This window comes from Carettochelys insculpta, chromosome 3 (assembly GCF_033958435.1).
Source record: "Carettochelys insculpta isolate YL-2023 chromosome 3, ASM3395843v1, whole genome shotgun sequence".
In the NCBI taxonomy this organism is placed as follows: Eukaryota; Metazoa; Chordata; order Testudines; family Carettochelyidae; genus Carettochelys; species Carettochelys insculpta.
The window spans coordinates 152,099,883-152,668,980 of NC_134139.1; the positions used below are offsets into that span (position 1 = coordinate 152,099,883).

The 569,098-nt window shown below is 42.5% G+C and overlaps 1 protein-coding gene across 44 annotated transcripts; it reads right to left on the reverse strand.

The window, feature by feature from the left end:
• Window positions 1-30,323: 30,323 nt before the first annotated feature.
• On the reverse strand, window positions 30,324-453,386 carry RIMS1 (regulating synaptic membrane exocytosis 1). 44 transcript variants are annotated; one of them, XM_074991017.1, is made up of 34 exons: window positions 452,825-453,386; window positions 336,490-336,703; window positions 287,692-288,026; window positions 280,832-281,703; window positions 231,990-232,057; window positions 231,147-231,257; window positions 228,912-229,011; window positions 225,852-225,975; window positions 218,233-218,279; window positions 215,275-215,387; window positions 213,092-213,222; window positions 211,088-211,259; window positions 210,805-210,961; window positions 209,697-209,768; window positions 203,184-203,337; window positions 200,591-200,716; window positions 194,939-195,001; window positions 186,858-186,935; window positions 186,439-186,552; window positions 185,914-186,003; window positions 178,625-178,708; window positions 169,569-169,646; window positions 164,703-164,774; window positions 158,527-158,709; window positions 157,164-157,276; window positions 151,416-151,445; window positions 133,929-134,041; window positions 120,165-120,331; window positions 92,098-92,333; window positions 52,121-52,262; window positions 42,363-42,475; window positions 36,651-36,752; window positions 33,689-33,828; window positions 30,324-33,310 (listed from the first exon to the last, which is right to left on the reverse strand). In XM_074991017.1, exons 1-34 carry the CDS (start codon window positions 452,986-452,988, stop codon window positions 33,092-33,094), a joined length of 5,097 nt encoding a protein of 1,698 aa, XP_074847118.1. In that variant the 5' UTR covers window positions 452,989-453,386; the 3' UTR covers window positions 30,324-33,091. The 44 variants fall into 44 exon arrangements, with proteins under 44 accessions (XP_074847118.1, XP_074847117.1, XP_074847120.1 ...); XM_074991016.1 differs by having other exon boundaries at window positions 203,184-203,340; XM_074991019.1 differs by lacking the exon at window positions 209,697-209,768 and having other exon boundaries at window positions 203,184-203,340.
• Window positions 453,387-569,098: the final 115,712 nt, after the last annotated feature.

Below are 569,098 nucleotides of genomic sequence, written 5' to 3' on the forward strand. Positions count from 1 at the left end.
TTCGAAAGGACCCCGCCTGCTTCGAAGTCCCCTTATTCCCATCTGCTCATCTGCTGTAGAAGGGGAAAATTAGCTGTGTCTAGGGCTTGCCTCCCTCAGGCATGATAGAGCAGGTCAGGGGGTCAGGCCCTTGGGTGGGGTGGGGCACCAAGCAGTCTAGAACTCCAACCTCAGGCAGGACAGAGCAGGTGAGAGTCTAGGAGCTTGGCCTTCAGGCAATGATGAGCACCCCACACAGTCTAGGGGGCTCCAGAAAGGGATTGGTACCCCACACACTATAGGGTGCTTTAGCAAGGAGTGCGCATCCAACACAGTCTAGCATCCTAGCTCAGCAGATGGTAGACTAACATGGACCTCCTGCCAAAGGAGGGTATTGCTGCCACCCCAAGAGTGGAGTGGCAGAAGGTGGGGAATGCAGCCCACTTGGACGGCACTCCATCCTAGCCCAGGTCCCCAACAGTGGTGGAGTGTCTGCCACTGGATCAGCAGGATTGACTCGCAACACTTTGACCTTCTATAAAGCCAGTGTTCTATCAGACAGTTGTCTTGTTTTCCTGGGCTACTTCCTACTCTCCCCGGGTTTGGTTCCTTGGTGTGTTGAGAACCTGGTGTCTTAGACTACATTGCCAGCGGCAACCCCAGCTGCTCCTCAGAGTTGGTAGGGTCTGGCAGCTCTGGTAGCTTGGCCAATTTCTTTGAAGTTTTTGAGGGTGCCTGCATCAGAAGTGGTGAAAACACATCCATCTCCTTTGACAGCTTTGACGCTTCTATTACTGTCTTGCCCCCCTACTTCCCGTGTGGTGACTAAGGCCGCCTTAGTTTCACCCTCCTGGAGGCATCCAGCCATCTTTCACTGTCAATTCCCCCTTTGCTACAATGTGTTTTTCGTTTTTATGCTTTAATGATTTTTCTCCATTCACATGACAGGTTTTTAAGAACAGATGTCACTATAGAGATTTGTCTAATTTGCTATTATTTCTGATAAGCACAGTTTTGCAAAGATAAATCAACTATTTCCTCATGTCTATCTTTTTCGCAGGCTGAAAAAGTATGTCCTTTCACTCAGAGTTCTAACTAGTTTTTCCACATAGTTTGCTAGACTTCAGCAATGCAAAAAAAAACTACAATTTTTTTAGCTCTTTGGAACTCAATTCTTTTGCATTGTGAAGGAACCTGAACCAATTTCATTTGCAGCAGATGCAAACAAGAAGGTGTTTAGGTACAATCACTTTTTAATTGCTCAAAGTTTAACAACTCTTTTTAAACAAAACACACAATTAAGCTGTGTAACTCATTCATGGAGGCTGCGAATTTAGGAGAGTTCAATATAATATTAGACAGGTGATTACTTTAGGCAGTTTTGTTTGTTTTAATAAGGGATTTAAACTCTCATGGTTCAGGACGTAAGCTAGCCAGTTATTGATCGGAGCCAGGAAAAAGCTTTCTGTCCTACACAGAAAAGCACTTTCTCCCTTCTACTTTTCCATAATTAACTAATAGGGATTTTCTTGGACCTTCCTTTGAAGCAACTGACACCATCAACTGTCAGAGACCACATACTGATCTAGATAAAATATCGGTCAGAGTTAATCAAGACTTACTTCTTGCTTAGCTATGGACCAGGCTTGGAGATGGCCAGACATCCTAGATCACATGCTGGCTCTAGGTCTTCGTAACATCTTTAACTCCCCAAATACATGTCTCTCACGGAACCACAATATGAGGCTTCTGCATTCAGCTGTGGAGCAGTATGACAGGGTGAGGTCTCACCAGTGTCTACACCAACTGTTTGGAGACCTTTGGTCATTAAACACCACCATGTGGGTTTTTTTTACACTGTTGTCTAGCATGTACTGAGCCTTCATACCACATTATTTACAGCATTTGTTTCTCCTCAGTCCTCTGCCGAGTTGAAGAGAGGGACGAGCCCTCTCTATCCAGAGAGCCTTCTTGGTTCTGACTACACTAGCCCATCTCTCTTTACTCAGCAGTTTGTTCCTATTCCTTCTTTTGTATCCTCCCCAAGCCATTCTGATCCTCTATGGCAACACAGCTAGGCCCACCCTGGGGAGTGTGGGAGGAATGAAGTTGTCTTGAAGTGATCCGAGTGCTGGCTTAGCTGTTGGTTCCCAGCACTCTGTTGCAGTCACCCCAAATTCAGCTACATTGCTGTGAAAGTCTGTTCTCCATGAGTTAATTGATACTGGGCAAGCAACCTGGACAAACTGGTCTCTTTACCCTTTAAGATTTCTGGTTGGCTAGAGGAAGGACAGGAAGTCCCGCGCCAACATCCCATATAATTTGTCCCTGGGAAGGAGATGTGAAGTTGAGGGCAGATGCCCTTTCGCTGTGGTGAAATGCTGAACTGTATACTCTTCAGCCGCAGTGCATTGCTGATCAAGTGACTGCTGCAAGCTTAGCCTTTGTCTACACAACGGCCTGGCTATGGCCCTGCAGTTACATTACTGTTGGGCAGTAGTGTACATATATTCTACAACTCTGGGCCCAGCACTTCAAAAGGGACTGGGGCTTCTGGCCACCACTGCTGATACCACAGAAGTGGCAATGGCTGGAGCCATGGGCCTTTTAAATCACCACCAGAGTGCCATGCAATGCACTCTGGGTAGCTTTGAGGGTTGGTGGGGCAGGGGATTGGCATGGTATGCTCCAGGCAGTGCTGAGTGCCACATGCCACGGTCCTGTCCTTTCTACCTGAGGCCCGCCTCTTACAGGAGCACAAAACTGCCCCCCACCTTGGGAGGGGGCCTGGAAGATCTGTCAGAGCCCTGGGGGCAGTGTGAACAGTAAAGGTTAATAGATTGAAAGACTGCTGTGCAAGAGTGATGACAAGGGTGAATGTGTTTCCTGTGCTGATGAGGGAATATTCACTGCCTCGTTAATTGATTTGATCAGGGAGAGTAAGGAACAGAGTCCTCTGGAGAGCACTGAGATTTGGGAGGGTTTGAACCAAATTCAAAAGAAGGAGCTGCTGGCCCGAAAGAAACAGCACAGCGTGTGTTTTCCAATGTGCCAGATTTGATTAGCAAAATAGTTTCCATGCCATAGTTTCCATTGAAACTACAGCGCCAGATCCTTCTCCTAACAAAGCAAACCTCCCTAAAGGAGAAATACAGAGTCAGAATGAGGTGGAGGAGATGATAGACACTGGGTAATTACTAAGGCGAAAAGCCCGAGGCACCTTCTTCTATGATGATATGTAAAATGGATACACCCATAAGAGTTTATAGGCATCACCCTTCCTGATCTCTACCTCCACACCCTGGCGAGGGGACCTACTGGATATGTTGACAGGTGCAAAATTCCTAAGTACTCTGAACTTGACTTGTGGATATTGGTAAATCACTTAGATGTCAATGCCAGGGGAAAAAATCAGTGTTCATAGTGGAATCTGGCCTATATGAGTTTCAGGTTATGCCTTGTGGGTTAATTAATGCAGGGGCTACATTTCAGAGGCTTGGCAATGAGGTGCTGCAGGTTTACAGAACTTTGCCATGGCCTGTGTAGATGACTAGAATATTTTTAGTGACCAAACCAAGAAGCAAGTCCAATCTAGTATTGGTCTGGTCAGGTATTACTGGAGGTTTGCAAAGGGTATTAGCAACATTGTGTTACCCATAATGAAACATACAAAAAAGAGGAAGTTGGGGGATGGGCAGTGGCTTGCGAGAAAGGCTTCAAGGACAAGGAAGAGGCTTTGTATGAAGAGCCAGTTTTAATTGGCCCTGATTACAGCAAACTCTTTGAGCTGTGCTGTGATTCTAATATTAGGGTAGGTGTAGTGTCAATGTAGGCTGGAGGTGGATCCACAGTTTTCTGAGTAAACAACTGCACCCCCCTCCCAGCAGAGTTATGATGTCATAGAGGGGAAATGTTATGTTATTGTTTGATCTACTAAACAACTTAACCCTTATCTGGATAATAGCAAATTTAAGGTTCCAACAGGCTACTCCCCGCTTCTCTTCAGCATTTGCACGATGTGCCTGAGGTGGCATATGACCAGGACTCATCACAGAATTTGTTTCACTGGTTGGTTCACCAGCTTCTGCAGCCCAGACCAAGTACTGATGGGGAGTGTAACATGAACACTCATCAAACTTTCTTCTATTAGAAGAGGTATCTTAGTGAAAGTGCTATTTATCTGACATGATTTATAATACTGTGATGTGTTCATTTCAGTTTTAAAGCACAGCTTCACTAGATAGTAGAGTATACTGCAATTACAGAAAACGTTCTCCTGGTTTCTATTTTTTCATATTTTTTTCCTCATTATTGGCCATTTCCTCACAGATTTATTGCTAACATTAATCTTACCGATGATTTACGCTGAAAAGCACAAATCTAACCACAGTAACAGATGCAGTAGAAATGTAGAGAAATATATCGATATGGCAGTGAAAAATTATACACTTTCCAGATCTATGTTCTCTTCAGCTAAACGTTAAATTATCACCTTTTAGTCCATGTCTCCCCCACATGCAATATTAAAAACGAAAACCCATTATTTTTTTCAATGCTGTAGAAAGGAAAGGCCAGTAATGTGTAGGTTTGTAAAAGTAAATTTAAATAGAACATAATGGTAGATTTTTTTTTTAATAAATAATTTTTGCATACCTCTTATAAAAGAAACATAATACATGTGAGTGCTGACAGAAAGAATGCTGAAAACTGGGGTGTACAAGATGTTCTCAACACAAAAAAGAGAAATATTTGTCCTTTGTTCGGAGAAATACCTTCTTTTGTCCTTTCTAACCATTTGCTGTTGCTCTCGGTTCTCTAGCTTGGTGCTCAGCAACCTTTACAACCTCATGGCACACTTCAGCATTCATTATAATTTCATGACATGATGAATAGATAAAACCCAGCCCCCTCCCTTCCTCTAGAGCCAGGCACCCTCAGTCCCCTGCTCTAACCCAATCCCCCTTTCCTCCTGCAGAACTAGGCACCCCCAGCTCCCCACTATAACCCAATCCCTCACTCTCCCCGACCCCAGAGCCAGGCATCCTCAGAGCCTCAACTAGATGTTGGTGACTCACCAGAGCTGCCATCACAGCTGTGACTGCCCGGGAGCTGCTACCACTGCCACCGCCCCAGAGCCTCTGCCACTGCTGCTGTGACCACGTGCTTCTACCACCAAGCTGTGGGGCACCTGCACAGAGTGGCGGACCACGCTCCCAGCACACCAGTTGAGGACCACTGCTGTAGCTTTCTGATAAGTACCATAGGTGGTATTTAAGAACGAGGGGGTCTCAAGCTGGCGTGGACATCATCAGTACTAGCGTTCATGCTTGAAATGACTGTCAAGAGTCTCTGACATTTGGCAGTGTTTACTCTATGAGGTAAGTTAACAGCTGAGGCGTGTTTATTGTTCTAGGCTGTGAGCAGGTAGCTGAAGAGAGCAGAGGGCAGGTAGGTAAGTGCCTGACTGGAAGCAGTGAGTTAGGATATGGACAGATAGGTGGGTGTGGATGAGTAACCACTGGTGGCTGGGTTAACAGCAGAACAGTAAACCATTGAATAAACATAAGTGAGAGACTTAACAGACTTGTTTAGAACATTAGCTGATCAGACCCCCCAGGGCTGTAGATGTCAGTCAGGAATGTGAAATAAGGTGATCCTACCACAGCCCCTAATATTTTAGGATAATTTTTATGGGTAGGCCGGAATATTTCTGTTGGCTTATGAACTGACCCAGCAACAGGCAACTGCACCAGGGCTGGGAGGTTCAGCTCCCTGGTACCACCGCTGCTACTTCAGCAGCAGTGGCAAACAGATCCTCAGGGCCTTTGAATAGCCTCTGGAGCACCATAGGGTATGCTCCATGTGGCTCTGGCGGGGTGGAACACGGCACTGCTGGTAGCACAGAGCCACACCCCTTCCACCTGAGGCCCCACCTCTTCCAGGAACACAGAGTGCCCCACCCCGTCTTGCCCAGGAGCCCATAGAGACTGTCAGCCCCCCTGCTTATGAAAGAACTATACGGAATGAACATAAAAAAGAAGCAACAAGAAAGTAACAAATCTTTGTATCTCCTAAGCTGTATTAAAAAGACTTGTTACCAGGGGATGTCATGAAGGCCAAAAGCCTAAGTGGGTTAAAAAAATAAGACTTAGAAATGTTCTTGGCAAATAGGCCCATTAATGGCTAACAGTGAGCTGGTCAGGGCTGCACCCTGCGCTCTGGGTGTCCCTAAACCTCTGATTGCCAGAAGCATCTGGCACCAGCTGTTGTGAGAAGACAAGGAACTAGCTAATGGATTAGATCAGCTATCAGTCTGACTCATGGCCATTTTTACGATGGACTGAGGCATAACTCAAACTGCTATAAAACATGTTTGTGATTATTTTTACCATGATTCTCATTGCTTGTCACTTGCAAATGTTTGTTGGCTGTTTATATGTGGGACATCTTTGTAACTAAAGATGAAAAACGGAAGAGATGCGGGGAGGCTTAGTATGTCTTGTGAGCTGAGAAGGTTACTGCTGAAGTGTGAATCCAGAGAAACTGCTGTAAGGCGAGTGAGTCTGAAAGCTTTAGCTAATGGCCCTGACCACATCTGGGAAAAGTTACTTCAGTATGAACAGATTTCAAAGAGCAATAGGGCTGAGCTGAACAGCACAGAGGCATATTTTCTTCGATCCCAGGTTTAGAAATGATTAGATCTGGGGCTTAGGTTCATCGCCTCATAGAGAAGACACCTTGGCTCAAAGCTGGGACTTCTCTCCTTCCTTCCACACAGGGTGCTCAGGCCTGGGATTTGGTTGGTTTTATATTCCCCTAGGTCACTCATTCAAGTCGGTGCCAGCTTCCTTCAAGTTGATCCAGGCCTCTGTCACAATGTGGATTCAGACTGATATGGTACAACAGCAGAGGGGGTAACACATGGGGAACAGGGCATTTCTCACACAGGGCATAGCAATGGGACTATCAGCTAAAGCTGTACAAAATTCAGCAGCTTCAAAGGCTTCTCGCCCTACTTGAGTGTGAAGGATTATGGCACTTCCCACAAGTCTACTCTGAGCTTCATGGTACTGCCTAACACAGCAGGACCGCTAATGTGCTGTTCTTAGCTTGGTTATTACAACCTGGACCACTCTGGCTGCATTTTAAGGTCTGTCTTTTGTTTGAAGCCTCATGGCTCATGACACGTTTCCCTGTGGGAATCCTTAAGGATTATTTGAGCAGGTAAATGCTGCAGTTCAGAGGTTTCTCCACATACCATGAATCCAGCAGTATGGGCAATAAAAGCCCTTTAAAAAGAAGCTTTGTCCTGTATTTTTCACAATGTTGGTTTTTATTGCTGCAGTTGGATGCAGAGATTGCCTTAGGGCAACATTCCAGGTGTCTTTGCACACCTTACCAAGACAAAAGCTTCTCCTCTGTGACGTCAGTAGTTCAGCAAACTTTTCCCAGCATATTCTGCAGTAGTGCTCCACCTGCAGGGGCTCTCATGCCTGCATAGTCTAGTGAAATTCGATCAAAGCTGCCAGGCATTGCAATAACATGACAGCAATTTCATTTGGAAAACCTCCATCTGAACCGCAATCCCTCTCTGGGCTGAATCTGAGGCAGGCACCATCCTGTTACTCAGGGCTGTGTTGGCAGACACAAGGTGTTGCTTCATACATGCTCTATGTTCTATTTCCTCTTTGAAACCTCCCCTTCTTTCTCTCCCCAACACAACAAATCTGTAATAGAAGGGTATGTAATGTTGTCTTCTTCTAGGAGACGGGGAGGGCTTGTGTAAAATCTTTCTAGTTTCTCAGTCTTTGTAAAACAGATTATATGTAGAAAGATGGATGTTCCACTGCACAGCTGCCTAGACAGGCTTTTTCTTGCCATTCTTGGACCGATGACTGATGACTCTATAACATTAATTATGGACTCATAAGTAACAATGAAAATAGGGAACAAAAATAACCATGGAATTTACTGACAAGGCAGCACAGTGGATAGTGCAAACAAAAAATCAAACATGCTAGGATTAAGCTATCAACATTTTCCCATAGCTCAACTGCTCGTTTAGCACTCATAAGTCTTCATTAGAATGAAACAGTGCGTCTTTTGGCAAACCTGATTATAGAGGAGATATTACTCAGATAGAATGGGTACAGGAGAGCTATCGTAAGTAGATAATGTGCACCTCAAAACCTTTACAATTCACTGAAGCATTTGAGATGCACACTGTGAAGAACTAGTTTTAAGACTTGGCCCATGTCATCAGGTAATATAAGCTTATGAAAGGAATGGATCAGCTGCATAGCAAAAAGATGATGAGACAGAAACTAGTTTGAAAATAAGAATATAAAGTCTCAGGCTGAGGAGCAGTTAATTCCTGGTGAGCACTTCAGGTACAATTTCCTTATACGAAATATTGATTTACTTATGGAGTGAATTCACAAATCTGGTAGTAGATGTTTGTTCTGTAGAAGAAACCTACTCAAAACAGGGATGGAGAATTCCTGGTACAAGTAAGAATGGAGCAGTGTAATCCATCGTTGAATTTTGGAGTTATATATTTAGAGATAGCTGTACTGCCATATTATTCCCCAGGCAAACCTTAACTGACAGTGCAGTTGTTCTCTTGAGGATTCTGCTGATTGTGGTTACATCTGCCCCTTTCATTTTATGTAGAAATCTAAATGTTTATGAATAAAAGCAATCAAGAATAAAGTTGGATGAGTGGGATCAGAGTTTCAGATGCCCTGCCCATATGCAGACTCCACCGTAGCACTCAGTGCTCCCATAATAAAATGTACGCATAAAATTCATGAGCTCCTCCACACCATGAGAGGGAGCTTTTGTACAATTTAGAGTGAGAGGGATAACAAATAATGGCTGAATGGTGAACATGCCAACTAACTCACAACAGAAGCTTCTCCTGTGGTTTACCTGATGGACTGGGCAATATCCAGTTTGACTAATCATGGTCTGCTAGTTATGCATTTATTCTTTGTCAACTTTACATTTGTTCTGTGCTACATTACAGTCGTGAAACACGTACATTCAATCACTCATACAGAAACTACCATTTTTCAAATTATGGCATAATAGAAGAGGTCTGAAAGCATTATAGATAGATCTTGTAACCAACAAAAATTATTGGAGATGATTGGAACTTTGCAAATGCTATACAGAGATCTTATGAACAGAAAGAATCAATTTTCAAGGCACATTTTAAGAGGTTCAGCAGGTGAGCTATGTGAAGGGGTGCAATCGCAGAAGTCCACTTGGGATTGTTCCCAGTGAGCTGATCATGCTACTGATACCCAACTTCTTGCTGTTTGGGCAACTCACCACCCTGCCTTGCTGAGCCCGATCCCCTGGTCTCACCCCAGACAAAGCACAGAGTTGAGGTTAATGTATGCTTCCCAGGGACAGATTCCAAAAGGATTTCAGTGCTAGATGGTAGTGTCACATGCCTTTTTAATGCCAACCATCTTCTAGACTTACAGACCAAACAAGGCTGTTTAAAATTGCTTAAGTTGATTACCCAGTAATTAGGGTTCTGGGGCGCCAGCAATGGTTCTCCTCAGCACATTAAAACTATAAACAGACTGACATTTTATATTTCTAACTTCTCATACAAGAATGCTTTGTGCACCAAAATAGCATATACAGATCCAGCAGATTACAATATTAAAATAGATATGTTACATGAGATATTTTGTTTAAAGCACCTTTCAGTTATGCATATTTATATTACTAACCCAATTTTCACAGAGCATGGGGGTGGGGATTGTCACAATGCACATTTATGGAGACTGGATGAGAAAGCTGATGGTAGAACATTAGTCAGAAAGCGACACTCTTCGCCAGGTGATGTGGCAGCCAGGGTGGAAGAAAAGGACTGTTCATTTCCAAGGAGCTTAATAAAAGATCATAGGGAGAAGACTCCTATCGTTTCATTTCCCTGGTGATAGAGATAGACATCTCTAAGTAAACTAATATGTATTTATGTGTGTGATGTCTTGCAATCGTGTAGTTTTGTACTGGCAAAGAGCACATATAAAATTGTACTTACAAGCGAGGTTGGGTGTGGAGAATATTTCCATGTCATTATTGTTATAATAATAAGGGATGATAGCTTTCCACGGCCCTGGTCACTTTGCCTTCTGATAAACTCTTGGAAGGGGACACTGCAAAGGTATGTACCCACCAGGAACGGCATCCAATGTAAAAGAGAGATATTTAGATCACAGGAATCACTGGGAAATCCAGAGGTGCAAATTAATACTTATTTAAATTCTTGCCTATAATTATAATAAATTGACTTATGGATTATTAAAGTCATGATGGAGAAGTAATTCTAGGCAACAATTTTAAGCTAATTCCTGCAGATCATTGCAGTGCATTGTAACTTAGTCAAATATGAATTCCTGGTGCTTTCAACCATAAAAGGAATCAGATTGAAGGAGGAAAGGAATATTAGTCCATAATTGGTTGTAGACGCCTACATACAATGCAACAGCATTTAAATTAAATTCACCAGTAAGCATCTGAAAGGCAGTTTTTACATGGCGAGAGAGAACACTAGTAACCTAAGCATCATGCTTCAGCTGGAAACCATTATCAAGCAGCAAGAGCTCAGAGAGCTAAGCTAAACTTGGGGGGCTAGCCAAGGGAGTAATTATTCAGTACTGGCAGTACTGCTGGCAGCTGCTAGTCAATGTGCAATTTCAACGTGTCCTTTACTGTGGCTTTGGGCATGTTGTGCTTCTGAAAAAAAGCTAATAAAAGCTATTAAGATATCAGTGGATATCCAATTGCTTTAAGTGCCACTTGTTGTACACAATGTAAGTCTCACAATTAGAAGCACTCAAAGGTGTTTGCAGGATAACAACTATTTGGGAGGAAGGAAAAAACAAAAGGTGCCACTGAATAATACAACGATAAAAACAGTAATAAATGGTAACTTTATAGTCTTCCCCATGGCAAAACTGGGCTCTGTGTCCTGTGGAATGGGAGACTGATGGCTTGTTTGAGGGACAGCAATAAAACCAGGGGAACATCACAGGCTGTTCAAATGTAGAACAATATAAAAATGTCTTGAGTGTTGAATAAGTTTTACATGGGGACTCATTTGTAGTCTGTTTTGAAAGCGGGATGTGTTAAGCTCATCTCATGTTTCTATAGAGAGGCTCCCTCTACAGTTGCACACAAACCTCTGTGTTCAGATTAACTTTTCAGGCTCATCCATAGTTTTTAGAACACAGCCGAATCCTGACAAAAATTAACAACAAATAACAACTAAACCACAGTGACCACAGATGGCCAGTTGACTCTGCAACGCCCACTTGCTGCTTTGACAAGATGAGATGGGGATGTATATTGTGTGGGTTCAGAGCCACAAAGGCCATCTGAAGGAAAGACGCGATGTTCTAGTGCCAAGCTGCCTGTCAGTGTCTAACATCACTGTTGTCAAGATCTCTTTGTAACAGCTTCGCAAAAGAATTGCATTGAACTTATATGTAACCCTCTGCAAGGTGCCAATGGCAACCCACAGCTGAGCTTCAGTCTGGCTAGGGGTCCTTTTCTAGGAGCAAAAGAAACAGTGGTTCAAACCCTCACTCTGAGCCTTACTTATGCTTCCAGGGAGATTAGCACAAAACTTCCCCAGTTAGTTTTGCCATTTATTTCCCCACTTGCAGAATGCAGCAGTCCTTGGACAAATGGACCACAAATCAGTTCTCTTCTTTTTTTGGGAGGAGGAGGAGGAGACCAAAAACGTGACCAGCATATATCTGTATTTACATGCAATAAAACCCCATCACTTCATCAGCAAGATGACCAGCACCAAAGTTCCAATTATTAATTATCCAGCTCGTTAAACACTGAGTTCATCCATTTGAAAAGCCCACTCTTGGGGTCAGCTAGACTCAGTGATAGTCAAGCTCTTTGCTGCCTGGCTGCACCAGCCCAGTGAAGTCTGCACTGCCAAGTCCCACTCTTATGCACAGCTCCTGGGCCAGCTGTGCAATGGCAGTTCCACAGACAGTGCATGGACTGTCTCTGCACCCCTCTCACAATGACAGTGTTGTATTGTTCTCGGTCAGTCCAGACCAGAGGTGCATCTGGAGAGTTCATCTGTCCTGCGTGGGGTAAGATAAAGAGGCATCTTACTTGCCTCTCTGGCTGCTCATCACACCTCTCCACTGACCTCCCTGCTAGCTGCTCATCACACCTCTCTGCCAGTGCCCTGCCTGTGGTTCCCCAGCACCAGCAATATTCCTGGCCCAGAGCTGGGCTCCATCCAAACTCGCTGCCTGGACCTGTGTCTCCCAGCTCCCCTGCATGCTGTCTCCCATACTTCCCCAGGCTCCACCTGCCATCCCCACCACTGGCAACACAGCAGGGCTAGAGGGGCTCTTGGCTGGTCGCTCATCCTAGCTGCTAGTATGTGCATCCCTGCAGCTGGGGTCGGGGGGAGTGTTTGTCTCTGTGCTGTGCACTGGCATGGGGTGTCAGGGAGCTGGGGCTGTGTGTGGAGGACAGCATTACCTGGAGAACTCCACCCTCCCAGAAGACATTGCCAGAGGGGTGTGCCAAAGCTCAATGTGGCACCCCCCCATTCCTCTTCCCTCACACCTCTTGCAACACTCTCCCTCCAGACCCTGCCCCCTTTCCCCCCATCCTGCCCCCACACCCCTGCCCCACGCCAGAGCCAGACGCCATCTCAGCGTCTGCACCCTCACATCATCCTGCACCCCCATTCCCTCCCAGAGTCTGCACCCAATCTCTTCGGATTCCACCCCTCACCCCTCCTACACTTAAGCTCTCTGCCAGTGTCTGCCTCCCCTCTTGCATCCCAGTCCCCTGCTCCAGTCCAGAGCCTGCATCCAGCACCCAAAATCCCTCCCCCACCCAAACTCCCTCCCTTTCAGAGTCTTTGTCAGGTGCAAGGGTGAGGTGGGGGGGGCGGAAGATTCTGAATGTGGGAGGGGTGCGGCTGCTGGGCACCATCCAAATTTTTGCACACCTGCCCCACTGCTGTCGGCTGCTTATTCATTGCCCCCCAGGCAGTGTCATAGCTCTGGACAGAAGTACAGTCCTGCCACGGGTGATTTCAGTGCTAGGACAAATGTACAGCCCTGCCCCAAATGACTTCAGCAATGATGGAACAAGTCAAAAACAAAAGAGATTCTTAACAAAACCTATGCAGTGCCGGTCTTTGAAAGAAGGAGAAAAACAGGCTGAATCAATCTTGCAGCAGGTTCTCCAGCCCCCACAGACTACAGGCTAGGACCCTTCGCTTACTCTCATAATGCTGACATTGGAGTCTTTACCCATCTGAGGTTCTTTTAACGGAGGGTGCCTCCCTTTCGTAGGCACAGATAAGGACAATATGTCTTTTCTCTATTCCCACAATAATTACAAGCATTAGTGACCATATCTGACTAGTCCTGCGTTTAGCACTAATACCATCTCTGACTCTGCACCAGCCAAACTGATAACAGAGAGCAAAACACCATTCCACCAACTGAATATCTAACAAATCTAAGCAAACAGGAGCAAGCTGTATTTACATGAACACACCCAAAGTCTTTTCCTCTCTTCCCAGCTAACTGTTAGGGAACACATTAACTCAGCCCCTGCTTACATCTCAATTCTTGCTTGAGGTCTCAGGCTGGCTACTTTCGCATTAGCGCAAATCTTTCTCTAATCAAAACATGATAATTTTGCTCATTTGTGGAACGTAAAGCCACAGTGCAGGGTGAGTTGCAGCACAGATCCTGTTGTTTTTGGAGGTAACTGCAGCATAACTGAGAGTGACTGACATTTTATTACAACCCCTTTTTTCTGGGTTAGGATGAATGCATTTGTATGCACGCAGTCAAATTTGCAGGGGGCTTGAATTCCATGAGCAAAGACGCATGCTACATTCTCGTTTTCTCATTCACTGATAATTTAGAGAGGTCCCTATAGGGTAAATTATGTTTATTTCTTTCTCCAGTGTATATGACTCACATAATCTAGGTAAAAATGATGGTACACAGTAGGAGGAATGTTCAGTAACCATATATTTTACAAGGTTCAGGCTACAGCAGCCTCAGTATCTAATCACAGTGGCAATATGCCCCAGGTTTCTTTCTCAGAATTTGTCCTACCAATAAATGAAGCTTTAAACACAGGCTGAAAGTTGCTACTATTTGTTTGTTGATCTATATTTACCATCATCTGCCGTTGTACAATGTACTAATGCATTGCAGTATTACACTTCTGCTGCTGGGGATTACAAAAGGTGGGTAAGTGGATTCTTGCAACATGTGTGAAGCGTGAGCACAAAATACAGATAAAGAAAATATTGAGGCTATTTCTTACAAACCCTCCATCCCCCACCCCTGTATCAGTGTACCGGTTACAGAGGTCTCCAGTGGAAGTTCTGGGTCCGGAGCTGAATGTTTGCAGAGTGGTTCCTCTGATTTCAGGTTCAGGAAGCTCATTCAGAGCTGTTTATGCCTGAGGGATGGTTGTGAAGTTCGAGTGAAGTGCATCCAGGCTATTTCCAAGCTCAGCCATGTTCCCCACTTTTGGCTCTGACTTAATTGCCTCTAAAAAGTGAAAAACCCTGCTGCAAGTATGATGGTCATTAGCATTTCTTTCAACACAAACAATGAGAAATTCAAAATATTTTGCAGCTGCCTTTGACACCAGTGTCACCTCTATGCTGAGTTGTAGTGTGACTCTGATGGATCCTGTTTGTGTGCAGGCAGAACTGAACAGGGAACCTCAATGCATGAACCTCCACCACATGGGCTAAGGGCTATTAACTAAGGTTGCAGAACAAACTCCTCATGTGCTCTGTAAGTGGTCTCGGTGCCACTCGATGGAACAGTACACCAGTCTCAGACAGTGTGTGAGTTACCTACTTCCTCGAGCTTGTTGACTGGTAAGCCTGGCTGAAGGGAGCCATGTGAGGGGAATGGTGGCTCTACCTGGTTCTATCATCAAGGTTTGTCTGAGCCCCTTAAGAGCTATAAAACCAAATAGAATGTAGGTGCAAACAAACAGGATATTTATTCAATAGTTCCAATCCAGATAAATGAAAGGTAGATAAAGGGATAGAAAACATAGTTATAACAAGGCCCCCCCCCTCAACTAGATATAAGTAACAGTGAAGAGGTATGCAGACTCTGACACCAGTGATCAGACAATGGTAACTCCCTGGGGATGGCTTGACTCATTTTCCCACCCTGCACTGTTGTGGGTTTGTCCTGTTAGGAGGGGGTGGTGGCTAACACATCATTTGTATGCAGGTAACCTCACCTTCCTGCAACCAGACTTTTGTGCACTTCTGAGCAGCTCTCAGAAGGGCAGTCCCTTAGAACTGGTGAGGCAGCCCTTAAATAACCCATTTGTTACAAGGCAGCACTCAAGTTACATGTCTATCTGATTTCCTGCCAAAAGAGCAGGGAACTGCCCTCAGGGGAGGAAGAAGGGCAGCCAAGATGGAGTCTAGGTTGTTGCTGTTTGGACATTCGAAGATGGCATACCTGTGTTTTCCCCCTACAAGCTAAGAAAGGGTCCCAGGCTTCAGAGACCATCCAGTGGAAATCCCAGACAAGCCCCCACTTGTAATGACAATAGATCCCTGTAGTCTGCAGGCAGAATTAGACCTCCGGAGCTTAGTGTATGAGTGTCTAAACCATGAGCGAAAAGCCTACTCTAGAGACTCAGAGGGCTTGGTGGAGGCCCATTAAACCAAGGGGGAGTAATCACCCTCCTTGGCTCACTGCTTATACAGTGTATTGCTCAATTGTTCACCGTTGCAACAACCCAGAAAAGTCAAGGGAAAACATAAAACTAGAAACATCTGAGCTACTTGGAAGCGTAGAGAAGCAGTCTGAGAATAAGAGAGGCACCCTGTTAATGAGTGAAGATGAAAGACTCATTACTATCTCAAGGTGTGTAGGCGCCTGGGGCTATGGCAGCGCCCGCAGCTCCGGACGGGACCGCAGCCACACCGGCTGTCCTGGGAAGCGCAGCCCTCAGTTCAGGGCGGGGCGGCAGCACAAGGGTTACAGTACAGGCCCAGCCCCCATTCAGGGCGGGGCCACCACACAAGGTTCTACAGAATAAGCCCAGCCTTCAGTTCAGGGCGGGGCAGCAGCCCGTCAAGGAGAGGAGGGGAGGGGAGGGGGTAGGGGGTTGCTGGAACTCCAGGGCAGGCTGCTCCTGGGGCCTCATGGTTGCTAGCCCCCGCCTGCCTGGCTGGGTCTGGGGCTTCCTCCAAGGAGGGGGTCCCCCGCCGGCATGAGGGCCCTGGCAGATCTGGGAAGTCCGGGTAGGTCCCCTGGGGCATCCGGATCCATAGCTGTCCTGGCTGGTCTGGGCCGCTGGGGGCTTGCTCCTCCCGACCGGCTGGGTGGCGGCGGGCTCTCTGCCCCTGGCGTCCGGGAGCCCACGAAGGCACTCCCTCCCAGCCCGGAGGCCCAGCTCTGCCCTTGGCCCTTCTGGCTCTAGGCCACGCCCTCTGAGGGGTGGGCCACTGGTGTTCTGCTCCGGGCCTACCCACCAGGGCCTCCGCGCAGCCTCCTCTGCCTCTGAGTTGGTGGGAGGCCACAGTGGCTCACTACAAGGTGGAAGGACTATCACAAGGAAGAAAAAGACATGCTGGGGCCATTCACTAAGGTGAGTGGAGACTCCTTCTGAAAGACTGAACCCAGGCTCCTTGGGGCTAGCCAGCACTACGAAAGCCTGAACTGTGGGAAGAGAATCTAATTTACTTGCTTGGAAAGCAGTGCATAATTTGTGCCCGGGCTTGCCAGTGCTGAGCTCTAGGCTTGGCTGTTCATAGCCCAGGCCCATTTGGACTGCCTGCATAGCCTCATATTTCAAACATTTACTTTTTCAATCCATTTTATACCTCTTTTTGTCACTTGAAAATTCACTTACAATTCACATTAGCTATTGACACCACACAAACCCAAATTCCACCCTCTACCAGTTTCCTAGGAAACCAGCACATTGGTAGAAAAATAGCCTACACAACAGAATGATTTAAAAGACCCTGTATGCCTTTATGTTCAAGCTTTTAGAATCATGCACAATACAAAAATTACTATACTATTAAAAAAGTGACATAAATGCCAGTGGGAAATTACATTCTTCCCCATGAGTATGAAGCTTCATCTAGAGAACTGTGAGCCCACCTGAAAGCTGGGTAGCTTGATTTCTCGTGGATTTGCGGATGTACCACCTCTTTACTTTTGCCTTCCTCTTCAGTGCCCCAGCCCTGGCTCTCTCAAGGTTCCAGGCCTAGACTATAACACAGTTATAGGGTATAGTGGGAGCTGATATTTTGATTTTCATCTCCCCTAGTGTTGTCGGGGGCAGAAGGTAGCTAGTCCCAGCAGTGCCTTCAGAGGGTTACCTGGGAAGGGATGGTGTCTCTTGTTCATAGGTGGATTTCTGGGGAAGCAGAGGAGTTTACTCACATAGTCCAGCCCTTAAAAAGATTTCTACAGCCGTATAACCTGTGCGCACCAACTGATTGTGGATCATGGGATTCTGAAGCCTGCCGGAATAGCTCTTGCTCTGATGTGAGGAAACTCCTCTGATTCTGTGATTTTCAGGGCTGGGTGTTCTGGCAGAACTACCACATACACACCAGGGGAGAATGTATCTGTGGGAGAGGGGCAGAGAATAAAGCATGGCGGTTGTGATTTCCCTTGTTACCTTGCTAGGAACAAGGGAGATTATGAGACAGGAATTCTCTAACTAGTGCAGAAGCAGATCTAGCAGCGGCAGCGTATTCCCTTCTCTTGCTTTCCTATTTTGTGCAAGCACGAAGGGAACAGCAGATTTCTGCCATCCCATAAGAGGTCCGTGTGGACTATGCTGAGGGAAGGGGCTACAGCTATACTGGAAAGGGTTTGTCAGTATGGCTACTTCGCTCAGCAAATCCTACTTGTGAGGACAGCGTACACCAGCAAAAATGTTTTGTTGATAGAGCTTATACTGGGACCAAGCTAAATAAGGTAAATAAAGAGATGAGGAAATTTTGTGGGGGGCAGGGGTGGAGGAGGGGCAAAGTGTCCTAGTGGCTGAGGTGCTTTCTTGAAGCATCAGGCATGTCATTCAGAAGGGATCGATCTGCTGTCAACCTCCCTGAGTCTTCTGGCCTTGACCACCTCTGCTACTAGGGGAGAGAAGAGACTGTACTGCCTTGCTAAAAGCTTTACAGGAGGGGAGCTTTAATAACTGCAGTACATTGTTGAAGGGCTGTGTGGCAGGGGTAAAACTGTGTGTAATTCCTGCTTCTGGCCTGGTCCCACTGCACATGAGAGAATTCTCAGATCAGCTGCTATGTCCATCTCCAGTGGTCCCCCAGGGGCTATTCTGGCAGCCAAGAATCACCAGGACATTAGGCCAATACCAGCAGCTGGGAGGAGGGCATCATAGGAACCACTGCAGAAAACCATTATTACTACAGGATCTTCCCGTGCAGGGCAGAAGAGCTCAAGCGTCCAGATGTCAGGGTCTAGGACAGCTTTGTGCCAGGGACTAGCACCACGCTGCCACAGAGCGGGGTCTGGCTCACTGTATCCGTTGATAAAACTTTGTACAGTTGAAGAGCACTTTTCACCCTGCAGGACCTAAAGCACTTTATAAAGCAAGTATCTGACTCACACCACTATCTGTCCATCTCTGGGCTGCCACTAGCACTTTTACTGCAGGGCTGGCTTGGCATGACAGCTGTTTTTAGTAGCACACAGCAATAAACATGGCACTTTGGGGTAGGACATAAAGAACATTCTCTCTTATTAAAGCTGCAGGCTGTATGTCAGATGGCAATGTGAATTATCCCCAGCCTGGGGGCTAATATGCCTTACCAACAATATTTTGGAACCTGGAATGCCTGTGAGTAGCTCTCAGTTTTAGCACAAGCTGAAAGAATTTCTGAGCCCAAAGGCCTTCTGTCTTACATGGCATGCAAATTTAAGGGCCAGAATCATTTTTGATGCACCTGATAAAATGGCTCTTTACCCATGAAATCTCAGGCCCAAATAAATGTGTTAGTCTCTAAGGTGCCACAGGGCACCTCACTGTTTTTAGCTAGTGTATACTGGTATTGTTCCAGTGATGTCAATGGAACTATACTGATTTACACCATGGTCTAGTGGCCATAATCTGTAACGACTCTGAGACAAGGGTATCCCCTACTGAATCAGGAATGGTTTCCTTTCCCACCCTCGGTTTTCTTTGGAGGTCTCTTATCCAAATAGTGAATTTTGCTATGTCAGTGACAGCAATATTGGTTGTACCATAGAAACAGAAGGCTAAGGTAGCCAGTAACTATCGGTTTCACTAGACTGTAGTCCCTTGAGTTATGCGAGGGTTGCGTTCCCACATACCCTTGCGTAACTCAAATTTTGCATAAGTTGGGTGCGGCTTTTTTCCCAGCACAGCACACGTTCTGCAGCGGGGGAAGCAGCAGGAGCACCTGGGGCTCCGTTTGATAGGTGAGTCCTGGGTTACGGGGGCAGCTGGGGAGAGTTAAGCCTGGTGGAGGGTTGGGGCCATGGGAGGGGCTCAGGGGGCTCCAGCCTGGGGTGGATTAGGGCTGCAGGGGGTTGGGTGGTGGAGATGAGCCAGAGCCACGTGCAGGGGGAGAGGGGGTGAAGGGATGTGAGCCAGGCCACAGGGAGTTTGAATGAGGGGATTGAACTGGGGCTGCGGGTAAGTTGAACTAGGGCCATTGGTGTGGGGTTACATAAGAACGGCCAAACTAGGCCATTTGAACCAGGACCTGGGGGGTTGACCCAGGGCTGCGGCCAGGGGGTTTGAACTGGGGCCAGGGATCTTGAGAAAGAGCCATGCACAGGGGGTTTGCATTGGTGCCACAGGAGGTTTGGACCGGGGTGGGGAGGTTGAACTGGAGCTGCACATGGGGGGTGGAGGGGGCAGGGCGGGGTTGAACTGAGGCCGGGGGTTGAGCCAGAGCCCTGCGCAGGCATGGTGAGCTGGAGGGGGCCATGGGGGGGTTGAACAAGGGCTGGGGCTGGGGGGTTTAATGGCATTAATGCAAGTTAAGTGCAACTCGAAATCGCGCATTTCAAGGATTTGCTGCACTTACAATTGCACCTGCAACACATGAGCAAACACTGTAAGATACACTGCTCCTGGCTTCATCCATGGAAATCAAACACACCTCTCAGTAGATTCCCCTCACCCCCAGCCCTGTCACCTCAAATCGCTCTGCCCTTCCAACTGATGTCTGGGACAGGAGGAGAGGCTATTAACAGTGCAATGACAGCAGCTTTTCTGACCCAGGCAAACCAAGCAGCAATGGAAATCTAATGAGCAAATACTCTAGCAAATTTCTCAGCTCCTGGGTGTTAGGGTGAGCTTCAGAGAGAAATTCTGGCTGCTTTTCTGAAGTTAACAGGGACTTTAGCTGGATAGGAGAGGTGAAAGTATATTTTTACCATACTGCTGTGCAGTAAAAAAAGGCAAGTAGGGTAGGCAAACAGCTTGGTTTAGAAGTGAAATTCTTGGCAAGCTGAAACACTAAAAGGAAACTTACAAGAAGAGGAAACATGGTCAGGTGACTGGGAAGAGTATAAGTAAATTGCACAAGCATGCAGGTGTGTAATCAGGTAGGCTCAAACAGTGGGAACTGCAGCTAGCAAGGGATGTGAAAGGTTTCAACAGGCATGTTAGCAATAAGAACGTAGTCAGGGAAGTTGTGGGACCTTTACTGAGTGAGAACAGTAACCTAGTGACAGATGATGTAGAAAAAGCTGAAGAACTGAATGCTTTTTTTTTGCCTCTGTCTTTACAGCCAAGGTCAACTCCCAAACACTGCACTGGGCAGCACAGCATGGGGAGGAGATGTGCAGAAAGAACAGGTTAAGAACTATTTAGAAAGCTGGCCATATGCAAATCCATTGTGCCAGGGCTAATGCATCTGAGAGTGCTGAAGGAGTTGGCTGCTGCGTTTTCAGAGCCATTGGCCATCTTTGAAAACTTCTGGTGACTGGAGGAGGTCCTGGATGATCAGAAAAAGGCAAATGCAGTGCCCATCTTAAAAATGGGAAGAAGGAGAATCTGGGGCACTACAGTTTAGTCAGCTACACCTCAGTCCCCTAAAAAATCATGGAGTGGGTCATCAATGAATCCATTCTGAAGCACTTGGAGGAGAGAAAAATGATCAGGAATAGTCAACATGGATTCTCCAAGAGCAAATCGTATCTGACCAACCTGCTTGCCATCTATGACAAGGTAAGTGGCTCTGTGGATATGCGGGGGGGGGGGAGGGGGCACAGTGGATGTGATATACCTTGACTTTAGCAAAGTTTTTGATATGGCCTTCCACAGTATTCTTTCCAGCACGTTAAAGTCGTATGGATTGGATAAGTAGATGGTAAAGTGGATAGAAAGCTAGACAGATCATCAAATTCAAAGTGTAGCGATCAACAGCTCTGGGTCTGGTTAGTGGGTGACATCAAGCAAAGAGCTCCAAGGGTCAGTTCTGGGGCCAATTTTATTCAACATCTGTATCGACCTGGATGAGAGAATGGATTGCACCCTCAGCGAGTTTGCAGATGACACTAAGCTAGTGGGAGAGGTACAAATAGGGTCCAAAGTGACCTACACAAATTGGAGGATTGGGCCAAGAGAAACATTATGAGGTTCAACAAGGATAAGTGAAGAGTCCTGCGGCTGGGACAGAAGAATCCCAAGCGCTGTTGCAGGCTGAGAATGGATTCACTAAGAAGCAGTTCTGAAGAAAAGGACCTGGGGATTACGGTAGGTGAGAGGCTGGATATGAGTCAACATGTGCCCTTGTAGCCAAGAAGGCTAATGGCATTTTGGGGTGAATTAGGAGGAGCATTGCCAGCAGATCGAGGGAAGTGATTATGCCCTTTTATTTAGCACTGGTGAGGCTGCATCTGGAGTACTGTGTCCAGTTCTAGGCTCCCATTAAGGGGGGCACATTGGAGGGAGTCCAGCAAAAATGATTAGGGGTGTGTAGTACATGACTTATGAGGAGAGGCTGAAGGGATATGGGCTTATTTAGTCTACAGAAGAGAATAGTGAGGGGGGCAGGGATTTGATAGCAGCCTCTAACTATCTGAAGGGAGATTACAAAGCAGATGGAGAGAGGCTGTTTTTAGTGGTGATGACAGAACTAGGAACAATGGTCTCAGGTTGCAGTGGGAGAAGTCTAGGTTGGATATTAGGAAAAACTACTTCACCAGGAGGGTGGTGAAGCACTGGAATGCGTTACCTAGGGTGGTGGTGTCCCTGCTAAAGTCAGTAGAAGTTTTTGCCATTGATTGTAAAGAATGAAAGTCATCACATTTCCTAAAAAACAACAAGAAGTCCTGTGTCACCTTATAGACAAACAGATATTTTGGAGCATAAGCTTTAATGGGCAAAGACCCACTTCATCAGGTGCAGGTCTGTGTTACTATTTCCTAATGACTTCAAACTCTCTTAGACAAAGAGTTAATGGGCACAAAACAGACATAAAAACACTCCTGATCCACAAACCGGTCAATCAGCATTTTAATGGAGTGGGCCATTCTGTTGTGTCTTACTGAAGAGGAATTATCACAAGAGTCTTGAAAGAGAGGCTGCTGAACTCTCTTTTATATTCAAATTCGACACATTAACACATGGTTTGAACCGGGATGGGAATTTTCTGGGTCATTGTAGGGGCTCTTTTGCCTACTTGGCTTAATCTAATTCTTGACTCCCTCTCCTCCCCCACCACCCCCGCTGCTTCTGCCCCTCTACTCTCTGATTTGCTCACCTTGATAATTTTTTTTTCTGATTTGTCAACCTTGATTACTGTTTTTGGTTCTCTGTGCCTTAAATATTGAATCTGTCCTACGCTATTTTGTTTTGATAGTATATTTCCTAATGCAGTTTGAGATATGGTCATCTGAAACACCAGTGACATCTTGTGGCTGGTTGAGTTAATAACACTCTTCAAATTAGTAACAGAGAGTAAGCTGTGCTAGTCTATACACTATCAAAACAAAAAGCAGTCAAGTAGCACTTTAAAGACTAGCAAAATAGTTTATTAGGTGAGCTTTCGTGGGACAGACCCACTTCTTCAGACCATATCCAGAGCAGAACAGACTCAATATTTAAGACACAGAGAACCAAAACCAGTAAGCAAGGAGGACAAATCAGAAAAAGATAATCAAGGTGAGCAAATCAGAGAGTGGAGGGGTTTGCTCACCTTGATTATCTTTTTCTGATTTGTCCTCCTTGCTTACTGGTTTTGGTTCTCTGTGTCTTAAATATTGAGTCTGTTCTGCTCTGGATATGGTCTGAAGAAGTGGGTCTGTCCCACGAAAGCTCACCTAATAAACTATTTTGCTAGTCTTTAAAGTGCTACTTGACTGCTTTTTGTTTTGATACTCTTCAAATTGTGTACTAAAATACACATCATATTACACCTGCAGGACTAGAAGTGAAATCCTAGGACTGAGTGAAAAAAATAACTAATAATTTATTTAAAAAATTAATATTTTTGCTGTTTGCAAACAGTATGAGTAAAGTTTGCCATCTGTTCTGGTATGGCTATGATCTGAAGAAGTGGGTCTGTCCCACGAAAGTTCATCAACTAATAAATTATTCTTAGTCTTTAAAGTGCTACAGGACTGCTTTTTTGTTTTGATAGTGTATAAACTAGCATAGCTTTCTCTCTGTTACTTTAAAAATTTGTTCATGACTTAAAATTGTTTGCTAAATGATTTCTACTTATATTTAATGCTCAGATTATTTCTTTGCAATTTCTAGTGGTATCAGACATTGAAGACATATTGGTTAGATCATCTAGTATTGCTTCTGGTCCACAACTAGATGAGAAATTTTTGAATATTTATACCGCTGCAGCACCAGTCAGAAACAGGGCCCCATTGTTGATGGAGTCCCAGCTTCAAGGAGTTTATGGTTACCATATTTGACCTTTCAAAAAAGAGGACACTCCTGTGAGGGAGTAAATCTGTACTAGTATCTATCAACTCACAATATATTATATATACAATAACACATTAAGACAAGGTGACTTGGTAGATACTGATAACAGATACACTCCGTCTCAGGGGTGTGCTTATATGGTAACCTTAATCAAGTTTCTGGAATGAACTTTCATATATTTAGTACAAAATTTGATTTCTCTGAATGTACACTTGAAATTCATTGTTTCTATGAAAATTCTTACCTGTGAGCTTCTTAGTTAGAGCACAACCATAAAAACTAGCCACAAAAGAGGCACAAATGCAGGAGAAGCAAATCTGACTTTTTATTGTCACAAAGATTTATGGGCACTTCATTGATCTTCAGCTCCAGCAACCTCAGCCACGCTGTGTAGATTGCTGTCTACATCAAAACCAGGATATTTCACGTTCATGCATCTGGAATTAAAATGGAGTGTGACAGCTCAATTGATATACCACAGTTTTTTCCAGTTCTTTGAACAGGAAATGACAATTGTACCTCCCATACCAGCATATGGTAATGCTTGGCAAATGCTGGCTGTTAACTGGCCCTCACAAGTTTTAATTTTAATATATTTATAACAAGCAAAATCTTCAGATTTTTACCAAGTCAAACTAGCAATGGAGCTAATGGGAAAATGCAAGAATAAAGACTGAAAGCAAACTGGATGAAAGTGTTTCAAACTGGCTATGTGTGAGTTTCTCTGTGTACTCTAATCCCTTATTCGTGTGTAGTATACTATGTGTCTCAAATTTTCTGGAACACAAAAAAACCCACCTGTCCTTTCTTACTGCCCAGAAGATGGTTACATAAAAGGAGGTCAGTTCCAGAGAGAAAATATAGTCAGAAATTCTTAATATTTTTTATTGACTATAGAACGCTGAAGGAACCTAAATGTTATCACACCCAACAAGTATTTACTGCAAAAAGATATAGTCCAGAAAACACATTTCAGGCAAATGGCTGAACTCTCTCCTGGGAATGTTTGTCTGCCCCTCCTTCCCTACTGAGATTTAGATTGTGGGACTTGCCTAAAAGAAAACTTGAATGAGTATAACCGCTCTTTTACAGATTAAACCTCTCTAGTCTTAGGAATTAACCACTGCCAAATGAGAGAACTTGCCGGACCATGAGAGGCCAATATTGTCTAGCAGCATTACCAACACTTCCACTGCTCACTGGGTTCTTAGAAGTTGATTAGGAGTAAATTCCAGCTCAATAACAGCACAGAACACTGAGAACCAGGACTTCTGGCTGGAAACAAACTTTATGGAACCGCGGGAAACTTGGCCACACCCATGATAAGTGGTCATCTGCCTCACTAAAATCATGCTGGATTATGGATGTTGCTGGACAAGAGAGGTTCCAATCTGTAATTAAGAAGACTTGACATATTGAGAGCATGGATGATTGTACAGATACCAGTGCAAAGAACTCTGACATAGCTGAGGTTTAACTCTTCTTCAAGATGGACTGCAAAGGAAAATAAAATGGGCTTCTGTCTTTTCTTTTTTTCTTGATGGGTAAGAACACTGGTAAAGATAGTGTAACATGATCTGCAACTTTAAGAGTCAAGGGGGCCAAAGAGCAGCCAGCCATGATGTGGAGAGGAGCAAGAAGGAATCAGCCAAACCCGCTGAAGAGTCTTAAGTAATAGGGGTTGATGAGTCTCATCTTGGGATTAAAAATGAGAGCCCCAGAAGCAGGAGGGAGCCTGGAAGCAGGAGAGGGCTCAGAATTTATTCTTTGTGGCCTGGCCACAAGAGAAGACTGGGAGTGAACAAACAAGTCCTGTGGCCTTGCTTAGGCTGAGGAAGAGCCTGACTATTAAGCTAACAGAGGATCTTGCATCCTAGGCTGGGAACAGTACAAGTACATGGTGTTACCATTCCATATTTTTCTCTTTCTCTGTTAGAGAATAAATAGAAAGTGCCCTGAGCTGAACTGGGTGTGGCTAACTGTTTGTGCCAAGCTGTAGAGTGGGTTTGCCAACTTACAGTTAGGTTTTTGGTCTAACATTAGAAAGCGAGAAATTTAGGTCTCTTATCTGCTCTGGCAGTCTGCAGGGAACAAGTGAATCACTGGAGTTCAGAATAAATACTGAGCAAGTGAGATATTTTCCATACTGCTTAAGACTCTGTTTTATATTTGTTTGTGTTAACTGCAATGGACTAAGTCATATTTTGTAGCAACAAAACCGCTCTTCAATACCTAACACCCTCAACCCGTCCATTCAGGTCTTATGGCTGTCATATATATTCTCAGACACCTAGGAAGTTCTTCAGGACAGAAAACCAAACAAACAAAACCCCCAAAAAACAAAAAAAGCCCACACCCAAGGAAGAGCCAAGGAATACCTATGGTCTTTCTTTTACAACACAAGGAAGTGAAATATAGGAACAAACCCCAAACTTTCCAATCTAACTTGATCCCGTTGGGTTTCTTTCTTGACGATAGTTTCAGTCTCATCATGTAACATTTGAGAGTTCTGTGAGGAGTTGCACAAATCACCTTTTCACAGGACACAAGGCCAACAAAGCAATTTGTGGGAAAGACCATCCTGAAATACACTACGTGATATTAATTATTCTCGAAGCTTACTTACTTACTTACTTACTTACTCTGCGTCAGCGACTTCAGCCACAGTGTACAAGGGTTTGTGGCATTAGTTGGGGTACTTTCAGAATTAACCACTAGAGTACTGCTCCTCAGGGCAGGAAACATCTTTCTTGATCAAAAAGCACTAGGGGTGGAATTCACAAAACTATTTATCTACCTAAACCCAGATTTAGGCACCTAACTCTAAACCGCCCACTACAATCCAAAAGCTATTTCTCAACCCTGTAGGCACCTACGGTTATGCCTCTGGGCATGCACACTGCTGGCTCCCTCTCATTCCTAAGCCTGAGAGTGATTCATAAAACGCAGCATTTCGGTACCTAAGTTGCTAAGGTGCCCTCTGAGCATACCAGAGTTGGCCGCATTCAAAACATCCAGCTAGCGGAGGCAGTGATATCATCACTTATTACTCATAGCCCACTGGTTAGATAATCACTTAGCGTATTTGAGACCCAGGTTGAAATCTCCCCCTCCCGATCAGACAAGTGATGAAAGGTTTGAACTAGGGTTCTCCTACTTCTCAGGAGACCCTGATGACCATTGAGCCAAGGGATACTCTGGCATGAGAGTCCCTGCATCTTGCCTGCTGAAGCTGTTGGTCTCTGGATGGCTAACAAGAGCGTAAAGGCAGCAGGGAACTTGATCCAGAGTCTCCTGCACCCTTGATGTTGTAGTGCACACTCATTTTCTCTCTTTAACCTTTTCCCTTTTTGTTTAGCCAGAGTGGTGCAGCTCCAACAGGAGAGATCAAAGATGCCTTAAAGCAGAATAGCTTGCAGCTCAATGGGAAGAGCATTGGCCTAAATAAAAGGGCGCCGCCCCCTATTCAAAGCCTTGGGGGAAATTTGACCCTCACCTCCACCTCCCATGACTGCTTTAATCCCTGGTCTCAACATTATAATGGGGGCACCCCCACATTTGGTCTAGAGTGTAGCCACTCTAGCTATGAGGTGTTAGGCTCAGTAGAGAAGACCGATGTACGTAGCTCTAAGAAAGTTGTGAGTTTTAGCACACTGGCATCTCCAAACAACTTTTGTAGATAGCATTTTAGGTGCCTGTGTCTCCCCCATTCGGTGTATAGGGTTAATGTGAATGTATCTTGGCTTTGTGGAGCCCAGTGTTGTCACTGTGATGGTGTAGGCACAAAAAAGTTGGCACCGGTATCTTTCTGGTTCAGTATATTGGATTTCTAATACTAAAGTTAGTATTGGGCTAAATCTGGGAGCCTTTTCTTTTATTTGCTCTTGGGACAACCCTGTTTGCTTGCACTGGGAATTTTGCCTGAGCAAGGACTGCAGGAGGTGGCCAAATACTAGCCACTATTCTTGTTTTCAGGTTTCTAAATCAAAGGATTTGAGCTAAATAAATTCTCCATGTGTCCCTTTTCTCCTAAGCAGACACATCATTTCCTTCCATGGTCCCTGACTGACATCCCACTCACACTGAGTTTCATCTGTCCAGAACTCTGCCAGCATTCAGTCAGACCACAGAGCCACTCTAGACTCATGAGTGCTTCTCCAAATACTAGCACCTCCTCTCAGAGCCCCAATCCAGAGTGCAGCCTTAAGTCAGGGATGTACATAAGCATGTATTTCAGTTTAAGCAGCACAGACTTAGCAAAGCTCAAGTGAATGGATTGCTCCATAAGGATGGACTTAAGAATGCGCTTAAATGCTTCTGGTGGTGGAGGGATGTTTGGGGCTCACTCTAAATCCTGATCTTCTGGAACAATATTGCCAATCTCAAACATTACAAGCCTGCCCACACCCGACACTCTCCTGTCATCTGATTGGTTTAAAAATCATGATTAAACAATGCAGTTCTTGGGTTCCTTTTATTTGCCCTTTGGTTTCAAAGCCCATAAAGCTTTATTTTGTGAGCGCTTAGACTAAACTTATGGAAAAGGGCCCCTTAAACACTGAGGACTTACCTAGGCCCCTAGTGTAACTCTATGAAGTGTGTAATATATGGATTTATTCCATGCTCTTCTATGGTGGGTCACTAGTATACATATATAAACATATGTAATCATTTTCTGTAATCTAGTGCCGAATTTCTAAAGGCCACCTCGCCACCCATGTAAAGGAACAGGATGGCAAGTCGGAACAGACAGTACCACATCAAACACATCACTACAACATATTTGTCAGAAACTGGAGGAACACGGTGGACCCCTGCTATCCATCTATCTACATCTTCATTACCATAGTATCTGAAGACCTCCCAGTCATCACCACATTGATCTTCACAACACCCCAGTGACGTAGGTGGTGCTATTATCGCCAGTTTACAGATGGGCAATTGAGGCCCAAAGAGAAAGGCCAGATTGAAAAGATGTTCAGGTGCATAACTCTCACTAAGCTCACTGGGAGTTGAACACCTAAAGCCTTGGCAAGGTTTGGCCCTAACTGACTGTCTAAGGTCACAAAGAAAGTCAGTGATGGAGCAGGGAAATGAACCTCCTCCTTCCCAGTTCTAGGAAGTAGTTTAACCACTGGACTATTTTTTCTCTCTGTCCCCCATCTGATGTTTTATCACATGGACTATGTTGTGGCACTTTACTAGGCATATGAGAACTTAGACACAACTCCTAGGAGAAGCACATAAAACAGTGACCTGTGGGCTGTATAGGGAAGAATTGGCTGTAGGACTTTGTCAGACCTTCGAGATAACTCATTTTAGGTGAACCACGATTAAGATCCCAGCCAAAAGGTTGATGGGTGGCTGATAATTCTATAGATCCCTTTTGCACAGGACTATATTCCAATGATCCTAGAGGTATCTGTGAATCAACTATTATGTATATCCCAGGATTTTATTTATATCCTCAATACACTTGTTGAGTACTTTATGCATTTTAAATTATTCTAGTTTAGTTTGTACATACAGCACTTCATTTCAGGCTTTCACTCAGGTGTTATAACTGATCACTCAGCGTGGGCAATGCAAACCTAAGTTTCTTGTGCCTTACAAGGGGAAGAGACTTAAACATGCATCCCACTCTACCTATCTGACTTCATTAGTTCTTACGGTCTCAGCACCATACCAGGGTAAGCGCATAGCTTTTCTTCCATAATAAGGCAGCAAATCATAAAGGGGTTTTAAAATGAAGTTGATTAAACTCTTGTCATGAGGAAAACAAATGACAGATCATGGGCTTAAACTTGGCTATTATGCTTTCTATATGTTTACTTTATGATGTATATTGTCTGTGAAGTGATGCTGCGTCCTCCTCTCTGGGGAGGAGAGAAGCAAGGAGCGACTTACCGGTGATGCTAAAATTCCACCACTCAACAATACGCAATTCAAAGGGCAACAGCTGCAGAAGAGAGGGAGAAACACCTGCCATGTCTGTCTTCGCACATTCTACCACCTAGTGTGTGGGTGGGGAAACACACTTCTTTCCCTAGTGCTTTGTACTTGTGCTACTTGTTCATTAGACCCCATGCTTGAAAATAAGGTTTAAATGTTTAAAATCTTATCTTGTTGGATCCTTTTCTGTGTTATGGAAGGGGGCAATGAATACTAAACAATTACTTTTAATTTATTCCCAAGAATGGGAAAAAAATCCTATTTTTGGAAGCAATATCCAAAGTTATAGGAGTTATGAAACATTCATTCACTTTACTTGAGATGGTTTTGCAGTGTCATAATGTCCTTTGTATTTCACAGATCATTCTCCACCCACTGAGGTAGAAACATAACAAAAAAGAATGTTATAGAGAAAGTACCATTTTTAATGAGTCATTCTGCTGAAGCTTAGGTATGCATTCATTTAAACAAAGCAATAAACCTGTGCATTCAAAGTGATGCAATAGTCTTTAGGCTATTTCTAAATTAGGTTAAATGATATCTGGAGAAGAAGAACTAAAATCAAATACAGTATGTCATCTTGCTTCCCTAGGCATACAATTTAGTGCCATATTCTGCTCTCAGCTACACTGGCAAATAAGTTACTCACAATATATTTAGGGTATCAACAACAATGCCATTGTTCTGGATTTAAATGATTGCAAGAGCAGATTTTGCCCTTTGTACCTAAATAGCAATAACAAATACAGACCTGAGACAAATTTTTAATATCCATCACATACATCTCATATCCATCACATACATACATCACATACATCTGTGAACCTCCACTAAATCAAAATTAAACCTAAGAATCCAACCTCAGTGAAATCAAATGAGTTGCATCTGCTTACACCAACTCTTAGCTTGGTCTTATTGACTGCACGAACACAAATGAGAGCTAAATTTGGCCCTCTCCTTCGTGGAAGGGAAAGCAGCATCACTGAAATCACATGAAAGGACCGCTCACCCCATGTCTAGACTTGACTTGACATTTGAACATCTGCTTTTACATCAACTAAATGGACCACTTATTTTCTCACTCCTATAACACACCTTATTCAATTTGTTAATAAGTGGAGTCACCTCCGACCCTTAGAACACACTGAATACAATGACGACTCTGGACGTGAAAAGGAAATTTTATTAAACATGTTTACAGAACATGAGTTGGGAGTTCATTTAAAAGCACAGGGGAGTGTTAAGACAAGTGGTCAAAATAGAAAGATACTACCGAATTATCATTAGTTGACTTTTTGGCCACTAAAACAGAATGGAATCTAGTAGTAGTGCACCAGTGCTTCAGTTCTTCCTGCTCAGCAGGTCAAGCAGTATTCAATCTGTGCCCTGTGGAACCACAGGCAGAATAATTCCGGCATGTTAAACAATAATAAGTAGTTCACTTGGTGCAGGCAGTATGTCTATGAATTAAAACCTAGTGTGCACAGAGTTTCTACATGTGTTACAGCCCCACAGTAGGAATCTACACCAAAATATTTATTAGAAGGAATTTGGTCCATACTACATCACGTTTTCCCTAGGGTAAAAAATAAAGTCCATCTATAGACATTTAGCACCAGACTAACAGACCTTGCCTGGCTAAAACCTGCAAAATGTCTATGAGAAAAATGGATGGCTTAGATTTCTTGTTTACTTCAGGATAGTAATTACGAGCAAACTGTACAAGTACATGCAACATACAAGCCGGCCTACGTGGAACTAACATACATTATTAAATAACCTTTTTGCTTCTTTATACAAAACGTGCATGCAGCTTTGAACAGTTTCAAGTCATGCTGCCCTATTTGTGTGATCCCAAAATTGAATGGCCTGTAAAAGGAGGGAAAACATATCCATGAACCAGCAGAGTCTGCAGTTTTTAGCACATTTACAGTTAATCACATGGGATTTCAAGGCCAAGAAGAGCTCAAATGAATAAAATGCAAATTGAAATTTGATTTTTTTTTACCAAAAAAGTAAGATATCTTGCGTTAAAAAATCAAGCTTTGTGCTTGCATCAATCTCAAAGAAATGTAAACTAAAATTTGATAAAAACATGAGTAAGTGCTGAATATTTCAACTGGAATTTCCAGTAAAATACTGAACAACTCATATCATGCTCTATCCAGGGCAGTCATGTGTGCCTAAAGTGACACACATCAGAGAAGCCTGGGTACAGCTGAAAGTGTCATATGCTTAACCCCATTCCTAGTCAACATTTTGGGAAGTCAAATATACATTTATACATATGAACGTAAATACTTCCTCTCTGAGCCTAGGAAGAAAACTGCATTACCAGTAATATTTTCAGTGTCAAAATTAAGACTAAAGCGGCTTTTGTCAGACCCCAGCATCAGTTGCAGATAGATTTCTTCAACACTCTTCCATGCAAAACATCATAAAACATAAAAAAACATATTATATATAATGCAAACATATTTGCTTTTTACAAAAAAACCCCACACCTAGCACTATGGTTTTGTTGTTAATGAAATAATCTGGATTGGTCATTTGTTCTGGGTTTTCACGTGAAGGCCTGGGAAGAACCAGAACTAAGAACCAATGAGAACCTTAGTGGCATTGTGTATGAAAATTCTGGCTGTTGAACACTGGAAGGGATACTTACAGAGATATACTTCAGCCCTTTTTTGTTTGGTTTAGAAAATGAAAGGAAGGGTCTCTGTTAGCATTGTGAGGACTTTTACAAAACTGGCAGAATCACACAGCAAAAAACTAGTGGAAGTAACAAGTACAGAAAAACTGCTGAAACACCAGGAGGTTAACACTGCTTGTGGGCTCTGTCAAAATGTGAAAAGATACTTAACAGAGTGAGAGCTTCCAGTTTGGTATTTTTTTTCATTTTATTCTAATCTAAAGATCCCTTTCTTTTTAAAAAATTGTAATAAGCTTCGTTGACTGCCACTAGTAGATTGACTTACTGTATTTGATATACTACTTTGTTCTGGTAATTTAAGCCATCTTTTAACAAATAATTCAGACATATTTTTGGATAACTACTACAGGCAAAAACAGAAGTGATTGTCGCTCTCCAGCAATGCTTTTGATCATATACAAATCTGGTTCTGATCATTATCCTGGGTGGTAACATTTTTATTAGACAGCATCCACTCCAAGTTCACTATGATCTAATGCAGGGAGGCCCAGATGAACTTTCCAGAGATGACTGGGAAGCCCTGCGGGTCAGGGGAGTCAAAGTTGGATCCACTAGTGATGAGGGTGGAAATAATTTATACCATCCTATTACTACACTGGATAGATCAAGTTCCTCCAGCAGGATCTGTGCAACACCCATGAAGCATTTGTGATCCATTCGACCATAGTCTCCCCAAACTATCACCTGGAAGGATATAAAATACAAATTTAACATTATCCAAAGAATACACACTTATCAGTTCATCCATGTAACAAATCACTGAATCATTCCAGGAATAGGATCAGTACTCTTAAAGGAGAAGAGAAGGGGTCTGAAGGGGAAACTCAGGTAGTATTAGGGCTATACAAATCAAGAGGGAAGAACTTCGAATAATGCCACTTAGGTACATTTTGGGAGTTCGATGACATTACAAACCCCCTCAGGTATTATTAACTGATATTTCTGAAATTAAGTACAAATGTGGGTTGGGAGTGGGACTACCCACAATCTTAAAGACTAGCATATAAATGCTCAAGTGCTTTACCAAATCAGGGCCTACATCAAGATTAAGTACTTACTGACCTGAAGGACTTTACCCTGGGGACTTTCATCAAAAACAAGTGTCTGTTGGTACAATGGATCAAGTGTTTTCCGTGCAATTCTTGTCTTTTTCTTGGCCACGCAGGCGCCGTTCTCCAATAGGTACACTTTAACATAGGGAGCTGCAAAAATCAAACACCACAATTTTATGTTTGAACTGAAGCATTTCCCTGTATTGCACCATTGAGCTAGAGGACAAGAACAATGAATGAAAACTGACTAAAAAGAAAAGTGAACTTAACTAATTTAATTGGCCATACTGGATAGAATTTTCAACAACCACCAAATATTTTAGATGAAGATAAATCAATTATATATGTACAATTTTTTTGTTTTAATCAAAATATTATTAGAGAGACAGGTAAGCGAGGTAATATATTTATTGGACCAATTTATACTGGTGAGAGACACAAGCTTGGTCCAATATTATATTACCTCACACACCTCAGCTATCTCTACACAACAGAGATCTTTTGAAAGAAGCTCTTCTGGAACATCTCTTCTGAAAAAACTCCTTGCAAATGGGATTGTCCACACACAAAAAAGCAGATCAAAAGAGTGATCTGCTCTTTTGAAGAGAGCATCCACACAGGCCCGCTGCTCTTTCACAAGAATGGTTCAGGGATCGAAATATCAGGTGCCTGGAGGACTGCTCTTTTGAATTAAGCTTTCAAAGAAGGCATTCTTCCTGAAATGAGAATGGAAGAGCACTTTCAAAAGGAGTGCTGCATTCTTTTGATTTACTTTTGAACAAACGCTTTTTGTGTGTAGACACTTTGTGGGATCTTTCGAAAGAACTTGCTAGTGTAGACACAGACCTTTTCTCTTCAATATCCTGGGATACAACACAGTTGCAACAACACTGCATAAGTTAATACTAGTAACACGTATTAGAATTAGCTTTTAAAGTATTATTTGTTTTAATGTATGTATCCCATGAAGTGGATATTATTAACAACAATATGTTGTCATGGATTGACAGTTTGATGCAACTCCATGTGTTAGGAGTTCAAAGCCATTTGAAAATAAAAGGCTGGTATTTCATCAACTGTATATTTTAAAATGGAACACAGTCATTTCTGAAACCAATCATAGAAAAAGGCAGTTGTTCCTCATTTAATTTGTGTCTCGAAAAGTTTTAAAGTACCATATCTCAGCAAATGTTAATCTGAAACGTATATTCTAATTATCATGATAGACAGCATTTGCCCTGGAAAACATCTTTGTTTTCCAGGCAAGATTTCTTTTAAAATGAGGTTTTTATTATAACAATCATTTAATTCATTCCCACAAAGATCCAATGTTTGAGCTCACAGGCACTGCCAACTTATTCAAAACACTGCCATGCGACTGAAGATCACAATATTCAATTTCCCCCTGTCTTACCCATTGGCTTGCTACTCACTTTCACCTTCTTTTACTCTTTCATATCTGAACATAAACAAATGCAGATATAATAATGTAAGGGACTCCACATTCATCACCATGTCCATGCTACCAAGTAACTAGATTTGGATTATTTTAATAATTTTGAGGTATATTATCAGTTTATTTTTAGTTTTCACAGTTGTAAAAAACTATGGGGTTTAACCATTTTTTCCCAAATTGTTATCAACTTAAAGTTTACAGCTTCAGGCAATTATTGGGTTTGGATTCAGATGATGTCTATTTATAATATACTTTGAGATTCAAAGAGTTAAAGCTCTAAACTGTAATAACGCAAATTATCAATATCATATATCAAAATATACAGTACTACCAGATTTACCCAGCAATGCTTGGGACCTTAACTCAGTTACGGGTTTTATTTATTTATTTATTTTTAAAGGAAAAAGTACATGCCTTATTTAAATAATATGTTTTTCCCCTCAAAAATTCAATATTTATTTTTATGAAATTAATTTTTATTTAGTTTTTCTTAAAAGAAGTTACATTTTCCATTCAATTATTTCAGTAAATTTTTAAAATGGGAATTCCATCAAGTGTATGTTTCCTTCATTCCCTATAAACGCTAATTGTTTACTATGTTTTAACAAAAAAGAGCTATAATCAATTTCCTTCTGAATAACATTTTTTTCTAGTTTTCAAACCTTAAGCATTGATTTAGTTGTGCCAAAAGAGAGCATAACTCCAAATTTCTCTATTTTATCTCTTTTCTGGAAGTTTACTGAGAAGCAATCCTATTCCAGGTACATCCTATTCCTTTGACTCATGTTGGTTCAGTCTCTTTCAATATTTGCTCAGTTATGTCAATTTTGAGGACTGGACTTGATTTGGTGATTCTGTGTCTTTTCTGTTTGGTTTTATGAGAAACAATCCCATTCCAGGCATATCTCATTGTCTTGGCACAGCCAAACCCTTCACTGGTTTAAGTTATGATAGGAAAAAGCCGAATTTGGTGGTCCTCTTACCATTTATGAAGAGTACTTGAGGAAACAGACAAAGAGAAACTCTCTGAAACATATAGTAGATAAATATCCTTAAATCAAAGGCTAATAAATTCTCAAGGAACATTTTGTTAATTTGCCTATCTGTAAGGTGTGATTATTTCTCTTGAAATTTTTATTGATTTGAACGCATACTGTGAAATTGACATTTATCAACAAAAATCTAGTCCTTCCAAGCCCGAATGTAACATTTTCCCTAGATATGCTGAGCACCCCTAACAGACATTCCTTTTGGAAAGGACTTTTCAGCCTAACAAATCTTACTTTGGCTTGTGAGAGGGAAGCACCTTCTGAATGTACATGGTGTGCAGAGGAAGGAATTGAACACAGGGGGAATAAATATTTCTAAATGCGCATCTCTATGGAAAACAAACAAAATACATATCAATGTAGTGACTGCTAAAAGGAGCTGAGAAAATCTCTTTGGATTTCTCCAGTCCACACATTACTGTATGCTTTAAATTTTCTCTTCCTCTGTGACTTGCAGCTTTTCTCACCTGGGGTCGATTTGGAACCAGGCTTTTGTGTGAGACCTCGAGCTCTAATGACTTCTACTTCTAACTGGCCTTTTTTATCCACCATTCCAATCTGAATATCACCTGAAAGGGAAGGAGAAGAAAAAGCATATTCCATTTTCTCTATCAGTTCAGTGTAGACACTACTACGTGATCTTCACTCAGGCAATACTTTAGATTATCATTATATTTGATACTGTAATGTGGAGGCCTCTTGTGCTGCCAATCAGGGATTTGTGTTCCACTGATGGTCCCTTCTGATCCAAGTATATAGGAGAGACACCAGGTGGATACACAAAGGCCGCGTCTATGCTAGCACCCTCCTTTGGGAAGGAACATGGTAATGAGGGATTTTGGCAGATGCAAATGAGGCACTGCCATGAATAGGCAGTGTCTCATTAGCATAATGGTAGCCACACACGATTCGAAACTGCCACTTTCGAAATCCACGCAGCCCATGTAGCCAAGGGCCTTTTGAAAGGACCCCCTGATTTTAAAAGCCCCTCCTTCCCAAAACCAAATGGGAAGAAGGGGCTTTTGAAATCCGGGGGTCCTTTTGAAAGGCCCCGGCTACATGGACAGTGTGCATTTCAAAAGCAGCACTTCCGAAGAGCATGTGGTTGCCATTATGCTAAAGAAGCGCTGCCTATTCATGGCAGCACCTTATTACCATGTCCCCTCCAAAAGGAGGGGGATAGTGTGGCCACAGCCAAAGAGACTGAAGGAACACAAGGTAACCGTGTGGCTGCAAACATTGCAAGTTTGTCCTTCAGAAAGAAAAAAGCCAGATGAGTAGACTGCAACCTGTCTAGGCAATGACTAAGTTCTCTGAGACTCACAAAAAAAAAAAAACTTTTTACAATAGTTATGTAATGAATGCAACCGCATGACAGTTCTCCTCCTGAACAACACTTTGCACAAACTGTCAGAATGTTATGAGAACAAGATTTCCAGGCTGCTTCCTCAGTTCTGAATGTTCTGGCAAAGGATGACTCTGGCTACAACTGCAGGAAAGAAAATTTGCCAAGTATGGGTCCAAGTGCTATTCTGATTTGGAAAGAAAGATTGTAAATGAAAATAATACACTTACGTGCACATCTGCAAAAGAACCTAGGTGCCTAACCTCCTGTTTAGGTGCCTCAGTCCAAAAATTTAGGTGCTACTGAAATCCTCCGGCTGTGGAGATGCCCATAATCTTTCAGCACATTTTCACATGCCCTCTAGGTACCTAAGTTTCTGCCATCAGACATGATCACATCAGTCTAGGTGCGCAGCTCATACCAAACTCAAGTGGGATCCTCAAATGAGGTTCAAATGAGGGGCTGTGGAGCTTGATATGGTAGGTCTTCTCAGAACATTCCTAACTACGTGGAAAATGCCCAGAAGGAGGCAGAGATAAGAGAACAATCATTGGAGAACGAGACAGACTCACGTTGGACTCTCTTAAGCTCTCTATCTGAGGTTGTTACACAGTATACACATATTATGCATTGAGCCAATGACAGTGAGAATGACTCTCTGGAATGGAGGGTAGAAAACTATGGCCCACATCTGGCCAGTCAGACCCTTCAGTCAAGCCCCTCTCTGAGTTCCTGATCTGGCCAGCTAGTGCAGCTGCAGTGATTCGTGACCCTATTCTCCAGGCAGCATAATTATATGATAGTTAAAAAGGGTATCTGCATAGAGGGCAGGGAGTTCCAGGGGATTAGGGTTGGATAAAGGGTGGGGACCAAGTCACATGCAGCTGTTTGGGGAAACACAGCCTCCCTCAGATTTCACTACCCAACCCTCAACATAATTTCCCCAACCAATGTGGACACCAGGCTTCTCCTTGCCACCCTCTGCTCCAGATCCCTGGCTGGGGCTCTCCTTTGAGATGTGGGACATCTATGTTCAAATCCCTTTTCCCCTTCAAGCAAAGGGGTAATTGATCCAGGATCTGCCATATCCCATGGAATCAGAGAACACCAGAACTGGAAGGGACCTCGAGAAGTCATGGAGTCCAGTTCCCTGCCCTCTCAGCAGGACCAAGCACCATCTAGACCATCCCCAACAGGTGTCTATCTAACCTGCTCTTAAAAATCTCCAGCAATGGAGACTACACTCCCTTCTTATGTAATTTATTCCAGTGTTTAACCATCTTGACAGTTAGGAAGTTTTTCCTAATGTCTAATCTAAACCTCTCTTCCTGCAGATTAAGCCCACTGCTCCTTGTCCTATCCTCAGAGGCCAAGGAGAACAATTTCTCTCCCTCCTCCTTGTAACCTTCTTTTAGGTACTTGAAAAGTGCTATCATGTCCCCTCAAAGTCTCCTATTTTCTAAACTAAACAAGCCCATTTTTTTCAGTCTCCCCTCATAGCTCATGTTCTCTAGACCTTTAATCATTCTTGTTGCTCTTCTCTGGACCTTCTCCAATTTCTCCACATCTTTCTTGAAATGTGGTGCCCAGAACTGGACACAAAACTCCAAATGAGGTGTAATCAGCACTGTGTAAAGCGGAAGAATGACTTCTTGTATCTTGCTCACAACACTCCTGTTAATGCATCCAAGAATCTTGTTTGCTTTTTTTTGCAACAGCATCACACTGTTGACTCGTATTTAGCTTGTGGTCCACTATGACCCCTAAATCCCTTTCTGCAGTCCTCCTTCCTAGATAGTCACTTCCCATTCAATGTGTATGAAGCTGATTTTTCCTTCCTAAGTAGAGTAGTTTGCATTTGTCCTTATTAAACTTCATTCTGTTTACCTCAGATAATTTTTCCAGTTTTCCAGGCCATTTTGTATTATGACCCTATCCTTCAGAGCAGTTGCAACCCCTCTCAGCTTGGTATCATCTGCAAACTTAATAAGCGTACTCTATGAAATGATCTAAATCGTTGATGAAGATACTGAATAGAACCGGTCTCAAAATAGATCCCTGTGGAACCCCACTTGTTATGCCCTTTCAGTATGGCTGTGAACCACTAATAACAATTCTCTGAGAACAGTTATCCAGACAGTTATGGACCCACCTTATAGTGCCCCCATCTAAGGTGTATTAGCTTAGGTTATTGATAAGAAGATCAGGTGAGACTGTGTCAAATTCTTTACTAAAGTCTAGATATACCACATCCATCGCTTCTCCCTTATCTCCAAGGCTTCTTACCCTGTCAAAAAAAGCCATCAGATTGGTCTGGCACGATTTGTTACTCTCACCACCATAGAAGGGTGGGCTCTCCCTACAGTTACACATGCAGCACTGCAGCTACTGCAAGAAGTTGCTTCAGCACCTCATTCCTGGAGAGTGTTCCCAGCTGAGGATCCAAAATGAAGAAAAGTGCCTACCTCCTTGAGAGGGGTGGGGCTTAGCTCTCCTCTGCATCTGCTATTGGCTAGCTTAGGTGACTCCCTCCAAAAGTCTGGTGGGTTTTGCTTATGCCATTTTGAGTCACATATTTGTCACCAATCATTATAGAGGGAGCCAAGGCCCTTAATTCTAGATTTGTGGATTCTATTGGGTGGCTGGGCACCTACAGATTAGACTTTGTGACTCTGAGTAGTGTTGAAAAACCTAAGCCCCTTTGTGGCTTTGGGCCTCAATAATTGTGGGTCCTGATTTTCAAACCATGAGAAATCCATGGCTGCATTAAAAAAGAGTCACCAAGACTGATTGTGAAAATGGGTAGTCACCTTGCTGGCTGTTCGGACATTCATATACCCCACTGGGCATGTGCCATTGTGGTGACTGTGAAAGCCAATGGCAGGGCTCTTACCTTATATGTGACATGTTTCTAAGAAAGAATGGTGAATCTGCTGTGTTCTTAATCATAAAAATATTATTGTTCAAATGTAGTTGAAAAGGAGACCTTAGCACCCTTTTCCACTAAAAGAGTATTATAGCACAGTGCCCAGAACTGCTCTAGTACTTGAGATATGACAAGCCAAGCAGGGTGATTTGTTATCCACCAAAACTTCGTGTCAACAAACACAGTTCTGTCCGAGGCTAAAAATAGTGTAGAAGAAAATTCCACAACCTGTGCTCTTGGGATACATTTCAATGCAGAAAGCCTGTATATTCAAATCCAGTCTATGCTGCTAGTGGTCAGCTGGGGGTGCTGTGACACATGCTTTTTTAAAACCGGCAGAGATGGCCATCTTCTAGGAATAAGCCCTAGCAGAGAAATTATTAGGTAGGAAGACTGAGTGAATTTCTGCAGCCAAATTCCTTCCCTCAGACTGTAGAAATAAAGGCTCCAACAGATGGAAATAAACTATTGGCCCTCAGGTCTAGTGAGGAAAACAACTTTTAAGCAAAAAGTGAGATGAATGGAAGCTAGCACTTGGATTCAGTATTGGGTGCATCCTGATTTTATAATTGACAACAGAAGAACACAGACACTTCTTGTGCCCTATAAAAAGGAAAGCTGATATATTTTAACTGAGGTTATAACATTATACAGACTTCATGCTCAATGAGCTCATTCCAAAATGCAAAATACACTTAATTTTGGACTTACACAGCAACTCATGACTTCTTCCTTTGTAGAACTCACAAGCTGCAAAGAAGAGAAGGCCCCCTCCCATTTTTCCTCCTGGTTCACTACTTTTCAGTAGCAATTCAGTAGCTTCCTGAGCCTGAGTTCCTGCAGCATTGAAGACTGCTCAGCCAGATCACTTGCTAGCTGTGATTTTAATGCACACAGTGCAATGAGGCAAGGAATCTGGAGTGGAGGTGTCGGGGAGTTCTGCTCCTTTCCCTGCTGGGAGGGGGAGTGAGGAAAGGAGCAGAATACCAGCAGTTCCTCTGGGTGCTGTACCACCCCTATTCCCTTCCCCCCACATGTAATGTGGGATGGGGAGGGGAGGGGATGGGAAGGGTGTGGGGAGTCTCGGTGGGTATGTCCTCCAATCCCACACTGGTGAGAAATTTTGTTTACTTGTGTTATACTGCCCAGGAGGTTTCATCACATGATATAATCTCTAATTAAAGATTAATCTTTAATTCCTGGAGATTTCATGACAAAGCTGGAGGACTGGCAGCCTTATGGGCCTGTCAGAGGTGAGCCTGTAGTGATTTGTACTTGAGAGGCTGCTGGAAATTAGACTTTAGATTTTAATCTGCTCCAATATCACCAACCTAACGGCACCATTTGTAAGGTGGCTGTCAGCCTTGCTGCAAACAGGGAGCACCGTTTCCAATTTTTCGATTACCATTCAATCAGCTAAATCTGGGCCTAGTTCAGTTCTGATTACATACTCCATGGCAAAGGCTAACTAGCTGAGAACTAGCAATTTGCCAGGAGCCAAGCACCATGATTACTCTGCACAGAAAGGAACAGATTGCAACCACTATCTCTGACACAGAAATGAGCTCTGTGGACATGAAATGCTCTATCTTCAGCTGATTTTGGCTGAAACAGAGCCTCTCTTCTATTTGTGGACAGCAGAGTCAGTGCAAGGAAGAAGCAAACTAAGCAATTGTGTAGGGCCCCAAGTGCTCAACGGGGTTCACTATCCACCTTTTGTTATGCATTGTATAGGAGAACTCCAAATTATTCCTGCTTATGGCTGTCAATAGCCTAAGACAGCACTTTAGTGTTAAAGGTGAGAACCCTTTGGCTGAGTGTAGTCTGTGATCTGCATTCTGCCCATCTTAACTCACTTTCGCCAATGAGATAGCTTTTGTATTACTCATGAGAATAAATTACTCTTACCCATAGCAGGGGTAGCTAGTGTCTGTCGACCTACTAACTGTGCAGGTCCAAGTCCATCGAGGAAATCACTAAATTGACTGTCAGCACCCAGGCGCACTCCGGGGAATATTAGACTACAGAAATAGAAAACATGAAGATCTGTAAATACATCATTAATTCTGAGTGGCCCACAATAATTAACATGGAAGAGCTTCTCAGACACAGCACATAGTCCCTCAGTGAACCGCAAACTGTTCTGCAAATCCAGAAGTCCACACATGCACACTGCGACCATCTCATAGGGAAGTAGCTTTGTTCTCATAAACAACTTGCCATCTTTCAGTTATGCAAGCTGATGGCAGGGCATCGCTCTTCTACCTGCTACAGTTAAAAGGGTTACAAACAGCAATATTTGCTACAGGTTGAAACTATCTGGTCTGGCTAAACCTCTGGTCTGACAGGACCACAGATGTTGCTGGACCAGAGAGCCCCAGCTGTGTCCAGCTGTTTTGGCTGGCTGGCGGGAGCAGAGCCCTGCTAGTGGGCAAGTGGCAGGGAGCCCCACTGAGGGTAGAGAACTCTGCCTGCAGCCCCGCAGTGGGGAGCCCAGCTGGTGGGTGAGGAGTCCCCCCACCTGTAGCCCTGAAGTGGCTCGGGGGCTGGGCCTAGGGCAGGGAGCCCTGTGGAGAGCCTGGCCAAGGAGCCCAGCTGGCTGGCTAGCTGGGACAGGAGCTTCCCCTCCCTGCATCAGCCCCTTAGGCACCCCAGGAGCCGAGCGCTCAGGCAGTCTGGGGGCAGGGAGCAGGAGGTGGCCAGAACAGCTGGTAGGTCACTCAGAAGGGGGCTTAGGAGGCCAGACATCTCGTCAGAAAAAATCCCTCATTCAGATCACTCAGGTCCCAAGGGTGCCAAGCCAGGGAGGAGCAACCTGTAGAAGGCATGTACAGTGGGGAGGAATCATAGCACAGTGGTTCTCAACAAGAGATACTTGCACCCTGGGGGTATGCAGAGGTCTTCCAGGTGGTACAACAACTTACCTACATCAGTGTTTCTGTACCTCGGGTTGGAGGTTGAGCTGCTTGGCAGTGGGAAGGGTCACAAGTGCAGGGATGGCATTAGGGTGTGGCTAGCAGGGCAATTATCCAGGGTTCCAGGTCACAGGAAACCCAGCAAAGCTAAGTTACACACTTCTGTCCCAGACTGTGGGCCTCAGGCTTCAGACAAGGTTCAGAAGTGAAATGGAAACACAATATTTACATTCCAATTGATTAAAGTTATAATTTTAGAATAAGAATGAGAAAGTCAGCATTTGTCAGTAATAATCTTCTGTGACACTTTAATGTCTGATTTTGTGGTCAAGTAACTTTTAAGTGAGGTGAAAAGGGGAGTACGCAAGACAAATCAGATTCTTGAAAGGGAGACTGTAATCCAAAAGGTTGAGAACCAGGGCTATACACTGAAATATAAGTACAATATTTATATTCCAAATGAGAAAGTAAAGGTGCGAGACAAGGAGATCCAATATTGCTAAGTATCTTCATCGCACATCTGGAGAGAGTGACAGACAAGATCAAGGAAGAGGTAGAAGGGATACCTGTGCATGGGAAAAGAATTAACAACTCGAGCTTCACAAATGATATAGTTATCATTGAGGAAGCTAGCGAAAATAGTGCAGGTGCTAAATGAAGAAGGGAAGCTGTACAGACTGATTATGAACATTAATAAAAACAATGGTATTTGGAGATAAGAAAATAGGAAGGAAGATCAGTGTAGATTGTATTGAACTAGAAAATGTAGAGAAGTTCACATATCTGGGGAGCAACATAATGTATTTCCTAGACTGTAAGAAGGAAATTGCGACTAGAATAGCGAAAGCAAGAGCGAGTTTGAAGGCAATGGACAATATCTGGAAAAGCAAAGCAATTAGCTTAGGAACAAAGCTGAGCGTCTTGAAAATGTGTGTATTCAGCAGCATGTTGTACGGATGTGAGACATGGGTGATAACGAAAGATTTGAAAAGAAGAATATTGGCGTTCGAAAGGAGTTGTTACAGAAAGATTCTGAGGATAGGAGGTCACCAATGAGGAATTATATAGAAAGATACAGCTGAAAGAGAACCTGCCGCAGAAGGTTATAAAATGGAAGCTACAACTATTTGGGCATATTTGCAGAATGAATGACGAACGAAAAATCAATACCCTGGTATTCAGCCTAATGGATGGTTCGAATCGGAGAGGCAGACCCCACAGAGAATGGATAGACGATATGGTAGATTGTTGTGGAGCTAGTCTACAGAAACTAAGCCACTCTGCACTGGACAGGGAAAGATGGAAAGAAATAGTGAGAGAGGCATCAGACACCAACAGGCACTGAGCCCACAGTTATTGATGATGATGATGATGCAAAGTTGGGGGTACTCAAGACATATCAAACTCCTGAAAGGGGCACAGTGGTCTGGAAAAGACGAGAACCACTGTAGTGGCAAGATCATCTCCTCTTCACTGGGATGTAGCTGTGGCTAGACCAACAATCTCTGTTCCCCACTTCCATGGAGAAGTGACTATTTCTCTACTCCTCCCCTATGCAAACAGAACTGAATTTTGTTAAGGGTCATAATCCCCAGAGCACTGAATGTGATTCACATATGAACTGGGTGAATAGTGTGTGTTCATTTCAGGTCAAACAGCTGTTTCATTTTAACAAAATTCAGTTGCTATGTTTGGTTGATCAGAAATCACCTGATTCCTCTGGCCATGCAGGAGAAGATCAGAGAGATTTAAGATACATTCTAACAGCTCAAGTTTTCAAGAGAAAATATCTATATTTATAATCCTGGGATGCTGTAGGCTTTGGTTTTGTTTTAAATGACGTACTACTTGTGGATTCTTCTTCTCCCCTCCATGTTCCACTAAGGTCAGGAGTTGGACTGGTTTTTACATGTCATTATTCTTGATGTCTGATTTATGTCTATTTGTTCTTTTGCTTAGAGACAGTCTGGTTTGTCCAATGTACATGGCAGCAGGACATTGCTGGCACATGATGGCTTATATCATATTAGTAGATATGCGTGGGAATGAGTCTTTGAAGATATGGCTGATGTGGTTAGGTCCTATGATGGTGTCAAGAGGGTAGATATGTGGGCAGAGTTGGTACTGGGGTTTGTTGCAGTGATTGGTTCCTGGCTTAGTCATTCTGTTGTGGGGTGTGTGGTCGGTGGTGAGTGAGTATGTGTTTCCAGGTGGGGGGGTTGTCTGGTAAGCAAGGTCTGTGATAGTGAGAAATTGTCATGTCGGATAGATTATAGATCCTTGATGATGTGCTGGAGAGGTTTTAGCGGGGTCTGTAGGTGATGGTCAGTGGTGTTCTGTTGCTTTCTTTGTTGGGTCTGTCCTGTAGTAGTCTCAGAAACAAGTTTAACATTATAATCAAACAGGCTGATAAACAAGGTGCTGTAGTCATAATGAATAGGTAAGCTTATGAACTTGAGGCTGCTAAACAATTCTCTTCAACACAGTATTCTACAGGCCATTATCCTCTGATCCCCCTGAGGAGTACCAAATTAAACACCCACCTCAAACTGTACACCAGCTACTCAAGAAACTACCTGAATAAGCACAGGAATGAATCTAGACAGGACTTCCCCTCCCAGAACTCCAACTTTGGGGTATTGTATCTGCTACCCAAGATCCATACATCTGGAAATCCTGGATGGCCTATCATCACAGGCTCTGGCACTCTTACAGCAGGATTGCTTGGCTGTATGGACTTTCTCCTCAGGCCCTATACTACCAGCACCCCTAGCTATGTTCAAGACACCACTGACTTCCTGAAGAAACTACGATCCATTGGTGATCTCACAGAAAACACAATCCTAGCCACATGGATGCAGAAACTCTCTATAACAACATTCCACACAAAGACAGAGTATATGCTGTCAGGAACTGCACCCCTGATCATGTCATGCTACAGCTGGTTGCTGAACTGTGTGACTTTGTTCTCCCCCACACCATTTCAGATTTGGGATGATTTTTGCCTCCAAGTCAGTGGCACCCATTGTACACCCAATGTTTTTATGGCTGAATTAAAACAATGCTTCCAGAGCTTTTGTTCCCAAGCACCCTTCCTCCACTTGTGCTACATTGATGACATCATCATCTGGATCAACAGGAAGGAGGCCCTTGAAGAATTCCACTGGGATTTCAACTATTTACATATCACGATCAATCTCAGCCCGGAGTATTCCACACAAGAGATCTACTTTCTGGATACTACAGTGCAGCTAAGTAATGGTCATGTCAACATACCATATGCTGGAAACCTACTGACTACTATATTTACTTATAAACCCCTAGCATTCATCCAGGCCATATCACAAGATCCATTATCTGCAGCCAAGCCCTAAGATAAAGACTACATTTGCACCAATCCCCCGAGACAGAGACAAACACCTATAGGATGTCTATCAGGCATTCTAAAAGCTACAATACCCACCTCAGGAACTGAAGAATCAACCTGACAGAGCCATGCAGTTACCCAGAAGTCACCTACAATAAGACATACCCAACAAAGAAAGCAACAGAATGCCACTGGCCATTACCTGAAGCCAACATGAGCCAGCAAAGCCCCTATCCCATGTACATTGGACAAACCAGACAGAATAAATGGACACAAATTAGACATCAAGAATGAAAATATACAACAAGAAGTGGGAAAACATTTTAACTTCCTTGGACATGCAGTTACAGATTTGAAAGTCGCCATTCTCAAGCAAAAAACTTCAAAAACACTAATTTGTTTTTATTTATTAAGCTTTCATTTGCAGGTACATCCTCTAAAATTTTCCTATTAGCTGCCTCTGTTTGCATCTCTCAAGTTTGTCTAGCAAAGGTCTCAGGGGTGAACATTTCTGTGGTTGTTTCCATTGCTTTAAGCCAGCTATTTGTTCACTAATCATTCTTTAAAAAGGGACATTGTAGAGATGAATTTGTGATCGAGGGACCTCTTCATGCCAGCTGACAGAGGATGTAGATGGCTTACACCGATGGCCTGGATCCAGACATATGCATAATAGTTCACCAATAAGTGATGTGAAAAGGTTTTTTCTGACCTATTCTACCCAAACCCAGTTGTTCATTGGTTGTCATAATCGCTACTAAATATACGTGTGGATAACATTTCAGAAGTTATGTATTTATAAATTAATAATTATATTCTTAAGGCCTTGGAGTTAATGTAGGTCACCATGAGGTGACATGACTAGGACTCATTCCTTTCAAGTAGCAGATAACAGATGCTTATTGCTTTGTCTGATCATCTGTGTATGGTCTGTGTAGTGTACAGTGGAGATGGTACCTATTTGTGTGATGAGCTAGGTGTCAGTGAGAGATTGTGAAATCTTCAAAAAAGAAAATGTACAGGAAGGAACAAAAGTGGGGGGGTACTCTGTTTATGATTGAAGACAAAGGATAGAAATGATATATCTTTGGGGAGAAAGGAACACAAGGAACCCTTCACCAGGGCGTCTAATTGATAGTGTACTCATCTCATGAAAGGAGGCTCACAGTCAAGAGTAGCTGAAACACATTTCAGTGATTTTGGGTAAGCCAAATGCTAGTCTTTCCTAGGGGTAGGCTCTAGAGAGTACATCATAATCTTGTTTTATATGTAACCGTTTCCCTCTCAATACTTCCACGTAATGTTACTTGACTCTACGCTTTATTGAATAAACTTATACTTGATTTCACTATAAACATATCTAATTGTTGTGGGCTACGCAAAGCTGGTCCTGATTAGCTGGGGCAAACTGGTTCTTTGTAGGTGGAAGATCTGTGTATACTGCAAATGTTCCATGGAATAGCAGCTGGACTCTTCATGGAACCTATTGCTAACTTGAAGAAAAACAGTGTTCTTATATGGGCATTGAAGGGAGCGGTTGTGGCGCCTGTCGCTAGTGGAGTTGGGGAGCTGCCCCCGGCAGGCACAGATGAGACTTCCTCACACTCAGGGCAGGTACTTGTGGGGTGTCTCACAATGGCAGGAACACCCAGAAAGCACCTCAACATCTTTATGTCAAAGAACAATTCAAGAAATTAGAGAGCTAATAAAAATAAACATGTATTAGTCCATTACTAATGCCATGTGACAGTAATCTGGTAAGATAAGCTATTACGATTAAAAAATATCCATCGAGACTGATCCTATCCTGCTGATTAATTTTAAATTTGAGTAATCAAAAAAGTAATTAGTTTTTATCATACAGCATCGGTTTTAATTAAAAATCACAAATATTTCCCAGGGAAACATGTCCCAAACTATGGTCTGGAATTGCTAATCTTTGTTGTTTGCAGTCAACTGATCTTGTACCTGCTTGTTTGATGAACAAGTATTTTGAGAAGTGTTCTTTTTTAAGTTAACTATGTGTGCAGTAGTGCCATGGGAATATGCCAAAATTAGGTCACTTTTTTAACACAGCCATGTGTTTTTGTTTTATTTGTTAGAATTCATAATATCACTATCTACAGGGCTAGGCCCTGGCTTGAAATAATTGTTGTCCAACACATTTACTTAGAAGACCCTGTTTTCAGTTTCTTGTAACTGAGGCGACAGTATCATCCTCGATATCTTGGTGATCACCGAAACCATGAATTTGAATAAAGTCTATAAAATGCACTCAGATCACATGGAATTCTGACCTAGGCCTCAGGGTTACAACTCAACTCAGCCTTAGTGTATCCAACCTTACACAGGTGGAGACAGCAAACCTGTGCGGCTCTGTGACCCTGTGCACTAGGTTGCAATGAAAATCAAATTGGATCTGGCTGGGGTTGCAAATGCATGGGCTACTTTACAACACCTGAAGCCCAGTCCTGCTGGACAGGAGCTGCAGCTGCTGGGTGAGTGTGGGTGGGCTCACTATCCAAAACCCGCTTCCCCATGAACATCTTGCCTCCCTTTCTGTCACATACCATTCATTTCTGGTACCTCTGTCGTAACATTTATTAAAAACTGGTTTGATAAACTCATAGCGCTGCTTATGACTTAGTGGAACTCCAATGGTTTGGGCTGAAATTTTCTATACTGCCTCACCCTGATCTATGTCTACATCTACATCCAACCCCCTTCAAAACAGTTACACTATATGGAAAGAAACTGTTGCAGGTGTTTAGCACACTAGCAAACTAGCCCATAATCTTTGTGCTGCTAAGATTTAGTTCTAGTCATAATGGCACTGGTTGGCAAGTTTGTTGTTAGCCTGACTGAGTCCTGATTTTCTCCAGTGCTCAGGCTCACACATAATGATAATATAAGGTCTGCCAAATAAATCAAAGCCCGCTCTTGCACTAAATCATGTGTCTCTGGCACATTCCTGTGGAGCTACTTTCCACTACCATAGCGAAAAAAAGTCTGACTGACAGCAGCTGGGACAGGACAACATGGGATGTCCTGTTCTGGTCATTCTCTCTGAAGCATCTCACATTGGCCATGGCCCATTGCTCTGACCAGTATGGATGTTGCTATGTTCATATGATCTGTATCAGGTGTCAACCTAAAATTTCAGGACAGGAATTGGGCTGGTAACTAGTAGTGTGGCATCTTTGAAAAGCTGTTTTCTTAGGCTCCAGGATCTCTAATTTCATGTTTTAAAAATGGCCTCTCTCACTTTTAAGGTTGTGAAGCAAAACTGTGTTCTCACTGTCAGGGTTAACTGATTCAGCAATGTCAGCTTGAGACTGCAGAACTCCTGTAACAATGGTCGAGAGCAGCCTGAAAGTCCTCGTTATCTCAGAGTAAGGTTACCAAACCCTACAGTAAGAGGAGTTCTATGAAACGTGTGATCCCGGCTTGTATTTCACGGAGGGTATAAGGGGTAGTGTGCGCTGACTGCCACCCCAGTTATCTTTCCATAGCAAATAGCCCTGACACAAGGCTCCACAGCAAAGGAAAAGAAAGGCAGGTAGTGGAGTACACCTAAGCAACCAACAAACCTTAATAGGGGTGAACAGAGCCCCACTTTACTGCTCTATAAGATCTCCAGCAGCAGGGCAGTGGAAGGCCTGGGCTCTGGTGGGAGTGGCTACTTGAACCTTGTCGAGGAGAGGGTGCGCTCCATAGGCCATGGAATGGCATAGGACACTGGGCAATGGTCTGATCATTTGTTCAGAGGTAGTAGTGCTTCCTGACTGCTCCAGGACAGAGTGATGCTCCAGCACTTTGGAATTTTTTCCTTCCCCCTGCCCCCCTTCCATTGGATTCCTCCGAGGCTTGGGCTTACAGAGTCCCCCTGAATGTGCTCAGTGCCCAAAGGCCTTCCCTGGTTTGATGGCCATGTCTCATGGTTATTGAGGACAGGGAATGCTCAGGTGCAGGACACAGGGGTATTTAATCCTGGGGTCCTGGTCACAGTACTGGGAGGTATTGGGGGTAACCTACCTTATGTCTAAAATAAGTTTAAAACCTATTTACAACTAACTACAAAATTTTGGTTCACATTGTGGACACTGAAGAGATTCCATTTCAGATCACAGGAAACAGAAAGGAATGACAGAGCTTGCCAGTCCATGCTGCCTCTTATGGTTCTGAGTATAAAGAAGAGATGGGAGTATGCATGGATCAATGGACCCTGCTAGCAAAAATCTTCTGGTCTCAAATTCCTGGAGTGAACATGTAGCTCACGTGGAATGCAGGTAGGAACCATAATTCAAAGACCAGGTATTAAATCAAATGCTAATAATATTTTAAATGTCATCATATTGTTGCTCTTCATGATATGATCCTTCCTCTACTTTCTTCCCTGCTTTGATTAACTCCAAAAGGGTTAACTTGATCTGAATGACGGTAGCTACCCTTACATTTCCCCTCCCATTAACTAGGCATGTGAGCCTGACTGAGGGGAAGATAAGCCTAAAGAACTCAGCAGGGAGTGAAAAGTCCACTTAGGAACCCAGCAAACTCCACAAGTGGGTAAGATCGTATGCTGAATATCTGTAAAATTTACTCAGTGGCATCTCACTCTAGTGTGTCAAATAGGCAGATTTGGGAACAGTACCATTATTGGAAACTTGGCCCTTTTAGATACCCACTAGGTTGTCTGAGGAGGCTGGAATACAATTGTATGGTCTGTGCAGTTCCTGTTTCTGTTATCCCTTCCTACATAATTACTAGCAACAACAATGGTGAATCAAGAGAATTTTCTTTTGACTGAATACGCAAGCTCCTATATTTGGTTTTAGCTGATGTGTGGTCAAACTTTTTGGTTTTCCATAAGAAATGTACTTTGACCAGCTCCAACCTAAACTTTTGTTTTATACAGAGTTATTGAATAGTTTCATATAACAGGGAGTTTAACATCTCAAGTTTAATTCAGGATAGATCCAAAGAGCGTCTCAGAAGCCCACACCAGTTTCTTTCAAATTGTTCCCTTTGATGATTCATATTGCTATTTCTGTTGTGTGGTTGGTCACCTATAGACCATATTAGCATTTTTTCTGCTGGTTGGATGACTGGAAAAGCTTTAAACTGAAGAATAGCCCTTAGCAAGTGGAGTTCAAATATTATTTTTCATCAAAAAGCCTGAAAGTTTTAGGATTTGTTAAGAATTTCATTAGTGCAAGATTTTGTACATACATCAATTTTCTGAATGAGAGTTAACCAAATAGGGATTTTTTATTCACAGTCAGAAGGGCTTTTTTTTTTTTTAACTTGTGTTCAACTATTTATCTTGTGAAGATAAGAAAATTCAATGTATTCCTACACTGCTATATATCTATAATTCCACTTACTTCCCCTCAGAGCTGTAACTGTTTATGCTGCCATCGGTGGACTCCCGACTTGGTTGCCGAACCATACGATTCCTCAGTTCTGCTGCCATCCCTGTTTCTGTGCTTCTCTGTATCGTGCTTTTTAGCTTCTTGTTGCCACCCTCTGAAAGTAGAAAAATAAAAAGGACCATTAGAATTGCAATCTAGGATTAGCTCTTTTCTTGTACATTTTAGTCTGACCACAAATGGCCAATTTCCATTTATAAACAAGACATACAAAACAGATCATTCTGATCAGATGTAAATGATCTCTCTTTTATAGTCCTTAGTTGGTGGTCTCTCTCAGATAGAATCCACTTGAAGCATTATGGAAACATTCTAGCCTTCTGGCTGCAACATTGAGATTATCATATGACACAAAGATACCGTGTATTTGTGTATTTCCTTTATGACGTGCCCTTTTCAAGGGAGCTTCCATCACAGGTTCTAATGATTGAATTTCATGACAAAGAATAACTGTTTACATGTAAACAAGTGGAGACCAAAAATTTGATGGTTGGAAAAGTATCAGAAAAGGGCAACTAAAATAATTAGGGATAAGGAATGGCTTCTATATGAGGGAAGATTAAAAAGACTGTGACTTTTAAGCTTAGAAAAGAGAAGACTATGTGGAATATGTCTGAGGTCTATGAAATAACCAGTGTAGTGGAGACAGTAAATAAGGTGTTATTTTAATCCTTCTCATGACACAAAAACTAGGTGTTAGCCAATGAAACTAATAGGCAACAGGTTTAAAATAAACAAAAGTATTTCTTCATACAACACACAGTCAACCTTTGGAGCTCTTTGCAAGAGGATTTTGAGAAGGCCAAGACCATAAAAAAAATCTGTCAGGGATGGTGCTTGGTCCTGCCAAGAGGGCAGGGGACTGGACTCAATGATCTCCCAAGGTCCCTTCCAGTTCTATGTGTAACAGGGTACAAAAAACAACTAGATACATTTATGGAGGATAGGCCCAACTATGGCTGTTAACCTGGATGGGCAGGGATTTCCCTAGTTTCTGTTTGTCAGAAACTGGATTGAGTGATAGACAATGGATCACTTGATGAATGACCCACCAGTGTCGGGGGAAAGTCAAGGGAAGAGTGCAATTGCCCAGGGCCATGGGCAATTTAAAACGGCCTTCAGGCCCCCAGTTCTGCTTGCTCTGTGGAAAAACACTTGATTCAAATACGTTTCTGTCATGCCCATGAGGTTCTGGGGTGGGGTGACTCAGTCCAGAAACAGCATGGGATATATTAAAAGTATCTTTGAATCGAGAGGTGCTGTCTTTTTATCCAGAGCAGGCAGACTGGTCCAGAAAAGGGAAGGAAGGTGCAGTGCAGCGGCCCTGCGGCTCATTCAAACAAGACAGGAGGTGGGGCACTCAAGGCTTCTTGGGGGGTGGGGGGGAATTGTGGCCCTGCCTCTGAGAGGGGAGCAGGGGATTGTTCTGCCCTGGGGCCCAGAATTGCTGTTGGTGGGCATGACTGATGATTACTTGCTCTGTTTATTTTGTCAGAAGCACCTGGCATTGGCCCTATCAGAAGACAGAATACTGGGATAGACGGACCTTCCATCTGACCCAGAATGGCTGTTCTCATGTTCTAAACTTCACTGTGGACTTAGCAGAATTCCCCCATATGCTGCAGACAAAAGCTTGAGACTTTATTTCTCATTTTGCTCTGCTGGGACTGCCTTGCAGTTGACCCTTGCTCTCTGGCTGCACCTACATCCCCCTCATCACTCTCCTATGAGGTTGGTCAGGCTGGGAAGCCAGAGATGAATGTGGAGCTGATTGAGTGGACCTAAAAAAAGCAGGCTAGTGAACTGGGCTACCCTGAGAACACTGTAACAGCCAAGGCCCTGGAAATAGACAGATGAGACCCTGAAGTACAAACTCCTCTCATCCATGGCACAAATGATGGAAAGAGATTACTATCTGGACCGCTAGGACTGAGCTGCTGTTGTTTAGGCTTAGGGAATAAAGCCAAGTTGCCTGGAAGACACAGTGAATAAAAACACCCTTGAAAATAATCACGGTTAAATATATCTACTGATTAATATTATAGTAATGAGGATTTTAGTGATGAGCCACCGCTTTGTTTGTGGGGATATGGGTGTGAATGAAGGGAGTTTACCCTGGATAGAATGAACAGTGACAGAGAATGAGATACCTAGATAGAATGAGTTACCACTGTCACGGAATACAGATGTTCCTGCCATGTAATGTAGTGATTTTTGCCATGGAATTTAAGGATGTGTGCCATCAACTGTGACCCCAATGTGGTGTGGCCATTTATAACAATGTCAGGCTTGGTTTCTTGCCGAGTTGTGAACATGGCTTTTTCAGAACACTGTTTCTTCTGTCATTATTTTGCACTGCTCTCTACTGTATTTTCTAAAGATCCTGCAGAATTATAAATGTTCTGAAATACAACCAGAAATATACCAAACAAGTAACCTACATGACAGGCAAAATAGATTTTATGATACAGAGAATAGTCTTCACTCAGGAAAAATAAATTCAAGCACATACCTAACATATTTTCCATGTCTTATCTAGTCAGTTATATGCATTAACCTTCATTTATTCCACTCATACTGCCAAAAATAAGATACCAAGCTTCATTTTACTGGCATGTTCTTTAAAATTCTGATCAAAGCCTTGTTCTAAGATGACACATTAAAGTGGGACTGCATTGCCTTTTGATGTTTTTGAAACTCCTTTGAAAATTTAAATTGTTCTCTGGTCTGAAACATACTTGTGATCAAGTGTCAGTTGTTTGACGAATTGCAAAATATGTCCAGTTAACAGGGTGGGCTGTTTTTTTATTTGTTTGTGTAAAGCTTCTGTTTTCACCTCTCAGCTGGGTATTCAAGCTCTGTTACCTAGGCACTTACACTTCTGAAACTGCATTAGTATAAATGGTTCAGGCTTATTAAAATAGCTTAGAAAGATATCTATGAAGTGACATAACTGAGGGGGTTATTTTCTTCTTCTGTATGGAAATTCATTTCAGAAGCTATGGTGCCAGCTTCTGGTTTTAATTATTATTTGACCTGGATAATTAATTTTTGTTTCATGTTACAGGTAATTTCCTGTGTTGACTAAATTAAAATACAGCTATTGTGAAGACTGCAGACAAATTGGTTCTTAAGTGAATGATAAGGAGTGGGAGGGATAACTCAGTGGTTTGAGGATTAACCTCATAATCCCAGGGTTGTGAGCTCAAGCCTTGAGGAGGACATTTAGGGATCTACAGCAAATAGATAAATAAAGCCAAATTTTCAAAGGTGCTTCTATGCTTTTAGATAACATTCATTTCCAGGTTTTCATCTGCAAAAACTCAGATTAGTGTGCACAAATTTCATCTACACAAGCAATAGTAACAATGACAATTCAGAACAAAATGAGTGAAAATTGAGCATAAGAAATAGTTTTTCCACATTTGAAAACACATGTAGAAGGATCTCCAGGAGACCACAAAGCAGCCTTTCTGAAGCTGCATTACTCAGTTACCTTGTGTAATGTATTTGCAGTGCTCAACTATTGTAATGTAATACCCTTTACTGTGTACCAACCATTCCTAGTAAGGAACTCAGATGGCTCTTGTATCCTGTTACACTTATCAATACAATATCCTTTTCAGGGATGTCTCTTGGAGAAATAGTGCCTTTGGTCCTCTTAAAGTCAGGTTAAGTATAAAGTGTTAGACCAAAATGAAAATGCACCATGCAGTAACTTTGTCTTTTCTAATTTATTTTAAACTTGGATCTGAAGAGCAATTGCTACTGGACCTGAAGCTAAGATATGAAGATGCACAAACAAATTAGTTTTCTGCATATTCGGGATGTTCAACTAGAGATTTCTGAAGAATACTCTATGGACAACTAAGTCAATGAAATCTGATATAAGGGAGTCAAAACAACACTCTAGTAACACTTAAAACACGAGACGTTGCTTAGTCTACACAAGAAGGTCAGTCATGCAGAGTAAAACTGTATGGCTCTCGGACCAATGCTTCTTCATGCCAATGATATTCAGGTATGCAGAGAAGAAAATCTAAAAGGACCATAGCTCTGAGCCAGCTCTGACAGGTTCTGCTGGGACTGCGACTACCTCAGTGGTTCATGGAGCATGAGATACTAGCTAGATTAACCAAGCAACACTTTCAAGCAGCATATTGTAGATCTTCATCAATCCAACAGACTGTTTTTGTAGTGACCACACAACACATTCAATGAAAACATGAGAGTTCTCAGGTTTAAACCCCTAGTAAAGCAGCACAAACTTCTTGCTATTTCACTTTATGAACAAGACAAATATCTAAGCATATGTAGCATAAACCCTTCACTGCTATAATCCTTAAACATCTCTCCTCCAAAACCCAAATATCACCAGTAACTATGAACAACAGAATAATTATAGTAGGTTCATTTTGATACACGGAATTGTATAATCTACACTGGAGGTAGCATAAAAAATTCATTGCCAATAAACTGTTGGCAAGAAACCACCTGGCAAGTATGCCAAATCCATTTATTTGAGATTTCAGTATACTTAGCATTGTACGATTTATTTTTTTCCACGTCTCCAGGAAAAGAAACTCTCTGTCTTTTATACTGCATTTTCAGATTCGGACATGCTTCTAGCAAGCCAGTTTCATTCCCAACATAAAAACTCCAATTTGCTCACCATATCTCTCGCAACCAGTATTTATTTCAGATATAGGATTTAAGGTGACCATCCATCCCGTTTTTGCCGTGACAGTCCCGTATTTCAGGCATTAGGAAGGAGTCCCAACTTATCGTAACAAAAGGGCTAATTGTCCCACATTCAAGCCCCCCGCTGAGCTGCCCTTTCCCCAAGTTAGCGCAGCTGCAGATACCAGGTACTGGCTGGAGAGCACGTGCAGTATGTACTGACCAGCCAGGTGTGCAGACAGCAGTAGGAGATGGCGGTTGGGGACCTGTCTCTGGTAAGGCAGAGTATGCTGGGGGTTGGGAAGAGGTAGTGTGTGTCCTCCACTCACTCCTTTAAGATTTTAAGGGGGCCTGGTGCCCCTCTTTGGGGCAGCTGCCCCTCCAGCCAGGGAGATCCCCATGGACAGGCAGCTGCCCATGGAGCCAGGGAGCCCCCAGTGAAACAGCCGCCTTCCGCAGCTGGGGAGACCCTCCCCCAGGATAGGGCTACAACCACGTTCGCTCCTCCCCACAGCATGGGACAGCTGGGAGATGCACCCGTGGGGCTACAGCCCTGTTCCCAGCTCACCGTGGCATGTACATGGTTATAATTGGTAGATGTTGACTCTGTAATGTCACATACACCTCACTGCAAGACAAGAAGAAAGCTGTTGCATTAGAAACCATGGGCACATAGACTTCTCCATTATGAACTTCTGGTTAACTTCAGTTCAGTTAAAATACGTATTTTTAATATTATTACCTACTAGGTATAAAAATGTACTATGCCTTTTTAATGGATGCTCAGTAAACAATGGTATTTTGAACATTTGTACTGCATAGATCTGATTGATTTCCATTGAACTTGTTGAAGCCCGAGCAATTTTACGAGGTGTCCCATATTTGGCATAAGAAAATATGGTCATCCTACATGGGATGGAAAGGGAAACCCAGTGAATACAATAGGAGAAAAACTGAAAAAATGTTGCTTTACAATTACATTGACTATTTTAATTTGGGGCAACTGGGTCACCTGCAGCATATGGCAGCACTAATTTATTTTTATTTACATATTTTAACCTCAGGGGAGGGGAATGGGCAGTACCTGACTTTTTGTTTGCTTTGTTAATTAAAATAACACTTTAACTATTTAATTAACTGTTACCCAGCAGCTTCGACTGGCTTCTCATAGATTGAAATTACACCTTGAGCTCTACAAATAACAACCAGTCTTATGGCTACTCAGAGTCTAACAAATTTATTAGGTCACAGTCTTTCATGGGTAAAATGAAAAGCCCGATACAAGAGCTAGGCTAAAAAAAGAAGTGAGTAACGCTTGCTGCTCATCACTAAATATAGATTTAGGAAGACTAAATTTAGGCACATACTTTGGAAAAATCTTGCCTCCCTATCAACATATCGTATTCATTGTGTTTTGTTGCAAAATTTCTGAACTATCATGCAGTCTTTTGAACATTCTTCTTCAATGCCAATAAAAACACTTGAAAAGGGGAGTGTTGTAAGACATATACATCTATAAAGACAAGTGGGAACTAAAAGGCAGCATCATTTGGCTGGACGAGGAATTAATGATGACTTTTAAAACAGCAAAATCTATGGCTTAATTATTTTTAAATGAGTGGCTTTATTCTACATGGCATGAAACTAGCAACATTTTGTCAGCAAAAGAGAGAGAATCCTTTGTTGAGGATGCATGGTACTGAGTTTCCATTCCTGGAATAAAAAGGCATTTTAAACCTTTATGAAAGTAACAAGTATCAATAGCTTGGCCATTTAAAGTCGTGCGCAAAACTACAAGTAATAATATGCAAACTGCTGCTATGTACAAAAGCACATTTTTTTTCAACTCCTAATGCTTCTTTCGGTGACATCCAAACAGTACTAAACACTTACTTTCTCCAAGGAATTAAAAACACAATGAGACCACACTGACTACGAATTATCTACTGTACACAAGTTTTTTTAACATTTTACCCGCACCTATTTTCTGTCATACTATGGTGCCTCATAGGATTTATGGGAAGGAGGTAATGAAGTGGAGAGGAAGGAAGAGCTGATGGAAACTGATTTCACTCTGCAGTGACATGTTTAGACTGAAGCTTGGCTAGATATTTCAATAAAATCTACTGCTAAACAATTGTCAGAGCAATACTGGCATAGGTTCAGACATGACATTTGCCCATCAGAAAGATGTTAGGCTGCAGCTGCCAGTCAATGTAGGAGGGCAAGCTGGGATCAGAATGGAGAAGACATCATAAGATAATTTATACAAAGAAATGAATTGAAATACACCTTATATCCTGCTAGCTGAAGAATGCTAAATGATTTCTCATATCTACCAACTAGTTGTGTTACATCCTGAAGTCTTAGTTTTATGTACTTTATTTATGGATCATTACATCAGTTCCTTTTCTCTTTCAGTATATTTTTGAGATTGTCTTTTTAATGAGTAAGAGGGCAGCAATGAAAATAAGCTCGAAGTAAGTTCTTCCTAAAATTCTTTAGCTTCCCTGACCTCCATTGGCACAGTCAAAAGTGAAACTATAATTATTATCTAACTGGACAAATTTCACAGTTACAAAGCATCATTTATAATTAGAACATTAATAAGATATCTCATTAATACTAATGTTTGTCCCTATGTTTGTGGGGAGTATATGATAGATAAATAATGAAAGTCCAAATGTATTCTTTATAAAATATACATGTAAATTTAAAGTCAATACTCTTAAAAATTATTCAGAAAAAAGATGTTTGAGAAAAAGGAAACATTTTCGATGCTTCTTTTTACAGCTTCAAGAGCTCCAAGTACTACCAAAATACGCATTTATGACCATACGATTAATTACACAAAAATATTACAACTTCAACAACAGCATTCTTCCTTATGCTTTTCTTACTCAAAACAAATTGCATTCAGTACGTTGAGCCATCTGATTTTGAGCCCTTGTGGTGGTATGATACCCAATAACTTCAGAACAGTATTACATTTTTTTTTAAAAATATGTTGTTAAATAACCTACTTTAGAAATTCTCTCTAGATTTTCAGCTCTGGAGAGTAAATTTGTTTTTTGTTTTTTACCTATGGAAGCTATGAAAAGTTATACGTATATTTTAAAACACTGCTAAATCAAACTAACATGTATCCGACTCCCGCCCAAATCCAACAAATACAGACTTACCTTTTAGGTTTAAGCAAAATTAAACATCAGCTATAATATATTCCTCAGCAAGCAGTCAGAAGCCAAGGAAGTTTCAACCTTGTTTAAATATCTTGTGCTGTTTCTGGGTAAAATAATCTCGGAGCTTCATCTGTAGCTTTTCTTTTCTTTTTTTTAAAAAAAAGAACACTTGGCTCTGTAAGGAATGATCAAGTTGCTTTCGCCACAAGCTCTTTTTAGAACTGATTACATTTGGAGGCCTTGGAGTGAAAAAGAACTGAACTACCGGTCAGCTAATATTCCATAAGATATTTCTGAAAGGTTTAAAGTTCAGTTGGCAGTGTATGTCTTAGTGATGTGTAAGCTGTGAAGAGCACAAAATATTTTTAGCAGATGGTTTGATTTTTTTTTTTTAAAAGTTGTTGTCCATTAGACAAGGTAAGCCAGACAAACATAGCCAAAGTCAGGTCTACACTAAAAATGCTGCATTGGTGCAACTGCTTAAGGAGCTCCAACGCTGACAATGCAGCTTCTCCTGACAGCACAGTAAATTCACCTCAGTGAGAGGCAGTAGCACTGCCTACATGCAGGATTAGGTTTGTATAATTACGTTGCTCAGGGGTGTGGATTTTTCACACCCCTAGATGATGAGCTGATGTAAGTCAGTAATATAGACCTGGACTTAGAAATTATTTCTCAAACCTTGATGGCTTTGACTCATTGTTCAGGAATTTTAGCATAAATAGGGTCTAAGGAACTCTGTCCAGTAAAAGCATGGTCAAAGGCAATTTAAGGTAAAATTTTCAGAAGTGTCTAAACACCCTACGTTCTCAGGTCCCTAGAAACAAGGGCTATGTTGACAAAACACTAGCCCTGTGTCTACATGGCCCCTCTCTTTGAGAGGGAGATGCAAATGGTCAAAACCAGAAATGCAAATGAGGCACAAATTTAAATATTCTCACCTAACTTGCATACCACAGCCTCCATAAGAACCATTTCCAGAAGCCAAAGCAGATCTGTGGACGGGGTCCTTTCAGAGGAAACCCCCCCTTTCAAAAACACCCATCCTCCCAAAACAAAATAGTTAGAAGAGTTCTTTCAAAGATGGGGTTTACTTTTGAAAGAGCCATGTCTACCCTGTTTTTTTTACCTGTTGAAAGAAGCTCTTTTAAAAGGAAAATATGCAAATGAGGTGCCAGATATGTAAATCTGCACCTCATTTGCATTTTCAATTTTCTCATTTGCATGGCTCTTTCAAAAGTACAATGCTAGTATAGACACAGCCTGTGTGTTTAGAAGATGTATTTCAAAACAGCTAAGTGCTATTTCAAAATGCATTTTTGTGTGTAGCAGTGTTATTTCGAAATAAGCTATTTGGGAATAGCTAATCCAGAATAATTTATTTCTGAATAAGGGTGCTGTGCAGACATATCCTTGGGGGAGTCAATTCCCCTGCTCCTGTGTACACACACTAGTTCTCATTGACCTAGCATGAATGTAAATAGGAGTGTAACCATGCTAGCAGGAGCAGAATGTTTGAGCCTGCCAAGTACAAACCAGTGGGTACATGGCTCTAGCAATGTTGCTATTTATACTCATGGGGCTTGTCTACACTTGCCCCCAAATTTGAAGGGGGCATGTTAATCAGCATGATGGGAGATTACTAATGAAGTGCTGCGGTGAATATGCAGCACTTCATTTGGCTAATTCTCCCCTGTGGCAACTTTGAAGTGTCAAACTTTGAAGTGCCAGCATGCGTGCAGCTGTGGGCACTTTTAAGTACCCGTGCTACTTCAAAGGGCATTTACTCCTCAAAGTTTCGGGGAGTAAAGGCACTTTGAAGTGCCCACGGCTACACAGCATGCCAGCACTTCTAAGTTTTATACTTCAAAGTTGCCACAGGGTAGAATAAGCCTAATGAAGTGCTGCATATTAATCACAGCACTTCATTAGTAATCTCCCGTCATCTTGATTAACATGCCCCCTTTGAAGTTGGGGGCAAGTGTAGACTCAGTCATGATCGCTCAAAGAGGGTGCACACAAGTATGTGTATATGAGCTGGGACATCACCCCCACACTCATCATGCATATGAAGCCTAATTCTCTAATGCCACTTTCGAAACCTGTAATCTTCCTTTGCAGAGAGCCTTTTAGAATGCACTTGCCAGACTGTTTCTTTTAGCATTGAGTCACTGTGAAATATTTCAGGGCCAAAATATGAGCTATCTGGACTATTCAAATCCAGTACAAAATGTTTTTGGGTTCTAAATACATAGAATTTTTAAAAAGTAATTAAGCCTAGCACTTGAACAGGTCAAGGTGTTGTCATTTTTTCTTACAGGAAGTTGAGAAAGAATGCCTGAAACGGCTTATGAGAAAAATATTCTATACATTTCAAATAATAAATATTAGCAGGATTTCTGATTATAAATATTGCAGGTGATTTGGGAGTTACAAGAGCAACCAGTAAATTCAGATCTCATGTGCAAGAGAGGTATGGTGCTTCTCAAGTCAGGCTTGCATAGAGACTTCTAAAAGAATTTTGCTTCTGCTGATGGATACTTTGCATAGGACACAATAGTTTCAGATGTACTCGATATGCAGAGAAGGTAACAAAATATTTCAGTGGCAATCTTTTGCAGTGCCAGTTGCTTAAAAGAAATCAACACATTTGGGTGTGTCACTACCACAGTTAAGAGTGAAAGAGTACTGTTCCTGATGCCCCTTGATATTTTTTTGGTGACATAAAGCAACTTTTTAAGACAATACTTAGTTTAACAAACCTGCAGAAAAAAGCAGTATTTAGGAAGACAGGAAAGAAATTCCTTATACCATGAAAGAAATTACTTCACATTGCTTGCCAAACAAAATACGTACACCCTTACCATGTGTATGGAAACCAATCAAAGCCAAGGACTGTTTATGCTTGGAGTATTTCTTCAAGGCTGTCTACAGCAGCTCAAGACAAAAAGGCACATCCATCTTGAGTGTATAGCAAAGTTCCTCCTAACATGGGCTCTCTTTTGGCTGGCCAAAGGGGCAATTAAGGATTTTAAATAAAACAAGCAACCCACAGAGGGAGAGGCTTTCATGATGTATGTTCCAAGAGAGACCATTAGACCAGGCTGCTGCCCTCCAGTTCTCTAGCCCTGTTCTGAGAAAAGGAAGTGCCTTGGATACATACATTCCACCCCCACTTCCATTCTCTGGAATCCTTGCCAGAATCCTGACTACATTCATGGCTGCACTGGGTAGTTCAACTCCCAGTCTGCCCTGCTCTTCTGGACCAGTTAGAGAAAGGCTGGGTGGCAACACACAGGGTAGGTTGATCCTTCAACACTGAGAAGAAAGGGAGTTCCAACCCCTTCTGTTCTTGGAACTCTATTTCAGGCCCTAAATAGATTTAGAAATCTGGGTTTCTCCTCCAAAATACAAGGTTGTTTCCTGAGATAATTTCCTCTGAACTGTTGCAAAATGCCAGTGCACAGACCTGCATTCTGGAACTCACTGTATTTGCTCGTGTGCCCCAAACCAAGTCTGTTGAGCTTCAGGATTATGGTGGAAGGTCCACCTCTTGACAAATTCTTGTGTCTGTGTAGGGGTTCGGATATTAATAAGTTCTGGAAAAACTTCATGGAGATACTTTTATTCTCTTTAATACTTTTTTGTATTAATTACATTTTTAAATATGTAAGTATGCCTACAGACTTGGGTCGTGATTTTATAAATATCATCAGAGTACAAATAATGTAATTGTTTCATTTTTACTTATATTATTCAAAGGGGATAACTACTCTCAAAAAATAAAAGACAACATATTCTGCCAAACCCTTCAGACACAATATTATGTCACTCCAATGGTGCTGGCTATGCAAATTACAAATCAGAAATAACTGCAGCAACATTATTATTTTCATTAATATCATTATCTTCCTGCATGGATGGGGAAGACCTGAGATTGCCATTCAAGTAAATTCAGGTTATTTTTGTAGCTCCACCTGGATTCTCATATCATTCAAGGCAACCATCCTGTTTGTGTTGCAAACCTTGCATACTGAAGAAGCATGCAGATAACCCTGGAGAAAAATTGGTACTGATATACACAGAAGAGACAGGTATCATGCTTTCTCCAGGTAAATTACGCTATTTTTTCACTGCAAAGCAAGATTTCTTTATTATGACTTTGACTTTTCTGAAAGCATTTCTATGTATAATACATCCATTAAACACTATGGCACACTATGAAAATACAAGAGAGGAAAATTAACCATATACTATAAACATATAGTGAGAGTTTCTGGATTACGGCCAATAAAGAAATTAAAACAGACCCATCAAGGCAGCAACTGTTTATCAAGTTTTAAAGCCAGTCCAAACATGGACATTTCTATCTGGGATAAGATTTTCCTGTAATAAAATTAAATGTTGCTTATTTTTATAGGTTATTCTCCTAAAAGGTTACCCCTCTAAACGTAGTAAATTTTTAAAACTCCATAGCTACGTCTACACTAGAGCGCTCTTTCAAAAGGGCATCTTTCAAAAGAGAGAAGTCAAAACACGCCCTTTCAAAGGAGAGCATCTACACATGGGCTGGGGCTAGTGCCATCAATGAGTGCCATTGAAAGGGCCACGCACCATGTCGAAAGGGGCCATCCAGGGCATCAAAAGAGAGTGTCTACACATACCAACGTCCTCTTTCGAAAGAACGGGGCATGAAATGCCATGGACGGGGTCACAGGAGCTGCGTCTACACGTGCACGCTACTTCGAAGTAGCAGCACCAACTTCGAAATAGCGCCCGTCGCGTCTACACGCGTCGGGCGCTATTTCGAAGTTAACTTCGACGTTAGGCGGCGAGACGTCGAAGTCGCTAACCTCATGAGGAGATAGGAATAGCGCCCTACTTCGACGTTCAACGTCGAAGTAGGGACCGTGTAGACGATCCGCGTCCCGCAACGTCGAAATTGCTGGGTCCTCCATGGCGGCCATCAGCTGGGGGGTTGAGAGATGCTCTCTCTCCTGCCCCTGCGGGGCTCTATGGTCACCGTGGGCAGCAGCCCTTAGCCCAGGGCTTCTGGCTGCTTCTGCGGCAGCTGGGGATCTATGCTGCAGGCACAGGGTCTGCAACCAGTTGTCAGCTCTGTGGATCTTGTGTTGTTTAGTGCAACTGTGTCTGGGAGGGGCCCTTTAAGGGAGCGGCTGGCTGTTGAGTCCGCCCTGTGACCCTGTCTGCAGCTGTGCCTGGCATCCCTATTTCGATGTGTGCTACTTTGACGTGTAGACGTTCCCTCGCTGCGCCTATTTCGATGTTGGGCTGAGCAACGTCGAAGTTGAACATCGACGTTGCCGGCCCTGGAGGATGTGTAGACGTTATTCATCGAAATAGACTATTTCGATGTCGCAACATCGAAATAAGCTATTTCGATGTTGGCTGCACGTGTAGACGTAGCCCGGGCGGCCAAGCCCTTTTGGGGCTGCAGCAAGCTGCTCCCTTAAAGGGACCCTTCCCCAGCACTCTCCGCCTGCACAGCATGAGGCCTTCGGAGCTTCCACAAGCCCCACACACACAGTGCCCACAGGAATGGACATGGAGCAGTAGCAGCTTGACACCCTGCTGGCTGCTGCCAGCAGAGTGGCCACCCTGATGCTCCTGGAAGGGGAGCTCCCCCTGAGGGCAGAAGGGGATGCCTGAGACCATGGGGTCCTCTGGGCACCCCCCACATGCTCTGCCACCTCTGGAGCTACCCCACCAGCTCCGAATGGTGGGAGCAACTAGTCATGGGGCAGTGGGACAACGACCAGTGGCTCTGGAATTTCCAGATGCGGTGGCAGAACTCCCTGGAGCTGTGCCAGTGGTCATCCCCAGCCTTGAGACACCAGGACACCCAGATGTGGGTGCCCTCCCCATGGAGAAGAGGGTCGCAATAGCTGTCTGAAAGCTGGCCACTCCAGACAGCTACCACTTCGTGGGACACCAGTTTGGTGTGGGCAAAGCCACAGTTGAGGCTGTCATGATGGAGGTAAGGAGGCCTGGGCATGCACCCACCAGGGGCGGGGGGGCCCAGAGTGGGGCTGGGCACACCCTGCACACCCTCACATATGCCCTAAATGCCATGCTCCTCCAGAGGATCATCCACATCGGGGACCTGGACACAGCTATCGCGGTCTTCGCCATACTGGGGTTCCCAAATTGCTTCAGGGCCCTTGACAGGACCCACATACCCATCTGCGCCCTGGAGCACAGTAGCGGACAATGCATGAACAGGAAAGGCTACCACTCAGTGGTCCTGCAGGCCATGGTGGACAGCCGGGGCCCATTCCAAGATGTGTACATGGACTGGCCCCACTGCACACATGATGCACAGGTGTTCCAAAACTCAGGCCTGTGTCGCCAGTTGGAGGCAGGGACCGACCTTCTAGATCTTGCTGGGGAACACCACAGTGCCCTTCTGCCTAGTGGCTGACACAGCATACCTGCTCCAGCCCTGGCTCATGCAGCCCTATATGGGCCACCCCACCCCCAGCCAAGGAGTGCTTCGACAGCCAGCTCAACCCACGCCCGCCAGGTGGGTGAGCACACCTTTGGCCACTTGAAGTGGGGGGGTGCTGCCTCATGGCCCACATGCAGGTGGGTGTCCTCAATGTTTCTCAGGTGGCGGGTGCCTGCTGCTCGCTCCACAACATTGTGGAGAGTAAGGGGGAGGCCTTTGTGCAGGGGTCAGTGACCGAGGCCAGCACGGGCTACCCCCAGCCAGCCACCACCCCTAGCTGCCAGGCCTACCAGGATGGGATCTGCATCTGGGAGGCCCTGACTCATTACTTCAACCAGGGGCCCCAGTGAGTGCCGTCCTGGCCCACCCTGGTGGGTCTCCTGCACAATCCCCCAAACCCTGTGCACCCTGCATCACTACCTCCTGTGCACCGCCCCCCACCTCCTGTGCACCGCCCCCCACAGTGAGCACGCAGCACGCTGGGGTTTTGGAAAAATAAAGGGTTATATTGTGCACCAGAAACACATGTGGGTAATAGTGTGTTGTAAGAATAAGAGAACATCCAACAAAATATAGGGAGGGTTAATTATGTACGGGGGGAGGCTAACTATTTACAGGAGGAGCGGGGCTTAGGTGGCCAGCCCAATGGGTCATCACTCTGGGGCAGGGGCAGAGGGTCGCGACTTGTGGTGGCCCTGGGACCCACGCCCCCTGCTTGTCTGGTGTCCCTGGCGGAGTTGGGAGGGGGCAGGGAGTAAGGGGAGGTAGGGCCAAGGATCAGCATCGGACCAGTGGTCTGGGACAGCAGGGCCCTCTCCCAAGGGGCTGGCAGGTGGAGTCACGAGAGGAGGGGCAGCCAGGGGGCAGTGGGAGGGGGCAGCAGGAGAGGGCAGCCCTGCCAGCAGCTCCCAGTACGTGGCCACCACATCCCGACAGGTGGTGAGGAACTCCCCGCAGGCTGCCCAGTGCCAGACGGCCTCCTCCTCCTCCTCCTCCTCAAACCAGAGCCGACACTCTGCCAACTCCATCTGCTGCCAGATGGAGGTGGCGAGGTGGGGGTCCTCCACTGGCCAACTTTGGCTCCGCCATGACCAGGCCCATCCTAGTGCTGGGGGTGGTTCTGGCAGTCACTGTCCCTCACCTTCGGGGGGGCTGTCCGTGACCACAGACCGGGCAAGGACCTCCTGGCCTTTGGATGGTGCAGCTGTGGAAACAGGAGGAAAGAGAGGAACAGGCCGTGAGTACTGACCCCTACCCCGTGGCCCACACTCCGTTCCCCCCTGGGTGGCAGGCTTCATCCCCTGTTCCCCGTCTGTGGGTGCAGTGGCCCTGTGGGCAGCCCCTTTGTGCAGTCCAACCCTCTAACCCTCCCCCTTGGGGCAGGGTGTGGCACTGTCTGCGGGAGCGTGTGCTGATGGGCACTGGCAGCCATGCTGCCATCCCAAGGGTCATGGTCCAGTGGGCTGGGGTCTGCTGGGGGAATGGAGGGCCGCGGTCGTTTATGGTGCCCCTGCCCCATGATTCGGTGTGTGTGCCCGTCGGGAATGTACCTGAAGGTCCACCACCAAGGTCAGGAGATGGCCATTTGGCTGATGCCCAGCTGGAGGTGTGGGAGGGGAGGTCTGTGACCAGGTCCCCCTCCTCACTGGATTAGTCCCTGGCTGAGGCTGGCTCCGCCTCTGGCTCTGGTGGTATGGGGCTGGCTGACGGTCCTGGCTCCTGCTCCTCTCTCAGCTGGAGCTCCTCAGCTGAGATGTCCAGAATGGCAGGCGGCGAGGAGGTGTCCCAGGGGCCCAGGATGGTCCTGAGCTCCCGGCAGTAGGGTCATAAAGCAGAGGCAGCCCCTGACCAGCTGGCCAAGTTCTGAGCCCAGGCGCAACCCTGCTGCAGCTCTTTGACCTTACTCTTAACTTGGTCAGGAGTGCGGGAAGGGTGACCCCGGGTACTCAGGCCCTCGGCCAGCTCTGCAAAAATGGCTGCATTCTGCCACTCCATGACCATAACCGGAGCACCTCCTCCTCCTGCCAGAGCCCCGGCAGGTACCGGAGCTCATGCTTTGTCCAAAAGTGGGGCATGCTTCTTCCCCCCGGCTGGACCCCTGAGAGCCCTAGAAATGCTCAGAGAGAGGGCCCTGGGGCTCCTGACCTGCCCAGGTGCTGGTCATCACTATCTGGCAGCTGCTTGGGGTGTCACCGAGGCGTGCAGGGACAGCACGTGCGAGGGCTGCTGCCTGCATACTTTCAGCTTCCTGCAATGGCGTTTCCAGGGTCTGTTTGGCTTTAAGAGCCACTGTATGCACAGACCATAGAGACCCACAGGGGCTGGGCAGCACGCCTCCACCTAACAGCTGATCGCCCCAATGGCAGACCCTGCTCTTTTGAAAATGTGGGACGCAGAGTGTCTGCGCATGTCCTTTTTCTAAAAAAGGATGTCAAAAGGGTGGCCTCTTCCTATTTCCTGTTTGGAAGAGTGGTTTCGATTTCTGAGGTGCCTACAGTCAATTTCATGTTTGAAAGAGCACAAGGCATGTGTAGACATGCCACGCACTACTTCAAACTGGGGCCTGCTCTTTCGAAATATTTGCCTAGTGTAGACCCAGCGGATATGAATGACCAAAGCGGGACTGCCTATGCTGTGCTTTCAAAATGCAATACAGATATACTACTGAAAATATAATTCCTGTTGTCACACTTGGGTTGTGTCTATACTTGAATTCCTCTTTCGAAAGAGGCATGCAAATGAGGAAATCAACAATGCAAATGAGGTGTAGATTTACATATCTGACACTTCATTTGCATATTCTTTTGAAAGAACAAAAGCAGTGTGGATGCGTCTCTTTTGAAAGTAAACCCCAGCTTCGAAAGAACCCTTCTTCCCCTAAAAAATGCTTTTTTTTTTGAGGAAGAATATGCAAATGAGATGTCAGATATGTAAATCTGCACCTCATTTGCATTTTTGATTTCCTCATTTGAATGCTTCCTTTGAAAGAGGAATGCAAGTGTAAACACAGCCTTATTGTTATAATACCCATATACTTGTACATGTGGCTTATTACCTATATTACAGTACAAAAGTAAGTCAAGTACTTCAATAGTTTGAAACTGTTTTACAGCAAATTCTCATGTTTTTGTGTTATGCAAAAGCAGAACTTGAGATTCAGCACAGGCCTTAAGCTGTTTTATGCTATTAAGGTAAGAGGCATGAGCAAACCAATAACAAAAGAACATGCAACATAGTTTTCTAAAAATACAGGAAACAATCAATTTCATATCAACAGCTGAACTGAAGAAAAGGAAACAGTGAAGCAACATATCAAATAGACAAGCATGAATGGAAATTTACAAATGAACACCATGTGGCTAACAAAGAGCTCTAGGAATCAATCACAATGCACAGCAAATGTTGGGAATTCTGGATTTGCTTGCATGTGGCATACAGGCAGATGGGCACTGTGGAAGAGGATGCAAGATTAACATACAATTAATAAACAAACTTTGCCTTCAGGGTCCCAGTCTTAATCCTTGTTGGGCAAGATTGTCTCTTGTAGTAACTTTTAAATGAATCAGCTATATACACGTGCCAGGGAGTCATGCAAACTCAGTAACAGCACGTCTTTACTGGGAATTTATTAAATGTACATTCAATGACAGAAGTTGGAAAATGTAATGATAGAACAAACTTGCCTTTTATATAAGAATTTACCATGATGCTTGAATCTTTTACCAGAGCTAAGAGTTGAAAGTCAGGATCCATGGAACAGATGGCTAATCTTTTATTATCTCTATATTATACCCATTATTCCAAATAGCATTTAATTTTTCATGAAAACAAGAAATAAAGATTTACTCATTGCTCAGGATTACTATTATCATTAATTAGAGTGCTTCTGTCTGGGTCTGTTCAAACAGTCAGATTTCCCCAGAAAGGATAATGGTAATACAAATGTATCCATATCCAGCCAAACTGGGAAAGGAAAGGAAAATTCCATAAAATTAGCTGGCTGTCAGAATGAGCGCAGAGAAAACAGATTCCTAACTGAAAATGAAAGCTATAAATGTCTGTATAAAAATGTGAGATGCTTAAAAGCAAGCATGTATGGTATTGGAATAGAATCTTGACATAATAGTTGTTCCTGAAACATAATAGAATGGCCCAAAGCATGGATGGGATATTCTCATTTCTTTATATAAAGTCTTTCTATGTGAAGAGCAAATAAGGATTTAGAGACAGGGAAGTAGCACTCTATCTGAACGATTCCAAAGAATCTAAGAAATTGAAGATTTAAGTAAAAAGCACCAGTAAAATGAGTACAGATACAAATCTCACGTCAGATACATAAAATATATTGTTTGTGCACCAAGTCCTGAACAGGAAAAGCATAACAAATACTTCATACTGAGGGTCAGACTGTCAATAGAGTGTAATAAAACAGTAACAGTCAGTGATATCAAATACTTACAAGCTACATACAAACTCACAATAAGGCTTAGGAAATAAATCTCTTGACACCTTAAATAGAGTAGCTATTACTAGAATAAAAATAATTAGACAATTTTAAAGAAAACTTGAGCCATTAAATAATAATAATCACATGTCATTAAAATGTTCAATGTCCCTGGGAGGAACTGATGCAGTAATCAATATGATGACCATTAAACTTTAAAGAGAGAATTAAAAAAAAATGAGAAAACTAATCATTAACCCATCCAGAAGCAAACTTTCTTCCTAGCATTGAGCAAATTGTGCAAGTTATTTCAAGTAACGGCTATTACGTAGCCATAGCTTTGCAGTGTTCACTCTCATGCACATCCAAACAAACAATCTCTTTTTGAGTACATTTCAAAATAAATATACATTCAGAAAAATCACCTCAAAGGAAAACTGCAGCCATTTTGAATAGTAACAGAGAGACACCTGTTTCATGTAGTTGTCTGTAGCCATTTTGCTCAGGCTATACCAGTAAAACAAGGGAAGTGACTCTTAAAATGAACTCACATTCTCTTTTTAAAAAAAATAAAAGATTTTAAGTAAAAAGTGCCAATTCCTGTGATGGAAGTGCTATAGTTAGAAGAACTAGCAAGCCTTCTTTGTGAGGAACCAATTCTGTGTACACTTATCTTGGGTAGGAGAGAAAGATGTGATTGTAAACATTTTTAAAGTGACAAAATCTTTTATCTATTTTCTCTGTCTTTTGGGGAACAAGTGGAGGGTCATAGCTGAACTGAATGTGTGGGCGCATGTGTATAATACAGCAAATCCTATAGTCCAACTGTGTCTACATTCTTCTACCTAAATCTTCCCTCTCTGCAAAGGGAGGAGATTTTTGTTTAATTTTCTTATATGCTCATTCTCAGCTTCATGCAGGATTTTCACCCAAAGCCACATCCCACTCATGACAACTTCAGTGGGCTCATTTATTCAGAAGAAAAATAGGGTTTGGCCCCACAGCCATGAAGTTCTTTAACAAACTGTATCGAAATAAAAATATTGGTGTGTTCTCACTGTAACGTATAATTGCAATAGAGGGAGATGTAGATTTTTTTTATCAGTGTACTCAATGACAACACTCACTTATACAATATTTCCTATTAGTACACTGCGACAGGGTCAACAAGGGCCTGAGAGGTCAATTAAGTTACTTGGGGTCCCCCGCCAGAGTCAGAGGGAGGGCCAAGATTTGCTAACAATGAAGCCCAACTAGGGAAGGGTTATGACAGTTCCATGACGATAAATAACTGATAGCACAGCCTGGGGGAATGGTAAGGGAAATGGACAACCCCCTCTATGCTTTCAATTTTCTGGTTTTATATAACTGTCCCGGTCCTTTTCCAGAAGGACTTCATATACCGCTCCATCACACAGATGACCCCAAGTAAGTCAGTTGGCCCCTCATTCCCTCATTAACTCTTTCAAGGGGGAAGTGATGACTGAAGTTTCTCCACTTTCACGAATAAATCCTAGATCACACATGACTATAATTCACTGCATGCAGATTTAGAGACAATTTAGAGCATCAAATCTACATTCAACTGAAAAGCTATGAAGAGACCTCTGGTCAATCAGTGGGGAGGTGCAAGCAAAACAAATCAGAACAATGGGCACTCAGGGTGTTCCAATGGAAAAAAATGAACCAGTACAATGGGAAAGATATTCAGATACTATAAACAAGTCAGTAAAAGTAGTAGTTTATTCTGGAATCCTGTACCAGTTTGTAGCAAATTATGTTCTGTTCTAATATTAGAATACACACACACAAAAACCATGGGCCCCAGGAGCATTTACTACACTCCAAGAACAAAACATCCATGTAAAAATGTTCACAACTGTTCAACATCAGTACTGTCAAGACACTATCCTGTGCTCTGTAAACAGCTGTGCTCACCTCCTGTCCTCAGCCCTTTCGCCCTTGTTTTGCACAATTCACAAAACCAAGCAAACTAAACCATAGTGACAGTTGCCTCCCATAGCTCTAGCCCTTGTTTCCTCTCAGTGTTCGCTGTCAGACCCAAGTTCTGAAGCTTTGAGGCACCAAGAAGTAAAATGCAGAGGAGAGTTCAGCACTGCACACCAGGCTAGAGAAGCAGGGGTTCGCCCCATCCATACTGACCACCTGCGGAAGCTGTGTCTCACAAGGTCTTCTGCTGACTACTGGCCCACCTTTTCTTCTTCCTTTCAGGGAAAATCGAAAATCTGATTCCAGCCAAACTAGAAGCGGAATGCTAAATTCTCAGCTTTATGGCATACGGGGACTTCCCGTGTACCATTGCCACATTTAAAGCTTCTCTAGTTTCTGTGTCTCAGAACAATCTTGATTCTTGAAGTTTGGTTTTAGACTTCTGCAGAAACTAATCAGTATAATCTGGTAACTTTTTTTCCCCCAAGGTAAAAAAAAAAAAAAAAAAAAATTAACACCAAGGTAATAAAAATGTTGAACAGCGAAAGGCTGAGAGCCAATCCCTAGAGTGGTCCTGCAAGAATCAGTGTCTGGTTGTAGGCTATTTAACATTTTTGTAAGTGATCTAGAAAAAAACATAAAATCATCATAGATAAAGTTTGAAAGTGCCACAAAAATATGGGTGAGTAAAATAATAAAGAATATTGGTCCCTGACACAGAGTGAAGTGGATGACTTGATAAACTGAAATGCTTAATAAACAATGTAGCTGGATCTACACCTAAGCGCCCTTTCGAAAGGGTGAAAATCCATGTTCGGCAGTTGAAATAGTCGCCATTGTAAGGTCACCATTTCGATCCGCTCTTTCGAAGTGCCGACGCAGGTCTTTTGAAAGACAGCATCCACACGGCTCCAAGCCCTCTTTCGAAAGAAGAGAAGCAGAAAACGCCACGGACGGGGTCCCATGGCTGACAAGCCCTTCCGGGGCTGCAGCCAGCTGCCCCCTTTAAAGGGCCCCTCCTTCCACTCCACATGAGCCGAGTGCTGCCCAGACTTTCCCAGCCCAGCAGAGCCCACCCATGTCCACGATGGAGGCACAGTTAAAGCTCCTACAGCAGGATGCCCTCATTATGGACACCCTGCTCAAAGTGCTGTGCACCATCACTGCAGCTGCACCCAATCTCATAGTGTGGCTGGGCAGTCCCCCTGGGGCCGTGGGGCTCCCCCACCTGGGACACCCCACCCCCTCCCCCGGGTCCCCAATGCCTCTGGACCCACCCCAGCAGCAGCGACTGGTGGGAGCGCGTGGTGCTAGGGGAGTGGGGTGAGGAAAGGTGTCTACGGAACGTCCGCATGTCAAGGCAGACCTTCGAGGAGATCTGCCACTGGCTCACCCCTGCACTCCGGCACCAGGACACCTGCATGCGGCCAGCCCTCACGCTGGAGAAACGGGTCGACATCTATATGAGCTGGGCCGGCTGCACCCACGATGCTCAGGTCTTCTGGAACTCCGACTTCTGCTGGCTCATGAGGGCCGGCACCTTTGTCCCCCAGCGGGAGATCCCAGTCGTGGAGGACGTCACCATGCCGCTCTGCATGGTAGCAGATGCGGCATACCCGCTGCAGCTGTTGCTCATGAGGCCGTACACCGGACAGCTTGACCCCACCTGGGAGGCATTCAATCAGCACCTCAACCATGCCTGCAACATCGTGGTGCAGGCCTCTGGGTGCCTAAAAGGGCGGTGGAGGTGCCTCTACACAAGGCTGGAGGTCGGGGTCCTCAATGTGCTCCAGGTGGTGGGCACCTGTTGTGTTCTCCTCAATGTTGCGGAGGGAAAAGGGGATGCATATGTCCCCGGGGGTGGCCCTCCAGCCAGCGCCGACTATGAGCAGCTGGGCACTGCCCCCATCCGCCAGGCCCATCAAGACGGCCACCGCATCAGGGAGGTCCTCAGGCAGGCCTTTGCTGACGGCCACCTCTGACCCACATACACACCAACATCCCACGCACTTCTGCCACCCACCATGCCCGCCATCCCCACCCCCACCAGCAGCACACCCACACATCCACCACCCACCATCTCCCTGAGGAGCACAGCACGGAGTGGTGAACATTAAAATAAACATTTATCTACACTATTCTTGTTAACTATGTACACGGGGTGGGAATCTAACTTGGAGGGGGGCAGGGCGCTCATTCCGAGGCAGGGGTGGTGGGCCGGGAGCTCCGTCTTCCCCTGGAGCCCCTGCCTCCCTGGTGGGGAGGAGAGGGTGTGGATAGCACTGGCAGGTAATGCTGGAGAGTGGGCCTGGTGGGGGCGGAGGGGGCGGGCTCAGTGGGGGCAGGGGGCTGGCTCAGCAGGGGAGCTGCCGGGGGGCCAAGAGGTGGGCAACGGTGGCCACATGGTCCCGGAGGATGTGGCCAATGCCCTACAGTGTGGTCAGCAGCCTTTCCTAGGCTGCCCTCCGCCACTCCATCTTGGCCTGGGCAAGCCGCAGGCGCTGTTCGGCCACCTTGGCCTGGCGCTGGCTGGCTGGCTTGCTCCTCCTCGGCCTGGCAGGGGCACGCTCCGTGGGGTGGCGTCCAGGCGCTTCTAAGAGCTGCGGGGGTGGGGGGTAGCTCTCGGGGACGAGGGATGGTGCAGCTGTGTGGAGAGGAGGACAGCATGTCAGTAATGTGCCTTGGACAGAGGGGACCTGGCTATGGGCCCACGCACCCGATCCCACCCCATGCGGCCCTCGCCCCCCACAAAAGACACTGACCCCCCAAGGGGCACCGATCCGCCCCCCACGAGCTGGGCCTCCTGGCCTGGGGGTGCATCCAGGGGTCTCTCATGTAGGTGGCCCTTCCCGGCCTGCGGTGTGCAGGACCCAGGTGCTGTCTGGCACCAACTGGCTGCCGCCCCTGTGCGGCTTGCAGTGCTATCCACTGAAGGCAGGTGCTGGGCGTCACTGGTGGGCCACCGTGGGGTGCCGCATCCCATGTGGAGGGTGGCCTGTGTGAGGCCCGGGACCACTGGTCCTGTGTGCAGGCGACTAGCTGTTGCGTCACCCCCACCCTGTGGAGCAGGTGTGCACCCCTCCCTGTACATACTGAAGGGTCCCTCAGCGACGTCCGGGGATGTCCGGCTCCCGGTCACCTGGCTGGAGGAGCAGGAGGGGAGGATGATGGTGAGGTCCCCCTGCTCACTTGACCACTCCGGGGTCCCCTTGCCCTCCTGGGTCCCCGGTCCGGGCTGCTCCTCCTCTTCCTCCTCTGGCTGCAGGTCCTCTGCTGAGATGTCCAGGAACGATGGGGGTGGGGAGCTGTTCCGGGCCCCCAGGACGCCTTAGAGATCCCAGAAGAAGGGGCATGTGGCTGGAGCTGCCCCGGAGTCGCCAGCCTGGTTCCTTGTTAGGGCATAGCCCTGCTTCAGCTCCTTTACCTTGGAGTGTACCTGTTCTGAGGTACTTTCCAGGTGGCCCCTGGTCTGGAGGCCCTGCGCTAGGCAGCCGGAGGCAGCGGCATTGCGCTGCTTGACCCCCATCTCATGCATGACCTCCTCATCCTTCCACAGGCCGAGGAGGTCCTGCAGATCCCACTACATCCAGGAGGGGGGCCCTTTTTTTCCTCCCCCCCGGGAGCCCTGCGGGGGATCAGAGTAAGGGCCATGGGGGGACTGGCTGCTGGCCATGCTGAGCAGCTGAAGCATGAGGCCGGAGCATGTGTAGAGGCTGCTCCTAGCATGCTCTCAGCTTCCTGCCATGGGTTTCCTGCATGTGTGCAGCTTTCAGGCAGCCGAATGCAGGGACCATACAGCCCTGCTGCTGCTGACTGGAACAGCTCCACACTCCAGCTGACTTGCGCCATGGCTGACCCGTATTTCGAAAAAGCAGACTGGGGACTATCTACCTGTGTACTCTGTCACCTTAGTATTTCAAAAGGGGCCGATCTTCCTGATCTGGAATTGGAGTTCGGATTTCAATGTCTGTGCCCCATTCTCTAGATTTCCTTTCGAAAGACGGTTTTACATGTGTGGACGCTCCTCCCACTCTTTCGAAAAAGGGCCACTTATTTCGATGTTTTGTGCACATGTAGACACAGCTTGTGTGCTTTAATATAGCTAAATGAAATGTAGCTATTTAGGAACAAAGAATGTAGGCTATCTCCGCACCTCCTCTACTCTGAGAAGCACTGACTTTAACAAAAGAAGATGGACGTGGTGGATAATCAGCTGAATGTGGACTCTTAGTGTAATGTTTTTGCCAAAAGGGCTAATGTGATCCTTGCAAGCACAAGTAGAGGAATCTTGAGTCAGAGCAGAGGTTGTTTTACCTCATTATTTGCCATTGGCACTCCTTTGTCCAATTCTGTGATCCAGAAGTCAAGAAAGGTGTTGATAAACGGAGCAGGGTCAGAGAAGACCCATTAGAATGATTAAACATGTTTTGCAGGGACAGACTTCAGGAGCTCAAGCTATATAACTTAATAAATAAAAGACTCAGGGGTAACTTGATCACAGTTTATAAATAGCTACATTAGGAATAAATAATTGCTTATGACAATCTTGCAGCTCACTGAGATGAAGGAGGGCCACTCAGGCAGCTGACTCACAAGCTTAGGTTGCCTCTCACTGAGCTACATCTACGCTAGGAGGGGTTGCCAGAACAATTATGTCAGCATGGCTAAACTCACAAACCCTTCCTCATGTAGATAATGTCACAGATAGGAGTCTCTTCATGCCAGTTTTTCTCTCACATTTGTAACTTTTATAAGGAGGATGAAAATTTGCCAGTTGTATTTTCAGATTTATCCAGAACTAAATAATTCCATGGCCAAAAAGTTCCAGAGATACAACATCCATAGGTATATCTATACCCCAATGCACTTATGTTTCTGATCATTATTCAGTAGTCTATGTTCTTACTTCTTCACAGTTACAATACCATGCTACTTACAATTCATCAAAAGAATGAATAAATTAGTGCAATTTTAATATTTCCCAGTAGCATAAAATGGCAACGTATACAATACTATAAGTACTGGCATGATCTCATTTGCCCATGCTCAAACCTGTCTTGTTTTACAAAAATTGGGGATCCATTTACTGAGAAAAGGTGTAAACAGGTAGACCAGGACTCTTCCAAAAGATTTAGGTCCTTGGACCTGGTTAAATCATCTCTGTCCTGCTCTGCTAGCACATGGATTGTTTCAAAACTGCCTTACCTATGCAGTTGAGAATTCCTCCAATGTATAAAGGGAACCTTGGGGGGTGTGGGAGAAGCCAGGCAGGTGGCAGAGAAAAGAAGATCTCTTTTGATACCACATGAAACTTTTAAAAAAATTGGTCACATGGCTAATTTGGTCCCCACTAAGGGCTTATAAAAACTAGGCAAATTTACACCAATGTAAACTGTATTGGTGATTTTAGCAGGGCCAGATTTCTAATGAGGTAGAATAGGCATATCTCTACGGGCACCGGCATTTTAAAAAGTGCCGAAAAGTTTCATTTTTATGGAAAACATGAAGGTTACCTGTAGACAAGGGGAGGATGAAGATGGTGCGACTAGGGACATGCAAGGGGAAAATCCAGCCCTCTATTTAAGTGGTGAAAAACAAACACTGCCCTGGTGCAAAATAGGTTTTTTATAGTTGCAACTTGTATTGGTAATTTACTGGAGTAAATCACATCATTGCAAGCCTCATGTTATTCAGTCAAACTGGGAGTTACATTGATTAGTCTGTGCAGGGCACTTATTTTAGGTGGATTGTTTCACTGTATTCTGCAGGGTCTCTGTGTCATGTAGAAAGATGGAGAGGTTTCCACCTACAGGCAGATGCTTGGAGATATGAAACAATGAATCTGGATGCATTGTCTTCCCCAGGCAGCCATTTGGCTCTTGACACAGAGCTGAAGTGGCTTTTTTTTTTTTTGATGATTACAGATGGATCTAGCTTCTGAGACATTTCAGGGTCTCTGAAAGCCACACATTGGGAGCAGGTTCAGGTGCAAAGGCTGTGACAAGTAATGTAATTCAAACTTAAGGATAACATCTTAATTTACTCTGTGTCAAAAAATCCTGACCAAAATGGTACTAGCCTTTTCACCATTGACATTATTATATGTTTTGTCAATCTGTGTCACAACTTTGATATATCTATGCACATCTTTTTATATTTACTCTGTGCAAAATGTAAGATCAAAACATGAAAAGAGTTCACTGGTCAAATGATAAAGCAAATTATAGCCCTGGTTAAGTAAAACTGTAGGATCGTGTCCACATTACACCTCTCTTTCGGAAGGGGCATGTTAATGAGAGTGTGTGGAAGATGCTAATGAGGCACTGACATGAATATGCAGCACCTCATTTGTATAATGGTGGCCATGTGCGATTCGAAAGTGCTGCTTTCTGAATGCACACGACCTGTGTAGCCAGTGGCCTTTTGAAAGGACCCCCTGAATTCGAAAGCCCCTTCTTCCTAAAACCAAATAGGAAGAAGGGGCTTTTGAAGTCAGGGAGTTCTTTCAAAAGGCCCCTGGCTACATGGGCGGTGCGTGTTCCGAAAGCAGCACTGTCTAATCGCATGTGGTCACAATTATGCTAATGAGGCACTGCTTATTCATGTCAGCGCCTCTTTAGCATCTTCCAAACTCCCTCATTAACATGCTTCTTCCAAAAGGGAGTGGTAGTGTGGACAAAGCCGATTAAAATAAAACAAAAGCTACTATTAAGATTCCTTTTTACTATATTTATTATAAATGAGAGCTATCTTACAAGTATCAGAGGGGTAGGTGTACCTGCAAAAACAATGAGAACTTCTGTGGCATTTTATAGACTAACAGATTTATTGGAGCATAAACTTTCATGGGCAAAGACTCACTATGTCAGATGCATCTGACAAAGTGAGTCTTTGCCTACAAAAGCTTATGCTTAAACTATTTTGCAGTGATTTAATTTTCACTGTTTGATAAAGTAGAAAAGCAGCAGGAACAGCCTGTTTTCTTCCTTTAAAAAAAGCATTTAAAATATTTTATTAAAAAATTCTTTTGAATTTTTTGCAAATTCATGTATAAAATTATGACTATTGTTTTGCAACAATTTAATTTACCTGACATTAAGCTTGCACAAATTTTAAAACACTAATAATAACCAAAAGTACAATGACTGGAGTTCACTTTCTGCACCACTCTGTCAAAAAATCCAGAGTGGGAGAAAAGTGCTAATAAACATCTTAGCAAATCAGTACATTACTGCTATTCAACCAAGTGCAAACCGTCAGTCAAACTCAAAATGTAGAGGTCAGGAAAAAGGAAAAGAAACACATGTAACACTAATTCAACAGAGCAGACCGGACATTGTTTGAAAATACTAAACCTTATTAGGTAATCTTTCAGAAGATGAGTAATGCAGACTGAATTATGTTTCTATCAACAGTAGTGAATTCCTCAGCTAGATGGTAACAGCAAATAAAAAAACATGTTTACACTGACTCACAAGTTTCGAAGAATTAAGAATCCTCACTATAACAGTGTTCATCTCACAGAAATAAGCTGATGTCATGTTGACTTTGTATTGCTTTCCCCTCTTTTCTTGCAATACCAATCCTCATTTGATGATTGTGGGTTTTAAACTCCTGCATATGCATGTATTTGAGTTAAAGCAACATTTGAATGAAGTTTTTGTTCCTCTTAACAAAATATTCTTTACTATTCAGATAACAGAGCCCCATATTCTGGCCATCTCTCCCAAGGCACCATGAACATCCATTGCTGGTATTAACGGAATGATTTTTTTTTATTATTTTGGCTGATGAGGAAAGAGTTGAGACTCCCCAAATTACCATGATTTATTCTACAAGTACACAGGCTAATGAAGTTATAGAAGGAAGTTTTAGAAATTTGCATCCTCAGATTAACAAAATGGAGTTGCTCTAGGGCAGAGGAGGACATATATTAGTATTAAACAGGCTTTCCTGCAGCAGTGAGCAGACAACACAAATAGTTTCGACCTGCTCCTTTGTTTCTACATGGGAACATTAACCACGAGTGAACTATATAGAAATGCTGGTCCAGGAAGGTTAATTTATCATTTTCAGATTCAAAGTAACTCAGTTTCTTGGAAGCCTCCCAAAACCTACTTTATTATCAAAACAGCCAAGATTTTAAGTAACAAATCTGAGCACATAAAAGATGACAGCGTAAGTAAACAAAAATCTTATAAAAACACAGGCATGATGTGGTGTCCTGTCAAATTGTAGAACAAAAGAAAATTAACTCTGTCTGGGCCATCAAATATTCCTAATGCCGTGTGATAATCTCACACTTTAATGAACTCTCATTCCATGCAGCAGACCAGAAATACACAAGGGAAGGACCTAAGAAACAAAGCCAATAAAACTAAAAACATTTGTTTTAAAATTAAATTACAGCAAAATAATTAATGGCTATAAAATAAAAGAAAGTTATGGATATTATGTTTTCCCCAGCTAAGCAGGCTGAGCGCGGTTACTACTTGGTTTGAAACTAATCAAGTCTTAAGTTTGATGGAACATACATATCTGCCTTACCTATTACATTACCGTATCTGAAAGCTATCCTGTACGTATTCAGGTCTGCAGAAAAAGTATTTACAAACATTTTCATAGCTTTTGTCATCAGAACATTCAGGATTACAGCTCCATCCCACAGTACATCCTCAACATTTGCCAATTCCTTTACAAACAGGCTACATCTACATTAGAGGATTATTCTGGCAAAACCGGGCTTCTGTCAGAAAAACCTGCGGAGTATTTACATGCAAAACGCACTTTGTCGACAGTTGGTCGATGAAACTCAGCACATCTGCTGGCCGCATTATACCTCTACCCATTTAGGTATAGCACCACTCTTGACAGTGTGTTCTGTTGAGAAAAGAGCTGTGTAGGTGCTCCATGGCCCTTTTGTCGACAGACAGGGCTTCCTGTTCACTGGGCAGCCCTGTTTGCAGAGCTCTCGGTCAGCTGCTCTGTCAAGAGAGGGCCTGGCAGTCTGGCTGCTTTTTCGATCCACTTTTATGTGTAGACACAAACTCACAAACTGTTGACAGAAGTTTTGCTGCAAAATCCTTTCTGACTGTCACTTCTGTTGACAGAGGTTTCTCATGTAGCTGAAGCCATAAGCTGTGATTTATTTCCAGTATGCATCTTTGCGATCAGGGAAGAGAGCAATGGACAACTTTGGTTTTTATGACAGAATAAAACAACATGATTCTGACCATGCACCTACCATGATTCTTATGTTTAGAGATGTGGCTACTCACTACCTCAGACAAATCAGATTCCTAGATGTCTCTACTTGAACATTCCACTACAGAGGCACCCAAAAAACAGCCCACTTAGTTTTTAAGAAATTTCAGTCTCATTGCACATTTTAGGCAGGAATGGAGGAGAGTGTGGGCTAGGTTAAACCATTCAATTTAGTTTCTTACATTTATTGTACTTGACCAGCAAAGACGATGCAGATGCAACCATCCCAAGTCTTTAGATTTTTCCGTAACGAATATAGCTTTGCTGCACACGGATTATGGAGTAGCACACTGAATGGATTTTCTGCATTACATAACTTTCATAAGGTATTCATGGGTGAAGAGAGAAAAAGTGCGTACAGGCCTTACATTGGCCCATTAAATAGTGTGAAATTCTGTCTACAGGTTTAAATAAATCTCAAAAACATTTCTGAAATTGTTTTTTTTCCTGTGAAATATGTATCATTCTTGGGCTCCTTTTGTTGTGCTTTATAGACTTTACCAATTCAAACCAGAAGAACCTTTATTCCATCACCACCCCACCACAGAGCAGCCCATCAACTGTCAATGAAGTCAGCAGGAGTTAGACTGACCTTAAAAGGAGTTGGATTAGGTATCAGGAATACAGATATCCACACAATCTTTACGTGTTTAAACAGGATGCTAGAAATTACTGAAGTATAAAGTGTTCATGTCAAGAGAAACAGGTTCACACATTTCAGATGTTCCAAAGGAAGTGAATGAACCATAGATAAAGGGACCAATTTTAAAGAGCAGGATGCAACTTTCACTATAGCTGAGAAGCGCTATCTCCTCTCCCCTCCTCTACCTGGGTTTCATTAAGTCCAGTCAAGGTTAAATTACCTCACAATTTATAAATGGTACAAGAGGGATGGCACTCTTCAGTGTAACCATAGGATTTAGCATCTCTAGATCATCTCTGCCGTTCCTTTCTGATGGCAAATGAGGGTACCTCTGAAGAGTACTTCAGCCTGCAAAGACCTAGAGGTCTCCTCTTCTCCCTAGTAAAAAGTCCCCCAGCTACAAGGCACTGGCACTTTCTGCTACCATCCTCTGAGGACCCTGGGTACAAACAATGAGGAACATATTCACATATTATTTCTTAATATTAAAAATTCCTCTTATCACTTCTTTTAATCTAAAGTTGGGCCTCCAAGATGCGGTGAGGAAGGGAAACACAAAACAAATCCAACCATTCTGCCAATTTGGCACAAAATAGCACCTTCTTGATACCAAAACAAGTGAAATAGATGGATGCACAACATGGCTTGACAATACCTCCATGGTAGGTAATAAGGGACACAGACAGTGGCAAGATAGCTGTACGTTGACTGTGAGGATTTTAAATGATAGAGGGGTCTGTAAGAGCCACTTCACTCTCGCAAGCTCTAATTGGCTGGCAAATGAGAGGCCAAAAAAGGTGGAAAACAGACTTCTAACTCCCTTAGACAAAGAGTTAATGGGCACAAAACAGACATAAAAACACTCCAGATCCACAAACCAGTTAGTCAACATTTTAATGGAGTGGGCCATTCTGTTAATGACTTAAGAGTTTGCGTGTTACTGAAGAAAAATTTTCGCACCACTATTGAAAGGGAGACAGCCGAGCTGTCTTTCGTATTCAAATTCGGCACATTAACATGTGGTTTTAACCGGGATGGGAATTTTCTGAGTCACTACAGGGGCTCGTTTGTATACTTGGCTTAATCTAATTCTTGACCTTCCCCCACCTTTCTACCTTTCTGCTCTCTGATTTGCTCACCTTGAGCATTTTTTTCTGATTTGTCCTCCTTGATTACTGTTTTTGGTTCTCTGTGCCTTAAATATTGAGTCTGTTCTGGCATGGCTATGGTCTGAAGAAGTGGGTCTGTCCCACGAAAGCTCACCTAATAAATTATTTTGTTAGTCGTTAAAGTGCTACTTGACTGCTTGTTTGTTTTGATAGTATATGGACTAGCATGGCTCCCTCTCTGTTACAGAGGCTCCAGTATGTTTGAACACAAGCACTTCTTCACCTTTCCCTTCTCAGGACTCTCGGAGCTGGTGAGCACCTGCCAGATTGAACAGCCCTCCCCTCATCCTTTAGACTGAGACAGGAAGTAGGCATTACTTTGATTTTTTTCCGTATAAATTGTAAATTTTATAACATAGACACAAACATCCTTTCAGGGTTATTTCAAAGTTAGCATCTTCTATTATAGCTTTCCTCTTCCCCGATCCAAAATAAATCTATGATCACTCCACCATGAGTTAACTTTTGGACACAGAATCCACCTTTGAAAGAGGAAGCAAAGGGGGAATTTTCTGCCCATTATATAAAGGAAATTAAAAGGCAGCAGCTTTGAAACAAACAAAAGGAAACATTGTTTCACACAACACACAGTCAACCTCTAGAACTCTTTGCTGGAGAATGTTGTGAAGGCCAAGACTATAACAGATGTCAGTCAAAGAATAAGATCATTTCCTGCAGGATAGGCCCATCAATGGCTTAGACAGAATGAGGAAGAATGGTATGCCTAGCCCGTTTGTCAGAAACTGAGAATAGGCAACAGCTGATTCCTTGATGATTACCCGTTCAGTTCATTCTCTCTTCCCATTACCAGAAGACAGGAAAATGGGAAAGATGGACCTTTGGTCTGACCTAGTAAGGCAGTTCCTAAATTCTTATTGGCAGCTGAAAGCAGAATAGGGCTATCTACCTATAATCCCTCCTTGCAGTATGAATGCTATCCAGGAAAAAATAATTTAAATTCAATTTTTAAAATTAATTTATTATATTTACTTGAAAAATCTACAGCTAAAGCTCATAGCGTTCAGCTGGAAGAAAACCAGCCAAATAACACACATTATATGGAAATATCTAAGAATATAACAGGATCTATTTTCATTTTCTATTTTATATAGTCTTGAACTGTTCTATTTTTAAATAAGAGAGATCAATGTAAACGGTGGGAATGGATTAACATTAGAAAGCACACTGTCAGAGTATTTAAAAACATAAAACCTAGTAATTCGTAAGCATGGTAGGCATTACTAATCAACTAAGCCGCGATGCTAACAGAAAATCAAAGAATACCAGAATGGAAAGGGACATCGAGAGGTCATTAAGTCCAGTTCTCTGCACTCATGGCAGGACTAAGCATCACCTACATCATCCCTAACAGATATTTGTCATACTCTCAAAAATCTCCAATGATGGAGATTCTATAACCTCCCTATGCAATTAATTCCAGTGCTTAACCAATCTGACAGGAAGCTTTTATTGAAAGCTGTTATCACATCCCTCTCAATCTTCTCTTTTCCAGACTATGCAAACCCAGTTCTTTCAGTCTTCCCTCAGAGGCCATGTTTCCTAGAACTTTACCAATTTTTTTTCACTTCTTTGGACTTTTTGACTATTTGTCCACATCTTTCCTGAAATGTGGTGCCCAGAACTAGACACAATACTCTGGTTGAGACCTAATCAGGGCAGAGTAGATTGGAAACAAAAATGAAAATGAAAATGAAAATATGATGAACTTATATACAATATGGAGTGGGCAGGTTGTAAAAAATGTGTGCAGGCCTAAGAAAATAGAAACATGATCCCATCTCCATAAAATCTTGCAAATGAACGAATTCTGGCCCCCACCAATAAAGATAGCTTTCACTTTGGAAGCATCTTAGTTCTACAAGCACCGATCAAAAGGGGACATTTGCCTACAATAACATTTCTGAACAATAATTGGTCCTTCCAAAACTCAAAATCAGAGACATATACACATATTTAATACGTTTTGTTACACTTAAGGAAAGATTAATATCTTAGTAGCAATTGCTGATCTGGTGTACGCTCTTTATCAAATATATATTATACAAACATCACTCAAAGACACACAGGCTGGATAGTTAAAGATGGTTAGGCTATCCATGCCAAGTGCCAAGAGTCAGGAAATTCAAGCATTATAACTGCCAATCAGTCCTTAACTGGCATTGTTCAACTGAAATGCATGATGGGGCAAGCCAGCATTATCACTTTCAAATCAGATCAATAGCAAGGAATCTAGATCCAGAGTTTCTCAAAATATTTGGGGGTTTGGACCTGTTTTTTTGTTTCCAGTCTCAATACCTTAATTTAGTTCTCAAAATGAAGGGTAGAAACAAATTTATATGCCAGTCATAAGTGGTTTCTTCAGATTGCATATTTTCTGGTAAACAGCAGATCCTTTCCATGAAACTGACTTGAATGGTACAAGAGAGATGGTACAATGGTATTCAAGTCTACTAATATACCTGTCATATATCTATAGCTATCTAATTCTTTATAATAAAGAATGTGTTTTATGAAACAATAGCTCAGTGGTCTGACTACAGATCTACATCATAAATACATACCTTACTTTTTTGAGGGCAGCACAATATTAACAGTGATATAAATATTACTATTTAATGACAAAATTAGTCTATCTACTGGAGATGATTCTCAAACATTAATAAGAGATAAATATTTATATATTTATTTTAAAGTGTATAATTTACCTTACTTACTCAGCAATATACATATTTAAATTTTAAATAGAGAATCCAAGAATTAGATATAAAATACATACGAAAATAAAATAAGGATACTTGATGGATTTCTTTATTTGGCCTGGATTACCTTATTTTTTGCAGACAATTAGTAAATATTCATATAGTTTATGGCCCTATATTTATTTAAACTATGTCACTCAAAATACATAGTGGTTACGTCTACACTATAGAGATCTTTCAAAAGAAGTCCTTCTGGAAGATTTCTTCTGAAAGAACTTCTTTCGAAAGACTGAATAAACACACAAAAAAGCAGATCAAAAAATTGATCTGCTCTTTTGAAAGAGAGTGTCCACACAGCCCCCGCTCTTTCAAAAGAACGGGCCAGGGAATGAAAAATCAGGTCCCATGAGCACTGCTCTTTCAAAAAAAAAAAAAAAATAGAAGGCCTGCAAAGCATCTACACAAGCTGTCAAAAGGGGACGCTTTTCCTGAAACAGGAAAGGAAGAGTGATTTTGAAAGGAATGATCCATTCTTTAGATTTACTTTTGAAAGAACACTTTTTGTGTGTAAACGCTCCATACAATCTTTTAAAAGAGCCCCCTTCTTTTGAAAAATCTTTTTAAAGAACTTGCTAGTGTAGATGCACCCAACAAGTATAGGAGAGGTATATACTAATATGGAATGTATTAAGCTCCATTAAGAGTTATACAGTTTTAATATATACACATATGTGGACATCAGAATAGCATATTTTATGCTTGAGCTTGGGTGAGATGAACTGTGAATATAAGAAAAAACGTAGGGCCCATCAGAGTATGGTTAACTCTCTTTACAAATCTACTGCAATCTGGAATGGGGCCACCCAGTTCATTCAAGATCCTTATGGTTTGTGGACTGAAACCATGCATCCCCCACCCTTTATATGTGAGTTCTAATCCCTCTTCCTGGAGAGAAAATGTGGCAACAGTTCTGCGAGTTTGGACCCAGAGTTTGAATGCTTAGTCTGCTACTATGGGCTTTCCTGGGAAAGACAGATTCAGACTTTACACGTAGGTGTCAACATTAACCAATGAAATACAATTAATTCAAGAAACTGGTTTATGATATATTCTTTACTGAAAGAAAATGAAGTTCTATTTCTGTATAGGCATAAAAATATGTCCAAACAAGGGCCTTTGGGATTTTGACACTGCTGAACTATATTAATTTAGACATTATTCTTCATTGTCTTTTCAAATGGAGAAAACCTGGAACTCCACAACTGAATTTTTTTCAAAGGAATGTCAATCATTCCAATTTTTTAGGTCAATATTTGATTCCTGTCCTTTTGGGATAACATACTTTTTATTCTAATGCTGGGGATTTCTGTATGGTTGGGAATACTTTGACAAATCACAGGTAACAAACAAAAGCAATGAGTCCTGTGACACCTTGAACACCAACAAATTTATTTTGGGCCTAAGCTCTCAAGGGATGGAGTACACTTTGTCAGATGCAGCCCATGAAAACTTATGCCCAAATAAATCTGGTAGTCTTCAAGGTGACAAAGGACTAAGGAGTTTTTTTTTTTTCTAAAACAGACTAACCCCTCTGAAACCTTTCATCATGCAAGGTAATAATTGGACTTTGACAGTAAGGCAAACTAAGTATCATATTCAGCACAGTTTTAGGCTGACAGTAGTATACAAGCACATTTTTATAATCAAAAGTCATTCTTATAGTTTCCACTGCACTGGAAGACACTGAATACTCTAAAGCAGTGTTTCTTAAGCTTTTAGAGACCACAGAACATTGAACAATAAATTTTCAGTCAGAACACCCATGAGAATTTTCTCAAAAAAATCATCAGGACAAACAAACAAAAACAAAAAAAAAAACCAATCAAGCAAACAGCAACACATACAGCAAAATCAAAATGAAGTAATTTAATCAGGTATCATCGCAATGAAGTGGTAACGTTGTATTTGGTTTTAATAGTAGAAAATATATACCTTCTGTGTATGATATCAAAAAAGTGTCAGATGCTCACGACATACCTGCGAGTGGTGCATGGAACACCACTGCTGTTTGGAACATAGTTCAAGAAACATTGCTGTAAAGTGTACTTTGAATCTCTTGAAGCTGAATATAGTATTATTACCCTTTAAAAACTCTGCAAATCAACAGTCTGACATGACATTTGTGTCACGCGGAAAAGTCCAGCTGAAATTTCAACTTGATTTAGATAAGAGTCAAAGAGTTATTGTATGCTTGTGAAGAACAAGAATATCCAGGATGACAATAATTCATGCTTTAAAAATCCTAAACAAACAAAAACAAACGCTGTGGGAAGTGATATAAAATTTCAGCGTTTAGAGTTTAAGCTAATCTCTGTAATTATTAGGAATCAGGGAGAGATTCCTTCATTGCAGGCAAATGATTGCACTGCACCTAAAGTGCCCATGTATGTGCACAGGGGCAATGCATGGGGGCCTAAAGGGTCACGTGCACCCCCCCATTGCTATGGTTGAGGGACAAGGGACCAGAAGCCAGCGCTCTTCTGTCCAATGGTGGGTTCATACAACTGCGCGGGTCACAGCATTTTGGGGGGTCCTGGGGACTAGTGGTGTGCCCTGTGCAAGCAGCTGAGGTGGGCACCCCTCCCCACACACCCAGTGGTGGCAGCAGGAAGTGGAGTGACATGCTCCCAGGCTGCTCTGCTCCCACAACTTCCAGCCATATTGCTCCGCTTCTGACTCACTTCCAGTGAATGTAGGAGGCAGTCGCCCATTCCTCCAAGCATACCCTCACAGCGATGAAGCCTGGGGGGTCTAGAGGGAGGCCTGACACTGGAAGGAGCAATGGCTCCCCATATAGTGGTTGTTACCCAGCTCCAGCCCACTCTAGTTCCCGGCTCCCAGGCTTGTCACTCAGGAAAGGGGCTCTGGGAAGGGATGGAACCGTCCCTGCACTCAGTGTCTGGAAATGGAGCAACATGGCTGGAGCCAGGGGAGTGGAGTGCAATGGAGCCAGGTCACAGTGCTTTCCTCTGCCACCACTGGTGTGTGCGCGGGGGAGAGATAATCCCTGCTGCCAGGTTCCCCCATTAACGGGGGGACTGCCTCCCACACTGCGCTATGTCACTTGTGGTAGTGGATTTGAAGGGGGGCCAGATGAGGGTGGCCAGAGTGTAGAGTGGGGGCTGGGAGAGGTGGAGCAGGGCTGGGTGAAGGGATGGAGAGGGGGTGGGACTGTGATGGGAAGAGGTGGGGCCTGGGTTGCAGTGGGGGCAGGGCAGAGGTGAGAAGAGGTGGGGCCCTCCCCAGGCTGAGTGGTGTGGGAAGGAGTCACATGAGGGGATTCACTTGGCTGGTGACCCCTTTGTGTCCTTCCCAAGCAATCACTTGTTAAAGCTGCAAGCCCAGGCATTGGAAACCCCTTTTTCCATACAGCAAGGCAAGGGCACTGGGGGGCTGGGAAGTTGGGGGCCTAAAGGGAGGCAGCCAAGCTGATTGCTTAGTGACACCTTGTGGCAGATGTTCAGAGCAGGTATGTCATAGGGACAGCATGCATGACCAGACAAAGGCCTGGTAAAGGACTTAAAGAGAGGTGCTGGTTAAGGCAGAGGGCTGGGGGCTCCTCTGGTTGAAATGGCAGGGAGCCAACCCTTCTTGCTTATAGTCCATCTTAACCCTCCTGCAAGGGGGTGGATGGTAAAATCTTGGCAATGGATTTCTTGGTGGGACCTGGATGTACAACTGAGGGGGAACTGATGGAAACCCCCTGGGTAGTTACAGAATAGACAGGGAGCTTTCTACACCATATACCTTTCTCAGTGGGTAGTCCCAGACACCCAATAATAAAGTTACAGCCCAATTAAATGCATATCAAATGTCTCCTGTGCTTTTGATAAAACCAGACAATTACTCCACTGCTGCCTTCTGATGAGCTTCCCACAGTGTTGTGAGTCCTGGACAGGGTTTTTTGCCGGCCACATATCAAAAAAGATTACCAGACTACAGGGTGGATCACAGAGCTAACTCCTCAGTTCCTGTTTTGGAGGGACTGAAGGTCACAAAGAATGCAATTTCCAACTCAATTTGATAAACTTCAAGCAATACTTATAAACACAATTAAAATTAAATTAAAATACGTAGTTCTTAATAAATTGGGACTTATCAACACAGACACTTTCAATACTGCCAACCCACATTTACATTTTAAACTCCAGCAGATGATTTTGATTGATCTGAACTAATAAGGTTTAGTTAAAGAAACAATCTGTTTTGTTACTTAGATTAATGAGACTGGTAATGATCCTACTGCATTTCTGATCAGAACAACACAGTATTAACATAAATTCTAATCTGGACTTCAAATGATCTCATTACAGTTTTCATTTGCCTCAAATGCATAATGTAGCCTATACATTCAATTTTAAAATGAGACTAAAACTAGATGAATATTTAATTTTTTAATTCAAACTTCCTGAAATTGCAATAAAAAAAACCCCTTGCCTCTGATCACAAAAGAAAAACAAGGAAAGGCAATGAAAAGGATAATTCAATAATACAAATACACAATATTGATACTTACTTTCACTTAGATTATCTTATGTGATAGAAACACTGCAATACTCCCGAGTGCTGTGCTCATCTGAAGCTTTTTCTTTTCTTTTAGCAACAAAGACATTAAGGACTTGAGCCTATTCCTACTGAAGTCAATAGCAAAACTCACTGTGTTCAGCAGGAGCAAGACTGGAGGCCTTAAAACATCTTTTCCTTTTGCTCCTTTCTTTGTGAGCTGTTTGCCCTTCAGGCCACACAGATGCAAGGCTTTTAAGACGTCTGAAGTAGTAATAAAGAGCTAAAACCCTTAAAGCCCATAATGAAGCACCGTATTGAATTCACTGACCCCATTTTGTCAGATTGCTCTTAAACAGCAAATACTAGGTTTTCTTGCCATTGAGATAAGATGTATTCTCTTAAAATATCATTAAAGTATGTTAGTATTGTAAGTGATACATCTACACCTTAAACTTATGTGTATTATATACCTAACCTTTATATGCTGCAGGTTACAGGTTCTACATTTGTAGTGAATTGTGCTGTCAAAAAGATTTTGTACCTATAATATGTGATTTACGTCTAGCCACAAACTCTTGATAACCACATATGTTTCTTTGCATTTCCTTGGTGACATGTAAACAAGGCTTCTGAGAGATAAACACATTCATTCATCGGGACAGAAAAGATTTATAATACAAATGATTAAAACATTATTGTATGGATTTTTTGCCAAGTTTAGAAATGACTTGAAAACTCCATCTGAGATGGACAGACTACATTCTGACACACACAAATCCCATGGGTAAAGTGTAAGTTTCAGTACTTCGGGTGACCCATTTTCAAGTTGAGTATATTACACTCACCTGTTTGGCTAAGTTGGGATGTGCTTCTGCTTCTTCGAGAAACTATGGCAACCACTTTGGCACTGAGGCTGGATCGTCTTTTCTTCCCACCTGTTCCAACCGTCCCGACAGCAGTGTCTGACTGACTCCCATCATTATGTTCCAGTTTGTACATCTCTCCACTCACACTTGTGCTCTTTGTGATGATTCTCCCTGAAGTTCCCATCCGTCTGCCTTGCATTTTAGGGGTAAACGTACTATATTTACAAAGTAAAAACATTCAAATTAAGTGTATGTGTAATAGTATCTCCTAAATCTAATGCATTTTATTATCAAATTAATTCATGAGTCATTTTAAAGTAAAGTTTTGTTATAACTCTCATTATTTATATAATTGCTTTGACTTCTCTCAAACTACATGCTCTCTAGATTATAATCTATCCTTCACCTCTTTTACAAAAAATAAACACAGTGGTTCTTCAAAGTAGTACAAACACATAAACAGAGACATGTATCAACTAAATGGAGTCTTGTCCTATATATTTATTAAATATATACAGTGATACTCCACTAATTTTTACTGCCAACAAAAGCAAATACGGTAAACACATACACATATTTTATAAGCATTGATCACAATGGACACAATCATTAGATAGAGGAGATGCGGTTTGCTACCTGGCATGCTTTACTAAATGAGGAGACAAATAATCAGATTCCGTTAAATTAACACTGTTCACTATTACAAGACAATGTATTCCAAAGACCTCAAAGGTCAACTGAGTGGCTTGCAAATGTGAATGTCTTCTCAGGTAAATGCAACAATCCTTCTACGGATGAAAAATATAACCTTAAGAACATCATAAATCAGTCAGATGAGGTAGGTGAGGTAATATCTTTCACTGGACCAACTTCTGTTGGTGGGACATACAAGGCTTCAAGCTTCATGAGGCTTTTGTTAGTGTTTGAGGAAGGAAACCCAGAGGGTCTGAGCTAAATACAAGTTGACACAGACTGTTAACCAAAAGGGGTTAAAACCCACTGTGAGAGACGTCTTAAAGTGGGCAATTAGTGGTCAGCAGACAATGGGGTGTATTACGAATTGTTGTAATGATTCATAAACCCTGCATCACTGTGGCACTGACAGTTTTTACTGTCTAGCAAAGTTCTGAATTTAAATTCACCAGGCTTTTCTTTTGATGGTTTTGCCCAGGTTTCCTTTGAAAATGAACTTTGAAAACTCAGATGTGACAAGATCACTTTGTGAAAAGTGTTGGCGCACAGATTTTATGGTGTTTTTGTCTATCATTTTTCTGTGAGAGTTAATTCAAGAGCACAATGATTGTCCAGTTTCACTGTCAAAGCTATTGCTGGGGCATTTGATTCTGGATGCATCAGTTTTATTTTCCAGTTTGCCCAACAACCAATGGGTCTTACATAAAAGCTATTCAAAAAATGAACCATGTAGACAGGCTTTTTTAATTGTGTCATTTCCATTTGATAAAACTGCAAATACTTCTTTGAATTTGAGTGCTGTCTTCTTACAAACCAACTGGTGCTGCAGTGAGAGACTGAACTGAGAAATGGGAACTACAATCTAGGGTACAATCCCACATTACCAAAGGGACAGGCTAAGTTACTTAATGGAGTATAAGATCTCAGATTTCTAACATTGGGAGTCACCTTAACTCTGATGATAGAGTATATGGACCTGAACAACAAGAAGTCCTGTGGCACCTTATAGACTAACAGATATTTTGGAGCATAAGCTTTCATGGGCAAAGACCCTCCTCATCTGACGAAGTGGGTCTTTGCCCATGAAACCTTATGCTCCAAAATATCTGTTAATCTATAAGATGCCACAGGACTTCTTGTTGTTCTCGAAGATACAGGCTAACATGGCTACTTCTCTGATACCTGTCACATGGACCTGGGAATTTAAATTGAAGTTTGATCCACTTTATACTCTGGACTTGTTAAATTAGGCTAACATAGCTGGGTTCCTGATCTTAGCTGTATTATTACTGATTCACAACACTGTAACGTACAAACTAAACACTGGACTAAATCTGAAGGGTAGTTAATGGAGTATTTTATAATCCTCCATTTTGAAATGGAATGTGGTGAACCGGACTGTCACTTGCAAAGGCCTACTCAGAAGGAGACATGACATCATACCAGTACTCTAAAAAACGGGTTGATTAGGTCAGCCTGCTTGAGGTTGAGAAGTGGGTTTTTTTGCTTCACTTGGCAGGGAAAAAAACAGTAAGAAGTATGAGGTAGATAAGAAAGTTTGTCACGGGGAAAAGTGAACAGGGCTAGGCTGAGAAGAAGAATCTTCCTCCTCGGTGGGGAGGACCTGACTTTGGTGAAGGCATTGGTGTTTCCATAGATCTGGGCATCATTAAGTCTTAATACATCCTTGTCCAAAGGGCTATCATAGAGAAGTATAAAATAAATATGAATATAATATGTTTCAATTGTCAGTCATCCAAGTTTGTTACTCAGATAGACAGCACACATAATAACCTTTGTCACTGTTTGATGCAAGAAATGGGAAGGATAACATCTGAGAATACTTGTAAGAAAACTATTGTTTTGCATAAAAATGGCTGTCTTCTGTATAAATATTTGTTTGATCACCTTTCATCACACAGGAGCTTGTTACTATAAGCTTCAAAGGAACAGGAACTTTAAGTGGAAACTAAAACATGCAATCTCTTTTCTTAGACAATTTCTTATGTTGCACTGCAGCATGCAAGGAGACTTTTAGTGGATTACCTGAGGCACAAAAAGCTTAAACTAGGTTCCCCTCTCCCACTATGTAGCAAACTACTTCCTTTTCTATTGCAAGGACACATATATTTTGATATTTTCAATACAATAGAGTTTTATATTTCTTACTATGGCATTCTGCATATAAAACCCACAATCTTTAACAAATCTGACTCTTTAACAACCTCCAGCAATCAAGAAAACTGACCCTTTCAATTAAACTGTACATTTTTCTAAAAATAACATTTCACAAAAAGATCTTCTACAGAAAATGTGTAAACATCAGAGGAAAGGGATCTATGTACAAAGTGCTGTGTACATTTATAGTGTGTTCATGGAAGTCTAACAAACTACAAAATTATAGTTGAAAAACTATAAAGTACAATGGATTGAGTATGGCTGACAAGAACTAAAGTAACTGCCTCAATGAGTAGGTAGCATTAAACTAAATAAGAGAATAAGTGCTTGAATCTGCAAACCTTACTCATTTGTGTAATCTTTACACATGGAATTCCTACCAGTTTCAGTGCAGGAGTTCAGGATTCTTAAATGAGTAAGAGTTATATTTAGTATTCAGGAAGGAATTCTCTCAAAAAATTTAAAGAGGCACATTCAATAGACTCTAAATTTATGCCCCCAATTTTATGTACAGTGAAACTGCAAGTGGAGCAAACTAAAATTAAACTAATTTATTACCTGATTTTAAATATAAATAGCATTCACTATTGGAAATCAGGTAATTAGATTTCTGGATTCAATAATGTCTAACTTTAAATAACTGCATGTGTGCAATAGGGAAGACAGAACTTCAGGATAGATGCTTTTCAGTGGATTGTGTACATCTAAATAAATAAAACAAAAATATCTCAGGTATATCTGTGCTGTGGACTTCTCCATGACCAAAACCAATCTTAACCTCATTAGGCCAATTGGTCAAGGTATGCACAGATCTTTTAACCATAAAACCACTCTTTGGGTTTACTTTTAGATCTATGCATTTTAATGTGATGTATTGATACTGGATATAAGAATGGGCATGTGACACACCCATAGTGGGCCACCATCATGGCACTTTTGTAATCATTGGAAGGTGAATTCTAAGAGCACTGTACCTTATACAAACAGTGCCTAAAACATTATCTTCGTGTATTATACCGGTTCATATGGGACAAGTCTACCTGGAGCTGTTCTCCCAGCAGCTCCATGCTAATGAACAGTTTTGCAATTGCAAATGGCTGTTCGTTAGCATAATCACACAGCTAATTGGCATAGTGCTGTGAGATCTTGCTGCCAGCAGTAAACAGGCCATGTGGACGTGCCTCTACTGGTAAAAACCTCCCCTGTTGCCAGCGTCTAATACCTGAAAAAGGGCAAAATATGAGATAAGTTTGAAGTTGGAGTTCTTCTGCTTTTACCTTAGAAACTTTAAGTCTTGTCTTCCTTGGCTGGCTGGAGGACTCTGTGGAGGTCTCAGGAGATGCATATTTATAAATTCCCATACTTTAGCTACAGGAATTAGGTTAATGAATCTTTAATAAAGATGTTTTTTCTCCAAATTTTTTTTAATTATTGAAGTTAAATAAGCATTAACAACAACAAACAAAAGCATTTTTAAAGGGTCATCTTAAAAATATCATCCACTACCAATGGCTCAGTATTCACTCTCTTGACTCTTTTAATATCAATCTTTCATTAAAATTCCATCATTATAGGTCTTGTACGCATTAATCTATTTTCCCCCAAATTTCTCACTAGTATAATTCAGCTGGTGCTTGCATTGTTGCTGTTACATCAGAGCTGGGCAGTAGACTAGGCCATAGACTAGTGACATAGGGGCAAGAACATAAAGACGCATGACCTAAACTTTTTAAGTCTAGATCCTCAGATGCACCAGTTGTCTGCTCAGCACTGCTGACAAGGGAAGGTAGAAGGTAGCCTGGAGCTTTTCTTGTGCTCTCCCAATGCCTGGACTATTTCAACATCTGGAATTACTTCGCACAGCTCCAGAATTGTATTAAAGTCTGCCAGCTTGCAATGGTCTCTTGAGGATCACTGGATTGCCGTACATACTCTCTGGCTACTTTGCTCGCTGCCATTGGCAACTGAGAAGTGGTGTTATACAGAAAGCTACGAAAAGGTCAGAGTGATGCAAAAGAGGCTATAGCTGGGACCAGAGACAAATAAACCATCTGTCCCCCAACCAGTTTTGTTTTTGGTGAATCATTTCCAGCCTTCTTTGTACATCAACAAACAAAAAAATAGCACAAGTGCTTTTTTTCCCCTTTGCACGTCAACCTGATTATATTCGATTTTACTTAATACTTTACTTCACTCTGACCCTGCAAAGACTCATTTGGACTATTTTCACACCTATATTTAAGAATGCACAGACATATTTTGGAGGACTGGAACATAAATTGATACATTTTGACACGAAGGAGTCAATTCAGATTCAATTATCAAAGTGTAAATGTAACTGAATTAATAGAGTTTGCCCAATTAACTTAAGGGTAATGGAGATCAGAATGTGGACCAATATACTTAATTGATTTTCCATAGTGTAAGTCACTTAACCTTAACAAAATTGTCTGAGCATCTTTTTCTCTGTAAGTACTACTGCAGGTGAACATCATTACAGCACCAACCTGAAGTTGTTTCTAATTATCATCATAGGAACACTGTATATCTTGCCAATACTACAAGACCTACAGCCATTAAATGTAGTTAACAATGGTTATATATGGATTAACAAACAGGATTAGTGAACTAAAAACCATGAGTGTGTACTCAAATTCCACTTACAGATTATTTGGCTTTATTTCTGTTTTAAGGACAGATCTCTGGTGTTCTGAAAATCTTTGTATTTTAGTACATAACAACTTAATTTCACACCTTTCATTAAAAAGCCATCAATAGTAGATGTTAAATATGGTAGTCTTCCTCATTCAGTACAATCTTATATTCAAGCCATTTACTTACAGTTCATCTGTGCTAGGAGTTCTTTGGATTTGTGTACCACTTATTTTTAAAATCACTGGACCTCATATATCATGAATCAATGATTTTTAGTAATGTTTTTGCACTTTGGTTGGCAAGTGCATGAAGGTGAATGAATGAAGTAAGTAATAGCTGTATCTTAATTTGTATCTATTCTCAGCTGATTTTAACTCTTTGATTTGTAATTTTGTGCACCTTTTTCAGACTCTTATTTATATGAATACTTAAAAAGGCTTACGTAGAAGTATATGAAAATACAGGTTTAACGACAGATATCTAATTTAACTATTTATTATGTTTTATCCATCAAATGCAGAAACATACCATTTTAACCAGACCAAAATTCTAAGTTTTATTTGATTTTTTTAACCCTTTAACATTTTTAGCACTGAAAATTAAGGATCTGATCTTTCTTCCACTACAAATAGAATAGTAATATTTCCTTTGACTTCCATGAGAGCAGGATCAGGCCCTAAATTCACTTTCTGCAACTGTCATTAGCTGGGAATGGCAAAATGAGGCCATTGAGAAGCTGTGAGTTGCCATGTTCTGGAGGCTCGGGTAAACAAAAGAGCTGGTGGTTCACCAGGGACTGACCCTGAAAGAACCATGTCCAGAACATGGGCCAGAGGCTCCCTTGCTTAGAGAATGTCATTCAGATAAAGGAGAGATTTAAAAGGGCAACACAGTGTAAAGCTAGCCCTTCTTCTTGGCTAAAAGCTTTGTACAAATATGCTATGGAGTAGAAGGAGAGCAACTATTGTCCAACTAATCTTCCACCTCCACCTCAAGGCTGAGAGAGAAGAGTGTACACCACCCCTTTTCAGGGTAATCAGGTTGCAAAGAGCTGACCAATTATCCAAGCACATCATTTTTTGGCTAGAAAGTTCCATAACAGAGTGATCAAATTTTTATAAAGCATCTGCTGCAGCCTTTTGCCACCTATAGATTTAGCCACAAGGAGGGCTCTTGCTTTGCAAGAATTAAATTTTTCACCATCTTACAAACTTGGACTCCACATGCTTCTTTATTTCTCAGGCTGATATGGACAATTTATAAACTGTGATTTACCACCAGCCAATGAGATATTCCATGCTCATGATATAGCCCCACCATATATGTAGCCCCTAAAGAGTCCAGTAAGGCAACAGTAGCATTTTATATCAGAGGGGTAGCCATGTTAGTCTGTGTCTGCAAAAACAACAAGAAAGTTGTGGTACCTTATAGACTAACAGATATTTTGAAGCATTTGATAGTGATTTTACAATTCTATGTTTCAGTTTTTATATCTGGCATATTTATTTATATTTTAGCTCCTTAGTCATGTTCTAACAACAATTTCTCCATTTAATTTGAAATGCTGTGATTATAGGTAAGCCATTATTTCATTTTGCACCTGGTCACTTGAAATCATTGCTATATTAAAATAAATCCAAGTCTTGTCTCAGCAGTTTGGCTTTTAGCTAAACACTGCTCAGACTATTGTTTCTTTTATTCTTAGCTCTCTGTTTTAAATCACTGGAAGAGACTCTGAGGCTGTTTCTACACGTCACTTTTTCGGGAAGAAGGGGCCTCCAGAAGGAGGACTTCCTTCCAGAAGACCGCCAGGGGCTGCGCTTGTACAAGTTGTTTTGGAGTCCGGAAGAATATCAGGAATTTGCATCCACCTCATTAGCATATTTCAGGCTGTTCTTTAGCATGCCACTTTTGGAGGAAAGTGGTATGTGTAGAAAGAGCCTGAATGAGCACTGCTATGGGATATGAATGTTGCTATATTTTAGTCAAACCTGAATAAAGTTTCAATCAGTTTGAACTTTTGTCTGGTTAAATTTAAAAGCATAGAAATATCTAAATTGCTTTTAAAAATTCCTCATTGCTGGAAAATATTTGTAAGTTCAACTTTTTCCTTTGTGAAAGGAGTTGGATATAAGTGCAAAAGGATTAGTTTGTCAATAATAGACAAAGGTGTTATATTTGCAGCTTTTTAAAGAAAATGAGGTTCAACACATTTTATTTTTTGCCTCCTAACGTACTTCTGTATGTTTTCAGAGCCAAAACCAATTTTAAATTTTCAGCCAAAACAGCTGAATTTGTGCAAGGTTATAAAACATGAGCTGAAAAAATAAAGGTCTATACTACACTTCTGTAAGATAATTTTAGACAACTATTGTAAATAACTGAATAAAGTTTCTAAAACTGTACCTAACAAAAACATATCACTATTTTTAGTACAAGGGATTCTAAAAAGTTTAGAATACTATGTAACCTTGTCTGCACTGAAATTATTTTTCAGCTAATAACATACCAAGGTAGAATGGGATGGGTAAAAATATACTGAACTACATTTTAAATGTATGTGTGACATTCCTTAGCTTTTATATTCAGTTCCTATCACTCGGGTAAAATATTCAAGATGATTTTTTTTTTGACAAGACAAACTTTTGTTATCAAAAACATAAGACACAAATCGTGGATTACAATTTTTTTTTTATCTATGCACATTTATATCCATGCAAATGCATGAGAATATCAGATATAGTGCAAATGAGGATGACTCAGTTTTGAAAACCCATGTCAAAACAAATACATGTATATAAATTTATGTCAATGCTTTATGTCAGTACTTGTTTGAATCAGAAACAAGAAATTCATGTCAGTGCTTGTTTGAATCAGAAACATTTCTATAGCCTTTAACTTCACCTTACTTTATCATCATATTACGCATTTGGAAATGGGGGCTAAGTTCTGCAACTTATCTTGAGGAATATTGTGTGTTTATATAAATGTGGACTTGATGGTATTCCAGATGCAATACCCCCATCCATTAACACTTGTATTAAATCTTGTATATAGAATAAATGAAAAATACACACACAGTAAAAAAGTTAGCTTGACTATACCATTGTTACAAAAGTAATAATGTAATAGAAAATTCAAATCTGGAATGGAAGGCATGGCAAAGGCATGGCATGAGGATTTTTTATTACTTTATTTTTAATGATAACAAGAGCAATGGAAAGTCTGCAGTCTGCCTGCCACTGTGGACACAGTCATCTTGGATGCAGTTCATCCTTTGTACAAATATCAATGAGAAGCTGTATGTAACTGAACTGCCTGTATCACAAATATTATTACTTTAAATCAACAGTGAACCTCACATTGATTAACCTAAATTCTCTATACCTATTTATAATATAAAACCTAGGCCACAAGGATCCATCTAAACACGAACTGCATTGGAGACAAACTGTGATGTATTTTTTTTTTTTTTTTTTTTTTTTAACAGAATTAAGGTTACCGTATAAAAAAGGCAACACCCCTGAGGGTAATCTGTGTCAGCATCTACCAACTCATGCTGTACTAATGTGTTACAGTGCATATATAGTACTTTAGTATAATGTGAGTCAGTACAGATACATGCCTTCTCAGGGGTCTCTTTTCTGAAAGTTCAAATATGGTAAGCCTATCTTTTTACCTGACTGAAGCATCACTTGAGTATTAAAGACTGGAATCATCAAGTAAAATACTTATTACCCTTCTCACAATTATCTGTAAATGGCAACCCTGTGTTCTAATAATGGCCACAAACCTAGCATTGTGTTTTCACTTTATTATTAACCTTAAATTCAATCCCCTTATAGTTGTTTTGAAACTATTTTCGGCCAGGAGAATAAGTCAATTGTAGACCAGAGCAATTAGAGGAAGCTTGCCAGGTACTATGGGCATAGATGGAGGAACAGATAAGGATATCAATGCCAGGACAGGGAAAACAAAAGCTGCATTCAAGGCTCTCTGTCCCATATGGAGTTCACAAATAATATCTACGAAGATGAAACTGTGGATCTTTAACACAAATGTGAAGAGTGCTCTTTTATGGATGCAAGACCTGGTGTAGCAATCAAGAGAAGAAAGTGGGGATGGCTAGGCCACACTCTCTGAAAACCATCCTCCAGCATAGTCTGTCCATCCTCTCACATGGAATCCACAAGGAAAATGCAAATGAGGAAGATCTCAGACAACATGAAGAAGGTCTACTGAGACTGAAGGACAACAACTGGGGTACTCCTGGAGCTAGCTAGAAGCTTTGATCCAAGACAAAGTGAAGTGGAGGAGACTTGTTGATGATCTTCTTCCTGTGAAGGTAGTTAGGTTCAAACATGTCTAATCTATGGATTTCTCACTTAATAATATCATAGGGAGAACTGTATCAGATGGGTAGCTGTGTTAGTCTGTATCCACAAAAACAATGAGAAGTCCTGTGGCACCTTATAGACTACCAGAGTTTTTGGAGTATAAGCTTTCATGGGCAAAGACCCACTTTGTCAGGGAGAATTAATTCTTTTAACACCCGAAGGAATATGCCTATTATTGCTTCTAATGTCTCCTGCACAAAAATATAGGTTGCTGCTAAGGGCAATTAATATTGTTTCAGCTTCACTTATTTGATGGAATTAACAAAACAACTTTCTATTGCTAGGGCATATGTAGTTTGGCTTTCAGGCTCCAATTAGTGAATTTTATGGTAACTTGGATAGATAATTGGACTACATAGAAGAACCTCCCAAACTGACAACTTTCTCCCCTCTTGGGAAGCTTTACTGGTCATTTTTTTGGTCATTTTTATTGCAATGAATAAATTATTGTAAATAATAAAAGATACATTTCAGCAGAGTTAGATTAAATCCTAGCATAACACAGTCCTCTATAAGTCAAGGTCACACTCCTCATTCTGACCCATCATTTTTTCATATCTGGCATCTATTACTTAGAACTGTCAGATAACCAGCATTTTAATCACAAGTAAATGTTAGTTATTGTTTCCATAAGTACAATATAGTGAAAGTAAATACAAACAAATAGCAAATACAGTCTGGCTGTGTCTACACTTGCATTCCTCTTTCAAATGAGAAATGCAAATAAGGGAAATTGAAAATGCACGAGGTGCAGATTTGCATATCTGGCACCTCAGTTGCATATCCTTATTTCAAAATAGCTTCTTTCAAAAGAAGAAAACCGGTGTAGACACTGCTCTTTTGAAAGTAAACCCCATCTTCAAAAGAATCCTTCTTCCCATAAAAAAGGGAAGGAGGATTCTTTTGAAGATGGGGTTTACTTTCAAAAAAGCAGTGTGTACGCTGGTTTTCTTCTTTCAAAAGCGGCTATTTTGAAATAAAAACATGCAAATGATGTGCCAGCTATGCAAATCTGCACCTCATTGCATTTTTGATTTCCCTAATTTGCATACCTCTTTCAAAAGAGGAATGCAAGTGTAGACACAGCCTATAAGTTTAGAGTGTACAATACTACTGCTGTTGGTAAATAAAGCACTCTGCATACATGTGTTTGTTTTTTAATATCTAATCTTGTTTTTCTTTAGTGTTATGCACTGCTAGGTCTACCTCTCTATTATTCAGAATATTTGAATAGCTGGCACCCTCCTGGTCCCAGGGCTGCCAGATATGAACTTACTGTATTTCCCGCAATTCTTTTCATAGAATTTTCATAGAGAATTTCCACATTTTGGTTATAAAAAGTCATGTGGAAGGAAATGATTCTCCCAAAACAGAAAAGTGTAACTTGACTATAACACTTTAAAATGCATGCCAACTTGTTTTGTGAGAATAAGTGACTACGATTTCACTGAGGGCAGCTGCAGGTGCTAAAATACTTAGTAAAATACCTTAATTTATGACTTCAGAAGACCCAATATTTAGTTTATAGTAACAATTAAGAAAAACATGAATGCTCTATCATAAATAGCACAAACCTACAGAAGCTCACAGAAAGACAGCAAGACTATGAAGATAATAGGTAACAGGAACACAGCCTAGAATCTTAAGAAATAACATAATCTGATATAAAGAAATGATGTAAACATGGTCAAGATGAAATTTTAGCTAATACAGATGTGACTATTCACGTACCAGACTTTCTCACTTTTATTACTACTGCACACATACTGCCTGATCTTTTTTCTGTCTGCTTGAGAATTCTGAAATGTAGTTCTGTTGGTGCATGTTTCAGAATGCTATTTATGGGTTCATTCAATGAAGAAAATTAGTAGCACTATGAAACTAATATGGATAGAGGGCCAAATTTTTAGGTGGGATACATTTGAGCACTCCACAGAATTCAAGGGCAATATTCCAGTTTTCAAGATGATCTGATCCCTTGTGTATAATTGACATGTGATACTATTTAGAGAGGGCTTTGTCTATGTGATCATGGGCCCATGTCCCATGCTCAAATGACATGCACTCAAGTTCCAAGATATGCTTATCACTGGTATGACAGCAACATGATATCCATGTTACAGGTGATACATATTTTTACATTTGCATGTGGACCATCCTTCAGCTGTCCAGACTCCTCAAAAGAGGAATAAACAACACATCAGTAATAACATCTGCTGTGGTTCCTATCAAAAGAACAGAAAAAAAGCTTATTTTTGTCATTGATGGAAGTAAGCAAGGTGTGGTGAAGATATCTCAATATTGATGTAAAATTATATGAAAAATTATAACTGTTTTTCATGATGTTAGGCCATTACAAATTTGTTTGGTCCTTTACTGAATATTAAAATATAGTTCCAAGTATAGTAGGACAGAATGCTTAAAAATGTAACTATACTTAACTATATTTTAATTTCACAAATAACAAGCAGTCCTGTGGCACCCTAGAGTCTAACAAAATGAAACAGAATCCAGGGTTTATATAGAGGAAGGCAGGGGAGGGAAGAAAAAGGTTACCTGTCACTAGCAGGACCAGTTTTTGAAGATATTAAGTAGGATATGTCCCATTCCTATGAATAAACTAATAAAACAAATTACAAAAGGCTTCCCCTTCCTGTCATCAAGAATCTAGCTAAGTGCCAGGAAGATAACACCTCCTTGGTAATAAAACTGTTTATGAGCCCCAGGAGTGTTTAGACCTACATTAAAAATCAGTTTTTAACTTTATCTTTTATCTTTTTTATTTTGTTATATGTTTAAAAAATGTATCACTAAAAATGCCAATTAGATTTACGCATTGTTCAATTACTATAACACGCGGATTGTAACTCTGAGGACCCTGGGTCAAACACAGGAAATGAGTGCATAATGCTTTATATCATGAGAAAAAACCTTCATAAATATATACGCTTTAGGAAAGAACTGGGTCCTATAAAATAATGTGAGGATGTTTTTTATGCAAGCTACTTCAAAGAGGAATGTGAGACTGTGTTATCAGAACAATAAAGTTAGGCCATAAAGTGGGCTTCTATCACCCCGCTCCCTTTTGCAAGAAAACACCTGCTTGTGTTTTTAAAACTTTAGAGAAAATATGTATTTGAGAAATGTTTTGTAGAAAAGCCCTCTTTATTTCTGAGAGCTTGAAATGGGAAACTACTCTGAAGGGTGTATTAGTAAGTATTTTAACTATATGCAACTGCCCAGTGTGATTTCCTAATATAATTACTATGCAAATTGCAAAATGCTTTATGTACCAAGCTGAAACCTACTGATGTAGCTCAGCTGATTACTAATGTAAGAAACCTTTTAAGTACAGAATATTATGCCATCTCTTCCTGGAGCGCAAACAGAGGTTCAGCACTGGAATACAAAGAAAAAGTGGGATTTCATTGGATTTAAGATTCTAAATATTCGTTAATTAGCCTATCTCAAAACAACTCCTTACACAACATCTTCTAACAGTAACAGAGAGAAAGCCATGCTAGTCTACATACTATCAAAACAAAAAAGCAGTCCGGTAAGAGTTTAAAGACTAACAAAATAATTTATAAGGTGATGAGCTTTCATGGGACAGACCCGCTTCTTGAGTCTGTTCTGGTATAGCTATGATCTGAAGAAGTGGGTCTGTCCCATGAAAGCTCATCACCTAATAAATTATTTTGTTAGTCTTTAAAGTGCTACTGGACTGCTTTTTTGTTTTAACATCTTCTAAGTAACTGATTAAAATACTTTCTTTGCTTTTATAGGACTTAGTTAAGATAGTTTACTTTGCCCAATTCTAAACTGCTTAGGTTATAAACCGTGTACCAAACAGGATCCCTTTTAAGCAGAGTTCTTCTAGTCATGTATTATCTATAAACATTTTTAGCATCAGAGGATATAGCAATTCTGGACTCATCATAATGCTGGGAAATAAGACGTTGGTTTCAATTTACCAAAAGGAAAGTTTCTTACCAAAGGCAATCCCACTCTCAAAGGAATAATCTCTGTTAAACGTCCTCCACAGAGTGGCATGCAGAGGAGACTGTAACAGAAGTAACCAACTTTGTGCTGTTTGGTTTCAAGCTTTATTTTTCTTACTTTAATAATAAAATAATCATCACAATTAACAAATGTGACTATTTTGTTTAATTTAACTTGTGATGTCTCCAAAATAGAACTTTCAAATGAAGTACGGAAGTACTTCCTAATGGCTTTAAAGCAGAAGTTTAGCTACTGTGTGCTTGCACTGTCATTGTCTATTACAAATATTTAGGTTAATTTGTGCCAGTTATCATCAACTTTGTGTATTTTGCACTTTATTTTACTTACTATATATCCCCAATTAATGTGTGTGTGTGTGTGTATATATATATAATCATATGTTATGTCATAACTGACACGTTAAAATAATCATGAATTGTTACAACTGTATTACTAATAAACATTAATGCACAAGTCTCTAGGATCTGTACATAGCTAATCTTTAAACAGAATGGGATTGTGTTTATAGTACATGCATCACCTTGAAATTTCTTCTAAAACAGAGTATTTTTTAGAGTATTTGCGCAAAAGAAAATGATCAAATAAACAAATTGCGTAGCTTCCATAAAGTGTACATGTTGAGAAATTCTGGCATGTAGTTTGCAAACCTACAAATAGAATGTCTGAAATTCTGATCCTGCAAAGCTGCAGAAAATACTTAATTACTTCTTTAGAACTATCCATGTGCGTAATGCAATGAGGACATTTTTTGTTAATTCAAGGCCTGATTGATAAACAAATCATTAATCATAACAGCAATCCGAGATGAGGTTATGTAGCCTTCTCAGAAAAGATACTCAGTTTTTCATGGAATATCTAGGGTGTGGGGGTATGTGCAGATGGTGGGTTTAAGGCACAGCTCTTGGATTTTCATTTTATGGTCCTTGCTGTGCTAAAGAACAATACCCAGATGATGCATAGTATTGCTTGTATGAAGTGAACTGCCTAAAAATTCACAGTAAATAATATAGTACATACTACAAAGTGTTAAAGTACCATATATTGGGCTCCAGCTTAATAATTTAACTATCTGAAGTATTTATTAACTTTCTGCTACTCAGATTTTTTCTTTAGTAAAATATCTTAGAAGTTAATTGAGCCAAAGTTTTCAGAGGCCTAAGGAAATTCCTGGCCTTAATGAGATCAATGGCAAAACTCCTACAGAATTCTATGGGGCCAACCTTTCACTCAATTTTTACACTTATTTCTTCCTTCAGAAAAGAGGCCAGTTGGTGCTGGCTTTTTAAGGGATGGACTATGAATTACACAAAGAGGATACAAAGAACTCCTGTTTCTACTTGTTGTTCATCAGCCAGACTGGGAATCTTCAGGCTCACCTCTGCTAAACCCACTACTGATGACAACTTACTGAAAGATGTTAGAATGGCAATGGGCATAAATTTCACTATAAATAATTTGTGTCCTCTCTCTGATCAAGAAAGTCAGCTGTTGTTTCATCATAATCTATTTTAAAGCAATTTAAATTGTTATGGCGCTGAAGTAATTTATGAATGTTTGTAACTTCCTCCAAACATGTTTCCAATAAATCTTGAAGATGTCCTGTCTGTCCCTTTTACTAATGCCAGAAATATTCTGAGCATGTTAGATGAAGTCTGTGAGAGGACAGGAGATTTACATTAGACACTTCAGTACTCTACAGAGGAAAAAGGACTGCAAGCTGTCTAAACTCCTACCTGCCACACAGAGCCACAACAGTGGTACTACTAACTCAACCAGCAATATCGTCAATCTGTCCAGCTACACACACAGCTCAGCAGAAGAGTCTGCTCCTTCTCGGGGACTCTCTTTTTGCCCCACCACCCGCACAAATATAATACAGTTCTGCGGTGATCTGGAAGCCTACTTTCGCCGTCTCAGACTCAAAGAATACTTTCAACACAACACTGACCAGCACACCATTACACAGACACCCTACCAGAAGCACAAGAAGAATAACTCCACGTGGACTCCTCCTAAGGGAAGAAATAACAGTCTGGAGCTATACATAGAATGCTTCCACCGACGCGCACAGGCAGAAATTGTGGAGACACAGCATCGTTTGCCTCACAACCTCAGTGGTGCGGAACGCAATTCCATCCACAGCCACAGAAACAACTCTGACATTATAATCAAAGAGGCAGATAAAGGAGGGGCTACTATCATCATGAACAGGTCTGACTACCAGAAGGAGGCTTCCAGACAACTCTCCAATACCAGATTTTACAGGCTACTTTCCTCAGATCCCACCGAGGAATACACTAAGAAACTACACCATCTGCTCAGGACACTCCCTACACAAGCACAAGAACAGATTTATACCAACACACCCCTAGAGCCCCGTCCGGGGCTATTCTACCTACTACCCAAGATCCACAAACCTGGAAATCCTGGATGCCCCATCATCTCGGGCATTGGAACTCTCACTGAAGGACTGTCTGGTTATGTGGACTCTCTCCTCAGACCCTATGCCACCAGCACTCCCAGCTATCTCCGAGACACCACTGACTTCCTGAGAAAACTGCAATACATTGATGACCTACCAGAAAACACTATCCTAGCCACCATGGATGGAGAGGCTTTCTATACCAACATCCCACACAAAGATGGAATAAATGCTGTCCGGAACAGTATCCCTGATGATGCTACAGCACATCTGATGGCTGAGCTCTGTAACTTTATCCTCACACACAACTATTTCAGATTTGGTGATGATATATACCTTCAAATCAGTGGCACAGCTATGGGTACCTGCATGGACCCTCAATATGCTAATATTTTCATGGCTGACCTGGAACAGCACTTCCTTAGCTCTCGTCCACTAACACCCCGTCTCTACTTACGCTACATTGATGACATCTTCATCATCTGGACCCATGGGAAGGAGACTCTGGAGGAATTCCACCGGGACTTCAACAACTTTCACCCCAACATCAATCACACTGGAACAGTCTACACAGGAGATCCACTTCCTGGACACCACAGTGCTCATACATGATTGCCACATCAATATCACCCTGCATCGTAAACCCATGGACCGCTACACCTACCTTCATGCCTCCAGCTTCCATCCCAGACACACCACACGGTCCATTGTGCACTAAATACTAAGATATAACCGCATTTGCTCCAACCCCTCCGACAGAGACAAACACCTACAGGATCTCTACCAAGCATTCTTGAAACTGCAACACCCACCTGAGGAAGTGAAAAAACAGATCAACAGAGCCAGATGTGTGCCATGAAGCCTCTTACTACAGGACAAGCCCAAGGGAGAAGCCAACAGAACACCACTAGCCATCACCTACAGTCCTCAGCTAAAACCTCTACAGTGCAACATCAGGGATTTACAACCCATCCTGGACAATGATCCCCCACTTTCACAGGCCTTGGGAGGCAGACCAGTCCTTGCCCACAGACAACCTGCCAACCTGAAGCAAATCCTAAACAGCAACTATACACCGCACCACAGTCACTCTAACTCAGGGACCCATCCATGCAACAAACCTCATTGCCAGCTCTGCCCACATATCTACTCCAGCAACACCATTACAGGACCTAACCAGATCAGCCACACCATCATGGGTTCATTCAGCTGCACATCTACCAATATAAGTTATGCGATCATGTGCCAGCAATGCCCCTCTGCTATATACATCGGACAAACTGGACAGTCTCTACGTAAAAGAATAAACGCACACAAATCAGATATCAGAAATGGCAATATACAAAAACCCGTAGGAGAGCACTTCAATCTCCTGGGCCACACAGTAGGAGACTTAAAAGTAGCTATCCTACAGCAAAAAAATGTCAGGACCAGACTCCAAAGAGAAATTGCTGAGCTACAATTCATCTGCAAATTTGACACCCTCAGCTCAGGCTTAAACAAAGACTGTGAATGGCTGGCTAAATACAAAAGCAGCTTCTCCTCCCTTGGTGTTCACACCTCCAGATCAACTGCTGGTAGTAAGCCTCACCCTTGCTGACTGAGCTAACCTTGTTATCCCCACCCTTGCTCTGGCTTATTTATACCTGGCCCTGCAGATTTCCAAGACCAGCATCTGATGAAGTGAGTATGTGCTCATGAAAGCTCATGCTCAAAACTTTTCTGTTAGTCTATAAGGTGCCAAAGGACCCTTCATTGCTGTTACAGATCCAGACTAACACGGCTACCCCTCCGATACTTGAAGTCTGTGAGACAGCCAGGTACCAAATATGCCTTCACTGTATTAGGACAGAGTGAAGCGCTCTTCCAATTGGCTTTTGTGTGTGGCCAAACTCTGTTAACAGAAGTTTTTTCAGAAAGTCTCTTCCAACAGTGACTTCTGTTGACAGATCGCTGTTGTGTAACCATAGTTGTTGACGACAAAGACCAGGCTAAAGGCTGCTTCAGTCACATTCCTTTAGTCTGATTAAAGTCAGAAAACCCAAGGGTATGTATAATATGGACCTTTATGATTAAAGAATTAGAAAACTTACCTTACAGTGATAGATTCAAGGAGCTTAATCTATTTATCTTAAAAAAAGAGACGTTTAAGGGGGATTTGGTTACAATCTATAAGTATATATACGGGAGACAAATATTTAATAATACGCTGCTCAGTCTAGCAGAGATAGGTAATAACATGAGCCAGTGGCTAGAATTTTAAGCTTAACACATTTTGACTGGAACTAAGGAGTAAATTTTTAATAGTGAGAGGAATTAATCATTAGATTAATTTAACAAGCGTTATGGTGGGTTGGATGTTTTTCTAAAAAGATGCTCTTAAAACCTATGGCTACGTCTGCACTAGAGAGTTTTGCTGGCAAAAACTTGTGGTGCAGCCCCACTAAAAATGCATTCTGTTGAGAGTAGATTGACAGAAGATGGCACTTTTGTCAACAGCATTCTGCCTTTACCCCATGAGGCAGAACACCTTTCTCGACAGATTTTTGTCGACAGAAATCAAGTGTGGATGCTTGGGGGGCGGGGTGGGGGCTTCTGTTGATAAATTACTCCTCCATGGCTCCAGCCAGCTGCCCCAGGAGGATGCCCTGTCCACAGCAAACACAGCTCAATGCTCCCTGCCTCCGGCAACTCTTAAAGGTGCAGGGAGCCCCGGAAACCCCAAGGTAGGAAGCTGAGAGTGTGGCAGCAGCACAACCGCGTGCTGCTTCTGCCAACATTCCACAGCCATCCCCCAGAGCACAATAGCACCTGATGGCCAAAAGCCAGCTGCCCTGCAATGCCATGGGCCCTCCACGGAGCCACTGAAGGGGTCCTAGGAGCCTGCCTTGGGCACAAAATGCCAGGCCCTGCCCTGGACTGGGCCCGAGCTGCAGGACCTCCTCTGCCTCTGGGCTGAGGAGCCGATCCTCTTGGACTCCTCAGCCAAGAGGAGGAATGCCCCTGCCTAAACGTGGATGGCCACTGCCCTGGCGGCAGGGAGCCACCCAACCAGATGATGGAGCAAGTCTGGGTGAAGGTGAAGGAGCTCAGGCAGGGGTACACCTGGGTCTCCAATGCTGCCAGGAGATCAGAAGCAGGATCCGCATCTTGTCCTATTATCACAAGCTCCCCAACCTCCTGAGGGGCAAGGACTCCTCCCCACAACAGTTGCTGTGGACATGGCCAAGGAGGCACCCAACCCACCATCAGAGCCACAGGAGGAGGAGGAACAGCCCGGGACCCAGACGAAGCCAGAAAACATAGGGTCTGAGACTGAGGCTGGACTCAAGCCAGGCCATATCCAGGGCATCCCTGTACCTCTTTCAGGAACCCTTCACTAACTAGCCCAAGTGTCACACATCCCAGAAGCAGGCCAGCCTCGTGGGCAATGGCCTGACCCCAGACACACCGAGGAGTGTAGCTCCTGGCACACGGGCAAACCTGCAGGTGAAAGCCAGCACCCATTCTTGAAGACAGTGCTGTGAGCTGCAAGCATGAGTGGGGGCCTGGGGAGGGCCAGGCTGAGCCCAGATCAACTGCTACCCATGCAGAACCCTTCTGTGGCCAGACCGGGGCCACAAGCCCATCGAGTGGGTGGTGGTGGTGTACAGCAGTCAGCCCAGTCCCTGAGGCACTAGAGAGTCCCCGTGAGGTGTGGCAGGGCCCGCCGTGCAGGGCACACATGCCAGTGTGCCTGGGCATCCCCATCCCTTGGCTCAGGAGGTGGTGGCTGTTGCTCATGGTGGGTGGAGGACAGGGCCTGAGGGGCTCTGTTGTGGGAATGACTCAACATCTCTCCTCCTTCTCTTCCTTACAGCTGCACCATCCAAGGGTCAGGCCAGCTTCACCTCCCCACCAGGGCTAGCTAGCCCCTTCCTGGAACTGGAGCTAGGCACCCCAGGACCAGCACCCATGCCAGCCAGCAACCTACCATGGAGAGGGTGGGCCCGCAGCCAGAGGAACCATTGACGGGGGAATAGCGACCTCCCTAGGGCCCACACCACTGCCCTCTGGAGGCTCACTGACCTCTTGGAGTGGCAGCTGTGGGGAGACCAGGAGTGGCAGATGTTGACCTGGGACAAACTGATGTCCTGCTTAGATGGCGTCACCAGTATCTGGAAGGACCAACTGGCCCAGTCACTCACAGCTGCCACCCCCGTTACGCCCACTGCTGCCACTCCCCCAGCCTCTGCTGCCCTGCCCTCACTGGCCATCCCACAAGATGTGGTGGACCTCGTCCAGTTGGTGATGGCCATGGCCGCTGCCATGACCCCCTGCCGAGCCTGACCTCACTGCCCCTGCTCCGAGCCCTGACAGGGACACTGATGCTGTTTGAGGTCCTGCTCCCCCATGGGGTCATGGCCACCACCCCGTACCTGCACCAACACCCCCCACCTTCTGTCCAAACCTCCCATCCAAGTTCAGATGCCTGCCACCTCCTATCCTAAGCCCTCCCTCCGTATATAGTTATATTTTCTTGCAAACTGTAAATAGTTTCTTGCACAATGTTTACTTTCAACACATTTATATTTCTTTAAGTAAACAAGTTATTCGAACACTTCCCCCATTTCCCTCTTTGATGGGGAGGGGCTGAGGAAGGATGAGGGAGCAAAGGGAAGGGTCATGGTGCGGACGGGGTAGGGCTGTGGGCTTGAAACCCCTGCTGGGGGTGCCCCGGGGAGGGTTATCAGGGGCCTTGGGAGAAGCTTTCCCTCAGGGCTTCCCTGATCCACACCCCATCCCGATGGGGCTGGTGGACCAGAGCTGCACCTGGCTGCTTATAGTAACGGCCAACATCTGGCCCCCTGCCCCCAATCCTGGGAGGAAGGCCTTCGCTTTCTCCTCCAAATTGTTGTGGAGGGCACAACAGGTGACCACCACTTTAAGGACATTGTGTTCCCCCACATCCAGCTAGGTCAGGAGGCACCTAAAATGTGCCTTGAGGTGGCCGAAGGCACACTTGAGCTGGTTCTGTGCCTGGTTGAGTTGGGCATTAAAGAGTTTCTGACTTGGGTCCAGGTGCTTGGTGTACAGCCTCATGAGCCAAGGCATGAGGGGGTAGACAGTGTCCCCCACCATGCACAATGGCAAGCTCACATCCCTGACCACCAGCTCCTGGTGTGGGCTATAGGTGCCTGCCTCCATCCTCCAGCATAGGCTGGAATTGCAGAACACCTGCATGTGTACCTGGCTCAATCACCCAACATACATGTAAAAGGACTATCACCAGTGGCCGATCAGGGCCTGCAGCACAACAGAGTGATATACTTTGTGGTTGATGAACCTGGCCATGCTGTATTATGGGGCACAGATGGAAATGTAGGTCCCATTGATGGCCCCAAGGCAGTCAGGAAACCCCAGGGCAGCAAAGCTGACCATACCCGTGTCCAGGTCTGAAAGACAGATGACCCTCTGCAGCAGGATGTTGTTGATGGCCATCACAACCTGCAAAGGGAGGGGACCGAACACACACATCAGGAAATCGGGGAGGGAGCACCTGGGCCCTGGGGGACTCCCCTACCCCACCTGTCCCCCTTCTTTTCCCCTGGGCCCTCTGGGAGCCCCCCAGGTGAGGTCGCTCCACCAACAGCAGGTCTGTGTGAGGGTGGAATGGCACAATCCCTTGGAGATGGGCCTTCCCTCACCCTGAATCCCTGACCCTACTCCCTAAGGGTCCCCCTTGGGTGGGACACTCCCTTCCCTTCATTCAGGGCCTGCAGACCAAGAGTGCCTTACCTGCATGAGGACTTCCCCACACCAAACTGGTTCCTGATGGAGTGGGAGCTCTTGTGGTGGTGAGCTTCCATAGGGCGATGGCAACTCATTTCTCCAGGGTCATGGCAGGCCGCAGCTGGTGTCCAGTCTCCAGAAGATGGGTGTGAGCCAGGCACAGAGATCCAGGAAGATGTCCTTTCTCATTCTGAAATTCTGGAGCCACTGCTAGTCATCCCACCACTCCATGACCAGCTGGTCCGACCAGTTGGAACTGAGTACCCAAGGGGGTGAGCACAGGTGGGACTGTGTGGCAGCCATGGTGTACTCCTCAAAGCTGATGCTGGGCTCATCCCCCCAGAATAAGAAAAGGGTGGCCAGGATGAAGTGCAGTAGGACCTGCAGCGCCTGTGTGGGAGGCCTGTGCAAGCCCCCCATGGGATGCTCTGATACTATGGCTATCTGGAAAGTGCAAATTCTCTCACAGAAAGCATGTGAACCCTGCAGTAGCTTTGCTGTCCCTCATAAAGGTAGGTAAGCCTCAGCATAGGCAGGGAATATGGGTATGGTAGGGTTCCTTTAGGGGTGTGCCTAACTGGGGCTCCTGGTAGGGCTTGCTGGTCACACGACATTGTGTGATGGGGTTCTGGGGTCCATTCTTTTGAGAAAGTGGCTGGGCAGTCTGGCCACTCTCTGCTGACAGAGCGGATTGACACAGCAATCTGCTTTGCTGTGTGGACGTGATCTGTCAACAGAAGTTTTGTCGCAAGATCCCTTTTGACAGTGACTGCTGTCAACAGATCATTGTAGTGTAGATGTAGCCTATGACTCTACAACACAGAAGCTGGAAACTCTCTCACACTTTCCCAACATTACTCACATACTGGTATTTTTATCATACCCCTCTTAAAATGCTGATATAATTAAGAATGAAGGAACAATCTGAAATGCTCATACTTAGAAGTTATACGAATGAAGTTCTCATCTTTTATCTATTATAGACCATACCCAACAAATCCTCCAGGCTGATGAATAATGCTAATTTTCTATGGCTATCAACTCATGGCTTTCTGAAAGTTAATTAAAATTAAAACTAGATTGCTAGTATGAGATTAGAGCCCACAGTCTTAACCTGATTAGATCTACCTTGCTGCTTGACTAAGAAAATAAAGATTCACACTAGTTTTCCCTTTTATTAACTTGTACGGCAATCTCAAATTTACTGACATCCAAAAAAATTCTAAACATGTTTTTGCCCCCAAAGCGAAAACTTAGTCTTATCTGTGTTTACAAATAAGATACCCAGTCTTTCCATATGTAGAGGTAAGCAGCCCCCAGCCCAATTCTAGCCATTTATTCTAGTATAATCTTCACACGTTATAAGCTCAAACATACAATACCTAATTTAATTCAAGAATGTATGAAATATGGCCACCAAACTTTAAAGGCACATAAATCATTATGAACAATTGTTGACTCCGGAAAATATCTAACAATGTGAATTAAGATTATAGCCATGGTATACAGTGGGCTAGACGCTAACTAGGTGTTTGTTGGAATAACTCCATTGAGATTTCAGTAGAGGCACACCAGCATACACCAGCTGAGGAACTTGCTCAAGGTTTTGGAACATTAGAAGAAATTGCCTACAAAGGAGAATTTCTGTTAACATATATAGTTTTACATGGAAAACAGTGACTCAGCTAAAAAGAAAAGGAAGCAAAGATAGCACATCTTATTTTGACATGATATAAAGAATGTTGTCAGAATTAGCCCAAAAACCTGAGGGCATATCTGCACACAATTTTTGGACTACTTTAATCAGGTCACTTTAGAACAGAGCCCATAATTATAAATGTGCTTATACTAGCACCGCTTATTTTGTAAATGTAAGTTTGTCTAAACTCTTAGAGCTTAGCTACCCAAGAAGCTACTCTGCAGAAACTCAAGGTGTGAATCTACAACTTTCCAGATCATGCAGTTAATGCCCCATGTTGTTATTTCTACAGTACAGTGAAAATTCCCATCTGCTGCTTGGCATCAGTAGTTGAAAGCCCTGTACGCCAAACTGCACTCTGAGATTTTTTCCTTTGCCCTAACAGTATCAACACAGGATCATGATGTACAGCAATCTGATGAGCTACAGATTCACATCCTGGCTTGGCATCCAGTTACTTGCCACGCAGACAGGCCCGTACAGTTAAAGTGGTTTAAAACCTGGGTATAAAATGGCATTAGGTGTCTGATGACAGGCATCCAATAAGCCGCTCCCCTACAATCTGTCTCACAGAAAAAGGAGGTGCAAGCTAAGATCCCACAGAAAACTTTAAAGGTGACTCTAAACAATAAGTGCTCCAGAATCCTTATAAAACTTCAGACTAGCTTTGTCAAAGGCTTACACAAGGTTGAGTGGTAAGAATTCACTTCATGACTTTTGAAAATTTAGTTTGATTAAAATAAGTACAGGCTGAACCTCGGCTCAGACCTGACCAGCGTCTGATGAGAGAATTTACTGGACTATGGTAGGTTAAGATTTTTAGCACATGACTAACACTTTCACTGTTTACTAGGCTCTTAGAAGATATTTAGGTGTAAATTAAAGATAAAAACAGCACAGAACATTGACAGCAAGGACTGGTAGCTAAAAACAAACTTTATGGGACCACAGGAAACTTGGCCACACCTATGATAAGTGGTCATCTGACTAACTAAAATTATTGGAGATTATGGAGTTTGCCAGCTGAGAGTGTTCTGGGTTAGAGAGGTTCTACTTGTATCCTCAAAGTTAATTTGAAGGATCATTGCTAATTCTGTGAGATCTTAGGAAGCTGGAATTCAGAACTAAGAATGAGTTCATTTAATTTTTTTCTTTACAAGTACAATCAGACTATTTTAAGAGAATATTTTAAAGTATTTTTATATTTTAAAGTCAATTTTTGTAAAGTAGGGACTAATTTCTTTTCCCTGTTAATAAATTACTGAATTTAAGAGTTCTGTGAATCTGAAGTGCCCATACTCAGAGTGGATGTATGAATAATCATTTGATCTTACCTTTGAATGCTCAAATAGTCAGGCAATACCTTTAGACAAAGGAAAAGCTTTTTTCCTTTTAAAATTAGAGGTACTGCTGATATGCAGATCTCTAAGGACTTTGACCTTTCCATGGCCATAACATGCAGACATGAAAATTTAAATGTAGACAGCACAAAATGAAAATAATGAACTACAAATGCTAACTCCAGACTCATCTGATGAAAACCTTTTCAACATATATTAAAGTGACTTTAAATTTCTGTCAGAATCACTATTTGACTGAATATAGTGATGAACTGTAAGTTACCTCTGAAAAGGTTATTTATTTTTAAAAATTTCATTCTTTAGGATCTGACTCATTGTAAGTATGTGAGAAAGAGGAAAAAATCTGGAAGAGAGAGAGAGTTTGTTCTAATAATATTAATAATTACGTACTAAGGCATGATCCTGCAACATTTACTCATGTGACTGGTCACACTGACTTTACTGAGCTTACATGCACAAGGAACATTCACTTAAATAACAGCCTAATTCTGCCAAGAGGTTCATGTGACTATCTTTAATAATGGAAGCAGTCTCACTAAAACGAATAGGTTTGCTAATTTAAAGGAAATTGGTCCTGATCACAAAATTCAGTCAAATTATAATGTCTGATCCCGAAATAGGGCATGAAATCCTGCCCTGCTCAAGCCAGTTGGGCCTGATTTTCCCTCTCATACCCCTCTTTAATTTTAATGAGTGTTTCAGGAGTGCAAGATACTGAGGAGTTGATTCTCAGTTTGGATAAGCAGCAATTCAAATTAAGACTATTTATGCAAACCCTTTTGTAAAAAAAAAATCAGTATTTTTACTGACCAACACTATAATTACAATAACCTTATAGTTATTTTGTGTTTTGTCCACTATACTATGAGTCAGGGCTGGATGCTTTCAATAACAACTTGCTCTGGGTGCAACCTGGACAAGGAAGGCTTCGTGGCCTGGCCAGGCTTTTTTTTTTTGGTATGTGTGTGTGTGTGTGTGAATATTTGCCACTGTATCTCCATGAGGGATTAGTGCTTATATTAGGGACTGTAACACTAGGTAGTGTTCTGAGTTATGTTTTTCCTTAGCAGCACCAGAAGGAACTGGACGGAGAGCTGACTTGGTCAGCATACTATGACAGAGAAGGAGCAGACCATTGTAGAACCAAGGCAGGAAGGATGCTACAGATGAAGAACCCCTGTAACACCACTTCCTGACATGAACGGGCACTCTAGAGGTGAACATACACCATAAAGCTCCCCGTGACTTGAGTGCAGCTAGATGAAATCACATAATAAGGAGTTTTATGGAAACTGGAAATGCAGTTGAATAGTTTGGAAATGCAGTGTGTGCAAAATATTTTAGACATTATTTTTGCAACTGAAAATAGATATTAACTAATCAACACTACATGACATGTTGGCTATAATTTTTGAGATATAGGAATAATGGTTTTATTCACATGCCCTAGAATGTCACTGATATAACCAGCAGGCTGTATGGTCCTTGATGTGAAATAGGAAAGGAAAACATTAACATGTAAATAACCCCAAAACAATAATGCTGATAGCTTATTCCATAGACAATTTTGGGTTATATACCAGTGTTTACATCAGAATGGGTGTAGTTTAAAAATAATCTCAAATTCAGATTCAAATCATGCTCAGTATAGCATGAACTTGCTCTATAATTTCTTTTGCACCAAAGGAGCATCCTTATCCCATAGATACCCTAGATTTTCAGGAATCAAAAGGAGACACTGATTGAAATTAAATATAACACAATAAATAAAAATGTATCCCAAAATAGCAATGCTGCAGCTTTTCCCTGAATTCAAAATAGCGCTGCTGTTTCAAGCACAGTATTCTGATTCTGGTGCCCTTTGTTGTGAGAGAGGTAACAGAACTTTCAGAATAGTCCCTTATTATGAACTTTGGTGCCATATGAATGGCACCAAGCTTAGAATAAGGTATTTCAAAATAACTTACACAATTTGCATTGCACTGTGCAAATTAAGTAAATTATTTTGAAACAATGATGCAGTCTAAATGTAGCCTCAGAGAAAAAAAGTTGTGTTGACTATACATATTGATGTACTGGTAAAATAAAGAGGTAGATCGGGTAACATTTCATGACTTTTAGTTTGGGCATGGATTGGGGTTTTGAGAATAACTAAATCTTTTTACGGAAAATATTAATTACAGCAACAGTATCATGGGCAGCAAACTGACATATTACCATTATTATGCATTTTGAAGGACATTTTTCTTTCTTTTACACAAACTCAAGAACAACATTTCACTTATACAATTGTTTGATGGCCATGTAATGTCCTTTTAAACTATAGCTAGCTGACTTGCCTCTGTAACACCCTGATCCTGTTAGATGGAGAGTTCTCTCAGCTGCCTTTGATCTTAAAGGAAACATGCCCTTTGGCCATTGTACTACACAGAAGATGGTACGGGCACCTGAGCAGCCTCAAGACTTTTGTGAGCAACACAAACAAAGGAATTAGGCCCCAAGTCTATCACAGCATGGAAGCACAAGTGTAACTTAAAGCATGTAAGTAGTGCCACTTAAGTGCTTTACTGGATCAGAGATTTAATGTGCTATTTTCCAGCTTTCTCCAAGTTTGGGTTTCTCCTTGCACGATCTGCTATCTCCCTGTTTGAATTTTTTGTTCACCTGTTAAAATGGCTAGATGCCAAGGTGGAAAAAATATGTTCATTTCACACAAGACTTGAGATGATTGTGTGTGTGTTTTATATGAAATATAGTCTATATTATCAAAATATTGATATTTCTTGTTTTATTTTTACACCAAAACAAGAAGATTTGATACATTTAAAATAGCATCATAAACTCACCTGATTCTGCCCCTAGGGTGCTCAGATTGCTCTGACATAAAGCTTGTGCTGCTGAGGCGTGAGGCACTGCTGGTACGGGAAATGGCTGACACATCACTGACATCGCTATCTGATGATTTGGCAGAGACGTTATCACAACTTCTGTACTGATCTGTTTGTATGTTATACTAAAGATTAAAAAAGAAAGTGTGAGGTTTCTTTTCAAAATGTGAGATCTACTTAGACAACAAATGAGGACGACAATTCTTTCACATTCCTGAACTATTTCGCAAAGTCCCAATAACTTTAGAAAAGTGTATACACTCACAGTAATGACTTGAGAAAGCTTGAAAATACTATTTTCAGAAGGATAGCTTGTATTAGTCCGTTTCAACAAAAAATGAAGAGTCCTGTTGCACCTTAATGACTAACAAATTTATTTGGGCACAAGCATTTGTGAGCAAGAATCCACTTCATCAGACGCAGACAAAGTGGGTTCCAGTCCACAAATCCTACGCCCAAACAAATCTGAAAATACTATAGGTTACTTGAAGCAGGGGGGCTCTGTAACAAATAGGTTAGGGATGGAAGAACACTGGGATGCATGGAACACTAGAATTTTGTTCTTTGTTGTTTAGTGCACCAAATTATGATCTGTACAGATAAAATGCTTTATGTACATCTAGCCATTTCTGTAGTGTGTCTGCACCTATTTAGAAATATTATGAAGTTTCTGTATATGCCAAAACATCATGCATATATTGGGATGTAACAAAAGATCCTGGATCTTTAATTTTACTTTACTCTGTACCCTTACTGTAACCTAAATTCTTAATAAATGGTACTTGAATAAATTGAAAAGTTCATTGGTTGTGCACAGTAGCTAAAATAATGTAATATATACATATCAATGGCCTTCAGTGAGCTACTTATGTATTATAATTTTGAGAAAACACAGGCAAGAAAAAGTGTTCAAAATTATACTGAAAACATTTGGTCACAGAATAAAGAAGCCTCTTTTGGGCTCTTGAGTCTGAATTTTCATGTCGCTCCATCTACTTTGTATTAAAAAAAAATCACCCCCTTCTGCTTCTCAGATCTCATCTGACTTTATCAGAAAGCTATAAATAAATTTCCACCCAATAAATCCCTTACCTACTCTTTTGTTGTGTGGTTTTACCTGTTAAACTCCAACCTTCACTTGAGGATTTCAATTTTTTGATTTCTGATTGAAATTCCTGGTGGGTGGGCTGTGGTGGGATTGGATAACTCAGTTTGTGAAGCAAATTCACAGTTTTTGCTTTTAGCTGTGAAAAGCTTCATGGTGGGTAACAGGTACTGTCTCTGTGGGCTATCATTAGCTTATGCACTAAACGCACCTTCTCCTGTACATTTGTGGGTGTAAGCAAAAAGAGGACCCAGAGCTGCAAGAGTACTTAAGAGTCTGAAATGCAAGGCTGAAACTCATCCCGTTCATTGTCTGCCAATCAGATACAAATCTGCTGGTAACAAAGGGAAAGAAGAATAGGTAATAATTTGTTGCTTGTAGCCTCTGTAATACAATATAAGTTTCCTAAACATATTTGAATTATATTTCTCAGATACTTTAGAACACCAGCACACTATAAGAAGATTGTACAATGAATCCAATGAAAATCAGGATGAGTCATTTTCACGAATATTCAGTTGGGCTGGACACATCCTGAGGACCAAAACCTCCAAAAGGTATCAGTGGACACTGTAGGTCCTTACCAATTTTTAAGATTAAACCCTACGGCTGTGACTATACTTGCATTCCTCTTTCGAAAGAGGCATGCAAATGAGGGAAATCGAAAATGCCAATGAAGTGCATATTTACATATCTGGCACCTCATTTGCATATTCTTCTTTTGAATGAAGAAAAACAAGTGCAGACGCAGCTTTTTTGAAAGTAAACCCCATCTTCGAAAGAACCCTTCTTCCTTTTTCTTATGGGAAGAAGGGTTCTTTCAAAGACCGGGTTTACTTTCAAAAGAGCTGCATGTACACTGCTTTTCTTCTTTCGAAAGAAGCTCTTTTGAAAGAAAAAATGCAAATGAGGCAGATATGTAAATCTGCACCTCATTTGCATGTTTCTTTCAAAAGAGGAATGCAAGTGTAGACACAGCCTACATGTTTTAAATTCATATGCCTCATATAAAGCACTTACTGGGGAACAGTTAACTGCTTGAGGATTATATTGATTGAATTGCCATTGTTTTATGCTGATTTCTTCCATTAGAAAATTTGAAGTCTGTTATTAGGTTCATGTTCTTCAATAATCTGAGATCTATATTATGCATGTGTGTGTGTGTGTATACACACTCAGACATGTTTACATTTTCAAATATGTGCACATACTTGTACGCACACTTACACAAACTATGTGACACGCACTCTTTCTCTCTCTCTTAATACCTTACCTGGGAAATACCATTAGAGAGCCAACACATAACAAGTAAGTTACGTTAATATGAGGGAGGGAGGGAGAACTACAGAAATCAAATAGTGGCTTTTTTCCCCCGCAAAAAGCAGAAGAGGGTGTATTTCCCAGGCCATATTTTACTTTTATACTCTTTTTGCTCTGCGAGGTGAGACGTGAAAAACACTTCTCTGGTTTTACTCATACAAGTTTTGCCTATTAGCAACATGAGCTACAACATAAAACAGAATAACAGAGTCATAGGGTTAAGAGGTTAGAAAGGGTTATCTAATCTCACCCCAAGATGTGGCATTAGTTCTGTCTAAGCCCAATACAGATGGCTATCTAGCTGCCTTCTGAAAATCTGTGTAGGAGCTTCTACAACCTCTCCAGGCAGTCTGTTTCAGCTTCTTACTGTTACAGCTAGGAAGTTCCCCTCAGATTTAATATCTGTGTGCTATGCTGCAGTTTTAACTCACTCACTATTGTCCTGCTCTCTGTGATGCGAGAAAACAACTTTTCACCTTATTTTTAAAGGCAGCCTTTCACATACCTGACGATTGCTATCATGTCACCCATTAATCTCTTTTTCCAAACTAAACATAGCTACTTCCTTCAGCCTTTGCTCATATGGCTTGCTTTCCACCCTTTGATCGCCTTTTTACTCATCTCTCTGGACCCTTTCCAGTTTCTCCACATCCTTTCTATGCATTGGTGACCAAACTAAACTCCATACCCCAGCTGAGGCCTAATCAGTGCTGAGCAGAGTGGTATTGTCATCTCCTGTGACTTGCATGCTAGGCCTCTGTTAATGCAGCCTAAAATTGCATTTTTTTTTTTTGCAACAGCATTGCATTTCTAACTCATGGCAAAGCTGTGATCCTATGACATCTACCAGATTTTTTTCCATGTTGCTGTTACTAAGCCAGTTTCCCCCCATTCTTTATTTGTGCATTTGACTTTTCTTTCCTAAGTGTAGCGCCCTTATATTTGTTTTGAATCAATTTCACAGTTTTCTATAGCCCGATTCTCCACTGTAATGAGATTCTCCTGAGTATTGGCAACCTCCTCCCTCAGCATTGTGTCACCTGCAAACATACAGATCATTAACAAAGATGTTCAACCAAGCCGTGTCTACACGTGCACGCTACTTCGAAGCAGCGGCACTAACTTCGAAATAGCGCCCGTCACGGCTACACGTGTTGGGCGCTATTTCGATGTTAACATTGACGTTAGGCGGTGAGACGTCAAAGCCGCTAACCCCACGAGGGGATGGGAATAGCATCCTACGTCGAAGTAGGGCACATGTAGACGATCCGCGTCCCGCAACATCGAAATAGCGGGGTCTGCCATGGTGGCCATCAGCTGAGGGGTTGAGAGACGCTCTCTCTCCAGCCCTTGTGGGGCTCTACGGTCACTGTGTGCAGCAGCCCTTAGCCCAGGGCTTCTGGCTGCTGCAGCTGCAGCTGGGGATCCATGCTGCATGCACAGGGTCTGCAACCAGTTGTGGGCTCTGTGGATCTTGTGTTGTTTAGTGCAACTGTGTCTGGGAGGGGCCCTTTAAGGGAGCAGCTTGCTGTTGAGTCTGCCCCGTGACCCTGTCTGCAGCTGTGCCTGGCACCCTTATTTCAATGTGTGCTACTTTGGCGTGTAGACGTTCCCTCGCAGCGCCTATTTCGACGTGGTGCTGCGCAACGTCGATGTTGAACATTGACGTTTCCAGCCCTGGAGGACGTGTAGACGTTATTCATCGAAATAGCCTATTTCGACGTCGCTATATTGAAATAAGCTACTTCAATGTAGGCTTCACATGTAGACGTAGCTCCACACGGGTCCCAGAACTGAAAAGTATTTCAGCTAAAAGTTTCTATCCGCTGCTTGCAGTGTCAAAGTTTTCTGAATTTTCAGTACTTTGTAAACCAATTGTTTGCAAACCAATTTGTGAATCAAACACTGAAGGGTTCTTACTGACCACCACATGTAACCAGGAATAGCTATATTAATAGTTTGGGAATTTCAGTTTATAATTGGAGCCTGTGACAAAGATGTTAGTGGTTTGCCTAAAAACAGCTGACTGAGATTGAGAGAGAGAGAGAAAGAATTTGCAGATGAAAGAGGACAGAAAAAGCACTAGCTTGGCAGAGGTAAATTCTGTACTGAAACCAGCAGCAATGCCCTAAGCAGAGAAAACTCCCATTGACAGTAAAAGTGTCTTCTAAGAAGTCTGCATGCCCCTACCTTCCTGACTTCATATGAAAAAAACCCTTAATCTTATTTAAATAAATGAGAAAACTTCCTTAACGTCAGTAGGGCCAGAATTTCACTGTGCGTGTTTATGTAAGCCAAAGCAAAGAGTGATTGCTCGACAGGCAATGGTATTAAAACATTTTGTTTAAAATATAAATTCTTACTCCAATCCAAGAACATATACTCTCTGCATCTTCAGTAGGATAAAGGGCCTACAAGAGCCTTTTACAATTTCCCGATTTCTCAAAACAATCCTACCAGTGTAGGAGTAGCAAATCTGTTCTCTCAATCATGACTTTTTGGGCCAGCAAGGGACTTCAAAACTGAAGTTTAAAGATAGTAAGTTCTTCTTTATGTCCTCTGAAAGCTTTTGTAACAGTGGATTGTAACAGTGGATCCCTTATGTAAGCTGAAACTTTGTTTTTCAGTTCTGTAGGGAGTCTCTAGACTTATGCAGTAGGAAACCCAAGTGAGACACTAACGAGTTATCACTAGCACAGTAACCTTTCTCTGTCTTTCTGCTTTTCACTCGGATAAGAATTTTGTTTCACCTTGTAAACCCAGGGTTGTGAGTTGGATCCTTGTTTGGGCCTCAAGTGTATTTTAGGATAACGGCTTATAAATATCTAGGGGCAGGTTAAATAAACATCTGTCAGGGATGATGAAGATGGTGCTTGGTCCTGCTGAGTGCAGGGTACTGGACTTGATGACCTCTTGATGTCCCTTTCAGTTTTATGATTCTATTCTATTCAGATAGGCTTCCAAGAGCTCTCAGCCAATATACTTAGTTGAGCTGCTCAGTGACCACTGATGCACAACACTGTTCCTACAAGTCTCTCAATGTGCTTTTGAACATAAGCCTCTTTTACTCTTCCTTTCCATATTTATTTTCTTGAAAGAGCAGAGCCTCAGGATTCATTCAGATGTGTTTGTTTTCTGGACTGCTACATCTTTATCATATTTCACGCACATCCCTGGAAACTTCTGGTCACATATAATTTCTCAACCTTGGGATTTGTTCATCTTTCCTCTTTTGCCATCTATGATCCTCTCTCAATATAAACTGACTATATTCCTTTCTTTGTGTTGTAAATAGTAGTCTTAAGGAATCTCAGCGTTGCATGACTATGTAGGTGTGTAGTGGCCAGGGTTGGATGAATGTCAAAACAGTGCAAGTTTGGTACTTGTTTCCTCTTAGTCAGTGCCCTATAAAAATGTAAGTGTTGATACAGACATTAAAAAGGATGCTCTACTATCCTCAAATGAAAGGCCCACATTTTAAAGCAGATAGTTCTAGTCCTTATGTTGCATGGATTTAGTTTAAATTCCTTGGGTTTATTACCATGCATATAGCCAAAAATATCCACCCAAAATTCAAGCCGCACCGAAGAGGCAATCATAAACCATTTTACAATACACTATTTCCAGGAATCATTAGCTTCTACATGAGATATTCTCTGCACTATGAACTTCCCTTAATCCAGGAGTGTCTTCAGGCTAGGTAACTGTTGCAAAGAAACCCAAGGGGAGGTGGGGTGAGAAGGCAATGACATCAGAGCCAGTGCAGAGGCAAAAGGGCCTCAGACCAGATGGCTTACTACTTCCAGCGGTTAACCTTATGATCCCTGAAGGTCACTGAATTTTCTGCATAATGGAGAGATGCAAACCTGGACACTTTCTCCAGAGAAAGCTCACGGAACACTCTGTGGGAAACCCTCACGAAGCTTTCACCCTCCCTTGGCTGCTTCCCACACGGAGGAGTAGTCTGGATTTAGAACTGGCCATAGAAAAGTGCTGTTCAGTTTTTCCTGTTCTCAATGAAGTTCACACACAGAAATGAACAAAATGAGTAAATTTTATTGTTGCCAATCAAATACCTTTGTATTGTACCAGAAAGGGTATTTTGCTAAATGTTAAGGTAAACAAAACAAATGGAAGACAGGAAGAAAATGGCATATTCCAACCAGAAAAGCCAAATTTAAATGATTTTTTTGAATAAAGTGTTTTTCCCCTCAGAAAATAGCAGTTCCACCAACAGATTTAATTTGAAGGTTGCTTGTGAATATTACTTAATTTAACTATCTGTCAATGCTACTTGGGGGGATGACACTAGAGCAGGACACATGACGTTGCCCTACAGATAAAAGTGTCATGGAACGAAAAAGACCCACTTATTACTATTATTTAAAATTTGGCAGAGACCCTCCACCAGGGACAGGCTAAGGCTACTATTTAAAAGGGAAATATAGGAGTTAGCACTAAAAGTAAACACAGTAATTTAGACACATTTATCTCTCAATCATGTGTGTTACTTTTAGGTGCCCTTATTCTTTAAAGAGCTAGTAAACTCAAGAAAGGAGAAAATTGTATTTGTTCTGAAAACAACTACAAAGCAAGTAGATCTATTTTTAGTCTGTAACAGTAACAAGGATGGGAAGTAGTTATAACTCCTGTTCTGGGTTACAAAGACATAGCACACATGCAGTATAACAATCTGAAGTGTAAACTTGTACTGTTCACATTGCCACCTATGGAGTAGCTTGTTCCTGTACTGTGTCAGTGAAAGTAGAAAAAATGAGGTTGATGAACTGCAGACACGATAACTGCAACAGAAATAATGGAGACACAAACTAAAGGAATGTTTTTGGTGGATGTTATTCTAGATCTCAAATGGCTAGGAGTATTAATATTTTCTTGGTGATAGGGCATATTTCACAGCTCATTCAATTAATATTTTAGCGAGGTCAAAGCTCATTTCCACGTCTTTCTTTTCACTCTCCCTACTACTACTGCATACAAAAAGGTTTAGGATTCAGTCAAGATCCTGCAGCTTTCCTGCAAACCAACCTCCCCCCTCAAAAAAAAAACAACACATAGTTTAAGTGACTTGCCCTAGGGTCACATATGTCTGCCAAATCCCATGCTAGCAGCCAATTCCAGCTCATCCATTCTCTCCTGGAAGACTTAAATTGTAGGCTAAAATCCATGTAGTCTGTTCCTAAAATAAAGCTCCTGTTAAATATCATATCGTCTTTTTGGGGGGCTGGATATTACAAGTGATGCCCTTTTTCTAAAGTTGAGCTTGCAGTGTATCTAAATACAAAATGGTATCTTTTAAAGTGATTACTATAAAAGTTCTAATCAATAGCAACCTAGAATAAAAAACTCATTTAAAAACATGTTGCACACTGACTGAACAAGAACAGCTTTAAAATTTGTGCATATGTTCCGTATGTAAGATTTGTAATAAATGCATACTAAGATCCTGAATCAAACTCTTCTTTCAACCTGTGTAAATCCAGAATCACATTACCGAAGGACCTGGTCTTATTTCCCATGTAATACAAACATAACACTAAACAAGCATATTACAGTAGTTCTGAGGACCAGAATGCTACCGATATATAAAGAGTGAAGAATTTCTAAACTTTTATTTTTTTTTCTTTTCATCAGATTCATAGATTTTTTTTTCCATTTAATTCTTTCATGTAAGTTAAGGAAGTTTTCCATTTCAACTGAGGTCAGTAAGGAGCAGCATCTGCATGGCTTCCAAAATATCTTGAAATCCAAAGTACAGAAGTCAATCACAAGAAAGGGATTATAGCAGTCCTAAAACATAGGACTGAAGACTGCATTTATGAGAAATATCTACATAGCAAGAATGAATGAGAAACCCACAACCAGAACGAACAGAACTGCATGCTTGGAAAGGATTGTGCAAGTTATAGCTTACAACATAACAAGGCCACACTAAGTCAGACTAATGGTCCATCTAGAGCAGTATTCTGTGTTGTCACAGGAGCTGGTGTCAGATACTTCAGACAAAATGAACAGAACAAGGCAATTAACTGTCATCCAGTACTAGCTTCTGCCCCTTAGGTTTAAGAACATTCCTAGCAATCTTGGCTAATGGACCTGGCCTCCGTGAACTTACCGAGTTGGGAAACTGTGTAGTCTTATCACAGTCTGTCTACTTGAAAGAAAAATTATCTCTGTACAATACAACACGTACTAAAAATCAGTAGGGAAATACTTATTTGCACATGGAACTCAGTGCTGGAAGGGCTGATGCAGTGGGACCCTGAGGATTTTACCAGCATTTGGATAATTCTGTGCTCAACAGAACATTTACAGTTATACATAATAAAAGGGAATGAATCAAATCACATGTAGTGTCAATTGATTACTGCAGGATTTGACAAGGAATATTTTCCCTATGTAAAGCACCTCATAACTGGCCACATGTTCAGTGGGAAAAGTGGCTCATCATGGGGTGGAGGGCGGGATATAGTTCAATGGTCGGAGCATTGGCCTTGTAAACCTAGGGTTGTCAGAGCAGTCCCTGAGGGGTCCTTTCAAGGGTCTGAGGTCAGTTGGATTTAAAAAAAAATGTCAGGGATGGTGATAGGTCCTGCTATCAGATCAGAGAACTGGATTTGATGACCTCTCGAGGTCCCTTCCAGCTCTGTGAGATATGTATATCTCCATGTTTCATTTATCTGAAGCATTAATTGTCACAGGTCTCATTGCCTCTACTGGAGGCACAGTAGGAAATTGGTTTTGCTTTGGGATGACAGATGCATGCTTTCATTCAGAATTTGAATATTTATGTTTGATTTCCTTAATCATTTTTCATTACCAATAAAAATAAGCATGTCTTCTAGAGCTTTCACTACTTTTTATCTTGATACCATTTTAAAAAGATTCTGAAAGCACTCTAGCAAGATTGGTGGAAAAGGCATTTCTTGCTAAAGACCATAATAGTTAATCTTAAATTAAGAGCTATCATATCTCTTATATGGCTTATCAGATAATTATCACAACTGGCATTATATTGCCTAGCATATGGTTTCTTCTTTATCTCATAAAAATTGCTATAGACAAGGCAAAATTATAGCATCAAGAATCAATCTCTCTTCTGTATCAATACATTTCAGATTACAGCGGGTCAGACTAATGAACTGGATCACTAAAGAATGCCTGCAAAGTTAAAATGATCAGAATGTACCCTCTACAATAAGCACACAAAGGGCTAGCAGGAAGAAAAAGAGCAATGCCCTTTAAGGGGGAAGTTTTACAGGGAAGGGGAGAAAGCTGCAGGAGGAGGAGAAATTCACTGCACTCTCTCTCCTTCTAAGAGAGTATTTGTATCCCCCATAACCCTGGAGAGATCCTTTTTACCAGGATCTGGCTGCCAATTTGGTTCCCATTTTTTTCTGGAAGGGGGTTCAATGGTTATGGCCCAGCCATGGCTAGAGGCCACAATGACTCAGGGACATTCATAGGAGACCCCAGGCTGAGAATCAGAGTTAATTTTATTGTATTTTCACTTTCACGATCATGCGAACAGGTCAGGTGAACAGTGGGGTGGCCCTGTGTGCACAGTATTTTCTACTGGGCACACAGGCAAGGCTTCCAGGCCGGTGAGCAGGTCACACCTGCAGCCTAGAGAGTGGGGCAACTCTGAACTGGCATGGAATCAAAGGAATATTATTGGACCAGCTGATGCACCTTGCACACACTTTGGGAGAAGGTGCCAGATACAAATTCACTTTAGTTAAAAACAAAACCAGGAAGGAATTAATCTGGGAGCCAGATGGGGGCGGCAGAGGAAGCCAAGCATTTTGCGGGAGTCACCTTGTGGCAGATGTCCCAGGCAGGTACTCAGGGATATGGTTATTGGGTATAATGTGTTGGAAAAGGGTTTGAAGAAAGGTCTCTCTTAAGGGAGCTAAGTAGTGGGGTTTTGGCTCCTACATTTCATCCACAGGGAACTGATTATGCTATTTCTAGACTCCTTTGATTTGAAGCCCCCACATTTGGAACAGCAGCCTATTACATCCCGCCTGAGGCTGTTACATCCTGGAGTGTACAATTTGTTGTTGCGCATGTCCACATATTATATCATAACTGAATAAAATTGCGGCTTAGTTAAACAACATTCATTGCCTCCTGTCTATTTTCTGGTGTGGCCAAACAACATAACTTGCTCATAGACTTCAAACGTTTATAACAGACTGGTTCATATTGTCTGTGCAATAATGAACTTAATGCAGAAAATGACAAAATTACTGGAGCAAAAGCCACAATATAATACAGATTGAACCTCTCTAGTCCAGCACCCTTGGGAACTAACCAGTGCTGAATGAGACCATTTGCCAGACCATGGGAAATCAATATTGCCTAGCAGCATTAACAACACTTCCGCTGCTTACTGGGCTCTTGGAAGACATTTAGGAGTAAATTAGAGCTAAACAACAGCACAGAACACTGAGAGCCAGGACTGGAGGCTGTAAACAAACTTTATGGGAGCATGGGAAACTTGGGCACACTCACAAGTGTTCATCAGACTAACTAAAATCATGCTGGATTACGGATGTGCCAGACCTGTGGTGACAAGTTAAAATAACTGAGATTTTAAAAAGCCACAAGTAACAGGCCATAGTGTAAAACTTTATCCACCCTCATATGAGGATCAGGTGATATACAATCATCAGTTCGGATGCTATATCCGATTTTAATCAGATGGAACATTAAACAGGTACATATTAAAGATACTTTGGATTTTAAGTTCAGCATAAGTTAGTCATTTTACATTCCACCGTTTTATCTTGAAAATCTCAGCTTCCTTGTAATAAGACAAGGTGTCCAGAAAAGGTAATCCTGTCACCACAATAGATGAACACCATGCGTTGTTTAAGACGTGATCATTTATATTTAAAAATTCCTTCTTAACAAACAGTGATGTAATTAAATTCTTTTTGTTTAGCACCTGAATGTTTATGGTTTAATTTTGGCCTCAGTTCCGGAGATGAATATATATAAACACTGGGGGGAAAAAATCTAATAATTTGAAGGGCTACCAGCAAATGCCAACCAAAGCACATGATTCTCCTTGAGACAGAAGTAATCCAGTAAATGTTTTGCTGTACTTCAGAAATACAGGTCTAGTGGGGCTGTGCTGAAAAATTATGAAAACTCTGTGTGTTTAGAGCAGTGTGAACTTCTGACATCAGTCTGATGCCAAGTGAGAACAAACCAACTATAACTGAAGTTTGACCTGCAGCTAATGAACCAAGAATGATTTGACAAATCATTTTGTGTCTATTACATTCCCAAAGAAGCTAGAGGGAACTCTCTTCCCTTTATCTGGATACCCCCAATTGATAGCAAGTGACTCCGTATGGTGCATGTTGAGTTTGTTGACTGATTGGGATAGGTCACATGGGACATTTCACATAGAATTTCTCCTACCAATCTATTTCATGTGATCTATAAAATAAACCCAACATAAAATGAGCTATTTTAATTTTTACCCAAAGGGCATGGTTGTTTTTCCAGATGATTTGAGTGGAAATATTCAGCAAAATGTGTTATGGCACCAGCATCTGTGTCAATTTCACAATCAGCAGCCAAATATTTCTGTCTTCCTCTTAATGGGAATTTTTGAATTGATCTTTTCTATTTTTTTATGAAAAATTCTATCACAGTCATAAAAATATTCCCATATTCAAAATACCCTCCAGTTTAATTATACTAAGACCAACATTTTCAAACCTACATATGGACGTAGCAGCCTAAGTGTGTGGCTCGATTTTTGAAGTATTAAGGACCCTTCAGATCCCATAAACTTTAATTGGGAGTTGTTGTCTTCCCAGAAATGCTGAGAGGCACGTTTCAGATTGAGGGGAATGTGCTTGTGGAATATATGCTTGTAGGACAGTGTTGCCAACGTGATTTTATGGCAAGTCTCTCAATGTTCAGTGTTTTTTCTTGAAGCCCTAATTCCTCAAGTAAGAGTAAAAATCCCAGCTTTCATTGTCTGAGAAAAAAAAAAGTTTCTAGTCCATGTTGTGAAGAAAAGTTTAAAATGTGAACACTAAAGGCTCAAAAGCCAAAAAGCAAATAAAAAGAACCCAAAATATATTATTTACAATCTAATTAGTCTAAGGGTGCATGTGTGTGCATTTTTCATGATTTTTTACTAGTTTATATTTGTAGGGGTAGTAATACCGTGCACTTACAAAATCGTGCAGTATAATTTTATCTTCTTACTGTTATCCCATGGCTGCTCTTAGTAAGCAAACAATTGTTATCCTAGGCTTACCATATTTGAACTTTCAGAAATGAAGACGCCGCTGAACGCCGTGTATCTGTATCAGTATCTACCAATTCACGTTGTATTAATGTACTATATATATGGTAACACATTTACACAACATGAGTTGGCAGCTACTGATACAGATATACTTCCTCTCAGGGGTGTCCACTTTTTTGAAAGTTCAATTATGGTAACCCTATGAATATTCTCAATGTAATGGGATTTGTTGTTGGAATGCTTCTAGCAAAGTAGCAGACTGTTTGGTTGTGCCCTTGATGGCCTTTTATTTACATCAAATAGAAACAATGTGGTCTCTGTGAAAAGGAATCAGGGAATCCACCTCTAAGTACTTCTTCCCCAGGACCCTCAGAGGCATCCTTTTTGCCTCAGTGCTCCAGGAAGCCAAATGTCTTTAGCAATTATGCACATAAGGACAGCTCTGCTCTCTTTGTGGCCTGGCTTCTATAAAGCATAACAGAACTCTGTAAGTTATTTTTCTGTGTTAAAATTGAAATCTACTCAGCAGAAAGGTGAAAAAGCAATTATAAAGAAAATTTGCTGTATGGTACCTTTGGAATAATTTTTAATGCCACAATTATACTTTTTCAGTAACTCTGTGTCTCAGAAGAAAATTTTACATTTCTATTAGCAAAGAAGAATTGAAGTTTGATGCATATATTGTGAAAACAATGTCCCTTCATATATTTCCAAACAGGAAGGATCATGCTGGTAGTAATACTGGGAGGCAAAAATGTTACCCTGCTTAAGCATCTTCAAAAGAATTTTATATTGTGCAAACCCATTTTATATTACTTTAAAAGCTGAAGTCTCACATACATTTCTGATTATGGGTCAAACTGATACATTACAGCTGCGATGCAAAAAAAGTCCCTGAAAAAGTATAAACATATCCTTCAGCAATGAACAGTATTTAAAATAGCCATATTACACCTCCATCTTTACAGATAAGATATTGATTTAATACTACCATCTTTACCTTGGTATATTGCTCACGCTCATATTCTTGGCTAGAACCAGACCCTGTTGTCTGATTATAACGCTGTACTTTCATTTTCATCTGTCGCGTTTGCTCCTCCACTACTAAGCTTGCTGTAAAAACACATAATGGAAGCCCATTAAAAGCGATGAAAAGCTTCTAAAGAAATAAATGGTTCAGCAGTAATTTTGATCTTACTTCCATCTCAACAAAACAAAGAAATATACAAACAGTACAACAACAAGCAGGGTGTAAACACTGAACAGAAGAACGCTAATATTAATAATCAACCACTTAGTTGTCTAGACTCTTTACATGAATTTCTGAATTTCCCATATACCATCAAACTAGTGTAATAAATGGCAAAAGAGCAAAAGGAATTTAAATTGATAGGTTGAACTACAAACTTGTAAAGCTCTCTGGATGTAATTAATGTACGCTTATGTATTTCTAACCATACCTTTGTTGACTCTGAAAAAAGTTATTGTTGTGTTCTAAGTGTTAATACACTGAAAGATAATATTAAAAATTTAAATAAGAAGTTATTAATTTCTACCATTATCCTCAAACACAATAATTGCTTACTATGACTGAAACATTTATAAGGAAAAACAATTTCTCTGACTATAAAATGTATAAAAAGGATCTGCATAATTTGTGCTGACTGTGCGACTTTTTAATGTTTACAGTTTTGCACAAAATACTAAAATAATACTGAAGAATGTTTTCTTGTAGTTTTACTTTTTCCAACTGTAATATTTACTGTTTTTAAAAGTCCCTAAGAATTGTATCATTACAGAGAACATTCTCTTCTTTTCTTGAAAGTAGTTAGTACAGAGAATACTGAATATGTCTGCAAAAACACCTTCAAGAAAAGAAAGGAAGATGTGAAAGATGGTGTGTGTTCCTGCATGCGCTTGGGTGAAAGCACACATTTATTCCTTTACTTCTGCTTAGTATTTGGTGGCTGCTTGCATAAAAAGGTTCCTCCAGTCAAACGATGTAAAATAAATTAATTGTTCCATCCATTTTTCTAAAAGGGCTATATATTCTGCCATCCTTATATTACACAGCACCTAAAGCCACAAACACTCCTTCTGGAATCAGTGAGATTACTCTATATATTATCCTGATAATCATATAGTGGGCACTTTATTTAAAGTCACACTAAGAAGTCTGTTATAACCATCTGTTTTTATGTAGTCATAATTTTCTGCAAAAAATCTTGTTTCATCTCAGATCAAGTATTTTTTTTTTTTTTATTTGGAAAAATCTGAGCACAATCCTTTCTCTTGCTTTGGAGTTAACATGTCTTATAAATGGCTTTTCTGATTTCAAAAAATAATTTGGTTTTACAAAGGCATCTCTCAAACACAGCTGCATTTTACAAAGAAAATTTCAGGTGGTTAATCCCAGGACAGTGAGGGAAAGCAAAATAAAATAGAAGCACTGAGTTGTAAGTTTCTGAAAAAATGAGTTTTCCAAGTATAAAGTTCAGAATGTCAACTTTATTTAAAATTAATATACTGTAATATTTAAAAGTCTGCACTGTGAACTAACAGAAGAGCAGCATGTAAACCTGTCTCTCTCACCAACAATAAAGATATTACAGTACTTTGCCCGCCTTGTTCCTCTAGATATTGAGGCCATCGGACTTCGTGTTGCTATTTTATTGTGGAGTTCTGTACAAATCTACATTTTTGACTTTGCCAGTATAGAAATATACAGAAATCGGTATGAAGATTAGGGCCAGTTGTTCCAAACTGTGCACAACTGCCCAAACAATGATTGTACATATTCTATTGCACTTGCATATATAAATCATGGAATGTCTATATGATGGCTTGGTAAAAACAAATACAGAGGTGCACATTTCAAACATCCATGTTTATTTTTGAAAATTGGAAAACTACTTAAAAATATTGATGTTCTGCTACAAGGTATAATTTTAAATTCTAAAGGCAAAAAATGCAAACGTCAAGGTTATTGTAGTAACCTTGAATATCCACAGATTATAGAGAGCCAATCCAGCAAATAGTGGACTTGCAAAATGTAACATTGGACCCACAGAGTATTCTGGACTACTAAATATGCTGGGGAATGCGTACCTTAAGAGTAGGGGTCCAGTTTAACCATCAGATATGCAAGTACAGCTCCAATTGACTTCCATGGAAGTTGCATGGAGGTATCTGAGGGCAAAATTGAGCTCTCTACATGAAATTTTTAAAGATGGCTTCTTATTTTGTATCTGCAATAAATTGTTGGGAGAAATGAGAGGATTAAATTAGATCACTGCCATACCTATTTTGCATGTGCATTCAAGGACTGACAACTTAATCCCAGTATTTGTGCCTGGAATTGATGGTCATATAAACTAACATGAGAGCTAGCAGTGAGGATTCTGAATTGAACTAAAACGGTCACATAAATTTGGCTTCATGCTTAATTTAGGAAGATGGTAGTAAGCTTAATAATTCATAATTCTTATATTCCTAAAGAGGAAGACAACATCTATGCTACCATGATCTGTCAATAGAAGTTACTGTTGGAAGAGATCTTTTGGCAAAAGTTCTGTTGACAGATCATGTCCGCACACAAAAGCGGATTGAAAGAGCAATCCATTCGGTCGTTAGAGAGCAGCCAGATTGCCTTGTTGCTCTCTCGACAGAATGGCCAACCAGAAGCTCAGGAAACAGGGCTGTTGGTACATTAGAATAGCAGGACTCTGACCTCAGAAGCAGAAACAATTACACCACCTCAGAAGTCCCACCTAATGTTATGGGTTAAATCCTGGCCACACTGAAGTCAATGGCAAAACTCCCATTAACTTCAACAGGGCCAAGATTTCACCCTCTGTGTTCATTTGTGGAAGCCACATCTGATGACTTAGTGGGGGCTGATCCTGCTTGAAGCAGGGGACTGGACTAGATGACATCCTGAGGTTCCTTCCAGCCCTATGATTCCTTGATAGAAGTCCCACACTAAGGCTGTGGCCATACTAGCTCCTCCTTTTGGAGGGGCTATGGTAATGCGTCACTTTGGAATATGCTAATGAGGCACTACAATGAACTTGCAGTGCTTCATTAGCATAATGGCGGCCACGCATCCTTTGAAACTGCCAGTTTTGAAACACACACCACCTGTGTAGCCAGGGGCCTTTTGAAACAGCCCCGATTTCAAAAGCCCCTTCTTCCCATTTGGTTTTGGGAAGAAGGGGTTTCAAAATCAGGGGGTGCTTTCAAAAGGCCCCATGGCTACACAGGAGGTATGCATTTTGAAACTGGCAGTTTCAAAGCACGTGAGGCTGCTGTTATGCTAATAAGACACTGCATATTCATGGCAGTGCTTCATTAGCATATTCTGAAGTGCCACATTGCCATAGCCCAGTGTGGCCACAGCCTAAAGGACTGTGCAATCTATACTGCAAAAAAGGTGTGTTCTTAACTCATCTTAGCTAACTAGGGTTAAAGTGGCAACAAAGAAAAAGAAATCTGGTTTTTAACTGAAAGCATTTTACTTGACAGCAGGTTAAACTCAAGCTGCTAACCCAAGTTAAATGGCAGTTGCTGTCTTCACTGTTATTTTGATCTGAGTGTGCCAATGTGAGTTAGCTACACCTAGTTAAGAACACACCTTTTATTTGCCATTTAGACCTATTCCCAGTCCCATCAGCACCAGCTGACTCAGGCACAAAATCAATATAATAGTGTATTGGGAGAGGGGAACTGCACTAGGAAGCTTTCGTTAAGACTGGATGGTTTGCTCTCATTTACCTTCCCCAAAAGGAGGCAAATTTTGACATTTCTGGTTTTTGTATTTCACAGACAATTGTTCATAAGACTAAAATTGTCAATTACATTAATTGTTCACATATCTTCCTTATATTATATCCATTTTCAAGTTTTTTCTGTCCTTTAGAGAAACATAGCTTTATGCATGTGTTGGTCCTTTTAATTCAGGAGCCTCTGACATTTATTGGGAAGATTCAGTGTGTGTAAAGACTACAACTCCCATGATGCCTTGGGGAAAAGGGGGGAAACAGCTCTCTTCCAGGCAGCTTACAGAGAGCAGGTGGTGGGCTCCATTTTGGCACAGAGGAGCCAGATTGCTGGGGTGGATCTCTTTCCAGACCAGGAATTGCTACTGGGGAGCTAGAACCTGCTGCTGAGAGCCTTCTGGGGCTTTGTTCATTTGTTCACAGTTAATGTTAGTGTGTTAAACTCGGTTTCTTTAAATTGTTGAGTAAAGGTGTGTTCGGTCTAATTCAAGTACATGAGATGTATATTATCTATAGTTGGTATTTTTGCGTTTGATCCATGCCACAGATCATTTTTAGAATGGATTTATTTCTGGAGGTTTCCAAGGCACAATATTGAGCCAGATGGAGGCACCAACAACTCTGAATTCCTTTAGAAGTAAAGGGCTGCACCACAGGGGTTGAGAGAGAATTCCCACTGATCCAAAAACACCACCGTGATGCTCAGGGTCTCCTTTAATATCAACATCACACCCCTGGTGAGCATTGCCTGCTCCCAAGAGAGGAAACGGAGAGGGTTACTCTTATTCTTATATGTGTTTTACCTCACCCTTCTAAAAAGCACTATAATTATTTTTGGCCTGTGCATTTACTTGATGAGCACTCACATGGCCCATTTCAGCAGCTGTAGATGTCAAAGTTTGCAGATGCGTAATATGACTCAGAGATAGTCTCTTAACCAGGTGGCTTTTGGAACATTCTAAACCCTTACTCATGAAGTCAAGTAGACTACTCACAAAGGGGTTGCAGATCTATTCCTCTTATTAAAAGGGGTTCTCAGGCTCATCCAGGGAAAACTATGTGCAAGGACTCTCATTATTTGTGACATAAAGAAACATAAAGCCATTCATGTGAAAGGATTTAAAATGTCAAGCCCCTTCTTAATGTTAACATAATAAAGATGGAATGAGTCTCCACTTCCCCAAATGACCAGACATTAACAGTGCTCACTGTGTAGTTAAATGACCTCTCACCATATTACCAAGGAGTGAAGACATGCTCCCTTTGCTAAATAAGAAGACTGAATTAGTGATTCAGTCCACTGTTAAGTCCCACCAACCAGGTGGATATGACAGTACAGACAAGAGCAAGCCCAGTCAGCAAAGATTTAATACCTTTTTATACCTCTCCTCGGTCCTGCAGTTAGGTTCTCACCAAGAGCTGGCTTCTTGAAACTCTACATGCTGGGCACCGGCTGGAATTTGTGACTATATTTATTGGGATACGTTGCTCCTTCCTCCTGTATTTTCCTACCCTTCTCACCCCCACTTATCAGATCTCTAGAATGCTGTTAGGTGGAGGAAAAACCTACCAGATATCTTTACCAGCCTTGTCCACATGAGAAAAAACCTCTAACCTCAAAAGACAATCTAATCAGCTCCGAAGACAACCTGGTAACCCAGCTCTATCAACTACACCTACTAAAGGATGGGGCAGGACAGCTTTCAGTAGCAAGAATGGGTGCTCTGTGCCCAAAAACACTTCATATGCAAAGAGGGGGCATTTCTGGGGCCAATATGTGCTTCCTTCCCTCACTACCATATACCTCTGAATAGCTAATGTGTGACTACACTCCAACACCATCCCTTGCCGACATATGAACTTTACATGCATTCTGAGCAGGAAGAGAAGTAAAGGAGGCACATTATTCCATCATCCTGGACCCCAGGGAACAGCTATTGCCCTGCCAGTGGTATCCCACTACGTCAGAGAGTAAATGTAATATAAATCTTGAAGGAACCAATCTCGACTACTGCTTAGGTTGTCTTATGGAAAGATACGGATTTTTAAAAACAGGATTTTCAAAAACACCTAAGAAAGTTTAGTGTTAACTCCCTCTGAAATTCAGTGGAAGTTTGGTACCTAACTCCCTTAAGTTCTTTTGGAAAACTTAGCTTTAGGATATATGATTAATGTGTTGCACAGGTCACTAAATATGTGTCTTCTATTAAAATAAAGAAATTCTGCATTTGCATGTTTAATTATTTGACTCTCCCTAAAGTCACATGAACCATCCAAGGGCAGATTTAACCCTAAGAGTTAAGGTCACTGTGCTGCCAATGTACCCCAAAGTTTTCCTAAAGAATTTTCCCTTTTCATAATTATTGTCACTCTTTGGCTATGCCTACATTAGCATTCCTCTTTCAAAAGAGGCATGCAAATGAAGGAAATTGAAAATGCAAATGAGGCACAGACTTACATATATGGAACCTCATTTGCACATTCTTTTTTCAAAAGAAGAAAAGCAGTGTAGACGTGGCTCTTTTGAAAGTAATCCCCATCTTCGAAAGAACCCTTCTTTCCTTTATTTTTTTTTTTTTTTTTTTTTTTTTTAGGAAGAAGGGTTCTTTTGAAGATGGGGATTACTTTTGAAAGAGCCATATCTACACTGCTTCTCTTCTTTCCAACGAAGCTCTTTCAAAAGAAGAACATGCAAATGAGATGCCAGATATGTAAATCTGTGCCTCATTTGCATTTTGATTTCCTTGATTTGCATGCCTATTTTGAAAGAGGAATGCTAGTGTGAACACAGCCTTTCTATCATCTACCACTTTCAGGCCATAATTTACATACGGTTGTGCTATTCACTGAGTGGAGGTGAAGATAGATATAGATATAGACAGTTATAGTTATACAGTACTGTTAGTTCCCTAGTCTACGTATATTTTACCTGCAAATGAGTTGAAACTGTTTTAATACGACAAGCTAACAACTAAGGCTTTGGTTATACAATCAAATCCAGGTGAGTGTATATTGCATCCAGGGAGCCTCAAAGGCTGTTTCTACACATGCTCCTTCTTCTGAAAGTGGCATGCTAATAAACGGCCCCAAAAATGCTAATGAGGTATGGATGTGAATTTCTGGTGCCTCGTTAGCATACGGTCACATGATTTGGAGTCTGGAGGAAGCTCTTCTGGACTCCAAAACAGCATGTAGAGGCGTGGCCTCTGGGGGATTTCCCAGAAGGATGTCCTCCTTCTGGAAGCCCCTGTTTTCTGAAAATTTTCCTTCCAGGAGATACCCCAGGGCCAAGCCACTATATGCTGTTTTGGAGTCCGGAAGAGCTTTTTCCGGACTCCAAATCATGTGACCGTATGATAATGAGGCACTGGAAATTTACATTCATGCCTCATCAGCATTTTTCAGGTCATTTATTAGCATGTTACTTTTGCAAAAAGTGGCATGTGTAGAAACAGCCAAAAACATCAGAATAATCTAAGTGTGCTAGAGAAAGTTCAGAATTGAACACTGTCAGATGTTGGAGGCAAAACTATATACCTGGACATCTAGTCTGAGTATACAGAGTAACACAATATGGCATCATCTCAGAAGGGTAGCAATGTTAGTTTGTAGATTTACCTTCTCTAAAGTGCCACAGGACTGCTTGTTATTTGTACAATATGGTATATATCCAGGGGAAAAATAAATCATCATAATAATTTGTAATGTTTTATAAATAGCAATCTGAAAGATGAAAATATTTCTCTTGTTATGCTTAAAAACAAACTATAAAATTAAACGTACATTTTGTTTCATATTTTCATCACAAGAAATGCAATTCTCATTTATTATTTTGTGTTATTTATACAATCTTTGTATTTAATTTGCTTGTTTAAAACAGAAATCCACATTCAAAATGGGCCAGAATCTATCTCACACAAACATCTGCTCAGGACAGGAAGGAAAGAGATGGGTACACATTAGCAAACTGGTTATAGCTCTCTTATTCTCAAGACGCAGCTTCTGGAATTTCAGGCATGGAAAAAATTAGAGTAGACCAAGAATTGCTGTAACCTCAGGATATATGCCAGCCAGAGAATTTTTGGAGGAGTGCCCTCCAAATGTCAAAGTGCCTCTACAGCATAACAGAACCACATGCAATAAATTGTATGGTGATATACAGAATATGTCATGACAGATAAATTCAACAGATTTGTTTTCAACCATATTACAAAATCAGGGCAGAATTCAGCAGAAGCAATACTCCTGGGCTACGTCTACACTACTCCTTTCCTTTCGGAAGGGGCATGGTAATGAGTGAGTTGGGAAGATGCTAATGAGGTGCTACCATGAATATGCAGTGTCTTATTAGCATAAAGGTGGCTGCATGCCATTTGAAAGTGCCTCTTTTGAATCGTGTGCCACCCATGAATATGTTGACCTTTCAAAATGAACCCCAGACTTTGAAAGCCCCTTCTTCCGATCCGGTTTTAGGAAGAAGGGGCTTTGGAAGTCTAGGTGGTCCTTTCGAAAGGCCCCCATCTACATGGGCAGTGCATGATTTGAAAGCAGCACTTTCAAATCACGGGCAACCACCATTATGCTAATGAGGTGCTGTGTATGCATGCCAGTGTCTCATTAGCATCTTCCCAACTTGCTCATTACCATGCCCCTTCCGAGAGGCGGCAAGTGTAGTTGCAGCCCTGGAGTTTAGTAAAGATATGGCACAGAATCTTAGTTTACAATTAATTCAAATTGGACTAGCATAAGCAGTACAAGTTGCAAGGTGTATGAGGTTTGCAAACAAAGGGGAGTAATGATAATCAGCAGTTCCTAGGCTTGTGTCTGGATTTATCTAAATGAGATTCATACTGCAAAAATTTAAGCAAAGATTTGTTTAAAAAATGCTCCTATGTATGATAGCGTTTGCAATGCTATGTGAATACCAAGTAAACAAAGAGGATTTGGAGCTGTAAATATGAAGGTTGCATATCATTGAACAAAGAAACAGTGGAGTACATTGGTATCAAATGCTAAAGAGACTGTTTCAGAGAACATGAATACATGAAATGTGTTGAGAAATTAAAAGGAATTCAAAGAAGAGATTAACTGATTAGGTACCTAGAAATACTGACTTGTATTCTATATCCATATAACGGGGGTAAATATCAAGAAGCAAGAGTAATTGTTCAAAGTTGTACAATGGTGTAAAACTAGGAGTAATGTGTTGAAATGTAGCTGAAGAAAATTTGGGTTATGTATGGGGAATCATTTCACTTTAAAACCCACTAGACTGCTGACTAACCTCCCATGAAAAATTGTTGTCTTCCTCCAAACTGTGAGGCACTGAGACCTAAACTCACCAAAATACTAAACAATATACGGTAGATAGCAATATCACATTAGCACGGGATGGGGAAGATGCTATGTGTTTCTTTTTTAACACTAGTTTCTCATTCTTCACCTTACATTTTTTTGTGCACTTCTTTCACATATACTGCAAACACCAGTAACCAACATAGACAGACTACACTATACAGACTTTGCAGGTTTGGAATCTTGGCAACATTAAAAAACATACAAACATTTATTCCAAAGAGGACTTACAATTATTTTAGCAGTGAATTATAATAAAGACAACATCACTACATAAGATACTGCTATTTCAGAATGTGTTGAGGGGCCTTCTTCAAGTCCTTCACCAGATTCCTGGCTAAAGAATATTCCACAAATTATACACATACAATAATACTGAAATTCATCATATCATAGGTGGAGATTTAATACAAAACTAAAGTGCATGGGAAATTTTGGCCAAAAATACCAGGGAGGGATTATGAATCTTTAATATCTAAACATTCAAAGCAGATCTTGTGTTTTAGGACATTCAAAACACATTGAAAACTACACACTACTCAATTCATCTCACTTCAAAGGCAGCAGTTATTCCAGGGGGGTTTGTGTATTCCAGATTCAGTGTTGTTGAAAAATGGAACAGGTTCATTTAAAACAAAAAAGCTAAAATAATTATTTAATGTCTGGAAAAGCTGCCTTACAGTGACAGACTTGGGAAGTTCAATCTAGCTGAATGATCACAGAGTATGATCAGATGACTTGTCCATGGTCTGTGATTAACTATATATAAAGAGAAGATTTCTGATAACACAGGACTTCTTAAAAGATAATGGTATCACAAGATTCAATGGCTAGAAATTGTAGATAGATAAATTAAAGCCAGAGATTACGTGCACATTTTTAACAGTTAGGTAATTAACCATTGGAACAACTTACCAAGAAATGTGGCAGATTCTCCATCATATGATGTCTTTAAATCAAATGAAAACAGGACATCTTTCTAAAATTATGCTTTAGTTCAGCCACAAGGTATGGGCCTGATACAAGAAATCACTGGGTGAAATGAGTTGGCGTTTGTTATTCAGCAGCTCACACCAACTAATCACAAAAAAATTTATGAATCCACGAGTAATGCTCATACAATTTCCTATTCAAATTGTTGAAGGAAGGTATATTAAAAAATAAAACAGAGTCAATCAGTAGGCTATTACCAAAGGGTCATTTAGATCATTTAAAAAGTTGTTCTACGAACTTAAGAATGTGGGACATTATAAGTGAGTGCATCCCAGATACGGAACTGAGAGAATATACACCAATTCACTATTTATCGGACTTCAAAAGAAATAATCAGCAATTTACTATTTTAATTTTGCATGACATTTTGCTTCTTTTGACTTCTTCAATCAGCGAACTCATATAACTAGAAGGTAATGAAGGTGTTCATGAGAAAAAAAATCAGTTTCAATTTTGTGTTCCGAGCTGTGTGAATAATTCACAAAGGCTACATCTACACTATAGTGATCTTTCATAAGGAGTTCTTCCAGAAGATCTATTCCAAAAAAACAAAACAAAAAACTTGTTTTGAAAGAGTATGTCCACACAGAAAAAAAAGCAGAGTGAAAGATAGATCTGCTCTTTTGATAGAGAACATCCACGCAGCCCCTGCTCTTTCGAAAGAATAGGTCAGGAATTGAAAAATCTGGTGCCATGAGGACTGCTCTTTTGAAGAAAAGAGCCTGTGGAGCATCTACACATGCCTTTTTTTTTCCCCTGAAAGAAGCTTTAGAACGGAGGTGCTCTTCCTGATCCAGGAGCAGAAGATGGCTTCCCAAAGAAGAACCGCATTCTTTTGATTTTGATAGAAAGAGTACATTTTGTGTGTCAATGCTCTGCATGTTATTTCAAAAAGGGCCTGATTTTCCAAAAGAACTTGCCAGTGTAGATGCAGCCATATACTTTAATTTAAGTGTTATGAAATTTATTGAATGAAGTATTCAGTTACTATTTTACTACCCTACTTACTCAGGCTCATTTTTTCTTAATGGTTTTCGTTTTACATCTAAAAAGGTAACTTATTTTGGATGAAGTCAGGCCTATGGATTCTTCTATTTCTTGTACACATTGTATTGCCTTCTATACATTTTCAGACTGGATGATAATAACCTTGATAAGAATTTTGGACTCAGATGATTCACACCATTATCTTGAATTCAAATTTAGCTATTACAAGGAGGAGAGACCCAATGAAATTACAGAGTTTATATACATTTACTCTTTCTGTTCTAATCATCATTAGGACCAATAGGATAGGACTAAGAATCTTACGTACTTAAATCATCAGAGAGGGAGGGAACTGAGCTGTGTATATCAAACACTTAATGGATGACCAAATGAAAAGCATATTCTGACTCCAAATTTAAATATTAAGATTATTTATTTGTATTCAGTTAGAACCCAAAATGCATGGAATCATCCACCTGCACATAAGAAGGAAGTCTCTGTCCCAATGTACAGGTACACTTTCAATATCTTATGCGTTAGCACTGTTTTAAGTATGAGAAGGGTGTTAGTCTGTATCCATAAAAACAACGAGAAGTCCTGTGGCACCTTATAGACTAACTAACTAGACCGATATATCTGTTAGTCTACAAGGGGCCACAGGACTTCACTATGTTTTATGCTTCTTTACATAAATGTCATGAGTCATTAAAGCAATTCAGGAACTCTAGCACTGCTGAGTGTACATAATAAGCATGAACAAATTTACTACTCACATCAGTACTCAAAGACTGGCCTAATTTGAAACCATCTGAAGATCAGGATAAGATACTCTGTGAGCACATTAGGTTAGCTCTCACTTAATGTGACCCAGATATCAGTCCATGTCACAGGGAGTGGAATCAAAATGGCAGATCTACTTTACAAACTTTGGGCCCAATCCCACTCCTGTTCTGCTGCTGTAGTCAAAAGGACCTCATGTCTACACAGCTGGGGATTCTGGCATCAAGCCAGTTCCTATGTTGGCTCCCTAGCTGCATGTACAGTTATTTTTGAATAGAGGGTACAGATGCTCAGTGAAAAGCTGCCCCCCAAATAAGCCACCCTAGCACTCTCAGGGAGCTATAGACCTTATCTGGCATTGATTTTATCCTTTAAACGTTAGAGTAATGTACTTCAGAAGTTAAGACCTGTTTTCAAAAGTAACAGTCACTTAGGAGACTAAGAGTAACCGAAAGTCATTTTTACTTTTTACCAAAATGGTAAAGCTTTTAATTTGTTCAAAGACAAATATGTTGTCTGTATCTTTGAGGATCATAAACCAATACAGACTGTTGTGGGGGGGAGCAGACTGGCTAGGGTGTAAGGAAAAGAAATAAAAGTTATAGAGACCTGTCACTGTAGCTGTACACAGCACTGTAACAGAACTAAGAAATTCAATAACCAAAATATTGTTAAATTCTCCCAACCATAAAATATTCCAAAAGATTTATCTATGGAATTTAGGAACAACTGGTTGTTGAAATATATGTCAACTGATTATAAAATAGTTATTCTTATTGTTATCAGTAATCAAATGAATTTCTTTTTCGGAGGAAAGCTTGTTGTGCTGTAATTTAAAATTCACTTCTGTGAATAAGGGGATGCATTTTCTGTAATAGATTTGTATGGTTTTTAGACTCTCACCTTTTGGTTGGACAGGACATTCTTGATACAATAAAATGAGGGATTATCTTTTTATCCTTGATTATCTTTTTCTGATTTGTCCTCCTTGCTTACTGCTTTTGGTTCTCTTTGCCTTAAATATTGAGTCTGTTCTGGTCTGGCTATGGTCTGAAGAAGTGGGTCTGTCCCACGAAAGCTCACCCAATAAACTATTTTGCTAGTCTTTAAAGTGCTACTTGGCTGCTTTTTGTTTTGATAGTGCACAGCTTCCTTTCTGTTACTATTAAAAGGAGGGAGTTTCTTTTTAACTGGTTGAAAATCTTCTCATTGGCCACTAGATGTCTCATTTTTCCCTCTCAAATATATATTCTTACATTTACATGAAAGGAAGAGAAGCAGCACTTTTCCATAAGCCATTGTGATCATGGAACTTTTTGCTGATAATGCAAGACTACTCGAGCATGAATCACTGTTGCCAACTGTTGTAAATTTTTTTGTGTTTGTTTTTACAAGTGCTGCACTTTTATAACAGTAATATTATCTCCTTTAGATCTTGTGAGAAGCTCCTCATAGCTCTGGATTTCTGACTGGCCTGTAAATGATGTACATTTCTGGCCATAGGGAAGCCTGTATCACAGACACTAGATTCCAGGCCTGGCAGAAAAAGAAAGTGTTCAGTCATCTGGGGAATCTTTCCTCCCATGTTTGTGTGATCTGTGCAGAGGATTGTGTGAGTAGCAGACCTTGGGCAGATGAGGAAGCTGAAGTTGTATTCCAAGAGAAGCAGAGGCAGCTCCCATCTGCCATCTCTTACACTCAAGCTACGACTACACTAGAGTGATCTGTCAACGCAAGTTTTTATCGGAAGGCATCTTTTGACAAAACTGTCAACAGATCGTAGTCAGACTGCCAAATGGATCGAAAGAGTGATCTGCTAGTCCACTCCCTTGACACAATGGCCAACCAGAAGCACAGCAGACAGGACTGCCCAGTGTCCTGGAAGCCATGTCTGTCAACAGAGGGCCCCATGATACATCCAGACTGGCTTTCTGTCAACAGAATCCGTCGACAGAGGCATTCTGCCTCATGGGGAAGCAGCAGAACACCATTAACAGAAGTGCCACTTTCTGTCGATTTACTGTTGACAGAATGCCTTGGTAATGTGGACACTCTATGGGTTTTGTTGACAAACCCTCAGGGTTGTGTTATGGGAAGGGGGAATGAAGAGACTCTCCAGTGGGTAGGAGTTCATTGTTTATCCATTGTTGGTGGGCTCATGTGTGGAGGAGAGCTGGTAAAGAGCATTGTGTGTGTGAGGGGTGGGGTTGACTTAGAAGGAGTTGATCCAGTAACCAGGGGAACAGCAGGAGCAGAATTGGGAACTGAACCTACAGTGAAAGTGGGACAGTGCATAAAGAGGGGGAGTGAGACAGGATGCAACATCCACTGAAGATATGAGATTCTGAAGGGGAGATAAAAACAGTGCCAGAGATGAAGGGAATATTTTGAAGTGAGAACTCAAGAACTTACTGGGTCAGACCAAAGGTCTTCTGGCAAACAGAGGCTAGGGATAGCATCTCATCTATCAGTAGAAACAAAAGGAAAAAGGTCCTCTGGTTGTTTTTTGTGCCTCTTAGGTTACATTTTTTGATATACATACACAGATTTTGGATGATGCCTCACGTCTCAAAAGTGAGTAAACAGCCTAAAATGTGAGTCTTTAAAAAAAAAAAAGATACCCTCATGATTTTAAATTTAATCTTGCCTCAGGATTAACAATACTGAAACAACAGCCGTCTACTAACATATAAACCTTGATGTAACCTCTGTCTGCACTGAGGGACATTAGAGATACTGTTTGAGATAATTTAATAACTTGTTCCTGAAAATCAAAGAACTTATACAAATGCTAAATATAGATTTGAGGCATCAGTCAGTCATCATTTCTTCTACCAAGTGCTTCTAACACAATCTGCCACAAGAGAATTTAATAACTGAACAGCATGATGGTACATTTGCATGAATCAGTCCATTGACTTAAGCTATAAACCAAAAGGCACTTTAGCATGAGTGTAATCCTACTGAAGTCACACTGGCTGCATCTACACTAGCAAGGTCTTTCAAAAGAATTTTCAAAAGAAGGGGGCTCTTTCGAAAGATTTCATGGAGTGCCTACACATAAAAAGCATTCTTTCAAAAGTAAATTGAAAGAATGCAGCGTTCCTTTTGAAAGTGCTCTTACTTTCCCATTTCAGGAAGAATGCCCCCTTTCAAAAGCTTCTTTTGAAACAAAACGTGTATCTGCTCCACAGGTCCTCTTTTTTTCTAAAGAGCACTCCTCATGGGGCCTGATTTTTTGATCCCTGGCCCATTCTTTAAAAGAGCAGGGGAGCTGTGTGGACGTTCTCTTTCAAAAGAGGAAACCACTCTTTTGATTTCCTTTCTTGTGTGTGGATGCGCTCTTGAAGAGATCTTCCAGAAGGACTTCTTTCGAAAGTTCTCTATAGTGTAGACATAGCCATTGCGTTCTGTTTTTGAAAGACTTCAGTATGAGTATTTCCATGATTTAAGTGAAATATGTTTCAATACTGTGTTGAATCTGGGCCTTCTTCTTCTTCTTTATAGCGCTTTCAACCTCCTATTGAATTTTCTCCTTTCTTATCATACTTCTTTAGCCTTCTCCCATATCTCCCATGTGACATTTGTCAGTTCTCTTTCCTTCTTGCCTTCTATCTTAAGTGAAAAAAATCATGGATGACAGTGTGAAGTCAATGTAACTTACTGGTGTGAGTTAGCCAATCTTTACATCACCTCCAGAATAGGGAGACTGCTTGCAGCCAACCCAAACCATCTTCCTCCCTGAGCTTGTCTCTATATTTATCCCTATTTTGCCTATGAGAACAGGGGGTTTCACATGATGAGAGTTGTAGCTGCTTTCTATAGTGGCTACTAGCTCCACCATTCAGTACTTGGAAGGATTGTGTAGCTTAAAGTTGGACCACAATTACAACTATATGAAAAATAATTTCTATGAAAACAAAGGTTATAGAAATGTTCAGGATACAATTGTTTTTAAATGGCATCTTTTCCCCTACAGTTCTGGAACCCATACAGTGCAGCACTGAGACCTAGAAAACAGAATTTAATATAAAAACACTAAAATATTCATGGACAACAAAAATCTAAGTTGAGTGAAATATAAACATGGGAGACAAAAAAAACAACCACAAATGGGATTTTTTTTAAAAGTCTCACTTCTAATCATTTAAGGTGTCCTTAGTAACAGATAAGAAAATATCCTTGTTTGCAAGGTATAATTTTTAACAACGCATTCCCTCTAACACAGTCTTATTTTCATATCATGCTGAAAATATGCCCCTGGCCATAGGAATAGATGCTGGAATTCTTACCAGATAAAATCCCCACTGAAAATTATGGGAACTTTTCCTGGATAAGCACTGCATGATTGAGCCATATACTGTATGTTCATATACAGTATGTTCAGTGAAAACCACAGGCAAAGTGGAGTGATTGCTGCTCTTATGGCAGCTTCTCAGTTGAATATATACCATGAAAAGTCTTAACATTTGCTGCACGGCATTGTGTCTTGAACCACTAGTACATGAGGGCCAGGAACTTTGGAGACAGAATTCAGATTAAGATCTAAACTTCCTCAAAGCAGGTGATATATGATGTTCTGGTTGAAAGACAAGATCCAATCTGATTAGATCTGTGATGACTCGACCACAGTCTATGATGCTTGGATTTAGATCAGAATTTTCCAGTCTTGGATCAATTGAATCTGATGATCTAATTTGGGTTTATCTTTACTATTAATGCTTCTGTACTGTAATGTTCTAGTGTCAGAGTTCAATATGATTCATCTGAATTCTTTGTCTCCCCAGGCAGACTTCATCTTCAACCATCTCTTCTTCCAGATTTTCTCTGTCCATACAGTCCTGACCAAGGGAGGTACAAAATACTATTCCTCTTCCCCTTCATGGAATAAGCCAGAGGAATCAGAACTGATAATGGTGTGTCCATGGGAGGCCAAAGACATGTGGGGTGTCTCTGTGCCTCTGCCTTTCATCTGGTCCTGATAGTTTCCTGACAGCATAGATCCTTCATAGGAGGTCTCTAACCATGGACTACCCTTACAGTGGTTATCCTCATGCCAAAAGTGTATAACACAACCCCAAACTATCTTATCCTTTCTGCAGACTCTCACTGGAGCTGTTGGAGGGAGAGTGTTTATCATCTTTTTGACCACCCCAGTCCTCAAGCACTCCCCCTGTGCTGACTCCTCACCTATGGAGCATCCTCCAGGAGGTGCCACGAAAATGTTACTTTGTGTCGCTCCATGCCACCATGTGAATAATGGAAGCTATACACTGGACCAGTGTGCAGATAAGGCCACTGCATGAACTTTTTACCCAATGTAGCACATACTTTACCACACACCGTACCAGGGGTACTCAGATTCGATACACTGTGCACCATTTTAACTGGAAATTTGAGATCACACGTCAGATAATTATCCAGCTGTGAAAAGGGATAAATCAGATAACAGCTTGATAATTTGAGATGGTATCTTTTTAGCTGACTTTCATTGATGACTGAATGCAATGTATTAACATGGAAAATAACGGGGAAGGAAAGGAGGATAAAATTCACAGTTGTCAAGTTTTTGTAAAATGTACATGAATATTTACCTTTTGAGGAAGAATTATATTTCTCTTGTTCTTCAATGAATAAAATGCATGGAATGATGGAAACAAAAGAAAGAAATCAGCAAATTTAAAGTTAGACAACTAAATGTATTGCAATTGACAATGGCACATACAATAGACTGTATCAGAGCACACATAAAAGTAATGTGCAAAATCAGGATGATAAACTATGACAAATTATAATGCTGAACAGTTATCTAAAAATATGAGTAACAATGAGGTTACTGATTGTCAGATTGTGGAGTCCTTGTTTCCCCTGCTGAATGCAGCAGTGTCGAACCCAACTGTTCATAATACGAGTCAGGCCCTCCCAAAATGGAGACATTTTTAATTAACAAGTTTTGGGATTAATTTATCATCTGACTTGTGATAACATCCAGAGAGTTGGCAACACTGTACTGCTCATGCACAAGTGTAGTCTACATTGAGTCAAAGGGTGAACTCATGGGAGTGAGTGTCCCTCAGTCTGAGTAATGCTTCCACAATCTGGCTTCAAATATGCAACACCAGCTAACAATTTTAAATGAAACTAGGGAAATGAAGACAAAACTAAAACAATGCTAAAGGGCTGGAATTGAAAACTGAAATTATATCCTCTTTTATTTGCCTCTTAGATTCATAACAATGAACAGGAGTTCGCTGACAGCGTCCAATCCTGCAGCCTTTACTCAAGCAAAACCCCCATTACATATAATGGCATTGCAGAAACTGGTATTCTGTGTTCTCTAACTCTAAGGTAGACAGTTGCAACTCAGTTTTATCATTTAGCAATACTGTGATTCTTTGATATGAAATTCTATCATAGTTCGTCCACAGATAATATTGAAAATAAATAGTATATGTCCCCTCTCCATGCAAAGAAGATTTATAAAGGTCTATGTATAAATTTTTTCCATCTAGTTTGTATAAATTGTACCCATACCACACAAACACAGGTATCAAAAAGACTTCAAAAATAGGAGACCCCCTCAGTTAGATAGACTTATTGTTTAAGAGTTAACTTGAAAATATATACAATACAGTTGAATTTTTAAGTATTGCATACCATCTTCTGTAAGAAAATGCATTCATATTTCCTTAGGTACATTCCTCCAATTTTCTTCTGACACATAAAATAGTTTTTGCTCATGCAGTATAATAAGAACTATTTTGATTTTAAAGGAAGCTTTCAAGAGACCATTTTTGTAACTAATCACTTGCTGAATAAAAAGCTGCTTCAATAAATACTCATATAGTTGTCCTATCTGAATCTAAATTTACATATACAGTTTAGATTTCTGTTAGTGCAGAGTCCTTTCCTGCAATATGTATTCAGGCACTATTTTCATTTTCTCTGATAGGAGATTTTGCTAAGGGCTACTGGCTCAGGCACAGGTATTTATGCAAATGTAAATTTCTACAACTTAACATGTCAATAATGTTAAAACAATGAAGAAATAAGAAATAAAACTGAAACCAATGAAGGTTCTGAATATCACACTGCATCATTATAAGAACTATGCAATGTGAAACATTTTGTTAGCCAAAGGAAAAATCATTTTGTTAAAGAGTCAAATGATAGGAGAGGACAGTGATCTGATGTATCTAAAGGGATTCTTGAAAAGTAGTTTTCATAAGAAATACAATCATACATGTGTCTCATTGGTTCAGAAATTTGAATAAGGTATAACAATCCTTTTCTTAGCCACATGCCTCTCAGTTATTTATTTTTCAAAATACAATCTACTTCAACAAAAGATGGCCTGGGAGTGGGGGGCAAAACTGCCATGGAACACCAGTCTGTTCCAATTTCCTTCAATAATAAAAGTGAATAGTTATGAAACAACAGTGGATGGACTCAACCTGAAAACCTTACTCAGGTCAGACTCCAATTAAATCAGTTCTTATTATTATACAGAAAGGACTGAGTGAAGACTGTGGACAAAGACTCTAACAATAAAATCTATGAAACTGCACCAAAACTTGTGATACACCATTAGAAAAATTCATAGTTAATGCAGAAACTTCATTCTTGACTTGCCACTTACATATCATGTATTATAATACCAGAGTGATTTAAGTCTTTTAGAATCACACAGCACAATGTGACAAACTAAGAACACATATTCTTTGCGAGAGCTTAGAATTTTATTAATTTAACTACTGAGTAAAAATCTACATGTTATTTTTATGTCCTTTTTAATATTGCCAATTAAAACAAGGAAAAAAATATATATTTCAAAATATTACAAGTCTGAATAATGACCACTTCATGGTAGCTTATTTCCAAATACTTACAAAGGCTGAGAAATGTGAATTATGTAAAGACACCTGTAGAGCCTAGTTTTCCCTTGCAGACCTCTCAGGTCCTGATCCTACAATGAGATCCACATCACAGGAGTCTAAAAATTTTTGCCATGATACCACTGGCATAGTTGCATACCGAGGTCCATATTTACATTTCAGTCCACTTGACTCAAACATTATCCTGACTTTCACTCAAATTTCTGTTGCTTGAGAGAAGCTCTAAGCTCAGAGTCTGAGTGCTAAAATTTTTTACATATTTCAATGGGCTAAAAATAGCATTGTATGTCTTATAGTTCTTCTAAATAAACAAGCTGATAATTATTTTTTAAAACACACAAAGGCACTGACCCCCTTTAGAACTACAAGCCCCCTAAAGTTCTCTACAAATTATATAGCTTGGAGTTTTAGGGACAAAAAGATATCTTACACTGGAATTTCCTCTTACCTGCAAAATTAGGATCTGGGATCTCCACTGTTCCTGACTGATCTGCCTCTATGATGCAATGGGATCATTACCATCCTTTACTCTGAGTTTTCTTTCCTATGGTTTTCTATATAGTATTTCTAATGTTATGGACACTTCTAAACTGACAAACTTACTCAAAAGTTGGCTTTCCGCCAGCTCCAAGTTAAAGCCGATTCCAGGAGTATTAGCTTATCAGTCATTGTCTGATACAGGCAATAAACCAGAACTACTTTTTTCAGTTCTTATTTAACAATCACGAAAACTGAATTTCTGAGATAATGCATGAATCCTGTAAAAGATGCATTAGAATAAATGTCATAATTTATTACAGAATAAACAGCTCCAAAATAACATTATTCATCAAGACAAAAAGTAAAACTGCTTGTGACTTCTCACTCCAACACCCACTCTCCTCTGCCACAGCAAGATCTTTACACAATTCTCAAATTGTTTTAATGAAAGCTCTTACGTCATCTATGGAAAATCATACTGAATGATATCACTCGTGGTTGATACACATCCCTATAACCTTTCTACAATTATTTTTGTCCACAAAACAGATTTAGCTGTAAAAAAATTTGTATTCACCCCCTCTTAATTCAGGAGAATTAACATGACCTACCATATATTCATAATATTTTAGTATATGTATACCCTTCCAATGCAGGATGTCAGTATTCACCAACACTACACACCTTTATTTACAACTGAAGGAAATGCAAAGAATACTGAACCCAAAAATGCAACTCCCCATAACATTAACAGATCCTGCCATCTGGCACATTCATGTAACCTGGCTGTGAACTGAAATCATTTAGGACCTATCCAATACCAATTAAAATTAATAGAAAATTTTCCACTGACTTCAATAAATTTTGGATAATACCCTGAATCACTGACATTAGGATGGGAGTTGGACAGTTGTACCAGATGGCAGAACGCGATTCACTGAATCAGAGCAAATATTTTGTTTCATAGCCTACATTTCACTGAGTTGCACATCAGAAAAATGTATAGTAATCATGTCTGTATTCTATCCAACACTTAAGCAGCAACACTTTTTATGTTTGCTTGTACAAAGGTACCTGCACACCCAACCACAATAGCTTAAACAGAGGGAAAGAATGGAAAAAAGTATCTTCAATGAAATGGCAAAACTATCATTCAAAAGGAAAAAAAAAATCCATATGTAAAGGAACGAGTCTTTCCTTCAGCCTCAGGCCACATTTTCAGTTCACTGACATGAAGTATAGAACATATAGCCCTAGAGTAATAACAAGGCTTTTTTTTAACCCTTGTATATTTATGACGCAAGAGAATATATCGCCAAGGTATTCACAGCTTGAAATATCAGTTCTTCACTTCATTTGGGCTCACAATATCGTCTGAACATATGCTAATTTTTGCTTCAGTTTTGATTGCAGTTATATAGTTAAGAAAAAAGGAAACAAACAATCTCCCTCCTTTCAGTCTCACAGCTCATACAAGATTCTGTGTTCATCTAAAATTTACATCTTAAATGATATAGTGATAAGTGAATATCCACAAGAGAAAAATACTTATACTCAAAACAAAAGTGACAGACGAGATATAATCTTTTCATGTCCTGTGTCAAATATACAGGAATCACATAAGAATATGACACTTAGCATGTATGAAATCAGACCATAATTTCATTCCTACATAGCTCTCAACTCAGAGATACACCAGGCAAGGAAAAAAAAAAAAAGCCACAGAGGTAATTTGCCAGTTTGCCACAAGCTTACAACCGAGAGAGTCCTCTAGCTCTTAACGTAACTAGAAAAACTGAATGTAAAATATATAAAATTCAGAGTTAGTCAAATTCATCAGTTAAATTCAGTAAAGTACAGTGAATATTCATGATAAATAAACATAGTAAACAGGAAAACATTTTCATGTGCAAGTGAGCATGCCTGCTATACTTTCAGGATGGCTCACACCCATAAAGCTCATGTAACCAGTCAACTAATGCATTATTATGCAAGGAAGCGTATGGTACATCTAGCATGGAAAAGAAGCCTAAGCAAACTACACGGTCTGTTTTGGGAGGTTTCTGTCCATACTTCTGGAAACACAGGAAGTACAAACATTAGAAGCTCTCACATGCACTAGTTTTCACTTGGTAGAAAGATCTGCAAAAATTAGTCATATTAGTTTCGAGTTGTCTGCTATAATCAATGCACTGACACTTGCTTGAAAAACAGAGAAAACTAAGTTTACACATAGTTCCAAAGATCAAACTAAACTATATTTCACGGCCAATTTGTTGTCATATAGTAACCAACTCTTGAGATGCAGTATATGTTGATGGGACAGGAAATACCAAACAAGTGTTAATATCAGTATGTTTGGGTACAGTACCCTCTCGCAGCAACCTAGCTCAACTTTGCACTCTTCAATAAGGAAACGTTCTCTTTGCTTAACCAATTGTTTCCCTAAACATGCACCAGTTCACGACCCATGCTTTCGCATTTTTACTGCTAGATGTTTTCACCCTGTGCAGCAGAACTTTATCTGACTATCAGAACAAAGAAGAGATTGATATTGTCTGACTTTCATTCATTTCTAGCAGCAAAGAACAACACTTAATCTTATCCAACATATCTGAGTTAACAGAACATGAGCAAAGTGGTGTTAGAAGTACCATCACTGAGCTCTATGGCCAGAACTCGAACTAAACCTGGGTCATGAATAGGTATGTGCTAAGATAATGGAACGTTTGCAAGAGAAATTTTAAAGTATACAGCAAAAGCCAAATCAAAACAAATCAGAAGACTATAGAATAATCAACTAATCAAATTCTACAATACTTTCTAATCTATTTTTTTCTTTCAAGTATATTGCTTTGTGGTTTCAAATAAATAAAGCACTGAACATTTTGTTATCAAAGACAAAGCAAAGTAAGGTAAGGAAGGAAACCCAAGATTCTGAACTATGATAAACTCATTATATGATACCTTGCTCTATACTGCTGCTTCTTACTGGAACTTGTGGAAGTTGTCTTCCCCTACGACTGCTGAACGATGTGTCTGCAGGAGGCGACTGAGATGGACTTCCTTGTTGGTGTATTCTGCAGATGGAATGAAGATGAAATAAAATAGTCCAAATAAAATCTGGATCAATACATTCTGAGTGATAAGATTATTAAAATGCATGTATGAAAGATGCAGAAATTTTATGTATGCCATATTGTCCTATTTGTATCTTCCTCAGTGCCTGGCGAGCTAACTGAATTTAACTCAGGAAATACTTCCAACCTCAAAATTTTAAAATTTTTCTAGAGGAAACATTAGACAGGAATTACAAACTTCAGACAGGAGTCTAAGGGCTTTGTTAACCATTATTTCTCACCTTGTACAGTCATTTCCACCAATGCAAGGAGTGTAAAATATTACTATTTTAATTTTGCAAAATTTTATACACAGTTTGAATTAATGCAGGCCCCCAGAGAATTTAGTTATAAGAATCTAATACAGTACTATAGAGGTAAAGTAGCTTGTCTGAACATTTATTTTGAAGAAATATGGCTGTTCTTTATTGGCATTGCTGTTGTTAATATTTATAGTGTGTATTTTTGCTAATTCTTAAACCAGTTTCACAGAAATCCTAAATTCTTTCACTTTGATTGTGTGAATAAATGAACTGTTTCTAGCATAATTTCTAAATAGTTTGACTTCATGTGGACACACTGATCTTAACATACCAGACACCTGTGAGAAAAAAGTAACATCACATATAAAAATCCTAAGGCCATTCTGGGTAACCTGGAATACTACTGCTAAAATACATAGATGAGAACAGATAGATTACTGACATATACAATATTATATTTTCTAAACATGTTTCGTTTTTCTAATATATTAAAGTTACACATATCTAATTTCTCATAGTTTGCTATTATTTGCAAAATATTAATACAAGTTAAACAAATTACAGATGGTGACCTTTGGCATTGCAGAGGCGAAATGACATTTCCCTAACATTCTGCTGTAAAACAAGAGTTAATTGTGTGCTATTTATAGCACATTATTAAAACAAAATATTTTGCAGGTTTCTGTATGTATACATAAACAAAACAATGGAAGGACAAAACACAGTCAAATCTTAACTCTCATGATCCCCAATTGTGTCATTTCAACAGTCAAAAATATCATCTGGACAGTGAAATAGATGGTGCAGAGGATATGGGAGAAGTGTAAGTACCATGGAAAAAGGATTATAGTACTGTGCCAGAAGGAGTGATATATTCAGGGAGGTACAACACCACACTGACATCTGGAAGGTAGGACATGAATGCTGTGCTGTACATTTAATAGGAACCTTGTCAGAAGTGGAGAAGGTGGCGCCGACCCTCCTGGAACTAGATGATGTATAGAGCATAAAGGTCTGATACTAGAATGCTCACTCGACCTTGAGCGAGTGTGATGCTTTCCCCTAATGACTGGCTGCTCAGTTGTTCTTGGGGTTGGAAGTCCCCTTCTAGAAAGACATGGTGGCAGAACCCTAAAACATTAGGGCCAAAAAGAAGTTGTTCAGTCATTAGCTCCACATACGTTTCCCCATGCCTCCCTCCACCAGCGAAATCAACAGAAGCCTGCTTAATAAGACATACATTCACATTTTCAGACTCTGAAAAAAATTATTTATTCAACCTATAACTTTGTTTTCAAAAGCTAAACTAAAACTTTCATGGTAGATAAATATTCCATGTAACCCTGTAGTTCATAAACTGCGTTGATTAACAGTTTTTTGGCCAAAAATATTTGCTTCATCGTCAGTAGCTTTAACTGTAGAAAATGAAAGTGGATGCAGATCTGGAAAAATCGCTGATGAAATGCTATCATGAGAAAGAAAAATATCGAAGCCTACTTTTAACCACAAAACATAAGTTTTCAAAATGCACATTCTTACCGTTGTTAAAATTCTACCTGAATTCCCACTAAGGCCCCAGTTCAGTAAGGTACTTAAGTACATATACAATCCCACTATTCTCTTGGGGACAACTCACGTGCTTAAAATAAGACATGCTTAAGTATTACTGAACTGGGGCTTAAATTAGAAATATGGTTCTTCAGGAATAACAACAAAAACTGTATTTCGTAAATGGCCTCAGTATAATAATGTAAAGTTAAATATAATCACCTGAACTTGTCTTTTAAATTTTTACCTGCTTTTCACAAACGTGTGACATTCCCTAAAATGCATTGTTGTTTAGTACTTTTGAACTTAACCATCTCTCTGCTTCCATTTACAGTATTTTATTTATGATTTTTTTCAGATTTCTACACTACAGTAACAGGCATCCACTCATGTATTAAAAATCCCACCATAAACAAAGGACTAACCATATATCCACCCACTCACAATGCGCACCCGCCTGTTTCCCTTTTATTCCTTGTGTAATACTCCATATTAATAAGCTTTTTTGAATTAGTGTTTTTGGGGTTTTTTTTTTTTTGCTAGTATTTACATAGTTCTAAAGCGGACTATGACACTACTTCTAGTTTGGCTTTGGGGACACCTCTAGAGAAACAACGAATTTCATGGAGGGACTTAAAGCAGGGATTCAGCTTCTTATTGGTCTATTGTAGGACCAATACAATATACCAGCCCAAAATTACAGCACTTGCTCATGAATATAGAATGAATTTTCTGAGATTTTATGAGGCAAACTTAATTAAAAATCTGTCCTTTAAGTAATTCAGACCCCATTAGAAATATGGCCACTGCTTCCATTCACTTACTCCTCCAAACCTCCATAAATCATAGAGGGCACCTCTTTCCTTAGGGCATCTTCACTTTATTTCCACTGGTGGGCAACGGTACAATGGGGAGTGGGGGCAATGGCCATTTTGTTATCAGAAGGTAGTCAATGGCTGCAGTCCCATTATGTAAAATAGAATCTGGCAGCCATCTTTAATTATGTCTTGTAGTGTCACCTTGAGGGACGCAAATCGCTAATGTGATAAAAATTAATTCTATCTAATAAAGGGCCATACATCCTAAAATGCTTTAGTCATAATCAAAGAGACAAAGTGGGTAAGATGGTATCTATCTATGTTTAACCCATTTGTTCCACTATGTAGTTATCCAGGACAGCCTGAGTACCTTTCCCAGACCCGAAAATGAGCTCTGTATAAGTTTGAAGCCTGTCTCTCTCACCCACAGAGGTTGGTCTGATAAAATACAATACCTCACCTACTTTGTCTCTCTAATACCTTGGGATCAAGACAGCTATGACAACACATTAGTCAGAATCAGAGGCTTACTGCATAATGGAACAAGAGGTGAGGCCTAAGATTATTTGGGTGACTGAGTTGTGCATTTCTAGACACAGACTCCTCTTGGCAGAAGCAACTAAAGGCAGAGGCTACTGCACTGGAGGGCAGGGAGTAAAATGACGACCAGCTAGGGCCACCACCCGTCATCCTCCAGGACCCCAAACTGCACTGGAGAGACCCTCTCACCGTGGGCAGTACTAGGATCTAGGCACTACTTCTCCCTCCTTCCCTCCCTCCGTCCCAGTGAGGAACCAGAAGAAAGAATATAAGAACACCTATACTAGGTCAGACCAATGATCCATTTTAACCCAGTGTTTCTCAACCAGGGTATGTGTACCTTGGGGGTATACCGAAGTCTCCCAGGAGGTACGTCAACTCATCTAGATATCTGCCTAGTTTTACAACAGGCTACAAGAAAATATTAGTAAAGTTAGTGCATTATAAAAGCTCATTCAGACAATGACTTGCTTCAGCTGCTTCTCATATGCCTTGTTCTGAAATAGGAGTACAATAATACTATTCAAATTCATTTATTTGACAATAAAATGGCAGAAAGTCAGCAAGCGTTCCCTAGTAATCTTCTGCGATACTTTTTCATGTTATTGTAAGTAAATAGTTTTTAAGTGAGGTGTAACCTGCTGATATGCAAAACAAATCTGACTCCTGGAAAGAGCACAGTAATCTGGGAAAGTTGAATGGCACTTGTTCAAGACTTCAGAATACCTTAGGACCATGTTTCTCAACTACTGCTATGCTTACCCATAGGGGTACAAAAGAGAAGTCTGGGGGTACTTTGCAAAAAAAAAAAAAAATTTAGAAACACTGATCTAGCCCAGCAGTGAGTCCTCCGATAGTGGCCAATGCCAGATGCTCCAGAGAAAACAAACAGAACAGGTAATCTTTGTGTGATCCATCTGCATGTCCATTATCAGCTTCTGGCAAACAGAGGCTAGTGACATTTGAGAACATAGTTTTACATATTTGCCCATTCTGGCTAATAGTCACTGATGGAATTACCTCCCATGAACTTATCTTGCTCCTGTTATAGACTTAGACTTCAGAACATGGACGTTGGTTTCAATGATGATGGCAATTAGGTGACTGCACTGATGCTGCATGCCTGAACTGTAGTGAAGGCAGGCAGGCAGAACTAATCTGAGGATAATCCTCTAGAAGTCCCCAGTCTGGTTCTCTTGTGGTGGTGAGATGAAGAGGAGAAGTCCCCAGTCTGGTTCTCTTGGGGTGGAGAGAAGAGGAGGAGGAGGACTGTTCCAGTGTAGTATTTTCTCTGAACGAGCTGCGAATTATCTATGCTTTTATCTGTTTGGTCAAGAACTCCTCCTAAATGGTAAGAGCTAGGACCACCAAATTCAGTAACTTAAAGCGACGTAAGTGTTAGGTTGTGTCAGGAAAATGGGATGTGCCTGGAATAGGACCGTTTATCAGAAAACCAAACAGAAAAGAGACAGAATCATCAAATTAAGTCCAGTCCTCAAAACTGAGAGAACTGAATGAATGTTGAAAGAGCCTAACCCAGATGAGGTAGAAAAATAAGATAAACCTAAAATAGGATTGCCTCTTCATAAACCTTACAGAAAAGAGAAAAATGGAAAAATGTGGAGTAGTGCTCTGTTTTGGCACCACTAAATATTTGCATATTGTTTGAAAACTAGCAGTAAATGACATTGGAAACCAAATTGATGCTGTTCTTTTTTATTTTACAACATAGTGACTGACAAGGGTTTATAGAAATGAAGAAAATATACTTGATTATCCATTTTAAAAATTACTAAAAAAAATTAAAGAAATCCAAAATAAAAATTAACTTCAGAAAAACTATTTTGGAAAAATACAATCATTTAAATAAAGCATGCACATTTTCCTGTTATTTAAAAAAACTTAATTGAGATAAGGACCTAAGCAACACTGGGTAAATTGGCATATTAACTAAACTGCCTAACTGTATTGTTGTCATATTACACAAATAATGAAATAATAAACGATACTGTTCTGTCCGGTGTAGATATCCCTCATTATTAGATGTCAGGTGACACATTCACTCTAAAGACATGATGTGCCATTAAGTAACAAAAGAAAAAAGCAGAATTCACCATTCCCTGGCCTGTTCCTGTAGTCTGAATTCCCTCTCCTGTGGTTACTATCAAAAAGACAAATTATTTATATCAACCAGGAAGTCACTTGACTTAGGGACATGGATGCTTTTCAAAAAATAAAGAAATAATTTCAAGATGTCCAGATTAATTTTATAATCTTCCAGACAACAAATATCACATTTCTAAAAAATGGAACTCAGACACGTTCATGATTGTTGTCATAATATAAGACTGGCTCCTGCATAACTGTATGGGATCTTAACACAATTGAAGCCATGACACTACAGTGCCAAGCTACAAATACATTAAATCTTGCACATATAAATTAGTGCAAAGATATTGTATATGTCTCAGATGTATCCAGTCTCAAATCTGCTCACAGAAAGATAAAAGAAGGCTAACCAAAATGTAAACATTTTATATTTCTTGTCTTTTGTGCCAGTGCTATCAAAACTGAAGTGTTCAGTAAAGCTTCAATCTCAGATGTAGATTATTTGTTATCAGGAGACAACTAACTTCTTGTAGGCATAGAATACAGTATATCTTAATGTAATATAACTGTATGTGTAGTTATTCTTGGAACACAAAAAGCAGAGAAACATTGGCTCATGTAGGTATAGTTATCTTCCTTATACTTCTTTCTGTGCATATCTTTTACAAAGAGGCAGAAAAGAGCTGAGACTGAAATGTCAGTTGTTTCCCACTTTCCACAGTCAGCTCTTCAGCTGATTATATAACATGCACTTGTTGGTCATATAAAGAATCCCAAGTAATCAAAAATCAAGACTCAGACCCCTGACCCCAAAGATTCAACTTCTTTAAAACTCATGAGATGTTTTAAAGTAAGTTGTGCAGGGAGGAGGTTGTCCAATATTCTGCTTTAGAAGGAAGCAGCCCACACTGTCTGCACGCAATCATTTCAGGTTCAAAATTATCCTTAAATACATGCACCAAATGGCCAGATCAGAGGAGGTCTTTATTTGCTCTGTCCTATTTCCTCTGGTGCTACCAAAAGTCATTCTGTACCCACTCCCTTCCCTCAGCAACACCTTGCCTCCCTTTACTCCCCTTATATCTCCCTGCTTGCTCCCTCAGATTCTCTTTCTCCACATGGCTCTTACAGTAATTTGCTCGCTTTGCATGTTTTCCTTCCCTTTTCCCTGATCTCCTTCCTCTCATATTCTCCCCCTGGCACCCTTTATTTCCCCTTACTCCCTAAGTTTCCAGAATTTCACCCACACTGTTTTTCCTCCCAGTTTCCTGTCCAGTTTCTTACACGCCATACACCATAGGGGATGGCTTTAGCTCCCCTGAGAACCATGGGAAATGAGGGCCACCTCTACTGATTTCTGTGCTCACTCTCTGCCGGAAGGTTTTTTAAATAGATATATTAATGATACATAATTGCAAATTGTAGTATTTTTCCACATTAAGTTATTTCTATTTACAAGGTGAAATGGATACCTTAGAAAATAAAGGATGTACATCACATCACACATTGATATCTGAATACACCTGTTCTTTAATTTTTGCAACTTCAGTTGTGCAACTTCTGTCATATCAGGATAATCTGTTTTGCAATTATTTATTTTTAGCTCCACATTTGGTACATAGATTTGTCTCATTGTCAAAATTATTTTTAAAATATAAGAAACCAGGCAGCTATGTCAGTGGTGAAGTACAACAAAAGCAATTTTTTTTCACTGCTTCAATGTATTATACAAGTTGATCCAAATCCTGATTCCAGAGATACAGTGCCAAAACTTCCCGGTCTTAATGGATACAGGATTTGAATAATTAAATTTATGCAAAAGTAACTTTTGATCATGACCTATGCAGATTTATTTATTGGTTTATTCATAAATGAAGAAATCCAGACAACTTTTATACTATGACATAACACATATGAGGCTAACATGCCAGGCAAGGAAAATCTTGTAACATACCTGTGAACTCATTAATAATTTACACTAAGGCAGCATGAATCTGTTTGGAAATTTTAATAATTTAGTGTTTTACAGAGACATTTGAAGTAGCTGCCAGTATTAGAGTTAGCATGACAAAGACAGAAGGTTTCTGCATATTGTAATATCAGTCCTACCTTTCAGTTTCAGATGCGGGGTCTTTCCTAGTCTGTTTTTGGCTGTTATATTTTTCCACTTTTCTGGACTGCCTGTGAAATGAGATGTCAAAAAAATGAAAAAAGAAGTAAAATACAGGAAATGTGAAGAATAAAGTTTTAATTATGTATTATAATGATAATGAAGGAAGTGGCTGATAAATGGAAAAGTGATATCTTTATGAATGAGTTTTTTAATTAGTAGTTTAAATCACAGATCCTTTTCTATTATTGCATTAATTCAGGCAAGGTGATGCAAAGGCACTGGGGCCTGAAACAGCAGGACTTCACTCCATGCTAGGGAAGAGAACGATCATTATTTAAGACTCTGGGGGTATGTAGCTAGTTGCACTACTTTTTAACAAGACTACCACTCATGGGATTAAACATGATCCCCTCCCACCGACCTCCCTAGACAAGATAAAAAGTGCTGCAAGAAACAGCAGTTGAAGAAGGGACTGGGGAGAAACAGAACACTGAAATGTGAATGTGAAAAATGTTTTTAAATCACATTTCCTAGTAACAAAGAAAACTAAATGTTGTAATAAAATCAAGTATAAATAACACTGGACATTAGTAAATATTGTATTACTTTACTGGGCCCAACTGCTAAACAATATGCACATTACATAGTAATTCAATAATACGCTATTTCCATCAAATATTACCTGGTTTGTATCAGAGTTTATGTTTTGAAGGTTTTTTAAAAAATGTCATTGGCTCATGTAGATATAGTTATCTTCCTTATACTTCTTTCTGTGCGTATCTTTTACAAAGAGGCAGAAAAGAGCTGAGACTGAAATTTCAGTTGTTTCCCACTTTCCACAGTCAGCTCTTCAGCTGATCATATAACATGCACTTGTTGGTCATATAAAGACTTTTCTATTTTAATCTAGATGACTGCTAGATCAGCTATTCCTTAAGCAGGAAAGTATGTTGGATTTTCAACACCCTTGCTGTGGTCATCATATTTTTCACCTTTTAGGGCTAGGAAGGGGTTTTCCTATCACTGCTAGATTGGCCTGAGTGGTTGTGGGTGGGGAGGGGCTTGCCTTCCCCTCAGAAGCTCAGGGAGATCGTAGATAATGTAGATTGTAAGGCCCTCATGTTGTCACCATCTGACAAGTGTTGAGTGCTGGTACTTGATCAATAGGGAGATCCTTCTAAACCAGACTTAGTATTAGTGGCGAATGTCCCTTAAAAAGATGAGGAAGGAGGCTGGGTCTCCTATAGTCTGGTAAAGGGAGAGGATTTCCTCTGTACTCTCTTCCTTCATATGAGAAGAGCACTACGGTGTGCCAACAGCAGTATAATCAGAAGGTTAAAGGCTGGTGGGGTTGGATACTGGTAGACTTTCACTGGACACACTTTGGCAGGATAGCTTCCCAGATGTGCTACTGCAGTATCATTAAATCATATTCTCAGTGTTTTATCTTTCTTCCTCTGAGTTCCAGGTCAGTGGCATCAACTCTTCAACACACTACAGGTTGAACCTCTCTCATACGGCACCTTCAGGACCCGACCAGTGCTGGATGAGAGAATTTGCCAGATGATGGGAGGTCAATATTGTTTAGCACACTACCAACATTGCCACTGCTTACTGGGCTCTTAGAAGAAAGACACTTAGTCTCAAGACAATAAAGAGAGTGTCTGGGAAAACTGGCTCTATTACAGAATGAGGACAGAAACATCCACTGTCTCTCTCTCTCTCTCAACGGAAAGTGTCCATCAACGTTCCCTTAAATACACATAGATTGGTCTTGATGGCAATTACTACAAAGCAATTTGTAGTGAATGGAGGATAAGGCTCCCAGATCTGATCAACAGGGCCACAACTTCAAGCACTGTCTATCTAGTCATTTTTGTTAGTAGAAGCCCTGCTAGCCTGAGTCTTTTGAGCCAGGCTGCACAGCTTGCTCCCAAATGCTGTGTAGATATGCCCTGAGAGGTAACCAGTGAAGACTGGCTTTCATATGCAGTCAAAGAGGAGAGAGGGATTATTTTCTCGTTGCTGAACAAAGAAGGTTGAGAAACCACAAATGCTATATTAACCAGGAAACAAGGCTGGAAAAGATGCAAAGGCTGCGGTTACACTACAGTGCTCTGGCAACAAAAGTCAATGTTGGAAGAGATTTCCTGATAAAACTTCTGTCAACTGAGTGTGGCCACACACAAAAGCCAATCAGAAGAGCATTCAGCTCTGTCGACAGAGCACCTGGATTGCCCAGCTGCTCCCTCGATAAAACAGGCACCCGGGAGCACAGCAGACAGGGCTGCCCTTTTTTCTGGATGGCCTGTCTGTAGAGAGAGGGCCCCTCAGAGTGTCTACATAGCTTTTTTGTCAACAGAATCTGTTGACAGCAGCATTATACCTCATGGCTGTGAGGCAGAATGCTGCCGGCAAAGGTGCTGAGTTTTGTCAACAAACTGTCAACAAAACACATTTTGCATGTGGATGTTTCACCAGTTTTGTTGGCAATACTGGGATTTTGTTGGCAAAACTTGCTAGTGTAGCCGAGGCCACATGGAATTGATGTTGATATAACAATTTCTTGCACTAGGCAGGTAAAACGCAGAAATAAAAATCAGATATAAGAGCCATTTCAAGATTTATATTTTAGATCTTGGTGAAAATGAACAGACTCAGAATCTGAAATGAAAATTGTGTATACAGACAATAGAGCAAATTATAGCTAAAATAATTCATCTCAGATGAATTTAATATTCTCCTCAAACTATTGCAGTGTTTGATAAGGATTAAACCATGATATATTATGTTTCTCCACTCAGAACAGAACAGGGTAAGAAATCTTAAAATAATTTTATATGAATGAAAGTCCTGTTAGAAGTGACTGACGGAATGGGGATTTTTTTTAAACCAAAATACTCACAAAATTAGCTAATTAAAATTTGTAATCCTGCCCTCCAAACGTCTGTTGCATTTATTTTCATTTCATAATTATATTTCCTCCCTTTTGTGGCCAGATTTCAGGGACATAAATCATGAAATTTATGTAAAAAATAAAGCTTCTTTATTGATGTTGCAGCTGTCTTTGAAGGCTTGAATCCAGGAATGCACATAAGCATGCACTCATCTTTAAGTATCTCAGTAGCCCATTGAGTTTAATGGGGATACTCATGTGCTAGATTTTCTCAGCCCCGAAGACCTGTGTGGCAGAGTAGACCACCTTCCCCTTATCCCCAACTGGCCACGCTCAGACTGGCTATGTCTACCCTCCACGGCTACGTCTACACTAGCCAAAACCTTCGAAATGGCCATGCAAATGGCCATTTCAAAGTTTACTAATGAAGCACTGAAATACATATTCAGCGCCTCATTAGCATGCGGGCGGCTGCGGCACTTCGAAATCGACGTGGCTTGCCGCCGCGTGGCTCATCCAGACGGGGCTCCTTTTTTAAAGGACCCCACCTACTTCGAAGTCCCCTTATTCCCATCTGCTCATCGGAATAAGGGGACTTCGAAGTAGGTGGGGTCCTTTTGAAAAGGAGCCCCGTCTGGATGAGCTGCACGGCAGCAAGCCACGTCAATTTCGAAGTGCCGCGGCTGCCCACGTGCTAATGAGGCGCTGAATATGTATTTCAGCGCTTCATTAGTAAACTTTGAAATGACCATGTTTTTGGCTAGTGTAGACACAGCCCATGTCTCTTTTGAAATAGGAATGCAAATGATGGAAATTGAAAATGCAAAGAAAGCACTGATTTACAAATCGCACACTTAATTTGCATAATCTCATCCAATTGCTCTTTTGGAAGAGGTTTTTTTTTTGTAGAAAAAAAGCAGTGTAGATGGGGTTCATTTGAAAAAAAATCCTTCTTCAAAAGAACCGTGTAAACCTAATTTTTTTTCAGTAATAAGCGTTCTTTCAAAAAGGGGCTTTTTTGGAATGAACTCTGTCTACACTGCTTTTTTTCTTTTCAAAAAAATCTTTTCTGAAAAAGCAACTGGACAAGACTATGCAAAAGCAGCGGAAGATTTGTAAATCAGTGCTTCATTTGCATTTTTGATTTCCCTCATTTGCATTCCTCTTTTGAAAGAGGAATGTAGTGTAGACATAGCCATTGTGACTATTGGTGCAGTAGGGGCATGCAGTGGGTGGCAGGGAAAAGTGGCTACTTGCCTGAGTCTCGTCACTGCAAACAAGTGGGATGAAAAGGGCTGGGAATAGGAAAAGCCCTGGTTCCAGCTGTTTATGTGCGGGGCACCCAAGGACAAATAAGCTGCTCCATGAACAGGAGCAAGGAAGGGGAAAACTATGACTGAGTCACAATAAATTCTCTGGTTGGCTCCTGAGAGAGCACACCTTTTGAGTCACAATTCCCTTCCTCCTACTTTGGATGGTGGTGATGGCTGCCGCCTTATTCCAAGTGCAAATTATAATGCCTCTCTCCATCTCCATGCAGGCTCAACTGCTTGGACCAGTTCATGTGGCAAATAAGTGGGAACTGGGCATACAACCCATGCTTCAACGCCCGTACTCAATGTCCAGACAGTGCACACAGACTGTATGGTGGGCACTTACTTTGTGTTCAAATTTAGCCACTTAGGGTACGCTATATGAAGAGTCTCAGACGGTTAGTGAACTGGGTCTTACCCACAAAAGCTCATTACCTCATACATTTGGTAATCTTTAAGGAAGACTATTTGTTTTCTACATAAAGAGGTTAAATGTGAAAAAAGCGAACAACAGTAATGTATATTTAGCTATACAGAGAATGAGAAAGTAAAACATTTATAATAGTACATGTTGTCAGGGAAGGAAGTTGTTCACTGTTCATAAATTAGAATCAATAACTCATCTATTTGGAACTAATATTTGATAAGGATACCTCTGTGTTGCTCCAGGTTTAGCACTTAGGTGGTTTATACTGTCCTGTTTTGGAATGCAAGACTCTGGCGTCCTTGTTCTTCACAAATTTTGGAAACATGGAAGTGAATTGGACAGAATGGACAGAAACAGAGAGATGGTCACATGCAGTGAAGATGGAGACGTGCAGTCAAGATGCATAAATCGTCAGCATTCAGGTACTAAGTACTAGCCAAACTGTTTTTCTGGTGTATCCTTTATTCATATGTTTGAAAGGGATATTTTAAAAATCTGTGGCTCCATGTAAGTACTAACGTAAAACATCAGTGACTGAAAAGTGTGAAACACACTCAACTACAACACTGTCGCTTATCAATTCCATCATTCTTACTGAGACTAAAATCACAAATTCATCAATTAGAATAATACATAAATACTTATTCAATCCATATAAAAATCAAATAGTATTTGAAAAGTAATACTTTGGTATTAAGTACTGACAAGTTATCCTGATAAAATCAGAAGAGTCTATTTGCATTTAAGGAAACTTTCCTAAATATGTATAATCACATTAGCCGTCATTTTGCTGCTATGAAGAATAACCACTCAATAATCACATGAAGGTAGCAAACTGAACCAGCAAATGTATTTTTAAAATTATTTTTTCTACTGATGGTCAAAACATGTCATTTGTAATTTCCATGTTATGCTTAAAAAATTTTAACATCTTTAGCACCTATCCAGAACTCACAGATTGACTTAAATGTAACAGGACTGACAATTTTCTTAAGCTGTCTTTGTACAGAAGAAAACTTTCTGCCAGGTTTGATGTGTAGGTCTAGTTTTTTCTCCACATACCAAACTCAGATTTTTGTGTTCTCTCTCTCTCTCTTTCTATCTCTCTCTATATATATCTACTAACGCTTATAGTATAACCTCAGCTTTTCAACTATAATGTTGAGATAAGATTATGTTCTTCAGCCTCTGAATGGGATTGTCAAACTAACTAATTATGTGTTTATTAGTACTTGTGATGACAGAATGAAAAGAGCAAGGTTCGCTGTTAGGCCATATGTCCACTTTTAAAGGACACAATCAATTTTAATAGTTTAAAATATTTATTTTTTATTGTTCATTATTTGCAGTTCCCTTTAAGAAACTGGAGATAGAAGTCCCTATTCAGTTTGGAACTGAGTCAACAGAACACCCACCATATGTATCTGGGGCAAGGTGGATTATGATGGACATTTAACCATGTTCAATGCTTGTTACTGCTGTAGCCCATCTCTGCACCATGGATGACTTGCATGTTTGTTTTTTTTTTATTTCTTACCTTATGTAATTTGGCTATTAATTGGTTGTAAACATTTGCTCAGTAAAACTTGTTAATATCCTTTGAGTTTGCTTATGCTAGTAGCCTCACTGATTACCTTGTGTGAATTTAACACGGTATCAGCAGATGTATGAAGGGGTTAGCTGACTGTTAGCACTGATTTGAGGTAGGGCGTGGCCTGGTAATTCTCCTCAGATGTGGTGGTCTGCCTCTTTCTGTGGCTGCCAGCCACTCTCTCCCCTTACAGGGTAGTCCATAAACAAAAATCAAGGGGAATAAATGCAAATTGACAATTTTAGTAAAAGAGAAAGAGGGAAGTGACCACCTTAGACTGTATTAGAATCAGGTCTTCTCTTCTGTCTCTTCTGTCAGAAAGACTTTCTGGCAGTTAAGTTCCTGCCTTCCCCAGCCCTGCCCTGAGAAGCTGAGGGCTGAAGGTCTATTTTTCCCTGATTTGCGCACCTCAGAGCAGTTCTGCTTCCCTTTTAACTTTCCTGCAGCCTGGGCATGTCTTGTACATGTGAGGGGATGGATCCAGCTGAGCTCAGAGGAGCTCCGTAACCCCTTATAGTCTAGTATAGGATTTCAAAAATACTGGCTTACTAAATCTACCCTGCATACAAAGTGCCATCATATAAAGTGGATTGTGGACTTCTATCTAGAAGAAACTGTGATCAAACATAAGAGACCTCTTGCAAAGAAATCTTATGGAGTGACAAATTTCTGAAGAAAGTTACATTTTTGCTATTTGAGCTAACAATACCACAAAATCGCAGAAAGGGACATGCTTGGAATGACTATATGTATTGATTCTGTTTAGAGCAAAATGAGAACTCTACCTAAATATGCTGAATTATATTGACTTCAACTGGGCTACTTCCATGAACAAAGCAGGGAACATAAATCTTTGTTTTGAGAAATGGGTGCTGTATTTTAAAAAGATCTTTCATTAGCAGTAACAGATACTAAAAACCAACCATACAACAAACAGAGAACAAAACCTTGCATATCCATCCAAATAAGGCCTTCTCTAGAAAAATCTATTTTATTTATCGGGGAATGGTGCCTTATTATATCTGGGACAAACGGATTACCAAATACTTCTTTAAGATAACATATGGTTAAAAACAGAGGGAACCCTTGTGCCAAATTGTTGACAATTTTTAATTTACCTGACAATACACCTGGCTGTATGGTGGATTCTTTTTCCTCCTAAATTTAGCTTCCCTGTAATAGCATTTCCAGTAGGCTGGGCCTGTCTAAGAGACTTTGATGGTATGGATGAAATGCCTGTCATTTACTGTTTGTCAAGAGTACAAAGCAATTCATGCTCACCTAAGTCCTCTGGTCAATACCAAACTAGGGGAGTGATCACAACATATTGCATGTTCTCTTGACTGCCCTTGCTATTCCTGTAAAATTTCCTTCCCTAGGCAGAAGGACTTGGAAGCTAGAGAAGTCTGTATAGTAACTGGATGTCATCCCTTAAAATTCACTCCATCCTCAGTTTGCATAGCAAGGTGACTGAAGGAAGTTAGGATGGTCAAGATCTCTCACATTCAATGTAAAATTATGAGCTAAGTGCTTGGAAGAGAGGGCCCCACAACAAAAACAACAGTAAATCCCAGAAATACAATCTGGACACTAGCATACTGAAGATGTCTTGTTTTTCCCCACCCTTTTCAACAACTTTATGCTAAATCAGATAGTGTGGTGACTGGTAGCACAGCCAGGATTGCCCCATATTCTATATACACATACTGAACATATATACTGTGTTTGACCCCTTAATTCTTGCCTAGATGAAGATAAGCTTCCACCTCTTCTCTTCCTGCCTTACAAGATGTGTATGATTTCACAAAGACCACATCCCAAGCTAGAAAATGAAGGCCCCTATTGGTTCAGTAGATCTTAACCGAATGTTTCCATACATGGATGTTAGTTTCAAAGTAAGAGATTTTTTAAAATAAGTTTTTTTACTTTTCACTTTTTTTATGTCTTAATCCTGGGGAAAATCTTATCTGTATGTAAGTAGTTTTCTTTGCTCATGTCTTGCTGATGAAACTTACAACTTACAACAAATACAGGTATAGTTAACATGTTGGTCCCAGAATATTACAGAACAAGGTGGATGGGTCACAGGGAGCTTTTCTTCAGCCCAGACCCAACGAAGAACTCTGTATGACTGAAAAGTTTGTTCCTTTAACTAACAGAAATTGGTCCTATAGAAGTTATTACCTCACCCACCTTGTTTCTACATTCCTTATCATATCTTTGAAAGCATTTTAGCACATTTATATAGATGTAACTAATTCCAAATCAGTAGTTGGGGGGCCCATTCTACTACACAGGCAGGTTTTTCAAATCCTCTGTGTCCCAAATCTGAGATCATCTTCAAGTGCATCTCAGTGTCAGGTTAAAGTATAACCTATATGAGGAAAAATATCATTATCTTCCTTCTATTTGTTTTTAAAGAAACTTTCAAAGGTTATTTTAAAAATGGGTTACTTGCCTTTATTGCTTTTTTTCTTTATAATTTACAATGAAGCGTGAAAACTGTTTTTTGTATTTTTACCTTAAATATATCAAGAATATCAAAGTTTGATTTTCCTTGGTTTTGCTGAAAGACCTCTGTAAGGTCTGAAGGAAGCTTTTTAACTGAAAGGGAAAAGAATGTTGAATTTTAACAAAGGCTTTTTTTATCCAAAATGTTAGTTAATTAAATTAAATATGTAGTGGTAACAAAAGCCACAATCTGAATAAAAGTCTCTTCTTTTGTAAACTGCTTAACTTTCACTCTCTTGGATCCTCTCAGCACTCATAATATCATCATTTCCTTACGTTAACTATAATCAAAACATCTTGAGGTCTAGATAGGACATGAATTTCTAATGTAAAAACAGGGGAAAATCATGTCTCTAAATATACTATGAAGTAATATTTTTCAGCTATGACATTTCAATCATCTGCAGGGCAACAAAAATCTTTTTGAACTGCTTGCCAAAATCTCAGCCAAAATCTTTTACCCTAAATGATTATAAAAAATGCAATGTTGTTAATATCAGACTAAAATTACAAAAAAAAAAAAGAAAACAAATTATACTTGTAAGTTATATATTTCAAAATCATTTATATGGAAATAGTTCTTACTCTTCTAGCCCTGTGTACCTCTTGAACACAGAATGAAAATTAGCATGATAATTCTGGAAGGTATAAAAATTGAGGCAGACATGATAGCTGTAAATTCAGTTTCTTTGTGAAACCAGATTTAAACTCAGATATGAAAAGCTAGTCAAGTAACCCACTGCATCACTTAGAACCATCCCCCAAACCATTAGTTGTTATTTTGACAAGCCTTCACCAAAGCACGTAAAAAGGTGGGGGGGGGCAGTACTGAATTTTTCTATCAAATATACAGAACTGCTTGTGAAATGGATTTTAAGGGCAATGATTAGTAAGAAATGTAAGAGAATTCTAAATTTGTAAATGTAATTTGGCTTTGTTTTTTTCTTTTGCATTATACACTGAGGCCATTTCTACACAGGCCACTTTCTTTGAAAGTGGCATGGTAATGCATGGCCCGGAATATGCTCATGAGGCACGGATGCAAATGAAGACTACAGGGATGCCGAAACAGTGTGCCCATTATTTTGGAAAAATATTTTGAGATAACAAGCACATTTCAAAGAACAGAATAGCTATTTTGGGATAATGAGGTGTCCCAATATTGCTCTGCTACGTGGACATTGCCTGGATCAACTACATAAGCAGAGAATCACCATACTCATGCCCACTCTTTTCATCAAAACTCTACTGCTTAGTGTGCAGGGGCATAAGGTGTATTTAAAAATCAAATAATTTTATGCATGGATCTGAAAATGTGTCTCAGTTCCAAGAAACTAGTCAAATACCACCTCAGTTCATCTGCCCTTAATGACTCATTAAGCGCATTTATTCCAAATAAGGGAAAGAAACCACTTTAAAATATTAGGGCAAAATTCAGAGGTGATGAATGTGTAAATTGGACTCCTTCACATCTACTTCTTGGCTATCCATACTCTACTGATGCGTAAAGTAGACTGCCTTGGTGCAACTTATATCTGTCATGGAGACAGAAAAAAATGTAATAAAGCAGCATTTGACTAGTAAAAAGGGTAATGCATTAATGCATACCTTTTTCTGCCCCTCATTGAGGAAATCACATCAGCTGGACTTATAAACAAAAAAAAAATGAAAATGTTTCTTCTTACTGTTTCTCTTGTCTATAGAAAGACACTTATCAATCAGAATGACACTACATTTGTATGATTTAAAATCTTTTACCATAATAGTATTCCTCTTCTGCAGACTCTAATGTGCAATGCTTATTGAAACAAAAATAGGAAAACAAATGACGGGAGTATACTCTGTGATCACAATCTTGAAGTCCTCAGGCAAAAGTCCCAGTGAAACCAAAAAATAAAAATGCCTAACTAAGGATTACCATGTTAGGATGAATTGCTGGTTCCACTGAAGTCAGGGGCAAAAGTACCACTGACATTCATATGCTGTGTCTACACGTGCACGCTACTTCGAAGTAGCGGCACTAACTTCGAAATAGCGCCCGTCGCGGCTACACGCGTCGGGCGCTATTTCGAAGTTAACTTCGACATTAGGCGGTGAGACGTCGAAGTCACTAACTTCATGAGGGGATCAGAATAGCGCCCTACTTCGACGTTCAACGTCGAAGTAGGGACCGTGTAGACGATCCGCGTCCCGCAACGTCGAAATTTCCGGGTCATCAGCTGGGGGGTTGAGAGATGCTCTCTCTCCAGCCCCTGTGGGGCTCTATGGTCACCGTGGGCAGCAGCCCTTAGCCCAAGGCTTCTGGCTGCTGCTGCGGCAGCTGGGGATCCATGCTGCAGGCACAGGGTCTGCAACCAGTTGTCGGCTCTGTGTATCTTGTGATGTTTAGTGCAACTGTGTCTGGGAGGGGCCCTTTAAGGGAGCGGCTTGCTGTTGAGTCAGCCCTGTGACCCTGTCTGCAGCTGTGCCTGGCACCCTTATTTCGATGTGTGCTACTTTGGCATGTAGACGTTCCCTCGCAGTGCCTATTTCGATGTGGTGCCGCGCAACGTCGAAGTTGAACATCAACTTTGCCAGCCCTGGAGGACGTGTAGACGTTATTCATCGAAATAAGCTATTTCGATGTTGGCTTCACGTGTAGACGTAGCCATAGAGTCAGGATTTCAGCCATGGGCCCTACAACATTATGGGCCTGATCCACCAAAGTCAATGATGAAGTGAGTCTGTGCTCAAGAAAGCTCAAGCTCAAAACTTTTCTCTTAGTCTATAAGGTGCCACAGGACCCTTCGTTGCTGTTACAAAGACAATGAGAGACTTTTCATGACTTCAAAGGTTATAGTAGCAGGAGAAAAGAGTTTCTTTAAAATGTGCACGGGTTAGAAAGTATAAACTTTTGTAACCTTTATGTTGAAATGCCCTCAATTAATATTAAGTTGTTAACCATACACTGAAATAAACCCAAGTTAGTTTTCAGGCTAGTTAGAGAAAATTGTGATTTAAGAAAATTTGTTCAATAGAGGACTACCGGGCAACACTTGCAATAATACAGTCAGATGTCACTCAAAGGAAAAAAATTACTCAAGCAAAAAGGCTGCAATTACTATTTAAAAAATACTACAACTGTACATATGTTCAAAGATGGAAGAGTATATATTTAAATGGATAATCAGCCCACTGAACACTGTGAGGTACAGCCTTATAATCATGAAACCTAGCAGGTCATTATCCTTCCCTTGCAATGTACCAAGGCTACTCGTTCATCAGTCTATTAAGATATTAATTAACATTAAATTATTCCTTGCCATAATTCTATTTCCATCATTTTCTTGTTGGCTCTTTATCTTACAGATTATTTAAATTCACATCTGCCTGAATAGTCTTCCCATGCTATTAATAGTAGTAGCATTATTGTACAACATTCGGGATTCTAAAAAAAATTAGAAACTTTTCTTAAACCATTTCTAACCAAAACTCTATGGCATGGGTGTCCAACCTTTTGGCTTGCCTGGGTCGCATTGAGTGAAGAAGAATTGTCTTGGGCCGCATATAAAATATATAATATAGTTAATGTATATAAATCACATAATAATGTTAAAAGTTTACAATCTTGTGGGGCCGCATTACTAGCTGTCCAGGACTGCATGCGGCCCGCGGGTTGGACACGCCTGCTCTATGGCAACATAAGCCTGGATCATGTCCTTGCTAAATTCAAATTTCTTGTCTTACTTTCTCCAATTTATCTCCAATTTTCTCACACTAGCAATTCCAATCTCCCATACGCCTGTGCACATAGACTAACTTGGACTCCAAATCTAACTTCTTCTTAATTCTTAACCTAAACCATTAAATAGGTTACAAAAATATGGACTGTGTGTACTTATTCTACTACCTTTGCTGATAATGTCCTTTCAGAATTATCAAAACAGAAACACCGAGATCACCCTAGGCCCAGTACTATGGCCAATTAAATGTTCAGGTATGCAGTGACTGCAAGATGGAGCCAGTTTAGGTGGGAAAAAAACAAAAAATACCCCAACTGCTTAACAACTTTCACTTGATGCTGCTAATGTCTCCACTAAAGTTGGTGGCGATACTTCTTAGGCAAGGCAAAACAGGCTATGACATAAATGTAGATGTTCTTAGACAGAATAAATGACAACATAGAAGATTATTATTATTACATATACAGTAAGGCACCCCAACTGATTTCGATGAGAAAACTAGAGCAAGAAAGCAAAAGAAAGGAAGGTGCTTACATCTGGCAAATCAGCATATAAATCAGACCCAAAGCACTGGCATTATTGATCAAAACCTACCTTGTAGGAAAAACCTATCCTCTGAAGATAATCTTACTATATGCAAGAATTTAATAATACAGGTTGAACCTGTCTAGTCCAGTGCCTTTGGGACCTGACTGGTCCTGAACAGGAGAATTTACCAGACCATGGGAGGTCAATACTGTAACAACGTTACCAACACTGTTTACTGGGATCTCTGAAGACATTTGGGAGTAAATCAGAGCTCAACACCAGCACAGAACACTGCAAGCCAGGACTAGTGGCTGTAAACAACCTTTATAGGACTACAGGAAACTTAGCCATACCCATGAGAAGTGGTTGTCCAGCTAACTAAAATCATACTGGATCATAGATATTGCCAGACAAGAAAGTGCTGGACTAGAAAAGTTCAACTTGTGGTCCCAATTATTAAATATACCAGTTAATATATACCACAGGGTCTCTCCCTCTCTGCATATACTTTTTATGAGAAATATTTTGGAGAAAAAGCGGTTAGTGAGATTAAAAAATAAAACGTGTTCCTTGTCAGATATTAATATAGTATAAAGCACCACAGGAAAAACAAAATCTAAATCAACAGAAATAGGGGGAAAAAAGAATGAAGAGTCCACTAATATGGATGCTTCTGTAACAGATTAGACATTTTGTTTTCATGAAATTATGCTTTGGAATGTTCACACAATCAGAAGACTTGACTAAGCACACATTTTTAGGTGTTTTAAAATAATTCAACAAAATGCAGAGATGAACTTTGAGCTGACACTTTACTTTGGGCTCTTCATAGTTAAAGTTTACTAAACTTCATTTATAACCTTTGTTACACTTCTCTCAAACTGCAAGATGCAGTAAGCCACTTTTCATTGAGGAGGAGTTGGCTAGTACCTGTCATCCTCCGGAGATGCATGCCGGATATGAATCCTGGGACTAGTAGGTCGTCTCCTCTCTAGGGAGGGGGACCATCTACCCCTGTTTGCCCAGTCAATAAAACAGGAAAAAATATTTAGTAAGTAATAAAATTAAAATAGATATGGGAACTGAGACTGGAAAACTACCCCAAAAAGTAATTAAATTTATTATTTTAATATAATAATTCTTGTTTCTAATATTTTTTACAAATTGCACACACTATTCTTATGGCTGTTTCTGACTGAATGTTTTCTATATTGTAGTACACTGTGCAAACATGAATAATTTAGAATGATTTAAATAATTTTCATGGTATATACAGAATTTCAAACATCCTCAAATGCTACAACATTTAAAAACCCATGATTTGTTACCTGTTATTTTTGCTTTAATTTTTCCCAGGATGTTTTTTCAATTAATTCTTTGCATTCAACAATTTTTTTTGCAGTAAAAATCTGTGGTTTTAACTGTCAAAGAGACCATTAAAGCAAATGGATTAAGGCATCATTTTAAACTGCTAAGTGCTGAATGTGGTGTATAAAGAGATTTGTTTTCCTTGAGCTCATCCTGTGTTACCATCTACTCTATTCAGGGGTCCTATTCAATCTGCAGTGGACGGGGTCTGTGAGTCCAAATTTTCTTTGGTGCTGCTGTGACAAAGCTCTGAAAGGCTATGTCTACGCTAGCCAAAAACTTCGAAATGGCCATGCAAATGGCCATTTCGAAGTTTACTAATGAAGCGCTGAAATACATATTCAGTGCTTCATTAGCATGCAGGCGGACGTGGCACTTCGAAATCGACGTGGCTCGCCGCCACGCGGCTCATCCCGACAGGGCTCCTTTTCGAAAGGACCCCGCCTACTTTGAAGTCCCCTTATTCCCATAGAATAAGGGACCCCCCATAGAATAAGGGGACTTCGAAGTAGGTGGGCTCCTTTCGAAAAGGAGCCCCGTCGGGATGAGCCACGCGGCGGTGAGCTGTGCCAATTTTGAAGGGCTGCGGCTGCCCGCATGCTAATGAAATGCTGAATATGTATTTCAGCGCTTCATTAGTAAACTTCAAAATGGCCATTTGCATGGCCATTTTGAAGTTTTTGGCTAGTGTAGACACGGCCAAAGTGTTTTGGGTTGTGCTACAATGGAGGGTATTGCATATTCCAAAAGAGGTAATGCTTCCTTGGAGGCAGCAAGTAGTCATGTCTACTCTTTACATTACATGTCCATCAAGGACTATTTACTTTCTAAGAGCAAGGACTGTGACACCATTCATTGCAGGTTCTTTCATGGCTGAGCACACTTAAAGAGACAGAGAACAATTTTTTAAAGGCGGGATCAGTCACTACTGACTTCTTAGTTGAATTCCTTTATAGAGCTGAGACAGGAAGAAACGAGGTTCATCAAGTTGAAGTTTACTTGTCTAAAAGGTAAAGCTGACACTTGGGAGCAAGAAGCTCTCACAAGTCTTACTAAGTATAATTATCATTTTAAAAAGTTAAATGCATTAAATTGTGGTATTGAGTCTAATGTTAAATATATGACATATTTATTTAGTACTCAAGCTAAAAATGTTATATTTATAGTAAATATTGTAAATTTGCATGTCAGGAAAGAGAAAATAATGAATACATATTTGTCACCTTGACTACTGTACATTTGAAAAATTTCTTTTATATTTCAAAAAAGATGCAAAAACAAGTTTAATTAGTGTATGCCAGTCTGTCTGATTGATTTTATAAATAAAAGAAAAATTCCTTAGTCAGCCTGGGTCTGGGGAACGTTAGCATTTTCAGTAGTTTGCTTCTTTGAAAAGTTCATTTAATTTTGAACAATAGAAAGGCTCAGACACAAAGAAAAGATAATACAGTATAATCTTAACACTGCTTAGTTTTGAAAATATAAGTCAGAATTGTTTACACACCCAAAATATTTTATGTTACTAGAATAATATTTTACATAAACTATTCACTTTCTGAGGCAACCTTCCAGTCCCTATATTAAGGAACAAAGTTTCACTTATGCAACATGCAAATAAAAAACTTTCAGGGAGATATAGCATCACTGCACACTTAGATAGATCTTTTAAGAGATTTCAAAGGCAATAGATTGTTAGTAGTTAGTTACTTTTTCTTTCCAAAGCAAGGGTGAAAGAAAATGTAAAGGCATCAGTGCACTCATTCAAAGCCCTTAATATGCTGATATCCTCTAGAAATATTAAATAGAATTTTATTTAATGTTATTAATTTTTATAATCATGCATTATGAAGTTTGATAGCATGCTTTCTTTCTATACATTTCAATGGGGCTTTACATTGTGTACTGTACAAAGCATGTGCAATGTTACAATGTAGACAAACACGCAACAATATACTCTTCTATACTGCTTGAAACAGAAACACAACACAGTGCATACCTAATATTAACAATTGGTATATTGTTATGTAATAAGTTCCAAGAACTCTATAAACATGTAGCACAAACACACTTCCCACTGCTAGAGAGGTGTTGTTTTGGGATTATTTATATGGTTTAATAAAATTCATATGTGAATACTGTGACCCTAGGCCCCAATTAGATCAAGAACAAATGACAGTTCCAACTTTTCCAATACTTATTCATGATATTCATGGTGTCCTGGGATTTTATAAGGTCAGGGGGACCAGATAAAAAGGCACTGTTCCATGAAAGCTCATCACTGAATAAATACATTTCTGCTGCTTTGTTTTGTTGGAGTACAGACTTACACAGCTACCTCTCTGTTACTATGTGAATGGTGTCTTCTCAATGAAATACACTCATGTTACGCCCCGAGTCAGAAAAGTATACTTGAGCATGTGCTATGTGCTTTCCTAAAATTGGAGCTACAGATACCACAATGACTGGCAGCAGAGACATTTATAGATGCAAATAATATGGCCTGCTAAAAACCAAACCATAACCTGAATTCAGAGTGACAGAGTGAAAATTACAGTTGAGATAAAAAAATACCAGGCCTAGGCAGATAAACAATGACAAAAGTAGCCTGAAACCTATGGGCTTCTCTACACAATGGGATAGTGTGGACTATGGGAGTGAGATTTCTAATGTGCCCTAATATGCTTTGCATTAATTGGTCAATGAAGACTGAAGATTCACTAGTGTGTTCAAATGCTGTACTGTTTCAAGCCGTGCTATGTTAGAGAGGAATACGGAATATTTAGTACATGCCAGCAGGGTCTATAAGAACTAAGTAGTACACAGCCCGGAATCACCGAAGTGAGACCGAGATAGGTTTGTAAAGGTCATTTTGTCCAGTCCGCAGCACTCAAGGCAGGACTAAGTAATAACCAGACCATTCTGGATGTTAGTGCACTTTGGAAATCACTACCCTGTAGTATGCATTACCCCACCATATAGACAAGCTCTGAGGGACAGTGGCACTGGAGCATTTTTATTGATGTATCAGAATTACTGTCTGCTATATAAATTGCTATAGATTTTGCAGCAATGTCCATCACCCAGGAATTTCAATCAAAATGAATACTAATTGTCATGGTAAGTGAATGTGCAGAGCACATGGGCACACGGGTTAACAGATGAGTGGGGAATTCATCAGGCATGATCTATATAGCATGCTGTGCTAGAGAGCTCTGTGTTCACATGTGTAGTTAGGACCAATGACTTGGTTTCACCCCCTGGTACCCAAACTCATTCTTTGTCCTTTCCTTCTCCTGTAATTCATTGGCACAGTGTTTTAAACAGCCCTCTGTTATTTCCATTAGGACTCTTCACACATTTCAAATCATTTAGTTCTTTTCTGCCAGCTACAAAAATGTTGCCCTTATGCCACTCAGCTGTTTAAATGAAGTTGCCTGCAGCACTCAGTGAACTGCAATGCGTATTTCAGCATTTCCTGCCATTGCTAATTCAGCATAGAAATTTATTTAAGCAGACTTAGAAAAAGGGAAACTTTCTAAGCATGTGCTATGGAGTCCTGATTGCCATCTGTACTGACCCATTGCCAAATACAGTAACAGAAGACAGCACGGTAGTGTCTTTAATGAGAAGACCAGGCAGAATGCCAGCGCTAGCATTCCGCCTGACAGTCTTCAAATGGAGCTATGTTAAGATTAAATTATACAGATGCAGTGTCCTGATGCTCACAGAGCAACAAAGGTGCAAGCTTTTCAAGCCTGTCTTCAGCTATATGATACCCTGCAATCGTGTGCAGAAAAAAGTTCTTGTAAACAAGAATGATAACAGCTATCCCAATAATGGCAGAGTAAGGCTAAGCCACTGAACGTTACTGTATATCTTCTATTGTAAAGAAACTAAAACTGTCTGATCTAGTATTCCAAGTGACAAGTACACTACTGAACAGAGTTTAAACATCAGTACTATGTGCAATAAACCTGTCCAAAGTGCTTTATTGTCAGTCCGCTAAACATAGCCCATTCCACTTTGTTCAAAATGCAAGTGCTGGCAGTTCTCACTTCATATTCCACACTTCATTTCCTCTGTATTTTCTGAGACAAAATGGAGCACAAGCACAATTCTTGTGAAAGAAACCTAGAAGACTACGTTAGGAATTCCTTATTTATACTGCTTGAGCCTGGCCAGGGGGTTGGAGACAGGGCTGTGGGGGTGGTGGGTTGCAGCTGGAGCCCTACATGCATGTGTAGAGAGCCCTGAATGCAGGTTGAAGACGAAGCCCCGCATGCTGGGGGGGGGTGAGCTGGGGCCACAGGGGGTGGGGGGGTTGAACGGGTTGAACTTCAGGCAGGGGGTTAGCTGGGGGGGTAGATCCTCATGTTCCTGCAGCAGCTGACAGCTGGAGCCCCCATGCACACTGGCAGCTGGCAGCCCAATGTGCATGGGGGCTGGGAGAGCTGGGGATGGGGGGGTTGAGCTGGGTAGGGAGGGTGTTGAAGGGAGGGGAACTGGGGCGAGGATGGGTTGAGCTGGCAGTGGGGTTAGAGCCCCTGTGCACGCCGGTGGTGGTTGACAGCTGAGGGGGGGGTGAGCTGCGGCTGTGGGGAGGTTGAATAAGGGGTGCACCAGGCTGGCGTGGTTGAGTGTGTGGGGCTTGGAACCCCACGCAGCATGCTGGGGGCTGGGAGCCAGAGCCTCATGTGTGTGTTGAAGCCGGAGCCCCGTGGACAGGAGTGTGAGCTGGTTGCCTGGGGCAGTATGCTTGAATGGGTGGGGTTGGAGCCCCATGCACACAGAGTCAGCCGCACAGGGACGGGTCCGGGTTCATGGAGGCTGGGGCCCGGGCCCGGGCCCGGGCATGCAGGGTTGGGGAGTGGAGGCATGAGGATTGGAGCTGGGTCTGTGGGGGTTGGAGCGGAGCCTCAGGTGTGCAGCTGGAGTCCTCTGCTGAGGGAGGTGAGCCGGGGTGCATGGGGGGGTGAGCTGAGGCCATGGGCGTAGGGGAGTTGGGAGGACTGAGCTGTTGGTGGGGGGGTGAACTGGTGTGGTTGTCAAGCGGCGCTGCTGTGGGAAGCAAGGGACAGGGGAGTTTTAGTCTGCTTGGCTGCCTGCAGGAGCAGGCAGCTAGGTGGAATAAAATCCTTCCTCCAACCTTCCCAGAGTGGTGCTTAGCAACACTCTGGGAAGGCAGGGAAAGGGGCTGTTTGCCTGCCTAGCTGCCTGCAGCTGTGGGCAGCTAGGCAGGCTGAGAGCCCAGCAGCTTCACATTTTGCAAAAGTTGTGTTAAAGTGAGTTTTGCACAATGTGAAGCCACGTAAAACAAGGGTTTACTGTATGAACAGGGGGTCAGCTGTGTAAGAGCAGGGTCGCGTACTCTGGATTCACATACTCTGAAATCTTATTGTATCCATGTATCTACGGAGCCATGTAACTCGGACCCGTGTAAGTTGGGGACTTACTGTAACTATTGTTTTGAATATTTTTGTTGTCGCTAGAAATATACAACAATTTTATATTACTGTTGTAAGCCTTGGTTATAGGTTGCTCGTACCTTCTCTCAAAACTTAGTTTTTGTTATATATGTTCATGTTAGATGTTCACATCCTGGGCCTGATCTTCAAATGACATTAAATGGCACAGAGCTATTTTGATTTACAATAGTTGCAGATACAGACACCAATGCTTAGCTAGCCTAAGAACACTAAAAATCTAATTTCTTTAACATTTGTAAATGGAAAAGTAAGAGAAATGGCAAAAATAAGATAAATGCAATCTAAAAGGCAATTTGTTTTTAGTTTAAAATTACAGTCACCAAAAATAGTAACAGTGCTCCACTAATTTTAATACCCTTTTTTTCTGGACTGATTGATGCACAAATTCACATTATTATCCTGTATATTAATTATTTATATCATGAGTAAATCCTATTCTACCAAAGCCAGTGGGAATTTTACTACTAACATCAATGGAGTCAAGATTGTACACTATAAAGTGAAGAACTCTTAGACAAAAATACTGCAACCATTCAAAAAATATCCCTTAAATTATATATCTAATTACAGAATCTGTCAATAATATTTGGGTTCTCTGTGACTTTAAACTAAGGTAGCATTAAAGGTGAAAGTTCAGGAAGCATCCATTAAATGTTCCTGTTTAACCTAACAAATTCAACTGTATTTCATTTAAACTGCTGAAAAAATTTGTTCTTAAATATTATATAAATTAAATACAGCATTATGTAGTGAAAAAACAACTAAATTGGTTTGTTTTACAGTTTAAACAAGCAAAAATATGTGGCAGATTAGAAAATAAGGTAGTTTGTTGGTTGGTTTATGGGAATTAATATATACACTAGTATACAAATTTACTATAAAGGGTGCGATCCATAGTCTATGCAGACTGAAGGATGCCTACTACTAGATTTGAAAAATAAGAATTTGATCTCATGATTTACACACTAATTCAAAGAATTTGTAAATTTTATGTCACCATCTCTTTTACAATCTGCAGAATGGGCAAGAAATAAAAGTAATACATTTTAGCAGATGATAATGAAGATTAACAACCAAATAGTACTCCTCACTTAACACTGAAGTGTTATCATCAGCATACTGAAGACTTTTGTAAACAATGACAACAGCTTGAACTAAAAATAGGGAAAATAAGAAGCCAGAAGCAATTATAAACTGCAACACACAATTTGCATGGCATATATGATTATAGGAGTTAAGATGTCAACAAATACCAAAGCAAATATGAATGAACAGACATGTAGAAGACTCATATGGAGAAACAAACAAAACTGACAAAGTTCACCAACACAGATGACAAAAAATTCGTAAGTCTTTACTTTATACCTTTCTCGTTCTGGTGAATGCAAACTAGTATCTGGTCTCAAGCAGTTGGTACTAGCACTCCTAGCCCTGTCAAGGGAGGGCTGCAGTTCACTAGTGCCAGTGCATTGCATCCAAAGGTAGAAGAGAAAGAAAAAGAAAACAAAGAAAGGAACACAATGTTAGATTTTAAATAATAAAATAATGTTCTCTTTACATAAACATGTGGAATCACAATGATATAATTAATAAAGATGTAAAAGAGCTGAGTCAATGACAAAGTAAATATTTGTTAAAAAATAAAATTAAATGAAAGATTATGCTTGAACTTGTTTGTGTCAAATATCTGAAGTATTTAAGCCATAAAATGAGACTAAATAATATCTGCTATGAGAAAGTGGAATGGGAAATACTAAAATAATACATCTGAATATTTATTACTAGTAAGAAATGCTATACCAACACAGAAGGACAAGGTACATTACATCATACTTTAGAATACCCTATTGCACATACTGAACGGAAAGGGCAGTTCTACTTAGTTCTTACCTAACCAATAGTTCATCTGTAAATCTTGGTATTTGTGCATTAAGGCAATCACGAAGGAACGAAATATCCTGTCTAGTCACTGATTTGGTTTTAGCACATGCAGGCAGAGTTGAGCTTTATAAAGTAAAATCATTTCAAATAAAAATTAAAGTAAAATTTACATGTAAACAAAACCATACACACAAAGAAAAAAATGAGACATAAGGAAAAGAAAACTGTAATATTTCAGTAAAGTTTAATGATAAAAAAACTAGACAGTACAGAGGTTGCAAGTGTTTGTCATTTATATGAGTTAATTTTAGATAGTTGAATGTAATTAGGTTTATATTTATATCTGTTAATTAAAGTTTTCTAGAAAGTACCACTATATTATTAAGTGTATATGGTTGTTTAAATAATTTAAGTGAACAGTTACTTACCTGTAAATATTCCAGTGAGTACCATTCTCTAGTAAAGGCATCTTGGGTGGTAATGTTTTATAGTGCCTAACAGAGTTTCTTGAATGTGACAGAATAAAGGAAAAAAAAAATAAAAAAACCCAAAGCATGCCAGAAACGAAAACATAGGTAAAGACAGAATAGTGTTTACTAGAATTAAGTTTACATAGTGTGCATAATACTATAGTAAATGTGAACCGATATATGCACAGATTTCTCAATTATGCAAATTGACATGAACTTTCAGGGCTGGATCCCCTATGTGTGCAAACTCAACAAAACCTTCTTGAATAAGTAATTATAGGCTGTGTCTCCATGTGCCGCTTCTTCCAGAAGAAGCGGCATGCTAATGAGCTAACTGGAAGATGCTAATGAGGCACAGATGCAAAATTTCTGCGTCTCATTAGCATATTGGCACATGGTTTGAAGTCTAGAAGAAGCTCTTCCGGACTCCAAAGTACACGTGGAAATGTGTGGCACGCGGGGATCTTCTGGAGGGAAACCCTCCTTTCCCAAAATTTTGAAGATTTGTATCATGGTGTCATATTCTGGTTAGCTCATTAGCATGCCGCTTCCGGAAGAAGCAGCACATGGAGACGTAGCCATAGAGTAACATTGTAGGTTAGAATTTTTCTCTGGGACTAAAATACCTTGAAGTCCGTTCGGAGCAGTGGGGACATTTCTGAGGTATATGGGCCTTCCCCAGGCAGCAAATGCATTTGCTATGTTTGCAGCATGAGTCATCTGTTTCATAACTGGTGTTCTTCAAGATGAGTTGCTCATGTCCATTCCACAAGGTGTGCGTGCTTGCAGTGTGAGCTCCTGTCCTAAGTTTTTCCCCTAGTGGTACCCCAGAGGAGAGTGCCTCTAGTGGCTTCTGATGCTGTATAAAGGGGTGCTCTACATTCCCCCTACCTTCAGTTCAAGAACAGGGAAACCATGTGGAACTTTAGCCATGCGAGGTACTGGTGGAGTCTCGCAGATCGAGGATGGGCCTGAACCACCTTTTCATCTTGGAGATAAGAAAATACTAAGAGTAGAATCCTTTGTCCCTGAATTGTACTGGGACCACCTCCACAGCTACTGAGCAAAGGAGTTGGTGCATCCCTTGCTCAAAAAGATGCTCATGAGAAGGTTCCCTGAGGAGGGATGGTTGTGTAGGAGAAGTGGAGAGTAATTGTAGGGTGTACCCTTGGAGACGACTTTGAGGACCCAGCGATCTGAGGTAACGGAGGCCCATTTTAGGAAAAATCAGGAGAAGTGGTTGGAGAAGGGGAAGGCACCTGGATCTATTATGTGGACTGGTAGGTCATCATCTAGCATTTCATCAAAATGGATGCTTGCTAGACTGCTTGGCCTTCAATGAACCTAGCTGTAGGGCTGACTAAGGTTCCTGAGAGGAGCCCTTCTTATATGGTTTGAGCAACTTACGTGAAGGCTCCTGGTGGAATCGACTCCTCTGCGTGAGGACAGAAGGAGTATACTGGGGCTTAAATTTAGTGCAGTTGGGAGTTGGGATATAAAAGCCAACTGTGGGGGCTCAAGAGTCCTTTAGACCATGAAGTTTGACATCTCTCTGCTTGATAGATAGGCCCTTGCCATCTAAGGGAACATTCTGCAGCAAGTTTTTGGCCTTGAACGAGAAGCCAGACAGGAAAGGCACACCATTTTGCACATGGAAATCACAGAGGTCATGATCTGAGCAGCTGTGTCTGTCGCATGTGAGACCACTCGAAAAGCTGACCTGGTGGCTGACATACCCTCCTCCAGGAGCTCTTTAAAGTCCTTTCTATCTGCCTCTGTGAGGGAGGTCTCAAATCTGGATATATTCTGACACAAATGAAGTCATCCCTCCCCAGGGGTACCTGACATTTGCAACTCAGAGCATTTGTTGACTAAAGAGGTCTAGTCTCCTAGATTCTTTATTTTCTGGGGTCGGCAAAGCCTCTCTGTGGCACTCTCTGTGATTCATGGGCTCTACCACCACGGAGTTGGGGGCTGGGTGAAAGTAAAGGTATTCCTCACCTATGGAAGGGATGAGATATTTGCATTCTGGTTGCTTATACATAGAGATCAGGAAGAATGGAGTTTGCCACAGGACCTGTGATATGTGTGTCACCCCATCATGAAGTGGCAGTGCCACAGCCAAAAGTACCTTGAATAGGGTAGAAGAGGGCTCTCCCAGATCTTCTGCCCTCAAACTGAGGTTGGATGCCATCTCTTCATGAACTCTTGGTGTCCTCTTGTGGGACAGGAGGAGCTGTGTTCACTTTGCCTGGGGATGAAGAGGAAGGACGTCCTACTTCTGATGCCCTGCCTGGTGCTGTGGGTACAAGTGCCAATTCTGACTCTCTCAGAGGGGCTGAAGGAGACCCCACCACCAAAGGTTCAGCACAGCATGGGGCTGAGGGAGAGAGGGTTGTGTGCTTGTCGCAGATGTCAGTTACTGACTGGATCCTGTGAGATGGGTAAGCAAAGCTCCAAGGAGGCCAGTGGTACTATGGAGCTGGCCATAGGTATTGGTGCCATTGCATTGTCTGAAGTGCCAGAAGTTCTGGAGGTCCCACCACAAGATGCTGATCCAGCAGCAGCAGCAGCAGGTAGTCCTGCACTAAAGATGGGCTGGTGTACATATGCCTGCCACTCAGCAACCAGGAGATGATGAGTGCATGCTGGGATTGGTACAGAGCCTGAGATCATGTGTCCACAGTTGAGGACTCAGACTCCCTCAGAGCACAGCTATATTTGGATAGGCTGTGGACAGTGGATTTGTAGATACCTGTGGCAAGAGATCTATGCTCAGTAGTTGTCAAGCAGTGGCAGGAGCATGACCCATGGTACCCATATCTGGATGGCAACTGGGAAGAGGGCACTCCTGGAGGAGGCCACATCACTTGTATGAGGAGGCATCCCAGTGGTGGAGAGGGTTTATGGATCCTCAGTGCTGATGCTCTTGTTTGGAGTGCAGAGCACTTGCCTCTGAGGGCCTGTACTATGATCACAAATAAGCCATGCCATGAGTCCCTGTGCTGCAGGACCCAGCCCAATAGTCTGAAAGGCTGAAGGAGACCCTGCCTTTCTCTAGTAGGCTTCCAGCAATCATGGGCCAGTGAGTGGGTGCCTGGACCCACCTCTCTGCAAAGCCCAGTGCCAAGGCTGAACGTCTCCCTTGGAATGCAGTTGCACAGAGTATTTCCTGTATGGCCTATAGGGCCCCCAGCATGGAGGGCACCTGAATGTTCCGTTGTTCAGAGAGGGCAGTACAGAGTCAGGCCCCTCAAATTGCATGGAGCCTGGGAGTCTTTCATCACAGGTCTGTGCTTGGCAATTGACCTCTCCCCTTTTTTCGGAGGTGGAGGCTAATAGCCCCTTGTTACTCTTCTCTGCTTCTTTGTTGTGGCTATGGAGGGGAAGGTGTGCTGACTGGTGGGCGGTGTCACCGGGGCACTATTCACCGAGACTTTGGCAGTTGGTGCTGACTCCATTACGTGCTCTGGTGCAGGATTAGGGCTTTCTCTATGAGGAGAGAGTATAAAGTTGAATGCTCTGCTCCTTCTAGGTGTAAAGGACTACCAAATTTGGCATCTGTCATTGACGTGTTTCACTGAGACAGCGCAGGCAACTCCTATACGGGTCACTGACTGACACAAACTATTTGCATATATCACAAGGTTTAAATCCTGAGGACTAGGGCATTTCCTGATCCAGGTCAAAGTTTCTAAGGGGACCAGCTATACTAACTCTAACTATGGGCAAACTAGCTATGAAGATGACTAACAATGGGGCGAAGACAACAGCCGAAGCTGGAGAAGAGCTGTTCCAATGCACCATCACTGGCTGCAAGAAGGAACTGCAAGTAACTGGAGCATACAGCACCCTTTAAATCTCACCTGGAAAGAGCCACTGCAGGGATTGCTTGAGGCCCTCCCCTACAGGCACTGCTAGAGAAAGAACTGCTGGCACCGAAGCATGTATTTTAAAGAAGTCTTATTGAAGGCACAGGAACAAATCATCATGGTGTGCAGCAAAAAAAGCAAATATGGTAGGCACCGGGCTGGCTTACCAGGGAAATTCTTGGTGAGCTTAAACTCAAAAAGGATGCATATAAGAAGTGGAAACTTGGACAGATGACTAAGGAGGAGAATGCCAGGGAGTAATCAGGAAAGCGAAAGCACAATTGGAACTGCAGCCAGCAAGGGATGTGAAGAGTAATAAGTGTTTCTACAGGCATGTTAACAATAAGTGGGTTAGCATAGAAGGTGTGGGTCCGTTACTGGATGAGAGAGGTAATCTAGTGACAGATGATGTAAAAAAAGATGAAGTAGTCATTGCTTTTATTGCCCCCATCTTCATGGACAAAGATGGCTCCCACACTATGGTGCTAAACAGTGCAGTATGGGAAGGTGGAGGGCAGCCATCTGTGGGGAAGGAATGAGGTTTGGGCCATCTAGAAAAGCTACATGTCCACAAATCCATAGGTGTGGAATTCATGCACTCAGCAGTACTGTGGGAATTGGCAGATGTCATTGCCAATGTCCATTATCTTTGAAGACTCTTGGAGATTGGGAGAGATCCCAGATGACTGGAAAAAAAGGAAAACATAGCATCCATTTTTAAAAAAGAAAAGGACAATCCAGGGAACTATAGAACAGTCAGCCATACCACAATCCCTGGGAAAGTAATGGAGGGGATCCTCAAGGAATCCATTTTGGAGCACTTGGAAGAGGGGAAAGTGATCAAAAGTAGCCAACATGGATTCTCCAAGGGCAAGTCCTGCCTGACCAATCTGATTAGCTTCTATGACAAGGTAACAGGCTCTGTGGACATGGGGAAGTCACTGGATGTGATATATACCTTGACTTCAGCAAAGCTTTCAATACAGTCTCCCACAACATTCTTGCCCATACGTTAAGGAAGTACGGATTGGATACATGGACTGTAAAATTGATATAAAGCTGGCTAGATGATTGGACCCAAGAGGTAGTGATCAATGGCTCAATTTTTGTTTAGCAGTTGGTTTCAAGTGGAGTGCCTCGAGGATTGGTTCTAGGGCTGGTATTATTCAACATTTTTCAATGACTTGGAAGAGGGGATGGAGAGATACCTATGTTGTAGAGCTGGAAAGGCACTCACAGCAGGACCTATCACCAACTGTGACAGATTTTTTTAAATGTATTTGCCCCAGATCCTTAAATGGCCCCCTCAAGGGGGGAACTCAAAACCCTGGGCTTAGGAGGCCCATGCTCAAACCACTGTGCTATCCCTCCCCCAATCAGCATCCTCAACAAATTTGCAGATGACATGAATCTGCGGGGGGGGGGGCAGGTAGATATGTTGGAGGGTAGGGATAGGGTCCAGAGTGACCTAGATGAATTGGAGGATTGGGCCAAAAGAAATCTGATGAGGTTCATGAAGAACAAGTGCAGAGTCCTATACTTGGGATGGAAGAATCCCAAGCATTGTTACAGGATAGGGACCCAGAGATTACAGTGGATGAGAGGCTGGATATGAGTCAACAGTGTGCCCTTGTAGCCAATGAGACTAACATATTGGGGTGCATTAGGAGAAGCATTTCTAGCAGATCTAAAGAAGTTATTTATTCTCCTCTACTCAGCCCTGGTGAGACAAAGCCTGGAGTACTGGGTCCAGTTCTGGATGACTCAGTATAGAAAAGATGTGGATGTACTGGAGCAGGTTCAGCAGAGGGCAACAAAAATTATTTGGGGTTTGCAGCACATGACCTGTGAGGAGAGGCTGAGGGATTAGGGGTTATTTAGTTTGCAGAAGAGAAGAGTGAAGGGCAATTTGATAGCAGCCTTCAACTTCCTGAAGGGATGGCTCTAAAGAGGATGGAGAGAGGCTGTTCTCAGTAGTGATGGATGGCACAGCAAGGAATAATGGTTTGAAATCACAGAGGGAGAGGTGTAGGTTGGATATTAGGTAAAAATATTTTTCCAGGAGAGTGGCAAAGCACTGGAATGCTTTACTTAGAGCATGGTTTCACAAACTGAGGGGCGTGCCTCCCAGGAGGGGCATGAAGAAATTCCAGGGGGAGCACCAGATGAGCGAGCCACCCAGTCATTCCCCTCACCCAATGACTAGATGGGGTGATGGGGGTGCCTGGCTCAGGTCAGGGGGATGAGTAAGAGTGGGGGGAGCGGGGGCCTGACTTTGTGGGAGGGGAGGGGCTTGGGTGGGTGGCTCATGTGGCTTGGGCGGCTGGCTTGCGAGACTCAGGCAGATGGCCTTGGCATCATGGGGCTCAGGCAACTCAGGCTGGCAGCTGGCCCTGGCAGCTTGGGGCTCGGTCAGGCAGTTTGGGTGGCTGCGGGGGCTAGTGGGGAGGTGACTGGCCCTGGTGGCACAGGGTTCAGGCGACTCAGGTGGGCAGCTCTGGCAGCGTGGGCCTCAGGAGGGTGGGCGGCTGGCGCAGGCAGCTCTGGAGGCCCCCACAGGGCTCAGGCAACTGTCCAGCTGGGGCTGCACGAGGCATATGCAGAGGGCCAAGAAAAACTACTTGTGCTTATTTTTAATTTTAAATAACATTTTGTACAAAGTTTTTGTTTGTTTTAAATTACGAATTTAATTTTTTGTTAAAAGGGGGGTTGGATGATGGTAAAGAAGAGGTGGGGGGCATGAAGGTTTCTCAAAAATCAGAAGGTAGGCACGATGCCAAAAGTTTGGGAACTACTGACCTAGAAAGGAATCTCCATCCCTAGAGGTTTTTAAGTCCTGACTGGGATGATTTAGTTAGAGTTGATCCTGATTTAGGCAGGGGGCTTGCCGAGATGACCTCCTATGATCCCTGTGCCGGCCCTTCCAGCCCTATGATTCTATGCTTCTATGTTGCAAGCATGTACACCTGTTGTGTAATGCACATGAGCAAGCACTCGAAGAAGAATATTTGCAACTCAGACATTTTAAAGTAATCGACACCATGCAAGGGGAAGGAAGAAATGCAGACTCAGAAAGAGACAAGGAACTGCAGAACAGGAAGCTGAAAGAAGAAAGGCCAGAAGTGCAAAAGGAAGGAACAGAAGGTGCATGGCCACATGAACCTGACATAAAGGAAGTGGGGTCTAGGAACAACAGAGAAGCAGGGACTCAAAAGATTTATTAAATGCTGAAACCCTGAAACACTGAAGCATAGACTTGCTCAATATCAGTAAGTTAGCCTGCAGTTCTTTTCTCATGGTACTAATTTAATTTTGACCTGAACTTTAATTAAATAGCTGTACTAATGCTGAAGTTCTTACAAACTATATAATACTTTCTAAGTACTGTACAGTGTAAAAGAACCTAACCATTAGTTCCCCTCTCCACTGTCATTGATGAGACCTGTACAAGTAAAACTATCAGGAACCAAATCATGAAAAACGTTGTGTAGGGAACAATCCTGCAGACCAGTGGTGCACTGGACTGAACAGCTTTAAAGAGTCTTTTGAAACCTTAATTTCCAAGATAAAGTAAAATTTAAAGAGTAGGGCCCTAAACCTTTACTAATTATCAGTTTTTGAACAGAAAACTACATACATGTTTTTCTGAGTTTTCTTTGGTCATCAATAGTCAATTTGTTCACTATCTAATTCAATTTATCAAGCACCAGTTTCTTGTCAAAACAGTGTAAGGGCTTTTATATATAATAACAAAGAACACAATTAAAAACAAACATCAAAAAACAAAACAAAACAGAAAACAAAAAGAAGCTTTATAAAATCACAATAATAATGCTGTGCATTTGAAGACCAGACCTTCTTCTGTGACTAGACAGGTAATCTACCACAAAATTATATGCTGCAACAATATTCATATGAATTACAGATGTGACACTTATTCTACTACTAGGCTTTCAGCTTCTCTAATCAGAATTACTGAAATAAACATATATAAACATCTTTATTGATTCTTTTTAAAAAAAATAATTACATGACAATTTGATTGTGTTAAGAGTAAACAGTCCTTTACTTACTGTAATATTAATAAAGCTAAAGGAAGTGACTGGGTTGGTGTAGTACACAGAAACTAACCACAAACAATCATGGTTATTGAATTCCTGTATTTACCTGGTGGTATGTAGGCACTCTGCACTTCTTCCTCGTTTTGCTCTGGGCAGCATAAGAAGCTCACTGCACAGACAGGATGGATGGTGAGTGAAACAGATATAAATATGAAGCATTAGATGACATGAGTGATGTGAATGATACGCAAATAAAAACAAAAAAATCCAGAAATCTTGCACTGAGATAGCTGTCTTCATAGTGTTCAAACCAAAACAAATTACAAAGCCGCTCTAAAATGTAAGCAATAAATTACCAATGATAATTAAATACTCAGATAATACTTAGAAGTGGACACCTATGTTTGTCATCAAAACAAAAAGCAGTCAAGTAGCACTTTAAAGACTAGCAAAATAGTTTATTAGGTGAGCTTTCGTGGGACAGACCCACTTCTTCAGACCATATCCAGACCAGAACAGCTGTTCTGGTCTGGATATGGTCTGAAGAAGTGGGTCTGTCCCACGAAAGTTCACCTAATAAACTATTTTGCTAGTCTTTAAAGTGCTACTTGACTGCTTTTTGTTTTGATAGTGTATAGACTAGCACGGCTTACTCTCTGTTACTATGTTTGTCATGTTCTTTTTTTAAAATTTTGAATTTACTTCAGAGACTTTAATATTAAAAATTGACAGGCTCCTTTATCAAATTAGATTGTAATGTCAATTTTCTAGTTCTTAATGTATTTATTTATTAAAACATGGGAACATGATAATAAAAAATGGAATTGCAAAACCTCCTATGAAAACAGAGATGAGTGTATGGGGGGCAGTTATAAACATGTTTTTATGCTCTCGTGAATACAGTATAGGGAGTATCAACTCATCATTTTGGTGAAAGAAAAAATATTTGTTCACTAAAATATTAAGCTTATTCAAATATAGATTCTGATCAAAAGGTTTTTGATTACATTTTGTTGTGTATCCCCATACAGAAATAGGAAATGTCTTAATCAGTTATCAAAATCTTCTTTCTGGCCATTTCTGTTTTACAGTGCAGACCCTTATTCCATTAATGCAACTAACAGTATATTGCAGGAGTCAAGTGCTACAGCCAACAATATAGCTATTGCAAATTAATCATTTCTATATTTAGTTAATATGATTGTGATAACAGTGTGTCTCTTTTGTGATTTTGAGAGCATCTGCACTTCAAAAGAGGAGTCCAAAAATCCCCTTATTTTTATTGACATCAAAATGACGCTAAACTTCATGAAGATGCATCAGTTTAAAAGAATCAAAAAAATTATATGAAATACTATGGTAACAGAGAGAGAAAAGATATAAAAATTATGTAAAGTGGCAAAATGTTCAATTAGTGTCATGCTTCATATTGTTATGAAATTATAAATTTCACTATGGAAACAGGTATATCATAAGCGATATTTATGTAATGTAAACAAGGGAAATCAATGCAGCTTGCAATCCATAGGTGAGTTTTAAGCTTGCATCTAGAACTACAGGTCTGATTTTGATGCAACAAAATATGTTAAAGATGAACTGAATTATTTCTCTTAAAAGGAAAAAAAACATCAAAACTATTCAATATACCACCTCATTAACAGAATGTATATGTAGACTTCCTAATTACAAGAAAATAAAATGTAATAAAATAAAGTACAGTAACTGAAAATAAAACTCCTCTTTCACTTCTTGTACACACAAAAAATCTGTGTTTCACTTGAAAGAGTTGAGGACATTACAATGGCCAAAATGCTATGAGGAGGCAGGTTCACTCCCAGCTTAGTCATCAGAGTGATTAGAGCCCTGCAGCTGGCTTTTGCCCACAGATTTAGGTTCACAGGACTCAAGCTGTTTAACTGCACTGCAGATATTCTGGATCAATATGTAGCCCAAACTCTGAGACCCTTCCACCTTGCAAGGACTTAGGTCCCAGGCTCCAGCCCAAGCCTAAAGGTCTACACCATTGTTAAAGAGCCCCTTAATGCAAGCCCTATGAACCAAAGTTAGATGGCATAGTTTTTAACTGCAGTGTAGACAGGTTCAGAGACAAAGAGAAAAAAAGCTCTATAAATCTAGACGTAGAAAGCGAAGTAACTTTAAATCACAGAACAAATTTTAAGATCTTTGCTCAATATTACTTCATTCAGTCAAAGGTTGCCTACCAAGGACCTCAAGAGTTGGCCCATTGAAAATAGTGGGATATAAAACAGCAAATAAATAAGCCTTACAATTCTCATTATTTCTTCAAATTGAACAAAAAAATAATACTGGTAAGACATTCTCATAACTGACACATTTACAGAAGAAAATATTCCTCTAGAAAAGGATTTCTGAAGGAAATACCAGATCATATATATGAATACTGAGATTATCACATTTCATTTGTTAACAAATAAATGGACTAAAGCACTGAGAGGCCTATTTCATCGAGAATAAAATAATGACATCTGAATTCAACAGCAGTCAGGATTAAGACACCAGACTAGACAATGTCCCCAAAAACGTTTTATTTAAAAAAGTAGCAGTGCAGACCATCCCAGTTCTGTTGGAAATATATCACTACCAATGAGAAATATATCACAACTGAAGAGAAATATATCACAACTGGTTTCTGGCGATGGAATTTTAGATGAGGTCATCATTCATTTCTTAAATCTAAGGATTCTTTATTGTTGCTACTTCACAATAATTAAAAAAATAGCTGAATTCTTGAACAATAAAAATTATTCAAAAAAGGCAGTATTGATTTGGGTGCTACTATAATCCAAATAAATAACTAATACCAATTTGTATGGGTATGATCAGAAGCATTTAATAACTGTAAATTATTTCTGGTAGAGCAACAGCAAGCAGTTCGATGAATCTAACCAAAACTTTCCAGTGAGACAGATATCAGTAGGTATCATAGAATCACAGGGCTGGAAGGGACCTCAGGAGGTCATCTAGTCCAGCCCCCTGCTTCAAGCAGGATCAACCCCCAAGGTATAGACTTTGATAAGAAATTCTGTAAAAAGCATATCAAGTAAAGGTCTTTAAATTCTTAACCTTGTTCCCTGGTAGCAACTGCAAGTCTCCCCCTTAAAGTGCCTGTATTGCTCATTGAAAAGCCTGTGGTTCTCATGGAACCCACCACTAGAAATGAACAAATAAGCATCATATAGATCTTTACTAAATACCTGCAGTGCACCACCAGCAAAGGCGAGGCATTGTCTGGTTTGCCAGGGGCAGAGGAATATCTCCCTATGGGTGGGGAGTGGGAGCGGGGCTCAGACCCTGTTGCACAAAGAACAGTGGCTCAGCATGGAGATGCTGATTCATCCCCAGGCACCAGAAAGGCTGGAAGATGAAAACAGGCAAGCCCTGGAGAAGAAGCCCCCTTTCCATGGACTAAGCAAAGCAGCATCTACCTTTCTTCCCTTCAAAGTGGCAAAAGAGGTATTTGGATGAGACCTGCTGTGGGCATCACACTAGCTGCTCATATCCAGAAGGGCAGAAAGGAATTTTTCTGTTATCACCACATTGGCTAGGTGGAGTGGAAGGAATTTTTTGCCTTTTCCACATTGGGTTTGGGGCTGGTGGATTTTTGTTACAGTGAGTATGGAAGGGAGCTAGACTATGATGTCACTACTCATCACGTAAGAGTGGGGCACATACCCATAGCAAATACTCCACACGGAAGGAATTCAGTGACCAAATAAATGGGTTGGTAAAGGACTCAGAAAGATGGTGTTGATTACAGGAGAGCAATCGGGGGACAGTGGTTGGGTTTCCTGTAACTGGCATAGCGGAGAAACAACCTTAACACTCATTGGAGGGTAGAGGGGAAGAGTAAGATCCCAGCAACAGTTGGTTGGAGGACCTGAATGGAAAATGTGGGGGAGGGGCCTGACAAAAGCCTCCAGGAAGATACTGAATGAATATGAAGTAACTTGCACTGGACAGAGTGACTGCCAGGTAACAGATATCTCATAATAAAGCTGTGGCCTAACTATACCCATATCATGTGCCTCCTGTCCTTTCAGAACTGCCAGGCAATAGAGGTATTTTAGGGGCGGGAGGGAGACTGTTAATCTACTATCTCTACTATCTACACTGGAGCAATCTGTCGACAGATTGTGGCCAGATTGTGGCCAGACCACAAAGAGGATCGAAAAAGCGATCTGCTCTATTGATAGAGAGTGGCTGGACTGCGTGGCCACTCTCTCAGTAAAAAGGCCAACTGGAAGCACAGCAGACAGGGCTGCCTAGTGTTCCGGAAGCCCTGTGTGTCAACAGAAGACCCCTGGAACATCCAGACTGGCTGTCTGTCAACAGATCTCTGTCAAGAGAGATGTCCTGCCTCATGAGGGAATGGCACAACTCTGTCAACAGAAGTTTGATTTACTGTCAACAGAACACCTTGGTTGTGTGGACACTTTCTGGATTTTGTTGAGAAAATTCTCTGTAACAGACAGCCTGGAAGAAGAAACTCCTGGCAGAGATAGAGGGGCCCCTCAAGATAGCAATACCCACTCACGCCATTTATCTCTCAAAAACTGCCTTTTCAAAGGCTATGTCCAGACTACAGCCTTCTGTCAAAAGAAGTTGTATTGACAGAGAATGCATCCAGACTACAGATTTGTCTGCAGAGATCTGCCCATTTGGGAGCATTCTGTCAACATCCTTGCACACCTTGTTCTATGAGGAAGAAGGGATATCTTGACAGAGAGGTTTTTCCAAATGATGGAAAAGCCTCTTCAATAAAGATATGCAAATTGCACTGCTCAATATGCATATCTTTTGCCAGCAGTTCCCCACACTCTACATACAGCCAAAAAGAAAGAGAATGGAAAACTCTATTACACCAGTCAGAGTCCCTCCCTAGCAGCACCCCTCCCCTTGACTCTGCTCTGTTGGTTTCTGCCTCAGAGAGTATCAGATCAAAACTCCAAAGCTCCTCCATCCAAGCAGGAAGGGAGGAGATGTAAATATGATCCAAGAACATAGAATTTTTGTTTCTGACTCTGGGATATTTTGCATGTGCATTTACTATCTAAATGTGTGCCTGGGAATGCAAGTCACCCTTCAATGCTCCCCCGTCTTTTGAACTCTACTTACAAGAAAGAACATTAAGTTCAATAAAATATTTTTGAAAAATACATTTATTGGTTATATAATTACTTTACAAAAAAGAATAAAATGAAGCATACATACAAGGTGGAAACACTGCAGTGTCATTGTCTAAACTGTAAAACTGATTTTACTATAATTAAAAGGAACTAATAAAATAGGATGACAGAATATAGGCCACTATGATTTAGCTTTATGATGTTTCCCACAAAATAATTAAGTGACCTACAAATATGGACAAACAAAATCACCATTATGTTTCTAAGTACTGCACCAAAATTTAATCTGTGATTTCTTAGACATAAATGAGGCAAAAATCCTGCTTTATTCTTCCTTTCTGTTTTCACATTCTGTGCTACAAAAATTATTCTCAGTATGCAGATAGAACCTATTCCTTGTAAGTTGCCTAATACTTCTAAAAGCACCTTTTCTCTCCTAGGACCATAATCATGATTGCTCTTCTCCATTGTAACCACTCCTTTCAACTTTCCCATAAATCCAACTGCACATTCAAACAAGTACATTAAACACTAGCCAAAAGGACAAAGACACTTCTACACATGTTCATAAATTTAAGTTGAAAACATACCTTTCATGATCTGACAAATACTGACTATCCATGCCTCTGGACCTGCGATCAACTGGACTTCGGGAGGCATCATGGTGTCTAGTTGGAGAACGTGATCTTCTCATTTGATGAATTTCATCTAAACTCCTAAAAGTATTTATATAATACATATATGTATGATGGTTTTCTTTTCCCCACAGTTAACACAGTTTAACAGGTCACAAATTGCCTGCTGGAAATTTCTCTTCACAAAATTGTTAATATATGGCTTTTAAAAAAGTATTAGCTTTTAAAAAGTATTACTATTTGTAAAAAATGTTATAAAACCCTCACTTGGCATACACAGCAATAATTTTTATAATTAAATTATTTGTGAACACTGGCCTCTTGGCAATATTAATGTGGATATGTTCCTGTATTTAGAAAGAGTTTGAGAGAACAGCTAGCAAATATTCCTTTTGAAGTTTATGGATTTATAGTTTCACACTTGCGTTTTCAAACACAGAGTCTCAAGCTGGGGACCCTGGGCAGCAGAAAGAGGTCTCTGTGACTACTCAGCAAGGATTAAGATGGGACATGTTGAGCACAGGTAGTCTGCACTATACATAAAGTGCACAGCATGACGTAGCAGCTTTGACTGTGGTACATCTTCTGGAAGTTTCTGACCTGTTATGGAGTCTGACCTGAAAGCTCTCCTTCTATGGGGACTTTCCTGAAGGAGAGCAGCAGTGAAAATGCTACTGATGACTTGAAGGGCTGATCTCCTCACCCCGCAATTAGGGACAACAACAACTACTGTTACAGGTGGGACCAAACTGCAGCTTTCTGCCAGTGGGGAGTGAATCAAACTGTATATTTTCACTTTTTACTGAGTTTCAATGTTTGTGGCTGTGTGTTGCTGACAGACTAAAAGTTCTTGATTGTTTTTCCAACAAGAGCTCAAACTTTCATTACGTGAAAGGGAAATGAAATGAGCCTCCTTTCAGCTGGGCTTCAGGAGCCAAAAGAGGGGTTGCCTCATGGCTTGTGCTACAGAGGAATAAATTTCTTAAGTGCAACTCAGTTTCCCACTATAAGGCCAGGAAAGACTGGCTAGCACCTTTGCAGTCAGTTCACTTGAATGGGATGGAGAACCTAGTGCCATTCTGGATGAAGTCATTCTAGGGCTAGTACAGGATTGGTGCTGAAGAAAGTTTCTTGTACCCATCTACAGTCCAAGGAACATTATCTGCAACAAAAGCCTTGCTTTGAACACAGTGTCTGTGTAACAGTAGCTGCCATCACCATTGCTACTATTATGTTTGTATAATCACAGGAACAGGACTTGATTCCTTTTTTTTTTCTTTTAACACCATATCACAATGAAAGGGCCCTGTTTACATTTGTGGCTAGTACCAAGTACTAACTGTATTGCTAGTTTTTGCTCTAATGAAGACACCAAGATTTTGAATATAGACAACTCTGTAGGAAAAAGTAGTGAAAACTGAAATAGGTGAATGAGGCTAGCGGTTTCAAGAGAGGTTCAGAGAAGCTCTCTTGCTCTTCCTCCCTCCATACAGAGGAAGAGAGAAGGTAGGTCAAGGCCTGAGTCTGCTATTGTCTATATGTGAAAATATAAAGGACTCAACACTTCTTCATGAAAGTAAATCAGGGAAAAAAGAGATCCACTTATTCACTGCATGTTACCAGCCAGAAGTTTTACATACAGGAAATATGTACAGGTGGAATCCCTCTCGTCTGGCATCCTCAGGATCTGACAGGTGCTGAGCCACAGAAGTTGCCAAATCACAGGAGAACAATATTGTCCAGCAGTATTACCAACACCTCCATTGCTTATTGAGGTCTTAGAAGACATTTAGGGTTAAATTAGAGCTAAACAATAGCACAGAACACTGAGAACCAGGACTGGTGGCTGTAAATAAACTTTATGGGCCTGCAGAAAACTTGGCCACCCACAGGATAAGTGGACATCCAGCTAAACAAAATCATGCCGGATCACAGATTCTGCCAGACCAGAGAGTGCTAGACTAGAAACGTTCAACTTATACTTAACTTTATAGTCAGTCTAAATATTATCATTGCTCACTTGGTAAAATATTTTATTCTAATCCTAACTTTAAAAAGCCACATTAGAAGAATCTTCAAACGTTATTTGTAGGAATTGGTAACTTCAGATTATTTTTACTTGCAAAATCAGTTCATTCATGATTATTTATGGTATTGTATATTGTCATTTATTACTTATAGTACCCATTGTAGACTCACAAAAGGCATGGTCTGTATCTGAACAATTCCAATCTAAATTTTAGATAAACAACAATGAGCAAAAAGGATAAAGAGTAGGAATGATGTTGTGTAAGGAAACGTGGAGGTATTGCAGTATTGCAATTAAAAAAGCAAGTACCATGCTGACTGATTGAGGAATGAGGACTTGTCAGTCTTAAAACAATTTATATGCCTCAATATTAAACTAACACATGAATTAAAAATAATACACAGTAAAAAATAATGAACAGTTCAATCAGGTGATAGAGACATAAAACCTCTGCTTGGTTACACAACTTTTGAAACACAAGTGTTTCAATAACTAATGCTGCTAATGTGTGAACCCTACCTCTGTAATGGCACATTTGGTAAACGTGAACGGGTCCTGCCCTGATCATCACCACGGTGAGGAGATACAGATCGTGAACGATGATGTGTTGTTCTTTGCTGTTCTGGCACAGTTAACGTTGTAGATCTACTTTCTCTAGCATTAGATCTATAACCTACTGGTAAAAGTGCAACAAAATGATGTTAGACGGTAAGGATCTGGGTCTGCAAACCATTCAGATAATGGTTGATCTTTCCAGGGATGCACATCAAAATGATTACAAGATTTTTCAAGTAGTCATTTAGCTATTGTAAATCCTGAAATGTCATGCAGCCAGGATTAATTACTAGCATTACCTTTAAATGTAATGTGTGTATATGTATAGAGGTAGAGAAATTCAGAGGAGCTGGTTCACACACTAGGATACTCCTGGGGCAGGAAGGATTGAGCAAGTCACCTGAATTGCAGGATATTACCTAAAATCTAATGCCTCAGGTATTACTTTCTTTGAGTGACATGGTAATGAACCTCAACCCCATTCAGTGTTTGTTTTATGAAACCTGAGCAAGTTAGGTTATTTTCATCTGAACTACCTGCCCACCAGAAGTGAGAGAAGCAGACAGTATGGAACAGAAGAGAACCCCTGGGACAGAGAGGGGTCCAATGAGAGAGTTTCAGCTGAGCTCTCAGTAAACTGGACCAAAGACATCTTATTACAAAGAACATAGAAGTATCGACATTATATTATACACAGTAATAGGATACCAGAGATATTGCATAAAAGAATTTCCTGCAAATACTACGAGTGAATATCAAATAGTTTGCCTAGTAGAATATTTAATAAAATTCTTAGAATTAAAAATCACTATCAGGTTGTTTGCACAATTTTTAAAATTGATTTTATCATTTTAAAACAAAAATATGTGAGCAGTAGCTTCTAATTCATTTACCTATCAAGAGTAGTGTTCAGCATCTAATTTTTGTTCTTCAATATTTGCATTATGGCTGTCCCTAAAGGACTGCGGATACACTAATATGCAATATACCAACCGACATTGTCAACATGTTCTTTGAGATTCACAAGCGTTTGCAATCTCTTGCAACAATTGAGCATATGCCAGAGCTGAATGAATGCTTAGATTCTGGGGAAATTAGTAGCTATTGCAAGAAACAATTTGAATTCCCGCTTTAGAGTGAAAAGAGAAACTCATTTTGCATTGTGCAGTAATTTTTAAAAAGTTAACACAGGTTCTGTATTCCCATGATTCCAAGATGTTTACCACTACAAATATATGTAATGTTCAATGTGGCAGCTCTCTTAAAACACTTTTCGCTACTCTGTGATACTTTGGCTTTGCTACTTCAGTACCAAGAAACAATCAACAATGATAAGATTAACTTTGGTTAGAGCTTCATAAATACCATACCCACAACACAGTTGGTAATGTAACCACTGAGATAGCAAAGGGAAGAAGAGAGGCTTTGTAAGGAAAAACGTATAATTTTCTTACACATTATAGGACAGATTATGCCATTCTTACTCATACTGAGGTGCACCTTAATCTCAGATTAGTCCTACTGTCGTCAATAGCACTAGTGAAGAAGCAAGCCACTATTTCCTCTCTGAGTATCCAGTCTTAAAAGCTTTGGCAGTGGGATTTCCAGGAAGAGATGCTGGACAAGCAAGCAAGTGTACATTCTAATGTGGATGACGTAAAGTAGTTTGGGGTTTCGAGTTTTCCCCCTGGATTCAGTGTAAATTATCAACATAGATATAAGAGCTGACATTGTGTGCTAGATGATCCTGCCCAGTGAAAGGGTTGAGTAGATGAAGAGATCAAGAACTGCATCCTGAAAGACTTAAGATGGACACTAAGGAGGACCTCCCAACAGATAGAAAAATGAGAAGGTAGAGAACCACGAAAACAAGAATTTGCTCAAGGAGGGAGTGATCTTCTATGTCAATAGTAGTCATTTCATGTCAGTATCTATCTAGAAACTTTTAATGAACATTATGATCTCTACTAAATATGGTTTGATGCCATACACGTGATAGACTGTTTCAAAGTTTGGAGTATGCCATTTATAAATTCCTCTTTTTTAAAAAAGAGGAAGTTTGAAGAAAGCATCAAAATATGGGATCTTAATGGTTTTTCTTTACTTGTTGATTGTCTCATGGCAAGCTTTAAATGTTTATTTTGTATGCCATTATAATTGCACACAATCAGAGAATCAACTGTTAAGGGATGGAAAGAGAAAAAGAAACGTGTAGGAAAAAGCACCATATCAGGACCATACATTGCCCACCCACACTCTTCAGCTTTTCTTTATCTTATCACTTCTTAGAAGTCTCCAATCCAATAACCATCTGATACCAAATGTGTGAAAATTATGTTCAAAAGCAATTTGCAGACTTAGCTTCTCAGGCAATCTGAGAGTGGTGCATAACATTGACAACGTTTTCCAGCTCCTCTAGCAGAGATGAGTCTCAACTTTGGTTCATTCTAAGTTGTGCGTCTTAACACATATTCATCATTACACCTTCCTTTACCAGACCACTTATTTATATTTATAAAATTTGCCCTTTCATAAGAGTTCAGGTTGTAAGGAAAAAATGTAATAAACCATACAACTTCTCCTAGACAGAACGAGAAGGAAAAAAACTCGACAAATCCTATCTGACAAATATTAAAGGAACGAAACCAGTTATACACATTAAATTCTGAAGGCCAATTGACTTGGGCTCTGTCAGACTAAGTGGCAGCATGTATGAGCTGGTAGAACAAGTTTGCAAATTAGATACTTCCAACCAGCCCATTCACATTTTAATGTAGCAAGAGTTAGTATAGGCTGGAAGTATAGCAGATACTTCAGTGGCAGAGAGGTGATTTCTGATGCTACATTTACACTATGGGATAAAGTTGAAATTAAGGGAGTTAGCTTGATATTACAACATGACTGTCTTCACTGTAAATACCATTAGCTTGATTTAGGGAGCACTAATATCAATATCATAAGTTCGTTGAAACTGGCTGAGTGTAGCATCAAGCTTGAATTTAAAAGTTCAGATAAAGGCCAGTGTGGAAGTGCCACGTCTTAAAATCAAATTTATTAGCCTCCAGATGTGTCCTGTATGTATCCCACAACGCCCCACAATGCTAGGCTCTGGCTACTTCCATCTCTGCTGCTCTCCAGGCACACAGGAATTAGGTAACAGGAAGACCATGAATTTCAGTTCAGGACAGGAAAGCCTGTGGTTGACGGGTCACGCTTGTCTGAGAGGCTGAGAAACATCTTTCTTTCTTTGCTATTAGCGCTGTGAGCACAGCTACCCATCACAAATAGCCCCAATATAAAGTTCATGGTTCTGTTTCTATCTCTGGTAGCTGACCACTTTTTTCAATCTGCTGCCTAGTCCCAGCCACTGCCCGACTGCACTACATGGCAGCTAGGCTGTTGGGGCATCGTAGGGGGGCACGTGCTTGTATGAGAAGCTGCGAAACCTCTTCTCAGAGGTTTACATTGGTGCAGGCCCCCCTCACCCCTCCCACACAGGCACCACACAGTTGGGGTCTTTCCCACACCCAACTACATCGTGTGGCTAGCCCACAACCCCGTAAAACGACGTGCTTGCTGTTCAGTGCTGACCATGCTGCCAGGCAGCAACACGTCATGGCTTACACATGATGAGGGCTCCGAAGACAGGAGTGATTTTCAGAGGCTTGCTGCTGCCACAGGGAAGTCTCCCCTGGTGTTTGGGGAGATATTTGGGGGCTTGCTGTCATGGGGGGGACTGCTTCTACTGGCCCCCAACAAAAATATTTTCAAGGGCTTGCTGCCAGCCTGGGCAAATCTCCCTCTGAAGCTTGGATTTTCGTGGGCTTGCTGCCATCAGAGGAACTGCTTCAACTGGCCCCCCCGAAAATATTTTCAGGGACTTGATGCCACCATGCCCCCCACAGCAGCTAAGATTTTTGAGGGTTTGCTGCTGCCAGTGGGACTGCTTCAACTGGCCCCCCACCCCAACATCCCTCACCAAAACAAGGATACTGTGGTCTAGCCGGGAGGTGGAGGAGAGGTGGGGAGGTCTCTCCTGGCAGCTATGAATTACAGGGCCTGGCTGCCTCCCAGGGGAAATGGTTCAAGTGGCCCGTAAGCCACGGACCTCACATCCCACCTCCAAAAAAAGATTTTCAGGGACAATGTCAACTATCCATTCGACCTCCCAAATACCAAGCCCTGCCCATGATGGCAATGAAATTTGGTGAGCCCCATCCCTCATGTTGGCAATGTCTGTGTAGTGAAGAGGGAAGCCAAAACTCATTTTTCCTAGCCTTTTCTATTGTCTTTTTTCTAACTTTGGATCCCTTTATGCAGGGAAGAGTGGGTGGAGGGCTGAGACTACAGACTGTCCACAGAAGTTGCATAATGAGCTGGGAAACCAAAAGCCCTTCCTCACTAAATCTCTTTGCTCAAAACCTTTACTATCCACTCTTTCTTCATGATTTGCATTGTTCCTCTATCATTTTCAGGGATCAGATGTAATCAAGGGAGGGTAGACAGTGGGTGGAAGGCCAGTTGAGAAGAGATCCCAGGGCACAGAAGCTGTATAATAAACTGGGAAGTCAAAAAAACCCCTCACCAAATCTCTTTGGTCAAAACATTTACTATCTACTCTTTTTCCATGCTTTGCATTGTGCCTGTATTATTTTCAGGGATCAGATATACTGAAGGGAGGGGGGACAGTAGCTGGAGGGCCAGCTGAGAAGACACACACCTAATGCTTTTTATACAACCTTTGATAATTCAGTTACAGCTACAGTTTTAAAAAGCAATTCAGTTATAGAAGAAAGATTTCTGTTAATCTGATGATCTTTGTTGGAGCCCTACTTTTCCTTGCTTCTGCCGGGAAAAATGGACATTTACTTAATATGAGAAGATGATGTCAAATACCCAAAACGACTTTTGGGGCATTTTTTTCCCATGCTGAACTAGCAAAAATACCCAGAATGCTTCAGAGACAAGGAAACTGTGGGATAGGTTCCCACATGCACTGCTGCAACAGCTGATGTTTGCCGATTGAGCGTGTCAGCAATAAATCAACTTAGTGGAGAGCACATGGTGAGGTGAGGATAGTCAAATTCGAATTTAGCAAATCCAGTGTTACAAAATCAATATTAATAAATTAGAACTTATGTTGCAGTGTAGATGCAGCCTGAAATAGCAAAGGCCCAAGATACATATGGTCCATGAATTCTTCAAAGGTATAATGGCACACTAAGGCATCTAAGTGCTATTTGAACCTTCTAAAATCTATGCCAGTGAGTGCTGTTGTCATAAATTTTGAAAGATTGCTTTGTTGGAGAGAACATAGTTCATTGCACACGGGGAACTGTTGCTCACAATTAACTGACAGGTGGAAGGCTTCATATAGTTTAAATGAGCAACAGTGTAGCCTTAGCAATGAGTAAGGGTTCACACATGCCAATGTCTGCACTCCCAGATACAAAAGGAAAAAATTGCAGGAAAAAATGATGGAAATCATTGCATTGAAAGTATTTTTCTATTTCATTTGATGAGAAGATGGAAAAAATCACTCCATTAAATGTAATATTAGTGCTACGGATATTGGAACAAATTCTCATTTTGGTTAGTCAGGTACAAAAGTAGAACTGCTTTACATTGGTTTAAACAAGAGCAGAGTTTAGCCCATTCAGCAATTCAGTGATATTTCATGTGAATGGAAAAAAATGCAATGGAATGCACAGATATTTAGGAGAACTTTAAAATACTACCATATTTTTAGCAGCAAATAATGTTTACATTGAAAACTTGATTCAGCTTGAGGGGGTAAACAGCAAGTCTTTACTAATCTGTCATGAATGGGAGTTCTAATCTTGTAATTTGTGGCAACCGCTAAATGAAATATACTTTAAGTAGGGTATCTAAATTATGCCCAAATATTTTATTTTATCAAATATAAGAAGGCTGTTATCTTAAAGTGAGATCAAGATATTCTCTCTCTATATTTATACATTTATGCACATTTACGGTAATGAATGCTTATGAAAAGTATAAAAGGTACAGCCATGCCACATGCATTTTAATTTACAACCATGCATTTTAAATATATTCCATGGAGGATTGCATTATATCTGGGTTTCAGGCAAGAAGCAAAATAAAGGGATGCAATGAAATTTAAATTTAAATGTAAAAACAGTATTTGAACTGAATTATTTAAATTGAAATTGTTTTACTTGTGCTTAGAGCATTGTGAAGTAACAAGCAGTTTTGAACCATCTAATGCAAAATTCAAACAGTCATATCTATACAGAAATATCAGTTAGTATGTAACAAAATACATATGAGTGCATTTCAATTTAATTTAGAGGGAAAAACACCACAGAGTAATTATGCTATTTTCTCCATAATACAATCTCCAAAACCAGCATCCTGCAGGAGTCTGGAAAATTAGAAGGGGAGAGGGGCAAGCAACAGCAAAAAGAAGCAGGACCATGCTCTTCACCCACGCACCTGGAGGAACTACTCCAATACCATCATCAACATCATAATCTGAGATGTCACTATCACTGATTCGCTGAGATCCTGCACAACAGTAAGGCAAATAAACACCTGTATATCTGTTTGTAGATAGTAAAATGTCAAAATATATTTAAAAATATTTAAATTTATTCTTGAGATTCAAACACAGGGTAAGTATATTTAAACTATTTGAAATGAGAATTAAACTGAATTTAGAATAAGGATGTAGCGTGATATCTGTATATTTCTTTTTAATGTACCAGTTTCAACAAAAACTAGTTGCTACAGCTACTAAGAGTTCATCAGTTAATTATGAAGTTAGGCATTGTTTGGAATTTTTTAGTTTCCTTCTTCTTACACTTCTTTATAGACTGTGGAAAGATCAGAAGAATAATGGGGAAAGTATCTTTAGAGCTTTTTTTCCCTGTTGCTTTTGCATTTTTAAAATGTAATTGCATTTAAGTTAAAATGTTAGAGTAATGGCTATAGGCCATTGTTTCAGTCCTTTCTCTGCAAGTCGTGGGATACTATGGCTTTGAGAAACAACACCGTTTTCACATATAAAGTCTCACAAATTTAATACCTCATCAGAGAAGGACAGGTTTTGAATATTGTACTATTTTTTGATTTTCATCTTCCCAGACAAACACCTACAAACACTTTCTGTGCAGTAAAAGAAAGTTTCATATCTGGACAATAAGTATGTTGGAGGTTGAAATGATCAATATACTAAAACTGCTCACAGGCTTTAAAGTCCTTTTTTTAAATCATAGAAACATCCCAACTATCTTATTAAAATAATTTTTATGTTCAGCTTAGGGTTTAACAATGACTGCTACGTAAAACTTAACATTTCAAAATACAGGTAATATTAACACATTTTGTCAACCTGGAACTTATATACCACAGGGGGTTGATTAGGAAAATGCAATACTTTTTCCATTTTGATTGTATTTTCAGTTATGTTTTAGAAAGAATAACTTTATTTTTGAATAGGCTTGTCAAACCTTCTTCTAAACATAGCTTCTAATCATAGCTGATTGTCATAAATCATTCCAACTTAAAACTGAAAAAGATCAGTGATGGCACTTGGACCTACTTTGTAATTTTTTGCCAGTGCTTTCTCCACCATGGACATGTCTCCTTGGCATGAAAGGTGATGGCTGAGGCAGAGGTAGTGAGGATTCATCATGTGTCTGCAGCTTATACCAATGTGGTTCATCATCTAAAAGTGCTGTTTCCAGCTCTATGAGGATCTAGAGGAAATGTGTTGAACTTAATGTTAGTTTAAAACTTCACAGCATTATTTTTTTTTAAATACAGAAATACATTAGAAATATGCTTAAAATGTAACAAATTTGTAAACTCATTGCAAATGTCACCTCTCCAAGAAATTCACTCTCCTCTTCTTGTATTCTTGGTTGGTCCCACACAGTAATTTCTAACATCCGTTCTCTAAAATCTCTGCGATGAACATGCGAATACAGAAAGGTTTGGTTCCATTTTGGTTCTAGGCTTTTCTTTACAGTTTTGGTCCTCCTTTTACTTTTATCACTGAAATATAAACACTCTTGTAAATTGCAATGCAAAAAACAGGTCACATACTGCCATCTAGTAACAAAGACTCTAATTGTTTTTATCTTTTCTGATTTAAACATCACTGTCACTAGGGTTGACAGTATAGAATTTGTACAACTCTAACATCAGCATTAATTTTCACCATTGTACAAAATTATGGATTTTACACATTATTCAATTTTTAATTATTTAAATTTTCACAGTTGTATAAAACATGGGAGGAGTTAGACAATCAGGAGCACAACAATAATTATTTAATGACATTAGAGCTATGTCTACACTAGCCAAAAACTTCAAAATGGCCATGCAAATGGCCATTTTGAAGTTACTAATGAAGCACTGAAATACATATTCAGTGCCTCATTAGCATGCAGGCAGCCACGGCACTTCGAAATTGACGCGGCTCGTCCAGACGGGACTCCTTTACGAAGGACCGCAGCTACTTTGAAGTCCCCTTATTCCCATCTGCTCATAGGAATAAGGAGACTTCGAAGTAGGCGGGATCTTTTCGAAAAGGAGCCCCGTCTAGATGAGCCGCGCAGTGGTGAGCCACGTTAATTATGAAGTGCCGTGGCCGGCCGCATGCTAATGAAGAACTGAATATGTATTTCAGCTCTTCATTAGTAAACTTCGAAATGGCCATTTGCATGGCCGTTTCGAAGTTTTTGGCTAGTGTAGACATAGCCTAGATGGTGAGATTCAAAAAAGTTGAAGTTGTATAATCGTTAAAACACAATTTGCCAAGATCACATGTCCAAAAAGGAACAAGGTAAATATCCTTACATCCAATTCTAATAAATTCTCAAGCAACATTTTTCTGACTTTGTCCATCTGTGAATGTCTGTTATTCAAGGGTGAAAGTAATTTAAATGTCTTACATGTACTGTTGTATGACAACCCCTTTTGGAGGGATTAGGGCATGGAGTATGGGGGATTGCAACAGGACAGGCCCTGTAAGAAATACAGTGGAGTATGCGGAGGGGGGCGGGTATGGATTCAGGGCAGGGGACTGAGACATGGGTGGGTGTGAGTGAGCTCAGTGGAGGGGGGTCAGGGGCTCAAGACAAAGGTTGTGTGTGGGAGGTGCAGGAGTAAGGATGGGGGTTGGGAGATGTGGGGGGCTCAGGACAGGGGTGAGGTTGCAGCAGTCACAGCAGAGGGGAGGGGCTCAAGACAGAGGTGTGGAAAGTACAGGTGTCAGGGCAAGGAGTTCTGGGGTGAGGGATGGGCAAGGCATTGTGTGTGGACGAAGTGGGGGCAGGCAGAAGCTCAGAGATGGGAGTGTGGCCACCAGGCCTCCTAGCTGCCAGATCTCCAGGGCTGCTCAGGGTGATGGGGACCATGCTGCCTGATCACCGGGGCTAGAGCCTGTTTGCACCACAGCCACACAGCCCAGAGTACTGGCACCATCCAAAGACCCTCCTGCCAACAGCCAGGCTCTTACCTGAGTGCTGCACTGTCGTAATTTCCACTTTTTCACTACTGATGGGAATACTTTTTCACTGGTTTGTAGGTGTACAGTGAAATCGATAATTAATTACATTTTACTGACAAAAAGCCTATGCTCTTTTTATGTCTAACAGGGGCCTGTATTTGTTGTGCAGTATTCCAGGATCAGTCTTATTTCCCTGGAGCAAATTGCTTACAATTTGATACTCTCTGATCATATATGCATATTAGTTTTGTACCTTTAGTGTTCACTAAACTACAATAAATTATTAAAGGAAAATGCGGGATAAACATGCATTTAAAGTATAACTAAAACATTTAAAAATGTTCATTGATACATTTTTCACCTGAAATATTACCTTCTATCAGGAAGAAAATACATTTTTACATAAGGATTCCTGGGACGTCCATCTCCTCTAGGTGGCAGATCTGTTGCTTGTAGAACATTCACTATTAACTGATGCCCCACTTTGTCATACCACAGTTTCACCTACATGATGAGAGTTACCAAAATGATTCATGAAAATGAAAATATATAAAATTATTTTCATTGCCTAACATTTGCCAAAACAAAGAGCTTTCTGGTTTTTTGTTTGCTTGTTTGTTTTCAGAAGTGCTGACAACATTGTTGGAAGATTTTCCCACCTGGTTTGAGTGAGATTTCAGTTTGGATGTTTTGGGTTTCTCATGGCAGAAATCACACCAACTCAAACACATAAACTAAACATAGTTCTCAGCCAATCTGGAAGACTCCATAAAAATTTCTTCCCTGAGCCTTTTTTCAAAATATGCAAAGGCTTTGGACATAGATACAGGATCATGAAATCTCTGGCAATACCTCTATTCAAAAATCTGACTATTAAATAACAATTCCATATATCTTCATTACATTCTTCCAGTAATACCAATTTTTTTAGCTGTCTAACTCACTGAACCAAAACCTAGCCATACAGCCCTGAGGAGGGGGTAGGGATATTACTGTTGCTCAATCCTGTTTGCTAAGAGAGACTTCTTACAGCAGGATGGATGAACATAAAGACAGGCTCAAAATATTGTGTCTTTGGGGCCTGTAGTAAAATATTTATGCCAATGATTTTAATAGATACATGATCAGGTCCTTAGAAAGCAGCATATATATTTGTCCACTGCATGAATGGACAGATTAATGGCCTGGTGAAAGACTTGAAAAGAAGATGCTGGTTAAAGGACTGGAATGGTGTGAAGTTTGGGACTCCCTATGGTTCTAAGTGCAGGGAGCCAACCCTTCTTTCTTATAGCCCACCTGAACCTTCCTATAAGGGAAGTGGACAATAAGGTCCCAGCAATGGATTTGCTGGAGGGACCTGGACAGAAAAGGAAGGGGAGCTGGTGGAAGCCCATGTACAATGTACACTACTATCTACAGGTTAGTCCCACGCCTCTAGTTGTTGTCTGATTACATCCATATCAAATGTCTCCTGTCTTCCTTTCAATGGGGTGGAAAAGCACAAAATAGCTTCTTTGGGGCCTACCCTTGTAGGCAAATATATATGCCACTGATCTTAATAAATACAGGAATCAGGTCCTTAGAAAGCCTCTATATACACATTTGGCTACTACAAGCTGCAGCTGGAAGCTGTGGGCTAGCTATACCTTCTGGCCTATAGACTATATACATAGTCTTGCAGTACGCTTGGTTGCACAGGAGTGAGTTTACTTCAGTAGTGCAATAATAGGTGATAGGGAGGAAGCCTACACCGCAGCAATACCTGAAGAAAAGGTGGAATACACTTAACCCAACTAGTTTAGCAGATATTTAAAGGAAAACTAGAAAATAATTGCTTCATAAGGGCATATCTGAGTCTGTTCCTTGCTTAGTATCCAGCCAAATTGGGAGTCTCTGAATGACTCCTATACTTAAAAGAGATTGGAAGCATGCACCAATCAGTCTGTGAGAGTATTCATCTTTTATAGGCACAACTTCAATTATGCATGAGGTAATGTTCATATAAACATAAAGATGTCATTAGAAAAAAACCAGACTTTCCAAGAATATAACCAGGCCCACTCATCAGGAGTAGAGGGAGATGTAAAGAGGATAGTTGCATCAGGTCCTGGCATTTCAAAGAGGCCCGGAGCTCTGGCTGCCGCTGCTGCCAAACTAGCAGAGGGGGCAACCGGAGCTCTGGGTCCCTTAAAAGTGATGTGGCAGCGCTGCTTAATCATTCTGCACAGCTGTGAAGGTGGGGGCGAGAGGTTGAATGCAAAGCCATGGTGATAAGGGCAGGTTCCCACCCCTTCCACCCTGGGACCTGTCCCTTCTTGGTGTGTAGAGCTGTTACTCTTCCCACCTTGTCCCTCCGTCTGCGCTGGCTGCCAGCCCTGCAAAAGTCCTACACAGTCATGAAACTAAGAGTGGAAGAAAACTGATTATTTGCTTTATAACAGATTAATGATGTTGTGTAAGATAGCCAGCTTTTTCCTCAATATTAACAGAAAACAACAAATATATATTGTAGCAGATGAACGAACTGTATTCGCTCTGGTACTAATATACACTTACAGAAAGCTGCCCTGGTAGGACTTGGGGTGCATCTTTTAGCGCTCCAGGACTAGTTGGAGAAATAACAGAAATACAAGGCCTTTCCATCTTCTGAGATTCAAAAGAACTTGAACCTAAATGGATGAGAGAAACAAAATCTCAGATCTTGAACTGACTTGAAGCTAATTTTATTAGTACTGTGAATTACTACCTGCAGAGTTTCGCCAGTTTATTTGAAAACATGATTTTAAACCAATTTAGTCAAACTAGTGCCAAAAGCTGTCTGGACGCTCCTATTTCAGTTAAAATCAGACAAACTTTAGTTGGCTCAAGTCGGTTAGGAACAGGTTTAAGCTAAACACAAATAAAAATATCCATTTGGGTTTGAACTAGCTAAACTAAACAAGTGGAAGGTTATGTGTAGACAAGCTCTCAGCCCTAGGTACATTATCTCTTATGTGAGAGAAACTAGCAGCTGTGCCCCACTTCCACTGGAAGTAGTTTTCTTCCAGGTGTGGCTTATTAAAGTTCTGCTCTCTTGCAAATACGTGTACATGGATGCACTGGAGAAGTAAGGAGGGTTCTCAGGCCTCTTCCTTGGCATTTCCACTGGCTTTCTGCTGAATTTAAGATCCTATGATGCCTGGTGTTTCACTAATTACACCACCCAGATCAGTCAAACTGCCAGAGCAACACAACTTGAGTGCCTCCTAATACCATGCCACCAAAGGAGACTGTCAGTTTGTCTCAGCCAGCACACTTACACTCAGATGACCAGGTTCTCAGATGGTATGAATCAGTGTAACTCCTCTTAGAATCAGTGGGCCTATTCTGATTCATGTCAACTAAGAATCTAAACCAGACTCTTGTATCATCCTCAGGGGCAATCTGCACTGGCTTCCTTTACACCTGAATTATTCTGAACTGACTCCCTGAGTTAAGTTCCAGTGCCATGTCCTGCTACCTTGCCTTATTTGTCTTGTTGATCCACACATTTGCCTTCCTTCCTCTTGTGCTCCATGTCCCCATACCAATCCTCTGTACCACCATGTCATATTCTCCTTTCTTTCCTGTCAATGTGCATATTCCTTCTGGACCTTTTGGCCACAGAGATTTATAAGACATTAAAATAATTATAATTAAAATAATTTTAGAAATTTAGAAAATGCAAAGGAAAACATATAATGGTAGCAGCAGGAGTGCTGTAAACAAGATACAGGAAGAAATTCTTCTGCTCTAATCAACACTGATTAGGCCTCAGCGGGAGTACCGTGTCCAGTTCTTGGTTCCACATTTCAGGAAAGATGTGGACAAACTGAAGAAAGCCCAGAGAAGAGCAACAAAAATGCTGAGGGAGCACTGGTGGCTGCCACCTGCTTCCCAGCTCCTTGATGCTCAGTGAGTCTGGGGGAGTACTGATGGCGGCTGCTGCTCGCTTCCCAGCTCTGCAAGGCTTGGCGAAGCCAGGGGAGCACCAGCGGCTGTGGCCTGCTTCATGGCTCCCCAGGGCTCAGCGAAGCCGGGGGGTGCGCAGGCAGCTGCTGACCCCTTCCCAGCTCCCCACACCTCTTTAGAGCTGGGAGGAGGGCACCCCTCCCCCCATTTTTCCCTGTCCTGTATTTTGGACAGAGATATGGTCGCCCTAATTAAACATCGAGAAAACATGACATATGAGGGAAGATTGAAAAAACTGGATTTGTTTAGCCTGGAGAAGAGAATGTTGAAGGGGATGTTACAACAGCTGTGAACTACATAAATGACTGTTACAAGAAGAAGGGAGAAAATGTGCTTTTTAATTTCTGAGGATAGGACAAGAAGCAATGGATTTAATTTGCAGCAATGGCAGCTTAGGTCAGACATAATGAAATACTTCCTGTCAGGGTAGTTAAGCACTGGAATAAATTGGCTGTGGTATCTCTGTCGTTGGACATTTTCGAGAACTGGTTAGACAAGTAATTGTCAGGAGTGGTCCAGAAAATATTTAGTCCTGCTGTAAGGTCCCCTGCCTCTTCAATAGTTCTATGATTTTGTACAAAACAAACCTAAGCAAATGCATCAGTTTATCAAGCTTATCCAGCCTTCATCATCCCTTGTTTGTTACCTTTCATGTTCTACCTAAATTTAGGTTTTCCAGACCAGGAATCTTACCTCTTCTTTGCTTTGAAAACACATACCATATTTGGGCACTGTATAAATAAGTAATTATATTCATTAGGTATTGCTAAGGGGCAAAATGCTGTTGTTCCTCAAGTCAGGAGTAGGTCAATCAGAGAGGCTACTCAAAAGCTTTCTCCCATGTAGTTGGGGGAAAAAATGAGGTAGAGAATTAGATTAGTGAGTTGGATTCTACTTTTATCTATTGCAATAAACTTCTGCTGAAAGGACAAGAAGATCTCTTGTAATGATGGCAGTGGAGCACAGTAGAGACAAGTCATTATCCAGCAATAGAGCTGCAGTCAAATAGAGACTATTTTCCCCTCTCACAAAACCCAATTTCCTAGTGCTATGCATAAGCAGCACAGGCAACATTTGGTCCTAGACCAGACACTTACACAGGAACAAATTCTGGGTAAGACAGGGAGAGATGTGGTCTAGGGATCTGCACACAGAAAGGGCAATCAGGGATGGGAAATTATGATTCCCCGTGCAGCCTGTGACAACTTCCTTACTTAACTCCTCTGCCTTATTTTTTTCATAGCTAGAATGAGAATTATTATTATTATTATTATTACCTTTCTTACAGTGCTGATCTGAAAAGATTAGACCGTCCGTGAACATGAAAAATGTTCTATCCACCTGGGCCTTTCAATGTTACTATGGAAGAAAGCACTAAAATCCTACACGTTTGAATTTCATATAGTTAATTCTGTATAGTTTTATCAGTTTAATATTGACTCTAATTTTATACAAAGATACAGAGTTTTTAAAGTAAAATATTTTTACAATAGGTATGCAGATAAAAACAAAACGTATGCTTACTAGACTCTAGTGGAGGGTGGGAACTCTCAGGAATCCTTGGAATGTCACTAAAGAGAAATATACACAAAATAGTAAGAAACAGGTGAACTGCTGCTCTACAGTACCAAACAGATACTTAACTACAAAGTTTCTGGAACACCTTTATCAGTCAACTAATAGTTTTTGTTTTAATATGTTTGTCAATATGTAGTAAGGAAGGGGAATTATATCACAACAGCTTACCCTTGTTAACTAATGTGTATGAAAGCTTTAGCCTCAAAGACGACAAATGATGAATAAAAACAAACAAACCATGGTCAGTGTCATGTCAATATTGTAATTGAAGGTTCCACAATATTTTTACAACCAAAACAGGAAAACTGTTTTGATATTGAGAAGTTCAATGGCTATTGAAACTTACTTCTATTTTAGTCAAATCACACCACCACGGATTGTAAAACTCACTAGTAATTTTTATACACTCGTCGCAATGATTTCACTGAATGAAACCAATGAAAATGTCTTATCACAATAAAGAGAAAAAAGCAGATAACACAGGCAATGTTAAATAAACGAAGAAACATAATACTATTTTAGTTTAAAGACTACAAATATTAGCATGCAACATACTGCAACTAAATATGCACACACAGACACATCACAAAAACAGATTGGGTCAAATTCTGATTTCCATTACATGAATCTAAACCCAGATTTACCTCAATGTCATATTTACAATGAGTGTCAGAACCCACTGGTTATTAACATGAGGCTCTACTTCCAACTATGTCCAGAAATACATTCCAGGAGTAAGCAAGCACTATAAATATTAACAAATTGTAGCAAGGAAATGGAAATATATTTTTTTCAATAAGTTAATTTAAATAAAGATTCACTACCCATAATGCCACACAAACCACAAATTGCACAATTTATAGTTAACAATTACCAAAACTGAAATCTACTTATCTAGAGTCTTCAAGTAAAGCACGGAAGCTGATAAGAGTTGTCACATATGCAGCACTTTTGAAAATCAGATTATCACCTCTAACACTTGCAGCCTAACCCTATGTTTTTATCTGTTTTAAATCTTGAAATACATCAGAGACATACTTAACCGAAACTCCAGAGCTAGCATTATCTCAGTTCAGCTTATATCTTATGTTGCAGTGTATGGACATTCTTCTCCTACGGCTAGGCTGTGAAGCTTAAGGAGGATGAACACTTCATGGAAATAAAGTCATGGAAACAGCCTTTTACATGCTTCACTACAGTGGTATTCCTGTCTTGATAAATTATACACACACGTTCAACTTTGAGGTGTTGCTACACATTCTATAGTCAACGCTGATCGGATGCCTTCAGTATAAGCAGTATTTAAATCTTTTTATTTATCACAGAATTTAGTATGTCTAACCACTAAACTTGCAGCATTTACTCAATACATCCAAACTGATTTTATACTATTAATATATTCACTTAGCTAATGCTTTTTCTACATTCCAAACATTTAAAATATTCCCAATTGAAATGTAGCTTTGTTTGTACTACAGCACCTACCCACTTAAATAAGAACCCATTGTGCTAGGCTCTCTCTATATATACAAACACGATACTTGCTTTGCACCTAAAATGAGATGTTCCATAGGAAAGGTAGGGAGCAAGGGATATAATAAGCTATTGTTTGGCCCATCCACCAAATAAATCTGAGCTGCTCTGGAGGTATGAGTGTCCCTTGCATAATTTAGGCCTGGTCTGCAGTAGGGATCAATGTTGATCCCACACACGCAATTCTAGCCTCATCATTAGCGCAGCTAGAATCGACGTATTAGGATCAACTTTCTTTGCTGGTGTAGATCAGGGCTCTTTGGGCTTGTGCCAATGTCTCTTACTACATGCAACAGAATGGAGTAAGAGAGCCGACAGCTGAGCCCAGAGAGATCAGTTTTGCCGCATCTTCACTGACCCCACAAAAATCAAACTCTGACGGATCGATCACGGTGCACTGAACCCGCAGTTAAGTATAGACATACCCTTAGAGAGTCTTGAGATCTGCTGTATCCCCAATATGCTGTTCCTGCCCCCAGCCTCAAGCTGGCATCCTACTCATGTCGTTGGAATGTGGCTTGTATTGCATAATGGGTATGGGTTCAAATTAACTCATTGAAAAAATATATTTCCATTTCCTTGCTCTGATTTGTTAATATTTATAATGCAACAGTCCTTTCTTACACCAGAGCTTGTAAGTGAAACCAGAAAGAGTTACAGCATACAGGGGCTGTGAAAATGATAGCTCACAGGATGGGTGTGCAGCTCACAGGAAGCTTGGGTGGCTGGCCCTGGCAGTGCCAGGGCTTAGGTGGGAGGCTTGGGCAGCTGGCTCTGGGAATGTGGGGGCTTGGGCGGCTGGCCCAGTAGAGCGAGACTCAGGCGGGTGGCCCCAGCAGCGTGGGGCTCGCATAGCTGGCCAGCTTGGGCTGCACCAGGCACCCACAACGTGGGGCCTGTGCCATTAGCCTGGATGGTTCATAGTCGATCTAACTAAGATTTCCCAACTTATGAAAAAAATGCAGCATCAAGTTTCACATTAAATTCATTTGTTTCTAGTGTTTCTGATGTTAAAGTACATTTTTATTAAATTTTTGGGCCAATAAAAATTATTTGTGCTTACTTTTAATTTTAAATAACATTTTTATATCAACATTTTGTGGTTCATTTAAATTACAAATTGAATTTTTTGTTAAAAGGGGGTTGGATGATAGTAAAGAAGGTGGGGGTGAGGGTTTCTCAAAACTCAAAAGGGGGGTGTGAAGCCAAAAAGTTAGGGAATCACTGGTCTAGATAATATTTCATCCTGCCATGTATGTAGGAGACTGGACTATATGACTGGTTGAAATCTCATCTGATCATATGATTTTATGAATAAACAAAGGAAGATTTGTATCAACAGCTAAATAATCAGATTCACCTCCATCAGTTTGGAATGACCACATAATTCACGTGGCAAAGCAAAGAGAAGCTACAAAAGATTAGTAATCGGTCACTCAAAAGCAAGAATAATAATATTCTTCCAATACCTGAGTTTACTTTAAAGATAGCATTTCTGAACCAAGGAAAATAATTTTATGATGCATTGTTCTTTGTTAGCCCTTATCAATTTGTTTTTCTGTTGTAAAATGTATGTGATTGGTATTTAAAATGACAGGTCAATCTTGCTCTGAGTGATGTCTATGTAGATTTCTATTTGACTGCAATCAAGTCTTTAATTAAGCCTTTCATTTCAAGTTATATGCTCCAGTCCATTTGTGACATTTATTTGTTCTTTCCAGTTATTAGTGCCACTAGGAAACAGCTGTAAGTAGTGAAATGTCAGGAATGAATGATTACAGCAGACGGACGTTTCTAAGTATTGTGTCAAATCTTATTTTGATTTAATAATACAGTAATACTGAAGCAAAAAGGACTACTCATATGAATAAAGCGAGCAGGAACTGATCCATAGTATTTTTTTTCTGCTCTCACTGCAAGGAAATATCCGTTCATCAAACCATAGGTTGAAGCAAATAATCATTTTTGGGTTGTACTAGTCAAAATTGAAACGAACAAACAAACAAACAAAAAACCTGTCAAATTCATCAGTATAAGTTCTAAATAGGTACAGCCCTTAAATTAGAAACAGGTTTTTAAAGTGCACTTAGTCTGATATATGCATTGTTTAAATTTAAGTATGCAACAATTATATTTTAATTATAATTCTTCAAGCAATCTTTACTGAATATTTCCAGTTTATATGGTAATACTTTTGAAATGTACAGTAAACCCTTGATTTACATGGAGTTTGCATCCTGGCCAACCTCCACGTAAATCAAATTTCGCATAAATCTCGGGGCAGGGTTGAGTCGATCCCCGGAATTCACCTGGCTGGGGGAAGCAAGCCCCTGGAGCCTTTGCTTCAGCTGGCAGCTCCAGCTCCCCCTGCAGGCAGTTGGGGGCTGGGTTGGCGTGGGTCATGGCAGGACAGGGTACCTCCTGCTCCAGCCACTGGCTGTGCGGAGCAGCTATGGTGCTCCTGCCGCCCCCCAGCCATGGTGTGGCTTGCCCCCACAGCTGCTCAGGCAGTGGCAGCCCTGTGTAGCTCCAGCCGTGGCGTGGCTTGGCCCTGGGCAGCTCCATCCATGCCTGCCCCTCTCCACCCTTGGCGTTGCAGCACTGGGCAGCTGCAAGGTAGGAGGTGCCGTCTAAGAAGCCCCTGAGATGGCTGGCAGTGCGGTGCTAAGTGGCGAGACCAAGTATAAGAAAGCAGGGTACCTCTGGATTTGACTCACGTTAATATAAAAATGCATAAGTTGTGTCCACACAAAGTGAGGGTCTGCTGTATTATAATCATATAATTTATTCATCTACTCAACTATCCAGTTATATAAGAAATTATTAATATAATGTTTAAAATATGCAAGTGCCACTTTAACAATATTTTATTACTTAGCATCTTCTTTCTGTATTTCTGCCTCAATTGTTCACATAGTTTAATTCTTTTGCACATTCTTCTTCACCCAAAATCCAGTCCAGGTCCAGTCTAGGACCAAACTGTACACTGGTTTTGCTAGATAGTTATGTGTGGGAAAGCTTAGACTTTGCTACATAACTATACAGCAGAACCAGTATATACGTCATTAGGAGAGTTGTGATGGGTTACCTAGGGAGGTGGCAGAATCTCCTTTCCTGGAGATTTTTAAGTCCCAGTTTGACAAAGCTCTGGCTGGAATGATTTAGTTGGAATTGGTTCTACTTTCAGCAGAGGGTCGGACTTGATGACTTCCTGAGGTTTCTTCCAACCCTATGGCTGTGTCTACATGGGCACGAATCTTTGAAATAGCCATATTTTGAAGATTACTAATGAGGCGCTGAATTGAATATTCAGTGCCTCATTAGCATTAGGACGCTTCTGGCCACGGCTCTTCAAAAACGCTGCTTTCAAAAGCGTGCAGCTCGGCGCGCTTCACAGGGGTCCTTTTCAAAAGGACCCCACACCTTTCGAAATCCACTTATCCCGCTCACTGATTGGAATAAGGGGATTTCAAAAGGTGCAGGTCCTTTCAAAAAGGACCCCCATGTAGCCAAACCAACCTGCACGCTTTCGAAAGCGGTGCTTTTGAAGTGCCGCGGTCGGAAGCATCCTAATGCTAATGAGGTGCTGAATATTCAATTCTGCGCCTCATTAGTAATCTTCTAAATGGCCATTAGCATGGCTATTTCGAAGATTTGTGCCTGTGTAGACACACCCTATGAGTTTATGATTCTATGACTCTTAAGATTACAAAAATCTTAATAAAAGTTTGTTTGGTTTTGGGCTTCTTTAAGATTTAAAGAGTAATCCTACAATCTTCATCCAGCCAAATCTCATTAAAGTATATGAGTGAATAGTTTGAATAAGGAAGGTAGATTTTATATGTGCTATAGCCACCATCTTGCTGCTGATTTCAGTTACTGACCAACCAAACTCACAGTGTTAAACTTTCATGAGAAGGCTATCCCTAAAACAGCAGGCCAAAAATTTTATCTTCGTTAATTAAATGTACTTTTTTCAAGTACTCACAAGGAGCAATTTTGTGTATATATAGCAATTGCCATAAAAAAACAAAAAACATCCCCTCCCAGCACATCTAGCAAATGTGACCATCCCACAGTGTCACAAGTACATTAACAGCTGACAAATACTAAACAATAATTCAATGTTAAGTAACCAAGAGGTTTATTGTCAAGCACAGGAGGAAGAACCTTCTAATAAGAGTACAGTGTCTCAAGATTCTTAATCTAAAGATTATCACTGAATGTCAGCCACGTCAGATAAATTATGATTAAATATGGCAAGTTCAGATTGAGAAAAGAATGCATAATTGTGGGTGGGGAGACCAAATGGGTCTCTTAACTATAAGATTACTGCTACAGCATTGGTGTTAAGTTCCATACAGTACACGGATTGCTGATATGTAGGCAGCTGAATTTCAGATAAGAAACAAAATAAATATTTTCAAGTTTTACTAATTTTTATTTGAAACCTAATAATGGTTGCTCACCAACTGTATAAAAAAATAGAGAAAAACCTAAATCCCACCAGTGTGTATGCAAGGAGTCATCAAAATTGTATATGGGGAAAGAGGGCTAGTGACACTGCTCTGGCTGCCATGGCCACAGAGTTATTGTTTGGTTTTAGTCTGAGCAGGCTAGCGTGTGTATTTCTCCCTTTAGCTGGGAATTACACCTCCTATCTGCAAGGTAATTACGTCCAGTTTGGTCTTGGCTCTAGGATGAAATTCTGCTAAGCAAAATAGTTTCTCCGACTCCTTACAGCAAAATTTTACAAGCTAGATGAGGAAAATTTGGCCCCAAAATACTCATTATTTTTTAGCTTCAGACTTGGATTTATATGAAATTCAGAGTAATAGAATGTAAACTGTTATTATGAGAATCATTTTATATACTAATGAATATGGATGTTAAACTCCTTTTAATGACAGCATCATTTACAATTACAATAAAAAACCTTCTGGAAATAACTTAGACAATAGAACATTTAATTATATATGGCACTCTTTGAATTCCTCATGAACTTAATTTATTTTTAGTCACATGGTGGTTAATGTTAGCTGCTGCCTGCTTCCAAGCCCACAGCGTTCAAGGAATTGATGTCATCATGAATGAATTAAATTTGAGAGACCAATAAAGCAGGTCTTGCTCAGGCACAGCTCCCACCCATTTTAATGGAGTTTTCCTGTGTACATCCAACAGAATCAAGACCCAAGTTTCTCCTTTCAACGTCACGGAAAATTCTAAAAGGATAAGAACTCCTGGTAGAATGATCCCTTTATGATCAGTTTATGTCCTGCAGCGGCAAAATTTCCCCTTTCTCATGTGGAAAATATGCTCTTTACTACTTTGGTTGTTTAGAAAAAATTCTTAAGAGTGATATTACTGCAGCTACAAACAAATATAAGTTCTTACAGGCAGTGAAGAAAATTATACAGATTACAAATAACCATTTTAAAAGGTAAATTGTCCTCTAATATCACATATATTATTTGTGCTGTGTCTGTCCATCTGGTCAAGATTCTACCATGTTCCTCCACCCCGCACTGTGCTGACCCCAGCCCCTCCTCTTTAAGCATGGGGCCAGGCCAAACTCTCCCCCCCACCCAGTGTGGGGCCTGGCCCAGCCCCTCAACACAGACCCCCTGTACTGCGCTAACCTTAGCCCCTTCCCCAGCCTTTGCGGGGCCCACTCCAGTCCCCACAACAGAGCTGCCCCCATAACCTAGCCAGCCCCAGCCTTTCCTCTAATCAGCACAGGGCCTGGCCCAGCCCCCAACGAAGCTCCTCCATTGGTCAACATGAGGCCCAGACCATACACTTTGGATGTGTATTTTAGTAAGTCTCTATCTAGAACTTTCTGCCAGCTCCACGTCCGCTTACAAGAAGAGCTGCAATCAGGCCTCTGGTTATAAGTTAATTTTCAAGCTGAGTAGTATGTTAACATATTAGCGTACATTAAAAATATATGTAGATATATATCAGTTTTTTAAAAATCCTGTTAATACATGTAGTGGATTACACTTCAGAAGCAAGGGGTTTTTCAGTCTTACCCAATAGGCCTTGAAACAATAATTTCAACTTGAGGTTCTGATTTTGATTCCAAAATAATGTTGTAAACTTCTTCATTTGTAGCTCCAGGCAGGGGTTTACCATTCCATTCCAGAACTTCATCCCCTTGGATTTAAAAAGAAAGATTTTTATCTTATTTCACATTTTTCCCACACTCTCTCTCTCTCTCTCTCTCTCTCTCTCTCTCTCTCTCTATATATATATATATATATAAAAATCTTACATATCTCTTAGTGAAATTCACTGAAGTAAAAAATACTACTATGGAAATATTAGAAAGACTTTTTAAGACCCTCTCAATACTTCTTCCCAAAATACTGCTATGAACTGCAAACAGTACAGTATTTTCAATATTTCCAAAATAATATAGAAACTGGTATAGTGCCAAGAAATGAAAGTAGTCTCCAAAAGTAAAATTTCTGATTACCTAAGAGTTAAAAACTTACACATAATTTTTCAGTGATAGTCATATAAGCTGTGTCTACACGTGCAAGCTACTTCGAAGTAGCGGCACTAACATCGAAATAGCGCCCGTCGCGGCTACACACGTCGGGCGCTATTTCGAAGTTAACTTCGACGTTAGGCGGCGAGACGTCGAAGTCGCTAACCTCATGAGGGGATCGGAATAGCGCCCTACTTCGACGTTCAACGTCGAAGTAGGGACCGTGTAGACGATCCGCATCCCGCAACGTCGAAATTGTGGGGTCCTCCATGGCAGCCATCAGCTGGGGGGTTGAGAGACGCTGTCTCTCCAGCCCGTGCAGGGCTCTATGGTCACCGTGTGCAGCAGCCCTTAGCCCAGGGCTTCTGGCTGCTGCTGCTGCAGCTGGGGATCCATGCTGCATGCACAGGGTCTGCAACTCGTTGTTGGCTCTGTGTATCTTGTGCTGTTTAGTGCAAGTGTGTCTGGGAGGGGCCCTTTAAGGGAGCGGCTTGCTGTTGAGTCCGCCCTGTGACCCTGTCTGCAGCTGTGCCTGGCACCCTTATTTCGATGTGTGCTACTGTGGCGTGTAGACGTTCCCTCGCAGCGCCTATTTCGATGTGGTGCTGCGCAACGTCGATGTTGAACATCGACGTTGCCAGCCCTGGAGGACGTGTAGACGTTATTCATCGAAATAGCCTATTTCGATGTTGCCACATCGAAATAGGCTACTTCGATGTAGGCTCCACGTGTAGACGTAGCCATAATGTCTCAGAGGAGTAGGCACGTTAGTCTGTAGCTTCACAAAAACGAGTAGTCCTGTAACACCTTGAAGACTAACAATTTTATTTATTAGGTAATGAGGTTTTGTGGGTAAGACCCCTTCTTCAGATTTGGAGCCAAAATAAGAATCTAGGGTTTATATGGGGTGAGGTGGTTGAGGGGAGGAAGAGTAGGAGAAGAAAAAGGAGACAAAGATGAAGAAAAACAAAGAGGGGGGAAGTCACCTGTCATTAATAGGACCTGTGGCAGAAGTAATTAATAAAACGGGATGGCAACCATTTCCACGAATATCAAAGGTGGAGAAATTGTCCTTGTAATATGTAAAATTATTGAGATTTTTGTCTGATACTGATATCTTATGCATTACAAGGACAATTTCTCCACCTTTGATATTCACAGGAAACTAAGTAGTATCCTATTTACTATACTCAACTTTAATTCCGGTGTTTACTAGTGTTTGTTACTAGTTACTAATTCTGATGTTTACATTTGAATGTTTTCCTTTACAGTCTTAATTATGGTTTAATAAAGTTTTTGTATGCATAATTGCTTATTTGTTTTAAAAAAAATAGGAAGCAAACTGGAAAAATATCAGCATATAGTATCATACTGACACACGTATGGACACTTTAGATCCATGGTACATGGTAAACTAATGGAGTCACTGATGATAATAATAGGTTGTCATCCTCTATGTCAACCAGGAGTAACAAGAGATGTGAACCACTGTCACAGTTTTTCATGTATATTTGCTGATAGCAAAGGAGTAGTGAGTTTCAAGAACTGTGGATTCCATTCCAGGCTCTGGAAAGCACAGACTTTCCTGGCGGCTCTCACTAAGTTTGACTCCTTTTGTTTTGTCTCCTCCAAAATGTCCTCCCATTTCATTTTATTCACCTAGCCTGTCTCAGGCTTCTCTTCCCAGTCTCTTTACCCAGGAAGCCCAAGTCTCATACTCCTAGACTCTCCGCTTACAGTCGCAGTCTCCTTGACATTTCCCAGCTGTCTACAGCTACATCTTACCAGCTGGCTTCCCCAAGCCAGGCCTCTGTTCACCCCTCCTGGCTCCTCATCCAATCTCTCTTCCCCCACTCAGCCTCTAATCTCCTCCTACCTGCCCTCACTATCTCCCAGTCTCTCTCCTCATCTAATTTCAGTGTTTACCTGTATCTCCCCTCCTCAGCTGCTTTTCCCAATCTCTTTGCCTTGACACTCCTAGTTCTTCCCCTGCATTCTGGTTCATTGTCCGATCTGTCTCCTCTCTCCCACACACTAAAATGTGTCTGTTTGTCCAGTTTCCCTCATTCAAGTCTCAGTCTCTGCCCTTGTTCCTAGTTTCATTGCCCAGCCAGTCACAATCATCACGTTCCTCTTAACTTCCAAACTTAGTTTCCTTCTTAACTGTCTCCCAGCTGCCAATCTCAGAATTAAATCCAGGTGCAGTCTCTCCTTGTGGCATTGAACTTTTTATTATTTTTGTTCACTTGATTTTATTCAGAGCACTACTTAACCAACAATTTTCATGATAAAATGATTTTATTTGAAAAATCTTCTCACCCTTCCCCTAAACCGATTCACTCTCTATTTTATTTCTATTATTGGCAAAACTCTAGGTGGAGCCTTCAGCAGCTATATGATTACTGTGCAGAATCTGCACATCGATCCAAGGAAGTAGTGACATAGTAGCCATGTTATTAAAACCATCTACATTACCATAAAACATTTTTCATTATTTACTATGCTTACATAAGAACCTTATTCATGTAACACATAACATTATCAATCGCATTTTAGAAAAAATAGCATGATTTTGTGTGAGTATCGTTGATTTAATTACCTGCTCTTAGATGGCCCACCACATCAGCTAGACTACCCTTCTTTACTTTGGTAATGAAGGCACCAAGTCGTCCTAAATCTGTCATTTTTCCTCCAACAACCTGGATAACCATAAATTCATGAGTTTTCAAACCACAAACTGTAAACATATTAAGGAATATAATGTAAATAGTTTAACTTGTATCGTTTATCTAATCACATTAATACCATTTTTAAAACTAGGGCTTCAGTCATTCATAATTAATTGTATTGTTTTTAATCAGTGGTATTTTATATGGAGCTCATGACAAGGTGAGTATTGCATAAAAAAGTCTGAATTATGTCACATAGAAAGAGAGAAGAGCCTGAAATCCCCTTTAAATTTCATCCGTAAAACACTCATTTAATCAGTCTAATTTAGAGTGTGTAACATTGCACTTCAAATATCAGAAATGATCACCTCTGTTGTTTTGAGGCAATAATCACGAAAACATATTTTGCTCAAATCTGGGGATAACAGTTTGGGATGAACAGAAATAGAGTGGAAGCTGAAAACTCAGTCTATACAGAAGTGCTAAAACCTAATCATATAAAAGTTGAAACTCTTAATTAAAAAGTATTGACTGCAGTATTAGGGGATAGATGAGAGCAATGCATCCAAATATAATAAATGGGACAATCTCATTACCAGCTAACAAATTACACTGATATTATCATCAGAATACTGTAAGAGAAGTAAGGCAGAAGACCCAGACTCCTCCCATGCTCTGTCCAACAGAGATGGAAAGAGTGTTCTCCAAATAAGGGTGCACAATACATTGATGGAGAAAATGACATGCTCCTGCTCAAAAGGACTCAGGCAAGGAAGAGCTAAACTTCTTTCTTCTCAGCATACAGAAATTGCTGATTGTCTTATTATTGACACTCCAAGATAGTGAATAACATCAGTACAAAAGACAAAATTATGTTGACATTTTTACAGTATGTGAAGATGTGTAGCAATAAAATAGATTTTGCTTCTGTCTACAGAGGTCACTATCAGCTCAGACATATTACCCAGGGCTGAGAATCTCAATTTCGAATTTTAAATATTCTGTCAAAATTAATAAGAATTGAAATGACACCAGTAAAACCACATGCTCACATTAAAAAAAATATCTATACAACATGCAAGCATAAAGATTTATTTTTAAAGAAGAAATGCAAATCCAATATTTTGATTTTGCTAGGTTTATAGGTCCTTGCAAAATGGCTGGGTTGTCCTAATGAATCTGTCCAGGAGTATTTTGAGTGAGTTTTATAATGAAATGCAATATAATATTCATTACCCACCAAAGTAGAAGCCATTTTTCATTAATTCACTTTGCCACAGTGGTGGGTGACTTTATTTTAACACACTGATATATATTATTGCATCTAAGGCAGTCTACACTAGCTGTAAGGATGCAACAGAACAACCTGCTAAGCTCACTGGTGAGTCTGTTTTATGGTACATAACTAGGGACCTACTAAATTCATGATCATGGAAAACATAACTGTGAAATTTGGTCTCCCTCACCATGAAATCTGCTTGTTGGTGTGCTTCTTACCTATATTATAGATTTCACAGGGGGAAACCAGTATTTTCTAAATTGGGGTTTATTGGTTAAAAAAGAGAATTGCAGGCGGGCTGCAAGGTCAGTATAGGGAGGTTTCAGTATTGCTACCCTTACTTTGTTACTGCCTTCACAGCTGGGCATCTAAAGTGCAGCGTTTTTTGTCTGGGTCCCTGTAACCACCCCCTACAATAACCTTGAACTTCTCCACCCCCTCCCTTTCCTGAAAGAGCCCTTTTTGGGTCAGGACCCCTACAATTACATCATGAAATTTTACATTTAATTATCTGAAGTGACTCTTCTTATTTTAAAAAAATCCTATAATTCCAAAATTGACCAAAATGGACTCCAAATTTGGTTGGGTCCTACACATAACAAGTCAAGCTAAGATTCAAGCAAGGAAGAGTAGGGGGTCCTATCACACATAGGGCAGTGGAGGGCAGTATCTGATATATTTGCACCAATTCAGGATCCTGTCCAATACATAGAGAAGAAAGGTATATTCCACTCTTTTTTAAACTTAACTGTGTAAAACTTGTCTCAAATGGTAGCACAGTTGGAGATTTTCTGCATATCTATGATATGCTGTAACACACTAAACTGTTGTCTATTAGACTAATGGAAGTTTCACTAGTATATAACATAACCTTTGTAATACTTACTTTTAACCCCAATAATGCACCTGACTCTTTTGGCATGGTAGTTCTCTTGTTAAGAATAACACGTCCAATTAAGCGATCTCCCTCTTTGGATGGTTGCCATGTTACAGGATGCTATTAGAAAATATCAGTAGAAGCAGAAGAATGGAAATTTCTTCTTTTTATATATACAGATAGAATTAGCTAAATTACTATGTTACAGTACAGATAAATCCAAATAATCGTTCACTGTATATTGTCTATCACACAACCTTCTCTGTTATAATGCTATAGTTGCTCCTGCTTCATTAATATTTACAACTACCTACCTCATCATAAAGTCATCTCAATACCCAAAATGTGCAGGTGCAGTTACAAAACTTGAAGTTTAATGCATTTTAAGCTGTTAGATTTATTTCAGCTTGTAAAAATAAATAACGGTCCTGTAAAATAATATTTTCAGTTATTCAACTATTTCACATATGCTCTTTGTATAGTGAAAGTCTGATGATACTATTCCCATGGATTTCAATGGCAAAAATTCTACTGACATCATTTGAGTCTGATAGCCAAATGGAATGAAATACAATCCCTCATTTGCAGAAAATCTGTGTTTCAGTTAGTCAAATTATTTTTCTAATATATATTCAAATGGAAAATCTCTAGTTGATTTTGCTCTTCATTTTCTACAAACATTTTATCATTTTTAGAACAGCGTTCTAATATCAGTGAGCATCGTATAAGGCTGAAATTCATAATTTCATTGATTTGAAGATTAGAAGGCAACACTGTGATGCAAATGAAATAATTAACAAAATATTTAGCAATTTATTTTATACCTATAAACCTACCATGCCTATTTCTTACCGAACTAATAGGGGATGTCTCTCTACTGTGCCACGTGGCAGGATCCAGCCAGTAATAATCCAAGTCACCTGGAAGAATATGAATGTAAAAAAATGTGTTATCTCCTACAGAGAGAAATGTGTGTGGATGCATCATCTGTATGCATGAATTTTAATATATGATAATTCTAAGAAGCAAATGCATACCTTATGCCATGATTTGAATGATTTTAAATGTTTTAATTTAAGAACAACAATATATATAGTAACACTTCGAAAATAAAAATGTGTTGAAGTACATAAACCTTCAGTTTCTCAGTATTTCACTGAATGTTTGCTGCATGCCCCAGCTTGACTTTCAGTGATCACAAAATGCCCCCTTTCATACTTTTCAGCATTAGTACCAGTCCTTTAAAAAGTTATTTATAAATCTAGAGGAAGCTGCCACTAAAAAGAGACATTTGGTTACCGTTCACCCAGGGGCAGCGCCCACAGCAAACCGCAGGGAAGAAAGTATGAAGGGCTGCCTGTGTGCAATGATGATGAGTACTTTAGAGATGACAGACACAAAGGGAGCCAGAAAGAAATGCAACACAAGCCACCGAAGAAAGTAGCATTACAGGCTCAGGAAATAAAGTCAACAGAATTAATTGAAGGCTGTGATTTTTATTTTTGTTCCAGACAGACAGAGGCAGCTTGCACTATGCATCGAGAGAAGAGATTAGTGATAACACAAGTTGGGGCAATCATGAATCAATTCGGTTGAACAGAGGAAACTCAGCACATGTGTTGTAGAGGATGAGGGAGCAAGAGTAGTCTGGAATCACACAATCAGACTTTGAGAGAGAGGGGAGAGAATGCTGCCTGCACTCGAGAGAAAGAAGGAAAGGATGTATAAGCTCACACCTCACGGGGGTGTGGTGGGGGGCATGTGCAGGACTGGACAACAGATGACTGACTGGGCAGAGTATTTGGACCACCCAAATATGGAATCTGACTTTACGATGAGCGGGATGGGTGCAAAGGGTGTTGGAAAGCACTTGGGAGAATGAGAAAGGGCAGAATGGAACACATGGGAAGAGAGAGCCCGATGTAATGGGAAAAGAGCCTGGGTGTGTTGACTTTGTTTGTAGATTCAACTTTTTTTATGCCCTCTCTACTCTTACTTTTAATAATTTTTCATGGTTACTTTTGTGACAATTCAGAATGCCATCAAAAACAGCATAAAAAGAAGCAGTCTTGTAGCACCTTACAGAGTAACATTTATTTATTAGGTAATGAGCTTTGTGGGTAAGGTAAAGGGTGGGTGTTGAAGATAGGGTGTCCATCCAGAATCTCATTTTCTTCAGCCATTTATTAAGCTGCTTAAAATTCAACATGGCTCTGACCCTCCCTTGTTTCTGGATAATGAAAAAAAGTGGAGTTCAGTCCTAGGAATGTTTCTTCTGTGGGAATCCTTTATGTTGCTCCTATTTCCAGATAGCGGTTTTATTTAACATCAGATAACATTTGATGAAGTTACTTAGGATTGGATGAGGTGGAGACCCTATAATAACTGGATAATTGGTGGAGACCCAATACACAATAATATTTAAACGGTGAGTGTGTATTTATGCATACTAGTCAAAACTAAGAGCAGGCATTCATAATTCTAATTTAGGGAAGAAAACCATATCCTTTACTTTCTCACTGCTGTCTCTATTACCAACAATTGTAAAGCAACAAGAACAATTTCAGCAACTTAGAAAAGAACATGTTTCCAATTACCAAATGGGCTTGTCTACACTAGCCCCCCCTCCTTCGAAGGGGGCATGTAAACAAGCCAAATCAGTGAATAGCAATGAGGTGCTGTGCTGCATATGCAGCATCTCATCAGCATAATTCTCGCTGCGTGAACTTCGAAGTTGCTAACTTCGAAGCAGCAGCAAGCCATGTAGCCGCAGGCAGGTCAAAGTACCCACGCAACTTCAAAGTGCCCTTAAATGTTTAAAAACATTTTGGGAGTACGCGAACTTCGAAGTTGCACAGGTACTTTGACGTGCCCGCAGCTAAACAGCTTGCTGCCCTTTCGAAGTTAGCAACTTGAAACTTTGCACAGTGAGAATTATGCTAATAAGGTGCTCAGGTTTCTTCCTATATTCCACTTTTTGTGGTTGCTTATCTATGGGGTAAAACGTAAGATTTTTGTGGGTGTTAATGAGACAAGCTAATCCCTGTATGGTAACAGCCTCTGTGAGGCTCCTAATGTTTTCTACGCCCTCAAAGTTGAAATTATACTCTATTTTACTATCCCCTGGCTCTTGGGAATGGAATAAGATGTGGGCCAGTTCCCTGACCTGGATCTGCCCATCCTTTCAGGGACACAAACAAACGGCTCCTGACGTCACACATCCTGTCCGTGATGCCATAACGGTCTGGAAAAGGTGGGCACAGGTCAAGCTGCAATGGCCAGCACAGAGACAACCAAAAGGCCTATAAGGCTGTCTAAGTCTTTCCACCAGCCACCAAGCACCACCCCAGGTTTTATCCCGCTACCTGGACCGAAGTCAACGGGACCTGATCCAAAGGGGCTTTACAGGGTGTGTGACGGAGCCTAGTTGTTCCCCAGAAAGGACGACAAACGAGGGGTCAACTGTCCACAAACCAGTTTTTATTTTAAACAAGAGCCGGGTTATTTTACAATATAACACTTTCCTTTCCTATTTATTTATTTCCTATTTATACTTTGTTTTTTACTGTGTCTTTTAAATGTTACTAAAACTACAACTATGTATCTCCCTGCTCCCTAAGTCTTAGCACAGGATTTGGGATTAACAGACTAGTAGCCCTTAGTTGTATTTTATTGCAGTTACAAGATCTAAACTAAACCCTTCCAACTTACGGGTGACTCCACGAAGGTACACAACTCGGTGTTCTTCTTTGTGTGTGCACTGTAAGGGAAAAGAACAAGCCAGAACTTGATAGAAATATTTCTATATTTATGTGTATCTATTTATGTAGATGTGTTTATATTATATATTGATATGTATATGTTTATATTATGTATTCATGTATAATTATGCCAGGTTATTTTATTTGGTAACGGGCTTTCAGAATATATTTATGCCTGGGTATTTACCCTGGTAACAGGCTTCCAGAATGGGATATTTTAGTCCGAAAAGACTTCAATGTAATGAACGAGGACTACACTGATTTCCTCTCGCCTTAGCGTCCCAACGCCCTAATGGGTAGTTTGGATCTAAAAGGACTGCAGTACGATGCCTCCTGGAACTGCCTATGTTGTCTCCTCTTAATAAGAAAATCCCTTTACTGCCTTGTTCCAGGAGGAGCTACACAGTACTGACTTCCCTTTACTCGGGGCACCCGCCCCCTTTAGTGCTCTTTCCTCACAAACGCGTTCCCCGCTTACGAGAATGGCTGGTGCTGGTTCTACCCTAGGCCCCCAGCAACCCAGGGGAACAGATGGATTTATTAATTGCCTAAGTGAGGCTACCCCTGCTGGCCAGGCAGACGGGGCCTCCAGAAGTAGCACACGGACTACTACCTTAGGACTTTTTAAAATATGAGAATATAATTAATTAATGCCCTGGGTCTTATTGATATAGCCCAAGGTCTTATACTACCCTGCAGGGATTTGTGTAATGGGGTTTTCCCTTTACTGGGTTGTTCCCTCCAATTGTTCTAATATTATATGTAGAATACTAGTTGGGGTTTTTCCTTTACTGGGTTATTCCCTTGTGCATCAACCCCCACTTGGGTGAGCTCTACCCAGCGGAGAGAGCAATCAGTTCTGGATCCCTTTAAATAAAACCTCAATCTAATCTTCTATACTGAATGCAGAGGTAAAACGGCTAGGTCAGTTAGACCGCCTCCTGTGCTTTACAGTTAAAGAACCCCGGGAACAGGGTTATACAATCTAAGACGCTTTACTTTAAACAATATTATTCTCTGATCTACCTTGCGCGTAACAACAGCAACAAGGGATCAATATACCTAATGCTACCAATAACAATGTTACTGACAATATGAAAAAGATAAAACCTAACTCCATTTGAATTTAACCAATTGACCTAGTGTTTGTGGGGATCAGATGGTAAATACCTATCCTCCTGTTCTGTCTTTCCGGGCGCCGGGCCCGAGGGTCTCCACAACAAGCTAGGAAAGAAGGCCCTCACGGCGCGCTTTTTACTGGCAGCCGCGGCAGGCAGATAGGAAAGATAGGAGAGAAAAGAGGAGGCCAGGGGAAAAGGCCGATGTGGGTAACAAAAACCCCTGGCAGAAAAGCGGCAGCGGCTCCGCTGCCGGCCAGCAGAGGCCGCCGCTTAAGCGGCTCACCAGGCAGGGCACCTGCCGGCGCCGTCTGCCTGGTGAGCCTGCCTCAGGTAAAATCTGAGGGCTTACAGTGAGTTCAGTTCAGTTCTTCTGATCTTCTTAGCCGGAGCTCTTCAAAAAGGCTTCTTAGCCGGAGCTCTTCGAAAAGGCTTCTGCGTCCCGTGGCGGCTGGGGTGCGTAGATTGACACGCAGGTTTGCTTCAGCACTTTCAGTCGAATCTTCAGCTTAAAGCTGAGTTCAGCTCTGAACTCGGTCCCTTTTTGCTCTTCCGTCCGTTGTCCTCTTCCTCTGCTGCTCCCCGACGGACTGAGAACGCCGGGGCTGGGCTCCAGAATTTATAGAGCCAGGGCGGACCTGGTTGAACACTCGCAGGTGTCAGGTCCGCACCTGCGTTGCCCCGGCAACCAGGATGCACATTCCGTTTACATATTCATGAGCATCATAAATGGTCCAATCCGTGCATTTGAATTTGAACCAATGCTCATGAATAGTCAATTAGCTCATGCATATGCATAAGTAACGGGTGACCCTAACGGTCACCACCTATACCTTGTATTATACCTGTATTGTATAGTCGCTCTAACACTAATTTTTATAATAAATCTTTTTACATTTCATTTTTATCTCTAAGCGGATTAGTGGGGAACACTGTTAAATCAATAAAAATAAAGCTTTTAATTTAAAAATGCTTGAAACCTTGAGGCCATCTGGTAAAGGGTGGTGGAAGACACACAAACCTCACAGCCCATGGCCAGGGACATGTTCTCTAGAGAGGAATTTACAACACTGCACATGCAGCACAGCACATCAGTGCTATTCACCGATCCAGCCCATTTACACACCCCCTTTGAAGGAGGGGGCTAGTGTAGATGAGCCCAATGAATACTTTATAAAGAAGTTTTAAATGGTGTTTTAAAATTAAGGAGCAGTTCTCAAAAAAGATATCCTATGAAAATAAGCATATCAAAAAGTTACGCTGCATAATTTTCTACATTAAAATGTGAAAGAAATTAATGATCAGTGATTATGACTTACTCCTGGGTATGTGACGAAAAATACATTGTGTTACAACTATGATGAATGATGGAGTGAAACATATAAAGGCATATTCATCACAATCTTCTTGCTGAAAAAAATACAAAATGTTTTGTCCTGTCAATGATAAAATATATTCTCTGTTGTTATCTTTCCTACAGTGTAATTAATAATACCAGCCTGTGGGAGATTGAGCTGATTTGCAGTTTTATTAGGTTAACTGGAATAAATTCATAGCATATTTAATGTATAGTATCTGCTCCAGTCTCCAGTCAAAATGTGAAGATAAACAAAACCAACTATCCTCATCTATTTAATTATAATACTCATTCCTATGCTTCCTGACATTATAATATATTCCTCCTGATTTACAACTATCAAAAACTGGTTATAATGGAAAAGGTCCCCGTAAAATAAGGATAATGGATATCTTCAGGAAAATATTTTGCCCTAATAATATGTTATGCCTCTCCTAAGAGCAAATGTGACCATTTGGGTAATATCCTTCCATTAAATCAGCAGGGCAGATATGAGGTAAGTAGCAAAAATGATGGATTTATCTCAACTGCAGAGGTGAAATATGGCTTTGCCTGAGGCATCCAGGCTCAAAAAAGATTTCTGCAGCATTCTTGCCACATTTACAGTGACTTCCAAATGATCTTGAATAGTGGAAATAATCTGCCCAGAAATGCTGCTACAAATCCTGATTCTGCATAGAAATGTACTTAAATAGAGACAATATTTGGTGGAACAGATAACATGCTGAAATGGTGCACCAGCTGTAGACGTATTAGTCCAGGGGTCAGCTACCTGCGGATCTGGAGTCACATGAGGCTCTTTAAGGAGTCAGTTGCAGCTCTGCACACTGTCACCACTGACTCCTTTTGCAGCTCCCTGTCCTGCCCCTGCTGAAATAATGAAACCAAACTAACAGCAGATAGGAATAAGGGGACTTCGAAGTAGCCGGGGTCCTTTCGAAAAGGAGCCCCATCTGGACGAGCCGCGTGGCTGTGAGCTGCGTCAATTTCAAAGTGCCGTGGCCGCCCGCATGCTAATGAGGCGCTGAATATGTATTTCAGTGCTTCATTAGTAAACTTTGAAATGGTCATTTGCATGGTCATTTCGAAGTTTTGGGCTATGTAGACACAACCAAGCAGAAATAGCAGTATTTTTGCATGTAAGTTCTTGAAAATAAGTCACTGCATATAATGTATACCATTATAGTAGCATTTTTTTTTGAAAAAGTAAACTTAAGTTTTCAGAAAATCTGTACAGCATCGGCAAAAATGGATATAATTTTTGAACTCAGCACCCCAAAATTAGGTCAGAACAGTTATTTGTTCTCAAGCAATGGAACCCATGCAGAAAGGCGATTAACCCAGTTCCAGGCATCCCAAATGTAAATCAAATTTATCTAAAACTCTAGGTGGAAACTTAATGGTTTAGGTATACCTCTGATGCAGACAAAAACATTCAGCAGACGTAAACATACACAAAGGGATTTAAGAAACAGATTTTAAAATTATTTCAAAGTTTTGAAAAAGAGAAAAGTTAAATCCATTTTGATAGTATATATGTCTAATCTCACAGAAGTACACATCCCCATGTCTGGGATTTTTATAAGGCTTACTTGAGCTCCAGCAAGCAGCTTTTCAGAGATTCAACTTCCACTAAAAAAAATTGTATGTTGTGTTTGAACAGTTACGTCTTTTAGGGAGAAAACATCACATGCCTGTGAATTGACATGAGAGTTGATCCCAGTGTCAGTGGGCATCAAATTTATTAATGTCTCTTTTCTAACAGGAGTGACACAAGCTGGATGATTGGGCAAGAATTCCTCCCAACTCCAAGGACCATTGATGGCAAACTACTAACTGAAACAAAAGAGATGCATGGTGAACTAACACTATTGTTCTTATAGGCAGGAAGGCCATAAGAATCAGTCTCTAGAATGTGGCTTGCTCAGTCTAACTAGCTGAAGTAATTTGTTATCCTGCTGCAATTGGAAGCAGGAGAAATCATGAAACTTGGATCTGCCCCAGTGTCTTGAATCAACAGAAATGCTCTCACTAACACCAAAAGGAAGAGCTCCTTATAAAGCCCCTTTCTTTCCCCTGGCCACAGCAGATTCCCTAGATCATCAGAAGGTGTTCTGTTGCTGAAGACAGGAGAAGCCAAGAGACCTCATTCATGAACCTGGACTTCAAACCCTGTAAATTACAGTGGAACACCTTGTACTAATTATGGATCTCACCTGGCTGCCTCTTTCTTTTTCACTTAACTGAAATAACTGCAGTGGGTGAAAGGTGGGTAGAGAAAGCTGTGAAGAAATACCAGCACTGACACCAGGAAGAAGAGTTGGATAAGTGTAACAGTGAAGAAAGAGGAAGATAAGATTAAAATAAACACCACACTAAACAAAAGGAGTATGAAGAAGATGTGACGTCCCTTAGCTCACATTGTAATATGAACAAATCATGTTTTGTTGCTGTTTATTATATAACATGTGCATTACTCTCCATCACTACTATTTGTGCAGGCTTGATGAGCTCACACCAGGATGACCACATCTTTGAGTCTTTGGCCCTCATGATATTTGCCTTATTCTTGCTTCCTGAAAAAATATCTACCTTGTCCACTACTATAACTGCATTTCCCTCTGCTCCCCAAAATCAACCCACCAAAAATTTTCATCGTCTCCTAACTGCATCCTAAAAGAAATCCTGCACCCTCTCTCTCATTAAGGAACTCCACAACTTGGAGTGCTATAATTGCTATAATTGTTCATCTGTTGTCCTGCAGATAAAGATGCTTATCTGAGCCTACCACTGGGGCTTATCTACACTACGATAGGGATTGATGCTCTGCGATCAATCCATCAGTGGTCAATTTAGCAGGTCTAGTAAAGAAAAAAGTAAGGACAGTCAATAGAAGAGTATCTCCCATCAAGCCCCCACACTGTAGATCAACAATAACTTGACTTAAGGCACATTGACTCCAGCTACATTATTCATGCTGTAGTGTAGCATATGCCTGAGTGTCACTTTTGAGCTTTTTGACATAGGGGTGAAATTCTGGCTCCATTCATGAAAACAGAAAATGCTCATTTGTTGCGATAAGACCAGGATTTCACAATAGTGTTTTTAATTGTTTTAACACATTAACTAACAGGATTAAAATCTTGTAAAAGACAAACCATGAGCGCTCTTTCGTTTCCTCCTCCATGTTTTCTTTTAGTCAACCATTATTCTTGAAATTCCCTTCATTATCCCTTCTACAAGGCTACCATCTTCTTTACAGCACTTGTCAAAATCCACTTATAAAGGAGGGTAATAAACTACAGAGGAGTGTGTGTTGGGTGTGTGTTTGTAAATTATTTGTAATTCTCAAAACTTTCTGCAGCCCTCAAGGAGACATCTTTCCAAGGGCATATCTAAAAACTCCATGGCAGTATGTCTCAGAGCCCACATTAACTGGCCAGGGCTCACACGTGAGCAGAGCTAAAAATGGCAGTATAGATGTTCCCTCTCAGGCTGGACTCTGGGTTCTGAAACACATAGAGTAGAGGAAGATCTCATAGCCTGGGTTAAGGCCCAAATGAAAGTATCTCCACTGATTGCAGAGCTAATTCCACAAACCCCAGTCAGTTAACCCAGTCTCTGAGACGCCCAGCACAGGCGTTTGTTTGTAGCAAACTCTTATGTTTTAATTCTGGGGCTAACCTGTGTTATCACCTCCTAATCTTGACCTAATTTTGACTGTAAGTTCTTTAGGAAATGAACTCTTCCTTTCTCTGTTTCATAATATATGATACATACACATGGTGCTATTGAAATAACATCTCAAAAATCATCATAATCATGAATCAATGTCCCTTTTTACATATATTACAATACAAATATTTTCCAAAATCATACACGGTATGAAAGTTGAAGCATATTCCAATTTGAATAACTGAAGGCTATGAAATCTATTAACCATAGCAAGAGTCAGGGGACACTTTAACTGTTTTCGGCCAAAACAATAAGCTAAAAATAATATTCCTGAATAACAATTAGTTTCCTGATGGTTCATCTCCTGAATCCTTTTCCAACATATTTATGAGTTGTCAATGAGATTAATATTATTTTTTCACAGCTGCATTTAACTTTTAGTGTGTATTTTCTAAATTTTCACTCGTCTGAAAAATCATGCCACGTCACTAATATACCAAATTATATATATCATGCATGTTTTTAAAACAAGAGCATAACTGTAAAACATCCCCAGCCCTGGCCCTATAGCTCCTGTTTAAGCTGAAAATTGACTACAGTTAATATTTTACATGCTGAGGACATGACCTTTCCTAAATCACACTGCATATATGAATTATTTTACATATGTCTATAACATCAGTGTTACAGCAGCACTTGTTTACCTGTTCCTTACTGCAACATGTGGAGTAGAAACCAAAGAAATTCAGCAAACACAACAGCATCAGTAAAAATAGCAGCATCAGTTAAACAGGAACAACTGGAATCTAGTAGCTCACCAAAGTCCCACTTGAAATAGTGGCAAACTCATAAGTCAATCAGAAATCCACTCTGGTGCAGAAAACTCCCAATGGTTCTTGCATTCCGATTGTAAGCCAAGTTATTCTGCAGTGTCAAATATTCTACAATGGTGACACCAAGCAAGCTCATAAGAGCTGTTGTCATCAAAACAAACCTCTGCAGCGTAGGGCTAGTATCGAGTACTGCATTGGTCTATACAAGCTCAGTACAATGTTAAAGAGTTTCTGACTACAGGAGCCATTAATGAGTTTAAGAGTCCACAGTTTACATAAAACAAGATGCAAAAACACTCCTTTCTCTCTACACATATTTTAAAAAAATGTTGCGTCCCCTTAAAGGTGACACAGAGAAACAGTGTGCACAAGCTTAGGCAACAAAATAATCAATCACATTGCAGTGGCTATTATTTATGTTCATCAGTATTACGCTGATTTTTCATGGACTGTTTAATTACAGTGAAGTGTAAAATCATGCAAAACTTCTAAACTTGTTCTACCTAATGCCTCTGGAGACTTCAAGCTGTGCAGCCTGCAAGACTGCCTGGTTGAGATGACAGCAACACTGCAGATAGCTCCAAGTGGAGAGCTTAGTGGAGACTGAGGGAATATGTTGGCATGCTGAGATAAAGCCCTCAGGTAAGGGAAAGGATGTTGTTTCTAGGAGGGGAAGCCCTGGGAGCGCCACTCTCTGTCAGAAAGAGGAACAGACTCAGAGACACTAGAAAGGGTACTAAGACGGGCCTTCCTAAAGGTGTACATTGGAAGGGGTTTGTGTGATTCGCCAGGGGGTATCTGACTGGGCTGGGGAGCTGAGTTGCCAAAAAGGCTTTTGGCCGATGAACAGAGAGAATTCAGGTACATTTGCTTGGTCACAGGGGGTCTGTGACAGTGTGTACTGGGCCCAGAAGCCCCCTGCTGGAGGCTTGCAGCTTTGCCACACCCCATCCCAGTGACCATACAGAAGTACTCCAAGGGAGGCTAGAGTGTGGGCTGGAAGAAGCAGCCAACTGCTGGCCAAGAAGAGGTGCTGGAACAGAGTCAGTTCATTGTGGTGGGAGTCATCCAGGACTGGCTACTGGAGTTGAAGCAGCACCATGGAGAGCTCCACGTAAAAAGCTCAGGAGAAACTAGATTTCTCTTGGTAAGTGGTGTTGGACAGATGGTCGAGCCATAATCCAAGGGGTGGCAACCAAAACAGCAGGAAGAGCCAATTTTTCAAATTCAGTAAAAATCTCAATAATTCGAGAGCCACAATACATGTGAATATGAGACAGTCCTTAATAAATATTTTTATAACCCCTATTTTTTAAGAACAGCACACACACAATGATTTGTGATGTGATTTGTGTTTATTGCAGGACATTCACAAACTTTTTACATATTCTACTTCCTCAGACTTTACTTGTGTGTAGCACTGTCTTCCTGACTTTCACTGCTGAACCTTCTCTCTCTCTGTAGGATGCTAGATTTTGAACAATTTCGGTTTTAGTTTTGAAATCACTGCTCAGCTGCTCTGATACTTTGATAACACATTCTTTTCTATATTTGCCACCCATGAATGGCTCTCCTCATTTCACAATCTCTTGAGTTGCCACAAAACTAGCCACAGTTAAACTAGTTGGTGATTTCACCCATTTAGTGAGCATGTTCTTACTTTGCTCTGCTTTGTGTAGCAGCTCCTCCACAGCTTTTTTTCCTGGCATTTCCAGCTGGATACTGTTCAGCAAGAGTACTGTGTTTTTTGACAAAAGGCCTCTTGAGGTTGCATTTTTTATTCTTGGAGAATTTCTCATTGCAAATGAGAGATCAAGGGAGTCCAGTTGAACTTTATATAAATGTGAAGGATTGAATCCATTCACTTTGAAATTCTGTCTTCATCTTTTACTTTTTGAAGCCTTTCCAGCCCCACTTTAATTATGCCAATTTCACTTCATGTTTACTTTCAGTTTTCTTTTTTAAAATGTGTGTTGCTTTTCACAACAGGAATATTGCAAACTTCCCTTTCCTTTTGCAAAATCAAGGCTTTATTAGCAACATGGTCAAAACACAGATACAGTACCCTATACATATTAAAGGGGTAGTTATCCAATGTTTCAAAATCACTTTTTTTTTTTTTTTTTTTTTGACTATTTAGATATGAGTTGTTCATTGTTGGGCTTTTAGACATTCTTCAGTTATCAAAAATAATCAGGAGGATTTTCTTTTATTTTGTAATTACAGTGTTGGGAGCCACAAAGAATTCCTTAAAGAGCTGCATGTGGCTTGAGAGCCGCAGATCCCTGACCTAACCTAAGACCAAGGACTCTGTCCACCCACGAGGGGAAGCTTTGAAGCCACCACTCCCTGCTCAATTGGGTATTGACTGTGGGAAAGAGACTGAACTCAGAGATAATACAGGGGGCATCAAGTAGGACACCTGCTAAAAGTGTATCCTGGAAGTGGTTTGATTGCTGTACACTGTTCATGACTTAGCTGGAGGGTTGAGTGTCAACAAACCCTTTGAACTGAGTCAGTGCAGACACGTACAATTGTCCAGTTAGGGCCACACATGAGAGGTGAGAGGTGCCCTGCTATAGGACCCGAACCCTATTTTAACAAGTTGCCATTAGACTTGCTGGGGTACAGGGCTGAAGCTGAAGTCTGAGTCCAACCAGACTCAACTAAGTAAGGTTGGGGCCTGAGCCCCACTGCTCAGGAATGAAACTGAAGCCCCAAGGGCTTCAGCCTGGGTGGCAAGACTCAGATTACAGGCCACCTCACCTGCGTGGGCCTGAAGTGGTTGAGCTTCAGCTTTGTGCCTCCCCCTACCCCAGATCACTTGGACTTGGCTCAGGCTTCATCTCTCTTCTCCTAGGATCACATAACCTTTTTGCTGTCAGAGTAGGTCATGGTGTGATGATGTTTGAGAACACCTGCCTCAGAACTACAGAAAGACCCAGGGGAGTCAGATATTCTTTTTCTTACATTTTGCATCAATTTTAATGAACCTATCTCCTCCACATTCCCGCTTACCAAAAAAAACAAGTGTTACATTATGCTTCAGGGACTAGCATTTATCAGCCTCAGACAATCAGCGCAAAAGAATGCCGTATGGTAACCTACCTAAACTGTATAACTTTCAATGCCTGTTCTCTGGATCCATGTGATACAACACTGATCCACAAAAATAGTTAGTTTTATTTCACTCCACTTTTAATTAACTTTTTTACAAACTGATCAACTTATCTTCAAGTTAAATAAATATTTGTATCCCATTTGCATCTCAAATAATTGTTAGATATTGAGGTTTCTTGCTGCTAAAATGCTAAGTATGTTGCAGGGAAATATAGTCAGTAGTCATGAAGTCCAATGCAAAATACAGCTGCTACCTCATTCCTTATGTTACCTAAAGAAATCTACAGTCTGTAACGTTAACTGATTGCTTCAGATTTCTGAAAATTTTCTGGTTCCAACAGAACTTTATGAGAATTCCATCTATGGAATAATGAGGAGTAGTCATTTTATAAAGTCAAGCTGTGTGAAGTTGGTAGCTCAAAAACATGCTTCAGGGGGACTATCAGTTTTGACAGACATTTCGTCAGGAAGGTTTTGGGATCCAGGGTTCAGAAAATGACTTGCTCTGATGCTCTGTAGCCTGGTGATTAAGGTACTTACCGGGCAAGTGTGACACCCTTACTCAAGTTCCTGCATAGCTTGACTGAAAGCAGAATTTTTCATCACAGTTCACCCTGGCTCAGCCACAGTACCTACTTGAATCATGGATCTTCTGTACTCCAGCCCAATCCCTTAACCCCTGTCTTTCTCCCTTGTCAGTGTCTTCCACACATATCTGTTCACGCAGAAACAGCTGAAAAGTTCTGTTATGACTTCAAAGTGGAACAGAAACAGTTTTCAAAACCTTCAAATATTGCATCCTGTGGACACTTAACACTACCTCATTGAGATAATCAAAGTTCAAACTGAACTCAGAGCAACCTAAGTACCTCGTAGATAAAGCGTGAAGAAGGAAATGAAGCAGAAAGAGAAGTTACTCACCTGTGCAGTAACGATGGTTCTTCGAGATGTGTCCCCGTGGGTGCTCCACAGTAGGTGTCGGGCTTGCCCCGGCACCGCAGATCAGAAATTTCCAGCAGTCTCCGTTGGGTCGCGCATGCGCCAATGCGTGTCGGTCCTTCGCACGCTTATGGTCACGTGCGCGATCCGGTCCCCGCCAGTTCCTGATCAACCGCTCCGGATGCCTCTGAAAAACATTAAACAGAGCTCCAAAGTGGGGAGGAATGGGTGGGTAGTGGGCACCCACGGGGACACATCTCGAAGAACCATCGTTACTACACAGGTGAGTAACTTCTCTTTCTTCTTCAAGTGGTCCCCGTGGGTGCTCCACAGTAGGTGACTATCCAGCAGTGACCCCAAAACAGGAGGTGGGTACCCGATTTATGTGCAGCTTGCCCTTGAAAGGACTGCTGTCCACAGGCGTGTATCCTCATCAAACACCCGGTGCATGGCATAGTGCTTGGCAAAGGTGTTGTAGGATGACCAAGTCACCGCTCTGCAGCTGTCTCTTAGCGCGATTCCCTTGAAGAAGGCCATCGATGCTGCCATCACTCTAGTGGAGTGAGCCCTGGGCGGAACTAGCAGAGCAGTCTTGCGAAGCTCATAACACAGTCTTATGCAGGATACGATGTGGTTTGAAATCCTTTGTGAGGATAGGCCTTCCCCTTTCAACCTGGGTGCAAGGGACACCAGGAATCTGTCCGTTTTCCGGAAGGGCTTAGTGGTGTTTATGTAAAAGGCCAACGCCCTCCTCGCATCTAGTAAGTGCAGCCGTGCCTCCTTGCTGGAGTTGTGAGGCTTAGGATAAAACGAGGGTAACACTATTGGTTCGTTAATGTGGAACTCTGAGGAGACCTTTGGAACGAAGGCTGGGTGTAATCGTAAGGTCACCGCTTCCTTTGAGAACACTGTGCAGGGCAGTGTCGCCATTATTGCTGCAAGTTCACTCACCCTGCGGGCTGACGTAATCGCAAGAAGGAAGGTTGTCTTCGTGGTAAGTAACCGGAGGGGGACTGTAGCCAATGGCTCAAAGGGCGGTCCCGACAGCGTGTGGAGGACCAAGTCCAAACTCCACGACGGCAGTAGTGGTTTCCGAGGGGAGTATAGGTTTGCCAACCCCTTTAGGAACCTAGTGACAACCGGATGGGCGAATATGGTTGGCCCTTTCTCTTTGTGTTGAAAAGCTGATATAGCCGCGAGATGGACCTTCCGTGAGGACAGAGAGAGTCTGTCTCATTTGAGCTCCAGCAGGTAGTCTAGAATTACAGTTATAGGGAAGTCCAGAGGGGTTAATTGCTTGGAAGAGCATCAGGAGGTAAAACATGTCCACTTCTGCTCGTAAGTCCTTCTGGTGGAGGTCCTCCGACTGCATTCCAGGACTTGTTTCACTCCTTCCGAACAGGTGCTCTCTAGGGCACTGAGCCACGGATTAGCCATGCCTGTAGGCGGAGTCCTTGAGGATGTGGATGCACTATGGACCCACGAGCCTGCGTGAGAAGGTCTGGTACTGCTGGTAGGGGAAATGGCTGGCGGCATGCCATGCACAGGAGCAGAGGGAACCATTGCTGTCGGTCCCAGGTTGGGACTATGAGTATCATGTGTGCTCTCTCCCTTTTGGCTTTCTCCAAAACCTTGTGGATGAGTGTTGTGGGAGGGAATGCATAGAGTAGAGGGCCCTTCCACGGGATCATGAAGGCGTCCCCCAAGGATCCCTGCCCTAGGCCCTCTCTGGAGCAATACTGAGGGCATTTCTTGTTGTTGTGAGTGGCAAATAAATCGATGTGGGGAAACCCCCATTGTGAAACACTCGTTGGAGCAGGTCGGAACGGATCTGCCACTCGTGCGTGAGCACAAAGTGTCTGCTGAGCTGGTCTGCCTTTGTGTTGTGGGCACCCGGCAAGTATGAGGCTTTTAGGGTTATATTGTTGGCAATGCACCAGTTCCACAACCAGACAGCCTCCGCGCAGAGCGCATGAGATCTGCCCCCTCCTTGTTGGTTGATATAAAACATGGTGGAGGTGTTGTTGGTATTTATCCCGACTACTTTGCCGTGCAGGTAGTTTTGAAAACGCCTGCATGCATTGAACACTGCCCTGAGCTCTAGTATGTTTATATGCACTGTCTTTTCCATGGAGGACCATAACCCTTGAGTAACCTTGTTGCCGATGTGCGCTCCCCATCCCATATGGGATGCATCTGTCATGAGAAAAACGGTAATTTGTGGTTGGCGAAAGGGCACCCCTACTAGTAAGTTCTTGGGGTCTGCCCACCATGCCAGTGACCTTCGCACCTCCATTGTGGGTGATACTACCCTGTGGATGGTATGGGCTATTGGTTTGCAAACGCTTGCCAACCAATGCTGCAGGCCTCGCATATGCAGCCTGGCGTTCTGTACTACAAACGTTGTGGTTGCCATATGCCCCAACAGTTATAGACATGTTAGGAGTGGGACTGTGGGGCTGTACGTCATTACTTGTACCAGGGATTTGATGGCACGGAAGCGGGCATCGGGCAGGTATACCCTTGATATAGTAGAGTCTATGCGTGCCCCTATAAACTCTATATTTTGCGTGGGCTTGGTCTTTGACTTCGAGAGGTTGATGATTAGGCCCAATGGGGCAAAAGTGTTTGTAGTGATGCGTATCATGCGTAAGATGTCTGCTTTCGAGGTCCCTTTCAGTAGGCAGTCGCCTAGGTATGGAAAAATGAAGACACCTTGTCTGTGTAGGTACGCAGATACCACTGCCAGTGTTTTGGTGAAAACTCTGGGTGCCAAAGAGAGACCGAATGGAAGAACTCTGTATTGGAAATGCTCCCTGCCTACCGTGAAACGGAGAAAACGTCTGTGTGCCGGATGAATTGCTATATGAAAATACGCGTCTTGTAAGTCGAGGGCTGCAAACCAGTCTCCATCGTCCAGTGCTGTGATTATGGAAGTAATCTTAGTCATTTTGAAACGCTGCTTGCAAAAATACCGGTTTAGGGCCCGTAAATCCAGGATTGGCCTCCAGCCTCCTGTCTTCTTCTCTGTCAGGAAGTACCGTGAGTAGAAGCCTTTTCCTTGGAATTGTTCCGGTACTCTCTCCACCGCCCCTTTGAACATGAGGTGGTCCACTTCCTGTTTTAATTTTGTGTGGTGAGAGGGGTCTCTGAAAAAGGACCTGGCGGGAGGTTTCGGTGGAGGTAATGATTAGAAGGGGATCGGGTACCCCATGGCTATAATTTCCAATACCCATCTGTCTGTGGTGATGCTTTGCCATTGAGAATAGAATGGTTTGAGCCGATGGTGAAACATGTGTTGAGATTTGCACTGAGAGATGGTTTTGATCGTGCAGTCCCCGACATACCCGTCAAACCTGCTGTCTCGGGGTTTGCCCGGAGGGTGCGCAACCCTGCTGGGGGTGACGTCTAGGGGCCCTGTACTGCTGTGGTTGTTGGTGGCGTCCCTGGTCATACCCCCGCTGAAATTGAGTACACTGTGGCTGGAAAGCATAACACCTTTGCTGAGGGTAAAACTTCTTCCTCCTGTACGGGGGGGTGTATATACCCAGGGTCCTGAGTGCGGCTCTCGAGTCCTTGCTGGAGTGTAGGACCAAGTCGGTTCAGTCTGCAAATAACTTCTGCCTATCAAAAAGAAGATCTGCGATTTTTACTTGTAGATCTCTGTGAATCCCAGACGTCTGGAGCCACGATTCCCTGTGCATTACTACCGCGGTGGCTGTGGAACGAGCCGCTGTATCCGTTACATGCAAGGCAATTTGAACTCCTGCTCGTGAGGCCACGTAGCCCTCTTGGACAATCACTTTGAGGACCGGCTTCTTGTCCTCTGGAAGAAAATCCATGAGGGAGGTAAGTCTGGAATAATTGTTGAAATTGTGGTTCGACAAGTGGGCAGCATAATTTACCATCCTCAGCAGTAAGGTGGATGAGGAGTAGACCATTCTGCAGAGTAGGTCTAATTTCCTTGTGTCCTTATCTGATCCCCCAGACCTATATTAGGGTGTCTTGGCTCTATGTTGCGACGATTCGACCACCAGAGAATTCGGCTGTGGATGGCTAAACAGAAATTCAATGCCTTTTGCTGGGCAAAATACTTCTTATCTGCCCTCTTATTTGTAGGAGGGATGGAAGCCGGAGTTTGCCATATGTTGGTGGCTGATTCCATAATCGCTTCATCCAACGGGATGGCGATCTTGGATGAAGCCGGGAGTCTCAGATTTTTCAGGAGCTTATGATGTTTCTCCTGCACCTCAGCTACTTGAATGTCCTGTGATTGTGCTGCCCTCTTGAACAATTCTTGAAACTGTTTAAGGTCATCCGGGGGAGAGATATCCGCAGGGACAACTGCCTCATCTGGAGAGGACGAGGAGGCATCGCTATGATATACCTCCTCTAAGTCCTCAGGCTCCTGGCTCTGTCTGTATGTTTGCTCTTTGGAGGGGTCTGGATGGGGGTCCAGGTCCCTTGGGGTACTCTCTGGCTGGGAAAGCTGCCATTCCCCCAGGGTGAGACTGTGTGCAGGGGCGTTGGAGAGGCATAGACGGGGTTCTACCCCGAGATCCGGACCCCCTGTGCCAGTGTCCCATATGATAAGGATGGCCATAACAACAGGGGCAAGGGCCCGATGATGGGGACCTGGACCACGACCAGAAAGTGTAGATGTGGCGCGTGGAAGGGCGTGATCGCCGAGATGATGTTGACAATGGAGGGGATCCTCTGTGACAGTATTCACAGGGATCCCTGCTGGAGGTTGGTGAAAAATGTCCAAGCCATGGAGATGGTGGTTGAAGGAACGGAGATGGAGGTCTAAGGCAGGCTGTTGGAGTTGCTGCCTGGTGTATCTCGGGGGGAGAGCGAGGTGATAATGGCAACGCAATGACCTCTGAAGGAGGACTGTGGTGCCGGTTCTTGGTCTTCGCTTTCCCCCGTTCCTGAGTCATAGCCGGTGCTGGGGACCTCGGCACCGTAGTCGGTGCCGCGCGGGTAGTCTCCTCCGGCACTGTCGGGCCCCGTGCCGGGTGCCCTCGCTCCGGTGCCATCGGTGCCGCAAGGCTCGGTGCCGTGGGAGCCGATGCCGCCAATTCCGGCGCCTGCAGGGCCCTCGGTGCCGACTCCTTAACGGTCGGAGGCCCTTGCATGGGTACATGCGCCGCGGCCTTCCCGTTATGAGGAGCCAGCGAGCTCAGGCCCTGTGCTCCGCTCGTCCCGCTCACAGAAGATACTGGCAGGGATCGAGCTGGTGAAAGCTTCTTCTTTTTCTGCACAGAGGAGGTTAGGGAAGCCGCCTTCCTCTTGTGCGACCCCGAGGATCCCTCCTTGTGAGGCTTCTCCGATGGACCAGGCTAGAGGGCCTTATCAAACAGGAACATTTTCAGCCTCATTTCACCGTCCTTTTGGGCTCTAGCTGTAAGCTTAGAGCAGTGAAGGACATTTCTGAGGGACGTGGGTTTCCCCGAGGCAACGGATACATTTGCCATGCCCATCTGAGGCAGGCATAGCCTCACGGCATGAGTCACATTTCTTAAACCCCGGCGAGGACATTGTTCGAACGTTAAAGCCTTTGAGTGCTAATAGAGCACTTAACAGTTATTGGCTACGTCTACACGTGCAGCCAACATCGAAATAGGCTATTTCGATGAATAACGTCTACACGTCCTCCAGGGCCGGCAACTTCGATGTTCAACTTCGACGTTGCTCAGCCCAACATCGAAATAGGCGCAGCGAGGGAACGTCTACACATCAAAGTAGCACACATCGAAATAGGGATGCCAGGCACAGCTGCAGACAGGGTCACAGGGCGGACTCAACAGCAAGCCGCTCCCTTAAAGGGCCCCTCCCAGACACAGTTGCACTAAACAACACAAGATCCACAGAGCTGACAACTTGTTGCAGACCCTGTGCCTGCAGCATAGATCCCCAGCTGCCGCAGAAGCAGCCAGAAGCCCTGGGCTAAGGGCTGCTGCCCACGGTGACCATAGAGCCCCGCAGGGGCTGGAGGGAGAGCATCTCTCAACCCCCCAGCTGATGGCCGCCATGGAGGACCCGGCAATTTCGACGTTGCGGGACGCGGATCGTCTACACGGTCCCTACTTCGACGTTGAACGTCGAAGTAGGGCGCTATTCCTATCTCCTCATGAGGTTAGCGACTTCGACGTCTCGCCGCCTAACGTCGAAGTTAACTTTGAAATAGCGCCCGACGCATGTAGACGCGACGGGCGCTATTTCGAAGTTGGTGCCGCTACTTCGAAGTAGCGTGCACGTGTAGACGCAGCTATTCAGTCCAGTAACAGGTAGAGATAGCAGATAATGTTTGCGGCCTCAAGATAGCGGACCCGCCTGAGGCAGCTGCCTCCGTACTTTTTCTTGCTCTCTTTTCTTTTAAACTATATACACGTCTAACGTAAACAACTTCAACTATAACAACTACACTATCAACTAATAACTATTAACAGTAAGTAAAACAGATTTTTATCTTTCCCAGGCTTTGGAGCCGGAGTGGATTCCGTCTGCAGCCGTCGGCGGTTGAGAAGGAACTGGCGGGGACCGGATCACGCACGTGACCGTAAGCGCGCAAAGGACAGACGCGCATCGGCGCATGCTCGACCCGACGGAGACTGCTGGAAATTTCCGATCTGCAGCGCCAGGGCAAGCCCGACACCTACTGTGGAGCACCCATGGGGACCACTCGAAGAAGAAATATTATTCCAGCCCTCAACTGTTTGTTGTTTTGATTCAACAGCTGACACTTCTTAATCTGTTCTGAGAGATACTTTCTCTTTCGACAGACCCTACTCCTGAGAACAACGGTACAGACAAAAATGGGGGACACCAGCTGTGGAGCAGAGGCATGATTTCAAGAGCTCAAAGGTTCTCTGATACCAGCACTGCCAATCTGCCTCACCTTTTCATTGTATCTGACTGATGTTGATCTTTGCCTGTACAGAAGAAGTGGGTAGTAATGGTGGATGAGATGAGTTATATAAAGAGAAATGGAAGGGATTGAGGCTATTCTACTACCTCAGAGGGGAGCACTGGTGGGCACCCTGCTCCCAGCTAGAAGCACTGCACCAGATCATGGTGAGCATAGATGAGCCACAGAAGCCTCAGATGCAGAACACTGTCACAGTGCAGTTGAGGAAGAACTGTTATTCCTTGTGCTGTCACTGTGAAACATTTGCACAGGAGCCAGAAAGGTTTCTCAAATAACATAACTTATCAATAGAGAACAAAGAACCATCTCTAGAAAGGCAAAATGGAATGCACAAATGAGAAATGACTCGAGAGGCAATGACACAGTTGAAGGGTACTGTGGACTGCAAAATGAGTTAACAGTGTAATGAGGTTTCGGGGAAAAAAAACCAAAAATATTATTCTGGAGTGTAGGGATATATGCTGTATGTAAGACATGGGCTATGACTGTGCCACTCTACTCAGCACTGGTAAGGCCTCACTTGGAACACTGTGCCCAGTTCTGGGCATCACATCTGGGCATCACACTTTAAGGAAGATGCAGACAAACTGAAGAGAGTCCAGAGGAGAGCTAACAAAATTATGAAAATAAAATCTGAAGAACCTGACTAATGCTTAGACCTGAAAAAGAGGTTTTATAAAACTGTCTTTATGTGTATTAAATGATGCTCAAAAGAGGATAATGATGAAATATTCTCCATGTCCACCACTGGTAGGACAAGAAGTAATGAGTTTAATTTGCAGCAAGGGAGATTTAGGTTGGATATTAGGATGAACCTTTAACTATACACATAGCCAGAAGAACCAGGGAGACCAAAGTGAGACCCAGCTATGTTTTACAAGCATGGGAGAAGGTGGAGAAGAGTGGGATCTGCAGAAAGGGGTTGCAGAAGACACCATGAGACTGGGTCAGTCACCAGGGAGCAGGCAGGACTCCCCAGCTCACCCCAGTCCCACCTTCCTTATTGAAAACTGGAATCATATGATCTCCTATTTCATTTAAAAATTCCAGATCTCATGACAGAGAAGGAAAGCCTGAAAACATGGACCTACCTTACTCAGAAGACTCAAAAACAGATGACCAATTGAGAAACCAAGTATGTATCATTTAAGAAAACCCCCAGAGCTTTTAAAACTAGTTGCCTGATTTCTGACACTTTACTCTTGATTTTTTTTAATGCTTGGCATTTGCAGTACTGCAAATAAAATTCATGGTAATATGCTAAAGATGAACACTGATAAACAGATTTTAATACCCTGTTCCTCATCTTTGTTATCTTCCCTTGAAATTGTTCCTATTTACAATTTGGAGTTAGGGCTTTTAGGTTAGACTTGGTTTATATTTTGCAAGTAGTTCTCTGCAACTAGTTGGGATAAATTTACTTTCTTAATGAAAACAGATTCTTACATATGAATATGCATGACTGCATGAACTGAAAATGTAAGAAAGACATGAAATATCATGAGATATGATAAAATTGCAAGATTTAGCAATGCCCAGAAAGGGCTCTTACAGATTTTAAGAGTTTGCAGGAAGTCCTGCTCTGGATGCATGTGAGAAGCAGGAGTATCTTCTCCACACTTGCTGTACTCAAAATTTACAGGAGAGGAACACCTGTGGACTTCCCAAACTGCATGGGACAGAGTCCTTTAGTTGTAACTATCCAATAATTCTATATTATCATATAGATTATAACTGATTTTTGAACTATTACAACTGAACTGCTGGAGAATGAAGCTCATTTTTCATGTTTTATTTTTCTTTTCATAATTCCTTATGTGGAAAAAATGTTGACCTAATGCTGTTTTATTTCTAAAATTGCTTGTCATCATGTAACTAAAACTGTAACATCATGTCTGCTCTGGTGATCAATGTTCAGGAATGTGAAAGTTGTATGGTTAACATTCCATTAACAGTTTTGTGTTTGACAAAATAATAAATTTTAGGATCTATACAATTTAACACTGGGCAGAACTGATCTTAAATCATACTATAATTTAAACATTTACACAATGTATTTCCATTGTTTAATCAATATTCAGTCCCATATAATTAATCAATTTTACGAACAATGAATAATGCTGTTTCCACACCAGTATTAATTAGACCTTTAAAATTTGAACTTGGCGTTATGCTGCATTGGAACATCAGTGCAAGAATGTTGACCTTAGTACCCCTTAAAATCGACCTTATAGCATTTGCAATGAAGACAGTCACACTGTAAAATCAAGAGAAGTGTTTTAAAATCGACTTTATAGCATGTGTGGACATAGCCTTAGCACTGAATTGATTGAAAACCCATGTAAACTAATTGAATGAAATGGGATCATAAAAAGAAAATGTAAAAATAGATTGCAAATATTTTGATCAGGCAGGAAATTATTTGAACATTTAAATTTGCTGGGGCTCTGAACAAAAGAGGGGTTTTAAGAAACTAAAAGAATCATTCATGCTCATGTTTAAGAGTTGGTAATACTGACAGCATAATCTGGGTTCCCATTATCAGACTATTGTCTGTTACTGTATTTTGTTGCCATTCCTCAATCCTAAATTTTTGAGATTCGATTTAGAGATGCCAGTAGCAATATGTGTTGATATGATTTCAAAAGGCTCACCTCCATTAAATAGCATTTGAACTTAATTTACCCTCTTAATCAACAAATGACACATTTTAATTTTAATACTAGGGGCTTTTTCCTTGTTGTTTGTTAGTACTTGTCACAAAATACAGGTCCTAATTTTTATGGTAATTTCCAGGTCAGACTAAAATTAGACATGCCATGGAGCAGACAGCTAAAGTTTGAAAATGTGCCAAAGGTTACTATTTTAATTTACTCCTCTAAAGAAGATTCTAGGAAATAAAGGTACAGAAAGATTAGAGCTTACCAAGAAAAAAAATAATGAACATATCAACTATGATTTGTGGTTTAACACATTAAGAAAAACAGTATCCTAAGGCCTTCCAAAAATAACAAAAGAAATTTTCCTCTCTAACCATACCACCTTTAGGGACAGAAATGCATAGTTCTCTCAACATCTGCTTCTAGGGGAACTTCTACTGTGAATGTCAGTAAGAATAAACCAAGAAGATTTTAGATGTTATGGGATTTAAAAACACGCAAGGTTGTTTTAGTTATATGGCAAAAGCTACTCATCTTCTTGTATGACTGATTTATGAAAGCAATTTGTCTTTGTGGAAAGGACCAGTTGCTGCTGCAGCACTATGTTGCTGCACTATCAGATTCTTCAGGGTGGCCAAGTTGCCTGCTCTGCCTTTATACTGGAAATCTTCACAAGGGGTGCGTCTACACTAGGAACGACCTTCGAAATTAACTTCAAAGTTAGGCACAACATCAAAGTAGCCAGCAGAGAGTCTACACACATTTTCCCTTACTTTGAAGTTAACTTCAAAGTAGGAAGCCCAACTTCGAACTCCTTACTCCATTCTCGGGAATGGAGTAGTGCCCTACTTCAAAGTTTAACTTTGAAGTAGGGTGTGTGTAGACACTCATCGTCGAAGTTGCTTACATCAAAATTATCTTTGTACTGTAGACACAGTCAAGCTTAAACAGAACCAAGATTCCATTAATGACAAATGTGCTGTTGTGGAGTTGGTAACTGAAAACCCTTAAATATGTTTACCTATGTTGCTAACAACTGCACATGCACATATAAAAAGGGGTAGAAACCTCAGAAACTGATTCTATCCCCAATAAGCTAAGTCTACCTGCCTCTTCCCAGAAGAGCCATATACAGCCTTTTGTGAGATTTTGACTGTTGCCCATATGCACTTTTTCATCTGTTGCAACATAAATAAATAAATCACCAAAACTGAACATTTTCATAGATCAGGATTTATGATAAAAAATACTTAGAATCATAAGGTCATAGAACTGGAAGGGACCTCGGGGGCGGGGGTGGCATCTAGTCAAGCCCACTGTACTCAGGGTAGGTCCAAGTATTATCTAGACCATAGTCCCTAACCTTTTTATGTCCAAGATCTTTCTCAATACAGTGGCAACCCAAGCTCTATGCAGCTCCTTCTCCAAGGCCCTACTCCTTCTCTGAAGCCCCATCAAATTCACTCCATCCCCTCTCTCACCAGGTTGGGACATGGGGTTGGGGTGTAGAACAGGTGCAGGAGGGGTTATGGGTCTGCCATGTGGTCTCCTACTGGACCAAACTTACTGCTGGTGGCTCCCAATGCAGCAATGCTGAGGCAGGCTCCTTGTCTGTCCCAGCACAAAGCCACTATGAAAGAGTGCCCCTGTGTCCATGCAGTGGGGAAGGGGCGGATGTGATTCTGTGTGTGGCCACTCTCTCCCAACACTGCTATTTCAGTTCCCACTGGCCACAGTTCCCCATTCCTGGTCAATAGGAGCTGTGGGAGGGGACGGTGGAGGGGCACTGTCATCTTCTAGAAACACACCAGAGCATGGACCAAAGGTGAGCAGGAAGCCCTGACTTAGAAGCAGCCCTATTCCACCACTAGAGATTGAAATTGGCCGGGATGCTCTCCAGGATCCACCAGTTGATCATGATTTATTCCTGTTTTTCACCACCCTGACAGTTAGGAAGTTCTTCCTAATGTCCAACCTAACTCTTATCCTTGCTGAATTTTAAGCCCTTTTAAGAATTTTCAGCACAATGCTTCTTGTCTTACCCTCAGAGGTTAAGGGGAACATTTTTTCTCCTTCATTATAATAAACTTTCATGTACTTCAAAACTGTTATCATATCTCCTATCCCTGTCTTCCCTTTTGCCAACTAAACACACCCAATTCTTTCCATCTTCCCTCACAGGACATGATTTTTTTAGATCTTTAATAATTTTTGTTGCACTTCTCTGCACTTTTTCCAATTTGTTCACATTTCCTAAAATGTGGTTCCCACAACTGAACACAATATTCCAGACAAGGTCTTATCAGTGTAGCATAGAGCAGACGAATTATTGTATATTATGAACTAGGTATCACACTGTATCTCAAAAATTGGACTGAAATATGTATTTTAGGTCTATCAGGGTGCATTTTCAAAGCACCTGAAGATGCTGATAGATGCCTAGTGGGCTTTTCAGAAGTTCCTAGCTAACTAACTCCTTTTGAAATCAATAGAAAATTAGGTACCTTGGCACTTCTGAAGCTCCCATTAAATACCTACTTGCCTCTTTAAGCACCTTTGAACATCAGGTTCACGGTCCTCAGACAAACATAACTTTATCTTACCTGTAGCTATGTGTTTCAGTTGTACTGAAGGTTTAATGATTTTCTATTTAGCTAAATCCCCATGTAAAAAAACAAATACTATTGTACAGTTATGCAAACCCAGGGCTCTGAATATAATTTCCATATATGGAAGTGAGCTAATAGGAGGAATGTAAAGCTCTGGAAGAGCGCACATGGAGGTATGTTCCAGGATAGGCCTTATTATGCTGTTTAGGAACCTAAGTAGAAAGATGCATCTAAGTTTGCAGAGATATGATCTTTGGTAACAGAAACAGACACTTACATACTGAAATTGTACCATGATTTAGTTTGCCAGTTTAAAATTACATTCCATAGGCTCCATCTAGTGGCTAATTTAGCTTTTTATGGTCAAGACTATATAGACTGATGGATTAAGTTAGCCAACTTCATTACAGTTTCCTTTTTCTTTCGCTGGGAGATGAAGAAAAAACATTCTAGGTCTGTTTCGACACAAAAAAAAAAAAACCCACAAAAAGTGACATCTGCCAAAAATGTTACAACAGTTAAAATAAAAGAAAGATGCCTAATGTTAAGGAAAATGGCACTTTTGAGGAAATGAAAGATCTTCAGTTTACCTGTGTGTTATCAATAGAAGAACCAAGTTAACAAAAGGCAGCTATTGAAATAGTCATATTTAACCAGATTCAGTTAGAGCTATCTTTCAGAGTTCATGCTTAGCCCTGCAAATTGCTCCATATGGGAGTTTCCCTGTGCAGATGCAGAGAACCCACTGACTTTTAAAGGGGCCCATGTGGGCTCAGAGGCCTGCCCACATAGCTTGCAGAATTTGGATTTCCATATCTTTTAAGGGTCTACTGTGAATAACACCGAGACAACAAGTACATAGATATTATGTATAATGATATCAACAATTCATTCGACACGAGCTTTTTTCAAGAACAGTTCTGAGAATTTTAATTACTACTTTTGCTTATGTTGATATTGAAGGTAAAATCTTTATGGTTTTTTGTGCCATATTTCTACTGTTTAAACCCTGAAAATCAGAGTCTAAAATTAAAATGATGGAATATATAATCTAGGTTACAATCAGTATGAGGAGCATGGTGTGAGCTTCCTTTCCCTTCCTTACATGGCTAAAAGTTAGTCACTCACACAAGCTGTAGTGGAGTGGTAATCAGACTTATGCTTCTCTCTCCTCACCCCAGACTTATTTCCAGCCCCGACCCCCAAGAAATCATCGCTCTGAACTAAACCTTCAAAACATTAAGTTAGAATCACAACTCACAAAATATCATTATGCTATATTAAGACTTAAGCATGTGCTCAAGCACTTTACTGAGTTGAGGCCTATAGTAATAATTTGCTCCTACCCTGGTACTGTTCCAAAGTGAAGCATGTAGCACACCTTTAACCAGTGGTGGGCGACCTGCGTCCTGAGGGATACATGCACAGCCCATCAGGATTTTATGTGGGGCCCACAAGCCATTTTGTTTACTGTTGCTCATACACGGGGTTGGCAGCTTCTACTGGTTTCCATGGTGTCATTTTTTTAACAGTATTATTAAAATGACATGCATGTAAAGCAAGGGCACATGAAGTGAGGTGCCTGCTGACTGTGAAAGCTGGATACTCCCTCTGCATCCAATCAAAGTGTTGCTACAGTTCAGTTCAATTACAGTTCACCCCAACCTGGTTACAATGGTCTTGCAGCCCACTGAGATGAAGGAGGGACACTCATATGGCCCACTCACTAGCTTAGGTTGCCCATTTCTGCATTAGACTAAGATCAGCACTTATTGTTCCATGCATCAAGATATAGGTTTAGGGTTAGGGTTAGATATTGTCTACTTTTCCTTGAAACGTCATCTTCTGATTTGGAAAGTAAATCCTTGGACTCAAAATATTGGTCAAAATTAGACAATTCTCAGGTTTGACATCATCCTTCCAGAAAGTAATTTGCAGATAAGGGGCAGAGAAGCAAGCCCCAAGCATGAAAGTAGAGCATACTGGTGTTTAAGGCCGTGTCTACACTAGCCAAAAACTTCGAAATTGCCATGCAAATGGCCCCTTCGAAGTTTACTAATGAAGCGCTGAAATACATATTCAGTGCTGCATTAGCATGCGGGCAGCCGTGGCACTTCAAAATCGACACGACTCACCACCACACGGCTCGTCCAGACGGGGCTTCTTTTCCAAAGGACCCGCCTACTCCAAAGTCCCTTCTTCCTATCTACTCATAGGAATAAGGGGACTTGGAAGTAGGCGGGCTCCTTTTGAAAAGGAGCCCCATCTGGACGAGCCGCGCAGCGGCGAGACGTCAATTTCGAAGTGCTGTGGCTGCCCGCATGCTAATGAGGCGCAGAATATGTATTTCAGTGCTTCATTAGTAAACTTCGAAATGGCCATTTGCATGGCAATTTTGAAGTTTTTGGTTAATGTAGACATAGCCTAAATGTATAAACATATTAAAGGTCATTTGAATGCAGGGCCAGCCAATGTAAAAAGAAAATATTCTGAATAATATCTATCATTTGAATTTGCTGCACAGCTGGAAAGAAATGATGAAGAACTATTTAATATGCAGCACCTGGAAAATGTTACTGTTTGTGTGTTCAGTGTGTGGTATCATGAAGTCGCCAAGATCACTGTCTTTTCTAAAATATTTTTAATCTTATTTAATAACTAAAAAGTTATTTGTATTAATGTTTATAGCTAGTTAAGTAAATGAGTGGGGGAACAGGGCAGCATAAATGTTCATTTTAGGCTTCTATAGGTGCCATAAAAACATCACCAGCATTTATGCTTCTGCCATGCCATTCAACATCTTATTAGCATGCTGCCAGCCCCGGCACTTCAAAAGTGCTGCATTTGCTCACGCACAACTCATCTACACAGGGTTCCTTTTCAAAAGGACCCTGCAAATGTTGAAATCCCCTTATTCCTATCCGCGGCTGGAAGCATGCTAATGAGATGCTGAATATTCATTTCAGCACCTCATTATTATTCTACGATTTGGCCATTACCATGGCCATTTTGAAGTTTTCCCCTACCATAGATACAGCCTGTGTGTAGCAGCAATTTGTTGACATATTTTTGGTAGAGATCTCTATGTCAACTGTACCTTCTGTCAATAGACGCTGATAGTGCAGACATAGCCAAAAAGTTTTCTATGGGCAGCCCATGGCATACACTCAGACCACTATAAAATATTCAAACACTAAATCTATACTGAACATAATTTAGTCTTCTTATCATGATTCAGAAGGCACTTCAGGGTCTTGCAGGTCATCAACAGTAGCAGAGAGGTAGCCATGTTAGTCTGTATTCAGTCAAAACAAAACAGCAGAAATGTATCACTTTAAAGACTAACAAAATTATTTTTTCGGGGATGAGCTTTCATGGGACAGACCCACATCAGACTGATCTAACCAAGTGGTTCAGTCCAACAAAAGCTCATCATCGAATAAATCATTTTGTTAGTGTTTAAAGTGCTACATTTCTGCTGTTTTGTTTTGAGGGCCATCAATACAAACATCAGTTATCACTGTAAAGCCGCGTCTACGCGTGCCGGCTACTTCCAAGTAGCCGCGCCAACTTCAAAATAGCGCCCGTCATGGCTACACGTGGCAGGCGCTATTTCGAAGTTGACATCAACGTAAGGCGGTGAGACGTTGAAGTCGCTATCCCCATCAGGAGATGGGAATAGTGCCCTACTTCAACGTTCAACGTCGAAGTAGGGAACGTGTAGCCGTTGCGCGTCCCGCAACATCGAAATAGCGGGGTCCACCATGGCGGCCATCAGCTGAGGGGTTGAGAGACGCTCTCTCCAGCCCCTGAGCTCGATGGTCGCCGCTTGCAGCGGCCCCTTAAAGCTCCCCGCCCCCTGCCTTCCTGTGCAGGAAGCTGAGAGTGTGTGCAGGCGGCAGCCCAGCCACACGGCCAGCCTGCACGCTCCTCGGCAGCCACATCAACCCCCCACCGCTGTGATGGCCACCCCCCAGCCCCCTAAGCACCTCCAGGGCACCCCCCCAAGGGGAGCCAGGGCTCCCAGACCGGCAGCCAGGCTGGGAAGCGGCAGCGGGGCTCCTCCGGGACGGAGGCCGAGCTTCGGGACCTGCTGGGGCTCTGGAGTGAGGAGGAGGTGCTCCAGGTAATGGGGAGCAAGAGGCAGAATGTGGATGCATTCACTCGGCTGGCTGAGGGCCTGGCCGCCCGGGGTCACCCTGCCCGCACTCCTGACCATGTCAGGAGTAAGGTGGGGAGCTGCAGCAGGGTTATGCCCGGGCCCGGGATGCGGCTGGCCGATCTGGGGCCGCCCCTGTCATTTGCCCCTTTTACAGGGAGCTCAGGGCCATCCTGGGCCCCCGGCACACCTCCTCCCCTCTGGCCACTCTTGATACCTCGGCTGACGAGCCCCAGCAGGCCCCGGAGGCAGAGTGTGGCCCGGAGGTAAGCCCCGCACCCCAGGGTTCCCCCCAGGAGCCCACCCCTGGGGCACTGGAGGAGGAGGAGGAGGAGGAGGCGGAGTCCTCCTCCAGTGACTCAGGGCTCCGGATCCACATCCCGTCCCGGAGCTCCAGCAGGGCGTCTGCCCACAGGGTGTCCACCGACCGTGGGAGTGGACCATCAGGTATGTACACCCCCCGGTGCACACCCCCGGGGTTGAGAGGCGGGGGTAACAGATATGACCCAGGGCCCTCCCCATGCCCAGATGACCATGGCCCCAAGGACAGCAGTGGCATGTCCCTCACAGGAGTGCATCAGCCCCTGCCCCCCCAGCAGGACAGTGCCATGCCCCATCCCTGGGGATGGGGGGAGCGGAACCTAGGGTCCCCCGGGGGGAGGGGGTGGGACACCCATCAGCAGCAGCAGCAGCAGCAGCAGCATCTCCCGGGGATGGGGAACCAGCAGCAGAGGGGTGGGGGGACAAGGGCCACGGCTCGGGGCCCACACTAACGGCTGTCTCCACTCTTCTTCCCCCCACGTTCCGCAGCTGCACCATCAGAAGGACCGGAGAGCGCCGGCGAGGTGTCAGTGGTCCCTGAGAGCCCACCGGGGCCATCACTCCAGGCCATCCCCTCGGCAGAGCACCGACCGGCTTCAGGGCGCGGACGACAGTGGAGCCAGAACCACCCACGGATGGTGACGGACCCCCAGCTGCTGGCCATCCTTCGTCGGCAGCTGGAGGTCTCCGAGCGGCGTCTGCGGGTGGAGGAGCGGCGCCTCCAGCTCCAAGAGCGGGCGCTGGCCTGGTGCCAGGAGGCATGGGGGGCCTTTATGCGCACTTTTGAGCGCATAGCAGACTACCTGGCCCCCCATGCCGCACCGGCCGCCGCTCTGCCCACCCTGCCTGCTCCACCGACCGCTCCACCTGCTGCTCCGCCTGCCGTCGCACCGCCGTCCGCCACCGAGGGCCCATCCACCGAGGGGGACCTGGGGCCAGGTGACACCCGCCGGCCTTATCTCCCGGTCTGCCTGGCCCCCAGCCAGGCCTGGCATGGGCTGCGACCGAGGCGCGGGTCGCGGCCGCCCACCCCCAGCGCTGGACATTAGGGGGTGTGGGGCCCAGGACGTGGCCCCCCCCCTTTGTATATATCCCCCTCACCTATGTTTTATAAATAGTTTGTATTAGACCCCTGTTCTGTTCTGTTATGATGATACCTGCCCCCCCATGTAAATAGTTCTCCCCTTTCTTGTCTTCCCCTTTTTTTTCCTTTCATCTTATAATACGTATATATATAATATTTATTTTGGCTGTACATAGTTATAATATAAGAAGAAGAGTTCAACATATATATTCTTTTTTTATGAAAAACATGTCTGTTTTTATTTACAAGTAAAGTCAGGGGGGTGTGCTTTTGGGTGCTCTGTGGTGTGGGCATAGGAGCAGGGAGTGTTGTGGAGGATGGGGGGTGTGCAGCGGGGGCCTGCCAGCGCTCACCCTGCGGCCTCGTCGAACTGGGCCCACAGGGCCTCCCGGACCTGGGTCCCTTCGGGGTCCACCTGGCAACTGGGGGCAGCGGGTGGCTGCACATCGGCCCTGCCAGCCTCCACAGCCCAGCCCTGAAAGAAGGCCTCCCCCTTGCTCTCGACGAGGTTGTGGAGGGCGTTGTACGCACCCACAATCTGGAGGATGTTGGTGGGGCCCGCATCAAGGTGGGTGAGGAGATACCTCCAGCGCCCCTTGAGGCGGCCAAATGTGCGCTCCACCACCTGGCGCGCGTGGTTCAGGCGCATGTTGAAGCGCTCCTGGCTGGCTGCCAGATGGCCCATGTAAGGGTGCATGAGCCAGGGCCGGAGGGGTTATGCCTCGTCTGCGATGACGCAGAGGGGCATAGTGGTGTCCCCCACAGGGATCTCCCACTGGGGGATGTAGGTCCCCGCCTCCAGCTGGCGGCACAGGCCTGAGTTCTGGAATACCCGGGCGTCGTGGGTGCTGCCAGGCCAGCCCACATATATGTCCAGGAAGCGGCCCCGGCTGTCCACCAAGGCCTGGAGGACTACTGAGTGGTAGCCCTTCCGGTTTAGGTAGCGTCCTCCACTGTGCCCTGGGGCGCGGATGGGGATATGGGTCCCACCCAGAGCCCCGAAGCAATTGGGGAAGCCCAGGGTGGCAAAGCCCGCGATGGTGGCATCCGGGTCCCCAAGCCTCACGAGCCTGTGGAGGAGCAGGGCGTTGATGGCGCGGACGACCTGCAGGGGAAGCACATGGGAGAGCACCACTGAGGGGTGTGCAGGGTGTGTGTGGCCCTCCCCTGCCAGGGCTCCCCTCCCCTGCCAGGGCTGCCTCCCCCTCCCCCCGTGGGTCCTCTTACCTCCATGGGGACAGCCCCGATGGTGGCCTTGCCGACGCCAAACTGCTGGGCCACGGATCGGTAGCTGTCTGGAGTGGCCAGCTTCCAGACAGCGATGCCGACCCGTTTCTCCACACTGAGGGCACGCCGCATGAAGGTGTTCTGGTGCCTCAGTGCGGGGGTAAGCCACTGGCATAGCTCCAGAAATGTCTGCCGGCTCATGTGAAAGTTCCTGAGCCAGCGGTCATCGTTCCACTCTCCGAGCACCAGCCTCTCCCACCAGTCGGTGCTGGTGGGGTAGCTCCACAGCCGGCGGCGGGTGCGGCGGGGGGGGCGGGGTGCTGCAGGGGTTTGGGGTTGCTTCCTCCTCCCCTGCGGGCAGCTCCTCCTCTGTGGCTAGGATGTGATCAGCTGCCTCCTGCATGGCATTGAGCAGGGCGAGCACTGCTCCTACAGGGGCGGCTGTGTGGACCTCTGGCTGCTGCTGCTGCTGGGGGTCCCTGACTGCATCGCTCGAGGCGTGCGTGCCTATGGCTCTGCAGACCGCGTGCTGTGCAGGCTGAGTGTGTCTGGGAGGGGCCCTTTAAGGGAGCAGCTAGCTGTTGCCCCGGAAGCACTAGTCCGCCCTGTGACCCTGTCTGCAGCTGTTCCTGGCACCCTTATTTCGATGTGTGCTACTTTGGTGTGTAGACGTTCCCTCGCAGAGCCTACTTCGATGTGGTGCTGCCCAACGTCGATGTTGAACGTCGACGGCACCAGCCCTGGAGGACGTGTAGACGTTATTCATCGAAATAGCCTATTTTGATGTTGCTACATTGAAATAAGCTATTTCGATGTAGCAAACACATGTAGACGTAGCCTAGATGTACAAGGTGCAGAGTGATTGAATCTATAATGACCCTGTGACACACTCTGGAAGCTACTTTTTTTGAATAAATCCTTGATTTTAGTTTGCTTACTAGTCTTCTACCTCTTTTGTATAAAAGCAGACTGCAGAATATGCAGCTGCATAACATGCTGGCCAGTATATTATTGCTCCCCAAAACATAAACAATAAATCCCAAACACTTAAACTGGAATTACAGTGCTGCTGTTTCACAATACACCCCAGCATTTTATAATTGTTTAGGACAAGAAGTGAAGAAGCATAAAATATAAAATGACATCTATACACTGAAAGGTAAGACTAAAGTTATCCACAATGGAATTTAAAAGTATCAGAGGCACTTTGAGAAAGGTCAAGAACTTGGTTTAACATGTCTTCTGGATTATGATATCTTGCCTATTAACATTAGAATTTGATATTAGATAAGTACTGACTTGAGTTAAAACCTGCCATCTACTTACTCAGTCCTACTTGCTGATAGACTCTGACTTTAACCTGGAGTTCTCCAATGGAAACACCGAGACTGTGTCTACACTAGCAAGTTCATTCAGAAAATCTAGCCCTTTTTTGAAAGAGCACATGGAGAGTCCACACACACACTTTGCCCACTGGAATTGCAATGTCCATGGATAGGTGCTCTTCTCTCCTTCTAGGGCAGCCTGCATACTGAACCCTTCGTCCCCCGCCCACCCCAGAGCAATGATTTAAATAAAGCAAAAGAAAAGTTAACTCTTCTAGTACATGACAATTACTTTTGTTCTGCAGTTCAGCACGGACCAGATTCTATTATTAGACTTAGCTCACAGTAGCTACGTCTACACGTGAATGCTGCATCGAAATAGCTTCTTTCAATGTAGCGACATCGAAATAAGCTATTTCGATGAATAACATCTACACGTCCTCCAGGGCTGGTGCCGTCAACATTCAGCATCGACGTTGGGCAGCACTACATCGAAGTGGGTGCTGCAGGGGAGCGTCTACACACCAAAGTGGCCCACATCGAAATAAGGGTGCCAAGAACAGCTGCAGACAGGGTCACAGGGTGGACTCAACAGCAAGCCGCTCCCTTAAAGGACCCCTCCCAGACACACTTGCACTAAACAACACAAGATCCACAGAGCCGACAACTGGTTGCAGACCCTGTGCATGCAGCATGGATACCCAGGTGCAGCAGCAGCAGCCAGAAGCCCTGGGCTAAGGGCTGCTGCACACGGTGACCATAGAGCCCCGCAGGGGCTGGAGAGAGCGTCTCTCAACCCCTCAGCTGATGGCCGCCATGGCGGACCCCACTATTTCGATGTTGCGGGACGCGGATCGGCTACACATGCCCTACTTCGACGTTCAATTTCGAAGTAGGGTGCTATTCCCATCTCCTCATGAGGATAGCGACTTCGCCGTCTCGCCGTCTTATGTCGATTTCAACTTCGAAATAACGCTCGCCACGTGTAGATGTGGCAGGCGCTATTTCGAAGTTGGCGTGGTTACTTCGAAGTAGCCGGCACGTGCAGACACGGGTAGTAGTTGGGATAGTTATTGTCAGTACACTAAATTCCTGTAATTCACAGAAACAATTACAACTCCTTCAGAAACATATCTAGTAATATACAAAGGAGCTCATCTGATTCTCTGTTGACTTTTCAATGAAGTGTTGTAAGTTTGAGGGTTGAAAGCGCAGACAGATGCATATAGTAAACCTGGTCCTTAGATACCCAACTCCCACATGGCATCCCCCACAGAGTCTTGGGACAGTACCACACACATAGCTGACTCCCTCCTCTGCACAGCAGGGAAAGATTTATGACTGGCTCACCAGGGAACTACTTGGCAAATGGCCATCAGGTCACTCAGAAAACAAACTTGTACTGAAGTAGGCTAATAACAAATTTATTCTTCTCTTCTCTAGGATATTAAGTTTCCCCTCAGCAGGAGCAGAAAGCTACCTGGAACAGCAGAGGAAGTATAGATTTTCTACATCAGACTTCTTCAGTGAGTAAGTTTATATACATTTCAGCTGCATTCATAAATACTGTGTAGCTCTGTACTTCATCTTTCACAGACCATCTCTTCCCCTAAACTTACAGATCAAAAGGATCATCTTAATTTATTAGTGGAAGTTCAGGGCTCTTTTACACTGTTTATGAAAAATGTATGTGCACTTTAGCATAGCATGTACTGAGTGGGAGGGCCTGCCTTGCGGTTATGGCACTTCAATGGAACTAAGTCAGGCCCATATGCCTATGCCCCCACATCCCTCCACCACAGGTGGTCCGTGCTCTAAATGCCATGCTCCTCCAGAGGGTCGTTCACATCAGGGACCTGGACGCAGCCATTGCAGTCTTCACCACACTGGGGTTCCTGAATTGCTTCGGGGTCCTCGATGGGACCTACATACCTACCCGTGCCCCAGAGCACAGTGGAGGACAATTCACAAACAGGAAAGGCTACCAGTCAGTGGTCCTGCAGGCCATAGTGGACAGACAGGGCCAGTTCCAGGATGTGTACGTGGGCTGGTCTGGCTGCACCCCCAATATGCAGGTATTCTGGAACTCGGGCCTGTGCTGCTGGCTAGAGGCAGGGACCTACATCCTCCAGAGGGAGCTCTCACTGGGGAACACAACAGTGCCCCTCTGTCTAGTGGCCAACATGGCATACCTGCTCCAGCCCTGGCTCATACAGCCCCATATGGACCACCCCACCCCCAGCCAGAAGCACTTCAAGGGCCAGCTCAACCACGCCCACCATGTGGTTGAGCGCACCTTCAGCCACTTGAAGGGGTGGTGGCCCTGTCTTCTTGCCTGACTGGACATGGGCATCCTCAATGTCCCCCCAGGTTATGGGCATCTGTTACACCTTCCACAGTATCATGGAGAGTAAGTGGGACACCTTTGTGCAGGGGTGAGTGTCTGAGGCCAGCACAGGCTACCTCCAGCCAGCCGCACCCCTAGCTGCCAGGCTCACCAGGACGGGATCTGCATCTGGGAGGCCCTGCGCTGATACTTTGACCAGGGGCCACAGTAAGCGCTGCCCCAGCCACTCCAGCAGACCTCCCACGCACCGCTCCTCTACCTTCCACACACCGCCCTTCACCTCCCGCACAACCCTCCCCACCAAGCACACAGGGGTTTCTGAAAAAATAAATGGGTGTATTGTTAACTATAAAAACTGTGTGGGTAAAACTTCCGGCTAAACATAATAGAACATCTAACTATTTACAGTGGGATCTGGACCAGTGTGCCTGGTGGAGCTGAGAGGGGGTGGGGAGTACAGAGAGGTGGTGTTGGGGATTGGCCTTGGGCCAGTGGTCCGAGCCAGAGGAGTCCTCTCTCAACAGGCTGGTGGGTGTGGGCACAGCAGGGGTGGCACATCCCCGAAGGTGGCCAGGAGCTCTCCACTGGCCACCCAGCACCAGGTGGCCTCCCCCTTCTCCAAGCACAGCCAGCACTTCACCAGCTCCATCTGGTGCCAGATGGAAGCGGCGAGGTGGGGGATCCTCCGCCAGCTGCCTCTTGCTCCGCCGTGACTGGGCCCATCCTGGCACTGGTGGTGGTTCCATCTGGTCACCATCCCTTGCCCTGTGGGGGCTGTCCAGGACCAGGGACAGGGAGAGGCTCTCCTGGGTCTAGGATGGTGCGGCTGCAGAAATGGGGGAAGAGAGGAACAGGCCATGAGTACTGATCCCTCCCTGTAGCCCATGTCCCCCATCCCCCCATGGGCACTGGGTCCTTGTCCCCTATCCCCCCATCCGTGGGTATGGTGGCCCTGTGGACGGCCCCATTGTGTGGGTCGCCCCCCTCCCCTTCGAGTAGGGCACAGTGCTGACCATGGGAGCAGGTGCTGACAGCCACTGGCAGCCATGCTGCCATCCCGGGGCCATGGTCTAGCTGGTCCTTGGCGGGCCAGGGTCTGTTGGGGGTGTGGGGGGCCCCAGTCGTGTATGGGACCCCTGGCCCATGGTTCAGGGTGCATGCCCTGTTGGGTACGTACCTGAAGGTCCACAACCGAGGTTGGGGGATGGCTGTCTGGCCACTGCCCAGCTGGAGATGCTCTCTCTCCTTGCCGGACCAGTCCCCGTCCGAGGCTGGCTTCATCTGCAGGCCTGGTGGTGCAGGGCTGGCCAACGGTCCCACCTCCAGCTCCTCTCCTGGCTGGGGCTCAGCAGACGAGATGTCCAGGAGGGACAAAGGGGAGGATGTGTCCCAGGGGCCCACGACGCTCCTGAGCTCCCTGTAATAGGGGCAGGAAGCAGGGGCATCCCCCAACTGGCTGGCTGAATCCCAAGCCTAGGCATAACCCTGCCACAGCTCCTTCACCTTACTCCTAACCTGGTCAGGAGTGCAGGCAGGACAACCCCGGGTGGTCGGGCCCTCAGCCAGCCAGGGGAAGGGGACCACATTCTGCTGCTTGCTCCCCATCACCCTAAGCACCTCCTCCTCCTGCCAGAGCCCCACCAGGTCCCGTAGCTTGTGCTTGGTCCAGGAGGGGACATACTCCCCACCCCCAGCTGGACCCTTGGGGGTCTTGCGTGCACTCGGGGGGGCGGGGGCAGGGCTCCTCACATAGCTGGCTGGTGGCCATTGTGAGCAGAGGGCTGCTTGGGGTTGCAATGAGGCATGCAGGGGCAGCATATGTAGCAGCTGCTGCCTGCACACACTCAGCTTCCTGCAATGGAGTTTCCTGGTCCGCGCAGCTTAAAGAGCTGCTGCACACACAGACCACAGGGACGGGGCAGCCCGTCTCCACCTAACCGCTGATCGCAACCACGGTGGACCCCGCTCTTTCGAAAAAGTGGGACACGGAGCATCTACACACGTCCTCTTTTGAACAGAGACGTCAAAAGAGTGGCCTCTTCCTATTTTCTGTTTGGAAGAGTGGTTTCAATTCCTGTGGTGCTTCATCTTCGAAAGAGCATACAGTGTGTTTAGACGTGCCACACTCAACTTCGACGTGGGGCCTGCTCTTTCGATAGAACAGGAAAGTGTAGAAGCAATGGGTAAACCACCAATGACCACGTCTTCAGAAGTGCTGACCATGCCACAGTTAAGCCCAGATTTTTAGAAGAACTCAGTCTCCATTTAAGCAACTGATTGAAATGATCAAATATGCAGAAGTGCTCAACACCCAGGAGCTCTCAGTGTTCCTTTGGTAGCTTTTAATTCGAATTTAAGGTTAACAGAAGCTGTGGGATGCTGTGCAATTTAGAAAATCTAACCATGTTGCGCAGGACCCTACACAAGAGGTGAGATCTTTTGAAAATCTAGCCATTTAAACAGGTGGAAACAAAGGTTGGGGGCTTTTTTTTCTTTTTATTCTTTTTAAAAAGAATAATGCCCTTAACCTCTATGCTTTAGTTTCCCAAATGTATCGTGAACCTCAGAAAAGTCCTCTACCTCATAGGGGAATTGTGGTGATATAATCATTTGATGAAGTACTCACATATTATAGTGACAAACACCATAGAAATGTCCATAAATAAACCAATAAAAAGCTATGGAGGGGAACTTTCGATAATACAAAATCATCCTAAGATCTTGCCAACTTTCTTTGGAATGGAGGATAAAGAACTCACAACTAAAAGAGTGCAAGGCAACCTGTTCCCCTGTGTCTGTTTTTATGGACAAAAGTTTACATTTTTTTTTTATTTTTATGAGAACAGTCTGTTTTGCAAAAGCTTGCAGTGGAAATGGAAGGTCACACATGGTAATTTCAAGTTACAGCAGTGACAGTTACAGCATGCAGTGTTATATTTCTAATTACTGCCTTAGAATGTACTCATCAGAATATGTCAGCACCAGTGTACTGACCTCAATTTCTCAAAAATACATCTCAGTTCCCTCCAGCCCAAGCTTATAGGTGAGTGCAAGAAGAAGGTGCATTCAGTAATTAGCATTATAACTTCATATGTTAGGTGTAAGGTGGACAGAAACTAGGAATAAACACCTACTGTGGGTTTCAGCATTAGATAGAGACCGCACCAGTAAAACCATTGTCTGGTAGGTGAAGCCAGTCCCAAGTACCTGTCCAAGAGGGTGATGTAGACTCCAAAAAACTTCTCTATGTTAGGGAGGGTGTTGACATGGATATGTTCCTACATGCTTTGGAAAAGAGGTATAAATTGAATAAGGTGGAGAAGAGGGACATGATGGGTTACGTCATGCCTCAAGTAGCTGGGACAAAAACCTTGGGCTTTGTTACCTTTATGGGAAAGGAGGACTATAAAGATTATGATGGAGGTAAACAGGCTTTGTGGCAAATGTTTAAACTGACCCCCAGCAGCACATCTCAGAAGGTTTTTGAGAAATGTATGGGGGAAAAGGATACTCCCTAGGCTGAGGGGCCAATTCAAGTTAGGACTTATATAAGGAAATGGAAACTGTTTGGATGGCTACCATGGTTAATAAGACCTATAAACTCATGGATACAGAACAACTGTATAATATCTTCCGCCCCCGCCTGAAACTATGGTTAACAGACAAAAATTCCAAAGATGTACCCACAGCTGGCAAATGGCCTGATCAAGATGCAGACAGTTGCCATGAGTTGACAGAAAACCTAATAAAGAGCAAATGGGATCAGAGATCGGGCCTATGGGATCACACTTGCACTGAGATCCACACACTGGAGGGCAGACAAAACATTTCCAAGAAGCCGGGGGAGAAGTGGAGAGCAGCAGTGGGTCATATGTGGCCAGCAGGGTCACTTTGTCCAAGAATGCCCATGGCATACACTGACTCTCAGTGCAGTGCTGAACTGGCCAGCTGCAGCCCAGCCTCACGGACTTCACAGCCAATCTGTCTATGGCATACAATGTTCCTAGTCAGCCAGTCACACCCCATACTGCTGCGTACGTGTCATGCTGCACCCTCTCAGGGGCAAATTCATGTGATCACTAGGGGAAATACAAAGTGGTGGTTAATGGGGAGAGATTTGCTGGATGGAAAGAGACTGGGACTGCTATAAGTGTAACTAAGATACCTGTCATGAATCCCATCAGATGATCCCATGGTGCAAAATGTAGGTTAAGGTCCCTGGTGTCAAAGCCTTTGTTCAATGAAAAGCACAGGCTTCTGTACAGATCAGGAAGACTCAGGTGCTGAATGCAAGTGTATCAATACTCTATATTCTTTGTTCTTGGAAAATGGTGTTATAGTATGAAAACAAAAGTGGCCGTGTTAGGTGGACTCAGGCAGGCAAGCCAGAATCTGAGCAAAGACACAAGTAGAACCGTTCATGGAAGCTTAGAGGGTGGAGTTTTACATCAGTCCCCTGCTGTGTCTAAGAAGAGTCAGTTACCTCAACATCTTATGCAGACCAATACCAGAGGAGGGGGAGGGTCAGATAGTCTCCTTCTCTGGAGGGGAAACACAATTTGGACAGAAATTCTGAGAATTCCAAAGCCTAGATCAGGGAATTACACTTTCTGCTGATCCTTAATAGGGAAACTGAGGAAGAATGAAGTAGTGCGACGGCAGTGTTTTCAGACAGAAGTAAGGACATTCAGGCAGCTGTGGTGCATTGCCTAATCTGTGGAAACTACCCAGGGTGTAAAATGCCCAAGCAGAAAACCAGGCAACTGCCTAGGAGAAGATAAAGGTAACTACAGGCAAGAAAGAAGAGGAATATCTTTCCACAGTCTGTGAAGGTGTTAACATGACCTAAACTGGATTACAGAAGAAATTCTACTCACTAACTCAATGGTGGATGGGGGGAGGATGCCATCCAATGTGTTGTGGAATCAATATTATTGCTCCTCCCACAGGAGAAGCAGTGGTGAGGCTACCATTATCCCCAGGTCCCAAGTTCAAGGGAGGCAGAGCCAGGGACCAGTCAACACCAGAGTTGACTGCTGCGGGGAGGGGCAGAAGAGCAGTGAAGGTCCAGCACTCTGCACTCACTGGCAGCACCTGGGGGAAGAGGGACAATGAAGCCCCAGCTCACTCTGCTCCCCCAGCTACGTTGCTCTACTTCCACTAGTGAATGCATGGACAAATCTCGCCTCTCCCTTAAGCAATGTGCTGGGAGAGCAGACTGAGTTGGGACCGCATTCCTACACTCCCCTGCCACTGCTGGTGAGTGCATGGGGGGCACTTATCCCTGCTGTGGGCACCCCCCCACCCCAGTCCTTCTGCAGGCCCAGAGATTCCAGTCCATTTACCCTCTCATGCCCCTATGTGTAAACCCTGAGGCAGCATCGTAGTTACATCCACTTTTGTTAGAGGGAGATGCGACAGACTAACAGCTTACTGCCATGTCCTAATGAAATTGATTAAATAAAGTTTAACTTAATTCAGTGAAGGTAAATACTTCTGGGGACCATTGTATTAAAATGCAATTTTACATACAGAACTTGTCCAGAAGCATAATTAATGAAATCTCAAGAAGGGACTGTAAACACTTTTTGGAAGAATACATGTGAAGTGTTTTGTTTTTTTTTTAGGAGTTACTTCTTGGTAAGAGCACTGCAAATAACCACTTTGAATCTACCATTTTGCAAGTTGTGGTCCCAAGAGAGAAACCCACTGTCTACTAACTACCTGTTCTTGGAAACTCCAGATCAAAGACCCCCTGAATTGTGAAAAGGGTGGATTAAACATATCAGCTTGTTCTGAGCTGAAGCTGTGATGGACTTGTAAATACAAAGGAAACTTCTTGGTTAAGGTGTTGAAGGACTGTACCTGCAAGAGCCCAAGTTAGTATATGGGTGAACATTTGTAAGCTTATTAGAGTGCATGAAGGTTCTTTTCTTTTTTTTTTGTAAAATATGCAGATATACTAATCTCATTGAGCTGGAAGGACCTTGAGAGGTCATTGAGCCCAGTCCTCTGCCCTCACAGAAGGACCTATCACTATCTCTGACAGATTTTTATTTTAAATTTATTGGCCCCAGATCCCTAAATGGCCCCCTCAAGAACTGAGCTCACAACCCTGGGTTTAACAGGCTAATGCTCAAACCACTGAACTATCCCTCCCTCCATAGTGTTTCCAGCCTCTGTTAGCCAGAAGCAGGGAATGGGCAACAGAGGATGGATCACTTGATGATAACCTGTTCTGCTGATTTCCTCTGAAGCTCCTAGCTAGCACTGGGTACTCTCAGAAGACAGTGTATTGGGCAAGATGAACTTTTAGTCTGACCCAGTATGGCCATTTTTATGTTCTAGTGCTTTTATCTTACTCTTTTAGGCTTACATGTTTCAATGACCCCGAGAATGATACCACCTGGAGTCATGTACTCCCGTAGGGTCGACCATAGCAGAATGGTCAAAGGTGAAATACAGAAGAAATGTAGTCCAAGAAGTCCTCATCAGCAAAGCAGATAGAGGATTACCGCACAATGGAGGTGAAACTGTTGTGTAATGTCATAATGGCTGTGAAGCAGATGAAGGATGCAGCAGATAGAGGAGTTCCAATCATCATGGTGCCCATGTCACTGGTTGAAGCCCTCTATCTGTCAAGAACCGGATGATGACTGTTGTGCACCACTCTCCTCACTTTAAAAAGATGTCTTGCACAGGCACTTTAAGTTTTGGGAAAACAATCACGTGCACAAGTCAAAAGTCTCCCTTTTGGCTGGACAGCTATCCAGCAGGATCACCATCCCAGTGGCTGAAAATGTAAGACTGATATTGACACTTGGAAGACACACACCCAATATTGCTCAAAATGGAGATAAGTGCTATGCTATGGTCCCCTGCATTTTGAACTTGCCTGCTGACAATCTGAGGAGAACAAGAGGTGCAGCAGAAAGGAGAGACATGGTCAACAGCCTTCTGCTATATCTGGAAACATCTGTCCCCACTGTAATAGAATTTGTGGTTCAAGGATAGGCCTTATCAGCCGCCTGAGGATCCACAACTCTCGTGGAAGACAACCATACTTTGCGATGAGTGATCATCTATCTATCTATCTATGAAAAGAAAATAACTAAGTGCTTTGGCAGCCTGTCTCTGCTGGGAATGATAATATAAATAGGAGACTGTGCAATCTGGAAATACCCTGTTCAAAAGGGAGTAAGATGTGATTGTCCACCCAAGATAGATAATGCCTGGGGAGCTAGAATCCTGAGAGTAGGGCCTTAATAGATCACAGAAGGGAAATACAGGTGCAGCTGCATTGAACTGTGGCAGGTATAAGCAATTAGGTGGTATAAATTCCACTTACACAATATTCAGTGATCAAAACAAAAAAGCAGTCAAGTACCACTTTAAAGACTAGCAAAATAGTTTATTAGGTGAGCTTTCGTGGGACAGACCCTCTTCTTCAGACCATAGCCAGACCACAACAGACTCAATATTTAAGACACAGAGAACCAAAAACAGTAAGCAAGGAGAACAAATCAGAAAAAGATAATCAAGGTGAGCAAATCAGAGAGTGGAGAGATGTGGGGGGAAGGTCAAGAATTAGATTGAGCCAAGTATGCAGACGAGCCCCTATAGTGACTCAGAAAGTTCCCATCACGAGTTGAACCATGTGTTAATGTGCCGAATTTGAATATAAATGTCAGCTCGTCCACTTCTCTTTCTAAAACGGAGTGATAATTTCTCTTCAGTAACACACATACCTTGAGGTCATTGACAGAATGCCCCATTCCATTAAAATGTTGACTAGCTGGTTTGTGGATCTGGAGTGTTTTGATGTCTGTTTTGTGCCCATTGACCCTTTGTCTAAGGGAGTTAGAAGTCTGTCCAATATACAAAGCATCTGGGCACTGTTGGCACATGATGGCATATATGATGTTAGTAGAGGAGCATGAGAAAGTGCCCGTGATTCTGTGAGTAACCTGGTTAGGTCCAGTGATGGTATTTCCAGAGAAGATATGTGGACAAAGCTGGCAGCGGGCTTTGTTGCAGGGAAAGGTTCCAGGACTGGTGTTCCTGGGGTATAGACTGTGGCTGTTAGTAAGGATCCTCATGAGGTTGGCAGGTTGTCTGTAGGAGAGAACAGGCATGTCACCCAGGGCCTTCTGGAGTGTAGCATCCTGATTAAGAATAGGTTGTAGGTCTTTAATAATTCGCTGCAGTGGTCTGAGTTGGGGGCTGTAGCTGACGACCAGTGGTGTTCTGTTCTTGGCTTTTTTGGGCCGATCTTGGAGTAGCTGGTCTCTGGGTATGCGTCTGGCCCTGTCAATTTGTTTTTTTACTTCTCCTGGGGGGTAATTCAGGTTTATGAATATTTGGTATAGTTCTTGAAGTTTTTGGTCTCTGTCAGTAGGATCAGAGCAAATGCGATTGTATCTAAGAGCGTGACTGTAAACAATGGATCTAGTCACGTGTGCAGGATGGAAACTAGAAGGGTGTAGATAAGTATAGCGATCAGTAGGTTTTCGGTACAGTGTGGTACTGATCAGGCCATCCTTGATTAGTACTGTAGTGTCCAGGAAATGTATCTCTTGCATGTTGTAATCGAGGCATAAGTTGATGGTGGGGTGTGGATTGTGAGTTTATGAAGGGAGTAACTTACTCAATGAGGACACGGGAGCAGTGTAGCAGGAAAAACAACTAAAAAGAAGGCACATAATAGAACATGATTTATCTCATTCATTTTTCTTTTCTTTCAACACCTCCAGCAGCAAGTCACGCTAATCATGAATGCTCACTGAATGCAAAATAGATGCTAGTCACACCACTTTACCACTTAAACTTCTTTTATGACCAATCTGTGTCCAACTTCCAAGTACATCAGCACTGATGCATGTCCGGAGACTTTCACAGGAGCCTAAAGCAGCTCTAAATTTCGATCCATAGTTCACTTGTGAATGATAAAGTCATTATTACTTTCAGGATTCCTCTAATTGAGTTGAATGGGAAATTACTGTGTCCAGATGTAGCAGCTATTCATGTCTATTTATTATCCACCAAGTTCTAATGTAAATGGGAATATCATGGCTGAAAAGTCAAGAATCAGAGAGACCAGCCAACCTGGGTATGACTCATATAATTTAGCAAGAGGCAGGAAAATGTAATCAATATAATCCAAATGTACATGAATTTCAAATCATCAACTCATTTTTCTGTGTAACAAAAATCAAGGGTAGATGTTAAATATATTTGTGTTTAACAATATCTTGTTAGAAATTAAACAAAGTAACCAGATTAATTTGTAGATGCTAATTCTCTTTTTAATTGCCTTAAATTATGCATTCAGATGATTTAATTAACCTTAAGATCAAAGATGAAAGATGCCGCAGGAAACTAACAGTAGGATCTACAATGTCTTCATCCTAACTATCCATACTATAGTGAATTACCACCTAATTGCCTATGTGACTGAATGCAACTAGTTTACCAGTGTATGAACAACAAATAGAACATTTGCTTCAAAGCAACCATCCACAGACAATCAGCATGGCCTATACTTCCTTTGAGGGAAAGTCCTGCTGGGACAAAGGGCTTGTCAGCTTGCCAGACAGCTATAAAGGGAAGCCCAGGATCCGATCCTGCTTAATCTTTGAACAGGAAAAATACTAGGCATAAGACAGAGATCTTCCAAATAATGATTTGGAATAACCAGGACAATGCTCGGAAAGACTTTAACAGACTTTAAATCTGACCTGTTGGGATGATTCCAGACAGACTTTTACAAGTCAGCAGCTTCCATAATCCCTTCTGTGAAACTGACCTCAAGGCTTTACACATATTTGTACATATATTGCTCTATTATTCATTTGTGATATATTGCTCTATTATTCATTTGTGACTGTCTCTCTTTTCCCTTTTACTAATAAGCTTTTCATTTTAGTTACTAAAAGGGTGGGATCAGCATGATTATTAGGTAAAATCCGAGACTCAGACTTATCTGGAAATAAGTGAGATTGGTGAATCCACGTACGGTGAATCATGTTTTCAGTAACCTCTCTATATATTAGATTTGGCTGACTAGATGGGAACCAAGGGTTGGATTGTTTAAAGAGGAGTGTATTTGGCTTCTTGGTGGTCAATCTGGTATTACAGAAAAGGTGTTTTGATACTGGTTTAGTGAATCTAATTATAGAATAAACCATCCATTTTGGACAGTGTCTGCCCTATTGACTTCAGAAGAGTGGACTTTAACTCCCTGAGAGAACTGATGGGCAGGATCCTCTGGGAAGCTAATATGAAGGGGAAAGGAGTTCAGGAGAACTGGCAATGTTTTAAAGAGATCTTATTGAAGACATAGGAACAAACCATCCCAATCTGCAGTAAGAAAAGCAACTATGGCAGCAACCAGTTTGGCTCACAAGGGAAATCTTTGGCAAGCTTAACTCAAAAAGAATGCATATAAGAAGTGGAAACTGGGACAGATGAGTAAGAAGGAGTATAACTATACGGCTGGAGAATGCCAGCGGGCGGGGGGGGAAGTAATCAGGAAAGTGAAAGCACAATTGGAACTGCAGCTAGCAAAGAATGTGAATGACAACATTTAGGGCTTCTACAGGTATGTTAACAATAAGAGGGTTATCAGGGAGGGTGTGGGACTGTTGCTGGATGAAGGAGGTAACCTGGTGACAGATGAGGTAGGAAAGGCTGAAGTACTCAATGCTTTTTTTGCCTCAGTCTTCACAGACAAGGTCAGCTCCCCGACTATGGCACTAGGCAATGCAGTATGGGAAGTAGGCTGGCAGCCCTCGGTGGGGAGAGAATGGGTTCAGAGCTATTTAGAAAAGCTAGACGCACACAAATCCATAGGTCTGAATTTAGTGCACCCAAGGGTACTGAGGGAATTGGCAGATATCATTGCAGAGCCTTTGGCTATTATCTTTGAAAACCCTGTTTTGACCCTTCCTTTAAGAAACTGTTATTCTTCAAACACAAAACTCACAAACCAACACCAAAACAAAGCTATTCCCAATGTCCCCAATGAGGATATCTCCACTCTTTCTGCAAAGTGCTTATCTCAGTCCCATTTTCAAATTATACAATTTAAGCATTGTTCAGTATCAAAACACTTGCAAAGTAGTTTTCAAGAACAAAGTACAAATATTTTAAGCAAAGGCCAATTTAATGTGCTTGTCAACTGATACTGCTTCCTTCTTATGATTGTGGGGAATCTTTTCTCTTCTCTTTTAAATGGTAAAATGATTCCTCAGTTCCTTGCAGTTGCTCTGTGAGAAAACACACTAAACCATTTGATTTTCAGCACAGGTTATTGGGGAAAATGTTTGTCAGAATATTAACATCACATTACTATCTTCCTTCTTTCTCAGATATTTTGCAAATGCAGTTCTCATCTTATTCTCATTGGCATTCATTTCTTATTTGCCTTAATTTTAATAGCTTGCTTTTTATTCGTAAGGCCATTCAAGCTCTAGGTTTTACTTACTTGATCTGATATATTTTTATGTCCCCCAAAAAATTCTTTTGGCTCCAGATTTCTTACTGAATGGATAATTAGATAACATACAACATTTCCCCCCAGACTTCCCCTGCTAAACACATACACAAATATATTTGGAGGAGAGGGGCCGGGAATGAGGAATTTGGCAAATTCCTCATTGCTGCCCTCCCCATTATATCCCCATATGTAAATATTTTCTCATTTTTAACCTTGTATTATGGCAGATTCTTAATATTTTATTAAAGTTCATGGAATTTTGTTTACTCTTATTCTGAAATTAACCAAGATGTTTTGTGAAAATCTGACACTTCCTTACGATGAGTTCTGAATATCTGTGGAACTAATTTTTCTTTCAATTCATTCCATTCATTGAAATTCATTTCACATTTTGAAACAGAAGATGAAGTGGTAAGTAAAGGGGAACAGGAACTGCACAGAAGAATATAAACCTAAAGCACTCAACTTACAATAGTCACATGAAAAAGGAGAGGGAAAGAAGGAAGGAGAAAAATTAGTAGCTGTGTTAATTTGGAACTACCTCAAAATCAAAATCCAAAAAAAAAAAAAGGTATACAACCAATCCCATGGGTATAATCAACCTCTCCCAGGTGAAAATACTTTGGTGAAAAAAAATTAAATGAAAAACAAAAGAAAGTTGAAGGCAACAGCAGAATATATACACAAAATGTTTTTCACGCACATGTACATAATATATGTAAAACTCTTACCTTTTTCACTGACACTTTCACTTTCTATTTCTACATCTTCACAGCTAGTATATTCTGGTGTTGATGCTCCTTCTTCTTCTGAGCTACTGACTGACATTTGCCTTTTCTTCCCACCTCTTTTTGATCTATGAGGCTTTGGAGGGGATGGCCGCACTGATTCTGACTGATCAGAACTAAGGGAATCATTCCTTAGCATGGTCTCCATTTTCTCCCGTTTTGCTTTTCGCATGAGAATAGCAGAACTGGGATCAAGGCGACTCTGTTTCTTAAAGGAATCATGGTTCTTGTATTCTAGGTTTTCTGTAGGAACTGGACTATGTCTGGGAGTTGGTGGACTATGATTAGCTAATTGTTTAGAAACAGAAATTCTTACATCACCTGTTCTTTCTACAGAATATGATCTTTGAGTTTCCATAAGAGATTTTCTGTCCTGAGTTCCCTGTAACTGTGAGCGTTTTCCTAATTTATTCTCGAGTACCTCTGCTTCCTCCACTTCTGTATGTGCCAAAGCTACATCACTATGTCTCCTTTCATGCCGTGCCTTTGAAACTTTTGCATGCATACGCATCTGTTGCTCCTCAGGATGTGGTTTCACAGGATATCTTGCCAGATTTGGGTCACTCCTATACCGAGTGTGATACTCATCTTCTTTCCTTTGTTTTTCATCATCTGCTACCTTGCCTTCCTCAGGTTTTTCTGGCAAGTCTGGGTAGTCCTGTGACCTTACTTTCTCCAGCCTTCTACTTTCATGCCTTTCTTTACGATCCCTGTCATCTGCTTGTCCTTGTTGAAGTGAAGACTTTGGCACACGTTTACGTTCACTTTTTAGACCTCCTTTTCCATTCTGTTCTGAAATCAATGATGTCTTCTTCCTACCATGGAAAGAAGTAAACAGTGTGAAAAATCTAACAATAAGAAAAGCAAAAGTGGAGCCAAAGATACTAAACTGTAGCTGTAGAACAGACAAGAGAAAGCTAAGTAAGCTACTGGGGGGCGAGGACCTAAAAAATATAGTTCTCCTATTAACGACTTTTCTTCCCAATACTTTTTCCATCCCTTTCCAATAGGAAATTATTGCCAGAGTGAAACCTTAAACTATATTCTGTAACCTATAAGTGATGCCTAACATGCTTGAAAAAACAGCAGTTGTTTACAAAAGAATTAAAACACTGCTTTGCAAACATCTTTGTTCGACTAGCAGCAGGACAATAGAGTGATGGCACATTTTTCCCCCTTTTTAAAAACTAACATTTATGAGGGGATGGTCTGGCATGACCACCTATCCACATCCCATTTCAGGCACATACAAAGCACCATAACATGGGAGATATTTCATACATGCAATGACATTAGGAAAATCTATGTGCATATGTGAAGAAGTGCAACAGGAGTCTATCCAGATGTAATATTTGATCTTGTTTTATTTTATTTAACTCTAAAGAAAACAAATACTCGTTTCATCTAAATCTGCAGATTAAGAAAAACAAATTAGACCTTTCGGATCAGCAGAATTTCCATTTTTGATAATGGGAAAGTACAACACATTTTAATGCATTATTTTGCATAGTCACAGTATACAAATTGAAGCTGCCTAAAAATTATGCTTTTTCATTTCAGAATATTTCAGTCCCAGCCCTTCTTCACTTCTCTGGCTGGTGTTAGATTTCTGATTCAATCATATTTCTTCTCAGATCTCCCAATCTTCAAACACAATGAATTCACCATTTTAAAAGAAAAAAATTACCCTATATAAATCCAAGATGCATAATTCAGAAAATATTTTGCAAAGTCTGTGCCTAAAAAGTCTTTGTGAATACCCTATAAATCTTTCCCGGGACAATCGTCTCAAGAAGAAGAAAGAACTAGTACAAGATAGAGCACCCTTGAAGGAACAATGAGAAAAATGTTACATGTTATATGGATGGCTCTCAAAATATTTATGATGTTTTATAGGTATGTAATAAAAGAGAATATAAACACTTCAATGCAGTCTCATTCCCCACTCCTACTTGAATCAAGTAACACTGACAAATACCCACTGACTTCTTCCAAGTTATAAGAGGGTAACTCAGAGACAAATACTGGAACAAAGGCAACATTTTAAAATGTCCTAACCTGAGCAATTTAGTTATTATATTCCCATCTGCCCCTTGCTTTCTACGTATTTAACTCTTATTATGAAGTGTAAATTGTATGTAACAATATAATTCCTATCCTTACCAACTTCTCCCATTTTTCCTTCCTCAGAATATGTGTTCACCAACAACTGTTTTACAGTCTGATTATAAATTATCTTTAAGACCCGACTTTACTCCTCTTCCTGACATTAATTCCAACATAATCCTTTCATCTTCCCTTTCCGCTTACCATATGACAAAACAGTTCTATCTCCTCTTAGCAAGTAATCAGGTCTTAGAATGTTGGTTCAGAAGACATCTGAAAAAGACAAAGATACTGTCCCCCCGCTCCCCGCACTCCCACCAGCCATCTCAAATTTTGAGGAAGAGAGGTGGGAGGAGGGGCAGGCACACCTAAAAGGTGATACTGGGGATTCCCCCCTAAATGGCTATCCTCACAAAGACCAGTGGCTTAGCCTGCTACAACTCCATGGTCCTCTTCAGAGACTTCAAGGCCCACTTTCACACCCTAGCTCCATCCCACTGTTGCTACTGTTTCTCTACACATACGTATTAAAAAAACATCTCCAGCTGTTGAGTCTTCCAAAAAATATAAAAAGCTAGTACAATTAAACTGCACAAATCTTCCTGGAAGCAAATATATCTGAGGTAAACAACAGAACTGCTGTCAGCTCTGAGGAACATTTATTAATTGGATCAACTTTAAAAGCGTGTAACATTAGAAGTGTTGTGATAATTTGGATCTCTCTGGCCCACTCTAGTTTTGCACTCGATAAAAAAATGGATGAATTTCAAAAAACCTTACAATCGTGTATAACGATCCATGCTGATGGCAACTGATGCAAAAAGGAGACTGAAGGGCTACATCTGCCTTACAGCAATCTTTTCAAAGAAGTCCTTCCAGAAGATCTCTTCCAAAAGAACTTCGTTCAAAAGAGCACATCCACACACAAAGAAGAAGATCAAAAGAGTGATCCACTCTTTCAAAGAAGAGAGTCCACACAGCCTCTACTCTTTTGAAAGAACGGGACAGGGATTGAAAAATCAGCTACCATGAGAACTGCTCTTTTGACAAAAAGGGCCCATGCAGCATCTATACATGTTTTCTTTCCAAAGAAGCTTTCAAAAGAAGGTGCTCTTCCTGAAATGGGAGTGGAAGTGTGCTATCAAAAGGAGCACCATGTACTTTTGATTTAATTTTAAAAGAATGCTTCTTGTGTGTACATGCTCTGCTGGAAATTTCAAAAGAGTCCCTTCTTTTGAAAAAATATTTTGAAAAAACTTGCTAGTGTAGACACGATCAAAGACTGGATTAGTTAAAAAAAAACGAGAAATAGTACTGTAACATGGGAGGGAGGAATAGCTCAGTGGTTTGAGCATTAGCCTGTCACACCCTATGGTTGTGAGCTCAATCCTTAAAGGGGCCATTTAGGGATCTGGGGTGAAAAAAAAGGGAGGGTGGCTGGTCCTGCCAAGAGGGCAGGGGACTGGATTCAATTCCTTAGGTCCCTTCCAGTTCTATGAGATGTGTAACTCCATATATTAGGGGACGGATGGCTCAGTGGTTTGAGCATTGGCCTGCTAAACCCATGGTTGTGAGCTCAGTCCTTGAGGGGGCCACTTAGGGATCTAGGTAAAATAGATTTTTTGAGCAGATCTAGAGAAGTGGCTGTTCCCCTCTATTCGGCGCTGGTGAGGCCCCATCTGGAATATTGTGTCCAGTTTTGGGGCCCCCCTCCCACCAGTATAAAAAGGATGTGGATGTGCTGCAGCAGGTTCAGCAGAGGGCAACAAAAATGATTAAGGGGCTGGAGCACAAGACCTAGGAGGATAAGCTGAGGGATCTGAGCTTACTTAGTTTACAGAAGAGAAGACTTAGGGGTGATTTAATAGCAGCCTTCAACTTCCTGAAGGGGAGCTCTAAAGAGGAGGGTGAGAAACTGTTCTCAGTGGTGTCAGATGGCAGAACAAGGACTAATCATCTGAAGTTAAAAAGGGAGAGGTGTAGGTTGGATATTAGGAAAAACTACTTCACCAGGAGGGTGGTGAAGCATTGGAATGCGTTGCCTAGAGAGGTGGTGGATTCACCTTCCCTCAAGGTTTTTAAGTCCCAGCTTGACAAGGTCCTGGCTGGGATGACTAGTGAGGGTTGATCTTGCTTGAAGCAGGGGGCTGGACTAGTTGGCTCCCTGAGACCCCTTCCAGGCCTATGATTCTATGATAAGGTTGTGACCAACAGAGAAACAGAAAATGAACTGGAAATAAATGGACACATGGAAAGCCAGCAGTTAGCCCAAACTGGTAGACAAAGAGATAGGACAGACTCCTGCACTCCTAGGCTTTTTCCACACAGGCCACTTCCTTCACAAGTGGGATGCAAACACATGGAGCAAAAGCTGCTAATGAGGTGCAGATGCAAATTCCCCATACCTCATTAGCATAACATCACGTGATTTGGAGTACGGAAGATCGTTCTTCCGGACTCCAAAACGCCATGTAGAAGTGCAGCCCCGGGGGGCTTCCGGAAGGAAGTCCTTCTTCCAGAGGCCCCTTCTTCCTGAAAATTTTTGGGGAGAAGGGGCCTCTGGAAGAAGGACTTCCTTCTGGAAGCCCCCCAGGGCTACACTTCTACACAGCATTTTGGAGTCCGGAAGACCATTCTTCTGGACTCCAAATCATGTGATGTTATGCTTATGAGGGGCAGGGAATTTGCATCCATGCCGCATTAGCATCTTTCACTCCATGTATTAGCATGCCACTTCTGAAAGAAGTGGCCTGTGTAGAAATGGCCCTAGAGAAAAGCAGGCATGCCTCTGTCTTGCTCTAAAGACTACGATTTATTGGTGAGCTTTGACCACCAGGACATTTAGATGAGTACATTGATGAAGACACGCGAGCACCAGCACTACACAAAAAAACACTGATACACACAAAATCCCGTGCTTTTGCTCCTTCTATCTATTGCTTTCCATCTCCCCGCTATCTTCCTCTTGTTCTATCACTTTCCTACATGATCAACTCAACAACATGGCACCAGCAAAATGACATGGGAGTGCCAATCCAGATCTAGATGGGACAATAATCAAGAGCTGGAGTCAGTAAGTGACTCTGTGCAGTATTCATGGGCGTCTCTTTCCACTGCCCTCCCAACCTGGCTCTTGAACATGGCCCCATCTTGCTTTCCAAGCACAGCACTGAACAGACAGGGTCAAGGAGGCAATGGAAAGATGCATCCAGAAGTACTGTTGAAATACATGATAAAAGGCATCCTGTATGGATTGTGTATGGAACAGGCAATTTTCTATTTAAAAAAAAGAAGTGCCTTGTAATATGGGACTGCTGACAGCTCAGCAACAACCCTCATGAAAAGGTGCTTCTGCAGCAGTCCCTGCAAGTTTCCAACCAGCAGGGGTGCCAACCCACAGAAATTTCATTTACGGACAAAATGGGAAAAATTTACAGACAATTTTTTTTTACTGACATATTTTTAAACTATATTAAGATGACATAAATGGCCAAAAATGAAAAGTAATTGTGATCATTTATACATCACAAAAACAATATGCTATTTATCTCACTTTCATTTAGTTAGTCATGTTGCCAAATTGGAGATACTAACTTGGCAGGATAACGTAGATGATAACATCATGTGAATCACATGATTCACTTTAGGTCACCTCAACCATTGATCTAAATAAACAGCTAAAGCATCCAATTTCCGCTGTTCTGCAGTAAAATGGCTGAAGCAGCACAGAAATGTAATTGTTATAGAATATTTGCTCTTTTTTAAATTTTTTATTGCACTTTTACAAAATTTATAGATACCTACATTTTTAATGCACTTTACCAACATGTCTAATTTCAGGTAATTTTTTCCAGACTCTCTGTAAATGTACTGATTGTTGGCAACCCTGTCAGCCAGGAACCCCACTGCCATGGTTTCCCGCTGTTTGCCCTATCATTTTACACTTAGCTTCTATTACCTTGTGAAAGAGCACCAGCAGATTCATCATACTACTGTCAGTTGACCTGTTTCTGTTCTGCAGATTCATGATCATACATAAGTAGCTAAACACCACCATCATCTTTAATTTACTAAGTTAATTACTAGAAGTTGTGTATACGTAGCCTTATTCTCACATGAAAATAAACTATAATTACTTCTAAGAACATTTGTTTATCTTACCGATTTAAACCCTCTGTTTTAAAGCCAGTCTGTTATTTACCAGACTATAAAAGGCATCACAAGTATAAACACATAAGACAGAATCCCTAGTCTTTTTCTTTTTAAAATAATTTACCAATATCTGATTTACTAATTATAAAGAAAACATTATGAATCAGATCAGTTTTTGGTGTAACCACTTTGAAAGAGTCCTTTTATTTGTGAAATGGCTTTTTGAACCCTCTGTGGACATAAAATAAATCCTTAAAATCAGTTATTTGATTTTACAAACATGATATTAATTCCTAGCAAGTCAAAGGTGCAAATGTCTTGCTATTTTTTAAATATCTCTTGCATAGAATTCACTGCATATTCCAGACGGTGCTTTTCTTCGTGTACTATTGCACTTTCCTGATCAATAAACAGTTAGTCATTGATCTTGAGTATATAAAGCAATAGAGGTACAGACAATCTCCCAGAAATACACTCTTGTGTAACATTACTTAACTAGCAGCTCAGATGCTATAGGTGTATAAAGAGGAACTAGGATATATTACCTCTCTCGAGGAGGTTCACTTCTAGACCTTGATGAAGCTTGCTTTTGTTCCAGGCCCATAGCTTGCTGTGATAGTTCTGCTCCTTTCCTCCTGTCAGACTGCACACTGGAAGAAGAAATTTCCTGGGATGAGGCAGCTGTCGTACTTAAGGGAGTTTGAGATCTCGAACGCTCTTGAAGCCTTGCTTTCTTTTCTCTAGGTGCATCACCAGTAGCTGTATCACTCAGTGCTCCATCCTGACTGCTTGGCGGCTGTGGACCACTTCCAAAAAACCATGCTCCAGACTTTGTTAAGATTTCTTGTTGCTTTCGACATAAATTGCACACCCACATAACCTAGTTGAAGATAAAGAGATCCGTGTAAGTGTCCACTAAACTCTAACATATTTGCTTGCTTTGTAAGTGTTCAAATATAGTATATATTTAAACTGGATGAATTTTGTGCTCATGACAGTGCTCATATTGTGCTCATGAAAGTGCATATCATTGTTTTAGCTATAGGGTCAAACATACTGCAGCTAGGTGGTATGCTATGCTATGCTTAATGGTCTGACAACAGATCTCCATCTTAATCTGTTTTCTCAGTGTTTGGTCTCTTTTGAGTAACAACTGTTAAAATGCTGTGAACAGATTATGTGGGTTGTTGATGTATAGTTTTGTTTTGTTTTGTTTTATGTGGACCAATATTAGAATGGGATTATCAAACTAATGTTCACTGGTGGGGTGACCTAAAATGAACTATGGATTGTAAAATTCAAGCCAGTTAATTTCTCCCTTCCAATCACTACTGTGAACTATTAAAGAAATAGTCATTGCTACAGTATTTCTCCGTCACATTTCCTTCCTTGATACCACCAACAAATTTCAGGCAGTTTTTCAGAAGGAAGTACTCATTATTGTGAATAGTTTCAAATACACCAAACACAGCTACTTACCAATGTTGTAAACTCCGGGCCTAAAGAAATATACTGATATGTAACTAAATATAATAATGTAATGAAAAATTGTTCACAGTATTTTAGCAAACCAAAACATATTCCTTACTGGTTAAAGGTTAAAAGATCAAACATCTGTGCCATGAGAAATGACCTATATCTGAAAAAAGGCTAACTGTTCCTGGCCCTGGTCATCACCATTAAATAGCATAGAAGCATAGTTAATTTTTTTCCCCTCCAGCATCACTGGTAAACAACAGAACACACAATAAGGCCAGTCTCTAAGCCTAAAAGTCATAGAGGGAATGAGGGCTAGCACGCACTGTAAGAAAAAATTATAAGAGAAAAATAAAAGCTGAATGGGGAAAGTAAAGTAAATGCAAATGAAAAACAATATAAGCCCTCCCCGCCAATAATTAAGGAAAGGAGGGATCATTTGAAGCAGGAAGAATGAGGTAAAAAAGGGGGAGAACAGAGAAGATAGCTTCAGCAGAAATAGAAAGAATAAAGGGTAAAAATATGCAAACCAATTATATTAGCCAAAAGAAAAAAATATGTAAGTTTAATAACGACTAGAAGGTAAGCATAAATGAAGTTGTGGAATATGAAACAAAGAGAGTAAAGGACATGAAGAAATATTTTAAATATTGTCTGTGTATAAAAGTACAGATGCGTCACACAATGTCTACCTTAATAAGGACTTGAAAAAATAACACTTTTAATTATTTGAAAAAAGAAGCTAATCAAAATTTACAGTTTCTCTAGCAGTGGTGCAAACATGTCCTATAGAACAAAACAGAAATAATCTTCAACAAATTATAAGAATGGCAGCTTATTCATTAAAATAAATGGTAGACATTTTTAAAACCTGCCCTTTATATTATAATGGCTTATTTCTTCATCTGGAATACTTTAATTTTGAAATAAAATGGAAGAATTGAATATGCCAATACTCATACAACATAAATTTAAAGTGTAAACTAGACTAACAAGGGAAGAAACATTTTTAAATGTGTATATAAACTCTAATGTAATTGTTAAACAATTACCTGTCATGCGTGTATTAGTCTCTGTCTATTTTTCTCACTCACTCTCTGGTATATAGGCAGCAACCAAAAGCTATTAAACCAATAGCTCACAGTAAGGTTTAAAAAAGCTATTGTGCAAAAGCTGGTAACTGGAGTTTCTTTGAATCCAGTATTAGTTAATATGTTACCTTAAATTTTCAGACAAAAAAAATTACAAACTGAAAAATAAACTGCAGTATTTTTCCAAAATGCTTTCAAGTTCTGAATGTTCTTTGGATAAGGATATAAGTTCTTTTAATCAAAATGTGAAAGAAGTTATTTTGTAGATTACTAGAAGAAGGAAATGTTGAGCAAATTCTCAAGCATACGTATATCAACACTTTAACATGGAAAGCTAGTAACAACAATATCAATCACAATTTATACATTTATATATAAAACCTAATTGTACCTATAAGATCAAAAATATGAACTAAACTTTTTCCTGTGAATTTATAAACAAACTTACCCAAGCTCCTTTTGTTTTGTAAAGGCAAATACTTCTTACAAACAAAAGTACTCAACCCAGATAATTGGGAGTAGGTAAGGTAGATGCAGACACATAGATAAAGGTAGGATACAAAAGAGAGAAGGGGAGTTTTTCACTAGTTGTGAAATTACAGTGGAATAACCCACAGCAGTCTTTCAACACTACAGCTTGGACATAACATACACACCAAGCACCACAGACTATACATGTAAGAAATCTGCATTATACTCACATAAATGCTACACTACATCTCTGTTTAGGATTCTCTTCAGGACTTAGCTATTAAATTCTATGGTAGCCTTGAGCTATATTCAGTCCAAAGGGAAAAATGACAAAAGCTTGTCTTTAAGAAAAAAATAAAAAATGCAGTGACATAACAGTTTCAGTAAGAAAGCTGTTTATTGAAAAACATTTTTAGAGAAGTATGTGCAGCAAGCACTCTAGCAGCATGCAGGAATTATATCCTGATTAAATATTCTGGGATGTGTTCCAAACCAATCTAAACCAAAGCAGGTCTGTGTAATAACTTATTTTAACAATCCACAGATGTTAGGCAACCAAACACACATTCTGATGAAGGATTACAGTGCTCTAATGTGGCATCTGGACCTCCATGTGATGTATCAGGAAAATGAAGAGAGGTACATAATTTTATTCTGACCAATCACTAACAAAATATTTTCAGCTCTTGCTTCTCTCTTCAGTGAGTTTTGATGCAGCATTACAGTGGGTTATTCAAAAGACATCTAGTCATTTTTTCTGTATACCTGTGTAAGGCAACAGGCACATACATGTCTGCACATGGAGCTATTAGAGCCAAACAGCCAGACCTATAAGAGGCACTCTCTTCACGTGTTCCCAAATGCAAAAGTTTATGTGCATTTGATCGGAAAAAAATTATTTTCACACCAGTGCACAAGAGCCCTGTGCTTTCCTTGCAATGCCACAAAAACAATGTGCAAACAGGATTCAAGAGAGGTAGGTTACTGATCCCCCCAGAGATGCCCATAAAAACTTTATGGGGTTGGTAGCAACATGCTTTTGGGGCAGTAGGATTCCATGCTTGCCCTCATGTGGAATGTGTATGGACATTCATTCACAAACATAAAGATATGCCTCACACTTACTCTTACAGGCACTGCTGAAAGTGATCCGTTAGGGGTAGGAACAGTATTCCTGTGCTAAATAACATGAAATTCCAACTTGAAAATACCCATATTAAGCAGTGTAAACACTCATATATAAAATATAAATTAACATTTTCAACCTACACATATATGACTGCTGTGTTATGATTACCCTTTTCCATGAAATAATATTAGCAGGCAGAGAAAACTCCCTTTAATTCTATGTAACTTCCATTATCACTTCCTATCAAATGGGCAGGATGCAGTTAAAATGATGTTAGGAAGAAATTTAACTTTTACCCCAAATTTAGAGCCAGATGTTGGAAGGCTCAGTCAGGCAAAACTGCCATTGAAGTTAATGCAAGTTTTGTCCAGCTCAGATGTGTAACAGTCTTGCCTGAGACAGATGAAGGAAAATAGTCTTTGAAACTTTGTTAGAAAACTAGGAGCGTCTACACTGGTAGGCCATGAGCTGTTAATTATCAGGCTCCATTCTCTGGACTGTGATTTTCTTTCTTCTGTTTTGTTTTAGAGGATTGAGTCTAATAAACAGTCGCAAATCTATGTAAGTTTGTCTCAACGTAACTAAAAATTAATTTGACTCCCTTTTGAGCCACTTCTTCCATCCACTTCAAGAAGACAGCTGTCCAGCAGTCGTCCCATTGTCCTGCATGCAGATCTTTTCCTCTTCATGAGGACCCACTGACTTCAGTGGAGCCTGGAAAACTCAAGAATACACCTACATGGATCTGATTGCAGGACAAGGACCAGTCTTGTGCTTTACAAAACTTCATTGCATTAGGGGGGCCAACAACAAAGTGCTACAAAGTATATAGGACATGAATAAACTATGTTAAAGTTATATCACACTACATTAATTCTGTTCTTTCAAATTAAAATTGGGTAATGCCAGTGCTTTCTTTGTAGATGAACATGAGCCAGTACTGAGCTGGCTCCAGCACCCAGTCCTATGGTAGCCTCCAAGCCCCTGCACTACTGTGGGGCTTTCGGGGGCTCCAGCTCCCAGCCCCTGTGCTGCTGCAAGGCTGCCAGAGGCTCCAGCAGCCCCATGGATAGGAGCTGGCTGAGACATTGAACCCAGCTGGCAGGAACCCTGACAAGGAGGTGCTGATACACAGTACCAGCACGTACCACTACAAAAATTCCTGGGTAATGTAGCCTTAACTGTGGTTTCCCAACTGCTTCCTTACAACACAATCTCAAAATATGCAGCTGTAATTATGCTCAAGAATCCATGCATTCTTCAAATCCACAGCCAGGGAACATCCCAAAGAATCCAACCTCTCGTGCAGATATGCATTCCAGAACCCAAGCCTTCAGTGACAAAACTCTCAAAACCTAAAGGCTGTATGCCAGATCTCATCCTTTGCTATCGCCCCTTTCCACTGCTTCAGAGGTGCAAATGGGCCATGAAGCTGTTCTAAGTGGACAGCCAAGGATTCAACTGACATAACTGTACTACTGGCCTCCTGCAGACCCAGGAGGGCATGGCAGAAGAAGTCAGCTGCTGTGCTCTGGCTGATTCCCAGATGACATAACAGGCTGAATCAGCTTTAGCCAGCCCCAGAACAGGGACAGATCTGATAGATACAAAGCCATATTATTGCTTTGTGTCCTGTCCTGAACTTATTTTCACCAGACTTTGTGCTATCATTTAAGTCTGTATAATATGGGTCAAAAATGCTACTAAATAAAAATTCTCCACCAACCATGAGCAAAGTCTTTGTACCCTCAATTAAATTTAATAAAACTAATAAACAAGGAGTGATTGCACTTATTACCATGTAATGATTATACTTACTTTCAGATTTCAGTCAACAAAAACTTAATTTTAGTGTATTTGCAAATGCTGAAGAATCTCCAGTCTTGGCCTGAGAGTTGGAGAAGGCTGAGATCTTGCCTCAGAATTCAAGTCACACAAGTTCTAGAATACAGTGGACTTCAGAATAGACATGTGAGATATTCTGACTCCACCAATAATGCAGTTGTGCCATTTAAGATTATAAAATTTAGCATAAACATCTGTTTTATTTGGCTTTGTTAGAAACGCAATTATGTGAATTCTGATTTAGAGTTGAGCCTGGGTTGCAAAATCAGACCTAAACTTCCCTGAAGTTTTGAATGATTCATATCTTGGGTTTGGATCTATTGGTTCCACAACCACTTTTAGTTCAAAGCAACATACTTCATACAAATTAAAAAAAAAACAAAAAACAACATACTGCCAGTCCAGTTATGGTCACGTCACATTGCCTAGCGTGATCTGTCTTTTATTCTCCCTCTTACCCAAAATAAACACTATAAGCATAATCCTCATGAGTTCCCAGTGGGCATTTGTGCCCTGCACTGTATGTCATGTGTGTACCATATCAGGGCCAGATTCTGCTGACTCTTACACAGGAGCATAGTCGGGGGAAATGACAGGCTTCCCTACTTTGCAAAGCCTGGTTAAGGACCAGGCAGACTTACAGTTCCTGTACCTCATCATATCTACCTTGAAATATAAACTATCTTAAACTATTCAAAACTTATGGGTCAACTTTCTTTTTATAATGCTTTTATATAGAGTACCAGTTGGAATATCACTTAAAACAACTGGTATACCTTGTATCCCTGGTTATGTGCTACATTTTTGGTTATTACTGCCCAGGCCAGCCATCCAAGTCACTGTTCAAATCACCACCAGTTTTCAAAGATAATGGCCAATGGTTCTGCAAGCACATCAAACAACCACCTTCGTACCCTCAGATGCACTAGCTCTGTCCCCAAGTGTCTGTGTATGTCCAGCTTTTCTAAATAGTTCTTAACCTGTTCTTCCTTCTACGAGGGCTGCTCACCTCCTTCACACACTGTGCTGCCTATTGCAGCACTCTGGGAGCCAATCTTGTCTGAGAAGAAAGAGGCAAAAAGAGCTTTGAGTACTTCAGCTTTTCCCACATCATTGTTGCACAATGCAGATCCCTACTTGTTTTAGCTGGTAATGCTCAGTGCAGGAAATAGTCAGGAGGAACCACTGAAAAGCAAATATAATGATACCTCCCTCATCCTGCCAAGATATAGTCATGTGCCTAGTGAAGTGGGCACTCTGTTTAAGATGACCATCCATCCCACTTCTGGTGGGACAGCTCCATATTTTGGGAGTCAGGAAGGTGTCCTGATTTATTTTCAAAACAGTAATAATTGCCCCTACTTGTGGGGGGAGCGGCTCCCATGTGGCTCACACCCACTTCCCAGCTCCCCACACCGAGGAGGAGCATCGGCAGCTGCCGCCTCCTTCCTGGCTCTTTGAATTACTATTGAACACCACTGTTCTGGTCAGATTCAATGTGAGCATGCCTTAGAACTTGCACAGACACTGAGATTAAAGATTTCCCACAAATTTCAGTGACAGGGGGTTAGGACATGGGGAAATACCTAAAATACATGTGAAGAAGACCTCTTTTCTTTACGGGCTTCTTTTTGGAGACACAAACAATATATAAGTGGTTACCACTGCTTGGAAGAGGTGAAAGCAGACATAAGCTTGGAAGGTAATGTCCTGACTGTCAAGACTACCTTTTTCCCAATGAAGAAGGCTTGGGACCTTTTTTTGATTTGGAAACCTGGAACATGTCATGGAAAGATAAAGCTGACAAATAAGGCTGAATCCAGGTTTTGCAAAAAAATAAAAAATAAAAAAATAAAATCCATTTGCACAGTGAATGGTCAAATCCACAATGTTCTGTGAGCTACTAAGAAGAAGAAGCAGATGTTTGCACAAAGCCTGAGGAAGGCCTGAGCAATATATTTAGAACTTGGAAGGATTCCATTTTGAATCAGTAAATGTTTCTAAATGCCAGTTTTGTCACACAGGAAACTGACACAAAAAGTGTTTCCATCAATAATAACTAAAATGTACAGATAGTCACAAGAGGAAAAATGCTGCTTAAGAACTTTAAGGGTATTTACTGTGTGTATCTTGATATACAATGCCAAAGTTATAAAACTTTAACTTTTTGAATATTAATATCTACTGTCATTAAATAATTATTGTGTAACTCTCACACATTCTCTGCACCCTTCTATAATTTCTCTCACTTGTTAACATTCAAATTGATAATAAATGGGGGAGAATAAAACCCATAATTTTGTTTAACTATGAAAAGACAAATAAAGAAAAATAAAAATCCCCCAAAATATCTAAATTACCCACCTCAATCATAAAAAATAAAAAACAAATTTTGCCAAAACTATAGTTATGGCTAAAGATTGCCAAATCAACTGTCACAAGGTGTAAGAAATTACAGGATTCCTGTCTATCACACACCATGTTGCCAACTTTTGAGAATTTATTGTAAGTGACATAATTCTGACACTCTTCCCCCCACCCACTGAAGCCTAGCGCAAGAACCGCCACTCTTCATGCAATATTGGAGAGCCCAAAGGAAAACTCTTTAATTGTCTGCCTGTAGAAAAGTATATGAGACCAGTGAACAAGGAGGCAGATGTGGTATGGGGGAAGTTGGGTGGGTGGGGAGAGAGACAAGAGGCGAATTTTATGGCTAGGGAGGTGGAGTTGATGTGAGGCTGGGATACAAAATCAACTGATGTAGGAACCTGGTGGCCAAAAACGTACTTGTCACTATAAACTAGCGACAGAAATTGTTGTACAGCCAGTGCAGGTTGGCAATAATGATGAAATGTGAAGGGCTACAAAAAGTAAACTAGAAACTGAGGAAAAAGAGACTATCACAGCAAAGAATCTGAGCTGGTTATTATTGAGTAATCTGAGTTGAACTGTTCTTGGTTTGAATTTGTTTCTGGAATTAAAGCAAAACTGAACGCGAGTATATTAAAAGCCTTAAAGCTGGAAATACACATTGACTTTGCAGCAGGGTGCGGGGGCTGGGGTTTTTTTTTCCCATGGACTTCATGGAGGTTGTCTCCCTTCACATTTTTCTGAGAGACAACGAAATTAAACTGGAAGAGCACAACAGGGATATCTGGAAAGAGGGAAAATCCAGGAACATGATTAGCCACCCGAGAGTTTCCATCACTGTTTGTGAGATTATACCACAGTCTAGTATATCTCAGTGACAACAAATTGCTCTGGACTTTCACCCTAACCGTTCCCCATCTTAATTTAATCTCAGTGTTTCTAGATATACTCCCTCTCCCTCCTAGCATCCTGGCCTTAAACCACTTTAAATAGTATCCTTCCATCCTTGGTATTGTCACCCTCAGGTATTGGTAGATTTACAACCCAACATGAACCACCACTCAGACAAGTGACAGTTTAAATATTTAAGTCTAACATTTCCCCATAATCATCCCCCCGCACTATCTACTAGACTCTTTCATTTCGCAGCCTTTTCTCTGAACTCCTTTCACTCTATCCATATCTTTCACATAAGGTGAAAATATTAGTTATTGTTATTAGATAAATTTCTAAATTTCACGAACCATGTGAATAAACTCCAAATCTTTACTTGCTAGATTCTGAAATCCTTACTCATATTTTATTCTGCCCTTACTCAAAGTCAAAGAGAGTTTTGCCTAAGCAAGGATTTGACATATAAATGTATTTTATAATGCACCCTGGGAATATTACCAAATTCTGCTTATACCAATCATATCACTGTATTGGTAGTTATCAATACACCATTGAACATAAACAGGCAGAATTATAAAAAAGACAATACTCTAACAAAATAAGGTAAATAGATAGCATAAAATGTTTGATGTTTAGGAATGCTATAAACCGAAAATAGAGCTCATTCACAACTGTCCATTGTTAGTGATTTGCTGTCATTCCAAATTGTATGCAAAACCCCACTCAAAATCCCCCCACAAAAGCAACCCATTCTGTTAATTGATATATTCCCTCTCCCCTTCCCAAGCAAGTTTATACAAACACAATACTATTTATTTTTCTACAGTATTTTCAATAAAACTATCTCAAAATGCTTTCTTGAGAGAATAAGGAGGATCCTTTATATAGTGGTTACATCACGAAGAAAGAAACAGGAAACAATAGATGGAAATACAGAGGAAGTAAAGAGAATAAAGCTGAAATGAAAATGCAATGAAACTTCAAACTGGCATTCTTGCAGTGAAGAGGGTGCAAAAAGAAGGGTAATGTAGGACAGAAAGCTGAGCAGGTAAGTTTTAGGAGGACACAATTTCATTTGGGAACTGGACACACACAGATCAAATGGGAACATATCACCATTAATGTTTAGCTCTCATAACCCTAAGAAACTCAAACAACATGCAATTAATTATGGAAAACAGATGCCTAAACATCATGGCTGTGTCTACACTACTGCTTTCCTTTGCAGGAAGGATGGTAATTAGGGTGTTGGGAGTTTACTAATAAAGTGCTGCCATACATCTGCAGCACTTCATTAAGTAAATTCCGCCCCCCTGCGGCAACTCCGAAGTTTTAAACTTTGAAGTACTGGCACACGTCTAGCCGCGGCGCACCTGCTGGTACTTGCAAGTGTCAGGGCAACTTCAAAGTCTCCTTACTCCTCAAAATTTACTCCCCCTTACTCCTCCAAAATTTGAGGAGTAAGGGGACTTCGAAGTTGCCCCGGCACTTCGAAGTACCGGTGGGTGTGCTGTGGCTAGACGCGTGCCAGTACTTCGAAGTTTAAAACTTTGGAGTTGCCACGGGGGGGGGGAATTTGTTTAATGAAGTACTGCATATGTACGGCAGCACTTTATTAGTAAACTCCCAACACCGTAATTACCATCCTTCCTTCGAAGGAAGGTGACAGTGTAGACAAGCCCCACGACACTTTGGACACCTGACTCTAGCCTCTGCTGACACAGAAGTATCTATATTTGTAATACTTTACAAAGACCTTCCTCTGACTGTCTTGCCTACATGGGAATCTATGTAAAATGAGTATTAAATCTAACATTCTGATTTAGCAGCCCTTTGCACATACTTTCAAAAGGTCTAAGTGACCGTGAGAGGTGAAAGTCAGTACAGAATCAGATCCACTCCCTTTCAATGAATTGTATTTATCGTAACTAATCCACAAGGTACAGATTAAGGAGCAATGAAAGTAATAAATATTAAAGGTTTATTACAAGTACTTTTCAGTATTTCATATAGATACAAACAATACTGATCAAAGAACCAGACAAGACTATTAGCATAAACATTAAAGAAAATAAATTATGAATGATTTTATCGGTTAGCTCTTTTAACTTTTTAATTTTTTAGCAAGAGGCACACTATCCTGTCACACAAGAAAGCCATACTGCATTATTGTTATTTCTATTATATTCCATTAATATATTATCTAATATATTCTCTTCTGTTCTATTATAGTTTTTAGATAGTATACAATGTGTAAAAGTTCAGCATGTGCACTGCTGAAGTTAGCACAATGGAAATTATCTATAAGAGTCCTATTTCCCATTTTAAATATTGATATATTCAGTGGTATCTCAAATACTACTATATGGTATTCATGAGTAAATATGAATTGTGTAACAATGAACACAGCTCAGTATGAGTTTGGACTCTGCATAGATAGAGTTTATTTAGTAAGCACATTTAGGATTTAAAATCTGTTGTCATCTGTCCTTACATATTTATCAGTTTCCTTCAAGCAATTAAAGGATGTAAATAATATTCTATTATGTTGTATGCAATAGTTTACATAAGTGCACAGAATATAGGTAAGTTACAGTGGCCAACATTTTCAAGTTCTTAGGCACTACAATTCATATTCAGGCACATAAATAAAAGAAGCCTGAGTGTGGTTGCTCAACATCTCTGAATATCAGGTCACTTTTATTAAGGCGGCTAAAATCAGATTATGATGCCCAAGTTTCAGCGCCTAAGATTAAAAGCTAGAGCCAGAGTACTTACAAGTACACCATCAAGACAGTATATTTCAAGCTTCTAAAGACTTGATCCAGCATTGAGATCTAATGGTGTGAACTCCTATACCTATGAAAAGTCTCATTGAAGTGAATGAGACTCCACATTGACAAAGAGACTCGTATTAGAGGATTCTACTCCAGTTCAGAGCGTTAATGGAGGGCAGATTTTCCTCCTTAGCCTTCTACAATTTTGTTCCATTACACTTTTTACAGCACCATCAACTGGGAAAAAGACAAAGTCAGACAAATGTGGTATACCAGTCTAGAATATTAAAATTGTAGAAATATGTCACAGATTGAATCTGATAAAAAATAAATAAAGCATTTAATTAAAAAGTATTGTAGTGGTATTCTACATAGTGTTTCTTCATCACTATGGCAAATTTTATAGATGCCCACAACCGCTACTTTGAAAATAAAATGAGGCTGAGACATTCAAGCAGGATTTTACTTGGTATAAAACTCCATTTTTTAAAAAAGGTCTGGCTAAGCTAAGAAATAACAGTATATCATATGTGTTAGCTAAACATTCGTTTACAGTACTGCACTTACTGCAAAAGGACGACAAGTTTGTTTTTTTCCAACTTTATCTTTGTTGAGCCTACCTTCTGGGATGTCCACGATCTTTCTCTTAATTCTCCCACCTCTCGCTCCAGATGCAGAGGTCTGAGGCTAAGTTGATTAAGTCTGTGCTATCTGTGCTAGCAAGCTCGAGCACAAGGACAACCTCAGTAAATCTGGGATGGAAGATTTGAGGAAGGGGGAGAGAAAGTATCAGTGCTCTACAATAAAATCTGAGTGGATATCTCAGAGATTAAAAAAAGAAAAGTGGAGAAAAGCAATGTATTTTTGGTAAGGAAGGGTGTGGGTATTTAGGAAAGTAGCGATTGTGGGGAAAGTTAGGAAAAGGGTAAGACAACTTTGAGATATATTATGGAAGATTTGGAAGTTAAGACGTGGGAGGTGGGGGAACAGGGCAAGAAAAAATAGTAAGGAGTTTTGTGCCAGCATAAGACTATTCAAAGTGATTAATCAAAAATAAAGCACAGTTTGAAAGCCAATCCATAGATTAGAAATTGTATCAAGTTAAGAGGAAATACGTTACCCTGATCTCACCATAAGTTACTACACTGGCAGCTCAAGTAGGGGAAGGAGAGGAGTTTCAATCAGGGCAGGGAACAAAAAGCAGTATGGAATAATGGAGCCTAAGAAACTAAGCAATAATAACATTCCATGATCTAATGCACCTATGTTTACAATATAGGTTTAAGAAGTGAGATCAGAACTCTGCTGTGAGTTTAGTGCCCCAGTTCTGATCTTTTGCACTTACCTGTACAGTCAGAGATATCTAATGAAGTTACTTATTTCCTGAATAAATAAAAGACAGATTGTGTAGTAAAGCTGGAGGATGGTGGTTAGGCTATGCTGTCCTGTGGTTATCAGGCAAAAAATGGATGTTACCTGGCTTGGCATCAGGACTATAATGACTGCATATTGCTAAAAATCCTAGAGAAATTTTCAAATATGATGATGAAGGTTTTGTTTCTGACCATATAGTGCAAGATCCATAAATAATGGTTTACTCAACAGAAATAGGCCACGGTTTTCAAATGTAACTAGTGATTTTGTGTGCCTCAGATTTTATTTACCCACTCTGAAGTACCTGATTTTCAGGGGCTGAGTTGCTTAAGGCCTTTCATGGTGACTCACGGTATGTACCCAAAAATTAAGGAACCCAAAAATCACTGGTCATTTTTTTAACTATTATCCACAGAAAATGACCTAGTTAATGATGTATGTCTAGTTTCCTAACAGTCTATTAGCTGCAGCAGGGATATCAGTAGGTAAAATTCAAATCCTTCAGATGCTGACACACATTAGCAAACTATGATGACAGGAGTCTCACACTAATGTAGATTATCAGTAGGTATGAAGAAAAGGTATTTCTCTACACTATGACTTAAAGAAACAGATAAGAAAAAGAAGAGACCATAGAGACTTTGTAGTGCATAATCATATATGTTGTCTCTGCCCCAAGACCTCTATTAACTCAGTTACAGCCTGCAATCCTGCCCTCTCTATAATGCATAACTTGTTGAAGCCCCAAGAAAGCTAATGGTTCAGGGACATTCTAAACCATCTTAATCGGTGCTCTAGATGTACTGACAACTTTTTTGATAGTTCATTTGCTTTTATCTTTACATGTTCATTTTTTTCAAACTCATTTAAGAGGAATGATGAAAACATTCATTTGTACCTCTTGAACTGAAAAAAAAAATAATTTCCATTACCTTCCAACATCAAGTCTGACTTTTCTTCCTAATTTACATTTTTCTTTTTAAGTGGTTAACACATGCTACAACTCAATATTTATATCCTTTTAAAACATATGTTATCTATTCAGGTAGTTAACCTCTTTTGTGTACCATAACTTTGTCTTGGCTGCTCACATCCCATTTTGAGTAACTTATCTCTTTGCAGATCTATTTTGGGGCACTCTCATTCCCTAGCTATCTAATCAGTCCTCCTCTCCCACCCTCCTTTATCAGACAGCTTTTTGTTTGATTTGAGAGATGTGCAAAATTTGATTCTCTACAAGTCTCTCTGCTCTGGAATGCATGAATAATAATTCTTTGGACTTTGTCATTAGTTATAATTAATTTTAATTCATTACTGAAATATACTATTGAATGACTGCTGTTCTACAATGATTGTCTCGTAAGTCCCATCTAATTATGTGGAAACCAGAAGTTTCTCAGTTTAAATCTGACTGGCTTTCTGGAGGCCAAAATGTCTACTGTCCTATGCCCTTGCAGAACCCTCTTATATCCACTACTACCTATAAGGGTCAGCATAATATTTGTCTCATAACTGGAGTGACGGGCACAGGATGAGAGGAGATGTGGGCACAGGTAAGGAGGAGCACTAAGAAGGTGGTGGGAGATAGATGCAGACAGGGGCAAGAGGACCAACAAACACAGCAGGGCAACTAGTGGCAAGGACAAGTGAAAAATAAAAAGGAGATCAGTTAGGCATAGAAGAACTGAAATAGCATGGCGTGGGTGGGGAGAAGAATTGCAGGAAGCAAAAAGAACCAGGCTGGGGCAGGGGCAAGACAGGAGAAAGGATAGCCACAGAAATGTAGTTTTCCAGCTGTTTTATTTTAATTTGAGAAAGGGACACTCATAAAAGTCATAACTGCCTATCAAAAGTCAGACTAAGATAGCTAATTTACTAACAATACAACTGATTACTTACCAAAACAGTTAAATTTTCAAAGATTCTTGGCTGTGGGAAAACCTGAGATGCCATGAAATTTACTATAAAAATGTAACTAGTGTACTGAAGGGAGGCAGAAGGGCCACCCTCACAGTCAGAAGGGTCTGAGCATACCTCTGCACTCTGTGGGTGGAACCACAGTACGCTTACGCTGCTTCCAGGAAACCAACAGGCGGGACCAGAAGTATAAAGGGCAGAGCTTAGGGCTCAGCTGAAGCTCAGTCACTGGAGGGGATAAATGCCTCCCCTGAGCTCCTGCAGTGGGAGGTTGCAGTGAGCCAACAGAAAGCAGAGAGCTGGCTGGTACCACTCAGATCACTGGCAGACCTGACCCGAGAGGAAGCAGATGACTGATTGAGGCCACCCAGACCACTGACAGACATGAGCCCTTAAGACACCAACAACTGGCCAGGACTGCCCAGAATACGGGCTCACCCTATCCAGGAGCCGGTACTGGCAGCAGAGGTCCCCAATGACCCAATCACCTCTCTGGACCCCAAAGGTACACTGGGAAGGGGAGTGTGGAATTATCCCAGAGATGGTAGATGCCTGTTTGGCTGCAGCACTGACAGAGGGTAAGGCCCTGAGCCAGTATGCACTGGGGTGACTGAACCTGCATCCTATCTGCCTCCCTCAGGCTCTCAGAACTGAGGCCTGGGCTGATTGACTCTGTTCATTTCCCCACTCTGAAAGAGACCCTGGGCTACTTAAATGGCCATGGCTCTGCTTAAATCAAGGCCTGAATTGAATGACTAGTTGTTGCCTTGCTGAGAGGCAGAGACTGAGCTAATCCACTGACTCTTTCTCAGCCTGAGTCGTACATTCTTTTGCCTCCCTGCCCTGAGGCAGGCCTTGGGAAGATGGACTATTTATGGGTCAGTCTGAGCATAGGCCTAAGCTCCTAGACCCTCTTCACTGCACCACGCTGACTAAGGGCTCTGACTCTGTGGCTATGTCTAGACTATAGGGATTTCTTGGCAGAGGTATGTGTCGGAAGATATCTTGTGACAAAACTTCTGTTGACAGATGGCATTCAGACCACAAGGCCATTCTATCAGCAAAATGGCCACCCAGAACTATGTTGGACCGGGTCACCAGTCACCAGTTCCTACCAGGAGCCCCAGCGAGGCACACCCTTAAAGAAACCCCACACAGACACCTGTTTCCTGCTTCTGCTGTGAGCGTGTCTACCTCCTTGAGGGACAGGTACAGCTAACACAGGGCTTTGCAGCTTTGTGCGCAACACAGCTGGTTCCAGGGAGCTATGCCACCAGAGCTGCACTGAGCTTGTGGCGGCCCCACACAGAGATGCTGCAGCAGCTGCTGAAATTCCTGACAGCCGTCCTCCTCTTCCTCATGGAGGGCAAGCCCAAGGCCATCTGCGAGGACCTCGCTTTGACTGCAGGATGTTCACACCTGCACCCACCCTACCCCCTACCCGCCTGGTGCACAGGTGGCTCTGGAGGCACCACAACAGTTCTGACTGATGGCACAGGCTAGTCATTGGGCAGTGGGATGATCAGAAGTAACTCCAGAACTTTCAAATGCAGAAGGCCACCTTCCTGGAGCTCTGTGCCCGCCTCACCTCACCCTCCAGAAACCGGACACCTGGCTGCAGCCTGCCATCCCCATGGAGAAGCAGGTCGCAGTTGCCCTCTGGAAGTTTGCCACCCCTGACAGCTACCACTTGGTGAGCAACCAGTTAAGCGTGGGGAAGTCCACTGTCAGGGCCTTTCTCATGGAAGTAACACTCTCAGGAGGATGTCACTGCACAATGCCGGGGATGGCATAGTCCCCCTGGGATGGGGCTTCCCCACAACCCCAACTCTTGCACCCCCAGCCTGCTTTCTGAGGGCAGCCCTTCGGTGGGACCCTCAAGAGCAGAGCCAGGGTTGCAAGGGGTGGGGTGGAAACCCTATCCCAGGGGAACTGTGCTGTCCCACCATCACACAACGCTTACAGCTGGTGGGGATGACCTCACAGAGGAGCTATTTCAGAGCTGGGGGGGCGAGGGGTAGCAAAAGAGTCACCCGGGGCCCAAAAGCTCCCTCCCTCAGTCGCTGATGTTTGTGGTTGGTCTCCTGCCTCTGTAGGTCATGATGACCATCAACACAACCCTGCTGCAGAAGGTTATGGGTCTTGGAGACACTGATGAAGTTGTGGCTGGATTCACTGCCCTAGGGTTCCCGAAGCTGCACTGGGGCCATTGATGGGACCCACAGTCTGACACATGCCCCAGAGCACAGTTAGGCAAAGTATATAAACTGCAAGATCTACTTCTTGATAGTGGTGTAGGCTGTAGTTGACCACCATGGATAGTTCAAGTACATTTATGTCAGGCAGGCAGGCCGGCCACACAACGCCCATGTGTTCCGCAACTCGAGCCTGTACGGGACACTAGATGCACATTTGTCCCTTACCGTGAGCTGGTAGTCAGGGACATTCAGATGCCATTCTGCATCCTGGGGGACATGGCCTACCCCCTCCTGCCCTGGCTGATGAAACCCTACACCAGCCAGCTGGACCCCAGCCAGGAACTGTTGAATGCCTGCCTCAATGAGGCCAGGATGCAGGCCAAGTGTGCCTTCGGCCACCTCAAGGCATGCTTCAGGTGCCTTCTCACCCACCTGGATGTAGAGAAGCACAACATCCACCAAGTTGTGGTGGCATGTTGTGCCCTGCACAATATTGTGGAGGGAAAGAAGCAGGCCTTCTTCCCGGGGTGGAGACTGGCCACCACCTGGGAGGGGCATGCTTATGAGCAGCCAGGCACAGCTCCCCTCCACCAGGCCCATCAGGATAGGGTGTGGATCTGCGTGGCCCTCAGGGAGAGCTTCTTACACGGCCCCCCGTAACCATACCCAGAGCATCCCCAGCAGGGGCCTCAGGCCCAGAGCTCTACCCTGTCCCCACCACAATCCCTCTCTTTGCCTGTTAATCCCTCCCCGACCCCTGTACAATAACCATGGATGAAGCTGTGGTAAATAAATAAGTGACTTTCACTCAAAAAACAAAACATGCAAATCTGGTGCCATTCAAAACTTTTTACAGATAAGTGATATGCATAACAATTTAAAGTGTGTGGGGGTTGAGATAGGGAGTATGGGGACTCAGAACATGGAGAGGGTAGAAGGCCATGAACCTGAGGGGGAGCAGAACCTCAAGCAGCATTGGCCTCGGGATCCCCTCCCTCCACAGGTTCAGGGCCCTGGTCAGGGCTAGGCTAGGCTAGGGCTGGGACCAGGGGGAGGTATCGGCAGGGAGGGGCTGTGGCGGGCTCTGAGTGGGTAGGGGGCCTGGGGCAAGGGAGCCTAGGGGTTGGGGGGATGGCCATGGCCATTGCCCACTGGAGCAGGCAGGGGTCCAGGATGCCCTGCAGGAGGTACAGGTGGCGAGGCAGATAGCTGTGGGTGGCTGGGCCATCATGTTCTCCCAGACACTGGTGGCAGTGTCAAAGCGGGACTTGAGCTGGTAACAAGCCCTGTACTGCCACTCCATTGTGCCTTGCATGACCCACATGGTGGCATTGTTGTCCCACAGCAGCTCTTCATACACCTGCCAACAGACCCTCAGCAATGTAGAGGTGGCTCAGCCTGGTGGTGTCATGGGGGTGGCATGGCCCTCGGTCAGTGTGGATCCAGCTGTAAGGAAGACAAGGAGGAGAGACAATGAGTCATCCATGCAACACAACCCCTAAAACCCTGCCTCCCATTGTGAGCAGCAACCAACACCCCCCAGACCAAGGGATGGGGATGTCCCCGGAGCAAACCCATGTGTGGGCTGCACAGTGCACCCTGCCACATGGGTGTCTGCAGTTCCTCTAAAACCATGCTGACTGCTGTCCCGTCCCCCACCCCTCAGGCAAAGGGCTAGTGGCCAACGGAGGTGTCCTGCCAAAGAGGGCCCACCTCATGGGTGGCAAATGAGCCAGGAGCAGCCTTGCCCTCCCTGCTCCCCCTCCACACCTGTGGCCCATGGGAGCAGGTGGTGCCACAACTGTGGGCATGCCTGTGCCCCAGGTGTTGCATTCATCAGTGTGTCTGGGGTCAGGCCAGTGCCGTTGCAGCTTGCCTGCATCCAACTGGCGCAGATGGTAGGAGAGTCCGCCGCAATGGCAGGTGCTGAGAGGGCCCCCCTCCCAGGCCTGGGGTTCATTCAGCCTCCAACGAGGCTAGCAGCAGGATGCTGCTCACTCTCACTATACGTGGTTTCCTGTGCTGTGACTGCGGCACAAGGTCCTGCCTGGGTCAGCAGAATGATGCTTGTACAATGCCTTGTCTGCACCCACCCCACACATGCCCCGCGGTGTGTAACACATCGTACTCACCAGAGAGACCCTCACCCACTTCTAAGGATGCCCAGGAGGTGGCCTGGCTGTCGGAGACCAGGTCCAACATCAGAATGAGGCTCTTAGCCTCTGAGTTGGGCTCCTGCTCCAGCTCTGGTGTAGCTTGTGGCTGGGCTGCCTCCTCCTCCTCCTCTTTCTCGAGGGGTTCCCCTTATGGTGGGGGGCACCTTGAGCACACCGTCAATGCTTCAGCACGTGGGGGATGTGCCCTCCACCAGGATGCAGTGGAGCTCCTGATAATACAGGCAGGCGGCTGGTCCTGCCCAGGAGCATCAGGCAGTATCCTGGGCCTGCACGTAGCCCTGGTGAAGCTCCTCTACTTTGGCCCGGAGCTCCTCCATACTGCAGTGGGGGTTGCCCCATTCAGCCAGTGCTGTGGACATCTTGTTGTATATTTTGGCATTCCTGCATCTGGCCTTGGGGTCCTGAAGGGTTTTCTCCTCCTCCCCACAGGTCCAAAAGGGCCTGGACCTTGGCCCCCTCCATGAGCGGGCCCACCTCTTGCAACCCCAGGGTGGATCCTGGGACCCCTCAGTATGCTCCCTCAAAGGCCCAGCAGTGTCCCAAGGTGCCTTGTGTTCATCCATCAGTTGTGGTGTGTGGCTCTGAAGACGTGCTGGAGAACTGCTCTGCATGCTGCTGATTGCATGCTCTCAGCTTCCTGCCACAGGGTTACCTGGGCTCCCTGCTGCTTTAAGAATGGCCAGAGACAGGAACTATAAAGTGTTGCTTGCTGTGGACAAGGTGTCTGCCAGGGCACTTGTTCAGCATTCCCAGGGGCCTTTTCTGTCGACAGAAGACCCCCCACCCCAGAGCATCCAGACTGGCATTTTGTCAAGAAATCTCTTCCATGTTCCTTGTTCCCCATTATTCCTTGTGGCAAGGATACAGCTTTTGACAGGAACACTGCATTCTGTCAACTTACTGTTGACAGAACACACTTCACAATCTGGACGCTCCATGGGTTTTGCTGACAAAACGGCCATTTTGTCAACAAAATCCTGTAATCTAGACATAGCCTGTGATTGTGTTGACTGTGCAGCCCTGAGAAGATACCCATGCTCACAGCTCCAGCTGCACTGCTGAGTCCACTCAATCAGCAATGAGTAGGGAGGTGGACTCTACCTACACACCCACAGGAAAGGACATGCCCTCGGATGCTATGCTTATGCATATTGATCCCTCCTACTTGCCCTCACCATTGAAAGTCCCAGATCCACTGTTGTTCAGAGGAATGTTGTAAACATAAAAGCCATTAACCTGTTATAGGTGGCCATACTACAGAGATGAGCACCATAGAAACCCTAATATAAATAAATAAATAAATAATAGTTAACACTTCACTGAATAGATGACTGCCTGTTGGGATCGCATGGAAAATAAACTTGATGCACACTATGGTTGAATGGTATGATGCTTAGAGTATATCATATCTGTGATGTCAGAACTGGACTAGCTAATTATTGGTTTCCAAGGAGAGTGTAAAGGTGTTGATTGTAACATATCAAACAGGAGTGGGGAATCAGTGGTGGGTCACCAGGTGGTTTGTTAAATAAATGTCCAAAGACACAGAGCCCCACAGCTCCCAGTGGCCGCAGATCACCATTACTGGCCAATAGGTCCTTTAACTGCAATTAATTTTTGCCAGATTTTTAGCTGTGGCAGGAAGTCTATCTGAACATTAAGACTGTATCAGATATAATGAATTCTAGTGTACTGTAAATGTGCTCAGAGTACTGAGTAGGTACACATTAAGTCTTACCCAATGAATCTTACTGATTTCAATGAGCAATGAATCAGCCTCTAATGAATCAGAGATAAATAAAAAGTAAATACTGAAATGAAATAAAAATAGCCAGCCTGAAGTTGGTTACACATATCCTGGATACATCTCAAAATATGCTTGTGTGTATTAAAAGTAAAATAAACTATAGCAAGGCTGAACAAACTAAAGTACCATTTTTGATAAGCAGAATTCAGACACATTAGGAAATAGCGGCAAATTAAAAGTGGAAAAAAATTATAAGCTGAGACAGAGGCTCAATAACAGTTTGGAGATCAAGTTTTTGTGCTCTGGATTCTTTATCTTCAAATCCTTTACTCCTTTTCATTTGTTCTCATTATGCAAAATAAGTAAGAATGGTCCTGAAATTTTGAGATACAAAAGGTATAAAAAACCTTTTTGTTTACACTTGAAACAAGATGTGAACGTTTTAGTAATCATTTGATTCTATATTTTAATTTTTATTCTCTTCTTTTGAAGTGCTTGGTTTCTGAATGTGATTTTCTTGAGTTAAGAATCTGTCTATCTAAATCCTTTGTTTACAAATCTGATTATTGTGTCAAGTTTTTTTAAATGGCAGTCTTCCAGCCTGAAACATTTTATAAATGACTTTTCTATTTCAGTTTTGTAAGTTCATATCTTTTCATTTATTTTCCACAAGGAATATCAATATTTACAAGTATTAAAACCATTTAGCAAGAAATAATTGCTTGAAATTTTCCATGTCAATTTGTATGCAAGTACAATAAACATTTCTTTGTGAAATACTTACATTTCTTATATCTAGTCACTTCTAAAATTTAGTAGATGGTAAGTTGATAATTGTGGCCATTCAGAAAAATTTATAGATTAAAGAACAGTGGATGACAGGTTAATACCATTCAGCTATTCAATAAGATAAACTTTGTCAGGCCTCCTATATTTAAGCAAATAGAAAAGAACAGAGTGGAAGCAAGGAGTAAGAGTTGATTTTTGACATCAGTAACATTATAATATCTAATTGTAAAAGGTATGTGTGACCAATACAGGGAAAAAACTTTTGAGTATTAAGATGCATATAGATAGTCCCAAAAGAACACAAAAGGCAGTATGTTGTCATAGACATGTCAAGTTAAGTAAAAGAGTGAAATTTCCCATTCGTGGTCTTGATGCAAACGTCTGCTGATGGTATACGCAATAGTGTTCCATTTCTTTGGACGGTAACTCGTAGAAACATGAACCTGATTGTGTATGCACCAGTCCCAAGTGAGAGTTGCCTCACTGCACAGTTGATGCGAATGATAGCCACTCTGTCAGTTGATATAGTACATGCAGGCTCTTTTGTCCATGAATACTTCTGGCAGATCATTAGTAAGAAATGTTGGCAAGCATTGCGGACTGCTCTGAGCTCTACAACATTTATGTGTAACTGCTTCTTCTGAGATATCCAGAGATTTTGAATGGAATGAGGAGTCGTATGTTCCCCATCCCATGAGATAGGCATTCTCTGTGATCAAGTTCAGCGCATTGGATTGTTGGAAAGGAATGCCTGCTGTTATATTGGTATGCTGCAGCCACCATTGAAGGGTGGATTGCATGAAGCAAGTAATACTCAGACTTTTGTTTATGGGATGTTTGTGTGGTCTATAAACTGTACATTTCAGATGTGCGTATTTTATGATGAATGTTGTGGCCTAACAGTTGAAGACATTGTCTCACCATGATTTGCAGGCTCTGTGTGATTGTGGTGATGAGTCATGTGGTGACGAGCCTGGGAGGAAGTAAGATGAAGTGGGGTCCTACCACCAAAAGAGGAACAAAAGAGGTCAGTTCATACCCTGGGATAAGGTAACTGCAGATTCACTTGCAGTAGTGAGGAGATGCCCTAGTTACACCTCTTTCCACTAACCGATATTTTGAAGCATAAGCTTTCGTGGAAAAAGACCCACTTTGTCAGATGCATCAGACAAAGCAGGTCTTTGCCCACAATAGCTTATGCTCCAAAATATCGGTTAGTCTACAAGGTGCCACAGGAGTTCTTGTTGTTTTTGAAGATACAGACTAACTCACCTAGCTCTCTGATACTCTTTCCAATCTTCTCCCTGCAGTCCCTCATCTGCTGACACAAACCCAGACGATCCCATGTCTGTGTAAGTGACATAGATCAGCTAAACAGGATCCCACATATAATTACTGTTCACTGGGTATGCATTACTTCTCCCCCGTGGCTCTTTTGCAGAAACTAAGCTATGATGGCAGAAAGACACTAGCTGAAATGTGAATCTGTCTTAAACACAGTGACTTAAATAATACATTGTATTTATTTTGCTCACCCACTGAATATCCAATTGGTGCAAGCTACACTATTTGTCACTCAGACTCATTTTCTTATACTCTACCACCACTTACAAACACTGACTTTGTCCAAATAATACAATCTTGTCCAGCAGCAATACCACATTATATTCACATTTACAACAAAAAGATTCAGAGCTCCCGAACTTGTCTGCTCAACTGAATAGTCAGATACCTAATTTTTAAATATTTTACAATACTCCATGGAAATGAAAATGGCAAATTTCCCGTAACTATTGACTGGTGATTGTTAAAGTGCATCATGAGAAATATTCCAAAAATACACAGACGCTTTTATAGCTCTGCTTACTTTGTTCAGAATAGTGTATCGTCCAATGTGTGTATTGTAAAATGTATTTTAGTAAGAACAAATACCCTACACACTACTGTGATTACAAACTATTATAAAGCCTAGATTATTGCAAGTATGCACATACAGATCAACATCTACACGTGAACTGCAATATCTGTTTGGCAGAAGGACAAAATACTTCCAAATCCTAAAAGACGTATGAAAATACAGATAGAAGTATCTTTTATCTAGGGCACAGTACTGCTAAAAATACACTAAATTTCAATCCAGGATGAGGATTAAACTTCTTTGTAACAAGAAAGGGAGAGAGAGAAAGAGTCCAGATTACATCCATTCCTAATAATGATTGTTCTCTGAAAATTATTCTGCTACAGGTTGAACCTCTCTAGTCCAGCACTCTCATCTGGCAAGATTTTAGTCAGCCAGATGACCACTAATCATGGGTGTGGCCAATTTTCCCCTGGTCCCATGAAGTTCATTTACAGATGCTAGTCCTGGCTCTCAGCATTCTGTGCTGTTATTTAGCTGTAATTTGCCCCTAAATATCTCCAAAGATCCCCGTAATAGTGGAAATGTTGGTGATGCTATTATACAATATTTGCTTCCATGGCCAGCAAATACCCTCATTCTGCATGGATCAGGTTCCAAGAGTGCTGGACTAGAGAGGTTCAAACCATACTGATCAATTTTGCTTAACGCTTAGTAAGTCAAAAATCTTTCTTTACTCTGAAATTTCTTTTCTAGCAGTGAAAGTCTCACTCTGATTCCTTCCCACAGAATTGCTCCATACATGTATTTAAAGCATATTCTAGTGGTTAATCTTATAGAATCATTGTATCAACTGATTTTTAAAAAGGATCCCACATCCAAACACATTTACTGTACTTATGAAAATTTTGAATGTACAAGGAATTGAGACTTGGATCCACAATCTGTATATCATTTTTAGATCCTTTGGGATGAAAACCCATAAAACGTAAGATATAGTTAAAACAGAGAAAATAACAACGCATTCCAACACTACATTACTTCTGAAGGAAAAGTAAACTGACTTTTTTCATATGGAGAAATAAGCCTGATTCATACAACCAAATACAAAGTATTCCTCATTATATTTTGCATACTAATTGCATTAGCCTCATTATGATAGTTCTAAAGGCTAAAAGTAAAATGCACAGGGCAAGAACATCATTTATCACAGACCTGGCACTTAGTTATATTTAAGCTATTGGTAGCTTGACAAAATGGGCAACTAGCACTTGCCAGCAAACTCACACTTGAGTAGTCATTCACATTTTAAGATCAGATCTATACGGTCATTAAAATATTAATATGTTGCCCTGTGTGACTGGGATGTTCTACCTATTAAACAATGTAATATGTTCTTTTAAAATCTTAAATTTTAAGTAACTGATTAGTTATATTCTTGTTGTGAAGTTGTTTAAAAGAAATGAGAATTTAATAACACTAGGAAAAATTACATATAGTTTTTGTAATGATTAGGCTAATTTTCCACAGTACTGTCCAAATAACACAATCTTGTCTGGCAGCAATACCCCATTTATATTTACATTTACTACCAAATTGTGTAGCTAAAATTGACTTATCAATAGTCGATTGCTATGGTTGTCTATGTGGAAGAAGGTCAACAGGCTGTTTTTCTCATGGACCTTCCTTAGTCCTTGCTGTTCTTGAGGAGTTCTGGGGTCAACTTTGACTCCAGAAAGTCCTGTTTCACACACGCATGAAACAAAACCATGGAAAAGCAAACATGAGAGGGTCGATCTTCCACAGTAATGTGGCTGTAGGCTAAGAGTAGTAAGTTGTGAAGTCCCATCAGAGGTTTAACATGCTTAAAATGACTAAATTATACTGTATTTACAAGATTGATTACCGAGTTAAAATGTTTCTATAATTGACACTTTTTTCCAAGCTGAAAGGTGCACCTTTCCTCTGAAAAAAGAGACAAAAATTGTAACCTTTAGGATACTAACTAATCAAGCGTAAAATTCAAGGACTAGTTGATTTCCAGGATTAATGGAGGAGAAGATCTATAAGAACAGGAAATGGGTCTTTAATCCTGGAAGAAGCCAACATCAAATCAACTTGTCTTCTCTCTGTGGCAAAACCTCCTTTTCCACAGTGTGACTGTCATTGTGCCACAACTCCTTATGCTGTTGGATCCCCACTTCCACACCTATTTCAAGCCAGACAGAGAAACGGGGGTGGGTGTATTTGTTATATATGATATGTAGTATCTTAGAATTCTCTAGTGGGCAGCAACTCTTTTTGTACTGTCAGGAGGGAACTCACCACATTATTATAAAATGCAGCAAAAGGAAATAAAAAATAGCAAATGCTTCCTTTATCACACACAGGACACAGACTTTTGCCTTCGCTCGGGTCAATCAACTTGGAATGCAGCAACGGCAAAATACACCCAAGAGTAATAGTGCACAGCACGTTGGATATTGGCAGCAAAAGCCACTATAGATTTGGGTTGCATACACAGAAGAATTACACATCATGCTAACAAAATAAAAAGCAGTCAAGTAGCATTTTAAAGACTAGCAAAATAGTTTATTAGGTGAGCTTTCGTGAGACAGACCCACTTCTTCCCACGAAAGCTCACCTAATAAACTATTTTGCTAGTCTTTAAAGTGCTACTTGACTGCTTTTTGTTTTGATAGTGTATAGACTAGCACGGCTCCCTCTCTGTTACTATACATCATGCTAGGAAAGTGATAGTCCTTTTCTAATGCTTCACCTAGACCTCTGCTTCTATTTTTACTTTAATATCAGATGGAAATAATTCAATTAATAAAAGGTCTGGAGGATGTAAAACCTAATGTTAGTAAAGATGCATAATGTGGCTGAAAGGTCCTAAGTGGTTTTGGTATTTACAATCAAGAGCTGATTACTCAGCAGGAATTACAATCTACTATATCTTTTTGTTGTCCAACTTCAGGTCAAAATTTTGGATTTTGTTGCCAGAGAAGTTCTTAGACAGAATACAGAGTGCAGAATTGTAGGAACCACCACCAGCCAGTTCCCATTATACACCCACAGCAGCACATACACAGAAAGACAAAATATTCTATAAGAACAGGGGCACAGTGCACTTAGCAGAGCTCCTTTCTAGTAGTTCAGAAATAAACTGTGTGGTATCCGCAGTGATCCTCACGCATGTCAGCAAACATAAAAGGGATTGGGGCAAAGCCCTGACCACATTCCTAGCCAGCTAGCTTCATCCCTACCACCACCTACTTGATGTCCATGTTCTCTATTTCCTCCTCCACTGCTCAGCCAAGACGGCGGCAAATATAGGCTTCAGCATTCACTGAAGAGCTGGTAATAATTTCTTGTTTTATGTTCTGTTCCTTCTCACTTTGTCAGAAGTCTATGACAGAAAGCTAGCCTTCTCACTGCATGTATCATACTTAAAGTACATAAAACTATCTTCAAGTTTGCTTGAAGGGGCAATCACAAGATGAAAGATCAATGCAGGGTGCTCTGATACTATAACCATTACTCCTAGTTACTACAATAAATAATTAACAATCAACAAGTATGAGTAATGGGATGTAATTGATCGAATGAAAATTTTGGCTGAATAACACAGCTACAAAGGAAATACTAGGTGTAGGAAAAAGACACACACACATTACTTAGTGAATTTTGAACTTCCTGGTTAGGCCATCTTAATTTTCTATACATTTTCTTTTCAGTTAATTACAAATATTCAGAATTCTCTATGATGCAAATTCTTAATTGCATTATTATTTTGCTTAAACTTGGTATGACTATTTCCATATTTATCAATCTCAGATGAGGATATATTTTTTATATTCTCCGGTGAGTTCTAGAGCGGGGAATAATAGAACACACTCATTTAGGGTCAGAGGTTTTCATTCTAAACAATTCAGGATGGGTAAGGTTCCTAATCTGTCATAGAAGTCACTGATTCTGTCACCTCCCATTACTTCTGTGACTTCAGCAGCAGCCAAGAGCCTGTCCCAAGGGGCATCTGAGCAGCTCAGGAAGCCCCTTGGCCAGTTGCATCAGCCACAACCAGGGTAGTACCAGTGCCCATTCCCTTGCTGAAGGAGTTTGAACCTCCCAAAGTCACGGCTGGAGGCTGGGGTGCTTACCTGTGGGGGCTCACCTCCTAGCTCCATGTGCTGTCTCTGCATGCAGGCACTGTCCCTGCAACACCCATTTACTAAAATTTCCAGCCAATGGGAGATGTAGCACCAGGGCTTGGGACAGAGTGGGAGCAGTGTGTGGAACTTGGAGCTGGAGGTTACTGCTTCCCAGGAGCTAGGTAGGGAGCCTGTCGAACACTGCCAACACCCCAACCCAGCACCCACAACATTCCCTTGGGTTGTGCCCCCCACATGAGTACCTGCAGCACCTCCTGGACATACCTACCCCCTGAGCACCTGTGGTTACTTAACTCCACTGGAATTGGAGAGACCTGAACTGGTTTTCTCCTCCTGGAGGCAACATGCTTCCAGTTCTCCTCCTTGTTTTGGGCAGCCTGCTGTTCCTGCAGTATTATCTGTTGCCTTCTGTCCAGAAAATCTTCACCCTTTCTGATGGACCTGAGGGTTGATATTTGCACCTCAAGTCCTTTAACCTTCTCTTCTAAAATGGCTACCAGCTTGCACTTGGTACATAGAAGATCCTTCCTATCGTCCGGGAGGAAGACAAGCATGGTACATGACATGCAGGTCACAACAACAGACCTCTCACCAGCCATGTCACTGTCCATTTTTTCCCTTTTCAGACACCCCTTATTTTTTTCTAAGTGCCACCTTGAAGGGCACAAGAGAAACACCATATAAGAAAGGGAAAACAGATATGGGGCTCCTCCTGAAGGTGAACTCCCAGGCAAACTCCCTGTTAGCTGCTCCTGTTCGCTGCTCCTGTTCGCTGCTCACAGGTTTTGCTGTGGCTGCCTTCTTTTAGAGCTGCTAGCTGGTTAGGCCCATCTCAAAGCCTTTGCCTCCAATCTAATCAGCCCTTGAAGACCCACCTGGAAGGAAGCTCTCCCAATTCACACCTTGCAAACTTGCTAAACTGCCAAACATGCTTTCCAACTGCTGCTCTCTCCAAAACAGATGCTCAGGCACACAGGCAGTATTCAAACTGCCCCTCTCTGCAAAATAAAACAAATGCACAGACACGAAATTCAACCCACCAGCTCACAACACAGCCCACCAAATGCCACACTCACCTGAGCTCCTTGAGGATGCTTTCCCAGGCAAACTCCCTGTTAGCTACTCCTCCTGTTATGATCCATTGGACATGACACTGTGCAGATGCAGTGCAATCTGAATACCTTTCTTGCTAAGATCATAATGTGTACAGCTAAAGATAGCCTCACTGGCCAGTGAAAGGTTATGTAAGGACTGCGCTAATGATATAAGTCACCAGAGACCAGGTTTATTTGCTGTGTATCTGGAATGCAAAAAGCTACACAGTTGGTGAACTTGATAAAAAAGGGTTCCAGACAGGATAAGTCAATGACTATAATAACATAGAGCACAAAGGACAGAGTGATGTTTGTATGTACAACCTTAACTTTGGCATTCCTTGACTTTTGAGTGCTTAACTGTGTAAAGAGAAGTTACTCACCTGTAGTAAGGATGGTTCTTCGAGATGTGTCCCCGTGGGTGCCCCACAATAGGTGTCGGGTTTGCCCGGTGCCACAGATTGGAAATCTTATAGCAGTTTCTCCTGGATCGCGCATGCGCCGACGTGCACCACCATCCCTGCGTGCCCCCGGCCGCGTGCACAATCCAGTCCCCGCCAGTTCCTTGACCAACCGCCTCGGATGCTCCTGAAAAACACCAGACAGAGATCCGAAGCAGGGAGGATGGGCGGGTGGTGGAGCACCCACAGGGACACATCTCGAAGAACCATCGTTACTACAGGTGAGTAACTTCTCTTTCTTCTTCGAGTGGTCCCTGTGGGTGCTCCACAATAGGTGACTACCCAGCAGTAACCCAAGTAAGGAGATGGGTAATCGGTTTATGTGCAGCTTGTCCCCGAGAGGACTGCTGTCAACAGATGGGTATCCTCTTGGAATACCCGAGGCAGGGCATAATGCTTGGCGAAGGTGTCATATGATGACCAGGTCGCCACTCTACAGATGTCTGTTAACGCGATGCCCTTGAAGAAGGCTGTTGACGCCGCCACCGCCCTGGTGGAGTGAGCCCTGGGCGGGGCCAGCAAAGGAGCCTTTCGAAGCTCGAAGCACATTTTTATACAGGACGCAATGTGCTTTGAGATTCTTCATGAAGAGAGATCTTCTCCCTTTGACCCGGGAGCGAGAGAGACTAGAACCCTGTCCGTTTTCTGGCAGGACTTAGTTCTGTCTGTGTAGAAGGCCAACACCCTCCTCACATCTAGGAGATGCAGGCGTGCCTCCTTGCCGGAGCTGTGAGGCTTCGGGTAAAACGAGGGTAAAACTATTGGGTCTTTAAGATTGGACTCCAAGAGACTTTTGGAACAAAGGCTGGGTGCAGCCTTAAGGTTACCTCCTCCTTTTAGAATACTGTGCAGTGCGGCGTTGCCATCACTGCCGCGAGCTCACGCACCTTGCGGGCTGACATAGTTGCAAGGAGGAAAGTTGTTTTTATCGTAAGGAGACATATGGGAACTGTGGCTAATGGTGCAAAAGGTGGACCCGATAGCGTGCTGAGCGCCAAGTCCAAATTCCACAATAGTGGAAGTGGTTTCCAAGGGGGGGTGCAGGTTTACCAGCCCCTTCAAGGACCTGGTAACGATAGGATGGGCAAATACCGTGGGCCCTTCCTCTGTATGCTGAAAGGTTGATATAGCGGCAAGGTGGACCTTTAGCGAGCATAGAGAAAAACCCGCCTCTCTTGAGGTGCAATAAGTATTCTAGTATTACAGGTATAGTGACGTCAAGGGGAGCTAACTGCTTGGCGGAACACCAGGCTGTGAATCGAGTCCATTTGTGCTTGCAAGTCCTCCTGGTGGAGGTCCTTCGGCTACATTCCAGGACTTGTTGTGCTCCCTCCGTACATGTGCTCTTTAAGGAGCTGAGCCATGGATTAGCCATGCTTGTAGGTGCAGACCCTGAGGGTGTGGGTGCACTATGGACCCTTGAGCCCGCGTGAGTAAGTCCGGCGCCACCGGTAGAGGGAGTGGTGGGCGGTCCAACATGCGCAGAAGCAAGGGAAAACATTGCTGCTTATCCCAAGCAGGACTATGAGTATCATGTGAGCTCTCTCCCTTCTGGCTATGTGCAAGACCTTGCGGATAAGCGCTGCAGGGGAAACGCGTAAGGTAGGGAGCCCTTCCATGAAAACATGAATGCGTCTCCCAGGGACCCCCGCCCCACTCCTGGCCTGGAGCAGTACTGGGGACACTTTTTTTTTTTTTTTACTGGGTGGCAAACAAATCAATCTGGGGAAACCCCCATGTACGAAAAGCGTGCTGTAGCAGATCGGAGCAGGTCTGCCATTCGTGCGTGATTGCGCAGCACCTGCTCGGCTGATCTGCATTCACGTTGTGAGCGCCCGGCAAGTGCGAGGCTTTCAACGTTACGTTGTTGGCGATGCACCGATTCCACGATCGGAGTGCTTCCGCACATAGGGCATGGGATCGTGCTCCTCCTTGTCGATTGATGTAGAACATAATGGAGGTATTGTCGGTATTGAATCCCAACTACTTTGCCAGGTAGGTAATCTCGAAAATGTTTGCAGGTGTTGAACACTGCTCTGAGCTCCAGTATGGATATGTGCAGTGCCTGTTCTGCAGGGGACCATAGCCCTTGCATTACCTTGTCGCCAATGTGCGCTCCCCATCCCATGTGGGAGGCGTCGATGGTAAGAAAAACAGAAATTTGTGGTTGGTGAAAAGGCACCCCCACTAGCAGATTCTCGGGGTTTTCCCACCACGCCAGGGATCTGCGCACCTCTGTTGTGGGCGACACCACCCTGTGGACAGTGTGGGATGCCGGTTTATAAATGCTCACCAGCCAATGCTACAGGCTTGACGTGTGCAACCTGGCATTCTGTACCACAAACATTGCTGCCGCCATATGGCCCAGCAGCTGTAGGCACGTTAAGACCAGCACCGTGGGGCTGTATGTAATGACTTTCACCAACGAACTGACTGCGCGGAAGCGGGCGTCGGGTAGGTACACCCTTGCTGTGATAGAGTTTCTGCATGCCCCTATAAACTCTATATGTTGTGTGGGTTCGGACTTTGACTTTGCGAGGGTGATGACTAGACCCAGTGAAGAAATGTGTCCGCTGTGACGCGTATCATGCGTGAGACCTCTGCCTTCGAGGTCCCCTTTCAGCAGGCAGTCACCCAGATCTGGGAAAATAAACTCCCCCTGTCTGTGCAGGTAGGCTGACACCACTGCCAAGGTTTTGGTGAAGACTCTGGGGGCCGAGGAGAGGCCAAACGGAAGAACCCTGTACTGGAAGCGCTCCTGGCCGACCATGAAGCAGAGGAAGCATCTGTGTGCCGGGTGGATTGTTATATGAAAGTAAGCATCTCGTAAGTCGAGTGCTGCAACCCAGTCTCCATCGTCCGGTGCCGTGAGTATCAAAGCAACTGTGATCATCCAAAACCGTTGCTTGCGCAAGTAACGGTTGAGGCCCCGAAGATCTAAGATGGGCCTCCAGTGTCCTGTTTTCTTCTCTGGTAGGAAGGAGCATGAATAAAAACCTTCCCCTGGAATTATTCCGGCACTCTTTTTACCGCCCTTATGAACATAAGGTGAGTCACCTTCTGCTTGAGCCTTGCCTCGTGGCAGCGTCCCTGAGGTGAGGCCTGGTGGGAGGCTTCGTCGGTGGAAGCGACTGGGAGGGGATCGCGTAACCTGTGGCTATGATCTCCAGCACCCATATGTCTGTGGTCATCTTTTGCCATTGGGAGTGGAACGGTCTGAGGCGATGATGGAACATGAGATGAGAGTGGCATTGAGCGAGGATATTGATAGTGCAGCCCCCAACATACCCATCAAACTTGTTGCCTTTGAGGCCTGACCTGAGGGCGTATGGCTTTGTTGAGAACGTCGCCTAGGAGTTCTGTACTGTTGCCGCTATTGATAGCGCCCTTGGCCGTAGCCCCGTTGATATTGAGCACGCTGTGGTTGTAACTGTAGCGTCTTTGCTGAGGATAAAATTTTTTTTTTTCCTTCCTGTATGGGGGAGTATAAATGTCCGAGGTTCTAAGTGTAGCTCTCGAGTCCTTACTGGAGTGAGGGACCGAGTCGGTTGAGTCTGCAAACAGCTTTTGTGTATCAAAGGGAAGGTCCACGATCTTTGCCTGTAGGTCCCTCGAGATACCTGACGTCTGGGGCCAGGATTCTCTACGCATGACCACTGCTGTAGCCTTTGAACGTGCCGCCATGTCCGCCACGTCCAGGGCAATCTGGGCTCCCGTCCACGATGCTGCGTAGCCCTCTTGAACAAATCGCCTTTAACACTGGCTTTTTGTCTTCCGGAAGTAAATCCATGAGAGGAGTAAGCCCGGAGTAATTACCAAAATTATGGTTTGCTAGGTGTGCCCATAATTTGCCACTCTCAGTCGCAGGATAGGAGAGGAATATACCTTCCTGCCAAACAGCTCTAGCTTCTTAGCATCTTTGTCCGATCCCCCAATTTGTACTGAGAAGCCTTTGACCTCTGCTGGGACGACCCGACCACCAAAGAATTTGGTTGTGGGTGACTGAAGAGGAACTCCATGCCCTTTGCCAGGACGAATTTTTTTTTTTTTTCAATCCGCTCTCTCATTCGTAGGCGGAACAGAGGCTGGAGTCTGCCATATAGTAATGGCTGACTCCAGAATGGCTTCATCCAGCGGAATAGCAATTTTGGATGAAGCCGGGGGTCTCAAATTTTTCAGGAGTTTGTGATGTTTCTCCCGCACCTCTGCCATTTGAATGTCATGTGTGAAAGCCACCCTTTAAAACAGCTCCTGAAACTGTTTAAGGTCATCCCGGGGAGAGACATCCCCGGGGGCCATGGCCTCGTCTGGGGAGGATGAGGAGGAACACCTAAAGGTAAACCTCCCTCGAACCCTCGGGTTCCCGCAGGCGATGACACACTTGCTCGCTGGAGGATTGTGAAGGAAAGTCTCGGGGTTCTAAAATTAACTCCCCTTGAGACAACTGTGTTTCCGTCCCCGATCGGGAGCACCCACGGGGGTGTTGAGCGGCCAGGTGGGGGTGGGGCCTGCCCCTGGGTGCAGGCCTGTGGTTTGTCTGTGTCCAGCATAATAAGGATGACCATGGCAGCATGGGCAAGGGTCCGGAGATGGAGACCTGGACCACTCACAGGGTGTGTACCCCCGATGTCTGGGAGAGCGAGACCTCCGCGATGACACCAATAGAGGTGAAACTGGCTTGTGATAGTACTCCAGGGGATCCAATCCCAGAAAATGGTGAAGGTGGCCCAAGCCATGGTGACATTGGTTGGAGGAAAGGAGAAGGAGTTTTTGGTTTTTTTTTTCCTTGATGGGCCAGTGGAGACACAGGCCTTCGCTGCAGCGTGTGTATCACAGAGGGAGGGCTTGGTGCTAACAGCAGTGCAGCCCTGTCCAGAGATGGACTGCGGTGCCAGGTTTTTGATGTTGCCTTGCCCCTCCACTGCAGGGCCGGCACCGCCCCCTTCTGTGCCGGGGATCTCGGCCCTGCTGTCAGCGCCGCGCTCGGCACTGTCAGCTGCGGTGCCTGTAGGCTCCGTGCCTGGCACCCCTGCACCGCTGGTGCTGCGGGGGTCTGTGCCGCCTGTCATGGTGCCGCTGCCTGAGTATGCGGCTGGTAGCTGTGTGCTCCGCTCGTCCTGCTCGCTGCAGATGCACGGCAAGGATAGAGCCAGGGAAAATTCCCTCCGTTTCTGCACTGGGGGGTGGGGCGGTCAGAGCACAGTGAGAACGCGGCCGGGAAGCCTGTAATTCCCCCAGGCGCCGGATGCCTTCGCTATGCCCCACAGAGGCTGGCATAGCTTCACGGCATGATTCACGCTGTGTAAAACCTGAAGAGGCCATTGTGGTGAGTCCTTTATTGTTAGAGGGTACTTAGCACTTAATCCGTGCCTTTCCACCCCAACGAGTGATAACCGGCCTGCGGCAGTGGGCAGCCTAATGGCCTTCACGTCCACTCTTTTCTTCTCCGCTCCTCTCTTTTTCCCTTTTTTTTTGCTGGTATTCTCTTTGTGTTTGCTTTCTCTCTTCTTTCTTTTTTTTTTTTTTTTTAAATAACCGAAAAACAAATCACATGTGGAAAAGAAAAACCACTAAGTAATCTGACTCTGGCCTTAGCCTGAGTGGATTCTGTCTGCAGCTGATGGCGGTTGAGAAGGAACTGGCGGGGACCGGATCATGCACGCGGCCTGGGGTGCGCAGGGGGGGCGGCGCGCGGCGGCACATGCACAATCCAGGAGAAACTGCTAGAAGATTTCCGATCTGCGGCGCCGGGCAAGCCTGACACCTATTGTGGAGCACCCATGGGGACAACTCGAAGAAGAATGTTTAATTGTCTTAATGTAGGATTTTATTGAGGGGTGGGAGAAATCAGTGGAATTACCCCACTTAAGAAATACAGTTGAAAAATTCTTAAAATTCTTACACTTCGTTTCACAGCCATAATTCCCTTTCTTTCAGCCCATCATGTGGAGCACCTGTACCTACAATCTAGGATCACACAATGCTATATCTGTACTAATAACCTAGGGAACAGATTATATTAAATTTTAATTACATAAGCTTCAGCGTCTGAAACTTCCCACTGTCATTTACACAGAATTAATACATAATGGTTGATTAATTGACAGGCATTTGCTGGACAGCCAAGATAGCTTCAGTAACTTTTTAAAAAAGAACTGAGGAAAAGGGACAGATCTAGATTATGTTACCTTGGTCATCGCTGGAGAATCACATGGAAAAAGGAGAGTTTTGTTTTACTTTTGGTTTTGGTTTTTTTGAGCATTTGGTTACCAGAGACAATAAGTCCAGAAGACATGCCAAGGAAACACAGAGAAGTAGCTGTAGCCTAACTAGTGAATTTAAGCCATTAGTTCAAAATGGCCTAATGAACCCTCCATAATCTGAGAAAGTACTAAATGAAGAAGGCCCAATCTCATTAACTGAATAACATAGCTCCATTAAGATACAAAACAATCAGGTGGCTGATTCTCTGTGCTGGAAGACTGCAGATGATTCATTATGGCTGAAGAGCATTAAGACAGGTGCTGTAACATACTCAAACATAATTACAGCAATGGACTCAGCATAAAACAAAAACAGTTGAAAAGATGAAGATATAGTTTAAAAATAAATAACTTGACTCTACATAAATTTATAAAGATGTTCTAAAGAAGCTGCTCTCTATAAACACATCAGAGGGATTCTCTAAAATACATCAGAGGGATAAATACCAGGGAGGATAAGGATTAATTTAAGATAAGCTCCGATGTAGACATGAGAACAAAAAGGAGAAAAACAGGCCATCAACAAGTTAAGGCTCAAAATTAGACAAAGGTTTCTAACTTTCAGAGGAATAAAGTTCTGATACAGCCTTCCAAGAGCAGCAGTGAGGGCAAAAAAACTGTCCTAAAGAATGAGCTTGATAAATTTATGAAGGGGATAGTATGATGAGATGCCTACAATATCATGCGGCCCATCAGCAATTGCCAGTAGCAAAAAATCCTTCTGGGCTCCCAACAGAAGCCAGGAATCTAAACATAACCTCAGAGTCTTCCCCATCTAGTGACCTGTCTCCAGCAGTTTTGGATTTTACTGCTGGAGACAGGTCACTCGATGGGGAAGACTCTGAGGTTATGTTTAGATTCCCGGCTTCTGTTGGGAGCCCAGAAGTCTCCCAACAGAAGTCTGCCACTCCAAGAGCCCTCTGCCGGCACGCTGGTAATCCTTCTTCCACGAGGAAGAAGGATGGCGTCTGTAGAGGGAGTTTTCCTGACATTTGGCCCCGTATAGACAGGTGAAATGTCGGGAAAGCCTCTCCCGACAGAATTATCGGCAGGAGATACACAAGTACTTTGTACAATTTGTGTCTCCTTTGCTGATGGAACTTTCGAATCTAAACATGGCCTGAGTTACTACAGAGAATTCTTTCCCAGGTATCCACCTACCTGGTTCTGCCAACATGTTCAGGATTGCACTGATCAGCATAGCTTGGTTCAGCGATACTGACATATTGACAGAGACTGTGGTGGGTTTCACCTTCCTCGGAAGCAGGTGCATAGATCACATGCATGTTTAAACTAGTATAAACAGTGAAGTCCTCTGTGACTTGAAATCTTTAAACCATGATTTGAGGACATCAGTTACTCAACCAGAGGTTATGGATCTATTATAGGAGTGGATGAGTGAGTTTCTGTGGCCTACAATGTACAGGTTTGATTAGATGATCACAATGGTTCCTTCTGTCCTTAAAGTCTGTAAGTCTATGAGTAAGACTGCCAGTTTGTCAGAGAGGTCACAGAAGTCATGGATTCTATGACTTTCCAGGAACTCTGTCACTTCTGCAGCAGCTAGTGTGGCTGCCTGGGAGTCCACTTTAGCAGCTCAAGCAGCCCTGGGCCAGCTGCACCTGCAATTGATGAAGCAGTCTCAGGCCATCACATCTCCTTCTCTTACCAACAGCAGGGTTTGGGGTGCGGGAAGGGGCTCAGAGCTGGATGCACAGGAGGCAGGGGGCCTCTGGGTCGAGCTTACTTCGGGGGGCCCTCCAGAAGTTTCAACATGTTCCTCTCTTAACTCCTAGGTGGAGGTGCAGCCAGTTGGTTCTGCACAGTGCACTTCCTCTACTGCTCCCACTGGCCATGGGTCCTGGCCAATGGGACGTGTAGAGCCAGCTCTTGGGGTGTAGGTAACACATGCCATGCTTGACTATGCCTCTGTTTAGGAGCTGAAAGAGAGACACATATAGCTGCTCCCAGGGAACCATGTGGAGTCAGATGGGGAGCGTGTCAGCCCTGCTACCACCTCATCAGCAGTGGATGTCCCAGGCTGCTCCCTCCCCCAAGGAACTGTGAAGCACTTTGGGTCACTCCCTCCCAAAGATGTAGCCAGCGGCATATAGTAGTCACAGAAAGGTCATGGACCATGATTTTTTTTTAAATGTCCATGACCTGTCCATGACTCTAAGTAAAAATACCCATAACTAAAATGTAGCCTTATCTATAAGTAACTTTGTAGTGAACTACAGAAAGTCACTCTTTAAGTCATACTAATATAGATTGTTTTCTTCAACTTCTTACAGTGCTTCTTTTATCTGCTGAAATCAGCAGTTTTAGTCAATGCTGAGTGAAAAGCTGTGCTTCTCTGATGCATATGAAAACTGAATCTTTTAGGAAACAAGTTGTACTGAATGCTACGGAGAGATAATATATCTATCACTGAGCAATTTGTAATGTCATTTCACCTCCTTTTGAGGAAACACTTTCGGTATTGCAGCTGTATTAGTCAGCAACATACAAATTAGCCTGTTAATGGAATATGTGACAAATTTTATTTTTTTTACAAAAATTACAACTTTTGTGAACGCGAATTGAAAACAATTCTTGCCAGTCCTGAAGTTTTGTTCTGACTACATTAAAGTCTTCTGGCACAACCATTTTTAAGCAGTTGAATTGCATATCATATGCATTCAAGCTAGTAATGCTTAAATTAGCAAGACATTGAGCAAACACAAATTTTAAAAAGCATTAAAATGATCATGAGCCTCCCAAACACCTGGCCTACAACTACAAAAAAATCTTGTGATATGTATGTTTTCCTTATGGATTATAAATCACTTACATTTTAAAAGAATTTCAATCAATCATAGCCCATAAAAGCCAACCTTTTGCACCTCAGGCACAGATGACATTCATTTCACCTCTCCCATATCATTATGCTAAGATGCTCTAACTTCACTCTATAATTACCTACTTTAAATCCTGATCTTCAGTTAATTTCTGCCCACAGCTTTTTACACAGACAAACAGATAAAATCTCTCTCCAATCCTGCCGTGCACACTAGAATTCAAACTTCAGGACAAGGTGAAAAATGGGTAGCAAACCACTTCTAAATTCCAACAACAAGGAACTCACTTTGTTTGCTCCAGTCCCCATTTCAAGTTTAAATTTTATTGTAAAATTGAAGTCTTATTGAAGTCTGGGGGGAAGCTGAGGTGTAGCTTTGGCTTCTTTGGGGCAAAATTTGGCTTAATGTTAACACCACCTTCTACTGGACTACTATACATCACTTAGTTGAGGGCCATCCATCTCACCTTACACTAGAAGCATCTGGCTCATGAAAAAAAAACTTGACAAATATCACTGGAAAGAAAACTCTTGCATAATTTCCTGAAATTAACAACCATTTTAGTCTTGTTCTGACTGAGAACCCAGAATTAACCTTCGCATTCCCTTGGGAACACTTACTATGGAACCATTTAATTAGCCAGCTTGAAGCATAGAATTTCATCAAGTGCAGCGAAAGACCACATGCAAATTTCTTAACATGGCAAGAGATATACACACTCGTCTCTGATGTGTTTCAGAACATTGAAGGAGACAAGGAAATAGATTTGTCTTGGGAAAATACTTAGTAAACATTATATTGCTGCACAAGGAGCAGAGATGATGTGGAATCAAAACCCTCTCAAAAGCATCCTTTGGAGAAGTTCAGATTCATCTTCACTGACAGAGTTTTTGGTTCTGACCCATTCATAATTAATTCTCTGAGAAAACTAAAAATAGCAGAAAATTAATTAAGGCAGCTCTGAGTATTATATAAGCTCTAACACAGAGAAGCAAAGTGTATGCCTAAGATTTCCATTAGATATCAATTCAAGAGCTATGTTGCCCTCAGCATTTAAAGGGACTTCTGCACTTCTCACACTACAGGAAAGCATGTAAGAAAGCTTCTTTCTTTCCCGCTCTTTTGAGGACTAGTCTGACGTGTTTTACTACCCTCTAGCCCCTCTCTAATGGGTAGCCAGATACCATGGTGCTGTGATGAACATGGCATAATAAAATTAGATACAAAGAGAGGGTAAAATATAGACAAAAAATCAGTATCATCGTAACAGCTCAGCAAATTACTTTTAATGAGTCATTTAGCTGATTAATTTAGTCTCTGTTTCTGCATTCATAATAACCAGGAGCAGATTGCAAGTTCACAGTATTTTACAGATTGTATTTTAACTCTGTGTCAATTGTGAAGTTATTTGAATAGTCAAATTTGATTAGCACATTTTTGTTTTATTGGGGGGAGGAGGTTTACATGGGGGGAGGGGTTAAAATAATTTTTTCTCCTGTAAAAAAGTTCCAGCTATTGTAGGTGTCAAGTGCTTGGATTTATTATGAGGAGCAAGTTAGAACCTGCTTTTGAACATTAAAATGCATCTGTTTCCTTAAAGGAATAAGAGCTTGCAAAGACACTTATATTCATAGCTTATAAAGGACAGCCATACTCAGCAGGGCCAACAGCCATCACTGGCCCCAGAGCAAAGAGAGTGTGGGGTGGGGAGTCAGCTCTGTGCCCCCAGACATGGTGAGGTCTCAGGTGTAAGGGGTGAGACTGAGGGCAGTCAGCCCTTAGTGCCATCTAGACCACAGAGTGCTCCCCAACCCCTGACATCAATTCAAAGGGGACCACGGTTCTGGCTGCTGCTGCAGTAGTGGTGGCAGTGGCTGGGAGCTCCGGGCTCTAGGCAATTGCCTCCTTTACCACCCCACCCCCCTCAGCGGGGCGAGTACATGAATTTGACTTTGCAACAAATATAGCAAAGAATATTTTGGGAAAAGATTTACTCTGTCAAAGAATCACAATATGATTGCTCCAGGGAGCACTAGCCATTTATGTGATGCAGATTCCTTCCATCCAGCAACGACCAGCATGAGAACGAAATCATGAGTGCCAGATAAAGAGCTTCCTACTCCCTATTTGGACTATTGACACATTAGGTTACAACTTGGGGTAATGGCATGAAGCAAGCACGCTGAGTGGACTTGCTTCTCCTCCTACCAGGCAAGTAGGCAGGTAGTAGCAGGAGATAAACAAAACTGATACATGAAGTGCTCATGCGCCATAAGAAACAGATGAAAACGTCAAATACAATATTCAAACAGCAAAAGGAACACAAGAACACATTTTATATTCAACCTTCTAAGAGGATACAACAAGGAATGTGTATTTGCATAAATGTGATGCAGTTAAATAAGCATGAAAAAACATTTCTTAGGTGACAAACAAGAAAGAGTAACTGTGGATCTAATTGCATGAAAAGAAACAATGGGAAAGAAAACAGCTAAAACACAGACCACATTTTTCCTTATAAGATCAATATGCTACATCCCTCTCTGACCAACCACTCCTCAGACCACCTCTTCCGTAGTTTGTTTTCTCATGTAAACACCATCATTATTTCTTGGAAAGGGTAAGTAAAACTGCTCCAGTTTCCTCTTTTGGATATACAGGTTGCACCTCCCTGGTGTGGCATGGTCAGGACCTGACCAGTCCCATAGAAGAGAATTTGCCAGACCAGGGGATGTTTCCTGCATAGAACCATAAGCCGCCACCTCTCCCCCCACCCTACCCCTCCTTCCAGCCACCACTGGGCTGCTTACCCATCTGCTGCTGACCTAGCTGGTCTCTATCCCTCGCCTATGCTGCCACAGGGGGTCCTGCCCACCCTACCCCCCATGGGGCTGCCAGGGCACACCAACTCCAGGCCTGGTCCAACAGGGCTGCAGGAAGAAACCAGCTCTGGCTCCAGCTCCAACCCTCCAGGCTCCCAGCCCCATGGGATTGGCAAGGGAATGCCAGGGGGATGCTGATTCCTGCCCCCAGCCCCACAGGACTGGCAAGGGAATGCCAGCTTTAGCCCCAGGCAGCTGTATGGTAATATGGAAAAAAGTAAAGCATTAACATTGGGTTCATGAACCAGGCAACCACTAGGTTTTATATGCTAATATAATACACATACCTCCTGCGTGTGGTTCACAGTCCCACCTAGTGACACTTAGACCATTTACAGAGAGAAAGAATGAGCGTCCTCTATAGCTTTAGCTGAGATAGACTTGGCTTTTAGCTCAAACTGCCGTAACTCATGCAATAAGCTCCAGATGTCCAAGGTCTGAGTCTACCTAATGCCAATTACACTAAACCCAATTATTTTTACTATTACTGCTGTATTAGACATATCTTATTTTAAGTCTCTGATGTTCCTTTCATCCAATGTACAGTATCTGCACACATACTGAGAAAGAGCAGATTGCAACTATAAATGTGAAAACTGTCCTGTAATAAATTATATAGGAACACTTATCAGAAATGAATTTCTAGCCATATATTAAACAAATTAAAGTCTATCATTCTAAAGATAAAGCTTATGTCTCATTAGCCTACCCAACACACAAGCAGCTCCTTATTAATCCTCCCAAGTACACCGGAAATCATAAAATATTGATGGCAATATAACAGACTGGGAACTCCTAAATCCTATTACAAGGGGGTTAATATTTTCAGATTCAACCTATTACTGTAAACATGGAAAAAAAGCTGCATGTTTATAGGAAGTTCAGTCCTATCATTTCAAAACCCAGGCTTAGTCACTAAAAACAAAATAGGCAAAATAAAAGGATCAATGTCTGTTTTTCCTTAATCAACAGGTAATGTATACTGCAATCTTTAAAAAACATAACCTGATCATCCTGGATTAAAAATGATGCAACTGACCACGCTGCACATTAAGTGGGAGGCTTGTTGACAAGGTTGCTGGAGGAAGGTTGGTATCTCTTAAGTAGTAGATAGATATAGAGGAATTTTACAGGAATCTCGGAGCACGTCGGTGTGGTATGCTGATTCATCTACCTATATAGCTAGTTATAGCAAACTACAAAAAGATCTCAGCAAACTGAGTGATTGGGCAGCAAAATGGCAAATGAAATTTAATGTGGGTAAGTGTAAGGTAATGCATGTTGGAAAAAATAACCCAAATTACACGTACTACATGATGGGGTCAAATTTAGCTACGACAGATCAGGAAAGGGATCTTGGAGTTATAGTGGATAGTTCTCTGAAGACATCCACGCAGTGTGCAGCGGCAGTTAGTAAGGCAAATAGGATGTTAGGAATTATTAAAAAAGGGATCGATAATAAGACAAAAGATATCATACTTCCCCTATATAAAACTATGGTACGCCCACATCTCGAGTACTGCGTGCAGATGTGGTCTCCTCACCTCAAAAAAGATATATTGGCATTAGAAAAGGTTCAGAAAAGGGCGACTAAGATGATTAGGGGCTTGGAAAGGGTCCCATATGGGGAGAGGCTAGAGAGACTGGGACTTTTCAGTTTGGAAAAAAGGCGATTGAGGGGCGATATGATAGAGGTATATAAAATCATGAATGGTGTGGAGAAAGTGAATATAGAAAAATTATTTACCTTTTCCCATAATACAAGAACTAGGGGACACCAAATGAAATTGATGGGTAGTAGGTTCAAAACTAATAAAAGGAAATTTTTCTTCACACAGCGCACAGTCAACCTGTGGAACTCCTTGCCCGAGGAGGCTGTGAAGGCCAGGACTCTATTAGGGTTTAAAAAAGAGCTTGATAAATTTTTGCAGGTCAGGTCCATAAATGGCTATTAGCCAGGGATAAAGTATGGTGCCCTAGCCTTCATAACAAGGGCAGGAGATGGATGGCAGGAGATAAATCACTTGTCTTCTGTTCTCCTTCTCTGGGGCACCTGGCATTGGCCACCGTCGGCAGATGGGATGCTGGGCTTGATGGACCTTTGGTCTGACCCAGTATGGCCATTGTTATGTTCTTATGTTCTTATGTAATACATGCGGAGCATGGGAAGCCCTTTTTACTTGTTCTTTAAACAATTTAACCTGATCATCCTGGAAATAATGCAATTAAATGATAGTACAAAAAAGCTGAATAAAAACAACATGCCCAGTCTTGAAGTCAAAAGTAAATCCTTCCTACTCCATTAAAATTGAATAAAGATTGTAAAACTGGACCCAATAACAGACAAGAACTGTGAGCCACTGAACATCAGTAAATCTAAATTTTTCTGACATTGCTTTAAATGTAGCAAATTGTGTTTCTCGTAAAAGGTCATCCAGGAATTTTAATCACATTTTAAGATGAATATAAAAATAAAAGCTTTTACTTTTTGAGAGAAGCAGGTTGTATTAAAAAAAGGTTTGCACTTCATAAAAATACTAAATATTTGTTCCCGCCTCCCCATACACCTCCATACACTTTTTCCTCCAGTACAGAAAACATATATCTAGATGAGAAGCCTCTTACTGAACACTGAGTTCTGATTACTCCACATAAACATACTTATTTAACTCAGAAGTCCTGCCCAGTGGTCCTATCTCAGAAAACGCACAGGTCTCGCTGTTGCACATTTCAGTAATTCATCAGGCTGCTCCTCAGCTGTTCAGCTCTCCAAAATGTATCATTTGCCTTATGCACCTGAGATTCATGAAGCTCCATCCACTATACTTTTGCCCATTTTTAGGCAGTATTTTTGCCAGCATCAGGTATGGTGAAAATATTTCTTACGTAAAATCCAAAGACTGACTTCCTAAGAACTAGAAGTCAACTGAATTTTTACTGCAGTGTGAGTTCAGACACAGCAAACGATAGATACAGTATCAAATTAATATGCATATTTAAACTAGATTTCCTGAAGGCAGATGGAAGGACCTTGTATCAGAAAAAAATCAAAGCCAGATTGGTAATTGCCCTCATGCCGACTAAAATAAGATCTTTATTACATTTTATAATCTCCTGTTCTTTTATAAACTCTCTAGAACTCTAGAGTTTAATCACTGCCCACAGGTTTTAATGAATTTGATTGATTATCCTAATTTTTGCAACTAGGAATGGCCCTGGGTTTTGTTGTTGTTTTGCAAAAGATCATTTTAAAATTTCAGTTCAATAATTAACATTAGCATACTTCTCATTACTTTATTTACAACAGTAGAATAAAAATTATAAAAGAAAGCATGGATTCTAACCACTTTATCCTCCTTTGGGAAAGCATCCAAGGAAGCAGAGTAAAGACAAAAAAAGAAACAGGAAGAGAAAAAGAAAAAGTAGGCAAATATTAATAGGCAGATTTCAAAGAAAGGCAATTCTAGTAAGTGTTTCTACGGAGAGTTAAAAATATAAGAATTAAAAACAAAAAATATAACATTGGTAAATAAAAATATCTATAGTATTAAATGCACAGAAAATATGCATTCTAACATGGACCCCTAGAAGCATTAAAGATTGTAGCAAAGAATGGAAAAGTCAAAGAAGAATGAAAATATTAACAACTCATGTGTTAGTTTTGCCATGAGAAATACTTCCTAAACATTTTAAGGGTACCTAATAAGGCAACTGATTTTTCATCACAGGTTGCTTGTTTTCAGTGTCTTAATACTTCCTCTCCTGGAAAGCTGTCAACATATCAGATATGGTCTTTATCCAGTCATGACATCTGGTGGTCATTTTGTTTTATTTACTCATTTAAAATAGAAGAATTTGACCATTTTAAAGTTTTTTATACATGCATCAAAAATTGGAAATTAGATTTAGAGCAGTAGTACAAAAACAGCTATCAGGTAAGCTATAATACTGTTGCCCCTTGACCCAGTTACAAAATGGTTAAAATCTAGAGAGTGGACAGGTCCTCACCATGTTCTGTAACTGGGCTAAAGGTCTAGACATTTTCAAGACAAACTCAGTCATCTGTAATAACAATTTGAGGTCTTGTGCACAAAATAAACCGTAACCATTTCATAACTGGGTGAAAGGGCAGCCAAAAGGTGGAAAAAAATACCAAAAAAGTTACTTGTAGTAAAAGTGCAGCTGCTGTCATTTTGGTACTTGAGTATAATCAAGAAGCGACATGTGAGCGCGCATGCGTATGGATACTTTTACTCAAGTAGTTTTTCACAGGGACACCAGTGACTTGTACTTAAGTACATTCTCTTCCCCACCTCCCACTCCCCAACAGCTGTACTTTTACTCCAGCAACTTTTTGGGTACCGTTCTCACCCCTGCAGGCAACTACATAACCAGATTGATGAGTATGTTGCTTTTCTAATACAGATGAGTCCTAACACTCAAAAACGGGTTATTTTATATTGAATGATTAAAATCTCTTCCATGGGCTGGCTGACTTTATTGTGCTTATGTATTGCATTTACTATACTATACTTAATTGGTAACAGCCTTGAAAAATATTACCAGATGTCATAATCATGAGGGTTAGCCAGCAGCCTGGGAGTAAAAGGGTTAACCTCCTTAGCCAGGTGGGGTTGGCCTATAGGAATGTAGGTAAGAATTTCAAACTGGGACAAAGGAATTTTTTGGTTCCTCCCTTTTCTGTCCTCTGGTCTCTCTTCTTCTTTCCAGCCATGAGGGAGACAAACACAGAATATCTCCCTCCAAGAACAGGCCCTTCAATCTTCTGTAAGTAGGATAAAGTTTAGATAAATCCGTTAGGCTTCATCGTTTTATGGTTTGGGAAGAGGGATCTGGTGTCTGTGCACTTTTTAGAAATGTTCTTTTACTCTTCTTGTAACTAAGATTTAGGCCCATGGTGAAGACTCCCCATGTGTCTTACTTTGTGATTCTTCCATCTAGTCATGAGGCTTGCAACACACATATTGTTGTAATAATAAAAGTTCTCTCTTTTTCTTTTTATTAACCTGTATCGGTTAATGTTTGTGTCCTGCTTTTTTACTTTTGGGGCTGAGATTTCCCAAGTAGTCTCTGCCTGGTTTCCTTATTATTACTTGGGTGGTGGCAGCAAATTTTATTCCCAAAATCTGAGGGTTTTTTTAGAATTTTGGGAGGGAATTTTACACCAAAACCTGGTAGATAAGGTTTTGGAGGTACTTTTGCTGGCCCCCATTTCTGCATTTGTCTTGCTAGAGTGGGGAAGGAGCCATGACACCAGACCAGATGAAACCTAGTCACACACACATAAAACCCACGATTTTTAACTCTCCTGTCAAAAAGATTATTTGCTCTCTGTGATAACAGCACAGAATTTTTCCAGGCTAGTGGAAAGCAAAACTATTCTAAAAGTCTGAATACAGAATGATAATTATGGCAATGACTAGGCACAACAAGAAAAATTGAGGAAGTACTTTAAGCCTTAATTCTCAATGTCCTTGGTTTTAAGTTACCTTAATTTAAATCATACTGTTTGACTTTATTTAAATACAGTAAACCAAATTTACGCTAGGGAAAACATGAATTAAGTTAAATTTTGGTCCAATTTTGATGTGTAATTAGAAATATTGGCTAAGGAATAATTAAAATATGTTCAAGTTCTTCTAGGTAAGCAGTGTAGTGCATGCATATTGAACTGCCTAATATTACTAAAAGACCAAAGTAAACTAGTTCTACGTACAGAACTTGTTCTAATGATACCATCTGCAGGTGATAAGATGTGGTGCACATTCACGGTGTTTAAACTCTGAACATATTCAGCAGGTTACATGTGCAGCTGCATTCTTCTCTCAAACAGCACATTTAACTCCAAGTAGGGCTATTGGGTGTTATATGGGTATGCTAAGAGCACAACAAATTTCCACTATTAATTTGAAATAGGCTGTTTTGCTGTTTTAATTTTTTAAATCTGAATTTCAAATGATCCTCAATACATAAATTCTAGTTGTGGAAAAGGTAAAGTGTGCAACAATAAGTTAATTGCAGAAGAGATTAGCTGTAGAAAGGATTTTGCTTCTTTTCAGTTTTTTGAATTGAGTTCACATAGAGAAAAGAGCTCCAAATATAGTGAGGACATGGTTAAAAAGGCCAGTGCCTTAATACAGCATCAGGGAAGACTGACTAGGTCCCACAATACCTAACAAATCTACTGATAAGATGAAAGACTATTTGAACATTTTAAAGCATATTATGGGGCCAGGATATAGCCCCCGTGTGTGTCTGTGTGTGTGTGTTTGTGTGTGAGTGCACACACAGAGAGAGAGTAGGAGAGAGAGTGTGTGTGTGTGTTGGGGGGGTGTCCTGTCATGAACAAGTGGAACAGTTAACTGCCTCCAATGGATCTATGATGCCAGAGTAAAGGGGATTACTGGGGCAGAGGGCTTCCACATAGACCAAGGGGAAACGTAAAGGGGTTGGGAGGGCCAGGCCTTCTACCTTATTCTGTACTAGAGAAAAGACAAAAGGGAACAGTTATCTAATGGAAGGATCTGGAATTAACTCCATGAGAGGGAGAGCTAGTCCATGGTAAATTATGGGCAGAGTACAATTTAAACCTAAATTAAATTAAACTAAACTGCAAAACATCAAACTAAACTGCAAAACATCAGTGCAATTTAGAAGGGCTTATGTTTCCATTCACAGAACCAATATTTTTTTAAAAAGAGAAACACATACTAACTTTAAACAAAGCTTTATGAAGAAAAAAATTTAAAATTCTACAGAATTAATAAAATTGCTAACAGGGAAAGATCTGACAATATCTAAGATAAAAATGTTGTTTATCATCCCAGATAAAACAAGTATTTTTGCTTCAAACCATAGCTCATTATAGTTGTGCAATACATTCTTTTATTTTAATTAACCATCTTTATTAACTGTACTTTTGGAATACATTGTTTTGCCTCATCTTCCACCATGTTAAAAAGGGTAAAGGGCCGCATCTACAATATAGCAATCTTTCAAAACGTGATCTTCCAGAAGATCTTTCAAAAGCGCATATCCACACACAAAAAAAGAGCATCTAAAGATTGATCCACAGTTTTGATAGGCAGCATCCACACAGCCCCTGCTCTTCCGAAAGAATGGGCCAAGGACTGAAAAATCCAGTGCCATGAGGACTGCTCTTTCGAAGAAAGGGTCCAAGGAATGTCTACACGTGCTTTTTTTTTTAAAAGAAGCTTTCAAAAGGAAGTGCTCCTCCTGATTTGGGGGTGGAAGAGGGCTTTCAGAACAAAAGCCGCATTTTTTTGATTTCAGATCAAACGACTGCATTTTGTGTGTGAACGCTCTGTGCTCTTTCAAAAAAGGGCCTGATTTTCCAAAAGAACTTGCTAGTGTAGATGTGACCAAAGGTAAAATGATGGATAGACGAGATGCTACAGTAAGAAAAGTGAGAACCAATTTTTAAGTTTGATTATATCACTCATTGCAATAAAAACTGCATAATGGAAAACTTACATTGTTTGATCGTAGAGAAACACGACCTCCACATCTGGCACAAAACTTGGTCCGGCAGTAAGAGCATAAATGGCCACATCCATCCGCAAACTTCGTTTTAAGACAGATTCCGCATGTTGGTGCATCATCCTTGTGCTCTCCCTGGTAGCGGCGGGCTTCTCCACCTATTTTTCTTACTTGCTCTTTGTAGCTTTCAAATTGTTGATGCAACCTCCTGCACACAAAAGAAAACAGTTTCTAATAAGAACTTGTGGGTTATTTTGTGCCAGTAGTTGCCAGTACTGAGTACTGGCACGTTAGCAGCTCCAGCCATGGGACTGGCTGAAGAGGGCAGGCATGGAACTAGCTAAGTACTGGAGTCTCTTTTTATTTATTTATTTATTTAATCGGGGGTGGGGGGAGCACTGGTAAGAACAAGATAAAATACTTGTCCTTTGATTTACAACAGCATCTAATATTCAATTTGGGAGGTAAAATACTGCTTAATTGGTTAAACAGTTAAATGCTAAGTGTGCCCAGTTAGCTGGTTAAATATTTGGGGGGGTGGCTGGGGAGGCTGCTGGAGCACCTCCATTCATCGCATGTCAGGGTCCAGACCTGTTTGGATCCACCTGCAGCATCCCTGCCACAGGTGGGGGCACTCCAGCCCAGTCCATGCATCCCCTGTCCACAGCCTAAGATCAACATGTGCTACCCATCTCTCCTGGAGCCACCACAGATGGGTTACTTCAGCACAGCTGGAGCGCCATCACCTCTGGTAGCCCTATGGGATGAGAGCAACCTTTTGACTGCAGTGGACGGGGCTGTTCCAGCCCTTACCAGATAATCAGTTAACCTCTAACATTGTTATGTTCAATTTCAATTTGAATTTGAAAGACTGCCCCACCAGTGCAAACAAAAAAAAAAAAATCACATAAAAAAATCACCAGAGTAAATTAAACAGGAGTTAAGCATTCAAAAGTTGTGACTAATACTGATTTTAAATATGCAGTTACAGATTACCAAAAAACCCAACGCATACATAAGTGTCTAACAAGTGTGAAATTAAAGATTAAAAAAAACTTATCAGTATCTGTTATAGAAAAGTTTTATCAATTATAATATATTTATGTACTTAGCACTAGTGTCTATAGGTTATAATCAGAATGCATATGTTGCAAGCTGAAGTTTAAAAGGTTAAACTGCTATTGGACAATTAAGGACCACAACTTTAAGATTCCGGAAAATATTCTGCCATCATCCTAAAACTAACAAAAAAAATTCCACAAGTGAAATGGAAGTATTTTTACATAAACAGCCAGAACAATGTCAAATGAAATATAGAAGTCCTGCAGTGTTCATACCAGAGGTATATGGACTTACTAAAGATTAGACTTTCGTCCACTTCTTGACCTTTACTATCATGGCGTCTCTCAGTTTAATGGCTGTGTTCTTCCTTCACAAAGCAACTTCATGTAAAAAAATTTAAGCATAACCCTTACAGTGGTAAAGGTAACCCTGAAAACAAGAACCAGATGAAAACAAACAGTGGTGGCTTTTTGATTCTGCACACCTCTTTAAATAACAAAATACCTCTGAGAAAAGGAAGGACTTTTATTGACCTGACTGAGTTGGTGACTGAAGCTTAATTATAACTATTTACCGGTCAGTATCATTAGATAATTAAATCATACACAAATATCTACACCACCTACTGAAAGCAGTGGCACATTTTGCTGTCATGAGTAAAAAAATATTTCATAGTGGGAAACAGGACAGCATCACTACTTATTTCTTCTTCAGTGTGACTTCCAACTTTCTGTTTGCTACAACTAGCATAGAAGTCATAGATCACCTGTGAGTGTGGGTACACTACTACAGAGTGACATTTATAAAAGATGTATACCTCTATAAATGGTAAACACCGTATAACGTGATTTGTGTTAGTGAAAAAGCCAACTGTAGCACCAAAGATTTATTTTTGCTAAACTGCTTGAACAACATTTGCAGTGTTGGATTAGATAAGAGAAAAATGGGTAAAGAGAATTAGTCAAAATACTGAAAAACAATATTACTATTGGCAACTATTGGATTTCACCCTTGGTATACAACTACTTTTATAAGACAACTAATGCCATCTGCTCACATATAGCTTCCTAATGGGTATTATTAAAATGTTAAGAAATATGTAAAATAATTATCCAAATAATTGCAAGAGTACCATAAGTAAATCAATTATTACACAGCATGTACCCATCAGGAATTTTGCTTAATGTTATGTAATTAGTGAGCACATTGGCTTTGCTATTGCAAAATTCCTGATGGATAGTTTGCTGTACATTTTGTTCTTTGATAAAATGATAGCATGGAAGCTAATTATTTTTAACTCTACTACAAAATGACGTGGTGCTGCTAAACATGGATTATGCAGTAAGGCAGGGAAAAGCTGATTGGAGAGCATGTAATACATCTGTTTCTGCCTTAAGACCTTTTTTCTGCTCTTTTTCTATTAGGTATGTGTAGAAAAAAATGAATTTTGAAATGCTGACATAAAACAAGTTTTCATTTCGGATTTTGTTGTTGGAAAACCAAATCAGTTTGTTGAAATTGACATTTTCCATAGATTTTGACAAAACCACATTTTTCTAAGGAAAAATATTTTGGTCAAAAAAATTCTAACATCTTCACCTAATTAGTTTGTCCTAAGTTGTTTTTTTCACATTTTCCTTTTACTTTGAAAATTTCTATGTGGGTTTCATCCCAAAGTGAGTTTATTTGTTCATCAATTATCAAGTTAGTTGAAAAAATACACAATTTCTACCATAAAAATGTCAGTAATTTCATACAGAGAGAAAAAATATAAAAATGTAGATGCAGTGAAAAATACCAATCTACATTTGTGTGAGAGAAAATAATTAAGGCTTTTTTTTTTTTTTCCAAGGTTTAAGGTAGTGCATTTCACCTATGTATTAGAAAAGTTCCGTATTTCTTTTTGTTTCATATCAATGCAGTGCTTTCATTAAGTGAGTATGGAACAGCATATGCTACATCAACTTCAATTCTGGTTTGGGATTACTTTTTTGGTAAATTCCAAGTATATATATTATGAAAATCTAATGTTGATAGAAGAACACTTTTAGTTTTATAGGAACTATAGGAGCACACTTTATAAAATTCACATTTGGAACTTAGCTTCTGCTCAAACAAAGTTTGGCTTCCCAATCTGCCGTACTCAAGTCAGGGACAAAATTCCTATAGACTTTAATAAGGCCAGGATCTCATACCCACTCTGCTTCTTTCTGACTCATAAATGGGTCTGCTAGCAGTTATGTCCGTCAACTGGGATGGAGACAGATTCCAACAGCCCCTTCTCACAATAAGAGAAAATAAAGGCACAACATATTAGCTGTATCTATATTACAGTCCCCCTTTTGAAAGAGAAATGCAAATGAGGCAAATCAGAAATGCAAATAAAGTACCAATTTACATATCTCATGCTTCATTTGCATAATCACATTTTCGAAAGAGTGTCTTCTGAAAGAAAAGCAGCAGTGTAGCCAGGGTTGTTTCAAAATAAAAGGAGATTGTAGTGTAGATGCAGCCATTGTGTTAATGTAGCAGAGGACATTAAGTACCTGAAAGTTAGGAAATCAAAAGTTGAGTTTCTACAGTAACACTATATCGCATTGCACATATGGTATGCAAAACACCCAAATGCTTTACTTTATTTCTTTTCAAGACGACCCATTATTTCTCATTGACACAAGAGAATTTGCAAATTGTTTCATTTCAACAATGTATATTGTTATTAAAAAAAAACTTCTAACATCCTAATAAATTGCAAACTTATATTCATATGAGTAGCTTTTATGAAAATGGTTCCATTGATTTCATAGGGTACTCATATGAATAAAGATTTGTAGGATAATGGCCTAATATTTTAAAGAAAGTCTATTTTATTTAAACAAACAGATGGTAATTTATACTGGACAGGCAAAGGTATAAAATGTCGCTTTGGCCACGTCTATGCTAGCAAGTTCTTTCAGAAAATCAGGCCCTTTTTAGAAAGAACACATGGAACGCCCACACACAAAATGCGCTCTTGCAATCCGAAATCAAAAGATGCAGCTCTTCTTCTGGAAGCCCTATTCCCGGACCAGTGAGAATGTCTCCTTTTGAAAGTATTTTTCAAAAATAGCACCTGTAGACAATTCACAGGCCCTTTCTTTGAAAGAGCAGTCCTCATGGCAACAGATTTTTCAATCGTTGGCCCACTTTTTCAAAAGAGTGGTGGTTGTGTGAACTCTCTCTATCAAAAGAGTAGATCGATCTTTCCATCCACTTTTCTGTGTCTGGACAGAGATCTTCTGGAAGATCATCTTTCAAAAGATCACTGTATCGTAGATGCGGCCATAGGGTATTAAGCCAATAATATTTACTGACTCAATAAAAGATGTGTTAAGCCACATAATTTCACAATATTTAAAATAGATCATTTCTGGTCTGAGCTAACAATGCTGTACACTTACAATTTTTCATATTTTTCAATGAAGCAGAAATTACTGTTCTGAATGTAGAGTGTTCTTTTTGCTTAAACTAACATGTTTTCCTTTCTGATGTGAAGTGAAGGCATGACAAAAAGATCCATTTCGCTTAGAGATATGCTCCCTGGTTTTCCTGCATATTTTTTTCTAAGACTGACATTTATTTGCATCAGTATAGCTCTAGCTACTTTTAAAAGCTTTTAAATATGTAGCTAGGTACTTCAGATGTCCAGCAGATGGCACTGAAGAGTATATTTTGACACTGCCTTCTCTGATATTCAATTGAAATTACTGACTCACAACTTTAAACATCTATTTTTCTATAATAAAATTATGTTCTGCTGTGGGCACATCTTGTTAGGAAAAAGGTGTCTTCTCATCCATAGCATAGCTGTAAGAAGTGTAAAGTACAGCTCAGCAGCTGTAGCACATATGGTGTTAGAAAAACAAAAAAAAACAACAGTGCTCTGAATAAGATGAAGCACCTTGTTCCCTACAGATACACATTTTTGTCATAAAAGCAGTTAGATTTTTCTGTCTGTTTTTATTATCACTTTAAACTTTATATCACTTATAGCAACAATCAGCCCAAGCAGGTAAATTCTATTATCTACGTTAGCATGAACATATCAAAATTACATGCTCTGGTGTAGTTTCTTTAATTAGTTGACTGCACTCTGCTTTCAAAGCCAGGAATAGACTTCAGCAATTCTGATATCTAGCATGCCACTGCTATCTCACAAAGAGTAGTGTGTGTCATGCCCACTACAAGTTAGTCAACACAGGGCTTATCTTTAATAGCAAAACTATTCAAGCTTAGATTGGGTTTAGAGAACACATGCTAAGAACAGTGACTACTTATGATCCAAACACTTTGTTTCCTGTAACAGTTTTCTACAATTCCTAGCAGTGGCTTCATATAGATTTCAGGCTGTACCTATGCACCCCCAGGACCTTATTGGTCCCAGAGGAGGGCATTTGCTGGACAAGAGGAGGTCAGGCTGTCTGCCTAGAGCAGGGAGACCTCACTCTTGCAGGCCTCCCATGCAGGGATGCCAGTCTCCCACTGCCCCCCTTCCCTCTTGGCAGGGCTCCATACCCCAACCTGTTCCCAGCCACAGGGCTGCCTGTGGGGCTCCAGACTCCAGCTGGCTCCCAAGAGCATGGCTGCTGGGGTTCCCCAGGCCAGGCCAGTGTCCCCGTGGCTGTGGAGTTGCCAGGGGGCTATGCATCCCAAACAGCTCCCTAGGGCTGCCAAAGTTCAGCGATCTATTCCTCAATTTCAAGTTTGGGTATTCAAGTGTGTTTGAATGCAACACTGTAAAATATGAACTTGTCTTCTGCAATAGTTAGAAATTCAAGGGATGTTTCATATTGTATGTTATATTTGTTTTACATTTTAATCACTTGTCTTTGATTTAATAGGAAGTGTCTCTAAGATCAGGGCATGATATTTTATACAAAGTCAGCTTGCAGGAGACAAAGCAGCCTGTCAGGAAGAGCTCAGAACTTGGATTAATAAACAACTTTATTGAAAAAGCATTATTTCTAAAGTTTTGACATTAGCACTAGCTGAAAGCTTGGAAGTCTCAGGACACTGCTAACGAAAAGTTATCTGTAATACTAACCACAAGAGTTCAAAAGTCACGAGTCAGAAACCTAAAATTTCAAGATTTTTGTAAAATTACATGAATTTTAGGTCAAATACTTGGTTTAGATTTTGTTTATTTTGCCATCTGGTTTCTCCTGAGCACTTAATATTCAATTAGGCCACATATTTAAGCTTCTCTATAGCACGAGGAGAGAGAAATCGCTGGGTTATTTTAAGTGAAAGCTCACCTTCTCCCATATTCACATAACTCAAGGAAGTGGGGCTTGAAGTATAATACCAAATATCATAAGACTCATGATAAAAGCCACGCATCCCATGAGTCCAACCTCACCCAGTACAAATTAAAAGTCATTTACCTTTAATGCTGTTAGGTGGCTCATACATGAGATGTGTGTGAGCTGACTCAGTTCCAATGCCCTTATCAAAAATTCACATGGTATTTTGGCAGAAATTAGCAGAATCAGAAGAGAGTCAAGACCTATCTGGGTCACAAGCTCCCCCTTCCTCTGTTAGAGAAAGCCCCCTCCTCACCTCTGCAAAATGGAGGCATGCCAGCAGGGCAGCATGTGCAGGAAACCACAACTTTGTAGTTAAAGAAAAGAGTTGATTGCCACCACAGTTATCTAATGTCTTTCACTACCTGTGAATCCACTAAATTTTCAAGCAAAAAGTTTACTAAATAGAGGTTTTATAAAAATGTACAACATATCTTGTTAAATAATTTGCATTAAATGTCACACATGGAGCTGCCTGAAATGTGGAAGTGATGTAAGTAACAGGAAGATTCCATTTTCATGTGTTATTTTTGTAATGCAGCTGTATCCAACCAGTGCTCAGTTTTTATCTGTCTTGAAAGCAGTGAAAGAGGCTACCTACTGAAAGAAAGAGGCTACCTACTGAAAGATAAAGATGCTTCAGAAACCTTGTGACTCAAGAGGAACAATTGGTTGATTATGAGTCAGTCATGTGTGATATCTAAAATAAAGGTAACTAAATTTGCTAGCTTCCCACTATTCCTCCCTACGTGATCAAAGGCAGCTGCCCTACCAGAAAGCTCACCTCTGACATTTTTTTAGCTAAAAGTTGCTTTTATATACATCAAAGATGAAGTAACTGTTATGAAAACTGCACTTCATGTCAGTTTTCAATTACATACTTCAGTAAGAGAAGCCATTGTCATTGGGCCCAACAAGCAGGTCTTATGAAGCTAAACAACTGAGTTCAATGGAATTTATCCTAAACAAGGCCTTTAAAACTTAATCCAGTATTTTTGTAATGACTGCAGCTTTTAAGGGCCTGATGCTGTGCCATGGAAGTTAAGAAAAAAGCTCTCACCAGCTCCATAGGAATGGGAGCAGAATCTAGAAATTATAAAAGAAAAAAAGAATAAAATGAAGGGAGGGTTAGGGTCCCAATTCAGGATGGCACTTAAGTATGGCTTTGAGTCTCAGTGAAGTCAAACAACCTGAAAAACATTCATCAAAAGTTTAAAGGCTCTGAAAACAAATAATCAAACATTTTTCTTTTGAAACTAAATAACACAGATTTAAATAACTCTATGGTCTATTTTAATATTGTGAGGAGAGTGATAAAATGTGCCCTATTCAGGACATGCCAACCTTCTATGTTCAATGAGATATTTTAGCTTTCTGTCATTTACTTACATAGTACACTCTAATTAGCCTTCAATCATTAAGTATTTATTTTCTAGGCTATTTCAGTGTATATTTCAATAGGAAAGTTAATGTTAGAGAAATTCTAATTTCCTTTCTATTTTATTTGCTAATGGTGACATCTGTTTTCATCCCTTAATTAATATACTTGGTTAAATATGCATTTAGGACCTAACTATTATCTTAATAATAATGCAGGAGCTGTAAATAAATTCATCTTTTCAAATATAGTTTCAATTTAAAAAATCACCAAAGTCCCATGATTTAGTTGCAGTATTCACACACAAATCACTTCCTGAAATCAGCCCAGATTGCTAATGCCAAACCCCACAAATCACAGAGAAATACAAGAAATATAAAGTAAAGCCACATACCGGCATACACCATCCCTTACACTTTGAAGCCTACAGACGTTCCAAATATGCACAATCTGTGCTCCAACAAATCTATTGTGCTCAGCCACACGCACTCACCAGGGTCACACACAAACTAAGATAACTCTGCCTCATGTCTGATGTATTTCTATAGAATTCATCATTATTTTTCTTGCTTACGACATTTTTAGGAATGTAAATACACTGTAACAAACTTAATTTGTCATATTAGAATTGTGAGCAATCCTGCTGTTCCAGTAAACCCTCAATTAATGGACCCTGACTTAGTGGACTTCAGATATAATGGACTCTGTCCACCAGCTTCTCCCCTCAATAAATGCCAGTGACTCATCAGAGCCACTGCCACCACTGGAGCCAACAGAGCTGGAGGAGATGCTGGAGTGGCTGGTGTCAGTGGAGCAGCAGGGGCCACCAGAGCCACCACAGCAGCTGAGACTGCCAGGGATGGAGGAGCCACCAGGGCCACCTCTGCTGGAGCCATCACGCACTCCTCCCAGCAGAGTGGGTGCCCGGACCAGAATGCTGGTGGGTGTGCTGCCTGCCAGAGCCCTGGACAGAAGCACACTCGCTCCAAGGAAACTTAAGTTTCTGCAGGAGTGTCGAGCCTCTGGTGATGAGCAGCTTGTGGCACTCGAGTCCAGAAGCTCTGCTCTGAAAACAGCACAAAGAGCCCACTGCCAAGCCCACTGCTTTCCTCCCAGGTCTTGGATGGAGCACGCTATACACAGTGCCTCCAGATTTTGATTTAATGGACTTTCAGCACTAATGAACACTCCTTCCCCCATTAGTTCACTAAATCAAGGGCTTACAGTATAACTGCTCTATGAGTGCGGTACCTTTGGTGACATGCCATAAGCAGCACAGATGAGTTAATCGCTGGTAAGTACATTGCTATATAATTTTTTCTTAATCCAAATAGAAAGGTAAATTAGTCTGGCTGTAAATTTCAGTGACTGTGCTTTGCACCTTTGGAACAATAACAAAAAAAGGACACTTGCTCTTACTCAAACATCTTATGCAAAATATTAAATGAGAATTTTCATATTCTGATTTGCATCAAATTTGTTTATATCCCGAACTTCAGCTTTAAAAACAAACAATTGAAGATTTTCTCTGGTGAAAGGTGTCAGATTGATAACTCTTGTAAACAAAGTCCTCGGTTTATCAAGCAGCAGAGCAAGTTTCCTGTACTCACTGCCCTACCAGCATACCTCAAATCTCCTCAGGGAGGACTTCCTTTGTGAGTAACACACAAAGTTCAGATCCCTTGACAGCTCTTACAATTCATGGTGACTCCTCAATATACTAATTAGTACACATAGAGGGTCCGAACAATGATTAGGTGTGACTATATATTATAAATATAGTAGTAGTAGTAGTAGTAGTAGTGGTAGTAGGCATCCTTCAGTCTGCATAGACTATGGATTGCGCCCTTTAAAGTTGCAATTCAGGACTTCATTTACAGCGTCTATTGTGACTATAAAGACCCACACGAGAGTGACAGTCCTTGCTGCATCTCTTGCTGATGTAGTGGGTGTCTGGCAAGTCCTTATTGTGCTTTCTGTGCGCTCGCTTCTCCTCTGCTAGCTGTCTGATATGATGGGAATCTATAGGGTGACTTGTTACCACTCTTCGGGAAACTAAAACATTCCATTTGATACATTATATTATCACATTACCAGGAAGTTTTGAAGATGCAGGTCAAAACTTTCAAACGAGGTGCCTAAAGTTAAGCTACTACATTGAAATTTAGATGCCCAAATAAAATCTTTTGGCCAGAAACTACTTTTATAACTATCTTCTAAAAGAAAACACATCTATGGGAAATTTACCTCAAGTTCTAGCAGGATTCAGAAGGAAATATATTATTGTCTTCACTTGCCAACCAACATCCTGAATTCTCAATTTTCTTAGTGAAACAAGAGACAACTTTGTTAGCAAAAGAAGTGAGCTCCAAAATGTTTGGAAATCAAGAGCACTGATTAGCTGGTGAGGAAGCAATGATTTGTAATAAAGAGAATGAGTATAAAACCATTCAGTGAACATTTTGTTGCTGGTACTGAGTGATAGCCAACTAACAGCTGCAAACAAGCAGAGAAAGAAAGAACATAAACACTGGCAGAATGGTCTCAGTTTAAAAATAGTTACAGTGCTACTTGATCCTAGACAGGCTTTTATCAAATGCATTCATTTTAAATATGTTTTCTTTTACCCAGATATTAAAGGTAAGGCTTGCAGCTCTGCTTTCACAACTGAAGGCTGAATCTCAAATATTTCTGATGTAAGTTCAAACTTTTTCCCCATTTGTCTAGACTCTAGTGCTAGGCCATCTTCGTCCTCCCACTCTAATCTCACTAAAAGCAATGCTGAATCTCATTCAGCATAAAGTTCTCATCTCTGACGGAGTCTGAGTGACATGCAAAAATGCGTCTTCTGAGTGAGCCAACCTCCTGTGTAATCAGGAGAGGTTAACGCAGCACTGCGCTAACAGCACTGTTTCATTGATAAGTACTATGAGCTTTGTGGTAGCAGAGTAAATAATCTGGGTGAGAATTATAAAAATCACATCCATTGAACAAAAAGCTTATGAGAAGTACTTCTGCCCGATATTTTTATGAACATATTTTTATGTAGTACCTATGCTTCAAAATACATTATATGAGTCACTGAAGAATACACTGACGTATTTTCTCTTCATAAGCATCAATTTAAGTACTTCAGTCATGCCCATCAGTGAGCTATTTGAGTGCCTCAGAAATCAATAAGCAGAACACACCAACATCGCTTTACCTTGCCTTTTCCACATTCCAAAGAGAGGTTAATTGTTATTTGTTCAAATATGTGATTTTGATGGAATTACCAAGGAAAGGTTAGGTCACAGAAATAGGATTTATATTTCATTATTAAGCCAGTGGTGTTCTCACAAGCACTTGCTTAGAAAACTGTGTCCTTTATTCTTGAGGATATCTATTCCATTGTTCAAATGTAGCTAGAATGGGACTTCACAGGTAGTCCCTGTGACATGGTCCCTCAAATAATTCTGGCCACTCTGACAACGAGCTTTGAAGATGTGGCTGGAATTTAACATGGCATTCCAAAGGCAGCTGGCAAACAGAGTAGAACAGTGGGGAGGTATGCTCCGTACAGCCTACACTGTGGAGCAAGGCGATCAGTATGTCTCAAGCCAACAGAAACTATGTTAAAATAAACAGGATCAGGCTCCCATACAATATGAACTGAAAAGGATGGTTTTGCCATTGTGGCTTTTGGGAAACCCAGAAGCAGCAAGGAGTTGATATGCACAAAAATAGGGTAGTCTTCCCAAAGGAAAGGTAAATGTTATGAAAGGTAAATTTACAGAAGAGATTAATTCTTCCCTTTCCCCAGCAAGGTTCTCAGATTTTCTGGATTCAGGCTTTGACTATCTTTCTTTTAACCCAATATCATCCAGGCCTTTGGAGACATGGGATAAGGTGTTGCACCTATCTGATGCAAAAGGGGAAGCCTGTGTAGCACTTGGCAATACTTTACTTCATGTTGTCTTATGTTCTTCTGGACACCTCCCCATAGATATTGAACAGAATAGATGAGAGGATGAATCCTCATCAAATAGCAAAGTATGGGAAATTTGAGCCATCTTTTATAGCCACACTGTTATCCTTTTAAACTTTTAAAAGAAGACTCAGGGCCAAATCCATCTCTTTTTCTCCTCTGCCACTGAAGTCAATGGAAATTTAATATGAGTAAGCACAGCTAGAAAACCAATGGGACTTCAGTTCCTCAGCCACAAAGGCACTTTTGAAAAATCCACCAAATGTTAACAGTAGACGATCCAGAAAACAGTATAATTTATCTTACTACTTCACCCATGCACATGTGCATATAAAGCCCATACTTACACTGTGTACCACTATATCACCTTTTGTGACGGAACTAAGCATAAGTTTGAGTCCACTCCAGCTTTTGAGCTAACAAACCTCCTCAGGCTGAGTTTTTATCTGACAGGAGTGATCTTAGGAACTCAAATCACGAAACTCTTCTGCCTGAGCTAAAAGACCCAGCTCCACTAGCTTCCAAGCTTGTATCTCTGTGTGGCCTTGTCTCTAAAGCAAAAGGCATGAAGTTCATACAAAATCAAATGGAAAGTAATGGGGTTAATCAGACTACATGAGAAACAGTGATAGTAGTCATGTAGGGCATCAAATACTTGATAAATGTCATATGGAATACGTACTTAAAAGGAAAAGCAAACCTCTCTAATGTATCTCATGGGGCTTGTCTACACTTGCCCCCTACTTCGAAGGGGGCATGCTAATCAGGGCCACGGGAGATTACTAATGAAGTGCCGCAGTGAATACGCAGCGCCTCATTAGGCTAATTTTCCCCTGCAGTAACTTTGAAGCTTCAAACTTCGAAGTGACGGCATGAGGAATAAAGGGACTTTGAAGTACTGTGGGCACTAGGAAGTGCCCATGGCTACATGCATGCTGGCACTTGGAAGTTGTCGTGGGGGAAAATTAGCCTAATGAAGTGCTGCATATTCACAGCAGCACTTCATTAGTAATCTCCCATGGCCCTGATTAACATGGCCCCTTTGATGTTGGGGGCATGTGTAGACCCAGCCATTGTGTGGTACCTCCCACTCTGGAGCTTTTCTATTCCTCCTTCCACACCCCCACCACACCCCCCTCCACTTTTGCACTGCACTGTAATTTTAGGTGATATTCCAACCTGTATATCTGGGCCCTTCTATCCATCGCTTCTTACCCTTCTCTATAAGAAGCAGAGCAATGGGGGCATAGGGGATGAGGGCTTGGCTGGCAGCGTGGGCTCTGGGATGGGGTTGGAAATGTGGGGTTTGTGATATAGTGGGGCACCAGGGAGGGAGGTGGGGCCAAGGGGTTCAGAGTGTAGGAGAGGGTTCCGTGCTGTGATATGGAGGGGGCTCTGGGCTGGGGCAGGGGTTGGAGTGAAGGAAGGGGTGAGGCCTCCAACTGGGGGTGGGGGCTCTGGTGCGGGTCCAGATATAACGGGTTCAGGGTACGGGAGAGGCCTCAGGGTTGGAGGTCGGTGGGGTGCAGTACGTGATGGGGGCTCTGGAAGGGAGACTGAATGTTGGAGAAGGTTCCACATGAAGCAAGGTGTTGGGGTTTGGAAGGCTTGACTGAAAGTAATTTAGGCCTGGTGATGCTGAGCAACTCCAAGACTAACTTTTAAGCACCAAGAAAAACATGAAGTTTACAAAGCCTGAGCTCCGTGCCTAGCAACCTACACAATGAATAGGCAGAGACAGACATTTGAGAATAGTGTTGGAGGGGTAGCCATGTTAGTCTAGATCTGTAACAGCAACGAAGGGTCCTGTGGCACCTTATAGACTAACAGAAAAGTTTTGAGCATGAGCTTTCGTGAGCACAGACTCACTTCATCAGATGCTGCATCTGATGAAGTGAGTCTGTGCTCACAAAAGCTCATGCTCAAAACTTTTCTGTTAGTCTATAAGGTGCCACAGGACCCTTCGTTACTGTTACATTTGAGAATGAGATTCGTAGAACCCAGAACGATAGATAGTTTCCTGCTTTCCACAAATGCAGGAGCAGAGGCAGGATGGGAAGCCTAGGAGACCCCCGAAGGGCTGGGGGGAAGGGGCACTGCAGTTGAAGTACAGGAAGGACGTCCCAGCCAGCAATAATTGCAACAAGAAGAGAGTATATATAAATTGGGGGCATGGAGGATTGGGCTTTTTTGAAAGGAGAGAGAACTGTGTGTTTGGAGAGCTACATTAATTCAGTTTGTGGCTTGGAGAGAATATACAGCCCACATAGTCACAAATGGCTAAAAGGTGGGGCATCTGACTTTTAGTGTGTGTTGTGCCAAAGCTGACAGGCTATAATTTAAAAAAAAAAAATCAAACCTGATTTTAAGGATGTTTTAAATGCAATACATCAGTTTCACAATCTGTAAGTGGATAATGAGGGAGGGAAGGGCAAACCCTGTTACAGACTGCAAAACTGCTATATAATACATTCAGACAGTGATAACTCATGCTTGACACTGTGGCAGAAATCTGTCAACTGTGGCACAAAACACAACAAAGCAACAGGTGTAATGCACTTCAGTCATTTGACACACACTGGTAAGTTTAGAAGCTGTGAGGTATGGGCAACGGGACAAAAATAACGGAAAATTGCTTTGAAAGAACTCTTACTGTGGGTGTATCTACCCATCTTCCTGTATGTGCCCAAAAGAGGGACCCTGTATAATGTGTCCACTCTCTCCCACACCCTTACCTAGAGAAAAAAATGTGAATCTTTCTGGCATGCAATGTGCTAAACAGATGATAGGTCTCAGATGGTAAGAGGGGGGCGAGCAACAAAGAAATGACAAAGCACAGTGGTCTTTAAGCAGAGCAATGCTACCGAAACTGTAACTACCATATGGTGGCAATAAACAAGACGTGCAAAAGAGGAAGAGATTTCACAGTAAGTGGTGTTATAGGAACCAGCAAGAGGCAGAAGGAGAAAAGACACAATGGGATTGCAAGCACAACAAGCAGTGATAGCATTTCATATTAATTATCCTCAGCTAAGTCCCAGTGTGTACAATATGTCTGATACCTAAAAATAATTTAAACAGCCTGGCTGTGAGCACCTTTAATTTATCATTCTGTTCACCTTCCTTTGTAATATCCATATTTACAAGGAATAAAAAAGACTCATACATCTATTTTAAATACACTGTCAAAGTGCTCAAACACAAGACAATGATTCAGCTCATCTTTTGTGTACTTAATTTTCTCCAATCATTTGGATGCCAAATAAACACAAAAAAGAAAAACATATGGCATCTTAATGGACTGGGAGAAAAGGAGGACAGTAGCTGATTTTTAAAGAAAAGCATGGATTTCTGTAGTACTTTTTAAATCTCTTTTCACTCAGAGCTTTGATATATGTATTTCGTGGAAGAGAGTGGCCTATTTTTCTCTACTGAAGTTCAATACTTTCTTCTAAACCAAATTCATTACTTATGACAGTTAATTTTCCAAATCCTGAGCACCACATCTATATCTGTCAACATCAGTACAGAGTATGGTACTATTGGTATATTTACATCTAATTTGTTTAGATATTATAATATCACAGTTGTGCTTGGCCCTTTACAGTGGCGGTGTCTACACATGTCCCTCCCTTTCGGAAGAGGCATGTTAATGAGGCACTTCAGAATAGATTAATGAGGCTCTGACATATGCAGCACCTCATTAGCATAATAGCAGCCAGTTGAGCTTCAAAAGTGCTACTTTCAAAATGCAGATAAGCTGTACACACGCGGGCACTTCAAAATAAACCCCACACTTCAAAATTCCCTTACTCCCAATTCGTTTTGGGAATAACAGAATTTCAAACTCGGGGGTTTATTCTGAAATGCCTGTGTCTAAACAGCCAGTCTGCGTTTCGAAAGCAGCACTTTTGAAGCTCAACTGGCTGTCATTATGCTAATGAGGTGCTGAATATGCATGTCAGTCCCTCATTAACCTGTTCAAAAGTGTCTCATTAACATGCCCCTTCCTAAAGGGAGGGGCATGTGTAGACACAGCCAGACTGAACACATGGTTACTGCTCCAAAACCTCACAGTCTAAAACTTCTATACTGCAAAGGGGTACTTGTGGAGAAGTTTACAGAATAGGGGCTTTAACTAGGCCAGGGGTCAGCAACCAAAAGGGCAAGAAGAGCTTATTTGTTTTTCAAATTCAGTTAAAAAAAAAAACAAAAAACCTCAATAATTCAAGTGCCATATTGCATGTGAAAGCAAGACAGTCCTTAATAAATAATGTCAACCCATACTTTTTGTAACCTCTACTTTAAGAACAGTGCACTCACATATCGCACAATGCACTACACATATTAAAGGAGGAGTTATCCAACATTTCGAGATTGCGTATTGTTTGCTATTTAGACATAAGTTGTTCATTCTTTGGCTTTTAGACATTCACTGAAATAGCGAAAATAAACAGGAGAAGGATTTTTTACTTTGCAATTGCAATGTCAGTAGCTACAAAGAAGTCCTTTAAGAGCTGCATGCGGCTCCAGAGCCAGGTTGCAAACCCCTGAAGTAGGCTACACAGGGATTTACCAAAAAAAAAAAAAATTATATGGAACCTGACTTTTGCCTCATATACCATTGACAATAGCTGATAATAAGAAAGAGCTGGAAATTATTGAGTTAGGAAATGGATTTAAAATAAAATAAAAAGCCAATACAGCCCACTTCCTTAGTTGGTGAGTTGTGAATTTTCCATCATCTAGTAAAGTGTTCTTAAATTATTCCCAGTTTATCATATTTTTCTGACTAAATTCTTCCTCCCAGATGATTTGGATTGTAATTGGTTTCAGCTTTATGAAGCTGGTCTTATTAAAGCACTAAGTATATATATTACCAGTCTGGACTTTATTCTGCTTTCATGTTCAGAAAACCCAGTTGTTCAGGGGCCGTGAATATATTTGCATTCATGCAGAGACATTCCATAAAACTACCTTGGGTGTTCAAGTTCCTGAGAGAAAAACATAATGAGCAACCGTGTTGATACAAACTCTACCAAGATCTGCCTAGAATAGCATGTACATATAATTTCAGATTTCAACTTTTTGATTTTTTGTTGCTGTAGTCTTTTGCCCAAGAACAGATATCTCATGTGTTTACTATTCATGTCAAAAATCCTCCTCAGTGGTAATCCCATAATTTGGATTAAGTAATTCTGGCACATCACAACACATATAGATATAAACAACTGGTATGCATTATTACCAGAACAGAATAACTTCTCCAGCTCCTGATCTAGTGAGAACTCAAGCAGAGGGGGTAAAAGAGGGATGTGACTGCCCATAGGGGCTTGACATCTTGAAGAACTCCAGTTACTATGAAGTAAGTAATCTTCCTTTCTTCTTTGTGTGCTGGTCCCCATGGATATTACTGTGGGTGACTCTTGAGCAGTGCTCATTGAGGAGGACAGTGCAAAGAAGTGTGCTGTGCCACCACATAAAGGACCAGTCACCCAAAGGAGGCATCCTCAGTAGCAGCATGACACACACTGCAAAGCCTGGAGAAGCAGTGTATAGAGTCTGAAACGTGATTGGGCCTGTGTTCTTACTTTTCTCACCTAATATCGCAAGACTAAATCCTAAAATCATATTCAGGCAAGACTCCTGAGAGAACAGAGTAAGGATTTCAAAATTGTGCTCCCTGTTTATAGATTTCAGATGCTGGCAGGAATGAAAGCTGGCTGTCGGCAATACTGAATTTCAGCTAGCTCTGTTGACTTCCCTCTCAAATAGGAAACAGCCAATTAAATTGTCCCCACTGTCAGAAAATTTCCCTAATTAAGACCATGAAAAGGCTTTAGAATTCTTGACACAAATGGAACACTCTTATTTGCCATGAATGACGCCATTAATGTTCATTTTATAAATAGATCTCTTAGTTTTTCTTATGTATACCTGTGAATTCCATGTCACAGTGATAGTAAGATACTGGAGTCTATATTTTTCCATGAAATTTGGGATTAATGCTATGACCAATGAAATCAAATGCAAAACTTCCAATGACTTGGGCAGCCTTATCCTGCTCCCCTTATGTCATTGGCCTTCTGCCTTGCATCCCAAACTATGGCACGGATATCATTATTATTAAGCCTAGGTTCACAGTTTAAGACCAGAAGGGACCATTGTGATCATTTAGTTTGATCTCTTGTGTAACTCAGGCCATAGCAGTTCCCTGAATTATTTCTTCTTTGAACTAAAAAGTGTATGCTTTACAAAAACATCTAATTTTTGTGTAAAAATTCCTGTGATGTAAAATTCAGTGCTAATCTTGAAGTATTTCAAATGATTACTTGCACTCACTGTTAAAAATTCAGACCTTATTTTAAGCCTGAATTTGTCTAGCTTCATCTTCCAGACACTGCATTAGGTTTGTTGGACTGAAGATCCCTTTAGTATCAATTTTTGTAGTTATTTATAAACTGTAATCAAGTCACCCCTTAATGTTTTTTTGTTAAGATAAGTAGACCAAGATCCTGGAGTCTAGGGATGTAAAATCCTATTTAATCAGTTAACCGGTTAAATGGTAGGGTTAACTGATTAAATGAGGGGGTGGCCATGAAAGCTACAAACAGGGACTGCTATGGCCAAGCTCAAACGCCCCTGCTTGTGGCACTTGGGGACCAGAGCTGCTCCAGTCTATCTGTGTCCACAGCACTGCTACAGGTGGGGGCATTCCAGCATAGCTGGAGCAGCCCCCATCCACTGCAGCCCAGGGCACGTTGCAGGGCAGGGGGTGCTTCAGCCAGGCCAGCACTGACTCGGTCCTTGGCACACCAGGCTAGAGCGACCTCTCCAGCTGCCCTTACCCGCTTCCTAGTTGCAACCCCTGAGGCCACAGCAGACAGGAGATACTCTGGCTTGGCTTTAACACCCTGCACCCCACCTACGGGGGACTGCTCCAGCTGCTACCAGTTAACCAGTTAAACATTAATATCTCTATTGGAGTCTATCCCTTTATGGTATGTTTTCCAATCCTTAAGTCGTTGCCCTTCCTGTTGTATTTTAACTGTTTAATTTATGGCTTATTTATGACAAGAAAAAAAATCATAGAATAAATTGTATTTAATTTTAAAACTTCAAATTATGAAGCACAGAAGGTAATTTCTCACAGCTGAAACTTTTGTATACATTTTTGCATACCTTCTGTGTAGTTGAAAATTCAAGTTGCATTCCATGATTTGCTCAGCTAACCAAAGAATCGCAATTTTAACCTTCAAGTATTTGTTCTGATTTCACTAAGATAAGTGTTTAGCTTTGCAGGATATGATTTGCATTTATCTGTAAGCAGAGCCAAACACAAAGAGAGACATTCAGAGTGACAAGAGTGGAGAAACAAAAGATAAAATTTCCATCTTAAATTTTTGCAGGTGCTAAAAAGAAAAAGTGAATACGTGATAAAAACATGAACATGGCTCAAGAAAAAAAAGAGCAAAAGTTTAAAGGGACAGGAGCAATTTTTTTTTTTACAACTAATTTGTTTTACCCATTTTTTTAACACTCAGAATCTTTTAAATATATTTCTCTGTAGACTTTGCCCTTTTCTGCTTGGAAAACAAATTTATTTTCATGTTTTTGTTGTAACAAGCTAATGTTCTGTTTAGTTTGTGCATAACATCAGAGCTCTAAGATTAGGATTTATTAAAGCATAAACTGCTTTGAGGACTTTTAAGTAACAAAGTAAATAATGGGAGGTCCCACAAAAACAATTTCTTTTTTAAAACAGTTCCTTGATAATGGACTGATTTCAACAGTGTAGTACCTGCTCATCTCTGTCTCCCTCATATACCCTTTGCAAATCTTCTGTCTTGTTTTTCTCCCTCATTTTTCACTCCCACAAACCCTATAGGAGAGGGATCAGAAAAGGATTCTTTCCTATCCTCTTCCTGTACCCTCTCTGCTGTCACTGCTGAGGTTATAGAACTGGGCTCCTGCTCTCTACCTATTCTATGGGGACTCAAAAGAGAAGGGAAGAGGAAGAAAACGAGAAAGGGTGCTGTTGGGTGCTACCCACAGGGAGAAGAGAAAGGAGGGATTTTGAAAAAGAGAAGGGAGAATCCATGAACAATTGGGAAGAGAGAAAAAGAAAGAAAGGGGAAAAGTTCCAAAGATAGGGAAACTGCATGTGGCAAAGTCATGGGCGGAGGCAGTACAGAGGCCTGTATACATGGAAAAGGGAGAAAATCAGTTCTGGGAAAAGAAACTTCCCAAAAAGTTGATGGGGTGGGGGGTGTACAGACAGATGTGTGATGGACATTAAAGGTTAGGAGATTTAATAAATGCACCTACTTTTAACAAGGCCTTCAAATACAGCATTCATCTTAACTAGCTAAACAGATGCAATCTGTACTTAGACAAGACTACAACTGGCCTCCTGCCAGTGAATTTTACACTTCCATCCTGAAGACTCTGACTGACAAGGTGTATTCCAACTTCTACCACAAAATGAGTTTGACGTCCCTGCCCTAAGCAAAATCAAAGTCAAGTTGATAGTGGACCATAAAATTAGCCAATCACTCCATTCCCCTCCTCCTTCAGTTTAGTCTAGATTTCTATATACAATGCTTCTGCAACCATGCACAGACTGAAATAATATGCAAACAACACAAATGAAATACAATCTCAACAGTGCTAAACGCTAAGATGTCCAGAGTCTCAAAAATAACTCGGACAATGTAATCAAGCTGCCTGACAAAGCAGGTGCTATCATCATCATGAATAAGTCAGACTATGAACAGGAGGCAGCTAGACAACTGTCCAACACCACATTTTACAGACCTCCTTCCTCAGATCCCACTTTAGAATTTCAAAAGAAACTACACCATCTACTTAAAGAACTCCCTGCCTCTACTCGGGACCAAATTCACTCAGACACACCATCTCAGCCACAACCTGGATTATTCTATTTGCTGCCTAAAATGCACAAACCTGGAAACCCAGGACAATTTATCATTTCAGGTATTGGCACCCTTACTACTGGACTTTCCAGCTACAAAGACTCCCTCCTCAAACCCTGTGCCACAAGCACTCCTAGCTATCTTTGAGGTACCACTGACTTCCTGTGAAAATTACAAAACATTGGAGACCTTCCTGACACTTCCCTCCTTGCCATCATGGATGTAGAGGCTCTCTACACCAATATTCCACATGAAGATGGACTACAAGCTACCAGAAATACCATCGCTGATGTTACCACAGTAAATCTGATGGCTGACCTATGTAATCATGTTCTCACCCACAATTATTTCCAATCTGGAGACAACTTATACCTCCAGATTAGTGGCACTGCTATGAGCACTCACATGGCCCCACAATATGCTAATATTTTTATGGCTGACTGAAAAAAACCCGATTCCTTAGCTTTTGTCCCGTTACCCCTCCTTTACTTAAGCTATATCAATGACATCTTTATCATTTGGACCCATGGTAGAGAGACTCTAGAAGAATTCCACAGAGATTTTAACAACCTGCATCCTACCATCAATCTCAGCCCTGACTATTCCACACAAGAAATACATTTCTTGGCTACTACAGTATAAACCACTGATGGCCACATCGACACCACTCTGTGTCGGAAACCCACAGATTGCTACATTTACCTACATTACTCCAGCTACCATCCAGCACACACCACACGATCCATCTGCTCTGATCCTAGTGACAGAGACCGAAAACTACAAGACCTCTACCAAGCAGTCGTAAAACTTAATTACCCACCAGGAGAAGCAAAAAATAAAATAAACAAAAAATAAACAAATTCACAGGACCAGATGAATACCCAGAAACCAGCTACTTTAAGATAGGCCCCAGAAGATCAATAACACCACCACTTGTCATCACCTATAGCCGCCAACTCAAACCCCTGCAACGCATCATTAAAAACCTACAACCTATTCTCGATCATGATGCTATACTCCAGAAGGCCCTAGGTGACAGGCCTGTCCTTTCCTATAGACAATCTCCTAACCTAAGAAAAATTCTCACCAGCAATCGCAGGCTACACCACAGTAATACTAATATTGGACCTTTTCCTTGCAAAAAATCCTGCTGTCAACTTTGTCCACATGTTTATTCTGGGGATACCATCACTGGACTTAACCATGTTAGTTACAAAATCAAAGGCATATTCTCATGCAATTCCGGAAACATTATATATGCCATTATATGCCAAGAATGCCTGCAACTACATATATTGGATAGACTGGGCAAAACCTTTGCCACAGAATAAATGGACACAGCACAGACATCAAGAAACTCAATGCACATAAGCGGGTCAGTGAACATTTCAATGGAGTGGGCCATTCTGTTAAAGACCTGAGAATTTGTGTCCTGGGGCATAAAGAATTTAAAAACAGATTAGAGTGAGAAATGTGTGAGTTGTAATTCATAGTCAAATTCGACACATTAACACATGGTATGAACAGAGACATCAATTACCTCACACATTACAAGGCCTGTTTCCCTTCCTTTGATGCTTGTAATCATCTCAGGCAGGTCAATTAACATCCCCCCATCACCTCCTCTCCCTCCTATGTATTTGATTTGTCAGTTTTTATTGCAATATTTTTTTTTGGTCCTCTGTACTTATAAATGTCAGTCTGTATTGGAAATGAAATTGATCTGATGAAATGGGTCTGACCCATGAAAGCTCATCACTGAATAAATCACTTTGCTAGTCTTTAAAGTGCTACATTTCTGCTGTTTTGTTTTGTTCCAATAAGTACAAAAAGAAGGACCTGAGGAATGATTCCCATCTTTACCTCTGCCTCAGGCAGACTAAATTTATATGTCAGAATGAGAGATGATGGTTGGTCTGTCCAGTCATGTCACCTTCATAAAAGGGCAGCAGCAAGCAGAACCGCTGACAACAGAGCTCGTGCAGATTGATATCTCGAGTGCTAGTGGCCTTGGTTTAGGGTAAGGATGACCAGATGTCCCAATTTTATATGGACAGTCCTAATATTTGAAGCTTTGCCTATGTAGGTTCCTAATTGCTTAACTAATTTCTATCAAGGGCTACCCTAACCTCACAGAGACCATCTGGGGCCACATTCGGTTCAAAATGTTCACCTACTTAAAAGCATTTTTCATAAGGGTTTAGGAAAACAACCTCAGCATTTTAAAAGCAAGATGCATATCCATTTAGAATAAAGTCAGTTTTGAAATATATTGGTTAGTGTATTAAGATTCACTAGTATAATAATTGAAATTCCAATCATTATACCCAACAGTCCTTCTGTATTAATATATTTTACACTAATACTGGGTAAGAGATATTAACACTCCATTTAATTAACAGTCTAATAGTGGGCAGGTAAGTTAAATATTTTTGCAAAACAGAATACCACAGATCTCTAATCATATGTATATAAAACATATTTTAAATCATAGGGTTGGAAGAGAGCTTAGGATGTTATTGAGTCCAACCCCATGCTGAAACCAGGACTAAATCATTCCAGACAAGACTTTGTCAAACTGGGACTTAACAGACCTCTAGGAAAGAGATTCTACCAACTTCCTGAGTAACTCATTCCAGAGCTTCACCATCCTCCGAGTGAAACAGTATTTCCTAATATCCAACCTAGACACCCCATCTACATGAGACCATTGATCCTTCTTCTGTCATCTGTTACCACTGAGAACAGTCTCTCTCCATCCTGTTTGAAACCCTCTTTCGTGCAGTTGAAGGTTGCTATCAACCCCTCCCTCCAACTTTTCCCTTCTGTAGACTAAACAAGCCTAAATCCCAGAGTCTCTCCTTGTAAGTCATGTGCTCCAGCCCCCTAGTCATTTTTGTTAGCCTTCAACAGACTTTCACAAGTGCGTCTACATCCTTTCTGTAACGGGGGGGTTCAGCATTGGATGTAATACTCCAGATGCTGCCACACCAGTGCCAGACAAATACACATACATTAAAGCCAACACATTCATACGAATGTCAAGCACTGTGTTTTAAAGTATGCCACCATGATATTTACCAAGAACAATCAAAACAGAAGTCTGGAGACAAAGGAAAAATGTGTGTCCATTTCCAGGATTTTATGTATTTTATTACCCTTGTTTGTGCATTATTTAAGCAATATTAATAACACAAGAAAAAATGATAAAATGTGTTTTTACTTTAGAGTCTGTTGTAGAGTTTGTATGACACTACAAGTCTAGTCTTGTAGGCGTTCTATGTTATTAAAAAGGTTGTTGAAAATGTATTTGCATCTTTTGCTTATTAGATGTTTGACAGCCAGCCAACAAAAAAAAAATTCAGCTGGAGTGAAAGTAATTTTTAATTTTAGAACACAAATAGGATTCCAAAGAAAAGTGCACATAACTCCACCTCAGGGTATCCAGTTCCAAGGAGAAGAGGAAAGTAGATTAGAGTAATACTCTATTTTATTATTTCATGTTGCGTACACTTTAGGGGCATTTAAATAACACAGATCAGAACTGGTTAATGAGGCACTGGCATGAATATTCGGCACCTCATTAGCATGACGGTAGCCAGTTGTGCTTCAAAAGTGCTGCTTGTGAAACACAAACTGGCCATGTAGATGTGGGCACTTTAAAATAAACTCTAGACTTTGAAATTCCCTTATTCCCATTTGGGGTTTATTTTGAAGCGCCCATATCTACACAGCCAGTTTGCATTTTGAAAGTAGCACTTTCGAAGCACAACTGTCCAGCATTATGCTAATGAGGTGCTGAATATTCATAGCAGTGCCTCATTAACCAGTTCTGATCCGTGTCATTTAAATACCCCTTTCCAAAAGGGAGGGGTAGTGTATACATGGCCACTGTGTGTGAATCTCAGTTACATTATTTTAGAATTACATTCATAGTTGAATTACTAGGACTATCTATTTCAGGCATTTGTACAACACCCACCTGCACAGTTCTCCAAGTACTGACTTTTCTGGTGTATGCATTTACTCAAAATACCACCACAAAATCCCATTCTTTTGTGCAGAGTAACAGAGGACAGCAACTTTTGCAGTTTTAAGTGTTTGACCAGCTGTGGCACTTCCAAAACTGCAGGCCCCATTTTCGTATTCTGGCCGTCTTTCAGTGTCACTTCCTTACAGACCCTTTCAATCATTCCCTCTGCGACTGTTTGTAGTCAAAGCTCCCCTGTAGAGCTTGCCTTCTCATCCCAGACCTCCTTTTCCTGTTCCTCAGGCATTTCTTCACCTATAATCTTCAGCCAATATTGTAATCATTGATGTGATTGGTCCTACTCTGTCTTAAATCATTTTTAATTCTACTATTTAATTGCCTGCTCCTTTAACATTTGAGCTGTATGGAGTCAGAGTAGCTTTTAAGCTCTGCGGCTTCATTTCTCATATGTTGATCCAGGGTGCTGAAGAGCTGACCTGATCCTTCAAGATCTGTAGGCCCTCTTAGCATACAGTACTATTTAGTGCTCAATGCATTTGAGTGTTCACCCCAGGCTCAAGTTATCTGTCACTGACACTTAGTTTCAACCTAAGGATTCCTGGAGCACTTCTGGGTCTCAGTTTTTAGTTTTCTCTGTTAGCCTGCAGTGGAGTTACACAGCTGTAACTGGGAGCTTAATTTGCCCTGCAGATTTTTTATCACTGATGATAAATGACAAGGAAATAATCCTACTCATCTCTAAACTCTGCATGAGTTTGCAGGGCTCACAGTTGGAATAAAAATTATTTTTAAACTGAGCAGTTCTGATTAGAATCAATCAGTGAGACAACACAATCTCACAGTGCCATTTTTAGAAGGTCACCTTTTCAGGACAGACCCACACTGAAAAGAAGTCCTTCAGTTCATGCCATGAGAATGAGTACTATTTGATGTATCCAAAGGAGAGTTCTTATTGTCTTTCAATAATATACTGAAGTCAATTGAAGAGTTGTCATGGAAAGCAATGGCTATGTCTACACTAGCAAAAACTTCAAAATGGCCATATAAATGGCCATTTCGAAGTTTACTAATGAAGCCCTGAAATACATATTCAGCACTTCATTAGCATGCGGGCGGCCATGGCACTTCGAAATTGACATGGCTCGCCGCCGCGCGGCTCGTCCAGATGGGGCTACTTTTCAAAAGGAACCCGTCTACTTCAAAGTCCCCTTATGCCCATCTGCTCATAGGAATAAGGGGACTTTGAAGTAGGCAGGGTCCTTTCGAAAAGGAGCCCCATCTGAACGAGCCACACGGTGGCGAGCCATGTCAATTTCGAAGTGCCGCGGCTCCCCGCATGCTAATGAGGCGCCGAATATGTATTTCAGTGCTTCATTAGTAAACTTCAAAATGGCCATTTGCATGGCCATTTCAAAGTCTGGGGCTAGTGTAGACGTAGACTGACTGTGAGACCAACAGCACCATGGACAGCCATGAGTGAGAGCTGAACTGGCCACAAGGCTAACAGAGGGACTGATAGCACCCTGGACAGAGCTAGTCAGATCCCACCCTGAAAACTTTAAAAACAAAAAAGCAGTCAAGTGGCACTTTAAAGACTAACAAAATAATTTATGAGGTGAGCTTTCGTGGGACAGACCCACTTCTTCAGACCATAGCCATACCAGAATAGACTCATTATTTAAGGCATAGAGAACAAAAACAGTAATCAAAGTTGACAAATCAGAAAAAAATTATCAAGGTGAGCAAATCAGAGAGAAAGAGGAGTGGGGGAGTCAAGAATTAGATTAAGTCAAGTATGCCAAAGAGCCCCTATAATGTCCCAGAAAGTTTGCATCCTGGTTCAAACCACATGTTAATGTGTCAAATTTGAATATGAAAGGGAGTTCAGCAGCTTCTCTTTGTAAAGCAGACTGGAAATTCTTCTTCAGTAAAACTCAGACTCTTAAGTCATTAACAGAATGGCCCATTCCATTAAAATGTAGACTGACTGGTTTGTGGATCAGGAATGTTTTGATGTCTGTTTTGTGCCCATTAACTCTTTCTCTGAGAGAGTCTGAAGTCTGTCCAATATACAAAGCATCTGGGCACTGTTGGCACATATGATGTTAGTTGAGGAGCATGAGAACGTGCCCATGATTTTGTGAGTAACCTGGTTAGGTCCAGTCATCGTCTTGCCAGAATAGATATGTGGACAAAGCTGGCAGCGGGCTTTGTTGCAAGGAAAAGTCCCAGGACTGGTATGCCTGTGGTATAGACTGTGGCTATTGGTTAGAATCCTCATAAGGTTGGGAGGTTGTCTATAGGAGAGAACAGGCATGTCACCTAGGGCCTTCTGGAGTGTGGCATCCTGATCAAGGATAGGTTGTAGGTCTTAATAATTCATTGCAGTGGTTTGAGTTGGCAGCTGTAGGTGATGACCAGTGGTGTTCTGTTATTGGCTTTTTTGGGCCTATCTTGGAGTAACTGGTCTCTGGGTATTTGTCTGGCCCTGTTGATTTGTTTTTTGGTGAGTAATTCAAGTTTATGAATATTTGGTAGAGATCTTGTAGTTTTTGGTCTCTGTCAGTTGGATCAGAGAAAACTTTGACTAATCAACTTTGATTACTGTTTTGGTTCTGTATGCCTTAAATATTGAGTCTGTTCTGGTATGGCTATGGTCTGAAGAAGTGGGTCTGTCCCACAAAAGCTCACCAAATAAATTATTTTGTTAGTCTTTAAAGTGCTACTTGACTGCTTTTTTGTTTTGATAGTATGTAGACTAACACGGCTCCTTCTATGAAAACTTTAAAGATGACCTGACAAGACCTTATGGGCTGTGCCTACACTTGCATTCATTATTTGAAAGAGGAGTGTAAATGAGGGAAATCGAAAATGCAAATGAGGCATTGCTTTACATACCTCAAGCTTCATTTGCATGAGAAGAGATTCTATTGAAAGAAAAAAAACAGTGTAGATGGGGCTCTTTTGAAAATAAACCCCATCTTCAAAAGAGCCCTGTCTACACTGCTTTTTTTCTTTCAACGGAACCTCTTCCAAAAGGAGATTTACAAATGAAGCATGAGATATGTAAATCAGTGCCTCATTTGCGCATTTGAGTTCCCTCATTTGCAATCCTCTTTCAAAAGAGGAATGCAAGAGTAGACACAGCCATGTAGTACTCTTGGTCAAAGAAGGGCACTCACAAGCGGGTGGACCCTGTTACAGAGTGATGTGGGTCAGGATTAGAATAGGGACTTTTTTTAAAAGAGAAGGTCTCTGTAATAGCCAGAAACTAGCATAACTTTGAACCTACTTACATCTTCTTCCTGTTATTTTTATTTGCTTTCAGTTCAATGCAGGTTGGAGACTGCAATGGCTTTCCGTCTACGGCTATCTCATGAATTAATGAAACAGAAGCCATGAGGAAATCAGCTAATACTTTCTACCATGGAGACCTAACAAGTCACCTCCACAGTTCACTCTCTCAACCCTCCACTTTTGGATTTTAAGAACACTCCTATATATTTCTATTTGACAGATTAATGCATTGAATAAGATGGCTCATAAAAAACATTTTAAATAAAGTATGGTATGGGGATTTCTAATGTGAACATGATTTGCAGAATTATTTCAACACAGAGTTTCTCCACCACAGTATTTCCCCAGACATTGGTGCAAATGCCACAATGCAAAACACCAAATCACTTTTCCATGTTAATGTGTAATTAAGGAAGGAAAGAAGGAAGCTATTAGTTAGTAATATTAATTAGTATTGGTGTTTGATTGGTGTTCAAAAAATCCCTGAACTGGAGCAATAAGCTAATGAACTCCACAGGGTATGTATTAGCACACAAACCAGAAGCTGGAAGAGTAGGGGCCACTGGTCCCATCTGCTGCACAATACAGAGGGGTGCAAAGAGATGGAAAAATCCGTGAAAGATAGTTTGGAAGGGATGGGCAGACAAGAAGGTAGGCTAAGTGCACTTACTCACCAGATAGCCACCTCGATCCACCATGCAACCACAATCCTGGTGCTGATGAACCTATTGGACAGAAGAACTGGTAGGACATGACCAACCATGGGGTAGCAGAGTCAGGGTACAGCTCTACCCAGCATGTCCTGACAGTAAGAAAAGATTCACAATAACTTCCTCTAATTTCTTCACACCATAGAGGGAGCCTGCTGGTGTGGCAGACTGAGGACACAGCCAACTGCATTGCTGTCTTGGACCACTGGAAGATTTGGAAGAGCAGATGAGATAATACCCAGCTATTCTGCTCTGCTGCTAAACTTGCCTCCAGTGGAGATGATCAAGCATCTTTCTAGAGGTCAGATCTCCTACTTGGTCTCAGAAATGACTTTGTATTTATTTAAAGTCACTTGTGCAATAAAAGATCTTTCAGATTTGTTCCGCCACTAAAAAAATGTATAAATGAGTAAGTGCAAGTGGACAGTTTAACTTTCCTCTTTCTTTTGGATCTTCTTTAGTCCTGAACAGTGGTCATATTTGCATGTGTGTTTTATTACACATAGGTTCTGCAAAGGTTTCTTTTCAATCTTCCATTTAGAAAAAAGCAAAGTAATAGGCATTTTAATGTTTCTGGCCAATTAATCCCAGGAGAGAAGAGGTTTGGGACCAATGTTGACAATTTCTTTTTTCTGTGAGCAGAATAAATGACTGTCAGAGCTCCTGTTTAAAGCTGTTGAGTGCAGCCTCACCCTCTCTCATTGCCTGCTCATTTTTACCTACTCCTTCATTTGCTCAGTCCCCCACCTCTTCTTATGCTATCCACATTTATTATAATCTCCTCTATCTCCCTGAGAGTACTCTTCCTTTGGTCTCTCCCTCTCACTTTTGTTCCCCCTTACTTACACCTCATCCCATGCCCCTTTTCTCTGTCAGTTTGACTAGCTCTGTGAGAGTGATAGACTGACTTAGTCAAGAAGAAAAGAAAGTCAATAGAATGCAGAGAAAGGGGAAACGAAAGAAAAAGAAAGAAATACAGAGAAGCATAGAATGACAAGAGAGGTCTCACTCATCTCAACATCAAGAGGGGAGAGGCAGAGTCCCTTCTCTTTCCCGGAAGACAGATGCCACCTGATGTAGGATGCTCCCCTGGATGACAGGCACTGCTTCACAACAGAAAACAGAGCTTTTGGGGGCAACCACCAGAGAAATCAATATCCCAGTAATATTAAAACATATAAAATTTAGAAATCAAGGCCAGAAAGATCACCCAAGAGGATTTATGTGATCATAAATGTTATGGATACAAGTACGGTGGCATCAGCATTAAATAAATGTAACTGTTATAAGTTCAATATGATTGCAGCAGTGCTAACAGCTCCCAGGCAAAACAAAACACAAAAAAAACCCACAACCTCACAAAAACTAACTATGGCGTTCAGTTACTGCACACCACGTCAGCCCAGCATCAGAAAGTAACTACTTAGACATACTCTCTGGAATACATAATTTTCTCAGTTTTTTCATGCTGCACATTTCACAGACATTGGCCTCCATTATCAGTTTCATTTATTCAATTTCTTCCCCAACAGAATTAATGTATTTAGTGGAAAAATAGTTTTATCTTCCTGAGCTGTGTGATTCTGAGTCTGTCTCTAAGGGTGCAGCTTTTACTATGTACCATCAAGCCCCTTGGCTTGTGCTATACCATTCTTACAGAATCAATCGTGTACAATTTTTTTTTAAATAGGTCATACCAAGTTTATAATTAGTAGTGAGTGACATCAGAGTTAAGGTAACCAAGCAAGTTCCAGAATACTGAACTCCTGCTCAGCCAAAGTAAGTACTACAATAGCTAATAACATCAGCATCTTTGCTCCTTTCCGCAGATATGAGCAGCAGGAGTAGAAACCAGTGGAACTGGGTCACAATCAGAAAGGTGAGAATGTAAGAATATGTATCAACTATTTTGAGAATGACTTTGCAAGTAATGAAGTCATTCCTATTCCAACACCTGTATTAAGCATCTGAGCCTAGCAGTATATGTAAGTGCATGTAAAATGCTGTTCTTTTTCTAACTGCTGATGAAACATAGCAAGGAGCAGGGCTCTGAAAGATGCACCATACCCTTCTCCCTCCTCTACTAGGTGGGTTCTGCAGGTCACTAAGCATGACTCATGACTTTTTCACACATTCCCCATTCTGAAATTGCCAAAAAAAAAAAAGCCCAAAACAGAATGTGCTGTAGATTCCTGTCCCTGTGGATCTCTAGAAGGGTTGGGTGACTGCTCCCAATTCTAATCTCCTTTAGGGCACCATCCAAGGAAATCCCTAGAGAGAAAAAAACCCAGTGTTTCCTCTGCTAACTGCCTCCCCTAACTGTGTTCCACCAGAATGGAAAGATCGTCGTTCTTTCTTCTACTCTTTACCTTAATAACGCCCAGCTGTGGTTTCAGACTGATGTGACAGGACATGATTCCATCACACTAATAGAAAGGCTAAATGTTCCTGCTTTCAGGCAATGCCAATTAGATGTACCTTCACAAAAGTGCCACCTGAAGAAATGGAGCTTAAAAGGGTAAGACTGACCACATGGGGAGAGGGAGTTTTTCCAGAAGCAGAGATGGTGGCAATGAACTCTGCTAGCAAGGGGAGCAGAGTATGAGGAAGCTGAAAGTCCTCAGTCATTGTCCTCCTAATTTGGGGCAGACTAACACTGCAAGCCTGATATGGATGAGGAGTGCTGGAGGGCTCCCTCCATCCCATATATGTGGCAGGATCAGAGGTGTGCTCTTGGGGATAGAGTGAGTTGGACTCCTGCCAGGAAGTGTGATTGCTCAAGGAATGAAAGACACAAAGATACTACAGCTACACCCAGGCTGAGGGACTGCAGACTACAATACAGTAATTAAGAACTTCACACACTTGCAATCTTGGTGGCACCTGGGAGCTGGCTGAATCCACCAGTACAGCTTAATGCATCCTTGCAGCAGTTGCATATTGCACCCACTGCTAAGATGCGTTTAACATGGCCAGGGCTAGCTTGATTTGTTTAAAATGTATTTTAAACACAGTGCCACCTTGTGGCTGAACAGCATGATACAATTTAGCATCCCATCAAACCACCCATAAAAGGAGGCATCAGAAAGCGTGATAAGAGCTCTCCTGACTCCCTAGCACTCCCTGTGCCTGGGAACATGTGTGCCCGAAGAGGAAAAATTTGGCAGCTGAGGTGGAGGAATTCCCTCTAGAGCTCAGCAGCCACAGGGTGGAGAGATCCCCTACCTGGGCCCCCTGCATCTTTTTCCCAGTTCTCACATTCCACTGTGCCAAAGATCTGCCGCAGGGGCGAAAGAGGGGAGAAATTCCTCTAAAAGGAAAACAAGAGGTATTTTTGGCTGTGATCACTCATGTTTTTGGAAGTGGATGACAACTGCAGGAAATGTTCTGTATTCAATTGAATAGTAATTCTTATAAGTTCTTCAAGCGTGCAGCCATATGTTATACTGCCATGTGTGCACAATCACAGTTCCCAATGGACCAAAGATGACAAAACGCCGGGCACATAACTGCAGGAGATTGGAGATTTCCATTACCAAAGGTCCTCACTGTAACAGAACTTGTGGTTCAAGGACAGGCCTCATCCCTTCCTGATGATCCACAACTCCCACAGAAGATGATCACACTCAGCGATAAGTGATTGCCATCATCACAGAGTCTGTGTTGTCACAGAGTCCTAGTATAGCCACAGGGTACACTGCAAGTTTTTCTGCCAGAGTAAGACCACCTTCCCCACACCTCTGACAATGTTAGCTAAGCTAGCAGAAGCATTCCTCGGTTGACATAGCTGTGTCAGTGCTTGAGGTTTTGTCAGCATTTCTACAATGGTTAGGGGTGTTTTCACACCTATAAATCAACAGAGAGATGCTGGTTTAAGTTGCAAGCATAGACCAAGGTTTACTCTCTAGATATACTTCAGAGTATTCAGCACCATGCATAAAGGCTGATTTCAACAGGCTTTAGATAAGATCCCACTTTTTTTCACATTGTATCGTGTCAACACTAACCCAAAACTTCGAAATGGCCATGTAAATGGTCATTTCGAAGTTTACTAATCCATATTCAGTGCCTCATTAGCACGCCGGCAGCCGTGCACTTCGAAATTACCACGGCTTGCCACCACGCCGCTCGTCCAGAAAGGGCTCCTTTTCAAAAGGACCCCGGTAACTTTGAAATCCCTTTATTCCTAACAGCAGATAGGAACAAGGGGATTTCGAAGTTGCCGGGGTCCTTTCAAAAAGGAGCCCCATCTGGACGAGCCGTGGCAATTTCGAAGTGTCATGGCTGCGGGCATGCTAATGAGGCACTGAATATGTATTTCAGCGCTTCATTAGTAAACCTTGAAATGGCCATTTGCACGGCCATTTTGAAGTTTTGGGCGCATGTAGACGTAGCCATTCTGAAAATTCATGTTGTATATTATATATACACCCAAGGAAGATGATGATGGTATCTCAAATGGTTAGATAATAAAATTGGGAGGTTCCTATGGCAGAGAGTAATAAATCATTCCCTAAACTCTGAACCTGAACAGCTGGGGACGCCTTTCTAGATCCAAGTGGTGAAAGCAGGTAGAAATACCATTCTTCCATTTCCCAACTGAGGCCTGACACTAACCATGTGACAACTGAGCTTTTGGCAAAACCTGTGAAGCCTCTTGAGTGCATTGCTAATTGATAAGGTTCCATGGCCGTTTCAGTGGGATGGATCATTTAGCCAGGAAGCACAATCACTGTATACATTGACCATTAACTAGTTACATATGCTCTAAAACATTTGCTTAATGGGAAAAGATGAAGTGCTTAAGGACAGGGTTTCACATGAAATTGCAGAAAGAGGTTCCTTAAAGAGCATTTTAAAATGAATATCATAGCCTTTCATATTTCAAGTAAGTTTTTATGGTTGATTTTTACTTCTTTCAAAATTTATTTTTTTTAAATTTCACGTGTTATCATCACCTAGAAGCCATTTTAAAATCACAAGAGAGAAGATTGTAAAAGAGCAGTCAATAACTCAGCCAGCTTCACGCTAAAAGGAAAACACCTCATTACAGTCAGTTCTGAGAAATCGCAGCACAGTCCACGTCACAGCTGCCTACACTCCATTCCCAGGAGGACCCCTCAAAACACAACCCATCAGGAGATGCCCTCATTATCCCACGTGTACTAGCTGACTGAGCATCATTCCAGTGAGGGTTGCGTTATGAAGCTCTGAGCTGTATCTAGCATCACCAAACTGTGCTTTCATTACATGTATCGCCAGTTTACTAATCTGATTGCCTTATAGTAATAGCTCCCTCATCATCAAACAGCATATCAAACCTCCACCCACTCCTCTGTCAGTTTATCAAACTGTATTATATTAATTTATAATTGATTGGATATTTTGGAAAGTTATTTTAAATGCCAGACCATATCTTTCCTACTCATTAACTTGACTTGTTGAATATTTTATAGTGTTTATATATGGTCCCAGATTTGCATTTGTGTACTTCCATATTTATTTTATGGATGCATTTATATTTACACATGTAATTAAATATATAAACAGTGCATCTATAATATAAATGAATCTACAACATAAGCATGTCTATAAAATAAGAGTGCATAAATTTAAGTGTCTGGAGATCACATATATTATCAAGCTGCATGACATGCACTCAGTCTCAGGAAAACAATGGGGCTACTGAAGTTTTACAAAAAATATGATGCTTAGAGAACAAAATTATTATTGACTTTATACACTTAATTCTTACATTACTTCAAGTAACTTACAAACTGACAGTGCGGGCAGAATCGCGGGTGATGAAACCCCCCGCTGACCCCGCACGAGCAATCCGTTCGGATCCCCACAGGGCCTCAGACGAGGGCACAGAGGAGCCGGCAGAAAGCCCGCCCAAGGGCCGCTCCACTCCTCCGCGGACCAACCCCACCCACCTCCGGCAGGGGGCCTAAGACACAACGCCAGAGACCGGGGAAGAAGCTGACCACTGGCAGGGTAGGAACTGGCAAGGGATTGCTTGTGACGAGGGTAAAGCACGAAGAGGAAGGTTATAATAAACAACAATTATATTTATTAACGCCAACGATAATTAACAGGTCAACAATATAATAATTAAACTACTACTTTATAACTACCACTCTATATGCTATCTTATTTACCTAGGTTTTAACTTACAATGAGTATAGTTAAGGGTCCCATTGATGAAGCCACTTTGAGACTTCCCTTGCTAAATACAAGGACAAAAAGTTTAATGAGCCCTTTTGCCTTCTCCGAGCAACAAGGGGGGGTTTTAATTTGCCCCCCTCAATTACCCTGGGTAACTGGGTAGGTTACCCTATTGGATACCTCGCGGTCCAGCCGAACAAGGCTCCTTTCCCACTGGCTTATTCAGTGGGGCTTGGAGAAAAAGGGGAAAAGGAGAGAAGTAGGAAAAAAGAGGTAAAAAGGAATATAACTATGGGGATTTAACTTAACAAGTTTAACTATGGGCTTTGTTAAACAAATGTGCGGTCCAGATAATGGTTTTTTGTTAGATTTAAGCTCACGAAGCCCGGTTTAAAAGTCAGAAAGTTAGTATTCCGGGATGTGGGGTTTTACGTGTCCGTGTGGTCCGTTGGTCGAGTCCAGTAGTCACGTCCGGTAGTGGAAGGCTGAGGCGGTGACAGCGAGGGCGGTGGTGCTGCGTGAGTCGCAGACCTTGCGCCTCAGTTGGAATGGGCGCAGTACCCCACCCTATTGATGGGGCCAGTTCGTCCCACTCCACGTCTGCTCTCAGCCTGTTGTTGGCGGCGAGATCGAAGGTGCCGCAGTGATTTATGTGGCAGACCCTGGGTGCTAAGGGGTGAGGGTGCAGTATCCCACCCTAAAGGTGGGACCAGTTCGACCCTCACCTAAATTTACCTCAGGGTTATCTGCCTAAGCTCTTTTTGAGAGGGTTATTTCAAGAGTGATTTCAAGCAAAATGCCTCAGCAGAGCGGACTCTGCTGGGCGGCTGCAGAACTGCAGGCTCTGGAGACAGGAGCTCTTCGCAAATCAGGAGCTCTTCACAAAGTCTTCTGAAGCAGCTGGCAGGCTGGGCGAATGGGAACGGACTAACCCCCGAGCGCTGCGGGGCGCCGCCTTATATTTCCTGTACTCATGAATATTTATGATTACATTAGCATACGAAAGTTCTGAGGGGCCTGTTTTCAATCAGGTCCCTCTCCAGGAGCTGCCTTACCTTTGACCAATGAGGGACCTGGATTTTGAAATTCATGATTTGAAATGTCTGTGAGTTCAGGTTACCGGTAAAACCAACCGACACAGAGTGACCGTTACTGGGGCTGCTAACTGGCAGCCTATGTACCTTTTAGAGTCTACCTGCCCCTGTGATGATATTAATGGCCCAAGGCTTGTTTCCCCTGGCCCACGGGGACGATTATGCCCAAGGGATGAAAAATCCCTGACACAAACAAAAAAATTTCAGAAGAATTTTAAAAACTTGACTGCACAGGATAGATTTCATTCATTCTAGAATTTTCACCTTTTGAGAACTATCTTTTTTTTTTTAATCCACAGCCATAAGTCTGATCAATTTTACATATATAATCACAGTATTAATATATTAATTTCAAATTTTAGTTTAAAAATAGATTATTAAATCTTTCACTTTGTTTTATTCACATGGTTATCAGGAGGAAAACTGGCTGAATAACAGGACAGTACTTTTTCATGAATTAGCTAGCAGATTTGTAAATAACTATTATCTGCTCTTCACCCACTGCTACAGTCAAATGCCATTCAGCAGATTACCTCTCCACAATTTTTTCTAGAACACAATGAATCATTTTTATGAATTTTCTTCAATTTTAACCATCCATGGGGATAAGAAAGAGATGGTTGTGCCTGGTGTATGGAAAAGGGGTCACATTACTGGATGGATCAAGCAAGTATACAAAGATATGCACAATTTCCCTATCATCCAGAAACTATACAGAAACTAGGGATTCTCTGTCAAGTTCTCCTGCCTGCTTCTCTGTTACCCATTCAACTGCCTGTAACTGCTGTCCTTGTTCAGGCAATGTTTACATACGCTCCACCTCCCAAAACTGGCACACTCTGGTCTGGCAACATCCATGGTCCACCAGAGACCCTTGGCCTGAGGATATTTTGACCCCAGTGCCCCATAGCCAAGGCTGTGGGCCAGCAGCCTGGCTGGGGCTGAAACTGGGATCAGGGCCAGTAGAGGCCAGACTGGAGATAAGGGGAGAGCAGGGACTTGGGGGTGGGAACAAGAGGCCATTGGGGTGCAGAGCAAAAGCTGATTTGTCACAAATAGGAACCACCTTCCAGCACAATACCTTTGAGGAGACTTTTGCATGTGTTGAGGGTAGAAACGAAATAAGAAGGGAACTCTGGGAGATACAGGTCAAATTACAATCACATAACTTTCTCTTTCCCATAATGCCACCCTCTCATAACATGTATACCTTTTTAAAAAATCCTACAAACGGCAATGATAAATGCTGTGTCTGATGTCTCTGATTGAAACATGGAGCCCCTGCAGTACCACACTATTGTCACGAATGTTGCAAACTCAGGACTAATGGTCCTCCAGTATTTCCTACAGCCCCAAGAAGCATTGCTACAAGGGGGATGGAACAGGTTTTTCAAGGATGGATTGCTAATGGACATGACAAAAAAAAAAAAAAACAATTCAAGGTTGATGATGGAGTATCACTTACAGGTCTAAGAAATGAGCACAGACTGCTGGGATCACGTAGTAAAAAACACAAGACAGATCTGCCCTGTCTTGCCCTTCTTTTTAATCTCTCAAACAGCTTGCCATGTCCACATATCAACACTCAGACAAAGAGTGTGTGACTGTGAACAGAAAGAATACAAAACCAGCTTACATGCTGATGACATCTGTGTACTGTTAAAGACTACATCCTCATCAATCTCATCATTATTGAACATAGTTGATTTTCTGGAGAGCTCTGCGGTTTTTGTATTGGAATCCTTTAGCAAACGTATTGTCTCATAGTTCCGCCTCTAAGTGGCTATGCCCCAGGATTCATGCAAAGATGGGGGACAACTGGCCTAGTTCAAAGTCTCTCACATCTAGAATTCTCTCACACCTAAATATTAAGAAAATATAGAAACAAAAGTAACTTTGTAGGAGTTAGTTACAGCGTAACGTGTTGCAGTACCCTGTCAATCTCAGCCTTAAAGGAAACAGATAAAGAACTTAGCCTTACTATCTCAAAAGAAAGCCAAGAGGAGGCCTAACTTAATGCAAACAATACTTCAAGATATTTTTGTTTTCCAGAATATTTGCTAGATTGACAACAAGCATTGAGTGTTGGTGATGCAAACAGTCATGTGCCCTCCTTTCAAACATCTTCTATCGGTGTCAAAAGCGCAGGTGTTTTGGAACACCATATTCAGTACTCTCTCAAAAGTATTATGCTAATAGCTTTCCTTCTAGCCTCGAAGGGTGCATGATGAGCTGGCATTACCAGTTAACATTAAAAAAATGCAGTGCAGTAACTATATTAATGGTCAAAAGAGTTATTTTGAGAAAATGGAAATCTGCAATTCCTCCTGCACACAAAAACTGGCTTAGAGAGCTCTCTACTATTTCATTAATGGGAAAAAATGACAGTCTAACAGAATGGCTTGGAAAAAATGAGGCTGTCTGATCACAAATGGTAGTATGGCATACTTGCACAGTTTAGTATATAGCAGTCCCTGACATTCATAGGTTATGTCACTTATTTATAACTAGTCACTTTAATAATTGATGCACTGCCTGACCTCTAAAGGTTTGGTTTCTTCCTCCAAGTTTTGCAAATAATGACTGCTGAACTGCACTATTTATGTTATTTTCATCTTGTGTATTTATTTATATTTTATATGGTTTCTTTATTTTATGCAAAAATACAAAGAAAGTCTGACAAGAATGTGTGCTGCCAACAGCACTATCCATTCTGCTGTATGGTATGAAGTAATAAAGATTAATTTATTTTCAAAAGATAAAAATGTATTGCATACCAAAACAATGCAAAGATAATGTGCAATTATTATAAAAATAATATACAGTAAACCCTTAATTTAATGGGCTAATAGAGGGGAAAGAGTGTCCATTAGCGCCGAAAGTCCATTAAATCCAAATCTGCAGGACTGGAGGCACCTACCAGGCACACTAGGGAGTGCTCCATCCAAGACCTGGGAGGAACACACTGGGCTGGGGAGAGAAACCTTGCCAGTAGGCTGTTTGAGCTGTCTACAGAGCAGAGCCTCTAGGCTCACCTGCCATGAGCTGCTCATCACCTACCCAAGGTGGGGCACTCCTGCAGAAACATGGACATGCCTCTCCCCTGGGCTCTGGCTGGCAAATCACTTTCATGCAATTTGCTATTGTACCCACAGTGGAACAAAGTTAAACACAATACACATTTACACCACATGAGCATTGCTGTATGAACCACTTGTACACAGCATCCTCAAGCTTTTTATCCTGTGCCACTTTCATATGCTTCCTGCTGCTAACTGTTGAACCACTAGATGAAGCATCAACACTATGTCTTAATGAAAAGTGCTTAAGCTTTTCCTTGCTCTTGGGAATATCAGACACTGTTTGTTTCTTTACACCATATTCTTCATATACACAGGCAACCAAAACACCACACTGCAGCTTCTGAATTAACTCAAGCTTTTGCTTAACACTCGCTTTAGGACAAAAAGTGTTGAAAATAGCCCAGAGGAAGGGCTGTCCCAGGGCCAATCAGAGGTGGGCATAAAACAGCCAATTGCAGCCCAGCTAGACCCCTATAAGATATGCATATTCCTGGCATGACTCTTGCTCCAGGTCTGCTAGCATAGACACAATGGAAGAGCAGTGGTGGGGAAAGGCAGGGTGAGCCAGCAGAGCTCCGGCCTGAGTCATGCCAGGCTGAGGCCCAGCCAAAGGAGCCTGAGGGCTGCTAGATTCGGTACCATGGACAGAGCAGTGCTGGGGAAAGGCAGGGCAAGCCAGGGGAACTCTGGCCTGAGTTATCCCAGACTGAGGGCAAGCAATAGGGGCCTGAAAGGTACTATGGCTCTAGGGAGGAAGCCAGGATAGGAGAAGACAACAGGTCCACACCCCCCGCCTACAATGAGTCGCCATTTCAGACTGTAGTTTGACCTGACACAGTGGCTAGATGATAAATGGTCACTGAGGCAAGATAGGGATAGGGGATTGAGATTTCCCTGAGGACAGTCAAGAGCAGATAACAGGTAACAGTGTGCAAAACAACAGCTGGAAGAGGGCACTCCAGTGCCAGCCTGACTAATTCTGAGAATGACCAGCAGGAGCCTCAATGCTAATGAGTCGCAATTGGAAGTCACAAGGTTATTGTATGGGATCACTTCTTGCCAACCTTATTTTGTGCTGTTGCTAGTACTGGTGCTGCTTTCAGAACTAGTGACCAGAGAGCAATGGCTGCTGATCAGCTCTGAAGACAGTATCTCTGCCAGCAGTCACACAGAAGTAAGGAAAGTATGATACGGTATTGCTGCACTTTCTTTTGTGCTGTTGCCTTCACAGCTGGATCCTCAGCCAGCAACAGCAGCCACTCTGGCTGCCCAGATCTGAGGGCAGCAGCACATAAGTAAGTGTGACACGGGCATGGTATTAGCACTCCTACTGCTATGCTGCTGCTATTGGAATGCCACCTTCAGGGCTGTGGTCCCAGTCATCAGCTGCCACTCTCTGGACACCCAGCTCTGAAGGCAGTGCAGAAATAAGGATGGCAATACTGTAACACCTCTATAATAACCTTGTGACCTCCCCTTTTTGGAACAGGACCCCAATTTAAGAAACTGGTGAAATCTCCACAGCATGGAATAAACATAAAGACCAAATTTCACACAGAAGACTAGACTTCACAGTCCATGATGCATTTTTCATGGCTGTGAATCTGGCAGAGTGCTACTCATGATGTCATGTGGAAAGTTGGTGGGTGTGTGGAGCTGCTGAAATGGGATTCTTCTTTGACTGCAAAAGGAGACAAGCATATGACTGTGGGACCTACAGGTCAACACAAGTCCGCAGTTTGCCTTTTCTGAGAAGTCCCTTTATGTCCTAAAGCATGTCCCTCTCCTTTTCCTGTTGGGTCTCCTGGGCCTGTCTCTGAAACATTCTTTCCTTCTCCAGGCTGTTTACTATATTCACTCTCCAGGCCTTCAGTTCAAGGTCCAATGAAGCACTGACTTGCAGGACCTCACTGAACATGTCCTCCCTCAACCTCTTCTAGCTCCTCCTCATCAGGGTCAGGCAGTCCAAGCTTGTGAGGTAGATATGTCTCAAGGCCACAATGGCAGCAACTACAGATAGAGGCATGGTATCTGATACTTCATCTTCAGCGTGCTTCTGCAGAGTGTCACTCTCCATCCCCAGCCCTGGGGAGTACGGCACTCTAGGGGTGACAAAGGAGGTTAAAAAGGAATTGTTTATTTTGATAAAACAAAACAAACCGAGCCGTTTCCATAGCCAAGAGCACAGGCACCGAGCATGGGTGCTACTCTCAACAGGCAGTAGTGATACTGATCTCTCATTTCTGTGGCTAACAAAGGCACAGAGAGCACAGCTGGCAAGCTGAAGCTACTCAGGCCCACAAGCCACCAGCCAGTTTACCATAAAGGCACCTGCTGCAGTCATTGTGGTGTGCCATGGGCAAGTGTCCCAACACAAAGGAAGAAAGGGAGACGATTGCATCAAGATCTCTCAGAATGACACCAGGGACATCCCTATGCAGATAAATAAGCTTTTCCACATCCCCCTCCCCTACCCCAACCTAACTCTACAGAGGGATGAAAAGCAGATAACTACATCTCTGTCTTAGTCACATGAGATGAAGTAGATGTACAAGAGTGAAAAACAGATACTTGTGTACCATTAATTTGGGACTGGCCTGGGCACCACCTTCAGATTTAATCTTTTTAAGGGAGAATGAATGGACACACTTACCCAAGGTCCTTTCCCTTGGATCAGGCTCAGCGGTGCTGGGCTGGCAAGAATGGCTAGACTCTGGTGGAGTCTGGAAGTAATTCTGGCTCATGGAACTCTTGTTCCACCCACTATATGTACCTTCTCTTCCTCACAGTTCAGAACAGAGTCTCTGTCTGGGGTTCCATTGAAAAATCCATAATGTTCTACAGGGTGCTGGTGTTCTCTCCACTAAGCATGGCATGTGGCTCTTTGTAAAAGCAGTGGTCTGCAGCTTGACATCAGACGATTGGCTGCCCTGGCCTTGAGTTATTGCCTGGCACAGTTCCTTTGCTTCCATGTGGCACTGCTATTGATGCATGACATACTCTTTCATCTGGATCCCCATATAATCTATTCATGGAAGTCCATATTTTTCTATACAGGTTGAACCTCTCTAATCCAGAACTCTCTCCCCGGCACCATTCATAATCCGGCATGATTTTAGTTAGCCAGATGACCACTTATTTTGGGAGTGGCCAACTGTTCTGTGGTCCATTAAAGTTTGTTTACAGCCACCAGTCCTGGCTCTCAGTGTTCTGTGCTGTTATTTAGCTGTAAGTTACCCATTACTGGGCTCCTAGAAGACAGTTAACACTGGAAGTGTTGGTAATGTGCTTGAAAATATTGACTGCCCGTCATATGGCAAATTCTCTCATCCTGCACCGGTCAGGTCCCACGGATGAGAGAGGTTCAACCTCTAGCGGTGCCTGCACAGCATCTTCTCCTCCCAGGATATTCCAAGCTGGAATACCCAGCTGGCATGGTCAGCTGGACAATTGCATACAGCAAGGAGAACTGCTAGCAGTGCTCACCAAACTTGTGCAAGAAGAAAAAGTCATTTAAAAAATAGGCAGGAGTTTTAAGAGGGGAAAGGATGTGGCTTCTGGTCTCCATGACCCCAGTGACCAGAGCAGTCAGTGCTCACAGGGACCCTGGTATAATTGCTGGAGGACTGCTAGGATAACAAGGATCGCTCACTGTCTGCACTCAGACCGCACTGACCACAGTATGACAACTATGGCTCAACAACATTTAGGGAGATGGAGTTACTGCATTGCTCTAATGGAGTTCTCAAACTGGTGAGAGACAAGTGAGCATAGGCACATGCAGAAATGAGTCAAGTTGGCTTCCATTGACCTAACTTTTTAGAATATACAAGCTATTGAACTACTTTTAAAGATTATTTAAAAGAAACTCCAAATTTAAAAGTGAGGGAGGAAAGTAGGAATGAAGCTAAGGAGAAGAGAAACAGCAGAAGAAAGAATGGTGGGGGAAGGGAAGAACTGGTGAGCAAAAAAAGGAATCGGGGGGAGCAAATTACATTTGTTCCTGAAACAGCACTGTGTTGAACCTGCAATCCCAAAAACAAAACAAAATTGTTCCCACGCAACCCGCCATTAGAATGCTAATAATGCTTTGGCAATTTCACAGCACTTCTTGTTTACATACCTCACTTTTTCAGTATTAACAGACACTCGGAATTCTGAAGAAGGTAAGTACTCCATTCATTTTTCATATGGATAAATTGTGCCAAATGGAAATTTAGACTATTAACAGCACAGCATGCAGTGAATCAAAACAAAGGCTAGTAGTAGAAAGGACTCTCTGATCCCAGCACTAAACCACACTAAAGCTGTAGAAATTTCCAGATCAGAGAGGCTAAGACTTGTTTTAGCAAAGGAAATACTTACTATTGGCAGAGTTTTATACTTTTTAAAGGGCCAGTTTTTCCACTTTGTGGAGCAGACCACCCTCAGGGGCACCAGAGCGTTCCAGAGTGCAAATGACAATGAGACACAAAAAGAGCAGAGTCTTAAAAAAAAATGGTGTGAAGGAACTTGCTTATGATTTTTGCATCAATTACCACCTATCTTGTGTTTCAAGTACACTGTAAATCACATATTCAGTGCTGACTAATCTTTGCTAATTTATTTAATTAGCATTACTGTATTAAAAACAAACAAGAAAAAACCCTCATTCATGAGGATCCCAAAAGTCTTGAAGTGGTAAAATTTAATTGAAATTCCTAAGAACTGCATTAGAGAGACAAAGTGGGTGAGGTAATATCTTTTATTGGACCAAAATCTGTTGCTGAGAGAGACCAACTTTCCAGGTTACACAGAGCTCTCCTTCAGGTCTGCAGAAGAAAATAACTGAGATCTGGGATCTGGCTGGTGGTCATTGTGCCAAAGGCACAAACAAAGAAATATCAAGTGTTTGTGGACTGAGATCTTCCCTTAGTAACCTCTACCTTGTCCATCCCCTCTCTTACCCCACATAAAGTGGGGCAGGTAGAGAAGATTCCGTCCTTGGTTATATTCATTCAATCCCAGTAGAATTTTAGCTTTGGAATGTTAGCTTCTAAAGCAGTACCTTAAAAAGAGGACCTCTATAAAGTCACGAGTATCCAACACACTGGTTCAAACTACGTTCTAGCTTAGAAGGCTGCATTATCTATTGAATTCAATGGGACTTTTCACTTTGTAGATGACAGTGTTTGTCTTCACTAATAAAGGGGATCTATCAGAACACTATTTTTGTACTCTACAAAATACATCCCCTTGCGAGGAACTGTCCTTGTTCCCAGCCTGTGAAGTTGGTCCACAGAACAGATTTCTGTCTTCAAAAGGAGAGTGGATATTGTCTGTCATTTTCTACACATCCTTATAGCTTATCTGAACCGCTTAGCTAGCCCATCCTTCGCTAAAATACATATTTTGTAGACAGCCATTTGCAGAACACTTTAAAGCAGGGGTGGGCAATAATTTTTGAGGTGGGGCCACTCCAAGATGCTGGAAAGTGGTCAAGGGCTGCACTTTTCTATAGAGCGGCTGCAGAGTTTGGGACAGAAGTTGGGAGTTCAGGGTGGGGACTGGGGACAGCATAGGGTGTGGGGTCTGAGAGGGAGTTTGGGTAAAGGAGGAGATTTTGATCTGGCACAGGAGCTTGGAAGGCAGGGTCTGGGAGGAGGCATGGGTGCAGGACAGGATTCTGGCCTCGGGAAGGTGTGTAGGAGGGGGTGCTGGGTCTGTGAGGGACTTGTGACCTGGGGAATGGCTGCAGAGGGTTTAGAGACAGGAGGGGTGGTGACCTGGGACAGGGAGTTGGAGGGACAGAGGGGCTGGGGTTCAGAAACAGAAACATGTTTGAACAGAAACAGGCTCTAGCTGAGAGGTGCTTACCCACACAGGCTCCCAGCTAGTAGCTCTGCAGGATCCTGAGGCCTTTCCTGCTGCAGTCTCATATAGCTCAAAACTGCTGCCTGTTCCATGTGGCTTTCTGCTCTGCCACCAGGAGGAGCAGGAGGGGGAGGCTTTGCATGCTGGCCCCACCCTCCAGCAAAATCTCTCAGATCCCATCAGCTAGTTTCTGGACAATAGGAGCTGAAAGATTTTCGATGGGGGTTGGGGCAGAACACAAAGCCTCCCCCTCCCCCTCCCCCTGGCATCCAAAGCAGAGATCTACATGGAGCAGGAAGCCACTTGAAGTATGGGGCTGCTCTGTGCCTGAGCATCTCAGTGGGGCAGTCCTGGGGCTGGATCTGGTAGCTTGGTAGGCTGCATCTGGCCTGCAGGCTATATCTTGCTCACCTCTGCTTTAAAGCAGTTGTTACGTGCCTTTCCAAATTCTACAGATTAGCACAGACAGGGTTTAAATAAAAAGTATAAAACAGAATGGTTAGCACATACTCAGGGATATCTTTCTTTGAAAGACTTTCAAAGAGGTAAACAAATGTATTGCCGCAAGTGAGTATTTGGTGGGAGTTTCCCAGGTCTATCTTCCACCATTCTAGATTAAATACTTGATCATTTACCCCAAAATTAAATAATGATATCTTCTTACATAAGAATTCTTGTCCCATAGTTAGATGATTAGCATATGCTGTATAATACAAGAACAATTCCTGGAATAAATTATGAATGATTCATTCATCACATATATGGTTTCCTGCACCACTGGACAGCACAGCTCCTACAGGGAGTGAAGTCAGCTAAAAGAGAGGGAATTCAACCATATGCAAAACAGATTAAGTTAAAAAAATATGAAAGAGGAAGTGATAATTTTAAGCACTGCAAATTATGCATAGTAACAGAGAGGAAGCCGTGCTAGTCTATACACTATCAAAACAAAAAGCAGTCAAGTAGCACTTTAAAGACTAGCAAAATAGTTTATTAGGTGAGCTTTCGTGGGACAGACCCACTTCTTCAGACCATATCCAGACCAGAACAGACTCAATATTTAAGGCACAGAGAACCAAAAACAGCAAGCAAGGAGGACAAATCAGAAAAAGATAATCAAGGTGAGCAATCAGAGAGTGGAGGGGTGGGGGGGAAGGTCAAGAATTAGATTGAGCCAAGTATGGAGATGAGCCCTATAGTGACTCAGAAAGTTCCCATCACGAGTTAAACCATGTGTTAATGTGCCGAATTTGAATATAAATGTCAGCTCGTCCACTTCTCTTTCTAAAACGGAGTGATAATTTCTCTTCAGTAACACACATACCTTGAGGTCATTGACAGAATGCCCCATTCCATTAAAATATTGACTAACTGGTTTGTGGATCTGGAATGTTTTGATGTCTGTTTTGTGCCCATTGACCCTTTGTCTAAGGGAGTTAGAAGTCTGTCCAATATACAAAGCATCTGGACATTGTTGGCACATGATGGCATATATGATGTTAGCAGAGGAGCATGAGAAAGTGCCCGTGATTCTGTGAGTAACCTGGTTAGGTCCAGTGATGGTATTTCCAGAGAAGATATGTAGACAAAGCTGGCAGCGGGCTTTGTTGTAGGGAAAGGTTCCAGGACTAGTGTTCCTGGGGTATAGACTGTGGCTGTTAGTGAGGATCCTCATGAGTTTGGGAGGTTGTCTATAGGAGAGAACAGGCATGTCACCCAGGGCCTTCTGGAGTGTAGCATCCTGATTAAGGATAGGTTGTAGGTCTTTAATAATTTGTTGCAGTGGTCTGAGTTGGGGGCGGGGGGGCGCTAGGTGATGACCAGTGGTGTTCTGTTCTTGGCTATTTTGGGCCGATCTTGGAGTAGCTGGTCTCTGGAAATAATGCATGTTATAGCTGTCTGTCCATTCCATTAGGTAACTACAGAACCCTAACTAGGTATTTGAAAACACTACTGGCTTCTTTGCAACTGTACCTAGACTGAATTTGGCCACTAATTTGGCCACACAGCTTTAAACACGCTAATGCTTCATACTATTTTTATGTCTCTTCATGAAGATCTTTGTTATATGAACAATTAGCTGTATTCTCTCTAGGTTTTTCCAACATTTTAAAATTATTACAGATTTAAAACAAGATGGATCAAAAGCACAAAGAATGCATTTGACAACTAGCAGATATTTACTCCGAATGCTTAGAAGAAGTTACGGCAAGCTGCATAACAAAAATCAATTATTAAGTAAATCTGTCGCTCACCCTTTTCTTTTGTCCTACTTCTATTTTTAAGCTATGGAGGATTTTAAGGAAATGTAAAAGTGTATCTTAGGATGATAATATAAGAGATTGTTGGGAATAATTATTTATAGTACCTGAGAAGGCTTCTAAATACATGCAAATGAACTGGCAAAAATCAAATTCATAAGTATGAACACATGAAATTTTCCATGTATACCAGTAGAAGACATTAACATATTCAGCATATAAGGACTCAAAGGAAAGCTGGACTCATCACAGACAACACTACACTCAAATGCTAAAATGGAAATTAAAAGATTTAAGTTGAAAATATTTTAAAAATCAAGTGTTAAAAAGGCCACTGTGGCACTGAGAAAAACAAAGGTTCAAAAATACATAGATGGAGAACACTGTGGACACTGTACCTGCATTCATCTGTGTATCCAGACTCAACAAAAGAAAAAAAAATATAAAGCTACACAATTAACAAGATCATGATACAAAGAAATAAGATGAAAGAGAATGGAGTCTGAAGACAAAGCTATATCCCAAACTCTGGAGCAGCTGTAGTACCATGCAGCTCCGGCAAATGGTATAAAGGAGAGAGGCAAACAGGTGTGGCTGGATATGTTTAAATAATAAGCGTATAATCTACCTCTGCAAAGGATGGCAAGTATATTAACTCAGTAACTTATGACATTACACAATGTCAGAATACAGAGATGTCCTCCTCTACTACGTAGTGCTTGCCTCCAACTCCTGTCCCTGTGTCAGGGACACCTTCATTCCAACATCCTTCTTCCATCCATGGACACCCTCTTTTCAACACCAACACCCTCCACCCATCGACACCCTCCTCCTAGTCTGTTGGGACTAGCTTGACCACATGTCCCAATTTTAATTAACATAAAATAATTAATATAAAATATTAAAAATATTAATATTAAAAACCTTAATATTTGTGCCTTCTACCTGTTACACCAATGGACCCAGGTTGTTGGCAGGAGGGACTGAACCTGCAAGCATAGGAGCTACCACACTCTGCTCTAATACATAAGCTAAAAGCCAGCTGGCTCTCAACCAAGGCTGTAGAGCAGTGACTTCACTTTCCCCAGTACATGGCCTCCATGCTTCTGAGGTTACATCACACCATCCTTACTTGTCACACTTGCAATCTGGTTTAGAACTCCTTTTGAAATCAGCAAAACAACTTCATTATAAGTTAGAGAAATTACATTTGAAAAACATGAGGGATGTAAGACAAGACAGCAGATAGTACTTCCTTCACTGAACACAGACCTTTATTTCTTCAGCTGGGTCTCATCAGATTTCTGAGTCAAAGGGGAGAATCAGACCGTGAGATTCCCATACAGGATTTTCACTTCCTGTGTGGTTGGGGAAACAACCCCAGCTCTAGGGAAAGCATAGGACAGAGTATTTACATTTCAGTGCAAAGTTGCAACAGAGAGAGAGAGTTAAAATAAGATTCGTTTGAATTTTTTGCTTGTGTATTCGTTTGATATGTGTTCTGTTTCTAAGAGCTGATTATACTGTGATACACACAAGTTAATACCTGTGCCAAAAATCATACAAATATCAACTACAGTGCACAAATATACAGAAGAGATTACTGACACCAGGTTTCCCCTATCCTGGATTCTCCCATATTTCTTCCAAAGGAAAAGCCTTAAAAGCACTAAAAACACGATTATTTTTGTGTTTGCAGTACTTACGCAGTAAGCACCTCCTTCATAACACTTCACTCCCAAATCTGCTACCTTGTTTTTGCAGCTGTTCTAAGTTTGTATCACTGTACAGATTTGCAGTAAAACATACTGAAAGGAAATGCTTTTAAAGGTAGAGAACTCTATTTAATAACTAGTCAAATGTACTTAATGGCTATTTCATTTTTGAGCATTTGCTGACAAATGAAATCTCTCCCTCCCATATAAACCATTTTTGTTTATATCTTCAGTCATGAATTCTTTTACTCCTTTATACCTGTCAACTGATTCAATGTGCCAACCCTCCACAGGCATCACATTCCCTGCCTGATGTTTCTTTAAATTAATCAAATAATTACATGTACTAAGGAATATATGCTACCAGCTAGGACAGGGGTCAGCAACCAAAAGAGCAAGAAAATCCTTTTTTTAATTTTTTTTTAAATTTGGTTTAAAAAAAAAAAACTTCAAGAGCTGCAAAGCATATGAATAAGACACAGTCCTTACTCAATAATGTCAAACCATACTTTTTATAACCACTATTTTAAGACCAGCACAAAACACATATCCCCCAATGAACTGCACATATCAAAGGGGAAGTTATTCAACATTTCAAGATCATATATCGTTTGCTATTTAGATATGAGTTGTTCATTGTTGGGCTTTTAGATTTGCCCTGAAGTTGGGCTTTTTTTTTTTTTCTCCCTTCACTTTGCAGTTATAGTGTCAGGAGCCACAAAGAAGTCCTTAAAGAGCTGCATGTGGCTCCAGAGCTGCCGGTTGCAGACTCCTGTCCTAGGAGCTAAGTTTAACATCCTGTGTACAACAATGTATGTTTAGCTCACCATCAACAAAAACAAACCTTCTGGGTACTTAAAATGTAATGAACCAAGATCATGAAGAACACATTGACAACTTGCAGATATTGACCACAAAGACTCTGAGGAAGGTATGCTAAGCTGCATAACAAAAATCAATTATTTAGTAAATCTGTCATTTGCCCTATGCTTTATATTCACGACAGATGATAAATCACTTATCGCTGACAAAATCTAATTAGCACATCTATAAATAAACCATAATTACTAATTAGTTTGGTTGAAGTGCTATGATTTTGGGAACTGATCTAAAAAAATGTAATTGGAAGTTACAGAACATGCACATCTAACATTGGCTGTGCAGTGTTTTAAAATTTTGCCCAGCGTACACAGAACTCAGTTAATTGCTGAGCTATTTCTGTGCGTACTTGTCACATTGTTTAAAAAAATGCTGCCTATCTTTCTCTAGCATTTCCTTAAGTGATGAAAAGGGCTTCTCCTCTATACTTTAAGGAAATTTCTTTAAATATACTTGATTGCATTTCAGATGTTGCAATTACTGAATGCTCTCATCTTGTCCGTTTCAATAGTGGTCTAATTCAGTAAACCTTCAGATCTATTTTAAAGTAATATTATAACCCTTTATTTACAGAAATATGTAGCAATCTAATCTGAAAAACTGGGTTGATGCAAATGAACATCCACAACAGTGTCACGAAACAGCCTCATATTCATGAAATATTCAAAATTAAACATAAATCAGAATGATGCTCCAAATTTTATGTGCTACTACCACTTTCTAACACCTTCCAGTTACATTTATATACATGCCTTCATTTTTCTGCACACATTCCAAAAGAATGGAGAGAGAGTTTTGTTGTTCCACTGTAATAAGGTACATGCTCATAACTTTCACTTTGGCTGGCCCCAAAAATATATGCAATAGCCTAAGGAATTCATTTCAAGTGTGCATGGATTTTGGTGTGGAAAGTGCTAGGTTTAACACCTATTTGCAACCACAGCCTCAACAGTGTGAGTTCAGACTTTGTTACACTGGTTCCCTGTGTGGCCAATTAGCTCTCGTAATTCCATCAATACAGAACTGAAACCCTTTTCTCCCTTTTAATTATTTTTTGAACTGTTGGCTTACCAAAAAAGTCAGGTACTTACATGCTCTTAACTACACCACTCCTTGTCTCCTACGAGCAGAGTCATACCAGCCTTCTACTTGACTGCCCAAATAAATCAACAAGATGAAGGAAAAAATAATGATGGTGGAAAATGCTTATCTCATGCAGACCAACTCAGACACACAGAATTTCTTCAGGTATGTGTCGCTACAATGAAGGAAGCAAGGGGAGCCCACCTTGCCTCTGGTATAAAAGCAGCAAAGCCACACTTAGGAGAATTTTTCTGGACCATAATTCACCTCATAAAAACCCAGAAAGCCAGTAAATTCTTCACAAACAGAGAGATAGCACTAGAGCTGATGGTGATATGGGGTTCTTCCCACTGGAAACTAGCTTTTCAGAAAAAAAAAAAATCAAACCCAAAGTATCTTGTCTGAAAACTAAAATGGCTTGGTGCCTTGTTGGAGCTGAAATTCAGAGGCCCTGTGCTCCCATGCTCTTCTATAGCTCCGACTCTCAGTCTACATCTCTGGGGTAAGACCAGGGTCTGGTATATCACTAGGAATTCATGACATGGGTACAGCTTTGGAGATTTGATTGCAGTTCTTGGGCATGTGGAGAATGAAAACATGAGGCAACCCACCCACCACACCTCACAGGTGGCATTAAGAAAATATAATCAAATCAAAATATTTTGCTTTGGCCAAAATGTTTTGGTTTTCAGGCATTACGTGTTTGAAGGAAAACATCAATATTTTTCACTAAAAGTGCATATACTCACAAATACTTAAAAACAATGGACCAAACTAGTTACTTCTCCTTCGGACTGAGAAAGAAGACAGACACAGATTGTTATTTTTATTTCTATTTTTAAACCTGAGCAAGATGTTCTCCTACTACACTGAGGGATGCCACCTAAGTCCTGAAAAAGATGGAAAAGTATAGAAGGAAGAACAAATCTTACACAGCTAAAATCACAGAAAACTCAAGAGGAAATCACACTAAATTAAATTCTCTCTTTTTATATGTCCTCGAACTATGCTAATCGCTGCAGCACCTGAGTCCTATCCCTAAACTACCAGTTCCAATCCCTTCATACTAACAGATCTAATGCACCAAAAAAGACACCCACACATTAAGAAGCAAAGAGTTTTCTAGAATTAGAATTAAACGTGGGTTATTGTGGTAGAATCCTTGCTGGGTTAGGTATCCTAACAGTGACTGCACTTAGCACTACCTCCCCTTCGGCAGGTCTCATAGTTCAGGCCCTTTCTTATACTCAGAGGTATGGTGAGTTGGGTAGGTGGCTTGTGTCTGGCTTGGGTCCTCATCACAGTTCCAGACTTCCTGACCCATCAGATTCTGATGCTAGGAATATCAACAGCATCTGTCCCCCAATGGTGCCCTCCAAGTCACCCTCCTGGGTCACTTCCCATCATCTGCTTTTCTTCCCAGCTTCCATTAAACTATATGGTGAAAAGAAAAGCCTAACCAGTCTCAATATACAGACATTTATCTCTGGGAGGGCTCTCCAGTACCTATGCCAGACACCTGAACTGGATGGCTGTTTTCAATCCTTTCTCCAGTTAGAGCATGTTCTGCATGACTGCAGGGGTGGAATTATATCTGGGCATGGTAATGCCCTTTAATCTCTTCCAGCTCAGTGTGGGGTTTGTGCACCACATCACAGTGTCACGCACCCATTTGTATGCAAAGCTGAAACAGGGTTGCTGTTTATATTAAACAGGTTAGTGTACTTTTAGACATCAAAACTCGACCATCAAGCTTCTTTTTTTTTTTTTTTTTTTTTTTTTTTTTTAACATCACTCAACTTTAAAAAGACAAAAACTCAGCTTTGGTCTTTCTTTAAATAGAATCCGTGTTAACTTGTAGGGTTTTTTGCCAACAAATGTTGATCTTATCAATCCTCAACCAGCAAACTAATAAATGTTGAACACTAGCAAAAGCGTAGTTTGGAGTACTGATGTTCTACAGCTTACAATATACTAAATACATCAGTTATTTCTGGTGAAATGACCTTCTCCCATTCAGATGGTCTCTGCTCACCCTAATGACGATATGCTTCTCCTCTCCAATTAGTTCATTGCGATGAAAGGAACAAAGGAAAATAAGACCCACACTGCAAGCAAACAACCAGAAGTTCTCTCCCACACCAAAGCAAAGGTGTGTGAAGTCTAATTGTTTTAAATACATCACTTCCACTTTCTTTTGTTTCTTCACTTGCTTGTACAGATTTCTGGTTATATGTGGAGGAGAGTGTTTGCAACACATTTCCATTGTGAAAGTTCATTACCAAATGAAATGTAAAATGCAGGTTAGATACTAATTAATTAAAACAAGCGGCTACTCTATGGTTCTGTAGCTAGTTTGGTTTGGAGCAACTGATAGCTTCTGCATAAACTAAATTCACCCTCACTGCAAGAGGAAAACTAGGATACTGTCAATGGGGAAAGGGACCTAGATATAGAAAACAATCAAATGACATCAAACTTCCAAAGAGAGTTCCCTTCTACAAAGTAGAGTAAAACCCCTTCATATCCCACAAATACAAAGTTATTTTTTTCAACAGGATACAATACAGGAGAGAAGAACAAAGGTAATGAGATTTCCTGGTGCAGGCACAAAGAAGAGATTTTACTCTTGGTCTGTGCTCTGGTACAGTTCAAAGGAGTACAATGCCATTAAGAAAATAGGTAGAAAAGATTATTTTATGTACAGACATTTACTCTCACCAATCAGGTGGGCAGGACTGCCAGGAAGAAATTATTTGGATGGGAAGGAAACATATGGACACACCTAACAACTTAAAAGCAGGACATGACCCCTCCCAACAGACTGTCTGCAAGAAAGAGGTAAGATCCAAATAATGGCTGTGATATATTTTAAAATTTGTCTCAAACTTGAGTGTTCAGACAGCATCAATTGGTACTGTACTGTTTTTGTAGGTGAGCTAGGGCTAAAAACCTCATTTCAAACCTTTCCAGGGGACTTCTGAATCATCTATCAGTTGGTTGTTATGAAGGATGCCTTAAAGCAATAGGTGAAAAATTGTTCCCAAATTCAATTATGCTGTTGCACTCATCGAGCTTCTATGCTGATGTCAGTTAGGAGGTTCACAAGCTGAGCTCAGTGGCTCACTTGTCGCTGGGGTTATCAACCACAGGATACGTGGCAGGGTTCCAGTTGTGAGGCTGACACAGCTGTCAGTACTCCACACTCTAGAGCTGCGTGCTCCAGAATATCCCACTTCAGTTGATGCAAGTGCTCCTGATATTAATGTATACCACCAGTGGAAGGAGGGTGGAGAGCACACTCACAGCAGATTGAATTACTGTGGTTGCTATAGATCAATCTAACTTAAGTTATGAGAGGCTTGTAGTGTAGACCAGGCCTTAAAACTCCAGGAATTTTTGTCCCAACTCCTAAAACAGCAAGACAAACTTAGGTTTCTAATCACCAGTGTAGCACATTGCTTCACTAGTCCTGACATAAGTAGTTATACAAGTTATGCTATGCCCATGAAGGCAAAGCCACACGTTTTTATTATTATTGGTCTGAGTTACAACTATTGTTCACACTTCCAGTTCTCATAATCACAGCAGTTTCTGTTCCCGTTCACCGCGAGTAGTAGCTCTCATGATCAGATTATTTGCTGCAATAGTTTGCCATGCATATAAGCTTCTGGTTTGTTTGTTTTTTTTTTCGTTTGTTTGAGTTTCAAATGTGCCTGTATTACCTCTTGCCAAAAAATGAAGGTAGGACAGTTTTTCCTGGAAACTGGGGAATGATTTTTCAGTCTCAAGAGTATTAAAAGAAGGTATGATTAAAGGGGTGCATGCAAACCAATATTGAAGGTAGCACAGTACAAATAGTAAATAACAGTTTTCTAAACCTAAATACCTGAGCCAAACAGGCCAATAGTCTGTTTTTCAGAGAATTTCTGAATGGACTGGGAAAAGAACAGTTAGGCAACACCAAAGGTAAGAGTCTGAATGCAACTTCAGTCAGCCCCCCACTGGCATATGTAAATCCGCACTGGAAAATGCCATCACATCTGGTTAATGGCAGCTAGAGGAAAAGAGGATTAGATGACTACTCTGCCCATTTTCACAGGTAAGGTGTAATCAATATGGAACCAGAGTTCAAGATAGTTCTACAAACTTCCAAAAGAGAGGTTGATTCAGGGTATGTCTTCACTTACCGGAAGATCGCCACACCACAATTGATCTTCTGGAGTTTGACTCTGCAGCGTGTGTGAAGACAGGGCAAAATCTATCTCTCTGGGCTTGGCTGTCAACCCTGGTACTCCACACTATTGTGTGGAATAAGGGACATCAGTACGAGCCTGAAGAGCCCCGATCTACACAAGGGCAGAAAGTCGTTTCTGATACTTCAATTCTAGCTACACTAATGGCATAGCTAGAATTGCATATCTGGGATCGACTTGGTCCCTTGTGCAGACTAGGCCTCATTAGTCTCCCTAAGGTATCTACAGACAATTCCCTCTGAAGTCCTCCTACTCTTTTTATTTCATCTATAAAAGAAAAAAAAAAACTGTAGAGAGATCAGACCTCCTGAACTGAATGGAAGGTTTAAGTTAAATACGAAAAGCCCTCCTCACACCAGAGAGTTAAGCCTTTTCAGACCAATTTTTCAAAGGATTTAGACACCTATGGAAGCACATAGGCACCTCTTGGGATTTTTAAATGGGGTGATATCAAGGGAACTTGGGCACATAGCGGCTTTGAAAAAAAAGTTACAGTAGGCATCTAACCTGCATCTTTCTAAAGATTTCTGAAAATGTGGCCCTTTATCCTGTTTCCAGACTGCAGGCACAGACACCTGAGAAAGATGACAGAAAAATTAACTTTGATCAGAAACAGTGACATCACTGTGGGCTCTGATAATTTGAAGGGAGACAAGGGAAATGCTCAGAGAGTTAGTATTATCATCTCTTTCTTTCCGCTTTCTCTAGCTACAGACATGGAAAAAAGTGCAAAGATTTCCTGTGATTCAGACACCAGAAAAGCAGGTAGGAACACTGTAAGACAGTGGCCAGAAAACGAGTCACCACTGAGTAAAGATCTGGAGAAGGGTACACCTGTACTGCAGCTGGGACCATGTTCCCCAGCTCAGGCGGACAGACATGTCCTAGCTCTGTTTCCACTACAGTACCATGCTAAAAAACCAGCACTGCAGCAAGGAACAGCACAGATGGCAGAACATACCTGTCCAGACCCTGGGTTTGTGCTCAGGCAGCAAGCCAAAGCTGCTCTTTGTACAAACCCCAGCTAGAGTGCTATCTCTAACGCACAAGTTCAGACAAAGATAGCATGTGTTGGCTACCTGAGACGGCATGCATACACAGACATACCCCAGGAATCAATCAGCAGCCATGGCAGCATTATTAAAAACCATAAAGCATGTGCTGTACTGGAACCATCTCTGTAAGAAAAAACTCCTTAAAATAAACACAAGAAATATCTGATTTCTTACATATTGCTCCAAACTGTTACTGAAACCATTTTCCAAACACAACAGCTACTTACAGAACTGTAATGCCCACCAGAATGCTGAGCTCCACAGAGCTATTTCTCACACTGACTATTTCCAACAGTTTGGCCCTCTGCCTACGAGTGCTGTTAGTGAGAAGATGGTGACCACTCTCATTTAACACCATGTAGGAGCTGTAACCCTTTCCTTCAGTGGGGATTTAAGTGTTTACATTACAAGAGTGGAGAAGGGGAAGCCCAATTTTTGAATGATATCACTAAGCAAGCGAGGGAGGGAAGGAGTGAAGGAGGAGGGCACTCTGTTCCTATCGCAGTCAATGGAAAATTTGCCACTGACTTCACAAAGCCCAGGATTTTTCCACCAAGGCTATACAGAAACTGGACGTGTATGGGCTGGGTGCTGCCTGAGCAACCTCCTTGTTCTTGCTCACAGATGCAAAATAGGATGGAAAGCCACATGTTCAGGGTGGACTGTGAATGCTGATTGAAGCATAGGGCCTCTGCTCTTTTCACTACAGAGTGACTAGGTGCACTCCTTACAATTAAAACAGAAGTGCTGCATTCTGGGATACCATCACACCCCAAAGCTAGAGAATGGAGCAGAGTGAGTCCTCTTCTAGCAGCTCAGGGAGAGCTACATTCCTTCACATTCCTCCTCCACTGTTCTTTGTGGTTTGTCATCTGAGGTCTGACTCCTACCTCTAACATGCTTGAATTTCAATATATTTGATGCTTTTTATTAGAGCAAGGGTATTTTCTGTCTTCAGTCTGGTCTTCTTTCAGACGCACAGATGCAAGAGCATCCTGGCTGTAAGCTAAAAGAAGTTGCCTAGGCAGAGATTTTTTTTTTAAAGAAATGGTTAGACAAACACTTCTCAGGGGTTATTTAGATAATACTATCATCCTGCTATGAGTGCAGGGGACCGGACAAGATGACCTTCTAGGGCTCCTGCCAGTTTTACAATGCCATGAGATTTTATTGAAAATTGTAGCCATGTGGAACCCATTATGGGGATGTGGGGAGGGAAAGCTGCAAGTTTGTAAATAGAAACTGCCATCCCAACTATAGTACTGAGCTGCATTTCACTGACCGGTAGGCTTTTATTTATTTTATAAATTATTTAAGGAAAAAAAGCCTCTCTTTTGGAAAATGTTAGTTATTTGAGTATTGCAACTTGCACTACAGACAGAGGATGGAAAAATCAAAAGCAGCCAACTATATTGTAATGAAGCAGATGAGTGTTAATGGGTCACCACAAGTCAGAATCACAGAATCATAGGGCTGGACGGGACCTCAGGAGGTCATTTAGTCCAGCCCCTGCTTCAAGCAGGAGCAACCCCCACTAAGTCATTCCAGCCAGGACCTTGTCAAGCTGGGACTTACAAACCTCAAGGGATGGAGAATCCACCACCTCTCTAGGCAACGCATTCCAATGCTTCACCATCCTCCTGGTGAAATAGTTTTCCCTAATATCTAACTTACACCTCTCCCTCTTCAACTTCAGACCATTACTCCTTGTTTTGCCATCTGACACCACTGAGAACAGTTTCTCACTCTCCTCTTTAGAGCTCCCCTTCAGGAAGTTGAAGGCTGCTATTAAATCACCTCTAAGTCTTCTCTTCTGTAAACTAAACAAGCCCAAATCCCTCAGCCTATCCTCATAGATCTTGAGTTCCAGACCCTTAATGATTTTTGTTGCCCTCCGCTGAATCTGCTCCAGCAAATCCACATCCTTTTTATACTTGGGGGCCCAGAACTGGACACAGTATTCCAGATGTGGCCTCACCAGTGCCGAATAGAGGGGAATAACTACTTTCCTAGATCTGCTCAAAATGCTCCTCCTAATGCATCCTAGTAGGCCATTAGCCTTGTTGGCTACAAGGGCACACTGTTTACTCATATACAGCCTTTCATCCCCAATAACCCCTAGGTCCCTTTCCGTCGTACTGCTGCTGAGCCAGTCGGTCCCCAGCCTGTAACAATGCTTGGGATTCTTCTGCCCCAGGTGCAGGACTCTACACTTCTCCTTGTTGAACCGCATCAGATTTCTTTCGGCCCAGTCCTCCAATTTATCCAGGTCACTCTGAATTCTCTCTCTACCCTCCAACATATCTACCTCTCCCCCTAGTTTTGTGTCATCTGCAAACTTGCTGAGGGTGAAATCCAGTCCCTCATCCAGGTCATTAATAAAGATGTTGAACAACACCGGCCCCAGAACCAAGCCTTGCAGCACTCCACTTGAAACTGATCACCATCCAGATATTCAGCCATTGACCACCACCCACTGGGACCGACCATCAAGCAACCTTTCTATCCATCTTAGTGTCAGTGTGATGAGTCTGCTGTTTTTCTGGCTCCTAAGTGATAAAGGCGATAAAGTGGACATGAGGGGAAGGTTTTTTGGCAGTAGCAATCAGTTGCTTGAGCCTGTGTTGCCTGTGGCACCACCAATAGAGCATAAGGGCTTAACTCTACCAAAGTTCAGGGCCAGGTCTCTCTCTCAACCGCCAGCCCTGAATCAAAGCACTTTCTGACTGCCCACTCCACCACACTTCCAAATCCAGAAGCAGCTGCTGGCACATCCCTGCTGTCTCTGTCCAGAGGTCCGGGTGTCTCTGCATGCTACCTCCACCTTTGCACCCACTCTGACAATTATGGCCAATGACAGCTGCAGTCCACAGTGTGCAGAGATCCTCTGATTCCCAAGCTAGGAGCTGCTGCCAGAGAGGATGTAGGTTACTTACAAAAGCCACCCCAGGTAAGCGCTGCACTCCAACCCCTTGCCCCAGCCCAAAGCCTCTACCCTGCACCCAAACGCCTTCCCAGAGCCTGCATCTCAAACCCCAGCCCCCTACAAACTCTCTCCCAGAGGCTTCAGGCAGGTGGTGGAGGAAAGGTGGATTTGAGTCCATTCTGGGAACCACCAAAGTTATAGAAACCTGGGTAGCAGGGAGATGTTTGGAAGCCTGCAAGGACAGCATTTTTAACACTGTCCTTGATGGCTCCTCAGGGGGACTAAACTCTGGTATCTGAGTGATGCTTGTATGAGGCTGGATCTGTCTCAGTCTTTGAGTAACACAAGAGGTCCTTGTAGATAAGAACATGTATGTAGGTATCATTTATTTAAGTTACCTGTTTCTAACATTTTTTTCTTCAAGAACAGAGAATTCCTTTCTGAAACAACAGGATTAAGCATACATACATTTTCATTAGAATATAGCCATACAGAACATTTTTAAAAAAAATTACCATTTCTGCAAAAGCTTCAGAGAGGCAGGAATATATCATTTAATTAGCTATTTGTTAAAGATGCACTGAGTTGCTTTGCTATCAGATTCTTATGTTTGATAACGGGTGAACACTGTGTCAAAAACTGGGACTCAATGGTATATAATAATTTAACCCATTGTCTCAGTATTTCACATGGGCTGGCATTAAAGTTCTTTCTGGTCATACTGAAAATTGGTCTGAACTAAAACCCTTGGTACAAAACCCAAAATTCTGGGAAAGTAAAAGCAAATCCTCCGCCCGCCCACCTTTATTCTGGATTTTAATTCCCCTCTGCTTTGCCAGGGCATTCTGGCTTTATCTTTACTCTCCATAGCGATCCTTCCTAGGTAACATACAGTAGATCTTTTGCACTCTTACGAAATAAGTCATTTCTTACAAAAAAAAATCAAATGTTGCCATTTTAAAATGAGGCCCTTTAATTTTCATGCTATAGTACTAGATACTGCATCCTGCCTTAAATATTGTACCCAACAAATACTAGAACAGCATGCAGTTTCAGTATATTGACACATTGGAGGTCTGTCAGAAGTGCATGCCAAGTTTAAAAGATCGAATATTGAATGTAATAACCTCCACATCCAGTTTTAATAAGTCAAATGTATAATCTATATATTACCAAAAAAAGAGTCTTCCAATTGGCTGCAACATCCCCATTTTGCTTCACTGACATCTTTTGGACACAAAGATGAAATCAACCATTCAGATTGCTTGGTGAATAAGAAGTTAAGAAAAGTAAAACTGCTGCATGCACCAACCATTTAAAATAGCCACAACGGAGGAAAGCAGCTTTTACTGTTTGCTTCCCCACAGCCCCACAGTATTTTCCCTGGAAATTAAATTCTATCATTTAAAAGCCTAAACGAGGATTTAATCCTACACTCCCTGCAATTTTGGGTGGGTTAGGAACACAGGATCAGGCCCTCAATTCTATTTCTTAAGGCTTCCGAATCTTAATATGTGGACTTCCGTAAGCTATAGAATTTCATTTGGTGTCTCCAACATAAAGTGTTAATTACCTGTTATTGTTTTACATCTATTTAAGGAAATAAATGCAAATATTGCACACAATTTCACTAAATAGTATACATTCCACTAACCTGATCTATTATTTTCAACTGAACACAGAAAAGCTAACAGAACTGTCAGAGTGCTACGTACATGAAATAGTGATGGGCTCCATAAGTAAAGAATTAACATACTTTTTTATTCTATGCAGTTTCTTTTAATTACACACAGATTTGTCATTACATTCATCATGCTGTATTTGAACAGCTTTTAGAATCATTTATGATTATGCAAATGAGCATCTTCTGCAACAGTCAGAAAGGCTGCTCCTTCTGGTTCCACCTCTCAGGTCTGCAGTTTTTATGAATGACTTGCAATCACTGACAATGAATGACTGCCAACTGCCCACTCAACGTACATACTAGACAAGCAAGCAGTGCTCTATGACTGCAGATGAGCCTACAGCACACTTTGCAATGTAAGGCATTCATCTTTCAAAACAGGAACTAAATGTTCTTCCAGATACTCAGCCTGCAGAAATTAACTATTAAAAGCTTCTGCAAATTCCATATTACCAAATAGTGTTTTGGATGTTTAATCAAATCGGTTTTTCTTTCTTAAAAGTTTAGTAATTTAAAAGCCAGAAAAACAAAACAACAAAATTTCTTTCCTCAGAGTGAGAAGTAAGATGTGAGATAAACGTTATTGATAACATATAGGAACCTTTTTTTGTTCAGTATTCACAGATGGTTCTACATTAATATCCCTTTACTTGGTCTAATGGATAACATTAACGATAAAATGCTGCACATTTATTAAAATGAGGACATCATACAAAGGATGTTAAATATTCTGTTAGTTAACAGCATACAAGAACAAATGTATTACAGCAATTAAGTTGTGATTTTAAAAAGAAAAAGAAAAAAGAAAAATGTGCATATTAAGAGAAGACATATCTGGTTTCAAAAAATCAGATGCTGTGGACAAAAAAAAATACTAATAGCCATCCTGTCATTAGCTCAATTTCAATAAACTTCAGTTTATCAAGCACTAAAGGTTGATCATACTATAGTAGAAAGTAAAATCTACATTAAAAGAAATAATTTTATATTCTATTATATGGTGATTGAAATGCTTCTTTGGCATTTGATAACCCATTCACCAATCTAATAAACCCAAATTAAGCATAGTTAAATCATTTATTCAGTCATGGCTTGGTACCCTATGGATCAGAAGAGGATTGGAAATTAGATGTTTTCAAAATTATAAAATCTGTTTCTTCCCCCTTTAAAGAATTAGATTTTTAATTAATATCACTTATTTCAGGAAATACGGGAATTAGCGGGTATAGCTCTTAACCTTAATTACATTGCTGTACTGATATAGCTTATGAAGAATTTTTGAAAAAGCAAAACATCCATCCTTCAGCCATTTAGAAGTGAAAAGAATGTGGTATTGTATATATTAGCATATGTGCATATTATAAACAACTTGGCTACACTTAATGGTTTTGCATCATTTAATTTATAACCCCACTTTTTCAGCATTTGCTACTTAGCATAAGAGATCTCAACCTGCCAATGAATTAGTGTATTTTCAAGACTATTCCAATTATTTAGATATTATTATCATGGTAGAGTCCATAGTCCCCACTGATGACTGCTGTATTAAGCAGTTTATGAACACAGAGAGAGATGCTGTTCCTGCTGCCTGAAGGAAGAGATCTACAGGTTGGGATTAAGGGTGCGTTTCCCAGCTCAAGGAGACATATTTACAGCAAATCTCATTCAGCAAGTGTGCTAAAAATATTTCAGTCATATAGCAGAAATAGCAAACAGAAGAGCCAGCCACGCCCACTGCTGCAGCTACCATCTATTTTTAGTGCACTAGCTCACTCAGAAATAGAGCAATCATTCCCAACATTTTCACTAGTGCAAACCTCCAATCAGCCCCTCCCCAAACCATTTGTAGACACACACGCCCATCACACCCAATTTTCTCTGATCATTTTTATTTACCTCGGCTGCTGCCCCTGACAGGAGCGGTTTCTCTACCCGTGACAGGAGTGGCATCTGGCTGTCACCACTGACAGGAGCTGGGAAACTGACCAGTGCAGTAGTGCTGGTCAATTTCACGACTCCTTTGAGTGGCAGAGAACTGGTGCCAGACGCCATCTCCCTGCCTCTCCGAGTCACGTTAACCTGAGATTTGCTCACTCAGGTTGCTCGTACTTTGGGGATCTACTGTTTCTGGGACACAGGAATGAAGCTTGAATGTCTGCCATGGCAGGCATGCGACAGGGCAGCTAGAGGAATGTGCAAATGATCTTGCCATTGAACACAGCAACACAGAAGACATGGAAGCAGTAGCCCAGGATAAGCAGACATGACAAAACTTTATTTGTGGTATGAGACACCGTGGGAAGAATTCAGGTAAAAAAAAATGGGGAAAAACCAACAACAAAAGGCATCAATACACAACACACTTGACATTTAACTAACAAAGTGACATATAACTAAACCAAAAGTAACAAGGCATTTCAATCAAGTTAAGGCCAATCAATATCCAATGCCAAATACCTCCCCTGACAGTAAAATCTGCAGGTTTCTCAGAACAGTGAGTGATGTAATGTACCATTGTGGGAAATCTTTATACTGAGCATATACTTCAGGTAGCACAACTATTACTGAACATTAGGTATGAATTACTGGTAAATATTGAAAAAAGTAAAGGGATCTTATCAGATATATTTATCAGAGAGGTAGCTGAGTTAGTCTGTATCTTCAAAAACAACAAGAAGTCCTTTGGCACCTTATAGACTAACACATAATTTGGAGCATAAGGTTTCATGGGCAAAAACCCACTTTGTCAGAAGCAACAGCTTATGCTTCAGATATATTTAAACACTTAACTCTGCTCCTCTGTCCAACATGTATTTTAAATTTAATTTGGGCTTCTAATCAAGCTAAATCAATAGCTCTCAGAGAGCAGGTTGCAAATCATCATATCCCCTCTCTCTAACAGGGCTGTGACAAATGAAACTCACACCTAGCCAAAATCCACCTCCACAACTGGGCAAAGGAAACCTGGAACAAAGTTCAACTAATAAAAATGCAAGACTGTAGTTTCATGTTTTTCATCCCAAAAACAGTGGCTTTGGCACAGCAATATTTGGTGTTTTCAGGATTTGTCCAAAATGAAAACTCTGACAATGAACCTCTCACAAGCTTGATAATAAGGTTTGAAGAAGTAGTAATTCCTCCCTTTGTCTAGCAACAGTGGCTCTTCAAGATGTGTATCTTTATGGATGCTCCACTGCAAGTGTGCTTGTGTCCCTGACCTGCTGATCAGAGAACTTTGGTGGCAGTGTCTACTGCATCCCCACATGCACTGTCTCCTAACTGCTATCAAGAAGGCCATTTTAAGTGACAGGTATGTTAGTGGACAGGTGGCTATGGGCTTGAAGGAGGGGCTAGTCAGTTCTGTCAGTACAAGGTTCTGGTTCTATGTTGGTGTAGGAAGTCAATGTTGAGGGAAAGGACCTTTGAGAGATCTTTTTGTAGTTGGGTGTGATAGTACTGAGTAGCCCTCTACAGGTTGGTGAAAGGCTGTAATAGGTTCTAAGTGGACCTCAGAAAGCTTAGAGATAGAGGGGACCATTTTAGAGTTGAAACATAATCTAGGACATAAACAAGAGTTCCAGTAGCTGGGGAGATTTTTTGAGCTGTGCACCAAATCTCAAACGTGGACCATTTCTGCAGGAAAGTATGTCAGATCAAGGACAATCTACTACATAATAGAACTTCTTGTATCTCTTGTAAGCAGGAGCTTTTGAGATACTGGAACCAAGCAGAAGCCATGCCTTGAGGCATAGAAGCCTCAAGTTTGGATCTAGGATACATCCTTTTAGTGCAAAATGAGGAGTGGAATGTCCAGAAGAGATATTGGTGAACACATTACAAGCTGTGACTGGTAAAGGTATGAGTCTTGGCAAAGTAGGAGTAATCAGACTGAAACAAAACTCTGTCCCTTTTATTTTCAGCAGGAGCCTCAGCAGTATGCGAAATGGAGGGACAGCACAGTAAAGGTCCCTGACTCAGGGAGGAAGACAGCCTCACCCAAAAAGTGCTGTCCTGTCCCTGCTTTGGTGCAGTAACATGAACACTTCTTGTTCAGCTGAGTGGCAAACAGGTCTGTCAATGGTGTCCCCCATCATCTGAATAGGTCATGAAGTACTGTTGGGTGTGTTTCCCACTCATGATCATGTGGGACTGAGACTGTCCACCATCGAATTCTGTGTAGCCAAAAGTAAGCCAGGCAAAGTGTAACGTTGTGGGAGGGACACTGACTCCATAATCTGATCATGTCTGTGCACAGAGAGCAGTCTGACTCCCTTTGCAGACTGGTGTAGTACATATAGGCTTGCTGTTTATCAGGATCTGTGTATGACCCTGTGATCAGCAGGAAGAAAAGCATGCAGGAGGTCCTGACCACACTCAGCTCAAGGAGATCGATGTGGTGGGATATCTTCCTTGGAGGCCATTTGCCTTGTCTTGTGAAGCTATTGAGGTGCAAGCCCCTTCCTATTAGTGATGCACTGGAGATAAGGAGCAATGACAGTAATGTTTGTGAGAAGGGAGTCTCCTTGCAAACTTTATCTGGATCCTTCCACCAGTGGAAAGAGTTTTTGGTCTTGGTGGATAGTGACAAGAGTTTGTCCAGACTGTCCTTTTTTGATCTGTGAAACAAGCTGAACCACACTGGGAGGCTTTGCTTGTTAAGCCTGGCATGAAGTATGACCACTTGCTTCCACTAGAGAGCATTTTTACTTATTTCTCCTTGCCTTATGAAACTTTCTGGTAGCCTTAAAATACCCACCTCCTGATCAGGGAAGGGACACTGCGCAAACAATGGTATGGGAGATCAGAGGAAACTAAAGGAGTTCAACTACATCTATATATAAAATAATCAAATGTTGCATTGTTCTCTAAAACCTGTCCCACTCTGACTCCTGAAAAGATTACTTTTGGGAACACCACATAGGAGATTATTTTATTTTCAGTTTACTCCTATTGATGCTCAAGATGTACTACCGTAGAGCCATTATATAACTGTGACTACAGTACAATTCAGCATCCTTGGGAAAAAATGGTAACTAGTACTGAGGCACTTAAATTTTCAAGAAGGCACTTAAATGTAAAGCCAGTTAAAAGAGTCCCTCAAAGGTAAAGTAAGAAAATTAAAATCCTTACATTTAAGACCAAACCACAGCAGAGTCACAAGATGAGAAAGCCAATGGGGAAGTAAAATGTGTCTAATGGGTAAGGGGATTATTCAGTGGATATATTCAAGCCAAATTGGTACACTATAGCAACTGACATCCACACAAAGAAACTAGAACAGGTCAAATAGAAATTAGAATAAACAGCTAAAGATCTAAAAACAAACAAAAATATTTATGTATCGAAAGCAGGAAAACAGAGAGCATAAGTACATCTGCTGGACTAAAAGAGTCAAGAGAGAAATTAAGGAGCATAATAAAACTGCAAAAAAGCCACCATTTTACTACAAAGGATGTGGGACAGATACTATCCCAGACCTACTCTTTTAATGTTGTAAACTTCAGGCATTGTCAGAAAACGTGGTGTCAAAAATAGGAAGGGCTGGAACTGGTAAACAAATGACGGACAGATAACATTTATATGGACTATCAAGTCATTCTTAACAAAAATCATTCAAAAGAGATTATGAAGCAAACTAAGCAGTCCTGAAAGGGGGTATTAAATGAGATAAGAAATTGTCTAAAAGACATTCAGGAGAAAGAAAGAAATAGGTCAGTTTTCAACCTGAAAAGTTGAACAACGGAATGTCCCAACTTCCTGCTCCAAAACTGATTCAATGTAACAGCTAGAAAAAGAGGGTAAATAGTGAGGCAACAAAATTTAATTATTTAGGACACTTAAGATTAGGCAGAACTTTGGGAGGATCTAGAGCTAGGTGAATGGGCAACATAAAAGGGGCAGGTAATGAATATTGAAATTACTCATTTGAGTTACTCACACACATTACACTAGGCTCTAAATTAAAACGGTCAGGAAAAAGACCCGGAAGTCAGTTTATCCAGGTCAGTGAATGGCAAAGAAAATATGACAGAGTTACAAATACAACTGAATGGAATTCCTACCTAAAATGTGATAATGCTATTTTAGATGTCAATAGATCACCCACACCTATAAAACAGTGTTCACTCCTCATAACCTAGTATTGAAAAGAATACAAACACATATGTTCAGAGACAGAAAATGTAAGCAGTTAGAAGCACAGATATCTTGTAAGACAGAAATGTGACACTGTTAAAAAAAATTCTCAGTTGAGAAGGCCAGCGTCTCATACTTTGGAGCAGGAACATAAATTGTGGCGGATGGGTCACACTGTGGTCAGAAAAATGGAGGGGGCCACAGGACTCTTTTTGCAGATACAGAATAAAGCTGTGTCTACAGTAGAGCAATCTGTCAGCAGACGTTTCTGTTGGAAGAGATTTCCTGACGAACCGTGTGTTGACACATTGCATCTACATGCAAAAGCAAACTGAAAAAGTGATCTGCTCTGTCAATAGAGAGCAGTCAGACTTCCCGGCTGCTTTCTTGATAGAACAGATCCCAGAACCCCAGCAGACAAGGTCGCATGGATGGCAAGCCCTTCCAGGAGACCTAGCCAGGTCACACACACCTTCACCTTCCCTGCCCATGCTGAGGCTTGCCTATTTCCTTGAAGGACAACCAAGCTACCACAGGGCTCTCACGCTTTCTGTGAGAGAGTTCCTTCTTTCCAGTCAACCACAGTGCCAGAGCAGCCCGCAGGCTTGCCCTGCAACCACTCCCTGCTGCTTGAGCTGCTGCTTAGACTGCTGACAGCCATCCTTCACCTCCCCCGGGGGGACATGCACAACACTGGGACCAAGTAACATGACCTTGGTCCCCCAGTGCCCTACCTGCCCCATGACCAGGGTGACCAGACAGCTCTGGAGGTACCTAGTGCGACCAGCCAGTCATGGGGCAGTGGGACAACCAGCAGTGACTCCAGAACTTCTGCATGAGGAAGGAGACCTTCCTGGAGCTTTGCACCTAGCTTGCCCCCACCATCCAAAGACAGAACACCCAGATACAGCCCACTATCCCCCTGGAGAAGTGCTTCACCATCACCCTATTGAAGCTGAACACCCCCAACAGCTGCTGCTTGGTGGGAAACCAGTTCAGTGTGGGGAAGTCCACTGGTGAGGCCCTCCTCTTGCAGGTAAGACACTCTCTTGCTGCAGGCCCTGCACAGGGAGAGGGAGTCCTGCTCAAGGGGGACCCTTGGGGAGAGGAGGAGGGAGTGCAAGGAGTGGGTTGGGGAGGGGGAGGAAGCCCCATCCCCGGGGGACTGTGCTGTCCCATCCTCACACATAACTGTTGCCAGCGGGGCACCCTCTCAGGGAGGGCTCCTGGAGAGTGCAAGAGGGAGGGAACAGAGGACCCCCAGGGCCTGGCGGACCCTCTCCTTCAGCCCCTTGTGTGTGTGTTTGGTCTCCTACCCTTGCAGGTACTGATGGCCATCAACACCATCCCACTCCAGATGGTTGTCCACATTGCAGACCTGGATGCGGTCGTGGCCAGCTTCGCCACCCTGGGCTTCCTGAACTGCTTCCAGGCAGTCAACAGGATCCACATCCCCATCTATGCCCCAGACCACGGCAAGGCACAGTACACAAACTGCAACAGGTACCACCCAATTGTGCTGCAGGTGCTGGTGGACCACAGGGCATGGTTCCTGGACATTTATGTCAGGCTTGGGGCCAGAAGCATGGGGAAGTACGGATGAGGTGGGGCTGTGGCAGGGTGGGGGAATCAGCAAGGGCTGGCATGGCAGGGAGGGCTGGGGGCCAACCATGGCCATCCCCCATTACAGGACCTGCAGCATGCCTTGAAGCAGGCCACCGGTGGAAGGCGGGAGAGTGACTGCGGCAAGGCAAGCAGAGTCAGCAGATGCTGGTGCCTGGGCCCAGCAAGGCCTGCCAGATGGTGGTGGCAGCATCAAACCTAGCCATAAGCTGCTCCTAGGCCTGCATCCGCCACTCCCGGTACCATGTTCGCCACTTCTAGTTGGCCCACAACCGCCACTACATGAGGTCAGCATGCCTCCTAAGGGCAATGGTGTAGGCCCACGGCATGTCCTCCTCCTTCAGCCAATGGCCCTTCAATCCACAGGCCCGTCCCGATGGTGCTAGGCTGTCAGCTGGTACAGGTGCTGGTCCTGAGCTGCCTGGCTGTGGGTGAAGGAGGGAGCTGGTGGGCCCCGATGTAGAAGTGAGGCTGGCCCAGACCCCTAATGGTGAGGCTGTAAGAAGAGAAAGAAGAGAGATGGTCAGTCATTCCCGCAGCACAGCCCCTATGCCTCTTGCACCCCCACCATGGGTAGCATCCCCCACCATCCGGCCAAGGAATAGGGATGTACTGGGAGCACTGATATGTGTACCCCGCAAGGCAGACCCTGCTGCACAGGGACTCCACAGTGCCTTGGGGACAGGGCTGACCATTATAGGCTCTCCCACCCACTGTTCAACAGGCTAGCAGCTGAGTGGGCAGCATACAGCCACAGAGGGGTCCCTGCATGGGTGACGGGTGAGCTGGGCATAGCTTGGCCCTGCTCAGGGCCCCCCTCCACACACATGTATGGCTCACAGCTCTGTCCACAGAAGCAGGTGGTGACGGTTGCCTGTGGGCTTGCCCGTGATCCGGGACCCTTCCATGGTGTGTCTGGGGTTGGGCCAGCACCCAAGTAGCAGGCCTGCTCCCAGGCATGGAAGGGGCAGGTGCCCGCCACACACATGCTGGGGTGTGTGAGGCATGGGGAACTTACCGAACAGTCCCTCAAGGAGGCCCAGGGATGCGCTGAACGTGGCCTGGCTGGAGGATGCCTAGTCCAGGGCAATCATGAGGGTCCATCACTGGAGTGGCGATCTGAGGGTGGCTCCATTTCTGGCTCTGTCAGGGTCCCAGGCTGGTCCTCCTCTGGCTCTGGTAGTGATGGGGTGACCTCTCCAGCTGCATCCCCAAAAGCGGTTGGGAGGAAGCTCTCACCACCCCTCAGGAGGCTGTGGAGTTCCCTGAAGTAGGGGCAGGTAGCAGGTCCTGCCCCTAACCTCCTGGCTGTGCCTCAGGTGTACCCCTGCCTCAGCTCTCTTACCTTCACTCGGACCTCCTCCATTGCCTGGGTGGGGTGACCCCATGCTTTGTGCCCTAGAGGGGGTGGGAGCTACTGCAACCCCGCCAGCAGCTCCCTGGTGGGCCCATGGGGCAGGGGGTCACAGGGTGGCTGACTTTCAGCCACCTGTGTGAGTTGCATCAGCAGGAGTGACTGCAATAGTGTGGGGGTGCACAGATGGTGCCTCTGCTGCTGCCACTCTCTCAGCTGCCTGCCATGGGGTTTCTGGGGCTCCCTGCACCTTTAAGAATGGCCAGAGGCACAGAGCATATATATCTGTGATTGTGGTGAACAGGGTGTCTCCCAGTCAGCTGGCTGCCACCTTGGAGGACCTCTGTCGACAAAAGGGCCCTCCAGAACATCCACATGGCTTTTTGTCAACAGAATCTCATAGGGGAGAGGCAGAAGGTTGTCAACAAACATGATGCATTCTGTCAACAAAAGCATTTTGTGTGTGGATACTCAGTGAGTTTTGTCAACAAAATGCTAGTTTTGTCAACAAAACTCTCCAATGTCGACATAGGCTAACACGGCTACCACTCTGAGTCTTGCGGTCACCTTGTGCTGTCCTCGTGAAAATCCTTCCAACTTTGGTTGAATTATCATGAAAACTGACATTTGCATGGGTTCCAGGGTGGAAAAAAAAATAAATGATTTTAAAAAATATTAAAATCAAATTATATGTAAAATCAAATTTTATTTTTAAATTCAACTAAATACTAAATTTCTCATTTAAAAATAATGGCACTCACTTTGGAGCCCTTGCAAACTTTACAGTGTGTTTAATTGGTTATACAGAGAAATGCACACTGCCTTATTTATGGTACCTGTGTAAGAGAAGGATGTAAATTATACATATGTGGGATGACATCATCTAGTCATCACAATGATCCAAGGGGTTGGGCAAACACCAGATCAGCCAGACAGACCTCCTAGGGAGCTATCTAGGCTTTTGTGTTAGTACCTATCATTGTAGCAGGGGACAACAAAGTAACAATGAGCATGCTGAAAGGAAGTCAGTTAGATATTATTTACATCCCAAATACAAAGTCAAGGGGCAGCTAGGAAGCCCCTTCACGACCAGTGCTGCTAGGTTGGCAAGAACTAGGGTAGGGTCCAGAAAACACTAATAACCTGAAAATGTAAAACATAACACTATCAATAATTCAGAGAAAAGTGATCAGTTTATTTTGGTTGGGTTCTAGACCAGAGATCCAGAGAAAGATGATCTTATCTCCATAATTCTAGTAATTAAATAGCATTTTCCATGTCCGCAGCATTTGCCTTTCCCCCAACAAAGGACAAACAAGGTATTCAGCAACATGCCAGCATCATTCAATATTGTAGCTCCCCTGCCCATCCTTCAACTTTGGAGGAGTCTGGTGGTCTAAAATTAACACGGATTTTTAATTATCTCATTCCTGGAAAATATCCAAAAAAATAATCGTTGTTCCCATATCAAACAGTTCATGGTAACCCTAAATTTGCTCACACTCCTAGAATTTTATTTCCCTGGCCATTTTATATTCCAGGTATGGTCAAAATGATTGCTAAGTGTTTCATATTAGGTCTATTTATAGTATCTAATCCCCAATAACGCCACTTCTTTTGATCTATTGTTTGTCAGTATTCTTGATGCTGAGATGATTAGGCTGAGAGAGCATTTCTGTCTGAAAGCAAGTCTGACATAAGCATCTTACATTTTAATGGGAGGAGGAACCTAACATCTGAAAGGAAAACTATATGAACCAAAATGTCTTAACGCTGCAAAGCTCTAAACTTCATATTCATTACTACCAAAATGATCCCCACAATATTTAAGGAACAGATGATGATAGCACAGTATTATTCTCACCTTGCCATTCTCAGGAACAGAATTCTAACTACTGCTCCTTAATGTTATTTTTACTGTTACAATATTAGATGTAATAGAACATACTCATTTAAAAGGAAGAAAAACAGTGATGTCTGCACAGAAATAAAACAGCTCATTTCAATTATCCCTGATTACATCTATATTGCCCAGTTGTAACTCGCTCAGAGCTACATTTAAACTTCAGTTAGTGACATGTGCTCCATGAAATATTTGCAAACTGTCAAATATAAAGCATTTTGTTTATCTAGAAAAAATGTATCTTCCTCACTGTTTCTTCATTTTTGTAAACATATAATAACTCAACTATCTCAAGCTATATCTCCAAGTAGGACAGCTGCACACTATTATTATGAAGTCTATTTTTCCATTATTGTGCTCTAATTCAGCATCTAAATGATATAAATTCAATCTATGTATTAAGTACTTGAAAGCATATGCATTCAATGCAACTCCAAAAGAGGGGAATGTGCAAGGCGTAAGCTACAATTCACTTTACAGATCCTGCCGCTATAGAAGCTAAAACACCAGGATTCTGCTTTTTTTTAAGCAGATTTACTGAATTGTGATTTAATACAAGTACTCAAACATGTATTTTTAAAAATGTAAGAGACAGAAGGTATAAACCATATTAGTGCTGACACTTTCTTAAATATATGTTTAAACAATTACTGTTAATGGTTTTTAACCATATCATTAGTCAATTTCTTTCTCACTGAATTACTAAAATTAGGTGTTTGCTACTATAGCTCTCCAATAACTAATATGGTCATGATGAGGAAAAATTCAAATAAAAACTTTATGGAAACATATTACTTAAGTTACAAAAATGGAACAATGCTATCATAAAAGAGCTCATCTAGTCCCACCTCCTGCAGTAAGGCAGCACCAAGTATTCCTGGAGCACCCCTGACAGGTGTTTGTCTAACCTGTTCTTAAAAAGCGCCAATGATGGAGACTCTGCAACCTCCCTTTGTAACTTATTTACTTAACTCATTATAATTGGAAAGTTTTTCCTAATATCAAACCTATTCTCACTTGCTGCTACAGATTGTCACTTCTTTCTTTTTCCCCCTACCTTCAGTGGACATGGAGAACAATTGATCACTGTCCTCTCTAGAGCAACAAGAAGTTCTGTGGCACCTTATAGACTAACAGATATTTTGATGCTCCAAAATATTTGTTAGTATATCAGGTGCCACAGGACTTCTTGTTGTTCTCAAAGATATAAACTAACATGGCTACCTCTCTAGATCATCCCTCACCACATTTGAAGATTGTTACCATATCCCACCCTCCATTTTCTTTTCTCAAGACTAAATGCACCCAGGTTTTTTAATCTTTCCTCATACATGAGGTTTTCCAAGCCTTGTATTGTTTTTGTAGCTCTCTGAACCTTTTCTAAGTTGTCCACATCTTTGCTAAAGTGTGGTGCCCAGAAATGGAATAATGTTTCAGATGAAACCTCGTTAGTGCTGAACAGACAATAACCACTCATATCTTAGGAACATTCCTCTTTACAAACCCCCAGAGCAATATCAGAAGTTTCCACAACTGCAACACATTGTTGACTGATAATCATTTTGTGATTCCCTAATACCTCAAGGTGTCCTTCTGAAACACTGCTGCCCAGCTGTGTAGACCTCATTTTTGTAAACCTATATATGACTTTTCCACTCTTCTATTTTGTAATTAAAACAACTTGTTCATTCACAGGTGTAAATCAATTTTAATCTTCCCCAGTTTCACACACACATGTTGCATATTTGTCACCCTCATACCTGCTTCATACATTTAGTCATGCCCACTTCCATTCCACTATCATCAGACACACACACATTCACCAGATAATTTAATCCACACCCAACCCAGTAACTTCTGAACACACATTCCCACTTATTATGGACAAGCACAACACTATTCATTATGCACCCAGACGCACCAGAGCTAATTTTCAGTCCATGAACTATGAGTTTTCAGATCCTTTCAGAAAAGTAACAGAACATTCTTGTTTAGGGGAAAATCTCTTTGACTAACTGCATTCCCCTTTGTCTTAGGAAAGAGCACCAAATCAGAGCTGTTCCAAGTGCTCATGCCTGGTCCACCATCATCTGTAGAAGACAGAGCTTCTGCCCTCTGTCTCCAGCTGTTAAAAAACAAAGGGAGCTGAGCATTCAGAAAACAGGCTGACTAGCAGCTCTTGGTCATCACACAGGGGACTGGAGAAAGGTTACCAAATAAGACAGTGCTTCATCGTAGATTCACAATTTCTTTGCAGACCCACAGAAAGGTCTGAAAATTGGAGTCTAGCTACTCAAAGCATTATGAGTTGTCTTGCAAAATGTTTTTAGGGGCTCTTGGGTTTGTGTGGAAAACATTTCTCTTCAAAACCACCCTATTAAGCACAGAATTTGTTATTATTATTTTTATTATTATTAGTGGAGTGACAAAGAAAAGAAGCGTAAGTGATTCTTTGAAGCAAACAAAACTCTGATGTATTTAAGAGGAGGAGAAGGATCTTCAGGCAGATAGGCCGACAACCATAATGGGCCCTGGGGGGAAGGTGGGAGGAGGGCCCAGCTCTTCACCTCCCAAAGGGGCAGGACCTAGGGCAGTCAGCCCCTAGCACCACTCAGATTGCAGTGCTGCTCCCACACCTCCCTCACAGCTGCCTCCATTCAAAGGGGCCCAGAGCTCTAGCCACCACTGCTACTTATTCTGGACCCCTGTGCAACTGCCCCCTTCCCATCCACAGGACCGTCTTCAGGCCACCAGCAGCCTCCTGTGCTGCAAAAAAACCCAGAAGTTGCTGGAATCTAGGATAATTGATAACAATTTTCAAACAAATATCTAAATAAACCTGTGGTTGTAGGCCTTCTCAGATACCACATTCCAGAATTTCCATGAATTCTGTATTATTTTCATTTTTCTCCACATATTTAAGCATAGAATTCAGCTCAGACAGCAATGTTAATGCAAAAAAGTACTCCAAATAGCCACTCTACTGCTTTGCATTAAGTTTAGTGATATGCACTCCAATCTTACAAATGGATTAGGATGGGCCTCCATTTCCAGCATCCCAACCTAAGCTTAACTGCCAGGAAAATTTAATTTAAAATAAAAAAGCATAAGAGCATAAGTGCATTAAATGCAATTCATTAAGGCTTGGTGTACGCTAGAAACTTTGGCCAAACACAGTAATGTCAAATGGGATATATGATTTTTGGTGATATTTTTATGCCAGCAAAAGCCCTAGTGTAGGCACAGTTCTGCCAACATAGAAGAGCTTCTGCTTGCATAGCTTATTTTGTTTTGGAATCAGTACAAGCTACAAAGGCATTTTTCATCTACATAACCTGTGTCTGCACTAGGAGGGTTTGCTGTTATAGCTGTAATAACCAGAGACTTTTCTAATACAGACCCGGCCTAACACATTTTTTCATCATTAGTCTCTTACGTCTATACTTACTGGGAATGTTGACGGCTGCTATGCAGTTTTAGGTACTCCAGTTGCACACCTAAATTCAACTTTGCAGCCATTGACATTGGTCCCTCTCTTCACTACTGAATGCCAACAGGAATGCTCCTCCCACCGACATTCCTTAACTCTCATAGCTTGCAAGGAGTTCTGGGGTCGAACCTAAGCGTTCCATATTCTGCAAGGAGTGTAAACCTAACCTCAGCTCATATAATTTCTTATTCCCTTTTTCTCTCCTTCCATGTCAAGCCCATACTATTCATTCCCACATCACTATGTGTTTTTTTTTAGAAAGAGAGAACAAACACCTTTTTTCCCCACATATTCCTCCTTTCATGCTCATCCCATTCTTTCCGGCCCTCCCTCTCCTCTATCATCAATTACATCCACTTTATTGATCTCACTCACTTGCGTCCTTTTCTCCCATTTGCTCTCTGATACTATTTTTATTTTAGACACTTTTTTTTTATTTTCCTTTGCTTCCTCCCATGTTCCACTGACTCTCCACAATTTCCTCTGTCTCTCTAATAGTGAAAATTAACAACACTATAATATCATCTACTAAATGTTACTTCACTCTGGGGAAGGTAAATATTACGCCATTTGAAAGATGGAGGCTTATCTTTGTATTCACAATCATAGCCCAGTAGTGTAGACACAGTCTGCAGCTCCACACAAAGGTGTCAACTTATGCTCTAGCCCAGTGGGGGTGGTGCTCTACACCCCATCTCTACCACATCCCTACTCCACCTCTTCCACCAGGCCCTGCCCCACCCTGCCTCTTCCAACCCCCTGCCCCACCTCACTCTATCCTCCCCTTTAGGGTGCTGCATCATCACTCCTCCCCCTCTGAATACCATGAAACTTCTGTTTCATTACAGTGGGAGGCACTGGGAGGCAGGAGGAAGAGTTGGTTAGCGGAGTTGCTGTCAGGCAGAAGGTGCTGTGGGGAATGGGCAAAGCAGAGAGATTGGATGCTGGTGGGAGCTGAACACCTGCTATTTTTTGCCTATGATTGCTCTACCTCCAGAGCACCCACGGAGCATGTGCCTGTGCCCCCACAAGGGATTTTTCTACTGTAGTATAAACAACATCTTCCAAATAAAGCCCTCTTCTAATCACACAGCTGTGTCTCTATTTGGAAGTTCTGTCATCATAGCTGAATTGATATAACTTTTCATTATAGGCCAGACCTAAAAGGAGTGATTTTATACTTATTTAGTTAAACCTCTGCAACTTTGTGGGAGGACATTCTTGTATCAATTTAGACCCATTTAATATTGGTTTAAGTCACACTGATAATTTATATTGTGGCTATAAATTTCAATAACCCGTTATAAACCAATGCAAGACAGTACATACGTACATACATACATACATACAAGTTGGACTGATTTAACTAAACTACTTAAATTTAATCAGTGCAACTTATATGTTCAGATGCGCTATCAGGCACATATATTTCTACCTATGTCAAGAAATCTGAATACTTATTTTCTAATTAGGAAATTGTACATAATCTTTTAAATTAATTAAATTGTACTTTAGTAATTTTAGAATCAGAAATGACAAAGGCATCATGTATGAAAGAGTACACTCCAAATTTGTTATACAAAAAAAGTGTTGTCAAAGATATCATTAAAACCTGTTCTTCTGATCAAAACAAACATCCAGTGATTTCCTATGCTTTAACTAAATAATGAGATTAACAAAGCTTATCAAATGTTCTTTCAACTAACTCTTTCCTCCTCTTTACTTTGTTGGTGGGGTGTGGGGAGGAAGTACAAATGAACACTTCAACAACAGAAAATATAATTAAAATACAAGTTAGCTACAGAGAATATGTTCTAAGCAACCTGTGTAAACACTCTGCTTGTTTCACAAAATAAAGTGCAAAATATGAGGAAGAGAGAGCAGGACAAAGGTTCTTCAAAAATGTTCCCGTGGAAGAAAACCACCACTTAGAGTACGTCTACACTATAAAATAAAGACAAATTTATCAAATTCGACTTTGTAATACTGAGTTTTATAAAGTTAAAGTTGAGTATCCGGACCTCCCCACAAAGTCGACTCAAGTGTGTCTCCACTAAATCACCAAAGTTTGACTGTTGCAGCAGTGCATTGTGGGAACCTAGCTCACAGTTCCTTCAGCCCCACAGCATTCTAGGTTTTTCACTGATGCATTATGGGAAAAAAATGCCCCACAAGTGGTTGTGGGTGTATGATGTCATTTTCCCACACTGCATTGCCCTCATTCTCCTCCCTTTAGAAACAAATGGACATTTTTCACACGTCTCTTTCCCCAATGAGAGAAAATGTTTGAGTTGTTTGCATTATGGACCTTAACCAAAAGGTGTCCTGAGAGCACCCACTGTCACCTTCATAGACTACATTGGCCTCATTCCCCTCCTGCTGAAACCAAATGGCCATTTTTTCAGAAGGAAAAAAGGAAAAGTAGGGAACCCCAGGGGAAAGAAAACCAGGACTGAACCACATCAACAGGTTGCTCAGCTGGTTCTTCTCAAGCAAAAGAACACCAAAACACTACAAGAATCTGCATCCATGTGAATAGGGAAAGACAATATTATTCACAGAAAAGGAAAGTAGGGAAAACCAAGGGAAAGAAAACCAAACAGATGGTGGTGTTCAGAAGCTGAGGCACCCTTTGCAAATACACAGCTGCCTGTGCCATGTCAACAGATACCTCAACTAGCTATCGCCCAGTGAAAGAACATCTTTCATAAGACAGTGTTTATAACAGTGGATTAAAACCAGATCACATGCAGGAAGGTAGGGAGGGAATCATGTCAGCAGGTCACTCAGCTATTTCCTCCCCCGTGATAAAAATACAGCGAACAGGCCACTGTTGAGACTGTGGCTCCCCCAAACCACATGCTTTGGGAAGGGAGTGTACTGGAGCAGCATGCCCAGGCGAGGGGGCCAGCCCTGAAAATTGATGTGGCTGGGTGCTGGCCCCCCAGCTAAAAGCTCAGCTGGCAGGAGCCAGCACAGACTTCTGTTGACATGGTGCAATCACTTGACTTCTTTTGAGCCATCACCCAATGCATGTTGGTTCACAGGGGCCATCCAACTCCCGAAAATCTTTGCTTTGGGGGAACCAGCCTCCTGGTGCTTGGTGAGCCCCAGGAAAATGTGAAGCACAGAAGCCTTCACCCAGTGTGGGCCAGTACATGGTGCTGTCTGGAAATGTGGTCCGCACTGCACAGCTGGCACGTGGTGTGGTCAGGCAGGGGCTAGCCCGCCAGCTGGATGATGCCTGTAGGGGAGGGGGATAAACTTCACATTCGTACAGGGTAGAAGAGAGTTTCTTAGTCTCTCCTGCTAAATCGTCCACAGGGAGGAAGCCTTCACTCTGCGCAAGACAGGACACGCAACTGTCTGCAAGTGCAAGCCCTACAGCCCAGTGGCCATGTGGCGTGGTGGGGCAGGGGCTGGCACACCAGCCACATGGCACCTGTGACAAGGGGCTAGCCAGGTGGTGCAGTGGGTGCTAGACGCTCCCCCCCAATTTCATGGTGCCAGGGCTGGGGGTGCCCCACATAAATGTGACATGCATGCCCCCTGACTGAATTTACCTCATTAACTCTGGCCTTCCTCTTAATTGATACTCCCTTCTTCATGTGTCTGTATATTTATACCTGCCTCTGGAATTGCCACTCCAATGCATCTGACAAAGAGGGTCTTTGCCCACAAAAATTCATGTTCCAATGTATTGGTTAATCTATAAAGGTGCCACAGGGCTTCTCATCATTTTTTCACAAAAGATGTTTCTGAGCCTCTCCTGCTCCATCCTGTGCAGGGCAGAAGCCTTCACCCTGTTGCAGGGCAGGACATGCTGCCCTGCTGTCTGATGTGCCACTCTTTGGTCCCAACAGCCTAGCTGCCATATGGTGTGGTGGGGTGTGGGCTAGCCCACCAGTTGAACTGAGACCCTGGCTCTCCAGATGGTTCCATGCTGGGTCTCTCTTTCATGGCTAGACGCAATTGCCACGTTGAGACAAATTAATTCAAAATGCCAGGCTTCCTGTTTCCTACTTTCTGCACACCTGGAGAGCAGGGGAGATGAAAGCGGACAGAGTGTACAGATTCTGAGCATTGTGGGACACCTCTGGAGGTCAATAAAACTGATTTAAAGAAATGCTATTTCCACACTAGCATTAATCCAAACTTTGAAATTCAAACTTAGCGTTACGTGGCCTCAGATGGTTGATGTATGAATGTCAGTCTTAGCACTCCTTAAAATTGACCTAATGGTATATGCAGTGAAGACAGTGACACTGTAAAAATCAAACTAACTACCTTAAAATCGACTTTATGCTGTAGTGTAGACATAGCCTTAGTGCAGGAGGAAACTCTCCTTTTCATCAGCACCCTTATACATCACTGCATAATGCAGAAAATTCTTCCAATGCAGAGCCAACAATGATGCAATACTACGCTTTATGTAGAAATCATATAGTTCACAATCATATAAGGTATCTTGAGAATTGCACGTATTTCTTTGAAAACTGACCTGAATTTTTCTCTTCACATAGAAATGTTTCCACTTAAAAACAGTCTTGGGGAATTTAACATTTTTGCTAGTTGAGATTAATGCAAAAAAGCAAGGAGAAAGATACTTAAGCTTAGAGTACCCATTTTCGGCACCCTGCACCAGAAGTCACAATTTCTGAAAAGTTTAAGTCCTCAGTTTGCTGTAGGCATAATTGCAGGATACATTCTGGTGAACAGGAAAAATATTTCAGACGATTTTCTTTGGCTATGTCTGCACTAGAGCAATTTGTTGACAGAAGTTTTTGTCGGAAGGTATCTTCTAACAAAGCTTATGTTGACGGGTCACAGCCAAATTACCAGTTGGTCTGCTCTTTCAATCTGCTCTGTTGACGGACTGCCCGGCTGCTCTCTTGACAAAATGGCCAACTGGAAGTACAGCAGACAGGGCTTCCTGCTGTCCCAGAAGCCCTGTCTGTCAACAGAGGGGGGCCCCCCAGAACATCCACACTGGCTTTTTGTCAACAGATCTCTGTTGACAGAGGTGTTGAGTCTGATGGGGGAGAGGCAGAAGGCAGTCAACAAAAGCGCTGTGTTGTGTTAATTTACCATTGACAGAACGCCTTGGGAATCTGGACATTCCCCAGGGTTTGTGAACACAACCCTCTAGTGTAGACACAGCCTACGTGTTTGCAGCTCAAGTCCTGCTCCAAGTGGTAAAATTCCAGAGGACATTATTGGAGCAGGGACAGGCCCGCCTGTTATTTATTTTTGTTTTCCTACATGCCTTGATTGAGTTCTCTTCGACAAAGACATGAGCCACTCCAAAGTTATTGAAATAACGTACTTTCTAATCACAACAAAATAATTCCCAGTTGGACTCATGGAGAGTTCTGCTTCTGATCAACTATTGGAAAGGTAAAGTGGTATGTCTACTCTGAGTGGATTCTACATGCCTGTGAGAGAGACTGTCTCCTTCTCACATTGTGGCAACACTTGTATAGCTCATCGTGTCAGTAAAGTCATACTGTACTAGTTACAGAAATGGATTCTTTAATTCTTCTTTAATTGACAGATGCTATAACAGCCCCCTTTATGCCACTCAGACTACATAAAGGCCAATGATATGGCCATAAACACCCAGTGAGATGCACTGCCACTGGAGAATTATCTGCTGGTATCTGCACCAGATGCAGCATCGCATGGTTAATTAAGGACCCTATGTCAGAGATGCAACACAGAGCTAACCATAGTACCTCTAAATTACGTAGTGGCTGAGACTGGCCCTGAAATTCCCAGAGCCAGAAGAAGCTTCCCGAGACTCATCCGAATACAGAGCTCTTGAATAGGATAACATGTTGCCCAAAATGCTTTAATTAATACTTATAAAAACCCTACAAGAATCTTGATGGGAAGAGCTGTAGAGAAACAGCTGCTGTTAAGAGATCATGATCACCAGGAAATAGAGAAGTTATTGCAGGGGAGACGTCTTAATAAAAAAATTGATTTATCTCGTTGTTTACAGGAGGCAGTGGCAGAGTGGACAGAGTACATAGAGTGGTGGACTCAGAAGATCTAGATTCTAGTCCTGGCTCTGCCACTACTCTGTTAACTTGCGCAAGTATCTTCAGCTGTGTGACTCAGTTTCCCCATCTATAAGTAGGAATTATGATACTTTCTTTGTGAAGTATTATGAAACCAACAAATTAAAAGTTAAGAGGTAGGTTAGTAACTAGAGTTATAGTAGCAGAATGGCTAAAAATTGGAAAAGAGCCTGAGGAACGTATTTTGGAAGCTGTTATTTTTGCAAATTGGCTAGATTGCAAGTGAATTATGTCCCTTTAACTCTGTCACCTTTTTATCTATCCATGCATAAGAAAATGCATGTGGGCATATAGATGCACAGTATTCCTAAACAAATAAATTTCATGAAGACTGCTTGTAAATTCATCTCACTGCACATTATAGCAAGGCATAGGTAATCACAGAGCATTCACGAAACACCAAATATTTGGTATTAATTTTTCCCAAAATCTGCAATGACGATGAGGCATGATTTTTGTGTCTGTATACATGGAAATTTTCCTGATCGAATATAATGAATTGCATCAGAAACAGAGTAAGGTTTACTGAATAATCCAAGCAAAATGAAAATATATCTGCTGTTAAAATGTGGTTTTGCTACAATTGTTGATATATTAACAATAGAACATATTGTACTCTTAGTCAGAACATTAAAATACTGAAGACCCTTGTGCACATATTTTCATGAAAGCTTCATTTTAAAGAATGTGTAGTGTCAAAGATTTTAAAAAGGAACCCACAGAATTTTCTTTTGACTGTTTAAATGTAATCTGTGGGAGTCCTGTGCGCTGTTACACACCCTTATTTATCATTGTTCCATATCAATGCAATAAATATTTATTATTTACTTACCAGCTTTTTCATTAAAGAGGAACATTATCTCTGACAACGCAAAATGTTTTCTGCCATATAAATAAAAGCGGATAGCAAATACAAAAAAAAAGTAAGAGACAATATCAGAGATAAGTCAGCAGAGGTTAGAAATTACAACAGATATGTAATTGCAGTTTTTGGTTTTTTGTTTTTTTTTTTAACAAAGTAGTAAATCTTTTAGTAGTTCATCCCATATTTGGCTCATCTTTTGTTTGTTAAAATATATATTTTAGCGTATGCCTGACTGTCTGTGCTACATATGTTCAATAACTCCTCTTAAACTAAGAGCTACAACCATGAAATTTGGTATGCTGTTTCCTCTTACCCTAACTTATACCAAGGTGAGGATTTGTTTGTGCCTGGAAGATGGGAAGTGCTGGGAAGGAGCTGTTTTCCAGAATTTGGAAAGGGAGGGACAGAGGGAGGTGAAGGGAGGGGCACAGACATGACAGCTGTCATGCTGAGTGGCCACAGGGGGCAGCTGCAGCACCAAGAGAGGGGCCAGCAGGGCTGGAGCTCTGCCATCTTACCTGCCACAAAGACCACATAAGTAGCTCTCCCGACCCTAACCCAGAGCCTCCCTCCCTCTCCCCCCGTGGAGAGCCTACAGGGCACAGAAGGGGCTGCTAGAAAATGAGGCAAGCCCCAGACAGGTTGTAGGTCATGGTGGTGCTGGAGGCTGGGGACAGCCCATAGAACCTGGCCGCATCCAGACAGACTGAAGGCCATGTGGGGAGGGGTGAGCTGCTGGGGGGCAGACAACCGGAGAGGAGCAGACCCCCAGAGCCTGGCTACCCCAGGCAGCCCATAGACCACAGGGGTCCACAGGAAGGGAAGTCTTCCCACCAGGCAAACCCACAGTAACCTGAAGGCTGCAGGGGGGGCAGGCCCCCCAATGTTTGGTCCTCTACTCAACACATTGCAAGGCATGGGGGCAGCTGAAGGAGGGCAGTCCACCAAAGACTGCCCCTGCCCCAGAAAGCCTGTAGGCTACAGGAGGCAACTGGAAGGGGGAGAGTCCACAGAATCTGCCCCCTCCCAGACAACCCGTAGGCCATGGGGGCCAGTCCACAGGCTAACAAACTTGGCCCGACCCAGGCATCCTGAAACCCACAGCACTGGAGAAGCGGAAGTTGGAGGGAGAGAAGTGCTCCAAAGCCTGCACCCACAGACAGCCTGCAAACTGGGAGGGGGGGTGGAGTTCCTGGAGAGGAAACAGCTTCCAGAGCCTATCATTGCAGGTAGACTGCAGGGGGCCAGCTGAAGACAGCTGGTGGGTGGGTGCAGGCTCTAGGAGGGCATTTGAGTTAGGAAGAGCAAGCCAGGGGCATGGGGTTGGGGGTGTGGTATCCTGGTAACACTTACCACTGCTCCCATAATACAGATGCTGGGTCCTTGTAGCCACTAGGCACACAGTGGGCAGTTGGGAAGGCTTTGCACACTGCTCTTACACCATTCCTACACCTCCCAACGGTTATGCTTTCCAGCCAATTAGCTGCCAGGACCTGGTGGCCACTTCTGGGAGATGCTCAGAGCCAGAGCCCTGGGCCCCCCACTGTGCTGTCAACGCGACTTTTAAGTGCCTGGTTGGAAGTGCCAACTGGAACTGCCAAGGTCTGTTTCTGACCAGGCATTCCAATTGAAAGCCAGATGCCAGGTACTCTGTCCTCGAGACACACAGTAGTCTGTGCCCATGATATCTAACAGGTTTCACATAACAACATGGTTCACAATTCCCCTCCTCAGACACAACAGAACTTTCATCTGTGCAGCAGGCAGCAATTTCTCAGGTGCTACTCTAACACTGGAACAAACTCGCAAGGGAGTTAAAGACTATTCAAAGCTCACCTCCACTCCAAGTGCAAGGTACATTGTGTGACCACGTTGTCTTCTTTAACACACACATAGCAGCAAACATTTGGAAGCAAAACCAAAGCCCTGCGCACTCAAACAAAGCACTACTCTGCCTACAGAATTTCCCCCTGGGGAAAGGATGAGACTGAAAACAAACCACATGATACAGAGGTTAGTCACGCAGATTAAGTCATGACTGGAAGGCCTCAGGTGGTTAGGGCAGTATGAGAACCACTATAAAATACTAATTCTAAAATTAAACTTCCCTATCGATGTAAATAAAACTTCACTTTGTCACTACATGATAAATGATGTTACTCGTGTGTATTTTTTTTAAATAATGAAAGCCAAATTAGTTTAAAATTAATTTTAGATTTTAAAAGATTTTGATAACAATTTTTCATTTGTAATTTAAAATCATGAAAAGTATGCTAGGAGCTTACATTTGATAAGTTCTAATAAAGACTTTGTTCTCCAGAGTTAAGCGAATAACTCTGAAGGAGTACTTTATTGTAAATATTCAGCCACTTTCCCTCTTTGGCAACAGGACCAATAGCCACCTCTGGCCAAAGGGCAAGGTGAGAGGGGAGCCTCACTCTCTACTCCCGGAAGGACCAGAGCCAAGGGGCAGAAGGGCTAGAGTCTAGGTCAGTCAGCCCTTAGCACGCTGCCCCTGCTGCCCCCAGAGTCACTCAGAGTGGTGAAGCAGCACTGCCACAGTGTTTCAAAGGGGCTCAGATCACCCACTGCCACTGCTATTCCAACATAGTGGTGGCAGTGGCTGGAGCTCCAGGCCTCTTTGACATGTTAGGCCCTGGGAAAACTACCCCTTTGCCATCTCCTTCCCCCATCAGTGAGCCTACTCTTCGGAAACTGTTCATGAGCAGATCATACATTTCTTTAATCCAGTTGCTACACAGTAGGGCCTCAGCATTCGTGAGGGTTCCATGTTGAGAACCCTAGCGAATGTTGAATTCTGCAAATATGGCAGCTGTTCCCCGCCCTGGAGCTCAGGGAAGTGGCTGCTCACGAAAAACTGAATTTGCAATCCTCAAGTTCGCAAATGTTGAGACCCTACTGTGTTCAAAATTATTCACCAAGGAAGATCTGCAAATAATCCTCAATCAGTTCTTTGTAAGAATTCAAAGTTTTAAATTTGGGTTGTCTCAATGGTCACTTAAGCCACCTTACCTTTGCAAGAATAAAGTCAGAAAATCAGGTTTCTATGTGAATGCTCCTGGTAAATTTATTTTATTGTATTAAATCTTATTAAATATTTACTTAGAATTTGCTCTTTCCACAAGTATGCCTATAAGCGAAGATGTGTGGAAAGTGAACACAAAATGGGAGCTAACAGTCAAAATGCATTGGCTTACAACTGACAATGAGAATTTGCAGAATATATTGTGCAATAGTCACTACGCACTTGAAGCATTCAAATATTCACAGAACAAGTGATGACATTATCACCTTTAGAATAGGATGTAACACCACTTTAATATCATATGCAATAGAAAGTGCTGGAAAATTTTATTATGAAAATGGTCCAGATCCTGTAAAGCCATGCTTAACTTTATGCACATGAATTAGGAGGGCTTCAAAGGAGAGCTCATATGTACAATTAAGGATGCAAAAGGCCTTTGAAAGATGAGGGCCTAAATTTGACAGATGGGCAAGATACCCTTGGTAAATTCCGCCCCTAATGTAGTCAAATGGCAAAAAAGTCTTACTCTCATACACTTGAAATCTGCAATGAGATCATAAATGCCCACAAGTTGTCAAGAAATCTAGATTTACACATTACTAGATAAGCTTACACCAATGTTGAGTTATGTTGTATCATAAATATCTCACTTAAAAACTGTCCAGCTGTGTTTGAAATCTAATTGTTTCAAACTCAGTAGTAGGTTAAACCTTATTTCCTTTTATTAGCGTTAAGTCATTAATATTTCAGCTGTAACTACAGCACATGAAAACAGGACCAATTAATCTGAACAATATCCTGATTGTCACACCTTTTGAATTAATTTCTTGTATTAAAACATGATATATTATTGTTGGCATCACAGAACTAAAACAGAAAAAAATACTTAAATCTAGTCTTATATTACTTCTTAAAATATATTAATAAAATGAGAAAATATTTTCAGTCACTAACATTTTAGTTCAATAAATTATGTATGAATAACTACAGGCTCTGATACTCAGCAGAAATAGTAACATCTTATATTTTCTCAAATGCTGCTATTTTTCTATAGCTATGTAGAGAGTTTTGATCTTTGACTTTGTGTAATAATTTTGTCATATTTGATTGCTGTCAAAATATCAAGTAATTTGACTATAACCTAATTTTCTTTATGCTTTTAAAATGAAAAAATATCCTATGAATTTATTGTAAACAATAACCACTGTGTTTGGCAAGAAATATCCTCAGGTAAGAGGGATACGATTGACAAGATTTTACATAAACTAAAGAGAGAAAAATCTAAACTCTAGGGGCCTGATAATCCTATATTTCTCATGTAGGCAAAACTTCATCAAAAGACATCTTGAGTTTTGGGTGCACAAGGAATTCAGAACAGGTTGAAGTTGAAATTTCCTGTTGCACAGTTTGACCAAATGATGGACAATATTACATTCTAAAAGTGACTGGAGAAATCTGCAGAAAAAATATCAATTTGCATTTGTAGGCAACATATCTAGTTTGAATGGACTATATAACCGATCAATACTAATTGGCTTGTTATGGAGTAAAATTTACAGTGTTTTCAATTAATTCAATATTCTGTGCTTTTTTGCAACTGAATAAACAGAGGTGTTCAAAGACTATTTGAAAATAGTCTTCAAATTAATATTGTTTCTTACCATATGAAGTAAGCTCCTATTCTTCATATTCCTCCCAAGAAGATTGATATTTCACATTTCAGAGGATTAAACCAAAATCTGCTGACATATCTCCCCGGTATCATGATTTTTATAGTTTTTTTGCAAATTATAAACTCTGAAAAGATACTTTAATCCAGTGACCCACATTCATTGTTTTAAGTAAATCAATACATTGACATTTAAATAGGTGATTTTTAAGCAGAGGGAGCACTGTGCCTAGGAGGGAGGAGGTGGAGAGCGGAAACAAGTGATTCACAGTTAAAATGGAAGGTATTATAAACAGTATGTTTTAACAGAGTTGTACTGTTTATTTGTATAATTGACAATCACAATTTGCAATATTACCTAAGAATTCAAATGATACACTTGATTTCCACAGCAAATGTAAAATACTGGTCAAAACTTCTCTGCAGCATTAAAAGGCACTGACTTCCAACGCTTACCACATTACATATCAGTGCAAAAAATGGACCTTCTGTATCATGCAATTATCTCAGCAACTTGCCAACAAAACGGAACTGGCAACATCTTCTTCCATCATTCAAGGTTTGTGTTAGGCTGCATGACTAACGTGGCTCTGAACCATCAGGAAATCCACCAGGAATACCTTGGTGTGCTGTTCAATCTGGTTTCTTCTCAACTAGCAAGGACCCACATGAGCGTGACACGGCCTTCCAAATACTACAATGCCAAAAATGAAAGGAGGTGTGGAAGAGGGAGGGACAAAACCACAAACCAACTAATCAGCAGAATAACTTACTTGAGTGCCTTGTTTGAAATTCATTCAAGTAAAGCACAAGCATAACGTTTTCTATAACTTGTGTCAAGACTCAGTATTTTAGTCTGTATTACTAATTTCAAATGCCACAGTACACACCACAAACAACAGTGAGAAAATAAATTTCTGCTAGATGGATGTGAGTTTATGTGACTTGAGAGGCCTAAAAGAGGACGAGGGACAACCTTCATAAATTGAGAAGCAGAACTGATAGTATCTTGACTTCCCTGATCAACAATATGCCTTTATTAGAACAGAGGAGAAAACCAAACTCATGATGTCATTTTCTAAAGCCATGAATATAAATGAAATATATATATAATATAATATATAAATATGAATATATATATAATATAATATAAAGAGCCCCACAACCACTTTTAAATTTCCACCGAGCTGAATTTCAGACTGATTATATAATATTAAGCAGTGAAAAATAAACCAAATTTGAAATTTCAAATGAGTACTATAATATTTGGTTTGTCCTGGTTACCTGGGAAGTGACCCCTCATTTTGAGACCCAATGTTTATTTCACAGCATTGATGTAATTTGGCAAAATTATTCACATTTATTATTACTGTCTGATTTTTTCCACATATAAGGACAGATTTTTGGATGCCCAAATTTGATACATATTATAGAGGCCTACCTGATTTTGAGGAAGTGCCAAATATCTGCCCTCTGAAAATCCTTTTAAGACATCTCAGGTTGCAGTCAAGCACCAATTAAAATAAGCTTTAAATTGAAATATAGTGACATTCACAATACATAGTATACATAAGAGTGGAAACATTGTTTAAAATATCAACCGAGAAATAGAAAACTCTGGAAAACTATAACTACAATATATTTTAGGGGAATTATTGTAATATTTTAAAGATGACAAGAACATGAATCATCCCAACCTGTGTTCAGCTTTTATCTGTTTTAGGTTCTGTGCCAGTGTTTTTCAAGTCACTTTATCAACTTCAATTCAAATAACATTGCACTGTGGCTTTAGAGATCTAATATGGGGTCAGAGAGATATGGGGTCAGATTAATATATTACAAAACTTGTTAACACTATGGCTTTTTTCTGATTTTAAGTAAGCACACATTTTGTCCTTGCACCTTACTCCCACATGCCAGAAGGCTGCATTTGTTTAACTGCAAAGTGTTCAGCAACAACATCTAAAATAACCAACTGCATTTTGTGGGAAGTGTTTAACTACTCATGTATTTAAGTGTAGATTTTAATTATAAATCTAGACAATTCCTTTTTACTGATTATCTAGACAGAAAAAAAGAGTGACAAAATCACCAGTTAAGGGTGGGCAAAAAACTTGATACTCTGTGCCAGCATATGCATAGTGACATACATACAGATGCAAAACCATATTACCTCTCTTCAACACATCTGCAGCCAGGAGGTCTTCCTCAGTGGTGGAATACTTTAAAAAAAATACAGCCCTTCCAGTACACTGTAAAAGTCAGAAACATGTGACTTGAGCCACACAGTGGCCCCCCCATCCCGTAGCACACCTACAAGTCTGCTAGCCACTTCACTATTATTCCTTGCTCAGCTTAAATATTGCACAGAATAAGCAAGTGAGGTTATAGCAGCCAGGGAAGAGGAGGAGAGGAAGAGCCCTGGTACCAAATAAAGGATTACACTACTACTCAGTTTAGGCAAAAATACTGTGTTCATTATTCAACTGGAGATTTGGTGCAATTTTATGGCTGTTCATTTACAACACAGACATGCTTTAAACAATACTAAAGTGTACTTTTTAAAAGCATTAAAATTTTTGGAGCCTAACTTTCCATCATCGATCTCTTATAACAGTACCTGTTTATGTAAAAAGACGTATTCAAATAATCATGCAAAGACACACAGAGGTATAAATTCACACATTTGTCCCAGGACTAAATATATCGGTGGTAGCATCCTTTAAAAATTAGCTTCCCTTTTTTCATATAGTTTACTTTCAAACACAACAGTCACTCTAAATAACAATTCACCACTGGGAAAGGAGGAGGAATGAAGAATTAATCCAGAAAGCTATCCCAATTATATCAAAAGCCTCATACAAATACCCACACACAAGACAGACAAGGAGGAAGTAGCTGCATGATGCACACTCAGAACAGTTACCTGTCTCCTGCCCAGAAACACAGTCTGGCAAACTCACTTCCTTAGTAGTGTCTTACACTGTGGTGTTCTCTACCTGTCCTGCTTTGGATCTCAGGCCAGATGACAAGCCAGCAGACAATATTTTCAAATCAAACGCTGGACTTGGGTTTGCTGTTGATTTAAAGCCTCACAAAACACCGAAGGGTGGCAGGAACTCAGTACTGTACAATAACAGGAGTACAAACTACCCCACGGAGGATCTTTCAACATGGAAAGAAGAACCCATTTAAGTTATGGTGTGATTTTTAAACAGATATAGTTAAATTAGTGCAAAAAACTGTGTCCAGCTTCTTTGGCTGTGGTTCCACTACAGCAATTTGTTGACAGAAGTCACCGTCAGAAGAGATTTCCTGACAAAACTGTCGACAGAGTGCAGCCACATACAAAAGCCAATTGGAAGAGTGTTCTGCTCTGTACACAGAGCAGCCAGATGCCCTGGCTGTTCTCTTGACAAAACAGGCACCTGGAAGCACAGCAGACAGAACTGACCATTGTTCTTGATTCTGTCTGTTGAGAGAAGGCCCTTCCAGAGCATTCACAGTTTTTTTGTCAACAGAACCTGTCAACACAGGGCACTCTTCCTCATCTGGGAGAGGCAGAAGATTGTTGGCTAATATGCTGGGTTTTGTCAGGATACTGTCAACAAATCCCATTCTGTGTGTTGACACTCCACTAGTTTGATCAACAAAACCAGGGTTTTGCCATCTAAACTCACTAGTGTAACCACAGTCTTTCAGTTTAGTGGAAGTCAATTAGAAACAGATTTAAGCTAACCCAAAATAAGCTTCTCTAACTGAAATAAGAATGTTCATGCAGGGATTTTCACTGTTTTAACTAAACGTGCAAATATGGGTATCTGGGAAACTAAGAATTGTAGGTTATGTGACTGAGGGGAAAGAAACTGTCATTTGTGTTGATTTTCTTCTTATGGTTTTCTTTTTTTTCCATGGGGAAACCATATATCCCATTCCACTTCTCAATTTAAGGATTCCTTATGAACCAAATTCTTCTCTGTTACACCACTGTAGCTGACACCGGAATTTGGTTCTATTCAGGGCACAGAGCTTAAGGGAGTGTTACTGCATACTTTGGGCCCAACTCCACACATTAAGGGGTATAATGTGTAAGAACAGCATGAGAAAGGAGACAGAATAGGCTTTTTTGTAAGAGATACAAACACCGATTTAAGACCTACACATGACCACTTGCCTCAAGCCACTACAGACCTGGTCAGGGTACAAAGAAGTTGAGGGAGAGTTCCTGACAACTTTGTAAGGTGCATGGGGAGGAGCCTCACTCTGATGCATATTAGAAACTTGGCAGTTCCCAAAGTTGACAAGAAAGGAAGTCTCCCTTCCGAAGACCTACTGAGGTGCATAGTAAAGGGAGTCTAAAGAGTGCCTAGTAAAACATTTCAATTCAGTCTGCCTATGATATTATGAATATTTAACATGCAGTTTGAGATTTGAAATTGTGGCCTCTTTTTCCATTTTTTCCAGGTTCATAAATCTGGAAAGTTCCAAACAATGTTAAGCGCCTGTGAAGTTTGCACCATTACAGTTGCAGAAGTTAAAGTTGCATGTAGTGCCTTAACACTGCCTTTACCTGTGTGTCTATATATACCCATGTACTAATTCTGTCCTCAATTACTTTAAAAGTGTTTCCAAATAATCCCATATATCACTCATATTTTGGTTTTAATAAACTATTTCAGATTTCAGAATAATGAAACAAAACAATGTAAACCGAAATACTTTATTTGGAGAGAATAAACAGAGATATCAACAGAGATACTGGAATAAATTGCCTAGGGTGGCAGTAGAATCTCCATCATTGAAGATATTTAAGAACTCATCAGGTAAATATCTAATAGGAATGATACAGATGATGCTTGGCCCTACTGGGAGGGCAGGGGACCTGACTTGATCACCTCTCAAGATCCCTTCCAGTTCTAGTATTCTGAGATTCTGTAAAGTCGTATGCTGTACTCTCTCAGCATCAACCTAGCAATCTCAGAGGAATCTCACTGGCAAGCTTTTGCTTTGTTTCAGGTAAGAGATACATTCTTACTATGACATAAGAGGTTTTTTCAGTTTTCTCATTAATCTTTTAAAATAAGATGCTTATATGGAGTGATCAGGCTACGTTAATATACCAGTGTCTTAAGAGTGGTTTACCAAGGATTTTCCGCCTTCAAAGATCAATCTCTTTTCACTACCAAGGGCAATTTCAATCCATTTATTAAAACACTTTTCAGTCCCATATATTGAAAAACAGCACATAGTAGATTTAGGTCCCCATCCCATAATGAGCAAGCATCTGCCCACACGCTGCAGGAAAAGGGGCCATAATTCTGACTCAGCTGGTAATGTATGTTTCTATACTAGTGCTACTGTAATATAAATATTACATGATAATATTTCTCTAACACTTACAGCATTTGGCCAAAAACAATGATGTTAGTAGTCTGTCAAATTAACCTCCTGGTTCTCAGATTATCAGCATACATTCTCATGTGGTAGGCAACATTTGAGGAAGTTTTCAGGAATCCAGTAAACTCATTACAGTAAACCAGGATGACCTTCTGTCCCATTTTTACCGGGACCGTCCTTTATTTAAGCTGTCTCAGAGGTGTCACAACTTTAAGAAAATGGGCAAATTGTTCTGTATTTTGCATGGTTCTTGTTCCCCAGCACCCAGTGTCATGGGGCAGCAGCCTCTGCTACCAGCAGCTGCCCAATTTCTGTGCCTTGACACAGCAGCTCCTGCTGCAGGGGAGCTCCTCTGTGTGGCAGCTGCCCCATTCCCTGGCACACCACAGTGGCAGCCCCCTCTACTGATGAGCTCTACACAGGGTGGCTGGCTTATTCCCTGGCATGCTGGGACTTGGCGAGGCAGTTTGTGCTGTAGGGAAGCTCCTCCGTGAGACAGCTTTCCTGGTCCCCAGCATAGCAGCCCCTGCTGACAGGGATCCCTGCCACAGGGCAGCTGCCACATTCCCTGCCACCCCTGCCCGGAGGCTGCAGATCCCCTATTTAGGGCACACACACACCCCAGCAGGAGCTTGTGGAGCCCCCATCCTGCACTTCCTCTCATCGGAAGGCTGCAGAGCCCCCACCTCCAATGCCTCACCATGAGGCAGTATCCCCCATCGCCAAGGAGCCCTGACATGGGGCAGCAACCCCCCATCCCTGGAGGCTGGTGTCCCGTATTTGCAATAGGGCAATGTGGTCACCCTAAATAAACTCTTTCATATGCAGCAGCCCCAGGAATGGGAGGTTGCTGGATATTCAAATATTCTGGATAATAGAGAGTTATACCTAGCAATGCATAACACTAAAGAAAAAGAAGGCTAGATATTAAGAAACAAACAAAAATGAATGCAGAATATTTTATTTACCAAGAACAGTAGTATTGTACACTGTTAACTTATACTGTATTTGCTATATTTATTTGTATTTACTGTACTTATGGAAAACATAACTAAAATTTACTGATGGTTAAAATGAGGTTATTTGAGAGTTCGGGATGATAGAATGATGCATATTGAAAAGTTTACCGTGTATGATTTTAATGTATTGTAATTTCATTACAGACTCACTAACAGATCTTACAACATAGTCCAAAGTATTCACTCAGCATTTCATTGTCTCTCATCAAAGCATACTTCTATAGAATCAGCTTCTAAGGGCAGAAATGACATAACTGTTAACCAGCACCACACCCTGCACTACAAGGAAGCTGAGGAGTGGTACTGGTGCGATGAGCAGTGCCAGGGTGCTAGCAACCTGTTTCTCAAACACCACTCAGGCCACCACCCCAACCAGGGCGTGCGCGCCTCTCGAGATCTGCGCCTACAACCTGGAGAGCCTTGTCTGACATCCTCTGAGGCCCTGAATTCCCCAGATGACCAAACTGGACTGCAGACTCTGCGGCTCTCACCGTACAAAGGCGATGCCTTAGACATCCCCCCACCAAGAGGGAGTGATGCCTCTGCAGAGATCAAGGCAATGCCTTATCAGGCTTCCCATTATGGCAAGGTCCTGCAATTATATAAGTGGGTGGCACCAGCACTGACATCACCTCCTGGGTCACATGAAGATCTTAACCATCGACAGCACTCACGGTTGTCCAACACAAGTCTGGGAGGGAGCAGGAGAGGAAGAGCATTGCTTCAAAGGGGCCTGAGAAGTTGGCTAACAAACACGAAGCCTTCCCTTCTTTCCTTCACATAGCTCAGTAATAGCGCAGTACATTTCCTTCAGAACTTGTAATGAATTTGATTAGAGTTCAAGATCAAAGTAAAATTAGTCCTCTCTTCAAGTATGGTAAGGAACAAGATGAGCTATGACAGGAAACCCTGCCAACAACCAGAAAAACCTGCCTCAAACTGTTTTCACTAACATTTTTCTTCACACTCCCAAATACTGCATTATCCATATTGAAGCTCCACTATTCATCAGAAACAGGGGGAGTGCCCAAGTAGACCACCAACATTGTGCCATCACATCGGTCTAATTTTCAGGCAGGGCTCGATGATAAAAGGCGAAATTTTCAGAACTGCTCTACTCCCATTCAGACACCTAAGTAAGATGCCAGATTTTAAAAGGGTTTTTACCAAGATGAGTAAGATTCTGCGCTCTTCTGAAAATCCAATGGATGGTAATTGACCACTGGCCATGGATGGCAGCCTGTCTTTATTTACTGTTCCCACCATTAACGGGTCACTGCTAGAGCTGTGCCAGCGGTCATGAAATAGTAGGAAAATACCATAAACATATTACAGGTTGCACCTCCCTGGTCTAGTACCCTCAGGACCTCAGTGGTCCCAAACGAGGGATTTTGCTGAATCAGGGCGGTTAATACTCTCCCCTCCCCACACCCAGTCCTTCGCTGTCCTCTGATGGCTCTCCAGCCCGTCCTAGAGCTCCTGTGGACATGTCCTCTGGCCCCAGCCTTGCTGCTCCCCGGTAGGGCTGTCAGCTGGTTGCCCTCCTGGCCTGGCTCTCTGATCCAGGAACATCCCTTGGTCTGCCGGATGAGGGATGTTGTGGGATCAAAGTGCCGGTTTTATGAGGCGCAACCTGTAGTGTACTCAAGGCCATCCTGTACAACCTTTCATTTCTCTTTTAGTGATTGGGAGTTGTTCTTAAGCATTTCAGTAAACCACTGGAGGATTAAATCCTGTCCCCACATTGACAACCAAAGGAATTATGTCATTGACTTCAATGGAGGGCCTGATTTCACCAAGAAACTCCACACAGGATTAGCAGCCTCACAACTGCACATTCTTCTTTTGTTTGAGTTAATACTTACTGCAAAATAAATATTGACTATTTATCCAGGCTGGGATTTTTGAAGAAGTCAAAAAGAGTTAGGCCCCCAAATTCCATTAGGGGAAAAAAAAATCAATAAATTAAAACTTATTTGAAAATCTCAGTCTCGAATTTCCATTGCAGGTCACCTTGCTCTCACAGTACCCATTTCTGAGAAATCCTGAGAACCTTCTGCCTACATTCTCATCATCTGAAAATGTGAAGAAGTGGGTCTTACCTCTGAAAGCACATTCACATTTCCTAATAAATGTGTTAGTATTTAAGTGCTTCATGACTGCTTTTTTTTTTTTTAAATTAGCTTTAATGAGGGTTCGAAGACTCACTTCACCAGCTTGGGGGTCTTAGAGTGGCTAAGAACAATATTTACTTTGTACTTTACTTTTTAAATGCACTATCCACTCCTAAAATATCAAAGTCTTTGGTACTATATATTAGTTTAGCTTTAATAACGCACTAAGAAATGTAACAAATAATTTTGCTTTTTCCTTTAAGATTTTACGTCATCATTAAATTACATATTTGCTAGATGTAAAACTCTTGAACATTTAAAGTTTATATAGGTAAAAACCTCCCCCTCTCTCTCTCATTTCTCCTACACCAAACATTCCTATATTATGGTAAAACCTCAAAATGCGTGATTTCGAGTTGCTCTTAATTCGTATTAATGTGAGTCAAGCGCAACTCAAAATCCTGCTCCCCATAGCACTGGCTCAACCTCATCCCAGCCGCAATTCATGCCCCCTCCAGCCCACACAGCCCCAGTTCAAACCCCTCACCTGGCTCTGGTTCAAACCACCCGCGGCCCGGCTCCAGCTCACCACCCCCTGTGCGCAGCTCTGGCTCAACCCCCTGCCCCCCTGGCTTACCACCCCCATGAGTGGCTCCAGTTCAACTCCCTCCCTCCCCCCCTACATCCCTAACCCAACCCCACCCAGACTTAACTCCTCTGCCCCCTCCCATGGCCCCAACCCAACACCAGGCTTAACCCTCCCCAACTGCCCCCCCAACCCTACAACTTACCTTTCAAAAGGAGCCCCAGGTGCTCCTGCTGCTTCTCCAGCTGCAGAACGTGCATTCTGCTGGGAAAAAAGCTTCCCCAATTCACGTGAAATTTGAGTTATGCGAGGGTGCATGGGAATGCAACCCTCACAGTGGGTAGCTGCTGCCTCATTGAAATCTTCTAGGATCTTGCTGAAGGAGAAATTCAGTCCCGCATTACTGTGCCCTGTAAAGCCTACTGAAGCAGAGCTTTCTTCCAGATTTGGTATGCCAATCTGATTCAAACTTTGTGACCAAGTTAAACAAAAAAAGTTGAAAAGACAAAGGTTGAAAGTATTTCAGAGGAGTCCAGCTTCAGAATAACACCAACCAATTTCAGCTCTGTCCCTTCCATTTGTAAAAATGTATGGGAAGTGAAAAACAAGAAATAACTAGGCAATTAAGAAATCCAATTTCCTATTCATAGGATTTGTTTCCAATATGTCATAGCTCTAACTTACAGTACATTACTGAGTACAGAAAACTACATATGTTCACTTCCTGAAAGACAAATGTGCAAGCTATACATATGCTTATATAAACTTACAACACGATGTAATCAATACGTTTCAGGATACCAAATAGATCAGTTATTCCCATTCTGTTCATAATGATGTTCTTAACCAGCATATAGCACTATAAGAAAACTCACAGGACTCCAACATAACCAAATGTACCCAGGTATTGTATGTCTTCTGAAATCTTTACTGTACACTTGAAATCTTTCAGTGCTCGTGTGAACAAGAATGCTGTACACATTTTCTGCCTGAACAGATCCTTATTCTTTAACAAAGAGAGACTTCATGTAAGTTATTGTTTTCAGTAAGTTATCATGCTTTTTGGTCTAATCCAGCCTGTCCTGGGATCACGTGATATTCTAATTCAAAGAAAGTCCGTTCCCTTTCAAAGGGTCCATTCCCTTTCCTTTCTCTCTGGACACTGCCAAACTGTCTCTGCCTAGCGATGACAACTCTGGGGTCCAAGTAATACTCCTGAAGTGCACCTTTCAACCAAACCTGATTGTAACAAAAAAATTTCTTGCATGGATTATTCTCTCCCCTTTCCACATCAGGAAAACTCTGACTAATGCTATCAATATGTTCAATGTATTTTTTAGCACAAAGTATAAACATCATCAGCAAAGTGCAACTTAGTGTAAATACATTTGACAAATGGAACTACAGGTTGCACTTCCCTCATCCAGCACCCTCAGGACCTGACTGGTCCCAAATAAGGGAATCTGCCAGATGAAGGGAGCTCCCCTGCCTCTGCTCCCCTACATCCCTCACCTGCTGCCTCTCCCTACCACTGGCCCTGCACTGCACTGGTCCCCTGACTCAGGCCTTCCCACCTCCAGCCAGTCCCTGGTCCCGGCTCAGCTAGTGCTGCCAACCCTAACCCTGGACACAAACAGGCTGCCAGCTGCTGCCCCAGTCACTGGCACCACTGAGTCTGGCTCCAGCCCTGGCTGGGCTGCCAACTCCATGGACACAAACACCCAGCTTTCCCTACACAAGGCTGCCAGCCCCTCATCACTGGGCTCCCACCTGGCAGGTCTCCCCACTGCCAGCCCTTCTTCTACTAGCCTCCCAACTGGGGCATTCTGATCCAGTAAGTAACGCCCATGGTCCTACAGGACAATAGACATTGTTGGACCAGAGAATTCTGGTTTGGGGAGGTGCAACCTGTACCGCCTTTCTCTGATCATACTCCCCAAGTCTCTGAAGCACACTCACAGCTGATACAGAGAAGTTATCATAGGCTTAGAGGGGGGAACTTTTAGGAAGTCACTAATTTAACCATTGTCAATGCATCATTGCTTGGAATGTGTGCATGGATAGCCTTTAACTAAATCAGCAATTCCTTCAAAGAGTGCCCTGGACCTCCAAGATATAAAGTTGACACTGCTTTGATTTGAAAAAGAAATGAATTTCTTGGTTTCTTTTATATATACTTACATTACACACCAAACCAAGAATCATGGAGTATAATTAAGGGCCAAATGGGGACTAGAAAGTACTAATAGAAGCAGCTTCAGTACATGAGCACAAAATGAATCTCATACACCAGTCTTAGGAGTTCAATACAATTCTACAGTAATTAGAAAATTAACAGAAATGGAACATAAAAATCAAAGGTAGAGTCCTGTGAATTGCTATTTTAGGTTTCTTTACAATTAATGGGAAAAGATTTTCAGTTTCTATGCCTTAAGGAAGAAGTAGGTCAAAGTATGTCAGGCTTTCAGAGTATAAAACAATAGAACAAATTATCAGAAGATGTGAATGGGATTTTAAAATCTCTTTTGCTGAAATGTACAGCTTCGTTTATATTCAGAGCTGCCCACAGATCCTAATTTAGCTAAAAAACACAGATACTAATACCATAAAAGGTTGAATTTTATCTAAAAATATGCTGCCATCTGACCTAACAGTTGTAGGCAGATCCTGGATGATATCTGTGGGCTGGTTTCCATAGTGGTGATCAGATTGACTGGAGCAGGAGAAGAAATTCTCAAACTTAATTGCACTGAGACCCCTCCCCTTCCAACAAAAAATACTATCTGACCTCAGAAAGTCAGGGACTGAAGCCTGATCCCAATCAGCCTGGGAAGGTGAACTACAGCAGTAGCCAATGGCTTCATAGCCAAGCAGAAGGCCTGTAAACTGAGCCTTACAGTCCAGGACTGAAGTCCTTGGGCTCAAGCTTTGGCCCTGGCCACAGCAAATGTGAGTCATCCTAGTGACCCCATTAAAATGGTGTCTTGACTGGCAGTTTGAAAACCACTGGACAAGGATAAACCTGTATAATGGTAATCACGACCCTTTCCTTGAGGAAGTGTGACACCAGCACAGCAAAAATCTTGAAGACCATTCTAGGAGCTATACAGAGGCTGAAAGGCAGCACCTTGCACTGGTAGCCATCTTGTCCCAGAATAAATGAGTCGTGTGCCTGGTGATGAAAAACTATGCATTTTGGAGGTTGAGGGCTGAGAATCAGTCCTCCTGTTCCAGTGCCAGGATTATCATTACTAACATGACCATCCTGAACTACTGAAGCTTTACAAACTTCTTGAGTTGCCTTGGGTAAAGAATGGGCTCCACACTCTGTTCGTTTTCTCAGTTAAGAAGTAGTGGGATTAGAAGTCCTTCCCTCTGTGTTGTGTCAAGACTAACTCTACAGCAGCCAAGTACAGGAGGTACTTTATTTCCTGTTGTAAAAGGTACTCATGAGAAGGGATCCGCCCTCGGTCTCCATTTTTGTCATATTGTCTCTGTGGTTGATATGAAGGCCTGATTCATTGAACTTAATGGAATTTCTCCAGCTTCCTTCTTTAAGCATTTAAACACCTGCACAAAGACCAAAGGCTTGCCCTGGGATCTTTTATCGTAAGAAGTCACTGGCCTTGGCTGGGAATAATTTTGGGCCTTCAACGGAAAGATCCTCTCCAGTACCATGTACTTCTTTTGGAAACCTAGAGATGTAGAGCCAAGTCCACTGACAACAACTCTGAGCCACGCTGCGGAGCAGTCAATGGGTCCAGCTGCACAAGCCATGCTTGCACAGGAGTAGACACAGTCTGTGTAACATTTGGACAGTGCTGAGCTGCTGTCACTCAGTAAGCTGTGTTGTTGGGTATACTCTTCCAGCACATGCCCATCTGGCAGGGTTGCCAACGGCCTAACTGTGCAAATCCAAAGACCACGGTGCCTGTCCCCAGCCTCTGTGAGTTCACACCCCTGCTCAGCCCCTTCTTTAAGGCCTGCCCCATGGTCGCTCCACAGCTTAGTCTCCCCACCCTCACTCACTTTAACTAACAAACTGAAGTGGGGAAGGAGTGTGTGAGATGGTGCAGGTTGCATGCTGTGGGGGGGAGTCTGGGTGCACAAGGTCATGTGGGATCTGAAAGAAAGTTTGGGCACGAGAGGTGGCGTGGGTTCTGGGCACGAGAGAGGGTGCAGGCTCAAAGCTGGGGCAGTGCACTGGAGTGAAGGAGGGAGTCTGGGGCCCCAGGCCCTTTTAAATCACCCAGACCCCTAGACAATTGCTCCTTTTTCCCCTCCATCAGTGGGCTCAGTTGGACCCATCAAGCCCCTCACAGGACTATGTCCATAACAATGGATCTTTTGGCTATGCCAGCTGTGTCCAATGAAGCTTGTAAGACCACCTGAGCAAGGAGGAGACTGCTTTGAATTGTTCTTTTTTCTCATGAGGGACTTAATCAAACTCATATCTTAGAGTAACTAATGTAATTATATTTGGCCATCAGCGCATCATAATTAGCAATTCTGACTTCCGGAACTGTTGATGGATAGGCCTTGCACCAAAAGAGGTCTAACCATTTCCAGTCTTTGTCACGTGGAGTAGTTCTAGAGTGCCTCCTCATGGCATCTACTATCAAGGACTTGGAGAAGGATGTGAAAACAAAAATGTAGGTTCTTTGAGTGGACACGCCTACGTCTTTGTCCACCTACTTACAAGCAAGTTGTATCATTGTGGGGGTCAGCCAGATGATCTTGGCTGAACCTATAAGTGCTTCATTTATGGAGAGCACAATTTTCAATTATGCTGATGTTTGTAAAATGTCTAGCAGTTTGTGCTGGGAGTCAAACTTCTTCCAGGGGTATCTTGAGCTGGTCAGCAATCCTCTTAAATAGCTCCTGGAATTGTTTAAAATCTTCGGCCGTTGTGGGTGGTGGAGGCATAAGGACTTTCACTCAGAGAGGATAAAGAAAGACTGTCTGGTGGGGTTACTTCCTGATCCAGATACTCCTCCTGCTCTTCAAAATCCTCTGCCTGAGGTTCAGAAGATCTATCCATCGAGACTGATCGGACACGTCTCATCTGTCTCTGTGAGTAGCAGATGTCTAAAATAATGTTTCCTGTATGAAGGTCAAGGAGCACAATAAAGCCATTGTGGTGGAAAAAGCATTAATGGTGGCATCCATGCATGTCTGTACCTCACATATGCGTTTCTTCACAGTTTCCACATTGTTTCAGAGGACCTACTCTGATAGTTCTCTGAGTAGCTGAGGAGCTGTATAACGAGTAAGTGTTCCTTTCTTCACCATCTTCCTCCTCCTCACCAGAAAAGGGTGTGGCTAGTCTGGAGGACTAACACAGCAACAAGTGTGGTGAGGTGCCATTTGTTCCCTCTCTGACTCCCTCCCTAAATGGATAGGCAGCTGCCCCACCCACATTCCTCTTCCAGGATCTTACAGTTTCCAGTCCCTCTACTGTACCTTACTAACCCTTATCTTCACTTGCCCCTCAGATTTTTCCTTCTTCATCCCTACCCATCACATTTCACCACTCATGTCACCCACACTTCCTTACCTGCCCCCTGCATCCAACAATAACCTGTACTTCCTCTTCCCTGCTGCCGCCACAAGCCCGTGCACCGCACTTAGGATTGCTAACTTTCTACAAGCACAAAAGCAAAACACCCTAGTGCTACCTTTCTGAGGCACCTACACCACTCCCTTCCGAGGCTCCACCCCCTGCTCACTACATTCCCCTCCTTGGGTGGTTTGCTCTCCCCCACTCTTACTCACTTCCGTTGGAGTAGAATGGTGGGCTTGGATGCAGGAGAAAGTGAGGACTCTGGCTGGGGATGGGGATGAAAGTTTCTGGTTGCGGGAGGGGACGCTGGACTGGGACAGAGTTGTGATGCAGGAGGGCTGGGGGCTCTAGCTGGGGGTGCAGGTTCTCAAGTGAGGCAGGGGGTGAGGGGTTTGGGATGCAGGAGAGGACTCTGGGTTTAGGGGTCTCACACCTGGGGCAGGTGGTTGACGCTTGGGCTTACCTCAGACGTCTCCCAGTCAATGGTGGAGTGGAGCTAAGGCAGGCTCTCTGCCTGTTCTAGCTCCACACTGTGCCCTTTTAGTGACCAACCAGTCTGACTCCTAGGCTGGGGGCAGGAGGTGCTGTGCACACCTCTTGTGCACAAGCATCATCTGCCTGGCTCCCATTGGCCAGTTCTTAGCCAATGAAAGTGTGAAGCTGATGCTTAGGGGCAGGAGCAGTGTGTGGAGCCCCATAAACTCTCCCACTGAGGAGCCAGGCCTGCTGGCCTCTTCCCGGGTGCAGCACAATGCCAAGAACTAGCCTGCCTTAGCATCACCAACTGGACTATTAACAGCCCAATCGGCAGCACTGATCAGAGGGGCCAGCTGAAAAAACAGGCACCTGGTCATGCTACCTGCACCACCATACTATCCCATTCCTTTACTTGTTCTTATGTGGTGACCTAAGGAGCCATAATCTTTCCTAGGGCCATCTGGCTTTAACCCCATTGCAAAGAATGGAAAATGGCATTCATAGTTACTAAGAAAACCCTTACTCACCCCTCTAAAAGCTACAGGAAAATAGGGGTTACCTGAGGGCAGCCAGTGGCTTCAGTCTCTGTTATAATAAAGAAAAATTGGAAGCCATTCCTGATAAGGGTAAAGTTTCACAAAACAGAGTCAAACGTTTATCAATCTCAGTATCATTAAACTCATGATAATGTCATAAAAGCTGGCAACACTGAGAGAAAGAGGTTTATGTTTACTAATGTCTCCGCTTTGATGTTGCCCTACTCTGTGGCCATTTGCCGTCAAGATGCTTCTACCAAGGCTGCCTCCTGGTACACAGTAGTCAATGGTAGAAGGAGAGAAACTAGAGAGTCTCCCAAAAGAAGCAGAGTGATCTCAGTTTCCAGATGGGATGGATTTGGGGAGTGCAGGAGAAGACCAAAAAGCCAATATTTTTAAAATTGGGAGCAAATAAATCTATACTCAAGCACCTCACTAACGGACGGAATTTCAGACATGCTAAGCATGTTCAGCTTCAAATGAGGTCAAATTTATAAATGAGAGTAAATTTTTATTTATTTGTTTTCCACTCCAGCTAGCTCAAAGCTACATGGTTTGGCAAGTCATTTGGAAAGCAAAACCAAAAGGATACTGTTCACAGGTCTAGCAGCAGTTAGGATGCCAATTAGAAACCACTGATTTGTCTTTTCTTCCACTAGGCCATTTCTGTATATCTCACTCCAACGGATTTCACAAAGCAGTCCAATTCCCTGAAGTGTAAGTGGGCAAAGCTAGAATTAAACCAGTCAAAGACTAAGCCCAATGACAAGACCACACAGAAACCCTAATTTGCATCTTAGACATAATTTAGCAGCATGCGTACTTTTTTTTTTTGAGTGTTTGATTGATTTTCACATAATTAGTCCCATTAGTAACAGAGTTTATGAGAGGCGGCAGCATTGGAAGACTCACTGCAAATGCTTTTCTATTAGCTTACTTTTTTACTGAAAGCTCACTTTTTAAACAGAAATAAAATACCAATAAGTACAGAATGTCTTTTTTCAGCCAACTCTGTTTCTGGGATTTCATTTTGTAGGAACTCATAATGATTACAATGACTGGAATGGGGTAAAAGAGGAGGAATAATTGCTTTTTCTTCCTGAAATTTGAAAAACCAGGCTACAGGCTAAACATAATGTGCCTGCACATTATGACTGAAAAGCTGAACAATTGTAAGATATATAAAATTGAGATCTGTAATGGGGTTTACAAACCCCATACTGAGCAGAGAAAGAAAGGAAAGGAGAGTCTTCCCTGCTCACAGACTAGCAGCCTGATCACACCCCCGCACAGCTGCCAGAACTGCCAATCATGGAGATATGTGCCTACAGCTGTGACCAATAAAGAAAATATGATCTGCTATAAAGAAGGGGTACCAGAAAGGCCTAGGATAGTGAAGGGGGAACAGCTCCGTACTAACTTGTCTAAAGGCATTTAAGGGCTGATAACTTAAATTGACTTTAAGAGTATAAGCACTGATCAAATTGCAGGTAATTTGAAAAGGACCAGTTAGGGGAAAAGCTAGGACCCCTAGAGAAACTATAACAAAAGCAATTGAGAAATTCCTTAAAACGAAACACACATTTCATAAGAAAGCACTTTGTGCCTACCGGTACTCTTTCACACCTGAGAAAAAGACAGCTGTATATTATCAACATTTGGGGTAATTTTCAAGCATAAGTATATTACAAAATATCCTTTGAACATCCTTCCAAGGTGATAGTGTTAATACATGTCAGGTTTTAAAAATAATGTGTAAAGTTAATTTGCAGTAGTTGTGAAAGGTGTTAAACTGGCAGCTCCTAGAAGGGCAAAGAAACAAGGCATGAGGCACTGCACTCAACACCCCGAACAACAAAGCCTCTGGAGACTGGACTCCTGGGTTTAATAAACATAATGAGATAAGAAACAGTTGGGATGAATTTGCCAAAAATGTACCATGTCAAACCAATCTAACAGCTTTCTTGGACAGGGAAACAAGCTGGTGCGGGTAGCAGAGAAGCAGTAGATGCGGTATATGTTGACTTTAGAAAGGCTTCAGATACTGCCTCGCATAACTGTCTCATAAACAAATGAGGGAAATAACCTAGATGGAGTGGCTCACAGTCAAGCTGGAAGAGTGTATTAAGTGGAATCACGCAGGGATCAGTTCTGGGTCCAATTCTGTTCAATATCTTAATCAATGATTAAGATAATGGCACAGAGTAAAGTTATGAAATTTGCAGAGCTAGGGGAGGTTGCAAGAGCTTTGGAGGACAGGATTTAAATTCAAAATGATCTGAACACACTGAAGAAAAAGTCTGAAGTAAATAGTTTGAAATTCAATAAGGAAAAATGCTGAGTACTCTACTTAGGAAGGAACAATCAGTTGCACACATTCAAAATGGAAAATGACTGCCTAGTAAGGAGTACTGCAGAAAGAGTTATACGAGATGAGAACTTGGACCATGCCCTAAAGATCATCAAGCTTTAGCTCTCTAGGGCAAATTCTGTCTGTCAAGTTCCAGATCCAAGGAGTTGTCACTGAAGTGGCATGGGCACAAGTTCCCTGTCATCTGTATTTGGAGACTAATACCTTGCGGGCTTGCCTACACTACCACCCTCCTTCGAAGGAAAGATGGTAATTAGGGCATTGGGAGTTTATTAATAAAGTGCTGCGCTGCATACACAGCACTTCATTAAGCAAATTCCCCCCTGCTGGTACTTCGAAGTGCCGGGACAACTTCAAAGTACCAGCTCATGTCTAGCCGCGGCTCACCCACTGGTACTTTGAAGTTGCCCCGGGGGAATTTGCTTAATGAAGTGCTGCGTATGCACCCTAATTACCATCCTTCCTTCAAAGGAGGGTGATAGTGCAGACACAGCCTGTGTGTATGGCAATACATGGGAAGGAAGATAGTCTAACAGATATCTGGGATGCAAGCCACAGGACTTTGCAGATGAAAGTCAACATGTACCCAAAAATGAAAAGGAAGCCCAGGCGTCCCACACAGAAAGGGCACAACATGTTTGCTGTGGCCACATATTTTTCTTAGTAAAGCTTGCAAGTTGTCTTCACGCACAAGCCCATATGGAGGATGTTCCTGTAATCTATTTGAAGGCAAGAGAAGTCATGGATCACTTAGACAAGACTCTGAGCTGAGTGAATAGTTGCCAACACTGATCCAAGAGCAGAAGGAAACAGGTGTTCTTGTTCAAAGTTACTTGAAATTCCAGAAGCAGTTAAAACCAAAAAAAAATCACCCCAAATTGCAAACACCTTGAATAAAAGTTGTACAAAATCCCACAACTATAAGTATCATTTTCACTTATATCCTCCTCAAAGTCCTTTGTCCACCCTATCAGCATTATAACTTTCCTTACTGGTAATAAGCCTCAGACTGTTTACACTCATTTGGCTCCCAATCAACATTAAATCCTAGGAAATCAGATTCAACATCTGGGTTTGAGGAAAGAGGCAGCTGTGTGTTATCTACATGTGGCTGACACTTTGCCCAAAACTTCTCTCTCCCCCCCCATTGATCTCATATACACACTGCACAGGAGGTGTGATTATTATGTACTTGTGTCCAGCAGGAACTGAAATGACTGTGTTATTTCATGCAGCCCATTGCAACTCTTCACATAGTAACAAACTTAGAGCATTAATGATGACTACATGAAAAAAATGAGACTGTAGAGGGAGCTGGATCTGAAATTCATTATTGTTTCCCTGAGTCATCAGTCCACTTACATTCATGTTGATTCTTATTTTAATTAAAGTTTTCTAATAAGTTTCAAGTTTTTAAATTTTACTTTTTAAAATGCATGATGCTCTGCTTTTACATTAACTTGTACATGGAAAATAAGCAAAATAAGTTGTAAAGAGATTATATATCATGGTTTATTTTTTGTAAATTTAAAGCTGCAATCAATATTGAATCATATAAAAACACAAGATATAAAAACCATAATATGTTACCAAATGCCTACATTCTTAAAATAGATTTTACATTAAAAAAATCAATATCTAATTTTGTCTTGAAACACAGGAAAAATATACAGTGCCTTTAGTCCCCAAGTAGAATTTTCAAATTTTTACATATCCAATAAAAGAATAACTTCAGGCCTATTTGAAATTTCCCCCCTTTGGCATGGAATGCAGCACTTGTCTAGCAGCACAATGAAAAACTAGCATGTAGACTCACAGTGGAAATAAAAAAATAGCATATACAAGTAAACATATTTGTATACCTATCTTTTTATGGATGTTTTAATTAAACTGGATTGACCCAGACCATAGCTTTGCTCTTGCAAGATGCTTTCATGTATCTAATTACTACAAGTGGTCCATCCCCCTTTTATACACATCTGGGGCATTGGTTCAGTAATAACTCAGAGGGACACATGCTTGCTATTGTAACATCCAGAATTTACCCCAGAAGTCACCCATTTATACAGTGATTACTGCCCAACACACTTAAGCCCAGACCTTATAAACAAATGCGCTTCCAGTGATACCTGTGCCTGGGAGGAGATTGACTAAGGTCACACAGTGTAGTCAAGAGGACACGCTAGCACATCTGTTTCCAAGATCAGGACATTAACTTGTTACATTTGGCCAAACTACAGTCTGAAGTGAGATGATCTCTGGGCTATACGGTCCAGCTCTACTACGAGGAGGACAGGAGACAGTGGGTGTGGTTTAATTAGGCTGGAACTTTGTTATGAACTCTCTGGGAGTATCTGGCAGATAAAAGGGCACAGTACAGGAAATATCATAACCATTCTGGCCTTCTGTCAGCCCCTACCCACTTCTTTATCACGGTTCCCAGCCAACTACCTTCTGAAACCTTAGCGCCACCCTGCTGCCACACCCACAAACAGCCAAAATGCATCTTAAGGTGGATTATAAGGGGGTGGCTCTCTTCTGTGCCAATCATATCAGCCCCAACTCCCCTACCCTCTTTTCCATTCTCTTAACAAACACCCCATTGAGTCCTTTACTAAACCACATCTCTGATCACTGTATCCCTTCCTTACAGAGTACTTGCACTGGACATTCACCCCACCTTACCAAATGCAGATGCGAGGAAGGTGAAAAACCTCCCTGTCTACTTTGGCCAATCAGTGTGGGAAAAAAAAAATCCTTCATGGGCCACCAAAGAAGGGAGAGGCTACTGGAGTGCCCACAGTGGATCCAGACCGAATCCCATAGTTTGCCACTTTCAAGAGTGGATACTGAACCACTTGATCTGGGTGAAAGAGGGCTTCTCCGGTCCCTCTCTCTTCTGTTCATCCCAGGGATGGGCAGAAAGATATTAGTTAGAGTTGTGTATGCAAGAATGTCCATGCCTCTGTGCCCTTAAAGAGGTATGCCCCATCTTCCAGCAAAAGACAATGCCTCCCATCCATCCCACTTGAAGTGCAGTTATTGTTAATTATCTCCAGCTGCTGATCATCTATGGTGCACTCTAAATATTTTAAGTTTTAATAAGGCAACAGAACATTACAATTAATGCCCAGGAAATGACTTGTTCATATTTCCACATGGAAAGGTCGCACAAGTACCCTTTCTAAGTCTTAAGTGTACAGATACTATACTTATACTTTATAAATGAGATTCTATACCATACTTTTGAGAGTGTCCCGGGGATGAGGGTGCTAAAATGGCATTAAATTACTTTACTCCCTCCTGATCCTGATCTGCTCTAGGGTTTGGAAAGCATAATTTAGATACCCTGGGGTGCATCTATCTAAGGCTATGTTTATACTGTGGGTGCTATTTTGGGATACAAAGTTATTCGATAAATGAACAACAGCAACAAAGAATATACTCAGCTATATTAAGTAAAAGTATTGATTATTGGATTGCTACCATTCAAGCTTTCTGCCCTTATTATATCCCACCACCCACACACATGCACGCATGCACGTAACCTTGCTTCAACAAAATCTGGCCTCTGTGTCAAATGATTATGAAAAGACTATTGCAAACATGTGAAACAGTATGTAGCTTTAGTTTGCAAATACCTTCACATGAAATGTGAATTAAAAATCTAGAAGAATAGAATAATGAACATAAATAATACATTACTCTGGCTACTATCCTTAGCATTTTTTCTAAGAAGATTTCTGCATGTGCTATCAGTGTTTACACTTTACGCTCCTGACTGAGTATCTGCAGTTGAGTTTGGACTGCAGCTATGTATTTTTCCCCATAGGACTGAATGCTTTACATATACTATACTTTATACCAGTGGTTCTCAACCAGATGTACTTATACCCCTAGGTTTACCCAAGTCTTCCAGGGGATATATCAACTTATCAATATATTTGCCTAGTTTTACATCAGGCTACACAAATATGGCTAGCAAAGTCAGTACAAACTAAAATTTCATACAGTGATTTGTTTATACTGCTCTATATAGGATACACTGAAATGGAATCAGACACTGCTTTATACTACCAGCATTTGCCAGTACCCAACACGTAATGGCTAGAAACGGGACAGAATGGCTGTGTGTAACCATGCTCCCTTCCAAGTAAGGAGCTAGTAAAGCAGGGTGTCAGGAGATTATTAATGAACTGCTACGGTGCATATGCAGCACTTCATTGAGCTAATTCTCTCCCTCAGCAACTTCGAAGTGTTAAACTTCAAAGTGCCAGCTCGCGTGTAGCCACAGCTCACCCACCTGTACTTCGAAGTGCCTGGGCAACTTCTAAGTTCCTTTACTCCTCATTCTGAACAGGAGTAAAGGGACTTCAAAGTTGCCCAGGCACTTTGAAGTACCAGAGGGGGAGCTGTGGCTACACGCGAGCTGGCACTTTGAAGTTTAATACTTCAAAGTTGCTGAGGGGGAGAATTAGCTCAATGAAGTGCTGCATATGCACCGTAGCACTTCATTAATCATCTCCTGACACCCTACTTACCATATTTCTCTCGAAGTAGGGAGCTAGTGTAGACACACCCTATATGTTCAAAAATCTGTAAGCCGCTGTTGCAAAATACACACATACATTATTTGAAATAAACTGGTTCAGTATCAGATTTCAAATATTCCAAATATTAAAGGCTTGATCCTGCAAATATTTCTCATGTGAGTATACGGCCCATATTTTAACTCTTAAGCTATTAGTATGGATGGATTTTGTTTCATTTTGTGAGCAATGTACTGACAAATTACACATAATTAAGTTTGTAAAAATAACTCTTAGATTTAAAGCATTTAAAATGCATGATTGACTTGTGATAGGAGAGCACTGATTCTACCCAGAAATTGGTGTTCATCACCAAATCACTAAATACAGAGAACATTATCACTGTCCTAATAGGTCCCATCTGCCTTCAGAACCACACAATAGAGCTCCAAAATCTGACACAGTTCAGGTATTAGAGGGATTGTGAACAGCCTCAACACTAACTATTGATCTGCACAGTTCACTCATAAATCAAAAACTGACTGTCCCACTGTGAATAGCCCATTAAAAGGGGATAGGTCCACAAGTAACAAGTTGAGCCAAGGCAAGCAGGCTGTGTAGCTAAAATCAGCAGCCTCTGGAGAACCATGGGGGTAAATGGAAGAGTAAGTGGGTAGTTAGCTTAGAGAAGAGAATGCCATGTCATGAGGGCTATGGGAATCTTGAACCCAACTGGAAGAGAAGAGAGGCTCTGCGAAGCAAGGCTGGAAGCCAGCTACCGTTGGACTTGTGCAGTTAGCCTTAACAATTCCACACCTCTAGGAGGGAAGGCTGAGGAAGCCCTTGCCAAGGCAGAAGCAGTGAACAATGCCACGAAGGAGGGTTGTTGAATCCCTTAACGTGGGGAAGAATTTGGTCCTGGGGGGGACAAAGAAAATTGTATATTTATAAGTACTTAATACATTGTTTGCCAGGCCAGGGGAATGTTAAATAATTTGGTCTGGAACCAAGTTATAAACAAGCAAGAGGAAACTGAAATAGTGTTTCTACCACATCACCCAATGTCATGCAGGGCAATGCCCCATTGCAGGGTGCATCACCAGGTTCATGATTCCTTTCTGTTCTAAGAATAGTGCCTCCAAAACAAGTACAGTAGGGTCTCAAGATTCATGAACTTAATGTTCGCGAATTCAATTATTTGCAAGCAGCCAAGCCATCACTTCCCCAGGCCGGCAACCACCACTTGCCTGGGGCCCTGGGCAGGAGCACTGGCAGCTGCCATTTCCCCTAGGGCTCCTGCCCAGGGCTGCTGGCAGCCACCGCTTCCCAGGGCTCAGGGGCAGGCTGCCATATTCACGAAATTCAACATTCACGAGGCTTCTCAACATGGAACCCTCACTAATGTTGAGACCTTACTGTAGTTTTAACCATTTATGCATTTATTAGGGTGACATCTAGAAGAGGCACATCTAGGCTCACTACAGAGATGATAGTCAAGCACTCCTTTCAATCTGCAGCAGAGCTAACAATGGATTCCACTGAGTTGCTCACAAAGACCAAGAGCATATGGTCCTATGAGAGCAAAGGACAAGATACAGTCAAAGTGATAGTGAGTAAGTCAGGCACGAATACTAATAGGGAAGTCAAGCACCCAATCATTTAATAGGATGCAGTTGTTCATTTCCTCATGTCTTCAGAGTGGAGAGCATATGAATGGTTTTGTATGTCATGACTGAAAATCACAGTGAGCTTTGCTCATCTCTGTACTGCTAAAAATATATTTGGCTCATAGCTTGTGTGTTCAAAACTCTGTGGACAACAGCATCTCATATGTTAACATATTTTGAGGGTGATATTTGAATTTTATATACAGAGAATCAAAACAGAGTCCCACTTGCAAGACAATCCTTCAACACCTGTTATTAGCCAGGATATTATTAATTATTATTATTATCATCATCATCATCCTCCTCCTCCTCTGTTTGCCCAAAGTTTGGGACATTCAACAGAGGATGGACCATTTGGTAGTTGCCTGTTCTGTTCATTCTCCCTGGGACACCTGGCACTGGCCTTTGTTGGAAGACAGGATGCTGGGCCAGATGTACTTTTGGTCTGACCCAGTGTAGATGTTCTCATGATGCAACCCATTCTCTATAATCTGTTATGACTGCTAAAGGAATGGCTAAAAACCCCATTCAATGCCTACATTCCAAAAATTATGAAACAAAAAAGCAATCATATAGCAATTTAAAGATTAACAAAATAATTATTAGATGATGAGCTGACCTGCCCTGTGAAAGCTCACTACCTAACAAATTATTTTGTTAGTCTTTAAAGTGCTACATGACTGATTTTTTGTTTTGTGAAGAGACAGACTCACACAGCTACCTCTCTGTGACTATTCCAAAATTAGGCATATGCTAAGGAAAAACATTCCACAAATATACACTGGATAAGGTAAGACTTAAATAATGTCTTTAAGTGACAGAAGCACAGACCTGCAGAGTTATCCATGCATCCCCAGATATTGCATTTGGCTATCATTAAAGAATCTAGTATAAATGCCCTAGTCATGATCAGCCGCAAACTTCTGCCAATAATTTGAGATTTCGGAGATACCTGTGCACAAAGAACAGAATTAAACTTGTATCTAATTGGATGAGATCTTATAAAATGTTTCCCCAAGTACAGCCATTGCAGACTAAAGACACACTGAAACTCCAAGTATTTTAGAACTACAGTAAACTCTTTCATATCTAGCAGCCCTGGGACTGGGAGGTTGCCAGACATTCAAATATTCTGGATAATTGAGAGTTATACCTAGCACTGCATAACACTAAAGAAAAAGAAGGTTAGATATTAAGAAACAAACAAAAAACATTTTTAAGGACAGAAAGCATTATTGTGATCATCTAGTCAGGGTTCCTGAATAATATCACTAAAGTAGGAGTTATTTTTACCCTGTGTGAAACCATGTGTAAAGGGTGTTAGAGAGTTACAGCTTTGAAAATTTCTGATCTCCTTTAGAGATTGGAGCCAGCAGTGGAATCTGGATCCAATATTACATTCCAGACTTTATAAAATTAAAGGGTGTTCAGCTCTAAATCCCATTTTGCAGAAAGCTTGCATGCATATTACATACAATAAAACTATATTTAAAATATTATTTAGGTTGCAAAGTCAAGCACTCAAAAATTATGAAATGCCCAGATTTACGTTTGTCAATGCAACCTTAATTCCTGCCCTCTTGTGCATCCATGTTCCATACTGAGATATTGGGGCACTAAACAAGTCACTGATCCGAAAATGAATATTTACCATTTGGCATCTCAGACCAGCATTACTTTGAGAGAAAGCTCCACATTTGGGATGTGGGTGCTGTGGAAGGAAATATTTCCTTATCAGATTGTTTTAAAAAGAAAACCAATGGCTGTTTGAAGCTGCTCAGACATTTGGAATGTTAGAAGCAATCCTGCTGGAGACAGATTAATGGATAGTGGGCAGGTAATGTGGTCTAGGACTCACCATGTATAATATGGCTGTGAAATTTATGACATGGACAGCACTATCATATGCATATGTATAATGCATACACTTCTCTGCAAAATTTGGGCAAGAAATTCTTGTTCCGAATAGTATCCTACCTATAAGGATATAGATGTGTAATGCGTAATTCTTGTGCCAGAAAAAAAACGCAGCACTGGCCATATAGAGAAAAGTACGATGATTCTAGAAGATGTAATAGTTCTGAACAACATATAAAATCATAGCTAGCAAAAACTACTGCCTCTGACCTAAACCCCATAAACCGATGGTCTACTATATATTTTAAGAGTGCATCTGTCTGTCAATGCTATGTTGGTTCAAGAACTCCTCGTAAGTTGTAAGAGCTATGGCCATGAAATTTGTTACACAGCTTCTTCTTACCCTAACTTGAACCAAGATCAGAGTTTGGTTGTGCCTGGAAAGTGGGAAATACCTGAATCATAAGATTTCCCAGAACATGAAAAGGGAGGGCACCAACAGAAGAGATGACATACTTCACACTCACCAGTGGGGGCAGCAAGCACAGGAAGAGCAATAGGGCAGAGGCTGGGTCTACACTTACCTTGAATATTGATGGCTGCTATGCAATTTTAGGTATGCCAATTGTGTACCCAAAAATTGATTTTGCAGATGTTGATATTCGTCCCAATCTTCACTGCAGAATGCCGATGGGAGAACTCCTCTTGGCATTCCTTAATCCTTGCCAGCTCACATCCTGTTAGCATTCCTTAATCCTTGCCAACTCGCAAGGAGTTCTGGGATCGACACTGACTCTGGAATGCGCCATTTCGCACATGCGCAAAACAGCGCCCCAGAAGATCAAACCTAGGTGTTCAGTCTTTTTGGGTGAGTGTAGATCCAGCCAGAGCAACCACTGGGGGCAGGCACAGCAGGAAAACAGTGGCCAATTTGGAGACATGGCCCTTCACCCTGCTGTGAGAGGTAAGTGCCCCTCTATCCCAACTCCCACCTGTGCTGCTTGGTCAGAGTGCCATGCTGTGGGAGCCCGGCTGCCTCGCCAGGGCTGTCCAACATAATAGGCCCCCAATCATTTTCATAACTATATCCTTTTTTTCTTTTATTTTCCAAACAGAAAAAAAAGCCTTATTTTACTCAAATACTCAAGCAATGCCAGATCTATTTGCCATTATAGCTCTATAGCAAAGTTTAAAGGCTTTCCCCCTTCATTCTATGACTATGGGCTGAATATCTAAAAATCACACTATTCTCAGCCTGAGGAGCCTTTCCTCTTATTCAGCCATCTTCGAAAACATTGTCACATGGACCAAATACAAACCCTTTGAATATGTGTCTGAAGCAGTGCAGAAATACCCAATTTTCAAGCAGAATCCACAAAGAGCAATTTTTGGCTTCTGCTAAAATACTAAGTTTGCTCAATGCCCCCAGTCTTTTAGCAAAAGCTTTGAAGATTTCCACATCCTTTGAAAAAAATTTAAACATTGTTCCAGGCTTCAGAGACGTAAATATGAAAGCAGTAAAGAAGAAATCTCTTACTTCGCCTGAACAATTGTAGTACTAGAAAAAAAAGTAATGACAAAAAGTTCACTCTTGCAGTGGTCATGAGACTTACACTATTTGCCACAGACTAAAGCCTAAACATTTATATGGAAGAAGCTCTGGGCAGAAGAATAGACGATAGAGAAAATGGATATGGAGTTTATAGCATTTGCCCAGCAACTCCTTTCAATTCTCTTAGGAGGAAGAGAGACCAAAAGTGACTCTGAATGCTTTACCCCCACATTCATAGACTCACAGAGTTGGAAGAGATCTCAGGAGATAAAGTCCAAATCCCTGCTCAAAGCAGGACCAATCCCAAGTAAATCAACATTGGCTAAGTAGAGTGACACAATCCTGCCCTTATTCAACCCAAGTAAAGGCTTGACCACACCCCAAGTATTACAAGCACAGCAGCAGTGAACTGTATTCTTCAACCCCATCACAGCTCGCAGTGCCACACCCCCATGCCTAGTCTGGGTCCCAGGCAATGAGCATCACTAGCTCATGTGCCTCAGTGTACATTTCTGCAGTTAGCAGCAGCAGCAGCCACTACCACAGAAATACAAATCCCAGCACTGATCTAAAAGGATAGAGGCAACAGCACAATCAGACACTGCCCTCAGCTTCCAGTTGTTTGCAATATATGACACAGAAGTTAAGAGAATGCAGGGATTTAATATTTCCATCCATTATAGTAACACTGTAGACTACAAAACTGGAACACACTTCTTTAAACTGATTATTTCTGATGCAGCATGTCACACCTTTTGTGCAAGCCACCAACCAACCCTATCCTCCCAAAAACACACAAGGGAACAGGAGAACACACCTTACACAGGCTAGAAAGGTTCCTGACCACATTAAGTGCTTTGTGTGTAATCAGTTACCTCTTCTGCCATTTCCATCCAGAAGTGAATAGGCCTGGGGGCGGGGGGCGGATAGAGGAAGAGAAAAATCTGATCCTCTTCCTCAGGCCCCAGTTTCAACCTGTTTAGTTTCATCCCTCACAGGAGGCAATTGAGGACCATTCCCTTTGAAGCCTGCTGCTAATGGAGGAGGCTAGAAAATGAGGCCACACAGGTGTTGTTTTGCAAGGAAGGAAAGAGACAAAAGGTGCAGGAGAGAGACTAGTTGCCAAATATGGCACCCAGCCACACGCGAATTCCCCGTGCAACTAACAGTGTCACCAACCCGCCCACCCTCGCGCTAGCCCACCCACACAGCTCCCCCTCGAGAGGAGCCGGGCTCGCCCCCATCACAACGCCCCGCCACCGCAAGCCGCCTCGCCCGCAGGCCAGCAGCCGAAGGCAGAGGAGCCCCGCCGGCGCAGCCCTGCGGGGGTGGCAGGCCGGCTGCTGCCCGCTCCTCGGCCGAGGTTCCGCGCGCCCGGCGCCAGCTAGGGGCCGCGCGGTGGGTTTGGGAGGCTGGGGCCGAGGGAAGCCCCACCCATCGCCCTCCCGTGCCGGGCGGGATTTAAAGCCCCCGCCCAGAGGCGCCCCTTCCCCACGCGGGGGGCAGGTCCCAGTAGGGCAGAGCCCCCTCGTGCACCGCGCCCCAGGGATCCCTCTGCTCCCCCGGGGCGGGGGGAAGGGGCTCCTCGCCGCGCTCCACGCGGGTGGGTCCCACAGGGCCGGCAGGCGGCGCCCGGGCTGGGACGGCACAGGGCCGGGGGCTCTGCAGGGCGTGTCCCGGGGCAGGGGCCAGAGCCCGGCCAGGCCTCGCCTCGCCTCCCGCCCCGCCCGAGGCAGCGCCGGGCGCCGCTTACTTGAGCATGGCCTCCTCCTTCTCCTCCTCCTCCTTCTGCCGGTCCATGACGGCCAGGATGATGTTCCGCTCCTCCTCGGTCAGGTGGCTCAGGTCAGGCAGCTCCTGCATCGGGGGCGGCACCGGCGGGGGGCGAGGCCCGCGGGGCCCCCCCGCAGAAGACATGTTGATTCCGGCCGTGCACCGGCTACCGCGGCGAGGCAAAGCCCGTCCCGCCTCCCGCCTTCACAGGGCAGCCCTCGGCTCGGCGGCGGCGGCGGCAGAGGAGGAGGCGGAGACCCAGGCTTTCATGGTCGCTCGCATCCAGCCCAGCCCGGCCCGGCCGCGGCGGCTGCCGCCTTTGTTTGCCGGGCTCTAGCGAGGGTTGGCGCTGCCCGGCTGCCTCTTGCAGCCCATCCTCCCCGGGCGGGAGCGGCGGCGAGGGCGCAGGCTGCGCGCCCGGGACTGGAGGCGAAGGGCGGCTGCCGCTGCCGCCGCCGCCGCTGCTCTGAGGAGGGAGGAACGGGCGGGGGGAGTTGGGTGTCACTTAGGCGGAGTCCGAGCGCTCCGCTCCCGGGCGCTGCTCATGCGGGCTAACGCTGAGCCCCGCCGGCTGGGGAGTCCGGGGCTCGGAACCGCCCACCCCACCCCGCGCGCCCGGGCTTGGGAAGGGGCCGCCCCTTTCCAGACTCGCTCCTGGCAGGATACGCTCCCCTGAGCTCTTCCTCCACCTCGTTAACGGCCGCGGACCCTTCCCAGGCTCCCTGCCCACCTTGTGCAGGCTCCACCGGCGCCTCAGCCCTTTCTCCCTACGCTGCCTCTCTGTCAAGCAGGGCTCCAGGCTGGCACCTCACCTGGCTGTCACCCAGAGCTCCCCAGCCTTGGGCTGGCCCTGCATCTTCCCTGGGATGTGGGGCTGTTGTTCACACACATTCCCCAGCCTTTCCTCATCCGGGAAGGGCCCAGCCCAGACTCCTATGACTTAGGCTGCAGGTACTCCAGCAGGGTCCCTCTTCTGACCCAGTCGTATGTTCGCCATTTCTTGGCTTCTCTTCTTTCAACAAAAATTGTAGATCTTTTCCTCTGGCACCCATATTGCAGCCCAGCAGCAGCATGAACTAAATAAATATATGGAGATATGTATAGACCTGGAAGGGACTGTAGGCATTCGCTCCCCTGCCCTTTTAGTAGGGCCAAGCCCCATGTTGGATTTTTTTAAATCTATTTGTGCTCAACCGCTCAGTCAGCTCCTCAAGGATGGAGCTCAAAACCCTGGGATTAGCAGGCTAATGCTCAAACCACAGAGCTACCTCTCTGGCCTGTCTTTTGCTGCCTTTGGTGTGGGTTTTACACTTTCAGTAGGCTCCCCACTTCAAATGGACCTCACTTGTGCTTCCTAGTCTCTCCCAGCTGACCCTTCCAAAATCAGCCTTGAACTATACGATAGTTCAGACTGGTTGTGAGGAAAAAACAAAGCATTTCTTGACATGAAGGGCCTCCCTCCAATGGGGCAGATTCTAAAGGCAATCTCAGTGTATGAAGGATAGGACAGCTGGTAATATCATAGCTTCACCCTTAGTTGAAGGTATAGGCCAATCCACAACCCAAGTAATGTCTACTATCTGGATCCTGGTAAATTCATCATTACTTGTGGTCACCCAAACAGTAGCAGTCACTGAAAACATCTTCCATGTCTGACTAGTCAAGAAACATCATTCTTTCTTCTCAAAGGCTGACCCTCAGTAGTCCATTCATTCATCACCTTCAGACTGGAGTACTGTGATTAACTCTCCCTGCAAATGACTACAAAAGCCAGAAGGAAGGGGCTGCTGTTCCCCCATGTAAAAACTCACCATCTAGGCTGGACAGGACAGGCCAAAGATGGTGCATGACAACAGTCCTCTGTAGTCGCTAACCCTTTAATAATTCTGGTCCAAGAATAGCTTTTTGCTCTGTGTCATGCTTCTTATGGTATTCTTGATGAGAACAAAATGTCCGACAGACACGAAAATTAGATTGTAGGGAGCCACACTCAAGGCGTTGTCAGTAGACAGTCCAGAGTTATTGAACCTGTATATACCACAGTGCTGAGTGCAAGGAGGTAAATGAATGGAGAGGGCAGTAGTGGTATGGCTAAATATAGAGTAGCTCAGTGGAGTGGAGAGGAGAATGCACAAAGGAAAAAGAAGGCATCCAGGCTGTCTTCATGGTCTGGCAAAGTTAGGGGCTATTATAGCCCTGCAAAGCTATAAGGAGCTGGGTATGATGTAGAGTAATCTGTATTTGAGGAGCCAGTCACCTCCAGAAGCAAATAGCAACTTTCCTCATTCACATGTAAAAGAAATTTACCTGGTCTCTCCTGCTGAAGTGACTCCCACAAGCAGGCCTGTCAATACCTCTGAATTTCACGTCAGAGGAACAGCTAAATTGGTTCAGACCAAAGATCCATATAGCCCTAGGTCCTGTATTCAAACAGTAGCCAATGCCAGGTGCCCCAGAAGGAATGAACAGAATAGGTAATCATCAAGTGATTGTTGTTGTCCATTCCAAGCCCCTTAAAGGAATGTCAGTGTATACAATCAAACAAGCAGTGACTGGCAAGCGGGTAGGAATTATGGTTGGACTGTATAGCTACGTCTACACGTGAAGCCTACATCGAAGTAGCTTATTTCGATGAATAACGTCTACACGTCCTCCAGGGCTGGCAACGTCGACGTTCAACATCGACGTTGCGCAGCACCACATTGAAATAGGCACTGCGAGGGAAAGTCTACACGCCAAAGTAGCACACATCGAAATAAGGGTGCCAGGCACAGCTGCAGACAGGGTCACAGGGCGGACTCAACAGCAAGCCACACCCTTAAAGGGTCCCTCCCAGACACAGTTGCACTAAACAACACAAGATCCACAGAGCCGACAACTGGTTGCAGACCGTGTGCATGCAGCATGGATCCCCAGCTGCAGCAGCAGCAGCATCCAGAAGCCCTGGGCTAAGGGCTGCTGCACACGGTGACCATAGAGCCCCGCAGGGGCTGGAGAGAGAGCGTCTCTCAACCCCTCAGCTGATGGCCACCATGGCGGACCCTGCTATTTCGATGTTGTGGGACGCGGATCGTCTACCCATGCCCTACTTCGACGTTCAACTTCGAAGTAGGGCGCTATTCCCATCCCCTCATGGGGTTAGTGGCTTCGACGTCTCGCCGCCTAACGTTGATGTTAACATTGAAATAGCGCCCAACACGTGTAGCCGTGACGGGCGCTATTTCGAAGTTAGTGCCGCTACTTCAAAGTAGCGTGCACGTGTAGACACGGCTTATGTGTCATTCCAACAAATACATCAGTAACATTAATTCTTAGGTATCATGTACCATTATAAATTTGGTACAGGTTGACCTCACTGTCCAGCATGCTCAGGGACTGACTGGGGCCAGGTAAGAGAATTTGCCAGACTATGGGAAGTCAATGTTGTCTAATGGCATTACCAACTCTTCTGCTCTTTGCTGAGCTCTTCAGTGTCATTCAGGGATACATTACATCTAAATAATAGCACAGAACACTGAGAGCCATGACAGTGGCTGTAAACAAACTTTATGGGACCGTGGAAAACTTGGCCACACCCATGAAAAGTGGTTATGTGTCTAAATAAAATCATGCTGGATTTCAGATACTGCTAGAAAAGAAAGTTCCATATTAGAGAGATTAAGGAAGTATGCGTTGGATCCATGGACAATAAGATGGATAGAAAGCTGTCTTGATGGTCAGGCATAATGAGTAGTGGTCAATGGCTCAATATTTGGATGGCGGTTGGTTTCAAGTGGAGTGCTGCAAGGCTCAGTTCTGGGGACGGTGCCATTCAACATCTTTATTAATGACCTGGATGAGGGACTGAATTGCATCCTCAGCAAGTTTGCGGATGGCACAAAGCTAGGGGGAGAGGTAGATACATAGGAGGGTAGAGATGAGATCCAGTGTGACCTGGATAAATTGGAGAATTGGGCCAAAAGAAATCTGATGCGGTTCAACAAGAAGAAGTGAAGAGTCCTGCACTTGGGATGGAAGAATCCCAAGCATTGTTACAGGCTGGGGACTGAGTGGCTAAGCGGCAGTACAGCAGAAAGGGACCTAGGGGTTATGGCAGATGAAAGGCTGGATATAAGTAAACAGTGTGCCCTTGTAGCCAAGAAGGCTAACGGCATATTAGGGTGCATTAGGAGGAGTGTTTTGAGCAGATCTAGAGAAGTGGTTGTTCCCCTCTATTCTGCACTGGGGAGACCACATCTGGATATTGTCCAGTTCTGGGCCCCCTAGTATAAAAAGGATGTGAAAGTGCTGGAAGAGGTTCAGCGAAGAGCAACAAAAATGATTAAGGGGCTGGAGCACATTACTTATGAGGACAGGCTGAATGATATGGGCTTGTTTAGCTTACAGAAGAGAACACTGATGGGTAATTTAATAGCAGCCTTCAGCTTCCTGAAGGGGAGCTCTGAAGAGGATGGTGAGAAACTGTTCTGAGTAGTGTCAGATAGCAGAACAAGGAGCAATGGACTGAAGTTACAGAAGGGGAGGTGGAGGTAGGATATTAGGAAAAACTACTTCACCAGGAGGGTGGTGAAGCACTGGAATGTGTTGCCTAGCAAGGTGGTGGATTCTCCATCCCTAGAGGTTTTTAAGTCCTGGCTTAAAAAGGTCATGACTGGGATGACTTAGTTGGTGTTGGTCTTGCTTGAAGCAGAGGGCTGGACTAAATAACCTTCTGAGGCCCCTTCCGGCCCTATGATTCTATGATTCTAAGAACCTGTATTTAAATTTAAATGAAAAATTGGGAGAAAACTTGATTGTATTATTATTAGACATAGTGCACTTATTCCATCTTCCTTTTGATCTTGTCTTTCCTTTTTTTTTTTGTTAATTTATTCTTTTTTTCCCTTTCTGAAATCTAATCTTTGTTAGTAATAACACAAAATATAGAATTTATTACTTATGAGCTGTGGCCACACTTGGCCAAACCTTCGAAATGGCCACGCAAATATTCACTAAATATTCACTGAATATTCAGCGCCTCATTAGCATTAGGACTCTTCCAGTCATGCTACACGGGGGTCCTTTTTGAAAGGACCCCACACATTTTGAAATCCCCTTATTCCTCTCAGCTGAGGGGAATAAGGGGATTTCAAAATGTGCAGGGTCCTTTTGAAAAGGACCCCCGTGTAGCCACGCCAAGCCACACACATTCGAAAGTGGCGCTTTCTAAGTGCCATGGGCAGAAGCGTCCTAATGCTAATGAGGCACTGAATATTCAGTTCAGTACCTCATTAGTAATCTTCGAAATGGCCATTTGCATGGCCATTTCGAAGGTTTGGCCAAGTGTGGCCACAGCCACGTCATTATATATCTCACTGCATAAGAGAGTATTCTTGATCTAAATTAAGCCTTAGCTTTAAAGATAGTCTAGCAGAAGATACTATTTCTGTATTTCAGACAGAGGAGAGACCCATTGAGTAACCACAACAGCTAATTAAATAGTCACAAACTTTTGCTAATTGTGAAATTGCTCCATCATTTAAAAAAAATCAAGTCTGTAAGTTAATTATCAATATACAACCAATCAAGCTATAAAATTTGATATAGTATTACAAGGTAGGGTAGAAATCTAAGAGGTGGCAGTTAAGATTTAAAAACTGTATGCAGAGATTTGTTTCTTTAAAAAATTGGCAGCATCTAACGCACTCTGCAACAGGCACCTTGCAGTATGAAGACATTTCATTGCCAAACAACTTGGCCCTAGAGAGCATTGCAAAAACTTCAGACCATTCTGTCTATTTTAAACAGAAGTATGATTGATTTGATATGATTAACCTTTAACAAAGGTGTATATAAATTATTTGTTTTATTTATACATTCAAATGAGATGTTGAGAAACCAATATAAAGAGAAAGTCCTTCAACGTAAATCCAACTAATATATTCTCAGAATATATATATATAACTTATGTATTATTTCATTAGTAGTTATGTACAGTTCATGATAGACTAGACAAATTAGTCAAATGTCTGTATACTGCTGTATGATGGACAACTGATAAAGAGCCGTTAAGAAGTGCAAGAGCAACTCCAATCTCTTCTTATTGAGGGAGTGAATCATAGAATCATAGAATAGTAGGACTGGAAGGGACCTCAAGAGAACATAAAGTCCAACCCCCTACCCCAATGGCAGGACCAAATACTGTCTAAGATAGTGAAGATAGAATAGACGGAAAGTTGGGGGTTGGGCGACGTACACTATGGAACTTATGGACACACATACTTTTTTTTTTTTTAACACTATGCACTTAAACTTGTTTTGTTGTTATCCTCAGCAGGAGAATAATATATACAGACAGATCCGTTTTACACTTAATAGCCGTGTCTACACGTGCCAGCTACTTCAAAGTAGCCGTGCCAACTTTGAAATAGCGCCCGCCACGGCTACACATGGCGGGCGCTATTTCGAAGTTGACATCGACGTAAGGCGGCGAGACGTCAAAGTCGCTATCCCCATCAGGAGATGGGAATTGTGCCCTACTTCGACGTTGGACATCGAAGTAGGGCACGTGTAGCCGATGCGCGTCCCGCAACATTGAAATAGCGGGGTCCGCCATGGTGGCCATCAGCTGAGAGGTTGAGAGACGCTCTCTCCAGCCCCTGAGCTTGATGGTCGCCGCGTGCAGTGGCCCCTTAAAGGTCCCCGCCCCCTGCCTTCCTGTGCAGGAAGCTGAGAGAGCATGCAGGCGGCAGCACAGCCACGCAGCCAGCCTGCACGCCCCTCTGCAGCCACAGTCCACCACCCCCGCAGCGATGGCTGCCCGCCAGCCCCCCAAGTGACCCCAGGGCACCCCCCCCCAAGGGGAGCCAGGGCTCCCAGGCTGGCAGCCAGCTGGGGAAGAGGAAGCGGGGCCCCTCCTGGACGGAGGCTGAGATCTGGGACCTGCTGGGGCTCTGGAGCGAGGAGGAGGTGCTCCAGGTAATGGGGAGCAAGAGGAGGAACACAGATGCATTCACTCGGCTGGCCAAGGGCCTGGCCGCCCGGGGTCACCCTCTCCGCACTCCTGACCATGTCAGGAGTAAGGTCAAGGAGCTGCGGCCGGGTTACGCCCGGGCCCGGGATGCGGCCAGCCGATCTGGGGCCACCCCCGTCACTTGCCCCTTTTACAGGGAGCTCAGGGAAATCCTGGGCCCCCGGCACACCTCCTCCCCGCTGGCCACTCTTGACACCTTGGCCGACGAGCCCCAGCAGGCCCCGGAGGCGGAGTCCACCCCGGAGGCAAGCCCCACACCCCAGGGGCCCCCCCAGGAGCCCACCCCTGGGACACCGGAGGAGGAGGAGGAGGGGGGGATCCTCTTCCAGCGACAGGGGGGCTCCGGATCACCATCCTGTCCCAGAGCTCCAGCAGGGCGTCCGTCCACAGGGTGTCCCCCGACCATGGGAGCGGACCGTCAGGTATGTACCCCCCCGGTGCACACCCCTGGGGTTGAGGGGCGGGGGCAACAGACATGACCAGGGCCCTCCACATGCCCACATGACCATGGCCCCAAGGACAGCAGTGGCATGTCCCTCAGAAGAGTGCATCAGCCCCTGCCCCCCCAGCAGGACAGTGCCATGCCCCATCCCTGGGGATGGGGGGAGCGGAACCTAGGGTCCCCCGGGGGGAGGGGGTGGGACACCCATCAGCAGCAGCAGCATCTTCCGGGGATGGGGATGGGGAACCAGCAGCAGAGGGGTTGGGGGACAAGGGCCACGGCTTGAGGGCCACACTAACAGCTGTCTCCACTCTTCTTCCCCCCCTGTGTTCCGCAGCTGCACCATCGGAGGGACCAAAGAGGGCCAGCGAGGTGTCAGTGATCCCGGAGAACCCACCGGGGCCATCACTCCAGGCCAGCCCCTCAGCGGAGCACCGACAAGCCCCAGGGCGGGGCCGACGGTGGACCCAGCACCACCCCTGGACAGTGACGGACCCCCAGCTGCTGGCGATCCTCTGGCGGCAGCTGGAGGTCTCGGAGCAGCGCCTGCGGGTGGACGAGCAGTGCCTCCATCTGCAGGAGCGGGCGCTGGCCTGGCGCCAGGAGGCATGGGGGGGGCCTTTATGCACACATTTGAGCGCATCGCGGACTACCTGGCCCCCCATGCCGCGCCAGCCACCATTCTGCCCGCCCTGCCTGCTCCACCCGCTGCTCCACCCGCCGTCGCACCGCCGTCTGCCACTGAGGGGCCATCCGCTGAGGGAGACCTGGGGCCTGCTGACACCCGCCAGCCATATCTGCCAGTCCACCCGGCCCCCAGCCAGCCCCAGCCAGGGCTGAGGCTGAGGCACGGGTTGTGGCCGCCCACCCCCAGCGCTGGACATTAGCGGGTGCGTGGTCCAGGACGTGGCCCCCCCTCCCCCTTTGTACATATCCCCTTTTACTTGTGTTGTATATAGTTTGTATTAGACCCCTGTTATTTTATGATACCTGCCCCCCCAAGTAAATAGTTCTCCCCTTCCTTGTGTTCCCCTGTTTTTTGGTTACCCATATAATATATAATATTTATGTTTGTTGTAAATAATATAATAATAAGAATTCAATGTTTGGTGGTTTCACGAACAACAGGTCTATTTTTATTTGCAAGAAAAGTGGGGGGGTGTGCTCTTGGTTGCTCTGTGGTGTGGGCATAGGGGCAGCGAGTGTTGTGGAGGATGGGGGTGGTGCAGTGGGAGGCCTGCCAGCGTTCACCCCGCGGCCTCGTCGAAATGGGCCCGCAGGGCCTCCCGGACCCAGATCCCCTCAGGGTCCATCTGGTAGCTGGGGGCAGCGAGTGGCTGCACGTCGGCCCTGCCAGCCTCCACAGCCCAGCCCTGAAAGAATGCCTCCCCCTTGCTCTCCACCAGCTTGTGGAGGGCACTGCATGCGCCCACAATCTGGCGGATGTTGGTGGGGCCCGCATGAAGGTGGGTGAGGAGACACCTCCAGCACCTTTTGAGGTGGCCAAATGTGTGCTCAACCACCTGGCGTGCGTGGTTCAGGCACATGTTGAAGTGCTCCTGGCTGGCTGACAGATGGCCCATGAAAGGGTGCATGAGCCAGGGCTGGAGGGGGTATGCCACATCTGCGACGACGCAGAGGGGCATGGTGGTGTCCCCCACAGGGATCTCCTGCTGTGGGATGTAGGTCCCCACCTCCAGCCAGCGGCACAGGCCTGAATTCCAGAATACCCAGACGTCGTGGGTGCTGCCAGGCCAGCCAACATATATGTCCAGGAAGCCGCCCCAGCTGTCCACCAAGGCCTGGAGGACCACTGAATGGTAGCCCTTCCGGTTCAAGAGGCATCCTCCGCTGTGCTCCAGAGCTCGGATGGGGTTATGGGTCCCATCCAGATCCCCGAAGCAATTTGGGAAGCTCAGGGTGGCAAACCCCACGATGGCGGCATCCGGGTCCCCAAGCCGCACGAGCCTGTGGAGGAGCAGGGCGTTGATGGCACGGACGACCTGCAGGGGAAGACCATGGGAGAGCACCAATGAGGGGTGTGCAGGGTGTGTCTGGCCCTCCCCTGCTAGGGCTCCCCTGCCCTCCCCTCCCCTGCCGGGGCTCCCCTCCACCCCCAGGACTGCCTCCCGCTCCCCGTGAGTCCTCTTACCTCCATGAGGACAGCCCCGACGGTGGCCTTGCCGACACCAAACTGCTGGCCCACGGATCGGTAGCTGTCTGGAGTGGCCAGCTTCCAGACAGCAATGCTGACCTGTTTCTCCACGCTGAGGGCACGCCGCATGGCGGTGTCCTGGTGCCTCAGTGTGGGGGTGAGCCACTGGCAGAGCTCCAGAAATGTCTGTCGGCTCATACGAAAGTTCTGGAGCCAGCGGTCATCGTCCCACTCTCTGAGCACCAGCCGCTCCCACCAGTCAGTGCTCGTGGGGTAGCTCCACAGCCAGCGGTGTGTGCGGCGGGGGGGGGCGGGGGGCTGCAGGGTCTGGGGTTGCTTCCTCCTCCCCTGGGGGCAGCTCCTCTTCTGTGACTAGAAGGTGATCAGCTGCCTCCTGCATGGCATTGAGCAGGGCGAGCACTGCTCCTGCAGGGGCGGCTGGGTGGACCTCTGGCTGCTGCTGCTGCTGCTGCTGCTGCTGCTGCTGCTGGGGGTCCATAACTGCATCGCCGAGGTGTGCGTGCCTATGGCTCTGCAAACCGCGTGCTGTGCAGGCTGTGTGTGTCTGGGAGGGGCTCTTTAAGGGAGCGGCTAGCTGTTGCCCCGGAAGTGCTAGTCCGCCCTGTGACCCTGTCTGCCGCTGTTCCTGGCACCCTTATTTTGACATGTGCTACTTTGGCGTGTAGACGCTCCCCTGCAGCGCCTACTTTGATGTGGTGCTGCCCAACGTTGACGATGAACGTTGACGGCACCAGCTCTGGAGGACGTGTAGACGTTATTCATTGAAATAGCTTATTTCGATGTTGCTACATCAAAATAAGCTATTTCGATGTAGCATACACGTGTAGATGTAGCCAATGTGTGGCAGCTCACTGGTACAGTATTTATTAATAAAAAGTTAATAGGAAAAAAACTAAGCTAATAAACTAATAATAAATTCAAACTGCTGAACAAATATTGTTTAAATAATACTAACAGCTAATTACTTAAAATCAAAGGATATACTGTATTGTGTTTGAAGATTAGCCATTTGCACATGGCAAAGTAAGATATTTCCAAGATTCAGAGTCACAACAGCAGCTCTCACTGCAGTCAGTCTAGAGCAGTGGGCCTCCATCCTAGACTATCTAGATTACAGTGATTTGTCAGCAGAAGTTTTTGTCAGAAGATACCTTCCAAGAAAACTCCTGTTGACAGATTGCAGCCAAAGTACCAAGCAGATTGCAAGAGTGATCCGCTCAGCAGCAGAGAAGGGCCAAACTGCCCGGCCAACTGGAAGCACATCAGACAGGGCTCCCTGGTGTCCCAGAAGCCCTGTCTTGACACAGGACTGCCCCCGGAACAACCAAACCAGCTTTCTATTGACAGATCTGTGTCCACATAGGCGTTATACCTCATAGGCAGTGGGATAAGACTGTCAAGGTAAGTGCCGCATTCTGTCAATTTACTGTCAACACAATGCCTTGGGAATCTGCACGTCCCCCAGGTTTTGTTGACCAAACCCACTAGTGTAGACATAGCTCTGGAGAGGTTAAACTGAGCACAGGTGCTGTAGGGTAGGCATTACTGGACACATTCTGCTCCATCCTTAACAGCAGCTGGAGGAGACAGTGGGCCGGAAGGGAGATGGATACTGTGTATATGGGACTCTTACACCCCAGGCTGTCTGCAAACTTGAGCCCATGGGTGGCGGGTATAACAGGCAAGGGGTCCTGGGTCTTAGTACTTTACCTCTCCCTTCTTCCAATCCTTCTTCTGACAGTTCCTGAAGTCGCACTGACAGCAGACTGTAACTTGCAGATTGGTATCCCTTCACCAGAAGTGAGTCTATAACCTTAAAGTGAAAAGCCTTCCATCTTCCAAGACCTATTAGCATAATACTGGACCAGTGAAAGAGCCATTTTAGCAGCACTGAAAACATTTAATAGGGACAGGCGTGTGGCACCCCTATTACTTGACAAAGCAGTTGTGCATCACTATGTCTGTAGAACCTTAGTTTCAGATTTGCTTTAAGTATTTCATTAGTTTGTGGCTGAGGATTATAAAATCCCATGTCTAAAAAAAATCTTTGCATAGGTACTTAGATGCACAGTCCGAATCTTCAGCTTTAGCCTCAAATGCTTGCATCTTTAGACACAGTAAACTCTTGTTTAACTAGTATTTGATTAACTAGTGCACTTGAATAACTGGCATGACTCACAGCTGGGCAGATCTGGTCAGCGGACAGAGAGCTGGAGCATGGAGTAGCGGCCTCAGGGCTGGGATATATACAGAGTGTGAAAGCAAAACCCCCAGAGTGGGGGATAGCCCTCTCAGTGGTGCCCTGCTTCCGTCCATACTGCTCTGCGAGCAGCTGGCAGGATCCTCTGTTGTTTCTCCCAGCATGAATACTCTTGATTATCTAGAATATTTATCTAGCACCCTCCTGGTCCCATGGATGCTGGATATCAAAGAGTTTACTCTCATTTTTAAAATACGGTCTTCAAAAGACATGTTTTAATTATAATTACTACTGGCAAATTGACCCTGCATAGCTTAGGTATTTAAGCGAAGTACGGTTTGTTTGTTTGTTTGTTTGGAAAGTGATTTTATGTTTATGCAAGTGATTATATTTTTGAAAAATGAGGGAAAAAATAAGTTTGTAGTAATAAAAGTCAGAGTTATTCAAATATTGCATAGAGCTTTTTGGTAGATAACATTTCCTGTGTTTTTTTTACTAGAATAAATGGGCTGGGTGAGTGTTGGGGTGTGGGACGGCTGATGGTGTGGATGGGCAGTGTAGGAGTGAGAGCAGGGGGCTGGGAGAGTTGGGGGGTCAGGATGGACGTGGAGTGTGTAAGGGCAGAAGGCTTGATTTGTGCTGAGGGTAGGGGTAGGGTGGAGAAGTGAGGGCAGGGGTTTAGGTGTAGGGGCTCAGGACAGGGAGAAGTGCTGGATTAAGGGTCGGGGGTGGAGACTCAGCACAGCATTTGGTGTGGGGGGGAGGTCTAGGTAGTGAATGGGGGTGTAGATGTCATAGCAGGGCTTTTGGTGTGGAGGGGTTCAGGACCAAGGTGAAGAGTGGTAGAAAGGGGGCAGGGGACTGAGGGTTTGGAGCAGGGGCTTACAAGCTGCATTGGGATGTGGGGGTGGGCTATGACCAGGGGTAGGGATGGAGGACTGCAGGGGCTATGAGGGTGCGTGGGACTTAGTGGAAGGGATGGGTTTGGCGTGGTGAGCATAGGAAGTGGGAACGAGGGCAGAGGGTTCAGGGACAGTCAGTTCACAGGGTGGGGATGGAGACATCACAGTAGGGATTTTGTTGGGGGTGGCAGGTAGTGTTGTGAGGGCAGGGGGCTGACAGGAAATGGTTTGGTGTGGGGGAGTCAGGGTAAGGGGTCGGGTGTCAGAGCAGGGGGCTTGTGACAGGAGGGCAGGTGTCTCAGGGGGCTTACTGGGGGCAGCCAGAGTGGCAAAGGTGAAGTTGCTGTATGCGGTCCAAGGCTGTGCTGCTCAGTCCTGGGATCTCCTTGTGGAGGTCTGGGTCACAGTTCCTGGTCCCAACATCTCCAGGGTGGAGGACTGGGCTGGCTTCTGCCAGCCCCAGAAATAGTTCCTGCAGGGCAGGCACCTTCCCACACTCCAGTGGAGGCTGGGGCAGGGCTCTTTGCTAGTGAATAAAGTTGATCTAAGGAGTAAAGGGACTTTGAAGTTGCCCAGGCACTTTGAAGTACCAGTGGGTGAGCCGCGGCTAGACGCGGGCCAGCACTTCGAAGTTGCTGTGGCAGGGGTGGGGGGAATTTGCTTAATGAAGTGCTGCATGTGCACCGCAGCACTTCATTAATAAACTCCGAACACCCTACTTACCATCCTCCCTTCAAAGTAGGGAGGTAGTGTAGACAAGCCCTAAGAGAGACAGTCCGCATTACTGCCATTATCAACTATTTTAAATCAGTTGCTTTTCACTCAGTTAAAACATATTTACTTATGTAAACATAGGTCATTAAGGGTTTTTCTCTCTCTTATTAAGAATGGGAATTTAAAAATATATTTTAGCATATATCTTTATTAATCATAGTTATGTACGTGACTTAATAATATGACTCCATCATTATTATTATTGGTATCAGATCTGGAACCACCTTTATTTTCATTTTCGTTTTAAATTATTATACAGATATAATTAAAAATACAGTTTGAAAATAAACAGTTTTCATCTGCACAGTGCCTATGGCTGTGTGTTTAGCTAGCGCAAAGGTCAGCAACCTTTTCAAACCAAAGAGCCAAACTATATCAAAATTCAGAACAAGTGGTCAACAAAGATCCATATAATAATATTTACTTAGACTTAGGTCCGCCTGTGCGTCTGGGCACATTGGGCAGCAAGTGCTCTCCAGAGATTTCGGTCTGATGCCACTGTTTCCGCTTCTTCCCACGTTATACCAATGTTCTTAAAGTCTTCTTTAACCGTGCTTTGCCACGTTTTCAGTGGTCTTCCCCTCTTTCTCTTTCTTTTGGCTGGTGTCCATCGCATTGCTACCTTTGGGTGAAGATTATCTGAAAGACGCAAGATGCCTCCAGGAAGACGCAATCTATGCTCTGCCACAACATCCTGCAGTCTCCGCAGACCACATCTTCGTAGAATCTTTTCGTTAGTAATGTGATCAGTGTAGGTAACACCGACGATCTTATGCAGACATCATTGGTAGAACACATTCAGCTTATGTGATAATCTGTATGACTGAAAATATACAACTTTATATTATTGATAACTAGCAGGGCCTATCCATTTGTGATGGTTACCAAGCTGGCAGCTCACTGGCAGCTCCAGGCCTGAGATTCTGACCAAGGCCAGGAAAGCCTGGCATCCCCAGGACCAGGAGCTTGTCAAGGCACAGAGTCCCACTGGCAGCTCTAGCCCCAGGGACCCAGAAGGGGGGAATCACAGCAGCCTGGGGGCAGGGAGACAGCTAGGTGTGGAGCTCTGCCAGCAGCTCCAGCCAGATCCAGGGCCAGGAGTAGGTTGGGCCCTGGGGATTAAGCCAGAACTGGAGCTAGGGCTGGGAGCAGGTCAGGGCATGGAGCCCCACTGGCAGCTTCAGTCCCAGGGATCCAGCCAGGGTCAGGGGAACTCCAGCAGCCCCAGGGCCCAGGACTGGCTGCGGTGCAGATCTCCACTGGCAGCTCCAGTCCTGGGGACCCAGCTGGGGTAGGTCGGACAGACAGACACCTCTCCTTTTATGATAGTATAGAAGATTGGCATGGTGTTTAATAGTGGCATAAATAAAACGTATTCACAGACTTTATTTAACGAGACTTCTGCTGCAGCATCTTTTCACACTTTTCTTTTAAGTTTACATCATAAGCGGTCAAATTCAGCTTCATGCTTGCATTCAGGCTGTCTTGTGTCAATCTTATATGCAAATTACTCTTCATGTGAGTCAAATGAGCAGGCTCTCTTTCACACATATAGGTGGAGCCAGTCATTGAAAGTAAGGCCAAGCTGACATTCTTCATAGTGTTGTATGTGACAGGAAGTTCTTTCCAAATCTGTAGAATCAGATCATCATCATGCTCCAATTTCTTCATGTCAGACCACTTGTGCAGTTTTGCCAGTTCTGCATGTTGTCAAGCAAGGCATTCTAAATCAGAATTCTGCATGATGAATTTTTCCATCCCGATATCTGATGCCTTGAAATCTACTATTTCCATTTCCAAATCACTGACTGAGATGCCTGAAATGATGGTCAAATCCAGTTCTTGAATGGACAAATCATAAACTTAAAGCACTATGTTTATGAAAGTCAACAAAACGAGATTTGAATGCCATCAGGAGCTCAAAAACAAACTGGTGCAAAGCAAAGTTGTTATTTGGTTTCTCTGATATGACTCACAAAACATTCATACTCTTTTGAAATGTGCCAGTCTGGCCATCTCAATATCTTCAGTGAACACAGTCAATTTTGACTCCCATCCAAACACTGCCTACTGCACAGTGAGGACTGTGTTTCCTTGCCCTCGTAGTCCATGCTTCAACTCATTCAAATGACCGGTATTGTTGACAAGATAGTAAAACATGAACGACCCAGTCCCAGTCTGAAACTTGGTATGTTTGACACTTTTCATATCCCAAAATGACTTAATCTCACCAACGGAGGTGGCAGAACAAAACAAAACTTTGCCACGACATAACCAGGAAACGCTGCTGTGCATTATTAGATTGGGGTATTTGGAATCTGCTTCCTTGAGCAATGACTGAAACTGACAGCAATTAAGGACTTCGGAAAAAATCCAATTGACAAGTCCAGGTACATTACCAAGTTTGGTTCCACAAGACTGCGCACAAAGTGTCTCCTGATGCACAATGCAATGAAAGTTCAAAAGCAGACTGTTCAGCTGTTCTGACAAAAGAGTAAGGAATCCCCTCGATTTGCTGACCATGCTAGGTGCACTGTCCCTACACAGACACAAGATTATCCAGCTCTGTTTCCTTCTTTACAAAGTTCATCACAGAATGTGGTGTCTTTGTCCCTGGTTTTATTTTTCATTTGTGATATCACAATCATTTCTTTGTGCACAGCATTTCCACAAATCAGGTGTCTGCACCCTTTCCAAAACAGAGTGCCAAAATTTGACTTTTTAAGCTCTATCTACAGTCCAAGTGTACTTTTTAAAGTAACCAATATTCCTACTTACAACAGCTTCAATAATAAATAAAGATGCAGAGCTTTACTGTTTCAGGCTTTAAATCTTCACCCAGCCAGGTTTTTAAAATATCTGAAAATGCCTGGGATTTCAATACAGGTTGAACCTCTCTTATCCCAGATTTTCTGGTCTGGTAAGATCTGTGGTCAGACACAGAGGTTGCTGAGGATTGGAGGTTCAGCTGGTTCGGGAGGCAGCCCCGCTGGCTGGGAGCCAAGCCACCGCCAGTGGACCCAGGCAGGGAGCTGAGCCCCCAGCAATCCTGGGCAGGGAGTCCCAGGCAGTGAGGGAGCCACTATGGGGAGCTGCATAGGTGGAAGAAGGCTGGGGCTGAGCTCCTGGCTGCATGCCAGGGAATAATCGGCTTGCATGCTGGGGTTGCTTATCCCCTGCCACAAATATATCATCCTAGAATACACAACTGATTAACATCACATGTGTTGGTTGTCTCATGAATGCAAATGAAACATGAATAGCTGTACACAATACTATATTTTGCTATATTGCAAAAGTATTAGACACAAAATTAATTTAATTCAGAAATGCTGGAAAGGCACATCAGTTTCCAACATGCACCTTAATTGCATAACACAGGTTATGCATCAGTGCTAATGAGAATAAAGAACCCCTCCTCAACTGATAGAAACTGGGGTCCCTTCACTTTCCAGTAACGAAAAAGAGGGTTGAAGGTTGGAGAGGTACAGAATGTAGTATAGACAAAAATCATATTATAAAAAAAGGGTGCCCAGACCTGTAAAACTGAGCTCCTTATTCGAAGCAGCCAAAACCAACCCTGTACAGATGATCAGTCCATGACTGATCCATCAGACCCTAACACTATTGTTAAGACTCTGGGTAAACTATATTTGTAACTTCTGCATGGGTCTTTATAGAATTTCTGTGTGCTTGGGTAATCGTAACTTTAATAAAACTTGTAGAACAGATAGACCTTGTATTTGTATATGTATGTGTGGTCCCTACGCTTGGTCTTGATGTCTTCCTAAAAACGCTAAATCTGAAACATGTAGTAGAGATAACTCCCACTCAGTTAAGCTTGAAACTATAGCTACTGAAAGCCAAACCCACAGCAGTGTAATGCCACATTACAAAATTCTCTTTAAATAAAAGGCTATGAAGTACTGGAATAATGCAACACTTTCTATAATTAAGGCAAAAGTCCTTTAAATATTAATTTCTCTTGCTCCAGATGTGTTTAGATCAGGGGTCAGCGCATGCACACGCCCACGCACACACACACACAGTACAGCTGCCAAGAGAGTCATCTGAGCCAATTTTCGTCAGCATGCAAGGTGGGAGCTCAGCAGTGCCTTTCCTCCCCCATGCAGCCGGGAGCTTGCTCTAAGCCATGCCACCTGTGGATTAGCAAGAGACCTGCTAATGCTACCAACCACCACTTGAAAAGTAAAACTCTGCATATTAATATATTAATGAAGCTGTTGTAAGTAGGACTATTTGTGACTTGGAAAAGTATTACTGGCACTCTGACCATATGTAGAGGTCAAAAGGTCAAATCTCAGCACTCCGCCTCAGAAAGGTTGCTGACCCATGGCTTACAACCTTCAACATTTTAATATTGACAGTAAAATTACATAATATAATTTAATGTATGAAAATATTTATGAAGTTCCTTTATTCTTAGAAAACCAAATATCTATAAGTTGAATTCATTTAGCGGTGTCTTCAAGAGCACAAATGTTTTAAATTATGATTGTGGGAGAAATTGCCATGAAGGACAGATCTAAAACAGAAGAGCTGAAAGGCCATTCTGCATGCAAGGGACAGGCAAACATCATGATGTCATACTATCCTAGCTCTCGGAAGACAAGGCACCACTCTAAGCCTGGACAAGCTTTTAAAGCTGACAGGAAAGTATCCACTGCTGATGGAAATAATGGCTCATATCTGCACCAATGTGATTATAGCATGGAATATCTCACAGCCTGAAGATGACTTCAGAGAACTCAGATGTGGGGGGAAGAGAAAGAATGTCTAAGTGATCGTCTCTGAGATCTTCCTCTCTGAGCAAAGAAAACAGAAGAATCTGAATCACTGACTAGCTAAGGTATATAGGGTGAAGCATATTCTGCAGGGAGAGTGGACTGTATCATTTGAGTGGCCTGTACATCATCAGAAGGGGATCAGTTTTCTAAGACACAGGATGACAAGAGTAGTCAGGAGGGTGTTGAATTAAGAACAAAAGGGCAGGGAAAAGCAGGGGAAATGTGAACACTCTGCACAAAATTAACATGTTGCGAACAAAATGAACCAAAGAGCCAAAGGACATGAAGGCTATGTCTAGGTTACAGTGATTTGTTGACAGAAATTTTTGTTGGAAGATATCTTCCGACAAAACTTCTGTCAACTGATCATGGTTACACCGCCAAGTGGATCGCAAGAGTGATCTGCTCTGTCGACAGAGTGTGGCTGGACTGCCCAGTCACTCTCTTGACAAAACAGTGAAGTGGAAGCAGAGCAGGACCCCTAGAATGTCCAGACTGGCTTTCTGTTGACAGAGGCATTATGCTTTGTGAGGAGCTAGATAAGAGTATCAACAAAAGTGGTGTGTTCTGTCGATTTACTGTCATCAGAACTCTTTGGGAATCTGGATTCCAGGTTTGTTGAAAAAACCCTCTAGTGTAGACATAGCCAAAAAGAAGAAATTCTTTAATTGCCCTAGACACCAGTTTTTGGAGTCTCAGCAACAAACAGGATTTGCTTATTTGAGCAGAGATTTGAGCTACCTGCTATTACTGAAATCTTGCCCCATCACTGGAGTGTTAACTTTATCTATGTAGGAAGGAGCAAGTGGGCAAGAGGGGAGAAGAGGCACTCTGTCAAAGTGGGATTACTTGTTTCCAAGTTTCTGATAACTTGGAAAAAAAGGACCTTGAATGCTAAGGGACTAATGTTCTAACAGACAGTAAAAAGATGGGATATCATTAGCTGTGTTGTTTAGATCCAAGGTGTCCAACAGGCTTGCCACTAGCCACATATAGCTATTGGGTCAGTTGCGTGTGGCTGGTTGGGTTGAACAATAAATATATTTTCAAAATAATGTGGCTAGTTCATTATAGTAGTGATTGTGGCTACTGCTACAGAACTGGTTGGACACCACAGCTCTCGAACCGCAGTCTCCAGTATGTTTGCCACTCACCACATACAGCTCCAGAGCCTGGGAATCACCACATGTGGCTCATGGAGCCTTTAAAAGCAGCTCCTTAGAGCTGCACATGTGGCATTCCCTCCACCTGCTCTGCACATATGCCTCATCGCTGTGTGTGGCAGTGGTGACAGCAGTGACCCCTGGGGCTCTGGCCGTGGTGCAGCTCCTGTGTGGTTCTGTTGGCCAAGGCTCTAGCAGACCCTGCACAGCTCTAGTGGTGGCAGGTCTGGTAAGTCACGGGCATTCACTTGGGGGGTGGGAGGGGCTGAGGGGACCTGGCTCTGAGGGAGGGCATTTATTTAGAGGTGCAAAGGCTGTGGCAAATATGCAACGACAACAACCACAAGCGTGGTGATCCTTGAATTACTATTGGACTTCATTGTGTTAGACCATCAGATAACAGGATGACCCACTCCTCGCACACCTACCCATAACGGGTAGGTATAAAAGCTGTGTGATCCTTGGAAACTTGAATTGGAGTGACATATGCTGGAGGGCTCATGTTTCCAGTATTAAAATACCTTTGGAACGTCTATATTTTAAAATGACAGACAATTTCCTAACTCCAAACCTGTGGCATCCAACATGAGGGAATTTTCCATTACACCTTGGCTATGTCTACGTTACAAAAATAACTTTGAAGTTGCTTATTTTGAAGTACACCTTATTTCAAAGTTAAACTTTTAATTAGGGCACTACTCCATTCCAGGGAACGGAATAGGGACTTTGAAGTTGGGCTCCCTTACTTTGAAGGGAGTTAACTCTGAAGTAAGGAAAAATGTGTGTAGACTTTCTGCAGGCTACTTCGAAGTATCGCCTAACTTTGAAGTCAACTTCAAAGTTAGTTCCTGGTATAGACACACCTGATGTCTTGAAAAAGAAGAGCAGGTCAGAGAATTAGAAACTAATAATTGTGTAGGTACACATGATTATGACTTAAATCACATTTCTAATGTGCAAATAGAACTAAGTAAGCCCAGACCTGTATGATATAAATTGTTTAGTTTAAAAGTGCCAATTTCACAAAAATAAAAACATCACTAATATTACCACATGTTCAATAAGCCATAACTAAGCAAGAAAACCATGTTGATTAAAGGACCAATATGGTTTAGAGGGGAAGTGAAATATATACAAATATATGAGAAAGGGAAAGATGACAGTAGTGAATATAAATCAGCAGATAAGTACCGTAGAAAACTGATGAGAGAAGCAAAAGATCGGGAAGAGAAAATTGTGGCCAGCAGCATTAAAGACAAGGAGTTTAAATATATTAAGAACAAAAGAATGACATGGGTCTGTTATTAGATAGAAATTGTATAATGTGCATCCAAGAGTTTGTGGAGAGCTGTCTGATCAACTCACCGAACTATAAAAGTTGATTTTCAATAAATCTTGGAACAGCACAGAAATTCCCAGAAGACTGGAAGAAAACTATTGTAGTGCCAATATTTTTAAAAGGTAAATGGAGTGACCCACGGTAATTATACACCTGTCAGTATGACATTGATAATGAAGTTACTGACAAAAGACTTGATTAATCAAGAGTTAAAACTCATCAATATGAGTGTGAGCAAAATAGAGCCTATCAAACTAACCTAGTATATATTTTCATTGAAGATATTACACTGAGGATTGTTTTCTATTGGGAATCCCAAAGAGATTGGGTCTTAGACCTATGCTATTTTATACTTTTATTAGTGACCTGGAAGAAAACATGAAATCAACAAAAAATTGGGATAAGTGGTAATTAATGAAGAGGATAGGTCATTGATACAGATTGTTCTGTATCACTTGGAAAGCTGAGTGCAAGTAATTAACATGACTTTTAGCATGGCTAGAAACCAAACACATAGGACAAATGTACATAATGGGGGACTCTATTCTGGGAAGCATTGACTATGGAAAAAAATGAGGGCCATTGTGGCTAATCAGCTGCACATGAGCTACCACCATGATGCTGTAGCCAAAAGTGCTAATGCAGTCTTGGTGGTGTAAACCGGGGACTTCTGAGTGAGAGTAGAGGTTATTTTACCACCATACTTGGCATGGGTGCAACCACTGCTGGAATACTGTGTCCAGTTCTAGGGTCAACAATTCAAAAAGGATATTGATAAATTGGAGCAGGCTCAGAGAAGAGCCATGAGAATGACTAAAGGATTAAAAATCATGCCTTTAATGTGATCAATGTCTTTATATCTATTTATCTTAACTAAGAGAAGGGGAAGGGTGATGCTCACAGTCTAGAAGGACCTACACATGGAACAAATTTTTGTTATGGACCAAATATCTTAAATATAGCAGAGAAAGGTATACATAATCCAGTACTGGAAGCTCAAGATAGACAATACAGCCTGGAAAAAACATGAGTAATTTTTTTAGTGGTGAGAGTAAAATATGATTGGAATAACTTACAAAGGGAGGTGGGAAGTTGCTCATCACAATTTAAAACAGAGGTCTCAAATTCACGGGCTCTGCTTCCACACAGCATCGGGAGACTCAGGCTATGTCTACACTACAAGATAAATTTGAATTTATTAAAATCAATTTTATGTTATTTTTTAAAATTCAATTGTGTGTATCCTTGTGACAACAAGAAGTCCTCTGGCACCTTATAGACTAATAGATATTTTGGAGCATAAGCTTTCGTGGGCAAAGACCCGCTTCATCAGATGCATGAGTCGGGGGGTGGCTTCAGAGGGGTATTTAAAGAGTGGGGTCCCAGTAAAAGGGAGGGCCAGAGCTGACAAAGTCTATTCAGCAATGTGGAAATGGACCATTGTCAATAGTACGTATCTCAAGAGGAAAAAAACAAGTCAGATCAGAGGGGGGATATGAACCATTGTCAGAGTCTAATGGGGAGATCTTAACACCCAGGGCAGAGAAGCTGCTTTTGTAAGGTGTGAGCCACTCCCAGTCTCTGTTTAATCCTTGGTTAATTGGCTCCATTAAAGAGTGGGGTCCATTAACCAAGGATTAAACAGAGACTGGGAGTGGCTAGCACCTTACAAAAGCAGCTTCTCTGCCCTGGGTGTTAAGATCTCCCCCTTAGACTCTGACAATGGCTCATATCCCCCTGTCTGATCTGACTTGTTTTTTCCTCTTTTGATACGTACTCTTGGTAATGGACCATTTCCACCTTGCTGAATAGACCTTGTCAGCTCTGGCCCTCCCTTTTACTGGGACCCCCCCTCTTTAAATACCCCTCTGATACCACCCCCACCGACTCATGCATCTGGTGAAGTGGGTCTTTGCCCATGAAAGCTTATGCTCCAAAATATCTGTTAGTCTATAAGGTGCCACAGGACTTCTTGTTGTTCTCAAAGCTACAGACTAACATGGCTACCTCTTTGATAGTACTCACTTACCACAGGTTCCCAACAAATGCGACATATTGCTTCCACACTAAAATCACCAAACGCTGAGTGTTGCAGCAGACCATTGTGGGAACCTATCCCACCCTTCCCTCAGCCCCACATTCTGAGCTGGGAGCCAGGTGCAGCAGCGCTTTCGGTTTCCTGGGTTCCTGCAGCTTGAGGGATCTGGGAAACTGACAGCACCAACCCTGGTGGACCACTTGTGGAGGCTAACAATTTCTAATGAAAGACGTGGTGCTTCCACACTAGACTTTATTCGACATTTTAAACTCAAGATTGATGCTATACCCATCCGTTAATAGACACATTTTGTTATTGATATTAGGGCAGACTAAATCGAGCTAATGACATTTACAGTGAACACAGGGACATTTTAATGTTGAGCTTCCTCCTTTAAATTCAATTTTACCTCATAGTGTAGATGCAGCTGAAGTGAGTGCAGTGGGGGCTTGACCACTGCTGCCACCCAGTGCCAGCCTTCCTGGGTAATCCCCAAGTTCGGATCCCTTGGGGGAATGGGATGCAATGGGGGGGGGGTGGCAGGAAGGGGTGGGGTTTGAGGGACAGATATGGACATATACTCCCCACCCCTGGGCTACCAGGATTCCTGGGCTGGATTGCAGAAATGCTCCATCCATAGATGGCCTGCAGATGGTGAATTTGCAACCCTGATTTAAATATTGCCGATGATGGGATCCTTTTCTAAAAGGTATGTTCTAGAAATTATTTTGGGCAGTGTTCTGTGGCCTGTGTTAGACAGGAGGTCAGATTAGAGATAACCATTTGTCTCTTCTGGCCTTGGAATCTATGGAAAAGGTTAGCCAGCAAGCTGAGGTCTAAAGCCCTGGTCCAAAATACAGCCAAAAATGTTCTAATCACTGCACTGAACCCAGCAATCACTCTTCAACATTGCTACAAGAAACTCCTGCTATTTTATTAAGACTAATTAGCTGTTAATGCCTGATTCCTGGAGTGGCTGTAAACTAGCAACAGAAGAAAACGAGGGAAGTGAGAGTGAGAACAGTCTCCAAAATTGCTTCTGTGGAATGGTATGAACCCTGAAGAAAAATCTGTCTGCATAATCCATTTTCACCTGGGCAAATAACAAGTGCCTACCTGATACAGCACTCTTTGTCCATAAACCTCAAAACCCTTTACATGGGATTATTATTCATTATCTGATCTGGTCAAAATGTTTCCACTGAACTTTTCCTTTAAAAAAAATTGAGGTTAGTCAAAACAGAAATCTTTTGTTGGAATGTCAAGTTCAACACACAAATTAGCAGAAAAAATAAATATTTTGTTTATATTGCATTGAAATTTTGGTGTCATTGTTTCCTATTGATGTTTAAATTCATTATTTCAATTTTTACATTATGTTGAACATAAGAATGGCCATATTGGGTCAGCCCATGGGTCCATCTAGTGAGTATCCTGTCTTCTGATAGTGGCTAATGCCCCGTGTCCCAGAGGGAAAGAACAGAACAGGTGATTGTCAGGTAGTACGTTCATTGTAACGCATTCCCAGCTTCTAGCAAACAGAGGCTGGAGCAGGGGCAAAATCAGGCCTGGCGGCTAGAGGTGACCCTCCAAGCATTTCTCTCTGACCTGCCCATCTGATCAGCAGACCACACATATTTTCACCCAGTGTTCAGCTGCCCCTCCCCCCCACCTTATTCTGGCTGCGGATTCTCTTGACAGCTGCCTGAGGTAGGGGGAGGCATGGAGGGTAGAGAGTAGTGCTGAAGTCAGGGTGTTCTCCTGCCCCTGTACCCCATCTCTTCAGAGCAGGGATCAGGGAGAAGGAGACACAGAGTGGAACTACTCCATTCTCAAGCACGGATGGTAAGTGACTCAAGGAGGCAACAGAGCAGGACTGATTTCCTTTAAAGAGACAGAGGGTGGCTTCTCAGAAATTTACCCAGCAGCAGCCAGCATATACACTATGTCACTGCCACATGTGCCCAGCCTTTTCCACACTTAAACCCTCACTGTCACATACACACTACAGCACACACGCAGTACGTGTCACAAAGTCTGTCTCACACACATAGTTGTCACACATAGTTGTCTCTCTGTGTAGCCTCCAGCCTGCCCCCTCTGAGGACCTGCCCCTTCCATGGGCCCAGATGTGGTGTGCGACCAGTACCAAAATTCATGGAGTGGCCCCTCTGCAAAAATTGCCCACCCTTGGGCTAGAGATACTCTCCATGTCCATCCTGGCTAATAGTCATTCATGGCCACATCGTCCATGAATGTACCTAGTTCTTTCTGGAACTCTCTGTTGTAGTCTTGATCTTCACAACATACTGTAGCAAGGAGTTCCACAGGTTAACTGTGTGTTGTGTGAGGAAACACTTATTTTTGGGTTTTTTTTCAAACCTTCTGCCCATTAATTTCTTTTGGTGACCCCTAGTTATTGCGATATGAGGAGTAAATAGCAATGCCTTATTCATCTTACACCAGTCATGATTTTACAGACCTGTCATATTCCTCCTTAGTCATCTTTTTTCCAAGCTGAAAAAAACCAATAGTTTTATTAATCTGTCCTCATACAGAAGTCTTTCCATACCCCTAATCTTTTTTGTTGCACTTTTCAGAAGGTTTTTCCAATTCCAATAGATATATATTTTTCCAGACAGGATGACTATATCTTCATGCAGCACTCAAGATGTGGGCATAGCATGTATTTAATCTAGCTATCTGTTTTAAAGATTGCATCTGTCTGCACTAAGTTTGTTTAAGAACTCCTCTTAAACCATAAGAGATACAACCATGAAATTTGTTATGCAACTTCCTCTTACCCTAACTTAAAACAAGGTCAGGGTTTGGCTGTGCCTGGAAGGTGGGAAGTGTGTGAAATTCCAGGATTTTCCCGAACACGGTAAGGGGGGGCTACTGGAAGGAGGGACAGCATCAGGCTCACCACTGAGGGCAGCAACCACAGGGAACAGCAATTCTGCAGCAGGCCCACTGCGGGCAGCTGCAGCAGGAAAACAGCAGCCATGTGGAGACAGAGCTCTCCACTCTTCCAGCCACCACACAGGTAAGTGCCTGTCACCCATCCTGCTCTGACTCCCCACTTCCCACAAGAGGCCACCCCCACTAGATGCTGGGGACAGGAACACCAGCCTGGCCAATGTAACACCCCCTCCACCCTGCTGATTATTCCCCTCTCATATGGGGGCCAGGGTACCCATCCGCCCCTCCCTTGACCTCAAACTGCCCAGCTGGCCCTGGCCCCGGCCCCATCACCCAGGTGAACTCTGGTGCTGGACCTAAAGTCGCAGCCTGATCCCAATCTCCCCAGCCCCTGCGCCCCCCTCCCTCCCCACCAGAGAGCGGAAGCTAGTCCCCACTGGCTCACCCAAGACTTGGAACTGGCCCCAGCGCTGCAGCCCGGCCCCACCCAAGCTCACCCCCCAGGACCTGCCCAGCACCAAAGTTCAGCCTTAGCCCCTGCCTTATCCTGACCCAGCCCCCCACCTCACCCTGAGGCTGGGACTGGGCCCAATGCCACTGTCTAGCCCCTACCGAATTGGCCTGACCTCTCTGCCCCACACAGCCTTTGGAAGTTCAGGCCAGGCCCAGCCTCCTGGATATTTGGGGGTGAGAGCCAGGTGGTGTAGCCTGACCCAGCCTCCCCAGCCCCTGGGAACAAGTGGAGGGATGGGAGCCATGGCCTGACCCGGCCCTGCAACCGAGAGACAGGCGGGGGGGCTGGAAGTGCTGCCTGACATTCCAAGCCCTCCCCATGTACAGGAGGAGGGATGGAGGCAGGGAGCTATGGCCTAACCTGCCCCCGCAAACTGGGGAAAGGTGTGTGGGGGGGCAGGAGCTGCAGCCTGACCCAACCTCTCCTGCAGCAAGGACAGGAGGGGCAGGGGCTAGGACCCCTGTCCTGACACAGCCTCCTCCTGCCCTTGGGGACAGGTGAGAAGATCGTAGAGCTGTGACCTAAACCGTACCCCCAGCACAGACAAGGGGTTCCAGGAGCCGTGGCTTGACCTGGTCCCCCAATATGAGGACAAGCAGGTGGGCTATGAGCCTGAGTCCATACCTCTCCCCATGACCCCAAGCCACTGAACAGGCAGGGTAGAGCCAGGAGCAGGAAAGGACAGGTACTTCTGCTAGTGGATATATATAGAGGCAGTATGATATTTTCTGTCTTATAACATACCCCTTTCTCAATGATTCCCAACAGTCTGTTGCCTTTTTTGACAGCTACTGCACACCAGTCATCTTAGACTTAGAGACTTAGGCTATGTCTATGCTAGGCAAAATAAGTCAACTGCAGCTAAGCAATTCTAGTGACAGCAATTGCATAACTAGAAATTGACCTGTCTTTGGCCCACTTGGCCGTCCTTAGCTACGTCTACACGGGGATGCTGCATCGAAATAGCTTATTTCAACGTAGCAAAATCGAAATAAGCTATTTCGATGAATAGCATCTACACGTCCTCCAGAGCTGGTGCCGTCGACGTTGGGCAGCACAACATCGAAGTAGGCGCTGCAGGGGAGCATCTACACGCCAACGCGGCCCACATTGAAATAAGGGTGCCAGGAACAGCTGCAGACAGGGTCACAGGGCAGACTAGCACTTCCAGGGCAACAGCAAGCCGCTTCCAGACACACTTGCACTAAACAGCACAAGCTCCACAGAGCCGACAACTGGTTGCAGACCCTGTGCATGCAGCATGGATCCCCAGCTGCAGCAGCAGCAGCCAGAAGCCCTGGGCTAAGGGCTGCTGCACACGGTGACCATAGAGCCCTGCAGGGGCTGGAGAGAGCATCTCTCAACCCCTCAGCTGATGGCCGCCATAGTGGACCCCGCTATTTCGATGTTGCGGGACGTGGATCGTCTACACGTGCCCTACTTCGACATTCAACATCGAAGTAGGGTGCTATTCCCATCTCCTGTCGGGGATAGCGACTTCAAAGTCTCACTGCCTTACGTCGATTTCAACTTCAAAATAGCGCTCGCCACGTGTAGACGTGGCGGGCGCTATTTCGAAGTTGGCATGGCTACTTCAAAGTAGCCGGCTCATGTAGACGCGACTCTTATGTTCTTATGAAGGCTAATGGGAAAGTTTCTCCCATCGACCTCCCTTACACCTTGCATCTCACAAAGAGAACAAGGGTCAACTGCAACCCCTGGACAGGTTGATTTTGTGTGTCCCTATCAGGTATACAAAATCAAACCCTGGAAGATCTACCCTGAGTGGATCAATTTTCCAGTCGAATGTAGACATAGCTTAGAGGTAAGCACAGGCATCAGAAGTTGCTGGAGCAGGGCCTATAAATTTACAGCTATGAAATATAGAGATTTCATAAACATGCTTACATAAAATAAGAAAGTTCGGATTGTTTTAGAGATGCCATGTCTATTAAGTTGCAGTATTGATGAAGTTCCCATTCTTGAAGCAATCTTTAAAAAAAAAACCCCAAAACCCTATGCTATGGAATTATGTAGTCATAAGAGAATTGAGGTAGAATTCAGAAGAAGTGTCTTTTACATGTTGTCATAGCACCATATTATCCTATTTCACACTGAAACCAGCAGCTTTTTTCTCTCTTTAACCATGTTACTTCACTTGTTTATGCATCTGAATTTTTCATATTTTTATGGAAGCTGATGGTGCGTGTATGTTGTATACACAGATATTTTAAGCAAGTGAGTTTAAAAAGGGATGGAATTCAGAGCTGTGACACTAGAGAACAACGGTTACACCTCACGGCACTCAGTAAACAACCTTCTTACAAAACAGTTAATATGGTAAAACATTTGGTTGGGAAATAGTGGCCCACAGGCCAGATCTGGTTCAGGAGGATAAGCCCCTGGTAGGCCAAGTGATGTGGGATTGCTATTCTGTCAATGGGAACAGTGGAAAATTGTGATCTGTGACCAATGGGATCTGTAAGCGGCAGCAGCCTGCCAGGGGCTAATCCTGATGAACCACCACTATCTTACTGCCTGCTTGTGTTTAATATCCACTCCCAGTTTGTTTAAATAGAAGCACGGGGAAAAGAAAGTGCTCTAATTAACTACACGTTATTGGTCATTTCTATACTGGATGACCCACAGTGCCAACAGCCACCACGGGCCCAGGGACAAGGTGCGTGCAGGATGGCTCCATCTACCCAGAAGGGGTGGGGCCTCAAATGGACGGGATGGGGCCGGGCTGAGGACAGTGAGACCGCAGTGCTACCTACCCTGTGGCATGCCCCACCCCAATCCTCAGAGCTGAATAGAGCTGAGAGCCCCAGACCCCTTTGAATCACTGGACTTCAGGGCTGCTGCCTTCTTTGTGCCCCTCTTCTCCCCTCCCCCCATTGGCAGGCCCGTAGGTAAATGAGTCTTGCCAGGGCAGTGCAACCCAAGTCTTATACCAGCACGCAGTAGATTCTTTTGGGTAGCGTTTTCTTTGACTGGCCCCTAAGTTCCATCCAGGAATCAGGAACAGAGATTCTCACCTCAGTGCAGCTTGTTTTCAGGTTATTATCAGCTTTAAATGGTTTTAGCTGTGTCTCTATTTTCCAGCATTCCATAAATCTTGACCTGCAGGAGAACAGGAAGTGACCTCTCAGACACATCAGGTTATCAGTCTGCAATTCAACATGTGGAGGGTATTTGAACTATTGTGTATTTGTATTAAAAAGTGAATTGTACTTGGAGCAACACCTTCTTTTATGACCCATACATAATGGGAAAGGAGAATCCAAACAGGGTTAACTATGAAATAAAAATTCTTTCCAATGTCACTATGTGAGGGCAGGAAGCACAAAATCCAAGTAGCAGAAAAAGCAGTCCTCAGAACTAAGTAAGGTGGGAATAAATTTACTGATCGAGGTGAAAGCATTTGTATTCCCAACCAAGTAAGTACTAGATATGTGAGGGGGAAAGAAGATGGAGTCCAAATTGTAACACAGGCAGAATGGGGGAAGAGTGCTTCAGGCTCAGAGGGCAAAAGGCGCTTCTCCTTCACTTCCCAAACCAAAAGCGTTCTGTCAGAATCTCTTAAAGGTTGTTCTCTCACATATCCTCTTCTCAAAAACAAGGGACCCAGTAAAACCCATCAGATTGCACATGACAAACATATTAGGTCATGTATCTCCCCTACTGCAGCTAATTGGTGCCACTGCAGCAGCCTAAAGCAGTCATAAGGTCACCTTAAATGTCAATCTGGGAATTTTTCTTGTGTAAGGGGAATCCCTAAGTAGCGCAAAATCGTGGCAGGAGCTGTAGACTGCCCTCACCACCCTGGCTCTTGGCTCAAGGAGCATAGCCCAAGAAAAGAAATATGCTCAGGGCTTCCCTGCATTTAAGCTGTTCTTGTTAGCTAGGACAGCTACGTGGGATAATAAATATCCAGTTATAAGTCACAGCTGTTCTATTTTACAGTAGGGTCCTAAAGGCTTTGTTCAGCTTCCTCTGCCAATGCAGCTGGACCTGGGCCAAACACAGCTCCTGTGCAGCTGAGAATCAGAGCCATTCTTCTCATACACTGTAAAGGAATACATATTTTATCACCACACTACAACTTAGCTCTGACCTTAAGGAACTCTAGAGTAGCCCCTGCCAGCTAATGTGTTTTTAAATACGATTTATCCCTGCCTGCACTAGGGGCAAAGTCATGTTTAATATCCTGTTAGCTTAACCCGCTTTCTACCACAGTCCAGGGTACAAAAGACCTGAGTCAGATTGATCATAGGGGAGATTTTGCTCCCTTCTAAAAGGTCAGGTTTGCCCCGTGAAGGAATATTTGGTTAATTTTTCATATTGACCTGACCTGACCCAGAGACATTGAAGAAAACCCAGGAGAGCTTTAGCTGCTGTTGCCTGGAATTTAACAAAATGAATGGAAGTTTATGTAGCTCCCTATACCATACAGGGAGAGAGGTAATGGGCCCATTCCTTTAACTTGGGTTCTCATAGCACATAGGTGCAGGTAGGAGGGGTGCTGCAGAACCCCCAGGTTTTGTGCCTGTAGTCCCAGGCCTGCACCCCTGCCAGCCTGCACCCCTTCTGCTGCTCAGGGGCTCCACGGCCAGCTTGGGATCCTACTCAGTCAGGGGTCTGGGGCTAGCCCTAGGGTCCTAACTGTTGACCCTGCTGCTGGCCTGCAGTTCCAGCCACCCACCAGCCCTGCACTTAGAGGTTCTGCGGCTATGTGGGTTCCCAGCTTTTGGGCCTAGCTCTAGGAAGTGGTGAGGGGTTCAGATAGGGGCAAGACGGGGGCAAAGGTGGACAGCTCAGCATTCCCACTCCAAAAACTGTTCCAGCACCACTGTCATAGTATGCAGGCAGTGATGAAAGAACTATGGTCCCAAAGGGAAAATGGGATACCATGTGCTATCCTGACCTCGCCTCCCCACCAAAGGGCTGGCCCAAGCTGCTTGCCTGAGCCCTGCTTCCCCCCTGCACAAGGCTGAGCATGCTGCATCCTCACCCCTCCACCCACACGTTCCACATTTTTGTCCACCGTGGACATTTGCCCTACTGTTAAAGTTGGCATAGCAAATGGCACAAATGCCACTCATGCCAAAAATTCAGGACAGCCAGAACAACCCTTATGAAGGGACTGTCTTGGCCAAAATGGGGCATACCATCACTGTAGAAAGAAACAATAAAGATGCAAGTTCTAGCTAACAAGGAGGTAGTGAATATATATTTCTGGACTTGGCAAGGGATTGTTAAATTCTCTTTTTGTATTGAGGCATTTCTATTTTTTTCACTTGGCTTTTAAAGCCCATATTGTAGTCAGTTGAACAGAATAGCCACACCAAAAAATAAAAAAAGCGAAAGTTAGAAGTTTCAGTCTTTAACATATAAATGAACTCCTTTTAAAGCCCAGAGGATGAGTATATGTACACAGGACAGTTATTTTGAAATAACTATCCTTACATCTACATGATGCAACCACTGTTTTGAAATACTTTCAAAGTAGCATTTGAGTTACTGGTAACCCTCATTTTATGAGGCATAATGCCAATTTTGAAACAGCTATTTTGAAACAGGCACAGTTAGGACAAGGAATAGCGCTTATGTGTGCAGGCACTGTATTTCTGAATAGCTAAGTCCTATTTTGAAATGCATTTTTGGCTGAAGCTAGCCACTGCATTCCACTTTTGGAAGTGGAATGCAAATGACCTAAATCAAAAATGCAAATAAGGTGCAGATTTACATATGTTGCACCTCATTTGCATATTCTCACACAACCTTGCTTCCACAAGATTCTTTTTCAGAAGCAAAAACAGCTGTGTAGATGGGGTTCCTTCAGAAACAAATCCCATTTTCGTAAGAACCCTTCTTCCTATTTGTCTCAGGAAGAAGCGTGCTTTTGAAAGCAGGGTTTCCCATAAAAGGAAATCCATCTACATTGCTGTTTTTGCTTTCAAAAAGAGCCCTTCTGGAAACATGAGCCCATGCAATTATGCAAATGAAGCACGAGATTTGTAAATGTGCACTTTACTTGCATTTCTGATTGGCCACATTTGAAGTCCCCTTCCAAAAGGGGAATGTAGCATAGCTGTAGCCTTTGGCTACATCTACACTTGCATTCCTCTTTTGAAAGAGAAATGCAAATGAGGGAAATCAAAAATGTAAATGAATTGATTTACATATCATGTTTCATTTGCATAATCTCTTTTCAAAAGGAAAAAAAACCAATGTAGACGAGGCTCTTTCAAAAATAAACCCTGTCTTCGAAAGAACCCTTCTTCCTGAATCAAAATAGGAAGAAGAGATTATGCAAATGAAGCATGAGATATATCAAAGAGGAATGCAAGTGTAGATGTAACCTTTGTGCATAGCAGTGTTATTTTGAAATAGGTCTTCCACAACAGCTTATTTTGGAATAAAGCTGTTGTGTAGACATACTGGAAGTGGCCAAAATAAAGGTAAATCCATTCAGATTGGCCAGTGTTACACTCACCCCTGATACCAGCTGATTAATTGCATCAAGCTGTCTTGAAAATGCAATGTCTACTCATGTGCATATTTGAGGGCCTCACTTCCATATTCATGGCAGAAAACAAGAAGTGAAGACGTGGTTCTGCTGGCAAAAAACCCCTCTGTTGTCAGCTCCTTATCCCTGACTTTTTCCAGAACCATCTTCACTGCTTTTCTGTGGCAAATACGCAAAAGAGCTGCTCAAATAAGCACATGAGCGGCCATTTTGCATTTTTGAGACTGCTCATTTGCATCAAGCTGCCAGCACTAAGAGTGAGTGTCGCATTAGCCATTGAGCATGAAGCGGATCAGATCTCTTCCAAGAGTTTGTTCAGACCCCGGAGCTTTGGAAGATACAGCGATGTTGCTATGCTGGCAAGTACTGAAAGAGATCTCAGAAAGTCAAAGATTACAGTAAAGCCTTGTCTAAATTAGTGCCCTACCCCCAGGGTAGCTTAACTAATGCAACTTCATGGGGGGCAAACCTGTAGCATAGCTGGCCCACACCAATGTGACTTAGGCATGCAACTTACACCCTCACAGGATGCACTAATTCAAGTAACGATTAACACTGCTGTAGTGGATGGGGATTGCAGGTGTGCTTTACATTAACAAAATACCTCAATGTAGTCAAGAATAAGAGATCGTTACAAGAAGGAGCAATTAGTTCCTCAGGGCTAAGCTGCATGGCCAGTTAGGCCATAGTGCCACGGCTGTATGACTTGTTCTGCAGGGTGCAGTACTTTCTGATAACACCACATGGCTCCTTTTGAGGCTAAAGCTACGCCAGCCACTGGAGGCTGCAACGTACCTTGTGTTATGCCTTTCCTTGTCCCAGCCTATTCTTCTCCTGTCTACATCATATTCCACCATCTTCTACTTTATGTCTTCCTCCCACTACCATGTACTCAAAGTCTCATTCCTCAGTTGACCCTATTACTTCCCTGCCAATCCTGTCTGTTTTAGAACCCCTCCAACCCAATTCCCAGCTGCTGAAAATCCACATTCCAACACAAGCCAGCGCACCCAGCCTGAGAAGCCCTCCTCTTCCAACCCAATCTCCTCAGCTCTGAATCCTCTTCCACTCGGCACACCAAACCCCAGGCACCATCTTTCTCTCCTGCACATTCACACCCCCAGGCTCATACTCCTTCCTTTTCCTATGTCACAATCCCCATCACCAGCCTCAAAAGTCAACTTCTCAGGCTCTTCCCCATTAGCTCTGCCCTAATATACTATCTTTTCCAGCATAGCCTTTGGCTACAAAGAGCCCCATTCTTCATTCTGAAAAGTGAATGGGACAAAGAGAGAAAGGGGCCAGTGTTTCCAGTAAACTGTGCACTTCTGCAGCTGTAACTGCCCACAGGCAGACTGGGCCAGGGACTCCTGGAGCATAGCGCATAAAGCCTTTACAGTTTAAGCTAAATGTCATCTGGCTCTCAGCATAGGCTGTAGAGGACATATTCTTTCTCTGTATAAGTGGTCTAGGTGGCACTACACGGGACAGCAAACCACACATGGATGTGTGGGTTATATACTTTCCCTAGCTGAGGAATTGTGTCCTGAGATTCAGAGTCCCAGCTGAAATCCCAGACTAGCCCCCACTTGTAACCATCAGGAGGATTTGAGCCTGGGATCTCTGGAGCATTGTGCATGAGCCTCTGCAGTTTCAGCCGAAAGCCTGTTGGCCCTCAGCTGAGGCTGCAGAGGAGACCCATTCTCTGTGGAAGTGGTCTAAGTGCCAGTGCATGGGGATAATGAACCACGCGTAGGTGTGTGGGTTACACAGCTACTCAGGAGAGAGTCAGCTGCTGCCCAACTGTCAGCTAGATTTTTTTCTTTCCACTGGTGGTGCATTTTGGCACATACCTCAGTGCACACAAAATTTATTCTGCACATGGATGCAAAAAATGTTCATGTTGGTGGAAAAGATTAGAGGGAACATTGAAGGGCGTCCCTTTTTCTTCCCACATCAGCATTCAAACATTCCCCTGTGAGCCATTCACTTTAATAGGATAAAGCATTGAGGAATCTTGCTATCTGCAGCCTCACCAATTATTCTGGATGTGAGCCCCCCCAACGATTATGAACTCCAAGCTGAGGCAACCTCATCCAATCCAGATCATGTGACAACAAAGTCTTAAGGCAGCTTCTTCTCAGGGGATAACAGTTACAGTCCCTGCTCTGCTATTCAACAATGGTTTAGGGTGTCAGCAGACTGGCAGGGGAAGTACAACCCTGTCTAGATCAACAGGTCTCAACTGGACTCAGGGAAAGGGAGTGTTGGATGATGGTCTTGGTCTGAAGGATCACAGAGGATAATGTTAAAGGAACACAGAAAAGACACACAAACAAATTATAAATTAACATACAATAGGAAAGGCCAGAAGCAAAGATGGATAGCTCAGAGGTTTGAGCAGGGCGATGCTAAACACAGGGCTGTGAATTCAGTCCTTGTGGGGGCCATTTAGGAATCTGAGGCAAATTAAAAAAAAAAGCCTAAGGGGATAGTGCTTGGTTCTTTCAAGAGGGCAGGGGACTGGACTCGATGACCTCCTGAGATCCCTTCCAATTCTATGAGATGTGTATCTCCATATATTACTATCAATGAAAAAAATCTGTGCGAGGGAAAGCTGCAAAAAAATGGCTAAGTCTGCAATAGTGCAGCAAAATGGCTTATGCAAATGTATAGAGCAATGGCAGGCGGAAGAGGGTGAAAGCAAAAAAAACAAAAAAAACCCAAAAAAAACCCAAAAAGAAACCCACACCCCAATTAATCATTTACTTAACCCTTTGACAGGCTTTTATTTGTTGTTTCCCTGCCTTACCTATTTAGACCGTACATTCTTTTGGCAAGGACCATCTCTTAGGTTTACACAGTGCCTAGCTCAAAAAGCCCAAATCCTCATTGTCTCTCAAGGTATATCTATTATATCCATCACTCTGATTTCAGGTCGCCAATAAAATATCCAAATCACTGGAGTGAAAGATTTTATTCTCTAGTCTTTTCTTGTTTTCTGCTGTGAAATTTTGCATATTTTATTAGTTGCTGTTGTGAGGGAAGTAATATGGAGCCATTATTTAGGTTATTGGGAGAAAGCTGCTGTGAAAAGATGGGATGTACTCTTCAGCTGGATTGTTGTAAATATGTGATCATTTTATGACTATTTCCTTAAGCTATATCATTCTCTCCCTGGTACTAGTCTCTATACCCAATCTGTCTAGGTTATTGAAACAAAAATCCAGTACCTCTGAGCTTTTACCTGTCTATAGGTTCTGCGAACTTTAACTGCATTAATGTAGAGAGATCAGCTCCATTAACTGTGAAGCACATACTTTAAGTGTAATCTGCTGTTGCAAAACACTTTTTACAAGTTCTAGAATCATGCTACAGGTTCTAATTCCCTCACCCAGCACTCAATTGTCCAGAGACCAGAGAGCAGCTGTGGCTGGCTATGGGGACCCCAGCCACTGGAACCCCAGTAGCCCCATGACTGAGAGCTGGCTGGGGTGTAGAGTTCTGCCAGTGGTTCCAGACGTGGGAAGCATGGCCAGGGAGACTCTGGCAGCCTTACAGCTGTGAACCCTGCTGGACAGGGGCAGGGTAAGCCTGAAAGCCCAGAGGGTGAGCCCTGCAGGAGTGCTTCCCATCTCCAAGCAGCTGACCTGACTTCTCCTTGCCCACCAAGACAAATCCCCTCACCCTGATCACTCAGGTCCTGCGGGTGCCGGACAAGGGAGGTACAATCTGTATAGCATAACAGACAAGAACCAATTAGATATTGCGAGGTTGTCTGCAGCAATCTCATTATAAATACTGAGATATTTATTTTTCTTTCCTATTGTGTATCCAGCGTATTTATAACAGTCTGGTTCCCTGAGAGCTGCTGCTGTGAGGTGCAGTATAAATGGGAGTTTCAGTACTTGGCAGGCCCTATACCCTCCCTCACATGCTTACACCCATGAGAGGGAAGAAAAAAATCGTGATGAGATTTTGTTTCTATTCTTGTTCAAGATAACACAACAGGATCCTGTGGTCTGTAGGTGTTGCTAGGAAAGTGCTGCTCAAGCTGCTGTTTGTCTCTTACTGTACCAGTGTTCTGCTTCCTACCAGCTGAGAATGCCATGGAAACAGAGGTTGGAAAGCAGAGCTGGTCAGGTTAGGGTGGAGTTTTTAATTTTGCTAAAGTATATATTATTCCAAAACGACATTCTGATTAAACAGTGGCTAACATGAAACTTCCCGACCCATTTTTACTGATCAGAGGTCAGTTTCTACAGCAAAGGCAGCAAAGCCACTGGAGGAATACAAAAGATCACAAGTACGTTTCCCAGGACCTACACAGAGAGCTGGTGCCATTTGACCTGCTACTTTCCTAACAGCACTGATAAAATTTAGCTTGATCTGTGGTAATTTAAAAATGAGTGAAAATGTTAAAAAATTACAAATATCTGCTGTTAGCAGGAACTGAAATTGAGCCTTACTAGTGATTGAGATCACCAGCAATTACCCAATTTTGAATTACCAAAGGTGAACAAAGACAATGAAAGCAAGGTTAATCTAACACAATGTGCTTAGTTTTATTTTAATTATCCATCACTCACAACATACCAGTACCACTACTGCAGCATATTGACACACACCCTCATTTGCTTAGGTCTTTATATTTGTCGCCATGGTGATAAATGTTGGTCCTTCTGTTGCAAAAGACAAGGACACTACTACTTCAGCTACGGGACATCTGTTAGCTGTGAGCAGTTGGAAGGTCTAGCCAGGAGCACCTTGCTTGGAGTTCCAGCACCAGCCTTCTCACACCACTGCAGGGCAGGAGGGGAACTCTCAAGCCTCACTAGTCTGATATGGGTAAGCCATGGCCCCATCTGGCCTCTGGGCTCTGCGTGCTACAGGGAAGCATTCCATGCAGGCACCCCTCATCACTCCCATTGGCTGAATTGTGGCCAATGGGAGAGGTAGGATCGGTGCTGGCGGGGGGTGCTTCATGCAAAGCTGCACCCATTCCCCCACGCAGTGGTGTTGACACTGCAGTGGGCCCATAAGTCAGGTGGGAAGGGGTCCCAGCTCTCTGCCTGGAAAGTGCAGGGCCATGAATGGAAGGGGCATGGCTTAGGACAGTCAGCCTTGGGTCCCACCCCACTCACTCCCTCCAAGCCATGTGCAGAGCAGTAGCCCAGCATTTGGCAGAATTTCAAAGGGGCCCAGGCCTCCAGTCACCTCTGCTACTTTGGCAGCAATGGTGGCTGGAGCTCTGGGCCCCTTTGAAATGCTGGGTCTAGGGGCATTGGGCCCCTCTGCCCCCCTCCATCAGCAGGCCTGCTTCATCGCTGCACCAAGTAGGAGCCTGCGTCCACATCCCCTGCCCCCTGCCTTCCAGACTCCACACACCCACCAATAGCACACTTTTGCCCCTCCCTCCCACATTCCACACCGCAGCTCCCTCCTGCACCTTACCTCCCATCAGACCCCTCACTTCGCCCCACCCTGCTCTTGCACCTGCCTTCCAGACCCCGCACCTCCAACCCAACCGCATTCTTGCACTCCTCCTTCCCAGCCCCACCACACCCTCCAAGCCAGACCCCTCAATTGTAGCCCATGCCTGCAACCTCCCTCCCTCCCACACCCTGCACCCATTTCCCTCATCCTGCACCTTCCCTCCACCGCAGACTCAGCAACCCCACCCTGTTCCTGCACCTTACCTCCCATCCAGACCTGCACTCTCAGTCCTGCCCAGACCCTGTATCCTAAGCTCACACCTGCTCTCTACCCCTTCCCAAATCCCACATTCCCACAGCAGACTGCTCCACAGCCACCCCCTCCTGTCCCCTTCTTTTTGGCGCCACCCCAGAACCTAGGAGACCCCCCACAAAATCTACTGTGCCCGGTCTCCCTTGGCTCTAGGGTGGATCTTGAGATTAGTGAGATTAACATATTTTATTTCTGCTTCTCATTCGGGGGCCACATCTGTGAAGGTTTTTGTTTTGCTTCTTACATGCATGTGTTTCCAGGCCAATTTTTCAGGGGGTCAGTGGCCCTTAACCCAAAAAAGGTTTCTCACCTCTGTTCTATGACACTCAGTTGAGCAGTTGTGAATCTAGTCATACTAGAGGCTAGCCCAAATATTAGTTACTCCATTTAACATTTCTTTTTTACAAAACTATATGAATACAAGACTACATCATGGCATGCTGCTTTCATATCTTTGAGTATGGAATCCATCAGGATTTATGGGTACATTATACATTCTGCAGTGTAGCCAGGTTCCGATATATTTTCTTTTCTTTAGCTCTAAAATAAATACTGTGACTCATGTATCAAAATGCAACTTAAATATAAATGTATCTAACTGAAAATCTTCATTAGTAGTATCCTGTACATAATTACTACAAACTTTGGTGGCACCCAGGCTCTGTCCTAGCCCATAGTTACTGCAAGAAAAGTCCCGTTCCATCCATTTTCACTAGAAGAAGGAAACAGAATAAGAAAAGCACCAGAAAACTCCATTTGCTTGCTACTGGTTGTAGCTTTAATAAGCAATAGTCATAATCCGGTGAGTTGTGCAGAGTTAAGATGAGGGGTAGAAAAGACTATGGCAGTGTTTATGGTCACTTTTGACTCATTGTCTGGTAACTTGGTGGAATGGTGTTTGCCCCAAGAGATTGACCTAGAAGGTGTTGAGTTCAACTCCACGGCAAGTAGCTCATGCAAAATCCAGTTGGATTTCATTTGACCAATGCCTTGTGAATAAAAAAATTGGTAACATGATCTTCAATCTAGCCAGGAGGGGTGTTACACAATTCAATGGTAGGAAGCTGAAGCTAGACAAATTCAGACTGGAAGTATGGTGTATGTTTTTAACAGTGAGGGTAATTTACTACTGAGACATTTTACCAAAGGTCATGTTAGATTTGACATCACTGGCAATTTTAAATCTAGATTGGATGTTTTTATAGAAATGCTATGTTTTGAAAGAAATAATTTTAGGGAAGTTATGTGATCTGTGTTAAACAGGAGGTCAAACTACATAATTACGGTTCCCTTTTGGCTTTTATAATCTACAGTCAAATGTGATCTCTTTAACTGAAAAGTGTTTGTGACAAAAATAGATTTCTAGTGCTAACTAGCTGGCCAAACTAAAATAGATCATTAATGGCCGTTTGGTAATTCAGCAGGTAGGATCCTTTTTCAGTTTGCCAGCCCCACTACCTGTGTGCATTCTTAATGACATCTTCATCTTGCTTGGATCGCACATTTCAAAGAAGGCTTTCTACTCATTTGAATGCAAATGTGTTTACTTTGATTTCTTACTGTCTAGATCATCACCTTGTCGTTGTGAGTGGGCTTGTGTTTGTCAATGAACCTGAGTGCAATATCACAGGGAGTCTCATTCTCCCAGCAGGGTCACTCATAGCCGCAAGGTCAAGGGGGAGGGTCCAGATGAAGAACAATCCTAAAAGTCATCAACAGCAGAGTAGGGGAGGATAGCAAAAATAATGCTGCAATGGCTGTGAAGGTGGATGAAGTCTGCAGCAGACAGGAGGCTCCCGGTCATCCTGGATCCCATGCCATTGGACTTGAGACTTCTATCCATCAAGAACAGCGTGGTGGCTGCAGTGCAACAGTCCCCACACACACAGCAAAAGAAGTCACACACAAGAATCTGCCTCTGCATACTACTCTCCTAAACTTAATCCCTATGGAGACTGGTGAATGGCAATGGGGGGGGGAGGATTGTGAAATCTGGAGGCTTTTAGTCATGTACCGGCACAGAAGTGGTGAATGTATGTATCAGTCATTCCATTTTGAGGACCGAGGAGGTAGAGTGTTCTGGCTGCTGCATTCCATGATGGAGCAGCCCTGTTTAAGGTCTGTTCTTGTCACCCCACATAGGGAAGGGGCTAGAAAAGGTGCTTTAAACATAGTCTACCTCAACCTCCCTGATGGGATAACCCATTCAGTGGGTTCACCTTTATGCAGTCAAAACTGAAGAGTAAACTTTGGAAAATGGAATATTCAGACTAATGGACAACTCAGACAGTGAGCAACCCGACAGATGCATGGCAACGATGACCCGTGCGCTGCAATGATTCAGCATTGATACAGCTGCCCTGGCGGAAATGCCTAGACCAGAAGGACAGCTAAAAGAAGAAGGCGGAGGGTACATGTTTTCCTGGAAAAGAACCACAAAGGAAGAAAAATGAATTCATGGAGTAGGTTTTGCCATCAAAAACAAACTGACAAAGATCCTATGTAAAGTTGCTGTCAGTAACGATGAGCATCTCACTACTCTCCTTTTGAAGCTTGCCAAAAACCAACAGGCAACTGTCATCATTGCTTATGCACCAACATGATGACATGAAGGAGAAGTTCTATACCCAAATTGGACACAGTACTGAAAGACATCCCCAAAGAAGACAAGATTATTCTCTTGGGGGATTTCAAATCAGGGTTGGAAGAGATACAGACCTCTGGCAGACTGCCGTTAGGAAAGAAGCTGGCCACAGTAACTCCAGTGGAGTGCTCCTCCTCATGAAATGTGAGGCACATGAGCTCATCATCACAGACCTCATGGCAACATCCTTGATTGAAGCACTGGCATTTCAGACTATCTGTGCTTGGGATCGGTTTGATGTCCTTCTGACACATGCAATGACTAGTGCTGATGACTGTTGGGCTGATCACTATCTTATTTAATCCACAATGGTGACGAGAATTGTCACCAAATGGAGAAATCAGAGGAAACAGATCCGATGAAAGGTCAATGTGCAAGGCTTGAAGGACTCCATCAGATGAAGGTACTGCCAGATAGCACACCAAAGGAAGCTGCCAACAGTACACCCTAAAGATGTCGAACAACACTGGTGTCAAATGGAAAATGTTGTCATTGGCTCTTGTGGAGAAACTATTGGCTTCCACTCCAGAAAGTATCAGGACTGGTTTCATAAGAATGATGTGGAAATTGAATGTCTGACTGAGGCAAAAAGGAAAGCCTTGAGGACCTGGCAAAGTGATATCAACTGCAAAATGAAGAGAGAAGTGCATGCCAAGGCAGAAGTCCAAAGTAAAACAAGGACTCTGAAAAATCGGTGGTGGACTGAGAAGGCATGAGAACTCCAGCATCTCCCAGACATCAACAATACAAGAGGTTTCTTCAATGCTACCAAAGCTGTTTATGGACCGAGAAACCATGGAATCAATCCCCTGAGGTCAAAGGATGGTACTGACCTCTTGAAAGACAATGAAGCCATTGTGGCTCACTGGAAGGAGCACTACAGTGAGCTCTTGAACTGCCCCCCCACCATAGTCCTAGTATCCCTTGACCAAATCCCTCAGCAACTGCATAGGGACAATCTTCGAGAACAACAAGAAGTCCTGCGGCACCTTATAGACTAACAGATATTTGGGAACATAAGCTTTCGTGGGCAAAGACCCACTTCATCAGATGCGTGGCTAACATGGCTACCTCTCCGATACTTGTCACCATAGGGACAGTCTTGCAACTGTTCCTATCCTGAGCGAGGTCCACACTTCCATCAAAGCAATGAAGTGCAACAGGGCAACCAGACTAGATAGAATCCCCATTAAAGTCTTCAGAGAAAGTGGGCTAAAACTCCTCTAACAACTCCTCCTCCTGATTCTCAAGATCTAGGATAGTGAGCTGATGCCGTGAGATATCAGAGCAATGATGATTGTCAGTTTCTTCAAGAAGGGCAACAACTCAGACTGTGGAAACTACTGTGTCATCTTCTTCCTCGCAATGGCAGGAAAAAATCATAGCTTGAATCCTTGCAAACCAACTCCTGCCTCTCTCAGAAGAAATTCTTTCAGAATCCCAGTGTGGCTTCTGACCATTCTGAAGAACAGCAGACATGATCTTCACCACCCAGCAACTGCAAGAAAAATGTTGTGAACAAAATCAAGCCTTACACATAAGTTTCATTGACCTGACCAAAGCATTTGACCCAGTCAGTCATTGCAATCTGTGGACCATCCTCTCAAAGACTGTCTGCCCCCTAAAAAATCATTAGCACCTTGAGGCTGCTTTACATCATCATGACCATCACAGCATTAAGCAACAACAGATCCCAAAACGACCCCTTTGAGGTGAAAATGGGAGTCAAAAAGGCTGTGTCATTGTCCCATCACTGTTCTGCATCTTCATCACCATGACCCTTCACTTCATCAATGGCAAGCTTTCAGATGTCATGAAGATTGTCTATAGAATGAACAGGAAGCTTTTCAATCTTAGGAGACTGAAGGCTAACAGCAAGACCTCCATGACCTCAATCACGGAGCTCCAGTATGTAGATGACAACATGGTTGCTGCTCTTTCTCCTAGAGCCCTTCACACCATCTTAATTTCCTTCGCTGAAGCATATGAGAATCTTGGCCTGACACTGAACATTGAAAAGACCAGGCTGCTCCAACCCTTGTAAGAGGGACAATCTCATGTACCTTCTATTGAATTCAATGCAGAACTGCTGGAAGTCATCTTTCTGGTAAAGTTGATATTGATGCGGAAGCTCTGCTTTTACCCACCTGAGACAAAGGGTCTTTGAGAACCAGGACATCTATGCCAAGACAAATCTTCTTGTATTCCATGCAGTCATTGTTCCAATGCTACTGTACACATGTGAAACTTGGAAAACATACAAGCAGCATTTGAGGGCACTTGAAGAATATCATCAATGCTGCCACAGGAGAATTCTAAATATTTCTTGGGAGGCTAGGCGCACAAACACTAGTGTCCTAGATGAGTCAAACATGACCAGCGTTGAAGCCATTATCATTCATCAACAACTTTGTTAGACTGGTCACGTGGTTCGGGTGGCTGATCAGTGTCTCCCAAAACAGATTCTGTTTTTTGAGTAGGAGGAAGGACGGAGGGGCGTTGGGAGCCAGTGAAAATGATATACTGACATGCTGAAGGCACACTTGAAAATGTGCAGCATAGGTGTTGACACTTGGGTGAATCTTTCCCAAGACTGCCCCTGGTGGAGAATGGTAAACTGTGAGGCGGTGATGCAATTTGAGAGGTCCCACCACGGTGCAGATCAGAAGAGGTGGAGAAGAAGGAAATAGCATCATAAACTGCCCCGCACCCCTCCAACAGCTACCAACACCCGCCTTTTCTCTGATAAGATCTGCGGCTCCAGAAATCGGGCTGATCAGCCATCAACAGACTCACAAAGAGGAGGGTGACATGAAGACAAGTTACTCATTATCGGGTGACCACCAAGAAGACTATGAGTCTCTTCAGTAGTTGCTGCAGCATTTTAAAGGAGACTCCATGCTGATATTTGGAGGACATTGGTGTTTGAGGAGACAAAAGTGGTTTCTACAGAATGGAGACATTTCATCCCTTAATCAATCACCTCTGGGTCAATACTTTATCCCTCAAAATTTGGACTTTGATAAAATATGTAAAAACTTCATTCACTATTCACTTATAAGAACAGCTATAAAAGAACTTAGTATGTACATGCAGAGATTCTCAGTTAAAAAGTTATCAGTTATTCATGGAAGAAAGGAGAAAGACACCAACCAGCACTAGAGCCTCTACACACTACTGAAATACAACTCAATAAAGACCTGCAATAGTTTACTAAGTGTCATCTCATTTTGGTGCTACTGGTGGATGGCATTTTTTTTAACCCAGTCTGACCCATATAGCCACAATGTCAGATGAGTGGAGTGGAGCCATGGTGCACCTTTGAACCCCATCAAGAGGGAAGTAAGCTCATGAATTACAGCAGGGCTGCCAATGTTCCTAACCAAGGAGGTCCACTTCAGAGACAGCAGAAGCTCCAGGTCTGATCTAGTCATGGGAGCAGGTGGCTTCTTCCCTAGTTCTAACAGCTGCTTTTCCTCTCCTTACTGGGAGCCATCTGCAGGTTCAGATAAGACATACGTGGTAACAAAGGGAAAAGCTTCCAAAATTTTGCAACCTGTCTTACCAATTACTTCTCTCTAAAATACAAACTGCATCCTGACAAAACTCAAGTATAATGGCTTCTAAAGCTTTCATCCAGTCTCTAAAATTTTCCTGTCCAATCTTGTAATAAAAATACCACGACTTATGTGACTTATCACAATGATAAAGGAGTATTTCATACTTGCTGACAATCCAAAGAATAAAAATATTGCATAAAAATCAAACAAGCAAACTTGAGGAACATTTAATTTCCTGGTGGGCATTCCATGAGAAGAAAGAAAAACTATATTCATTCAATAGAATATTCACTGTGAATTATTGTCTCTGCTCTGTTGAGGCTTGATAAAAGCCCACTGAAGCAACAGATTCTTTTTTCCAACACCCCTTTTAGTAATGAGAGTAGAACAGCCAGGCTAATATTGTCATTTTTTTATTTAATGTAGCTCTGCCAGTGATATCACACTGTGGAAGATCCAAATGACAATGACGCAAATCTTGGTTTCCCCTAAGGCATACATTGTTGGAACTATCCATGTGGTCAAAAACTCCATTGTAAATGAAGCCTATTTCCAGCTCTATAAACTTTTATTACTCTTTACACTTCTGTAGAATGCCATTCAACAAAAGATCCCAAAGGATTTTACAAATATTGGTGAATCAGTTATCACATCTATTCTGTGAGGTAGTCAAATACATATTCAATTCAGTTGAAATGAAGAGGTAAAGTAACTTGCCCAGGTAGCATCATAAGATAGAAATAAACCTTGGAACAGGTGCAAAATCCTGACTCCTTGGCCTCTGCTGTATTTACTAAACTACTCTCCTCTGTGCAATGACTCTCAGGAGTCATCTTGGGCATATTCTATAGCTAATTTTCATGAGTTGTCTTGATGTGATATAGGCTGCCACGAAATATGTGTGCAGAAACATTTTTATAATAATTCAGTAGCCCTCTTAATAGTTTCATAATTATGTCCAATTTAAATCAATAGGATGCTAGAGTTGTAACAACCTTGTTAAAGCACAAGATACAGCAAAACGAGACTCCTGATAATGGCACCTCCTACTCTAATGAACAGGAAGGCATGCATATTTCCTGGAAGATAATGCATATTGGAAGGAACAAAATTCATGCATCCTGATAGTTTCTAAATAGCTCATAACCTCTTGCGGAAAACATCTAGCCCTGACTCTGGACTGCTTGATATGATAGCTGCTCCGTGCACTCAAGCCTATACAAAAGAGAATGAGATTTACGGTTATTTTTTGCTTGTTATTATAACTGATACTGCACTGGTATTTTTAATCTATTGACTATTCAAAACCCAAGCACTTACTGAGACTATAAACTTAAAGGCTAGAATGTAGCAGGTCTTGTCCAAGGTCTGGGGGAGGCGAGGTGGCAGAACATGAGGACAAAGCAATCAGGAGTTGAAAGACAGATGGAGGAGATAACGGGGGCGGGGGGGGAAGGGAGTGTGATCCCCTGACAATATTAGCCTTCAGATGCATGTTTGATTCTTCTTTAGCTCATTATGCTGTTGACGAAAGGAGGTATACAACACAAATTGGTGCACAAGAATGAAGACCAGCCCCACCACAGGCTGGCCCAGCTCCCTACTTTGGGTACTGAAATACAACACAAGGGGTGCACTGGGATTCTGTATGTCAGGTTGCAATACCTGGAGTGGGGAGTCAGAGCCAGACCTACAGGACCAACAGCACTGCTGCCAAGTGAGGTTGGGGTGGGCTTGCTGTCCAGCCCATCACCAATGGCCCATCATCCCTCATCCCCATTGCAAAACTTGGCTGTGCCCTCTTAGATCGCCACATGCAAGCCACTCCAAAGGTGAAGCCATGAGTTCCCGCCTCATGTTCATGAGTAGCAGAGCTCGCTGGTAGCAGAAGGGAATGTACCCTGCACCTGCCTGGGACTAGCACAGTGAGTTTGCCGGAAGCCACTGTGTTTTTCCCAGTGCTCCACCAGAGACCCAGACCTCCTTCCCCCTTAATTCAAATACTTGCCTATACTAGACAACTGAGCCCAAAAAAATTAAAAGCATGGGCAGAGATAGGAGATAGAATGCAGACATTCTTAGGATACCCTCACATTCCTGTATTAGCTAATTAATGAATATTGCATTCAGTTTTGTCACCTGAGGCGGCTTTTATGTTGTTTGTAAGGATGTAAAGTCAAATCCTTAGCTGGCTAACATTGGCCAAGTTTCATTTATGTCAGAGCTATGGTGATTCACACCAGCTAAGGACTTACCCCAGCCTGGAGAGTAGTAGAAATGGACAAAGGTTAGAAAATGGTCATGAAAGGGCAACCTAATGGCTCCATACTATTTCCAAGTGAAGTAACAGCAAAGCATGTTTACTTAAGTGGTGGTGGATCAGGATCTTAGAGACTAGTATGTTTTAATTTAGCAAAGAGATACTTTAGCAATCTGTAAAATATATAGTGTTGCAAAAAAGTTTCCTTTTCTCCTGGTCTTACTACAAAGGGAGTGGAGCAGTGGTACTGAATATTGTATTAGGGGGCAGCCATGTTAGTCTGTAGCTTCACAAACAACAAAGAACCTTTAAGGTACTACAGAATTGCTTGTTATTTGTGGATATTGTATGTACAACTAGTCTTTGTCAAAACATGTTTGGAGTTTTACTAGTGCTTCCACCTTTCCCCACATCTACCCCTGTTTGTGTGTTTCATCCACCAGTTGCATCTTGTCATTAACCAAGATTATAAACTATTTGGAGGAGGTAGATTTGCTTTCTAATCTCTGTTTGCATAGCACCTAGCACAATGGACTTCCACAATCCTTGTGGGGCCTTCAGGCCTAAGAATAATATTAATAATTAATGGTGTTTAAAAGACAATCATCTAAGTGTTCAGACCTGACTGTTGAGTTAGGGTGTTGGGACTTGAGTTCAAATAGAGCATCCATTTGCTGGAGATGGGCTCCTTAAGGTATCTTGTAATGGCCTCTCAAGATCAGACAGTTTTGTCACTGTAGGCCAACAAGTTCAAAGTGGATGAAAGGAAGTAACATACCCATGGAATTGGCTACCTCAGAATAGTATTAGGGCAACTAATTTAATAATTTTGACAAGAGGATAGACATTTATGAAAACATATCTGCATATACACCACATATGAAGAAACTTAGAAGGGATGTGTACCTTTATGCTTCAAAACATATGATACTTCTATTAGCCACAGTGAGGAAGAAATTCCTTTTCATAGTACTGGAGCACCTTACTCAAGCATGACAAACCTCAATGTGCACAGCTAGCAATGTTGTGGTAATAAGGAGGTTAACACCCAAGTGCACCTAAGAGACTAACCTTTAGTTTGTGGCCTTACCCAAATGACAGGTTTACAAAAGGCTGGATCTGTCACAGGCCAGGGAACAATATTCACTGTTTTCCCTGGTAACTGTTGCATCTTTAATGAATTGCTTAGTTAAGTGGTAGCTCTGTACTATAGTCCTATGCCAAATTTTGTCATATTAAGTTCTTTCTATGTACAGCATTTGTCTTCCTGGTGAATGAATGGTACCTACAACCTATGTATATCCCATGTGCAGCTTACATTAAATTTCACATCTGCTGTCCACCTGTTTCATTTAGTTCTTAAAAACAGATCATGGAAGATGGCTTATAAGGAGCTCTAGCAGAGAAGAAAGATTTTGTCTTAAAAATAGAACTGATGGTGCCTGCCTATTTCTGCTCTGTGGAGCATTGATGTATGTAAATAGAAAACTGGCCAACTTTTTTTCTGAATGCCCTTTTCTGACTTCAGCAACTGTAATCCTCTTTTGTCTGAGCAAACCATTCAGCCAAGGCATTTGAGGATGGAGCTGTGGTTAGGTGTGTAATTTCCTTCTTATACAACAAACAACAAATAAACTGTGCATAGTGATCAGTTACAATCTGCTCTGTGGTAACTTCATGCAGACAAACACCACAGTATTTTATTATGTGCAGAGGTAGATCATATGCAAAAATAATTGAAACCCATTTGAATAAACATCACTTGCAATGTGGTACATTTTGTTTCTGGAAATGTCCTGTCAAGGCCATATGTGTGCTCTGATGTGACATCTTTGTCCTCCCTCATTGGTACATTATCTGGTGTGGTCTGTATTTGTTGACATAATATGCATTCTCAGGCTAACTCTTTTAATTTGCTGCCAACAGCTGACAGCATCTGGTAGCTTTGTGTCAAACAATCCCTTAGATGCAAAGGGAATGGGAAGCAAGATCAGTAACTGGCAACCCAGGTCTGCTGTTAGTAATGTAAGGAAAGGTCTGGAGCCCTTAGTGCTCTGTCCTTTTTGTCTCTCAAAGTAGAGCTGAGCAGGGAAGAACTCAGTCCCCAACTGAGGCTTCAGCTCCTCCACTGACCCTGGCACAAGGGCACCATCCTTCCTGCCCAAGTGGCGGTTCCATTTCCACTCACAGCAGGTGAGGTAGGGGAGCAGGAGCTAGGGGAGCAGTGCAGGGGACTGGTAACATAACTCATAGGTCATTTGTCCCTGCTGAAGCTCTGCTTCCTCCAGCCTACATAATGGCTGGTGAAGTGAGGGCTCCTGAGGAGGAGAATCTCAGACTGGAGCAGCAAGACGAGCTGAAGGTTGACTATAGGGATTCTTGGGCATCTAGTCTTCTTGTTGATATGTGGAGCAGCAGGTAAGAGGGATCTCCTCTAGGCTGGACCCTCTGCCTTTTCTGCCAAAGTTCTGTCTGCTCACCAGCATGGGAGGGGAAGGATCTCTAACTTCTAACTTCAAGTAGAGAGAGAAATGGGAGGAGAGACTCCAACTCTCCTGCTGGGGAAGATCCCATGGGGGTAGAAGCAGAGATAAGGGATCAGATGGGAAAGAGAGTGGAAGGGTATGGAAGGGTCCCAACAGGAGATGCTAGAAGATTTAGGAGAACAAAGGGGGATTTAGATGGAGGAAGTTGGAGGAGGGAAATGATGAAAAATGCAAAGTAGTAGTGTGAAGGCAAGAACGAGTGGACTTCCTTGTGGGAAAGAGAAGGGAAAACAGCTAAGTTAGGAAACATGGAAAGACACATTTTAAGTTGTGAAGGAAGTCTAGTGCTATTGTGTTTTGCTATGTTGTACACATCAGTGTGGTCTAGCATGGTTATGTAAGATGAAATAACTCCATCCACCTAGTTTTAGATGTCTGCAATCGGAGCCCATTGTGCCTTTGTGGGGCAATAAGTAGGAAAAGAATAGCCTTTTCAAAGCCATATGTGGACATGGTAATGGCTGTAGCTTTGGTGCTTATTTGACTTTTAGTATAAAATGTAACAAGTTTAAGGTTTTGGCATAATTATTCTGAATATGAACATCTCTTTAAAATGCAGGAAATTAGACAGGGAATTTCCTGTATCCTAATTTTTATTTGGTTTTACATAATTGATGAGATTACAACCAGGCAAAATATAAGTGACTGGATTTACAGAGAGGGGCTTTTGGTCTCCATCCTGCTTCTCAAATCTCCACCCACTGTTCTGTATACATAATTGCCTGCTTGAAAACAAGACTGCCTTTCAAATTCTCTTGGCCCAGTCACCTTCTCCTCATTTTCCCTTCATTTGTCCCATCACCACATGGCAATGAGATTGTGAGAGGAATAGCACATATGAGAAACAGAATTGTGTAAACCTACATTTATCTTCATTTCAGATGGCATCTGTGTTCAAGCAGAAACAGCAATTTCCTCTTATGAAATGAGCTGTGAGTCTGGTCTAGCGAAGGGTTTGTAAACTTTCTCCTACTTAGCCTGTGAAACTACTTCACCTGTAAATGCTGGGTTCCCCTCTCTTATGTGCAGAATGTGACAAATTAATAGACCCATGATAAACTATTACAGTTTGAACCTCTCTGGTTTTGAGCTCCCAATGGACAGCATCCATAATCCAGCATGATTTTAGGTAGCCAGATGACCACTTATGATTGGCATGATCAAGTTTCCCACAGACCCATAAAGTTTATTTACAGACACCATTCCTGATTCTCTGAGTTTTGTGCTGTTATTAGCTGTAAAATTACCCTTAAATGTTTTCTGAGAGCCCAGTAAGCAGTGGAAGTGTTGGTAATGTGCTAGATGATATTAACTTCCTGTGGTTTGGCAAATTCTTTCATTCGGCACCAGACAGGTGTTGAGAGTGCTGGACTAGACAGGTTCAATCTGTACAATATTTTGCAGGGTGCCTGGAGAGGTAGATAAGGGTAATTTCTTCAAAACTGGTCTCATGTTCTGCCTTTTGACTTTTTTTTTGTTTAGTTATGTAAAGTGTTCTATGACGACTCTAATTTGAAAAAAACTGCAAGTCTTAGCTGAAATCTTCCAGACATTTCTAATTTAATGATAGTATCACTTCAATTTTTTTGACCACCTGCTTGGAGCTCCAGGTTTATTTCACACATGACTCTCTTAAGTATTTCAAATGGAGGCATTCTAAGGTGGAGCAAAGTGGATTATGACTATAAGAACAAAGGTGAAGCCAGAAGGTATTGTGTTCTTTTGGACCACCAAGGACATCTTGAGAAGCTGATCCCTTCTTGTTTTTGTGGCAGGTCATCTGTGAATTGAGGTGGTGACGACTACAACTACCTGATCACCAGAAGCATACCAAAAAATCCCATTAGTGGAACAGTGTTGACCCCGCTACTATGTCATCTGGTTCTACAGGTGTAGAGTTCCAATTCCCACTTAAAATATTTAATTATGTTCTGTACTTTTAAGAAGCTGCTCCAGACTTCTCTTTATTGTAGAGTGTCAGTGTGGTTTATGTATATATTTGTAAGCACCAGTAAATCCTCCCCCTGACCCCATAACATGCCAGAAATAAACATCTTAAGTGCCGTCTCTTTATAACTACTCAGGCTTTGTCTAGATTGAAGAGACCTGTCGGCAAAAGATACTCAAATTATGCAATACATTTGCGTATCTCCCGTCAACAGCACTGTTGGGAGAGGCTTTCCTGACATTTGACCCATCTATACAGGGCCAAATGTCAGGAAACCCCCCTCTGCTGACACCTCCCTTCTTCCTCATGGAATGAGGAAGACCAGGATGCCAGAAAAAGGCTCCTGGAGGCCGCTAGTCTCCCTTCAGAAGCCTGCAATCTAGACTTCACCTCACTCCTATTTTCTCAGCACTTATAAAACTAGTATGTTTTTAACATGCTTACACCTCAATCTCAAATTATCATTCACTCAAACATTAATATTTCTGTTGGGCTCAAGGATGAACGGAAGTAGGAGTTGTATAAATAAAACCTCAGGAGGAGGCTTTAGATTGGCTCCACTTGTAAGTCAGACATGGCAAATAATCCAATATGCAGGCAAAATAATTGTCTAAGTTAAAGTTCCTTAAGTGGGCTATCATTAAATGGACAGCTACTTTCTGGAATTTGTTAAGAAATGATTAGTTATATTAATGCAATACCTTTATTAAAAGTTTAGTTTAATATTTGTACTGTTTAGGTCTAACAAATAGAATTTGTAGAATCTCAATTTAGTGATACTGCTTTTGCTTTATTTATGCCTTGTTCATTCATTTAAATAAATAAATATTGATATTTTTATTCCAAATAGGCAGCATGAGTCAGAACCATCTTAGGATCTGTAGAAAAACAGTTGCTTTTCCTAGAAGCTCATTGAGCTCCCTTAAAATTAAACACTCATATCTCACATAATGCTGTATTCCCCACTTTTCGTCAAGAGCCATCAAAACTGGTAGGCTCTTTTCCTGTTCTAATCTACATAAATCCACAGGTTAAGCTACACCAAAACCATATGCATGAGGCCTGCATCTTAGTGGTTCAGATAGTTCCCATAATACATTTATTTTCTTTGTGGTTGGCAATTTAGATTTGACTTAAAAGTTTTAAAGAACAGCATCAATTTCTCTATACTCTTACATCTTAAGATCTTAGGGCTTTTCTCAGGACTTGAACTTGCTATTGTTTCTCCCAGCTTCTCTCTTCTTACAGGAGCAACAGCATAAAATGCTGAACCACTCATGTTTTTGAATAGGTGGTGTGTCTCTCCAGAACTGCTTGAGTTACATGCATACAATGTTCTGCCAATATTTTTATTATAACATGTTAAAAGAAGCCCAACAATAGCATTGTGCAGAATACCAGCTTATAAACAATTCTCATTGCTGATACCTCCTGTCCTCCATTTTTTTTTTTTTTGCTATGCAAAAAAACTGCTGACATTTTGCCCTTCTGCTACCTAAGGATTTTTACTTCTGGGATTGGAACACGATTTACACACCTAGTAATGTAGATGTTTGAAAGTGTTCATAAAGTCGAGCAGTGTTTGAAATTCACTTCTTCCCTCATCACCAGATTAGTCAGCTGGTGATGGGAAGAAGGTGAGGAACTTTGACCTAAATATTTTTTGCAATGTTTCTAAAAAAGATGGACCACTGCATGTTTCCAAGACCGTCTCAGCATTGAACTGGCACCTGATGAGCTACATCTCTGGTAACTTATAAATTCCTGTCACGGTAGGAGAGAATTTCCTCATGTTTGTACAGCACCATATGCACTGCCAATAATGCAACAAAGAAAATCCAATACAGAAATTCTTCTGGAGTGTTTTAGAACTCTAATAAAAAGAGCTGGCATTTAATTTTGTAAACTGCTATACTTATTGGAAAAGCAAAAAAAGCTTGTGGGTTTTTCAGTGTGCTTTGTACAATTTACACTTGTGCAGAAATAGTTTAATATTAGTAATAAATTATTTTCATTATCTTGCATGTTAGGATGGGAACTCACAGGCTTGTTAGTGGCTTACTGGCAAAATGTAATGGGTAGCATAAATAAAGTCATAAAGGTAGAGGACCTGGCTTTCTGCCTTACATGATTTTGAATCTGTATAATTTTCTCTGAAGTCACTGGAGTTGCATTGGTACACGTGGTATTAATAACAGGAGATTCAGGCCAGAGGAATCCAGTGGTATCTTTTCAGCTTTCTGAGCAATAGCTCCACTCAGACAAGCGTGTCCATAACCCCATATCTGCAGCACATGGATTCCCAGAGCTGGCCAACATGCCATTGTCGGGGATTTTTATCTCTAGGACATAATCGCCCCTGTGGGTCAGGGGAAACAAGCCTCTGGCTGAGGTAAAATCTATACAGGAACATGGGCAAACTAAATACTTATAGGCCGCCATTTTGTGGCCCCTTCTACGGCCATTTTGAGGCAGTTAGTTTCCCTGGTAACTTGAATCCACAAAGCTAGGATCCAAACCAAGCTCTCTAATTGGTCGAAGGGAGCGGGCCTCTGCCAGCTTCTGGAAGTTTCGACCAGGAGAGAGGACCTAATTGAAAACCATGAACAGAATCATGAATATTAAAATTAGCTAATGAATCATACATGAAAACACTGTATAAAAGGCAGCGCAGCGCAGCACTCAGTCAGTCTGGAGTCAGTCGGTCAGTCTGTCTGTCTGTCTGCCTGCCTTTTTGAAGAGCTCCTGCCTTTTCGAAGAGCTCCTGCCTTTTCGAAGAGCTCCTGACTTTTTGAAGAGCTTAAAAATCATTGCCAGCACTGCCTAGCAGGGTCTGCCTGCTGTGGCAATAGTGTACTGGCTTTTGCCTTAATAGCCCTAAGGTGGACCAGACAAGTGGCGAACTGGCCTCGCCCATAGGACATGGTACTGCGTGCTTGTCTAGTGAAACCTAGGGTCTAACAACTATAAGAGGCAAGCGGGCTCTGCGGCGGATCGGCTGGGTGGCGAACTGGCCTCACCCCTAGGGTGAGGTACTGCGTACTCAGCCGTTGAAACCCAGAGCCCGCCATCGACAGCGACATCCTCGCTTCTGCTACGTCACCGCACTCAAGCCGTGCACCAATCATCTCACCGGACTGGACAACCAACCAGACGGGACCTACAACCTGGAAGTGACACCTGATTCGACAGACACGTAAAACCAATACAGCCTACGGCTCAGCTGGGCTTCACATACAAACTCATATACATACTAAGGGACAATTGGTAGGCACCAGGACCCCTTACGGGGGAGTGAGGGAACGTAACCTTCGCTGTGTCCTCCCTCGACGGGGGGAGGGCAGTGCCTGGGGGCCTGACCCCATGCGGCCGGGCCTAACAAGCCTACAGTATCTTTTAAAGCCACACTTGGTTAAAAATCGTTATATTAAGAGTTATATAAATTGTTTAGTATTAGATTGTTAATTGTGTAGATTGTTTAATGACAAAACTGTTTAAATAGATAGATACGAAACTGTTTAGATAAGTAGATAACAAATATTTCCCCTTCATCACTCCCTGTATATTTTTCTCCCGAGTGGGCAAAGTCCCCGGGAAAAGACTGGGGTTAGGAAACCAACCGTGGGTAAAAGAGACCCGGCGGCTTCCACCACTGGTCATTTGGGCTGAAGTAGCGACTCAGTCCAGATTCCCCTTCCTTCCTCCACTCCCACTCTAACTATCAAACCTTCTTTTCGAGGATTCTTCTGGATTCCGAAATGGAGCACATAATTATAGTAGTAAGTTAAAGATAGTTAAAATTAGAGCTTAAGAATTGGTTTAGGTATATAGTTATAATTATAGTTAATGAACTGGTTTATGTGTTTACTTTACTGTTGTTGTATTGTTGCGTGTTGTTATCTGTGTTAATAAAGTTCTTGTTAATTATATTTTAAGCCTGTGTTGGTGTCTTCTCTCTCTGGGTGGGTGGCCCGTCTGCTAGGGAAGGGTGGACCTTAGGTGGAGTTCCATTGCTCCTTTAAGTGACTGCGTTGCTCCTCCTGCCGGTGGGTGGTGGGACTCCCTTTTCTCCAAGGACCCTGGGTTCTGGCCCCGGCTCGCCCGCACTCTAATTGGCCACTGAGTAGCGGGGGGAAACCACCGGGTGCTGTCAGCCATAACAGCAATGAAGAAGGGTAGCAGTAAGGGACCTCATTTTAACTGCTCTGTCCCACTGTAGTCATTTATGCTAGTGCAAAATGAGTCAATGCTGCCCAGTTAGAAGTGGTGGCATTTTAAATTTTGCACAGATGTAAATAACTGCCCGAGAATCTGTCTAAGTGGGTAGTAAGAGTAATTTGGCCCAACTCTCCTCTGACTTCAATTGCTTTTAATCAGGAGAAAGTCCACTGAAGTAAAAGGAAATACTGCTGTAAAAAATTAGTGTAAATGGAAAGAGAATTAGGCCCTTTGGATTAGGAACAGGAATTTCTTAGGACAAAATGTTGACCTCATTTTTCCTCTTATACCTGTGAAGCCTACGGACTTTCATAGATATTCCCAATTCTTGTTGAGTGAGAAGACATAGAATCATAGGACTGGAAGGAACCTCGAGAGGTCATCAAGTTCAATTCCTTGAACTCATGGCAGGAGCAAACACCATCATCAATGTGTCAGGCCCTTATTTCTACATAGTAGGCTTCTAACTAGGGGCATCTTTAAAAATCCAAACACTTACCTTTACCAAAAAATTTTTACTTTTAAGAAATCACGTTTCGCTCTATTTTGTGAAAAATTCTGTCACACCTTAATTCTCAGTATCCATAGCAAGAAGGTACCCATGTGGAAATTTGAGCCCTGGAGTTTTTACAAAAGGGACAGTAGGAATAAGCCTATTGTTCTGAGCAATACGCCTATTAATAAAACCACTTCTGTTCTCTGGCTCTTCATGTGAGCTAAAGCTGAATGTCTGCCAGCCATTACATTACTATGTATAGTGCTTAGAAGTGCCTTGAGTACCATAAACGCTACATGAATTGAGATTCAGTCCTAAATTTTATATTAGTGTTAAGAAATCATATTTATAAATTTGCAGGAAGGATTTGGTCACAGCAGTTACCATAAGAAGTTTTCATTCATTTTCCTTTATCAGTGCAGTAAGATGGAGTCATGCTCTGTTGTTCGCAGTCTTACAACAATATAAGATCAAATCTATGTATATAGATTCAGTGATCTAAAAAAACCTATATGGTATTGTAGCAGCAGTTATTCAGGGTTGTCTTAGTGAAAATAATCAAATTAAATCAGATGACTGGAATACTCATTGACAGTTGTGCTTGTAAGTGAAATTTACTCAGTTCCAAACGGTGCAAAATCTTTACATGGCAGGGATAAAGGTCAAATAGAAACTGAATGCTGAAGGGGCTCCTAAACTGAGCATCTGAAGGTGCTCAGAACTCAGATGATTTACCTCTAACAAGCTTGTATTGCTACTATTATGGAAGAACAGCAGCATCTGTCTAGAGTTCAGAGTAACTTAAAAATATATACTGGCTGCAGATGGACTACATTAACTAAGAATGGTTCCGATTGACTACAATCAGGGTTTACTCTGGGCGGGGGGGGGCCGCACATTTAACAATATAATCCTTTTTATAGTACAACCAACTGAAGTCCGCAAAGATTCTAATCATGTTTCTAAGGTATGTGAATTTATTATTAAGTTTAAGACTAGAAGGGACAATTGGGACATGTAAGCCGTGTCTACATGAGCCGGCTACTTCGAAGTAGCTGTGCCAACTTCGAAATAGCGCCCGCCACGTCTACACATGGCGAGCGCTATTTCGAAGTTGAAATCGACATAAGGCGGTGAGACGTCAAAGTCGCTATCCCCAACAGGAGATGTGAATAGCACCCTACTTCGACGTTGAACATTGAAGTAGGGCACGTGTAGATGATCCGCGTCCCACAACATCGAAATAGCAGGGTCCGCCATGGCCATCAGCTGAGGGGTTGAGAGACGCTCTCTCCAGCCCCTGCGGGGCTCTATGGTCACCGTGGGCAGCAGCCCTTAGCCCAGGGCTTCTGGCTGCTGCAGCTGGGGATCCATGCTGCATGCACAGGGTCTGCAACCAGTTGTCGGCTCTTTGGAGCTTGTGCTGTTTAATGCAAGTGTGTCTGGGAGGGGCCCTTTAAGGGAGCGGCTTGCTGTTGTCCCGGAAGTGCTAGTCCACCCTGTGACCCTGTCTGCAGCTCTTCCTGGCACCCTTATTTTGATGTGGGCCACTTTGGTGTGTAGACGCTCTCCTGCAGCGCCTACTTCGATGTAGTGCTGCCCGACGTTGACGGCACCAGCCCTGGAGGACGTGTAGACGCTATTCATCGAAATAGCTTATTTCAATTTCGCTACATCGAAATAAGCTATTTCGATGTAGCATCCCCGTGTAGACGTAGCTCTAGTCAGACTTTCTATATAAACACTGACCATTACATTTTATCCAATTACATTGGAATTCAGCACTACAAATTGTGTTTGGCTAAACTGGTGTTCCAGAAAGGCATCCAGTCATGATTTGAAAACATCAAGAGTTGGTGACTTCATTACCACCCTTAGGAGTTTGTTCCAGTGCCTAAATCACACTCACTGTTAAAACTGTAATTTTCATACTTCTAATTTGTATGCATCTGGCTCAACTTCCAGCCATTGACTCTTGCTTGCTTTTCTCTCCTAAATTAAAAAGCCCTTTAGCATCTGATATTTCCTCCCTGTGAAGATATCTATATACTGAAATAACATCACAATCTTCCTAGTGTGTCCAGAAGATCAAGTTTAAGTATTTCATTTGTAGGCATTTTTTCTGGACTTTACGTAATATCTATGTCTACTGAGATTGAAGGACAACTGGGGTCCTCCTGGAGCCAGCCAGAGGTTTTCTCCCAAGACAGAGAGAAGTGGAGGAGACTTGTAGATGGAGAAGTGGAGGAGACTTGTAGACCTATGTTCCATGCAGAGTACAAGGGTTAAGTAGTCATAACCACCATGTCCCCTAAATGCTTTCCAGAATCATTGCTTTCTAAGATACAGTTCCCTATTTTGTAGCTATTGTCTCCATTCCTTGCAATGTTCTACCGCTAGGAACATTTGGCTGTATTTTTTTTAATGTCATTTTGTTTGGTTGGGACCAGTTTACCAAGTGATCCAGATGAGTTTGCATCATAGTCTTGTCATCAGTATTTATACCTCTGCCACTATCTCCATTATTCACAAGTTTTATTAGCAATGATTTTGTATTTTAAGCTCAGTTGATGACAACAACAAAGAGCATTGGGCATAGAACTGGTCCTTGCATAACTCATCTAGAAACATGACAGTTCCTTTTGATTCTCCAGGGACAACTATTTTAGAGATTTGTGAATTAACCACTTCTTAGTTTGTTTAATGCAAGCTTTACTGTATGTTGTATAGTACAGATTTTTATTGTCATGAAGTACTTGGTCTAATGCCTTACAAATATCCTCTATTTCTGAGCACTTCTCTTGATAAGTCAAACTAGTGATTGCGTGCCAGAATGAAAGTGGGTTTATTTGATAAGACCTATTTTAAAAATATGTTGACTGATATGGATTATATTCTTTAATTGCTTAGCAATTGAATCAACTTTTCTATTTGTCCAGGACTGATGGTTAGCTAACCTGCTTATAGTTACCCAACTCATTTCACTTGCCCTTTTTTGAATATTGGCACTACATTAGTACTCCTCCAGAACTTTCCTGGGACATTCCCTTGGGTCCATTGTATTTTTAAACAAAGATAATGGTTTTAGTAGCCTATACATCAGATAACCTTCGTATCACATTGACAACACCCACAGGTTCTTAACCATAATATTCATTATTTGTTGTCCCATAATTGGTGGGTTTTTAAATGAAATTTTTCAAGGGAGTTCTCCAGGATTAAAGCCAAGAAAATATATTGTGTGTTTGTAGGTGGGGGGCGGGGAGGCTGGCAGATGAGGTGAAGTCAGGACAGAACTAATAATGGAAAGAGAACTCACATTATGCATTATGTAGTCCTTACAATAATTCCTTTTCAATATTGCTTGTAAGTTAAAGCAAGGAAAAAAATAGAACAATTAAGACTTCATTATATAATACAGCTTTCTTTGTAGCTATTTAATTCCATTAAACTGTTTGCAGGGAGGCAATGGTGCAAAACAGGGAGGAGTGTGCATAGATGAAACTTGATAGCTCAATCCAACCATACACCTACAGCAACATTTTAACATGAAATACAAACATTTGGACAAAAACAAAGTACATTGAGAGAAAGCAGCCAGTTGATTAGGAGTTAAGGGGCTGTGCTAATAAAGATTTCAGCCAGCACATATGGTTATCAAACAGGGAGGTCTCAGAACAGTGGGTGATCTTGCATACCATATGTACTGCTGTACAGCAGGGAACAACTGACTTCAGTCAATAACAATAAAAGGCTAAACTCAATATTATCTTGTTTTTATTAGTTGGTATCAGCATCTTACTAATTTAGCTTTGCTTTTTATATTTAATTACTGCTTGGATGAGATTATGTTTGTATCAGTAGAGTGCAAGGAGTGTAAAGATTTGGGGCAAAACTACGGCCACTTCCTATGCAGCCACATAGGCAAGTAAGAACCTAACATAGTCATAGGAGCAAATCCAATTGGAATTGGGACTAGGAAAAGATCATGGGCTGCCCTCTCTTCCTGAAGAATCAGATGTGATCACTGCAGCAACTTCATCCCCCACCCCCAGCCACCAAAGCAGGAGCGCAAAAGGGGGCCGGTAAGCAACAAGAGGAGAAGTATCTTTTTTCCAAACTCCTAGAGCAGTGGAGCTTATTAGCATGTACAAAAACATTTAAACTTATGAATATCTGCACATACTAACACAAGCTCACCTGCAGCCTCAGGGGCGTAGGCAAGAAGCACAGGTGGTAATGAGTGGCAGAAGTTCTGGCTGGAGAACTCTGGAGGAACATGGGATGGTCAGGCAGCCAATAGCTGGAGCAAAGCATTGCTTCGGAGGGGAAACCATTGCTTCTGTCCAGATGCCAGGTGCACAACCACCCTCTGCTCCTCTGGAGTCCTCCAGCCCATGCCTGCACTTCTTGCTGCCTTCTGGTGAGCAGGGGTTGGGGGTAGCTGAAGCCAGTGCTCAGCTTGCAGTAAGGTGGGGACAGGGACTACCCACTGGAGCTGATGCAGAGCCCATGGGTGGGGGTGGCAGCCCAGGTCCCAGAAGTCCCCTTCAGAATCTCCTACCTTCTCTACTTAAAACCTGCCATTCCCCTACCACCAGCATTCAAGGTAAAATTAAAAGAAAAAAAGTCATTTTCCCATAATGTTCATACCATTTTTCTTTGCTAATACAGTTTCAGTGACATTTTACATTAAATAGACTTTTGTGGACTAGCCTGGGAATATAACTACAATTTATAACATCTTTTCCATTCGAAAACGCATTCAGAGTTTGTCTGTAAATCGATTGTTTGGAACACTACATTTGTAAACTGGGGACTTCCTGTATATAGGTTTTAAATATGTTCTCTGTCACATCTTAAGTACACAGTAGGCTTTCACAGGAAGTGCAGTATGGCACCTTGTAAGTGTAGCCACTACACCTGCTTGTCTCTAAAGACAAACCAAGCAGGTTCTGCTCAGGTGGTCTGTGTCTATTGGAAATAATAGTGTTTGCAGGGAACCTTAGAGCCTGAAAATACTGAGGTCAGAATGGAGAGGGACATGCAGGGAGAGGTGACAGCTGGAGATCTGGAAGCCCTGGCATGACTGGCCTTGCTGGACTATACTGAGGAAAAATACAGGTGCAATTGCCTGACCTGTGACATAAGTATTAGTGGTGAGGCTGGATGGACAGTCTTGCCATTTGTGCTGAAGGTTGGGAAGAAACGCAGCTTGGTCTTTGGTGTAGAACCCCTTGCTTCTAAAGAATCCTCCATGTTCCAACCCTTGGGTTAGTCAGGGACAAACTCTCAATTAGTTGTGCTCTCCATTAAGAAGTGGAGAGAGAGACACACACAATCTTAGAAACAGGGTGGTAGGTAATAGGTCATGACCACAGAAAGCTTGAAGATCAATGTCACATACTTGCAGTGGGTAGGGGATTGTGCATTACTGGGGTGGCACCCTCCATCTATAGGAGCCTTTTACTTTTACTGGAAGGATACGTTGTGCTGTCATCTGACTGTGTGGCCTTTTCCCAATCCAGGAACTGCTATGGGGGTTCCCTTTATACATCGCCCCAATGTACATTGTTTCGCGCTTATGTCTGGGACATATTGGCGGCAAAGAAGTAAAAAGTCCCTGCTCTTACATCACATATGCTTCTTCTGTCCAGTGTACTCTTTGAGGCCAAGCTGCTGGGTGCCAGGCTGGGCCATGGCACAATGGGGCTGTGGCAACTTTGTCTGAGCTCTTCAAAACCTCCAACTTCACCAGCTTCATCCAGCAGCTCCACCTGTACAGCTTCCACAAGGTAGTGCTGGGCCCACTGGGCAGTTTCTTGGTTACACCTACCACCAGGCTGCTGCACCACTGCCACAGCCCACATTTCCTCTGTGCTGCCCCAACCTGCTGGTCCACCTCAAGCAGCTCACCAGGACCAACAAGGCAAAGCTCATAGCTGGCCTGGAGGTGACCAGCCACCCACCCAACCACTTCCAGCACCTGCTCAGCACCTCACTGCATGGGGAACCTCTGGTGCCTCCACTGACAGCACCCAGCCAGGTTGACAAGCTGCCCAGTGAGCCTGGGGGGCAGCCTCAGGGGCACCCTGCAGAGTGGCAGCTCACTGGGAACATGGGGCAGGCCAGGGGGCTCAGACACTGACACTGGGCCTGGGGGTAGCATGAGGTCCCTATCCCCTTGTATTTACATGTATTCTTATGGGGGGAAAAATTCCCCCTTATACATCATTTTGCTTTACACGGCAACTTCACGGTCCCTAACCATGAGGTATAAAGGGGACCCCTTGTACTATAAACTAGAGGCTGCTGAAGCACTGGGCAGAGAAGTTGCTGTAATTAGTTGTGCCTGTTAAAGTGCTGCAGTGTCAGAGGGGCTGTCCAGCTTGCTGCCTGGCCTACACTGACACACAGGACCCATACCAGCTGCCTCCAACCTCCTAGCATGCCAATGCAAGCACATATCTACAGCTCTGATACTGGAGGAAGACACAGTCTGGGTAGGGATAGCTGATAGCAGTGTAAACACCACTTAGAGGAGTTTCAGTTGTGTACTGTGTGCTTTGTCAATTGCTTTTATCCAAGTTTAGTCTGTAACCCTGCTCCTTAAGCTGTTAAGTGTTAATTCTAGTTTGATCCATTAGATGCATTTTACAATTGCTGTTTTCAACTTAAACCCATGTTACCATTGGAATAATTATTCCTAGAGGTTCCTGAGGCACACCATTAAGTGTACACAGAAGCTGAGCCAGGTGGAGGCACTGCCATTTTATACCTCTCTAGACATAAGGGAGTTCAAATGGATAGAATGGGGATTCCCAACTATTCATCACTGCCACTGGGACACTCAGGATTTCCTTTCATATTAAAGCCATCAGGCACACAAGTGAGTGTTGCCTACTCCCAAGTAGCCCAGCTCAGAAAGCTGGGGAAGGGGTTACACTGGTGTGGTATGATCTCGTTATTTCAAGAAGGCAGACTGCTGCATGCTGTTTCAGCTGGAGATTTTATGTCACCATTATAGCTATTGGGAGGGCAAAGCATATCGCAGCCCTCCTAGAAGTAACCATGTTAGAGCTGCCTCTGAGAAGAATGATTGTTGTCCTAGCCTAAAAAATGAAAGAAGGCATTTGTGGCCAACTTGGTTTGCCTATCCAGGACTTTCAATAAGTTTCTTTCCCTCTGTGCCATCGTGACAACTGGGGAGAACCCCCATGACTTCTCAGGAGGAACAGAAGCAAATGACTAGCAGCTCCTGACTGTTCTCTTCAGTCACCACAGAAACAGGGGTGGAAGAGGGATGAGTTGAAAAGCCCTGAAGGAAAGCCAAGCAGGAGAGTTAAGTATCACTAGAGTGGCAGAAACTGCTGTCAGTTACATTTTGCAAAGAAGCCTACCTAGCATCCTGTTTTCACTTGCTTATAACAAACTTTCAAAAGGTGTATTTGTTTAAAAAAGAGGTCTGAAGAGAGAAGCCAGCTATTTTGGAAAGCCAAGAATGAAGAAATATATTCCCTCCCTCCCCCCCACACCCACCTAAACATTAAAAAAAAAAAAAATCTTGTGACTTTTTTCAGAGTCTGACAGCCAAAATGGCTGACATTTTAAAGCTGAAACTTGGCAAGTGCAGTGTTCCCACTGAGAAGTGAATGAAAATATCATATGAAATAGCATGTGATCATGTAATTAAAGTTGAAGAGAAAAATTTTCAAAAGTGCTTAAGTGACTTAGAAGCTTAATTCCCATTGCAAGTCAAATGCTTGATCCCTAGCTATAGGAATACTTTTGGTTTCAACAAAATCTATGTTGTTCTAACAAGGCCACTTTACTAATTGATACATATCAGTCTGTGTAATCAGTGATCAGTAACAATTCCACCCATTTTCATGTCATCTCTTACATTTTACCTGCAATTATTTTCTCTTTTTCATATAGTTGCTAATGATAGTGGATAGCATTGAGCCAAGAACAGACCCTTGCAGGCCCACTAGCAACATCACCACTGGCTTTAGGCTAGAATGTCTGGGGAAAGTGGAATTTGTTTAAAAATATTTATCTGGTCAGTTTGCCAGAAGGTCCACAACCTTTCAAAATCCCAGTTCAGAACTCCCAGGCTTCCGAAACACACCTAACTGTGCGAATCTTGCAAAAGGAGGGAGAAAGCACCCAACGCCCTTCCCATTGCACAGCAACTGACCTTCTAGTCTGCTCCCCATTGCTCAACTTCCTCTTCTCACCTCAATAGTTCACTTGGGCAGAGCGAGGAGTCCTTAGGTGACCCGGTCTGTTCTGTTTGTGAGCACCAACCCGGCCTTTCACATCTTAAATTTATGATCTTCACTGCCACAGCACCCATGTAGAGCTTCAAGTGCAGACAATCACTGCAGTGATAGGAAGGTTCTCCCACAGCTTTAATCCTCCTCACCAGTAGTAGGTAGCTAGGTTTAGGCACAAATTATTTTAATAACTAGTGCTGTCTGTACCAGGGGTTAGGTCAGCTTGACTAGCGTTTTCATACCGCTAAGCAACATAGCTGGATTGTCAGCCTTACCTCAATCCCTGGGAAAATAATGGAGGGAATCCTCAAGGAATCCATTTTGAAGCACTTGGAAGAGGGGAAAGTGATCAAAAGTAGCCAACATGGATTCACCAGGGCCAAGTCCTGCCTCACCAATCTGATCAGCTTCTAAGACTACATAACAAGCTCTGTGGACATGAGGAAGTCAGTAGATGTGATATACTTTGACTTCAGCAAGGCTTTTGATACGGTCTCCCACAACATTCTTGTCCATAAGTTAAGGAAATATGGATTGGATCCTTGGACTATAAGATGGATAGAAAGCTGGCTTGATGATCGGGCCCAACGGGTAGTGGTCAATGGCTCAATATCTGGATGGCGGTCTGTTTCAAGTGGAGTGCCGCAAGGCTCGGTTCTGGGGCTGGTGTTATTCAACATCTTTATTAATGACCTGGATGAGGGACTGGGTTGCACCCTCAGCAAGTTCGGAGATGACACAAAACTAGGGGGAGAGGTAGATATGTTGGAGGGTAGAGAGAGAATCCCGAGGGACCTGGATAAATTGGAGGACTGGGCCAAAAGAAACCTGATGCGGTTCAATAAGAAGTGTAGAGTCCTGCACCTAGGATGGAAGAATCCCGAACATTGTTACAGGCTGGGGACTGACTGGCTCAGCAGCAGTATGATGGAAAGGCACCTAGGGGTTATGGTGAATGAAAGGCTGGATATGAGTAACAGTGTGCCCTTGTAGCCAAGAAAGCTAACGGCATACTGGGGTGCATTAGGAGAAGCATTTCGAGCAGATCTAGGGAAGTAGTTATTCCTCTTTATTCGGCACTGGTGAGGCCACATCTGGAATATTGTGTCTAGCCAATTGGGCCCCCCAATATAAAAAGGATGTGGATTTGCTAGAGTAGGTTCAGCGAAGGGCAACAAAAATTATTAAGGGTCTGGCGCACAAGACCTATGAGGATAGGCTGAGGGAATTGGGCTTGTTTAATTTACACAAGAGAAGACTTAGAGGTGATTTAATAGCAGCCTTCAACTTCCTGAAGGGGAGCTCTAAAGAGAAGGGTGAGAAATTGTTCTCAGTGGTATCAGATGGCAGAACAAGGACTAATAGTCAGAAGTTGAAGAGGGAAAGGTGTAGGTTAGATATTAGGAAAAACTTCTTCACCAGGCAGGTGGTGAAGCATTGGAATGCGTTGCCTAGAGAGATGGTGGATTCTCCATCCCTTGAGGTTTTTAAGTCCCGGCTGGACAAGGTCCTGGCTGGGATGACTTAGTAGGGGTTGATCCTGCTTGAAGCATGGGGCTAGACTAGATGATCTCCTGAGGTCCCTTCCAGCCCTATGATTCTGTGACAACTTTTTAATTCAAGCCTCAGCTGCCACACGCTCAGCATCAATTTTCATAGCTGGCAGGCTAATGCCCAGCCAATAAAAATGGCTATTTCTTCCAGTCCTTGATTTGTCTATACCTTTTTTGCTCTTGAAAAAATATTTCCCAGGGCATTGTGGAAACAGGTATGAAAGTCAAATCAGATGTTTATGAAGATGCTTCCTCTTTCCAGATAAGGTGTATCAATAGACGATGTTGGAATGATTCTATTGTAAGTCTTCCTCTTTTTAAAGTGTATCAGGGGAATTTAGCCCTGAAAATGTCTGTCACAAAACATCCAGATTGCTAATTGCACAGGAGTAATTTGAAGATCTCTGCCTGCTCTGTTATCTGAATCCTAACATATTAAGAATGAGATCTAGCACTCACATTTGTATGTTTTCAAATCATTCCCATAAGGCTTCCTATACTCAGAGTGTGTGTATTCTTCTGGAGGGTGTGTGTATTCAGGTCTGATCTAACTCCCACCATATTCACTGATCAAAGCAAATGGAGAAACAATTAAAGTTGGATCCTGCCCTTAATGTAGGCTGGAAATACATCATGCAATTCGACAGCTAGATCATAAACAGACATGCTAGTAGTGGAGAGATTAGCAAGTTATTGACAACATTTGTATCTTGTCTGTCTAGCTGCAGATGTATGCACTCACCACAGTTAACACCACCTCCTCGTTGTGCTGAGGGAGTAGCTCTGGCCAGGTACTGCCCTCTCCTCCAACATATTCTCACCCTACAGACCCTTCTCACCACCACTTCTTATTCACAAATCAGCCTTCTTGGCAAAGTCAGTAAATAGGTCCCCTTCTGTGATATAAAAATTTTCCCAGAAGAAGTCCTAGGTAGTGTACTCTCCTCCACCTGGTCCCATGCCACATGTTCACTGGCTGGTGGGGAACCCAGGCCAGTCACCTACTCCAGGTTCCAGCTCAAGGTGCTTCTAATCAGCAGTTAAGAGCTTCACTGTTATTCCTTTCTTCCCCACACCCACTAAATTCCTTTCTTTTCCAGTAATCCCCAGGCTCACTAGCCTCTCTCCTTCCAGGGCATAACTCTAGGTTAGCCTCTCTTATCCCAGCACCCTCCCTTCACCCAGGGATTAGTTTCCTACAGCCTCCTTATGTTGCCAACTACCTTACTTTGTACATGCTGCTCCTATTCCTGTCCAGCTGAGCTTCATGACTGATTAATCAGACGCTATGCCCTGGCTCTTCCTCCAGGTGACATATACCTGTTAACTGGGCCTACGCCTCTTAGGCAGTATTTAGATTCCCCAGGTACATCTTTCTTTTCTGGCAAGCCAAGTAGGAAAGATGGGTACAGTGGTTGAGAAGGAAAAATCCCCCTTGTCCCAAGACAGAATGGAACTTCTCAGGTCACTAATGGAGTCTCAGCACTCTTCTCTGTTCTCTTAGAACAGTGGCTCTTGGCCTTTTCAGACTACTGTGTCCTTTCAGGAATCTGATTTGTCTTTCATACCCCCAAGTTTCACTTTGCTTAAGATCTATTCACTTACAAAAGTCAGACCTAAGAATACAGATGCGTCACAGCACACCATTACTGACAAATTGCTTATTTTCTCATTTTTACCATATCATTATGAAATAAATCTATTGTTACTTACATTTCAGCAGGTAGTATACTGAATAGCATTAACAAGTCATTGCCTGCATGAAATGTTGGTTTGTACTGACTTTGCTAGTGCTTTTTATGTAGCTCGTTGTAAAACTAGGCAAGTATCTTGACAAGTTGCCTTCTGGAAGACCACAGTGTACCCCTGATTGAGAACCACTGTTGTAAACAAATACCCAGGGCAATTAAATGATTGAAGAATTTACTTCCAAGAGCAGAGGGGAAACATTTTCTGCAGAGGGGTTATGCAGGTGTTTTGCTGCATGAAGGGGTCTCTACACCTGTGGAGGAGTGGGAGGGGCTTTCATCCTATATTATTAACTAAATTGGTTTTAAAGCAATAGTTAGTCACACTGCCATTTAGTGATGTGAAAATAACAGGGATGGTTTCAGCTTTTGCATGGCTGAAAAGAGCTACATTTTGATGAGTAAACAGTTTATTTGGATTGTGGTAGAAGTGATTTTTAAGAACCCCTGCTCTCTTTGCATTTAGCTAAAGTTTGTTTTGATAATGAAGCAATCAATATTTCTAATTCTAAGAGAGTTGGGCTTTTGCTGGGAAGTCTGTAAGTAAATGTCTTAAATGATCATGGGTACTGAAACTGAGTGTGCATTTTTAATTGCCTTATTTGTTTTAGTGGCACTATTAGTTGCTCTTATCTCTGCCTACTCCATCATTGTGGTCACACTGAAAAAAGTTAACTCAAAAGCAGCTGCAATTCCAAACCACCCTTTTAATTTCTTAGGTTTGAAATACGGTCACTTATAAGACAAACTTTAATTAGCTTTTCAAACAGTAAAGCTGGAATAGAAGTTCTAACACAACAAAAAAATTCTCATAGAACATGAGGAAAACTTAGTGTATTCCAACTTGTCATTTAAAACAAGAGATGGTCTCGGCTTAGAACAAAAATCCAAAACAAAACAAATGAATACCTTGTATCCAAATACCCCCTTGCCTCAGCTTTGGGAAAGTTTGATTTGGGTTTGCTTGTGGTATGAGAGAAGCATATAATTGCCGTGCTGATTTAAACGCATGTTTCCTCAAGTTCAGTATCCCATCTCCAGCAGTGGCTAGTACTACAGAAGAAGAGGCAGGAATTCTCAGGATGGGTAATAACAAAATAACTTATCAGTAGGGGAAAATTCTACTTAATGTTAGGCTGTTTGCTTATCAGATTTCTGTCTCTTAAATTTCATATCCTATCTAATTATCCATATAAATGTCACTCTTAAATCCTGTTTTGCTTCTGGAGTCAATGTAGTCAGGCAAGAAGTTACACGTGATTATAGGATATATAAAAGTATATTAAAATTGACTTTTTATTTTATTGGGTATTCACTTCTTGGTTTTATGAGAGAAGATATAGCTAATTGCCTGATTCTCTCGTTTATCTGTATCCATTCCCATTTTATTTCTTTTAACTCTACACAAAAATCAGTCTTTTCAGTCTCTCCCCACTTATGTTCCTTGGAGATTTGGCAGAAATAGGGTGACAGAACTGAACACAGCATGCCAGGTAATACCATAGCATTGATTTACACAAATAGTATGACATTTTCAGTCACATTCTTCACAGGCATAATATTGTTTTGAATTACTTTTTTCATTACTTGTATGGAGAAAATAATGAAGAGTTAAATACCAAGCACAAAGAAGTTTTACTATTATTTCTAGAAGTACAAACTTTGTGCCCCTTTAATATGTTCTGGTAAGGTACTCTCACAATACAATTAAATTTAAAATCCTGGTGGGGGGAGGTGAGTTTTTCTGGAATTCCCCAGTGGCATTTAACTTCAAAAAAGAAGGAACCACAAAAAAACGAGGGAGCTAGTTACATGGAAACAAAAGGCAATGTTCACATGAGTGAAATGCCTACAGATTGCATGGAGATTTTAAAACACCATCGTATAGGCTCAAACTAAATATATACAAAGTAAAACAACAAAGACAATAGGTGAACCAAAAAATTCTATCATGCCTAAACAGCCAAGTAAAAGATACTATTAGGGGCAAAATTGGAAGTCAAATCCTAGTGATGAAAATAGAAAGGAGCATAAATCCTGGAAAGTCAAATTCAGAAAGGCAGGAGAAGAGAGAATTTAAAAAGTAGCTAAGAAGACAAACACTAAACAGCAAAGTATATCAGGTCCAGAGAGCCTGCCAAGTGGTCAACGGAGCTACCGGATGACTGAGGTGCTAAAGAACCACTCAAGGAAGACAAGGTTACTGTGGACAAGATAAATTAATTCTTTGTATTGGTCTTCATTGTATAGGACTGAAGATGTGTAATGTGAAGCAGCAGCAAAAAAGTTAGGAACCATTAGGAAAAGAAAAAAAAGAATTTCATAATGCTGCAGTATAAATCCATGGAACTCCCACATCTGGAAGAGAACCTACAGTTCTGGTCTCCCCATTGCACAAAAGATTTTGTAATTGAAAAAGCTGGGCAACTAAAATGATGCTGGGTGTGGTACCAGTTCTGTGCCATGAGAGGTTAAGAAGACTGGCATTGTTCAACATAAAGAGACAACTAAACAGGGGAAGAAGCAATCAAGAATGGCGCTGAGAGAATGAAATAGGGAAGTGTAATGGGGCTGCACTTAGCTGCTATGAGTGCCCCCGGCTGGCCAAGTGCACGTGCCTGCACTGCCTTGGTGCTTTCAGGCTTTTCAGCTACCCAGGCCTCTGGCCAAGTAACATTCTATATCAAACCCCTTTTAGGGAACACATTTAATAGCGCCCTTTGCTAGCACCGCTCCATTGCTGTCCATCAGGTTGTTTCTATACTCAGAGAGAGAGCTTCCCCTCCTGGAGACAGCTCCTTGCCCCTAACTCAGGAATTTACCTCAGCCTATTAGCTCACCCTGGTCTGTTCCCCACTCTGAGGGATGTCTCTGCTTTCCACCCCTCCCAGAGACAGTGTCCAGATCATCTTCCAGTTCCAGCCCTCTGACCTGATCACTAGTGTCCAGTTCTTTTTCCCACCCCGCAAAGGCCAATGTCCTGGCAACATCCAGTTGCTAGTAGGAGGGTTGGGAGAGTTGAGGGGAGTCCTCTGCTACATTCACCTCCAGTCTCCAGCCCAGGGACCCTGTAGCAGCTACCTGTTAAGTCTGTTTTACAGCACTGATTCCCTAGGCAACTTCTGCATGGGCCTGCTAGGGCTTCACCCTTACCTCAGAGCTCAGCCACAGTGGCTGTGTGTACACTACAGCTCCCTTTCGAAAGGACAGCTTTCGAAAATAATCATTGAAGGGCAGCCTCTAGAAAAGGAGCATCCACATGGGCAAACGGTGAGCGAAGGTCCAACCTGCCCCTTTGAAAGGCTCCCCCGCACTTTGGAAAGAGAGCATCCACGTGTATCAAAGCGCCATTTTGAAAGTACGGGGCCAGGAAATGCTGTGGCCAGTATTGCATGACCAGGCCCTTCTGGGGCCATTGCCAGCCACCCCTTCAGAGGCTCCCTGTCCCCAGGCCTTGGCCTGCACATGTTGAGGACCGGCTAGCTGTCCCCAGGCAGGCAGAGGGAGAGCAAGTGAAGGAGGCACCCCCGGCCCCTATGAACCTTGAACAACTTCTCCCCCAGCGGCTCTGAGTGGCCACCCTGGTGGCCCTCCTGAGGAGGATGACTCCCCTGGGTCATCTGCCTCTTGTGGGTCTTCCCCACAAACAGTGACTGGTGGGACCAACTGGTGCTGGAGGACTGGGGCAATGACCGGTGGCTACAGATCTTTAGGATGACCCAGGGGACATTCCTGGAGCTGTTCCACTGGGTTACCCCAGCCCATGACACCTGCATGAGGCCAGCAACGCCACTCCAGAAACAGGAGGCCATTGCCCTGTGGAAACTGGCCACCCTGTACAGCCACCAATCTGTCAGCCATCAGTTCACGGTGGGCAGGGCCACCATCGGGACTGTCCTGAATGAGGTAAGCCATGCCCAGGTCACAACCCCACTGCATGCAGGGTCCAGGAGGCAGGGGGGAGGGGATGTCCCTGGCAATGGGCACTGTCAGGAACCAGCAGGGCTGGTCCCCACTGGGGATGGAGGTGGGGATGGGCAGGCACACAGGGGACCAGTGCACCAGGAAGGAATGCCCTGTAGTGGATGGGTGGGCATGCTGCTCCCCACCCCACACTCACAAACATGGTCTCCGCCCCCCCGCCCCCCTGTAGGTCGTCTAGGCCATCAACAAGATCCTCCTTCGGCAGCTGATCCACGTCAGGGACCTGGACAACATTATCTGGGGCTCTGAGGAACGGGGGCTCCCAAACTGCTTTGAGGCGCCTGACAGCACACACATCACCATCCAGGCCCCGGAGCACAGTGGCTGGGCCTGTACGAATCAGAAGGGCTATCACTCCATGGTCCTGCAGACACTCGTGGATGCAAAGGGACAGTTCCAGGACATTTGTGTGGGCTGGGCTGGGCTGGTCATGCCCATGATGCCAGGCTGTTTCAGAACTTGAGGCTGAGCCGCTGGATGGCCGAGGGTCCTGCATCCCCCGGCAGGAGCATCCTGTTGGGGACACTACGATGCTGTCCTGCACCGTGGTGGATGTGGCCTACCCCTTGCAGACCTGGCTCATGAGGCCATATACAGGTTACACCCAGCCTACACAGGACGTTTTTAATGGGTGGCTCAACTGGACCCGCAATACAGTTGCGTGGGCATTCGGCTGCTTGACGGGGCAGTTCAGAGGCCTCCTCACCAGGCTGGTGGTGGTCAGGGCCTGCTGCACCCTGCACAGCCTTGTGGAGGCGAAACATGAGACGTTTGTGCAGCGGTGGGCTGCTGAGGCAGGGCGTGGGTACAAATAGCCCTCTGCTGCCTCATGCTGCCAGGCCCCGCAGGGCAGGATGCAGGTACAGGAGGCCCTGCGCCAGGCCTTTGCCTGGGGCCACAATGATCCCTCCAACCTGCACGCACACACACACCCCACCACCACTCCCATACATGCACAGGGATCACAGGCTTACACCACACAAAAGACTGTTTACTGAGCACCATTACATTGTCTGTGCCTCTCCATAACAGTGTGACTATTTACAGGGGGTTGGGGAGATCTATGTACAGGGGATTGGTGGAAATATGTACAGAGGGTTGGGGGGAATCTTGACCTGGGGAGCTGGGGGACCCCGGAACTAGGGGGGGCTGGGGGACCTGTTACAGGAGTGGTGCAGGCCAGGGCAGGTGTACTGCTATGCCCCAGGAGATACAAGAGTTGGGGTGAGGGGCCTTACCCCTTGAGGTGGGTCAAGGGATGGAATCCCTGTCAGCCATGCCCACCCTCACCCGCCTGTGTCCAGGTGCCCCCATCAGGGCTGGGCCAGGGCTGTGAGCACAGGGAGGTAGGGGCATGGTTGTGCTGCAGCTCCTGCAGCCTCACCTGGGTCAGTGGCGGGGGGAGAGGGGGGCATCCTGCCTCCTGCTTATGGTTGGCCCTGGAGAGGGCCATGCAAGCCACTTGCATGAGGCTGGCCGGGGGAGGTGGGTTAGGGTCAGGGGTGTGAGGTTGGGCTCCTGCGGGGGGGCTGGTGCAGGGGGGAGAGTTCGGTGAGGGGACTGGAGTCAGGGGGAGGTTGGAGGGGTGGAGGCATGGGAGGGGCAGGCCAGGAGACAGTGGGATGGTGGGGTGGGGGCAGGTGTGGGAGTGGCTCACGAGGGGGCAGTGGCTGGGGCCATGTGGGTAGTCTGGGTCAGGGCATCCAAGTTAGCTACCTCCCAGTCCCAGGCCTGCCGCTCCATAGCGAGCCATTCCTGCAGCACGCCCGTGAGGTCCCACACCTCCTCCTCCCCAGCCTGATGGTACCAGCAGATGGCCTGGCAGCAGCCCTGTACTGTCCCCACTGGGGTCTGGGCTACTCCCCCTCACTCTCCAAGGTCAGGCTCCCTGGCCCATGGATGGAGCTGATCCGGCTGCTGGCTGCTGGAGCTGTGGAGACAGAATGGGAGAGAGGAATGGGCCATTAGTCCTGTACGATCGCCCATGCATCCCCAACTCTCCCCTCTCCTCCCCATCCTGGAGGCCCGGCAACAGCCACATCCTGGGGTTCCCCGCATGGGTGGCATGGGCACGGGCATGGGCCCCCCTCTACTTCCCTGGTCTGTCCATAGCTGTGCAGCCCATGGTGCTGTCCCAGCTGCGTGGTGCTGAGTGCCACAAATAACCCCCCTGGGGCCCAGGGAGCATGGCCATCTGGGTTCCATGTGCACTGGGGCTGGCAGACATGTGGGTGGCCTGTGGTCACCCAGGGAAGGACTGAATGCCCCCTCTCCAGGCCCCAGGTGGCTGGCATGCACAACACCTTACCCGTGGGTCCCTCCAGAAACTCGGGCAAGGCAGGGGTGGATAGGGCCCAGCTGGACGGCCCAGATGCAATGTTGATGACAAGGGCTCCCTCACTTGAGCCCTCATCATCGCTGATGGTCTCCAGGCACTGGACCATTCATGGGTGCCTGGTACCAGCTTCTGGTCCTGAGTGGTCCTCACCCCTCTGTCACCATCTCTGGCTTGGGCTCCAGCTCCGCCATGCCAAGGACGATGGCCTTGAGCCCAAGGAGGTGGTCTAATTCTTTATAGGGGGGGCAGCTGGTGGGTGCTGCCCTAGACCGGTTGGCCATGTCCTGGGCCTTGCAATAGCCCTGGTGGAGCTCCTGACCTTTGGCCCTCACCTGGTCCAGGGTGCGGGTGGGGTGACCCTGGCCGGTGAGGCCCTTGGACAGCAGCTCAAATGCTGCAGCATTGCGGCACTGGACCCCTGTCTGATGCAGGACCTCCTCATCCTCCCAGAGGGAGAGAAGGTCCTGCTGCTCGGCCTCTGTCCAAGAGGGGGTCCAGCACTTCAGGTCCTGGCTCACCTCCTGGGAGGACTCCCCACTGTCCTTGGGGGAACCCTGGGATGGGCAGAGGTCTGGGGTACTGGCCGTGGAGCTGAAGAGCATGGCAGGCTGACTGGGGCGTCATGGCAGGCAGCGTGCTGAGCTGTAGCGTGGGCTCCCTGCTGTCTGCACACTCTCAGCTTCCTGCCTGGAGGTGTGTGGGAGCCTGCATCTTTAAACGCAGCCGGATGCCGGAGCCATAGAGCTCTGCTTGTGGTGTGAGCGGCGCCTCTGCCTGCCAGCTGATCGGTGCCATGGAGGACTCCCTCTTTCACAGAGCCGTCCACAGAGCATCTACACTTGCTCTCTTTCGAAAGAGTGTTTTGAATGGGAGCACTCTTCCCACAGCAGGAATGGAGGACCAGCTTTGACAGGACGGCCCCTCTCTTTCAAAGTTAATTTTGAAAGATCTCGGTGGCCGTTGCTACACTAGCCCCCCACTTTCGAAAGGGGGATGCTAATGAGCCACTTCAGCAGATGTTAATGAGGCGCTGCCATGAGAACTTCTCTATGCCTTAGTCCTCAAGGGAAGGTTATGATAAGACCATAAGCCTCCCACAGGGGCCTTTAGGGCCCTGTCCACCCTGTTACAGAAAGTGTTATTTACTCCTTCACAGAACGCAAGAACTAGGAGTCACCTGTATTAATGTGTAAGTTTAAATAAACAAAATTTAAGTTTTTCTTGTTATCCTTGATCAAGCTACAAAATTTGTTTCCATGGGATGGCCAAAAGTATAACTGAGTTAAGAAAGTGACCTAAGCTGATGGAGGATATGTCCATCACAGGATCCAGTTTGATCAGAGATACAACTGAATGCTCTGGGTATCTCTAAACCTCCCACTGCCAGAAGCACTTAGCATTGGCCATTGTCAGAGACAGGAAACAGGGCTACAAACATAATTAGTCGAACCAAGTACAGCCATTTTTATGTACATAAAAGTACAAGAGGAAAAATAACCAACATAAAATGCATAATGCAGCCAACTTGCATCATCCCTGATTGTCTTTTGAGGGATGCATAGAGAAGTAAATTCTGTGTTGACTTTATTGGGAATTGTATTTGCCTCAGCCAGGCTCCAACAAGTTCCTTACAGAATTCTATTTGGCACATTCACTGAATGACAAATTGGTGCAAATTTTGGTTCTAGAGATTTTTTTTGAGGGGGGTGGAACTGAATAGTAATGGTACAATGTATAAGAAAGAGGAAAGATGAGAATGAAGTTAAAAACAAAAAGCAGAAAGGCAAAAAAGGAAACCAGATGGAAAAAGAGAAGAAGAAAAATATGGACAAGCTTAATAGTAAGCTGAGAGGAGGTAACTTTGGTCTTCAAGGAACCAAAGTACTATATATCAACTAGATATGAAATTTTAGGGAAAGGGGAAATTTTTCAAAACCAGGTTTAGAGTGATGTGAGAGAGGCAACAGTGGTAATATTACATAGGAAGAATTAACTGTAAAGTGTTGATAGATTTAGGAAAAAAAATTGTAGATGCAGGAAGAAGTCCATTACCAGACTGCAGAATCAACAACGTACAAGAGAATGATAATTCTGAGACTGGTGACCAGTATCAAAAGAATATTATTATAAATGTTAGTTTTTTGTACATTTATAAAAAACAGACAAGAAAAGTGGGTGGCTTTAATCTAGTTTGAAGAAAAGCAATAAAGAAATCAAGGAACGGGAATGGAAGAAAATTAGACTAACCATAGAAGGAAAGTTGATGTATGTTTAGATTGAGGAACAGAGATGAGGAAGGAGAGGAGGAAGGACAGCAAGAAGAGGACAATACACATTTGTGAGTGTTGTTATGATTTATCTGGACCTGAGGGAGCATCTGAACATAAGACCTCTCATCTGATTCCCTCATTCTTGTCCAGTCTGGTCAGCAAGTCTTTCAGGGCCAGGGCAAAGGCCAAAAGGCATGAGGGTAAATGCCAACATCAGGGAGTGGGAGTGGCCATGATGGTGAACCTCCCTTCTTGTGGTCTGCCTTCCAAACTCAGCTTTTCAGTGACCTGCAGAGGAACAATATCCTGAAAGAGGTAGTAACCTGGCATTGAAATGAACCTGTCAGAACACATTTGTTCTCATTTCAACTATAAATTCTCCCTCCTGTGTCTAGACTATTCTAGCTCATTATCATGACAATGGGGGCCTCCTTTCAGACGCCTTACCACAGTTCTTGCAGAACACAGTCCCATTAGTAGCAGTCTTTCTGATACAACTTCTTGCTTCTTTCCCTAAAAGACCGAATGATACTTAGCACTCCACAGAATTCAAGTACACATTTGTACTGATTTTCAAAGGTTCAAACAACGGTCATTTGAATTCTAAAACTGAAACTACCTGGGATAGTAATGCTAATACATCAAGTTACAATATGACAATAGCCACCACCAACAGTCTAATTGAATTCAGACAAGTTTCACAGTGCTGGATGCCTGGAAGCAGAATATCACACTTGACAGATTTCTCCCAGCTAAATAGTTATCTTCTCTAAGACAAATACCAGTGATTTTGAGGGACAGATGTTAAAACAGTGCTACATACAACCCATCCATATAGGCTACATGTACACTAGCCCCTTCCTTTCAGAAGGGGCATGGTAATGAGCGAGTTGGAAAGATGCTAATGAGGCACTACCATGAATATGCAGCGCTTTGTTAGCATATTGGCAGCCACGTGTAAGTTGAAGGCACCACTTTTGAATCGCACACTGCCTCTGTATACGGGGCCTTTTGAAAGTACCCCCCACCCAGACTTCAAAAGCCCCTTCTTCCTAAAACCAAATAGAAATAAGGAACTTTTGAAGTCTTTTCGAACATCTATGCTAGGCACCACATATTCATGGCAAGGAGCTGGTGAAAGGAAGGGGCTAGTGTACACACAGCCTATATGGATGGGTTGTATGTAGCACTGTTTTCACATCTGTCCCTCAATAGGCTCCCGTCTACATGGGCGGAGCGCAATTTGAAAGCGGCGCTTTCGAATCACGTGCAGCCACCACTATGGTAATTCATGGCAGGATCTCATTAGTATCTTCCCAACTCACTCATTACCATGCCCCCTTCTGAAAGGAAGTGGCTAGTGTAGACGTAGCCATAATGAGCAAATCCAGGAATCATAATAGGAAAAGTCTGATAGACATTTAAGGCTTTGTCCAGATCCATACAGACCTAACATCGATCTTGAGAGGGTTATGAACCCTTCTTCTTTGGGTTATGAATGTTCCATTTTATTTTAATGTCGGTCTGATGAACTGAGAGCCAAGTAATATTAATTTCCACTGTTCTAGTATTTTGGGCTAATTATGGCAATAACCATCTTACAGTTAACTCGGACGTCTGATCGGTGTGTTTGCTCCTTGTAGGAGCATGCTACCCTGAGATAAGAGCCACCTACAGATTGTGCCCTAGTTCTGTAATCTGTTTTGTTTTATCTGGTTTATTTCTTTTTGGATTTTTTGTTTGTTTTTTATTTTTTGAATGAGGACTGTTTGAAACACAGATCCAATTTACTCCAAAAAGAGCCCAGTTCCAGCCATACTGGACATAATCCCTACAGCTGATTGAAACTTTTCAAATAGAACATTTGTTCCATTTAAAATTCCCATTTTGTCCGAATAAAAACTTTTTTCGGAGGAAATGTACCAATTCAACAAAATGTTTCATTTCAACCTTTAATGAAAGGCTTCAGTTTTCCATTTTGCAATTACTTTCAACTTTGGAATTTATTTTAAGTTACCATATAACATTCTAAAAGTTGAAATGGAACTGAAATGTCTCAACATTATCAAAATGGTACATTTTGGCTGCTGAAAACAAATTGTTTCAAAAAATGTTGTTTAATTATGGGAAATTTTGAAATGATTTGGTTTGTTCTCATATTAAATGAAAGCAAATGCTGAAATTGCGGAATGTCCCATGAAAGGGAAATTCCATTTCCTGCAAATAAGTGATAATCTCTTTAGGCTATATGTCTTCAGGGGATTCACTGCAAAGACACCTGTGGTTTACTCCAAGGGTATTATAGCGTTTATTATTTTATCACAACAGCACCCCAGGGGTTAGCCAAGATCAGGATCCATTCATGGTGGCTGGTGCTGTACAAACATGTAGTAGGATACAGTTCTTGCACATAAGGGTTTATAATTTTAGAAAACAACAAAATAATAATAATAATAATAATAATGATGATGAAGGGAATGAGAATAGGATTTGCCATACAACCAAATGATCAGGTTGCTGATAGGCCTTTGTCATTTCTTTCCTATCGAAGACAAATGACAGGTGCCTTAGAGATAAAGCAACAGTCGTACAGGATGCTGTGAAGACAAAAGCAATAAAGAGTGAGGAGCTCAGATGCTGGAGTAATGGGGGTCATACAAGTATGGTATTTAGATATTATGAGCAGTAGAGTGGGAGTCAAGAGACTAGAATCTTTTCTTCTTCTGTTATTTATATACACAGTACCCTCATTGAAAATCTCTGCTCCTTAATTTAGAATATGTACCTTTGCATAGCAGTCTGAGATCCTCAGGGAGAGGAAAAAAACAAAGCACTTTAGACCAAACCCAACACCCACCACTATTACAAGAAAGACTCAAGTTTGGATCAGGCCCAAAGTATGTGAGAACTCTTAATCTTATAAATGTACTTACCCTCACCAGGAGATGTGCATTTTATCTATCAGTCTTTGTTTTTAGAGAGCCTCTTTTGCACAGAATGAAATTAGTAATTGGTAACAACTTACTTTGCAGGATTCCATAAACAATATATTTAACTTAAAATATGCGTTTTTTCCAAATTCCCTTTATAGGTAATATCTGTGAAGGATTAACTTGTTGTGTTCGTGCCTCCAAAATACTTGCTTCTGTGAAAAGAAATAACAATGAACCTTTTCTCTGCTTAAGCAATTATATTGTGTTACATGCCTTACCTGTCATTTTTCAGCATACATAGTACAAACATTTGAGGTTGCTGTGATTAACAATGGGCAGCATTTTTCTATTTACTCAAATTATGTTATCTATAATTACAGTCAGGCAAAAATAATCGTATTTAATTTTACCTCCTTTGTAGTTCATAAATTGTCTGTAAATGGATTGTAGTCTGCTGAAATTCATTCATTTGTTAAAATTCCTCAGTGAGAATTCAGTATTTGTAATTCATAGATGAATGAGTCTGAACTGCTCTGCATTATGTCAGATGTCATGGCCATGAAGGGCTGTTGCAGACACTAATGGCTTGCCAGAGTGCAGGTTTTCCACTTCCTTCAGAATGCTGGAGCAGAGGAATAGGATGAGCAGTGATAGGGCGCTGCCTCTGTGATACCAGGGGATTCCTCTGTGAAAGGGGGATCCTCAGGAAGCTGAATCTGTTAGCTTTCCTAGGGTGCTTTGTTCTCACTCTGAGAATCCCTCTCACACAGATGTGCACAACTGGAAGGGGCCTCAATAGTTCATCTAGTCCAGTCCGTGGCACTCAGGGTAGGGTTACATCATAACTAGACCATTCCTGACAAGTGTTTATCTAACCTGCTCTTAAAATTCTCCAGTGACGGAAATTTCACAACCTTCCCAGTCAATTTGTTCCTGTGCTTAACCAACCTGGCAGTTACAAAGTTTTCCTTCCATGTTCAGCTTAAACTCCTTTGAAAAATTTAAGCCCACTGCATCTTATCCTATCCTCTGAAGCTACAGAGAACATTTTTTCAGCCTTCTCCTTGTCTCATTTTATGTACTTGAATCTTCTCAATCTTGTCTTCTCAAGATTAAAAAACCCTCATAATTTTCAAACTTTCCTCAGATGTGATGTTTTTAGGTCTTTAATAATTTTTGTTGCTGTCCTCTGGACTTTTTCTAAATTGTCCACATCTTTCCTAAAATGCAGTGTTCAGAACTGGACAGGAGACTTCCGCTAGACTTTATCAATGCAGAGTACTGTGGAGGAATTACTTCAAATCTGCTAAAAACAAGGAGAAGACCCGTGGCACCTTAAAGACTAAGGCTGTGTCTACGCAGCAAAGTTATCTCAAAATAAGAGCAGTTATTTCAAAATAACTTTGGAAGTGTCTAATCAGCACACAAGCTATTTTGAAATAAAATTGCAATAGCGGGTGTGTTATTTCGATTCTGGTACACCTCATTCCATGAGGAATAATGCCCATTTTGAAACTGCTATTTCAGAATAGGCGCTATTCAGACAGGCTGTGTCTGCATTACAGCTCCCTCTCAAAAGGATGGCTTTCAAAACTTAACGTCGAAAGACGGCCTTTCAAAAGGGAGCGTCCACACAGGCAAATCAGGACCAAAGGTTTGACTTGTCCTTTTGAACGGCCCCCACTGCACTTTTGAAAGAGTGTCCACACATCCCAGGGCAATCTTTCCAAAGTACAGAGGCAAGAAGTGCCACGGGCAGGGTCATATGGTGGATGAGCCCTTGTGGGGCTGCTGCCTGCCATCCCTTTAAAGGGCCCCTCACCCCCAAGCCTTGGCCTCTATGCACTGTGGGCCAGCTAACTGTTCTCAAGCACACATACCAATGGAGAGCAGAGGAGATACTCCGGGCCTCCATGAAACCTGAGCATCTTCCCCTCTGTCAAGGCTCTGGCTGGCGAACTGGCTGTGGTCCTGGCCACCATGCACCAGTGGCTCCGGGTGACCAGCCTACTAGCCACCCTCCAGGAGGCCATCCTCAGGGCTCAAGGTCCCCACCCGGTCCCCCGGGTCATGTGCCACTTGCAAGGCTTCCCCACAAGCAGCAACTGGTGGGAATGGCTGGTGCTGGAGGACTAGGGTGACAACCAGTGGCTATGTAACTTCAGAATGACCAAGGAGACATTCCTGGAGCTGTGCCACTGGCTCACCCCAGCCCTCCAGCACTGCAACATCCACATAAGGCCGGCGCTCCCACTCTAGAAAAGGGTGGCAATCACCCTCTGGAAACTGGCCACCATGGACAGTCACAGATCAGTAGGACACCAGTGCGAGGTGGGAAGGGCCTCCATTGGGACCATCCTGAATGAGGTAAGCCATGCCTGGGTCACACCCCCATTGCATGTGGGAGCCAGGTGGCAGGGGGCACCCCGGCAAGGGGCACCATCAGGGACTGGGAGGGGTGGCCCCCTCTGGGGATAGAGACAGGGAGCAGGGATAGGGGCAGGGACAGGGTCAGGCAGGCATGCAGGGGTAGGGGGTGGGGGCCACAGAGAGGCCTGCCCTGCAGGAGATGGGTGGGGACAGGGCCGTGTAAGCACACTGCACCCCACACTCACAATGACCAGGGGTCTGGCATCCTTGGGCCCCAGGAGGCAGTGGAGCTCCTTATAGTAGGGGCAGCTTGTGGGAGCTGCCCCAGACTGCCTGGCTGCCTCCTGGGTCTTGCAGTAGCCCTGCCGTAATTCTTTAACTTTTGAGTAGACCTGATCAAGGGTGTGGTTGGGGTGGCCCTGGCTGATCAGGCCCTTAGACAGCCACTCACAGGCCATGGCTTTGTGGCACCAGACCCTGGTTTGGTGGAGGACCTTCTCATCCTCCCATAGAGAGAGTAGGTCCTGGAGCTTGGCCTCCATCCAGAAGGGGGCCTGGCACTTTGGGGTCTGATTCGCCTCCTGGGAGGGCTCCCTGCTGTCCTTGTAGCCCCCTGGGGTGGGCAGGGGTCTGGGTGTCATCGCAGGGAGTGGGCTGTGCAACAACATGGGCTCCCTGCTACCTGCATGCTCTCAGCTTCCTGTCTGAGGTTTGTGGGAGCCTGCATCTTTAAACACAGCCGGTTGCTGAAGCCATAGAGCTCTGCTTATGCTGAGAGCGGCACTGCCACCTGTCATGTGATCGCCGCCATGGAGGACTCCCTCTTTTGAAATAGCTATCTGTGGAGCATCTACATTTGCTCTCTTTTGGAATAATCTTTCAAAGTGGGGCACTCTTCTCACTGTGGGAACAGAGGACTGACTTTGATGGAACTCCCCCGTTCTTTCAATGTTACTTTTGAAAGACTGCAGGGTGTGTGTAGATGCTCCATGAGTTATTTCAAAAGAAGGCTGTCTTGCTAGTGTAGATGTGGCCACACAGAATAGCACTGTTTTGAAATAAGCCACAGTTGGGTCCAGTGGCACTATTTCAAAACAGAGCTATGGACCTGGAAAGGCTATTTCAGAATAGCTGGGTGCTATTACAAATTGTATTTTGTGTGTGTGGTGGTATTATTTCAAAATAAGATATTTTGGAATATCTTATTTTGGAATAGAGCTGCTGTGTAGACGTAGCCTAACAGATTTATTGGGCATGAGCTGTCATAGTTAAAGACCCACTACATTTGACATAGTGGGTTTTTGTCCATGAAAACTTACGCCCAAATAAATGTCAGTTTTTGAGGTGCCACAGCATTCCTTGTTGTTTCTGCAGATACAGATTACCATAGCTACTCTCTGATACTGTTCGCATTGGCTGTGTCTACACTAGCAAGTTCTTTTGAAAGCTCCTGTGGAGTGTCTACACACAAAAAGCGTTCCTTCAAAAGTAAATTGAAAGAACATGGCGCTTCTTTCAAAAGCGCTCTTCCACTCCTGTTTCAGGAAGAGCTTCTTCTGAAAGCTTCTTTCGAAAGAAAATGTGTAGACAATCTGCAGCACCATTCTTTTGAAAGAGCAGTCCCCATGGCACCTGATTTTTAGATCCCTGACCCAATCTTTCAAAAGACTGGGGGCTACGTGGATACTCTCTTTTGAAAGAAGTTATTTGGGAAGAGATCTTTCAGAAGGGCTCTTTTCGACAGATCTCTGTAGCGCAGACGCAGCCATCTAATGTATCAGGTCCAAAAGCCAGACTGGAAAATGAAGAAGAAATACAATTAGATACCTAATTTACAGTACATTATATTAATAAATATGTGGTATGTTATACTGTTTGTCTGTTTGTAGTATTCATGTTTATATAAGTGTTTCATTTAAAAACTCAAAACCTATTCTGAGGGCAAATTTCAAAGTTGTTTATAATTTAAAGCAATAAAGCAATAAAATGGATGCTTTTTAAAGAAAAAAAAATGTTGAATTTCTTTTTCCCAACAATTTTCTCAAAAATGTTAAGCAGTTGTTATCAAAACTTTGGTAATATCTTCAGTAATATTTTTGATAAAAATCATGGAGGAAATTCAGAAAAGGTACTATTTTCTCTTAAAACCAAAACACTTTGCCAGTATCAGCAATTTGAGGTGAGGGGATTTTTCTGTTAGATAAGAATATTTTTCTTTAGAAAATATTTTGTCAAAAGAATTTGACAAGCTTGGGTTCTGCTCAGACTATATTCTCATGGGCTGAAGTTTCAGGCTAATCCACTGCTGGATAATTTAGGTCTAGACCACTAAAGGGTTAGTATCATTATAATTAGGATAAAAACAAAAAAGCAGTCCAGTAGCACTTTAAAGACTAACAAAAATTTATTAGGTGATGAGCTTTCGTGGGACAGACCCACTTCTTCAGATCTGAAGAAGTGGGTCTGTCCCACGAAAGCTCATCACCTAATAAATTATTTTGTTAGTCTTTAAAGTGCTACTGGATTACTTTTTTGTTTTCATAGTATATAGACTAGCACGGCTATCTCTCTGTTACTATATTTAGGATGGTCTCCCACTCTTACGGTAGAAGAATGGGGAGGAGGCTAGGCAGACAGCAAAAACTATACAGTCTAAAACCTAGATTTAGGTGGCAGCTAGCAGATGGACCAACCCCTAAGAAACAGAGCAGTGGAGGACAGTTATCCATGAAGTTCCCTTCTGAGATGCTAATCTAGGAGGGGAGAGATGGACAGTGAGTCACTCCGCCTACACATGCTAAAAGCCAGAAGGCTAAGGTCTGCTACCCCCATGAGAGTATCAAGTCAGGTGAAGATCTTAGACCTAGCTGTGTGCAAAAGTCAACTGGTCAATGAGATATGCGTGGGGCAGGGGAAATAATCCTGTTGGAACTGGCCTGGCCTGTTTCAAGGTGCAGAGTTACTGCGATGAGGGGTGTTTCACAGACAAATTAAGGGACATAGCAGAACAGAATCAGAACTGGTGCAGTTGGATAAATGTTGAATCTGGACGGGAGGGAGGGCCAGGTAGCCCTGGTATTGGGGGAAAAAGAAAGGAAGGTCAGAAGCTAGAAGACTGTGAAGTTAAGCAGGAGGGTAACACTATTCTGAAATTGCCTTTATGGAAATAGTCACACAGAATATAAAGAGAATGAAACCAATAGGAATAATTCTTTAAAGCTATTGAGAATGATAGCCCTTCTGAAAGCTTTTTGAATCATCCCATTCATTAAACCTATAGAAAAGATATTACAGTCTAACATGTTTTATAGGACTTTTCCATAAGGTTGGCTGAGGTTTGAGAAGGAGTCCCTGTCTCACTGCAGAAGTGTCACTGAATGGCCAGGGCTCTGGGTCTCTCTCTCCATTTTCAGTTAGGTTGACAGCCCTCGAGATTTCTATACTTCCTCTTATTCCTTGTGATTTCAGGGAGTTAGCTCTTTAGTGCCCTAAGGTTAGCCAGGGATCTGGAGCATCACACTAATATCCATGAGCCAAGTAGTACTGCTCTCAGAAGGCATATCTGATTTGCCTATCTCCACAGCAGGCCTTGCAGATGCACCCCACGCAGCATGAGCATTCCCTGGAAGTCCTAGCACTGCTGCTGGGGGAATGCTATATTTAGGAAATCTCATCAGTATGAGAGCACTTTATATTATTAAAAGTTCATTTAAGACAAAATCAAATAGTTTCATTAACTGCAGCAACCAAAAATTATACTCCCAGTTGCTTTCTTCTCATTAAGAACATTTACATTTGAATCACTTTTCAGCTGTGTATATTTATAATTAATGCAATTACAAGCTGGGGATCTTTTCCCAAAAGTAAAGAGAACTTCTTTATCAATTTTACCATTTTAATTGAAATAAGATTTTGTTTTCAGGTGTATAGTGAATTATTTAATTTCTATTTTCTGAGAAGACTTTATCAAGATAACAGTAAGTCAGCACTCGTTTCTGGGTCTCTGCCCATTAATTTCCAAGTTGTGGAAACTCCCATGTTCACAGCAGATGGATTGTTAGCCTCCACCTGAAATACTAAATGCTTTTGCTTTTTGTAGGTTTCAATTAGAGCCTTATTCTTTGTTTATCTTTTTAAATAGTTATCTTTGTGTCCAAATTCATAGACAGTAGAGTAAGCTACCTGATAGGAAGATACGTGCTCACAGGAGGAAAAAAACAATTTAACAAATGTTGAAGGAAGAATAACAATATTCATTATTAGAAAAAAGTGAAGAAATGATAAAGTTCATAGATAGCTGGTGATCCCTACATTTTATTGTGACAGTTACTAAAAGTCCCAGGTAGGATCAGGGACTTACTCTGCTGGGTGTTGTACAAACTTATAACTGGATATAATCTCTGCTCCAAAGACTTTATAATCTAAATTCCCAATCTTGCCACCTGATTTTCCTAAACAACTTCCTGAGCCCATGTAGAAGCCCATTTACCTTAAGAGACTTCCTCGGGGCAGCCCTTTACCCCTTTGCATACTCTCTCTATAGGCAGTAGGCTCCACATGGGTACAGCTTCTAATGGACTACAGCAGTAGGGCCCCATTTGAAACAATGCTCAAACCATCAAGCTAACCCTCCCTGCACACCCTAAAGTGGGGTTTACTTTGCATAAGCTATTTTAACTGATGCACAACAGAGCTATCATTTGTTGGTTGATCTTTTATAGGCATCACTGCAGAAGATGTTCCTGAGGGGCCTTTGAAGCGACTTGTGTCTCCTCAGTGGAATGTGTTCCATGCATAAGGAGTACACTGGAAGATAACGCAAAGGCACAGACTGCACCTTCTAACACTGGCACTCTCTGGTCTGGCAACGTCCATGGTCTGGCAGGACCAAAGATGCTTCTGGACCAGGAAGCTCAGAGTTTAGGGGAAGAAGAACCAGCAGGGGCCAGTGGTAACAGCCTCAGCAGCCTGGCTGGGGGCAATGGAGGACCAAGGCTGGAGCCCTGCAGCAGTCCCAGGAAGTGTGCAGCTGGAGCAGGAGTCCTCTTGCAGCCCCTTGGCATCACTGAGCTAGGGCCAGGGCCAGAGCCCCACAGCAGCCCTGCACAGCATGGGGCTTGGGGCCACAGCACTCCCTGGGGGCATGGGACCAGGGCTGGAGCCCTACAGCAGAAGCCAGAGTCTAGACACCCCTGCAGTAGATGGGGGAGTAGCCGAGCAGGAGGAGGGGCTGAGGCAGGGTGCCTGCTGTGGGCTTGGGGACCAGTGGCAAGGGTCCTCCCAGGTGCAGCAAACTCTCTTGTTCAGGACTGGCCAGGTCCCGACTATACCAGATCATGGAGGTGCAACCTATATTTGTAGGTTAAACTGGCAAATTGATGTAGGGTAATATAGGAAGTGAACTCAGTCTAAAAATGTGTTAAAAATACTTGTGATATAGTTCTGACTTAGTGCTCATTTACTCCCCGCTATTAGCCCAACCGTCTGTTAGTTAGTGCCCTCCTGAGTCGCCCAGCACATCAGTGCTGTAGAAGATTTGGTCTCTTCTACCGAAACGGAGTCCATCTAAATTATACAACCTCCTTTCCTCACTGAAGGCAGGCCAATGTTCCAGATACCAAAACTCTCTACCTTACACAACTTATTTCAGCAGCGATTCATTTCCAGAATATTCTGCCTTCCTTTCCTCATGGGATGAGAAGGATCTCAGAGAATGCTATGCTTGTAACAGGCACACGGAATCTTTTTCATGGAAAAGGAAATACGCCACATTTAATGACAGCATTCACAGAAATCATCATTCACACACACACACATGTACACGCACACACACACACACAGAGTCCCACCAACATTGTCATAGTTACCAATCTGTGACTTGAACCAATCTAATGGCAAGTTAGATTCAGCCCAAGCGGAGGAGCCAGATTCTGTTGGTTATGATTCCGATGCTCTGAGGTTGTTGCGTGGCAGGACAAACCCAAACTGCCATGACCGACACCCCATCCTTTATAGTAATTCCTTCTCATGCAAGTCTTCGATTTTGCTGCTCCATGTTATAACACAATCAGTCACTATACAACATGTGATTATCTGGAGATTGATGTTGAAGAACAGTGCAAATTGTCTGCTGACAACTTTTCTGGGTGTTGCCCCACCCTGGTTTCAATTGAATTTCTTACCCTCACACGTTGGGAGTGCTTGGTTCAAACTTCAGGTTGATCCGTCTGCCCCTTGCCCATCACCAAATGGGCACATTCAATAGTTACTTGATTCCCCCAGATCTCTGGCCCCTCCTGGGACCAAATGAATGCTGTGCTGGTCTTCAGGTTAACATCTTTTCAAACATTTCCATTCTTAACTCACACAAACAAAAATTACACAGTTGCTTTTGTATAAACAGATCTAGTACAAAATGTTCTAAAATATTGTTAAACTGGTGCCCTTATACCCAATGGCAGCATGGGGGCAACATGGCTTCTAAGAGATGTGGGCTACATGTACGCATGCCCCCAGTTTCGAAGGGAGCATAGTAATCAGGATGATGTGAGATTATTAATGAAGTGCTGTGATGCATATGCAGCAGTTCATCAGGCAAATTCTCCCCTGTGGCAACTTCAAAGTGCTGGCATGCGTGTAGCCGCAGGCACTACAAAATGCCTGTGCTACTTTGAAGTGCCTTTACTCCTCAAAATTCACAGCACTTCATTAGTAATCTCCCATCACCCTCATTACCATGCCCCCTCCAAAGTTGGGGGCAAGTGTAGACATAGCCATGATGTTATAATCTTCAGGAATACACTCATGAAATATTTTATAGCACATTCAAAACAACGGTCCTGTAAAATAACACAGTAAACTCAGACACTGACAGTGTATACTTGGGGTTTGCAAATGCTTGTTAAATGGCTTCATTACCACTTGAATGGCTCTTTCACAGGATCAGTGTTGTGCTAATAGGCCTGGCAGGCTTTTTCACTGTTTAAGTTAACTAGCTTCTCTCTGGGGTTAGACTCACCAGGCTGTAGCAGCCATAGAACAGGGATGGGAAGAGGTAACGCCCCAACTTTTCAGATGCCCAGTGCTGAGGTGTATTCTGCTTATGGGCAAGGACAGCTCTGCATCCCTGACACAAGTGTGTCTAACCTCTTCATAAATTATAAGGATTCCACAACCTCCGTTGGTAACTGTTCCAGTACTTAAGTATTCTTAGAGTGAGAAAGTGTTTTTTAATATTGAACCTTGCTCCAGATTAAGTCAGTTCCTTCTTGCCCTACTTTGAGTGGACAGTGAGAACAGTTGATCTCCTTCTCCTTATAGCTGTCCTTAACATATTGGAAGAGTGTTAGCCAACTCCCCCCTCAGTCTTCTTTTCTCATAATTAAACAGAGATTCTTTAACCTTTTCTGGCAGGACAAGTTTTCAAGCTCCTTCTGAATTCTATGCCTCTTAAAGTGCTTACAACCCCTCCCTGAATTATGTCTTCCACTAATTTTAGATGCATATACATCATTCCATTGCCCAAGTCTCTGATGGAAATATTGACTAGTACTTGATGCAGGACAGGCCCCTGTGAGGGCCAAGTTGGTATATGCTCTCATTTTAACAGTGAACCATTGCTAATTAATATTTGAACACAGTTTTTAATAAGTTGTTCACCCACTTTACAGTATTAGTATTTAATCTAGACCATATTTCCCTCATTTGCTTCTGAGAATGTCATTTGCAACTCTGCCAAAAGCCTTAGTAAATTAAAAAAATCATGTTGACTGCTTTCCACACTCACCATTGAGCAAGTAACCTCCCAAATTAGGTTGGTTTGGCATAAAACAAATCCACGTTGGCTATTATTTATTGTATTATCCTCTAGGTGCTTACAAACTGATTATTTAATCATTTGTTCCAGTATCTTTCCAGGTTTCAAAATGAGAGTGACAAGGCTATAATTCCCTGGGCCTTTTTTGTTCCCTTTTTAAAGGGTAGGTACTATGTTTGTCCCTCTTCACTCCTCTGGGACCTCAAGTATCTTCCATGAGCTTTCAAAGATAATCAGCAATCATTCTGAGATTGCTTCAGCTAATTCCTTAACTACCTCTGGGTGAATTTTATCAGGCCCTGCTGACTTGAATTCACCTAACTTGTCTAAGTATGCTTTAACCTCTTCTTTCCCTATTCTGTCCTATGTTCCTTCTTTTTTAACACTAAATTTGTGAAGAATCTCACTTCTTCCGATGGGACCTAGCATTTCTGAGTTTCTTAAAGTCTGCTTGTTTGGAATCCATCCTCATTATTCTTCTGCAGTTTACCACCATCTTTATATCTCATGCTTCAGAGTTGTGGCTATAAAACCTCCCAATCCTTTGGATCAGGTGACTCCTCTTCTTCAGGCATTAATGCTGCTCCTCTCCTGTTGGTACCAGTACAGCCTATTGATTCCTGACTTTGGTGGATGGGATGGTTTAAGTGGGAGGTGGGGTACTGTCAAATGCCTGAGGTAACCATCAGCCTATCTCTTCACAATAGAACAGCCAGTTCTCTTCCCTCCTCTGGGTCCACTGTAGTCTTCTATAGACTACTTGTATCCTACTTTGATGGGGTGGACTAGATCCAGAGGCCTCCTGACAGAGACCGTACGGCCCCTGCTTCATCCTGCTCCAGAAAGAGATGAGAAGTCCAACAGACAGTCTAGACTGGCTGCAAGAAAGCAGTCCACCAAGGGGCCAGAAGGACTGTATGAAAGGAAGCATCAGACAGGCAGAGCAGTCAATTGCTGCCTTGAGCTGGAAGGGAGAGGACAATAGGCTGGCTGGAGGAGCAACAGGAGTGTGGACAGCTCACTGTAGGCAGGACTGAGCCCAGGAAAGGCTATCAAAGACTGCCTGGACCATGGACAGATCTATCCAGGCAGGCTGAGCCAAGGTGACTGAGCCCAGAACCTAAACAGACCAGACAAGGATACCGTGATGTGGCTGAAGACTAAGCCCAGGTGAGGGTTGCCAGAAGGACTCAACCAAAGTTACTGAAATAGGCCCCAGGCTATTAGAGAAGACAGCCCCACTAGGGAGAAAGCTTTGGTGTTGCTGTCACATCCTTGGGCCATAAACAGGAATACAGACTGTATTTCCTGGCAGAGAGAACTCAGCTGGAGATGCTAAGTCACTGAAGACCCACCCAAAAGCATTGGTCAGAGGGTTCTTATAAGAAGTGGATTCACACACATACACACCCAACACATGATGTGGATGTTATTCTGTGTCCACACAACCAATGTAATCTATTCATGAGCTTTTTGTCTCACATATATAGGGAAGGTGGTAATGATGAAATAGAAGATAAAAAGGTATGATAGACGTTAATGCAGGTAAACATATCTAAATCAGAACGTCAAACTAATTTGTATTCAGATCTCTTTGAATGTTTTAATGTTGATTTTTTAAACTAAATCTTGGAAAACTGGGGAAGTTCCAGAGGACTGAAACAAGGGAATGTAGTGCCAATATTTTAAACCTGTATACAGGATGGTCTTATTAGTTTAAATTATGGAGTGGCTGATGCAGGGTTCAATTAACAAAGAGTTAAAGGAGGATAGCAGAATGATATGGGTTTATGTAAAATAAGACATTTATGAAATTCAATTGATATCAGTTTGGATGAGATTACAAATTTAGCTGATAAAGGTAATATGCTGAGATAACATACTTGGGTTTCTGCAAGGTACTTGACCTGATTCCTCACAACATATTAAGAAACAAAGCCAATACACATTCAACATGGCACATATTAAATGGATTAAAAGGTACATAACTTATCAGCCTCAAAATGTAACTGTGAATGGGGAATCACCAATGAACACCTGAATTTCTCGTAGGAACCCTATAGCAATGTGTTCTAGGCCCCATTTAATGTTTTTATCACTGATCTGAAAGAAAAGCCAAAGGTTTCATTGCAAGTTTGTATATAACACAAAAATTGGAGGAGTTATAAATAAAGAAGAGGACAGGTGGCTGATTCACAGGTATCTGGTTTGTTTGATAAACATAAGAAAAAATATGTGTTTGAAAATAGCCAAATGTTGTATTCTAGGAAACAAACAATGTGGGTCACTGTTATGAACCCTGTAAAGGGTTAAACTTAGACTGGGGAGGGGTCTTTGTGGGGGACAGCCAGGTAAGCCAATGGGGAGAGAGGGATTCTTTTTTAATGGGAACATTTGCAGGCTAAGGGGTTTTTGTTTTGGTTTTATGACTGGAGCAGGGAGAGACCCAAAATGCTGATGAATTCAGTAACTATTCTGGCCACATTATAATTAGAGCATAGATAGGTAAATAGAAAAGAAATATTTAGTTGGATGCAGTATAGATGATATTATGAGATCAACCTATTTGGCTTATTAAAGACGTGGTTAAAGGAGTGACTTGATCACAAACCAATAGCAATAGGAAATAGAATTTGATAATAGGAGGCTCTTATTTAGCAGAGAAAGATATAACACAATCCAATGACTAGAAGCTGGAGCTAGACAAATCAGCATCGAAATACGGTATAAATTTTTAACAGTGAGCGTAATTAACCATTAGAACAACTTACCAAGGAAGACAGCATTCTGTCACTGGCAATTTCACAACCAATAATGTTTTTCTAAGAGAAATGCTTCTTATAGGGTCTATAAAACCAGTGCTGCAACAGGCAAGGTGATTAATGTTCAGAGCAGCTACTTTCCACCTCCAGCTAATGAATGAACTAGCAACCAGTTGGGCTAAAAAGCAGCAGCTCAGATAGAAGTTGATGGTTGCCAAAGAGGCATGGGACTACCTTGAGAAATGTCCTACAGAACAGGCTGCAAAGAAAGAGCGACCCACAGAAGAGAGTCAGAAACCTTATATTGAAAGGGGTGAGATTTCTGGGGAACAAGTAAGTGCATATTCCTTCCCCTCTACTCCATAAGGTGTTGGGAGGACTGGACTGCCTAAAGCCCATGTTGTGAAGCTCTTGGGAAAGCACGGAAGAGGGCTTTACAAAACAGTAGGCATAGGCTAGAAGAATAGGAGAGTAGACTCTTAAAAGACCAGCATACCCATAATAATACCTTAGGTAGGTGGGAGAGGGTCAAGGCCCCACACAATACTCCAGTTCGAAGAAGCATTAATTCAGGTAAAATCTATATTCTCTGTTATTCAAGAGATCACACTAGATGACTTTCTGGCCTTATAATCTATGAATTTTAATCCAAGTTCCTGTCTGTTTAGGATTGTTCCCTATTGACTGGTGTTTTGTCCAGTCTAGTTCTGCCAAGCAGTGGGAATTCCACCACACCCCTTAGATTATTCCAACACACTAATACCTATTACTGCCAGACAGATTTCCTGAAAGCCCAGTTTTAACTTTTCTGTATCTCAGCCCATTGTTCCATTGTCCATCACGCTATTTTATGCCTCTCCCTCACATTACAGCCTTCAAATATTTATAGATTGTTATAATGCCTCCGTAGGACCTTAGCCAAGCTGTACATATTAAGCTCTTTTATGAACTCCCTCTAGTGTGTCAATAGCATTCTAGAAATGAGTTACCAAGATCTGAACACAATATTCTATGTGGATTTACATCATAGCCACACAGAAAAAGATCTTTTCAGACTGTGATTCTTTTGCATACAGATATATACGGCAATTTACACTTTCACGCAACACTGTCAGTGAATCTGGCTTTTTTTGGTGACGCTGATTTCCATCTGGCTCCATAATCCCTCATCATAAACCACTGCAAAAGTTCTTCAACTCCAGTGTCTAATTCAAGACCACTTACATTTTTGTATCTACAATTGTTCTGCAGTGATGTGGTGTCTTTAACCACTACACCCTATGAGCCACAATGTGCTCTCAGATTTTAAACAGAACTTGCCAGACCACTTAAAATTTGAGAGGTTGATCTCATTCTGTGCAAACTGCTAACCTCAACATGCAAGGAGTAAAACAGCTCATCACTAACTGGGGTTAGTTTCCAGCTCATCAAACTATAAATTCAGCAGTACAAATAAGTACACAGGAAAATAGCATTACTGTAACTCCTAGCATTGTGGACAAACACAGCCTTCATATATTTTTTTAATTATAATCTCGCCCTCTTTAAATACCTTTGCCAAATGAAGTAACTGTTTGGTAAGGATCAAAATTGGATTATATTTAATTACTGTATTATAAACTTTGATAGGGATAGTTCACATTACTTTATATTAGTTCTCCCTTTTCTGGTACTTAGACTGCTGTCTCACAACCATCTTACAATTTGAAAAAGCCCACTGAAATAAAAAATATGGTTGAATGCAGGTGTGTAAGGCTTTGAAGACTTGAGACTATAATTTGCACATTAGTTTGCACATTATAGGTTACAGTTAGAATCCCTTCAATTTCCCTTTTTCCCCAGTATTTTGTTGTGCTTGTTCTTATGTTGTGACATGATGTTTTTGATTTGTCACACATTTGCAGTGGTTGTCATGGAGGCTCCTATACAAAATATGCTCCCTTAGACCATGTTCTGGTATGATTGCACATTATCCCTTCAGTAACCGCTAGTTAATCAAACAGGGCATTTATTACAAAATTTTAAAAAAGTTGATTGAGTGTGACACTATTATTTATGTGTGGTTCTTAAAAGCCGTTCAGCATGAATATATGTCCATAAGGGCCAAGGAATAAAACTGGAATGCACCTTGGCAAGCTGAAAATAATGTAAAAGAGCACGAGAGACATACGTTTGAGACTAGATAACACCTGAAAGTCAGCTACATAAATTTAATATAAGACTGATTTTTCCCCCTGGAAATTAAGAAGGGAATTCAATCAAGAGTGAGATTGGAAGAAATACCTTTTGATAAATTAGGTAAGAATGATGCAAATTTGTTCTAGAAGTAGGTAATTATTACAAAGAATCAGTTGCTCAACAGAAGATAAATGACCATTTTTATCAAATTCCATAAACACCTAAGATAGAACCTCTAATGAGGAAATTGATGATTTTAAAATATGAGTTTTCTGTCACTTGCACCTAAAAGGAAAGATTTTTAGATTTTTTTCCTTTCTCTTCACAGGAAATTGAGAAAAGGCATTACATTTCTCAAATTGAAAACTCCTAGTAGTGACGGTTTTCCAATAGTGCTTCCCAAATATTGTTAAGTGTAAATACTTCAGCCTTTAATTTTAATATTTATTCCCCATGACAAGGTGCATCTGGCTGCTACCATGCAAACCAAGAATTTCTTTACTCCATAAAATAGAAGAAGCTCATCTGAACTGTGCTATTGTAAGTAAATGTCAATTCTTAATAAAGATTGCAAGATCATTGCCAGCCCTTTTAGCATCCCATTTGAAATTTATTCAGGTTATTCAGAGAGTAGCATTTTAGGTAGAACTTCTTATTTCCTAGCAATATGAAAAAAACTACTCCACCCACTTCACCATACTTTAAAATTTTCCTCTGGCATCTGTTTTGACTCATGTTGAAAAGTCTTTCATTTTCTGAACAGATACAGCTGTGCTAAACCTCAAATTATTTCAGTCTGGAGGCATCTTTATTGGTTGGTTTAGGATACTAAACAATAGAATGGGGCACCTAAAACCTAAATGAAATACAAGAGTCATTACGTAGGATTCGTTGTACTCAGGGCAGCCAACAGACTTATCTGAGTCCTGGCCAACATGGAGGGAAACAGCCCCAGACCTTCCTATGGGGCAGGGCCTTGAGTAGAAGGTGTAGAGATGGGAACTGGAATGAACTTCCTGCAAGGCCATTTCTGTACAATTATTTACTTACATATCATGCAAATAGGCATGTGTACTTCAGTTCTCAACACCTCTTATTGTAACAAATAGCGATAATAAACTGATGGTAGAGGCCCACATGAATTATATATATATGTGTGTGTGTGTGTGTGTGTGTGTGTGTGTGTGTAGAGCTGTAATCTGAAGTACAAAAGTTGTTTCTTACCATTCATGCATTTAATTAATTATATATAAGCTGGTTGGGGTGGGGACCACATCTTTCTGTTTGTCTGTGTGGTGCTTAGCAAAATGAAGCACCGCGATGATTAGAGTTTCTGGAAACCATCTTCCTTATGGCTGTACCTAAGCTAGGGGATTTTGTTGACAAAACCTGGGGAGCATCCAGATTGCTAAGCATGTTTGGTCGGCACTAGTCGACAGAATGCAGCACTTTTGTCTATAACCATACCCTGCTCCCCATGAGAAGAACGCCTCTGTTGAAAGAGATCTGTTGACAAAAGGTGGGTCTGGATGATCCCGGGGGCCTTCTGTCAACAGAAGAGGCCTCCAGGATGACGTGCAAGTGCCCCCAGGGAACACCCTGTCCACAGCAATTAGAGCTCTATGGTTCCTGCTGCTGGCCCCTCTTAAAGTCACAAGGAGCTGGGGAAACCCTGGGGCAGGAAGCTGAGAACCTGCAAGCGGCAGGACTACCGACTTCTGACCCCCATGTCCTCACAGCCCCAACAGAGCTGAGAGCCTCGCAGATGGCCAAGCAGCAGGCATCTCATGACCCCCCGTGCCCTTGAGGGACCAGCTGGAGGGGTCCCAGGAGCAACCCTGGTGGGCCTCCTCCTGGACAGGGCCAAGGTCCAGACCCTCTTAGACCTGTGGGTGGGGGAAGAGGAGATACTGCAGAACCCCAAAGTCAAGCGGTGGAATGCCCTCATCTATGCCCAGATGCTCACTGCTGTGGAGGCATGCAGCGCCCCCCTCCCACCCCCCTGCCCACCGATCCATGGTACAGATCTGGGCGAAGGTGAGGGAGCTTCTCCAGGGCTATGTCTGGGCCCAGGGTGCTTCGACACTCTGGAGCAGGACCTGCCACCTGCTCCTATTACAAGGAGCTCTATGACATCCTCGGATGGGGGCGGGCTGGACACATCACCTACAACATGCACTTCCACACAGTGCTGAACCCCACCCCCCCACTGCAGCCAGAGCACCCATAGGAAGAGGAGCAGGCCTCTGAGCCCCAACCCCAGCCACAGTCAGAGACAGACACAGCCTCAGAAGCCAGCAGAACCCTGGAGCTGGTCCCCACCAGACAGGCCACCTCCCAGGCATCTTGGGAGCTGGGTGAAGGTCCCTCCAGCGAGTACCCTATGTGTCACGCACCCCAGAGACTGGGAGGCAGGCATAGATGGGGTGGGGTCTGAGCATCACACAGCCAGCTTGGGCAGGACCTCATGCTGTGGTCCTAGTACATGGAACCATGTGCAAGGTAATGTGTGCCATCAGATCCAGTAGCCAGCCCCCAGGCACAGGTGCCAGCCTGCTGCCAGCCTCATAGGAGGCCAGACGAGCCCCAGGCCTGGGGGGAAGGGGCCTGCCAGTACCTGACATGGCTGGAAGTGGGCCTGCCACAAGGGCAACAGCCTGGCCCCAGACACTCCAAGGAGTGCAGCACCCTGCACATGGACATGCCTTCAGGCCAAAGCCAGCACCTGCTCCTGTGGACAGCGCTACAAGCTGCAGGTGTGTGTGTGTGAGCTCCAGGGAGGGCCAGGCTGCTCCTGGCTCACCTGCCACCCATGAGGGGACACCTCTGTGGCTGGACCATACCTGTGGCCACTAGCCTGTTAAGCGGGGCGGGGGAGGGGGCGCTGCGGTCAGCCTGGTCCCAGCAGCAATGCCAAGTCTCCGTGCACCAGGGCCCATTGTGCAGGCCACACACGGCTGTGCTCCCGGGACATTCCTGTCCCTTTGTCCGGGGGGTGGTGGGTGCTGCTCATGGTGGGGGCGGGGCAGGACCTCAGGGGCTGGATTGTGTGAATGACTCACCATCTCCTTTCCTTGTCTTCCTTACAGTTGCACCTACACTGTCCAAGGGCTGGACCAGCCCCACCTCACCATCAGTGCAAGCCAGCCCCACTCCAGCACCAGGGTTAACCCACAGCCAGAGGGGTCGTTGCCGCATCTGGGAGGATCTCCAGAGGGACCACAGTGCTGCCCTCTGGAGGATGACTGAGATCATGGAGCAGTAGATGCAGGATGACAGGGAGTGGCAGTCCTGGACCTGGGACCAATTCATGTCCTGCTTTGATGCTGCGACTGGCATCTGGCTGGACATGATGGTGCAGCCACTCACACCCACTGCTGCCCCCACCCCCTCCAACCATCCCACAGAGTGTCCTGGACCTCCTGCAGTGGCTAAGGGCTATGCCTACCCCTCCACTCTCCAGCCCTCACCCCCCCCGCTCCCCAGACCCACTCAGAGCCTGCTGCAGCCCCACCACCTCCATACCTCCCCTACTTCTGCCTCAACCCAGCCCTGATGGGGTCCCCAAACAAGTGGTGGGAGGGGATCCCAAGACCAACACCGCTTGAGTGACCAATGCCCCCTCAGATTCGCAGGCCCACTCCCCACATTTGGAGGTCCCCCGACCCCATCCCAAGACCCCACACCAGTTCTGATGCCCCATGACACCTGTCCCAGCTCTTCCCCACTGTACATAGTTCACTGCATTGCACTGTTTGTAAATAGTTTTTTCTTAAACCATTTCTTTTGCACTGTTTTTGTTTTGGTTCAGTAAAACAGTTATTTCAGAACCACACCTGCATTCCTATTTATTAGGCAGGGGTTGAGGGGTGAAGGGAAGTGTTGTGGTGGGGATGGGGTAGGGATGTGAGCGTGAGGCTTCTGCTGGGGGTGCTCTGGAGAGGGTTACTGCAGGCCATGGGATAAACTCTTCTTCAGGGCCTCCTGGATCTGCACCCCATCCTGATGGGCCTGGTGGATCAGAGCTGTGCCCGGCTACTCATACTCGCAGCTTGTACCCACCCCTAACCTGGGACGAAGGCTCCTCCTTCTCTTCCACTATGTTGTGAAGGGCACAACACACAGCCACAACTTAAGGGATGTTGTCCTTCCCTTCATCCAGGCAGGTGAACAGGCACCTGAAGTGTGCCTTGAGGCATCCAAAGGCACATTCAGCCTGCATCTTGGGCCATTTGAGGTGAGCATTGAAGAGCTCCTGTCTGGGGTCCAGCTGGCCATTGTAAGGCTTCATGAGCCAGGATATGAGGGGGTGCACAATGGCATCTGAACAACCCTGACTGCCAGCTCATAGTGGGGAATGAATGTGCCTGCCTCCATCCTCTGGCAGAGAACAGAGTTGAGAAACACACGGGAGTCATGTGCCCAGCCCAACCACCCAATATCTGTGAACTGACCACAGTGGTCAACCAGGGCCTGCAGCACCATAGAGAAGTACCCGTTTTGGCTTATACACTTGGCAGCCCTATGTTCCAGGGCATAGATCAGGATGTGGGTCCCATTGATAGCCTCAATGCAGTTTGGGAACCCCAAGGCAGCAAATCCAGCCACAACTGTGTCCATGTCTCCCATATGGATAGCCCTCATCAGCAGGACAGTGTTGACGGCCATCGTGACCTGCAGAAGGAGGAGACTGAACTCACACATCAGGGACTGACGGAGGGAGTCCCTGGGCCCAGTCCACTTCTTTCCACTCTTGAGCATGCTGGGAACCCCCCATGAGGCCGACCCCCAGCAGCAAGATTGTGCAAGGGTGGGACAGCACAGTCCCCTGAGGACGGGCCATCCCCTGAACCCCAACACCACCCCTCACACCCCTGACCCTACTTTCCATGGATCTCCCTTTGGCAGACTATCCCCCACCCATGCAGGGACAACAGCCCGAGAGTGCCTCACCTCCATAAGGAGACCCTGATGGTGGAGTTCCCCACAACATACTGGTTGCCCACCGAGTGGCAGCTATCAGTGGTGGCAAGTTTCCACAGGGCAGCTGCAACCCACTTCTCCGTGGGGATGACAGGCCGCTGCTGGATGTCCTGTCTCTGGAGGGCAAGGGTGAGCCAGGCACAGAGCTCCAGGAAAGCAGCCTTCCACTTGCAGAAGTTCTGGAGCCACTGCTGGTCATCCCACTGCCCCATGACCAGCTGATCCCACCAGTTGGAACTGGTGCAGTGCCTCCAGATCTGCCTGTGCACACGGGAGCGGGGGACGGGTGCAGGTGTGACTGTCCAGCAGCAGAACGGAGCTCCTCAAAGGTGATGTCGGGTTCACCCTCCATAAGGAAGAGGAGGACAACCATGAGTAGGTTCACCAGGTGCTGAATCACCTCTGGGTGGAGCCAGAACAAAACCAGGGGCTACTTTGGCACCGTGGCTCCCTGGAACCAGCTGTGTCACCCACAAAGCATCAAAGCCCTTCTCAAGCAGCTGTGCTGTCTGTTGTGGAAGTAGGCACACCTCAGCATGGGCAGGGAATGGGTGTCTGTGGGGGGGGCTTTAAGATCAAGAATCACCAGAACTCCCAGAAGGAAATGGTGGCCTGCAACCCTGTCTGTTGTAGTTCCAGGTGGCTGTTTTGTCGAGAGAGCAGGCAGGCAGTCTGGCTGCTCTCTGGTGACAAAGTGGATCGAAAGAGTGGTCCATTCTGCAGCCTGGACACAATCTGTTGACAGAAGTTGTGTCAGAAGAAATCTTCTGACGGAAACTTTTGTTGACAGATCGCTCTAAGCTAGACATAGCCTAAATAACCCATATTCTAGGAGAGACAAGGTGGGTGAGAAAATGCCTTGAATTGGACCAGCTTCTGTTACTGAAAGAGACAAGATTCCAAGCCTGCCTTTTTCACCAAGAGAAATTGCTCCAGTAGAAGATATCACCTCAGTGTAGTGGTCTAGTGGCAGAGTTCCCCTCTGCCTGGGTCTGTTGGAGGCCACACTATCTCACTACCCACCTTTATGTTGCCCTCTGTGGGGAATTAGTAGGGCAACAAAAGTCTCAAGCTCAGCTGTTTCAAAGGTAAGCAATAAACAACAGTTAGATAACCTAAACCCCAGTCAGGACAGGGGAAAGGGGAGTCTGTGGCTCAGGCATAGACTCAGGGCTGAGCAGCATGGGATGGGAAGGCAGGAATCCTCGCTCTGGCAAATGACCAAGAAGTGCACTTTCTGGTCCAGAGCAGGGGAGCCTGCTACCCCATGGCTTGGAGTGGCAAGGGGGATGTAGTCCCAACCATTCCACTGTGTTGCGGCTCAGGACCTCACCAGTGACCGAGTAATCTGCCACTAGGTTTACAGGCATTTTGACCACAAAATGCTGACCTAATATCTGGCAGTGCTGCAACCAGAAGATCAGCTGCCTCTGGGCCACTTCCTAACTCCCCTTCAGCGAGGTCTGTAGAGGGCCTTCCAGCTCATCAGGGTAGAAGGCCTCCAGCAGCCCTGGTGACTCCTCTGTGATCTATTCAGGATACAGCTCCAGTGACTCTGGCCAGTTCACTGACCTCATTACAGGGCACATCCATGTGCATTCTTATTCATTGTTTGATTAAACCTCTTTTATACAGACATATTTTAAGAATATAAATAATTCTGTACTTTATTTAAGCCCAGATCTACGTCAACTTGAGCACAGATGCATCTTTCATAAATAGTACAACTATGCATCAGTTTCTGCTTACCAAATTCAAATCACCATATGTACAGTGTTATTTGTTCAGTTTTCAGAAGTAACCCCCTTTTTGACAAACAAATAACACTGGCTTAAGCTCCCCTCTACTTAGAAAACCAGGACTACTGAATACCCACAAGCCTCAGAGGATCATCATCATCATCTTCAATAACCATGGGCTCAGTGCCCATTGGTGTCTGATGCCTCTCTCACTATTTCCTTCTATCTTTCCCTGTCCAGTGCGGAGTGGCTTAGTTTCTATAGACTAGCTCTGCACCAATCTACTATACCATCTACCCATTCTTTGTGGGGTCTGCCTCTCCTATTTGACCCGTCCATTATGCCAAACAGAGGAGGAGCCATGTTAGTCTTATCTGCAAAATCAACGAGGAGTCCTATGGCACCTTAAAGACTAACAGATTTACTTGGGCATAAACTTTTGTGAGTAAAAGCCGGAGTGGTTTTTAGCCATGAAAGTTTATGTCCAAATAAATCTGTTTGTCTTCAAGGTGCCACAGCACTCCTCATTGTAAATATCCTCAGATACCCTTAATAGGTAGTATTTCCCCACAAGCATTGTGTCTATCACATATTCATGAAAAATTTATACAAATAATCTTGGGAAAGTTGGTAATACTCATCAATACCTTTACACATCTTATTAAGACTCTCACTCCTTAATAGTGTATTGAATTCAGATCGCCACTTGCAGTTGAAAGAGTCCACCAAAGTAATGTGTTCCAATAGTCATTTCTCTCCATCAATGCACCCCCACACTCCACACACACACACACACACACTCTCACTTTTTATCTAGTATTTACAGAGTCCTGATTTGGGGCAGATTCAATTCCACCCTTGCAGACAAAAAGGGAAACTCTGGTTTTGTCTAGGATCTGCTTACTCATCTATGTCAAATGGCACATTTGAGGCAGTTCTTGTGCCTTTCGATTTGTTAAACAACTGTAATGATATTTCATTATCCCCCCAACTTAAAACTTGGCTGAATATTGACTCAAATACCCCAAACAACGATATAACAGAAATGCAAATGAGGCCTGGCCCATTTCATAGCTTCCCCTTGCTCACCAACAGATGTCAGTAGAGAATTCTCTCCACTGTGGAGTTTCTGACTACTGTTCTCTGGACTGGCATGCACAAGCCACTCTGAGTCACTTTGCTACTGACACCTGTCGGAAACATCCCTCTGTGGGCCTCAGGTCCCTGAGTTTACAAGGATCTATCCTCTTCAACACCTTTAAATTGTCATATGTATTTCCATAGATGTTGCTTCTTCAAGAATCCATGAGTGGGCCCTCATATGTTTGGTTTGATGGGAGTGAAACAATGTTTTTTTTTTAGTTTTAAGCTATTCTTTCAATCTGTATAAACTCATTCAAAAATACTTTCTTTTTTGTAAGGTAAATATGGAGACTTGAAAAGTTTGACATTTGCACTTTAAGGCAGAAATGCCATTGTATATTAAATTATATCCTCCAGAGAATACAGATAAGCAATCATGGAATGCTTTTCATTCCAGATGCAAATGTAATGCATTGACAAAGGATTTAGGTGATTAAGAAGTGAAACTGTTTTTGGCATCATATAAGTAATTTGAGATTCACAGTTAACTGTTGTTAGCAGATGGACAAACCTGCACATCCATGTTCTGCCTCTTTCTGCCCCTGCTTGCTGAATGTCCTTTTTAGAAGTCTGGTGGCAATAAAGAGTAAAAATCTGCTGTGGGTTCCTTACTGTGAATGTAATCCTGATCTGACACTGCTTACTTCAGAACTACTTGCTTTGTGGCTTTTGTCAGACCTGTTTAGAATTCCTAGTTGCTTTTCATTCTTAATTTGGAAACAGCAGGAAAAACATTTTTTAATTGTTTTCAATGTGATCAGGAACGTCAGAATCACTGGAACAGTTCATGTGCAGTTTTCCTGTGGGTTAAGAACCTAATTTTAGCAATGCTTAATTGTTTTCAGTACATGTTCATTCCGTAAGAAATTGTATGATATTTAATAGTAGCTTCTTGCCTTAGTATTGTGAGCCAGAAGGGAAACTTCAGTGTGAAAATTGGAAGCATAAATATAGGCAGAGAACAGACCATAGGAAAAGAAGGCCTAGGCAACATGAATGAAAATGGAAAGTGTTGCAGTGACTTTTTCTTTGCATCAGTGGATTGGTAATAGGTGGTAGTGTTTTTCCACACAAAAGGATCCATAAAATCACTTGGGTTTCATCGGACCATCAGTCAGAAACCAAGATTGATCACATCTGTAACAGCAAGTCTTTGAGAAGATCGATGCAGGATGTCCAAGCTAGAAGAGGAGCAGATATAGGTTAAGACCATTATGTGATCACAATAAAACTCAAGTTCAAGCTCAAGGGGTACACCACCAAAATGACCCCACTGGGATAGAGATTCAACATGAAGCAGCCGAAGGATTTAGAGACAAGAGCCGATTTCCAAGTGTAGCTGTACAACAGATAGGCACTTCTGACAAATCTTATCCCAGAAGATGCTACCATGGAACAAATTTGGGAAGACACCAAAACAGTCTGGAAAGAGACCTGCAATAAAACATTGGGAAAGAGGATAAGGCATTGGGAAAGAATGGATCACAGCAGAAACTCCAAGAAAAGTAAAGGAATGAAAGGACAGAAAAGCAGCAGTCAACAACAGAGCAAGAGCAGCCAAGATGGAAGCTCAGGGACTGTATTCAAAAGCCAACAGAGAAGTTAAAATGGCTTTAAAATGTGACAAGAAGAACTTTGTGGAAAACCATGCACAAGCAAAACAAGCTGCAGGATGGAGAAATTTGAAAGAACTGTATAGCATCATGCAGAAACTAGCTGGGTCACAGAATACAGTGCAGGATGAGGAGGGGTATATGCTAACAAACCCAAGTGAAGAGCACAGAAGATGGAAGGAACACTTTTGAAGAGCTACTGAACTGCCCTGCCCACCTGGAACCGCCCAAGTTACTACCTGCAAATATATCGCTACAAATTAACAGCAACAGACCTACAAAAGGAAAAATCAGAAAAAAACATTGCTCATCTGAAAAGCAGAAAAGCACCTGGTCCAGACAACATCCCTGCAGAAGCAGTGATGGCAGTGAGATCAGTCAACATTCATGTATAATCTATTTGGTCACAAGTATCAGAGGGGTAGCTGTGTTAGTTTGTATCCGCAAAAACAGTGAGAAGTCCTGTGGCACCTTATAGACTAACAGATTTTTTGGAGCACAAGCTTTCATGGGCAAAGACCCGCTTCATCAGATGCATCGATTTGGAAAAATTTGGGACACTCAAGAGATCCCACAAGAGTGGAAATATTGCTACCTTATCAAGCTTACAAAGAAAGGTGTAGGGTGCGAGAAGAGTCTGTAACGGTCTCACGAGAGCAGTCCGACCCCTCTGTGAACCCTCAGAGGAATCCTATACAAAAGCATGCTTGCCAATACTTCAAGGCTATGAGCTGCAAAACAACTCACCCTGCCTCACAACACCTGTGAAACAAGGCTTGCTTGCCAATACTTCAAGGCTACTCTGGCAGTAGGCCACAAGAGATAGTGATAAGGAATGCATAGGCAATTTTAGGCAATCTTACGTAATGAGTTCTGCTTTATCAGCTAGTGTTAGGAGGCCTGTTACAGAGCCTCTCCCCGAGCGAAGCTCTGGCGTGTTGGGTCATCCCCCACGAGTGACTGCGGCATCTCCAGGGCTCCCGTCACGGGTGTCACGTGCTTTCAATAAACCAAATATAGCACTCGCCTTCTAGGTGCAGCCTCGTTTCTGGGGAACCCGAGCCTGGTTGTCTACAAAAGGCAACCTGAAGGAATACAAGAACTGGAGGGGCATCACGTTCTGTGTATTCCGGGAAAAGTGATCAGTAGGATTCTCTTGGAGACAATGAAGACAGAAATTGATAGACAACTCAGGCCAGCTTCTGAAGTGAGAGACCTTGTACTGACCAAATAGCAACTCTCAGAATGATTATACAACAGTTGCTTGAGTGGAACTCTTCCCATACATAACCTTTGTAGACTTTGAAAAAAACTTTGACGGTATTGATAGAGACACTTTGTGGAAATTGCTGCAACATCATTGCTTCCCATCCAAAATTATTAACCTGATCCATTTAACATACAAACCCTTGATATGCCAAGTTGGACATGATGGTGTTGTAACAGAATCCTTCAGCATACTCTCAGGAGTGCAACAAGTGTGCCTACTATCACCTTTTCTGATTTTGATTATGAACAGGACAAGAGATGGCCATCAATGAGGCATTCAGTGGAAACTTTTCAAACAGCTAGAAGACATTGATTTTGCTGATGATGTCACCCTCCTTTCACAATGACATGAAAGCATGAAAGAAAAGGTCACAACACTAGCCAAAACTGCCTCAATGATTGGACTGAGCATTAGCAAGGGAAAGACCAAGACAATCAAAGTCAACCAGTCCTACAACAATACCATCACACTGGGAGGGGATGACCTGGAAGATGTGGAGCAGTTCACCTACGTAGGGAGTATTATGGGCGCAGATGCAGGAACAGATAAGGATATCAATGCCAGGATAGGGAAAGCAACAGCTGCATGCAAGATTCTCCATCCCATTTGGAGTTCACAAATAATATCCGCAAAGACAAAACTGTGGATCTTCAACACAAATGTGAAGAGTGTGCTCTTGTATGGATGCGAGACCTGGTGTATAAAAAGTCTTCAAATAATAAGCTACAGACATTTATAAAGAGATGCCTGAGGTACAACCTTCACATCAAATGGCAAGACTTTGTCACAAATGAGGAGCTTTGGAACAGAGCAGGACAAGAACCACTTCACGTTCAAATCAAGAGAAGAATGTGGTGGTGGCTAGGGCACACTCTCAGAAAACCAACATCCAACATAGTCCATCAAGCTCTCAAATGGAACCCACAATGAAAATGCAAAGAAGGAAGACGTTAGACAATGTTGGAAAGATCTAGTAAGATTGAAGGACAATAACTGGGGTACTCCTGGAGTCAGCTAGAAATTTTGTCCCAAGACAGAGTCGAGTGGAGGAGACTTGTACATGACCTATGCTCCACTTGGAGTACAAGGGTTTTAGTAGTAGTCTTCTCTGAAATATTTATGATCAGTTTAGTGATTCAGTTTGGCTTCCCTCCAGTCCTAGTGAAAAACTTTTATACTTCTTAAGTGGAGCAAGATCTGAAATATTAAAGTAAAATGTGTATATATATTCATGTAGTTTCTATGGATTTCCAATATTAGATAAAAGGGTTCTGTTGTTTCCTTGAATTTTTTGGTGCTAGCCTGGAATGCTTATGGCACAGTTCAGTGCTACGTCTTGGGAATTTCAAATTGACAAAGAAACATTCCCAACTAACAGCCTCTCTTTGACTTCCCAAAAGTTAGTCTATAAGCTGGCATCAGTAGCTTTCTCAAAGTAAAAGTAAGAGCAAATGTAATGAATCACATCTGTCATGCACAAGAGAAGGAGTTACAAATCTGTGTTGAATAATAGCAGTTTGAGTCATCATGATTTTAAGAGTCCATATTGGAGATCTCATTGTATTATATATTGCTTAAAGGTAAGGAGAACATTTATTCTCGACATATAAGTCCAGTAATACATTCCAAGAAGGCTGAACTTCTTACATTCCTTGTTAAACAGATGCATGAATCAGTTTGAGGTAGAAAACAGGTCCTACTGTATAGCAGAATTCTGTTACCTTCTAGTATGGGTATATTTAGAACAAAACTGAATTCATTAGTTTTTCAAGTAGTTTCTTGTTACTCAGTTTTAATTATTCTTATTATAAGACAAATCTTCTTTATGGAATAGTAAGGTGACAGGTTGGTTCTGCATATTATCCAGTTTATATCAAGTGAGCTTCAGAAGACAGCTCCAGAGACTATAAATAATGTTGTTCTCCCCCTGGTTATGTCAGTACACCCTTTCTGACATTATCTTCCTTTGCTTTCGTTTTACTCCTGAAAGGTAGGATTTGAACATATGCACCAAACTGAAGTTTATCTACTTTGAATATCCTCACTATTTACTTTGATCATATATTATTTAAGGTGGAAATTCCTCCCACTTCCTAAACCTGATTGTCATTTGAACTCCTTCACTGCAAACACAAACTGTGACTCCACTATGAAGTTGTGAAGACTGCCTTAGCCCTGTTACTCCCCCCATGCATGCAACCCAGCCCAGCCAAGCCTCATGAGGCCCACCAGACTTCTAGTGACCCTGTTAGCTATGTTAACTCCAGATGCCAGCATCCCTTTACAACCAGATGTTTTAGTCTAAAACCAGACACCCGGCAACGCTACTTATCAGATTACATTCAAGTCAGTATAATATTCATTTCTATCCAGCACCAAAATCTTCAATAGGCTTGAAATACTGAAGTACATCTTGGAAGCAAAAATGGAACAGCAAATACACCCATTTAGACAGGTACAGATCTGAGTAAATGTGCTGAAGTTCAGCTCGTTTCAGGTGGGTGTTCATTGCTCTGTCATTTTGAGAATTGGATCAGTGATGGTTTTATTATTAATGGCCAGTTTTAGTTGCTCCTCTTAGCAGTAATTGGAAGATCTGTTAATTATATAATTTTCTCAGTAAGGTTATGAAAGGTACATGACTGATGGAAGCCAAGGCTGGTATCTTCTTTTCCATTCAGCACAGAAATCATAACCTAGGGTTATGCAGATTTTTCATGATAACTTTTCTAGGTATGTCAATCACCTCCACTTGTGTGGCCTATAAAAGTGGTGTATGTTTATGTTAAATAGAAATGTCATAAAATGTGAGTTGAGATCCTATCTGGGGGCCAAAATTTAGCCTTGACAATAATGAGGCCTGGTAAATTGTTGGGACTGTGAAATAAGACAGCTCAGAGTCAAGCTGGACCTAAACTCGGACATAACCCCAGGTCACGTCATAAATACATTTTGGCCTAACTGGTTTTAACAAGAGTTTTGGACAACATGGAATGTTCTGGAGAATGACATCCATATTGATAGTTTTGAAAGTGTATTTACGCAGATGTTAATAAAAATGATATTTAATATTACATAACCAATAAAGGAACAGAATCATAGAATCATAGAACACTAGGACCAGAAGGGGCCTCGAGAGGCCATCAAGTCCAGTCCCCTGCCCCGACGGCAGGACCGACCACTATCTACACCATCCCTGATAGACATCTATCTAATCTGTTCTTAAATATCTCCAGCGAGGGAGATTCCACAACCTCCCTTGGCAACTTATTCCAGTACTTGACTACCCTGACAGTTAGGAACTTTTTCCTAATGTCCAACCTAAACTTCCCTTGCTGCAGCTTAAGTCCATTGCCTCTTGTTCTCTCCTCAGAGGCCAAGAAGAACAAGTTTTCTCCCTCCTCCTTATGACACCCTTTAAGATATCTGAAAACCACTATCATGTCCCCACTCAATCTTCTTTTTTCCAAGCTAAACAAGCCCAATTCTTTCAGCCTTTCTTCATAAGTCATGTTCTCCAGACCTTTTATTATTCTAGTTGCTCTTCTCTGGACCTTCTCTAATTTCTCCACATCTTTCTTGAATTGGGGTGCCCAGAACTGGACACAATATTCCAGCTGAGGTCTAACCAGCGCAGAGTAGAGCGGTAGAATGATTTCTCGTGTCTTGTTCATAACACACCTGCTAATGCATCCCAGAATCATGTTTGCTTTTTTTGCAACAGCATCACACTGTTGATTCATATTTAACTTGTGATCTACTAGAACCCCTAGGTCCCTTTCTGCTGTACTCCTTCCTAGACAGTCTTTTCCCATTCTGTATGTGTGAAACAGATTATTCCTTCCTAAGTGCAGCACCTCACATTTATTTTTATTAAACTTCATCCTGTTTACTTCAGACCATTTCTCTAATTTATCTAGATCATTCTGAATTATGACACTATCCTCCAAGGTAGTTGCAACCCCTCCCAGCTTGGTATCATCTGCAAACTTAATAAGCGTACCTTCTATGCCAATATCCAAATCATTAATGAAGATATTGAACAGAACTGGTCCCAAAACAGACCCCTGCAGAACCCCACTTGTTATGCTTTTCCAGCTGGATTGAGCACCATTAACAGCTACTCTCTGGGTGCGATTAGCCAGCCAGTTATGCACCCACCTTATTGCAGCGCGATTTAAGTTGGACTTGCCTAGTTTGTCGATAAGAATATTATGCGAGACAGTATCAAATGCTTTACTAAAGTCTAGGTATACCACATCCACTGCTTCTCCCTTATCTACGAGTCTCGTTATCGTGTCAAAAAAAGCTATCAGGTTGGTTTGACATGATTTGTTTTTCACAAAACCATGCTGGCTGTTCCCTATCACTTTACTACCTTCCAAGTGCTTGCAGATGACTTCCTTAACTACCTGCTCCATTATCTTTCCTGGCACAGAAGTTAAGCTTACTGGCCTGTAATTTCCTGGGTTGTTCTTATTCCCCTTTTTGTAGATGGGCATTATATTTGCCCTCTTCCAGTCTTCTGGAATCTCTCCTGTCTCCCATGACTTTCCAAAAATGAGAGCTAACGGCTCAGCTACCTCTTCTATCAGCACTTTATCTCTTCTATCAGGTACTTTAATTATGGTAGCAGAATATCCATAGGGCAAAATGTAAGTTTAATGGTACTTAATTAAGGATTGTTATGGTAAATGATTATAAAAAGGGTAGCTGGCTGATTTTAGCTTAGTGTGTTCATCTGTCGGCAAGCTATTCTTCAGAGACAGGATTATATATCCATTTTTTTCTTTCAGGGACTGATCACCCCTGGAGATTTACCATTTCTTCTTGAAATGTGAGTATAAAATGCAGTGTCTGATTATTGTGAAATTCCTGTTTGTATTAATGACTATAAATATGTTAATTTAAATGAAGTTAATTCTACCACTCAATAGCCGTGTCTACACGTGCATGCTACTTCAAAGTAGCGGCACTAACTTCGAAATAGCGCCCATCATGGCTACACGTGTTGGGCGCTATTTCGATGTTAACATCGACGTTAGGCGGCGAGACGTCGAAGCCGCTAACCCCATGAGGGGATGGGAATAGCGCCCTACTTCAACGTTCAACGTCGAAGTAGGGACCATGTAGTTGTTGCGCGTCCCGCAACTTTGAAATTGCGGGGTCCGCCATGGCGGCCATCAGCTGAGGGGTTGAGAGACACTCTCTCTCCAGCCCCTGCGGGGCTCTATGGTCACCGTGTGCAGCAGCCCTTAGCCCAGGGCTTCTGGCTGCTGCTGCTGCAGCTGGGGATCCATGCTGCAGGCACAGGGTCTGCAACCAGTTGTCGGCTCTGTGTATCTTGTGTTGTTTAGTGTAACTGTGTCTGGGAGGGGCCCTTTAAGGGAGCGGCTTGCTGTTGAGTCCGCCCTGTGACTTGGTCTGCAGCTGTGCCTGGCACCCTTATTTCGATGTGTGCTACTTTGGCGTGCAGACGTTCCCTCGCAGCGCCTATTTCGATGTGGTGCTGCGCAATGTCGATGTTGAACATCAACGTTGCCAGCCCTGGAGGACGTGTAGACGTTATTCATCAAAATAGCCTATTTCGATGTCGCCACATCGAAATAGGCTACTTCGATGTAGGCTTCACGTGTAGACGTAGCCATTGTGTCATTCACAGTCCTCCACTAAATTAATTTATCTGTAGGCTTGAACTTAAAGAATTAAATATAAATAATGCTGATAACCAAATTAAAAGTACCAGTTGTAGATATTTAAATCAAAGGTTATACTTGGAAGGATGAACAGAAAAAACATAGGTTGGTCTCCTTACTGAGATTGTACAGGACTATGTCAATTAGGATGTTTTGTTGGGATTTTTAATGTATATACCCATTAACTAGGAACAATACTGAGGCAAGTTCATTTTAAATAGGCCAGTGAACAGCTATCAGCTCATAAAATCATTCAGTCTTTATAATCTTACCTTGTTTCAGACTGCTGATCTTGAGGTGCAAGGTTCCATAATGCACTGCCAATTACCTGAGCTATACAGTTCAAGTTTTAACAACTTGACAAGACAGAGTGGGAAAACATTTCAGCCACTTGCAGACCTCCAAATTGCTGACTGAGAGATACGTAAAGTTCTTCCAGCCAGCCTGGGCACTCTCTAACGAACACCGGTTAACATTGCTCCATTTGTATTCTTTCCTCGTTTAAAATTCATAATCAACTAGCTTGCAAACGAATGCAGTAGCATAAATTACATTCAAAGTATATCAGTTAAAAAGGAAAAGAGTGAAGGGCTATTACAGTGGTAAATGGCTATTTCTTCAGTGTCATTCTAACTGGAATAGATAGAGGAAAAATGAGCCTTAATTAAATTAAAAAAACACTGAAGATGTCAAAACAACCATGCACAATGCCAACTCCAATTCAAAGAATACAGAAAGGAATAAAATTCTGATTTCTCATTATTTTACACAGATTGTAGCCATATAATCAGGAGACTACAGGAACACATGCTTCTTTTTAGTCTCTCTCTCTCTCTCTTTCTCTCTCTGGGTCACTGCACTGTGATCTATTTTCATACATGGGGAAAAAAGTTGCCATTGTTAAAACAAGTTTGATCTTCCCCTATCTCACATTCCGTAAGAAAGCATTCCAGAAAGCCTGCAGTTTCCTTCTTTCAACATGTTTTGAAGCATTTCTATTGTTTTTTACACATCATTTATCCACAGTATCATAACCCCCTTTTTTTTTTAAAAAAAGAGCTGATAAGACATTCAGTTAAAATGCATTATGAATATAGTACATCTGTATCAAACTGGTTTTCACTCAAAGGCGAGGAAAAAAGAAACAAGCAGGCTTAAACAATACAAAACAAATTTAACTATCTACCATAATAGACAACACACAGAGATACAAATGTCCAGAGTATTAACTGCTTTATGTCCATTACTCCTGACTCTACCCTAAGTATCACTATTGCTTGAGGAACAATTTTTCAAGATGTGAAGAAAATGTGAATAATGCTATCTCCCTGAGTCTGTTGACACCTGAAATAAATAGTTCTGGGTTGTCATCTCCCCTGTGACTCTCACTTGGAGCATCAACTCTTAAACCAAATGACCCTTTTGTGAGCATTAGCTCTTTAACTGAGGACAATTTTAGAAGACAGAATGGGGAAGAACTTTGTTGTTGCTGGGGGGAAAAATTCAGAAGGAAAGAGAGATGAGAGAGAAAAACAAGGAACAGAGAGTGTAATAAAGACAGGAGGAAGATCATGAAAGAGAAACAATCCTGACATTGAACGTATTTCACACCGATCTGATGCAGTGCACAACCACTGGCTATTGAAAAAAAAAACCACCTAAAAGTTCTGTTACTACATAAAGAAACATTATTTTACCTGTGCTTTTATGGAAACTTCCATTTGGCATCTCTGGACATATCAGCGTGGACTGAGAATGCTGTAAAGTACTAAGTTTATGCCTAGTCCAAGGCTGTGTTAATTTTGATGGGGAAAAATGGGTTCAGGGAGTCAAAAGAGTTAACATGATCCTATCACTGTGCAACACTGAAGAGCTAAGCAAGGCTTGTGGTTTTGAATGAAGAAATCTTGACCTGTTTAGCCCTAAGGCAACAACCACCCTTAATAATCTTTGGCGCCTTTTAATAAAATATACAGAAAAAGACAGCTAAAACTTTTTAAATATAAAATAAGAAGTAAGGCTTATTTCAATAATATCCTTTATACGCTTGCTCTTCAGCTGCAGAGACTTTTTATATGGTACTCTCCAGTTTACTAGTCTTTTAGATAGTATTAAAGATTGAAATCGCCCTTTCTGAGGGAAAAGATCTGAAGTTAGTTGAGATGGCTTAAGCTGCTGTTGTTGCGCTTGTTGTTATAATCTGATTCTACTTTCAGTATGAACAACAAGAAGTCCTGTGGCACCTTATAGACTAACAGATATTTTGGAGCATAAGCTTTTGTGGGCAAAGACCCACTTCGTCAGATGTGACAAAACAAGGTATATGCACACAAAAGGGACAAGTAAAGAAAAGCAAATACAGAAAATTCAGCTTCTGTCTTTGGTGCTGACTCTCACATGCAGTCTGCCCGAGAATCTTAAGTACAATGCATGGTAAAATCAGTCACTTTGAGACATGGTCAGCTTGTAACAGTGATGGGCTGTATAAAGCAATGTTTTAACTGTGTCACCAGTAACAGGCTCCCAGGAGCGTTGCACAAGAGACAGTCTTGTCCAGGTCTGCCTGATACTTTTTAAACATAAGGCAAAAAGAGAAGAAATAAAGGGGTGGGGGAGTCACCTTTCAGTGTTGGTTAGGACTTTGCCAAATCTGGTGGAGATAGCAATGTCGTCTGGTTCCCTTTCTCTGGCTCAGTGTGCTCAGGAAATCTCTCAGGATCAAGACAGTGAAGAGTCAATGGTATCACTGTGAACTCATCGTCCTGGAGCTAGCAAGGGATGACAGACGTAATGGAAGGGTAGGATAGCAGTTCACTCCTCCATCCCAGCATCGTGAATCCCCTCCAAAGTTTCTTTTAAAGGATTCCAAAATGAGTGAAGAGTGGACTACTCTATCCCTTCGTTATTTTATCCAGCCTTTAGGCATAAGTTCTGAAACATCAACTTTGCGTCATGAATTTCTTACTCCATTCTCCTTTGTGTACAAATTATGATCTTAAAGCAATCCCAGTGTGCCAACAGTAGACCTTCTCTGAACTAATTCAGTCTGCCTTTAGCACTGACTTACTTTTATATATCATTTTACATAGCAGACTGAGACGGACGTTTGTTACCTGAGACGACTCTAAGTATGGATTTTTGCACAACATAATCAGCTAGAAGTTGGCCCTGGCCACATAATGAATTTAATAGCTAGGTTTACTGTCATATGTATGGCAATTGTTCTAGAACAGCAAGCACTGCTTTTCATAGTATTTGGCTTTCCCTGCAAGACGCATTTGTCCTTGACTGGCTATATAAATCACAGGAGCTAAGTCTACACTAGAGCACTCTTTCAAAAGGGTACCTTTCAAAAGAAAGTGGTCGAAAGAAGCCCTTTTCGAAGGGGAGTGTCTACACACGGGCTGAGTACCCTCAAAAGGGCCACGCGCCACATCAAAAGGGGTCATCCAGGATGTTGAAAGAGAGCATCCACACACACCCACGCCCTCTTTCGAAAGAACAGGGCAGGAAACACTGTGGACAGGGTCGCAGGGCAGCCAAGCCCTTCCGGGGCTGCACCAAGCTGCTCCTTTAATGGGCCCCTCCCCAGCACCCTCAGCCTGCACAGCATGAGGCCTGCGGAGCTGCTACAAGCCCTGCAGACACAGTGCCCACAGGAACAGACATGGAGCAGCAGCAGCTCGACACCCTGCTGGCGCCACCAGTGCAGTGGGTGCCCTGCTGGCCGCAGGACTGGTGGCTGCCTTGCAGCTCCTGGCAGGGCCACCCCTACCCCAGGGGCAGAAGGGGATGCCCCAGACCATGGGATCCCCTGGGCCCGCTGCCCAGGCACTTTGCTGGCTCTGGAGCTCGCCCACCAACTCTGAGTGGTGGGAGCTACTGGTCATGGGGAGTGGGATGATGACCGGTGGCTCTGGAATTTCCAGATGCGGTGGCAGAACTCCCCGGAGATGTGCCAGTGGCTGTCCCCAGCCCCAAGACACCAGGACACCCGGATGTGGCATGCCCTCCCTGTGGGGAAGAGGGTTGCAATAGCTGTCAGGAAGCTGGCCATTCCAGACAGCTACTGCTCTGTGGGACACCAATTTGGTGTGGGTAAGACCACAGTTGGGGCTATTGTGATGGAGGTAAACAGGCCTGGGCATGTACCCACTGGGTGTTGGGGGGCCTAGGAGGCCCAGGGTGGGGCTGGGGATGGGGCACGCACACCCTGCACACCCTCATGGGTGCCTATGTCCCTTGCCACAGATGGTCCATGCTCTAAATGCGATGCTTCTCCAGAGGGTTGTCTGCATTGGGGACCTGGATGTGACCATCATAGGCTTCTCCACACTGGGGTTCCCGAAGTGCTTCAGGGTCCTCAATGGGACCCACATACCTATCTGTGCCCTGGAGCACAGCAGAGGACAATTTGTTAACAGGAAGGGCTACCATTCCGTGGTCCTGCAGGCTATGGTGGACATATGGGGCAAGTTCCAGGATATCTATGTGGGTTGGCCCAACTGCACCCGTGACAGGGAGTGTCTACACATGGGCTGGGGCTGGCAACATTGACGAGTGCCGTCGAAAGGGCCATGCGCCACATTGAAAGAGGCCATCCAGGACATCAAAAGAGAGCATTCACACACACCCATGCACTCTTTCAAAAGAATGGGGCAGGAAACTCTGGACCTTGAGCCTATGCCACCGACTGGAGGCAGGGACCTACACCCCCAGAAGGAGATCCCACTGGGGAACACCACTGTGCCCCTCTGCCTGATGGCCAGTGTGGCACACCTGCTCCAGCACTGGCTCACATGGCCCTGTACAGGCCACCCCACCCTCAGCCAGGAGTGCTTCAACAGACAGCTCACCCAGACCTGCCAGGTGGTTGAGCACACCTTTGGCTGCTTGAAGGGGCGTTGACACTGTCTCCTGGCCCACCTGGACGTGGGTGTCCTCAGTGTCCCCCAGGTTGGGGGTGCCTGCTGCCTGCTCCACAGTATTGTGGAGAGTAAGGGGGAGGCCTTCATGCAAGAGTGGGCTGTCAAGACCAGCACGGGCTAACCCCAACTAGCTGCTCCCCTTTGCCGCCAGGCCCACCAGGATGGGAGCCGCATCTGGGAGGCCCTGTGCCAGTATTTTAAGTAAGGGTCCCAGTAAGCGCTACCCTGGTGGACCTCCCACACAATGCCCCCCCCATCTCCTGCACACTGCCCCCAACCAAGCACACAGCACACAGGGGTTTTGGAAAAATAAATGGGTGTATCATTAACCACAAAAACTGCAGGGCAATACTTCTTGCTAAACATAACCCAACTACTTACAGGAGGGGAGGCCTAACTATTTACATGG

What these genes read in the sequence shown, in the direction of transcription:
- RIMS1 (XM_074991016.1), bottom strand. Translation starts at nt 452,988, where the DNA reads ATGTCTTCTGCGGGGGGGCCCCGCGGGCCTCGCCCCCCGCCGGTGCCG. An exon ending in CCTTCTCCACTTCTGACAAG is followed by an intron (nt 157,277 to 158,526) that starts GTTCCTATTAAA and finishes TTCCATCTGCAG; the next exon opens with AATACACCAACAAGGAAGTC. An exon ending in AAGCAGCAGTATAGAGCAAG is followed by an intron (nt 151,446 to 157,163) that starts GTATCATATAAT and finishes TATTCATTGAAG; the next exon opens with AACAAGAGAAATATAATTCT.